A 532,444-nucleotide genomic window follows, 5' to 3' on the forward strand; every position below is an offset into this window, starting at 1 on the left:
TAGTGATGCTGAGCATCTTTTCATGTGCTTAATGGCCAAGAAGAGAATATATTTTATATACATTATAAATATATGAATATATATTTACATATTTTTAATATGTTTATGTTTTAAGTTTATACAATTTATATCATGCTATAGATCTTGCTCTGTTTACTTTTTTCACTTAACACTGATTTTGAAAGCTCTATTCATGTTGCTTTATGTACCTCCAGTTTATTGGTTCTGACTGCTGTATAGTATTCCAAAATGAGTTTCTACCATGTTTTATTTATCCTTTCCCCTAGTGATGGGCAGCTAGTTTGTCTCCCATCCTCTTACCACAAAATAAAATTCTGTGATGAGCTTTGCTTTTTTTACCCTTGGATCTATGGATACTTTTCTCTGGGTTTGCACCCAAGAGTGAGTATGCACATACTGAATTTCACTGAGTTCTGCCATTTTTTTTTTTTTTTTTTTCTCCAGAATGGTTGCTGTGGTCTTATGTCTCCACTAGGAGTGCATGAAAAAAAATGTTTTCCCACGTCCTTGCCAAGACTGACTATTATCCAACCTAGGTTTAGTATAAAGGGGTATTTTATCCTTTCATTTTGCAGTCCTCTCATTACTAATGAGGTTGAACATCTTATTCATATACAAGTTAACCATTCTGATCTTCCCTCCTAAACATTGTTCATTCATATGGTTTGCCCATTTTTTAATATTGGGATCCCAGTTTTTTTCTTATTAATTAACAAGAGCTCCTTGAAATGCTAACCTTTTATGATTTTTGACATTGCAAATATCTTTCCCCAATCTTATGCTCAGTTAAGGTTTTCTATTGTGCTGTTTGTTGAACAGAAATCCTTAATTTTGATGTAGTCTATTCCATTATTTTTGCCTTACGCTTAGTACTTTTGAAGTCTCTCCTGGGAATCTATCTGTACTCCAGTGCGACAGAGGTAGTATCTGACACTTTTCTATTTATATTTTTAAGCAATCTGGAATGTTATTTTGCATATGGGGTGAGTGAGGTAGCAATAAACTTTATTATTCTCATTATGTGAAAAAGGCCAGAATTTCCCAAAGTATTTCCCATAGGAGACTAATTATGTAAGATGTTAAGTGGGTAGCAGAAAAAAAGAGTTCCATGGTTAAATAAATTTGAGATAAATCTCGTTACGCCATAGCAAGCAGAGTTTTATCCTACATATCTTTTTAAAGACTTTAAGGCACTAGTACACATTTTGAATATTCAGGAAGGGTCCATAACAAGGGTAGGCAAACTACCAGTTCAGGGGCCAAAAGTGGCCCGTGGTCCATTTTTGCACAACCCTCAAGCAATATTTATTACATTTTTAAAGGGAGAAGAAGAAGGAGAAGGAGAAGAAGAAGAAGAAGGGGAGGGGGAGGCGAGGAGGGGGAGAGGAGGATGAAAGTATGTAACAGAGATCATATGTAGCCCATGAAGCTGAAAATATTTGCTATCTGGCCCTTTCTAGGAAGTTTGCCCATGCCTAGTCTATAGTATGCAAGGTGTTCAAAATACGTTGATACCAGAACCCTCCGGTAGAAGATGGTCTCATGGCATTAGATTTCTGCCACACAACACAAGGAAGCACTGACCTCAGCTAGATCGACACAGTATTAATAAAAGCAAAAAATCTGGTGATTTTCCAATTAATTTGAATGCTATAGAGTCATAAAATTATTACAGATTTAATTGACCTTATTGGTCATACAATCACAACCTTCTACCCAGTGTTGGTCCAATCAATAAAAACATCTGACTTTTTTATTCATTGGCACAACTGCACAGGGGAAACACCTCTGGAAACAGCTCCACACACCATTTCTTTCCCCTGCAGCCATTCTGCCACCTACACTGACACTGCAGTATATTTGTGCTTCTGCTTCAGCCCACTCACTCTGAACTCTAAATTCCATTTTTATTTTTCCATTGCTTTAGTGTTGCTGAAAATACTCCATTGATAAACCTTCTATTTCACAACCTGTCTCTCCTACTTTTTTTTTCCGAAACTGTTTCGTAAAGGATCTATCTAAAATCGTTTCCTTTTATTTTTTTCTAAGTATGTGAACCTAGTTTTAATATTTAAAAAAAATAATGAAAGGATAATAATAGTAACCCCCTACTAGATTTTTTAAATTTTTAATTTAATTTAATTTTTTTATACAGCAGGTCCTTTATAGTCATCAATTTTATACACATCAGTGTATACATGTCAATCCCAATCGCCCAATTCATCCCACTATCCCCCCACACCCCCACTGCTTCACCCCCTTGGTGTCCATATGTTTGTTCTCTACATCTGTGTCTCAATTTCTGCCCTGCAAACCGGTTCATCTGTAACATTTTTCTAGGTTCCACATACATGTGTTAATATACGATATTTGTTTTTCTCTTTCTGACTTACTTCACTCTGTATAATAGTCTCTAGATCCATCCACATCTCTACAAATGACCCAATTTCCTTCCTTTTTATGGCTGAATAATATTCCATTGTATATATGTACTACAACTTCTTTATCCATTCATCTGTCGATGGGCATTTAGGTTGCTTCCATGACCTGGCTATTGTAAATAGTGCTGCAATGAACATTGGGGTACATGTGTCTTCTTGAATTATGGTTTTCTCTAGGTATATGCCCAGTAGTGGGACTGCTGAGTCATATGGTAATTGTATTTTTAGTTTTTTAAGGAACCTCCATACTGTTCCATAGTGGCTGTATCAATTTACATTCCCACCAACAGTGCAAGAGGGTTCCCTTTTCTCCACACCCTCTCCAGCATTTGTTGTTTGTAGATTTTCTGATGATGCCCATTCTAACTGGTGTAAGGTGATCCCTCATTGTAGTTTTGATTTGCATTTCTCTAATAATTAGTGATGTTGAGCAGCTTTTCATGTGCTTCTTGGCCATCTGTATGGCTTCTTTGGAGAAATATCTATTTAAGTCTTCTGCCCATTTTTGGATTGGGTTGTTTATTTTTTTAATATTGAGCTACATGAGCTGTTTATATATTTTGGAGATTAATCCTTTGTCCGTTGATTCGTTTGCAAATATTTTCTCCCATTCTGAGGAATGTCTTTTTGTCTCATTTATGGTTTCCTTTGCTGTGCAAAAGCTTTGAAGTTTCATTAGGTCCCATTTGTTTATTTTTGTTTTTATTTCCATTACTCTAGGAGGTGGATCAAAAAAGATCCTGCTCTGATTTACGTCAGAGAGTGTTCTTCCTATGTTTTCCTCTAAGAGTTTTATAGTGTCCGGTCTTACATTTAGGTCTCGAATCCATTTTTAGTTTATTTTTGTGTATGGTGTTAGGGAGTGTTCTAATTTCATTCTTTTACAAGTAGCTGTCCAGTTTTCTCAGCAGCACTTATTGAAGAGACTATCTTTTCTCCATTGTATATCCTTGCCTCCTTTGTCATAGATTAGTTGACCATAGGTGCATGGGTTTATCTCTGGGCTTTCTATCTTGTTCCATTGATCTATGTTTCTGTTTTTGTGCCAGTACCATATTGTCTTGATTACTGTAGCTTTGTAGTATAGTCTGAAGTCAGGGAGTCTGATTCCTCCAGCTCCGTTTTTTCCCCTCAAGACTGCTTTGGCTATTCAGGGTCTTTTGTGTCTCCATACAAATTTTAAGATTTTTTGTTCTAGTTCCATAAAAACTGCCATTGGTAATTTGATAGGGATTGCATTGAATCTGTAGATTGCTTTGGGTAATATAATCATTTTCAAAATATTGATTCTTCGAATCCAAGAACATGGTATATCTCTACATCTGTTTGTATCATCTTTAATTTCTTTCATCAGTGTCTTATAGTTTTCTGCATACAGGTCTTTTGTCTCCATAGGTAGGTTTATTCCTAGATATTTCATTCTTTTTGCTGCAGTGGTAAATGGGAGTGTTTCCTTAATTTATCTTTCAGATTATTCATCATTAATGTATAGGAATGCAAGAGATTTCTGTGCATTAATTTTGTATCCTTCAACTTTACTAAATTCATTGATTAGCTCTAGTAGTTTTCTGGTGGCACCTTTAGGATTCTCTATGTGTAGTATCATGTCATCTGCAAACAGTGACAGTTTTACTTCTTCTTTTCCAATTTGTATTCCTTTTATTTCTTTTTCTTCTCTGATTGCCGTGGTTAGGACTTCCAAAATTATGTTGAATAACAGTGGTGAGAGTGGACATCCTTGTCTTGTTCCTGATCTTAGAGGAAGTGCTTTCAGTTTTTCACCATTAAGAATGATGTTTGCTGTGGGTTTGTCATATATGGCCTTTATTATGTTGAGGTAGGTTCCATCTATGCCCACTTTCTGGAGAGTTTTTATCATAAATGGGTGTTGAATTCTGTCAGAAGCTTTTTCTGCATCTATTGAGATGATCATATAGTTTTTTTTTCTTCAGTTTGTTAATATGGTGTATCACATTGATTGATTCGCATATATTGAAGAATCCTTGCATCCGTGGGATAAATCCCACTTGATCATGGTGTATGATCCTTTTAATGTGTTGTTGGATTCTGTTTGCTAGTATTTTCTTGAGGATTTTTGCATCTATATTCATCAGTGGTATTGGTCTATAATTTTCTTTTCTTGTAGTATCTTTGTATGGTTTTGGTATCAGGGTGATGGTGGCCTCATAGAATGAGTTTGGGAATGTTCCTTCCTCTGCAATTTTTTGGAAGAGTTTCAGAAGGATGGGTGTTAGCTCTTCTCTAAATGTTTCATATAATTCACCTGTGAAGTCATCTGGTCCTAGACTTTTGTTTCTTGGAAGATTTTTAATCACAGTTTCAATTTCATTACTTGTGATTGGTCTGTTCACATTTTCTGTTTCTCCCTGGTTCAGCCTTGGAGGGTTATACCTTTCTAAGAATTTGTCCATTTGTTCCAGGTTATCCATTTTATTGGCATAGAGTTGCTTGTAGTAGTCTCTTAGGATGCTTTGTATTTCTGCAGTCAGTTGTTACTTCTCCTTTTTCATTTCTAATTTTATTGATTTGAGTCCTCTCCCTCTTTTTCTTGATGAGTCTGGCTAATGGTTTATCAATTTTGTTTATCTTCTCACAGAACCAGCTATTAGTTTTATTGATCTTTGCTATTGTTTTCTTTGTTTTTATTTCATTTATTTCTGCTCTGATCTTTATGATTTCTTTCCTTCTGCTAACTTTGGGTTTTGTTTGCTCTTCTTTCTCTAGTTCCTTTAGATGTAAGGTTAGGTTGTTTATTTGAGATTTTTCTTGTTTCTTGAGGTAGGCTTGTATAGCTATAAAGGTCCCTCTTAGAACGGCTTTTGCTGCATCCCATAGGTTTTGGATTGTCGTGTTTTCATTGTCATTTGTCTCTAGGTGTTTTTTGATGTCCTCTTTGATTTCTTCAGTGATCTCTTGGTTATTTAGTAATGTATTGTTTAGCCTCCATGTGTTTGTGTTTTTTACATTTGTTTCCCTGTAATTCATTTCTAATCTCCTAGCATTGTGGTCAGAAAAGATGCTTGATATGATTTCAATTTTCTTAAATTTACTATGGCTTGATTTGTGACCCAAGATGTGATCTATCCTGGAGAATGTTCCATGCGCACTTGAGAAGAAGGTGTAATCTGCAGTTTCTGGTTGGAATGTCCTATAAATATCAATTAAATCTATCTGGTCTATTGTGTCATTTAAAGCTTCTGTTTCCCTATTTATTTTCATTTTGGATGGTCTGTCCATTGGTGTAAGTGAGGTGTTAAAGTTCCCCACTATTATTGTGTTACTGTCTATTTCCTACTTTATAGCTGTTAGCAGTTGCCTTATGTACTGAGGTGCTCCTATGTTGGGTGCATATATATTTATAATTGTTATATCTTCTTCTTGGATTGATCCCTTGATCATTATGTAGTGTCCTTCCTTGTCTCTTGTAACATTCTTTATTTTAAAGTCTATTTTATCTGATATGAGTATTGCTACTCCAGCTTTCTTTTGATTTCCATTTGCATGGAATATCTTTTTCCATCCCCTCACATTCAGTCTGTATATGTCCTTAGGTATGAAGTGAGTCTCTTGTAGACAGCATATATATGGGTCTTGTTTTTGTATCCATTCAGCAAGCCTGTGTCTTTCGGTTGGGGCATTTAATCCATTCACATTTAAGGTAATTATCGATGTGTATGTTCCTATGACCATTTTCTTAATTGTTTTGGGTTTGTTTTTGTAGGTCCTTTTCTCCTCTTGTGTTTCCCACTTAGAGAAGTTCCTTTAGCATTTATTGTAGAGCTGGTTTGGTGGTGCTGCCTTCCCTTAGCTTTCCCTTGTCTGTAAAGCTTTTGATTTCTCCATCAAATCTGAATGAGATCCTTGCCGGGTAGAGTAATCTTGGTTGTAGGTTCTTCCCTTTCATCACTTTAAGTATATCATGCCACTCCCTTCTGGCTTGTAGAGTTTCTGCTGAGAAATCAGCTGTTAACCTTATGGGAGTTCCCTTGTATGTTGTCATTTTTCCCTTGCTGCTTTCAGTAATTTTTCTTTGTCTTTAATTTTTGCCAGTTTGATTATTATGTGTCTCGGCGTGTTTCTTCTTGGGTTTATCCTGTATTGGACTCGCTGCGCTTCCTGGACTTGGGTGGCTATTTCCTTTCCCATGTTAGGGAAGTTTTCGACTATAATCTCTTCAAATATTTTCTCGGGTCCTTTCTCTCTCTCTTCTCCTTCTGGGACCCCTATAATGCTAATGTTGTTGCATTTAATGTTGTACCAGAGGTCTCTTAGGCTGTCTTCCTTTCTTTTCGTTCTTTTTCTTTATTCTGTTCCGCAGCAGTGAATTCCACCATTCTGTCTTCTGGGTCACTTTTCCGTTCTTCTGCCTCAGTTATTCTGCTATTGATTCCTTCTAGTGTAGTTTTCATTTCAGTTATTGTATTGTTCATCTCTGTTTGTTTGTTCTTTAATTCTAGCCTTTGTTAAACATTTCTTGCATCTTCTCGATCTTTGCCTCCATTCTTTTTCCGAGGTCCTGGATCATCTTCACTATCATTATTCTTAATTATTTTTCTGGAAGGTTGCCTATCTCCACTTCATTTAGTTGTTTTTCTGGGGTTTTATCTTGTTCCTTCATCTGGTACATAGCCCTCTGCCTTTTCATCTTGTCTATCTTTCTGTGAATGTGGTTTTTGTTCCACAGGCTGCAGGATTGTAGTTCTTCTTGCTTCTGCTTTCTGCCCTCTGGTGGATCTCGTTTCCCTTCTATATATATTTAAAAACACCTTGAAGGAGACAGCTTAAAAATTGTTTACTATGTGAATTTCTAATAGCTGCAAAAGAGATATGTGGTAGGGTAATGTGACAAGAATTAAAACAATTGACCAGTCTATAATGTGCAAAAGTTTTAAAGATGTTTATTCTATTGATTGAATCCATATTAAAGTATTATATTCCCTTTAGAGATGAACTTGGGGAAGAGGTATGGAGAATTTAGAAAGGTCCCCACAAAATGCAGCGGAAATAATTATGTGGTCAAGAAGGAGTGTGAGGGGGCTTCCCTGGTGGCGCAGTGGTTTAGAGTCTGCCTGCCAATGCAGGGGACAAGGGTTCGTGCCCCAGTCCGGGAAGATCCCACGTGCCGCGGAGCGGCTGGGCCCGTGAGCCATGGCCGCTGAGCCTGCGCATCCGGAGCCTGTGCTCTGCAACGGCTGTGAGAGAGGCCACAACAGTGAGAGGCCCGCGTACAGCAAAAAAAAAAAAAAGGAGTGTGAGGGTACTTTGAGTGTGAGTTAGACATGTATCAAAGAATAGAGTATAGAATGGGAAACATAAAATTTATAATGGAGAAAACTGGCAAATACTACCTCAACCAAATGACTAAGGTTAACATTACCAGTGATGTCCTGTAGCTGACATGTATCCCCAATACAATGTGATGAGAAGGGTACTTCACCTTTGTGGTATTCTCTCCAAAAACCACTAACCACGGTTTTATCATAAGAAAAGAAACAAATCAACCCAGATAGGGGGACATTCTACAAAATCCTTGACTAGTATGCCTCAAAACTGTCAAAGTCAAGGTGATGGAAAAACAAGGAAAAACTGAGAAATTCTCACTGGAAGATAAGAACATACTAAGGAAACATGACAACTAAATGCAAAGTGTTATTCCAGATTGTTTCCTGGAACAGGAAGATAACTTTAAGGAAAACCTGATGAAATTGGAATAAGATCTGGAGTTCCGTTAATAGCAATGTATCTGCGTTTGTTTCTTAATTTTGGCTAACAGACTCTCATAGTGTATGATGGTAACATTGTGAGGGGGAGGCCACTGGAACTGGGAGAGGGGAATACAGGAAATGTCGGTACTATTTTGTAAGTCTCCTGCAAATCTAAAATTGTTCTAAAGTACAGTAAGATACTTATTTAAAAAATAGGGTTCCCTGGTGGCGCAGTGGTTGAGAGTCCGCCTGCCGATGCAGGGGACACGGGTTCATGCCCCGGTCCGGGAAGATCCCACATGCTGCAGAGCGGCTAGGCCCGTGAGCCATGGCCGCTGAGCCTGCGCGTCCGGAGCCTGTGCTCCGCAACGGGAGAGGCCACAACAGTAAGAGGCCCGCGTACCGCAAGAAAAAAAAAAAAAGGAATGGGGGGGGCAGAATCACATGTGGAACAGTGGTGAATGGTGATGGTATTAGGAAGTGTTAAATTGTGGAGTGGAGTGCAGACTGAGTTCTTCAGGAGTTCAAAGCAGAGAGAGAGACTAGTAAGGGCTGAGATGGAAAGTTTCATGGAATGTCGGATGGGAAAATGAGCACATGACAGATCAGATGAGAGGGTCAACACGAGTGAAAGGAGGACTGAAGGTGTTCTGCTCAGGGACCAACACAAATGACCTCACCAGAGTTGCGGGTGGAGATGGTAGGAGATGGCTTTGGACAGGTAGGGTGAAGCCGAGCAGTGGTGGGTCTCGTGGGTCAGAGGGACAGCTCAAAACAGATTTGTCTATGTAAAACCAGTGAGGAATTATTGGAAAGGAAAGATCTTTATTGGCCAGAGGAAAGAAAGCATGGTTAATAATTCTCTGCAGACACCTTAATCATTTTAATAAGTTGGAGATACAAATCATAAATGAAAAATAAAGGTCTTCTAACAGATAAAGTGCATCTTTTTTAATGTTTGGCCGTACCTCGTGGCTTGTGGGATCTTGGTTCCCTGACCAGGGATCGAACCTGTGTCCTTGGCAGTGAAAGCATGGAGTCCTAACCATTGGACCACCAGGGAATTCCCTAAAATGCATTTCTGTGGAGGAGAACAAGCAGCCTTTTTGCATGTGCACGATGATCTTCAGCCAAGTAGGTTTTGACTGTGGTAAGGGAGACTTAAATTAGACATGATACAGTGCCTTTTGATTGAGAAGCCATTAAGCCTTAGAATATGCTATGAAGGTCAGCGTAGAATCTGTTACAGAGAAGGGAATACAGATCAGGCTTGAGGGTTGGTGTGCATTCTCTGCAGGATAACCCTTTCCTCCAGGTTTCTACCAGATCTATGGCTCTATGATTTGAAAAATAGTCATGGCCAAGGTCATGGCTCCTTGTGAAAAATCAATGACTGTACAGGGCTTTCCCACTTAGCTTTTCATTTTTACATGCTTAGGTCAAGCTGGTGACTGTAACACTCAGGAAAACGATAGACTGCCCTTCTCTGAACCACAGGAAGTCCTAGGAGAAATATAGTGCGCATTCCCTTGCATGGCTGCCTCTTTGGACACGGGCCTGGCCTACAATACTACTGCTAACCTGTAAGGGCCTCTACGGACCTCACCCTCTGTTGATGTGATATGAATCCAGTGCTTCTGATTCTGAATGTGTTCTTTGGTGTAGTCACTCTCTTGGCTACATGCAACCTGTTATCAAGAGCAGAAGCAGGCTTTTATAGAGGTAGGGAAGCCTCCATTTACATCAGCTGAGTCTCACAAGCTTCATTTCCCTGGAGAAGGGCCTCATTTCTCAATCACAGCCTCTGAGATTTTTTGACTTCATCAGATACAAGCAAGCAGTTTTCTAGTGGCTTGTTTCCCTGGTATATTTTCTGGAAAAGTGGATAAAACTCTCTTATTTCTGTTTTACACATGCTGCTGAGATATGACATAGCTTTGGTTCCTACAGATGGAGAAAGCCATAGACAAGACAGAGACGGTCTGGGTAGGAGCAGATGTGTTTTCATGTAATAGCTGCGTCAGACTGACAGGGACCTTGAGGCTGTCACACAAGTGACATAAGCTGATTTTTTTGTTATCACACTGAGCTCTCCCCTCCTGCCAAACAGCATCCCTTGGCCATTACAGAAGGCAGATAACACTGTTATTTTGCCTCTAGTCAGAGTGCTTTCTCACTGGCTCCCCGGGAAATTAGATCTACCGTTAATGGTATCCTGATGGGTGAGGGGGGTTTTCTAGGAGGTGCAGATAGTGGGATCAGCAAGCTAAGCTCCAACTTGGAAGAGGGGTTCAGGCTCACCATTCCCCATGGCTCCTAATAAAACAAAAAGTGGAAGCTAACATCACCACCTACTTCCCATAACCACATCTATGATTCATAGAACCGTTTTCGTGGAGTAGACTGAGAGCAGCATCTGTACATCAGTCACTTAAATGGAGGGAAGCATTTCAGTGTTTTGTTTCATCTCCGAGTTTTTCTCCATCCTCCTCCTCACCCCCACTTCCAGATGATGAGAAAAGAGGTGCTTTTTAAGATACAACTGTAGAATTCAAGCTCTTGAAGGAAACGGAGCCAAATATCAATACAAGATATTGACCACTGAATTCAGGGACCACTTAATTTGGCAAGATGGAGGCCACAGGTGGCCTTGCCAAAAGTAGTCTCAGTGGAGTGGTGAGGAGAGGACCCCAGTTGAACTGGTTCGAGGAGGGCAAGTGTAGAAAGGAAGTGGAGACACTGATGATAGGCAAGTCTTGTAAAAAGTTTTGCTATAAAAGGGAATGAAGTCAAGGGAGGGTTTAAGATAGCAGTTACTAAAGCATGTCTATATGCTGGTGTTGATGTTGTTTGCTGATCCAGGAAAAAGAGAGAATTGATGAGAACCCTTCATCTCTTTTTCTTACCGTTAAAAGCAGAGTCTTTTGAGAAGGATTCAATTTTGCTTCATAGCCACTTTCTTTTCTACTAGTTTATGACTGCTTCAGGGTGGAAATCATATCTGATCCATTCCTGCATTTCAAAAAATGCTTTGGGGCTTCCCTGGTGGCGCAGTGGTTGAGAGTCTGCCTGCCAATGCAGCGGACACGGGTTCGTGCCCCGGTCTGGGAAGATCCCACATGCTGTGGAGCGGCTGGGCCTGTGAGCCATGGCTGCTGGGCCTGCACGTCCAGAGCCTGTGCTCCACAACAGGAGAGGCCACAACAGTGAGAGGCCCAAGAACCGCAAAAAAAAAAAAAAAAAAAAAAAAAAATTTCTGGAGTTTCTGGTGGAAATTTTGAATCATGAGCTGTCTTCCTTCCTCTGCCCTTTCCAGTTCTAAAAACTTGCTCTTTAAAACACAGACTCACTCAGGAAACGTTAAATTTAATATACATCTAGAAAAACAGATTCGTTGAAAGGATCCTACCTACGTGTTTCAATTTCTCAATAGGAGTGATGTGGGGGGTTTTCCTCCATTTCAGAATATCTTTTGGTTATAGTTTTCTTTTCCTTTCTTTTTTGGCCCCATGGCTTGCAGGATCTTAGTTCCCCGACCAGGGATCGAACCCCCTTGGCCGTGAAAGTGCCAAGTCCTAACCACTGGACCGCCAGGGAATTCCCTAGTAATAGTTTTCTTTAAAGTTATAATGTGCTTTCACACCTACCATCTCATTCTTTTATCAGTCCTGAAGGGAAGTTAGGGTAGAATATCATTCCCATTTGGAAATAGAGACCCAGAGGAGTTCAATTTACTGAAGGTCACACAGCTCATTGGTGCAGAGCAAGACCTTGACCTCAAATATTGTTGCTGTCAATTTAATGAATTAGTATTTAAGTTCTCCGTTTAGTGAGCACTCTTCACCCACATCCTATGACTCAGAGGATCCACTCCTGGTTTTATTCCACTTGTTTCATTTCTGTATAAAGCACTAACCAATCTGTATTTCTCCAGGGCAGGCCGTGATTCATTAAGCTTCTGCAAAGTTTTAACCTTTTCTAAGGCTCGAGGCAGATGGAACAGGCCATAATGAGGTGGACTTTACTTCGTGGCAATTGCTGGGTTGGACTGGACACAGAGCATCCAGCCTGGAGGCTGAACCCTCCAGTGGCATTTAGGGTTTTGTGATATGTGGGCTTCTGAAGCAGGCGGGCAGGGCACGAAACATTACTGTTTACCAAATCAAAGCAGATGTTCTACTCTTTGAAAGATGAGATGGAGGCCCCTCCCTCCTGAAAAAAGATTGTTGAAACTGAATCTGCTTTAAAAATGTGTCGATCTGGGAAATGTTGACTCCAGACACACAGACCTCGTGACTATGTTATGAGACAAGCTTGACAAACAGAGGATGTGGGCCCAAATCAACAATGGACACAAGAGCCTATTGTATCTCCTGGTAAATGAAATTAATTTAAGGATAAACCAAAGACTTAATGCATATCACAGACACTAAGGTCAGATTCACTCATACACGTGTCTAGGATGTACTCTTGGTCAAATGCTGGGTGTGTGGCGGGGCTGCCATATGAGCATAGCAAATTCAATTTCACAAGCCACCCAGTGTTTACAGACCAGCAGATTAATTAAAAGACTCAAAATGTGAACAGCTGGGTTATATTGCTACACTACATCAACTCCTAAAGGGATATGTGGCTCTGTTTCTTTTTTTTCCTTTTTTTACATTTCAGTTTTATTGAGTTATGATTGACATAAAATTGTAAGATGTGCATAGTGTACGGAGTGGTGATTTGATATACATATACATTGCATTGTTTCTTAATCTTTAATCTATCATAAAATAGTTAGCTCAAATACTTGACATTGTCAGGAGTTGACCATTTCAGTGAAATAATGATGCACATAAAAATACGTTGATACATAATACAAATGATGTGCATACATTTCTGTCCACATTTTGTTTTCACATAATCATGAGGGAGTTTAACGGAAGAGCTGATGATTACTGAGTTTCAATCAACTTATTTCCTCCCTTCCACCTTCTATCCCCTCGCTGAGTATACACTCTGTGTTAGACCCTTTAAGTATTGGGGATACAGTAGTGAACACGACAGACACAGTCTTTGGCCTCATGGAACTTACAGCTGAGGTGGGGAGAGTATGGAAGATGGGGTGATTGGAGATGGCAAACCACGAATTATGCAGATAATTATAATGTTTATAAGTGCTGCTTAGAAATAGAAGGTGCTTGAGCAGGGAAGACAGAGAGAAATGGATACATTCAATATCTACTTAATGGATATCTAGTAAGCTGAATCAACAGGGCTGGATTTATTCGATACGGGAGGGTGAGTGAGGAGTTAAAGGCATGACTGCATGATGAGCCGGATGGATGGTGGAGGAATATGGCAGGGGAAGATAGAGGAGGAACAGATTAGTAAGAAAAAATCCAAGGGAAATTGGATTTTTTTCTGGGTGAAAATGTCATATGCTGATCTCTCTCTCTCTCTCTCTCTCTCTCTCCTGTCTCTTCTTCCCCGCCCCCTCCCCAAAGAAAAGAGAATTTCTGAAAGTCCTTTTTTTGATCCCCCAAAGAAAATTATCATCTTAATCAGCCAGGAAGACAGGTTCAGAAAAAGCCTGTTATGCAGGCTTTTCCACTCCTGATTGTAAAGGGCTTTCTAATCTCACCCTTGTAAGGAAAAATGATGGTGATCTACTTTGACATTTAATAGCCTGCCATTGGTATGCTTGTCTTTTCCTTGTTATATATTATATTATGAGCTTCCCGAGGGTGAAGGTAGCATTCATTTTTTGTCTCCCTCAGTCTAATTAGTGCGTGGCATTTAGTAGGTAACAATAATTATTTGTTGAATTGAATCATAACACAGTTGTATGAATGCTGGCTATAAGGAACTTGTGTTCTTTTATGCTTGCCTAGGCTTTATGTGGTCTTCTCAAGCAGTATGTAGTTCTGTGTGTGGCTCCTTTTAGGGAAAGGGTGTGTCTATCTTGCCAACCACTGCATCTCCAATCCTGATACATGGTTAGGTTCAAAAATACTTGTTCAGGGATGGTGGTTGCCAGAGGGGAGGAGGATTGGGGATGGGTAAAACATGTGAAGGGGGTCATGAGCTACAAACTTCCAGTTACAAAATAAATAAATCACAGGGATACAAAGTAAGGCATGATGACAATAGTCGATAATATTGGACTTGAAAGTTGAGCGACAATAGTCGTTAATATTGGACTTGAAAGTGGAGAGTCCTTGAAAGTTGCCAAGAGAGTAAATCCTAAAAGTTAACTTTGTTTGGTGACAGATGGTAACTACATGTAACTGTGCTGCTCATTTCACAGTATACACACAGACATCAAATCATTATGTGGTACACCTGAAACCAGTATAGTGCTATACTTCAATTATACCTCAATAAATTTGGCTTTTAAAAAATTCTTGTTCAGTTTTTGGAAAGAGGAGGGCAAAGTTATTCAAAACCTTTGAAAGCATTCTGCATATTACACAGCTAAGGGAGCAACACAACAAAAAATATACCACTGATGAACCTGAAGAGCCTCAGAAGTTTTGCTGAGGTTCATTATAGAGCAGAGCATTCTTACTCAAAGGCTGACCACTTTTAGATTAGCCAAGTTTGATTCAGATATTAGACCCTAAATTAATTTTCATAGTCAACAAAATTGGACAAATTTGGCATTTTGATACTCAAACTTGAAAGGATGGTGACTTTTCTTTATTGGTTTTCAATGATGTTCCAAGGAGCCTTTGAGGTTTCATGGAAATCTTGAGCAAGCCAGTTGGAGGGGGCTCTAACCTGTTACTTCTGCCTTTATCCATCACAGTTCATCTGTGGTTTTTTTGTTTACATGTCTGTAAAATTCCCTTTGAAGGACAAGTTCCATGACTTAAAAGAAAAAAAAAAAAACACCAAAAACTTCAAAAGCCAATGTCAGATAACAACCTAACACTGTTCTCAAATAATTGTAATATTCTTACATATAAAATTCCTACCTGAGAATTGGTGGTGGCATCTGGTTGTCTTTGGGAAACAGTTTGGTCTCCTAGAAAGTACAGAAATCTTTATCAGTTCAAATGTCAGAAAGCTACAGATGTGCTTGTAAAGTGCACAACACATCTAACCATTGCATTTAGTCCTCTTTTTTAAAAAAAAAAACTGCCTGTTTTCTTGTGTATACTTCCCAATGCCTTCCCAATGAAACTGTGAACTCTTTGAGAGCAATAACAATAATTTTTTTGTTTCTGTTGAGTTTAGCACAGTGTCTAGCACAATAAAGTTATACTGAATGAATAAATGGATGGATGGATGGATGACTTTGACTATTAAAAGAATGATTTTGACACAACACTAATACCTGGGACTTGGTAATTGTTTTCTAATCCTGCAATTTTGCTTTTGTAAGACCCTGAATAGATTAATTTTGTATCTCATTATGCTAAATATAAAATTTAAAAAGAATGTGTTTTGCAAATTAAGGATGATGAGTCATTGTTTCTTGGGAATAGAGGGTGCATGAGCAAATTGATTACAAAGGCTTTTGTTATTATCATTATAATGTTAATTATAAGATATAGCTGCTGTTGATGAAACTAGCCCAGGAAAGGAATGTAATATGAGCAGCTGGTTCAAATTTTGGGTGAACAAAATTACTGTTTATTACTCAGAGGACCTTAGACCAAAGTTTGATAGAATATAGCCTGTGTCGGGTTTCTGCACATTCAGTAAACAGCAATGATCTAGTAGCCAAAGGAGACATTGAAAACCAAGGCAAATTTGAAGAGGAAGAACAAACACAGTTGTGAAAGGTAAAGATTTCCACCTCTTGTCAACTGCTATGCTGGATGAATGTGTGTATGAATAAATTTAGTAGAACTTATTAAGTTGCTTTTCTGTGTAAGATCTGGTGCTGAAGGAAATTAGAGATGAATTACTAAATAAAGGGAGATGAGACATAAACATGTAACAAAGAAAGTATTAAGGGCCACAAGAGAAATAGTGTTCAATGGTACGAGAATTCATGAGGAGGAGAATAATCTTTCTCTGAATATGGCTCATTACTTGGATTATTTATGCCTTGGTTTTCAAATAAAATAAAACCTTTCATCTTCTCAATAGAGTCTTTAGCATAAATAAATATGTAGAGAGTATTTCTGGCAAAGGTATGCGTTCCCTAAAGAAGGAAGCCATAAACATACTTTGTTTCTTTGTTGGGACAATCGGCTCCATTTTGTTTCCATCATGTGGCATGAAGCCTCTTGAAGTTGTGAAGCTGTCCCTGATTCTGGGCCAAAGTTGAATCATCAGATTGACTGACCTCACCACACCATGTGTTTTGTATTAAAAATTTGTGTGTGTGTGTGTGTGTGTGTGTGTGTGTGTGTATTTAGCACAAGAAAATGAGGACTCCCCAGGCCCTATATACTTTGTTATTCCTACGTTTACCAATGTTTTCACAATTTTGTGAAAACAATGTATCTCTGATATAGTCAAAGTACCTCATTTTTACAAGGCAGGATATTAATATAATCCAGAAAGACTAAGAATAAATTGGTATGCATACCCCTCCAAAAAACAACAGTAACTTTTGACTTTCATGTAAATCTTTAAATTTGAAGGGGTTAGGTCAATTTTCCAAAAAAATAAAATAAAAGACAAGTAGATGACAGATCTAAAAGAAAGTTTGAAGAAAAAGACATATATAATCTCATGCTAACTTGATACACAACTTTTTATTTTCGTGTATTTCCTTCCAGTTATTTTTATATTCATGTCATTACCTTCCATTCATTTCTAAATCACCCTACTCTGGATTCTACCCCCACCAGGCCACCGAAATTGCTCTTGTTCAAGTCACCAGTAGCCTCAGTGGATTCCTTTCAGTCCTTGTTTGCCTGGGCTACCAAGAGCCTTCAACAAAGTCCAGACCCCAGCTCTCTCCTCCTTATTCTCTGCATTCCAGGCACTGTGGGTTGACTGACTTTGGGTCCACACCGTGTTCTTTCCTTCCTTGGGCCTTTTGCATATTCTCTAACTCCTCCTTGGAAGGCTCTTCCTCCCAGTTCCTCCTGCCCCTTTACCCAGTTAACCTCTTCTCTTCCTTCAGAGCTCAACATAAATGTCACAAAGTTAGATAAGATCATGGCAATCCTGCTTCAAAATAGTCATCGGACATATAATTACAGGTTTCCTCTCTCTCCTTTACCCTCTAAGTTCCTGGATGACAGAAGCCATAATTGTCTTCACCATTGAAACCTCAGTGCGTAGATCATTGCCTGGCATATAGGAGATGCTAAAAATTTTTGTTGTGGTTAAATGGGTTTATGAATAGTTGAATCAATTTTATATCCTGCTTTTTCATACCAACGCATATCTCCATGTTGTTCCTTTCTGATTTTTTTTTTACTTTTATCAAAATTGTACATGCATACTTGTACAAGAATGCTCAAACTGGAAATAATCCAAAGGTCCATCAACAGGAAAACAGATAAATGAATTCTGGTGTTTTCATTAAATGGACTATTACAGAGCAACATTTTCAGTCTTGCTACATATAACAACATGGATAAATCTTACAAACATACTAGCAAATGAAGCCAGAAACAAGAGTACTTACATATAATTCCATTTATACAGATTCCAAAATTAGGGGATACTGATTTATGATGTCACAAGTCAGGATACTGGTTATCCTTGGTGGGATGGTGGGGACTGGGAGGGAACACAAGGGGACTTTCTGGGTACTGGTAATGTTTAATTTCTTGATTTGGGTCCTATTATATAATGTGTTCACATGGGAAAAAGGCATTGAACTAATAAATTGTATACTTTTTCCTGCTTATGTAATACTTCAAAATGTTTACTTAAAAATAAAAATTTAGTGAATTTTAGGCGCAAATCTTTTAAACAATCAAATAGTTCTACAAGGGTTTTTTAAAATTAATTTATTTATTTATTATTTTTGCATTGTCTTTGTTGCTGCGTGCAGACTTTTTCTAGTTGCAGCGAGCGGGGGCTACTCTTCGTTGTGGTCCGTGGGCTTCTCATTGCAGTGGCTTCTCTTGTTGTGGAGCACAGGCTCTAGGCGCCCGGGGCTTCAGAGTTATGGCACACAGGCTCAATAGTTGTGGCTCGTGGGCTCTAGAGTGCAGGCTCAGTAGTTGTGGCGCACGGCCTTAGTTGCTCCGCGGCATGTGGGATCTTCCCCGACCAGGGCTCGAACCTGTGTCGCCTGCGTTGGCAGGCGGATTCTTAACAACTGCGCCACCAGTGAAGCCCCTCTACAAAGTTTAAAAACAGCATTTCTTTGCTTCCTCCTCCCTCACCCTCACTCTGCAGTGTCCATCTCCCCACATAGACTCTTTCAACTTTTTTGGTTGATTCTTTTGCCTTTGACATCCATACCTCTAAATAACATGCTTGACTGTACCTCTTAATGTTTCAGTTTGAAACATTATCTAAGCATTATTTAAGCATGGAATATAGGGATGTAGCCCTTTTTCCTTTACCTACTCCCCGTACTTATGCATATTCTTTCCATCTCTACATCCTCCTAATGTGGATTATTTATCATTTTAATCTCATTTTCAAGGTTTATATGACATTTTCTATACAAGTGCTTTTGCAGCTGAGTCATGTAATAAACTTTGATCACTCCTCTTTTATTGCACTTCTTGTTTTCCCTGTTATCTTCATTTTGTCTGTTTCGTTTTCAGAGAATTTCAATCCCAAATACTGCATCACTTGTTCAAATCTTCCTCCAAGACCATCAGACATATTTGTTAAATTATTAATTTCATCTGGAAGAAATCTCTTCTAGAGTCTTGCGATTTGCTCTGTTCTGGGCTGGTTGCCCTTTATATCTCGTTCACAGCTCTTATCCTGGGATTTCCCTTCAAAAGTATTCTGGGGATTCACTGTACCTTCTTCTCTGTTCATTTTCTGGTCCCTGTTTTTTTGTGTAGTCTTCCTTTTCTTGGTTTATTTCCTTAGTTTTAATGGAGAGCATTCTTCAGTAGCTTTCTGGTGAAAGGGTACATGTAAAAATGTACCCTTTTTCCCAGATGGGTACTGGGAAATGGGATGTAAAATGTTAAGACTTTGCATGCATGAAAGTGTTTTAATTCTATTTTCACACTAGATTGATGGTTTAGCTTGGTATAGAATTCTATGCTCAAGATAATATCCTTTCAGAATTTTGAAGACATTGCTCCATTGTCTTACAAATTTATATGCTGATATTCAGAAGTCTGTGGCCATTCTTACTTCTTTTTTGCATATGTGACCTGTTTTTTCTCTCTTGTAGGAGCTTCTCTTTGTACCTAGTGATCTAAAATTTCAAATTGTCGTGTCTTGCTGTGTGTGTATCTAATTTCACCTAATATTCTGGTCACAAAGTGGGTCCTTTTTAATCTGAAAATTCAAGACTTCCTGCTCTGGGAAATGTTCTTGAATTTTTTGTTAATGATTTCTGCCCTCTGTGTTCTCTGTTCTCTCTTACTTAGAACTCTTACTGTTAGATCTCCTCGATTAATTCTCTAATTATCTAATCTTTAATGTCCAGTTTCCTGTCCATTTTCATGGTTGTGATATTCTCTTATCTCTCTGAGGATATCAATGATTTTTTTTCCCTTCTCCATGCATAGTCTTTGTTTTCTCCAAGTTACTTTTTAACTGAGTATTTATTTTGGTCTCAGTATTTCAAGCTAATGACTGTCCAGATGTGTGTTAACCTAGATATTTTGGTAAGTTTGTTTATAGCTCAGAGATTGCAAGCTCTGAGAATGTGGGTGGTACTTAAGATGACCAACCACCATGGTTTGCCTGGGACTATGCCAGTTTTAACACTGAAAGTTCCATGGACCTGGAAACCACACCAGTCCTAGCTAAGGTCACCCTAGTTGTGATCATCTCTATAGGGTGAACAGTCTGGAAAAGTTCCCAGAGAGCCCAATGTCAGTGTCTTCTGTTCTTTTCCCATGAGCTGGCAGATTCCCCAAAGAATGCTATTCCAATTTCCTGCATGGGGGTCAAAGTCCTGCCTTCGAACATTCTTGGGCTTTAGTTGGAGGCATACAGCAGGGATTGTCAGCTTGCAATATGAAAATATCCTCTTAATCTCACTTCAGCTGTGTCTGGTTTTTCCTATTCAGTCTTTACTGAGTGCTTGCCATGTGTCAGGCACTGTTTTAAGCACTGGGGAGGTTGCAGGGAATAAAACATAAAAACATCTGCTTCTGTGACTCATGTAGGAAGGCAAGCAATCGATCAATTAATTTTTTAAAATTATGATTTGTCAGAAAATGATAAATGCTATGAACAAAAAAACAGGAGAGAAGGAAAGACAGAGCTAGGGTAAATGGGTTATTTTAAGACTATTTATTTTTATTTTATTTTTATTGGAGTATAGTTGATTTACAATGTTTTGTTAGTTTCTGCTGTACAGCAAAGTGAATCAGTTATACATGTACATATATCCACTCTTTTTTAGATTCTTTTCCCATACAGGTCATTAGAGTATTGAATAGTGTTCCCTGTGCTATACAATAGGTCCTAATTAGTTATCTATTTTATATATACTAGTGTGTACATGATTTTAAGACTATTTTAAATAGAGTGATCAGAGAAGATCTTACTGAAGGGATGACATTGGGCAAAGACCTAAAGGATATAAGGTGGATATTTGGAGGAAGAGTCTCCCAAGCAAAGGGAACCAGCAAGGTCCCTGAGGCACGAATGTGCATGATACCTTTGGAGAAGAGCAAGAGGGGTATGGCTGTAGCATAGTGAGCTAGTGAGTAAAGAGGTGCCTAGTCATTCTAATTGCTGAGTGGAAAACAGAACATATGGGCTCAAGGGAAGAAAAAGGAAGTCCAGGTAGGAAGCCATTGCATCAATCCAGTCAAGTCATGGTGGTGTTTTGGACCAGGGCTGCGACCAAACTGCGGCTGAGAAATGGTTAGATTCTGTATATGTTTTCTGGATTTACTAGTGGATTGGTTATGAGGTGACAGAGAAAGGAGGGAATCAGGGATGTCTCCAAGGGTCTTAGTCTGAGCATTCGAAAGTATGGAATTGCCATTTACTGAGATGGGAGAGATTTTGGAGAGACGTCATGAGTTAGATTTTACACGTCATATTTGAGACATCTACGGAATGTATGTGTAGAGTAATAGGTGGCTATATGAGTCTGGTGTTGTTTGGGTTCTGCACCCAATTCCAATGTGTGGAGGGGCAGCTTTCCCACAACATCACCAAGGAATGCTGGGGGCATCAACAGGGTGTCCTGTAATTCAACTCAATTCTGACCCAATTTACCCAGAGATGTCATCAGACTCCAAAGTCAAAGAGCTCATTCCTGCAAGACCACCCTCCACTTCAGATGCCAGTCACAAGCCCTGTGCTTCTGACCAACTGGCCATAAATGAGAGGTTCCCATGACCCCCTCCTTGGGTTCAATTAATTTGCTAGAGAGGCTTACAGAACTCAGGAAACCAGTTTACACACTAGTTTACGTGTTTATTATAAAGCATATTAAAGGATACAAATCAACAGCCAGATGAAGAGATACATAGGGTAAGTTTCCAAATACAGGAGCATCTGTCCTCATGGAGTTTGGGGCCCAGCACAGTGGCTTGTGGAAGCATTCTGTTTCCACAACGTGAAAGCTCTCAGAAACCCTTCCTTTTTGGTTTTTGTTACGGAGGCTTCATTACATAGGCATGATTAATTAAATCACTGGCCATTGGCGATTGATTCAATCTCCACCCTCTCTCCTATCCCTGCAAATCAGTCCTAATCATCTATTTCTGGTTGGTTACCTTGGCAACCAGCCTCCATTCTTAGGTGCTTTCCAGAAGTCGCCTCATTAGCATAAATCCAGTTGTGATGGAAAAGCCTTTTTATGTGAATAACAAGACACCCATTTCACCTTTATGGCTCTGAAGTGTTTTCAGGAACTGAGCACAAGAGACCAAATATAACAAAAGATGCTCTCATTGCTCTTATGGCTCGGGAAATTCCAAGGGTTTGGAGAGCTATGAGCCAGGAACTGTGGACAAAGACCAAATAAATATGAAAAATATATTTTTATCACCTGAATAACCACATGTAAATTTCTTATAAATCACAGTCCTCAAGGTGCTCAAGGAAGAGGCTGGAGACATAAATTCTGGAGATGGTATTTAAGGTCATGAGGTTGGGTGAAATTGCCTAGGGAATAATATAGATTGAAGAGTGGACCAAGCATAGAATCCTGCAGTACATCAACATTTAGAGGTTGAGGAGATGAGAAGGAACTAGAACAGGAGACTGAAAAGAGGGGTCAGTTAAGAAGACAGAGAATCAAGAGGGAGAATTATCTGGACGCCAACTGAAAAAATGTTTCAGGAGAGAGAGAGTGATGAATTGTTTCAGGTGCTGCTGGAAGAGCCCTCTAGTTCAGAGACACTTTGATCCATCTAATCCAGAAAGCTTGTGTAGCATCTTCTCCAGGATCAAACCTCCAACCATTTGCAGGGTTGGAGGAAGGATAGTCTCCTGGTTGTGCAGAATAGGAGAGGATAATGGGAAACGGGATATCAAAGTGCTTCTTAGACTGTCAACCCTTGCCCCTTATTTTAGTTGCCCCCTCCCTTCATTCCACTTTTAAGTGGATGCCACCAATTTCTGAGCCTTTAAAGAAGCCTCCAATATAAATTAGATTGATTCATACTTTGACCCCACTGCCCGTTTACGAGTCCACTTTCTCTGATGTGCTAAGTCATTTACTTCTTGATAATCCACTACTTTCAGGCTTTGCAAATAAAATTGCTATTGTCTCCTCTTCTTTTACTCTTGTCCTTGTGGACTTAAGGCTCTTAAAAAGATCCTTTCACTGTCACTTAGGGAAGGAGTAATAGCAGATGCATATATTCAATCCATCTTCTTTATGTGGAAGACAAGACCACCATTTTTAATGGTGTGAAGTTGTCAACTATCTGGACATACATCATTTACTTAACTGTTCCCCAATGTTTGGACATTTGGGTTGCTTCCAGTGACATAAAATACTATGCAATAAATCTTCTTGCATATAACATTGTTCATGATTAGGACTTTTTTTTTTTTTTTTTGCTCTGGATTGATTCCCAGAAATGTAATAACTGGGTAGAGAGATATTAGAATTTGATACAGTAGAAGGCAGTATAGTGAATAGTTCAGAGCACAGTCTCTGGAGTATAAGTCAGAGTGCTTTTGTTTAGATTCTTGATCTGCCATTTGCTAGCTGTGTGACTTTGGGCAAGTTTTTTAAGCTCTGTGTTCTACTTTCCTCATCTGTCAATAGGAATAATAACAGTGGTACTACTGAGGGGAGTGTGGTAGGTTAATACATGTAAATTACTTGCACAGTGATTAGTACACAATAAATTAACAGTCAATAAATATAATCAGTACCATCATCATGATCACCATCATGACACTTGATAAGCATTGCCAAGCTGCTCTTCAAAAGGGGATCAACTTCAATGCCATCAGCAACGTATAAGGGTGTCCATGTAAACACTTCTTTGCCAACCAAACTCAGTAATTATTTTAAAAGACTCTTAAACACGACTCTATTAAATTTCTCTATAGTTTTTGTAATAAAAACATGGACTGAAGGACTTCATCGTTAATGTTCCAGCCCATAAAAGGAAAATCTCAGCAAATTCTGTGCAAATTCTGATAAAAAGGCTTCAGATAGGGGAAGTCATATCATACTTGGATTCGACTTGAGCAAAATCAATTATACCCCTGGACAGGAGGAGGAAAGAGAAAGAGAGAAAAAAATTTTAACCTATACTGATTTTTTTCTGACCATTCCACTCAACGAATATATGTGAGTTTTAGATGAAAGTTGAACGTGCTTTTCCTCAGTTGATCTGAGTTTTCATGTGCCTCTTCTAGTGTGAGCATCTCATTCATGCAGATTGTGATTCTAGAGTTTTAGAGCGATTTTCATACCATGCGCCAAAAGCCAAGACAACACTGTTGGCCATTTTGAGAGTTGTTGTATCAGTGTATTCCTAAGTGATGTTAAACACTTTGATCATATGCGAGACAGCCTCCATATCCAAAAGTTTGTGCACAAAAAGGATCACATCATTTTTGGTCTGTGACTAAAATAAATGGTATCGTCCAACATTTTTTTCTGTCTGAGGCTTTTGATTTTGCCGCCAGCTAGGTGATTTTCACTAATGTTATGCATACTGCTCCTTTGGATTGGGACAAGCTTCCATTCTTTGTTTGCCTGCCAAATTTAGACCCATCCTTCAAGGCTTAGCTCAAGCTGGAAGACTTCCCAGGTTCCTGTTGGCGCCTCAGGCCACTGTGTCTAGACCACCATGAGTGGACCTCTAGTATGGCAGTTATCGTGTCGAGTCACATTTGTCTGTACGTCTCTCTCCCCACTGGTCTGTGAACTTCTCTAGAATAGAGACTGTGTATTAGTAATTTTTGTAATCCCAGTGCCTAGTAAAATGCCTGGTACATAGTAGACATTTAATAAATATTGTTGAATGAATGAATGAGAAATGGAAATTGAGATAGAAAGAGAACCATGGTATAGAGGTGCCACAATATCCAAGGGAAGAGTTTAAAATGAAAACTCGTCAACAAGGGCAGTAATAACTACTCATTATCAAAGACTATCTGTATTCCAGTAGCTCATATGTGCATAATAATCTTCCTTGTAAATCACCTTACTTATTTTACAGATGAAGAAAAGTTAGTCTCAGAAGTTAAGTAACTTGTCCAGAGTCCCAGGACTAGGAATGCAGGAGTAAGGATTTGAACCCAGTTTGTGTATTTCCATCACTCTCTCCCGCTTCCCTGATTCAATCCTGTCAGAGGTAGAAGAGGAATCAAGTGGGATGATTAGAAAGCACCTACTGAATTTGGTATTAGGAGGAAATGGGGACCTTTACTGATTTCAAGGGGTGCACGCCTACGTGTCCAACTTTATTTCTGAGCATGGTAATGAAGTTCCTGATCACAAAGCACGCTGTCAGAACACAGCTCTTCATTAACAGAAGTGCCACTGAGTATCCTCCAAAAGACCATCATGTTCTCAAAAGGAAGCACAAGTTTACTATGGAAATATGGGTCATGATGCTGCTCAGGGGAACCAGACCTGGGACTCAGAGACCATTAGGAGACATGTCCTTGCATCAGGCTGGATGTGAGCCAGGGCCTGAACAGAACTTTCTGGAGAGGAGTGAGGGTGGGAGAGGAGTGTGTGTGTGTGTGTGTGTGTGTGTGTGTGTATGTGTGTGTATTGGTGGAATGTGGGGCAGGGATGTGCGTCATCCTTGAGATGAGCTCCCAAGGATTGATGACAGCAGGAAAAGCTGATCTCTGAGCTAGTGAGAACACATCTATTTACGTAGCACTGGGACAATGACTAAAGTCCACTTGCTTACTGGGTTAAAATGCTGATGCACTGCTAAATGGAAGCTTGCTAAGTATGAATCATGATGACAAACCACTGTAACAAGATATATTGAAACTCTCACCCTCCCATACTCAAAGTCACTGTTGGCTATGATGCTTCCAGAATTTAAAATCTCCCCAGTTCCTTTATTTATAACTTTCCTAAATCGAATGTAGCAGGGTGGGCTTGGCCAAACCTGTGGGGAAGTTGGAACTGTGGAAACGAAGAGTGCCTCCCTCTGGACCCCTAGTCAGTCACAGGATATAGGGAGAAAGACTTCCTTTTGGCTGAAGGGAGAAAGGAGAGGTTGGGGGCATAGGCACAGAGTTTTGGATTCAGTAAGTATGGACGGGATCCAAGAATTTGCACTTCTAACTAATAACTTCCCAGGTTGTATTGATGCTGCTGATCCAGGGGCACTCTGAGAACCAGTGATCTAATTGCTCTTGAATTCTGAGAACCAATACAGAGAAGCAGACTATAAAGTTACTACTTAATTTGTAAACCCCCCCTCCAAACTCCAAGAATTATGAATAAAGGCTTTACTTTAACCACCACAGAAGAGTCACTCTCTCTCACTCAATTCCCAGGTTGAGTCAGTTTACAGACAAGGGCCATGCAATCATCTGACACGCACTTTATTGTATATCTTCCTTCAGCTTCTCCAGAGGGTCCTGTGGTCACTTACTAGGAGAAGAAGAAATACCTAGTCTATTCCGGACATTAGACACTATCCTTAAGCAACATTAATTTCCAGGGACCCAGAATGCCACTGTCATCTACAGAGTGGAGGTTTATCAGGGTCATGCAATAGACGGAGATTTAACCTGAGTTCACTTCACAGTAGGCTCAGTGAGACCCCATAGTTATTGCCCTAGTTTCTTAGGTATTGATGGCATAGATTTACTTAGCAATCTTCAGAATCCTCTCGCTGGGCCCTGGACCCATGGAATAAAACTATTCTAGTTGAAAAGATCAATTAGAAACCCCTGACTCGGTAAATCAAAAGCACTGCCTCATCCTTGGTAAAATTGACGACATAAATGCCATTATTATGGACCTGAAAAGATACAGGAGTGGGATTATTTTCACATCCTTACTTGATTGCCCTTTTGACAGTATTAAAAATGATAGATTTGGGATAATGACAGCAATTTGTTGTAAGCTTAATCAGGAAATAATGACAATTGTAACTACTCTTCTAGATGTGGTCTCTTTACTAAAGCAAATATATATATCCCACGGTGTAGGAATGCAACTGTTGATCTCTATCCCCCCAAACAGAAAATACGTGAAGTAGTTTGCTTTCACCTAGTGAGGAGAGCAGTATACCTTAAGTGTATTGCCCCAGGGACACATCAACTTCCTGTCCTTGTGTCACACAAGTCAACCTGCAGGGACCTCGATTATCTTATCATCTCACAGAAGATCATGCTGTTCCACTACATTGATGAGATAGATTCCTGGGAGCAAAAAGTTGCTGGAGCTCGATAAGCATTGCTATGACTGAGGATGCCAGATGTAGGGAGATAGACGCCCATGAAAATCCTAGGCTTGCTACATCAGGGAGGATTTTTGAGGCTCCAGCAGTCTGGAGCATGATGGGATAACATTAAAAGCTGAGAACTTGTTTCTACATCTTGTAACCCCTGCCACTAAAGAAAAAGAAAATGCTTAGTGGAAATGTTTCAATTTTATAGAAAACATATACTACATTTGGGTGTACTGTTTCTTTTGAAAGACAAGCAGCTTTGAGTAGAACCAGGAGCAAGAGAACTCTCTCCAGCTGGTCAAGGTTGCAGTGATAGAGCAACAAGCCTCCAAGGGTTTGTTGCAGATTATGAAGTTGAATGAAGCCTGTAGAAGGTCTCAGTGGGATCGTCACAGAGGAGATCCCTAAGGCTTGAGAGCAAGTAAAGGCACTATTCACCTTTGAAAAATACCTCCTGCTTGCTGGTCGACCCTGCTAAATACTGATGGTGGGACAACAGGCAACCAGACAGTCTCGACTCTTCAGAGTTATATTTTCTTCCCTATAGTGTCATGTTCATATTTTTAACTATTTTTCTTCTTTCTCTCTCTTTCCCCCATTATTTTGTATAGAATGAATTGGTAGTAGTTTCCTTAACTACTACCATACCTTTATTCCTTTAATATCGAGTCCGTAGGATATTATAGGTAATACAGAATATCAGTACAGTTATTCCTCTTCTAGAAGTAGAAGAGTCCCACTCAGACTTCCAGGACATGAGCTGGATGCAGTCCGTGATGAGATTCGGTGTTGCTGTCTTTTTGAGGAAGGAGTGAGAAATTGTATGATTGTATGAGGGACGGTTACATTTTGTCAGGCAGGAGCATTTCGGATGAAGAAGAGTGTCTGTTAATGTTGGACAGCCAAAGGGGTGGATGGTGGTGGGCAGTTGTTATTCCCACTAACAATATCTCAAACTCTTAGTGCTTCTCAGTGCAAAGTGCAATACCTAACGCTCAGCGGCTGAAGAGGAATGTCTTCTCCTTACCCGTTCTGAGACATGATCTGGAGCCTTGCTCTTGCCTATGTACCTGAACTTGAGTCTATAGCCGATCACAATTCCAAATGTCCAATATAATTTTAATAAATTCCTGTTGTACTTACATCCATTTACATAGTTATTTTCTACCACATCTGAGAACCCTGTCCAATCTTCTCATTAAAACAACCTTCTGGCCATGATAACAAAGGAGGGGGATTCCTTGGCTAGTAGCTACAAACATTCCTGTCACTGTAAAGGGATATCTCCCATTGTATATTAAATAAATTGACATTGTAATTCAAATATTGATCTCTTGTAAGTCTGGTCTGCATGAGTCCATCCCTCTGAGCCTAGTCTCTGGGTACACTGGGTATAAAATCCAGTAGCTTTGTGACAGTCGACTCTGAGGTTCTGTTTTAGTAGTTACCTCTGATGCCCTATGATCTCTCTCTCTTTCACCCTCAACTCAAAAATCCTGCCATCATCTGCTTCCTGGAGCTCACATCTCTAGGGTATGTTCAAGTGCATTTCCTCACTTATTCCCCTACAACAAGGCAGGCAGGCACTTTTATCTACAACCTAGAAGCGAACAATTAAAGTTAAGCTTTCAACCAGCTAGAGATAAAAGAACTAAAGTTAAGAGAAGGTACATTCAACAAATTAATAAGAAGCAGATCAGAACCCAAACGTGGGTCTTTGGACTCACAGACTAGCCTACTGCAGAGGGTGCTTTGCTCCATTTATCTAATCCAAAGGGGGCATAGCAACGGAGGGACGCCTGTGTGTGGAGCCAGTGCCATCCGCCTCCATCAGCAAACACCTGTGGAGATTGTGGGCGAGACCTAGGTGAGCATGATTTATTTCCAGGTGGCTTGAGGGTTTCTACACCTTGTGTCCTCTGCTTGTTTTGTTTTGTTTCTGTTTCTGTTGCTCTGAGCTCCTAAGTTGTCTTTGCTCTGGTGTCTGGTACCTTTAATTCTCATTTTCATGTAACCTGAAGGTTGTCCTTGCTGTAGCCAGATTCATACAAAGTGAATGCCATGTTCACCAGTGCCCTGGGATTGACACACTGAGCCCATGTAAGATGTGGGAGATTTCACTCTTTCCAGAATATAGATTAGTGAAGCACAGAGGCAAACTGGTGCAAAGAGGTTCTGTGTCAGCTAGTGAGAGACTTTTTCATCTCTTCACAAATGATTTATTGCCAAGTAGATAGTAGCAAAGTCACCACAGGAACAAACGTCTCATGAAAATAAACCTCTCATTGGAAGGCTCCTTTTCTGAAAGTCCGCAGAAAGGGAGCCTAAACTTTCTAGGCTGTTCAGTTGCATGCTGTGAACGTACATGGTTTTATCCCTTTGAAGTTTGCTTTTAACTCCCACTGTATGACTTTATTCTAGTACCCACCTCAGTCTTCTAAACTGAAATTGCCACTTAATTTACATTGCCACCTAATCTGAAATTTACCAACAGACCATACTGCTTACATTACCCTTTCAGAAACTTAGAAGCCCCAAATATTTCTTTTCTTATTTTGCTCTTTGCGTAGCAAATCATTGCCAGAGTTTTTTTATATTGTTAAGACTTTAAAACCAAAATCAGTAGGCTTCTATGGTGCATAAGCTATATTGTTCATCCTCTAAAGAGAACCAAGCAAGGTATTTTAGCAGCTCTTTACTCTTGCTGCTTCCTCTCAATGGCAGTGTTTTTCTTTCATTCATTCATTCATTCACTCTTTCAATCAACTGGCATATTTTAATCTGCTGTTAAGGATTCAACCCTATATAAACGCCATTAATTGTGTTTAAAAAGTAGGCAAAAATGATCCCTTCTAATCAGGAGCTTACCACCTACTTGGGTTACGAGACACAACTAGAGCTCACACAGTATATACTGTAATCATATAAACACGTCCCTATGTGTTCAGAGAATATAAATTGTCTGTGCATGCTGTTACATAATCTACAGGACACACCTTTTAATTTGGGGGAAGATGAAGAATTTCCTCACTTGGCAGAACGCTTGAAGATCTAGAACAGGCTCAGTTGTTCGAAGGGCTCACTAATCACTGACAACACTTGTTATCCTGTATTGGCTGTGAGTTCTCTGTCAACAACCTGGGGGGCCCAGGACTTCCTGACTCAGCTGGTGGTCTCCCTACATTCCTGAAAACTGCTCTGACTCTCTTCCTTTCAGCTAGCGCTAGGAAGGCAAACTTCCCAATCACGTGGCAGAAGATGGCAGAAGGTGAGCCAGCCACAGGAGCGCATCTCCATGAAACACAGTACGACCACATGCTGTCTCTTTTCCAATCAGAGGGAGTAACTTTCTTCTTTCCAAGGGGGAAGGAATCATCTTTGTGGGGGAATCTATTAAGGATCTTTTCGGGTTTTTTGGTATCTTCTGGATGAATTTTGTTTCTGGTTTTACTTTAAATACTAGCATTTCTCTTTGCAAAATTACAGCCTGCAATTTAAATAAACTTGCTTCTGGGCCACACTAATAATTTGAGTTCTCTGAAATTGATGTGGTGGAAGTGGAAAGATTATATATTCACATTTGAGGATTTTAACCACAAGCTGTAGACAGAAAACTTATTAGTTTAAATAAAGTTTTGGGGACTGTTCTGTGGTCCAGTGGTAAAGAATCCAACTTCCAAGGCAGGGGACGTGGGTTCGATCCCTGGTCAGGGAACTAAGATCCCACATACCGCGGGGCAATTAAGCCCATGTGCCACAACTACTGAGCTTACGCACCTCAACTAGAGAGCCCACGTGTAGCAAACTACAGAGCCCATGCGCTCTGGAACCCGGGCTCCACAACTAAAGAGAAGCCTGCATGCTACAATGAAGAGCCCAAGTGCCGCAACAAAATATCCTGCATGCCTCAACAAAGATCCCACGTGCTGCAACTAAGACCTGATGCAGCCAAAAATAACTAAGTAAATCTTTAAAAAATAAATGAATAAATAGAGTTTTGATGGGCCCTCGTACAGTCTCCTCCAATATTACAGGTCATGTGTTACTTTTATTTCTGACCTCATCAACCCATCTTCTTTCCTCTCCTCAAAGTTCAAGTCAAACCAAGGGGTGTGTAAATGGACTGTGGCTGACCACTTGAACCCGTGTTTCTTTCCTAGGGTTGACTCATCTAGCAAGACTAAATCATCTCAGATCTGGAATCTATTTTTTTTTCATACAAGAAAGTCTGTTCATTTCTATCGTCTCCCTGATAATGCCGATCAAATTCAGATAGGGCCCTCTGCTGTTAGGCTTCCCTTGCAAATGGCCTCAGCTGTTAGAGGCTGGCGTATTCCACCTCAGAGAATCCAGCACATGCCATAATTCCAATAAAGTTGCAGTCAGTCTGTCTGTCTATCTATCTAATGTATCTGTCCATCCTCTGCTCAAATATGTATCAATCACAAAGCCATGCCAAGCATAGTGCTGGGCATATAGATACACAGATGAATAACGTGAAAACAGAGGTACTAGTGTAGTAGGGGAGAGATATAGGAGAACAGACTGATTATAGTACAGTGTAGGCCTCTGTTTTTAACTATGATTTCTGGCTTATATTTTGGTTCTAAGACAGAGTAGGCACTCAAGTCCTTATTGACCAAATTGGATGATACATCACAGAAGCAAAGTGAGCGAGAGGGAGAGCTGTGGATGACAGCAGAGAGCATTCAGGGTGGGACTGGGTGGGTGGGGTGTGGACGGCGTGAGGCTCTGTAAGTACTATGTGGCTTTTACTCCGAGAAAGATGGGAAGCCATACACGTGTTTGGGCGGAGGAGTGTCACGCTCTGACTTAAATTTGAAAAGGGTCCCTCTGGCTACTGTAGGGAGAACAGACTGCAGGGGCCATAGGCAGAAGCAGCGAGAACAATTAGGATGCTACGGCAATAATCCAGAGGAGAGATGATGAGGCTTGAACCAGAGGTGCAGGCAGTGAGCAGCACTTAAATCTGGATGTATTTTGAAGGCATAGCCAATGGGATTTGCTGATGGATTTGATGTGGACTGTAGAGGAAGAGAAGAAAGGGTCAGGATGTCTCTAAGCTGTTTGGCCTGAGAACCCAGAAGGATGAAGTCCTCCGCCCCGAATATCTACCAGCTAGCTCTTACTTTCTTGAGTTTTCTGCCTAAGTGTCCCTTTATCATCAGAGAGGCCTTCCTCGACCACGTCTAGCAATCATTAGGGCTGTTCACACAAGCTCAGTTCTGTCTTCTTAGGAAGATGGTAGGATTGCCCTTCCACGTCCTGTTTAACTCAGGTGTGACCATGTGACTCATTTGGGCCAATGAAACGTGAGCAGATAGGACTTGCACCATTTTCAGGTGAAACCCTTAATGCTGGTGCATGCTTCCCCTCCTTTTCTCTAGCTTCTGTCAGAGCAATCAGAAATGTTTGCTTGGGAACTCTGCTCAATATTCTATAATAACCTAAATGGGAAAAGAATTTGAAAAAGAATAGATACATGTATATGTATAACTGAATCATTTTACTCTACACCTGAAACTGTCACAACATTGTTAATCAACTATGCTCCAATATAAGATAAAAATTTTTAACAAAAGGAAAAAGAAACGTTCGCTTGGGCTTATCTTCAGAGTGAGGAACGTGGAGCTAAGTCCCAGCTGACCTTCTGTGATCATGTAGCATCAGCTAGAAGCAAATCTTTGTTATAAAACTAAGATTTTAGGGGGTTATTTGTTATTGCAACATAATCCAGCCTATCCTGACTGATACATCACCCTAAATACAATAGAATTCTCAACCCCTTTCTCAGTGCCCCATCCCCCTCACTTTTACTACATGCTAACATAGTATACATTGATTTTCTTTCTTTCTTTTTTAATTTCCACCCCCCTCTTATTGAATGAATGCTCCACGAGGACGGACACCTGGTCTGATGTGTTCACTGCTATGTCCAGCACTTAGAACAATATCTGGTTCACAGCAGGTTGTTAGGCTGCACCCTGCAGGCCTGCAATCCCTGTACTTGCCCAACCACAAGACCAAAGAAAGAGCCCAGAGTCAGTGACAGAGACATCAGTGGTTTAATGGATGGGGGATCTTACATGTCTGAAGCAACATCCCACTGCGTGGAGTGACATCCCACTGCGTGTGGCAGATGGTGGGCAGGTCATGGCTGTGGTCTTTGCTACCAGGGGAAGAGGGAGATGACCAGTTAAAGGGGGAACTGATGTCAGCTTGGCTCATGGGTTGCCAGGGAAACCAGCAGAGGGGTGCACCTCACTGCCTCTTTGATAAACCATCATAATGGAGATAGTTCTGATCTAAAGATTAGGACAATCACTAGCTGGGTCGGGGGCAAGTACATAGGCACTTACTGATTAGGCTCTGTGATTTAGAGGGAAGGTTGGTCAGGTGAGTAGCGTGTAGGTGAAGAAGATACTGGTCGAGTAGGGGATGTACAGAGAGCAAGAGAACAGCCATCTTGTGTGGCCTGCTCATACACAGATGCTAAGGAAACACTAGTTCTGTGAATGAATAAATGCCTGGGATATCAGGGATCACTTTCCAAAACAGAGAGCATTGAAGCTGTATCTCCGCGGGTGCATAGGAGTTTGCCAATGGGAGGAAACAGCCTATGCAAAGATCTGGCACGTCCAGGGAACCCTAAGGAGTTCAGCATTGTTAGCATGTCGGCTGAGTCAAGACAGCTGTGGAAGGAATTAGGATTTGGCGAGATGCAGTGATAGAAGGAAGATGAGGCTAGAGGGATAGGTTGGATCCAGTTTCGGAAGGACCTTCTATGCCCTCCTAATACTCTTGGACTTTGTTTTTTGAGCAGTGAAGAGCCAGTGAAGTTTTTAAATCAGGAAGTGACAAGATCAGTTTTGATTCTGCCTGAACAAATTACTTTCAGGGAGCAATCTCTGCCCAGCTAATATTTTCATTTCTCTTTGCCTACTGTAGCTATGTCACCCTTCATCAAATCATTCATTCACTATTTTTTCCCAACAAATGTTTACTGCTTGTTATGAGCAATGTACTGTGTAAGGGGCATGGAGAAGTAGCAGGAGCAAAAGACACTCCTTGCCTTAACTGAGCTTCCCCAATCTGGGGTTCAAAACTAACAAACGTAAAGGGTGACTATACAAGCCCATGTGAGCAAAATCCTGCATTGGGTTCTCTGGCTTCTGTGAACCTTTCTTTCCATCAATACATCCACTCCTGTTCCATGTATGGAATACTCGAAAGCTCACTTCGCCATTTCACATCCTCTTCCAAAAGAAACCATCATCGTGACCGTCATTGCTATCACCAGCCTCACAGTCATCATATCATCCTCACAAAAGAGCAAACGTTGACATTTATCTAACACTTCACAGTTTACAAATCACTTTGATATACATGACCTCATTTAACCCTTACAAGAACCCTATGAAGTCTTATTATCTCCACCTTACAAATGAGAAACCAAACCAAAACAAAGCACCAGATCTGAGAAGCTGTAACTTGTCCAAAGTCACAGACTCAGAAAGGCCTGGAATCCAGGTCCTGTGAACAGAGAGGAGTACGAAATGGGCCACCCTCCACGTGCAGATTTCCTAGCCTCTAGGTTCCCACTTTGTTTGTTTCTCCCTCTGGACAACAAATATTTTCTGAGCATCTATGATGTTTCAGACACAGCCTTGGGACTGCAGACGGAATGTGCTTTCTTGGAACTTAGCAGAGCTTACAGTCTGGCTTTCAGGGGGGGCTTTCCCTTGTACTGTCACTCCTGATAAATTGGTGAGGGAGACCTTCATCTCAGTTGGTCCAAGGACAGAACGGGCACCCTGCCACGGTTTCTCCACCTCTGCAGCGGCCCCCTCTTTAGCTGGTGTGTTTGTCTCCTCCCGATTCAACACAAACGTGTTGGGTCCTGCTGTTCCTGCCCTTGTCCTGCCTCACTAGCTACTAGACAGTAGCCCTGTCTCGCTGGCAGGGGACGTTAAGCTGCCTGACCCTCAGATGTCCTAACTGTCCTAAGTAACAGGCAGAAGTTCCTCAGAAAGTCTGTGTCACTTGTCCCTTTCCTCACCACACCTTCCTCTCGGTCGCCTGAGCTGCTGGAGTCTTGATCACCTCCCAGGGCTATTGCGCACGCAGCCAAGGGGCAGAGCTCGGTCACCAAGGGGCGGAGCTCGGTCACCAAGGGGCGGAGCTTGGTCACCAAGGGGTGGAGCTCGGTCACCAAGGGGTGGAGTTCAGGCTGGAAGTACCACCGTCACTAGGCTTATCATTCTGCCCTGAAAGCATTTTGCAATTTTTTCCAGATGCCTCCTGGTCAGCAAGCCTAGTTCTCTGATCAGAAATGTCCCCATTTCTGACCCTGCTATCTCTTGGTCCTTAGTGCCTGTCCTCCTGCTTTTCCTTCAGGGCTGGGCTGCCCAGAGGGCACTACATTCTGTAGGTACCCAGTAATAATTCCTTATCACTGACATTCCTCATGCCCCTGGAGATGTCTGCAGGTGACAGCATAGCCTTCTGACTCCAGCCTGTAGGAGGCTTCCTCCCCTGCTATGAAGATACTATCTAAAACAGGAAAAAAGAATTTCTAGCCAGGGACTAGACCTTTGATCTGAAAGGTGAAATTAAGGATGGCCAATGAGGCCTGAATTACCAGACCGTGGTAGGTAATTAAATGACAATAGCAGAGGGGATCTGTGGGTGTTCTTCCTTGCAGGGTTCTCATAGTCATCACAGCTCATGCTATCTCACTTTCTGTTTGATCCATTTACTGACTTGGGTGGCTTCAGAAGCTGGGAACTGAGAACTCAACTGGATGGCACTGGACAGCTCCTGTCAGGGGAGGTGACACGGGCATCTGTGGGGTTCAGGTTGTGCCTTGGTGTAGTTCTGCACCAAACAGTCTCTCCCTTCACCTATCGGTGGCCTTTGCCAGTGGGATTAACCTTGAGCACCTGAAAATTCTCCATCCCTAAATCCTAAAAGCCTAATCTTCCCCTGGTGCAGGGGTGAGGAGTAGGAAGGGCGCTGCTCTCAACAGAAACAAAACGATTTCAGACATGGAAAGTGAGATGGAAGCAGGCAGAGCAGAGCATAACTTCTTGTCTGGAAAATGAACATGATGAAGAGATGAAACTCCATGCCACAGGCAGCAAGAGTGGTGGAAGATAGGACGGTTATATGTGTTTCTTTTTTAAAAATACAAATGACTGTATTTCTGAGTATCATTACAAACTCACTGTGGAAAATTTGGAAAATAAAAAAAGAACTACAAAGAAAATACCCATGGGACTTCCCTGGTGGCGCAGTGGTTAAGAATCCGCCTGCCAATGCAGGGGACACAGGTTCAATCCCTGCTCCGGTAAGATCCCACATGCCGTGGAGCAACTAAGCCTATGTGCGACAACCACTGAGCCCGTGTGCCACAACTACTGAGCCGCATGCTGCAACTACTGAAGCCCACATGCCTAGAGCCCATGCTCTGCAACAGGAGAAGCCACCGCGATGAGAAGCCCGTGCACTGCAACAAAGAGTAGACTCCGCTCGCCGCAACTAGAGAAAAGCCCAACCACGCAGCCAAAAATAATAATAAAAATAAATAAATAAATAACACTAAAAAACAAAAAGAAAATACCCATAATAATTGTATGTAACATTTCGAAATGCTGCTTTTCACTTTTTCCTCAGTCCGTAAATACATAAATAAAACTACTCTCCTGTTTTTGAATATATAAAATATTTTCAGTTTTATGATGATAAGTAACTTGGTGATGAACATCTTTGTTCCTAAATATTTCTCTAAATTACTTCATCATGGTGCGTTTCTTCATAACAGAGAATGAAAACATCCCAAGAGGAGGTGAGAGTGGGTCTTTCAGGAAGTTGGGTGGAGGGGGGACCCCCTGGGAGGAGGGCAGAAATGTCAGGGTTCATAGAGGTCAAAAGTTTGTGTGCACTTCTTTCTCTTGTGTGCTTATACTATTACAGTTTCAGACTATAGTTGACTTTGTGGAATAAGAAATCATACAAAAATCCACGTGATTCACACTTCCATTCTTTTCTCTTTAGCTTGATTTTATTTGGCAATTGGCCGAAGGCTTCGTTGCCTGGAATATTACTGTGTGTATTGATAAGCTCCACAATCTGCCCGGCCCTTTTCTATCACAGCAGGGGAAGATGGGAAGCTAAAATCGACATTTCCCAGGCCTCCAAGTACTTAGGCTTCAGGATGTGGTTTGGAGGCTGCCAATCAGACGCGCTCCTGGTAGAACGGGGTTTGGAATGAACCAGGAGACAGAGGGAGAGAAAAGGAGGAAGCAGGCGTCCATTTTGCATTACAAATAAGGCTTAAGTTCCATCTGCCCCCCCTCCCCAATCCTGGTTCCCATCGCACCCCAACCCTGGAGGGAACCAGTGTTATCGGTCTGCTGTGCATCCTTCCCTCCCCGTTTCCGTCCTTTTTCCAAATATACCTATATACATACATATACTCTATTTTTGTTTTGATTCTCCATTTTTTTAATGTGATAAAATATGCATATCATAACATTTACCATCGTTAACTATTTTTAAGTGTACTGTTCAGCGGCATTAAATACATGCATAGTGCGTATCCATCACCACCCTCCATCTCCAGAACTCTTTCCTTCTTCACAAACCGGAACTCCATATCTATTAAACATTAACTCCCCACTCCCCAAGTCCCTGGCAACCACCATTCTACTCTCCATCTCTGTGATTTGGACTATTCTAAGTACCTCACGTAAGAGGAACCATACGGTGTTTGTCTTCTTTTAGCTGACTTATTTCACTTAGCATAATGTGCTGAAGGTTCATCCACGTTGTAGCACATGTCAGAATTTCCTTCCTTTTTTTTTCCTGATAAATTTATTTATTTATTTATTTTTGGCTGCGTTGGGGTCTTCGTTGCTGTGCGAGCTTTCTCTAGTTGTGGCGAGCGGGGGCTACTCTTTGTTGTGGTGTGCAGGCTTCTCATTGCGGTGGCTTCTCTTATTGCAGAGCACGGGCTCTAGGTGCGTGGGCTTCAGTAGTTGTGGCACGTGAGCTCAGTAGTTGTGGCACACGGGCTTAGCTGCTCTGCGGCACGTGGGATCTTCCCAGACCAGGGCGCGAACCTGTGTCTCCTGCATTGGCAGGCGGATTCTTAACCATTCTGAGCCAACAGGGAAGCCCTCCTTCCTTTTTGAGGTTGAATAATATTCCTTTGTATTTATATACCACAGTTTGCTTCTCCATTGCTTGGGTTGCTTCCATGTTTTAGCTATTGTGAATAATGCCGCTAGGAACATGGGTGTACAAAACTCTTCAAGACCCTGCTTGCTGGTGTCAATGGGCTGAGGCCTGTAATGCTTATCACGGTCTCTGGCATATTGTCAGTAATGTATGGTGGCCCTTACTACTCCTACTCTACCACTCTAAGCTCATCTATAGATGGGGTCATTCCAGTACAGTCCTGTGGGATTGAGATCATTCTGTTACTACGGCACGTTGTGTCCGCGTTTCAGAGATGCCCACACACTCTGTGCTGCATTTCTAAATGGCCTTTTGAAAGAAGCCCATCGTACTGTGGGTTCCTATCTCATAAGACCACTTGAGGCTTTTAATTTAATATACTGAATATGTGCATGAGTCATGCTAAATGTTTCCTGAAAAAAACGCTTCTCCCTGTATCTGCAGATACCTACGCTTTTCAATGTTTTTGCATGTAAGAGAATAAAATTAAGTTAATATCGTCAAAATGGCCATTTTCAAATGAAGTGAATTGTGCTCGTCAGCATGTTCTGTTTAAGGAAAAGGAGTATCTGAAGGAATATCTGGTTCCGTTTTAAAAGAGGCTTTTTGAGGAACTCAGGCTATCATGGAATGGAGAGCAAATGTGACTGGGAGTCGGGAGCCCCACTCACCCTTGCCCATTATTAGCAGTGAAAGACCCTTAATATTTCTTATATTTATATTTACCTCAGAAGGTTGTGAAGAAGATTTAACAAGATGATGTATGGAAGTACTGCGCACACAGCCATCCTTAAATACTGTTCATTCTTGTCTTCCTTCTAGTGGTATTCTGAATTCACCATCCATTTCTTCAGTATCAGCTCTGCGATAGCGGGCACTTTTATAGGCTGCGGGGTAAAGGGACACATCAGAGAGCCAGTCCCATCTTCAGAGGGTTTTTATTTATTTATTTATTTATTGGCCTTGCCATGCGGCATACGGGATCTTAGTTCCCCAACCAGAGATCTAACCCATGCCTCCTGGACCACCAGGGAATTTTCCAGAGCGTTTTTAAACTAATGAGAAAGGCCATGGCTAAGTGAACTGAAGAGAATGATAAGTGCAATAATAATATTACAGCTAGGATCCACATGTCCCAGCAGAGGAAATAAGAGGGGCCTTCACAGAGGTGCTGCTTTAGCTGGGTCTCGAAGGATGAGAATGAGTTCACCAGGCAGGTAAGAAGGACAGGTGTTAAAAAAGCAAAGACAGAAAGAGCATGGAGTGTTCTAAAACTGCTGAGTACTTTTCTTTCTTCTAGAGAATGCCTGGCCCAGAATTCTCACAGTCTCCCCTTTGTCTGGCATCTGTTCAAATCCCTGGGCATTGCATTCAATAGAAAAGCCAAGAAATATTAATGCCCATCACAGGCTGGAGCTTGGAGCTCCATACATGAGCCCAGGCCTTCATGTCTACCTGGAAAAGGCTTAGCTCGTCCTTTTCTTTTACCTTTTCACGGAGAGAACTAAGTAAATCACCATGGTGGTGTCTGGCAGTCCTGCCTGTCACTAGTGATCATGAGAGATTTTTCTCTCTGGAATCAGATCATTTAATCTCATTTCTAAAAGTGGTGTTCAGGTGTTGGATGGGTGGATGCTGCTAATAATAACAAATGATCAATGATTCTTCCAGCAAATATAGGAGGAAATCACTCAGTGGACAGAAAAGTCTGTTCCTCCAGGTCCATTTAATAAAGAAAATTCCAGAGCATGAATCAGGTTGTCATTCAAAGTGGCCATTCCCAAATATAGTTATGTCCCTAACTTATGTCCCTATACTCTTGTATAAACCTCTGGCATCTGCCAGCTGCTGCTACTGAGACAGGAATGTTTATATCCAGGCAGAAGGACAAAAACATGATAGAAAATGAACAGGCTGAAACCAGTAAGAAATACTGGAAGAAAAAAAAAGCACAATCAAGGTCTGCTGTATATTTTAAAAGAAATCCCAGTCCAGTTGTAGCTGAGAGATGACTCATCCTGTCCACAGAAGCACCAAGAGGAATGAAGCAGGAGGCATGAACAAAAACAAGATTCTGTTTTACATAATTCTCATTTTCATGCAAAGAGCTCTTCAAACAGCTCATGAAATTAGCAAGCAATTTAACTACCTCATTATTTAGAGTGTCAGGCAAAGTGCACGAGATTTTTCTAGATAAGGATTATGACAGCTGGTCAGTAAGAAGACTGTCATAGACCATATCCTGCTATCCAGAACACCAGGGAAGTGTCAAAGCTCCTTAAAAATATTGGGACGAGCGACGCATACAAATCCTTCGGCTGCAACAGACACCGTTCAAATGACCTCGGAGAAGGGGGACTAGGGAGTTATCAGTGATTCTCAAACTTGGCTACACGTTCACCTCGCCTGAAGAGTTTTTAAAACTACTGAGATCTGGCTCTCACTCAAGTGATTTTCATTTATTCAGTGTGGGGTGTGACTTAGGCATCAGGATTTTTTAAACTCCCCAGGTAATTCTAATACACAGCAGTGTTTGAGAACCACTGATAGAAATATATAACAACCGGAACTGTAACAGAAATGCCAGGAAGCAAAACAATCAAGGCTACCGCATTGCACAGCTTCAGGGAGCATCAGTCACCAGGCGTTCTGTGTGAATGGTGCCCCCTAGAGCGCAACTCCAGATGTGTAAGCCTGCGGTGTATTGACAGTCCCTCCATCCCTTTCCTTGGGGGACAAACAGATTGTTACTCAAGTCTTGAACGCTGCCTCGTGCTCTTTCACTATAGCTATGTTCGTAATCACCCAAGTCTCTCCATTTCCCAATCTCAAATCCCTAAGAAAGGAATTTAATATATCCAGCTCAGTTTTTTTTTTACATCTTTATTGGAGTATAATTGCTTTACAATGGTGTGTTAGTTTCTGCTTTATAACAAAGTGAATCAGTTATACATATACATATGTTCCCATATCTCTTCCCTCTTGTGTCTCCCTCCCTCCCACCCTCCCTATCCCACCCCTCCAGGCGGTCACAAAGCACCAAGCTGATCTCCCTGTCCTACGCGGCTGCTTCCCACTAGCTATCTACCTTACGTTTGGTAGTGTATATATGTCCATGCCTCTCTCGCTTTGTCACAGCTACCTTTCCCCTCCCCATATCCTCAAGTCCATTCACTAGTAAGTCTGTGTCTTTATTCCTGTCTTACCCCTAGGTTCTTCATGACATTTTTTTTTCTTAAATTCCATATATATATATGTTAGCATACGGCATATGTCTTTCTCTTTCTGACTTACTTCACTCTGTATGACAGACTCTAGGTCTATCCACCTTATTACAAATAGCTCTATTTAGTTTCTTTTTATGGCTGAGTAATAATCTTTTGTATATATGTGCCACATCTTCTTTATCCATTCATCCGATGATGAACACTTAGGTTGTTTCCATCTCCTGGCTATTGTAAATAGAGCTGCAATGAACATTTTGGTACATGACTCTTTTTGAATTTCGGTTTTCTCAGGGTATATGCCCAGTAGTGGGATTGCTGGGTCATATGGCAGTTCTATTTGTAGTTTTTTAAGGAACCTCCATACTGTTCTCCATAGTGGCTGTACCAATTCACATTCCCACCAGCAGTGCAAGAGTGTTCCCTTTTCTCCACCCTCTCTCCAGCATTTATTGTTTCTAGATTTTTTGATGATGGCCATTCTGACTGGTGTGAGATGATACCTCATTGTAGTTTTGATTTGCATTTCTCTAATGATTAATGATGTTGAGCATTCTTTCATGTGTTTGTTGGCAGTCTGTATGTCTTCTTTGGAGAAATGTCTATTTAGGTCTTCTGCCCATTTTTGGATTGGGTTGTTTGTTTTTTTGTTATTGAGCTGCATGAGCTGCTTGTAAATTTTGGAGATTAATCCTTTGTCAGTTGCTTCATTTGCAAATATTTTCTCCCATTCTGAGGGTTGTCTTTTGGTCTTGTTCATGGTTTCCTTTGCTGTGCAAAAGCTTTGAAGTTTCATTAGGTCCCATTTGTTTATTTTTGTTTTTATTTCCATTTCTCTAGGAGGTGGGTCAAAAAGGATCTTGCTGTGATGTATGTCATAGAGTGTTCTGTCTACGTTTTCCTCTAAGAGTTTGATAGTTTCTGGCCTTACATTTAGGTCTTTAATCCACTTTGAGCTTATTTTTGTGTATGGTGTTAGGGAGTGATCTAATCTCATACTTTTACATGTACCTGTCCAGTTTTCCCAGCACCACTTATTGAAGAGGCTGCCCTTTCTCCACTGTACATTCCTGCCTTCTTTACAAAAGATAATGTGACCATATGTGCATGGGTTTATCTCTGGGCTTTCTATCCTGTTCCATTGATCTATATTTCTGTTTCTGTGCCAGTACCATACTGACTTCATTACTGTAGCTCTGTAGTATAGTCTGAAGTCAGGAAGCCTGATTCCTCCAGCTCCATTTTTCGTTCTCAAGATTGCTTTGGCTATTCGGGGTCTTTTGTGTTTCCATACAAATTGTGAAATTTTTTGTTCTAGTTCTGTGAAAAATGCCAGTGGTATTTTGATAGGGATTGCACTGAATCTGTAGATTGCTTTGGGTAATAGAGTCATTTTCACAATGTTGATTCTTCCAATCCAAGAACATGATATATCTTTCCATCTATTCGTATCACCTTTAATTTCTTTCATCAGTGTCTTATAATTTTCTGCATACAGGTCTTTTGTCTCCATAGGTAGGTTTATTCCTAGATATTTTATTCTTTTTGTTGCAATGGTAAATGGGAGTGTTTTCTTGATTTCACTTTCAGATTTTTCATCATTAGTGTACAGGAATGCCAGAGATTTCTGTGTATTAATTTTGTATCCTGCTACTTTACCAAATTCATTGATTAGCTCTAGTAGTTTTCTGCTAGCATCTTTAGGATTCTCTATGTATAGTACCATGTCATCTGCAAACAGTGACAGCTTTACTTCTTCTTTTCCAATCTGGATTCCTTTTATTTCCTTTTGGATTCCTTTTATTTCCTTTTCTTCTCTGATTGCTGTGGCTAAAACTTCCAAAACTATGTTGAATAAGAGTGGTGAGAGTGGGCAACCTGTCTTGTTCCTGATCTTAGTGGAAATGCTTTCAGTTTTTCACCATTGACGACGATGTTGGCTGTGGGTTTGCCATATATGGCCTTTCTTATGTTGAGGAAAGTTCCCTCTATGCCTACTTTCTGCAGGGTTTTTATCATAAATTGGTGTTGAATTTTGTCGAAAGCTTTCTTTGCATCTATTGAGATGATCATATGGTTTTCCTCCTTCAATTAGTTAATATGGCTTATCACATTGATTGATTTGCATATATTGAAGAATCCTTGCATTCCTGGGATAAACCCTACTTGATCATGGTGTATGATCCTTTTAATGTGCTGTTGTATTCTGTTTGCTAGTATTTTGTTGAGGATTTTTGCATCTATGTTCAGCAGTGATATTGGCCTGTAGTTTTCTTTCTTTGTGACATCCTTGTCTGGTTTTGGTATCAAGGTGATGGTGGCCTCGTAGAATGAGTTTGGGAGCGTTCCTCCCTCTGCTATATTTTGGAAGAGTTTGAGAAGGACAGGTGTTAGCTCTTCTCTAAATGTTTGATAGAATTCGCCTGTGAAGCCATCTGGTCCTGGGCTTTTGTTTGTTGGAAGATTTTTAATCACAGTTTCAATTTCAGTGCTTGTGATTGGTCTGTTCATATTTTCCATTTCTTCCTGATTCAGTCTTGGCAGGTTGTGCATTTCTAAGAATTTGTCCATTTCTTCCAGGTTGTCCATTTTATTGGCATAGTGTTGCTTGTAGTAATCTCTCATGACCTTTTGTATTTCTGCAGTGTCAGTTGTTACTTCTCCTTTTTCATTTCTAATTCTATTGATTTGAGTCTTCTCCCTTTTTTTCTTGATGAGTCTGGCTAATGGTTTATCAATTTTGTTTATCTTCTCAAAGAACCAGCTTTTAGTTTTATTGATCTTTGCTGTCATTTCCTTCATTTCTTTTTCATTTATTTCTGATCTGATTTTTATGATTTCTTTCCTTTTGCTAACTTTGGAGTTTTTTTGTTCTTCTTTCTCTAATTGCTTTAGGTGCAAGGTTAGGTTGTTTATTCGAGATGTTTCCTGTTTCTTGAGGTAGGATTGTATTGCTATAAACTTCCCTCTTAGAACTGCTTTTGCTGCATCCCATAGGTTTTGGGTCGTCGTGTCTCCATTGCCATTTGTTTCTAGGTATATTTTGATTTCCTCTTTGATTTCTTCAGTGATTACTTCGTTATTAAGTAGTGTATTGTTTAGCCTCCATGTGTTTGTATTTTTTACAGATCTTTTCCTGTAATTGATATCTAGTCTCATAGCATTGTGGTCAGAAAAGATACTTGATACAATTTCATTTTTCTTAAATTTACCAAGGCTTGATTTGTGACCCAAGATATGATCTATCCTGGAGAATGTTCCATGAGCACTTGAGAAAAATGTGTATTCTGTTGTTTTTGTCTGGAATGTCCTATAAATCTCAATTAAGTCCATCTTGTTTAATGTATCATTTAAAGCTTGTGTTTCCTTATTTATTTTCGTTTTGGATGATCTGTCCATTGGTGAAAATGGGGTGTTAAAGTCCCCTACTATGAATGTGTTACTGTTGACTTCCCCTTTTATGGCTGTTAGTATTTGCCTTAGGTATTGAGGTGCTCCTATATTGGGTGCATAAATATTTACAATTGTTATATCTTCTTCTTGGATCAATCCCTTGATCATTATGTAGTGCCCTTCTTTGTCTCTTCTAATAGTCTTTAAAGTCTATTTTGTCTGATATGAGAATTGCTACTCCAGCTTTCTTTTGGCTTCCATTTGCATGGAATATCTTTTTCCATCCTCTTACTTTCAATCTGTATGTGTCTCTAGGTCTGAAGTGGGTCTCTTGTAGACAGCATATATATGGGTCTTGTTTTTGCATCCATTCAGCCAATCTGTGTCTTTTGGTGGGAGCATTTAGTCCATTTACATTTAAGGTAATTATCGCTATGTATGTTCCTATTCCCATTTTCTTAATTGTTTTGGGTTCGTTATTGTAGGTCTTTTCCTTCTCTTGTGTTTCTTGCCTAGAGAAGTTCCTTTAGCATTTGCTGTAAAGCTGGTTTGGTGGTGCTGAACTCTCTCAGCTTTTGCTTGTCTGTAAAGGTTCTAATTTCTCCATCAAATCTGAATGAGATCCTTGCTGGGTAGAGTAATCTTGGTTGCAGGTTTTTCTCCTTTATCACTTTAAATATGTCCTGCCAGTCCCTTCTGGCTTGCAGAGTTTCTGCTGAAAGATGAGCTGTTAACCTTATGGGGATTCCCTTGTGTGTTATTTGTTGTTTTTCCCTTGCTGCTTTTAATATGTTTTCTTTGTTTTTAATTTTTGACAGTTTGATTAGTATGTGTCTTGGCGTATTTCTCCTTGGATTTATCCTGTACGGGACTCTCTGTGCTTCCTGGACTTGATTAACTATTTCCTTTCCCATATTAGGGAAGTTTTCAACTATAATCTCTTCAAATATTTTCTCAGTCCCTTTCTTTTTCTCTTCTTCTTCTGGAACCCCTATAATTCGAATGTTGGTGCGTTTAATGTTGTCCCAGAGGTCTCTGAGACTGTTCTGAGTTCTTTTCATTCTTTTTTCTTTATTCTGCTCTGCAGTAGTTATTTCCACCATTTTATCTTCCAGGTCACTTATCCATTCTTCTGCCTCAGTTAATCTGCTATTGATCCCATCTAGAGTATTTTTCATTTCATTTATTGTGTTGTTCATCATTGTTTGTTTCATCTTTAGTTCTTCTTGGTTCTTGTTAAATGTTTCTTGCATTTTGTCTATTCTGTTTCCAAGATTTTGGGTCATCTTTACTATCATTATTCTGAATTCTTTTTCAGGTAGACTGCCTATTTCCTCTTCATTTGTTAGGTCTGGTGGGTTTTTATCTTGCTCCTTCATCTGCTGTGTGTTTTTCTGTCTTCTCATTTTGCTTATCTTACTGTGTTTGGGGTCTCCTTTTTGCAGGCTGCAGGTTCGTAGTTCCCGTTGTCTTTGGTGTCTGTCCCCAGCGGCTAAGGTTGGTTCAGTGGGTTGTGTAGGCTTCCTGGTGGAGGGGACTAGTGCCTGTGTTCTGGTGGATGAGGCTGGATCTTGTCTTTCTGGTGGGCAGGTCCACGTCTGGTGGGGCTTTTTGGGGTGTCTGTGGACTTACTATGATTTTAGGCAGCCTTTCTGCTAATGGGTGGGGTTGTGTTCCTGTCTTGCTAGTTGTTTGGCATAGGGTGTCCAGCACTGTAGCTTGCTGGTCGTTGAGTGAAGCTGGGTGCTGGTGTTGAGATGGAGATCTCCAGGAGATTTTCGCCATTTGATATTATGTGGAGCTGGGAGGTCTCTTGTGGACCAGTGTCCTGAAGTTGTCTCTCCCACCACAGAGGCACAGCACTGACGCCTGGCTGCAGCACCAAGAGCCTTTCATCCACATGGCTCAGAATAAAAGGGAGAAAAAGTAGAAAGAAAGAATTAGTAGAAGTAGAACGAATAAAGAAAGAAAGAAAGAAGGAAGGAAACAAGGAAAAAAGAAAGAACATAAAGTAAAATAAGATAAAATATAATAAACTTATTAAAATAAAAATTAATTATTAAGAAAAAAAATTTTTTAAAAAAATCGGACAGATAGAACCCTAGGACAAATGGTGGAAGCAAAGCTATACAGACAAAATCTCACACAGAAGCATACACATACACACTCACAAAAAGAGGAAAAGGGAAAAAATCATAAATCTTGCTCTCAAAGTCCACCTCCTCAATTTGGGATGATTTGTTGTCTATTCAGGTATTCCACAGATGCAGGTACATCAAGTTGATTGTGGAGATTTAATCCGCTGCTTCTGAGGCTGATGGGAGAGATTTCCCTTTCTCTTCTTTGTTCTCACAGCTCCCAAGGGCTCAGTTTTGGATTTGGCCCTGCCTCTGTGTGTCGGTCGCCGGAGGGCGTCTGTTCTTCACTCAGACAGGACGGGGTTAAAGGAGCCGCTGATTCGGGGGCTCTAGCTCACTCAGGCCGGGCGGAGGGAGGGGCACGGAGTGCGGGGCGAGTCTGCGGCGGCAGAGGCCGGCATGACGTTGCACCAGCCTGAGGCGCGCGGTGCGTTCTCCCGCAGAAGTTGTCCCTGGATCCTGGGACCCTGGCAGTGGCGGGCTGCACAGGCTCCCCGGCAGGGGGGTGTGGATAGTGACCTGTGCTCGCACACAGGCTTCTTGGTGGCTGCAGCAGCAGCCTTAGCGTCTCATGCCCGTCTCTGGGGTCCGCGCTGTTAGCCGCGGCTCGCGCCTGTCTCTGGAGCTCCTTTAAGCAGCGCTTTTAATCCCCTCTCCTCGCGCACCAGGAAACAAAGAGGGAAGAAAAAGTCTCTTGCCTCGGGGTTTCCTTGGTGGCGCAGTGGTTGGGCCTCCCCCTGCTGATGCACAGAACGCGGGTTCGTGCCCCGGTCTGGAGGAGCCCACGTGCCGCGGAGCGGCTGGTCCAGTGAGCCATGGCTGCTGAGCCTGCGCGTCCGGAGCCTGTGCTCCGCGGCGGGAGAGGCCGCAACGGTTAGAGGGCCGCGTACCGCAAAATAAATAAATAAACATAAAAAATTAAAAAAAAAAAAAAAACAGTCTCTTGCCTCTTAGGCAGGTCCAGACTTTCCCCCCACTCCCTCCCTGCTAGCTGTGGCGCGCTAAAACCCTGCAGGCTATGTTCACGCCGCCAACCCCAGTCCTCTCCCGGCGCTCCAACCGAAGCCCGAGCCTCAGCTCCCAGCCCCGCCCACCCCGGCGGATGAGCAGACAAGCCTCTCGGGCTGGTGAGGGCCGGCCGATCCTCTGTGCGTGAATCTCCCCGCCTTGCCCTTCGCACCCCTGTTGCTGTGCTCTCCTCCGCGGCTCCGAAGCTTCCCCCCTCTGCCACCCGCAGTCTCCGCCCGCGAAGGGCGTTCCTAGTGTGTGTGAACCTTTCCTCCTTCACGGCTCCCTCCCACCGGTGCAGGTCCCGTCCCTATCCCTTTGTCTCTGTTTATTCTTTTTTCTTTTGCCCTACCCAGGTACGTGGGGAGTTTCTTGCCTTTTGGGAGGTCTGAGGTCTTCTGCCAGCGTTCAGTAGGTGCTCTGTAGGAGTTGTTCCATGTGTAGAAGTATTTCTGGTGTATCTGTGGGGAGGAAAGTGATCTCCGCATCTTACTCTTCCGCCATCTTCCCCTCGTCGTCTCCCGCTCAGCTTTTAAAGACACATGACAAAAATTAGGACACTGAGAGTGAAAGGGTGCTGTTAATAACACTGGACAGGAGGTATAAACTGGAACAGTTCCAGGCAGAGTGGCACATATGGCCACACTACTTTGATTTAAATTTTGATAGAAAAGGGGGGAAAAAGACCTAGATAAAATTTCAGGGTATGGATATGGAAAGTAATCTTGTGTTATAGATACAGTCGGAAGAACCATAGTGAAGACGAGGATGTGAATAAACATACTCAGGGAACTTCTCCTGTATAGGGTAGAAATTCCTGGAGATGAGGGTCCCCTCATTGTGGCAGTTCTGGATGTGCAAATTGCCCACCTAAAGTGTAGCAGTTTCCTAATTAACAAATTACCACAAACTTGATGGCTTAAAACAATAGGAATCGATCCTGTCACAGTTCTGGAGGCTTAGAAGCCCGAAATCAAAGTGCCCCTAGGCTCTAGTGATGAAGACTCCAGGGGAGAGTCCTTCCTTGCTTCTTGCAGCCTCTAGTGGTTCCAGGCAGTCATTGGCTTGTGGCTGCATCGCTCCAAAATTTGCTTCTGCCTTCACATGGCCTTCCCTTCTTTTCTGTCCATGTCGTGTCCTCTTCTGTCTCTTATAAAGACACTTGTCATTGGATTTAGGACCCACCCTGCTAATTCAGTATATCTCATTTTGACATCCTCAATTTAATTACATCGGCAAAGACCCTTTTTCCAAATAAGGTCACATTCACAGGCTCCAGATGGACATTTCTTTTGGGGAGCCACCATTCAATCCACCACAGCAAGTATGGACGTCAGAGTCAGCGTCACCTAAAACAATATGGCCTGAAGATGAGGGAGTGCTCAAGAATCCATTTTCAGGCACCATATGTCAGATTCTATGTTGCCAGTAGTAGGAAACCCATCTAAAATTGGCCTACACAATAAATCAAACTCACGGGCTCATGAAAAGTCAAGACAGAGGGCTAGCTTCAGGTGAGGCTTGAATCAGCAGCTCAATCATGTTTCATTCCAAGCCTCTAGTTTGCCCTCTGTAGAGTTGCTTCCTCACAAAGCTAGCTTTTTACTTGTGTTCCGACAGTGGCAGCCTGTAGCTCCTGGGGCGGCAAGTAGTCTTGTCCAGGATCTCCAGGAAAGGAGAGTCCACTTTTCAGTAATGCAAACTGAATCACTGGAATTAAACCTTTTTGGCTTTCATTGGTCTGACTTGGCTTAAGGTGATGGGATACTCTGACTGGCTTAAGTCAATTGGGACTCACCTCTAGAGTTGGGATGGGGTCAATCCAACTCAAACCTCAGGGCTGAGACTTAAGATACTAGTAACAAGAAGGAAAGTAATGAAGATTCTGGAGACAAAACCAGCCTCACAGAACCATTACAGGTATCAAAGAACGAAAATGAAAAACTAATATTTTCTGAGTGCTTATCACGCACCATGCACTACACGTGAATTAGATCATATGTTTGCAACAGCTATACGAGGTACTATAATGATCCCCATTTTACAGATCAGGAAACAAAGACATGAGGTGTTAAGTAGCTTACTCACAGTCACACAGCTAGTAAGTGTATCATTCTGAAGGCACCGAGGACTGTCACGATTAAAATTTATCTTAGAAATATCATTCTGGCAGTACCATGGAGAAAGAATCGGAAGGACAAGAGGGGCTGTTGGGAGCCCAGTAATCCACATAAGCAGCAATGAGGACCTGAACCAGCGCACGGCAGCAAGGAAAGGGAGAAGTAACCAGTGTGAGAAATACCAAGGAAGTAGCATCAGTGGACTTGGTAACTGCATGTGAAGGGACAGTATAGGACTCATTGATGAGCCCCAGGTCTCCAACTTGAGTGAGTCAGCTACTTCACTGACATTAACTGAAATTGAATAATATTATAGCTTATATTTATAGAGGGCTTACTTTGTACCAAGCACTTCAAAGTTCATTGTTCATTTCATCTTTGCAACATTCTTCTAATGCTAAATGACAACCACCCATAAAATCTCGGTAGCACTCATCAATAAGCATTTATTTAGCCAGTGTGTGTCTGTGAGTAGGAGACAGAGGTCAGCTAAGGCACAGCTGAGGAAGTTAGGCTCTGCCTCACCTGTCTCTCATCCTCCTCTTGGGACCAGCAGGTGAAACAGACCTCTTTTACCAGATAACAACACTTATTGCAAAGATGTAACCTAAACTAAGATAGTGTGATATTGGCTTAGGGACAGATAAGTAAAGCAAGGGAATTTTTCCCAAAAAAGGGTTGGTAAGGGCATGAAGAAATGGAAACTTTGTTATTGTGATTGGCACTGTAAATCAATACAGCCATTTTAGAGAATGATTTGGCAATATCTAGTAAAGTTAAAGGTGTCTATAACCTATGACCCACCAATTCCAATTATTCTTACAATTCAGTAGTTAGAGTGAAAGAGCTAGTCCTACACGTATCAATATTTTAAAATCTCAAAAATAATATTATTGAGCGAAGAAAGCAATTTACAGAATGATCAGTGTCGTAGTATATCATTTTTATACTGCCAAAATAGTTCAAAACAGCACTAAGCCTTGATTATGGGTTCATACATATGTAGTCAATGTTTAAGAATACTGAAGATGATAAACATAAAAATTCAAGATAGTGAAGAGAGAGAGGAATGAGATTGTGGAGCCCCTGCCCCCAAGGAATCTTCAACCGTATCTGTAATTTACTTCTTAAGAAAAATGATTTGGGAACAATATAGCAAAATGTTAACATGTGACAAAGCCGGGTGACAGAGGACAGACGTTTGTTATATTAGTCCCTCTACTTTCCCGTAAGCGTAAAATAGTCACAGTGTATTTTTGAGATCTTTGGCAAGACAGGACCGGGAAATATGCATTTTATTCTGCCCTCATAGCAGGCACGCCAGAAACTTGCTCTAAACTCAGGAGATGGAGCTTTCAGGAGAGGGTGATTTCAGAAGGTATTTCTCGCGAGATAGCAAGCTCGCTGCGGTGCTTTTGTCCCCAGGGAGAGCACTAAATTGACACTCTGAGCAGTGAGTTGACACTGCATCTCTATAGTTTAAAAATGCACACAACTAAATCTGCAAGGGATTTAGGACAGTGGGTGAGGGCTCCAGCCCTGTAGTGCCACACGCCTAAAGGAAGACAAATGGCCTGAAGTTAATTGTGAGAAAAACCAACTTGGTGACAGCTGGGTTCCTCCCTGGAGGAACCCCCAGCTCTCATTGAGAACCAGAGGGCGCATCAAGATGGGGGCCAGAGGGACTGCCCCCCACTCCTTGCTACAAATGAGGGTCTTCTGTCAAGTACCCACAGGCTCCTGAAGAAGCCCCGTGGGGGACATTGCAAATGTCCCTTTAACAGCTTCAGCGATCTCCAGGGCGTCCCAGACTTGCGTTCCGTCTTGGAACGTAGCTGAGACTGGGGGCCAAGAACTGGGATTGCATAGAGCCCGCTCCTGCCCTTAAATATGGGCCAGTTGTATGGTTTAAGGCAGGCGTCCCCACTCCCGGGGCTACAGACCCCTACCATCCGGGGCCTGTTAGGAGCTGGGCCACACAGCAGGAGGTGAGCAGAGGGCGAGCGAGTGAAGCTTCATCTGCCGCTCCCCATCGCTCGCATTACCGCCTGCACCATCCCCTCCCCACCTTACCTGAAAAATTGTCTTCCACGAAACTGGTCCCTGGTGCTGAAAAGGCTGGGGACCGCTGGAAACTTTAAGGTATTCCACTCTCCATCCTGAGAACAAACAGGATATTTAAGATTTCATTCATTCAGTAAAATTTGGAATGGTGAGCATCTCTTTTGTGCCAGGCACTGGGCTGGACTGCACAGCCAAGGATGAGCAAGTTGGGCCCTCAGGGAGCTCATCGTCCAGTGCGGGAGGCAAACAAATGGGTAAAATGCAGTAAGAGAAATGATCCGGTGGTAGCCGTGACAGAGTCCCCTGGGAGCAGAGCGTAAGAGCGCATGGAACACGGATGGTGGCCGTTGGGGTTCCGCAGAGGAAGCACCGTCTGAGATGATGACAAGTGGCTGGTAGGGCATGAGCAAAACATGGGCACGTGAGAGAGCAAGGTGAGCTGGGACCCTGCTGCCCTTGAAAGAAGAAAGATAGACAAGATGGATTCCCAAAGCTTTCGTGGCAAGCAGCACTGTACTCTAACAACCACGAGCTGAAGCCTGTTTGGGCTGGAGAGTTCTAACTGTGGAGGCTTCCATCTTGGAACAGTGAATGCCTTGGTTTGTACTCAGTCGTGGAGGGCCAGCGGCCAACACCTGTTCAATGGAATTGTTTATCCTTTAGTCCCTCCCCCTTCAGTGTAACCTCAGGAGACACCTTAGCTCCTGGAATGTCCAGCCAGGCAGTTTGTTCACAAAGCGGTCTGGATGTACCTGGGAGGAGAAGAGGCAGGAGAGAACCTTTCAGAGCATTCAGGAGTCCTGCCGGCCACCTCAGACTTCCTGTGCACTGTGGAGTTAGAATGCTGAGATCTGAACGCTGTCTCTGGCTTCTAGCTGTGTGCCTGGAGACAAATTATTTAACCTCTCTGAGCCTTAGTTCTCTTTTTGTCAAGTGGGACTATTAATAATTGGGTGGCTGTAAGGACTAAACGAAATAAAGCAGAGAAAAAGGCAGAGAGAGCACTGTGCATATTAAATACTTAATAAATGTTCATTATCATTATTGTTGTTAATATTGGGTCCATGCTTCTGATACCTTTTTTAAAAATTCCACGCCTTTTCAATGCTTTTTCACTCTGTCTTCTGCATACAGCCACTAGATAGAACCCATCCAGCTTTGCTTCCTGTGTTGGTATTATGAAAAAAGTAGGCATATTGGATATTCTTTCTCAAACCAGGGCTGCTCCCCTGGAGATCCTGATGCCAGTCTCCCACCTTCAACCCCACCACTGGTTGAGAAACCCCGATGGGGTCACTGTAGGCTTTTAAGCAGGGGAGACACACAACTAGATGAGGCTGCTTGCAGTATCACTTAATTATCTTGGGATCAGTATTGTAACATGTGTCTGAAATAGTTGATATGCTCTTGTGTCTTCATTGGTCAACTGCCTGAATTTTTTATTTCTGGGGAGATTACACTCAAGATTCCCGTGTCTGTTGTACTACTTTGGGTCCAGGGACGTTATATTTTACACGCTGTTGAAAGAAGCCCTTGTCGTTTTCTGGGCTAACACTCCCTGGATGAGTCAGATATTTGCTTCCAAGCACCGCGGCCTCTGCAAGCCCTCTAAGGGTCAGGCTGCTCTTCTCTCCGAGGGTCCCCGGCTCGGCTGCCACCTAATGGTGAGTTTTGGGAGTAAAAAATGGCTCTTGAGAAACACTTCAAGTGCGCCCTTGGAAATAGACCCTCTGTGGCTGTGAGTCATTCCGGATGACGGCTCAAAAGATATTTACTCATCTTTTAAAAGATGACTAACCGGCTTCTGGCCGACTGGAGGCTGTCTTTGAAAAACAATCCGATTTTGTTTTCTTCAAATATGAATTTCAGGATTTTCTAAACAATTAATGATTTTTCTCTTCAAAATCCACCCTGGCAGAGAAAGGACTAGGCCAGCATTGGGGGAGGGGAGGGTGTATTGCTAATGTTTGTCAAGTCTTTAGAAAGTGCTGAGTTCTGTTGTAAGCACTAAGAACATCTCACTTAATCCTTATTTCAATCCTGAGGTAAGTACTGTAATAAAAACAAAGCTAATAATTATTACTGTCATTGTTGTGGTTGTTATTTTATAAATGAGGGAGTTAAGGTTTAGGGAGTTCTAACATCACTTAGCTAGTAAGTGGCAGGACTGGGATACTAACACAGGCCCATCAGGCACCAGTAGCTGCGTTCTTGACCATTCTACTCCTTAATGATGTCTTCACTTCTCTGCACCTGCCGGCTTCCAACATCAGCTCATCCTGCAAATATTTGTCAAGGCCCTAAATGTGCATTCTATTGAATATTGGTTATCAGCTATGATCCAGACACAGACTGTTCCCTCATGGAGAAAAGAGAAAATGTGATATAGATTGATAAATGCTGTAGTGAGGTAAGTACAGGGTGCTGGGAGCCAATATATGAGTAGCTTGTGGTATAACCTGGGGGCAATCAGGATAGACTTCCTGGAGGAAGTGACCAAGTTAATTCCTATTGGATGAATGGGAATTAGGCAGGCACAAGGAAGGAGGGAATTAGAGAAGGACGTTTCAGACAAAATAAGCAGAAAACATGAGTGACCAGAGGTCCCATGTGCTGAGCACTGGGGAAACACTCTTATAATTAGAGAGTTTCAGGGAGGGGCCAAGGAGTTGGCTCATTTGGGGGCTGACTTTTGTTTTCTGTGTCTGGCAGGATGCTGGCAGCCTCATTCTGAAAGGAACACCGCTTTGCAGAGGAAAAGCTCTGAGAGAGAGGTAAGAAGAAAGCCTTTTCTTCCCCCTTGTGGACTGAAATGGATGTGTAAATGCTGTCCTGGCCCTCACCAGAAGCTCTGAGAAGCCTGATAAAGATGCTCTGTGATAAAGCTCCAGGGTCAGCCACCGTGAACCTGGTGGACTGGCCCACTTTGTGTGGTCAAGATCCCATGTTACACCCTGGTGCAACCTCAAAGCCAAAGTTTGGGAGGATGAATCTTGTTTTCCTATTAAACATAACTGCAGAGAAGAAGGAAACCACTGTGATGGAATGGACGGAAGAGAGGGCTCCCTGTTGTTGCTGCTAGTACCTGCCACGGATGGTGAGAAAGAACTACAGGCTCTTCTCTAAAAGGTGAGACCTTGGGAAGACCACCTTCCCCGCTGTTTCTCCATGGTACTGCTCCCCACCCCCCAAGTGGTCTTCAGCACAGCTCTGTTAGTTGGATGCTTATTGGGCAAAGCCACATTGCCAAATTATGAGTAAACCATAAAGAAGGTAATTTACAGGTATGCAGTGTATTTTAGTCAACCAGATTTGGCTTCACACAATGATTGGGCTGTTGCCTGGTCAATTTGTCTCTCTTCTGCTTACTCCCTGCCTAGTTGGGTCACTTCACCTTGGTGACACTTTGGACCTTCTTGTTAGACATTCCAGACTTAACCCTTTGATTCAGGTTTAAATGGTTGTTCAATGGCCTCCTGAATCCCAGCCTCCTGTTTTTTCCGTATTTTGCTGTGTCTCTTAACCAAATCTCCCCTCCCAGGCCCTTTCTCTTCTCATGAAGAATTTCTCTCTCAGTGATTGCATTTCCTTCAAGTCTCTGTAGCAGCAATGGGAACCTTCCGGTCTTAATGGCAGTGACGGGGCCATAGTTGTAAGTCCAAAACAGGGGAATTTGCCACGGCAACTTGCTCTGAAATGGGAGGACTTGGCACCAATTTTTCTATTTGTGAATCATATTTAGCATCCTGTTAAACCACTTTCATAGTGTAGTGGTTAGGAACATTGAATAATCTTGGACAGTTTACTTAACCTCTTCATGCCTTACTTTCTTCATCTGTAAACTGTGCTGTGAACAGTGCCTGGCCCAGAGTAAGCACTACTGAGCCTTTTTTTTTGGGGGGGGGGAGTGGGGCCCACGCCTCGCAGCATGTGGGATCTTAGTTCCCTGACCAGGGATCGAACCCATGCCCCCTGCAGTGGAAGCACGGAGACCACTGAGCCTTTGCCACTGGTCCCTTTTCTGATTACTTCCTGTGGTCCCTCCAACTCTGATCAAATCATCATTTAATTCCCCCGTGTCGTATTTAGACAACATTTGCCTACAGAAACAAGTAGCTGAGGAGTTCACAATGTTCATTCTGGAGTGACATTCCTCACAGTGACTCCCCCCAGCTCAAGAAAGCCCATATCACAGAAGGAAAGACTCTGTTCACACCAGCTCCCAGCTCACTCCTCCTACCCCTCAAAATCATGCTCTAGCTTTCTCTAGGGCCCCCTTCCAAATGCCCAGCTGTGGACTGTTCTACTCACTGTGCCCGTTTTCTCTTCTAGTATTAGTTCTGAACTCTCTCAAGTAATCTTGAGTAGCAGGTGTCACTAATTTCTATTAGATAGCTTTATATTAAAATTTGTAACATGCTCGTGGAGACCAATGTTCTATTGTGTGCTATTTTACACTTTTTGGTCTTGGAGTCTGCTCCATTCCTCTGTGGGTTTCTGTGTGGAGTTTGGATAGATGTCTACCTTGGTGTTTTCAATATATTCCATAAGCCTGAAGAAAAACCTGACAAGACACTGCACACCCATCATTTCCTTCTCTTCAGGAATTGCTCTGTGCAATAATAAAATGCTATTCCTTTTAGTGATTTGTTTGTGACAAAAGAGCCAAAAATTATATCCTGCTGGAGAAAGATCATACTTGCCTTTAAAAACAAAATTCTATTTCTTTCAGATATAATATAATTTGACTTGTCATTTTCTTCATGGATTTACATTTTCTTTGTTTTTCTGAATTCCATCATGTTTTATCGTGGAGGAGATGAGACTTCAAGGCAAAAACTCTCAATATTTGAAGTCAGTTTTACTTTTATCTTTGCAAAAGTGTAAGGGAAAAAATGACCTTTCCTGGTGTTAGCTCCTCTGCCCTGTGGTAGAGACCACAATAGACTTAACTGGAAGCTGTGTCTTAGTGGCTTTGCAGTTGGGAAATGTTAAGGGTGAGTTTACTGCCACCACTGTTGGCAATAAGGAGAAATACTGAGCTATTAAGAAGAGTACATTAGCACAGTGGATGTGACATCTGAGCAAGCTGCCATAGTGTACTTTCTAGGACTGAGTCCCCTGGTCATTGAGCAATTTCAAATTCATATATACTACCTTACCATAGTTGGATGGGAAACTGGGAATCTCATATAGGGCTTCCTCAGTAAAAAGGCTCATGTGTCTCCTGCTTGTGAGATCCCAGGCCTCCACGTCTCACTCTGAGCTGGTAGTGGCCCTGGGTACTCCTTGATAACACTGTGAAGTAGGGTAGACGCCATCTGGGGTACCTCTGCACATTCCTCTCAGGGACGCTTTGCCCCATTCTGGGCTTGCTTCTCCTGCGGTATCTCTAACTGCCTGGAGCCCTTTGCTGTTGGGTCTTGCCCTTGGCAGCTCTTACTTCTTTCCCTTCTTTCTTGCTGCTGTGGAGAGAAAAGATAAATACATAACATTTGCTTTTGACACCTAATTCCATTTCAAAACCCTGTGTCTCTGTACTTATCATCTGTACCAATGATTTTAAAATTACGTTATTGGATTTTTTCCAATAAAATTAAACATCTGTATGGCTTGTATGCTGAAAACTACAAAATACTGATGAAAGAAATGAAGGAAGATCTAAATAAATGGAGAGACATACCATGTTCATGGATTGGAAGACTTGGTATAATTAAAATGTCAGTTCTCCTCACGCTGATTTATAGGTTTAATGCAATTCCTATCAAAATCCCAGCAAGATTTTTCTTGTAGATAGAGGCAAGTTGATTTTAAAATTGATATGGAAAGACAAAAGAATTAGAATAGCTAAAACAGTTTTGAAAAAGAATAAAGTGACTATATACTCGACTTCAGCTATCCCTTCCACACAAATGCCACCCAAATCATGTTTGCAGCCTGGAATTCATTCTCAGTCACTTTCTCAAATCTCCAGTGTCTTGCTGGCCATTTCACCTCTCACTTGGGGTGTCTCACCAGACCTCAAATTTAACTTGTTTAAGCCAACAATACAAACAAGCTCCAGATTTTCCACCTTCACCGTATGATGTCATTGCTTCTCCTGCTGTTTCTTTAAGCACACTATCTGCTTGCTCTCCAACTTGTATTTATTTGTTGCTTATTCTTCTTTCCCTCTGGGGTCATCCTAGTTTGGGTTCTTATGATTTCATATCAGCTCTTTGTAATAGTCCCCAAACTACTCCCCCACCTTGTATCTCTTCTTTTCCTCCTTAATGACAACCCCCTCCAAACACCACCATCAATATAACTCTTAAAACACCACTTTCACTATGCCATTTGCCTGCTCAAAAATTTTCAGTGACTTCACTATCAAAAGGAATAAGCCCAAACTCCTCAACTTAGAACACAAAACTTGTATAGACGTGTAATAATAAGTTGAACGATGCTATCCATTTGATTATGCATCACAGAAATCCAGCAATAATTTGTCCTTTGCTTTACTTTTTTTTTTTTTTTTTTTTTTTTTTTTGCGGCACGCGGGCTTCTCACTGTTGTGGCCTCTCCCGTTGCGGAGCACAGGCTCCGGACGCGCAGGCGCAGCGGCCGTGGCTCACGGGCCCAGCCACTCCGCGGATGTGGGATCTTCCCGGACCGGGGCACGAACCCGTGTCCCCTGCATCGGCAGGTGGACTCTCAACCACTGCGCCACCACAGAAGCCCTGTCCTTTTCTTTTGAAGCACTTTCTAGCACCACCCTCAGGCCTGTCTAAGTGCTGCTATACATGTTGACTCACAAAAATAAAACATGGCCCTGCAAGCTGGGCCACCAGACACCCGGGTGGAGCCCTGAGGACATAGTCGGCTCTGAAGGCAGTGCGTCCCTGAGCAGGAGATCTGAAATGGCCAGGATGGGCGTGAAAGCATTCGCAGACCTGGGCTTCCTCTGAGGCAACCGGAAGCCAAATCTGAAAAAGCCCTTGGAAAGCTTCCCCAGACAAGGAAGGTCAGGAATAGGCTGCACAGAATGGGAAGTGCCTCTGAAGCTGTCTGCGGGTAGATGCTGGGGGCCACCGCTTCTGCTCTAGTCCCCCAGCTCCACCTTCCGGATCCTCACGGAGTCGAAAGGAAAAGCACTGTCTCTCTTCTACCCTCTCCCATCCACTAAAGCAACGCTCTTAGTGTTCATCTGTTTGCCACATATTCTTGAGCTGCGTTCTACTAGCGGATCCTCTTCCCTCCAGAGAATTTGCCAGTCTGGCTTGGCATCCCGAGCAGTTTTACGAGAAGTATGTATAGCCTTTTAGGATGCAAACAAGTGCAAGAGGGAAAAACACAGATTGCTTTATGGAGTGATTGGCCAAGTGGATATAGTTAGCAGCTATCAAGCCCTTGAAATATGAAAATTAATTAAATTCGGCTTTATGAATGAGAATAATCACTTCAACAGGCTAATGCGATAAATAACCCCTTACATAAGGAAAACAAACATTTCAGTGCTGCGGGTGCCATATTTTGAGAATTGCTGAAATGCAAAAAAATCCAAGTTTTGAAGTGAGTGGCACTGATGATAATGAAGTGAGCCCTGAAGTTCCCACCAGCAGTGGGAGTACTCTGATCCCCAGAGGTATGTACTTCTCCCAGTATTCATTTCCTCTTGCTGCTGAAACAAATTACCATGAACCTAGTGGCTTCAAGTGATACACATCTTTGTTGTCTTTCAGGTCTGTAGATCAGAAGTCCGATATGGGTCTCATTGGGCTAAAATCAAGGTGTTGACAGGGCGGTGTTCCTTTTGGAGATTCGAGGAGAGAATCCATTCCCTTGCCTTTTCCAGCTTCTAGAAGCCACCTACATTCCGTGGCGAATGGCCCCCTCCTCCATCTTCAGAGCCAGCATCGGAATAGCTTCAAATCTCTCTCTTCCTCTGACCCTTGCTTTCAGTTTAGCACACATGCATTTCTCTTACATACATTTGTCAAAACCCATAGAACGTGCAGCACCAAGAGTGAACCCTCAGGTAAACCATGGACTTGGGATGGTAATGATGTGTTGATGTAGATTCATCGATTGTAACAAGTGTACCATCTGGTGGGAGGTGTTGATGGTGGGAAGGCTGTGGATATCTGGGGAAAGGGAGTATATAGGATATTTCTGTACTTTCTGCTCAGTATTGCTCTGAACCCCACAACAGCCAAAACAAAAATAAAATCTTGGGCATTCCCTGGTCGTCCAGTGGTTAGGACTCCGAGCTTCCACTGCAGGGTGCATGGCCTCAATCCCTGCTCAGGGAACTAAGATCCCACAAGCCATGCGGCACGGCTAAAAATATGCATATATATATAATTATATATATATATATAATTTATATATATAAATATATATAATTTTTAAAAAAGTCTTTTAAGGGAAGAATGAGCTGTGTAATGTTTGTGAAAAGGTTAGGAACTACTGCATTAAACCTACCTTATTTCAACCTTACGTCCTGAGAGCTGCACACATTCCTGCCCCTGATGGGAGGAAACCAGGGTGTGGTGACATTTCATGCAGCTCAGTGTCACCTTCAGCATCAGCGTAGAGCAGAAGTGGGCAACCAGAAACCAGCACTGTTTAGCCCTGTGCCAATTACTTCTGCACTGTGCCACTTCAAGCTCACAGTAACCCTACAAGAGAAATATTAACATTTCCATTTTTAAAGTGAGAAAAGTGGGGCTCAGAAAGGTTAAGTAATTTGCCAAGCTACAGGTTGAAGGGCCTGGATTCAAAGCTAGGTTTGTGTGGGCTCAAAGCTCATGCCAGGCTTCCTCCTCAAGTCACAAGAGAGGAAAAGGTGGTTCTTTGTGTGTGTTCTGAGCTCTGGATGTGGAAAACAGGCAGAAAAATGGACCTGCAAACCAGGAGTGGTCCCAAGGGCTAGTTCACTGGTGAAGGTAACCTCTCATATTCATATAAAAGCCTGGTTGCCACTGGAGGAATTCCCAACCCTTGGAAGATGCCACTGGTCCCCGTGGGCTCTCACAGGAAAGAGGAACCTGGTCTAAGGCCACCAGACCTGACCAAGCCATGCTGGAGCGGAGAGGGGCCGGCAGAGGGCGCTGTGCAGACATGGTGGGCTCAAGTCTTACCATAGAACTCTGCCTGGCGAAGGCCGAGCAAGTGCTGAGGGCCAGGGATGGAGAGGTCATTTTTTTTTTTTTTTTAACATCTTTATTGGGGTATAATTACTTTACAATGGTGTGTTAGTTTCTGCTTTATAACAAAGTGAATCAGTTATACATATACATATGTTCCCATATCTCTTCCCTCTTGCGTCTCCCTCCCTCCCACCCTCCCTATCCCACCCCTCCAGGCTGTCACAAAGCACCGAGCCAATATCCCTGTGCCATGCGGCTGCTTCCCACTAGCTATCTACCTTACTACGTTTGTTAGTGTGTATATGTCCATGACTCTCTCTCGCCCTGTCACAGCTCACCCTTCCCCCTCCCCATAACCTCAAGTCCGTTCTCTAGGAGTCTGCGTCTTTATTCCTGCCTTACCCCTAGGTTCTTCATGACATTTTTTTTTTCTTAAATTCCATATATATGTGTTAGCATACGGTATTTGTCTTTTTCTTTCTGACTTACTTCACTGTGTATGACAGACTCTAGGTCTATCCACCTCATTACAAATAGCTCAATTTCCTTTCTTTTTATGGCTGAGTAATATTCCATTGTATATATGTGCCACATCTTCTTTATCCTTTCATCCGATGATGGGCACTTAGGTTGTTTCCATCTCCGGGCTATTGTAAATAGAGCTGTGATGAACATTTTGGTACATGACTCTTTTTGAATTTCGGTTTTCTCAGGGTATATGCCCAGTAGTGGGATTGCTGGGTCATATGGTAGTTCTATTTGTAGTTTTTTAAGGAACCTCCATACTGTTCTCCATAGTGGCTGAACCAATTCACATTCCCACCAGCAGTGCAAGAGGGTTCCCTTTTCTCCACACCCTCTCCAGCATTTATTGTTTCTAGATTTTTTGATGATGGCCATTCTGACTGGTGTGAGATGATACCTCAATGTAGTTTTGATTTGCATTTCTCTAATGATTAATGATGTTGAGCATTCTTTCATGTGTTTGTTGGCAGTCTGTATATCTTCTTTGGAGAAATGTCTATTTAGGTCTTCTGCCCATTTTTGGATTGGGTTGTTTGAAGAGGTCATTTTGAGCTAAATTTGTTTCTTTCCCTTGAGACAAAGTAACACAGCATACTTTTCAGAAAGCTTTGGAGAGTGAATTTTGCCTCTTGCAAAATCACTAATTGTTGTGGGTTTCTTTCACTTACATAAGACTTCCTTTTGCCGCAATGGATGTCGAGGAGACACTGTAGAAAAGCGGGTAGAATAAAGTGGGCATGCCCCATCCCAGATCTGCCTCTTGTTAGAGGTGTGGGTTTTCTCTGAAACTCGTTTGTGTTTTTGGATGCTGGAGATCGAAGGCTTTATCTTACAGGTTTGTTCTGAAGACTAAAGAAAAGACACAGTAAAGGTAAGTACACAGTCTCACTCAGCTTGCAATCATTTTGGTCTTATGATCTATTTACAGTCTTAAAAATTATTGAAGACTCAAAGAGCTTTTTTTTTTTTTTGGCCATGCAGCTTGCAGGGATCTTAGTTCCCTGACCAGGGGCTGAAACCAGGCCCACAGCAATGAAAGTGCCGAGTTCTAACGACTGGACCGCCAGGGAATTCCCTCAAAGAGCTTTTGTTTAAGTGGGTTCTATCATATTTACTACATTAAAAACTAAGATTTACTTTTCAATTAAATTTCTCATTAAAATATCTATTTCGTTAGGAAAAAAATATTAATTAGCAAGAAAAGTTGTAAAGCAACTATACTGCAATTTAAAAAAGAGTAACCAAAAATATGTATCAATTAGCCCATCACAGGCTAACTTAAAAACATGTTTTTATGAAAAATAACTGTATTGTCAAAATAAAAAGTATTTAGTTAGAAGAGTGACAGTGCATTTTTGCAAACCTCTTTAATGTCTGACATTCGCGCATATGTTCTACATGCAAACTGTTGTGATATCACACATCAGTAGCCTCTAGAAAACTCTATTGTACACCATGGAAGAATGGGAGTGAAAAATGCAAATAACATCCTTGCGTTCTATGGAAATAGTTTTGATCCAGGCATTCAATAAGTGAGAGTGATTACACTGTTCCCCAAGGGAGTTCATACCAATTTTGGGTGGCTACTCCAGCCTGTAACATAGGACGCTCTGTGTGCACAGGAGGTAAGCTGGTCCTTGGAGAAACCCGTGAGGGTTATGAGAGGTTTTACTCAGCATGCAAAGAGTCTGATGAGGAATCAAGTCATTGACGAGATGACTCAGACCTTGCACAGTTAGAACAAGTCTGAGCTCATGGTGTTTCCAGTGAGTGCCGAGTTGATATCTATTTTGAACATACAAAATCCAGAAGTCATAAAAAAGAATGAAATTCTGCCGTTTGCAGCAATGTGTTTGGACCTAGAGAATATTAAATTTAGTGAAATAAGTCAGAAAAAGACAAATACTAAAAACAGAACTACCATATGATTCAGCAATTCTACTCCTGGGTATATATCTGGGAAAAAATGAGAACACTAATTTCAAAAGATACACCTCAGGGCTTCCCTGGTGGCGCAGTGGTTGAGAGTCTGCCTGCCGATGCAGGGAACACAGGTTCGTGCCCCCGTCCGGGAAGATCCCACATGCCGCGGAGCGGCTGGGCCCGTGAGCCATGGCCGCTGAGCCTGTGCGTCCGGAGCCTGTGCTCCGCAACGGGAGAGGCCACAACAGTGAGAGGCCCGCGTACCACACACACACACACACAAAATACACCTCAATGTTCATAGCAGCACTATTTACAATAGCCAAGACATGGAAGCAACACAAGTGCCCATCAACAGATGATTGGATTAAGAAGATGTGTGTGTGTGTGTGTGTGTGTGTACATATATATACACACACAATGAAATATTACTCAGCCATTAAAAAAGAATGAAATACTACCATTTGCAGCAATGTGGATGGATCTACAGAATATTATACTTAGTGAAATAAGTCAGACAGTGTTTACTATATGATATCACTTACATGTGGAATCTAAAAAATATTACAAAAGAATATATATATGCAAAACAGAAACAGACTCAGATATAGAAAACTAACTAGTGGTTACCAAAGGAGAAAGGAAGAGTGGAAGGGAAAAATTAGGGGTATGGAATTAAGAGATACAAAACTACTACGTATAAAGTAGATAAGCAACAAGGATACATTGTACAGCACAAGGAATTATAGCCATTATTGTGTCATGGTTTTGAATGGAGCATAATTCGTAAAAATACTGAATCGCTAGGCTGTATACCTGAAATTAATATAGTATTGTGAACCAACTCCACTTCAACTAAAAACAAAAGTCATGGAAGCCACTCAGAGAGCAACTGGTTAACCAAACATTTTATTTCAAATGAACATAAAATCTGCCTTTCAATGACTTCTAAAATGTCTCATTTCCTTCCTGCTTGGGATGATGAGATGCATTTACTGCGCTTCAGTCTCCTCCCCAGCAGGCATCTGAGCCTGATGAGTCCTGCGTTAATGAGCCTCTGCCTCCTGCTGAGACTTGTGTGACTTCCTTGGGCCCTAACTGCCCTGCATCTGCCCAGGCGGGCATGAAGTCCCCCAGGCTGCCTTCAGCAGAGGGAGAACCAGAGCCAGTGCTTCAGCGGCTGTGCGGGTCGCGGTGTCCCTGGGTCTCTGTCAAAGTCTCGGTTACCTCAGTCACCAGATTCCTCTTCCTTCCCTCCTCCCCGTCCCCTGTTCCTCCTCACTCCTGTCCATCCCATTACAAAGCTCCCTCGCCTTGATCCTTTGGACTCTCTTAGTCCTCTCTGCAACCCTCATTTCTCCCCCTAGGTTCCTCTGTCAGCCTGAATCCTCTTCACTGACTCACGGCTCTCTCCCTGTCCTGTCCCACCTCTCCATTTGGGCCCTTCTTCCTCCCTCTTCTCTCTTCCGTGCCTTTGAGTAGAACTCCCTTCACGTGCCAGGGCCATGCTGGGCTCTTGTACATAATTAAGATGCAGTTGGGAATTCCCTGGCAGTCCAGTGGTTAGGACTTGTTGCTTTCACTGCTGTGGGCCTGGGCTCAACCCCTGGTCGGGGAATGAAGATCCCACAAGCCCTGCAGAGCAGCCAAAAAAAACCCAAAAACATGCAGTCTACAAAGTAAGTAGCATTTGTACCCATTTTCCGGACCAGAAAACTAAGGCACAAAGGAATTAAGTAACTTGCCCCTGAGACCAGCCTGTGACCCTTCCTCTCCAGACTCTCCATCTCATCACTGTTGCCTCTTTAAGTAGCTTCTTCATTTGGACACTGTCCATCTTCACTGTCTTTCCCATGTGCTACCTTTGATAGGTCTCACCACACACACCCCTACCACGTGCCCTCTAAGTGCATCTTGCAAAAGACTGCAAATTGATGGAGTCCCTGCGATGTGACAGGAACTGCTCTAGGGCCCGGGAGAGAGCAGTGAGCAGGGCTTCTCTCACGGAGCTTCCAGTCTCTTCCTTTTTTGCACTGACATTCAGACTCGTTCGGGCCCTTTTGCTTCATCGGCTGGCTTCTGCCTTTGTTCCAGAAACACTTTTATCTTGGGCAGATATGGACTGGACAATGCTTTGCTTTGTGTTGTGTCTTTAGCAAACCTCTTCCAGCCTCTCCTCTCTCAAGGTTACTCTGCTGGCCATTCCCGGGTTTGTCCCCAGCGTTTAAGGTGTCAGCTGGCTCTGAGCCCTCAGCTTTTCCATATCCGCACCCCACCCCCATCCGGCCCTACCCCGTACCGCTTCATGAGAAAGCCGCCATTTCAGGGAAGCTGGCCTTTCTAGAACCTCACACACACTCCCGGCAGCCCATCCCCCACTGCTTGCTGAAAGCAGGAAGCTGGTGCAGCTGTAGAAGCTGAAGGGCGATGGCAGGTCAGGGCCTGCCTGGGATGCTAGAGCTTAGTGAGGCCAAGGGCAAGCCAGAGGCCCCTGAGAGCTAGACCTAAGTGAGGAAGAGCCAGGTTAGAGAAGAGGAAACAGGTTAAGTGCTTCATTCATTCATTCATTCATTCATTCAGAATATGTATTCAGTACCTTTTTTGTTTCAGGCATTATTCTAGGCCTGGGCTACAGCTATGAACAGAACCAACGAATCTGCCCTTGTGAAGTTTGCAATATATTGGGAAAGACAAACCATAAACAAATAAATATATACAAGTGTCAGATGGTGATAAATATTATAAGGAGAAATAAAGCAGCGTCTGGGGACAGAGCTGATGGAAGTGGGGAAAGGGTGCTCTTTTAGATAGTGTCGTCAGAGAAGAGCTCTTCTAGGAGGGGTGGCATTTAAGTGAAGTAATAAAATGAAGTAAGAGAATGGTCCAAGTGAATGCCAGATAGAGAGTACTGCGGGCAGAGGAAATAGCTGTTGCAAAACCCCTGAGGTGGGAGTGTGCTTGTTGGCTTTGAGTGGAAGGAAGCAGGAGGACAGCATTGCTGGAGGGAATAAGAGAGAAGGGGGGTCAGGGGTGAGGGTGGGGAGGGGCAGGGGAGCCTGAGCCCCAGTCACTAGGGCGCTAGGTCCCAGATACAGTGCTGTTTATACTGCACCATGCTGCCTCTTTAAGGAGTTATCATGAGAGGGAGTCTGGTTTTGAAGATCAGCAAAAATGATGCTTTGGGCTCTCTTGACATTTTCTTTCCTTCAGTTCATTTGCAAACCAACCAACAATCAGAGTGAAGGTTATACACGAGATCAAGAATACAAAGAACAAAGCTTCCTAATACCTCCCTTATTCTTTGCAGAGGCGTACCCCAAGTTCTGAGTTCACGTAGCCCATGTGGAGAGTGGAATCTGCCATCAAGAGGAGCCCAGAACCCTTGGGCTGAGGAGGGTCATGTTGCCTTCGGGGGCTCTGCCTCTAATTTATTGGTACATTCTCCTATAGACTGAACTGTGTCAGCCCCCAAATTCATATGTTCAAGCCCTAACCACAATGTGACTATATTTGGAGATAGGACCTTAAGGAGGTAATTAAGATCATAAGGGTGGGGCCCTAAAGTGATATGACTGGTGTCCTTATAAGAAGAGGAAGAGATACAAGAGGCTCTCTCCCTCTCTGTGCAAACAGAGAAAAGGCCATGTGAGGACATAGTGAGAAGGTAGTGGTCTACAAGTCAGAAGGTGAGGCCTCACCAAAGTGAAAGGTGAAATAAGATGGGGTCGCTCATGTCAAGGGGTTTTCAATGGAGCTGGGGGGACATATAGGAGGTGGGCCTTATGCAGGCCCTCACTCCGGTGGAACTGTGAACTTTTGAACTGGGCCAAGTAGCAAATATTCGAAGAACTCTGCAAGAACACCTGCAACTTGCTCCAGCAATGGGCTTCTGCCTAGTGACAGCCTTAGCAACCAAAGCATGTGTAGCCAAGGCAAGCTTTCGGCTGTCGACACCAATCAAAATTCTTTGTAAACAGCTTACGCAAGCATTTCCTTTTGTCTTTAAAACTTCCCGACTTTCACTCCCTAAAGGGACACTATTTTGGTTGCTACTCAAATCTGTGTACCCTGAATTGCAGTTCTTCGATCCTGAATAAACACTTTGATTGATTGCCTACTGAGAACTTAAAGTTGACACCGGGAACCAACCCGGATGGCACCTTGATCTTGGGTTTCTAGCCTCCGAAACTGTAAGAAAATGTCTGTAGTTTAAGCCACCCAGTCTGTGGAATTTTGTTATAGCAGCCTGAGCTCACTAAAACACATTCCAATGAGTTACTTCTGTATTCTGTTTATTATGCATCACGGGACCTCTGGCAGGCCTGGCGATGGCCTACCTCACCATCAAATCAGAAAGGAAGGCTCCCTCTGACTTCTAGGAAGGGCAGTTTTGCTCGCAGGAGGGGTGAGCAAGAGGTAATTTGGAATCCGAGATGCACTTGTTTATGCCTCTATTTCTTCACCTATAAAATGGGGAAGATAATACCAGTGCTTTGGGGGAAGTTCTAAATATAAAATTCAGTTGAATAAACAGCTGTTGACATCATTTATGCATAAGGCGTTGTACTGGGAAGGATGTAAGGGTAAATATGTATGCTTCCCTTATGGGAAAATTTTTTCAATCATAAGGTTTATGTGTTTAATAACTGTGAAAATATTTTGCGACATTTTTAAATGAGGGTTTTTTTCATAATGTTAACAATCTTGTTACTTGTTTAATGTAAACCTACTGATTTTGTAATCATTATAATAGTCTAAGTACTGTCTCTTAAGGTGTTAAAACATTTACAAGACTAATAGATTTGTGAATTGAATTTAACATTTGGAAGTATTGGATTAGGTTTGCAATGTTTAAATATTTGGGACAATTCACTCTTAAATTTATATATTTTGATTTACTAGTTATGTAAGTAGTCTGAGAGTATTTAGAGGATTGTTGATTATTTAATGTTCAAAGAAATGCTAATCATTTAATAAAAGTGTGTGTAAGATTACTACATTATGCATCACCCCTAGGTAACAAAAAGTTGGGGAGAAGTGGAGGGTATTAAGAATGCAGCGTAAGGACTTGCCTGGTGGTCCATTGTTAAGACTCTGTGCTTCTACTGCAGGGGGCACGGGTTCGATCCCTGGTGGGGGAACTAAGGTCCCACATGCCGAGCTGCGCAGCCAGAAAAAAAAAAAAAAAAAGAACGCATGGGGGGGTGTAGAGGGACTCTAGAGCAGCTGCCTGATGTTTGAGAGATAATGACAGAGAGGAGAGTGGAGGAAAACTGCTATATGCTAAGAAAACAAATCCTCTTGGGCATTTTCTGGAAGGGTTATAATAAAGATTCTAAGTGCTTAATTACTCTTCGGTTGCCAGGCTGTGTTTCTTTAAATACGACCCCATGCTATGATTGGACCAAAAAAAATACCTGGCTTTACACAAGTCACAGGAGTAAATGTGCAAGGTTAATGCACAGAATGATTTAAATGAAGCAGCTTTCTCTGCAGTATCATCCAAATGGACCCAAAGACTTTCCTTCAGAAAACTACAAATGGACTAAACTTAAAATGCCTGCAAAATGACTGTGTCCAAGTTGGTGTATAGATAGAGGATGATGTTATTTAGATCAGAGTATCTCAGAAAACCCACAAGGCTGGAACTTACATCCAATGCTTGAAATGTTTCCCTTTTGACCTACAAATGACCTCACAGACAGATGCGCGTGCACACACACACACACACACACACACACACACTGAGCCGGGATTCTGTTTCGGTTCTCTCTTTCATGACTATTTCGCACGACTGTAATAGTTCAAATTTTCTGACCCTGTGGTGTGGTGGAATTCAGGACACACCATCTCAAAATATGGCACCTTGGCGTATTGAATATTTGGGGCTGAGGGAATTTGAAAGAACAGCAGAAGCAGGAAGGTCACTCTGACCCTTCCCACCACCCCTCTTCCCAGAAAACAGGTCATAAAACCTTCATGTGAGGCGTGCCCTCCCTATACCCAGAGGAAGAGAGTATCCTTGTCTCAGAAGACCAAGGGACTCCAAGCAGAATCTGAACAGGCCTTGCCAGGTTTTCCCCAGTTTACTCCACTCACCTTATATTCCTTAAGCTGTCATATTTCTACCTGACTGCCCACTCTTCATCAAGCCTAGCATAAAAACACTCAGGTCTAACTCTGTCTTCCAGGTCTTCATTTCCTTATTAAGGCTCCTGTGTCATGTAAAATTTATATTCAATAAATGTGTATGTTCCTTTCTTGTTCATCTGTTCCAGTGCGTGTTTTTCCAACGCCACCAAGCAGTTAACTCAGTTCTGACACTATCTACCTGGAGAGAGCATCAGATTTCACAGGTTAAGTGTCCAGTCCCGTCGACTGCCCACCCGCTCCTTCACGTTAGATGCCAATTGCAACTCCAGGTTGTTACCTGTGCTTCTGACCAACTGGCTATACATTGGAAGGTCCCCTGACCTCCTCCTTGGGTGTGGTTAATTTGCTAGAGTGGCTCACAGGACGGAGAAAAACATTTACTTACGTTTACCAGTTTATTATAAAGGATATTAGGGAATCCCCTGGCGCTCCAGTGGTTAGGATTCGGTGCTCTCACTTCTGGGGCCCGGGTTTGGTCACGAACTAAGATCCCACAAGCCATGAGGAGCAGACAAAAAAGAAAAAGTAATGAACAGATTTTTGATCATTAAAAAAAATATAGTAAAGGCTATGATGAACAGCCAGATGAAGAGGTACATAAGGGGTCCGGAAGGGTCCCAAGGGCAGAGCTTCTGTCCCCTTGGAACTGTGTGCACTACCATCCCAGCATGTGGCTGCTTCATCAACCCAGAATCTCATGAACTCCTGAAGCTCAAGGGTTTTACAGAGCTTCATCTGTAGCCCCCGCCTCCCCTTCCCAGAGTTCAGTGGATGGTGCTGAAAGTTCCAACCCTCTAATCACTTGGTCTTTCTAATGACCCACCCCACCCTGAGGCTATCGAGGGGTCCCACCCTAAGGCACCTCATTAGATAAACTCGGTGTTCTTGAAGGGGAAATCTTCTGAGAAACGAGAGAGACACTCTTATCACTCAGGAAACGCCAACGGTTTTAGGAGCTCTAAGATAGGATCCAGGGACAAAGCCCAAACAGATTTCTTATTTGACTACATCTATATTTGTCAGTTTCATTTTCAGACACTGCCAGGGACCCTAAAAAAAAAGAATCTCCTTCCTCTCCTACAGGTTCTCCCTACAAAATAAGCAAGATTTATTGAGTGCCTACTCTGTACCCAGTACTTTCCTGGCTGCCGTTACATACTTTATCCTGTATTATCTTCACAACACTGTGAGATAGATTTCACTACCTTCATCTTTACAGATTAGAAAATCAGAGCTTCTGGAGATTGCCTTCCTTGCCTGAGAATCCAGAGCCAGAGTTCAGATGCTGGTCTCCCAGACTGTGAGTCCACGACCTCCCCAATGCACTCAACTGCTTTCTAGAAACATAGCCTCGAGTCTTGTATGTGACCTGTAACCTAGTCCTCACTGTTCCGTGGCTTTCTCTTTTTTGCAGCCTTGTGGCAACATGGAAACAAACCAACACAAAATAAACCCCATAACCTCTGGTTTAAGGTCGTGCATTTCAAGATTCCCTAGAGAACAGATGGTCAGGACTGAATTCAACCATGTTTGGATTACTCTTGATTTCTAGCACACAGCTTTGAGAGTCTAACCTTTCTTGTTTGAGGTGATGGCTTTATTCCTGTATTTCTGGAAGTGACTATGTGACCGAGTCCGAGCTCGCTCTGCTTGCCGCATGACAGACCAATGAATCAGAGACGAGGTGTTCTGGCAAGGAACGTGAGTTTATTCAGAAAGCCGGCAGATCGAGAAGATGGCAGACTAGTGTCTCTGAAAAACCATCTTATTGGGGTTTGGATGCCAGTTTCTTTCAGAGGGGGAGGAGATGAGGAAGTTAAGTAAAAAGGCCATAAGTTTTGCAAATGTCCCCTGGAATGGCCAGCCTCGGGGAGGGGATGTGTTCATTTCCTCTTTCTTGCAGCCATCCGTAGGCGGACAGGATCAGAGTATCTCAGAAAACCCACAAGGCTGGACTTTGTACAAAGGGACTTTGGTTTAACATTCAGGCCGAGGGGCAGGGTTCCCTGAGACAGGCCATTATGTATGATTATAATAACAAAAGCAACGAAGGTTAAAGTCAAAGAAACAGATCTGATTTAGCTCTTCCCTGTTACAACTATATTTAGGAAAGAAGTTGTTTATAGATGTCAGCATTTGAGAGGCAGTTAAGGAGACCCAGAGTGCCTTTGAGTCATAATAAATTAGGCTTCTGTGACATCAGTTCTTATGTAAAGAAGACTGAAGTCATTTGTTCCGGGAGCCCTTGGGGGGCATGTGGAGGTATTCCAGGAGGCTTGCTTCTCCCTCATCACATGAGCGAATGCCAGCATCTGAACTCCCTCTGTCCAGTGCTGCATTCTGCTCAGCATAATCATTGCAATCTTTTAAGTAAGGACACAAGTACACCCTATTTTCAGAACAGTCAAAATAGCAAAATTCAAATACAAAGAATGGACAAATAAGGGACCAACTCATCCCCAAATACTTATTTGCTTTAAGTAAACATTCACTGCATGATTTCATTTGCAGGGCAGACCCCCCAAAGGCATTTAACTCGTAAGGTGATTAATATGAACTCTATTTATGCAAAAATCTTGTAGCATAGAATAGCTGGCATTTCTGTGGGGTTTCATCGATTTCAAAAGGATTTGACGTATGTTTTCATATTTTATTTTGTCCTCAGGACCGCTTTGCAAGATGGGGTGAGTATTGTCATTCCCGTGTTACAGATGAGAAAACTAAGGCAAAGACAAGCTAAGTCCTTGGCCAGAGGTCACATAGCTGGAAAGTATCTGAGCTGAGGCAAGATCCCAGCTCATGTGACTCTCTGTTAAAACACTCCCCTTTATAAGCATACTTCTTTTTTAGATTTATTTTTTCCTTTGAAGCAGGACTCAGATACTTCGGAGTTATTTTGGAGTATATTCAAATTTGAAATGGAGAACTGTTTGTAAAAAATGACTTTTCTTCCAAAGAGGGTAGCTGGATATCTGTATGATTCTGAAAAGAGGATCTAAAAATATACCTCATCAGGATCACCAGTGAAGCTTTAAAAAAAACACAGATGATCACGCTGGACTACAAATATACTCAGTAAGACTTTCCAGGTGTGGGTTTATTTGTTTTTCTTTAAAGCTAAAGAGTCGACTCAGCCAAAGCTAAAAAGCACAAGTTCAAATGTGGCCAGAGTGAGGCAATCTGAGGACTGCTAATGAGGATCATAGATTTTCAGAGTGAATGGCTCCTATGCGCAAAGATTTATCCCATCTCCTTGCAGGCAAACCTAATAAAATTAATTCGTACTTAACTCCTCTAGCAGAGAAGAGAGAATGAATCATTTGTAATCGAAGGTAATCAAGAATAAGTTCTGTTTAGCTTTAGAACATGTTTCTATATTTATGTTGAAGATCTAGCCTATAAGCTCTTTCTAGAGTAACGTTCTTCATACATGGATGATTCTAGTCATTATATTACTCTGCTCAGAAGTCTTCCATGGTCTCCCACTGCCGCCCCCCTGAATACCTGTAAGTCCACCAGTCCACATCAGAGTGCTTACAATTTTCAAAAAGCACTAGATTTTGTTTGGGTCTTTATCCATGTCCCTCAACTTGAAATTCCCTTTACTTTTCTCTTCCACAATGTCTGCCTGCTAAATTCTGCCCATGGTTTGACTGGGTTCAGCTAGGAAGTTCTCACTTGGGGAGTTTCCTGGGGTGGGAGCTAGAGGGAAGCTGGGGCTGGAGTCATCTGAAACCCTAGCTGTCCACCCAGGGGGGCTTACTCACATGGCTGGCTGTTGATGCTGGCTGTCGGCTAGGAACTTGGCTGTTAACCAAAACATCTTCACGTTCTCTCTCCAGGTAGCTTGGTCTTCTCATAGAACAGCAGTCACATTCTAAGAGGGAGCATCTCAAGAGCAAAGGTCCAAAACACTCAGGCAGAAGCCTCAAGGCCTGTTGTAACTGAAAGTCCCAGAATGTCCCTTCTGCTGTATCCTGTTGTCCAAACAGGTCATTAAGCCCAGCCCAGATTCAAGAGGAGGGGAATTACATTCTACTTTTTTTTTTTTGCGGTACGCAGGCCTCTCACTGTTGTGGCCTCTCCCTCCCGTCGCGGAGCACAGGCTCCGGACGCGCAGACTCAGCGGCCATGGCTCACGGGCCCAGCCGCCCCGCAGCCTGTGGGATCCTCCCGGACTGGGGCACGAACCCGTGTCCCCTGTATCAGCAGGCGGACTCCCAACCACTGCGCCACCAGGGAAGCCCTGTTTTTCTTTTTGCTGTCCTGATTGGGTGATTTATATTATTCTATCTTCCAGCTGACCTATACATTCCTTCTTCTGTATCACCTAGTCTGCTCTTAATTCCTTCTAGTGTGTTTTTCATTTCAATTATTGTATTCTTCAGTTCTGACTGGTTCTGTTTTATATTTCCTGTTTCCGTGTTAAAATTCTCACTGGTTTCATCTATTCTCTTCCCTAATTCAGTTAGCATTCTTATTACTAACGCTTTGAAGCCTTTATCTGGTAAATTGTTTATTTCTGTTTCATTAGTTGTTTTCTTCAGGGGTTTTCACTTGCTCTTTCAATTGAAACAAATTCCTCTCTCTTTTCATTTTGCTTAACTTTCTCTGTCTCTATGAAATTAGATGTAACAGTTACCTATTGTGGTCTTAAGGGGGTGTCCTTGTGTTGGAGCATCCCTGTACATACTGCATGTACCAGTGGCTTTGGTGGGAGAGCTGGATCTGAACACAAGTCCCATCTTTCCTCAGGTTATGCTGGCAGCTATCATCTTGGAAGGAGGTGGAGCTGGAGATGGAGGCGGGGAGAGCCGGAGCCAGGTGTGAGCAGGGGGTGGGGGTGGGTCCCAAGTTGCTGGAGCAGAAGACCTGAGGGTCGGATCCAAGCGGGCTCTCTTCCCTGTAAGGGTGTGCTCTCCCCCTTCCCAGCACCAGCACCCCGCCCCAGCGGGAAGCAGTGCTGGAGCAAGAGGGGTGGTGTGAGCATTCAGAATGGCTTGCAGCGTGGGCTGTGGCATCTGGCTGGGGTCAGAGACCCAGACTGCTTCTGATGGGCTGTCTGTGTAAGCCCCAGTAGTAGCTGCCTCCCCACACTGCTCAGATACCGCTTGGGGTCTCAGCCTCCTTTGTCCCTCACAGCTGAGCTCTCCCTTGGCCTTTGCCACACTTACCCTGGTGTGGAGCTGTACTGCAGGTCAGGTGGGATCAGTGTGGGTGCTTTGCATGGGTCAGGGCATGGATTGTGGAGGTCCAGACCCAGACAGAGATCAGGACTGCTTCTGACATGCTGCCTGTACATGCACCAGTAATGATTGCCCCAGCGTTGCTCAGACGCCATCTTCGGTTTGAGCTCCTTTTGTGTCTCATAGCCGAGCTTTCTCCTTGGCCGCAGCAGCCCTTGCCCCAAAGTGGAGTTGCGTCTTGAAGCAAGAGGGGCTGGAGCAGTTGCCTGGTTCAGGCTGGGACACGTGCTGGGGCGGTCGCGGAAAACCGGCCACTCTCTCCACCTTGTTTTGGAAGTAAGTAACTGTGTCCATGCTCCCCACGAGTGGAGTCCCGGCTTCCCATAGCCCTCCTTTTAGTCCCAATGGCCCTCCAACCAGCCAAGGGGACTCGTCTTCCTGGTGTCAAACCCCAGGTAAGGGTGCCCAATGTGTGGCTTTAACTGCTCACTCCCCAGGGAGGGTCTCTACCTATGTAATCTCCCTTCTCTGCTGAGTCCCTTCCCAGGGGCACAGGTTCTGACCCAATAGCTTCTCTTCCCTTCCTACCTGATTCCATGTGGAGCTTTCTTACAGCCTTGGTCGTGCAGGAGTCTTCCTGCCACTCCCCTTTGTTTTCAACAAGAATTGTTCCACATGTAGATGTATTTTTGATGTGTTTGTGGGGGGAAGTGAGTTTTGCGTCTTCCCACCCGCCATTTTGATCTTCTACCCACAGCTCCCACTTTAGGTGTAGACTCTGACCATCCTCATTCAGTCAGAGTAATCCCTTCTTCCTTGGTTTCTTAGGAGCTGGTATGCAATCTGAGTAGGTCTGATCAAAAGGAACCCTGTGACTTTTGTTAGATGACTTGGGCAGGAGATACCCTGTTTCTTCTCCTGGATTCAAGTAAGGAAACATATAGCCTCAGGCTGCTTGCAATCAGCTTGTTTCCATGAGGTGATTCAGCCAGGGGACCAAGACAACACTTGGAGAGAAAGGCTTGCAGAAATCCTGGTTGAATAGGGCCTGAAGTCCAACTTCCCTTTGTATGGTTCAGTTATGCAGTATAGTGGTTGTTTAAGCCCCTTGGAGTTGGGTATTCTGTTACTTACAGCTAAAAAATCCTGACATACCAAATCACCCCTCACCTCAGAAGGTGACTCCCCTCACCCCAGAAGGGAGCTCCCTTTCCATGGCAGGGCTGGGTGGGCTTCCCTCATGGGCCCAAATCCAAATGTAGTCCTTTTCTGCTTTCCTTTCTTCTCTCAGTGCACAATTTCCATTTCTGGTCTCCTTTCTTTTCTTCCTCGTCTTTTTTTTTTTTTTTTTTAAAGGCAGAATTAATTTGAATTTTCAACTTAATTTTTATTTTATTTCAGCAATACATATTCACAAGTTAGACAGTTAAATACTTATTAAGAGGAAAAAAGAAATCCCCACCTTATCCTCCCACACCCAACTTCTCTCCAAAGGCAATCCCTGTCAATGTTTTTCACTGTTTCTTCTGGGCTTTATCCTCTATTGTTAAATAACATTTTTATACAGATATTTGCCATTCTTTAGCTTTAGTTATTACAAATTTTCTGTGATAAAATATAGGAACATAGATTTATTATACCCCTCCCCCCTCATACACATCCTCTCCCCCTCATTTCCTGAAAAAAGTTATATCACCGTATTTTGCTATTTACACTCTCTATGTAAATATTGTTCACAGCTGAGCCATGTAGTGTACTATGGTTATATTTCCTTGCTTAAACAACAATTTCTTTTTCCTTAGCATTTAATAATTGCATTGTCTTTTCACTTGTTTATTTTCCTATGTATTTTTACTAGTTCATCCCACGCTATCCAAGAAAAATATAAACCCCTCCAACGTATGCAGATCAGTTAGTTTCTTGTTTTTCTGCTATGCACAAACGTGCTGGGAGTTTTCTTCATCTTACTCCTTGTTTGCTAGATGTCAGGTTTTCCTTTATCCTGGTTAATCTCTTATTTTAGAGAAGCAAATTCTCCAGTAGGTTTCTAATAAAAAGTGTGAGGGTGATAAAAACGTTCAGACTTTTCATACTGAAAACGTCTCTATCTACCCTCTCATTTATTGTTGGTTTCTCATGTTCAGGCCCTTTCCTCTGATGTGTGGTCGTCATTGACTGCTCATAATAAGAGTGAGGCTCTAACAGGTTGATTAGATGCTCTTGATGAGTAGAAGGGATTAGTTGCAGTGTGGGCTTCCTGTCCGGTAAGTAATAGGGCCGGCAGCAGCTTTTGTGTTGGGAGAATCCCCAAACGTCTGTGTCTGTTGGTCTTTTTCCTTGAGTCGGGCAGTTTCTCCATAGGAGGAGCCTCCAGGCTTCTGTCTTGACAAGGTATGAGTCTGTCGGCATTCTTGCAGCTGAGTGAGGGAATGGCTCCGGGGCTCTTGTTCTCTAAAAGACTTTCCTTCAGTCCTTTGCTAGCTTCAGACCACCACCCTCCCACCCTCCACTCTGTCTTGGGGTCAACAACTCCAAAGAGAAAACTTCAGCCTCCAGTCTTCTCATGAGAGTGAGAAGCGGTAGGTACCTGATGGGGGCGGAGAACTCTAACTCAGACTTTCAACTAATCCTTATGGAGGTTTGCAAGGGGAATGGGAGGGAAAGCACCCAGCCAACCTCTCTGCACAGAGGTTTTTAAAACTCTTACGAAGTTGTGTGAACTTGAACAAGTTCCTTGATTTCATCTGTAAAATGAAGATGAAGGGCTTTGGTATGAGGGTTAAATGGAATTAACGGATGGGAAGTGCCTTGTGCAGTCTGCCCAGTACAGAGAGGGTACTCAATTGTTGGCAGTACAATGGTCATGGTGGTAGCAGTAGGTAGTCTCCTTAGCCTTGTTTCACTGCACAGAAAGGATCTCCCTCTGACAATCCAGTGCTTTGCTACACTCTCTCAGAAGAAAGCCACCCTACTCATGTTCTGCCAAAATGTTAATAGAATTTCAGGGGTACCACAATCTTTGCAACTTGCCTTCTACCCCACCCTCTCTCTGAGTGCCCAGCCAAATCCTTAGCACCACCTCCTCTGCTCTGGCTCCCATCCAAGTGGATTAACCTGCAGGATGGGAACTGCAGTGAACAGCCCGGGCCCAAATCTCAGGAGTCAAATGGATCCCCTTCTCTCCTATTCCACACATAATCCCTCCACCTGCTAGGGCAATGCCCCGGGTCTTCCTCCTACTCTTCTTGTTTTCCTCACCCCCTGACAAGAGAGAGGCATGCCCTTTGCCTTCAGTGTGCTAGAGACCCTCTCCTAGTACAAAATGAAATTCTTTTTTCCCCTTTCTCTCTTCTCCCTGTTTCTGTCCCTCTGTGCTTGTTGGGGACCTTGACTCTGCTTTGTTAGAGGACAGCCTTCCTCTTCACAGTCTTAAGTCTTTCTCCTGAGTTCTAAGGATGCTTTTCTTATCTGCTCTGGGGCCTCCAGTAGCTTTGTTAACTGGCTATGTCTCAGGGGATTGAAGAGGGAAGAGGAGAAGCTAGGAATGTTGGGGTGGCCTTAAAATTAAGAATTTAGAATGCCTAGTGGGCCAGAGATCTGGTACAGGATCCGATGAGAAGCAGCAGTCACCGTGCTCAGCATTTTTTCCCAGTCTGACATTTCAAGTTGCAAGACTCTGATAGGGATTTTTCCTGCTATACTCTCTATTTAGACTCAAACACTGAAGATACACTGAATGAAAATTCTGAAGTAGGTCTTATGAACAAAAGTCATGGTCAGTTCAATCTTGGGAATCGACCTTTGTTGGAAATGGTATAAATACACAGTCATTTGCAGACTACGTGTGAATGAAGGTGGACACAAGGACATAGGGACAGCCTCACCTAATAACCCCTCACACTCGTTTCCTTTTTTAACCACACACACACACAGGAAAGCTGCACTTTCTTTGCTGTGAATGACATTTCCTGAGTGTAGACTTTAGTCTGTCCTTAAAATTCTCGCCAGCAAAGTAATAGAGCAAAGGGTTGAAGCAGCTGTTGGCCGCTGCCAAAGCCAGTGTGACGGCCACAGCTTTATGCAGACTCTCTTTGCATTTATCCACTTTCCACTCGACTAAGTGGAGGGTTCTCAGTATATGATAGGGCAGGAAGCACAGGAGGAAGATGATCAAGGCAATGATGATGGTGGTTAGCGCTTTCCTGTGAGAAGGACGCAGCCCTAATTCTGGGACCTCCACCTTTAACAAAGCTCGAATGATCAGCAGGTAACAGATGCTGAGCGTGCAGAATGGCAGCAGAAAGCCCACCACCAAGGCAATGTGGTTCATGGTCTTCAGCTTAGTGGCTTTATTGGGATTCAGCTCCAAGCACGAGGTGACATTGCCCTTCAGCTCAGAGCCATTTTTCAGCAGCAGTGTTGAGGAGGCCATGATAAAGATCCATATGGCCCCACATAAAATCCAGGCATTCCTGACGCTAGTGGCATGAAGGAGCCGCAGCGGGTGAACCGTTGCCAGGAAACGCACAACACTCAACACAGTCAGGAAATAAATGCTGCTGTACATGTTGACATACATAGAAAAAGACATAATTCTGCAGGTTAGGTCCCCGAATATCCAATTGGAGCCTCTGAGATAATAGTCAACCCTGAAGGGCAGTGTGGCTGTGAACAAGAGATCGGAAATGGCCAGATTTAGCATGAAAACGTTCACAGATGTGGACTTCTTATGAGGTTGCAGGAAAACATATATAGAAAAGCCATTCCCCAAGGCTCCCCAGATAAATATTGCCAGGTACACGATGGGGTAAAATTCTCTCTTGAAGGTTTCAATCGTACAGTTCCTGTTGCTATTGTGATTGCTGAAGTTGCCGTTGGGTTCCATTTCTGATATGGAGATGGACGGAGCTAAGGACACAGGTTTTCTCTCCATGCTGAATTAAAAAGAAACAGATATAGAAAGTTACTTCCTGCTGACATTTTCCCAGGTTTTAATGAAACAGAGAGAAATACTAGCTTCTCTTTGAAACGTGAGTCAAAAAATATTGGCTATATTTTACTATATGCTTACACTTTTACTGTATGCTTATACTTTTACTATATGTCTTTACTGTATGCTTCATTACATTTCATGATAAATTTCTGGAATGCAGAATAAACATTAATTTATTTGGTTGAAGCTGAATCCTCAAACTGGGGGGACTTTTGCCCAGTGCCCAAATGAGAATCCTCCAAAGCTTGTCTCTGACCCTGGAGAAGGTCATCAATTACACAGCTTCTGCTCTGGAAGCTGACAAAGATTCTCTTCTTGATCAAACTCTAGCCAAGCTCTTCTGAGTCCTCTTCTCAACCAGGTGTCAACCTTGGCCTACATAGACTTGAATAACAGCTAACATAAAAGTGCTAATATGGTTTTTAACAGCTCAAGGCTGCATCTCTAGGATGACCATACCCTCCCATTCTTACATAGCCTGAGAAAACTCAAGCCTGCTGAAAGAATTTTCTGTTTGTTCCAGCCCATACCTGGACACAGGGCCTTTGCCTCCAGCCTCTGTGGAAAGAGGTTAGAGCCTAACTTCTATAAGCTCCAGTTAGCAAACCCAGATGCTTTTCACTTGGATCAACCTTCCCTTCCTACTTTCTGTAATTTTTTTAAAAATTTATTTATTCTATTAATTTATTTTTGGCTGCGTTGGGTCTTGGTTGCTGTGCGCGGGCTTTCTCTAGTTGCGGCGAGCAGGGGCTACTCTTCATTGTGGTGCGTGGGCTTCTCATTGCGGTGGCTTCTCTTGTTGCGGAGCATGGGCTCTAGAGCGCAGGCTCAGTAGTTGTGGCACGTGGGCTTAGTTTCTCTGCAGCATGTGGGATTTTCCTGGACCCAGGCTCGAACCCGTGCCCCTGCACTGGCAGGCGGATTCTTAACCACTGCACCACCAAGCTCTACTTTCCGTAATTTTTTAATTCCCTGGCTCTACTGAGCCCCTGCTCACTCCCCTCTCCTTTCCTTCATTCTCTCCCTTTAAAACATCCAGTTAGCTCTGAGTTCAGTTCATGTTGGACTCTTTTCCCTATTGCAATAGTATATCACTGAATAAAACCTGTCTTACCACTTTAAGTAGTGTGCAGCTTTGTGTATCTTTGACCAAGCCTTGGTTTAAATGTAAATTCATTAGGCAGAATTGTCATGGATAATCACATGGCTCTTAATTTCTTCTTTGCTGGCCAAAGAGAAATTTATACTCAACATTTCTTGCCTCACCTAGATAAACACTACAGAACAGCCCATGACTGCAGAGGTAGGGGGAACCTTCTGGATGTCTAGGAAAAAACAGGTAGATTGTGTGGGGGGGCGTATTTTCTTTGTCTGGGTATGATAGTCTGGACCCCTGTTTTTCAGAGTCTAAGAACTAATAACCATTTTCATTGCTTCAAAATCCTGCCTTTTTGAATCTAAGCCCCAAATTACACAAGCACAGATCCTATAATAATTCCTTCCTAACACTCTCTTTCTGAGATGTCCTAATTTCCCATGGTGTGCATTCTGCATTGATACCACAAATCAATAAACCCAACTGTGTTCAACTACAGGTTTGTTCCTATAGGCCTTTGACTAGAAGACACTGACTCTGAGAATTCACATAATGATCTAAAAACTAAAAGAAGTATGGTAAAACATTAGTTAAATTAACCTACCCAAAATATATGGTTTGTAAATATACTTCTGATGCAGTAAGTATGTTTTTCAATTCTCCTTCAGAGACCCGTGTGGAGGTGCAACTCAGAAAACACGGCTGGCATGTAAATAATGTAAAAAAAAAAAGTTTTTTCTTTAACTCAGCACTTCCCAAATTATCTTCCATAAACTACAAATTCCACGAGATGCTTTGTGTAAGAAAAGGCTTCTGTGTTCAGATCAGCCTGAGAAACACAGCAAGCTTTAGTGTCCCTCTCTTGGAGATTCATAACTCATGTTAAAGGCTCTAAGAGGTCCTAGAAGAAAAAAAAAGTCTTCTTAATAACAGAGTATGCCTCCTTTTTCTGACTCTGAAAACTTTTTTGCACACTAACACAATCTAATATCCCACAAATGTTCTACAAAATCTTCCCTGTGAAATGCTGATGTTATTATGTAATTTATCTAGAAAATGGTTTTGACAGAAAAAGAAGAGGATCCCTACTTAATGGGCCAGATCAGTCAACAAGGGTTCAAGTATCTGAAGTCAAGGGGTTCTAAGCATTTCCTACTGGGGAAATGAGCATTTCTGGGCATCCATTATGTTGTTTGTAAAAAATGGAGATTGTATTAGTTTTCTAGGGCTGCCTTAACAAAGTACCACACACTGGGGGGCATAAAGCAACATAAATGTATTTTCTCAAGTTCTGGAGGCCATAAGTCTGAAATCAAGGTGTCAGCAGGGCCATGCTTCTTTTGAAGGCTCTAGGGAAGAATTCTTTGCCTCTTCCAGCCTCTGGCGGTTACCCCCAGTCCATGGTATTCCTTGGCTTGTAGACGCATACGCCACGTGACTCTGTCACATGGTATTTTCCTTCTGTATCTTTCCATCATCTTCCTACTGTGTGTCCGTGTCTGTATCTTCTCCTCTTCTTATAAGAACACCAGTCATGCTGGGCCTAGGACCTACCTTAATCCAATATGACCTCATCTTAACTAATCATACCTGCAAAGATCCTATTTCCAAATAAGACGACAGTGCTTATTTGGAACCTGGGGTGAGAACTTGCACGTATCTTTCAGGGGACATAATTCAACCCACAGTAGGGATATGTAACATATGTTTCATAGAGCTGCTGTCAGGATTACATGAGAGATAGAGAGAGTCTTACAGGGCACTTGGCACCGAGTAAGTGCTCCCTAGCTGCTCCACTCACATGAATCAGCGCAGGAATGATCTAGCTTCAACGTTTGTTATCCCACTGACCGCAGGGAAGAGTTGATGACCTCAATTCTCACATTCATATGGAAAGTAAAAAGTACACTCCTCTTGGTGTTTACTACAAAGGAATACTCTACAGAAACACTGATTACTCTCAGATTATTCTGACCTTTTTATTGTGAAACTATCTGAAGCCTTCTCCACTCCTTTGCTCTCAGTCTACCAGAGAACCTTCTGATGACCCCTCAGCTTAGTCAGGCCTCTCCGGAAGTGTGGACTGTGGCTCGTGAATGGAAGATTCCAGTAAAGTGAAATCGCCCATTGTAAATATACAAATCAGAATTCTGGGTAAAGGACTTCCCTGGTGGCGCAGTGGTTAAGAATCCACCTGCCAATGCAGGGGACACAGGTTCGAGCCCTGGTCCAGGAAGATCCCACATGCCGCGGAGCAACTAAGCCCATGTACCACAACTACTGAGCCTGTGCTCTACAGCCCACGAGCTACAACTACTGAGCCCGCGTGCCACAACTATTGAAGCCTACGTGCCTGGAGTCCATGCTCCACAACAAAAGAGAAGGCACCGCACTGAGAAGCCTGCACACCACGATGCAGAATAGCCCCCACTCACCGCAACTAGAGAAAGCCCAAGCGCAGCAACGAAGACCCAACTCAGCCAAAAATAAATAAATTTAAAAAAAAAAAAGAATTGTGGGTGAAAATTTAGACCCCTGTGAGTCTGGTTTGCGTAAATTGATTTTTTTGAGGCCTAGGAGTAGACTGACCGGATGCAATTTCTCCTATGCGAAGCTGATATGTCACATCCTATTTCTGAGATGACTCCAGGGCCTTAGCTCTGATTGCACGGATGATGGCTCTCCCTCCCCTTCTGATCTGTCTCACCAGCAAGTCTGAAGTTTCTAGCTTGGGTTGCAGGGAGAATGGTGAGGCCATTAGCTGGGCTTGGAGAAATGAGTTCAAGTTGGGGCATTTTGAATTTGAAGCATTTATGAAACGGTCAACTACAAATTAGCACTTGCCATCTACCTCTACAAGGATTAAATCAGGTGCCACTGCAGCTGCTGACCTTCAACACGCCCTGAAAGGAATTCAGGGTGGAGATCAGGAATGAGGCACTCGGTGCTCTGAGAAAAATTGGCCGAACAGGTCTTCAGATAGTTAGATATTTTCAGTAGCTGATTTTACGAGCCCAATTCTTGCATGTCCTCGTATCCAGAAAAGCACTAAATTCCTTCATGGTGACGTCTGCTCCTCGTGACTAGCAGAAACCCTGATGAGAACTTCTGCAAAAATATGTGCTTGATTGCATGTATTCCCCCTTCACCAAAATCACATATATATTGACCTCTTCCCCCCCCCACCTCTTTGGAGCAGTTTCTCAAGAGCTATCTGAAGTGCTGTCTCCCGGGCTGCAGTCCACATTTTGCCCCAACTAAAACTTAACTTGCAACTCTTGCATTGTACTTTTTTTTTTTTTAAGTCGACAAAACACACGCAAGAACTGTCCCATTACAGTCTACAGCCTGATGAATTTAGGGGCCATCAGCACTTGGTACCTGAAGCCAGAAGAGTGGAGGAGCTCCTGCAGGGGTTTAAGAGCAGAGAAGGAAAGAGGGTCAAGAACAGAATCTCGGGGAACGTCAACAATTAAGGGACAGGCAGAGAGAATGGGAGCCTGGAAAGACGATTCAGAAAGACTGGCCGAACAATAAGACACGAATCAAGAAGGCAACTTCTGGGAATTCCCTGGTGGTCCAGTGGTTAGGGCTCCACGCTTTCACTGCTGAGGGCCCAGGTTAAAAAAAAAAAAAAAAAGAATGCAACTTCAAGGAGGGGGGAGTGGTCAGTGGGGTTAAAAAGTGTCAAGTGTCAGGAGATTTAGCAATAAGCTTATCAGCATTCAGAGGGGGTGGGGCAGGACCCAAGGCCAGGAAGCTGATAAAGGAGCAGGGGTTGAGAAGGTGAACACTTTCTCAGAGGAGAGAGAGAACATCTCAGCTCAGCTTCTGTGAAGGGCTTGTTTTTGGAGGAAGTCAGGGAGGGAAGATGCATTCTCTTCTCTTGAGACACCTTCTTACTCTCAGCCCGTCTCCTACAAATGACTTCAATGCCTTCTTCTGTTCATTTCTTGTCCTATCTTTTCAACATCAGACACCTGAACAGGGCTAGAGTAGAATGTACACCGAACCTGAAGTCCAGTAGATGTGATTTGACTCCCAACCGTCCCACTTTCTAGCTCTAAGACTTTGCACCCCTTGTCCCAGCAATACCTGTATTTTCGTAAATGAGATTCAGCTAGTGGAGCCTGCCACAAAGTGACAGATGGTGGGAAAAGCACAGAAGTCTGGGTCCTGGTCTGCCAGTTTCTAGGGACACATGGCCTTGACTAACACATCACTTAGCTTCTTTGGGGAAGCATGTCTGTAAAATGAGGGTAATGCTGCCCCTGGACTCCATATCAGAAAAGAGCTCTGAGAGGAGCAAATGCAATAATGGATGTAAAAGCACTTTGAAAACCGTAAAGCTGACATTATTGCTATTATTTTGCTGCTTCTTAACGTCGGGCAGCAGAAACCTGGATCTGCACTTCTTCGGGCACGTACCTGTGCCATTCACTCTGCTCTCTTTTATCTCTGCCTTTCCCCTCTTCTCTATCCCCCTCGTCCCCGATCTGCAGGGTGCCCAACTCTAGTCAAGCCAAGTCCTCTTCTTCAACACCTGTATCACCTTCTGCATGTCACCTTACCCAACTGACACTTCTCACGGGTCTCTCTCTTTTTTATCACTCCTGCAGCACTTGTAAATCAACTACAGCAGCCTGAAATTAATTCTTCATGTGCTTTGATAGATACATCTCAGGCAGACATTACACTGGCCTCTCCAGATTATGAGACTTGCAAGAGGAAGAGACAGTCCTCTACTGATTTTGCATACCTTATTATGCCAAACACATATTTGAGGGAACTTGGTAAACTCCTAATCACTAGACAAATGAGTTGCCATAGCAGGCTCATAAAGTGCATGTGTTAGACACAGATTACAGAATCTGATGGTCCAGGTGAATTCACAGCCCCATTAGTCTTCTTCTCCTCCTCACTTACGTCTACGTCCAACCGCCGTGTCCTTGTGGGTTTGAAGTTCTCCATAGTGGGAAGCTTCTGTTTTAATAACCCAACCTGCAAATCACAACTCTCTCCACAATAATGCTCTGTATCTTCCCTAATAACTTTAGAGCATAACTTGGATTTTAGCTCCCAGAGCTACTGCATACTGTGCAATGGCAAATAGAACATTCTTTTTGAAGTTCAGAGTAATGTTGGTGTAAGGTCATAGAGCCAAATCTGCCACTTTCAAGCTTGGGAATCTTGCACAAATAACTTATCTTCTCAGAGTCTCAGTTTCCTTATCTGTAAACAGCATAAAGAACGTGAAGTATTTTGCACAGGGTGAGCACATAATGACGTTTACTACTATGATTAAATCTCAAAGTGTGGGCTTAGGCATATGATTAAAGAGGCGAAGAGGATCTCAGAGCATTTGTAAAAATATAAAAGCAAAGGCTGAGAGATGATTTAATGATTCAAATGGTGAAAGGAATGACAAGGTTTCCTCTCTGCTGCAGGGAAGAAGTAGTAGAGCAGAAGGTAAGAACACAAACTCTGGTTTGAATCCTGGTTCTTTCACTCACCAGCCCTCTGTGACCTTGGACAGCCACCTTTATCTCCCGGCCTCAGATCCTTATCAGTAAAATAGAGATAATGAAGACAATAGTCCTTACTTCTCTGAGTTGTTGTGAGGATTAAGCAAGAAAACATGTGAGTGGCACTGAGGTCAGAGCCTGAACCAGAGGAGAAAGCAGCACATGTTAGTGAAACCTGGCACAGAAGCCTTTCTGTCCCCCTTTTCTTATAGGGAACAGACTCCAACCTCCATGACCTTCCCTGAGATCCAAAGGGCAGATTCAAACAGTTGCTAATCCGGGAAAGTGAGGGATGCAGAGACAAGGGAGGGGCAGCCAAGAAACAAGAGTGCAGCCTTGGGACAGGGTCCTGGTTCTGCCTCAAGGGATACACATAACAATGTCTTTAAGCTCTTCATAGAATTAAAACCCAACAAATGGAAGATGTCAGCATTCTTCATACCAGAGAAGACCACCTGAGGCCAGGTTAAAGAAACCAGAGAAGCTCATTGAGAAGATTACCTGAGAGACCTGCCTGGAAGTCCAGTGGTTAAGACTCCGTGCTCCCAACGCAGGGGGCACGGTTTGATCCCTGGTCGGGGGAATCTAAGAGACCACATGCCACATTGGTATGGCCAAAAAGAAAGAAGAAGCAGATCACCTGAGACCAGATTAGGAGTGTAGGCGCTGCACACACGCTAATCTTGTTCAGCAGCCCCATCCTTGAATCGTTTGCTCTAAAACTCATCCAATCCTCCTGGGTTGGGACACACAGTTTCAATGGCAGAAGTCCACTGTGTCCCCCACTGCCTGGCAAAGCAATAAAGCTATTCTTTTCTACTTCACCCAAAACTCTGTCTCCAAGATGTGATGCGGCACCAGTGCACAGAGGCTGAGCTTTCAGCATCATTAGCTGTCATTATTGCAAAGGCTCACAGACTTAGCTCCCTGAAGTTGTGCAGAGAGGATTCGACCCTCTGGATTGGAAGATTCTACAACCTCAAAATCCCAGAGGCCCTGGAGTACAAAACTAATATGCCCCACAAAACAGAGAAGTATCAGTGAGTGCCTCGTTTTTGAAATCCAACACTGCTGGCTCAGCCCTCAGTTGTAACTGGCTCCAAATGTCCTGGTGGAAGCGTAAAGCTTCGGAGACTTCTTTAGCCTCCCAGGAACAGTCTTGCACTTTTAGAATTTTTTCAAGGGATAAAGTGAATTAAATGCTTGGAGACCAAAACAGAAACACAAATGAAAAGATCTGAGATTACAACATCTTTTGAATGAGGAACTGAGCTGGTCTCCAGGCCTCCAGAATAAATAGGGAGCAGGGGTGTGAACAACCTGGGGCCCCGTTTCCATGCAGTCAGCACCTCAGAGCATTCTGCTACTGATCCCCCACCCTGTCTCTCCCCAAATGCCTCAAAGTGCAAGTCACGTCTCACACCACCAGCCTAATGCTCCTTTGCCTTCTGAATGCCGTTTACTTCCCCACACCTCATAGCTGTGAAGTCAGCCCATCCTTGAAAGGGGTGCTTGCAGATCTGCTGTAAACCAGTAGGTGTTAAATAGCATTTATGACTTTGGAAGTCCCCCAGGAGCAAATTCCCTAATTTACTTTCTCTGTGCTGCAAAGATCTCTTTAACAGCTCTGGGCCCCAGAGGGACTCCTCAGCCAGGGTCCTGGGCCTGATAATTCTCCCTGCAGGATGACCATGAAGTTTCCCCTCCAGGGCCTATGGCCTAAGTAGAGTTTCATTGTCTCATATCTGTCCTCTGGCTAGGAGTCCACATTTGGAAGATGCAAAGCTCGTAGGGCCCAACCTCTCCTCCCAGATCCCAACCAAACTGTGCCAGACTTGCCCCAGAGCTCCGCAGACAGAAAAGTCAATGTGTTCTTCCCAAGATTTCTGGGGGTTCCTGGAGAGCTTGAAGCCCTGAGGAGCAGTCTTTGGACCTGATCTGTTTTCCATCAAGGGGAAGAGCTGAGTGAGTCCTTGCAGCAAGGGTGGGAATAGTCCCACCAGGCAGAGGATCATTTGGGGGACCGAGTGCTCTGAGCAGTTTCCCGCTTGTAACCGCCTCCTCTCACTGGCTTCTATCACAAGGAAACTGTCCAGCCCCCCTTCACCATTCCTCCCCAGATTCCTCAGGAACCCACCAGGATTGGGCCAGTAGGAAGGGGGATATTGGTGATTAATCAGTCTTTCAGCCCGGCTTCCTGACTAAATTCTAGAAAGTTCAGATGAAGTTCAGAACCCTCCCAAATAACTCCTGAATTTCATTATCTTGGTTTTCTATTTTATTTCTAAAGACCAGACACACTCTATGGTATTAAGTTTCCTAATTAGAATCTTGTCTTGAAATCACAGGTATTGGGTTGTCAGCTTCTTAGCGATTCCTAACTGCTGCCGATCTACATGGGCCCTTTAGCTGACACCTGCCTCTCTCTCCTTCTAGCACTTTCCCTGATGCCTGAGAACCCACCAAAGCCTTCCTTGCCTGGACTCTGCCTCAGGCTGCTGGGCCCTCTTGAAATACTGCCTGTCAGGCCCCGTTTGGGGGGAGGCTGGACATGCAGTGCACAGTAGCTGTGGCCTTCTCCCTCTAAAAGGAGAACTTTTGCTCAGACCACAGAGTGTGTGGTGAAATGACATCCATCACCCCAAATGCACATGGGCAGATAGAGGAAGAAGCACCTCAAGAAGAAGTGTATTGCCAGAGCTGCCATCAGGACAAAGACAGCATGGGTGAACACTGATAATCTGGAGAGTGCTGGTATGGTCAAGATATCAGATCTTTTAAGTAGCAGCGTCTTGCTGACGGTTTAGCAACAGCTGCCTTTTTTCTCTCTTTTGCTGACAAGCTTTTCCCCTCTATTTACCTGATCGGTCAGTTTGCGTGTTCTCTTCTGAAATTCCGTTCTTGAGAATTTCCCTGTGCAAAAAGGTGCCTGTGGGTTAGGGACACTTTTGGGGATAACTACACCTTAAAATTGGAGTCTTTTCACAATGTCATTGTTTGTTGTTCTCCCAGAGAACAACTTATCCCAGGGATATGGCAGGGCCTGAACCCTATAGCAGAAGGTTAGCATCCCAGCCCATGAGGGGCCTCTCGCCTCTGAGAGCAACACGCGTGGCAGTATCTCGACATCCTTCTTCCCACCTCCATCCTTGTTGAATCGCCTTATTTCATTCTCTAATATTCCCCCAAAGCTAGCATTTCTTTCATGTTCATCCGAACCACTAACACTCAGGCCCCACAATAACCAAACAACCACAAATTCAACACAGAGAAAACTTACCATGTAAGGAGAGCTCTGGGCTCCTTGGAGATATGGCTTCATTTTTTTTTTTTAAAGCATTATTTTGACTTAGTGCTGTCTTCTCTCTGGCTCTCATATCGTCTCGGTTCTTCTACGTTAATAGAATATATAAGCCTATAAAGCTGATTGTGGATTTAATTTTATAAAAATACCTGAGCTTTTTAAAAAATTATTTATTTAGGCTGCTGCGGGTCTTTGTTGCAGCACGCGGGATCACCACTGTGGCACGCGGACTCTTAGTTGCAGCACGCATGTGGGATCTAGTTCCCTGACCAGGGATCGAACCTGGGCTCCCTGCGTTGAGAGCACAGAGTCCTAACCACTGGACCACAAGGGAAGTCCCAAGCATTTTAAAAATCATTTTCGAATGCACTTCATCAGTGTATCAAGGAAGATGGGAGGTATCTGTTATTAACCCAATTTCTGATCCAAGAAAGGCCACAGAATCATTCTGCAGCTGAGTCTCTGATTTCCAAGTCTTCTGATTCCAAAGATAGAAAATCAGCAAGTATTATCTCAGAGGCCACTGCCCTACTCATTCCAATAATTTCCAAGGGATTGTGTCAGCATTAGGACTCTCCCCGTCCACAATCAAAGTGACTAAGTGACATGACTCAGGGGCTCCCCCAAAGCCCACTCACCCAAATGAAAACTCCCTCTCTGCCTTTCCCCTTGGCATTTCATATCCCATCATTAAATTCACTTCTTGGAGCAAAGGAATTATTTACCAAGGTAGTTAGTTAAACAGCACAGGATTCCTGGAAGGATTCAGAGGTGTTAAGAAGTCATAGGAAAATTTGGGGAGTAGATCCCAACAGGCTCCAAATCCTAGCTCTAGCCCTTACTGGTGGTGTGGGCATTAGCAAGTACTCAGCCTTTCAGTGTATTGAGGGGACCAGGCAGGCAGCACACTGAAATCCACGCCCCCCCAGCTGCACCGAGCCTGGCACATGGTACACTTTCAATACATTAGCAAGCCTACGCGAGCCTGACGGCTGCCAGGGGAAAAAAAGCCTAAGAACTTTTCAGTATGCCAGGTGCAGGATGCCTGTAAAGGACAGTAAGAAACTGATGAGAAGAAAATGTTTTCCTATGTCTCCAAAAATTGAAAACTAGGGGAATTGCCCAGGAAAGAGCCCTAGCCAGCTGCCAGTAGCCTGGGGACAGTGGGCTTGTGTGACCTAAAAAGGAGAGAGCAAGGGGCAAAGCTCACTGCCGGCTCCCCACTCCCCCAGACCACCCTGCCGCCCAGTGTCTCCTCTGAGGCAGACATGCCCTTATTACTGAAGGTTTCCACCAGCCCCTCCTTCCGTCACAGGGGCCAGCTCAGGGCCCTCCAATACGGACTGTCACCTCGCCACCACTCTCCTCAGTAAAATCCACTCCAGCTTCGTGGAACTTATTTCACTGCTCCGAACATAGCAGGTTCTGTTCGCCATTAATAAAATTTAATGGCAGTGGCCAGCTATTAAATGCCCACCTTGTCATTCATTGATCCTTGAAGAGTTTGCAAATGAAAGGAAGGCTGGCACCTTGGCGGAACACTAACAGACGCTGGACTTAATTCTGATACTTTTAGAACATTCTGGAGCCTCCACCTCTCTAACTTCTAACCACCAGTGCACTGGAAACAGACCCATCTCTTTAAAGCATTAGTAAATTGGAACTCTCAAGTAGATTCTCGTCTCAAGGGTTTATGGGATTGAGGTGGAGAACAGAAATTGCTAGAAGTTTGACGTTTCACCCAAATTACTTTTGCATTATTTATACAGTATTGAAAGGAAGATTTGGGCGGCTTGCCTGATAGTGTATCTCCCTTTCCCTTAAAGTGTATTACTCTCAGGTATGGATCAGAGACAGGAAAATATTTCAAATAACCTAGGTCGGCTGTTATCACGCTTGCCACCCATTAGAACCACCTGAGAAATTTCTGAAAGTTAAAAACAAACAAACAAAAACCAAACCAAACCAAACTAAAAAAACCTACAGATGACTGGCTCATCACCAGAGGTTAATTTTCAATTATTCTAAAGGTAATTTTCTAATCTCCCCAGGTGATTAGAATCAGGTGATTCTGACGGAATGTACAGCCAGAGTTGAGAACCACCGACTATGGTCCCAAAGGTTATAAGCAGATTATAAACACACACACAAACTCTTTCCCTCTCATTGTGCCTCTCAGTAAAACTGCTAAAATCTACATTCTCAAATCTAACTTCCTCTCCTCAAAAACCAAGACTCTGAATGGAAAAAATATATATCTTACGTAATCAAATGACCCACTCTATAAAAATAGGAAAAATGCTTTATGGCCCCAAATAGGGGAATGCTTGGGTAAAGTAGAGTAAATCTCCTCAATGCAATACTATGTAGCAGTTTTAAATTATGATTATGAAGTATTTACAGCAATGTGGGAAAATGTATGCTCTAATGGATAAAAGGAATATAAATGTATCCATTGTGTACAAACACAACTATGAAAATCAACTAAAATCATAAGCAGACACCCAAAAAAGAATGGAAAGAAATGCCCTGAATATATCAATAGAAGCTGTGGTTTTTGCTTCCTTCTACTTCTTTGTACTTTCCCAATATTTTTTAAAATATCATGTATCTGGTAGAAAAAAGTTTATAGTAGAACAAAATAAACTTACTTTTTAAAAATTATTCTTCTTACTATGAAGCGATAAGCAAAGCATAATTCTTAAAAATGAGTTAACAAAGCAAAGATTAAAATGCTCACGAGTTTTCTTTCTTTCAGCTGCGTTGGCTCTGTCTCCTCTACCTTGTCTTCCTCCTCCAAGTAATTCAGCTTGCTCATTTCAAACAAAAGTGAAACAGCAAACTGTATTTTATGAACAGTGTCAGCCAATAGCAAGAGAATAAGGAACTCTGGTCAGAAAGTCATCTGTGCTCTATAGAACTTTGGTGTGAGTGTGAAGAGGGTAAGATTTCCACTTAGGGACTACATCTAAAGGGAGAAACCTGCATTAGCCCTGCCCCTCTAATGACTGTTTTTATCAGCATCTTTCACAACAGATCAAGGGGATGTGATGGGCTAGACTCAGGGGTTTTAAGTGGCTTTTAGTTCTCCTAAATGTTTTTGTTTGCACACAGCAGTAACATCAGCACCACCTTATAAGTACAGCACTTCTGAGCTATTTAGAGCAATTTCCATCTCCCTCTTGCTTTTTCAACTTACTTGCACATGGGTGGAGGCCTTACCCATTCTGCTGAAAATGCTGTCAAAAGTTATCAATGGCATCCTCATTGCTCACATTAAAGGTCCTTTCTCAGTCCTCATCTTCCTTCCTCAATTTGTTCTGCGCAGTTAACCACTGCCAGTTCTCCTCGTCTCTCCGGCTCTCTCGGTTCTTATTCTATCCCTTGGATTGTTTCCTCTTTGCTTCCCTTTCTTTTTTTCTCTCTTTTTTTTCCCTTCCCTTTCTGATTCTCTTCTATCCTTTCTCTAAATGTGAGCTTGCCCCAAAAGTCTGTCTTCTGACCTCTTCTCATCATATTTTCTTGTTTTAACTATATTATCCACATCTATGGCCAAAATACAGCTTTTCTAGTCCCCATCCAAGTGCATGCTCTCCCATTTACCCCATCTAATCAAAAAGCACTACAATGATTCAGCCAGTTGATCTGACCATAAACCTAGAGATCATCCTTAACTTCTCTCTCTCTCCCACAGCCAACATCCAAGCCAACAATTTCATTGGTTCTACCTGCAAAATATGTTCTAAGCCTAACCATTTCTCACCTTCACAATTTCATTAAAATCCTCAGCATGTCTTGAATGTTGCAGTAACATTAGGCAAGAAATAAAAGGTATCCAAATTGGAAAGAAAGAAGTAAAATTACGTCTGTTCACAGATGATATAATCCTATATGTAGAAAACGCTAAAGATTACACACGTGCACACGCATGTGCGTGCACACACACAGAGACCTGCTAGAACTAATGTTCATGAATTGGAAGACAATATTGTTAATATACTACCCAAACTGATTCAGCACAATCTCTATCAAATTTTCCACGATGTTTTTACAGAAATAGAAAAAACTCCATCCTAAAATTCATGTTGTGAAAATAAAAAACAAACAGGGACTAGCCTTGAAAATTCCAAGAGCAAACAAAACCAGTTTAGTCACACAACTAAAGCTAAACTAAAATAAATTAAATTAAGCTTAATTTATTTTGCAAGACTAACTTGACCTGGGTCAAATTGTTTTGACATTTTTGACAAACTTCTCAAAATCAAATTCTAAATTGGAGTCTTTCTGACCTGGAAGCAAGTTGGGATTTTCTAGAAGGCCCCTGGAACATCTCAAAAGATTTGTTTTCTCACCTTTTAAAGGAGATAAGTTAAACTGATTAGGCTTATTTGGTATGTTAAATTATATAAGAATCATTGTCAGTTAAGTGATACTAAGCTTTCTTTATGTTGTATTTGTATAGATACAAAAGTGTTCTAGAAATGGTATGAAATTCCTAACATTCTGATATAATGTTATCAGTCATAATTTTCAAATGTATGTCACAGAAATAACTAAATTTATTTGTCAGTTGCGTTATTTGTGTGTGTCTGTATGCGAACTTTCACCAGATCTTTAACCATGGCTGTTTTTGTCTTTTGACATTTGTCGATGGTTATTGCTTTACCCTGATGCTTTTGCAAAAGTGTTCTTGCAAAAAAATGCTTTCTTCGAAGAAATTCATGGAGAAGACCCTGACAAGTACTTCAGAATGCAGGTTTCTGATAACTTTAAGATCATAACACTGAACTGAATAAGAATTTCTAAAACTCTGATGGAAAACTGATGAATTCAGAAAACTGCTAACAAAAGATCAAGATAAACAAGAATTGATTACAGGATACTAAATGAACTGATGAGGATGATTATAATTTTTATGACTTCATTTAAAACACTGCTGCTTCTTTAATGTTTTGCTTTTGAGATTCAAAGAACCCCTTTTCTCCTCTCTTTAAAGCTATCTATCTGTAACTAACAACAGTTTGGTAAAGTATATCTTGGCAGCAAAGGTTAACACATCTGTCTTTTTCTCTCTGCCTGATCCCTCCAGAATTTCTGAATTTCTTAGTAAATATTCTTATTTTTCATGACAATGTACGTATTTGTCTATGTTCAATAAAAATCTAATCTCTTTATAATAGGACACAGTTAGACAGGTCCTTGTCTTGGCTTCCTGGCCTTGAGAGGCTTTTGAAAGTTCAAGCTGAGATTCCTTATGAAAAGTTCCAGCAGAGATTTAAAATAGTCAATATAGTCAGTCACTAGACTTCCCTGGTGGTGCAGTGGTTAAGAATCTGCCTGCCAATGCAGGGGACACGGGTTTGAGCCCTGGTCCGGGAAGATCCCACATGCTGCAGAGCAACTAAGCACGTGTGCCACAACTACTGAGCCTGCGTTCTAAAGCCCGCAAGCCACAACTACGGAGCCCACATGCCACAACTACTGAAGCCTGCCTGCCTAGAGCCCGTGCTCCGCAACAAGAGAAGCCACTGCAGTGAGAAGCCCGTGCGCCTCAACGAAGAGTAGCCCCCTCTCGCAGCAACTAGAGAAAGCCCATGCACAGCAATGAAGACCCAACGGAGCCAAAAATAAATTAATTAATTTTAAAAAAAGACAGTTAAAAAAATATATATATGTATATATAGTCAGTCACTATTCTTGCTGCACTTATATAAATAATGAGGCCAAGTTCATTGAAACTAGACTTAATTTTCAAACAAATTAATCTTGTGATTAGCTTTGATTAAAAAAGGGGGATGATTATAGAGAGAAAAATTGTATTTTAGTAATACACCTTTGTGGATATCAGATTCTAGTGCTATTAATCGTCTTTCAGGTTTTGTTTTCTACCTGTTGACTGGAATGGAAACTGAATTTTTCTAGTTTCCTCCAATATTTGGCTTGAACTTTCCAAACAAATATTTCTGATTTTTTCCCACTATTTTGGCTTGGAAACTAAAACTGTCCTTTTCCAAAGTCATGCAAGCTAAAGCTGGACGAGTTAAAGTAAACTTCAGAGAAATCGTCACAACAGCTCACGTGGGGTCAATTTCATGCCTGTTGGCTATGTGACCACTCAGAAAAATCACCTGAGACTTTCACACTGCAGACCAGGAAAATCTATCTGATTGCCACTGCTTGCCCCCCTCTACCTGAAGATGCTCAAACTTGACATCTGGAAATTTTCCCAACTGGCTGCTCTCCAAACTCAGAGACTGAATTTTTTTTTTTAACATCTTTATTGGAGTATAATTGCTTTACAATGGTGTGTTAGTTTCTGCTTTACAACAAAGTGAATCAGCTATACATATACATACATCCCCATATCCCCTCCCTCTTGCATCTCCCTCCCACCCTCCCTGTCCCACCCCTCAGAGACTGAATTTTTAATTTGCTCAGAAACGGAATTTATAATTTGCTATTAACCTCTGTTTTTCTTTTGTTTCCATGGAAATGCCTCATTAAATTACCTGATTGCTCACACCATATAGAAGCGTAACTTAGGTGGAAGCTCACCTGCAATAACATCTCCTGACTTAAAACATCCTCGTGTTCATCTTGTAACCATGAGGATATAAGGATATGTTTGCTAATACATCATGTTTTGTCTATGTAAATAATTTTTAAAAACTGAAACCCAATTACACATTATCCAAAAAAGATTGTAGATTGATTTAGAGGTAAAACCTGAATCTGATTATAACCCATTTGAGTTATTTAATTGTTTAAATCTTGTCTCCTGGGGATCTCTGCGCCAGGGAATTTTCCAATCCTTGGGTTGGCCAAAAAGTTCATTTGGATTTTTCCGTAGCATCATACAGAAAACCCTCAACAAACTTCTTGGCCACCCCCAAATTTTCCTTATAGTCATCATATTAACCTCTCTAGGGCACTGTATACTCTCAAGGGTTTTTATTGCCTGTCAGCAGCCACTCTCACACCAAGTGGTATCCACTGTGATCAGATTACTGGGTGAAATCAACAATAACCGCATAAACAATGAAGATGGTGACTACATGGCCCTCTGGCCTGATGACTCAACTAATGGACACAGTGAATATGCCATTCTTTGGCATGACTATCCATCAGCGAGCGGTAAATGAGAATGACCCTGTACTGGCTGGTGAAAGAGCTTTGCTGGAAGAATGAGCAAAAAGAGGAACTGGTAAAATCGAAAACAAATGGAGATCAGCCTTGAAAATTCCCTGGGCAGACAAAACCAGTTTAGTTACACAAATAAAGCTTAATTTAGTTTACTTGCAAGGCTAACACTACCTGGGTCGTTTCTTGCTCAGGCCTCTGAAAATCATAAGCAAAACTTCAACTATTTCCGAAGGTTGACATGAGGTAATCACTGAAAATTCTAATATTATAACCAACTGCTGTGAAGAATAAACAGTCACTGCTTTCTCCCTATATAAGCTGCTTTATAGCAATATACTTCTGAGCCTCATTCCATGTTTTGGTTTGAATGCTCCCAGTTTGCAAAGTATCTTTTCAGTATGTGCACAATAAACTTTTACTTCAGGGATTCACTGGTTTTGCTTCAGATATTTCTGAACTTTTGACAATGTGGAATCTAAAGGGACCCCCAAATAGCCAAAACAATGTTGAAAAATAAGAACAAAACTGGAGAATGAACACTTCCTGATTTCAAAACTTACTACAAAATTACAGTAATAAAAAGAAGTTTAGGCTTAGCATAAAGACAGATATATAGCTTAATGATGTACAATAGAGAGCTCAGAAACAAATCCTCACATATATGGTCCAATAATTTTTGACAAGAGTGCCAAGATGATTTATTGGCAAGGACAATCTTTTCAACAAATGGTGCTGGGAAAACTGGATATCCACATATAAAAAATTAAGCTGGACCCTTCCCTAATATCATATACAAAAATTATCTCAAAATGGATCAAAGACCTAAATGTAAGAGCTACAACTATAAAACTTTTAGAAGAAGACAAGGGAAAATCTTCAGGGATTTGGCAATGATTTCTTGGATATGACCCCAAAGGCACAGGCTTTGGACTTCATTCAAATTTAAAACTTTTGTGCATCAAAGGACTCTCTCAACAGAGTAAAAGGGCAATCGACAGAATGGGAAAAAAATATTTGCAAGTCACACATCTGATAACGGATTAATATCCAGAATATATATAGAACTCCTTTAACTCAAAAGCAAAAAAAAAAAAAAAAAATTCAATTTAAAAATAGGCATAGGGGGCTTCCCTGGTGGCACAGTGGTTGAGAGTCTGCCTGCCGATGCAGGGGACACGGGTTTCTGCCCCGGTCCGGGAAGATCCCACATGCCGCGGAGCGGCTGGGCCCGTGAGCCATGGCTGCTGAGCCTGCGCGTCCGGAGCCTGTGCTCTGCAATGGGAGAGGTCACAACAGTGAGAGGCCCGCGAACCGCAAAAAAATAAATAAATAAAAATAGGCATATTTTTATGCCATATTAGGACTTGAATAGACATTTCTCCAAAAAAGATATACAAAGAGTCAATTAGCACTTGACATGATGCTATACATCACTAATCATTAGGGGAATGCAAATCAAAACAAAAATGAGACACCACTTTAAATCCATTAGGATGAACAAACAACCTAATCCAAAAATGGGCAGAAGACCTAAACAGACATTTCTCCAAAGAAGATGTACAGATTGCCAACAAACACATGAAAGGATGCTCAACACCACTAATCATTACAGAAATGCAAATCAAAACCACATTGAGGTATCACCTCATACCAGTCAGAATGGCCATCATCAAAAAATCTACAAACAATAAATGCTGGAGAGGGTGTGGAGAAAAGGGAACCTTCTTGCACTGTTGGTCGGAATGCAAATTGATACGGACACTATGGAGAACTGTATGGAGGTTCCTTAAAAAACTAAAAATAGGACTATCATATGACCCAGCAATCCCACTACTGAGCATATACCCTGAGAAAACCATAATTCAAAAAGAGTCATGTACCACAATGTTCATTGCAGCACTATTTACAATAGCCAGGACATGGAAGCAACCAAAGTGTCCATCGACAGATGAAAGGATAAAAAAGATGTGGCACATAGGTACAATGGAATATTACTCAGCCATAAAAAGAAACGAAATTGAGTTATTTGTAGTGAGGTGGATGGACCTAGAGTCTGTCATACAGAGTGAAATAAGTCAGAAAGAGAAAAACAAATACCATATGCTAACACATATATACGGAATCAAAGGAAAAAAATAGTTCTGATGAACCTAGGGACAGGGCAGGAATAAAGACGCAGACGTAGAGAAAGGACTTGAGGACACGGGGGTGGGGGAAGGGTAAGCTGGGACGAAGTGAGAGAGTAGCATGGACATATATACACTACCAAACGTAAAACAGATAGCTAGTGGGAAGCAGCTGCATAGCACAGGGAGATCAGCTAGGTGCTTTGTGACCACCGAGAGGGGTGGGATAGGGAGGGTGGGAGTGAGATACAAGAGGGAGGGGATATGGGGATATATGTATACATATAGCTGATTCACTTTGTTATACAGCAGAAACCAACACAACATTGTAAAGCAATTATACTCCAATAAAGATGTTAAAAAAAATCCATCAGGATGGCTATTATAAAAGCAAAAACAAAAACAAAAAACAAGTGTTGGCAAGGATGTGGAGAAATTGAACCCTTGTGCACTGCTGACCAGAATGTAAAATGGTGCAGCCACTATGAAAAACAATATGGCAGTTTCTCGGCAATTAAAAATAGAATTATCAGGGACTTCCCTGGTGGCGCAGTGGTTGAGAACCCACCTGCCAGTGCTGGGGACCCGGGTTCGATCCTTGGTCTGGGAAGAACCCACAAGCCGTGGAGCAACTGAGCCCATGCACCACGACTACTGAAGCCTTTGTGTCTAGAGCCCGTGCTCCACAATAAGAGAAGCCACTGCAGTGAGAAGGCCGTGCACCGCAACGAAGAGTAACCCCCTCTCGCCGCAACTAGAGAAAGCCTGCAAGCAGCAACAAAGACCCAAAGCAGCCAAAAATAAATAAATTTCTTTTTAAAAAGTAGAATTATCATATGATCCAGCAATTCTACTTCTAAGTATATACCCCAGAGAACTGAAAGCAGGGTCTTGAAGAGATATTTCCATACTAGTGTTCACAGTAGCCAAAAGGTGGAAGCAACCCAGTGTCCATTGATGGATGAATGGATAAACAAAATGTGATATATACATACAGTGTAATATTATTCAGCCTTTAGAAGGAAGGAAATTCTGACACATGCTACAACACAGATGAACTTTGAGGACGTTATGCTAAGTGAAATACGCCAGTCATACGAAGATAGGTACTGTATGATTCCACTTACATGTAATATCTAAAGAGACAGAAAGTAGAATGGTGGTTGCCTGGGGCTGAAGGGAGGTAGAAATGAGGAGTTGTTATTTAATGGGTACAGAGTTTCAGTCTGGTAAGATGGAAAAAGTTCTAGAGACAGTGGTGTTGGGTGCACAACAATATGAATATACTTAATGCCACTGAGCTGCACTCTCAAAAATGGTTAATATGGTAAAGTTTGTGTTATGTATATGTTACCACAATTTTTTAAAGTAAAAATATTTTTGTAAAAAATTGGAAGTATAAAAAAAAAAAGAATGCAGTAGTAGCAGCCTATCTAGCTGTCTACCTGTTTCCACTCTTGCTGTTCTACAATCGAGTTTTTAAAGAGTCAATCAGATCATGTTACTCCCCTGCTCAAAACTCCAGAATGATTCCCAACATTCTCAGAACAAAAATCCTGACCATGGTCTACAAAGGCCAGACCTGATCAGCCCCTCCTCTGTTCTATACGACCTCATCTTCTGCCACGAGGACTTGCCTGCTGCTCTGTGTGTGTACACGTGCTGCAATGCCCCAGCACCCCTCACTCCCTCACTTCGTTCTGGTCTCTGCTTAAATGCCACCACCTCAGAGATGACTTCCTGACCTCTCTTCCTAAGAGACCTCCCCACACACTCTCTACCCGCTTAATGCTGCTTTATTTTGCTTTATAGTGTTCATCACCATTACTACTTCTGATAATATTACATATTTATTTGTAAATTGTTAAACTCCTAGGCTATTTGTCTGTACAGACTTCTCAGACTCCTTGGGGTTCTGGCTGGAATGTGGCCAACCTCCAAAGAGCTGGCAAAGCCCTTGCTCTCTTCCCACACTTAGGCCTGTGGACACTCCAGCCTTCATGTCCATTTCCCCGCCCCTGCAAACAGCCACCCTTGGCCATTCCTAGGACATAGAGGCACACAAGATGTATGCTCCAACATACCTGGGGAAGAGGCCACACAGCCCCTGGGGACACTGGGCTGGGGAATTCTCAGGAAGTGGGCCTGGGAGATGGGCACAGCCTTTGGCCCCACAGTCTCCCAGCCCCCTTGGGACAGGAGGGGCTGGAAGGCTGTAAGAGGACTAGAGGGGGCTTCTCCAAAGCAAGGTAGCAACTCCCCATGCCTGAGTCTACAAATGGTTCTACATTCAAGGTCCCACCCCAGCCTCCCTTTCTGGTCATGTTTCCTGTTAGTGCCCTTCTTGCTCCTTACCCACACTCCAGTCCAACTGAATTATTTGTTCATCTCCAAAAACAAAAAGCACCATTTTAGGGCTTCCCTGGTGGCTCAGTGGTTGAGAGTCCGCCTGCCGATGCAGGGGACGCGGGTTCGTGCCCCGGTCTGGGAGGATCCCGCATGCCGGGGAGCGGCTGGGCCCGTGAGCCATGGCCGCTGAGCCTGCGCGTCCGCAGCCTGTGCTCCGCAACGGGAGAGGCCACAACAGTGAGAGGCCCTCGTACCGCAAAAAAAAAAAAAAAGTGAAAAAAATTCAACCCTCTAATGCCAGAGCTAACTCTGCACGTCAGGTTTTCAAGGAGCAGAACAAGACTCTTTTTCAAGAGTGTTAGAAAGATAAGGAGAGAAAAGCTTTTTTTTTTTTTTTTTTTCTCCCTACCTCTCAGCAGGTAAACCTCAGGGAAAGGAGGCATCTCTTTAAGATTTTATTTTTAGAACATCCTGGGATTTGTAAGCCCTATATAGACAGGAACTTCACTGAAAAGTACCCATTATAAACTCTTTCTTTGTACAACTTGATCTGATGATGTAAAGAGATGAAATCCCATTTTAATCAGATTTGCCAGGATGAAGAATGAAATCAGTTTTTTGGAGTATATAGGGAAAGAGTCCATGGCTTTAAAGAGAAGATAATCCTAAGAGAGCAGAGAAATGAATCAACACATTTTCCAACCTGTTGCTCCTGATGACCTTGAGGAAAAAAACAAAACAAAAAAATGGCAGCATGTTTAATGCATAAAGTGCAAGGAGAAATTCTCTGGAACTCTCAAGGGCCTGCGGAAGTCCTCAAAAGATGAGAATCAACTCTAATTTTGAAGGAGATCTCAAAGTTTGTTCCCGGATGACAAGGTGAGTTAAGGAGAATCAGGGCCAATTCCTTGCTGATTACACTAATGCACTAGTCACAGAGCTGTTTACTTAGACTTTTAGAGAGGTGAGCTTGAATCTAGCAGGTATGTTCTTGTAAACACAAATCTGGGATTTTTAAACAATCAGGACCACTGTTAAGTCATTAGGGCACCAGAGCGAGTAGCTTATTTTCAGAACACAAGGAAGAAGTCCATGGAAATCATGTTTCTATTTAGGTCATTAACCAAGGGAAAGAATGAAAGTAAAACTTGAAAATTCATGAACTTTAGAAAACAACAAATTTTATGGGCAGTTGGGCTCATTCTGGGATAAGACAAACGAGAAAAGAATTACCCAGTGTAGTGAGCTGAACGGTGGCACCAAAGGTATCCTAGCCTCGAAATCTGTACATTTTTTTGGAGATGTTATAAATTTATTCTGAATCAGATTAAATTGTGTTCAGTATGGCTCAATTCTTTACAAATCGAATTCTTGGATATATGTTAAAACACTTAAATGGTTTTAATGTTTATTCCTTAGTTATACCGGATACACATCAGTTTAACTATGCAAAAGGCAATGCTGACGTGGTTACTGGGACCCAAAGCATGGTTAGGGGACCCTGCCCCAGCGGACTGGCAAGTGAGGAATCCACCAAAACTCTTTAGGACCTCCTTCCTACCAGGCCACCTCTTGAGTGCTCACTCCTCAGGCATCCCTTGATGTTGAGTGGAACAAAATCTACCACTGGAGTTTCATACCGCAGTTACTGGGCTTCTCCTAGCATTCATGCTTAAGGAAAAAAAAAAAGTCAGCAAAAAGAAAGCATATTTGGGCTTCCCCGGTGGCGCAGTGGTTGAGAGTCCGCCTGCCGATGCAGGGGACGCGGGTTCGTGCCCCGGTCCGGGAGGATCCCACGTGCCGCGGAGCAGCTGGGCCCGTGAGCCATGGCTGCTGGGCCTGCGCGTCCGGGGCCTGTGCTCTGCAACGGGAGAGGCCACAACAGTGAGAGGCCCGTGTACCTCAAAAAAAAAAAAAAGAAAGCATATTTGACAGTTAAAATACTTTACCCTCTCCAGTGTGGCTTCTCTGACGTTTGGAAAGATGGCCTAATATTGCCTTTTATGACAAAAGCTGTCACTAATTTAAGGATCCACTCAGGTGGGCTCAACATGCAATCACAGGGATCACTATAAGAGAGGCTGAGGGACTTTTGACAGAGTCCCACAGAGAAGGCCGCCTTAAGTGGACAGAGTGGGGTAGCCATAAGCCAAGGAGTACCTGGCGCCACCAGAAGCTGGAAAAAGCAAGGAAGGGTTCCCCGAGAGCCTCCAGATGCTGCTCTCTCAGCACGCTGATTTCAGAAATCTGGCTTCCAGAACTGTGAGAGAAGGAATTTCTGTTGTTGTAAGCCATCAAGTTTATGGCAACTTGTACGGCAGTCCTAGGGAACCCACACACCTACCTTCACCAACCGTGAGGACCTAAAATTTAAGGAGAAAGTGATTCGGTTGCCATTAACCATCCAGTGGGTTTAAACCACAGAGGACTTATTTTATTTTTATTAAAATAAAAACTCTTTTGTTTTAATATTTTGATTTTCAATCTCCCATGTTTAATTCTTCCTCCAGAGGAACAACGTAGCTTCCCATTTATTTATTTGGGTGTGTTGGGTCTTTGTTGCTGCGGGCAGGCTTTCTCAAGTTGCCGCAAGCAGGGCTTACTCTTCGTTGCAGTGCGTGGGCTTCTCATTGCAGTGGCTTCTCCTGTTGCAGGGCACGGGCTCTAGGCATGTGGGCTTCAGTAGTTGTGGCACGTGGGCTCAGCAGTTGTGGCTCACAGGCTCTAGAGTGCAGGTTCAGTAGTTGTGGCGCATGGGCTTAGTTGCTCTGCAGCATGTGGGATCTTCCTGGACCAGGGCCCGAACCCGTGTCCCCTGCGTTGGCAGGCGGATTCTTAACCACTGTGCCACCAGGGAAGTCCCAGAAGTGCTCTTTTAATACGTTGAGCAAATTGGTGATGGGTTGCCAAGTTGAGAATTCTAACAGGCGGTGAATTTCTCTTGCAGGATATTGCATGAGAATCAGAGTCAGGAGACTCCAGGTCTAGACCTTAAGGGGACCAGCTGACAGCCTTGGGGAAGGAGCAGGTCCATTTCCCTTTGTATGATTTGTACAATGGAGTTACCCAGAGCTTGCTTTGTGGAGAGTGTAAACATGGAGAATCTCTCCCACTCTTCATTCCCTTATCAGAACTCTTGCCCTCCTTTTCAGGCTCCTCTGCTTCAGACCCCGAAAATCTCTTGCTGCCCATCCTAGGCCTTTTAGAGGAAACAAATAGTCAAGTCACTTAGGATAAATTAGTGCCTAAGAACAGCGGTCCCCAACGCCCCTGGCCACAGACCAGCACCGGGCCTCGTCCTCTTGGGAACTGGGTGGCACAGCAGGAGGTGAGCGGCAGGCAAGGGAGCGAAGCTTCATCTGCCGCTCCCCATTGCTCCCCATCACTCACATTACCGCCAGAACCATCCCCCCCCACCCCCAGTCCATGGAAAAATTGTCTGCCACAAAACCAGTCCCTTGTGCCAAAAAGGTTGGGGACCGCTGCCTTAGAACATAGTATTCTGGAAAAGGTCCACCGAATTAGAGCCTGAACAAAATGCAGGTATGTAAGAGAATCTGAACTTGCTTGTTTAGTTTTAAATCTGTAATTGCTCATCATTCCCTTCTGGTTTCTTCCAAATCCCAACGATGGTATCATGCTCCCAGCTTGCAGCTCTCAAGGCTCTCTCCCTGTCCTCTGCGGCTTCAGTCCCCGGCAGCTGAGTGCCTTCTTCATTCTTATCTTTGCCTGAGGTGGCAGGTGGCCAGGTAGGAACCTCGAACAGAGTCAAGAGATAGTCTGGTCTGATGCCTGCAGGCTGACTGTCTGGTCTTAGAAACACAGTGGGACCCCTCCATGGGGGAAGGGGGAGGAAGGAGAATACAAAGATAAGTGCAAGCAGTTACTGAACACAACGAATTTCTAAACTAAACTTAGTTTCTTTCCACAAAAGTCAATCATGCTACCAATTGCCAAAACACAGCATTTTAGTGCACTCCCTTCTAGATGTTTTTCTATGCTGTTTGCTCATTTGTTGCTTCCTTTGTTTGCCATAAATTTGCATCCTGATTTTTTCCACATATACTTTAACAGATTTTCCCATGTCAGCATAAACATTTTATTTTATTTTACTTTATATTTATTTATTTATTTTGGCTGCGCCAGGTCTTAGTTGCGGCATGTGGGATCTTTAGTTGTGGCATGCGAACTCTTATTTGCAGCATGCATGTGGGATCTAGTTCCCTGACAAGGGATTGAACCCCTGGTCCCCTGCATTGAGAGCTCGGAGTCTTAGCCACTGGACCTCCAGGGAAGTCCCAGCATAAACCTTTTAATGATTGAATTCTACTCCATCAACAGGATGCACTGTAGCTGGGAGAATAAACTGCATTCAGTGTGATTTTTTTCCCCCTGATGCATGAAGCTGTTCCCAAATTTGGGGTGACAGACCGCTGTGGATGGCTCTGGGTTAGTTTCAAAAATAGAATGTAAGGAGAGAGCTTGTAAACATGAAGTTCAACATGGCAGATAATGGGCGGGCTCTTGAGATAAATGACAAATGAGCCACCAGAAAATCCTAAAGAATGTTCTGTTCTCCACCTTCCCTGGCTTGAGTCTGAGTTTGAGGCCAGGGCTTTAAGAACTAATATAGGTGTCTCCCCTGATATCACACCCTGAGACCAGGCTCAGGGCCAGAGCACCTGGGGATCCGAAAGAGCCCACTTCCTCCCAGCTCTGGGCAGAGCGCGTGAGCAGCAGGGGCGCAGGGATGCCCGACCTCCCTCTGTGCTTGGCTGGCTCAGGGGCTGCACGTGCAGGCATTTAAACAGCAGGTGCTGGCCTGATGGTGCTGTGGCCTTGCTGTCTCTCCTCCTTTCCCATCTGTAGACAGAAGAATGACCCAGCTTGAGCAGAATACCTCAGGGACATTTGGGAAATAGAGGCATGAGAATGACTGGGGACAAGGACAAGAGAGGAGGAGATAGGTTGGAAACAAACTGTCACCCCAGGTGAAGACCTAGGAGCCAGACCATTTCACTTGGTCCCTCTATCGCTCTGTTCCTGCTTCTCCCCTGTTCTTGCTGTCAGTGGTGTGGGTGGGGAGGGCCCTCCGTTAAAAGCTGCACAGCTCAGACTCCCAGGCCCACCAAGCTTCTGGCTTGATTTGGCACTAGTGAAAGGGAGAATTTCTTCCCATCTGATCCTCCGGTGGCATTTCCGATGGCAGCTGTGTCTCCTCTGTGGCTCCAGCTCCTGCTCCCAACTTACCATGTGCCCAACTTCTGCTAAGTGAACCCCGAGTTTGGGGAAGGCCATGTTCTCCCTCTGTCCATGAAGCTTATGGTGGCCATAGCCTCTCGCTGTACTAATCTCTGTTACCTTAGTCCCTCTTTTGGTCTCTCAGCTCTTCCATCACCTGTGCAAACCTTCCCTGTTTCTTTTTTTCTCATGTAGTGATTGCAGTGACACTCTGATATGGTCCCATCTGATAATACCTAAATGATGAGGATGCTACATTTCAGAGATGTTGAGTAATTATGCATCCTCCTACCATTAGCAAAAGCCAGGGATACCAACCATAGTTCCTTTGGCTAGTATAAACCCCTCCTGCCCATATGAGGGAATTTCTACTTACTAACAGAACCAATAGCTCCCCTTAGCCTTGCCAAGCATTTACCTGACACATATTCATTTGGCACCAATGTTTCCTCAGTTTATCAGGCTTCTCTCCATCTTAACAGCTTGAGGATGGGGGCAGCAAGGGCCTCTTGGGTATGCCAAACTAAAAGGAAACTGGGCATGCTCAGCAGAATAGATGGCCCAAGAAAATAAAAACACAAAATGCATCAGGCATTTAAGTACTGAAAGGGTACTTTGCAGTTGCTCTAATAGCTGGAGACTTCAGAATTCTGCAGAGCCCAGGAAATTGTATTATTTCATCCAAGTCATTAGGGAGGTCCAAGTACCAAGTCCTTGGAACTGCCCAGACGAGCCAATTCACTTTGCTTCTTGTAGATGAGCCATAAGACTCCTGTTGATGACAGCCCAGGGTACAATTAGCACTACCCTCTGCACTGATGGGGAGGGGGCAATGCTGTGGAAGGAAAGGAGCCTGGGCTCCATCCTGGTGGCGTGGAGAGAGGCGGGTTTGGTAAAGGAGTGGGTCTGCAGATAAACAGATGAGAAATGTGCAGTGGAGAAGGCATTCTGAAATCTGATTTTCTCACACTCCAGGGATGTCAGTGTTTATAAATTCCTTCCTCTGGTGCTCATAGAAAGACTCTTCTGCTTTGACTCTTCTGTTAAGTAATTAGGAGCCTGGAAAGATGAGACCCCAGGAACCTAGTAGGGTGCATCAAGGAAATTGATGTAAGGCTGCTGTTTTTCCTGGTCCTCACAGGGGCAGACCCAAGAGCTCCAAGGAAGCCTCAGGACCAGACTCCTGTGGGTGGACCACACACAGACTCCTGTGGGTGGACCACACACAGACGTGGGGATAAAACCAAAGCTGAACCCCAGGGACGGAGTGACTAAGGAACAAGATCGAAAATCTTTCCATCATCTTTACAGGTTGCAGATTATATCCCCATGATCAGCTAGGTAGACCCTGTGTCTATGGAATATCTGAGCAGACAATGAGTGTTCCCACAAACGAAAATGGTCTAGCTCTGGCAGCTGTGGACTTTGGGGGCAGCACACACAGGAATTGGGCTAGATCAGAGTCTGAGTGGTCCCCCAGCCCACAGCAGGTCCAGAGACCAGCCCAGAGGCAGAGGAGAGCCTCTTGGGGAGGTGGAGGTGGGCAGTGGCTCACGGCGTGTGCAAGGACACTTACAGCAGAGACCCCAGGGAAACAAAATTATTACTACTAATTTTATTATGTTTTGATTCATTCTATTGTTTGTTCTAGCTTTTTTTTCTGGTTTCATTTTCTTTTTTTTGTTTGTTTTTATTGTTGTTGTTTTAGGTTTTTTTTTTAATTTAGTCTTTTGGGATCTCTGTGTTTTATAACATTTTCATTTTTTATTTTTTTATACTTTCTATTTTTACTGTTTTTCTGTTGGTCTGTGTTCTTTTCCCTTTTTTGTCCTCTTTTTCTTTTATATATACATTTATATATATTTATATTTTCATTTCTACTTTGTTTCTCTGTTGTCCTGTTTTTTCCCTTTTTATTTTGTTTTATTTTTTTTAAATCATTTTTATCAGTTTGGTCTGTTCCCTTGCTTTACTCTTCAGTTGGCACACTACTTTGGTTTTGCTTTTAGGTTACGTGTTTTTGTTAGTTTTAATCCTAATTGTTTGATTTCATTTTTGAGTTCTTCTATTTGTCTGGTTATTCTCTTGCTTTTTATTTGGTTCTGTTTTTGTTTCTTTTACGTGTGTGTGTGTTTCCTTGTTTTTGTTTGATTTTGTTTTTACCATTTTTCCTGAGTTTTGTCTTTTTTTAAAAATATATTTTCTATTTTATTTTTTTAATATTTCTGTTTCTATGTTGCTTTTCTGTTTTTCTGTCTTCTTTCCCCTTTCTCTTTCTCTTTCTTTTTTTAAAAATGACTTTTGTCCGTTTGTTTTGTTTCTTTGCTTCATTCTTCAGTTGGCACTCTGCTTTGGTTTTGTTTTTTGGTTTTGAGTTTTTGTCAGGTTTCTGCTTAATTGTTTGATTTCGTTCTTGGGTTCTTTTGTTTGTCTGGCTGTTCTCTTGCTATTTGATTTATTTTGTTCTGTTTCGGTTTCTTTTGTGTGTGTGCGTGTTTCCTTGTTTCTGTTTGTTTGATTTTACTTTTTATCATTTGTCTGGGGTTTTGTTAGCCTTTTTTTGTTTTTAATCCCCTTTATGGCCAGGATGAGAGACTTGTGGGGTCTTGGTGCCTTGACCAGAAGTCGGGCCTGAGGCTCTGGAGTGGGAGCACCGAGTCCAGGATGCTGGACCACTAGAGAATTCCTGGCCGCAGGGAAGATTAATCACTGAGAGCTCTCACCGAGGCCTCTATCTGAATCCAAGACCCAACTCTACCCAACTGCCAGCAGCTCCCAGCACTGAATGCCTCACGCCAAACAACAAACGAGACAGGAACACAAACCCACCCATCAGCACACAGACTACCTAAAGTCATACTAAGCTCGCAGACACCCCAAAACACACCACCTGACACGGCCCTGCTCATCAGAGGGAAAAGACTCAGCCCCACCCACCAGGACGCAGGCACCATTCCCTCCCATCAGGAAGCCTTCACAAGATGCTGGACCAACCCCACCACCGGGGGCAGAGAACAGAAGCAAGAGGAACTGCGACCCTGCAGCCTAGGGAAAGGAGACCTCAGATACTGTAAATAAGACAAAATGAGAAGACAGAGAAATAGCTTACAGGTAAAGGAGAAAGATAAAAATCCACAAGACCAACTAAATGAAGAGGAAATAGGCAAACTACCTGAAAAAGAATTCAGAGTAATGATACTAAAGATGATCCAATATCTTGGAAACAGAATAGAGAAAATACATTTAACAAGGACCTAGAAGAACTAAAGAGCAAACAAACAGTAATGAACAACACATAACTAAGAAACTAAGAAATTAAAAATACTCTAGAAGGAATCAATAGCAGAATAACTGAGGCAGAAGAACGGAGAAGTGAGCGGGAAGACAGAATGGTGGAAATAACTGCCACGGAGCAGAATAAAGAAAAAAGAATGAAAAGAAATGAGGACAGTCTCAGAGACCTCTGGGACAACATAAAATGCTCCAACATTCAAATCATAGGCATCCCAGAAGAAGAAAAAACAAAAGGGTCTGAGAAAATATTTGAAGAGTTCATAGTTGAAGACTTCCCCAACATGGGAAAGGAAATAGTCAGTCAACTCCAGGAAGCACAGAGCGTCCCATACAGGATAAACCCAAGGAGAAACATGGCGAGACACATAATAATCAAACTAACAAAAATTAAACACAAAGAAAAAATATTAAAAGTAGCAAGTGAAAAGGAGCAAATAACATAGAAGGGAATCCCCATAAGGTTAACAGCTGATCTTTCAGCAGAAACTCTACAGGTCAGAAGGGAGTGACAAGATACTAAAAGTGATGAAAGGGGAAAAACCTACAACCAAGATGACTCTACCCAGCAAGGATCTCATTCAGATTTGACGGAGAAATCAAAAGCTTTACAGACAAGCAAAAGTTAAGAGAATTCAGCACCACCAAACCAGCTTTACAACAAATGCTAAAGGAACTTCTCTAGGCAGGAAACACAAGAGAAGGAAAAGACTTATGAAAACAAACCCAAAACAATTAAGAAAATGGTAACAGGAACATACTTATTAATAATTACCTTAAATGTAAATGGATTAAATGCCCCAACCAAAAGACACAGACTGGCTGAATGAATACAAAAACAAGAGCCATATATATGCTGTCTACAAGAGACCCACTTCAGACCTAGGGACATATACAGACTGAAAGTGAGAGGATGGAAAAAGATATTCCATGCAAATTGAAATCAAAATAAAGCTAGAGTAGCAATACTCATATCAGACAAAATATACTTTAAAATAAAGACTGTTACAAGAGACAAGGAAGGACACTATATAATGATCAAAGGATCAATCCAAGAAGAAGATACAACAATGGTAAATATATATGCATCCAACATAGGAGCAACTCAATACATAAGGCAAACGCTAACAGCCATAAAAGGGGAAATCAACAGTAACACAATAATAGTAGGGGACTTTAACACCCCACTTACACCAATGGACAGATCATCCAAACAGAAAATAAATAAGGAAACACAAGCTTTAAATGATACATTAGACCAGATGGACTTAATTGATATTTATAGGACATTCCATCCAAAAACAACAGAATACACTTTCTTCTCAAGTGCTCATGGAACATTCTCCAGGATAGATCACATCTTGGGTCACAAATCAAGCCTCAGTAAATTTAAGAAAATTGAAATCATATCAAGCATCTTTTCCGACCACAACCCTATAAGAGTAGATATCAATTACAGGAAAAAAACTGTAAAAAATACAAACACATGGAGGCTAAACAATACGCTACAAAACAACCAAGCGATCACTGAAGAAATCAAAGAGGATCACAAAAAATGCCTGGAAACAAATGACAATGAAAACATGACGACCCAAAACATATGGGCTGCAGCAAAAGCAGTTCTAAGAGGAAGTTTATAGCAATACAATCCTACCTCAAGAAACAAGAAAAATCTCAAATAAACAACCTAACCTTACACCTAAAGCAATTAGAGAAAGAATAACAAAACCGCCCTCAAAGTTAGCAGAAGGAAAGAAATCATAAAGATCAGATCAGAAATAAATGAAAAAGAAATGAAGGAAACAATAGCAAAGATCAATAAAACTAAAAGCTGGTTGTTTGAGAAGGTAAACAAAATTGATACCATTAGCCAGACTTATCAGGAAAAAGAGGAAAAAGACTCAAATCAACAGAATTAGAAATGAAAAAGGAGAAGTAACAACTGACACCATAGAAATGCAAAGGATCATGAGAGACTACTACAAGCAACTATATGCCAATAAAGTGGACAACCTGGAGGAAATGGACAAATTCTGAGAGAGTACAACCTTTCAAGACTAAACCAGGAAGAAATAGAAAACATGAACAGACCAATCACATTGAGGTATCACCTCACACCGGTCAGAATGGCCATCATCAAAAAATCTACAAACAATAAATGCTGGAGAGGATGTGGAGAAAAGGGAACCCTCTTGCACTGTTGGTGGGAATGTAAATTGATAGAGCCACTATGGAGAACAGTATGGAGGTTCCTTAAAAAACTAAAAATAGAACTACCATATGACCCAGCAATCCCACTACTGGGCATATACCCTGAGAAAACCATAATTCAAAAAGATACATGCACCACAATGTTCATTGCAGCTCTATTTACAATAGCCAGGACATGGAAGCCCCTAAATGTCCATCGACAGATGAATGGATAAAGAGGATGTGGCACATATATACAATGGAATATTACTCAGCCATAAAAAGAAACAAGATTGAGTTATTTGTAGTGAGGTGGATGGACCTAGAGACTGTCATACAGAGTGAAGTAAGTCAGAAAGAGAAAAACAAATACCATATGTTAACATATATATATGGAATCCAAAAAAAAAAAAAGGTTCTGAAGAACCTAGGGGCAGGATAGGAATAAAGACGCAGACATAGAGGATGGACTTGAGGACACGGGGAGGGGGAAGGGTAAGCTGGGACGAAGTGAGAGAGTAGCATTGACATATATACACTACCAAATGTAAAACAGATAGCTAGTGGGAAGCAGCCGCATAGCACAGGGAGATCAGCTCCGTGCTTTGTGACCACCTAGAGGGGTGGGATAGGGAGGGTGGGAGTGAGACCCAAGAGGGAGGGGATATGGGGATATATGTATACGTATAGCTGATTCACCTTGTTGTACAGCAGCAACTAACACAACAATGTAAAGCAATTATACTCCAATAAGGATATTAAGAAAAAAAAACTGTTCTCTCTGAGGAATACAGATTCAGAGCATTTTTGAAGGGGGCGTTGTGGATAATTACCAAGCAAACGATCCAACTCTCTCAGTTTGCAAGTTTCTGATTTGTGGCCCCTTCCACCTCCATCCCACACTGCATTAAAGCAGGCCTTCCAGAGACTCTACAATTTCAAACAAACCTCTCAAGGAATTTACTTCACTGTCTACAGTAGGTAAGGCTATTTATTTACAGTTTTGCACTTACCAGAAGCTGCCTGACATTTTAATGCATGGTTTATACCCTCTCTCTAACTGGAGTATAAGCTTCCCTAGGCATTCTCAGTGTAGAGCCTGCCATTCTCAACACAGTAGGTGCCTAGTTAAGTTGGTCACATTGAATCGAGTTAAATATGTCTTCCCGCGGACCTCAGATTGCTCCATTAGAGGCTATTAAACTCCCACAAATGGCAGCATTCTAGACAGACCCAAGGAGACAGGAGATGATTTAGAAACTGCTCTTCCGTCTCTTACTTCCCTTCTCCACCCTCTCCACACTCATTACTAAACCCATCCTTGCTCCCACTTCCCCTCTGTACCTGGCCTCTGGCCCAACATTTAGTCAACAGTTCCCAAGGTCTGATGGGATGTAGAGCCATCTGCTTGATGCCTGGTGGGAGAGGAAAGGACCAGAACTACAGCCTCTTGGCTTCTTGGCTCCAGCGGTCACTTTCTCCAGCCCATCTCAGCCATCCCAGGGGCGCAGCCTCAGCTCCGTCTACACCATTAACCACACGTTCTCCAAATCCTGTATTTCAACCAACCTGCTCATGCTTGGCCACCACCTCCTCACCTCCTGGCTCACTCGAGTTCCCCCTTTCCAGCTACACTTCAAAATCACAAGGCGCTCTGACACCCAGTACACAGGTGCACACACACGCGCGCACACGTACGCACACATCATACAAAGAGCTACCCTCTCCGTTCCCTCCTTCCCCAGCTCAGAGTCCAGCATTCTAGCCCCTCTCCTACAAACACCCTTGGTCTCCTATCTCTCTCCTGCCGCTGAAGTCACCTGGCAAAACTCTAGCCCTAGTGCAGCTCAGCTGTCTGACTACTTCATGTCTGCACTCCAGCGGCCGAAACTAAATAAAGGAAATCAAACATCCTACTGCTTTTTTGAAAATTGATGACAGCTCTTAACCGGACCCTACATTTCCCTGGTAAATCCAGTCCGCTCTCTGGAGCATATTATTTGGCATCTTCTCCTCCCTCTTCAAACCTCCAAGAAACTTCTTCCCTCACTTTCAGCTTGTGACCTCATCTGATACTCTACTGAGTAAATCTGTACAATTAGATGAGAACTACCTCATCTTCCCACCACCAAACCCACACCTGTGTTGGGACCCACACATTTTGCTTTCTTGACTGATACAAAGGAGTGAAGATTACCACTCCTCTCCAAAGCCAACCTCTCTCCTGTGCTCTCCATGCAGCCATCTCTCCCTACTCAAGCTCTTGCTCCTACAGCATCACTTTCTTCATTGTTCCAATCACCATAGTGATAGGTCTTAATATGACCTTTAAACGAATTCTGTGACCCCACGCCTTTCTGGCTATTCCTTCATTTCTCTGTTCTCCTTTAGAGCAAAGCCATTGTCTATCTTTTTATTATTCTACTCCTCTATCCTCCATTCTCTTGCACAACCCCCCTTCCAGCCAGGCTGTTGTGCTCATCAATCCTCTGAATCACTCTTAACAAGATCAGCAGCGACAGCTGTCTTATCCAATCCAGTGGTCAGCTCTCTGTCTGCATCTTCCTTGCCCTCAGCGGCACTGCCCATTGACCACTGCCTCCTTCACGGACACATTCTCACTAGGTTTCAGGACACCACAATATTCTTTTTTTTTTTTCTTAAATTTTATTTATTTATTTTTGGCTGCGTTGGGTCTTCGTTCCTGCATGCGGGCTTTCTCTAGTTGCGGCGAGCGGGGGTTACTCTTTGTCGCGGTGCACAGGCTTCTCGTTGCGAAGACACCACGATATTCTTATCATGGTTGTCATCTTACTTGTGTGGTTGCTTCCCACCCACCCACCCACCCACCCCCTTTTTTTTTTTTTTTTACTTTTTTATTATAGAAAGTTTTAAATATGTACAAAAGTAGACAGAAGAGTGTAATGAACTCCCATGGTCTTACCGCTCAGCTTCGATTCATGACCGGTTTTGTCTCATCTATCTCCTACCCCCTTTCTCCTTCCAAATTATTTGCAAGTCCCAGACATATTATGTCATTTATAAATATTTCAGTATGTTTCTCTAAATAAGGACTTTTGGTAAGAAACATAACCACACCATCGTTATCACACCTAAAAAAAGAATGAACAACCCTTAATATCATCAAATATCAATGGCTACTCCCTCTTAGCTGCCTCTGCTGTCTCCCCTTGTCTACTAAACCTCTAAATGTTGGAGCATCCGGCTGTGTACTCTATTCACATCTCCTTTTATACTCATTCCCTAGGCAATCCCATCCAATCGTAGAGCTTTAAATGCCATCTATATGCTAAGACTCCCCTGAGTTCCAGTTTTTTGTGGTCAATGGCTTAACTTGAACTTTTAAAGAGAATATTAACTTTGACATGGCACAACAGGATCTTTGATTCTTTCTCCATCCATCCTTACCCCCACCTGCTGGACTCCCAGTCTTGCCCATCCCTATAAATGGCACCACCATCTATATTTTTTGCTCAGGCAATTAGCCTTGATTCCTTGATTTCACTTCTAACTCATGTAGTAGGGACTGCTGTTTGTCTCCAGCATTCAATTCCACTTTCTTCCATAGGAATGGAATTTTTTCTGGGCACCTGTGCAACCACGGTAAAAACTACATTTCTCAGTTTCCCTTGCAGCTAACTGTGGCCTTGTGACTTAGTTCTGGCCAATTAGATGTGAATAGAAGTGTCAAGGGACCACTTTTTGTCTCTTCTTTATTATTTCTTCTGTTTTGATGTCTTGAATGGAGATGCTGCCTTGGACCACAAGGATGAGGGTCACATCCTATGATGTCCTAACAGTGAGCTATTAGGATGTGGATCATTCAGTGTCCAGTCTGGAGACAGAATTTGAACAGGCAAAGTTTAATATAAAGAATTACTATTTAAGGGAGAAGGGGAGCTCAGAGCCTCTTATGTTACCATCTTGGACAACTCTGATTTCCCTTAAGGGCTTTCTGTGACTTTTCAGTAAAGTAGGAGGCTAGGTATCTTGTTTGCTGATGAAGATGGGTGAGCAAAATCTTCACTTTAATTTTTTTAATTGAATTACGTATTGAGGAACAAGACAAGAAAAAGTATTGGATGGGGCTAAGAATAAAGAAATAATCTCTGCCCACTTCCACCAGGCTCTGAAATTAATTGGAATACTACATCTTGTCAAAAGATCTTGAACCTGCCCCTTCCAATCTCCTTTTCCTTCCCAACCCTTGTTACTCCAATACTGCTGTCAAATACCCTGGATATTTTATCAACAGTGGGCAGTGCACATAGATTTCTCTTATAGGAGGCTGAACATCTTAAACCACGGATTTGGCTCAATTTGAGGACCAAAGCCTTGAGTATGTTTGTACAGAGGGGTTTATCTAAACACGAAGGCAACAAAAATTACCATGATTATAGAGAGTTGAGATCGAAGGAAAATTACAGGTTGAAAATTACAGGTTATCTCACCTTTCTCAGCAGCACTATTTCTTTTAATACACCCTCATGTTTGCTGATCAATCTAGTGGTAAATGCTTCACACGTGGCATTTCAGTCTTTCCCAGGAGTCCGAGAATAGCACCTGTAGCCCACAAATATTTTTCCAACATTCAATGTTATTTCCTTTTCTCAACCCTATGTCTCTAACCCAGAAGTTTTTAGGCCGTTTTATTTATCCCAACGTCTCCTAAGGCCTCTGGGGTCTTTGGCTATACCACCAAGCAAACAAATAGATCTTTTCAAAAGTTACTTGGCCAGGCTCACTGCCCATCACACATGGGTTTGGCGTTCCCCAGGAGTCACTGGTTGGCTGCAGCACAGGACATGGGGGACGATGCTTTACCCCACTGACATCCTTCATGATCTCTGACCTGAATGACCTTCTCCCCCAGGAGTCCATTAAGGTAAAAACAAGAGTCCTAGAGCCAAGCCTGTCCTACCAGGTTTCCAAATATACTCAACATTTTCTGACCCCTAGTGGTGAATGGAACTTAGGATCCTGCTAAATTCAAATCACCCTGTAAAGTTGGTCTCGTTACTCTCTAATGAAACAGGCTTTGGGGAGATTAAGAGATTCGTTCAAAGTTCTGGAGCAGTGTCTTGATTAATTTTAAAAATAAATCAGTTAATTAATTAATATTGTTTGGTAGTAGAAGTTCTGATTTCAAAACTGGTGACTAAGGGGCATTGGAGTAGGAGGTGGGATTTAACGAAAGAGATCTGGCTTTGGGGACTTCCCTGGTGGTCCAGTGGTTGGGACTTCGCCTTCCAGTGCAGGGAGTGCGGGTTCGATCCCTGGTTGGGGAGCTGGGATCCCAACTGCCTGGCAGCCGGGAAACCAAAGCATGAAACAGGGGCAATGTTGTAGCGAATTCAATAAAGACTTTAGAAATGGTCAACATGAAAAAAAAAATTCTTAAAATAAAAAGAGAGATCTGGCTGTTTGATGTCACTGGGTGATTTGCTCAACTCCAGTATTCCTACAATCGCACGAGATGCTTCTACAGCGACCTGGGGTGTAAGCCTCTGCTGTGCTCGAAGACACAGAGCTCTGTGTGAACTCCACGGGAAGAAACCTTGTTCGTTGTTCTCTTCATTTTCAGTACAAACACATTGCTCTAAGGAACAGTTGTGAGACATCTGATTTAAGGCTGAAGATTAGGATGCAGACTTGGCTCCCATCCATAGCTCCCCAGACCCTGGCTTGAATGAGGAGAGCGATTACTCTCAGGCAGCCTGTGAGGACCGAGGCGATCCACAGTCCCAGAGTCTGTTGAGATGGAAAACAGAGAAAACCTCATCACTCTGCTTCTGATGGGAGGGCCATAGAAGATGGGTAAGTAAAAGGAATTCCAGATGAAGAATGTTTAAGCCAGAAAGCGAGGCCAATTATTCAAAATCTTTATGACTATACCAGTCAAAATGCCTCGACTGCAAAAAAGAGAAACCAGCTTTAGCAGCTTAAGCAGAAGGGAAATCTATCAGAATTCCAGCTCCACTGAGGAGCTGGGAGAATTGTTAGGATGGCTGGAGAACCAGGCTTGGAAGAAGGACGAGGAACAAAGGGCGCCTCGCCACTGACCCTGTCTGGGTCATGGCTCAGGACAGCCTGGGTGGGGACCTGTTGCTGCCCCTGAATGTTCCACACCACCCTGGGTCCCCACCACTGCCAGACCCTGGCCTCGCCCACTACTGCCAGGGCAGCTGGGCCCCTGGACAAAGGGGGATACTACCTCCACCCGAGCAGATTCCAAGCTGCCGTTGCATGTTCGCACACCTTACTCCACAATGGGTCAAACCTGGGCCATGTACCACCCCCGCCCCGGTAGCTGCTGAAGACGCAGGAGAAGCGCCCACCTGTCTTTTCAGCTTGCTTACTGGGAGGTGGAACCCTGATTCTCAGCAGCTAATTCCTCTGACACGGGAGGGGAGTTCAGATCATTGGTACCCACGGTACTTGTTTCCTAGGGTTGCTATAACAGAATAACACAAATGATGGCTTAAATGGCAAACATTTATTTTCTCATAGTTTTGGAGGCTGGAAGTCCAAGATCAAGGTGTTGACTGGCTTGGTTTGTCCTGAGGCCTCTCTGCTTCTCACTGTGGACTCACGTGGTCCTTCCTCTATGTGAGTGCCACTGTGCTGTCTCTCTGTGCACCCAAATTTCCTCTTCTGATAGGGACAAAAGCCAGATTCCCTTCTTATCCCCACCCTCTCCACTGTGTGCTCTGGCTAGGGCACTTCCTATCGCTGACGTCTGCTCCATGGTACCTTGTCTGTAAAGGCAGCTGAGGACACACTGAGTAGGAGGGACTCTCCTGGGCACCGCGGCAACCCACAGATGAAGCCATCAGCACCTCGCAACCCAGTGTCACCCCTCCACTCTTGGGGAGACTCTGGTGCAGAGAGAGAGAGATTACTCTGAAGAGGATGCACTAGACCACATCTCACGCCCACACAGAAGATGTGAAGCCACTTGGGGTGTCTGCTTCTTTTATTGAGATTTCAGAAGAAAGAAAAGGAAACATTATGACTGGCTCTCATGGCCCAGAACTCTGTGTGAGTTCAGTAGAGCACCTCAGAGTCCCTGCCTCACCTAGGAAAGCCAAGTGCACAGAAGCCAGTGTTGGGAAAATCCCTTCTCAAGAGGAGCAGGGGATAGTCTCGGAAGACTGTAGCTGACTTCCAAGCACATGTGTATAAAGTCCATTTTTGACAGATCTAGACGAAGGGACCTGATCAGAAGGACAGCGTGTGCTCTAGAAATGAAAAAATCAGCCAATCAACTCTGACTGTGACTTCTCCCTTCCTAAAAATGAAAGGTGGGCACTAAAATCCCGTTTTGAACGTTATTCGGGAACCATCCCCGGAAGCCTGGAGTTTAGCAGGTGAACTACTCTTGGGTCATCTTCTGAACCCTGAGCAGGGCTGTGGGGCACCAGGAATAGTGAGTGGGAGATGGGAGGACCGTCCATATTTGCAGAAAGTTCTCCCCAAAATTAAACGAGTAGAAATAGATCTGGTTTTATTAGCTGAGTCTCGAGCATCTGCCCTCCATTCCGCGCTGATGACCAGCTTGCTGAGTTAGGGGGTGGGGAGGAGAGAAATGACCTTCAAGGCAGTCAGCACAGAGGCATGACTGGCAAATCCTAAGTGTGGTCAGAAGCAGAGGCAAGGCGCCGTGAGTCAGTAAAGCTCATGTTAGAAAGCAAATTCTCTGCCAGGAATCGGCCTCGTCCTTGGGTGTGTCCTGATGGGAAGTGCTGAGCAGTGGGAAGCTGAACCTCACCACCAAGGAACATCAGCCAGACTCAGATCGAGGGACTGTCTGCAAACTCCCTGCCCTGTTACCCTTAAGAAACGTTGATGTCGGGACTTCCCTGGCAGTCCAGTGGTTAAGACTTCCACTGCAGGGGACACAGGTGCGACCCCTGGTCAGGGAACTAAGATCCCACATGCTGTGGGGTGCAGCCAAAAAAGGAAAAAGAAAAAAAAGAAACGTCGATGTCATGAAATCCAAAGACAAACTAAAGAGATGTGGCAACAGAATGCAGCATGGGATCTAGGATTTTATTTTGCTGTAAAGTATACTATTGGGCCAACTGACAAAATATGTATAACGTTTGTAGATGAGAGAATAATATTTTATCAATGTCCATTTCTGGGTTTTGATGATTATACTGTGGTTATGTAAGAAAATCCCTTGTGTTTAGAAAATATACAATGAAATATAAGGAGTACAGGGCTACCATGTCTGTGTCTTATTCTTAAAAGATCCAGAAAAAGAATGGGGGAGAGAGAGAGAGAAAAAGAGGAGGACTTCTTCATGAATAAAATCCCAATTCTGCTGGCAGGGAGGAAGGGAAGAATGGATGCCAGCCTTCATAACAATCACACGGATCGTAATAAGTTTGTCCTTTATTGCTGAAAAATAACTTGGGTAAATTCCACACTAAACTATTTAAATGTGCAATTACATGTAATAGGACATCAAGTGAGATTTTTCCTGTGGTCCTGGAATTAGCCAGAAACATTAAGCACCCCACATTCAGAGAGCAGCCGTCAGTTGACATTAGTTCTTTACCAAGGGCAAGAGGCACCAGTTCAGAGCTAATCCTACTTTCCCTCCCTCACCCCATCCCACACCCACGGACTCTAAGAAGAAGCCTGGGAAGTAAAGGAACCCTTGGCTTTTTGACTAATATAGTGTTCATGAGAAAAAGATATTTCATCCCATTCTCCAAAGGAAGGTAGAAGACTCCAAAGATTCGGAGGGGGGGGAAACTACAAAAAGGGGAGAGTTGCATTTCATTCCCTGGTTGAACATCAGCTTATCTATTAGAGATGCTAATTTGCCCCTGTTACCTGAGCAAGCGGATGAGAAACTTGGAAAGATGGCAACGTGCAAAGAGGGCTGTGCAGTGGAACAGCCAGTACACCCACCATTTGACAAGGCAAACATGTATATGCTTCCAGTAGGTCAAAGAGACTCTAGTGAAAACAACCAGGTCTGCGTCACGTTGCTGATATCAAATCAAAGCCACTTAACGTGCAGGAAAGAAGAACCCCAGGAGCAAGAGGCTATGGGATGGCCCATCTTTCATGTGGACAGGGACAGTGAGAAGGGGGGAGAGGGAGCCAGTACCATTTACAGAGTCACGTGGTCTGGAATGTTGTCTCATAAATAAACTCTGATCTTGCTGGAGGACTTAAACCTGCTCTCAACCACAGTTGTACAAACCATATTTAACTTCACAAACCCCAGGAACCAAGCCAGGTTTACTTGTTACAAGAAGGATGAGGAAAAAAGAACTTGAAATGACTTTTGAGATGGAAGTTTTGAAATGAACAGAAGTGAGTTTCAAATGCCAAAATGAGACTGTTCCAAAACAAAAAGGCCTGAAGAATTGTAAAATTTGGCCAAGATATCAATAAAGAATGAGCTACCCACTGGTAAAGTTTCACAAGACCAGCTGGGCAAAATTACTAGAAAAAATAAGACCATTTTATGTTTTAGACACATGAATTTAGATCCTGAGTAAACTGGTTATATACAGAAACTAAAATGGATAATAACAATGGTACTGAATCATAATCCATCCAAATGTACCTCACATCCTGTCCCTTTTATCAGTCCTGTCCTCGTGGTTGACCAGCCAGCACAGAAATGCCAAGGACCCCTCTAGCCACTGGGATGACAGAAAGAGAACCAACTTTTCCTAGGAAATTCCAAAGGAATGAAGTTAGAAAAATCATCATCAAGTGACCTCTGAGGATGTGTTCACCTGGGTCTGTCACTGCTAAGTCACCCAGATCTAGAGTAGTTGGTCAGTGAGCAGATGCCAAAGCTGACCTTGTGTTCGCTGTGTGAGACAATCCCCATGACCCCACTTTTGTGAGGCTGTCATCTTGTTCCAAGGCTATTATCTGGAAGGGTGAGTGGAAGGAAGGAAGGAAGGAAGGAAGGAAGGAAGGAAGGAAGGAAGGGAGGGAGGGAGGGAGGAAGGAAGGGAGAGAGAAGGGAGGGAGGGAGGGAGGGAGGGAGGGAGGAAAGAGTAAACTATATCCAGCAACAGTCAGAATATGGTTTAATTTTCCTTGGGCCTCCTTATCTAAATTTTAGGGGGGCAGTAGACACAAGTAGTGACATTTTTCCTGAATGGAATTATAATTATACTTATCGTTACAAAGAAAACATGGGGGGGGTGGGGCGTATGTGGTGAAGTCCAGTCAGATTGGCAGCCTGCGTCCTGGAGGGCGAGGGCCTGGGTTCAAGCTCCTGCAATCCCATCCACAGCTGTATGACCTTGGGGACATTATATTATCTCTCTATGCTTCAAGTTCCCTATAAAAGGTGATATCTACCTCATTGAGTTTTGTGAGGCTTGGAGAAGTAATCATACGTAAAACCCCTTGCACATCATAAACACTGAAAAAATGTTGGCTATTGTCATCATAATTATAATTATTATCACCTTAAAAAGCCTAGGGGCACAGAGGAGGGGCAGGAGTGTGAGCGGAGGGAAAGGAAGAGCTGGCTGCTATCAGCAGTAAGTGATCGATCACCCAACACTGAGAGTCGAGTGAAGACAAACCAACAGCCCAAGTCAGACTGAGAAATTCAACTGTGCTCCCCCACGAGAGGTCCTGGCGTTGATGGAGGGCGAAGGCAGTGTCCAGCACGACCCGGGACTGGGGTGTCAGGAATGGGTAGACCAGGAGGTGCCTGGTGAACATGTGCAGCTGCATTGTATTTGCTCCAAAGAACATGGAGCCATAGCCTAAGCCAGAGGCTCTGACCTGCCCTGCAGCTCAGACGGCTGCCCTGGGGTTGTGGAAACACCTTGGGGACAGGCAGTGTGGCCAGGATGGAGGCTGTTCTTCTCCGGCCTTTTGGGTCCAAGCAGCCATAGTCATCTGCTCCAGCTGGAGGCAGACAGGCCCTGATGTCACAGCTTGGTTAGCGTTCCTTCCCGAACAGAAAATGGTTTAAACTCACCTATGGGAAATGCAGACACACTGTCAGAAAAGAGGGGTTGAGGGTAATCATTAGTTAAGAATAACCAGCAGAGTTGTGATGGCTGGGCCTGATGTCAAACTAGAAGAAATTGGAGGTAGTTTGAGAATTGTACTCCAAATGAGAGGTCCTTTCCTTGGACAGTGCTACAAAATGAATACAGACACTTGTGAGGTTAAATAACACAGTCCCCAGCTTCTCAAACCTCATCCTCAGACAAACGTGGCTTTGAATCTCCACCATGCCACTTGGAAGCTGGATGTCTCTGGGTGAGTTACCTAATCACACTAAAATTAGGTTTTCTCCTCTGTAATTTGGGGCCAAAAATAGTACCAATCTCAGAAGGTTATTTTAAGTGTTAAATGAAAGAACTGATGTAATAAATCTGGCAGAAAGTAGGAGCTCAATGAATTTTACCTACTGTCTTAAGTGACCACATTTCTTTGTCATATTCATTTCCTATGAAAGGGTAAGTGACTTTGAGCGTTATGCTAAGAAGCCTAACAAATGCTTTTTCAACATCAGAATGACTTCCAGATATCCAGCTATAGCGTCCATGTAAATATTTTTCTGATATAGTGTCTATAGAATGGCCAAGACGAGTTCACCATCGATATGCCCATGACTCCCAATTACATCTCTAGCTCAGACCTCTCCCTGAATTACCATAGATTTCTATATTCAATTTTCTGCTCAACATCTTCAGTTGGATGTCTGAAAGACAACTTAAACATGTTCAAAATCAAACATCTAGCCTTCATATCGCAATCTGCTATGCCCATAGCCTCCCCATTTCAATTAATGACTACACTAACCTTCCAGGTTTTCAGGTGAAACACCTTGAGACATCCTTGATGCCTCTCTTTTTGACTCCCAATATGTCAGGAAATACTTTTACTCAGATTTCAAAATGCGTCCAGAGTCGGGCCACTTCTCACTACTCTTCTATTACAACTCAGGTCTAAGCCACTAACATCTCTCGCCTTTTTTTTAACATTTTTATTGGAGTATAATTGCTTTACAATATTGTGTTAGTTGCTGCTGTATAACAAAGTGAATCAGCTATATGTATAGGTATATCCCCATACCCCTACCTCTTGGGTCTCACTCCCACCCTCCCTATCCCACCCCTCTCAGTGGTCACAAAGCACTGAGCTGATCTCCCTGTGCTATGCGGCTGCTTCCCACTAGCTATCTGTTTTACATTTGGTAGTGTATATATGTCAATGCTACTCTCTCACTTCGCCCCAGCTTACCCTTCTCCCTCTCTGTGTCCTCAAGTCCATTCTCTATGTCTGCGTCTTTATTCCTGTCCTGCCCTAGGTTCTTCAGAACCTTTTTTTTTTTTAGATTCCATATATATGTGTTAGCATATGGTATTTGTTTTTCTCTTTCTGACTTACTTCACTCTGTATGACAGTCTCTAGGTCCATCCACCTCACTACAAATAACTCAATTTTGTTTCTTTTTATGTCTGAGTAATATTTCATTGTATATACGGGCCACATCTTTTTTATCCATTCATCTGTCACTTAGGTTGCTTCCATGTCCTGGCTATTGTAAATAGTGCTGCAATGAACATTGTGTACATGTCTCTCTTTTTTTTTTTTTCCGATACGCGGGCCTCTCACTGTTGTGGCCTCTCCTGTTGCAGAGCACAGGCTCCGGACGCGCAGGCTCAGCGGCCATGGCTCACGGGCCCAGCCGTTCCGTGGCATGTGGTATCCTCCCGGACTGGGGCACGAACCTGCATCCCCTGCACCGGCAGGCGGACTCTCAACCACTGCGCCACCAGGGAAGCTCCACCTGTCTCTTTTTGAATTATGGTTTTCTCAGGGTATATGCCCATTAGTGGGATTGCTGTGTCATATGGTAATTCTATTTTTAGTTTTTTAAGGAACCTCCATACTGTTCTCCATAGTGGCTGTAACAATTTACATTCCCACCAACAGTGCAAGAGGGTTCCCTTTTCTCCACACCCTCTCCAGCATTTATTGTTTGTAGATTTTTTGATGATGGCCATTCTGATCGGTGTGACGTGATACCTCATTGTAGTTTTGGTTTGCATTTCTCTAATGATTAGTGATGTTGAGCATCCTTTCATGTGTTTGTTGGCAATCTGTATATCTTCTTTGGAGAAATGTCTGTTTAGGTCTTCTGCCCATTTTTGGATTGGGTTGTTTGTTTTTATGATATTGAGCTGCGTGTGCTGCTTGTGTATTTTGGAGATTAATCCTTTGTCAGTTGCTTCATTTGCAAATATTTTCTCCCATTCTGAGGGTTGTCTTTTCATCTTGTTTATGGCTTCCTTTGTTGTGCAAAAGCTTTTAAGTTTCACTAGGTCCCATTTGTTTATTTTATTTCCATTTCTGTAGGGAGTGGGTCAAAAAGGATCTTGCTGTGATGTATGTCATAGAGTGTTCTGCCTATGTTTTCCTCTAGGAGTTTTACAGAGACTGGCCTTACATTTAGGTCTTTAATCCCCTTTGAGTTTATTTTTGTGTATGGTGTTAGGAAGTGTTCTAATTTCATTCTTTTACATGTAGCTGTCCAGTTTTCCCAGCACCACTTATTGAAGAGGCTGTCTTTTCTCCATTGTATATTCTTGCCTCCTTTATCAAAGATAAGGTGACCATATGTGTGTGGATTTATCTCTGGGCTGCCACTGCTTCTTAGCTGGATTCCCTGCTGCCACCCTTGACCCTTGTTGAGGGGTGGAATCTTATCCCCAAAAAAGATTTGTTGAAGTCCTAACATCCAGTACTTGTGAGTGTGACCTTATTTGGAAATAGGGTTTTTGCAGATATAATCAAGTTAAGGTGAGGTCATATTGGATTCGGGTGGGTCTTCATCCAATGACTGCTGTCCTCAATAAGAAGAGGGAGATTTGGAGACACAAAAATATAGGGAAGAAGACCATGTGGAGACAGAGGCAGAGATTGGAATTTTGCTACCATGAGCCAAGGAACATCCAGGAAGGCTGGCAACCACCAGAAGCTGGAAGCGGTCGAGAAGGATTCTTCCAGGGAGCATGACCCTGCTGACACCTTGATTTCAGACTTCTAGCCTCCAGAACTGTGAAGGAATTGATTTTTATTTTAAGCCACCCAGTTTGTGGCACTTTGTTAAGGCAGCCCAAGGAAGTGAATACAGCCCTCTACAGTCTAGATCAACACAGACCCAAGAGTGATCCTTTTAAAAGGTGATTCCAATCATATCACTCCTCCAGTCAAAACCCTCTAATATCCTCCGTGTCGAAGTGCTTACAGTTGCTGACTTACAGTTGCAGATCCTCTACAATCTCCTCTTCCTGCCTTCACCTCCCCCTTAATCCTCACTAGCTGTATGGCTTCCTACTGTTTCTTGTACAAGCCAAGCATGCTCCCACCATAGGACCCCTGCCTCTGCCTAGGAGGCTCCTCCCCAGATACCCATATGGTTCCTCCCTCACCTGCCTCAAGTCTTTGCTAAGGTGTCATTTTCTCAGTGAGGTGTACCTTGACCTCCATTTAAAACTGTAAGCTACTTGGGAATTCCCTGGCAGTCCAGTGATTAGGACTTTGTGCTTTCACAGCCAAGGGCCCTGATTAGGGTTAGGGTTTGGGCCCTGGTCAGGGAACTAAAATCCCACGAGCCATGTGGCCAAAAAATAAATAAAATTGTAATCTACCAACCCCTACACTCCCCAAACTTGTTATTCTTCTCTATTTTTTCCATCTTGCACAGCATCCTTTCACATATCATATAATTTACCAATCTATTATGTCTTCTCCTCAAGCTAGAATATAAGTGCCTCAGAATGGGGACTTCTGCCTGTTTTGTTCATGAAAGCTGACATGAAGAAAGAAATTAGTAAATATTTGTTGCATGGGTGAGCCAAAATGAACGAATGATTCTGTTGGGACAAAACTGTGATTCCATAACAAGGCATCTTAAGGTAGATAATCCTCCTCCCAATGGCCTGTGAAGACTGAATTCTTGGGTCAATGTATTTTTAGGCCATATCCCCCAGATCCAATTTAAACTAGGATCTTTCCTAGTTAATCAAATGAGGATTAAATGAGAAAATGTACATAAATGCCGCTAACATTGTTCCTGGCACAGAATAGTTTCCAATAAATTAAGTTTCTAACCACCCCCCTTTTCTGATAAGCACAGGATTTGATTACCCTGAAGGAGAGTCTAGGGTTTCTTTAATATGAGTCCTTCTAATGACAAGGACAAATTTATGTGGGGCCATGGCATCACATGGCTCCTGGCACCTACACCAGAGACTGCTCTTCTAGACTTGAGGCTAAGCAATGACATGTTGGCATGCCAACATGAGGGACAGGCAGAGCCAGAGTGGTAAGTTATGGAAATTCTGTTCCTGCAGCAACAGGAATTCTTGCTCCACGGGGGGATAATTTTTGCTGTTAAGGACCTAGTCCTTGCCCCTCAGTGCCTTCTGGCATTTTGTGTCAAAGCACAGCATCAACACAGAGGACCCAGAGGAAAGAGACAGTGGTTCTGTTCACCACCATGCATGGGCACAGTGAGCGCCGCTAGACACAGCATCCCATTGTGGGCCCCCCAGCCCCTGGGACTGACCTTTCCAGGAGGCAATGAAGTCACTCAGCCATAGCTGTCTTAGTGGAAGGACATGTGTATCTCCTAAAGGAGAGCTTAGGTAGCTAACTTATTCTAATTCATACTTCTCTCTTCTTATCCTTTTGCACTGAAATCATGCAAGATTTCATAGAATCTCTCTCTGAAGTTCATCCTCCATTGCGTTCGTGGTCACCATGTTGATAAAATATAAAACCATACCCTGGAACCCCTGAAAACAGTACAGTATCTTGATGAAGCATTTACAATTTTCTAGGAAAAGAGAAATTTCAAATTAGAAAAAATTCTCACTCTTATGTATATGTTATCTCATTTAATCCCCTCAGGAGGTGGGTATTACCATTTTATAGATGAAAGCAATGGACTAGATAAATTCAGAAAATAGCACAAGTTTGCTGTCTTAGTTTCCTAGTGCTCCATAAAAAATTGCCACAAACTTAGTGGTTTAAGACAAGAGAAATGTATCCTCTCACAGTTTCTGAAGCCAGAGGTCCAAAATCAAGGTGTCAGCAGGGTTGGCTGCTTCTGCAGCATCTAGGAAAGGATCTTTGCTCGCTTCCCTCCTAGCTTCCGGTGGCAGCAGCCAACCTAGACATTGCTTGGCTTGTAGACACATCACTCCAGTCTCTACCTCCCTCGTCACAAGGTCTTCCCCTTTGTGTGTCTGTGTGTACGTTAAATCTCCCTAGCCTTTCGCTTAGAAGGACACCAGTCATTGGATTTGCATCTTACTCTAAGTCCAGGATGATCTCACCTCTGGATCCTTAACTTAATGATATCTACAAAGACCTTAGTTCCAAATAAGGTCACATTCGCAGGTATCAGGGGTTAGGACTTGAATGTATCTATGGGGGAGGGCACAAGTCAACCCACTACAGTCACTAAGAAGTGGCAAAGCCAAGAATCAAAACAAATTCTATCGATTTTAGCATTCTAAGTCCATACAGCCTTCCACAGTGATCCCAGAGGAACTAGCATAATCCACTTTATATTTGAAGCTGGCTTGAAGACAAGTGCCTCTTACGGGTGGTCTTCCTTTCCCAAGAGAAAATTTTTATTTCAGCTTTTCTCATTATTTTTCTGGATCCAAATGGAATGTACTTGGAGTCAAGTCCTTCTGAGAATTTCTTGGGAAATATGTGTGAGGGTTATTTTGATGTTAAGCACACTTTGCATCATCTCTCTTCCTTCCTAACAAGGAATTGAAGTTATTCTGAGAAAGAATCCAAGTGCACATGACAACAGAGATTCTAGCCGCAGTGCTCTGGTGCATGCTGAATTTGTAAAGATGCTCCTGACATGGGAAAGAGTGCTTTAGAACTACCTGTTATGTCTGAAGTTTTTGAACAATAAGAATTCATTGGGGGTACTGTACAGTAAAGGACCAGTAATTCTAGGTTGTCCAAACCCTGCCCATTTCAGAGAAAGCTTTCATTCTTGCTCAGCTCCTAGGAGATAACCTCTAAGTCATTGGAATATCCTGTCAGATAAAATTGTCTTTGATTACCTAAGGGTCTTTGGCCACACCAGACAGTTTATGCTAACAACGTGACTTATGATGGGACCCTCGGGCCATGTGGTATCAGGTTGATCTCTGGAGTTAAGTCAACCACACAAGCGGTCAGCCATGCCTATGTGATAGAACCCCAATAAAAACCCTGGACCCCAAGGCTCAGGTGAGCTTCCCTTATTGGTGATACTTCATGTGCATTGCCACACGTTGTTGCCTACAGAATTAATTGTCCACATGACCCCACTGGGAAAGGACAACTGGAAGCTTGTGCCTGGTCTCTCCTAAAATCCATCCTATGACCCTTTTTCTGTTGTTGATTTTAGTCTATATCCTTTCACTGTAACAAATCATAACCATGATTATAACAGCTTGGCTGATTTCTGTGAGTCTTCTAGTGAATCACTGAACCTGAGGGTGGACCCTGGAAGACCCTCTGGGAATCTGAAGTGGACCCCCAAACACAGGAAATATTGTCTAATAAAAGTCTATAATTTTTTAAACAATGCATGGTTCCACTAACATTCAGTTTGGTCAAAGTCCTGCTGAATTATAAATTCCATTACAGTGAAAACTCTGCCTTTCTATGCTGATCTTTACAACCCTTCCTCTCCACAATACACATACAGAGCTTTGCATGTAATAGGCGTTCAATGAGGAGCAAACGGAAATGACAATGAATTCTGTGACCAGACTGAAGAAAACTCTCCTATAAATGGAGCTGACTCGTTAGGCCATTGGTGAGCACCGTTGTCAATACATTTCTAAATAGGATTCAACTCACACAATAAAGATGTGTGCCTCCATTGGATGGATTTTGAATGATAAACTCTCCTAAGGAAAACTCTCCTTTTCCTTGAAGTCTGTGTTCCCTGACTCTGTGGCTATGCAGACAGCACTTAAACCACGGGCAAGGCTGGCATGTCTGAGGGACGGTGACTCCTCAGGACTGCTGAGGAAAGAGGAAAGCTTCTGGTGGTGGAAAAATACAGAAAGAGCAGAAGCCCGCATCCTTGCTCTTCTCTCCTTGTCTTCCAAGCGGCATACTGTTTTCCTTCTTGGTTACTCTCCAGACAGTCCCACCACATACCTTCCTGACACAGAAAGTCAGGGGCTCAGCTAGTCCAACTTCTCCATTGCAAGTGAGATCACGAAGGCCCAGGAAGCAGAGGTCTCTCTCCCAAGTTAGCCGCAGATCCAGGACTAGAATTCAACTCTGTCCATCAAGAGAGCTTTCTTCTACCTATCCTGTCATCAGCGGGACTTTGAGCTCCTGTGGAGAGAAACTGCCGTGTTCATCTGATGGGCACAGTGTCTGGTATATAATAGATCTCAAGAAATACCAGAGAATTAAATATATGAAAGCTCTTTTCTTCTATCTTTTCTTCTGTGTGCTCTGCAAGAGACATTGTGATTACGGATGACCTAACGGAACATCTCTGTTGAGGTTAGAGAGAGAAAGGGACACGAGAGAGAAAATACGGAGGGACATCCAGGCCTGGGGTAGCTAAGGAAAATCAACAGTACGGGGTCAGCCCTTTCCAGGCTTTTGTTATATGTCCTTTGTGTCTGGAAACCCAATCTTGAAATCACCTCAAGCTAACCAAACTCACAAGAGACCAGAATGCAGGTAATTAATATTTAGTGTACCAAAGGGACTAGGTATCTGAATTAGCTCATCAACCATTCTCTCCTTATGGGAAAATCTAATTGGAAAACCATATCCACTAACTGTGTGTCCCTAGGGGGCCAGTATGAGCCCTTATTACTCTCACTCCAACCCCTAGCACTGTGAATGAGCACTCAAAAAGTTATTCCTTCGTAGAAAGTAAGCTCCAGGAGGACGGGCACCTTGCCTTTCTTTTTCACCAGTGTATCCCAGGCACCTAAAAGAATGCCCCTCACATAGCATATGCTCAGTGAATACTTGTTGAATGAACGAAGAATTCTGTAATCAACATAAAATTAGGACAAGGAAAATTGCCCTGTTGGCGGTGACAGGCTTAGGTGGAGTGATACAGCCATCTCTGCTAAGAAAATAGAGCTGCCAAGCAGATGGGATGGGCACGTGTCCCCACTGGCACCTTCACTGGAGGGTGCTGAAGACACCGATAGCACTTAGCTCCATGACCTCCCATTGCTTGGCAGATCTGCCCTTGGGGTGTCACATTCTCTCTTTGGACAAGGTACAAGCCAGTTCTAGCACCCACCTTGCAATCACCGCACCTGGTGCCTACACCTGGGCACCTGGTCATCTTGCTTGAGAGTGGGTGAGGCTTGCTAGAGTCTCCCCAGCTGCTCCTCTGTATCTCTTGGGGAGAGTCAGTCCTTTGCAGCATATGTTGATTCATCCTCGTTTCCTCCCCAACGGGCAATTGAGTTTCCAAGTTCAAGGCTCCCAGTAGTCTAGCCATTGTCTGTAGCAAGTATTCAGAAGGAGTCATGGAGGCAGCCAGGAAATTAAACACCCCGCGCTCTGCCTCCAGACATGAGATCCTCCCGAGCATCTAGCTGTCAGCTCTACGTTCACTGTCAAGTCTAACTAACATGTTCGTAATTCTTACAGTTTAACAACACTCTTACACGTGACATCACTTTTTTGCTGTACACCTGAAACTAACACAACATTGTAAATCAACTGTACTTTAATAAAAAAAAAATTTTTAAGGAAAAAATAAAGTATAGTTGACTTACAATACTGTATTAGTTTCAGGTGTACAACACAGTAATTCTTTATTTTTATAGAATATACTCCATACAAAGTTATTATAAAATATTGACTATATTCCCTACACTGTACATTATGTCTTTGTAACTAATTTATTTTATACTTGTAGTTTGTACCTCTTAATATCCTTCACCTATTTTGCCTCTCCTCCTACCACTCTCCCCTCTGGTAACCACTCGCGTGTTCTCTGTATACACATGATATCTCTTGATCTGATGCTCATAATGACCACCTGGCATAGAGGTGAGAGAGCCACGTCACAGAGGAGGACATGGCAGCAGTGAGATTTAGTGCCTGGATTAAGCTGACCCTGCTAATGAAGAACAGAACGAGAGTTTGAGCTGATTTTGTAGGACCCCAATCTAGAAATCTTCCATTATATCCTCTCCCTCTATAAACTGAGGATGAAGGGGAGGTAGTGACCGAACCCAATGGTGTGTCTAGGTCCTATGGAATACAGAGATCAGCAGCAAGATAGAAACAAAACCAGCTGGTAGCCACAGTGTTGAAACCTCCACTCTGTCCCTATCCCCACCAACACTGCTCACCAGAATCCTTCTTCTGAAAACCCCTACCAAAGTGACAGTCAAGGAATTTTAAAAGTATAAATGCACAAGGATCAAGAGAACACAAGAGGAAACAATGATGGGCAAGAAGTGTCCACACAGTTTTAGAAGATGCTAAAGGATTGTAGAGATTCAGAGATTTTTATTTGTGTAGAACTTAGATCGCTTAATATGATGACGCAGAGAGTAGCACAATAAGAAAAAGAGATAATTGGGAAGGGGTAAGAAAGTTCGGTATCATGTGGTATAATACCTTATTAATAGGAGATGGGAGAAAGGGAGAATTGAGAAAACACAGGGAAGGAAATTTCAAGGAACGAGTACAAGAACATTTAACCAGGCTGAAGGAAATAAGTCTCTGGGTTGAAAGGAGTCCACTAAATACAGTGAATGAAAAGGACCCCTACAACACAGCATCATGAAATTTCAGGACCCCTGGTGTTAAGAGAACTACCTAAAAGCTTCCAATCAAATGTAAAGAACTAAGAATCAGAATGACTTTGGACTTCTCAACAACGCTGGAAGCTAGAATATGTCAGAGAGATGTTCCAAAATTCTAGGAACTCAATCTATCAATTGCTACGTAGAATTGAGACATTTTCAGGTGCACAATAAGTCAAGATTTATGTCTCATGTCTGCTTTCTCAAGAAGCTACCAATCAAGAGAGCAAATGTGAGAAGAAAGGGAAAGAATGAATACAGAAAGAAGAAAGGGCAAGGCAGCAGATCCAGAACATTAGGCTCCCACACAGGAGTGCAGCAAAGCGGGGCACCGGGAGGCCAGCAGGGGAGCCCCCTGAATGGCGTGAGATCACCCCATTTCCCAACAGGGCTCCAGAGGGAGGAAAGGAACAGGTAAATTGCCTGATGTCTTTGATCGTGTTCTACAGATTACTCGGCCTCTTTAGGAAGCATTAAAGCGTGGCACAAAAAGGTAACCAAACAAATATTCCAAGTGAGACAAATATTAACTCTGGACAATCTAAATATTGTATAAGAAGGAATGTAATGGTTGACCCAGCGTGGACATTGCCACAGCACTAATAATGAACATTCTAAATATAGACTTAAAAAAAAAAGAGCTTATGATATAACCTAATTGGCAGCTGGAGCGGAGAGGAGAAATAAGGTGGGGATGGGGGATGCCAGGCAGCTAAATCTTCATCTACCACAACAGGACGACAATAGCTCCCATCGGAAACTGACAAGTCAGGAAATAGATGTATGTGTATATTCCTTAGAAATATTCAGTTCAATACCAGAAAAATAGAAGGGGCTTAGAGGAGCTGAAGGTGATTGCCTTCAAGGAGCAGGAATGCAGAGCCAGAAAGACAGAAATGTGAAGCAGGGAGCCACTGTTATTTCTCTTTATCTCTTAGTACTATTGGACTTAACATGTGTGTGTATACATACCACTGATAAAAGTTACAAATGCCCAGAGATGGCTAGGGAATGTGGTGCATTATAAAGAGATTTCCTTCAAAAATGGCTGGCGTCAGCAAGCACCCACATAGGATTTAAGATGCAAGCTTCAGCTGTTTGAAAAATGCCCGCACGTGGCCCCCGTCATCCCCCATGCTGAGTCCCCAAGCTCTCACCACGAGATGTCCCCTCACACTCGACCTATTCAGTTACCTGGGCAAACTGTTTGCTCTGCATATCTGGACGCTGAGCGCTTTCTCCAGGAAAAGATTTGTGCTTTTCCATAACTGATGAACAATGTCTCGTACATACCCCCAAGGGATATTTTGTTGGCTTGGTCCCTCCCCGGCCTTTGCCAAAAAGCAGCTCAAGCTGCCAACTCTTGTGAGTTCTAGAACCTGCAGGACTGAATTATGACTTTTGAGGGCCCAAGGCCCCTCACCTTCATGGCTCCTTCCTTCATAAAAAAAAAAAAAATTATATTTGATGACCACACTGGTATAAAGATTAGTATAATACAGGCTGGATTCACTGTTATGTATTCATTAAAATGTGTTTTTTCTTCTGATTTGAGAGCAATTAAACCATTTTCACAGGCCCTGAGGAATGGCAGGAAGAAAGGCCAGCTGACCTCAGCTCTCTGCTGAGGTTCTGGGAGAAAAGTGTCAAAAGGAAATAAATGATAAACACCAAATGGAACAAAGTCATGGTCAAGTGTAAGCTGGTGTTTGTTAAGCAGTTACTATGTGCGTTGTGCTAAGCAATTTGCTGACACATACTGTTGAGGTCCCTCAGCGCCCCCCGAGGCAAACCCCACGTCCGCTGACGTCCAGTGGCCCCAGAGGTTAAGTTTAGCGCCCAAGTTCACCAAGCTGTGAATGGCAGCCCAGTGTGGTGTGACCGCCAAGCCTGGCTCTGCCTGCCTTCCCCTTAACTTCTCTGATGAGGTGGGGGGGAGGGTCTGCATCTGTTCCTGTCACTCTCTGAGTCCTTGCCCGGCCCCACACTTTACTGCAGTTTCCAGTAAGAGTGAGGTCAGAATCTGATACACGAGAAAACTCCAAAAATGCGTGTTCCTTTGTATCTACGGAGATCAGAAAGTCGGTGACATGTTTTCCTCTTCTGATCTAGAGTCCTCATTGGCACCCTGTGTTCCCATTTCCAACACTGTCATGAGCCGGCCTTGGTGGCAAAAGCTGAGCCTCCATTTCAGGTGGTCACCTTCTGCGATGTCTAGACTGTGACGAGGCAGTAGCACAAGCAGAGACGCCTACTCTGAGAGAACTCCATTTCAGGTGAAGTCATCACCAGCCAGTAACTGCAACTCCACATCGTTTCCCTCAGCTACTCCCCATTTCTGTCCCTGGGTGAGAGGAGGTGTGACCATCTGCATTTATAGAGAATCCCAGCTTTAAGTTAATCAATCAAAACACTTGGCTACCGTGACAAATCCTTCCCTGAAAGCCAGAAAGCTGAACCCTGGTGCGCCTTCTTTGAAAGGATGATTTGGGCTGCTGCAAAAATCTCAGCACAGACCTCCTAAGCCTCACACGCTGAGGAACTCGTTCTCTGTGGGAAGACTCATTCATTTATTCCAACAAGGTGATTTCCCTTTCCACCTTTCCTAGCCCCCTGTCCACCTCTGTACCCACTCCCCAAGCGAAAACACTATGATTACAAAGCAAAAATATCCCCAAGAACAGAGAGACTTTTCCTGACGTAAATGAGAAACCACGAGAGGGTAGCTCGAGTCCCTTCGAGGGCTGAGTCGGGCCCCAAGGCAGTGAACACACTGGTGTGACATCAGCTGTGACGACAAACTGCGGAAAGCTGTGAGGAAATGATCAAGTGAAGGAAGGGCAGCCCTGAGGCAGAAACTTGATAAGAGACAGAAAGCTTCAAGAAATGAATCACCGCGATGAATATTGGGGTTGAGCCCCACACTCTGACGGGTTACCTCAGAGAAATGGTTCAGAGAGGGAGGCTGTAGGAGAGGCAGGAATCTCCACTTTATATTCTCCTGGAGGTTTGAAACATTTGTTAAACAAAGAGCTTGCTTTACCACACACACGAAAGGATTACAGGAAATACATTATTACTTTCAACTACTGCATAAAAGAAATTAAATCATAGCCATGGGAGACCTCCAGGCAAAAAAAAAAAAAAAAAGATAAGACCAGAGAAGCCGGAACCAAGGACTTGAATTCCTCTCTCAGCTTTCTGCTTCTTAGATTCTTCGCGTGAAAAATGCAGAAGTTATGATACTTATCTGCCAGGGTCACCGCAGGAGGATTACAGCGGATGGTAGTGGAAGAAAGCGCAGGGTGTCTTTCCGTTTAACCTCTTATCTCTAAACCCCCTAAGTCTGTGGAGGATGGAAGTTTAAATGCTATGTCCCCAAACACAATATGCCCAGCGATTTTCCTTCAGGCTATGTCCAGGCAGTCTGGGGGCCAACAGCTCTGAGGATCTGCCCAGCAGACACAAGAACCAGCTTCTGGCCTGGTGACCTCTCAACCAGGAGCCAGGGCAAAGCTCACAGGCCCACACACACGTCACATAAACAGGTATGTACGTGCACCCTCGGGTCGAGGCAAACGTGGACATGTTACCTGACACCCTCATTAGGTCGCAGAACGAGGTGACAGAGAGGTCAAAACAGGTGTGTCAAAGATATACACAGAAGGGGCATGATGCTCAGGGTCGGGGAAGAAGTGTTTGCCCCAAAGCAATATTCAGCCACCAAAAGACCCTGCTGAGGGAGGGTCCTCTGAATTCCAGGGGTCAAGCAAAGCTGCCATGAAACCCTAGTTTGCTCCTTCTTGCTTTACTCACCCTCTACCTCCACCCACCCATCCACCGCACACTTGGCTACCTCCCCAAGTTGGGGGAGGGGGGATGAGGGGGCGTCAGTCTGCAGTGGGAGGGTGGGCGTGGGGGACTCCTCCCAGGGTCAGACCTAGAACTCTGCGGGGAAATGATTTACACCAGCTCTAGTTGCTCCAAGGACCAGCATCTCAGGCATCACTGGAGTTTTTATAATACTTTTTGCCGCTCTGGAAGAATGTGTTCACCAAGCCTTGATCTCTGGGTTCTTGGTGTTAAAGCAAGTTGATTATTTAATCCTTTCTCTTGTGGAAGGAGAACAGACTGAGCAGCCCATTCAGGCTGTCAGGACACATTCTTCTAGTCTGTAAGGGGGAAACTTCTCATAAATGAGGGCTCTGCCTTCCGAGATGGACAGGAACAAGCTGGGCTCTGTGTTCAATGTGTTCAGTCCAGGAGGAACAGTAGAAGCTGGGCAAAAATTCATAGGTTGTATTTTGAGGTAGGCTGGCATAGAGGTTAAAAAGTGCTTGACAAGTATTATTAGCATACTAGCGTCGAGGATGCTGGAAAACTTCAGGCCCTGTGGATCGTCACCCAATAAAACATTATGAAGCTGCTTCCCCCATTCCACATACTACCCCAGAAGCTCTGTGAAGGGAAACTTCCTCACTGTGGCCTGTCTTGGGACAAGGTGTGGAAAGAATAAATGCTGAGAAACAGCTGAAAAAGACTTCAAGACACCATCCAGGCTAACTCCCTAACTTCTGACAGGTAGGTGTTTTCGTCACCAATTTATAAGTGAATGGTAACTGGGGCTGGAGGGGTTCAGTGACTCACCCAAAGTTACATGTCCAGTGATGAAGAAGCTAAGGTGAAAACCCTCAACTCATTTCTGCCTTCTGTGCATGCTCTTTCCCCTGCTCTGCGGCTTCCCTAGCCCAGGGAGAACTTAGGGATGGTTTCCTGGTCAGTGTGGATTTCTACCACTCGGCCATTACCCACAAATTCATCCATCCACCCACTCACCCATCCATCCACCCACCCATCCACCCATCAACCATCCATCCACCCAGCCATCCATCTACCTAGTCCAACAACAAACATTTACTAAGGACCTACTCTGTTCCAGGTTCTGTACCAATCCAGGAGATGTAGGTAGAAAAACAGGTTAAGAGACAGCTCCTTCCCTTAGGTGTTTGAGGCTCAATGGGGACGGCCCATGCATACTCACCCACCTGCTAGATTCGGGTTCAAGCTAATAAGAACAGAGGCTTGGATGGGGCAGACAAGATGGGGTTGGTGAGGGGGGACTATGCAGAGAGAGCTGCAAAGGAGAGGGCTTTCCTATTACAGGCATGGGAGGAAAAAGCACCAGGAGTGTTCTGGGAATGCAAGGAGGCCATGCTGCCTGGCTAGGTGGGGTATACAGTAGGTGGTCTGGGTTAACAGAGCACCAGCAGAGACAGATTCAATGCCCTGTGACCTTCTGGCTGACCCCACCCGTTGGCAAGTAAGAGAGATCTGAGGGACAGGCTGGGACATGTGCGGACCTTGACTGTTGGTGTTGGTCGTTGGCACTTGATCCTGTGAGAGGAGTCCTCTCTCTTGTGTCTGAGTCATGAGTCAATCCAGGGAGATTTGTGTAATTGATGTCCTGTTCCTAAGTGTTTCTAAAATGTTCTTTCTGCCTAGTTTGCTTCTAGTACCCACCGGGGGATTCTGCTTCTCTGTCCCTCACGTCTCGTGCCCCAGTATCTACCCGTGTTCACTTCCTGGGTGTTGCTTTTTGGTGGTTGTTTTTGAACTTTGTGTGTGGCCAAGTTATAAACAACTTATTTCATTTCAGAAGTCAGAGTATGCTTACCCGCCTGATCCTACACATGCTTATCTCTGATGGTACAAACACTCCCCTGTGATTATACCTTCCTGTTGCATCTCCCCACGCAGTTTATCAGGAATAAGTCCACCCTTGACAATGACCCGTCCTGCTGGCTCTGTTTCTTCTGTGTCATCAAGCTCCCTGTCGCCTCCCAGAGTGTAGCACTAGCTCGTGTTAGGCCAGCTAACCCAGAGACTGTCAGCAGGTTCCAACACAGACTCAGCTGCAGTCAGAGGCTGGTCGGAGGCCAAACTCTGAAGAGGGACTGCAGCCTTCCTGTGGGTGGAAACGCCTGACTGTGGCAACAGTCAGGGCAGAAGCCAGCGGTGAAGACTTTGGTTGTTCCTGATTCCTAAACCGTCCCCCAGATTATCAGGTTAACTCAGAAAAAGGAAAATAAGGGGTCTTTTCCAAATATTTAAAATGTGAGGGCTCCCTTTACTTCATACAAGCGCTACTTAGCGACAGAAAGAGTAGGTACCGGGTAGCTCTTCTATTATTGGATTCAGAACTCAAGGGATTCCATAGCCCACACGAATAAAGGGTTTGAGAACCACTGTCCTTCAGTGGTTGAAAAAAAAGGATTTTTCTTTTTTTATTTAAGAAAGGGAGACAAGTGGTGACAGAGATGGAAATGAGGTGAAGACTGAAAGGCAATCATTTTAGGATTTATCAGAGAAGAGAATACACAAACCTCAGGACAGTCATTAATGAAAAGTGTATCTATTATGTGTTTTTGATAACTTTTGAGGGAGGGAGAGTGCATATTCTTTTTAGGTAAGTAAAGTAGTCCTGGGTTATGTAGCATCATTTCCTGAAATGAGAGAGCAACAGAAGAAACAAACATTCCAGTGGATATGAAAATTAGGACGTTTGAATCCCTGTATAGAGTTGCCAACAAGATACCTCATTAAATTCAACTTCAGAAAAATAATGAATAATTTTTAGTGTACATCCCAAATATTGTAGATTTAAAAATTCTTTGTTTTCTATCTGAAATTAAAATTTAACTGGATATCTTGTATTTTTATTTGTTAAATCTGACAACCTTACTATTGCAGTAAGAATGAAAACTCTCAATAAGCTTGGCATGAGAATGGCATTTAGAACATAAGAGAAAGGTCAGCAAGAGGTCGTCCAGGGAACACCACAAAGGGTTTTTATAGAGGATGTTGGATAAACACTCGGCAAACTGAGAGCATCTTGCTCCTGTGAAAGGCTGGCTTTGTTTCTTAGCGGGATGGAGGCTGCCTTCAGTAACCCCAATTTATAGCCAGACTGGAAAACTCTCCCGGAGTAGAACTGGTTTCCATGGGAACACCCTGGCTGTCAAATACTCGAGTGCCAGGCGTGCAGAGCTTGTAGTAGGTGCTCAGGGAAGAAGCGCAGGTTGGGTGAGAGAGCTGGTAGATGAATTCTCTTAACTTCAGCATCTAAAAAGCGGCTGACTCTTTAATAAGACTAATTAGCCACCCAAAGTGTTCCTATCTGCGCTCACAGGCCAATGTTCAGTTTTTTAAGTATAAAAATGGGCAGATGTTCAGGCAAAGTCAACTCAGCTGGTTAGCGGTAGAGCTTGGACAAGAAGCCCCCAGGCAAGAAACAGTCGTGCTGTGCCATGTGACTTGGCATATATTTCCGTTCAAAAATTTGCTTTCTTACTTGATGACTGAGATTTTCATTCTCTCAGGGTCAAGTAAAATCACACTTTTCCAGACGCATCACTCTTTATGCTTTGTGTATAAGACAATTTACACAGCTTCCATTTTCTCAACTTTTTGGTTTGACTGAGCTGATTTATTTTGGAAAACTATCACACTGCAGAGCCATTCCAGCTACTCTCCTTTCTATCTGCAGATTTATCAATATCTAAATGAGCTTGGCCCCTGCCAATTTAGATATGATTTAGGTGGAAACTTTTTATCACTTCTATTTTTCATGTATCCTGTCTCCATTAAGTGATGGTACATGACCATCATTTAAATCTAATCCACACATTTAGCTGGGGTTAGAATATGCTTAGGGCATTACCCTGAAGTTCGATTTCTGTTTATTTTATGTTTCTATGTCTTTGATAACGTTTGGAACCATTCCCAAAGAACTTTGTGTAACTGGCATGTTTTAAAAACTACCTAAATCAACAAATGAATCTGGGTCTTGAGCAGAATATCTCCTATAGGAGAGGGGGTAAAAAAAGCATGAATCAAATTGAGCTTCCTGGTTTTCCTTTGATGCACAGCCCTCCATCACTCAACTCAGGTCTACTGACCTAGAAGCACCAGGCAGTGCTTTACAAATGTCACCCAAAGTGTGTCATCATCCATGACAAAAATCCCTGATCACACTCATAACTCCCCTACTCTCACAGATGCCTTTGGCTGGAATTCCAGAAGAAACTACCAAGTTTCAGAACTTATCCTGTCATCCTTTAGATGTGTGATGAGAAAAAATGCTTGCTTTGATCTGAAGAAACAAAATCTGCATATACTTGGAAGGTGTATTTTATAAACTCACATAGCAGTGGTATGGGATGGACCTGGGGCTGGAAATACTTTCTGAGCCCCTGCTCCATAGCAGATATTGAGCTAGACAGCTGGGAAATATAAAGATTAATTTGCCTCTCTCTCCTCAAAGGGCCATGAGACATGTAGTCAAATAATTATAACACAAGGCTAAATACAATGCATGCCCTAAAAAAGTACAGAATGTTATAGGATTAAGAGGAAGGAGAGAGGATGGACTGGGGAATAATTAGGAAACAGTATTTTAGCCTTGAAAGTGGCTTTTGACGACCAAGACGAGGGTCCAGGCAAGCCAGACAGAGGGAACAGCATAGGGTGTGTAAGGAAGCACGTGCCAGTCCCATCACTAGGATGCAGGGGAGTGCAGGGGCTGAGCCTGGAAAGGTAGGCTGGGGTCAGGTGGTGCAGGACCTCGAACGGCTTACTCTGGCATTCAAGGTGCCCTGTGGCAGAGAGTAGGTCATCCTCCACACCCCCACTCTCACCCAGGCCCTCTGGCTTCGTTATCTGCATCCACATCGGGCTCTTTATCCAGATGGCACCCCTCTTGCCCCGTCTATATGTGCAGGGAGCTGCCGTACAGTGGCATTTACTTTTTGACAAGTAGCTCCTGGGGACCAAAAGTTATCTTCAAAACCTCAAGAGAGACAGAGAAGGAAAAGTTACTTTCCAGGAAGCCTAACCTTTAAACAATGACAGAGACACATCACAGTCCTGCCCTCCAGGTGACCCTGAAGCAAAGTCTGTAAAGGCCAAAGCAAGCGTGGAGGGATAAGAGGAGTCACTTGAACATAAGTGACCTATTGGACCCCGGCTGTGGCCAGAGTGTGACCCCCAGGTGACCGTGCTCCTTGGGTGAATTAGGACAGCACACTGGAGAACGTTACCCCTTAGGTCAGCCTTCAGAAATCATCTCCCACATCTTCCACAATCGTGTTCTCCCTCTGAAAACTGCCCCAGAAGCACCTGTGGTAGCTCAGTCGGTGGGCTGCCCTCACTCTTGTGTATGCCTCCCCTTTCCCCTTTCTCCCACTTAACAAAAGAAAGACATACACCTCCAACCATCCCACATCTTACCACACACACGGTCCCCAGATGTGAAAACGTGCACCAAACAACAGTGCAAAAGGAAACTTCAGATCTAAGAGAAAAGTCCCATGACAGCAAAGCAAAAGGAGCTTTCTCAAAGAAAATCCTAACGGGGCAGTGCCACAGTCACGAGTACTGCCCTAATATAAGACAAGAGTGCCATGGTTGCCACCAAAAAACAGTTTCTTGAATGGAAAGCAATCAAGTAAACTTTTTTCTCCTGTCAGAAAGCAATTCTAATTTGACCACTGGCTTGACAGTGAGGGCTGGCTTTGCGCACGATGAGATACGGAGAGGGAGAGCATTATTCAACCACTAGGGGGGGCTCAAGCTGCAATTACTTAGAAAACGTGGGAAAGTTCATCCTTTACAACTATGAAGTTGAGGATACAAATCTAGATGTCATCCTTGAAATGTACAGGGGGCACATAATTGCTCACAACTATTTTAGGGGGGTTATGAGCAAAGTCTGAAGATCCCTGGACCTTCAATGTCTCTGCAAACTGACCAGTGTTGGGGAGTTTGTATGAACTGCTGAGCTGAGATTCTAGTTTTGCCCTGCAGAGGGCAGCGTTGGTAAAACGTTACAGGGCTGGAAAAGTTTTTTTTTCTAGTGGTTCTTTCTAGGCTAAGTTTCCTTATTTGCCTTCAGATAATTTTAATTCAAATAAGAATGAGTTTTAGCATTTGTGGGCTTGAGAAGAGAGTAGCTGTTTGATCATAACAGAAAGGCCTCTGTGTCAAGCAAATCTTTTCAGAGCCGAAACAGTAGTTTTTTGTTTGTTTGTTTACCAGTTTCTTGATTTCCAGAATCTAACAGTAACCAATACTAAGTAGGTGCTCAAAAAAGTGTTGGATACTTGGACAGTCATGCTACTTCCAGCTCCAGGGAAGCTTTTAGTTAAACACACAGGACAATTGTGTGTCTACAAGGCTCACCCACATGCCTGAAAGCCCACTTCACTCAGATTGCTTGAGCCTAACAGCGCCCAGAAAGGGCAGACACCATCTATAATTACAGAGGACTTTGGCACTGGTTGACACGAAATGACCTAAATGTAACTATAGTTGTTTACAGTTCTCAGTGACTCCAGGGAATTATTTTCTGGTGCCATTTCACTAAGAAAATCATGTGATTTCCTGATAGCGAGTTAATTATTGCCAGGTCTTGAATAAATGGTCGAAAATTTACATTTCAAGCACAGGTAAAGCATGTAGGCAAATAATCCATGGCTCGCATTGGACACTGCTGTGTCAGGAATTGAAAGCTTCTTCAAAGATGAGACAGGGAAGGAAGATGAGGTTGAAAGAGCAAGCATGAAGTAATGAGTTTTGACTCTGAGACTTTCAATTCCTCTTTCCAAGAATGTGTCTATTCCCCATGGTGTCCCTCTCACACCCCCAGCTAAGTGGCTACACACTTCTCTTTCTAGATGTAAAAACTGCCTTCAGGGAAGTTTTAACTTGTGAGTGTTGGCTGCCTCCACTAGGGTATTTGATATTTGTTTAATTAGAACTGAAATAGAAATTTTTGCTCCCGGTGGAAGAAATTCCAGCATCAGGGACTGGTGTGGGAGGTGGCTTTTTCCAGAGGGTGGGCCTTGTTGCTGAGACATCTGGACAGGTGTAAAAGGAGCGCCAAAGACTCCACTCAGCCATTCTGTCTGCTTGCCTGCACCACGGCACCACCCAGACAGAACATCAATGTCAAGGGATTTGCTGCTCTCAAGGGACTGAAAGTTATGAATATAACCTACAACAAGAAAAACCACAAGATTGCTTTCTACTTCCAGTCCTCTTGTGTTTTCTAAAATTGTCAGCATCTCAAAGTGCTTACATGTGTGCCTGTGTCTGATATGTGTATATATATGTGTGTGTGTATATACACATTCATAAATATTGTACTATATATAGTGTATTAGGTATACATATATTTAAGCACACAGTTAACTGCAAAAATATAAGGCTCACTATATCAGGAACTGTATATCTTGCCAGGAAGGAATCTGTCATCACCACCACCAAAGGCAAAGAGTTATTGACTAAATGCCCATATTCACATGACATTTCTCTGCGCATACAAAACATCCAGCAGCTCTCCCTGAGTTTACCATGTGTATTAAATACCAGCCTGGGCCCTTCCATAGAGGGAAAGGCAGGCAGGGAAAGGTAGACTGAGAAATGAACGGCGAGGACCAAGCAGTTGACCAAATTAATACATACACACTCTGTGGTTTGTGGAGACGAGCGTCCACACTGCATGACATCATGGCCTTGGTTGTGCCCTATTTCTTCACTTAATGTAGGCTAGTTATGATCCTGACCCACTGGTAAGCTGGCTTATTCAGGCACTGGCTTATTCCAGACCGAACCACTGGCTTCCTATTTCCAGATGGTAACACCAGATACAACGGACTGAATATTTACGCCCTCCAAAAATTCCTGTGTTGAAATTCTAACCCTCAATGTCATGGTATTAGGAAGTGGGGCCTTTGGGAGATGGTGTTTTTCTTGCACGGTCATGAGAGGGAGTCCTCATGAAGGAGATTACTGCACGTATAAAAGAGAATCCAGAGAGTTCCCTCACCCCTTCTACTGTGTGAGGACACAGCAAAAAGATTGCTGTCTATGAACTAGGAAGCAGGCCCTCACCCGACGCCAAATCTGCCAGTGCCTTGATCTTGGACTTCCCAGCCTCCAAAACTGTGAAAAATACATCTCTGTTGTTTAAGCCATGCAGTCTAAGGTATTTTTGTCATAGCAGCTCAATCAGACTAAGACCCAAGGTAAAGGCAGTGTTTATTATACATAGGCTTCAGAGTCCCAGAAACCAGTGCTGTCATCCAGGTACTGACGAAAGTGACCAGGAAACTGGTGAACTGGAAGTTTACTGGAAAGTTCCTTCCAGTTTACTGTTAACTGGAAGACTCAGCCCTAGCCCACCTTCAAATGGAGCTGTAGCCAGGGTGTTCCCTAAGTCAAGAGGGTGAGAGGAAGGAGGGAAGGGAAGACGCTATCCTCCATGTTCCCTGAGAGTCTTTCTGGCCTCTCTTTACGCTCAGTAAGAGTATTGCAGAGGATTAGCCCCAGAGAAGCCAGAGAGACAGCATCGGAGGCTCTCAGAAGGGAACTTACGACGTTAAAAGCCACATCCTAAGCCTCAGCAGCAGCCAGGCCAGGCCGGGATAACACCTGCCCCTGGGGAAGAGCATCAGCTGCCCCCGGAGCCCAGAACTTCACTCTTCCAGGCACTTTCTCAGTGATTCAGATCCCAGGAGGTTTGGTGACCCTTGGGTAGGATAACGGTTTTGAAGCTTGTGAAAAATTAGTTGAAGAGGAAAAATGTCAGCCCCATACACCCCTTCCTCCGAAGAATTAAAGGTCTTGGCAAGGGCTCTAAAGGATACAAGTAGCAAAGAGATGACCAGCCACAGAGCTTTAGCTTAGTGTTTTGATTCTTACTTTTTTTCAGATAGTCATCGTTTCTTTTACAGTCTCAAAGGGAGTCTGAAATTCATCCGAATTCTTAAAGTAAATCCAATTTAACTGTATCAGATTTAGAAAAATTAACATGTTTTACAATATGTTCAGAAGAAGATTGTGAACGATCTATCTTGCTCAAAATAACAATAATAAAGTGACTGAATTAATTAAAGACCATGAACCACCTATTTATGCCTATCATGTATAGTATATACCTATAGCTATATCTCTATTGGTATCTATATCTATCTAGCCTGAAGAGAACGGATACTAACAAGCAGAACTCCCACTTACTCCTGCTAGGCATTGTGCAGCATCAGTTCCCTTAAACCTCCCAGACAATCACGTGAGGAAACCAAGGCTTAGAGAAGTTCTGGGTTTGCCAAGGTCCAGCAGCTGATAAAGTCATATGGGATAAAATCTAGATCTGGTGAGCCAGCCAGAAGCCAGTGTTCTTAACCAACTGTTCCATCAACTCCCTGGATGCACTCAACAAATGTTTGTTGAGTGAAAAAAAAGAAGATTCCATGAAAATCTTCAAAAAGAAGAGAAGGATATTGTATCCTACTGGTATCAGCCTTTGTAAATAAGTATCACTGGTAAATACAATATCCATGGTTATAGTTAATATATTGTTTCCATCTGTGTCTTAAAGGGAGAAAGGGAAGGGAGAAGAGGAGAGGAGAGGACAGGAGTTAAAGCAGCTTTGAGATCTTTGACACATGTCCACTTTCTGTCCCACTGGGCAAATGGAGAACATGCCTTCTGGGAAAAATGTCAAGTCATTCCCTATTTCTCCCAAGAACAACTGGTTACTTCCTTCAGAGGGAGATGTATGATCCCTGCCAGTGCGGTTAAGCACCTGGCTGCGGGAAGGATTAGACATTTGGAGATGTAATCTACCTCATCCTGAAGACCTGGGCAGGGCAACTGCATGAAGCAGTTCATTGCTCCATAAACCCCAAGGATTTGAATGCTGGCCAGAATGATGCTGAGAAGCTTTCCTCTTTCCCGATGGCGTGGCTGAGAGCCCTCACTCCAGGGACTGGCTTCCTGACCAGATGTTTCTCATCCACACCTGTGGACCTTAGGAAACCTAGGGTGATCTCAGTAGGCGCAGCCTTGATTTCCTTCCCATCACCGCCCTTGAGATGTGGAAACTGAATGAAAACCCACACTGGGGCCATCCACTCAAACAAGCAGGTCAGGGAGGGGAACTTCCTCACTTTATGGTCAGCAAGACAGGTGTTGGGTCACCTCCTGGCACATCCGATCAAAGGACAAGATTATCCCGGCAGTGGGTCAGGCTGTTTCTTGCAGGATGGTGTGGCTGGGCTTATATTTCATGGCTCGTCCAGAAGCAGATGGTTTTGATTCTCTAGGGATACCCCCCAGAGCCTGTGCTAGAGTGAGGAAGCCACCCCACTGGGGTCTTGGGACACTGGATTAAGCCAGACCGTCAGACATCTGCCTTTGTGCCCTGCATTTTCTTAGCCTCTCCTAAAAGTACCATTTCTGAACCGGCTTTTCATAGACTGCCACTTTTTGCATCAAGGAACATTATGTCAGCTATAGGAACATTTCTGTGAGAGCCACTGTACCGGTGCTATTGAGGATGTGGCCGAATCCAGCTGACAGCATTGATCCCCTTTTTCAGGCGTCTTAGGAGAAATGTCTCTCGGTTTGAATAACCAGGAAAATGTGTATTTCTCCTGAGTGTTAGTGTGTCTTCTCTTCCGGGCATTATGAATCTTGCATCTCAGAGAATTTGCCTCTTTATTTTGGATGCTGGGAAATTCAAAGCCAAAAATGTTGCCCACTTCCAACAACTTGTACAGTCCCACAGGACATGTATTTTCCGTGTGTGCTTTGCACTTGTTTTCATCCTATTTTCCTACCCTTGCTTTCTTTTTGCCCTAATTGCTTCCTCTCTAAGTTGTTGTTTATCACATTGGATGTATTCTAAAGGTTACCTGTATTAGTCAGAGTAGGCCTACTGCAGTCACAAATGAGTCCAAAATCTCAATGAAATAAGAGAGGTTGACCTCTCACTTGCCTTAAGTCTGATGCAGACATTGGTGATTCCCCTGTACATGGGGGATGGAGGAACCCAAGTCCTTTTCAACACGTGGCTCCAATGGGTAGAAAGATAAGGAAGGATATCAGATAACCGACTCCTTCAACCTGGAAATGACACACACCATTTCCTCTCACATTCCATTGGCCAGAACTAGTCACCCAGATGCGAAACTTCTGGGAAATATATTTCCCAGTTGGGTAGTCTCTTCCCCAAAACAACTCTATATGGGAAGAAACATGAATCCTTTGTGGTCAGCTACACTTTCTCTGCCACACTCCCTAAATTCCTTCTTGGAACAGGAAAATTAAACTAGCTCAGTAGACTTTAGATGAAAAGGAAATATCTTTTCTCCTTGCCAAAGAACAGAACTATCAATGGAGAAAGAATCAAGATTGGTGAAGATCTATGGCTGGATCCTATGCTGAGTACTGTAGGTGGCACAAAAGTATAAGTTATATAGTTCTTACCTTCAAGTTGACTCTAGTGTTTCATGTACACCTCCCACACTTCTGCTTCCATGGTTAGGTAGAGATGTAGCAGCCCTCAAAATCATTCTGTGGTAGAGGCGTCATTCTACCAGATCTCTTTCCTGCCCTTATCAAACGCTGTAAAGGGAAGGGTCAGATGCGGCAAGGAGCTAGCTCTTTCTGTGAAATAAAAGAAAGCCCTTCTGTAGCTACCTTTAGGGTGGCCAGTGGAAAGTAAGGAGGCAGGGACTCTTCATTTCTGATCTTGGGTAAAGGGTTTAATTTCCTCTTGCCTGGATTCCTAACCATTAAATCAGAGACAATGATGTTTGCCTACCTTGCCCGTAGAATTAATTAGTGGCTGTGCTGCACTTTTCGTCTACAGATGAAAGGCTTTAGGGTGAGCACAGTGGCTCATCCTCATACCGTCATCACCATCGTCACCATCATTACCTTGTATCCTGAAGATAAAGTGATGGAATTCCCACACAAAGCTTCCAAGAGACTTGACCTTTCTAACCTTTCCACCTCTTCCTCTACACTTTCTAAAAGAACTAATCCGCCTTCCATTTCTTTGTGACCTTGCTGTCAAGGACTGAGAAAGTGAGGGTTAGCCACAATTTCTTAGAGATCCGTGTTTCATACACCTGAACTTGATGATGACATTCTTCCAGCAATCAAGCCTAGACATTTCAACCATACCCTGAATCCAGGTGTAAGAGATATATCAGAAGAAGAGGGAAGGGAAAACGTTTAAAGAAACTTTTTAAAACATCTTGGAACTCTTCAAAAAATTATTTCATTTTTTTCTCCCAGAATGTCTCACTACATAAATTGACCTTTTCTGTTTACATGATGATATTAGAAGGAGCAGTGTTATTTCCTTTGAACTTAGTGCTCTGGGCTGGATCCCAAGTCCTTTGGGAGCTTTTCCGCCTCCAAACTCAATAAAAGATCAAATTCTGGTGTGAAAACTGGGGTCTTCCTGGGGAGATGGAGAGGGCTTTGGACAACATCCTGCTTTTGAAAGTGGGAGCTAAGACCAGAGGTAGTGTGGGTTACGATAGGAGCAGAGCCAAGCAAATAGGGTCAGGTTATCAGAAAAGAACCTGAAGTTTCCCTGGTACCTAGATATAGTGTTCCCCATCCAGTACTGAGTTGGGACAATCCAATGGTGACCTTATAAACAGTCCTAATTCCTGGGACTAGTTTAATTGGAGTCTTGATACTTCTGGGAAGCCATTAAAATGGAGTAGTTCGCTAAAGTTGTGTAAACCTTTTCACTTATCATTGATGCAGGTACTTCTTCACTCTAAATTAGCACTGAAACGTGAAAGCTTGTCAGGATTGGAAGAGCTGGAATGATTCAGCTGCCTCTGTGATTCCAGCCCCAGCTTGTCTTGTCTCAAAGTGAACAATGACCAGTTACACAAGGGGACTGAAGTGACTCTGAGCTCTTGGTGACTCACACGCTTAGTCAGGCAGTAACGATAACAGCAAACATGTTTACACCTCTTCCTGTGTGCTAGGCATCGTTCTACTCCTTCTGCATGAAACAAGTCATTTAATCTACAAACGACCCTGGGAAGCAATTTCTATTATTACCCCTACTTTAGAGATGAGGAAACTGAGTCAAGAAAGGTTTAAATGTCTTATCCAAGCTTTCATGGCCAGGCAGAGGCAGAGCCGGGATTTGAACCCAGGCTGTCTATACTTGGAACCGCTAAACTACGGTGACTCTCTGAGTGCCCTTTTCTGTGTGTCTCTGTGTCCTTTCAGTATTTCTGTGTGTCAGGAAGTCAGTCCCTATTCTTGGACTGAATTTAAACAATCTATTTTCTCCACAAGTTGGAATTTTCATACCTACGGAAGACCTGCCAATATGATCAACCGCAAAGTAGGAAATAGGGTGGAGCCCAGTAGGATGGACACCACACAGTGACCATGAGGTACAGACAGAAACACATGCTGATGCTGGGGGTTAAAGGAGGGTGCTGAAGGCATGGGTCCAGTCCTTCCATGGCCAAGACAGGGTTTGTTTTTTTTTAAACTACTCTAAGCCAAGATGGAGATATCTGTTGCTGATGAGAAAATCTCTCAGAAGTAGAATAAACAAAGAGATCTTTTCAACAGATCATGCTGGAACAACTGTATATCTACAGGCAAAAGAAAAAGAAATTAATCTAGGCATAGATTTTATACTTTTCACAAAAATTAACCCCAAATGAGTCACAGACCTCAATGTAAATGCAGAACTATAAAACTTCTAGAAGATAACATAGGAGAAAATCTAGGTGACCTTGGGTTTGGCATACATTTTTAAATAGAACACCATAGGAGAAATCCAAATTGACGTCAGACTTCATTAAAATCAAATCTTCTGCTACACAAAAAACACTGTTAAGAGAATGAGGAGACAAGTCACAGATTGGGAGAAAATATTTGCAAAACACATATCTGATAAAAAGGGCTTGTATTCAAAGAACTCAAACCCCGCAATAAGAAAACAAACCACTTAATTTTTTTTTTAATTTATTTTTTTGGCCACACCACATAGCACGTGGGGTCTTAGTTCCCTGACCAGGGATCAAACCCATGCCCCCCTGCAGTGGAAGCACGGAGTGTTAACCACTGGACCACCAGGGGAGTCCCAAACAACCTAATTTTGAATAGGCAAAAGATCTGAACAGACACCTCACCAAAGAAGATATACAGATGGCAAGTAAGCAAATGAAAAGATGCTCCATATCATCTGTCACCAGGGAACTGAAAATTAAAACAACTACGAGACACCACCACACACTTATTAGGAGTGGCTAAAAATCCAAAAAAACTAACACCACCAAATTCCGGAAAGGATGCAGAACAACAGAAACCCTCATTCGTTGCTTGTAGGAATGCAAAGTAGTACAGCCACTTTTGGAGACAGTTTGGCAGTATCTTAAAAAGTAAAACACAGTCGTATGTCAGCTATATCTCATTAAAGCTGGAAACACACACACACACACACACACACACACACACACAGTCTTGCCATACGATTCAGCGATCATGATACTAGGTGTTTACCCAGATGAGTCGGAAACTTGTGTCTACACAAAAACCTATATGCGAATATTTACAGCAGCTTTATTCATAATTGCCAAAACTTTGAAGCAACCAAGATGTCCTTGGACAGATGAATAAACTGTGATACATCCAGATAATGGAATATTATTCAGCATTAAAAAGAAATGAGCTATCAAGCCATAAACAGTTATATAAGGCAGAACCTTAAATGCATATTGTTAAGTGAAAGAAGCCAATCTAAAAAGGCTACATACTGTATGATTCCAACTATATGACATTCTAGAAAAAGGCAAAACTATATATATATATATATATATATATATAAAACAAAACAGTGGTCGCCAAGGGCTTGTTGGAGGGAGAGAGGGCTATAAATGCAGCACAGGTGATCTGGACAGTGAAACTATCCTGTACGATACTGTAATGGAGGGTACATGACATGTATTTGTCAAAGCTCACAGGCCTGTACTTCACAGAGTGAAGCCTAATGAAAACTGTGGACTCTTGTTAACAAAAATGTATCAATATTTGTTCATCAATTATAACAAATGTCTCACACTGCTGAGAAATATTAATAACAGAGGAAAGTGAAGCAGGAAAGGGACAGGAAAAAGGGGCATATGGGAACCCTTTATACAATCTGCTCAACTTTTCTATAATTAAAATTACTTTAAAAAGTACAGTCTTAATTAGAAAAATAAAGGATAAGAGGGGAAATATGAAAGATAAGAAAGTTAGAGGATTAATTCAGAGACTCCAATATCTGACCCACCATTGTAAGGATACAAGTTTCACATGGGGAGGGATTTTATCTCTTGTTCACTCTTATGTCCCAAGAGCCTAGAACTGTTCTTGGTATAAAGCAGAGCTCTACAAAATATAAAACAATACTAGGTGCTCCAGAAAGAAAAAGCAAAGAAAATGGCAAGGACACATTTATTAAGAAGCTAATACATTTCTCAGAACTGAAGTATGCTCAGAAACAGAAAACTGAAAGACAAAAGGCCCAACAAGGCATGCTACTGCGCAGCTTCAGAACACCCACAATAAGGAAAAGATCCTGAAAGTTTACAGAAAGGACTAAGAAAGAATGACATTGGATTTCTCGACAACACCAAAAGGTAGAAGGGAATGGAGAAACGTCTTCAAAGTTTTGAGGGAACTCTTCACCAACCTAGAATTCTCTGCCTTGCTACACTATCAATTAAATATGAAAGTAAAATAAAGCCTTTTTCAGGCCAGCAAGTGTTTCAAAATTTCCCTCTACCGACTCCTTCTCAGAAAGTTCCAGAAGGATGTGCTCTACCAAAGTAAGGAATTAGACCACGAAAGAGGAAGACACAGATTCTAGGAAACAGGGGCTCCAACACAGAGTGTGAGCAAAGGGAATTCCCAGGGTGCTGGTGAAGAGAAGTTGGAATCATAGCTGGGTAGCAGACCCCGTGAGCAACCAGTCCCAAACTAGATGTATCTCCAACTCAACCTCCCCCCAAATACCCATGGAAACCCACAATGCCACTGCCAGATGGGAAAGAATGATGGAAGGGAAATCAGAGAAGAAACAGGATCTTCACTGATTGTGGTTAAAGTATCTCCTGCAAATTTTATGTTTTAAAAAATCATATGATCATGAGAACCTGTTTCTAGGGCCTTAGAAGGGCCAGTGCAAAGGAAGTGCCCTGCAGTTTAAGCTTCACTCGCTCTGCCTGGTAATTAGGCAGGAAACTGGCCAGCACTCCAATCCTTCTGCCCCGATGTAAAGTGTTACAACTTCTGCCCTGAGGATGGGGGTGGGGGAGGAATGGGCTTGGGGAAGGTGAAGAGGTAGAGCTGGCACCTGGCTCACCTGAGCTGACCTTGGCTATGTGGCTTAAGGGATATGAGCAGAGGGCAAAGGAAGGAGCATTCCCATCAGCATCACCCTGGAAGCACTTTCCCTGCCAGCTGGCAGGGGAGGGGGCAGGGTGGGGGGAACTGAAGGGAGACAGGAAAGAAAGGAAAACCCGTCTAAGTCTCCTGGTCCCCAGCAATTACTAGTAGGCACCAAAGAAGGTCTCTTCTGGCATTGAATCTTTGTTTCACATCACCAGGATAAATCAATTAATTGATTTATTACCCATTTTTCTAAAAACAGCCATCTGTCCAGTATGTGCCTGAATTTATCTATTCTGTGGATTGCGACCACAACAGATGGCCACAAATTGTCCTTTGGATCTGTCTCTCCCATCATCAATTGTATGTGCAAAAGAAATAAAAAGGATATTATTGGTAGGCCAAGGAAAATAAAATGAGGAAAATGATTCAAGGCAGAAAGTAACATAATACATTCCATGGTCAAACAGAAATTATTCTTGAAAGTCTCTTTATTTCTGGCTCTTGGACGAGCAAATATTGTTAGGGGTTTACTTTGTGCCATTTGTATTATCTCCTTTAATCCTCACAATAATCCTGAGAGGAGGTGTGATTATTTGTATTTTGCAGATAAGGACACAAGCCCATAGTGAAGTAAACCAAAGAGGTTGGGGGCCCTGGACAAGATAACACACTAACAAGGGTTGTCTGACTCCCAAACTGTGTTTTCTCACCACCCCACACTGATAACTGAAAACTGCCCGTAACATCGAGTTCCCAGGCTGGCCAGAGTCCTCCCCACTAAAGGTCTTGGTGTCCAGACCTGTCATGCTCAGAGCATCCAGACACGAAGAAGGCAAAGAACCCAGCCGGATACCTCTCTTGTACTTCACAGGGCTGCTCTGTGCTTGCCGACTGATCCCGGCAACTAATGGATATATTTTATTCTTTTCCAGAAGAATTACCACTATCCTCAGAAGCAAACCCTAGAGCTAAGAAAGTCTGTAGAAACCTTATTTTAGAAACACTTAAAAAAAATAAACTTGTTTATTTATTAAAAAAATAAATTTGTTTATTATTTATTATTTTTGGCTGCGTTGGGTCTTTGTTGCTGTGCACGGGCTTTGTCTAGTTGCAGCGAGCGGGGGCTACTCTTCATTGCGGTGCGCGGGCTTCTCATTGCGGTGGCTTCTCTTGTTGCGGAGCACGGGTTCTAGGCGCGTGGGCTCCAGTAATTGTGGCTTGCGGGGTCTAGAGCGCAGGCTCAGTAATTGTGGCACACGGGCTTAGTTGCTCCGCGGCATATGGGATCCTTCCAGACCAGAGCTCAAACCCGTGTCCCCTGCATCGGCAGGCAGATTCTTAACCACTGCACCACCAGGGAAGTCCCTAGAAACACTTTAAAGGTCCATTTTCAAACTGTAGATTAGGGAGCTTTAAAGGTTAATAGTGCTGAGGTAGATGAGTGGGAAAAAAAATCCTTTCATTTTTGAGCCATTGTAAGTACACAGAGGCATATTTTCACTCTATACCCCTAGGAAACAGCAAAACGCTGGCTTCCTTCTCTGATTTCTTGTATCTGAAACAAAAGCTGCTATTTCTTGCTTGCGTGCCTGGCTGTCGTTTCAAAATGAAAGCAGAACGTTCCCAGCCTTCAGGAAGCTCCGGGAGCCACGGAGAGCTGGCAATTCCGCAATCGCAGTGAAGAAGAAGGGTAAGGGAAACTCCCAGCAGCTCCCCCACACACGTCACATACTTCTTTTAAAATGAAGCACAAAATGAAGACTCAGAGAAACACAACTGCAGTTACAGACTGAACTACCTACCTGTCGTCATTTGCAGTCCACTGTGTACGTGGTGTTGTGGCTGAGGAGAGGAAGAGGCCAGGGGCAAGAGCTCCTTGATTTCATCAAAGCTTTAGAGACATTTCTCAAAGGATAAACTGACTGTCTTATTTTTCTCGAAAGAAAATATTTTTACATAAAACATATGTCAGGGAATGGAGACCTTTGCTTTTTCCCACACAATCACATGTAGCTATTGTCTCTGCGGCAGGAAAATGTCCTCGACCTGCATGTGTTGTCCCATAAAAGAGTAAAGGCCATCGTGATGCCAGACCCATGCCAGCAAATTCTGAATGACTTTTCAAATGACAACGATAATCACCACGTTTGAGTGACATCTTTCTCAAAGGTACCCAGTGAGTGATAGCCTTGTCTTTAACTCTGACCTTTCCCTCTAAGACCCTAAATCTCCTTGGCCACAGAACTGTGAGGCATCTGTTCCTGTGTCTCCCTTCCTAGGGCCCCCTCATCCCACTAGATGCCCAAAGCAGTCTGATGGCTCTGGGTTGCTCAGAACCCCCAAAGCAGGGCACAGGACTGGTACAGCTTTGCTACTCTATGGCTAGCAGGATTGGCCTCACCTGGGGGCTGGTCAGAAATGCAGCATCCTGGATCCCAGCCCTGACCTGCTGAATCGAGCCTGCATCCTAGCAGGACTGCTGGGGACTTGCGGGCACATGTGTGTTTGTGAAGCACTGGTCTACCCTATCCCCATGGAGGAACAGTGAGTCTTGTCAGCAACTTGCGTGTGAGGCAGATTGTGACACATCTCCGGGCCCCAGTTCTCTCATTTGTGAAATGAAGAAGTAAAACCATCTTCAAGTGGCTCCAGAGTCAGGCCATACACTCACCTCTGTGTCAAATGAGTCAACCCCTCCAAGCCTTAGTCTACTCATTTGCAAAATAGCAATATTAAGTACCCATCTGATGGGGCAGTTGTAAAGGGAGAGTGAGAAAACCTGTATTTGTTTCCTATTGCTGCTGCAACTTTACCCCAAAGTTAGTGGCTTAAAAAACAACACAATTTTTATCTTACAGTTCGGAGGTCAGAAGTCTGAAACGGGATTCACTGGGCTGAAATCAAGGTGTCAGCAGGGCCAGGAAGCTCTGGAGGAGAAACTGTTTCCCTGTGTTTCCAGTTTCTAGGGGCTGCCCACATTCCTTGGACTATGGCCCACTCCACCTTCAAAATCAGCAATGGCCAGTAGAGCTCTCACATCATATCACTTCAACCTTTGCTTCTGCCGTTACCTCTCCTTCTCTGACACTGACGCCTGCTTCCTGCTTTCACTTATAAGGACTCCTGGGATTACACTGATCCACCAAATAATCCAGGATGATCAACCCATCTCACAGTCGGCTGATTAGTAACCTTCTTTCCATTTGCAGCCTTAATTCCTCCATTGCTGTCTAATGGAACATAGTCACAGACTCCAGGGATTGGGACATAGATGTTTTTTGGGGGGCCATTATTTGGTCACTACACAGCATTAAGGGGTTATTACTGTGCCTGGCAAGTAGTCGACACCCAATAAATGTTAGGTGTTTTTATCTGTGATTCTGCCCCACTGGTGTAGGAGCCGAGTAGTGGACTGGTTGTGTTTTCATGAGGAAATGACCAAGATATTTTCCATAGAAGTGTCCTCTGATTCTGGCTTGTCTTACCCTGTCCAATTTTGGCTCCTGTGGCTGGACACACACCCCTAACTAGGGGCCTCCCGCACCCCTGACAAACCAGCCATATTCCACGTCTAAAGCTTGAAAAACTTTCATATATCCACTATGCGTGGATGATAAGTTACAGCCTCATGATGTAGTTACAGAATCCCCTGAACCCACCTATCTGAATTCTCTCCTGTAGACCACCTATCCTCTATCACATTCATTCATTGGGGCAATACTGAGTACCTCTCAGGTGCTGGGTGCCAGAGATGAAACAAGGTTGAGTGGGCTTATCTCCACCTCTCGGTAGAACCCTATGTCCCTGCACAGATGCCTTGGAAGGTGCCAACAGGCTTCAGAGGGAAGCTGGGAGGCCCTGGGTTCTCCAAGCCTGGCTTCAACAAAGCAGAGACTTTTGCATGGCCTTCAGTGCAAAGAACTTAGATCAATTCTTTGTATTACACTTGGTTGCCTCTTGGCCATATAACTTCTGAGTGCAAATCACTGAACTCTTCAACAAAGTATTGTAGAGAATAAATCAGAATGGGTTTTAAAAAAAAGTAGCTTCAATTTTTTTCTGTTTCACATAGTCCAGTACCTGGCACACAGTAGACACTTGTAAATAAGTAAATCTCTAGGTGTCTGAAAACCACTAGTCTAGGATATGGAGCCCTTTTCCAGCTGATTCTCCAGGGTTTGCCCCTGGGGTTGCTGACGCCCTGGGAACCTCTGGTCCTGAGTCTCAAAATGCCTTCTCACCTCCTCTCAGTTGTGCAGCCGCCCCTGCGTGCCGTGAGCAGCTGTCCCGCCTCTGTCCTTATCAGTCTTGACTTCCTTTGTTTTCTTTCCACTTCTAGGCAACCCCCCCCCATCTTTTGCTCCACTTCCGGTATTTCTGGAGCACGTTCGGTCCCTCTTACCATCTTTCTGTCTCCTGTTAATTACATCCTGGTTCATCATCATAGTTGCAGTCTCAAAACCCCTGTGATAATTCTTGCCTTCTTCAGAAAGTGATTCAACTCTGCCCTCCTTCCTGGGGGAGAGGAGAAATCACCCCGTTCCCCTTGCCAGCCCTGCCCTCTCTCCCCTCTTACCATAGAGCAATAACAATATCTAACCCTCACACAGCTCTCCTCGATCCTGAGCCATTTGAAATGACTTAAATTAAGCTGTCTCATCATTTCCTTCCAACCACTTCTAATAACACCTTATATTTATAGTTCTTTAGAGTTCACAAAGCTCTTTGACATTATCGCATTTAATTTGAGCCTCGAGCGCCCTTATGAGGTAAGCAAGGTGGTGAATTTTATTCTCATTTTGCAGAGAAGGAAACAGGCTCAGAGCGAACGAGCGCTGCGCTCAAAGCCACTGCTGCCTTAAGTGGTAAAACCGGCCCCAAGTAGAGATTTTCCGAAGCGCAGCACTCTCTGCACCGTGTATTCGGCCTCACCTCCAAAGATTAAGAAGGTTCAGGGACTGTTTCTTTTCTTTTTTCTTTTTTTTTTTTTTTGGTACGCGGGCCTCTCACTGTTGTGGCCTCTCCCATTGCGGAGCACAGGCTCCGGACGCGCAGGCTCAGCGGCCATGGCTCACGGGCCCAGCCGCTCCGCGGCATGTGGGATCTTCCCGGACCGGGGCACGAACCCGTGTCCCCTGCATCGGCAGGCGGACTCTCAACCACTGCGCCACCAGGGAAGCCCGACTGTTTCATTTTTGTTTCAGGAATGGATTTGGCGAAACAACAAGACAGTGCAGTTAATCCTGGCTGCAGCTGCTGCGTGCCCTCCTTGCCTTAGCTGCATGTTGAATTTGGAACCTCAAACAAAACGCAGTAGGAGGACAAAGAAATCTTCCGTTTGCATGTTTGCATTCTATATTGTTTCCTCCTTTGATTTCATTGAAAGGAAAGAAGCAGGAAACCTGCACTTCTGTCATTGTTACCATCACTTTAATTATACCATGCCACTTGAAAATTAAGCCAGCTTTGTTACGAAAAACACATTTCTTTTGAGGAAATAGGGCAGCCTTTTGGAGCCAATGAAGATACAAAGTTCTGCAACATTCTCCACAGCACACCCTTGAGGTGCAACAGAAAAGAAGGATAGTTAAGACACTGCATCTTAATTATCTGGTAACAGAAGTAAACTCTCCTAGTCTTAGGACTCCAAATATTAAGAAATACAAATGTAGACTGTAAGAGATCACGAGACAGTCAGCCCGTGTCCTTTCTGTTCTCTCTCCTGAGCTCTCCTTGGAGAAAGCTATACAATTTGGGCTGTCCTCAGAACCTTAGAGACATGTGAAGTACTTAGGATCTTCAAAAGCTTTTTTTTTTTTTTTTTTGATATTGATACTAAAAGAAATAACAGATTGCACTTTCAGAGCCAGGCAAAAGGGATGGAAACTATTGTATTCTGCTTGGGAAAAGTGGTTCCCCTAAAAGCTAATCAGTTTTCACATCAGCTTTCCCTTTACTGAGTCAGGCTGGGAGCAGAATAAGAAATAAATGGTTCCAAACTTGAATGCCAAACAAGAAACACTCCTGACTAGGGGGAACTGATTTGAGTTAATGAATGTAGAATACCTTTCCATTAAAGGAAGAACCCTGTGGTTTGGATGAGGAACAGAGGATTCAGTGTGATTCAGCCATGGCTTAAAAAAATATATACTCTAACTCTCTCTACTGAAGGGCCCTAGAAACGATGATACCTCAGTAGCAATAAACACACTGTGTGCCCAGATACTGGTTTCTAAATGCCATTATACTGGACTCCTTGAGAAAAGGAAGAGTTTCAGGGCTAGGATGGTGGGGGGATGGAATACAAGATGAGCCTGTGCTATGCCAGAAAGCAGAAAAGCAAAGACTTACAGGCATGTGTAAAAAAGATCATGCAAAGACATATGAGTCTTAAATGCATATTGCTCAGTGAAAGTAGTTGGTCTGAAAAGGTTACATTCCATTTACATGACATTCTGGGAAAGGCAAAACTATAGAATGCTAAACAGAGGGAGAGGGAATTGAATAGGGAAACGATTCTGGAAAGTAAAGAATTCTGTGATAATACAAAAAAACCACTTTGAGGGTTATCTGTTTCCCAACTTCAGATTTTACTGTATAGGATTTTCTAAAAGGAAAGAACACACCCCATACTTATATATGCATGTGTTATAGAATATATATGAAGAACTGAAAACTGCAAGTGCTGGTATATGGCGTTTGTAAATGCACGCAGATAATCACCTTGATGGAAAGAGTATAATAAAGTTCCACTACATATTGCAATTTGTTTAATAGAATATTTGATTCAGACATCACCTTAGGTTTCATACTGCATTGTAAATAGACTGATTGAAGTTTAATAACAAGTGCAACTGAATTAAACACATAAAATTTCTGTCTCCATCATGTCCTACCCCATTGCAGCAAAAGACTTAAAGGCTCATAACACCTAAGGGACCTACGTGTCACGGACCCTGGGGCACGAAAGGCCAGAATATCATTGATGAGGCTGTCACTCTGCTAGCACCTATTCAGAAGTCTGGAACCCACCTGTAGTGTCTCTGAGAAGGGGGACATTTTGATTTAATGTGACAAACTCAGATGGGCCCCATCAAATCTTAAGAGCCCACCTTTCATGGTCCCAGTTGTAAGAATGTCTACAAAATATGAAGAGATGAAATATCACCTGAAGTCTACAGAAACTAAAGTCTGAGGCCTCACGCTTTCCCTAGGCTAAATCTCACGGTCCTCTGAAGAAGAGCTTCCCCACCCACGAGCGTGCCTCATCTGGGGCACACGCACACACACCCATACTCACACTCACACACGCTCACATACGTTTCCCCCTTTCTTCCCTTAATACTCAATTCCAAGGCAAACTCTGCATTGCACCATTTATTTTCATTTTCTTTTGCCTACATAAGTGGCATGGGGCCAAGCTTACTGATAACTGCAAACTTATGCAGAGTCAGTATTTGTAAAACCTCTCAAAGTGCCTCTTATCACTATCAAAATAGACTAGGTCAGCAGCCTGAAAAGGAAGTAAAACACCGACAAATAAAGATGATCTCCTTAAACCAGCGTAAACATCCTTCTTTATTTGCCATGGCCTCTTATTATCATCACTTTTCTTTGCTGAAATAGCATGATTTTTTTTTGTGTGTGTGTGTGAGTTGTTATCACCAATTACCCCAGAGAAAGGATAGCATTTATTTATCATTCTTTATTTCTACTTAAAAAACTTGAGGATCTTAAGAGTCCTTCTGCTTTTTTTATCACAACCTCAGTTTCAATCTCTTTCCAAGATGCTGATTGGCACCTTTGTATCATGTCTTCCCTTGGACAATTTTACCAGCAAACAGTCTAAAACACTAACAGAACCTATTATTTTTGTTTTCCTGGTGAGTCACACAGCTTATTAAAAGCATCTCAAGGCCAGTGCAAGCGTGGATGACTGGATGGTTGATGAAACAGGAAGCTGTTTCAATTAAGTGAAGGGTCACCTGGCCTTATGTTAAGATTCCTTTGGCCACTGTCCCTTATAGTTCAAACACATATTTAAATGTGATAATTCCCCTTAAACAATTCAAGCAATTTGGGTTTGGATACAAAGCAACCAGAAGAATGGAATTGATAATTGGAAACCTTGTATAACGCAGGGAGCTCAGCTCGGTGCTCTGTGGTGACTTAGATGGATGGGATGGGGCCGGGGAGGGGGGAGGGGAGAGGGGGAGGGAGGTCCAAGACGGAGGGGATATATGTGTACATATAGCTGATTCACTTCATTGTACGGCAGAAACTAACACAACATTGTAAAGCAACTATACCCCAATTTAAAAAAAGAAATGAGGGAAAGTTCACTCTCTCTCAGTGCTCTACAGAATCAGGGAGTGTCAGAGCAGGGAGGGACTTTGGGGGGGTTATCAAGGAGAAGCCTTTTATTTTATAGATGAGGAAGCTGGGAGCCAGGGAAGTCTGGTGACTCATGTAAGGCCAGCAGTTAGTTGCTGGACAAAACAGATTTGGCCCAGTGTTTTTCCATTAAATGATGGATTTGTATTATTTTTGGCTATTTTGACAATAAAGAGATATATCTGTTAATTAAATTGCAACCTTATTATAGTCGTAGTGCTGGGTATCATATACATCTCCTAGAAAGATATGGGCAAAGGGCATATGGCTCTAGGCCTTAAACACTGATTTCTGGGAACATTTAGGTGCATTTAAATTCAGAGAGGGATTCAGAAGAAGAAAACCAAGTTCAACATTTTCTGATCTCATTGAAGAATAGATTGCACTAGAAACCATCTTGTCCAACAGAGGAGGCAGTCAAGTATTTCTGGGAACCAAATGTTTTCTGCCGTTTACTCTTGGTTTTAGCAATCTTGAGATACCACTGAAAAGGGGGTCGATGGGAAGAATTCAAGGCAAGGAGATCATTATGGTTAAGCGGACAACCATTCTGGAGATCCTAATATCTAAGTCACTGGAGAGGGCAGGAATCGTGGTCAGGAGCCCTCGTTCTGCATCCTCCGCTTCCCAGTTTCAACCCACACCCACTGTGCCTATTAATCTTACCCACCTTCTCCCACATTATACTAACACCATCAGGCTTCTCCCGTTCACCAAGTAAGGAACCATTTAAACATCATTTTGGGGAACTCCCTGGCGGTCCAGTGGTTAGGACTCTGCATTTTCACTGCCGGGGGCCCGGGTTCATCCCTGGTCAGAGAAATAGGATCCCGCAGGCCACGTGGTGTGGCAAAAAAAATAATTTTAGTGTTCTCCCATACTTTGTCCAAGTTTGGGCATACAGAAAGCCCTTAATTTGTGTTTTAAGTTTGGTATCAACTATTTAGTTGATCTGGAGAAACTGAACCAAATTCGGGTCTGCAATTTGGAGCCATGAGGTTGACCACAGAGCAGAACAGAAACCCACACCTGGAATCTCCCAGGTTGTCTAAATGTGAAGCCACACTCTGTGTGTGTAACTATTTCTGTGGCTCAGACCCAGTTCTCACTGCCTCTTATTGAATCTCTCGTGTATGTTTTCTCTTTCTCTCAGGTTAGTGGTGCTTCCCACAGATAAGGCACTAAAATATCTCAAGTCAGTATATCACTTTTTCTTTACAGGTCACATTCAGCAAACAAGACACATTGGTCAACATAAACTCTACTTGCGTTAGATTTGGTTTCTGATTTATCAGCATCAGCATCAGGATAATTATGGATTTGCTTTCAACAGCAGAATTTGTATATCCAGTGGGTCTGTAAATTCATTTCAATGAACATTCACTAAGCACCTTCACTGAACGCACTGTTCTGACAGGCACTGTAGAAAATATGATCTCTTCAGGCGATAGAATCTAATTTATTTAACCTGTCGTGTTATTAGATGTAGTTCCTGTAATTTGCTCATTTTATCTTGTGTTTCTCAGTTTTTGAAAACATCAGAGCAGCAAGTGGTACAGTAGCTGCTTAGTTAATTTTTTATGCACGTTATTCTTCTGCTTACGAGTTTGTAAATTTACCAGTTCATATGCTAATCTGCTATGGATCTGTGTTATTTAATAAAAAATAAATCTGAAAATAGTAATATTAATATTTATCAATGTTTAATTGGCTAAAGTCAACCTTATTATGATCTTATATATTTTTTACATTAAATATCACTGTAAACAATGAAACCATAAAAAGTTCCTGAGCATTTTGAGTCAGATTTTTCAAATCTGAAAGGAATGAATAAGCCTGGGAAATCAGCACTAATCTTTTAAAAATCAGGGTGCTTGAAGAACAGCCAAAATTATAATGAGCTTGAAGCAAATTATCACATTAATCCTGGTTGATGCAATGACTGTCTTAACTCATGAAGCCACCTGTCTCCATTTGAAGATGTCAACATCAAAAGTGAAACAGCATTTACTGAGTGCCCGCAGTGCTTCAGGCAGTGAAGAGGAAAGCAAAATGAAAGGGCCTCACTTCAGTGAGCTTATCATTACAGGGGAAGTAATGGGGAGGGTATTTTAGGAGAGAAATAAATAGAGATAACAAGATAATATTGAACAAGAAGAAATTTTAGCATGAGCTCAGGAAAATAATTCCTATATCAAACTTCTCAGTATAATTGCTGGAGCCATTATGCTGCATAATATTGTTGGAGCCATTAGTATTAATCATAGTAATCATCATTTATTATAAATGCAGCATAGAGAACAATTCTGCAGTAGTAGGGAGATGGAACAGATAGACTTGAAGAGCTACGTCTCTTCAATTCCACGATGCTGTGCCTACTATGAATTCTAAGAACAGAAGGTCTTAAGCACTTCATTATCAAAGAAAAGTGCCGCCTGATCACATCCAAGTAAGTGTCTTCTTTGAAATTCTACTCCTTTAATTAAAGAAGATAATTCTTAATATAACTGACTCAGTTGAAAAAACCACTAGATCCAAGAATGTTCTGTTTATTGTTTGTTATTGGGAGCATGTGTATCCATCTCCCTATTTTTTTCCTCTTTAAGAAGTAATCTGCAAAATAAGTTTATCTTGTTATTGTGTATAATTATTTATCTTGTAACTGTGTGCAAAATAAATCAGGTAAAGGATAAAGAATGGAACTATAGTGGAAAAATTAAAGAAATTTAGATTATTTAGTAAATTGATTTAGTAGATTACTTTTAACTGAATTTTTTACTGAGGTAATTGTAGATTCACATACAGTTATAACAAATAATACAGAAAGTACCTTCTACTCAGTCTCCCTCAACACTTTGCAAAACTCTACTATAATATCACAACCAGGATACTGACATTGATACATTCCACTGACCTTATTCATATTTCCCCAGCTTAACATGTACACATTTGTATGTACTCAGCCCTATACAATTTTATCACATATGTAGGTTCATGCATCTATCACCACAGTCAACATATAGAACAGTCCATCACCACAAGGATCCCTCCTGTTGCTCTTTTATAACAACATCCAGCTCTCCTCTCCCCCCATTCTTAACTCCTGGCAACCACTAATCTGTGTTCCATTTCTAAAATTTTGTCATTTCAAACATATTGCATAGAAGAATCATACAGGGGCTTCCGGGAAGATGGCGGAAGAGTAAGACGCGGAGATCACCTTCCTCCCCCCAGATACACCAGAAATACATCTACACATGGAGCAACTCCTACAGAACACCTACTGAACGCTGGCAGAAGACCTCAGACCTCCCAAAAGGCAAGAAACACCCCCCACGTACCTGGGTAGGGCAAAAGAAAAAAAAAAAGAAAAAACAGAGACAAAAGAATAGGGACGGCACCGGCACCAGTGGGAGGGAGCTGTGAAGGAGGAAAAGTTTCCACACACAAGGAAGCCCCTTCGCGGGCGGAGACCGCGGGTGGCGGAGGGGGAAAGCTTCGGGGCTGCAGAGGAGAGCACAGCCACAGGGGTGCGGAAGGCAAAGCGGCGAGATTCCCACACAGAGGATCAGGGCCGACCGGCACTCATCAGCCCGAGAGGCTTGTCTGCTCACCCGCTGGGGCGGGCGGGGCTGGGAGCTGAGGCTCGGGCTTCAGTCGGAGCACCGGGAGAGGACTGGGGTTGGCGGCGTGAACACAGCCTGCAGGGGGTTAGTGTGCCACGGCTAGCCGGGAGGGAGTCCGGGGAAAAGTCTGGACCTGCCTAAGAGGCAAGAGACTTTTTCTTACCTCTTTCTTTCCTGGTGCGCGAGGAGAGGGGATTAAGAGCGCTGCTTAAAGGAACTCCGGAGACGGGCGCGAGCCGCGGCTAAAAGCGCGGACCCCAGAGACGGGCATGAGATGCTAAGGCTGCTGCTGCCGCCACCAAGAACCCTGTGTGCGAGCACAGGTCACTCTCCACACCCCCCTTTCGGGGAGCCTGTGCAGCCCGCCGCTGCCAGGGTCCCGGGATCCAGGGTCAACTCCTCCGGGAGAACGCTCGGCGCGCCTCAGGCTGGTGCAACGTCACGCCGGCCTCTGCCTACGCAGGCCCGCCCCGCACTACGTGCCCCTCCTTCCCGCGCGGCCTGAGTGAGCCAGAGCCCACGAATCAGCGGCTCCTTTAACCCCGTCCTGTCTGAGGGAAGAACAGACGCTCTCCGGCGACCAACACGCAGAGGCGGGGCCAAATGCAAAACTGAGCCCCTGGGAGCTGTGAGAACAAAGAAGAGAAAGGGAAATCTCTCCCAGCAGCCTCAGAAGCAGTGGATTAAAGCTCCACAATCAACTTGATGTACCTGCATCTGTGGAATACATGAATAGACAACCAATCATCCCAAATTGAGGTGGACTTTCAGAGCAAGATTTATTATTTTTTCCCCTTTTCCTCTTTTTGTGAGTGTGTATGTGTATGCTTCTGTGTGAGATATTGTCTGTATAGCTTTGCTTCCACCATTTGTCCTAGGGGTCTATCTGTCCATTTTTTTTAAAAATTGTTTTTCTTAATAATTATTTTTTATTTTAATGACTTTATTTTACTTTATCTTCTTTCTTTCTTTCTTTCTTTCTTTCTTTCTTTCTTTCTTTCTTTCTTTCTTTCCTTCCTTCCTTCCTTCCCTCCTTTAGACAACGAATCATCCCAAACTGAGGAGGTGGACTTTGAGAGCAAGATTTATGATTTTTTCCCCTTTTCCTCTTTTTGTGAGTATGTGTATGCTTCTGTGTGAGATTTTGTTTGTATAGCTTTGCTTCCACCATTTGTCCTAGGGTTCTATCCGTCCATTTTATTATTTTTAAAAATTTTTTTTAATAATCATTTTTTTATTTTAATAACTTTATTATATTTTATCTTACTTTATTTTATTTTACTTTATCTCCTTTCTTTTTTTTCCTTCCTTCCCTCCTTCCTCCCTCCCTCCTCTCTTTCTTTCTTTCTTTCTCTCTTTCTACTTCTACTAATTCTTTCTTTCTACTTTTTCTCCCTTTTATTCTGAGCTGTGTGGATGAAAGGCTCTTGGTGCTGCAACCAGGAGTCAGTGCTGTGCCTCTGAGGAGGGAGAGCCAACTTCAGCACACTGGTCCACAAGAGACCTCCCAGCTCCACATAATATCAAATGGCGAAAATCTCCCAGAGCTCTCCATCTCAACACAATTACCCAGCTTCACTCAACGACCAGCAAGCTACAGTGCTGGACATCCTATGCCAAACAACTAGTAAGACAGGAACACAACCCCACCCATTAGCAGAGAGGCTGCCTAAAATCATAGTAAGTCCACAGACACCCCAAAACACACCACCAGACATGGACCTGCCCACCAGAAAGACAAGATCCAGCCTCATCCACCAGAACACAGGAAGCCTACACAACCCACTGAACCAACCTTAGCCACTGGGGACAGACGCCAAAAACAACAGGAACTTCGAACCTGCAGCCTGCAAAAAGGAGACCCCAAACACAGTGAGATAAGCAAAATGGGAAGAAAAACACAACGCAGATGAAGGAGCAAGATAAAAACCCACCAGACCTAACAATTGAAGAGGAAATAGGCAGTCTACCTGAAAAAGAATTCAGAATAATGATAGTAAAGATGATCCAAAATCTTGGAAATAGAATAGACAAAATGCAAGAAACATTTAACAAGGACCTAGAAGAACTAAAGATGAAACAAACAATGATGAACAACACAATAAATGAAATGAAAAATACTCTAGATGGGATCAATAGCAGATTAACTGAGGCAGAAGAATGGATAAGTGACCTGGAAGATAAAATAGTGGAAATAACTACTGCAGAGCAGAATAAAGAAAAAAGAATGAAAAGAACTCAGGACAGTCTCAGAGACCTCTGGGACAACATCAAACACACCAACATTCGAATTATAGGGGTTCCAGAAGAAGAAGAGAAAACGAAAGGGACTGAGAAAATATCTGAAGAGATTATAGTTGAAAACTTCCCTAATATGGGAAAGGAAATAGTTAATCAAGTCCAGGAAGCACAGAGAGTCCCATACAGGATAAATCCAAGGAGAAATACGCCAAGACACATACTAATCAAACTGTCAAAAATTAAATACAAGAAAACATATTAAAAGCAGCAAGGGAAAAACAACAAATAACACACAAGGGAATCCCCATAAGGTTAACAGCTGATCTTTCAGCAGAAACTCTGCAAGCCAGAAGGGATGGGCAGGACATATTTAAAGTGATGAAGGAGAAAAACCTGCAACCAAGATTACTCTACCCAGCAAGGATCTCATTCAGATTTGATGGAGAAATTAAAACCTTTACAGACAAGCAAAAGCTGAGAGAGTTCAGCACCACCAAACCAGCTTTACAACAAATGCTAAAGGAACTTCTCTAGGCAAGAAACACAAGAGAAGGAAAAGACCTACAATAACGAACCCAAAACAATTAAGAAAATGGGAATAGGAACATACATATCGATAATTACCTTAAATGTAAATGGACTAAATGCTCCCACCAAAAGACACAGATTGACTGAATGGATACAAAAACAAGACCCATATATTTGCTGTCTACAAGAGACCCACTTCAGACCTAGAGACACATACAGACTGAAAGTGAGGGGATGGAAAAAGATATTTCATGCAAATGGAAACCAAAAGAAAGCTGGAGAAGCAATTCTCATATCAGACAAAATAGACTTTAAAATCAAGACTATTAGATGAGACAAAGAAGGACACTACATAATGATCAAGGGATCGATCCAAGAAGAAGATATAACAATTGTAAATATTTATGCACCCAACATAGGAGCACCTCAATACATAAGGCAAATACTAACAGCCATAAAAGGGGAAATCAACAGTAATGCATTCATAGTAGGGGATTTTAACACCCCACTTTCACCAATGGACAGATCATCCAAAATGAAAATAAATAAGGAGACACAAGCTTTAAATGATACATTAAACAAGATGGGCTTAATTGATATTTATAGGAAATTCCATCCAAAAACAACAGAATACACATTTTTCTCAAGTGCTCATGGAACATTCTCCAGGATAGATCATACCTTGGGTCACAAATCAAGCCTTGGTAAATTTAAGAAAATTGAAATTGTATCAAGTATCTTTTCTGACCACAACGCTATGAGACTAGATATCAATTACAGGAAGAGATCTGTAAAAAATACAAACACATGGAGGCTAAACAATATACTACTTAATAACGAAGTGATCACTGGAAGAAAGGCCCTTTTTCAATTTTACTCTAGAGGCCTAGACTATTCTTAAAGCCTAAAAGATTTTAACATCTTTTTGGCTTTAAGCATATGCAATTTCTTTCGAGAATTAAATGTGCCAAAGAAATTTAAATTTCTTAAATGTAGGCTAAGGGGAGACTACTTATTATTTTTACCACTAGGTGAAAATTGTGCCAGTTTTATTTTCTTGGTGACTGGAAAATGTCTCTCTAATAAAATCCATGTTTTTCTCAAAGTTTTTTTTTTTCCTGCAACAGGTTGATTCTGTCCCACTGGGCTAGAGAGTATTGTTAATTATAACAATAAGATACACAAAGAAAAAAAATCTCAAAAATTTTCAGATCAGGAAATGCTTAAATGTTTCCAACAAATGTTTATCAGGAAATGTTATTCCAGAATCAAAACATTTCCTGTCTGATGATTATGCCATGGAGAAAAATCATGTGATGCCAGTTATGCGGTCTTATAAAAAAGAATTTTTATGATGGGACATATTTGTTTGGAAAAAAAATCCATTATAAGTAACATGAGATAGATGAGAATTGCCCAGAATCATACTTTTTAAAAAAGTTGATTATTCACATTAAAATCTAAACCTTAAACCTTACAGAAAAATATAAGGAATAAAGTAGAAATTCACCAACATCTCACTACTCAGAGATGACCACTCTTAATATTTAAATGAACATAATTCCAGGCAGGTCTTGGTGCATATATACACAATTGTGTTCAATTTTATGTAAATAGTTTTAATGTTACATATCATATCAGCAACATATCATAGATATCTTTCCCTGTCAATAAGTCTAGAACTGCAGTGTAAGTTCATAATTGTGCATATGTATCATGTGTATCCATTGGGACATTCCAAGCTTCAGCAGCAGCTCTCCAAATATCAAGTCCTCATGAGACAATATGAAAAAAGCCTGAAGAGAAGAAAGGAGCAGCTGAGTGGGTGGAGAGGTCTTTCTTCAGCGGGACCTTCCTCATAAGTGTCTTCATCGGGGACTAGTCACCTGCCAACCCCAGACACTGCCAATGAGAATGGATTGATATGACGCGCTCACACAAGCCAGGATTTCTTCTCTGTGACTGACCGCATCACTACCTAAACAAAAACAGGGTTCTGTGAGCAAGAAAAAAGGGAAGGAACACATGAAGCAAATTTAAACCCATGAATTCACAATGACACCAACAGACAAACTCATTTGGTCACCGTTGGAGACTGTTAGTGAAACAACTCATTATTTTGTAAACTAGCAAGTTAAGAGAAAGAATTAAATGCTTATCTTGCTCTCACTGGGAAACCAAATCATCAAGGAAAGTAATTTCCGTTTATAAAAGTATTCCAGCTAATAAATGGAGGAGAAATGATGGAGTTAGGAGATCACCATTTATAACACTAGATGTTAATCTAATTCAGTTGACTGTGCCCAGTATAGTATGGATATAGGCATTGAGCATCAACAATTACTAACTTCACAGAAAGAAACAATCCAACATCACATGCCTCCTGATGGAAGGACACGCCACCATCTAAGAAGTCATCTTGCCAAGAAAAAAAGAAGAACCCAAATCTAACCAAGACTCTAGATTACCAATTTATGAAAAGCATGAAGAGTGCATTCAGCAAAAACCAGATTTTGGAAAATCCAGAGGACAAATAACCTGGTTTCTTTAACAAATAAATTTCAAGGAAACAAAAGGAACTGAAGAGGGAACCTATGGATTAAAAGAGACTTAAAAGACATATCAACCAATTGCAATGAGTAGACTTTATTTGAATCCTGAGTCACTGAAACTGTTAAAAAATATATGTGGTACTTGTGAAGGTAATTAAAAATTTGAACTCTGAAAAGATGTCCCATGATCAAGGAATTCATGTTAGTTTTTGAAAGTATGATAGTATTTTGGTTATGCTTTTTATGAAAGAGTTCTTATCTTTTAGAAACATCCATTGAAATAGTTACAGATGAAATGATAAGATGCTTCAAAATAATGTGGTGGTGGAGAGAAGTATTGATAAAACAATTTTGGCTGTGAATTGCTAATTGCTGAAGCTGAATGATGAGTACTTGGGGGCTTATTAATCTTTCTGCCTATTTTTGTATATGTTTGAAATTTTTCCTAATAAAAAGTAAAAGAAAGAAAGAAGAAAAGAAAGGAAGGAAGGAAGGGAGAGAGGGCAGCTTTTAGGTAGGCAACCAACAGTATTTGCCATACTTGAATTAATCTAATTAGTTTGTCATAGAACATATAGGCTGTTTTCCATTTTTTCCTAATTATAAAAATGCTGTGACATACATCCTTCTGCATACATCTTTTCATATTAATAGATTCCTAAAGGTGGGATTATTGAGTCAAAGGACAAATTTAACACATAAAGTCAAACTGCCTTCAAAAGGGCTCTACCAAACCACACTTTCAAATGGATTTTTAAATTATTTAAATAATATCATTGAGATTCTTATTAGGATAGCATTAGACTTACAAATTTATCTTAGGAAAATTGACATCCTTACATTATTGAATCTTCCCGTCTAAAAACAAATAGCCAAAGCAATCTTGAGAAAGAAAAACGGAGCTGGAGGAATCAGGCTCTCACACTTCAGACTATACTACAAAGCTACAGTAATCAAGGCAGTATGGTACTGGCACAAAAACAGAAATATAGATCAATGGAACAGGATAGAAAGCCCAGAGATAAACCCATGCACATATGGTCCCCTTATCTTTGATAAAGGAGGAAGGAATATACAATGGAGAAAAGACAGCCTCTTCAATAAGTGGTGCTGGGAAAACTGAACAGCCACATGTAAAAGAATGAAATTAGAACACTTCCTAACACTATACACAAAAATAAACTCAAAATGGATTAAAGACCTAAATGTAAGGCCAGTCACTATAAAACTCTTAGAGGAAAACATAGGCAGAACACTCTATGACATAAATCACAGCAAGATCCTTTTTGACCCACTTCTTAGAGAAATGGAAATAAAACCAAAAATAAACAAATGGGACCTAATGAAACTTCAGAGCTTTTGCACAGCAAAGAAACCATAAACAAGATGAAAAGACAACCCTCAGAATGGGAGAAAATATTTGCAAATGAAGCAACTGACAAAGGATTAATCTGTAAAATATACAAATAGCTCATGCAGCTTAATATCAAAAAAACAAACAACCCAATCCCAAAATGGGCAGAAGACCTAAACAGACATTTCTCTAAAGAAGATATACAGATTGCCAACAAACACATGAAAGGATGCTCAACATCACTAATCATTAGAAAAATGCAAATCAAAACTACAATGAGGTATCACCTCACACCAGTTAGAATGGGCATCATCAGAAAATCTATAAACAACAAATGCTGGAGAGGGTGTGGAGAAAAGGGAACCCTCCTGCACTGTTGGTGGGAATGTAAATTGATACAGCCACTATGGAGAACAGTATGGAAGTTCCTCAAAAAACTAAAAATAGAAGTACCATATGACCCAGCAATCCCACTACTGGGCATATACCCTGAGAAAACCATAATTCAAAAAGAGTCATGTACCACAATGTTCACTGCAGCACTATTTACAATAGCCAGACATGGAAGCAACCTAAGTGTCCATTGACAGATGAATGGATAGAGAAGATGTGGCACATATATACAATGGAATATTACTCAGCCATAAAAAGAAACGAAATTGAGTTATGTGTAGAGAGGTGGATGGACCTAGAGTCTGTCATACAGAGTGAAGTAAGTCAGAAAGAGAAAAACAAATACCGAATGCTAACACATATACATGGAATCTAAAAAAAAAAAAAAAAAGGTTCTTATGAACCTAGGGGCAGGCGACAGGAATAAAGACACAGATATAGAGAATGGACTTGAGGACACAGGGAGGGGGAAGGGTAAGCTGGGACGAAGTGAGAGAGTAGCATTGACATATATACACTACCAAATGTAAAATAGATAGCTAGTGGGAAGCAGCTGCATAGCACAGGAGATCAGCTCGGTGCTTTATGTCCACCTAGAGGGGTGGGATAGGGAGGGTGGGAGGGAGGTGCAAGAGGGAGGGGATATGGGGATATATGTTTATATATAGCTGATTCACTTTGTTATACAGCAGAAACTAACACACCATTGTAAAGTAACTGTACTCCAAAAAAGATGTTAAAAAATAACTTAAAAATAAAAAAACAGTATTCCTCTCAATTTTGCCTTCCTCTGTCTCAGTAGTTTTATAGTTTTCTAACTGATTTTTGTATATTGAGTTTGTAACTGGCCACATCACTAAACTCTATAATTTCTAAAAGTTTTTCAGTTTATATTCCTGGGTTTTCAAGGTATATTTTGGTCATGCCAAAAGTAAGAGCAATTAAGGTGGTGGTTGACAAAGAGATCCAGAAAAACTCAAATTCGGCTCTTGACCTGCTTTTCTTTAAGGTCCCCAAGAAAAGTACATGCACGTGCACACAAAAACAAAGCAAGGCAAGTGATCACTGTTATTATCTGATAACTTGCCCTGGGCGCTAGTGTTGAACTCAGGGAGATCAGGCTACACCATTACCCTGTATATGCCTACATGACAGAACCAAAGCAGGCCCTGAAACCTGTCCTGGATCTTGGCTCTTGCCCCTGCAATGCGGGCTAAGGACAAGCCAGAGCACTTGGCCAGGAGAAGCATGTACTAGAGTAAGAAAGCATTTGCTACAATACTTGGGGCAATTGGATTCTCACTGAGCTTGCCTTTCAGGCACAAGGAATGTAAAGTCACAAATGGAGTTAGTATGTTGGCTGTCTCACAAGAGGAAGCTCTGACTTTTTTTTCTCAAGCCTTAAAAAAATGGAGCCACAAGAGACACTCTCAGTGCCTCCCACTAGACAGGATGGCACAATAACAGCTCCTTTCTCTGGGGGCAGGCAACTGTAAAGTGCCTTTGAACTAGATCAATCCAAAAACTGGAATGGAACAATGAGTTAGGGAAAAGAGGCTGTGAGCACCCCTTAGCCAAAAAATCTAGTTGCATCATCTATAAATAATGGTAAATTTTCTGTATCCTTTTCAGTCTTCAATATTCCTTACTTTACTTTCTTATCTAATTGCATTAGCTGGTACTTCCAGAATAGCATTATAGCATTAATTAGAGATAAGTAGCACCACTGTTTTATTACTATATTTAATGGACATGCTGTTAGGATTTCACCATTAAACATGAAGCTAGTTTTCAGTGTGTGTATGTAGCCATTTAGCAAAGTTTCTTTTATCAAAAATGAATATTGACAATTGAATTTTATCAAAGATGTTCTCAGCATCAATCAAAACATTCCTATTGCTTTGACCTATTTTTTTAAATGTACTACATCTTCATTGTGCTTCGCAGATATTGTGTTTTTTTACAAACTTAAGGTTTGTGGCAACACTCTGTTGAGCAAGTCTATTGGCACCATTTTTTCCAACAGCGTTTTCTCACTTCGTGTCTCTGTGTCACATTTTGGTAATTCTCACAGTATTTCAAACCCTCCATCAACAGAAAGATTACGACTCACTGAAGGCTCAGATGATGTTTGTCATTTTTTTTATCATTTTTTATTTCAGGTATGTACATTTTTTAGACATAATGCTATTGCACGCTTAATAGACTACAGTACAGTGCAAACACAAGTCTTACATGCACTGGGAAACCAAAAAACTCATGCAACCCACTTAGGCATACCTTGGAGGTTGGGTTCCAGATCACCACAATAAAGCAAATATTGCAATAAGGTGAGTCACATGCATTCCTTGGTTTCCCAGTGCATAAAAAAGCCATGTCTACACTATACTGCAGTCTTTTGACCTATTATTATGGAAAACCATGTGAATATTTTCTCAAAATCTTCTCAAATCCATCTTCTCCTCTGTCTTTAAGCCCACCCCACTGTCACACTGAGTTCAAGGACTCCTTGTATCCTGCCTGGGCTGATGCAATAGAGCCTTAACATGGTCCCCCTGGCCCCAGGCTCACCATCCTCCCCACTGAACACTCCTGGCACCTTGATCTCGGACTTCCAGCCTCTAGAACTGTGAAAAACAAGTTTCCATTACTCATAAACCATCCATTCTATGGTACTTTGTTAAAGCAACCAGAACTGACTAAGACAACAGATAAACTTGACAGATGTGGTGATGGGAATTTTAATCTCTAAAATAGTGACCTATAATGTCTCAGAGTAAAAGTTTCTAGTTCAAAGAATTTAGCAATACTAAGTCAATAGATCAAAGTAATCAAAGATTTTGGAAAGGAACTTACATGTGATCTTTCCCTCCTGCTTTTAATTTTGAACTCCCTGGGGAAAATTATTGGTCCCAAATAAAATGGAAATATTTAATGAAACACACTCTTTTGTACACAGATTTTCTAAAAAGAAACAGTTTTTTAAAAAAATTTTTAGTTGATTTACAATGTGTTCGTTTCAGGTGTACTAAGTGAATCAGTTATACATATACATATATATCCATTCTTTTTAAAAAGAAACAGTTTTAACTTCTGAGAAAATACTCACACAATTTTTAAAAATGATAATAATACAGAAAATGTTTTTATTGTTAGATAATTGTCAGGATTCAGCTGGAATACAGTGTAAGGAATGTATGACCTTCAACTGTCCATAATGTGGAAAAAGTGAAACATGCAAGGCAGGAAGATCTGGCCTTGAGAGTTGATAGGAGTGACTTAATTTCTTGGAATCTGAGTTGCTTTACCTGTAAACTGAGGATAACCTCTTGCCTTACAGGACTGTTGTAAGCTCTAAATGAGGTAATATAGGTAAAGCTGCTGGCATAAAATAGGTGCTTAAAAAATTGTAGCTCTCATTATTAAACCTATCAGTTTGAGCTTTTTCTGAGAACAAACATATTAACTGATAAATTTCCTCCACTTACAAAATATAACTAGGGGGAAAAATGGGGCAGGCACATGTGACCTCTCCGTACTATCTTTGCAACTTCATGCGAATCTATAATTATTTTAAAGTAAAAAGTTAGAAAGAATTTCTTCTACTTAGAGTCCTATGAGAAGTATCTGTACCTTCGCATCTTGTTCAATGGCGTTGCTGTTATCGTTCATGTGGTATATAACGAAATCCTGCTATTTGTCCTACGAGGGGCAGGATGGATTGGAAGAAGCACTGCAACTACGATTCCAAGGACTTGAGACAACTTACTTCACAATCACGGCATCTATAAAATGAAGATTTATATTTAATCTCTCTCAGCTCTATGATTTTCTAAATCTGATGGTACAAAGCTACAGTTACTGCAAAGAAACATTATATAAATTACCAAGATTTGCTGAATAAATGTCTAATGTTAAAAGTGACTAAACAATAAACATTTACTTATTGCATAGTAAAAGTTAACATAATATAAAGGTAAAACGAAATATTATATATATTTCAAGATTGTAATATTTAAAATGTTATATAAATCCAAATTATTGTATTTAAGATATTACTTAAATTCAAAACGTGGTGAAATCAGATGCCTGCCTGCAGAGCTGATGGTACTCTAAGGAAGTTGGTTTCTACACATTTTTTTTTCTACACATTTTTGATCATGTACTCTGATCACAAAAAATATGCAGTATTGTCAGTCTCCATATTAAATACTAGTAAAGTTTGATTTCTTAATTTAGATAAAAATAGAGATATTCTAACAATTTCTTCCCACATTCCAGCTGCTCTAGGGGTCAGATTTGTTGCAGGAAGTTTCCTATTCTATATTCCAGGACTACACCTGTTGAATCCTCTGTTCTGATCATTCTTGCTGTAATCACATCTTAACATTAAGTTCCCCATTAGCAATTGGTTTCAGTGGTAGATATCAGCGAAAGTCTATGCTATAAACTGTCTTTTCGTTTTTCATCATTTAGGAGTAATCTCAGGACTAAAAACTTCAGGACTTTTAAGAAGTAGCTATCTTATTTTAAGAATACCCTAATTTTAAAAAATAAATACTAATTTGTAAAGCACATTATTTCTGCAGGGAAAGGATTATTATACAGGTTGATTTGTAAATTATGTGTGACATTTTGTATGAAAGTGGTTTTCTATAATTTTGCTCTCTAAATGGTGACTCAAATCCCTTAAAATGCCTTAAATATAATGTATTCTGGATACAGGGACAAAGTGGAAGGAAATATTGAATGTTTGAATTAGAAAGAATTCCTAAACTTGTTTAATGATGAATTTTAGCTTTGATGGTGAACAGAGGAAAAGTCTTTTCCTGAACAGAAAAATAAGTGATTTTTTAACGTGGACTCAGCGTTATGCTGCTTTGCCACAAGGAAAGGAGGAAGAAGAAAACTGGTTGATCAGGGTATAAGAAAAGGTGACTTAAAGCCTATCTGGATTAGTATCAACCACACTTAAGAGGTGCGTCTATCCAGGCTGTCAGGCCCAGAACTGGCACAAATCATCCAAAATGAAAGTAGACTATGGATTCATGCTCCTTTTTAGGTCTTTTAGTGCAGTAGGAAAGCATATTTGAGGAACTAAAGGCACATAATCAATGTCAATTTGATTCCACAAACAATTCTTAAGCATTTTGTGATACAGGTATTAATAAGGCATGATCTGTGCCCTCAAGAGTTTCACAATCTAGTGAGACAGACATATCACAAATAATTGTTGTATAAGGAAGGTATGTTTAAGTGATAACCCCACCTCATCTGACTACTCTCCTTAGTCTGGCCACCCTCCGCCTTAGATAAATACTGTTGAAGGAGTTCCTTCTGATTATCCTTTTCAAATGAAAACTCTAAGCTGTCCTTTCACTTATGGCTATATCACAGTTTACATTAAAAGGCCAAAGGATAACATTGTTTCGGGGGAAAAGTTCTTCGTATGCAATGCCGTGCATGTTAGATTTCTGCCCGGCTTATATCCTATAAAATCGAATAAATGCAAGCCTCCTTCTGGGGCTCAAAGGACTATGCGCTGACATAATTATCTGCCAACTATAGCAGCTGCCATAAAAGCAGCTAGACATTCTGGAATGATGCTTTTCCAATGAAATGACAAAAGCCAGACCAAACAAAAGACTGACATGGTCATTCTGGGTTGAAATCTGTTATTCCATCCAGCTGTTGTACTTTTGGCAAATCATTTGAACGTTGAACCTGCGTCATTAAAAAGCCAGTGTGAAAGCAGTCAGCTTTACTCCATAGGAACAGCTAATAACACCAGCTGTGGAGCATTTTACCAAAACCCACTGGGGCCGAAGTAAGTGTAGTAAAGTGGGAGAAATTATTGCACATTATCAGGCTGTGATGCATTTTACTAAAATCTACTAAGGCCAAGGGAAGTGCAGTGTAATACAAGAAGTCACTGCAAATTAATAAAGAGAGAGTGTGGTTGTTCCAGAAGACCTTGGTCCCCAGGTAGGCAGGTCATCCCTTCAGCACCCATCACTCATTATTTCGGCCTCTGTATTAGAAAGGTACAGCAGTGAGGGGAAAGCAGGGAAACAGTGGGGAGAAGTGATCTGAGCTCCTTGATGGAGGGACCACCAGTAGAAAAGCTGGCACAGACGGGGGGAGAGGGACTGTGTAAGAGCTTGCCGCATCATCCGCGCGCCTCACCCTTCCGGGTCAGGCATCTCCAAATTCCCAAGACTCTGGGGACCAGAACCCTGGAGAAGGTGGGGGTTTCCCACGGCGGAATCCCCGGGGAAACGGCGGAGATGGACCCAGCGGGAGAGCTAGTGTCCACTCCTAGGGGTCTGATCGGAGCCGAGACAGTCGGCGAGAAAGGGGCGGGGGCGGCAGGGGGCGGCAGGGGGCAGCGGAGAGGAGGGGCGAGGCGCCGTCGCCCGGCCCCCTCCCCTCCCCTCCCTACGGGCGTGCACCCCTCCTCTTTCCCTCCCCGGTCGGTCACCCGAGCGCGTCCCGCCGAGGCCGGGCTACTTCAAGGGGAGGCGCCAACTCATCGCGGCGGCGGGCAGTAACGGCGACCTGGGAGGCGGAGCGGATGTGGCTCGGGCCTGCGTTGTGGTAAGGACAGAGGGGATGGCGTAGGAAGTCGCGGGGGGGGGAAGCCAGGCTAGAAGCCGGCCGCTCTCAGACCTCCCCAGCGGCGAGCCACCTCTCCCCACACCGCCCCCGCCGCCCGAGCTCCGGGCGAGGTTTCGGTGAGGAGTAGCCCTGGGGCGATAGCCCCGCCCGCGCCGCGAGCCCAGGCGTCTCCGCGCGTGCGCAGGTCGTCTGGCGAGGGCTGGGAGTGGGGCTCTGGAGCGACACCCTCGCCCAGGCCTAGGGCAGAGGTGTCGCCGCGCGTGCGCAAAGTCGCTGGCTGGGGCTGGGCGCGCGGCTCCCGGATTGTACTTTGACCCAGGCTGCGGGCCGAGGCGGCGCTGCGCATGCGTGAGTTGCCTGGCGGAAGTGGCGCGCCGCCGCGAAGGTTGTCTCTGGCTTCGCACCAGGGCTGTTGCCTTCTTGGAGGCCTCTCCTCCTTCGGCCAGCGCAGGGGAGGCACCTGCCTCGGAGTTCCTTTCGCACTCTCCGACCTCGTTAGGCTGCTGTTTTCATTTATGTCGCCTAGACCCTCGGCTCCCGTTCTGTGTATCTATATTCACCCAGCTTCCGGCCCCGGCTCGCTAAACTCATTATTACGCGTTCGACGTTTGGTCTTGATGTCGAGGGATAGCGCAGAAAGTTTGACTAAGCTCGGCGAAGCTGTTTTCGAACTGCTGTGGAGGGATGGGGAGAAATCACCATAAATCTTTATTTTAAGCCGGAAGATACTACCCTGCTTAGCCCCGGAAATAGGGATTTTCAGACGCTGAAAACTTTCCAAGTGCTCTGCCCTGGCCGAGAAAGAATTTCCTGCCTGAGTTGGAAGGCTAGTTCAGAGTGAACTTTTTGCTTTTGTTCTTTGGGAAATTACATAATAAGTCGGAACAGTTAGAGCCCAGGACTGTAACAAAATGCATGTCGTAGAGCTGCCTGATGCCGCGCTTGGCGACTTAATTGAAACGACGCTCTTTCCCCCAGACTGGGAATTGACAGTCCCTGTTTAATGTTTATTGAGCCTCCTGGCTTTGCACCCTTCTAGTACTACGTTCCTGCTTGGCTTTACACCTTCCTGGGCAGTGGTACTTAAGTCAGTTTCGTGACTCCTGGGGATGTTCTTGGAATGATTTTTAACGTCATTACTGTGTGCTTTGTAATCTTATATGATGTGATGATACGGAGATTTGGAGGCTAGAATAGAAGAAGCCCTTAACTATCAGAGAATCTGAGTACTCAAAGGTGAAATGTAATCTCTCTTAACCAGGGCACTAGGCAATATACACGTTATTAAGTAGTAGGTAAAGGCAGGTGGAATGCTATATTCTTGCACACCCCACTCCTTCCACGCAGGCCTTAACTGCTGTTACTGGGTTTACCAAGCCGGCCTCCACCCTTAGGCCTGTGCATTTGCTATTTTCTCGATGCTCAAAGCTCACTTTCCCCCTCCACCCAAATCTGCATGGCACCCAACGTCATTCAGATCTCAGATTAATTGCCATCAGTTCAGAGATGACTGCCTCATCTAAAAGAGCCACTTCTCTCACTGTCCATCTCCTTATCCTGCTCTATTTGGCTTTTGTAGCATTTATCACTATCTGATACTCTGGATTTGTATGTGTATGTGCTGTCTCCCCCATAATGGCAGCTCAGTAGATATTCGTTAACTGTATAAATGAAATTGGTATTTGGCTCCAGAAGTACTTTATACTGAAGTCGCAGTGTGCATTCATTCATTCAAAAAACATTTACTGAGTGACCACTTTGTATCAGGTTGTCTAGCTGTTTAGAGTATGTCAGTGAACAAAATAGACAAAGATCTCTTCCCTCTGGAGCTTACATTCTAGCAAAGCATGATTAACAGTAAACATATTAATTATTTATTGGGTTAGAAAATTATAAGTGCCATAAAAAATGAAAAAAGGAGAGCAGAGAAAGGGGACTGAGTACAGGTGTGCCTTGCAATTTTCAACAGCATGGTTATGGTGGGTCTGAAGGATAAACTGAAGGTGATGTTCATGATGGAGAACTGGTTTTTAGAATTCAGTATCTTTCTGGGAGAACTTTGTTTGTTTTACCATTCTCTGCTATGTGTTTCATGGGGCCCCACAGCATGTCCATTGTGACAAATGTAACTGTCCTTTGTAGTATATAGGTGAAAAAATATTTTTTCCAAAAAGTTCACATTATTCAGGATTTTACTTTAATGCAGCAAATTAAATGAAGAGACTGGGCTCTTGAATGGAAAAGACTGGCCAAACGAATACTACAGATGGGTTGAAAAAAAACATGTATATTTTCTTTACGTTTTACTGCACTTTGCAGTTGCTTCTTAATGTCCCGCTGACTGTGGATGACTAGGTGAAGTTGTTTTCTAAGAGTGGTTGTTGATTTTCTTTATTTGGAACTGTGTTGAAGATTCACCTGGTATGATGTCATGCTTTAAGTTACTAAATTATTGCTCTTTGAGATTTCTGAAGGAACCAGACAAGCCTAGCCAAATTGCACTCCGTAATTAAAGGATGCTTAGTGAAAGAGGCTGATAGGAACAATTTTAGAAAGTGAAGTGTTTTTCCCTTTGGGTCCTTTACTTAAGTGGATTACAAACACTGTGTTTAAATATCAAAAGCTATTAATCTAAAACTATAAATGTAGAGTACCCATGGGATTTGCTTATGACTTTAGCAGTTTGTCATATTTAATTTTGGTTTTATCACGTGGTTAAAGTGAAATTAAAATGCCCCTAAGATGCTGTTACTTTTGAGGTTTACTGGAGTTGACTTACTATAAATCAAAATTGACCAGGAAAGAGATATGAGAATATCTTTGGAAGAGAATGGAATGATGGAATGGAATGATCAGCGTTGTAGGTTGGCATCAGGGACTCCTTTTCATGAAAATGGAGGGCTAAATGAGGATACTTACTTAAAAGGAGCAAATAGCTTCCCTCCCTGAAAGGGATATTCATAGTGTCCTTCAATGGAAGGCTGATATGATCCTTCTCGCTTTCATTATCCAGAAGGAACATGTGTCTAATTCACACAGTGACGTCATCTTAACGTGAAAGTCTCCAGGGAATTTAAGGTGTAGTAGTTTCTTTCAGCATGCCTGTGACACTGGGGTGTGTCTTCTATGTGTCTTCAGCCTTGCTAATCTAACCTGAGCTCATATCTATTGGGTTGGCCAAAAAGTTCGTTTGGGTGTTCCCGTAACATTCTATGGAAAAAACCCGAACGAACTTTTTGGCCAACCCAATAGTACCTCTGTCTCCCCGGGGAGCAAGACATTGACAAATACCAGAATGTGAGTAAATCATGAATTGTGACCCCATTATAATATGTTCTGTATTACGCTGAATGTATTTGACTGAACAGTTTGAATCATAAATGGAAATGAGCCAAGGCCAAGAGGGGCTACCATGTTGAATGAATATTTACATTGTGGGGCAGAGATGGTTAACAGTTAGTATTCTATTTAATAGGCATGTTAAGGGCTTTAAAAAAATTGTATTAGATATATAAGAATCTAAAATTCAAATGGATTTACAAATGTCTCAAGTATCAGTTCATTTTGGCTAGTATAACAATCTAAAAATATTTGTATAGTTTACGTTGATTATTTTTCGTATTTGAAAGTGACACTTTTTGCTGTGCTTGGCCGAAAAGACCAACTTTAATGAGCTCAGTAATATTTTCGAACTAAATGCAACTTTGGTTTGGATTAAAGCTCTACTTCATCACTCTTGGCGAAGTTTGGAAACCTTTGTACAGTGAAATCATTAAAATAGCAACTATGTTTCTGTGTTTCATAAGTCAGTTTGCTGTTTATCATACACATATGGCAATACCATTCCCACTGAGGTTGTGCTTTAGTTTTAGTTCGGCTTTTAGTTTTTTAGTTTTGTCCATCCTGTTTATAATTGTCCCACTTTAGTTAGCAGCTGTGTAGGGTATCTTACTGTTATTTGTCATTGACTTATGGCAGCTCATTCAAGTGGAGGTAAATTATGCCTATCATCCTTTTTTGCAAGCGATAATTGGGATCATGTTTAATTATTTTATATTACATTTATACGTATTTATATTATTTCTAGCTTTCTGATGACATACCATTTAATGACTCAGCTAAGCATATAGGTGGGAACCCTCATTATCCCACTGACAGGTACTTGGTCTGGAGCTCGTTAACACACTGATACTGTAAACTGTATGCTGGTGTCCTAAAAGACATTGGTTTTCCTTCATGCCTTGTTTCTTTGATTATAAAAGCATCATCAACTGTGTTGCCCAGATGGGAGAATTTGTTGAGAGCATTGAGTTATGTATTGCAAGAAAACTTTTCTATACATTATGTGTCTCAAGCATAGCTTTAGATTTGACCTCATACTGTTAAGTTGAATTTTAAAATATACATGACACTGGACTTTCTCTGCAAAAATTCTTCCTTTTTCCTTCTGGGATCACTTTTAGAAAACAGATACCAGCATTTAGAAGCTTCTAGTTAATTGCAAGAGAACAATTTCCATGGAAAATGCCTTCTCTCAGATACAGTGTATCTAGTTTATTAGCTCTTAAGGCCTTTGCATACTACTGGGTTGGGGTAATGTTGACACAGGCAGCTACCAGCTGGATATCCTTTTGCTCCAAGTTACTTCTTTTTTTTTTAATGTATTTGCTTTCAATTTAGTGCCCACTGCAGGCACTAAGTCAATGTTTGTTGAATGAATTAGGCAAATGAATGTCCTATAATCAGTTTAACTCATTTAGGTCAGAAGCATTATTAAGTAATACGACACATTGTCATATTAGCAGACACACTGATTAATACTGATTACCATTAATAACATGTAGAGACTGCTTATTATATGCTTTGTACAGGGAAATGAATTATTTGTTCTTTAAGAGGATTAGGGATGGGTATGTTTATCTTGTTCAGTTACTGAAAGACTGTCATCTTGTCCACTGATCTTCAACTGTGTAGTTATTAAGAGTATAGGGAAAACTCTCAAAATACAATATGTACGAAAAGGAATTATCTGTCCCAAACAGGGATAATATGGAAATAAATTACTGAACTCTACAAGTTTAGAAAAACAGTCAAAATAGGAAATGTCATGCAAAAGATTACCTTAGTTGATACATATTTGGTTTTGAAAATTACTCTTGTGGGAAGTCCCTGATGGTCCAGTGGTTGGGACTCTGTGCTTCCACTGCAGGGGGCATGGGTTCAATCTCTGGGCAGGGAGCTAAGATCCCGCATGCTGCATGGCATGGCCAGAAAAAAAAAGAAAAAAGAAAATTACTCATGCAAAAACTTGGAACATTGGCTCTTGAGTGTCCAGTTTGGAGCCTCTGAAGGCAGAGGTCAGTGCCAGGAGCTTCTGGCTGAAGAAGGTACCTATTCTCCCATTTCTTTTTATATTGTAAGGCAAATATCAGTACAGTAAGACTCTATAATAACATAGTTCTTTTTATTACATTGAAACAAAGTGAGGAAATGCATAAGAAACTACTTTTCAAAACACAAGGCACTTTTTAATGTGAGTAATTAAGTATATATATGAGCCAAGTCATGTATCCCAAAACACACGTAAGGAAAAAAAACAATAAAGCAACATACAGTACGTATCATATGGGATGATCTTATGCCATGACACTGTCACCATGAAGAAGAGCTTCCCAATACAAATGCCAGCCTCTGCCCTGGGTCTCCCTCCTGTGCAGAAAAGGGGGAAATTTGTAAGCAGATTAAGACAAGAAGTAAAAAACACATTCTGATACACTTTTTTCTATTTCATATTTTTCTTCCATGGCATTTAAGATACTGTACTTTTTCTATGTTATTGAGTTATTATCTTCCTATGGTGTTGGTAAAATTTTATTTTACTGACGGTGAAAGAAATTGTGGTTTATGAGTTGTCATTATCAAGGCTCTGTTGAATTCCTATGTTCGCAGTAAAGGCAGTGTTAGAATGGTGGTATTCTGATTCTACAATTTTGTTTTCCTTAATATTGGGTAACCTTATCCTCCCATACTCAGATGATTAACTTAAGCTTAAAATCTTGAAAACTGTCTTGTTAATTGGAAAAGCCATATCACACCAATTCATTGATAGAATTACATGGCAAATTTTGCCTTTGACATTATCTCCATCAAAACTTTCTTATGAAACATTTCCATCAAAGTCCAGCCATGTGTATGTCAGTATCCATTACACGTTAAAATAGTATGGTTTTCTGCATGTTTTAAAACTTTATCAAATAGTGTATCATATGCATCATTCTGTGACTTAGTGATTTTTGATCAGAATTGTTTTGGAGACTTATCTGTGTTGATTCTAGATAATTTATTTTAATTGCTGTGTGGTATACACTTTCCACAGTTTATAAATTCTGTTGATGGAGACTGTTGATCAATTCTATCCACTATTTCTAGTTTTTTGCTATTGCAAACAATTTTGTATATGCACTAGAGCTCATCTAGGCCATTGTTTTCTAGACTACAAGACATGACTTATTAATGATATTGAAATCATCTTAGTGGGCTGAAACCAACATTGAAAAAATGAAATAGAAAAGGACAAAATAGGGTAGGGTAGAATAGAATAATGTAAAATAGAAAAAAATAGGAAAGAGGATATCCCTTAACATCTCATATAGGAAGGGTAAGAATTATTTTGTGAAACTCTTGTTTCAGATACATATATGTATCAAAAAAGATTGAAAGACACTGCTCTGACCTAAATATTGTTGAGTTGCTCTAAAAGTGATTGTGCCACTTTACATTCCTTCTAGCTATATGAGTGTGCCTTCTGATCTTCATCCTCGCAAACACTATGTATTATCCCCTTTAATTTTGCCGATCTGATTGGTGAGATCTATCTGATTGTGATTACATTTCCATGATAAATTCCATGGATATGTTTGTTAATTTCTTCTTCTGTGAATTGCCTGTATCCTTTGTCCACTTCTAAATTGGATTGCCTTTTTTGTTCTAATTTTTAGGTGTTCTTTATACATTATGGATACTAATTAGGTATCAGTTATATATGTTGAAAATATCTTCTCCCATTCTGTGGCATGTTTTTCCCTTTGTTCATTTTGTCTTTTATTATGCCAAAGTTTTAATCTTTAATGTAAAATTTACCAGTCTTTCCTTTGTGGTTTATGCTTGTGTGTCTCATTTAAGAAATCTTTCCCTGCCCTGAGGTCATAAAGATGTTTTCTATACTTTCTTCCAAAAATTTGAAAATTTTGCGTTTTTCCCTTTCCAAATGGTTTCCCTTGCATTTTTTTATGTTGAAATACTATAGATTAAACGTTAAGTGTTGTTTTGTAAGTTTTAGCATCCAAGTTGTTGAAGCCCTTTCCCAAAACTTATAATATCTGAAAGTTATATTTTATAATATTAATTCTTTTTATAATTGAGCACCTCTGCTGCTGACTTTCTAACAGTAAATAGAGCTGATATAATTTTTTAACTGTATTTTTCTGAGATAAATACTGGCTTGTTAAAGTTTCAAGATGGTATATTCTTGTCCTTTTCTTTTGTTCTCTAATAGAATTTATTTATGTATTTCCATTTTCAGTCACATTTACCTTACCCTAGACGACAACTTCACAAGGATCTAGAAGGAACAGGGTTAAAGATGACTGAATACTGGGCTCCAGAAATTTAGAAACAATCAGGTACAAACATTTTTGGTGGGAATGTTCCTAACCAGTCAGTACAAAGTAAAACCATCTGGAATGTACGCAGGAAAACTTAAAATATCCCTGCATTACAGGGGAGGGTCCAAGAGCAAGGACTTTGGAATTAGTCCTGGCTCTGACCCTGACTGACTGGTGACTGTTAGTCAAAGTATTGAAATATGTCCATTAAACAGAGGCAATGATTACACCTGTTTCTTTTTGGCTATTGTAAAGATTAAATGAGATAATATAAGGCACTTAGTGCTTGGCACCGGGTAACTGTTTATTTTAACTGTTATTATTGTTGCTGTTATTTAGAATTCATGTTTATCACATCATGGATGTGGTATTCTATATGCGTATTATGGATTTTTAAGACGTATATGTTGATATATTACTATAGCGTTGCTATAACAATAGCCTGGTGATATCACATATAACAGGTTGAGATAACTATAATCCTCACATATATTCCGCAAACTATATTCCTCAAGTAGTGCAAATTGGGAAAGCTAGTTTTCTCTATTTTATTTGTATCACATTGGAATAATGTTAAAAAAAAGCCAACCAGGGAATTCCCTGGCAGTCCAGTGGTTAGAACGCCGTAATTTCACTGCCGAGGTTGCAGGTTCAATCCCTGGTCGGGGAACTAAGATCCCCGCAAGCCAGCCGCGCAGCACAGCCAAAAGGGAAATAAATAAATAAATAAAGCCAACCATTTTCCACAGTGCTACAGATTTTGACATCATTTTTTTCACAGGACTGTGTAATAGTAATTAATCATGAATCATTTTTAAATCTTCAAGGACATTCTGACTGACAAAAATGAAATGATGTTAATATTATCTTTAGTGTTAATTGAATTTTACTGAATGTTATTTCTTTGATATGGTAATTTTCATATGCCATACATGTAATTATGTCTTAACCTGATTAGTCAAATAAACGAAATGACCTGCTTTTCACCATTCTAATGACCTGCTTTTCACCATTCTAATTTCTAAAGAGTTACTCTACTTGAAACTGATCAAAGACACTGAAAAGAGCTATTTATTTTTCTCCTTAAAAACCCAAGGTATGCAGGTGTTAAAAAATTTCTATTAGCTGATATAAAGTGCTTTCCAGAATACATTGTTAGGTGAAAAAAAGAAAAGCTTGCAAAAGGGTATGTAAAGTATGCTATATTTTGTACAAGAAAGAACTGGGGAATAAAAACACATACATATGTCTGCTTATTTTTGCAAAAGGAAACAGAAGAAGAAACCAGAAACCAGTGAAGCTGGTTACCTACAATGGTAGAGGGATGGGGTGGGGAAACAAAACAAAACAAACCCCAGGATTACTGTTCAGTGATCTCAGCATATTAGCAAGATTTCCCTTCTGCTAGGGACACAAAGGGGTCCTAAAGTCCAGTGAGGGGCAGTCACCTCTCTAATTAGATCCCTTTTCCTTGTCTTGTTTGTTTCCTTTTTGCCTTTGAATTCCCTTCCTCTACTCTTCTAATTTCTCTTCTCTTCCTCTTTCTTCTCTTCCCTCTCTTATCTTTTTATTTTTTATTCCAGTAAACTTGGGGCAGGTATGGAAAAGGTATTTCCAGTTAAGATGAGGCCAAAAAGAGAAGAATCCCCAATATAGGCTGTCTGCAATCTACAAAAAGCTGTATTCAGAAGATGCTTTCAACGAATATCTTGTGTTCTGCTCTGAGCCATGTGTTGTGGTAGTTATAGCAATGAATGAGTCACGGTCCTCTCTCCTAAAGAGCTTGAAAATTCATAGAGAAGACAGATGATATAGGAATAGCTGCTGCATGAAATTATTTTTCCATGATGGCAACCAGATCAAGTTTTAGAAATTTATAAGTGAGAAAAGTCTAAGTGATCCTTTTCACAACAAGCATATCTTTCCCAAACATTAGAAATAATGATTTGTATTAATTGCCGTAGTTTGAGTAGTAATTATTCTGAATATATTATTTATTATTTCTTATATGCTGAGAGACCTTTTACAGCTGAAGAAAACAGAATTTTACCAGTATCCTCAAGTGAATATAAAACATTGATAAGGAACACTGTTAAGACTTAGCCTTATTTTGGTTATTGTTTTTATCTATTGCAAGGCTCCAACTGCTTGTAGGTAGTATTAGATAAAATGTTCTGATTTTAGGCATTTGAAATATGGGTTGTATGTGAGTAGATAGGAGCCAGCCTAATGAATCAGAATATCAACATTATTAAACATGATTTCATTAAATTGCTTCTGAGGGGAGAGAGAATATTTATTCATATTTATTTTTAGTGATAACTGTGTAATGATTTAACCACAGTCCAGACATACTGCCTGTTATGTGATAGGGCTGCTTCTGCTGTTACTTGTATGTGGTAGAAGGTAGTCACTGTGGAGCTGGTTCATTAAGGCAAGCACATTCAGTGCTATAGCTACATACTGGATGGCTGTTGTTTCAGATTTTTTGTTAAGATAACAAGTCACATTTGTTCATTCATTCTTTCATCCTTTTATTCTTTTCATTCATTCCCCCCTCCCTCCCCCTTAGTAAATCATACACTCTTCAGTGGAGCTGAGAATTGATAAGTCTACTCTTCACAGTGATTTGGAACTTTCCAATCCCAGGGGAAATTTGACCAAGGTCTACAGTTTATTTTTTCTTATCTATAGGAAGTCAACTCTGAAATGAAAATTTTCTACTCATTCCCTAATAGATTTAAGAATATAGGTTTATCTTGGGATAATTTTTCCACACCTCAGCAGGAGGATTCCCATAGGAGAACAACAGTTAAAACATCTACTGGGTTTTACAGCTGTTAACTCCCATGCCCCAAACTTAATTCCCTTATTTTCCTTCACCATATTTGAGCTTAGCTTATTTTCTCTGTTAATTAGAAGTCAAGTAATTTTAACCTGCCCAGTTTCACTCGACATATGGGATCTTGATTTTACCACATACTTTTTCCCCAAGGACTGCACAGGACCATGGAAGACCATATGGAAGAAGAACTTTTCCTTCTCTATGGAAAAAGTGTCAAGGTTAGAAAAATCATGCCCTTGGAGCATATATTTTCTGTCACATAAAACATACTTCATCAAACCTCTATTGGTCATCCAATAGGAAGATCAATGAGATAGTGTCTGTCTTTGAGGGGCTCTCAGTATAGTGACCGAGAGGCTGGCCCATCACTGTTATGGGTGTAGAGAATGCCAGAGGGACCAGCAGGGGACTCTGGGGATTGTGTGAGGAGTAGAGAAAGGGTCCCCAGAGGCGGTGACGTTTGAGCTAGATGAGGAGCCACACCACCCCTACTTTCACAGAAAATGCTGTCCTGCAAAAGGGTCTGAGTTGAACAATGTTTGCTCCACTGCCAGAGCTTTTAAAAAAAATGACAAAATACTTAATCTTAGATGACATGTTCTTAATTCATCGCAGATATTCTTTATTTCGTTTCCATCACATCTGAATATTACAGTCAGCCAGCTTAAGTCCGGTCAGTGTGCAAGTGATGTTAAAAGTTTCACATCTTTCAGCATGCGCATCGATCTCTATCTCATGTTGATTTTATGAAATTTATGAAATATCTGCTCTTCACTGCTGACAGCTTAATATTAACTGCCACCATTCACTTTCATTTTTCTGTTTTCCACTTTTTAAAAAATAAAATACGGTCAAAATTCAGTAAACGATGTAAATCATCATCACAGCCAGTGTAGTGTACAAAAACAGCACAGCTTCTGAACTGAACCATAGTATTGCCGCGTGCTGACTCGAAGTGCTCATTTGTGAGCTCCTGTAGGAAAGTAGCTTACAAAAGCAATGTATAGAACCTGAAAGTCTTATAGAATGTTCATAGAAAATTTCATTATTTTTCTTCTGGGCACAGATTTTGTAAAATAAAAAACTCATGGAATTAGCAAAGAAATTACTTTATTACATGGTGTTATGCTGCCAGGAAATTCTCAAAACGTGAGGTGTTGGCTGTTCTTTAAGAATTTTTTTTTTTTTGCTAGGCATGCCCAACATGTAATTTTAATTCTGTTTTTATATGCGGTATTTTAAATTGAACTGTGACAACTTAATAGTTGTCCATAGTTAAATGAAGTATCATAATCCACCTGGTTCTTCATATGGATGGAGAAGCAGAGTTAATACAGGGAGCACACACTCAAAGCAACGATAAAATGCATTTTGGTCTCTAACTTTATGGAGATGTATTTCCTTAATTATGTTTTCCTTGAGCTAATATTAAAAAATTTTACTGCTTTGCATTTCCCAAACAGATGCCAGTGAAAGATGAGAGAGGTGGCTTGGATGTGAGCAAAGCAGTGAAGGTAAGCTGGCCTGGGGTTAATTCTCACCTATGCTGGTGACAGGTGCAGGATGGAGGCTCCAAGCTAGGATGCAGATTCCTGGGACACGACCTTGATGACGTATATTGCCGAGCTCTTGCTCCCTGGTAGTGCTTTTTTTCCCCTACAGTTTTTTTATTGCCCACTCTTGGCTTCTGCTCAGCCAGTCCCTTACTTAATAGCTGGGCGCAGAGGTAGTTGGGTGCCTTCTGCGGAGATGCCTGCTATCGTGCAGGCTGGCTGTAGTGTGACTGAGGCTCCTAAAGTGTGTGCGTCCTTATATTACGTACACTCTTACTATATACAATGTATATATGTATACAGAGTATACATATATGCTATATATGTACCTATGTATACAGTATGTACAATGTGTATAACTATATATGCTCAAGATTATGCCAGACAGAAGAATGTATTTTTCTTCTGTGAGAGAAGATACTCAATTCCTGGAGACTGATATTAAATATTTACTTCAAAAAAGTATAAACATGTGCATTTTATAAATGAAGTCATTGGTTCCCTATGAAGAAGTTTCCCCACAGACTTAGAAACACGAATTTTTGATGACTAACCTCCAGTAGCCAGCCTTCTGGCAGAGATTTAAAAAGCAATGTATTCACACCTGTTGTATTTAGGTTATATTGGAATTATTTGTTTTCTATTAAATTGTGAGCTCCATGAAGGAAGACAACCCACAGTGGGCATTACTGCCCTGTTCATTAAGGACTTCATGAGCACAACAGCCAAAGCCCTACAAATGCAAGCAAACACTAGGCCTGCCAGGAGTTATCACTTTTTTTTTTTTTTTTTTTTGCGGTACGCGGGCCTCTCACTGTTGTGGCCTCTCCTGTTGCGGAGCACAGGCTCCGTGGCCATGGCTCACGGGCCCAGCCGCTCCACAGCATGTGGGATCCTCCTGGACCAGGGCACGAACCCAGGTCCCCTGCATCGGCAGGCGGACTCTCAACCACTGCGCCACCAGGGAAGCCCAGGAGTTATCACTTTTTATGTGAACTTTTTACTTAGCAACAGATGATTTGTGGAAAGAAATCTGGCTTACCCACTGAGAAGCTGGTGATCTTGGAATATTTCTCAGTCTCTCTGGCCCTCAGGTTCCTCATATGTAAAATGAGGATAGCAATGTGTATGTCCTGCACTTGTGAAGATTAGAAATACTACGTTAAGAACTCTTTTAACTAGCACGTTAGCACGTCTACATGAAATATTTGATGCCACATCCCAAACGTTGTTCTTTCTGAAAATTATAGACTTAAATCAGAAAAAAAATATTAAAATGAACACCTCACAGAAAGTAAGATTCCTTCATAATATTAGGAGGTGGGTAATTTAAAGTAGAAGCTTAGACTAAAAGGTAACAGAACAAGATTCTGTCATTAGCCCCACAGTGGCCTTAGGTGCTGCCCAAAAGATAATAGAAGACATCATTCTCCAGGCAGGGTCTTACAGTTTGGTGGTGTCATGGGGGGAAGTGGCCCGATTTGGCATTAGGGGAGCTTCCCCTGGTTCAGGCTATGCCACTCACGGAGGGTGATGCTGTTAGCAGTGACAAACTGCTTCCCCTCTGTGTTAGTTTCTTAGTATTAGTTTCTGCCCTGATGAAGTACCACAAACCAGGTGGTTTAAAACAACAGAAATCTATTCTCTGACAGTTCTGGAGGCCAGAAGTCTGAAATCAAGGTGTCCGCAGGGCCACGCTCTCTGAAGGCTTGAGGGAAGAAGCCTGCAGCTTCTGGGGGCTCCCGGCACCCTTGGTGTTCCGGCACATATAGCTGCATCACTCCAGTCTCTGCCTCCATCTTCACTGTGTGTCTTCACATAGTTAACTTTACATGTCAGCTTGAGTGGGCCCCCAGTGCCCAGGTTAAACATCGTCTCTGGGTGTGTCTGTGAGGGTGCTTCCAGATGAGAATAGCACTGGAACTGGTGGACTCAGTAAATGGGTGGGCTCTTCCTGGTGTGGGTGGGCATCATCCAATCTGTTGAGAACCTGGTTGGAACAAAAGGCAGAGGAAGGAAGAATTCATCCCTTTTTTCCTGCTTCGCTGATTTACCTGGGACGTCTCATTTCATCCTCTGCCCTCAGACTGGGATTTACATCATTGTCTCCTCTGGTTTTCGGGCCTTTGGATTCGGATTGAATTATTCCACCAGCTTTCCTAGGTCTCCAGTTTATAAATGCAAACATAGGACTTCTGAGCCTCCATAATCTTGTGAGCCAAGTCCTATAAATGAATGCATGAATGACTAGATAAATAAATAATTTTTTCCCCTGACTCCTAAGGTGAAAAGCACAAATATCCTTTCTAAAACAAGTAGCTAGTCTGATCTGCTCTCTACTAGACATATATCTGGTAAGACTGATTTAATATCTGGTGGGAAAGATAGGGCTTAGAAAATCCTTTGCTCCTTTAAATTAAGCTAGAGTTTGGTGATTATTGAGAGAAATGGCTAGACGTGGCATTTGATAGGCATGTTGGCTATTTATGCATCTTATTATAATCTTAAAAATTTTTGGAAGTTGAAAAGTATGTAAGTAAAAATGTTTCCAGTGTAGCAAATAAGTAAAAGCTCTCTTTAAAACAGCTTTATCTGTTTTAAACACCAGGGACTTGCCTGGTGATGCAGTGGTTAACAATCTGCCTGCCAATGCAGGAGGACACAGGTTCCATCCTTGGGCCGGGAAGATCCCACATGCTGCAGAGCAACTAAGCCCGTGCGCCACAACTAATGAGCCTGCACTCTAGAGCCCATGAGCTACAACTACGGAGCCTGTGTGCCACAACTACTGAAGCCCACACGCCTAGAGCCCATGCTCCGCAACAAGAAAAGCCAATGCAATAAGAAGCCCATGCACTGCAACGAATAGTAGCCCCCGCTCGCTGTGCACAGCAACGGAGACCCAATGCAGCCATAAATAAATAAATAAAAACAGCTTTATCATGTCCACATTGAATGCTCTTATGGGAGTGCAAATGCTCATGATCTTAATGCATCCTGTTGTGGGTTTGATTGTATCCCCCCCAAATTCATATGTTGAAATCCTAACCCCCAAATGTGATGGTATTGGTATTAGAAGGTGGGGCCTTCAAGAATTGTTTAAGTCCTGAGGGGAGAAACCTCATGAATGGGATTAGTGCTTTATAAAAGGGGCTCCAGAGAGATCCCTAGCCCTTTCCAGCACGAGAGGACACAGTGAGAGGACACAGTGAGAAGACTCTGGCTCTGAACCAGGAAGGGCACCTTCATCAGAACATGATCATGCTGGCGCCTTGAGCTCGGACTTCCCAGCCTCCAGAACTACAAAAAATAAATTTTTCTTGTTTATAATCCACCCAGTCTATGGTGTTTTGGTTTAGCAAATTGACCGAGATACCCCATTATTTTTGAAGGTGACCTTTTTTGGAAATGGGGTCACTGCAGATGCAGATTGTCTAGTTAAGATGAGGTCATGAGGGTGACCTAATCCAGCATGACTGGTATCGTTATAAAAAAGGGGAAATTGAGACACAGAGACAGACGCATGTGGGGGAAGATGATGTGAGAGACACAGGGAGAATTGGGCCGTCTGCAAGCCGAGGGGAGAGACCTGACAGATCTTCCCCTTACAACCCTTAGGAGGAACCAGACCAGCTGATACCTTGACTCTGAACTTCTAGCCTCCAGAACTGTGAGAAGATAAAGTTCTGTTGTTTAAGCCACTCAATTTGTGGTACTTTGTTTCAGCAGTTGTAGCAAACAAATACATGTCCTTTCTGGGTGTTTTCGTCCTACCAATCCCCAAACCTGAGTGGGGGGATGAGGGAACCCACCAGTTGCTCAAACTGAATGGTCAGAACTGACCCATGAACTGAAACCTTCTGGACTTTTTCCTTGGTGTCACCTTTGGCATTGTTCTTTCCCAAGGACTTGTTTTGCTAAGACTTGGGCAGCAGATGAAACAGCAGTCTTCTCCCTTTTTTCCTGCTTTCATAAGCAGCTTAGTTTCCAGAGCTACATTTAAGATATAACCGACACTGAAAGTGCTTGCCAGACATTCACCTCCCCAGAGTTCAGCCTTGTGTGATTCCTGTGTCCTTGAGGAAAATTAATAGGTGAGATCTGATTCCATCCAGGACCTCTGGCTCTTGGTTGCAGTGAGAGGGTCCTGAAGCAGTCAGGCTTGTAAAGGCAGTTCCCAATATAGATAGGGTTTGTTCCTCCTCAAACCAATGCTAACTCTTCTACAGAAATGAAGGGGGCAAAGAAAATGTATTTTTTATTATTAGTCAATATATATATAGATTTATTTTATTTACTTATTTTTTTAATTCTTTTTCAGCCAGTACAGGCTACTCTGTCATCTTTGAAGATGTTAGATGTGGGAAAGTGGCCAATTTTCTCCCTTTGTTCTGAGGAAGAACTGCAGTTAGTTCGTCAGGCCTGTGTCTTTGGCAGTGCTGGCAATGAAGTTTTATATACTACAGTAAATGATGAGGTAATGTTGAAGAAAAAATTACATTTTCAGTAATGGATTTGCTGAATTGAAGATCTTGGGGGAACTAAGGAGTTAAGGAAGGAATTAAGGTAAAAAAAAATGCACGGAGAGTAGATTCTTATTTATTAAATAATGAAGCAGTTTCCCTAGGGGAACTGTGCCTGTTTGAATGTACAGGTTTGTCAGAAATAGAACTGCTTGAACTAACTCTGGTTTTTCCCACAGATTTTTGTGCTTGGCACAAACTGCTGTGGCTGTTTGGGATTAGGTGATGTCCAGAGCACCATTGAACCTCGGAGACTGGATTCTTTAAGTGGCAAAAAAATTGCCTGCCTCAGCTATGGGAGTGGTCCACATGTTGTCCTTGCAACAGCAGGTAACCTAGGAACACAGGGTGGAATTTTAGCCATAGCTTTCTTTGTTGAGGAACAAGACTAGGACCACTCCTTACACTGAGAACATACTTTTTGATTGGCTTTCTGCCTCTGCCCTGGGAACTTGACTGTGCTTTGGACAATATGAAATATCAGTATTAATATCAAAGTAAGATAATGTAGCAGACGGAATCTAGCAGTTATTGGCACTTTGGGTGTAAGAATGACAATGCGATAAGCCCAGTGAACTCCTTTTGTTGATATGTGTAATTATTTTGCATTAGAATGCTGAACTCACTCAGGACTTTTTGAACTTGAGATTCTTGATCTATGAGAAGAGCGATGAAAGCTAGATTCGAAGATCCCCTCTAACTGTTAGCGTTCTGTGATCCTGACTTTAAACAGTGACTGATGGCTCTAGTTGGTATTAATAGTATAAAGAATTAAATATTCTCATGGCTATTTCATGCATTCAGTCTTATAAGACAACATAATTAAAACATACCTTAGAGTTTCCCTCAAGCTGGGTATTCATTTTATTAGTGTTCTTTAAATGGAAAATAAATTTTATAAATACTCTTGTATATTTATTTCACATTTTAAAAATAAGTTTTAGGGATTTTTGGTTGCCAGTAGTAGCAGGCTGGATTATTCAGACCATTTCTGCACTGAAAACAAATACAAATTCTATATAAAATATACTTTTTTAATTTTCTAAAAGCATCAAAATACTGATAAGGCAGAAAGGAATTATTAGACCAAATATATTTAAGAGAAAGTATGAACTAAGAAGTTAGAGGGGACCTTGAAGCTAATTTTGCCTTAAAGCCATCTGCCTATGCACTTAAAGAGTGTTGTGGTCTGATGTACTTATGAGGTGAAGGGGTCACAAGTCAAAGACCTCACATGTTAGGCTGGCACCACAAAGGGCTACACTCTCAGGGCAAGGATGAGTCAGTTCTTTCATCTCGAAGGGACTCAATAGAAGAATTCCTTGGCTCTGAGCAAAGCAAGGAGAAAAAAAGAAAGAAAACCTCTCCCTGAGGTGTTGTATCCATGGATTTGTATTCCAATTCACCTTAGATTGGATGGTCCAAGAAATCTCAGGCCTTGGATTTATCAGAGAGGTACCTTTAAAGTGCCTTAAGAACATGAGAGAAGTTAATGCAAATTCTTTCTAGACGAAAGTACCTTCATTCTAGGCCTGAAGGAATATAATGCCATCGAAAATCATTTTTCAATGGCAATTAGTAGCACATAGTCAAAGATAAGCAGGTACAAGGAAACAAGGCACCCTGAATAAGAACCTGCAAAAAAGACAGCAAAAAACAACTACTAAATATCAGATATTAGAATTACCAGATACCACTTATAAGATGGCTGTACTTATTATGTTTGAAAAAATAAAAAATGAGCTTGAAGATACCTGAAGAGGTCATAGAAGACTTGAAAGAGAACCAAATAAACAATATAATTATCAAAATGAAAAAATCAGTGGACAAGTTTTGCAGCAGTTTGAACACAGCAAGAGAAAATTAATAAACTGGAAGGTAGATCAGAAGAAATTATCTGGAATGTCGCACAAAGAGACAATAGGGTAGAAAAATACAGATGAAAGGCGTATATACTGTATTATTCCATTTATGTTAAGTTCAAAACCAAGAAAGACTAAATCCTGTTATCCAGGATGTATATGTGGGGGTGCTTTTGGGGTGATCATAAGATTGTATTTCTTGACTTGAGTGGTAGTACATGGATGTGTACTTTGCAATTATTTATAAAACTGTGTATATACAGTTTAAGAACTTTTCTGAATATGTATTATACTGCACAATAAGTAATATAACAAAGATTCAAAAAGTTAACTTGGAGATCATTTTATAGATAAGGAAATTAAGGTTCAGAGAAGTTAAATGACCTTACAGTCTGTCTAATTTCAATCTGTTTTTTTTTTCTCTTACTTTTAGCAGCCTTTTCTCTGTTGTTTATTAAAAACCTATCTTCTAGCTATTATAACTGAATCCATTTAAATTTTATCTTGTTGCTTTGAGGTAGAATGTAGTTAAACTTCCCAAATGTATTCTTTTATAAAATGAGTTGTGTGGAATAGGGAAGTTGATTAGCTTTTGCATGTGAAGTTTTAGTTTCCATTTGTGGAAGTGTGTAATATATATATTTTCATATAAGAATAGATGTTTTGAAAGTTGGTTATGTTTCTTTTTATTTTCAGAAGGAGAAGTCTTTACCTGGGGTCACAATGGTTACAGTCAGCTGGGCAATGGGACAACTAATCATGGTCTAGTGCCCTGTCATATCTCTACTAATTTGTCAAACAAACAAGTCATTGAAGTGGCCTGTGGGTCTTACCATTCTTTGGTGCTAACATCTGATGGAGAGGTGAGAATAGTCAGCATAAATCCCACTGATCATAAGATTTCAATAAGATTTTAATTTCAGTACATTATATAGATTCCTGTAGCAGTCCTGGAAATATGATCATTTGATTTAAATAACCACCTACCTCAAATTCAGTCTTACTCTTGTTAGCAGTTCATAGTCATGGTGTTTATATTATGAAGTGTGCCTGTATGTAGTAAGGATTTCTATAACTGCAAAATTTAAAAGGATGTATTGTTACTTCTATGTTGCTATACTCAAGGGGATTATTTGCAAAAAGAAAAATCCCCAAATGCTGGAAAATATGGCTGAAGCAAAGTAGATATTTTTATAAGGATTATATGATATTTGATTATAATCATTGCTGTTTGTGTAGGTAATGCCAGTAACCAAATTTTATAAAGTAATATGCTTTGGGACTTCCTAGGCGGTCCAGTGGTTAAGACTTTGCCTTCCAATGCAGCGGGTGCGGGTTTGATCCCTGGTCAGGGAGCTAAGATCCCACGTGCCTCGTGGCCAAAAAACCAAAACATAAAACAGAAGCAGTATTGTAACAAATTCAATGAAGACTTTAAAAATGGTCCACATCAAAAAAATCTTAAAAAAAAAAATAAAGTAATACATTTTGTAAGAATGCATTCTATGGAAACTTCCCTGCCTGTGTTGTGAGCATTTATGGTTATCAAGCACTTTGAGGGCAAAGATGAGGCACCGTAAGTGCCAATTGAGACACTTTATATATTAGTGTGTTTCATTTATTGATCTCTTCTTTCAAATAGGTATTTGCCTGGGGTTATAATAACTCCGGGCAGGTAGGGTCTGGATCAACAGCTAATCAGCCGATCCCTCGAAGAGTCACTGGCTGCTTACAGAATAAAGTAGTTGTGAACATAGCCTGTGGACAGATGTGCTCGATGGCAGTGGTGAACACTGGGGAGGTAAGAAAGTTATTTTCTGTGTCGCTTAAAAAAGCCTGTCTACCTTCTCAGTGTCATACTGACATGGAATGCTTCTGTTCATCTTTCGTGGGCATTGAGTCTTTCATCTTCTCTCAGGTCTATGTCTGGGGTTACAATGGAAACGGGCAGCTGGGACTCGGCAGCAGCGGCAACCAGCCAACCCCCTGTAGGGTAGCAGCTTTGCAAGGCATTCGTGTCCAGCGGGTATGTCCACTGTTGCTTCACATGCTGCCTGTTTTTAAGGCTACAGGGGCAAGGATACCAATGTACTTAAAAACTCAGTTGTCTTAGCAGGATGAAAAGGTAAGCTGCTTGGCTATCTTGACTGAAGTAAAGGTTAAAGCTCTTTTCCTGAATTTAGTTGTAGATGTTTATCAGAAAATTTGTATTTCCAGTGCACTCTCATACATAGCTGTTGGGATGTAAATTTTTATCATCTTTTCCAAGGAAACTTTGGCAGTATGTATCAAGAGCCTTAAAAATATTCACACCCTTTGGTCTGTAATTCTACTTAAATTTAGGGCATTATCCTAAGGAACCAAAGAGAAAGTGACTTGCAGAAGGTGTAGTAAAGATATAGCAAAAAAAAAAAAAGAAAAAAATTGATAACAAATAATAGCAGCACAATTTACCTAACCAAACAGTAAGTTAATGGTTAAATAAATTAATATCAAGACTAAATTTATATTAACAGAGATGATGCTTACAAGGGATTTTTAATGGTAGGGAAATAATGCTATATGCAATGTTAAGTAAAAAGAAAGATATAGGACTACTTATACAGATATGATCACTTTTTTAAAAAGCTATCAGTGCATATCTCTATATATATAAATAGAAAAAAAATCCTGATCTTGAGATGACTTTCATAATTATACTTTCCTATATTTTTTTCACATTGAACATCTTTTACTTTTATAATAAAAGGAGAAAATAATTCTTAAAAAATAGAAGTGTCTATTTCTTATTCACTTCACACCCCTTGATCTCTGTGAGCATAATGAATGCCGTATTAAAGGTGAATAAACTGGACTCTTTGTCACTGAAGGACTCATGTTGATCTCACTGCAGTTTTCACCACACACGGGGCCTAAGCTAGATCTGGAGGGATGTTGGTTAACCTAATGCCTGCCTCTCTGGCAGACTGCCTCTTCCCTTTTTTTTTTTTTCATTTTTTGAATCTTAACCTATCTTGTGAAACATGTTTCTTTCTGTTTTCAGGCCTGAGTGGATTTGGTTTTTCTCTTTCCAGGTTGCCTGTGGCTATGCACACACGTTAGTATTAACAGATGAAGGTCAAGTGTATGCTTGGGGCGCAAATTCTTATGGCCAGTTGGGCACTGGCAATAAAAGTAACCAGTCCTACCCTACTCCTGTTGTTGTGGAAAAGGACAGGTAATATGTGCATTTTCAAAATAAGTTCAGTGTTCTTTCGTGATTAAACTAAACTTAGGCATTGTATAGAATTATGGGCAATTGACTGCTAGTATTAGAATATTCTTGAACAAGACCATTCATTCCTTTTTAAAATTGGCTTTAGAATTTTGGGGCAAGTTGATTGATGTTAAATATTTTGTTTCCACATACCCGTATTTCATCTGTACCTCCAACAGCTACTTTACACAAACGACAATGACTAAACCTCCAACAGCTTTTCCGCATTATTCTTCTCGCTCAAAAAAGACCTTTTCCCCCGCATTCTCATTGTTTTCTATTTCACGTTCTTAAGAAGAAGTTGATAACGTTGGAGGTCTATCTTCTATGGTTTAGGAAGATGAAAGTATGTCAGATGGGGGCCGCTACTTATAAAATTTGCCAGTTGAAAAGAATAGGGCTGTTTCATTACTTCAACTCCCAGGCTATCACTGTGAAGCAGAGCAAAATGGTTAAAAAATTAAAACTGAGTTGTGTGCACTTGTTTGCAAGGTTGTATTAAGTGAGTAGCATATCCAGAGTTTTCCCCCAGATTATCCTACTATTTTTGAAGGTCTCTTGAAATTTCTCAAACATGGCTATATCACTGCCTTTTCACTCTTCATTGCTTGACACAGGAGCACAGAACAAGAACATTTTATTATCTGTTCTATTAGGCCAGGGTTGAAATCATTGTGGAAATTAATATTGCTGTTTTCATTTTTATTTTACATATTAATTTTTGCTATATCTGATTTTAAAAAGTAAATATATGGATAAATTATTTTGCATTTGTAGCAGTTCTTTTATATGTTTCTACTGGAATATTAGCAATGAAAATGAAGAACCAAATGGTCATTTTCAGCTCCCTTGATTTTCATTTGAGTATTGTGAACCTGGCTGCTTTTATTTAACCTATGTTAAATTGGTTAAAGAACCTTTTTTCCCCCCATATCTTACAGTAAGACCCTAGACTCCTTAAGAATTGGGGAAGAGGAAAGGTAATGAAGGTCACGAGCTGGCAGGCACACAGGAGATGCAAGCAGCCATGTTACTTTCATTTCTCTTAAAGGTGGTTCAGAGCCGCTCAGTAAAAAGAGAAGAGACAGTCTTGAGGCTTTGAATAATCACAAAAATGCCTCCAGCTAGCAAATCCACTCAGTGGGGACTTTTGGTATTTAGACAAAATAGCGAAGAAGTGTTAAAGGATCAGAGGTAACATGGGTATAAAAACGGACTGACTGTATGGCGCTTTACCATTTTTCTCGTGCTGCCACATTTAAAATAAACTGAACTCCTCTATCTGGACTCACAGAGTCCGCTGCCGTCTGCCCACCAGCGACGCGCCCCACCTTGCGCCGCTGGTCCTGACAGCCCCAGAGTGAGTGCCAGGTCTTCTGACTGTGGTCACACTGGGACAGACAGACTGTAGGGCGGCTCAGTGGGAAAGAGCAAAAGAGGCAGAGAAGCAGGGCCCGGAAGTTATGTGAGTGTCAGGGCACGTGGCACTGGAGAGTTACCTATTGCTTTCTGTCTTTTTCAAAAACTTCATAACTCAAAACATTTCTTTGAATTATATATGTAAAAAAAAGTAGAAATAGCTAAATACTTGCACACTTGGTCTTGTCCACGTAAACACGATTTTGGCTACGGATGTCAGGGGTGCGTGTTTTGAATGAGATGCTCCCGCTTTTCTCAGTTTTCCGTGCTTGAATTTCAGGTGGTGGTTGCTGAGCTTGCAGGCTCCCCATCGCACAAATATTGCAAGGGAGGAACCTATGGGTTTGCTGGGACTTGTTCGGCACCTACCCGCCCTTTTCAGTGACTGAAACTTTGCAGATATGTTATGACTTATCTCTCGGGAACTCCTGACTCTTGGGGCCCATCACGGGGAGGCTTGGCTAATCAGAACGAACAGCATTGAACTTGGGGCGGGGTGGGTCGTCAGGTCTTGGTTACGTGTTCACAGAAGCAGAAAGGGGAAATTTGTCTACGTGGAATTATTTGCTCAAACAGCAACCCAAGAAAAACCTGATTAAGTCTATTTATGGTGAGGAATGCTAACACTGTTTATGTTCACATAGAAGTGATTTTAATAATTAAAATGATTCTCTTCTCTAACCCAGTCATTCCCAGTCTTTCTGAATTTTCAGTACTTTGATTTACCAGCATGTCTTTAAAGTTCCCTAAAAACACAGCTTAAGTTAGATTGATCTAAAACTAACTTTGCCTTGAATTTTTGTGTATTTTGTGACTTCTTGAGGTCATTATTATGTGTTGGCCTCGTACAGAACCAGGATTGGGAAACAGTGCTCTGGTCTTCTTATAATCATGATTTCTTCTCCATTATTCTCCTCCCTCACAAATTACCTTTTTTCTTTCCTCGTTTTCTGTTTTGCATTCTGTCTCACTCTCTGCTGTTTCATGTCTAGTGCTTCTCAGACGTTAAGCTGTGCCATTGTTGCAGATCATTCCGTTGAGGTGACACCAAACCTATTTATTATGAACATATAGTAATTTTTTCCATTAAGAATGGCTACAAAATAAAGTGTGAAATATGCCAGACATCCTGACAGTAAAGGTTAGCTCAGTTTATAGTCATTGTCTGTTGCATGTATGACTGGAAAATCTGAACTTCCACATTTGCTTCTTGGTGTGAATCAGATGTAAGGACAGATGACCTCAGGCAAAGGCAGGGCGCCTTGGCTGATGGTCGAGTCCCAAGCTGAGACCTGAAGCTTCCCTCTAAACCTTCTCCATTCTCGGTTGCTCTAGCAGCTGCTGCAGTCAGCCAAGCCTCAGCCCCACCCCTGACTTCCCGCATGGCACTGGCTGCTCCAGGTAAATGCCCCAAGGCCAATCTCAGGGAGGGCCAGCTTTCCCAGCTTTTCTGCGTCCTTAACCCCTGTGCTGTGGAAGCAGTGTCCCACCTCCTCTAATGAATGGCAAAGGCTGTTCCCCTCTCCCGGAGGCTAATGGTAAACATTTCAGAAGTGAATGTGGGAATGAAGTTATTTTGATTTCCTGATGTTGAGTAGTTTAGCATAGAAGGACACAATTGTGTTCCAATCAGTTACATTTTTCATGGAACGTTATCAGGGAAAAGAGAGGCTGTCATTGTAAGTGGTCTCCCAAAGTGTGAAAGAACATTCCTGACCAAGGACTTTGTGCATAATGACATTGAGGGGCAGTGAGTACATCTGTTGATTGGAACAGAGAGTGTGTGGGCAAAGGTGATTTGAGAGAACGCTGGACATAGATGGAAGGCAAATTAGCGAATGCCTTAAGGTCATGTGTCTGGATTTTTGTCTTATGGGAAGTCAACGAAGGTTTGAATGTAGTGATGAGAATGGTGTTTCAAGAGGATCATTAACCTGCCAGCATTGTGCGATTTAGGTCGGAGGCAGGGAGACCGAAGAGTTGTGTTGGTCCGGGTATGGGTGCTTGATGAGGGTGTGGCAAATGGGAGGCGCTACAAAGAAAGAATTGCTGTTATTCGTCAAGCGGATGTTCTGAAGAAAGAGATACATGAGGAGGGAGAAGTAAAAGATGACCCTGAAGTTCTGAGCCTAAGTCAGTGAGGATGCTGGTACCATTGCCCGAGACAGAATCAAGATGGTACTTCACTTGGGGAAATAGTTTATTTTCTTTAATTCTGTATGGTGGCTTAGTCTGAGAGAAAATAATTATTTTCAACTCAACAAAACAGTGGTTTCCACTAGGAAGTGTTCTGAGAACTACCTGCCTATCAATCGTGAACTTACTGAAATAGGGTCTAACATGTGGTTGATCCCAGAAAACTGCTCTCTTGGGTTCCGGATGATATAGTCCGGTGAGTCAGAACCACTGCACTTACTGTTTGCAGTGTGAGTTGGGGTGACCCACAGCAGGCTTCATTTAACCCTAAAATTGGTAAAGTTTTGATGAAAATATTTATTGACCCTGGGTTGAGATGGCCCAAATCTTTCTGATCTGCTTTAGTAAGTAATGTTTTAAGAAAACAATTAAATCACTTTTTTTTTTCGTCTTTGTTTTTGGTCTCTGCTCTCTTGGATTGTATTAATACTTGAATTTCAGAACAGGATGGTACATATTTTTCTGGGCCTACTGGCTAGACGTGGTAACAAGCAGACCTTCCATAAGTGCCACTGAGGCATAGCTTACATATAAATAACTGTTGGGTGCCTGACAGTTGAGACGCTTAGGTGTCTTAAGTCTTGTTTTTGTTTTTACTCAGACCTAAGGGAAGAAAAAGTCACCCTGTTTCTTCTCCTGTTTACCATGTTTACTTGGTGTGTGTTTGTGGACCTAGAATTACAGAGATTGCGGCCTGCCACTCTACCCACACGTCTGCAGCCAAGACGCAGGGAGGGCACGTGTACATGTGGGGCCAGTGCCGGGGCCAGTCGGTGACCCTGCCTCACCTCACCCACTTCTCCTCCACCGACGACGTGTTCGCCTGCTTCGCCACGCCCGCCGTCACCTGGCGCCTCCTGTCCGTGGGTGAGCTGATTGCTGTCCATCGGGGTGGTGGCCTGAAAGCTAGAACGAGAACTTCTGGTGTTTTCATTTTTTGATAGTGAGGACTTTGTTCAGGGCAGTATCGGGCAATTTATTTCCCTCTAATGAGCTCCTGTGAAAGGGAACTCATTGGATCGATTCATTTTTCTCAAAAGTATTAGAAATCAGTATCTCATACTAAATTAAAAGTCCTTTGGATTGCTTTCTGATGGGATTGGGAAACTATAGCTTTTATTTTTAGCTGGTATATTTACTCAGACTTTCAAAAATTTTATTTAGTGTGGTGGTTTGGGACTGTAGTTGTTTTGCCAGATTTATAAGCAGATGTGTCTGAGGTTCTTATCCTTAATGATTGCAGCAGCGGCAATCTGTATTTAGGAAAACAGCGCATAGCTCAGTGGGGCAGTTATTTGGGGAACTGGTGTTTTCGTGTCAGCAGAGCCGTGCTGGGCCTGCATCCTCCTTAGAAAGCGCTGGTGTCGCCCCCCGCCCCCCAGAACCTGACGGCCACCTCACCGTGGCTGAGTCCCTGAAGAGAGAATTTGACAATCCCAGCACCGCAGACCTGAGATTTCTGGTGGATGGAAAGTACATTTATGCGCATAAAGTCCTTCTCAAAATTAGGTAAGGAATCATTTATTCCAAGAATTGAAATAAATATGTTTGTTGTTTTCTAGTTCCAAGGAACTATGTTAGGCACGTCTGTGATTCTGAAAAAAGGTAAGGCTCTTTTTGCTCTATGAGCGTGCTGTGCAGTGGGGTAAACACATTATACGTGGCATTTCTTCTGTATTCTCTGTTTTCTTTTTTTTAATATACATCTTTATTGGAGTGTAATTGCTTTACAATGGTGTGTTAGTTTCTGCTGTACAACGAAGTGAATCAGCTATATGTATACGTGGTTCTGGAGGCTAGAAATTCAAGATCAGGGTTGTTCATAGAATGAGTTCTTTCTGAGAGCTCTGAAGAAGAATCTGTTGCATGCCTCTGTCCCAGCTTCTGGTGGTTTGCTGGTAGTCTTTGGCAGCCCTTGGCTTGTGGCAACGTAACTCCAGTCTTCACACGGCATTCTCCCTGTGTCCAAATCCCCCCTTTTGTAAGGATACCAGTCAGATTGGATTAGGGTCCACCCTAATGACCTCCTTTTAACTCAATTACCTCTGTAAAGGTCCTTTCTCCAAATACTGTTACAGTGCGGTTAGGACTCCAGCCTATGAATTTTGGGGATACAATTCAACTCATAACACGAGGAGAAGAAACAAAATTACTCAGAGTTTATGAAAATAAACCTACCTGATTTCTATAAGTGCTGCTCCGCGGACGTGGTGTGGGAGGGCCCCTGGGAGTTCGTGGCCGCAGAGGCAGCCGCCCCGCAGCAGGTTAGCATTTGTAGCCTCGTCGAATAAACGACTGCGGACTTCCGGCCGGCAGGGGAAGCGAGGGGCCCAGGCAAGGACACGAAGTTGCGTGGTGCTGTGTTTTTCCTTTCTCCGTGTTAGTTGTTTCCTCTTTAACCGCCACGAGCACACACTCCTCAGGAAGGTCATGGGCTCTTGCGCAGAAGCCAGGACGTGATATGCTTCTTTCTTCCTTCAGGTGTGAGCACTTTCGCTCTTCGTTGGAAGACAGTGAGGATGATATTGTAGAAATGAGTGAATTTTCATATCCTGTTTACCGAGCCTTCCTGGAGTACCTGTACACAGACAGCATCAGCCTGTCCCCCGAGGAGGCTGTAGGTAATTGCCACCAGACTTGACCAAGAGATTGGCAGAAAGGTGCTTCGTGTAGAGCCTAAAAGGAAGTGGCTGTGAGGGTAATCACAGAAGCAGTTCTCCTTTTGTGCGTTGAACCCAAATGCTTTTCCCTTGTTCCCACTTCACACAAAGGTTGACTGGATGGATAAAATGAGATATGGATGAATTATGAAACCATCAGCACTGTGGGACAGGTGCCATTCTTCCTGAATTACTAGATACTGTACACGACTTTTTAGCTCCCACACAGCTGCTGCCTTCAAGATATTTACATTATAAAAATGATAAAATGCATGTAACAGACAGCCCTGCTGGTCTCCGTAACTGTGACTGTCCCTTCGGGACGGCCCACTGTGATCTGGTGCATCACTGCACCTCAGGGTTACTGACGGCAGGAAAGCAGCACAGGGCGTCCAGCGGGCACAAGGTGAAAACATACTAAATTTCAGTTTACAGCTGTCAGCTATGTTGTTGGCCCATGGGACAGAAGAATTAAGGAGTTACTTCTGTAAGGAACTGAAGAAAGAGTTCAGCTCTCAAATCTTTCAATTAAATATTCATTTTACACGTATAAATCCAGTAACACTTTTTACCAGATCAGCATTTAATTTTCCTCAGGTAAACAAAAGTCTGATTTCTTAAGTTTTATAGTTTTCCTTCCTTTCTCCCACACTACCTGAGCGCCCGAGGCCCACTATGTGCTGTGCTCCCCTCTGCATCTATGAATGAGACAGACCGACGCCCTGCTCCTGTGGAGCTGCTGCTGGGAGGAGGGAGGCCAGCCCTAAACAAAGAAATAAAAGCAGTCAGTTGGGAGGTCAGGGAAGGCCTCTGTGAGGACATGTGCTGAGCAGAGAGCTGGGGGAAGCATGCAAACGCCCAGGTGAAGAGTGTTCTAAACAAGGGAGACAGCAGGTGCAAGGGTCTGAGACAAGAACACAGGTAGCACATGGAGGAGGGGGGAGGGGGAGGGGAGGAGGAAGAGTGGGGAGGGGGAAGGCCCGAGTGGTTTGGAGGGAGAGAATGAGACCGGCAGTCGGAGGAATTGAGGCCAGGCAGCTGGATCTGGGCAAGACCAGGTACAACCTTGGAGGCCACCGTGAAGGGCTCGAGTTTTATTCTTGGCGTGATGGACAGCCTTGGAAGGTTTTGAGCACGAGGGTTGCGTTATTTAGGATTTGCTTTAGCAGTAAAATGAAAAAAGGAAGTGGCTTAAACAAGACAGTTTCTCTCTCTCTGTCACACAGGGATACAGTGCAAGGCATCCTTACATGTGGCCCCTGCACTCATGTCCAAGACCACATGTGCATTACAGGCAGCAGGATGGAGGAAGGGACAGTGACAAGGGACAAAGGGCAAATCCCAGTGTTGGTTAAGGAAGTCCCACTTCTTTTAAACCATGGACCAGAGATAACCAAGGCCTTAACTCAGCTGCACAGGAAGTTGGGGGAGGTGGTTATTTCTAGATGGTCATGGCTCAGCCACGTAGTCTACGATTTTGGAAGAAAGGGAGAATGGGTTTCTGCACATATGAAGGGAGAGGCACCAGCAGCTTATACTCCAGGGGTGAGAGGATTTGTTTTTAAAAGATCAGTAACTGTAATGGTTGAGGTTTAAGATGGTGGTGCCCTGGGTTAGGGTGGTCTAGCAGTGGAGGTGTTGAAAGAGATCCGATTCTGAATATATCTTAAATAGGGAGCTGACAGGATTTGTTGGTGGATGGGATGTGGGTTTTGAGGGCAAAAGAGAGAAGGATGATTGCTCTGAGGTATTTGGCTTGAGTGTGGAGAGCACCAGGTTTTGCTCTTGAGTTTGAAAAATCAAAGGAGTTTGAGCTGCTTTTCAGATGTCTGCGTGGCAGGTTTTTTTTTATGGGCCCGCCCCTAACATTTGCAGGGCCCTGGGTAAGAGTCTAAATGGAGGCCTGTGCACCATTTGTCTAAAAATTTAAAGTTATATGTCAAGCTAAAAAATTTCAGATAAAATTTGTTCAATCCTCATACCTTGAAAAATATACCTTATCAAGAACTGAAAGGCCAGGTAGGAGTTTCAGCTGGAATTTAGAGTTGTAGGACTCGTGGAGTTCTGTGCTGGGACACAGTGGCACAGGAAGGACAGGCCTCTGGCCTCCAGCTCAGGACCTGCCCTCTTTCTTTACCCACCACCGGTTACATCCTGCATCCCAGGGGTGTGTGGGCACCCAGCCTGCATGTCCGTGCTCCAGTCCACCCCCCCGGCCACCCCTGGGCGCTGGGGGCCTGCACGTGGTCTGCAGGGGAGGAAATACCGACATATGTGGCTTCAGGGCTGATTATTCAGGGAACCCCAGGGTCCCAGGAGCACAAAGTGTGGTCTAGGAGTGGGCACTTGGCTCCTTGGCCAGCCTGTGGAGAGGGGGGTGCCTAGAACGGGTGCAGAGCTGGGCCCCCTGGAGTGGAGGCTCAGGGCAGTACCTGTGAGTACACGCATATGGGAGTCTGATGGCTCGGAGTGTGTGGGGCTGTTGATGTGAATTTGGGAGTTGTTGAGAACTGACCAGAAACAATCGGGCCATTCACGACTCTCAAGATTTCAAAAGATTTCAGAGGGCCGTAGGCCTTTCTTCTATAATTTTGATAATATTTGTCATGTTATAGTGAAAGCAAGTTTCTACCAAACTTAGTAGAAATTTCTACCAAATTCTACCACATGTACAAAACTTATTAGCAGATATAAAAACAGTTAATGTTGTAAGGTTGATGAAATCCTGGCTCTCTGTCCTTTGGGCCCTCTATGAAGTACCTTCCGTGAAAGGTTATTGTAAAGTAACCTTTACGTGAAGTAAACGTGACAATATTCTAGAATCAGGATTCAGCTAGCCTTTGGATCAGGTGGCAACCAGGACTGAATTAGACCCAGCGAATGTACCACTCCAAGGGTGCAGTAGGACTGCTGAGCCCATGGTGCTTGAACCCCAATCACACAGGGGCCAAAAGCACCCTCACAGTATCTCTATCCAAGCCACATAACCTGAGTGCCACTCATTTCACCAGTGACGAAGTGTTTGTAGCATTCTTTATGCTAATTAACACGTCCTCTAATGAAGATTTAGGTAGCCATAACTGAAGCCCCTGACAAGGGCCTTTCAAATGCAAACTGACCAACCATTCTTTTTTTTTTTTTTTTTTTTTTTTTTGCGGTACGCGGGCCTCTCACTGTTGTGGCCTCTCCCGTTGGGGAGCACAGGCTCCGGACGTGTAGGCTCAGCAGCCATGGCTCACGGGCCCAGCCGCTCCGTGGCATGTGGGATCTTCCCAGACCGGGGCACGAACCCGTGTCCCCTGCATCGGCAGGTGGACTCTCAACCACTGCGCCACCAGGGAAGCCCTTGGCCAACCATTCTTGATTGGAGTGCTTCATAGTATCCCTTGGGGTAGATTAAAATTAACTTAACCATCTAAATCACTCTATGTTGAGTTATTGGAAAGCAGATGACAGATAATATAACAGGAATCATCAGTTTTTACAGATGGTATTTAAAACTGAGGGGCTGGAGTTCATTTAGGGAAATAAGTGAAATAAGAGTCTGAATATTGAACTCTGGGGCATTCAGATATGTGGAAGTCAGGAAAAATGGTCCAGCCAGGAGACTGAAGAGTAACTAATGAAGGAAGGCATTTCAAGAAGGGGAGCATCCTTAACCCCATCAAATTCTGTGTAAATGTTGAGTAAGATGAAATCAGAGGAGAGCCCCTTGGATTTGGCACCATGGGAGCCATTAGTGACAATCACAGGTGTGGTGTCAGGGAGCAGAGGGGTTGGGCTTCTGCTTAAGGTGAGGATAGGAGGTGAGAGAACAGAGGCAGAAAACAGAGACCTCTCTCCCCAGGAGGCTCGCTCAGGAGAGGAACAGAGAAATGGGGCAGGGTCGCAGGAGGCCTGAAAGGCATTTCTTTTCTTTTTGAAGAAGATGGGCACTATTACAGCACGTGTGAATGCTGCTGGAGAAGATGTTGATAATTCAGGGGGAGGGCTAACTAGAGCATTTCTAAGGAAAAGACTAGGGCCATTTTCACTTGCTCCTGTTTTTCCATAGCTGCTTGTTTGTGTATTGCACTCGCTCAGTGCAGCTGCGTTCTCAGGTAGAGCCACATGCTCAGAGTAAGCCCAAGTCTCTGTTTCCACAGCCCTTCACTGAGGATTATATTCAAAATCATCTCTGACAGGCTGAGTGAGTTTAAATCAGGGTGCTTGAGATCACTCCCCTAAGAAACATCTCTTTCCACCAGGATTGCTAGATTTGGCTACATTTTATAGAGAAAATCGTTTGAAAAAACTCTGCCAACAAACTATCAAGCAAGGAATCTGTGAGGAGAATGCCATCGCGCTGCTCTCGGCCGCCGTGAAGTATGACGCTCAGGTAAGAAGAGCATCCTTTTTCAAGGAGCTCACCTTCTGGAAGAAATGGTTAGCTGTCTACTTCATGCCTTAAACTAAAAGAAAGTCTAAGTAAATTAAAGATCTGAGGTATACAAATAAAGTACCAGAAAAAATATAAGGGAATGTTTATATAAAGTTAGGGTGGACCTCAAGGGCAGAAACCATAAAAGAAAGGATTGATCTGATCTCGAAAAAACAAAAATGTTTATACACAAAAAAATAAACAGAAAAAACCAAAGTGAGTGATACTCTGGGGAAAATATTTGTAATATCACGAAGCAAGTTCACCATAGTTAAATACATAATTCTTAAAAAAAAACAAAAAGAAAACATGAGCAGTTTGATGGAAGAAAATGGACCAAATGGATTTATGAACAAATGAAAAATATAAATGAAAATAAGGTATAATTTTTCAAGTGTCAAACCAGGGAGTCTATTTTTAGAAATCGTATAGGCTCAGGATAATGGGTGTTCTAAACTGCTGAGGAGAATGCAAATTCGTATAATCAGTCTGGGGGTCTGTTTGGTAAAATCTGTGTTAAAAGCTTTAAAAATGTAATTCTTTAAGGAATTCAGTTATAGAAACTTATCTTAAGGAAGTAACCATGGATTCAGACAAAGTTTTATCTTCAAAGATGTTTCCTGCAGTGTTGTTTATAATTTTTAAAAATTGGAAAAAGTCAGTGTGAACAGGAAAGGATTGTTTAAACTAAAAAATGTTAATACTATTCAACATATATCATTGACTGAAGAACTGTGCTCCTATTTTTTAATAAGTATATTTATTTTTATTTTTTAAATAAAAATAGTAAAAAAAAATTTTTTAAGTATAAATAGCTGAATTTAAAAAGACCAAAATTTATTATCTACATAGGAAAAAAGACTGAAAAATACAGTCAGTGGTTATCTTTGAATGGTGGGATTGTGGATGATTTTTATTTCCTTATCTTTGCTTGTTTTTCCTGAAGTTTCTGCAGTGACCATGTATTGTTTTGATAATAAAGAAAGGAAAGAAAACTTGTCTTAGAGTTAAATCTTTAGGAAACAGGCCATACTTTTTGGAGTCGATTTCCTTAAGGATATCCTTTCCTTTGGTCAGAAAACAGGGACATTTTAGTCGTGGGCAGAAAAAAGGTTATAACTTCTTTTCTGCTTATATAAGTAATAGTGTGCTTATTAAAGAAAATTTGTAAAATACAAAAAGTAGGAGGAAGGAAATGACTCCTCAACCAGAGGACACTAACATTTTCATACAGCTCCTTCTGATTTTTTCCTAGGTTATGTATTGCGTTGGCCCAAAAGTTTGTTTGGGTTTTTCTGTAACATCCTATGGAAAAACCAGAACGAACCTTTTGGCCAACCTAATATATATTTCTAAATACTAGATTTTTTCACTTAACATTTAAAAAAATCTTACCCACCTTGAAGCATTGACATTGACAAGCATAGTGAATGTTTGTCTTTCATCAAGGTAATAATACTTTGTGCACTTACAATAGGCAGAAGGCTTCATGGCCAGACAATAACTGTGCTTTTTCACGAGTTTGTTAAAGTCATGCTGATAATACTGGACTCTGGTGGGCTGCCTCAGATGATGAGATTGTGGGCATATAGTGTTTCCATCTGAACTAGAATTAATGTCCAAGACTTTTTCATATTCCCTGTTTATGTGAATTATTTGTATGGTTACCATTCAGCCCTGTTTTCTAGAAAGCACGCTCCCTGAGCAAATGGCAAGGACTTTGTTTTGCTCACAACCATATCCCTAGTGCCTAGGATAGTGCCTGACACATAGTATGTGCTCATTAAATATTTGTTTAATGAATGTCCAACTTTGCCTGTAGAGGCACTGTATTTTACTACAGGCTGTCTGTGTGTGGTACCCTGAATTAGTGTAATAGACCACAAGTAAAATAGACTCAATGTATACTTAATATAAAAGTTTTTATAAATAAAGAACAGTATATTTGAGTTGATTAGTATTGTTACTTGCTGACTCTAATAAGCAAGAAATGGACCTTTTCAGCAAATTATCCCTCATGCTTGACTACACTTAATACGTAATTAATACACACCAGGGATTATTTGAAGCACAGTTCATATCTCGTTTAGTTCTCAAAAGAACCTTGTTAAGAATATATGTATTATTATTATTTGTTCCAGTTTACAAATGAGGAAGCTGAATCTCAGAGAGATTAAGTAAATTCTTAGTAAGCTAATAATTGTAAAGCTGGAATGCAATCCAGTATTGGACAGATTTCAAAACCACACATTTTACTACAATTCTCTATTGCCCCCATATTTTAAAATCAGCAATGTTTATTCATTGATTCAACAAATATTCCCTGAGTGCCCATTAAGTGCCTGGCGTGGTTCTAGACACTAAGGGTACATGAAGTGAACAAAACAGACCAAAATCTCTGCCCTCCTGGAACTTTCTGGTGAGGGCAATAGATGACGAATACAATACATGGTCTGTTAGGTGGTGATAAGTGATATAAAAAAGTAAGTTAGAGAAGGGCAGTGGGGCAGTGGGGGGCAGGCTGAGATTAAAGCTGAAGTTTTCAGTCGTGGTCTGGGACGGAAGGAAGGTCTCACTTAGAAGGAGACTCGAGCAAAGACGTTAAGGAGCATGGCAGGAGCTGCGTCAGGAGGGCAGCAGAGCCCCGGGTCTGAGGCATATCAGAGTCTCCGCAGGCTGGCCTGACTTCAGCTCTCATTTCTCTCAGACCAAAAAAGTGTCCAGCCACCTTATTTCTGATCTCAGGTTTGAAGATCTAATCAAGAGAATCCCTACAGTACTGTTTTTTGGCCTGGTGTACATTACAGTAAGCCAGAAATCACCACTCTGTGGAGTTTCTCTTAGCAGAAAGTCGTGATTTCTTCAAAGCATTTTCCCACTTCAGATTATTGAAGCTATGTGTGATCTGATGAAATCTAATCATCCCAGCCTTTATCTTCTTGTAAAGGAGAAAGAGCAGTGGCCCGTTAATGACTGCAGAGAAGCATTTCCCAAGATGACTGTTTTATGGCTTAAGCTTTTCTCACAAACTCCTTACAGGTAAAACTACTTAAGCCCCTAGAAGAATATAAAAGAGGAGTGTTGGGCTCAACATAAAGAAAATCTTTTAAACAATTTACTCAGTGCATTCATGCAATAAATAAATATTTATTAAACAGACAAACGAGGAATGTCGTACTCTGCATAAATATTGAAAGTGGAATGAACAAAACATCTAGGCGCCTATCTGGGAAGAAAAAGTCTCATTTTCTGCATTGGTTAGTGTGGAGGCACTTGAATGCTCTACTCTGTTATTTAAATTTTTGCAAGCATAGATTCATATTAGCTATATAGCTTTACAGCTGTCCTTTAGGCATTGCTGTCCCATTGCCTTCTGCTGGCCGTCAAACCCTTTTTCCTTGCCTGTGTGTTTTAGGAGTTTTTGTGCTACGTTGCATTGCATTGGGATATGTGAATTTGTTAGAACAAATTTGTTCGTTTTATTTGTTAAATTTCTGTTGTCATTCCTAGGATTTAGAAGAATTCTGCTTCAGGTTTTGCATAAACCATTTGACTGTAGTAACACAGACGTCAGGCTTTGCAGAAATGGACCATGATCTCTTGAAGAACTTTATCAGCAAAGCAAGCAGAGTTGGAGCCTTTAAAAATTAATCCTCACCTGCAGGAAAGAATTTTTAGCATTTCCATTTTCCCTGCAAAAGCCAGAGAATAATTTCTCTTTAATAGTATTTATGATGAGCTACATTTGGCTGAATACTTAATGTTCTGTCAAAAGAAGGATGGTGGTCAGTCTTCCCCACCTTTTGAAATCCACAATCTAGAGAGAAGGCATTAAATGCTCTCTGATCAGATGGGACTAAGCTCAAGGGAATAAAGTTGAAATGTCTTACTATACTTACCGTTTCCTCTTTCGAGTCACTTAAGTTGGAGACTTTTGGTAGGTACATGGGTCTAAGTATATGCTATTCTGGCCAGATTTCCATATTCAACAGGCTGATACCACATAGATAGCTTGACAAGGAATGCTGTCACTACCACACCTGCAGCATTCAGCACAGTGTCTTGCATAGAGTAAGGCACTCAGCTTATACAAATATTAATTATGCCCCGAGAACAGCTTTATTTGTGGGATACTGGATGAAGGAATAACTTTCACAAAACAAATTTAAAACGTCTGAGGCTCATATTCTTCTGTACATCGTTCTAAGAAATAGTGGCTAATTTAGAGCGTTAATTGGAATTCACAAAAGGCCTTAGCAATTAAATTGTCAAAGACCCAAGGGCTAATTTTAATTCTGTCTTTACTCTGAGTCATTAATTCCTCACACGGGGTTATCGAATAAGAAGTGTACTATCTTTGAATGAATGTTGTTTCTGGGCTCATTTGCCTTACATAATTGCACAATGTCCTTTACTTCTGTGTTAAGAGAGATTTGCCTCTGTAAGTAGAAATGATTTTGTTTTTCTTGTAGTTGACTTTTATGTCACTATAAAACAGGTCTTTTAACTTGGCACAGTGTAATTATAAAGTACTAGCCGAAAAGGAACTACGCTTACATTTCATGGACAGCACTAGTAAGAAAGAGATGAATTTATACTGTTTAGATCAAGTTACCCAACTACAAATGAGAAAATGGAACAGGATGTAGGATGTAGAGTCTCCTAACATGTACTTTCACAATATGATACTATGTAGGGAAACAAACCTCTTTTGGAAACCTTGTTCTGATGCTGAACCGTTTGATAATAAAGTGCTTATTTGCAGATAATAGAACAAATGTGTGTGTGTTTTCATTCTTCAGAAGCAGCAAGATTCTGTCAACCTTATGTCTCTTAGATGTACACAAATCCATTTGATATAAGCTTATTTTTTAAAGCAGTTACTCAGATAAGGCATCATAGCGAAGCCTACCCTAAAACGCAAATGGCTTCTAAACAACTAATTCTAATCAACTGTTCGTATGATTGCCCACGTTCTTTATTGGTGAGGTCACTTTTGAATCCTTAGTTTCTTTTTGTTTATCTGTTTTTGCAGACCTTGTCTGATAGAGGCAGAGGAGTCTCGATGCCTCCAGTTCTAAATCAGAATCCCATTTTTGGAACTGTGTAGTATTTGTTATTTTATTGGGTTGGCCAAAAAGTTCGTTCTGGTTTTTTTCCGTAAGATGTTACAGCCTTACACCATTTGTCTGTAGTTTTAGTAGGTTAGCTGTTCTCTCCAGCAAAGAAACATTGAGGCCTGGGTATTACCAGTTGCCATCAGTTCTCACAGTCAGACGTCCACAGGCTTCATTTCCGACTCGTTCTCCTCAGCCCACTATGCTCACTGTCACTGACCAAAAAGCCTTTATATTTTACAGAGTCTTCCCAAACCTCCTCTTCCTCTTTCTTGCCCTTTTCTGACAGGGTCTTCTGAATTCAATGCCTTTTTCTTTTATGAACTCATTTCATGGAAATACTGGACCACCCAAAGGGAACAGGTAAGTTTATTTAGGGATGAAAAATGGATTACCCTCCACGAGACTCCCCAGCGGGTCACTGCTCTGCCAGAGTGCACGTTAGTAAGAAGGGGTGGGTGGAGTTTTATCTAGATTTCCTCTAAGCTTGTTATGTGTAGGCTGCACTGCTCTGTATCTCCGTGCTGCTTATCTCTGGGCACAACAGAATAATCTATGAAACTTTTACAAAATATAGATTCCAGGATTCTAACTCAGTATGTTTACGAAGCTCCCCAAGTAATTTTGATGTTTAGCCAAGGATGAGAATCATTGGTTTAGCTCTTAAGACCTGGGATGCCAAACAATAAGGAAGGGCTGATTTTAGACCAGTTGGAGATGACAGATGAGTCCCGTGGTTACATCTCTCTGAAAAAACATGCTTTCTCTCTGGTCTTTGAGGATAGGCTGGCCATCAGTGCTCCTATATGAAGGATAATATCACTTTATTTCCTTCATTTCTTTCTAACAGATGAGTGTTTGTAGAGCTCAGAAACCCTAAGTTTAGTCAGGGATATGTGGGAGGGAAGGTCCATTTTCATAATGACACTACATCAGAAGTCAGTGGATCCGTTAAGTTCATCTTACATTTTCCATCCTTAAGTTTTGTTTCCTCTCTGCTCACACAAGAAATTCAATGTTTTAGTGCTTCCAATATAATTTCACCCAAACTTACACAGAGAGAGGTTTAGGTTTTACAGGAATAAAGCAGCATCCTCATCTGCTGAGAGTGGTTTGTGAAGATACCATTCAGTGCTTTTTAAAAAGGGTTAAATGTTTTCATCTGAGACCTGAAGAAACTGCCAGTCATTCTAGACCATAACCTGGTGAGTGTTAGACACAGAATTCTTGACCAGTGATGATGAAAAAGAGGCAATTACAAACTACATAGTCTTATCTATCTTATGAGTCCTCCCTGTGCTATTACCACAACAAACAGGTTGGGAGAACTGTAAAGAGAAAGGAAAAACCATACCGTACTGTCATTTTTAATTCAGTCTTTGCCAAAGCATAAAAACATAAACCATAATGACTTTCTCTCACTAAATTCAGTTAAAATCATAACATTTTCTGTTTAGAAAGTAACTGATACTGGTCTGTGGAATAAATTTAACTTTCACAGTAAATTGTCATCATACGTCAATACTAGACTGTAAGTATAGTTCCAAGATAATGGACACAAAAAAGTATTTCTAAGAATAGATGACTATTCCAGCTTCTTATTAAAAGAGTTGTTTTAATTCCTTTCAGACATTATACAGTGTTACTATATTTCTATTTAAGACCCCATACTTGTGGAAATTTGCTATGTCTAGAGGCAAGGTTTCAGGTTGTCCTGTAAAACATTTATTTAGTCCAAAGGAAAATTCTACCGAATAAATCCTTGCCAATGCCATGTACGCTGTCTGGCCCAAAAATGAGGAACAAAAATATGCTTCTACGGGCAAGTTTCTAGGAAATCATCCGGACGGTCATAGAACTGATACTCCCCGCCGCCCACCATTTGTACCAGAAAACTGTAATGAATAAAGTAAATACTGAATTTGAACTTGTCCCTTTCATTATAAAGACCTTTAATTACTGGAACACTAAATTAATCTCCAGAAGTGATCAGTTTTCTATCATCCAGACTAAAAATTATTAATGTTACAAAGGCTGCTTGATTTTTCCCTGACCTAAGAGACTGCATTTCATGGAAGATCCGCATCCAACGTAAATACAGTCCCAGTACTGAGGTATACCTGCTGCTTTTCCTGCTGGAACTTCCTTATTTGCCTTTCTTCCTTCAGGGACAAACATGCTGCTGTTCCAGAAGGAGGGACTTTTACTGTCCACCTGTTTTTGAGAAATCATATTACTTCAGCTCAAGATTATCCCTTGGTACCAGACGGGCTTCTTCATTTTTTTTGGAGTTTAGTATGATTGTATGGTACATATACTACGTAATATATGTATGTGATAATAATATATATATAATATATAATATATATAATATTATAATAATATATGTACATATATATATATACATCTACTAAGCAAGGCCTAGGTTAGATCCCCCAAATCAATGCATTAATGGTGAAACAAGACTCTTCCCACTAAGTGGGATAAAGCCTCTCAAAAGCTCCATGCCAGGTTAGATGTTTTTGATGCCATGTGACTTTTGGCACCAAACACACAGAACCACTTGGTTTTGAAAGCTTTTTGGATTTCAGAACTGCAGATGAAGGACTGCAGACATATATATATGTGAAGGATGCTTGGAAGGAAAGGCCTTTATAAACTCTGTGTTAGATGAAAAGAGATACTTGCCCCCCTGCCCCAACTCCTTTTGTTAAAACTCTCCATCTTACTACGACATCTTATGTTTCCTCAGACACACCCGATGCACACCCACCTCTGAGCACTGGCTTCTTCCTCTCTGTGTTCTGTTCTACCCCCTCTGGTGCCTGGCTCACTCCCTCACCCTCTGCAACACTTGGCTCAAATAGCACCTCGGCAAGTCTTGCCCTGACCACTGTCCTTTAAGTGTTAAAACTCCTCTCCCTACCGGTACTCCCTGCTCTCCCCCCGGCACGTCTTTCTCCACAGAACTTATTACAATCACATATACTATATTCCTCGTTTATTTATTCATTTGCTCTCTTTTCCCGAAACTAGAATTAGAATGTAAGTTCCACAGAGAGGGGGAATCTTAATTTTATTTACTTGTTGTATCACATTTTAGAATGTGCCTGAAATACAGTAGGTACTCAATACATGGCATTTTCAAAGAGAAAGAGAATATCGTTTCTACATACTTGGAAAACATACAGAAAACATACCTTTTTTCCCCCCTACATACGGGCTTCTTCTAGATGCTACAACTATAGTAGTAGGTAAGGCCAGCCAGGTTGATGCCGGGGTGGGTAAACAGGCAATAGGCAACCCAAGTAAGGCAGTTTCTGACGGTGATGAATGCTGTTACACTTTTGAAGGAGAGTGGCACAGTACAGAGGAAGGATTTTAGCTTGGGTGTCAAGGAAGGCCTCTGAGCTGAGCCCTGAAAGACAAGAGGAAACCAGCTAAGCAAAATCCTGGGGGAGGAGCACGCTGGACAGAAGGAACAGCAAATGTAAAAGCCTGAGGTAGGGATGGGCTTGGTGTCATAAGAGAAGAAGGCCAGTGGGGGTAAAGCACAGTGAGCAGGGAGAAAGTAGCCCGAGAACAGGACGGAGAAGAAGGTAGGGGCCGCTTCCCAGGCCGCGATCAGGAGTCTGAATACTTCAAGGAGAGGAGCAAAGTGAATCAATTTATATTTTAAAGGGGTCTTTAAGGAGTAGAAAGGTAAAGAGGAAAGAGAGGGAAGTGGAGACCAGTTAGAAGTCTTTAACAGTGGTCCAGACAACAGCTAATAGAAGACTCAGGATTTTATCTTGAGCAAGTAAGTGTTTAATAACATGGGAAAAGACTAGGGTAGAAAAGGGTGTTTTTGTTTGATTTTGGTTTATATTTTGAGAAGCTGGGTGGGGAGGAGGGGTAGGAATCAGCGGTTCTGTTGGCTGTGAGAGCTCTGACCTCCATGAAGAGGTCAGGCTGGAGAAATAAATCTGGGATTCATCAGCATATAAAGCCCATTCTTAAAGGCTAAGAACGGATGAGATACTAGGAGAGAATTTAGATACCGAAGAGAACGTTAGTGCACTTAATACAAAGACCACATCAGACCATTAAGACTCTTAACAACTAATTTATTTAAAAATAGACAAACTATTGTTAATCGTAGAAAATAGTAACAGCGATTTTAAATGTACAGTTTTAACCAATACAAAAAGCAATAAAGCAATATCTGAAGCCTTATTTAAGAAATCTCAATACATGATCTCTGAAGTTCCTTAAGTTCTGACACTAATTCTAACATGAACTTATTAGCAAAAGACTCAGAAATGTGGTAAGCCCTTGACCTAAAAACTAACTGATTTGTTTGATATTCATGCAAAAATGAATGAGGAAATGAGATAAAGCTTTCTAGTGCCTTTGCTATCAAGATAACTGTCAAAAAAATAAGTTTGCAACTGAACTGAGCACAAAATAAAGTTTTGTTTTCTAACAAATAAGACCAGGTTTCTTTTTAAAAAGAACTCTGAGTTTAGACAAAGTAATTTTCCTAAAAGCTAGTAGATGCTACCTTAAATACCACCTATTTTAAATTATACCATCTCTAAATAAGTTAATCACACAAGATATTTAAATACACCTTTAGGTGTTGGAGGGGGGAGCGCCTCTTTTCTAATGCAGCTGTTTCAAATTGAAGCTTTTGCACAAAATCAGAGAGCAACATTAATGCCTAACCCAAAGACCTTTCGTTACCTGCATTTTGGATGAGAAATGATGCGGCTTTGAAAATGCCAGTGTTAGACCATGCTGAATTAAGAAAAAAAAAAGGACAACTGCTAGTTCAAAAGATACATGGAAGATATGTACCATTCCAGAACAAACACACCCTCTTCCCGCATTCAGGAGGGCAGAGTAATTGCTGAGATGTAATTATATAACTCTCTAAGAAAAAAATTAAGGCTCCTATAGTTAACAGTCTGTTTGTGGAGTAAAATTATTTTGTATCTTGATGCTTCGGGACCCAGAAACGTTAGAAAGTGCACTTGGGATATACTGTATTAGGGTCCTCTGCAGCAAAGCTCTAGCTGAACACTTTATTTTCCAAGCACTAGATGGGTACTTCATGAATTCAGTGATCTGAACGGTATAAAAACCAAGAGTACTATTAATAACTCTTTACTTTAAAATATGAGTTGGAGGAAGAAAAGAATAAATTTTTACAAGTCCTGAGGTATGAAATCTGTATCAGTAGTATGACAGTATCTCATATGTTTATACTTTGCTTTCTGTTTGTATTTAAAAACTAATATTTATAAAACAAACACACAGTACATCCATTTAGTTTCCATGAGTAAACTAAAATCTAATGTGTAAAAATTAGTAATTTTTCCCTAGTTTCTAATATATGTTTTAGCACAAGAGCTCAGGATCATTTGGGCGAATGGGGGCAGTCAGCCAAATTGCATTTGGAAGACAAGACACATTTTCTAAGGGTGTTCATGTTAAGTTAAAAAAAATAAATATAAATTAATAAAAATAAGAGCAAACATCACATACATGCCACAAGAGAAGACAAAGTACTCAGATAGGCACAGGTTGTGAGGACTCTCACTCCCAGGGGATCCTGCCACCATTTGTAAAGCAGAGCAATTATAAGTAAAACCCCTACATACGAACGAGTTCCATTCAGAGCGTGCTTCATAAGACCAATTTGTAAGTCCAGCGAAGTTAGCCTAGGTACCCAACTAACACAATCGGCTATATAGTACTGTACTGTAATAGCTTTATAATACTTTTCACACAAATAATACATAAAAAACCAACAAACACAAAAAATAAAGAAAACATTTTTAATCTTACAGTACAGTACCTTGAAAAGTACAGTAGTACAGTACAACAGCTGGCACACAGGGGCTGGCATCGCCTGAAGAGGCAAGAAGAGTTACTGACTGGAAGAGAGAAAGGAGGTGGGAGATGGTAGAGCTGAAGGATCGTCAGCAATAGGAGACGGAAGGCAAGCTGCAATTTCACTCACGCCTGACATTAATGGCACAGGTTCTGGTTCCTTGCTGGATTCAATTGTTCACATCTTTGAAAGTTCGTATCTTGAAGGTTCGTATGTAGGGGACTTACTGTATTTTGGAAATGGAAACATCTGCTACAGCTTTTTAAATGGCAGGACTGGCACAGGATTTTCAATCTTGAACAATAACAATGCATGTTCTAGTGACTACAATGTTGCAAGTGGCTTAGGAATCCCCTGCACAAATACTCAACTGTGCTATCCACAAAAAGAGCTGAAGGTATGTATTAAATGTGGCCGTAAACAGAACCTGGGAGAGTTCTACAGTCAGATCTGTGGGAGACAATGAAGCCGGAGATGTACAGGGTGCCCACCAAGGTCGTGAGGTCCTCACTTTTCTTCCCTGTTTGAGGTATCCGTGCTATCATTCATTTTCTGCTTTTGCATTCGTGTTCGAGTAGATGCTAAAACAAGGATGAAGAAATGTTAACAGCACTGACGGTGCTGGGTAAGCTGGTAAAGGGCTGCCACATATGTTATGCTTACGCCAAACTGATGGAGCCCAGGGCCTCGCAAAAGCAGTGGTTTCGTTTTTTAAATCATACATCCCCATCAGCAAATTTTTTTCCAAACAGTACCACTAAATGTATGTATGTATGTATGCATATGTGTCTAAATTATAAGACACACACACCCCAAACATTAAAATAGATGAGATAAAGACAAATATTCTAATAGTCTCTCTATGTACCCCCAAAAGGTGGTCTTACACACACCCAAGTGTGCCCAACTTTGTAGGCCACTGTTCTAGAGATGATATGGTTAAGTTTGGAACCTGAGCAAAACAGAATTCTGGGCTGGTCTGCTGAAGTGAGTGTTACTCTTCATGAAGCCAGGAATTCCCTTGTGTTTGGAGACACGCTGCAAGTACTGCAAACACATCAGCTCACAGCTCATTTAATTTGGACATGGACATTTAAAAATACATTATTAATTACAACACAAAAACAGAATGCTTCTCTTAAATAATTTAAAAAATCTTAACTTGATTTTAGAGGTGGGCAAAGGCTCTTCATAAAGAAGCACAAAACACTCACGCTTGGTAAAGAAAGGAGTGACTCAGTCTCCCCTTCTGGCCCTTCCACTCTGAGCAATCTAGCACTGTGTAATGATCTTCTTCTGAATACAGTTTTTTTGAGGAAAGCTGAAGAGCAACCTGGAGAATTCCTTATCCTCATGGGTTAAAACTCCTGCTACCTCTCCTCAATTTTCAGCTGCACAAAGGCCCTGAACTTCAGCCCGGCAGAGGGAATTCCTGGTCATAGCTAAGTGTGTCACTGCGAAATGTACTGACTACAGCAACTGAGCTCTTCTATAAGAAAATATACACGTTTTTACAGCTTTCTGCTCCTTTTAAAATCCATATTTGTGGGTTCCAAAATGCTTCCACATGTTTTTAAGGTCTGATTTTGGTTATAAGCTTCATGTCTATTTTCATGCACTGGGGGGAAAAGCTACAACTATTTAAAAGTTAAAACAGGAGTATATTAGTTGATGTAAAATCCGAAAAGAGATCCATTTATAACCACAAAATTTAATTTAGTTTCAACAGTACTCTTCAAAATAATACACATAGAAATATGGTTTAAAAAATCAAAAGTATTTTTAAAAACACTTTATATTTCAAAGTTAGTATCTACAGAGACATTGAGAGAAAGCCCCTTTTTAAAAAGTCACATTTTAATTGGTACTGTTCTTACTGATATGTCCTACGACCTAGGAATGACAGTTTTAATTCTTATTATCTCCTAAATATTTGTCTTCTTTCCAAGACCCAGCTCTGCTTCCTGTTAATGGGTCTGGCACCAGATTATCAGGAAATGTCACACTCACCCTCACGGCTACCTCTCTAAGACATCGCAGTAGCAGTCAGTGCACACAGATCTTTTTCTTAATGTGCTTCCCATCTACTATACTTGGGTTAATCTTTCATAGTGTCAGAGTAGCTTAGGAGAGAAGTCCATTTGCCTTAACATTCCAAACTTAAGTCACTCTGTATAACTTGGAAAATGCTCTTGTGTTCTTTATCAAAATTCTGATTTCCAGTAATGAAAAACTTTTGTTTAAAATAAGTTCTAAAACTTGCAAATTAGGGAAGTTCAGTAATAGCAGAATAAAAGATTATTCTTTAAATAAGGGTGATGATGTTTATATATGCTAAGTTTATAACATTCTTGCCTACATCCAATACTCTTAAATAAAGGTACCTCATTACAGTTCTGCTATCCTAAAATATTTTCTAACCACAGCCATTCGTGTTGAAGATTTGGTTTCACTTCTTGGTCTTCCCGCACAGATTTTAGGAAGGATGAAGACGACCTTCACTTTGCATCACACATCTAACCCATACAGGCTAGTAAACAACACATGCTTGAGCGAATTATATCTTGAACGCAGAAGCAAGTCACTAATTGAAGAGACTCTATAAATTTATTCTTTTATAATGTGAAAAGGCTTTCTGCAATGTAAATGACTGTTCATTTACATAAGGTTTAATGATAAGTACTTACTCATTTCTGCCAGTTTCTGTTGAAATTTGGACTCCCCTGGGAGATGTTTACTGCAGATTTAAAAAATGCAAAATATTTCATATGTATATGTATAAATGAAAACCTCAGATTTCCAATAACTATGTTTTCAATGACTTTTTATGCTCTTATTTTAGTGAGTAGCTTTTAATTTCAAAGGTTTATAAATCGAACATCTAAAATATAAATGTCACAAATTTATGATCCTAGATATTTTTTCAGTGGTTCTTATGAAACACAGTAGCATTTTTCAAGAGTAAGCATTTAAAAATCTAATGTTAATCAAAACTAACAAAATTTTATCAATAGCTTTGTAAAAAAATGACCAGATTTTTAACATCTGATATTTTCAATTAATTTCAGTAGATTTACATGGTGCTTTTAACTTTGGGATGCAGTCACACCTACTATTTTGAGCAATCCTCATAATTTCCAAATAAAGGAGAAGGACTGGTGTAAGGACTGGTGTAAGTCGGGAGTAGGGCTGGCACTCTGGGTTCTCCCGATGACCAGCTCAGCTCCTGAAAAACGGCTCCTACCTTCCATCTGCTTCATCCGATCCTTCAATGTCAAAGCGCAGTTTTTTCAGTGGTTTAGGAGGGTTGCTTCCTTCAGCACTTCTTTTGAGCACACGGTCGCTGTTACACACCATTTGATTTATTTTCTGGAACTTCTCAGAAGTCTGCAAATTATGGAATTCTTTATTTTAAATCATTAAATGCCACCACTTTGCTTAGCAACCCCTAATTGCAGGTTTGAGGTGGGTCAAAAATCAGGCAGAGGTAATATCTGCATTTTAATTTTCTGCCTTTATGGACCAAATAAGAGATGTGAAAAATGTTAAAATCAGACTAACTGCACCTAACTCTGCCCCAATTAAATACCTGCTATTTTCAAACCCTCATATGTCTTCCCAACAACTCTGATGACTACTCCAAAAGTCCTAGTTCCTCGTTTTCAGAACCTACTCACACACAAAACTAGGGCTACTTCTCAGAAGCATGCAAAGTTGGAACAGCTTCCTGGAACCTTATTTTTGACAGATTTTTTTTTTTCTTTTTAGAGCACAGCATAACCGGAAAGAATGTCACAGGAATTTAATAAGCGATGTTTAGTGAATAATAATTTTGGGCTCACTTTATGGGTATCATGTTGACAAGTCATACTATATTTGAAGCCATTATTGACGTATTGTTAGGATATCAGTATTTGTTGATATCCTAACTCTAAAAGTTTTAAAATAAAATATTAAATATCCAAAAAACTTAAGCATTTGAGTCCATCCAAATATTACTAGAGGTGATCTGAGATATTTATCTCCTGAGGGAGAATCCTTTCACAGCAAAGAAAGCTTTGGTAAGAAATACCAAAGGGGGCACAATACCTTATTTGATCCAAAGGACAAACACATGGAAAAACTCTATGTCTTGTCTATCTATTTCAGAACCAGAGTGAGGTGATAATCTCAGTGATGTGTATTAACACATTTATTTGAACTCAAGAATGAAGTCAGACTTTCTGATAGAAATTATATGTGATTTGACTTATTTGACAGTAAGGATTAGCTTTGCTAATTATGCTTTATTTTCCAAAAATTAAATGAACTAAGTTTCAAAAAAATTAAATGCAAAACCAGATTTTGATGGAAAATATATTTAGAGCACATGTACAATATGACACAAACAAAATTCTGGGCACCTATTAAATTTGTAAGATTTTCAGTTATCAGCTTTAAAATATGGAAGTACATATAACATTTTCTCAATTCTTTTAGAGGCTATGGCAAGCAAAAAAGTTTGAAGACCACTACTCTATACTTATCCAGATCCAATCTATTTATGTGGTCCATATCCCCTTTGTGAAGCCTGACAGCTGCAGCCTATATTGAGCTAAACGTCACAGCATTTACTATTTGTAACAAACATTTTAACATTTGGTCTTTTAGTACACAAACATTTATGGTTCTCTAGTTATTTCATTTGGGGCAGTGCAGCAGGCAGATGCTAGAATGGCTCTCACTAATCCTCATCTCCTTGAGTGTGGGTTGGACCTGGTGGTGTCTTGCTCCTGACAAAATAATGTGGCAAAAGTGATGGAAAGTCACTTCCAAGATTACAACAAGAGTGACTTCCATTTCACTTGTTTGTCTCCCTCGTTCCCTGCCTCCCTCTCTTGGAGTCCTTGCTCTGGGAGAAGCAAGCTGCTATGTTGTGAGTAGCCTGTCACCCTACGGACAAGCCCACGTGTCAAGGAACTGATGGCTTGGACCAGTAGCCATCGAGGATCAGCCAACAGCCATATGAATGAGTCTCTGAGAGGTCGTCCTCCAGGTGAGCCTGGAGATAAGTGCAGCTCCAGGTGACACACTGACTGCAGCCTTGTCTGGAGAGACCCTGGATCCTAAGCCATGCCTGCGTACTGACCCACAGAAACTGAGATGAAAAAAGGTTTAAGTTACTAAGTTTGGGGGTGATTTGTTACGCAGCAATAAATAACAAATATAGGCAGAGGGGTGGGTAGTATGAAACATTAATAGTAATGCATACTGAATACAGGACTGCTGAATTAGTGATCGTAATGCAAGGCCAGCTAGAGTAATGGGTTCCCAGACTAGAATAACCATTTCAAAGCTAAGCTTTGCCCTGCATTCCTCTGGAACAAAGACCACCACAGACTCTGTCACTTACACTGGGGCATGTAACCAATTCCTTATCAATTTAACAGGGAAAGAATATCCTAGAATTTGGAGAGGAAGAAAAGCAAAAGTGTGTATATGTATAGAAGGAGACCAGTGGGTAAGGACTGGCTGGTGACATCTGGACACAGTGATTACATTTTGGAGTATCTTATTTCAAATTAGTGAATTTCAAAGCTGTTTTTTAAAACATTCCTTTCAGACTATATAATGCATATATTTGTATGTATAGACATGAATGTATACACATACATATATAATGTCAAAGAAATGTTTAGAAAACAACTTTGAAATGCACCAATTATGAATATGATTTAAAATTAAATCTGATTTGAAAATAAATCTGATGTCTTCTAAATTCTACGCAATATGCCTGAATGAGGTGCTTGAATAATAGCATTTGTAAATTCAATTATAGAAATTCTCGATTTCTTTTATAGTTATGGTGCAAACTATTCTATTTCACAGGAAAAGTACTCACCCCAAATGATTCACCAATTGATACTAAGATCCTGTCAAGTTAATATAAAATACAAATTAGTAAAATGCAAATCATATTCAACTGTGCAGAGGTGAACATACACACGTCATTCTGAACTATCAGGAATGCCAAATCAAAGGTTTCCTCTACCCCTGGAACCACTGACAAATTATACTCATTAGAGACTTATTCTGGTACTGCTAGTCTAGTCAAACACTGAACTGGTTCCTTAGATTTTTTAAAGCAAGACCTGCATGTCTGCAAGAACATATTCTGCCATTGTTCACATTTAAAAAGGGTAAAAGAAAATTTTAAGTTTATCCATACTTAATTCTTCATAAATCAATGACTAACAATTAAAATTTCTTTCACCTTTTCTCATTAAAAATTCAAGTTACATTTGGCAAAAACTTATATGTGATAATCAGAATTCTAATTAGGATCTATATATAGTATAGTAAATATATTTACTATATATAGTAAAGGCTATTTAACACATATCCTAGAATCAGAAATCTCTTATTAGTTTGTCCTTGCTTGAACCATATAATTTACACTCCTGATAATAAAGGTGAAGAACAGCATTAGCCTGACACAACAAAGATTTGATCATATGTACATGGAATCAATAAATATATGGATTTTATTGTCCTCCAATTCTTTGATAAGTGGCCATCATTCTATATATTGATATATTTGATTTAACTAAATATGCTGAATATGTAGAGTGTTAAGATGCTCTCTTAATACTTGATCAATGATTTATCAGGATTTTCAGAATGTGACTTTTTTGCTAAAGGACTCCAACCTGGAAGTGATTTAACTAAGATCAGCAAAAAAGCCATCATTATCAGCATAACATGGGTTAATTATCACCATTAAAAATTTAGCTAAGTATACGTTTTCATGTGTACAAATTAGACATGGTGTGGCATCTCAGCAGCTTATAATGTAATTTGTAGATATCAGTACACAGATACTCAACTATAAGAACACCAAATAAACAGAAGACGATACAGGGGCACATGGGAGCATTTATATCATTTGCCAATTATTTTCTACTTTTTCTTTTACTGTAGAGTTTGAAATTTTTATGAGTGTGCATTATTTATATAATTAAACACACCACACGAATTTTTTCTACAGGGTTAATATATCCCCTTCTTGTTTTTCTTGCCCATTAAGTACAACTATATGGGCTAACGTTTTCTGAGACTTTACAAGCAAATCTGCCTCCACTTTATCCAAATAAAGTCAGTTTTAAATAGCCCTTGATAACACATAATGAGTCAACTGAAGTACTTCAAAAGCCAGAGAGCACTTGCTGTTGGATGTGGAAGATAATATACTGATTTGTAGCTGCACAGAACCTTTCATCTGAGAATTTAAAACAGTTTCACACTCATCATTTACCTGAGCCACAGCACCCTGAGACCTGCCCAAGTTAATACAAAGAGGCCACAGGCAGAATTAGGAATGGACTTCTAAAGACTTAATTTACAGTCACCTACATTTAATCAGTCATCTACATTTTTATAAGCAAGATGAACACATCCACAGAAAGAGTTCACAGGACATTCAGTAAACTCCAGAATAAAAATTCTTAACCAAAAGTAATCTACTTTGTTTAGCAGACTGGCTACTTACAAAAACATGGGAGTGACTTTGAAACTTATCATCAAACTGGTGCTCAGACTGTTTACAAAAGAACAGACCCCAGCAGCCAGGAAAGCTGATGACTAAATGTGCAAACCCATCTAAGTAAACAGATTACCTACCCCCGGACCCCCAATTCTTATCACATCACTTAATATAAATGAGGAAATTAGGGTCTCAAATCTAGCTTATTTTAAATGAAGAAAGCTTTGTGTTCTTAAGCTTGGATCAAAATAAGTCCCTCTTATTCTTTACCACTTCCCTAAAAAGAAAACACAAACCTTGATCTTGGAGTCATTTTTGTTGGCATAGGCAGACATTCTGAAATTTTATACGGATTCTTCAGGGGTGATATGTAGATGTTCCCCCCAGGAACCCGTAAAGGTGAGCTAGAAAACTTGTAAGGGCTTCGAGGAATGTGAGGAATTGGTGACAAGGTAGGGGGCTAGAGGAAAAACAAAAAAAGTAGATTACTTAACGTTTTAGTGAGATCCACTGCTTTATAATTAGATTTTCCCAAACAAAGGATGCTTTTTAACATACCCTGGTGGAAGCATACTGCAAAATATTTGTTTTCAGTCTCTGCATGAAGACTGAATTATAGAATACGATAATAGAATCATACTCCTCTTCTCTGATCAAAACACGTTTGAATGTCTGAGGAAGAAGAGCAAAAACACTTGTTAAATGAATTTGGGTATTTAACTCCTTAGACTTTCTTTTTTTATTATTAATTAATTAATTTTTGGCTGCATTGGGTCTTTGTTGCTGCCTACGGGCTTTCTTTAGCTGTGGTGAGTGGTGGCTTCCCTTGCTGCGGAGCACGGGCTCTAGGTGCGTGGGCTTCAGTAGTTGTAACATACGGGCTCAGTAGTTGTGGCACACAGGCTCAGTAGTTGTGGCTCACGGGCTCAGTAGTTGTGGCTCACGGGCTCTAGAGCGCAGGCTCAGTAGTTGTGCACGGGCTTAGTTGCTCCGTGGCAAGTAGGAACTTCACGGAACAGGGCTCAAACCTGTGTCCCCTGCATTGGCAGGCGGATTCTTAACCACTGTGCCACCAGGGAAGCCTAGATTTTCTATTTTAATAGTTCATAATACTATTTACAGTAAAAACGCATATTTTACAGGCAAAAACAATCCGAAAAAGCCATCTTAGGCTTGGATTATAGCTGCTCTACTAGCAGTGAAATGTCATAGATATATACGTTTTTTATATATTTGTGTAAAAGTTTATTACAAATATCCTGCTTATTGTCAGGGATATAGTATTCTTTATTTACTTTATAGTATGAATTTGAATACTAAAGTGTGTTAACTTCCCAATTACATTTTAGTTACAAATAATTAACCAATAATATGAAAGTAAAAAGTTGATATGTAAATTTATATAATACAGTGAGAACATATGATATAATTAATGACTGAAGCTATCCATATTACAGATATGTATATATCTGGAAAATTCTTACCATGGAAAATTACCTACCTCCTGAACAGCATGAGGAAGATCTTTGTATGCTGTTACAATGATTTTGAATTTAAGGTCTATATTCTTCACTTTGCATATGCCATACATGGAACACATCATAATCTAGTAAATAAATGTGATATAAAAATAGTCAGGATTTTGTTGCATGGTTGTACTCTAAAAAACACTGTTATCTTTCTTTTAGTTTCAAAAAATGGAAATTTAATTTCCTACAGAATTATCTTTTCCCATCCTGAGCTCAGTTTGAATGTACATGTAAAGTATTTAAAGGACAGAATGCAAATAGCCAACTCTCAATTATTCAGGACTGATCATCTGGTTTGTAAATAACCCTAACTTTGGCTCCTGTTCCTTAAATGTTTCTCAGAAGAGAAAAGTTGAAACTGGAGTCAATTAACTGTTTAACACTTAAAAAAAAAAAGCCAGGTGTGAAAAGGGTTCAAACTATTAGATAAAATAATATTGACTATACTCAGTGGTGGTGTTAAGGGGGATGCAGTAACTGGAAAGGGACAGGAGACAGTCTTCTGTTGACAATGTTCTGTTTCTTGATTTGCTTTCATAGATGAGTTCAGTTGATGAATTTACATTAAGATGTATCCTTATGATATATGGATTACTCTATACACATATTACATTTAAAGAGAAGGGTATTTTAAACATAAAAATAAAATTTGAAGTGATTTTCTGTGACTTTGAAACATCGAACTTTCTTAATTTGTCTGAATTTTACTACCTAATTTAAGAACTGATATCTTCTGCAACATTCTTGCTCCCATCTACCGCCGAGAATACCTACTCAACATCCCTTGTTTAGCATCTTAAACAGCCCCAATACTACTATTTCTCCCGTTTAGAATGCCATCCAAGTATCCTCTTTGCTAATTCACACTGTTCTCCTATTTCAATACTTTACCTAAGATACCTCTCACAAAATCTTCTTGATTCCAGATACCTAATCTCTTTAGAAATCCTTAGCACTACTGTCTATCTTTCTATATTATAGAAAAGCAGTAGACCCATAAGGCAATAAGTGCCTACCTAAAAAAAAAATCCAACATACTAGAATTTAGAGTTCAAATATGCTCTTGTAAAATATACATATTTGTAGGTTATACCTTTATACAATAATTCATCTTTTGCTCAAAATATCATTCTTACTGGGAACAATACTACCAACCTTACCAAAATAAAAAGATTAAAAGGGAACATTATGAACAGCTGCATATCAACCAAATAGATATCTAAGATGAAATGGAAAAATTTAAGGAAAGACACGAACTACCAAAACTGACTCAAGAAGAAAAAGAAAATCTGAGCTTTTGAAGCACTAAAGCACCAAAAGCTTCAAAGGACACAATCAAGAAAGTGAAATGAAAAAAAAAAAGAAAAAAAAAAAAAAAGAAAGTGAAATGACAACTCAGAATGAGAGAAAATATTTGCAAATCATATAAGGATTTGCATGATAAAGAACTTGCATGTAGAATATATAAAAAACCCTTTCGGCTCAACAATAAAAAGACAACCCAATGAACAAATAGGTAAAGTATCTGAATAACTATTTCTCCAAAGAAGATATACAAAATGGTCAATAAGAACACAAAAAGATTCTCAATATCATTAGCCATCAGAGAAGTGCAAATCAAAACCACAAAGAGATATCACTTCATATCCACTAAGATAGCTATAATCCAAAAGGCAAATAAGAAGTTGGTATAGATGTGAAGAAACTGGAACCCCATACACTGCTGACAGGAATGTAAAATGGGTAGCCATGCTAGTAAACAATCTGGCCATTCCTCAAAAGGCAATACAAAGAGTTACCATATGACCCAGCAATTCCACTCCTAGGTAAATACCCCAGAGAAATGAAAACATACGTCCACCCAAAAACTTGCACATGAATTTTCATTAACATTATTCATAATAGCCAAAAAGTGGAAACCAAATGTACATCAACTGATGAATAAATAAACATGATGTGGTATAGCCATACAATGGAATATTATTTGGCAATAAAAAGGAATGAAGTACTGATACAAGCTATAACACAGATGAACAATCAAAACATAGTAAGTGAAGGAATCCAGACACAAAAGATAACATTATATGATTCCATTTATATGAAATGTCCAGAAGAGGCAAGTCTATAAAGACAGAAAGTAGATTAGCGTGTTGCCTGTGGTTAGAGGGAGTAGGAGAATAGAGGTGTGTATGCTACAGGTACAGGGTTTCTTTTTGACATGATGAAAATATTTTAAAACTGATTTTGGTGATTGTTGCACAACTCTGTTAATATACTAAAAACTACTGAACTGTACATTTTAAATGGGTAATTAGCATGGTATATGAATTACATCTCAATAAAACTGTTACAAAAATATTATTCCATAAACAGAGAAGAAAGAGGAAGATATGAGAGATGGTCTTCGTAAATTAACTCATTCATTTATTCATTTGACACTGTTTTAGATCAACTATTCTTTTTTAGATCTTTTTTAGATCAACTAAGATCCCCGGGGGTTCTTAGTTCCCCAACAAGGGATCAAACCCATGCCCCTGCAGCCTGCAGTGGAAGCACAGAGTCTTAAGCACTGGACCAGGGAAGTCCTAGATCAACTATCCTTAAGTCTCATGCTTTTTCCACACTAAATGAATTCTAGCTTACCACAACATAGAAAAAGCCTATGATAAAGTTTCTTCAGTGAGCTTTGCAGTGAGATCTTTCATGCCATTAAATAAATAAAGTTATTGACATATTCTCAAGCTCTAAAGCTCTCATTTGTAAGAAGTATAGCAAAAATATAAAGGGTAGCCAACAAGCAAATATATATTAAGTCTACTAAATCGATGCAGCTTCTCATTTGAATCTAACCTTTTCTTAAGAAATCAGTACACAGCTAACAAGTGAGTCGAGTAGGAAAAGTGCATAATTTTCTTACCTGGTCCAAATGCCTGTCTCTCATGAGTTCATACTCATTTTGCAGTGTGTGTTGGAAAAGGGTCCAGATGATATGTTCTAGTTCTGGGTGGTCAGACAGAAGGCGTGCACACAGGGTATTTAGTCGAAGATATGCTAGTCGATACACTGGAAAAATAAGGGGAATTAATCACATTTACTCTTTTTTTTTTTTTTTTTTTTGCGGTACACGGGCCTCTCACTGTTGTGGCCTCTCCCGCTGCGGAGCACAGGCTCCGGACGCGCAGGCTCAGCGGCCATGGCTCACGGGCCTAGCCGCTCCGCGGCATGCAGGATCTTCCTGGACCGGGGCACGAACCCGTGTCCCCTGCATCGGCAGGCGGACTCTCAACCACTGCGCCACCAGGGAAGCCCCACATTTACTCTTAATTTTGTATCACAAGTGGATTTTTTCAAAACATTAAATTGCTATAACCAAATGCTGTTAAATAGCATTTTAACATTAACTTCATCTCTACCACTGTTTTCCTTATGAATAAATGATTTGTAGCCTTAGCACTGTCCTAGATACTAGAAGGCAAAATAATACTTTGCTGAAAGTATATTCAGCAAAAAAAATTCTTTTGCTAAATTATTACAGCATAAAATTGAGGTAGAGGGACTTCCCTGGTGGTCCAGTGGTAAAGAATCCGCCTTCCAATGCAGGGGACGCGGGTTCGATCCCTGGTTAGGGAACTAAGACCCCACATGCAGCAGGGCAACTAAGCCCGTGCGCTACTGAGCTCCTGCGCCTCAACTACAGAGCCTGCGTGCCGCGAACTACAGAGCTCACGCACTCTGGAACCCACACGCCACAACTACAGAGCCCACGCGCCCTGGAGCCTGCACACCACAACTAGAGAGAGAAAACCTGCATGCCACAACTAGAGAGACGCCCGTGCGCCACAATGAAAGATCCCGTATGCCTCAACGAAGATCCCGCGTGCCGCAAGCAACACCCAACACAGCCAAAAATAAATTAAATAAATAAAATAAAATAAAGTTGAGGCGGAGGAAGAAAGATCCTAAGATCTTGTGAAATTAGACAATCCAAATAGAGTTTGTTTCAGTTCCACTGGTAATCTCTCATCACAGATGTTGAAAATTCTCACTATCAATATTCAAGAGGGTAATTATTTTTTAAAATAATGGAATTTCCAAAGTCCCTCAATTTTTCCAATCCTAAAAACAAATAGTGTATTTCTCTATAAAAATGCTAGACTTGTAGATTACCTAAGTGGTAATATGACTGTGATATTAAATTTAGAGAGTTTATTAAAAAATGCTAGTGGAACATAGGTTGGAGAAAAGTAATCCACAAAACTGAATTTTCCTCCATCTACTTTAAACATAATGACCCTTGGTTTAAATTTACTTTTCAAAGACTTGCATAATGTAATCAGAATTTTTTAGTTAATAATTTAACCCAGTGGTCCTCAACTTTGGCTTATATCAGACTTGCATTGAGGGCTTGTAAAAACAATGATTTTTTTTTTTTTTTTTTTTTGCCTCATCCTAGAGCTTCTGACTGAGTAGTTCTAGGGGCAGGGCTCAAACAAAAATTCTCATTTCTACAACTTAGCAGGTGAGGTGGATTCTGCTGGTTGGGGACCACACTCTGGAACCAACGCTCTTAACGTAAGGGCTTATAACATGCCTATAAAGTTCAGTATATCTCTAACTTGAATAAAAATCAGAAAAATGATTTATCACAGTGGGTGTGCACTTGCATGTATATACACACGCACAGACACCCAAATGACCTCCCCATCCCACCACATACACACACAATCAGAGAATGCTATACAACCTGGTTACCAGGAAATGCACCTGCACTAGGCCACAACACATTGTATAATCTCAACTCACACACCTGAACAGCAAAAGTAATGTTAGGAGCAAATATTTCCAGGCATAAATTTGAAAGCATAACAGTAGCAGCGACAATAACAACATCTAACACTTTCTGAGTGCTTACTATGTGCTAGGCATTGTTGGAAGCGTTTTATGTATTAATTCATTTAATATCTCAAAACCCATACAAGGTAGATTATTATTATTTCCATTTTACAGATGAGAAAACAGGCATAGAGATATTAAAGGTTTTTTCCCTTTTTTTAAAAAATTGGAGTATAATTGCTTTACAATGTTATGTTAGTTTCTGCTGTACAATGAAGTGAATCAGCTATATTTATACCTACATCCCCTCCCTCTTGGACCTCCCTCCCACCCCACCCCCATCTCATCCATCTAGGTCATCATAGAGCACCGAGCTGAGCTTCCTGTGCTTTATAGCATGTTCCCGCTAGCTATCTATTTTACGCATTGTAGTGTATATATGTCAATCCTAATCTCCCAATTCATCCCACCCTTCCCTTCCCCACCATGTCCACATGTCTGTTCTCTACATCTACACCTCTATTCCTACCCTGCAAATAGGTTCATCTGTACCATTTTTATAGATTCTACATTTATGCGTTAATATACGATATCTGTTTTTCTCTTTCTGGCTTACTTCACTCTGTATGACAGACTCTAGGTCCATCCACATCTCTACAAATGACCCAATTTCATTTCTTTTCATGGCTAAGTAATATTCCATTGTATATATGTACCACATCTTCTTTATCCATTCATCTGTCATTGGACATTTAGGTTGCTTCCATGACCTGGCTAATGTAAATAGCGCTGCAATGAACATTGGGGTACATATGTTCTTTTGAATTATGGTTTTCTCAGGATATATGCCCAGTAGTGGGATTGCTGGGTCATATGATATTAAAGCGACTTGCCCAAATTCACGCCTAGTTAAGCAGAAGAGCCATGATTTGAATCCAGTCAGCCTCGTTTCAGAGTCCATGCTCTTGAGAGTGATCATCTACTAACCTTTTTTGTAAAAGAGTGAAAGGGAGGTAGATTTCAATGGCTTCTGAGTCTGGAAGGCTGAGGTTGCTTGTGCCTCTGAATTTGCAGTAGAATTTACACGTGTAGTTGACCCTTTTTTCTTTGGGGATCTTACAGGAGAAAGATACCTAGGTATATTCAAAGGAAAAGACTTCATTTGAAGTTTGCTAAGAATCTCTCTCTCTCTCTCTCTCTCGCTCACACACACACACACACACACTCATGGCTGTACACATGCATCCAAACACATCTTGTCTATTTAATCTACTGTTCTACACCAAATCCCTCTTTAAATACAAGTTGGAAAAGAGAGATTAATAGGAAAACTAAGCTTGTCCTTATCATTTCTAACTCTATTTCAATAAATGGCTTTTCTTGGGATTACTGCGTTATTTAAAAAATAGCTGCATATGTTTATATGTTCAATTCTAATAATTAAAGTGGGACTGAGTTCATAAAATTCTGGTTCAGAATTTCTGGTTCCAGAATTCTGGTTCAGTCCTTCCTCCAGCTTAAAAGAACAAGCCACTGATATCAAAATATCAATTTCTCTGATTCTCTCCTAAAAACATTTCATTGATAACTATGGTTCATATACATTGCACTTAAGTTACACATACATACTCCCTCCTAAATTATATAGTACACAATTATATGAATTAATATTTCAGGTAACATTATCAAGGCAGATTTATACCTGTATACTAAAAATATGTCAGGCATAAATCAAGGCAGAGATATTAGTAAAATTATTTCTCAATTTCTGACCTTCTACTGCTCTGTGTTACCCTTTATTTTAGAGGATAATCCAGGTCTACTTTCTTTTTTTTTTTCAAGAACACTTTTTATTAAGGTCACTATTAGTAAAAGGTTTACAGTCTTTTAAAAATATCCCAGAATCTACTATGAAGAGCAAGTACTAGGGAGTAAACACCGAAGCATAACTTTCTAATTTTGTTTTAGTAGCTGAGAAATCATTCTGAGCAGGAAGTAGGATTTGTACCTTACTATGGATGTTTCTAGTACATGCAATATATTTACTAGTACACTAGGAAAAGGGAATCACCATCATAACTTTAAAAGTACCAGGGTCTAGTCTATTATCACCCTTGAATTTCCCTTCAATTCACTAACTAACAATATTGTAGACTGACTTAACTTGGGTAGAAGTTAGTCCCCCTTGAATTCTACGTGACCACATTACCTCCTGGACTTCGCTACTTGAATCTCAGACTTAAGAAGGCCAAAGTGGAGCTCTTGCTTTCTTTCCCATTCTTCCCATGTCAAGAAATGGCTCCACATTACATCCAGTTTAAGTTAAAAGCTTAGGAGGTATTTTTAATTTTTCCCTTTTCCCAATCTTCAAACCCAATGCAAAAGAAAGTTCTATTAAATCTTCCTCTAAAATACACCCCAGATCTTTCCATTTCTTTGTATCTCTACTGACATATCTTAGACCAAGTCATTTACATCTCTCACTTGAACTACTGAAATTTTCTCCAAACTGGTCTTTCTACTTTCTTCCTTGCCCTGTTCCTTTCCCTCCTCCAAACCCACCTGTACTTCAAGTAGCAGCCAGAAACTGACCCTTTAACAATACCCATTATAGCAAGCTGCACCCCTGCTTAAAACCTTAATGCTTTCCCACTGCCCTTCTAAAACCCAAACTCCTCCCTTCGGCCTATGAGAACCTACAAGGTCTAGCTCCAGTTTGCCTCTCCAGCCCCATCTTGTACCATTTTCCTCTTGTTTGCTTCGGGGTTTCTTTCTGTTCCTCAGACCAGCTAAGTTTGACCACCCAAGGCCACTGCACTTAATACTGTTTGCTGTGCCTGTAATGCACATCATACAGATTTTGCCTGGCCAGCACCCACTTGTTCTTGAAGTCTCAGATCAAATAGCACTTCATCAGAGAAAGCTTCCCTAAACATTCTATCACTCTCTTAGCTTCTCTCTTTCACATCATTCTCTTTCTTTCTATTACAGAACTTATTATATTCTAAAATAACCTTATGTATTAGTTTACTTGTTCACTGTTTATTTCCTTCCTCCAGAGCATAAGCTCTATGAGGGGAAGGACCTAGTCCATCTTATTCGCCTTTGTATTCCCAGTGCCTAGAACACTTCCTGGCACCTAACGGACAACTGCTTATTGAATTAAAGAAAAAGATAAGGCTTGACTTATTTATATTTATGTATTACCTAGCAAACAAATTTATACATGAAGGCAGAAGCTCCATATGCCAGAAATACTTTGGTACAAATTAGCATGGAAATGACATCTCTGGAAAACAGTCCCTGCACTAATCACAGAACCCTGTAATGTCAATTCCTAAACAGGAACATAACATTAGGCACATTTCTATGAAAGGCAATGTAGCTAGACTGCTTAAGAGCATGGGCTTTGGGGTCAGATTGCTTGAGTTTGATTTCTAATTCCTTCTTCATAGATAACGGAGGCTGACAGCCGTGTCTATTATCTTACAGGGCTGTTAGGTCACTGTCCAGCACACAGTGAACCCTCAATAAATGTTAGTTATCTCCTTCTTCTTCCATCACACCATCATGCACTAATCAACTGTTTTAGTCTCGGATCCCACACTACTCCCTTTGTCCCATCCTATGCTTCACTCCAGATGCACTGAGCTGTACTCCCTGAAAAATGTTTCCTGCTTTCCTGGCTGCTATACTTTGGGGTTCATGCTATTTCGGTCTCTTCCCTCCTCTCCAGTTTCCATGTTGAAATCCTGCTCTACCTTTGAGGACTATCTAAATTGCCATCTCTGCATGAAAGGTGTCCTAACTACACCAAACCTGAGTGATTTCAGTAGCACTCTGTACCACTGTATATGAACTTTATTTGGGTCATGTATCTTATACTCCTGATCCCTGAAAGCAGGAAAAATGTCTTATTCAAAGTTCTATTCCCTACAGCTTTTGTATAACACCTTGCATCACACTATGCTCAGAATCTATTTGCAAGTTGAATGGATTGACACAACAGATATTCTACTTACATATCTGCTGCAGTGTGATTATTCTGGAGAGGAAGGTTGAGAGTACAAGCAGGTTCAAGGTGATCAGCTGGTCCTTCTCGGTCCTTTGCTTGTTTAATAAGATCAAATAAAGGTGACTCCTATATGAAACAAGATGACATTAAAACAACATTGGTAAGTATGATTCTCCAATGTATATATCAAAATCATATGGTTTGACATGGTGAGCATTATGAATTTAGTCATAATCGACAATAGCAGTTTTGAAGTCAGAATAAGATTCTTTTCTCCACCTTGAAAATAATGACTGCCAATTTTTGTATTACACATAAAATAAAGAACTAGGAATATGTATAACTTCAAATGCTTGTATTAGAAAAGAAATTAAAAGTTAGGGAAAGAAACACAGAAGAGACCCAAAGAAAGTAGAAGGAAGAAAATAATAAAGACATGAACAGGATTTAATGAAACTGAAAACAAAGATAAAACACATGGTTTGATCAACTAAGCTAATAATTGGTACTTTGAAATAACTAATAAAATTAAACAAAACTCCAGTCAGATCGACTGAGAAAAAGAGAAGAGACAGATAAATAGTATTAGGAACAAAACTGGAGCCACCATTACGAAGATTAGAAAGATAACAGGGTTGTGAAAAAATTTATGTCAATTCATAGGAAAACTCAGACCAAGTGGAAAATTCCTCAAAAATATAAATTGACCAAACTCAATAAGAAATAAATAAACCTCAACAGTCCTATAAACTATTAAATAACTTGGATCAGTAATTAAAAGTCTCCCCACAAAGAAAACATCAAGCACCGCTGGTTGTACCAGTGAATTCCACCAAACATTCAAGGAATAGATAATTCCACTTTTGCTCCAACTCTTCAGAGAATGGAAGAAGTAAAAACATTCTCTATCTCATTTTATGAGGCTAGTACAACACTGATACTAAAAACTGTCAAGGACATTACAAAAAGGTAAATTATAGCCCATTCTTGCTCATGAACAGAGATACAAAAATTCTGAACCAGAAATATTAGCAATCCACAACAGCAGTGTTAAAAAGAATATATCATTTACCAAGTTGAGTTTATCCAGGTTGCAAAATTAGTTCGTTAGAAAATCTATAATGCAATTCACCTCACTAATAAATCTAAGGTGAAAAATCTTGTCAAAATCAGTGCAGAAAAAGTTCTCATTTAAAAACCCATTTGTCATTAAAAAAAAAGAAAACTCTTTGTAAACCAGGAACAGAAGGATACTCCAAATTTGATAAATGACATCTACAAATAAACAGAAAAACCACAGCAAACATTATATATAGTGGTGAAACGTTAAGAGCATTCTCCTTAAAAAATTGGAGATAAGAGAAGGTTGTCCAGTTATCATGCTTTCTATTCAGCATTATACTTGGAGTTCCAGTCTGCTCAATAAGTCAAAGAAAAAAGACTGGAAAGGAAGAAAGAACAAAAATACCATTATTCACAAATGATTTATCTGTTGATAAAGAAAATTCAAAAGGATCTACAGTGAAATTATTAGAATAAGAGACATTAGCAAGGTTTCTGTACTGTTATGAAATCAATATGAAAAAAAATTATAATTCTATATACCAAGCAAACAGTTTAAAAGCATAATTTTTAAAATACCATTTACAAAAAAGTAAGACCAGCAGTAAAAACCTTGATTCAAAAATTGTAACTTTCTGGAGGTGAAAGCTTGCAAGTCCATAAAAATGGGGGCCATATATATTCTACTCTTTTAGTACTTGAACTAAAGGGCAAGAAAACAGACAGATGGCCAAGATGCTAGGTTTGTTTCAAAAGGAAAAGCAGTGTATCCGTAAATAAAAATACAAAACACTGTAGAATATAAGTAGATTTTGAAAATATGAAGATAGTCTATTCAATAAAAGGTGAAAAATTAGCTAGCAATATGAAAAAAAATTATTAAACTTTCATAATATATAGAAAGTCAATTACTTATGTTACAAAACAAAAATGAAAAGTATGAGAAGTATATGAGAATATCTTTATAACTTTTAAAAAATCTTTTTTCACCTTTATTGAAGTATAATTGACAAAAATCATATATATTTAAGGTGCACAACGTGATGGCTTCATACATTGTGAAATGATCACCACAATCAAGCTAATTAGCATTTATTACCTCACATAGTTACTTTTTTTCAACCCTTCACCTCCTTCTTTATAACTTTATTTATTTTAAAATTTTTTAATGTTATTTTTTTATACAGCAGGTTCTTATTAGTCATCAATTTTATACACATCAGTGTATACATCTGAATCCCAATTGCCCATTTCAGCACACCACCATCCCCACCGCCTGGCGGCTTTCCCCCCTTGGTGTCCATACGTTTGTTCTCTACATCTGTATCTCAACTTCTGCCCTGCAAACCGGTTCATCTGTACCATTTTTCTAGGTTCCACATATATGTGTTAATATATGATATTTGTTTTTCTCTTTCTGATTTACTTCACTCGGTATGACAGTCTCTAGATCCATCCACATCTCAACAAATGACTCAATTTCGTTCCTTTTTATAGCTGAGTAATATTCCACTGTATATATGTACCACATCTTCTTTATCCATTGGTCTGTCAGTAGGCATTTAGGTTGCTTCCATGACCTGGCTATTGTAAATAGTGCTGCAGTGAACACTGGGGTGCATGTGTCTTTTTGAATTATGGTTTTCTCTGGGTATATGCCCAGTAGTGGGATTGCTAGATCATATGGTAATTCTATTTTTAGTTTTTTAAGGAACCTCCATACTGTTCTCCATAGTGGCTGTATCCATTTACATTCCCACCAACAGTGCAAGAGGATTCCCTTTTCTCCATATCCTCTCCAGAATTTGTTGTTTGTAGATTTTCTGATGATGCCCATTCTAACTGGTGTGAGGTGATATGTAGTTTTGATTTGCATTTCTCTAATAATTAGTGATGTTGAGCAGATTTTCATGTGCTTCTTGGCCATGTGTATGTCTCCTTTGGAGAAATGTCTATTTAGGTCTTCTGCCCATATTAGGATTGGGTTGTTTGTTTCTTTAATATTGAGCTACATGAGCTGTTTATATATTTTGCAGAATAATCCTTTGTCCACTGATCTGTTTGCAAATATTTTCTCCCATTCTGGGGTTGTCTTTCCGTCGTGTTTATGGTTTCCTTTGCTGTGCAAAAGCTTTGAAGTTTCATTAGGTCCCACTTGTTTATTTTTGTTTTTATTTCCATTACTCAAGGAGGTGGATCAAAAAAGATCTTGCTGTGATTTATGTCAAAGAGTGTTCTTCCTATGTTTTCCTCTAAGAGCTTTATAGTGTCCAGTCTTACATTTCGGTCTCGAATCCATTATGAGTTTATTTTTGTGTATGGTGTTAGGGAGTGTTCTAATTTCATTCCTTTACATGTAGCTGTCCAGTTTTCCCAGCACCACTTATTGAAGAGACTGTCTTCTCCATTGTATATCCTTGCCTCCTTTGTCATAGATTAGTTGACCATAGGTGCATGGGTTTATCTCTGGGCTTTCTATCTTGTTCCATTGATCTATGTTTCTGTTTTTGTGCCAGTACCATATTGTCTTGATTACTGTAGCTTTGTAGTATAGTCTGAAGTCAGGGAGTCTGATTCCTCCAGCTCCGTTTTTTTCCCTCAAGGCTGCTTTGGCTATCCAGGGTCTTTTGTGTCTCCATACAAATTTTAAGATTATTTGTTCTAGTTCCGTAAAAAATGCCATTGGTAATTTGATAGGGATTGCATTGAATCTGTAGATTGCTTTGGGTAATACAGTCATTTTCACAATACTGATTCTTCCAATCCAAGAACATGGTATATCTCTCCATCTGTTGGTATCATCTTTAATTTCTTTCATCAGTGTCTTATAATCTTCTGCATACAGGTCTTTTGTCTTCCTAGATGGTTTATTCCTAGGTATTTTATTCTTTTTGTTGCAGTGGTAAATGGGAGTGTTTCCTTAATTTCTCTTTCAGATTTTTCATCAGTAGTGTATAGGAATGCAAGAGATTTCTGTGCATTAATTTTGTATCCTGCAACTTTACCAAATTCATTGATTAGCTCTAGTAGTTTTCTGGTGGCATCTTTAGGATTCTCTATGTATAGTATCCTGTCATCTGCAAACAGTGACAGTTTTACTTCTTCTTTTCCAATTTGTATTCCTTTTATTTCTTTTTCTTCTCTGATTGCCGTGGCTAGGACTTGCAAAACTATGTTGAATAACAGTGGTAAGAGTGGACATCCTTGTCTTGTTCCTGATCTTAGAGGAAATGCTTTCAGTTTTTCACCATTGAGAATGATGTTGGCTGTGGGTTTGTTGTATATGACCTTTATTATGATGAGGTAGGTTCCCTCTATGCCCACTTTCTGGAGAGTTTTTATCATAAATGGGTGTTGAATTTTGTCAAAAGCTTTTTCTGCATCTATTGAGATGATCATATGGTTTTTATTCTTCAATTTGTCAATATGGTGTATCACATTGATTGATTTGAGTATATTGAAGAATCCTTGCATCCCTGGGATAAATCCCACTTGATCATGGTGTATGATCCTTTTAATGTGTTGTTGGATTCTATTTGCTAGTATTTTGTTGAGGATTTTTGCATCTATATTCATCAGTGATATTCGTCTGTAATTTTCCTTTTTTTGTAGTATCTTTGGCTGGTTTTGGTATCAGGGTGATGGTGGCCTCATAGAATAAGTCTGGGAGTGTTCCTTCCTCTGAAATTTTTTGGAAGAGTTTGAGAAGGATGGGTGTTAGCTCGTCTCTAAATGTTTGATAGAATTCACCTGTGAAGCCATCTGGTCCTGGACTTCGGTTTGTCGGAAGATTTTTAATCACAGTTTCAATTTCATTACTTGTGATTGGTCTGTTCATATTTTCTATTTCTTCCCGGTTCAGTTACAAAGGTTATACCTTTGTAATAATGTGTCCATTTCTTCCAGGTTGTCCATTTTATTGGCATAGAGTTACCTGCAGTAGTCACTAAGGATGCTTTGTATTTCTGCAGTGTCTGTTGTAACTTCTCCTTTTTCATTTCTAATTTTATTGATTTGAGTCCTCTCCCTCTTTTTCTTGAGGAGTCTGGCTTATGGTTTATCAATTTTGTTTATCTTCTCAAAGAACCAGCTTTTAGTTTTATTGATCTTTGCTGTTGTTTTCTTTGTTTCTATTTCATTTATTTCTGCTCTGATCTTTATGAATTCTTTCCTTCTGCTAACTTTGGGTTTTGTTTGTTCTTCTTTCTCTAGTTCCTTTAGGTGTAAGGTTAGATTGTTTATTTGAGATTTTTCTTCTTTCTTGAGGTAGGCTTGTATAGCTATAAACTTCCCTCTTAGAACTGCTTTTGCTGCACCCCATAGGTTTTGGATTCATCGTGTTTTCATTGTCATTTGTCTCTAGGTATTTTTTTTATTTCCTCTTTGATATCTTCAGTGATCTCTTGGTTATTTAGTAACGTATTGTTTAGCCTCCATGTGTTTGTGTTTCTTACATTTTTTTCCCTGTAATTCATTTCTAATCTCATAGAGTTGTGGTCAGAAAAGATGCTTGATATGATTTCAATTTTCTTAAATTTACTGAGGCTTGATTTGTGACCCAAGATGTGATCTTGGAGAATGTTCCATGCGCACTTGAGAAGAAAGTGTAATCTGCTGTTTTTGGACGGAATGTCCTATAAATATCAATTAAATCTATCTGATCTATTGTGTTATTTAAAGCTTGTGTTTCCTTATTTATTTTCATTTTGGATGTTCTGTCCATTGGTGTAAGTGAGGTGTTAAAGTCCCCCACTATTATTGTGTTACTGTCGATTTCCTCTTTTATAGCTGTTAGCAGTTGCCTTATGTACTGAGGTGCTCCTATGTTGGGTGCATATATATTTATAATTGTTATATCTTCTTCTTGGATTGATCCCTTGATCATTATGTAGTGTCCTTCCTTGTCTCTTGTAACATTCTTTATTTTAAAGTCTACTTTATCTGATATGAGTATTGCTACTCCAGCTTTCTTTTGATTTCCATTTGCATGGAATATCTTTTTCCATCCCCTCACTTTCAGTCTGTATGTGTCCCTAGGTCTGAAGTGGGTCTCTTGTAACAGCATATAGATGGGTTTTGTTTTTGTATCCATTCAGCAAGCCTGTGTCTTTTGGTTGGAGCATTTAATCCATTCACGTTTAAGGTAATTATCAATATGTATGTTCCTATGACCATTTTCTTAGTTGTTTTGGGTTTGTTTTTGTAGGTCCTTTTCTTCTCTTGTGTTTCCCATTTAGAGAAGTTCCTTTAGCATTTGTTGTAGAGCTGGTTTGGTGGTGCTGAATTCTCTTAGCTTTTGCTTGTCTGTAAAGCTTTTCATTTCTCCATCAAATCTGAATGAGATCCTTGCCAGGTAGAGTAATCTCGTTGTAGCTTCTTCCCTTTCATCACTTTAAGTATATCATGCCACTCCCTTCTGGCTTGTAGAGTTTCTGCTGAGAAATCAGCTGTTAACCTTATGGGAGTTCCCTTGTATGTTATTTGTCGTTTTTCTCTTGCTGCTTTCAGTAATTTTTCTTTGTCTTTAATTTTTGCCAATTTGATTACTATGTGTCTTGGCGTGTTTCCCCTTGGGTTTATCCTGTATGGGACTCTCTGCACTTCCTGGACTTGGGTGGCTATTTCCTTTCCCATGTTAGGGAAGTTTTTGACTATAATCTCTTCAAATATTTTCTCTGGTCCTTTCTCTCTCTCTTCTCCTTCTGGGACCCCTGTAATGCAAATGTTGTTGCATTTTAGTGTTGTCCCAGAGGTCTCTTAGGCTGTCTTTATTTCTTTTCATTCTTTTTTCTTTATTCTGTTCTGCAGCAGTGAATTCCACCATTCTGTGTTCCAGGTCACGTACCTGTTCTTCTGCCTCAGTTATTCTGCTATTGATTCCTTCTAGTGTAGTTTTCATTTCAGTTATTGTATTTTTCATCTCTGTTTGTCTGTTCTTTAATTCTTCTAGGTCTTTGTTAAACATTTCTTGCATCTTCTCGATCTTTGCCTCCATTCTTTTTCCGAGGTCCTGGATCATCTTCACTATCATTATTCTGAATTCTTTTTCTGGAAGGTTGTCTATCTTCACTTCATTTAGTTGTTTTTCTGGGGTTTTATCTTGTTCCTTCATCTGGTACATAGCCCTCTGCCTTTTCATCTTGTCTGTCTTTCTGTGAATCAGGTTTTTGTTCCACAGGCTGCAGGATTGTAGTTCTTCTTGCTTCTGCTGTCTGCCCTCTGGTGGATGAGGCTACCTAAGAGGCTTGTGTAAGTTTCTATAACTTCTTGATAAGAAAGGACTTTTTAGGTTTGACCATAACCCAGAACTCATAAAGGAAAAGATGAACCAATCTGACTATACAGAACCTGAAATCTTCTGTATAACTAAAACCACAATAAACTAAGTTAAACAAAGTCTTTAAAAAATAAACAATACTGATTTATTCTACAACCACCATAATGTACTAATTCCTATTGTCAAGGCATTATTTCCTGTATTCATTAGGGGCACTCTGAAGTGCGAGCTAAGTAATGGCTTTCATCTGAGTAAAATAATGCTAACAATTAACACCAGCTAATGCATGTATGTCATACTCATTGTTTTACATTTTCTAGTCATTGACAAACTGAATATCTTTACATATCGGATAAATGGAACAAATTCACATATATTCAGCAGGAGTGGCCTAATCCCACTCTTTTCTCAAACAAAGACATTTCAGGAGACCTTGAGACTCACAAAGATATGCAAGTAAACCTGAGCATTTAATAGGATTTAGGTATGCTACTAATCAGGTATTTTACTTTCTCTTCAGATATGGTTTAACCCATAGACTGTTTACCTGGTTGTGTTTTAAATTAGCACAATAGGATTATACCAAAGTGAATGCCTCTTCCAAGGATGAAGGTGGCATTTTGTTCACCAACAGTCTTCATGTTTCACTCAGGTATAACTTTTATTACTCCATCTCCCCCAACCCAACTGGTCACAGAGATATATAGATATAGGCTTATGATAATGACTATGCCATGATAATAATAATGAGAAGAAGTATGGTGCAGTGGATAGAAACACAGCCTCTGCAGCCACACCACAAGGGTTCAAGTCCTGACCACTTACTGGCCGCATGACCCTGGAGAAAGTTGCTTAACCTTGTTATGATTCACTTTTCTCAACTGTAAAGTAGAGACGCTAATGACAATAATGCCTAGTTATCCATGCATCCATCCACCCATTATTCGTCATATGTCTATTCTGTAACAGGAGCTTTACTAGGAAATAGGAACATAAAGGTAAACAACCCTCCCGTTGCCAGCTACTGATAGGGTCACTTCAGAAGCATCTGTCCTCTTCCACCTTATTCAACATGTTCATTTGAAATGAACTGTAATCGTCCTCTATCACCAAAAAATTCCCACTCCTCCTCAGTTTTTCCCATATCATTAACACTTCTTATATACAGTTGCCCAAAGCAAAAAAGAATCATGTTTATTATTCTTTCTCTCACTCTCTACTGTCCAATCCATGCAAGTCATATTGGCTCCAACTTCAAAATATATCCCAAGTCTAACTTCTTCTCCAGATGGGACTTTAGAGAGTTCTTAAAATAAAAACCCAGTGCCAGCAACTTCCCTAGTGACACAGTGGTTAAGAATCAGCCTGCCAATGCAGGGGACACGGGTTCCATCCCTGGTCTGGGAAGATCCCACATGCCGTGGAGCAACTAAGCCTGCGAGCCACACCTACTGAAGCCCACACACCTAGAGCCCGTGCTCCACAACAAGAGAAGCCACCGCAATGAGAAGCATGCGCACCGCAACGAAGAGTAGCCCCCGCTCACCACAACTAGAGAAAGCCCATGTGCAGCAACAAAGACCCAACGCAGCAGAAAAAACAAAAACAAAACCCAGTGCCAAGCATATAGTGGACACTCAATAAATATTTCTAGACTGTTATATGACATAACCATACCATAGGTTTAATTAAACACAGCAAAGCACAAAGAAGAAAGTGGATGATAAGATTTGCTTTCTAACTGACACTAAATATCAACTGTGGCATCTGGCCTCCAAGAAAACCCCTATAATTCCTGCCACTGGGTATTTACACCCTTATACACTGTCCTATGGTTAGTCTGTGTGGTCAATGGCATATAGCAGAAGTGACAGCATGTCAGTTCTGAGATTAGTTTATAAAAAACCTGCAGTTTTCGTCTTAGGCGCACGCTCCCACGCTCACGCTCGCGCTCTCTCTCTCTCTCTCTCTCTCTCTCTCTCTCATCTCTTCTTGCTCTAGGCGAAAGCAGCTGCCTTGGAGTAAGTAACCCTATGGAGAGGTCTATGTGGCAAACAAATGAAGCCTCTGACCAATGACCAGTGAAGGAATGAGGGCTGCCAACAACCGTGTGAGTGAACTTAGTAGCAGATTCTCGAATTCCAGGAAATATTTAAGCTGACTGCAGCCTTTGTTGACAACTTGAGGAACTTTCCTGAGAGAACTGGAGCCAAAACCACACAGCTAAACCACTCCCAGATTCCCAACCTTCAGAAATTATGTGCGAAGTAAAACATTAGTTGTTTCACTAAACTGTTAAGGTTTGGGGTAATTTCTTACATAGCAATAGATAACTAATACAGAATCTGATTTTTTTTTAATCTAAAGAAAGTATTTAATGGATTATTTGACTTCTGAAAATTTATGCATTTATATCTATAGCACGGTTCGCATTCAGGACTCAGACAGAAGTTTACTCTTGGTCTCAGGCAAGCTGTCTTATGTCATTACTTATCTACTTAAATTAACTCTCAGCATAATCACTCTCTGGACATTCCACTCTATTTTGCCACTTAATCATGTGAAGGAAATCAGACTCACTCTGTCAGCAAGTAATATAGATAGAAAAAGCTATAAGTCAGCTCTACATGATCTTTCATATTAACATACATCTAAAGCAAATGTGAACTTCTCCAGAGAGTAAAGCACTTAAAGGCTATCAGGTCAAGGTGTCCCTAAAAGAGATTCTGATTATCCAAGTACGTACAAGTTCTCCAGTGCTAGTAGAAAAATTAACAATAGGGGAGGTGGAAGACAGGAATTGCTATTGTTTTCTGGGTATTTTAAGAAATATTATTGGCCTTACATTACAGGAAATGTTTTTGTACTATCCTAAGCCAAATCACGATAAGACCATTCTACCTTGCAAAAGGAAACTAGAATACAAAACATAAAGTTTTGGGCAGGCCTTGACTTTTCTGACAGTTCTTTCCCATTCAACTTCACTACTTCTTTAATATTGATATTTCTCAGGATCCTTTTGCCAATATATATGCTGGCTGAGCCACTATCATGGCTTTAGTTATATTTCTAGTTATTCCTAAATCTACATTTCTGACTAAAACTATTCTTTCAAATTCCAGATCCAGTATTTCCAACTAGATACCTTGGATCTCTACATGTATATGTGGCAAACATCTCAAATATTAACATGTTCAAACATTAACATGAACTTATTACCCTCATCATCAATCAGCTATGACTCCTTCAACATCCTCTTTGGTTAACTGTTAGCAATCACCTAATCACCCACAGTACAAATCTTAGAATTACCCTCAGAATTCCATCCAGGCACCTAAACTTTTGATTCATGCTTTTACTTTTAACATATTTATGCCTTTATATTTAAAACTGGTTTCTTGTAGATAGTATAGAGTTGGGTCTTGCTTTTTTATCCACTCAGACAATCTCTGTCTTTTAATTGGGGTTTAGGCTATTTACCTTTAATGTAGTTATTGACATGGTTACTTTAAATCCTACATCTATTTGTTCCATCTGTTCTTTATTCCCTTTTGATGAAGGTACAAAAGCAAATCAATGGAAAAAGAATTAACCTTGACCTAAATCTCAAACCTTGTACAAAAATAAATTGGAAATGGATCATGGACTTAAATATTAAAAGTGAAGCTATAAAACTTTTAAGGGGAAAATCTTGGGGATCTAGAGTCCTTAGACTTGACACCAAAAGCATGATCCATAAAATAAAAAACTGATAAACAGGAGTTCATCAAAATTTAAAACTTTTGCCATGAGAAAGACATGTGGAAAGGATGAAAAAAGAAGCTAGAGACTAGGAGAAATTATTTACAAGCCACATACCCAACAAAAGACTAGAATATATAAAGAACTCTCAAAACTCAATGGTAAAAACCCCACAAACAATCCAATTAGAAAATGGGCAAAGACATGAAAGAGACTTTTCACCAGAGAGGAAATACAGATCACAAGTAAACAGAAGAAGATATTCAATACGATTAGCCATCATCCTGATGGGCAATGTAAATTATAACCTCAATGAACTATCCTCACATGATCAGAATGGCTAAAAGAAAAAATAGTGGCAATCCCAAACAATGGCAAGGATGCAGAGAACCTGGATCACCCATATATTGCTGATAGGAATTCAAAATGGTACAACCACTCTGGAAAATACCTGGCAGTCTCACAAAATAAAACACAATAACCACACGACTCTGCAACTGCACTCTTTGGGCATTTATCCCAGAATAATGAAAACTCATGCTTATATAAAACATGTACACAAATGTTTATGGCAGCTTTACTTGTGATAGTCAAAAATATTCTTCAATATGTGTATGGTTAAAGAAACTGTAGTACGTTCGTACTATGAAATATTAGTCAGCAATAAAAAGGTATGAACTATTGATACATGTAGTACCTTAAATGAATCTCCAGAGAATTTGGCTGAGAAGAAAGATAATCCTATTTGATTTCATTTATATAATATTTTGAAATAACAAAATTTTAGAAATAAAGGGCAGAATAATAGTGGCCAGGGGTTAGGACATGCATAGTGGGGCTGGAGAGATGTGAGTGTATTTCCTTCTATGAGGCAACTGTTCAGTATATTTGTCTATGATGGTGGTTATGTGAATCTGCACACTGTCCCCAGGTCAGGCTGCCAGGTGTCTCTTAGTTGAGGGCCCTATGCTAAGTAAAATAAGTCAGACAAAGATAAATAGAGTTGGCCTTCCCTATTGTGGGAGGTGGAACCTATGGATATAAACGGCTGATTGGGTTATGCCATTTTATATAAGGGACTTGAGCATCCACAGATTTTGGTATCTGCAGGGATCCTGGAGCCAATCCCCTGCAGACACCAAGGGACGACCGTACAGTACAACCTCACTTATATGTGGGTTAAAAAGAAAAAAGAAAAAGAGCTTGTAGACACAGAGAATAGACTGAGGGTTGCCAGAGGCAGGGGGTGGAGGGTGGGCAAAAAGGGTGAAGGGGGTCAAAAAGTACAAACTTCTAGTTATAAAATAAATAAGTCATGGATGTAAGATACAGCACGGTGACTACAGTTAATAACACTGTAGTGCATATTTGAAAGTTGCTAAAAGATTAAAAATGTTCTCATCACAAGAAAAAAAATTATAACTACGTATGGTGATGAATGTTAATCAGACTTATTGTGGTGACCATTTCACAATATATACAAATATTGAATTATTATGTTGTACACCCAAAACTAATATAATGTTATATGTCAATTGTATCTCAATTTTAAAAGTTTTTTAGTCTGGAAAATTATAAACAGTTGATATATTAGAGTAGTAGAGTTATATTATCTTTTTACTGCTAGTTTTATTCTATTTCTCTTATTATTACTCTTTAAGAGCCTTAATAATATCTCTCCTACAATATAAATAAAAAATATATTCCTAAAAAAAAATTTAAAAAACAAAGCTCATGGAATGATGTCACATGTGCTTAGAAAGTAATGGAGTTGAGTCAGAGAAAACTGGTCATGGTTCCAGGCATGAGTAGGGCTGGATAATGGTCATATGTCAGAAAATGAGAGTAAGGCCAAGAGTTGGCTCTATGAAGGACAGACATGGTGACAAGAATCTGAAGGTAGATCCAAACTTAGGATACCATGTTATCAAGGAAAAAAGACAAGTGGGATAGAACTACCTTTAAGGTCCTAGATGTCCATTCAACCAGATGTAGGATAGATAATTAACAAAAGTAAAGAAAGCTGACCTAGTTGTGTCTACTTCAAAATAAAACCAAAAAAACCCACAACAAACAAAAAAACAAACGTACAACGTAAAAGCTGTGAGTCAAGTTTACTCAGTGTCTTACTGACAACTATAGCCCAGGAGATAACCCCTCAGCTCTGAGAAACTGTTCTGAAGAGGTAAGGGGAGAGGTCAGTATATATGTGATTTTGGCAAAGGTGGTACTTGCAACCAAGCACACATTTTGGTAGAAGGTTGCTGCTAGTCATGAGGAGCACATATCTTAGTTAATGGTTTCCGTGCTTTTCTAAGTATGGAAAGATGCAAGAATCCAGGTTCATAAAAAATTTCCCCTGAAAATATCTAACTATCTGAAGGATTGTTCTGCCAGTTTTCCCAGAGCACAGAGTGCCTCATTCTGCCCCGAACTCCTTTCAGGGGGTGCTAAAGGTCAACAACTACAGTGGCTAAGGACTTAATTCTTGTAGAACCTGGTGGCGGGTGACATTTTTTAACTGGCAGTTGTATCAACAAGTTAATATAGGCTGTCAGATGTCACTGCTATTGGGAAACTGAACTCAGCAGAAGAAAATTCAGTCCCTTGAGGTAACAGGGTACTAGCCGAAACATCAAGAGAAAAAGACAAACCTAATAATTGCCCAGGGACACAGAAGTCAGGGTGGATCTGACTTGAAATGCAGCTATTGACCTGGGGATCCTTTTAATTTAAGATAGTAAGTTTCCTAGAAGTATTCAGCTTGAAGAACACTGTCAAGTAGCCAAAACCGAAACAAAACAAAACTCCCAGTTCATGATGTGTCATGCAAAACAAAAATCAGAAACAGACATGCGGAATTTTATCAAATTGAAATACTATTTAGAGATTTCCAATTGCCATGAAAATCTTGGGGACATGAACCTGGTGAGTGAAGTGATGGAAGATGAGGCTGGAAATACAGATTGAGAAGAGCCTTTTATAAGACTGTTTAACAGTTAAAGGTTAATTCTCTGAGATACCCACATGATTTATTCCTTCACTTCTTTCAAGTCTTTCTTCATGTGTCCCCTTATCAACAGGCCCTTCCTAGAACTCCCTACATAGAATACCTCCTTTTTCCTCCTGAATGTATTTTTCTTCAGAGAACTTATCACCATATGGCCAACTGTATAACTGCTTGTTTATTGATTGCCTGTCTCTCCAAAATAAAATATAAGCTCAGGAATTCTGTTACATTTGCTGCTATACATCTATCACCTAGAAGAGCACTTGGCACACAGTTGGCACTCAGTAAATATTTGCTCTTGAATAAACAAATAAATATAAGCATACCAAAGATAAAGATAACATAAGCAGGAAAAATAACTTAAATGTGCTTATCCTATTTACCTATCCATTTAACCAGGACAACAAGCCAGCAACTTTTCTTTCTTTTTTTTTTTTTTTTTTGGTCAGCCTGAAACAGTCCACTTCTGTTTAGCTAAAAACTAGAACAACAAAAGGCTTGGCTTTAAAGGGGGTCCTTTTGTAGAGTCAGTCATTCCGGGCTTTGTTTGTAACCTTTCTGAGGCAACACTGGTAACATCTGGCACTGACAGGAAATCCTCAAAATTTCCAAGAGTGTGAAATCAGTTGATTAAAATGAACATACTGGCAAAACCAGTAAAAAGAAGTGATCATGGAAATTTTGTTCTGGGAATGGATTACTAGTGGCTTAGAATCTTACTGATTAATTCTTCCATATGCCTTTGGGTATTAATATCTGTCAAAGAGTCAATCTTCTTCTTTGAATTCTGGCTGGGTTAAAAGCAAAACATCTACATAAATGCTTAAAGTCAGATGTGTTTCTGCTTTTAAATGTATTTGCAATAGTGTTCACGGAACTAGATCTTAAAAATCTGTCACTTGTAAAAATAAAAAAAAAAGGAAAAAAAGAAATTTAATCAAATTTATATATTCATTCCTCTTCTAGGAATTTAGAGTGAAACTAGTTATGAGGCATTCTTGAGAGAATTGAGGAGATAGTCACTCAAATCATTTTCTGTGTTTTTGGCTGAGAAAGACATGACTATACGTATGTGGGACTATACCGACATTATTACCAGGCACAGCTCTAGTCTTTAAGACTTGGAATTGGAAACTTTTATTCAACTTTAAAGGCTAGCCTTCTCTAGACATCGTCTGCTCTGAAGACCTTTTAATTGACTTGGTTGACTCTCATCTCCATGCTGTACAAACATATGTTGTTAGCCGTACTGCAATTATTTCTTTGTTTTTTAACCCTAAGTGATTGCATGAATATGTCTTAAAAGTGAGACATTTTAACTAAGTACTGTGGAAGTACAGAAAAGGAACTGATGAGATTGAAAGGTCTCCACAGAAAAATGGGATAAGATTTTAAGAGGGGAAAACGAAGGAATGGGGAACAGGAAGACAGGAAAAAAGGAGGAAGGGACAACTCAAGTGCTGACAGTGATAAACATGCTTGCTCAAGTTTTAAGTCTTATACTGCATTCCTGCTTCTCTTAATTTCCTTTATCTCTTTGCTTGAACCTGCTACAAGCATCATTCCCGTGCACTTTTACTTTGCTATAAACCATTATCCATTACCTTTTAAATCTTTCTTCTACTCCTACCCAACCCTACAAGCTGATTCAACGCTTTGAACTTGGGCAGATGACTCATGCTCCAGTAAAGAGTAACATAAAGTGTTAAGTGTTTGCAGTAATGACAGAAAGGTAAATCATTTTCAAATGGTATCAATATAATAATACTAAGTTTGTCTAGAATTTAATAAATTTTCCTGTTAGGCTAAAAGATCTTTTTATATAAAATAAACATATTCTATCAAGATAAATTATAAATATTTTCTCAAGCTGAGAAAGTTTTGTTTCTAAATCTAAATAGAAAATTTATCATTAACAGGCTTCAGAAAAATTCAAAACGAGAAAACTGTTTTCACAGGTACAAATTTGAGATGGAAAAAGGCCCTGAAGAAACACTTCTCATCAAGGCAAACATTTGCTGCATTCAAAATGAATAAAATAAATTTAGAATATTTTTCTTACATTTAAAATTTTCACTGTTCCACACTTTCTTTTAAACTTGAACATATTTACTTCACATACTTTCTCATCCAATTTTTTTATGTATCTCATATTCTCAACGTTATTTTAGGTACAACTCCAATTACGGCCATCAAAACTTTTAATGAGAGAATACTTTAAAGTTTTGAACAATTCCTCTTTGATCAATTTTATAGTAAAAGAACATAGTACCTTGTTTGTGTTTTGGAAAAGAAAGGTCTTTTAGAGAAGAATGTTATAGAAATATAAAGGAAGGGCTTTCTTTTAAATGTTTAATCTTGACAGCATGATAAGATATTAACAAAACTCTTCTCATACAATGAGACTCCTGGCTTAAGCAAAGAATAATTCTTGTACATATACAAACTGGTTTCAAAATTAGAAATCCTTAAACATAAAGAATGAAAAGTGACTTCTTGATTTGTTATACCTAAGAGTGAAAAAACCCAACCTAAAAGCTTAAGCATTCAAAGAACTGGAATCAGATATACAAACAGGAAAGCACCTTTGAACAGTCCAACTCCCTCACTATACAGCCAAGAAGCTAGAATCCTAGAAAGATCAAGTGAATGCATATTAAGCTTCTCTGATTCTCTGCTTCTGCTCTTAACACAACACTTTCTTACTTTCTTATTTATAATAAAAAGAGGACTTCCCTGGTGGCGCAGTGGTTAAGAATCTGTCTGCCAATGCAGGGGACACGGGTTCAAGCCCTGGTCTGGGAAGATCCCACATGCTACGGAGCAACTAAGCCCGTGCGCCACAACTACTGAGCCTGCGCTCTAGAGCCTGCGAGCCACAACTACTGAGCCTGCGTGTCACAACTATTGAAGCCTGTGCGCTCCACAACAAGAGAAGCCACTGCAATGAGAAGCCCGCGCACTGCAACGAAGAGTAGCCCCCGCTCGCCTCAACTAGAGAAAGACCACGCATAGCAACGAAGACCCAATGCAGCCAAATATAAATAAATAAATTAAAAAGAAAAAGTAAAAAGGACAGAATAACCAAAAATAAATAAATAAATAAATACACAGATTAACATTTAATTGTCTACATACACACATCTTAACTTCATTTATAAAGAATCTGCATTAGCAACTAATAGTTTAAGATTCCTTTTAGGCTATCCATAGAAAAAGACTTTCAAAAGATTTCAATTTCCAGATACTTCAGTGGAATAGCCTACAGGATTTGCTAATCCTTCATTTCTTTAGACTGTGGTTTCTTACCTGTTCTTAGTCATAATCTTGTTTGAGAATCTAATCAAAGCCACAAGACCTGTCCCCAGGAGAGTGTATACAACAGGGGTTTCAGCGATTTTAAGGTCATCAGGTGAGATCCTTTGCACTATATTGTCAAATTTGCTTCAGCATAAACCACACTACCACATATATTTGGACTATCTTAATCTTCCAACAAATAATACATTCTCCCAGAACCACAATTTGACATTGGGTGCTTTTCCTAAATTGAGGGCCAACAAGAAATGGCACACGTTCTACCATTAGAACACAATCTGCTGTGGTTCATGTGTAAAGATTCACAATATATTTCTGAGATAAAGCAAAGTTTTTTCCTTGACACCCTGGAACATTTTCTTTCATTAAATGAAAACTACATAATCTACTATATTTTCCTTTTCTGCCTTGTGTCAAATGCAGCAGTTCCCCTTAGCCTAGATTTTTCTGCCCTTCTCACACTGCTCCTCCCACCCTTCTCTTTCCCATGTTGTACTGGCTTTTATTCTTTTACTAATGTGTTAATGAATTTGTGTTTTAAGATTTTTATTTATTGCTTTTTGCAAACATTTATTACATTCAAAATGAATAATTTTTAGGATAATGGATATGACTAATATTTAGAATAATTTTCCTCACATTTCTCACATTTAAAAACTTTAACTGTTCCACACTGACTTTCTTTTTAAACTTCTTAAATGTAGGTATAATTTCTATAAAATAAAAATCTTAAATATTTAGTTTCATCAGTTTGGACAGTTTTAAAATTATAATCTGCTTTAAATCCTTTTTGGAAGCAAGAAGGGTATAAATCAATAAATAGTTGATTCATTCATGACTTGATCTGTGTCTGTCTGGCAGGGGAAACTGGTGGGACTAGAAGTAAGACAAGATAAGACACCATAACAACTATATAGATAAGAGTGACAGGGTTAGTCTAAAATGATAGCAGAGAAAATAAAAAAGGGACAACATAAAACTGGTATTACTATCAAGGCTAGAAATAACCAATATGAAAAAGAACAGAAAGGAAGAATGGCTGAGGAGCCCACTTTACACATTCTTTGTTTATAACGGGTGTTCAACAAAGCCTATTTTGTTTTGTTTTGTTTGATGAAAAATTGCCCATGTTTTATTTTATTTTTTTTAACATCTTTATTGGAGTATAATTGCTTTACAATGGTGTGTTAGTTTCTGCTTTATAACAAAGTGAATCAGCTACACATATACATATATCCCCATATCTCCTCCCTCTTGCGTCTCCCTCCCACCCTCCCTATCCCATCCCTCTAGGTGGTCACAAAGCACTGAGCTGATCTCCCTGTGCTATGCGGCTGCTTCCCACTAGCTATCTATTTTATGTTTGGTAGTGTATATATGTCCATGCCACTCTCTCACTTTGTCCCAGCTTACCCTTCCCCCTCCCCATACCCTCAAGTCCATTCTCTACGTTTGCATCTTTATTCCTGTCCTGCCCCTAGGTTCTTCAGGACCACTTTTTTTTTTTTTAGATTCCATATATATGTGTTAGCATACAGTATATGTTTTTCTCTTTCTGATTTACTTCACTCTGTATGACAGACCAAAGCCTATTTTCAATCAGGTATGAAAAAGTCAGATTTCTTGCCTTCTCAAAGCCACAGTTGTAGCAGAAATTTAGATAAGAACTCAGAAGTTACTCATATCCTTAAACTCATAATAGTTAACAGAGTACTCCCTCTCAAACCGATAACAAAAAAATAAGTTACACAACTAAAACACAACTATACCATTACTATAGTGATGAATAAAACATGTACTTTATAGGCTAGCTGGTTATTGACCTGGCTTCTTGATGTAATAAAAATCTGTAAAGTGATGAGTTATATAATGAGATTCATTAAATTTCAAATCAGCTGTAGTCATTTCACCCCCTAAAAAAACTCATTCAAGAAACCAGCTGATTCCTAGATTTAACTTTTAGAAGTATACAAATCTCACACTAAACTGGTTTGGTCTCTATCACATACAAAAGCAACTATTAAATATCCTCGAGTCCTTGGATTCATTTAACTCCCTTTTGTAAGCAGTTACTCTATGGTTCTCAAATCTTAACCTAAGGAATTTTAAAGGTATCTAATTTCACTTTGGCTCCTTAATTAGAAGTCAAATTAAATGTCTTGAAAAATCTAGCATTCAATAATCTTCTTCCTGTTAAAACAGATAGTCCTTCTGCTATTGCTCTTCCTCAGTAGAAACAACTCTCAATAAAATTCCAGTTTATCAGTATAATTCATTCCTCAGTAAACATGTGAGTATCCACCAAGGGTCAAGCATTGTGTAAAACTGGAAATACAAACATATACTAATATACTGATAATAACAAAAAGTTTAATTCAACGAACAGTCATCTATTTTTAAGCACCAGTAACTCAAACATGAAAAAACTACAAATGAACAGTTAAGTGAGTATTAAGTCAAGTGAATGACATCATCAACATGTGGAAGAATATTCCAATGTAGAATTAGTACGTTTTATGGACAATGCCATGTTCAAAATGAAGGTAAAAGTAAACAAATTCAGGGCACATAACTGCTTAAATTTCATTATTTAATGATGACTAGAGAAGAGATTATCAATCTGAAAGTCGATTACTGAGAAACTATAACAGAAATTTTTCTCCAGTAAGAACACAAGCTCATTAACTACTCTCTTCATTACTGTTCACTCTAGGTATCCACCTGTCTTCTTATATGAACACACACTACCTCTTTTCCATACCAACATGATACAAAGAAATTCAGCCCTTAAGGTTTTAAGTTTATTGGTTGTAAGTAATACTCATATTTTTTTGTGTCACTTGATTATAGGTAAATTTCCTAGTCAAAACAACAAAAATAGATTATAATTCAGGGGGGATTCATCAACAAACAACAAAAGTTGCTAAGCATGAGAGTGAAGCCCAAATTAAAAAGGTACAAAATCAGCACAAAACACGTTACTGAAAAATATTAGTTTTAAATTAGCTAAGTAATTTATGAAAGAAAAATAAACTGCTCTTAAATTTCTCAAATTTCCTTAATTGATACTCGAAAGGAAGGCTTTCAGCCCAAATGAAACCAAACTAAAAAATAATAACAGTAAATCACAACTGGATATAGCCTTTTCTGAAAAATGGTAATTTAAAATAAAAGAAACATGTATGTGTCCACAGGTTGTGATATACTCAATCCCTGAGGAAATAACATCTACATTCAACTACCCCTTTCCCACACATACTTTCTTCTGATTTCTTTGGGCTTTAAAAAATGAGTATACTTTAAATACATAGAGAGAAACCACTCACATGAGCTTTTAAATGAAAACAAAATCTGACCCATATTCCAATACATAGTTAATGTCATATTAAGAGGGGTAAAGGGAGGGCTGGAGGGAATTAAAATTCCAAACCTAAAACTTAGCCAAGTAGTATAACTTTTATTTTCCAAAATTTATTTCAATGAATTTAGGGAAAAAATTTTTTGTTAAAAGACACAATTTTGTTCTGTAAGATTAATACCACACCAAACATAAACATTTTAAAATTTATTCTCTGATCCGCCTGCCAATGCAGGAGACATGGGTTCAAGCCGTGGTCCGGGAAGATCCCACATGCCGCAGAGCAACTAAGCCCATGCGCCACAACCACTGAGTCTGTGCTCTAGAGCCCGTGAGCCACAACTACTGAGCCCGTGCACCACAACTACTGAGCCCGCATGCTGCAACTACTGAAGCCCGCGTGCCTAGAGCCCGTGCTCCGCAACAAGAGAAGCCACTGCAATGAGAAGCACGCACACCATGATGAAGAGTAGCCCCCCGCTCGCTGCAACTAGAGAAAGCCTGCGCACAGCAATGAAGACCCAACACAGCCAAAAATAAATAAATTTATAAAAAATAAAGTTTATTCTTTGGTGGAAGTGATTTAAAAAATTGGAAGTGCTATAAAATATTAATTTAATTTTATAGGAAAGAGGTAAGAATGTGAGAAAATTGTTTATCAAAAAGTAAAGAGATCCAGGATTGGAGCCACTCACAATCATGGGAATTAAATTAAATCTTGAGGAGCAATTATGGAAAACAGAAGCCAAGAGTGGCAAAACTTGGTCTCTCAACTCAAATCCTTTTTATAACTAACGATTCAATTTTTCTTATACAGTCAGTAAACAGATTTTTAAAATGTCATATTAAGATATCACTAACAATTTCAGTTTATAAATACACATACACATTTTAGTTCCAAAAAAAAGTCATATCCAAAACACAAAAGCAATCACATACTGATTTTGTCCTCTCTCAATTACTACTACCAAAAAGAAAGAAAGAATAAAAAGAAAAAAAAAAAAAGAAAAGAAAACTCCCTGAGAGGTGGTCAACATTCCAGAGGCATTTCTGCATAAAAAGAGGTAATGGGCAGACTGCTCAGCTAAACAGTCAGTGGCCCTTTGCAAGCCTCCTAGGTGTATTCCCAGCAGACACGTTATCAGATTAAAGGAACTGCAAACAAACTGGGCTGAAACCTTTCTTTGTCCAAGTCCAGCCTCTTCTTCCTGTGATGTCATACTACAAATCTAGCACGCCTTTCGTTTTCTCTTCAGAGAAAGCCCATCTCACAATACAGCTGGTAACCGAGGAAAAGGCCTCGATTCAGCAAGAGCTAACACGCTTAGGAATTTATTTCAGAACCTTTGAAAGACTCCTCTGCTTACCACCATCTGGGATCCACTGCAGGAATACGGAAGAGGAAAACCTCATTTAGAAGGAAGGAGCAAGAAGTAAATGAGACCGAACTGGGAATGTTTAAGTCTCTGAAACTTTGCATTGAAAAGCAAAGTAAGATTGCTAACTTTAGCTTCAACATTCTGGAGCATAAAGAAACTTTCATTTTGGAACATTCATCTTAACTGAAACTGAAGTTTACCAGACGAATAGTTTTCTTCCATCTCAGAACACAGCTTTTATTTAAAATTTATAATCCAATGGATTGGCTTCACTGACTGCGTTTTTTAAACGTAGCCCTGGAATCACGGATTTTCTGGAGATTTGAAAATGAAAATATTTTCTTATTGAAGAACCAAGTGGAAACTTTACAGCAACAAATTTCATGTCTCTTTTGGAGGAAAAAGAAATATTTATAAAATCACGCAAAGATCCAAAGGATTTGCAAATACATTGGAGGTTATAAAGGGGTCACAATCTGAATACCAAAGGAGACCGCAGCTGACCAAAGGACTTCAACACTGTAAACTGGACGTGCCTTTATAATGGTAAGCAATAACAGCTCCCACTGCGTCTATGATGATTCCTTTAAGTACACTTTGTACGGGTGCATGTTTAGCATGGTGTTTGTGCTTGGGTTAATATCCAACTGTGTTGCCATACACATTTTCGTCTGCGCTCTCAAAGTGCGAAATGAAACAACAACATATATGATTAACTTGGCAATGTCAGACTTGCTTTTCGTTTTTACTTTACCCTTCAGGATATTTTACTTTGCAACACGGAATTGGCCATTTGGAGATTTACTTTGTAAAATTTCAGTGATGCTGTTTTATACCAACATGTACGGAAGCATTCTTTTCTTAACCTGTATTAGTGCCGACCGATTTCTGGCAATCGTCTACCCATTTAAGTCAAAGACTCTAAGAACCAAACGAAATGCAAAAATCGTTTGCATTGCTGTATGGTTAACTGTGATGGGAGGAAGTGCACCAGCAGTTTTTTTTCAGTCTACCCACTCTCAGGGTAACAATACCTCAGAAGCCTGCTTTGAAAATTTCCCAGAAGCCACATGGAAAACATATCTCTCAAGGATTGTAATTTTCATCGAAATAGTGGGATTTTTTATTCCTCTAATTTTAAACGTAACTTGTTCTAGTATGGTGCTAAGAACTTTAAATAAACCTCTTACATTAAGTAGAAGCAAAATAAACAAAACTAAGGTTTTAAGAATGGTTTTTGTACATTTGGTCATATTCTGTTTCTGTTTCGTGCCTTACAACATCAACCTTATTTTATATTCTCTTATGAGAACACAGACGTTTGTTAATTGCTCAGCAGCAACAGCGGTAAGGACCATGTACCCAATCACTCTCTGCATTGCTGTTTTAAACTGTTGCTTTGACCCTATAGTTTACTACTTCACGTCAGACACGATTCAGAATTCAATAAAAATGAAAAACTGGTCTACCAGGAGAAGCGACTCCAGATTCTCTGAAGTTCAAGGCACAGAGAACTTTATTCAACATAACCTACAGACCTTAAAAAATAAGATATTTGACAACGAATCTACAATATAAGCTGCCTTAAATAAAACCACCGGGACTTCACTGGGACAGAACCTCCAAGTTCCTTCAACTGTGAAAAGTGTTTTCTTAGACAACTATTTCTCCACCTCTGAAAGAAAATAAACATGTGGACATTTTAAAGTTTTTCATTTTAAAAAAATGTATTCGATGTGTTAAGCATTAAAACGTATTCTACTCTTGTATATACTCCATTTTATTTTTCTGAGCCATTTTGATTTGTACCTTCCTCTTCATTAAAAAAACAAAAAATCCCTAAAGTTGTTCAAACTCTAAAAGAAACTATGATGTAAGTCATGTGGTGACCATCTGTATGGTCTTTGAATGTCTTAGTAATTTTATACTGGATAATTAACAAATATTAAAAGTTTCATTTAAGTGTTTAATACTTTTATTCAGTATATATCTAATTTTGATTTCAATCTGAATTGAAACTACTAATCATGTTTCTTAAACTATAACAACATAAATGAGAAAGAGTAATTTGAAATATTCAGTAAGCGTTTTTACAGCATTTTTCAAAAAACAGTAAAGAATGTAGTGTTCTGTAGAATGACATACTGACACTATTTGAGTCTCTCAAGCAGTCACACTCAGAGATAATATTTAGGATTTTGTCTTTGTATGCAATTCGTAAAAAGCAGATGCTATCCACACAGTATAGTATGTTTTAAAATTACTCTTTTGATCCATTTTCTGCATTTAACAGCAGCCAATTTAAAAATGATATATGCCACAAAAACTGAGAAAGGAGGAAACTAACAAAATGTTATTTTGCTAAGTAAATTAAAAGAAAATACTATTACAGGTACACTTTAAAGGTATATTTATGTCACAATAAATAACCTGTATTTTAAGTATTTTAGATCAGAGAAGCAACCTAGATAGTGAGTTATAATACTTGGCACTTAGAAAGTGATCAATATATATCTTTTGACCACTGAAGCCACTGAATAGCTGAATATATTATTTCAAGTAGGCAAAATGTTACTGTATGTCAAAATAATTTATGAAGTAAGGACATAGTTCCTTCTATAAAAAGCAGCAAAACTGCAGGGCCAAATAACTAAGTACAATTACATTTTCATTTCACTAAACATAAAAAAGGTATTGCTTTGAGCTATAATTTAGATATAAAGCGCCAATTACACTGAAACTTTTTCATTTTCCAACACATCTTTTTGTACAAATTCAAGCAGTTTTCCAAAGTTAGCTAAAAAAATATTCTTTTTACTTGAGAAGAAAGACATATAATTAAATTTAGCATTCAATGTATCTGATTTTTACATTTTCAATCTTCCAAGTCCTGAATACAACTTTGGACAAACACTCTTTGTTTTAAAGATTTAAATTTGATTTTTGCTGTTCTCTGGATTTGAGCTGCAATGACTTCAAATAAATTATAGTAAGTAAGTAAGCTAAATAAGCAAACCTGTTTTCAAAAAAATAACAGTGGGGGATTTTCTTTAAAGAGCTATAACTTCCTTTAGATAAACCTGAAGCAAAATAAATCCTTAAAAAAAAAAAAAAAAACTAGTGAAGAAATTAAGCATAGTTCTTTATATCCCAAGAGAAGTATATATGTTGTAAACATGTTTTCTTCAACTGATGCTGAAGTGATTTTATTTGATATTCTTCGGAAAAAACAAATACATTAAGCACTCTAAACACATATTTTTGAGTTGGAAAGCAACTAACAACTTAACGATGTGGAAGAAACGGGCAGTGAGTTTGTAACAGATTTCTCAGAACTTTCCTCGGCTTAAATATCTGTAAGCAAGATCTCAAAGCATGGATGCTATTTTAAAATACAAGCAAAATAGTCATCAGATAGTTGTTGTTACTGTGCTCACTGGAGAAATTTTTGTTGCCCGCTTGTCAACAGGAAGATGAGTCAAAAGTTTTATAAGATTCTTCACAAAGTAATACATAACAGATAAATATTAGTTTTCTTATCCAGAACTTCAAATCCTGGGTAAATCTTAACTACAGGGACAGAAAGGGTACTAAAGTTATTTTCCTCTGTTAGCACTGCACTTTAAAGTAAATTATACATTTAGAAGGTTTTCTCTTTCCCCTTTACCCAGAAAACCTGTATTTAAGGAACTCTGAGAATTCACTTTTTGTTTCCTTAGAGTGACAATACAATCCCCCCGCCCCGCCCCGCAGACACTGTGCCCACTGTTTTTAACATCTTTATAAAAGAGTAGATAATTTATCTAATCTTCCTTTCCATATTAACTTCCCTCAAAGGAAAAGAAGTAAGACGAAAAAAGTTTCGAGGTGTGGAAAACAGCTTTCCAGCATCCTAATGATGGGCTCTGAACTTAGAAATGATCTTTTCTAAGAAAATATCAACCAAGTAGCTAGTTTACCAAAACAATGTATGAAAATATATGTATTATATCCATATATTAAAAGGAACTTAAGACACTACTTTATCAAAGAGTTTTGTCTTCATATTCTACATTCGAAATACCGAAAGTAAATTTGGGGTATAAATCTTAATTATAGAATTGGTATTTAAAGAATCAGTCACTCATTTGAGGAACATAAAATAGAAAACTGAACATCAGCAAATTTCATATACCCAATTGAGAAACATTTAATTTATGACTGGTATGCAGCTAGCAAGAATCTGAAGCAATTGCAATTTTGGACCTCTGATGAACGAGGTACTTGGTCTTTTGTCAATGTATTAATGCCTTGCAATGCCTTGCAAAATCTTAACTATCTCCCAACACCCAAACTTTTTAATGTCTGCATGCCAAATCCAACCGCAGATGTCACAAATGAGGGAAGATGTGACCTGTGTGCTCTTAGTTGTGAATGAACTTTTATATATAAGATTTTATAAATAGTGCTTCCTAGTGGATGAATCTTAAGGTAATCCTAAGGGAAATTGTTTTTAAAAAGCTCTTTTGAGCTATCCTGAAAACCAAATCATCCATTTATAACATGACTTCTAAGAAATAAATTCCAAATTAAAAAGAACAAATGGACAAATTTAAGGACACAGAATATATTTAAATCAACAAGATTATTTAATGATCAACAATATTTCTTAAATAGCAGCATTTTCCAGAGATCAACATACACACTGTCCTAAAAATCACTAATTCTCAAATTTCTATTTTATCTCTTTCTTCATCTTTTTTTCTTGATGTCTGCTACCCATTTTTTGACAGTCAATTTTATAAAAGTACAAAGAATATCAATTAAATAGGGCAACAGACAGGGATAATTAAAGAGTATGAAATTAACTCCAGGCAAACTTTTTTAGCAAGTCTTTCCCCTTCCTCCATCTCTCAAAAAGATTTATTCCAGGGACTTACCTGGTGGCGCAGTGGTTAAGAATCCACCTGCCAATGCAGGGGACACAGGTTCGAGCCCTGGTCCAGGAAGATCCCACATGCCGCGGAGCAACTAACCCGTGCGCCACAACTACTGAGCCTGCGCTCTAAAGCCTGTGAGCCACAACTACTGAGACCGTGAGCCACAACTACTGAAGCTCATGCGCCTAGAGCCCGTGCTCTGCAACAAGAGAAGCCACTGCAATAAGAAGCCCACACAGCGCAACGAAGAGTAGCCCCCACTCGCCGCAACTAGAGAAAGCCAGCAACAAAGACCCAAGACAGACAAAAATAAATAAATAAATAAATTTATTAAAAAAAAAAAAAGGATTTATTCCAGTAACTCCTTAAAAGCGTACAAAATTATCAGTGCTAGAAGCAGTGGCCAAAACAGAATTCAAGATGCAGGACTGCAGAAGTAGAGATAATTCATGAATTTAATAATCAGTTTTCAAACTCAAAACTTGCTTTACTCATATAGATTCAACCAATCAGATACCTTTTGAAAATAATTAAAGTTAAATAAATATTTATGGCCAACAGGAACATGAAAAGATGTTCAACATCACTAATTATTAGGGAAATGCAAATCAAAACCACAATATCACTTCACACCTGTCAGAATGACTATTCTCAAACCGTGTTGACGAGGATGTGAAGAAAAGGGAACCCTCCTGCAGTGCTGGTGGAAATGTAAACTGGTGTAGCAACTATGGAAAACAGTATGGAGATTCCTCAAAAAATTAAGAATAGAACTATTATATGATCTAGCTGTTCCCCTTGTGAGTATTTATCTGAAGAATACAAAAACACTCATTTGAAAAGATACATACACCTCTATCGTCACTGTACCATTATTTACAATAGCCAAGATATGGAAACCACCTAAAAGCCCATCAATGGATTAATGGATAAAGAATTTGTTATATATTTGTTTGAATAAATGGTACTCAGCCATAAAAAAAAAAAAAAGTCTTGCCATTTGCGACAACATGGATGGATCTAGGAGGTATTCTGCTAAGTGAAATAAGTCAGATGGAGAAAGATAAATACCAAATGATTTTACTCATGTGGAATCTAAGAAAACAAAACAAATGAACAAACAAAACAAAAACAGACTTAAAAGATACAGAGAACAGACTGGTGATTACTAGAGAGAAAGGGCTAAGGGGTGGGTGAATTGGGTGAAGGGGATTTACTGTATGGTGATCAATGGTCACTAGATTTTTGGTGATGATCTTTTTGTAATGTATCCAGCTGTCAAATTACAATGCTGTACATGTGAAATTTATATAATATTATATACCAATTTTACCTAAATAAAAATAGGAATATCTACAAAAAAAAAAGAATGAGAAACAAATATGTGTTTTTACAGCAAAGTTACAGTTATTAGCCATAGGGTGAATGTGCTGAGTTCCATTATCTTCCTATCAAAATGAATTCTGGTAAATTCATAATTTAAAACTGAAAGAGTCTGGAGGTCATCTGATACAACTACTTCACCTTAGGTAGAAGAAACTGAAGAACTAAAAGGCTAAGTAACTTCATAAGGTCACATACAAGTTAAGGTAGAGCCAGGTAAGAATCTGGTTTTTCTGACTTGTCTATTCCTTTAATGGTGGTAAGGGGAGTAGCACATGCAAAGGCCCTGCTGGAGAGAACATGGTATATTGAAAGGATTAAACCAAATCCAAAGTGACTGAAGATCTAGGGCTGAGATCTTACACAGGCCATGATACAGCCACGTTAAGATCTGAGGAGATGTGGGAAGCCCTGAAGGATTTCAAGTAGAAGGACAGACATGATGACATTTGCATTTCAAAAAATCCCATCCCTCTGATTATAAGGTAGAGATGCATCTGTCTTCAGCAAAAAGAAAAAAACAATCACAATAAGAGCTATATTTATTCAACTGAAATTTAAAGAGATTCTCTTATCCTTTATTTTGATTATATCCTTTCCCCCTTATTAAAATGGACTTTCTTTTTGAAACGATGGAGATGATGATGGGAAGAATATTTTAATGTTGTTACTTGGCAAAATTAAGTGAGAAGCCCTTGTGGAGAAATTGATACATTCATATACTGCTGGTGGGAAACAAAATGGTACAACTCTAATGGATGGGAATCTGGCAATACCTAACACACACACACACACACACACACACACACACACACACACACACACACACACACACATCCCACTTCTAGGTATTTACCCTGAAGACACACTTTCAATAATATAAAAATACATATGTACAAGGTGCAGCACTATTTGAAACTGCAAAACACTGGAAACTCCCTAGATGTCCAAGCACAGAAAATTGGTTGAATAAATTATTGCACATGTACACAGTGTAGTGCTATGCAGCTTTAATAAGGAATTAAAAAGAGCTCTATGAACTGATATGGAGGAGTAATTTCCAGAAAGTGTTGTTAAATGAAAAAAGTAAAGTGTAAAAGAGTACATATAGTATACTACCTTTTTTGTAAGAAAAAGGCCAAATAAGAAAGCATACATATATCTGCTTGTTTTACAAAAAGAAACACAAGAAACCAAAACAAAAAATAATAATAAGGAACGGGATGGGAAACAGTATAGAAGAGATATGGAAGGTTATGACACTTACCTATGTGTAAGATTTGGGGAAGCATGTTAATACTGTAAATCAGGAATCAGAAAACCTTTTCTTCAAGGGTTATACGTAAATATTTTAGGCCTGCAGGCTACACAGTCCTGCTGCAACTTCTCATCTCCGCATCACAGTGCAAGAGCAGCCACAGACAACAGAAATGAGCGAGCATGGCTGCGCTCCAGTAAGACTGTATGTGCAAAGTCGAGTGGCTGGCCTGTGGGCTGTGTGTGCCACCTCTTGTGCTACAGTCAGAAAACTAAGGATAACACGGATGGGAGAGAAAGAGAAAATACCTAGAACTCCTCCTCTATTAGTGCCTGGCACATAACAGGTCTCTGCAATTCACTGCTGAATGAATAAACCTTAAAGTTCTATTAAAAGATGGACCGGAGTTCTAGTCAGGGCTTTGCTACAAACTAGTATAACTATGTTGACCCCTTCATCTCATCTAAGAGGTTTGGACTAGATAACATGTAAGGTCCATGCCATGTCTCACATACTGTTTCTCATTCTAGTCAGTTAAGACGTCCATCCATTCCTTCCTTTTAATAACCACTATCACCACTGTTCCCATGTAACACTGGGACTACTGTGGTTGCTCCCTCGCTCAGCCTGCTTTCTAGTTTCTTCCCTCAACCCATCCACGATAGATCAACCAGATTCACCTATTAAATCACCACTTTATGCTGGTCACTTACTGTTCAATTTTAAAAGGTGTCAGACTCTCCATTGACTGAGAGGAAAAATCCAGCTTTAAAGTACCAGATTGTCCAAAATATGGCCCTGACCTACTCAATTTTCTGGTTTCTGTCTTCCAAACATGATTCTTCCACTGCAGGTTGGTCCCCTACTTGTCCTGTATTTATAACTCTCACTTTTTTGACTCTAGATATTTAGACACATGACACACTACTTGTTCCTCCCCCACCCCAGTCTGCCCCCTTCTCTGATGAAACCCTTTCCATCCTACAAGGCCCAGTTCAACTCCTAAACAAAACCTTTGATAATGAAGGTTTTTTTATTGTCTTTATCACTTATTTGGTATCCTTTTTTCTTACTGCCTTTGTTAGCTATCTTTTTACATGGGCTATGTCTTATTTTCCTAACTAGACACCTCAACCTCCTTGAGGAAAGGGATTATGTTTTGTACTTTGTATTTTCCATAGCACATAACATAGGATTAAAATAGAGGGATCAGAGATTGAAATGAAGGGGCTTAGAGTTAAGAACAAATTAGATGTTACTTGCCTGCCAGACTGAAGATTCATTTTTAATAACCAATATTTACCTACACAGTACCTACTCTGTATTTATCAATGTCGTTCTAATACATGTCGCATACGTACCCACACACAAAAATGCAAAGAAACTTTTATTTCACCATACCTATAGTTCATTCAATTCTTCAAAAACCCAAGGAAAAAAAGGCAAATTTTCCTTTGTCAATAGTACTCTGATACAAGAATTCAACTCCTGTAGTTATCACCATAACTCTTATTACTCGATTTATGAATCTTAAACTGTATCTGTTGAATCCCCACCATTTAAATGAGGTTATACAGTTGTTAAAAGAAACTATGTCTTGAAGACATTCTTCATGGAATTATTTGACTTCTCTTTTGGAATCACTGTTTTGTAGGCCTGCTGCATCCTAGGATTTTCCAGTTTTTTCCTCTCTGCACTCTTGTGACAGATTCACTCTTTCTTAGGTCTCATGATTTCTCCCTTCTAGGATTTCTTTTTTTTTTTTTTTTAATTTGCTCAAGCATATTCTCTAGTAATTTTATTTTAAAATGGATGTTAAGAGATGAACTTTCTAAGAGATGAACTTTCTAAGTCCTTGCATGTCTGAAAACTGTTTCACTTTACCCTCCCGTTTGACGTGTAGGTCAGCTACAGAATTCTAGTTTATCAAACATCCAGTATTCCTGGTAAGAACTGCAATGCTGATCTGGATCTTATTCTACTGTAAATAATTTACTTCTTCTCTCTAGAACCTTTTTATAATTTTCTCATTGCCTATGGAATTCTGAATTTTCACGAGATGTATCCGTATTTATTCATCCTGCTTGGTACTCTGAGCCCTTTCCATCTGATGCCTCCCATTTCTGACTGGCTTAGAAACTTTTCTTCCATTAATTTTTTTTTTTTTTTTTTTGGCTGCATTGGGTCTTCGTTGCTGCACGCGGGCTTTCTCTAGTTCAGGCGAGCGGAGGCTACTCTTTGTTGCGGTGCGCGGGCTTCTCACTGCAGTGGCTTCTCTTGCTGTGGAGCATGGGCTCTAGGCAGGCGGGCTTCAGTAGTTGCAGCATGCAGGCTCGGTAGTTGTGGCTCATGGGCTCTAGAGCACAGGCTCAGTTGTGGTGCACGGGCCTAGTTGCACCGTGGCATGTGGGATCCTCCCGGTCCGGGGCTCGAACCCATGTCCCCTGTGCTGGCAGGCGGGTTCTTAACCACTGCGCCACCAGGGAAGTCCCTCTTCCGTTAATTTTTTAAAAAATTATTATTTTGTGTCCTCCATTTTTTCTGGTCTTTCTTTTAGAGATGAATACACAGATACTGAATTGAGGTACCCCAAAATACCAAAATAAGGGGACTATATCCTAGCAGCACAGTAGTTTTATATATTTTCCTTTTAGGCAGAATCACCTTTCTATTTCTGTTTTTTTCTTCAGGTCTATTGTAGAAGTCTGGATTCACCACAATTTCTGCTCTGCTTCTCCTGCAGGCACCAGCAGGACAGCACAGCCCTGTATGTGTACACGGAAGCTGGGATAGGACCAGGCATACATCTATATAATTTGTGCACTACACGAAAGCACGGGGCTTCACTGTAAACTCTGCATAGCAAGCCAGGGGTGGTTGCATCCAGAGGGGCATCTTTTTCTAATTCACTAGCACAGAGGGAGGCAGTTCATCTTCCTGATTCCTATAAGCCGGCATGGCCTGAGGTGAGGCATTGGTCCAGATGTTTCATGGACCAGTGGTTCTCAAAATGTGGTGGCTAGACCAGCATTAGCATCACCTGGAAACATGTCAGAAATACAAATTCTTGGATCCTACCCTAGAACCTTTGAGGTTAGGCCCAGGAACCTGCAATCTGTCTTTTTTTTTTTTTTTTTTGCGGTACACAGGCCTCTCACTGTTGTGGCCTCTCCCGGACTGGGGCACGAACCCACGTCCCCTGCATCAGCAGGCGGACTCGCAACCACTGCGCCACCAGGGAAGCCCTTTAATCTGTCTTTTAACAAGCCCTCCAGCCTTTTGATACATGCAAAAGTTTGAGAGCCGGTGGCAGACAGCACCTTAGAAAAACTCTCCTGATTACTGCCACACTCTCTGTACCTTCTATTATTACTTTGAACTTAGAGGCTAAGAATCCCACTTCCACTGTGGGAGTCTTCGCCTACTGTATTCAGTAGTTTTCTCTACTTCGTTGTATCCATCAAACAGACACCTCTTTTACTTTTTATCCTCAAAATTGAATTAACCCCTAAACTTCCCACTTCATAGTCTTGGTACTGCTGAAATTCACTGCCATGTGGTTTCTTCCCTTTTCTGTCACTTGTGTAGGGTTTTGGGGGAGAAAGGAGGTAAAAATGTGTGGTCATTTTGCTATTTTAAACCAGAGATAGTCTTGTTTTTAAAAGCAATTACACAGTCTTAGTTACACAAGAAAAAGTTATACTACTTAAACCCTTTCATTGTTGCTAACAAATAACATGCAAAGGGCTTTTTCATCAAAACAAAACAAATTCTTATATTATGAACGATATAATCTTCAATTTAATTTTCTTTAAAAAATGATAATTTTCCAACTGTTTAATCAATTACTAATTGTTAGCTCATATTTTAATAGGGCATAAAAATCTATGAATCATTTTATTATAATTCTTTATTTTAAAGTAAAGAAATGTATTTAATTACATGAGTTTAAAATATTTACACTGGACTAAAATTTAGGCTTTTCAGGAAAAAGGATTTTATGTATAGTATTTGATGAAAACAGAGGCAGCCATTTATTTAAATAAAAATGAATAGTACTTAAAACATAGAGCTAAAAAAATTACACCTTTTGGTTTATATGTCACATATGTAATTTTTGCTATGGCCAAAATAACTGGTTTCAAAATTGTTGTGGAAAAATTGCTATACTTTGTGTTGTGGTCTCATGAGACTTCTTTAGACTGAAACACACATAATATAATCTTAGCTACTTAAGAGAAGGAAAAAGTATGGACATGTGCTAAAAAATAAAAAAGGCCATGTATAAATAGTTTGTCTACAAGAGATTACAGAGTTGTTCCTAGAGAAATAATTACAAAGGTCAGGGATATCATTTTTGCATTATTATGGTAATTTTTACCCATCTCCATCTACTCAGGCTATTCATTCTTCATTTGAAACTGAAATGTGAAAAGGTTTATGTTCAGACAACCCTGTTCGAATACGTGAGTTAGGTTCTGGTCTAAAAGTACACAGTATTAAAAGTGTCCAGTATGCCTATTACAAAGATAATGCAAAAGCTTATATTTTCAAGAATAAGTTTATATTTTCACGAGTTCAGTACTGGATTAGGGAATCCTATGTTCATTTTTGTTTATTACTCATGTATTAGTAAAAGATAAGTCATTTTACTTTACCTCTCTCATTTTAATGTTTAAGAGAAAAAAAAATCAAAATGGTAAAACTTAAGTTATAAAAACTAGCATTACTTAATCTGTAAATAAAACTTTTAGACTATTAAATTATCTTAAAACATGGAAAGGGTAAGTATAATGACCAGATAGTAATAAAAATAATACTTTTTATTACTTTATTAATGAGGATAAAAATGACCAGATATTAAATTCTAAAAAGGAAATGAAACAAAAGATAGCAAGATACTTACGTTAGTCTCTGAGAATTCTTAGAGTATAATCAAAATCTAAAAGACAAATGTTAGCCTTTGAGAATTCTTAAAGAGTATAATCAAAATCTATGAGAAATTATCTGTTATAATTTAATGGAGGCAAGAAACAATGAAACTGAGCAAGAATAATAAAAAGTTTTTTTGAAAGAGTGAGACACAAATACAGCTGTTTCCTATTGTAAGTTTTTTTTAATCATGTTCTAAATCTAGCAAGTACAGGAAGACACCAAATACTTTTGATATTTGGGTATTTCTGACAATAACAGAAAATACTAAGAACCAACATGTAAATTAATAAAATCACAAATGCAAAGGTCACTCACATGCATTTTAAAACAGACTAGGTTATGACAGTTTAATTTTAAAAACATGACCTAAATATCTGGAAAAGATAAATGCCAAAAAGTTGGATCTATTTTATAATTAAAGGTAACTGAACTTAGATGGTTTAAGAACAACTGCCCTACAGTGGTTCTAAAATTTTACTAAACTCACCATTAATAACAGCCTCTGATTTGGCTGGAGGAATTCAGAAAATACATTAAATAGAATTGAGATCTCGTAAGATTCTTCTACTTTTTGTTTCTTGCACATCTAGATTCCAGAGTCCTTCCTCACTATTACAGTCAGGATATGATATGATACAAGTTTAGAGACTGAAAATTCTCAGACTATATTCAGGTAATTTTCTAACATCATGACCTTGTAGAAGATACTCTCTGACCAAGAGTACAAGTGCTTCCATTTCCACAGGTTAAGTACAGAGGATATTTCCAAGCTATTCTTCTACAACTGCTACAATCTCCCTTCTTGTCTGTACTTGAATAATGAACACTGCCCTCAGGGTAATTACTGACATGATTCATAACTAAAAGCACCATAACAAATTCCAACTGCAGTATAACAGAGAACACTGCCCACATTTAACAATGCTGGAATTCAGTTACACCTCTTTCTCCCTGAACTTATTCCATTTTGAGAAGGCAGTGAGGGAGGGGGAGGTGCCTTGGGAGAAGAGAAGAGTTCTACATACTGGTAGTAAGCTGGGATAAACAGATCCAATACTGTTTAACCGTGTTCTCAGTTCTCTGTTCTTAGGACATCACTGTAAAGACAATGAACTGAAGGAAACTAACAATTAATTGTGATGTTTCTAAAATGTTCCATTCTCATAAATGTCCATTTATTCCTCACAACAACTCTGATAAGTATTATCATGCCCATTTTACAGATGAGAAAATCTGAGATACAGAGGTATAACTTGCTCAGAATCACACCAAAGCAAGTTACCTGGCATCTTTGAATGAACCTCAGCTTTTCCTATCTATAAAACAGGAACAGCAATGTTTACCTTCTGTGAAGATTAAATGAGATGTGGTGACGCCAAAGCCCAGGCTCCTTCTGCTACCGCACAGTGACAAACACAGATAAAACATGAATAAAGAAACTAATCACGATAGTGCATATACCCAGCAGTAAACTAATACACACCGTGAGACAGCATAGAGGTTACGAGCACAGTCTCTGGAACCAGATAGTCTGAGTTAAAATTCTAGCTCTGCTATCAACTGAGTTTTGTGGGTAAGGGAAACAGTCTCAATCTCTCTGTACCTCAGTTTTTTCATCTATGAAGTGGTGATCTCCTTCACAGAGTTGTGCAAAATAAATGAGTTAACACATTTCAGCACTTTTAATAGTGCCTGTATCAGCATACATGCAAAAATGTTACCTATTATGACTTCTACACTGAAATGTAATATGCATAAGTGAGGGTCATTTTGATGCAGCTCTGTATGATGATCAGGAAAGATTCCAAATATGTAAGCTAGTGATGAGCTTTTTACAAGCACTGCTTTCTAAAGCAAGTTTCTATGAGCTACCTAAGGGACATTTCTGAGTTTGAGATTTTTTTTTTATATCCCTGAATTTCTTTAGTCCCTTGTGCCAATTTATGAACAAGGAGAATGTATAGTATGGACAATGGGGGAGGGGGAAGGGAGACATGAACAGACAAGTCTTGAATACTTCACTGTGTCCTCCACAGTGAACTCTAGCAATTTCTCATGTGTGTCAGAGTGTTCTAAAGAAAGAAGGAGACAAGTACATAGAGAAAAGAATAGACTGAGGGGTCAAGCACAGGGTTCAAGACAAGATGGCACCTGAGCAAAGGTTTAGATATGAAGAAAATTTTATGCTTAAAACCATAAACAGATCTGGATCAAGAACTCAGGCTCACGTAAACATTCAATACAGGAGAAGACATGCAATAATTTATAACAGTTATCTATCTCAGTTTCTTTGGGTTTTCTGTTTGTTGTTTTTTAACAGATGAAGAACAACATAAAAAACCATTTAATGCCTCATTGATTCTTCAATGGCTTAATTATGAAGAAGAAAGAGAGTTATTTTATTAAATTGAGCTTAGAGTCTTAGCGCTTTATAAAGCAACCATCTATTCACATTTTAGTGGATAATTATTCGTATGAACTAAGTAAGTTACTATCCTTATTTTTGTACTTTTTCTGCATATCTATATTTTTTAATTTCTCTCTAGACCACTGGAGAACACAAGGTCACTATTTAAAATTTTATTTCTAAGATATTGCCTTCCTTTATTTTCCCTTCTTGGGCTTTACATTTTTTCATTCTTATAGAAGACTTTAGGCATACCTGGAATCTTTCATTAAAAACTCAGAAAAAACTCAGTTTTCACATTTCAGTCTATGAAAAGAGACCTGGTTTTCCATTTTACCTCATTCCCACCCTTCCCTTCCATCTCCTTGAGGGGATCCAAATACCTAATTTTATCAACCCTAAACTATCATGGATTCTAAAAATACTTATATTATTAAATTAAAATCTCATTCTAAGAGTTACCTAAATGAAACATATAGACACAGCAGTAACTCCTTTTAAAATATAGTTTGCTCTTTTTGTAAGGTCTTCTAATCTTTTCTTCCTGAAGAATCCAGTAGATCACCAGTGAGTGTGCACTACACAAAGGAGCTGGTCAACAAAGGGTAGTACCTTCCCCCCCTTCCTATTACTGACTAGCTCTAGGGCAAAACACTCACCTTGTTACTCAAGATAAAAAATGTATTATATATATTTTCACTTAGAATAAAATTTTATACTGTCTCATATGCTTGACTACATGTTACAGTGGTAATAAAAAGTGTGAATGAATAAACAGAAAAGATGTGGTACAATGAGAGGGGCACTTTACTAGACCAATGTGGAATTTGGAATCAAACCAATCTGGGTTCAAATGCCAAGTCTGTGACCTTAGACAAACTGCTTAACCTTCCTGAGCCCTTTTCCACTTTTGTAAAATGAAAATAGTATTAGTGACATCACAGATTATTATGAGAATTAAATTAGACAAATACTTTTGGTGCACAGCACATTGCAACCGGTCAAGGAGTATTAGCTGTCTTCCATCCATTGCTAATTAGCTGTCAGGTGGGACACAAATATTCTGTGTTTCTCTTTCCTCATACGGGAAATTAGATTCATGGCTACACCTACCTTGCGGATTTAGTGTAAAGAACCAACAGAGTATTTCATTTTAAAGCCCAGTAACGTAGGGGCATCTAGAATCTGGCTCTTCTAAAGAGTGGCCCATGGGCTAGCAACGTCAGAACCATCTGGGGGCCTGTGAGAAATGCTGAATTGCAAGCCCTGCCCTAGAACCACTTGATAAGAAAGTATATTTTAATAAGATCTCCATGGATATTGAAGTTTGAAAACTACTACTAAGAAAATAACCCTCAGCCTGGAAGTAAGAAAAGGACTTTATCAATATCATTGTGCCAAAAATCCAAAAGGACAAAGGGCATTGACAATAGTGCATATTGATTTAATTAGCTTAGGAGAGCAAGTTAGAGGCAGCAGGCCTCATGGTCTGGTAGAATTGAAATAGTGAGAAATACAGAATAATTCACAAGGAAAGGGAGGGGAAAGGCAGAAAAAACTAAAACACTAGGTGAAGAGCACAATATTTTCCACAGGCAAATGAGCAGTCTAGCCCATGAATAATATATTAATGCTTATAATGATGTCCCTGGCTCAAAAAGAAAAAGTAAAATTACTTTAAACACGCTCTTTCAAAGACAAAAGCATGTATTCTATTTCAAGATTATTTCCCTCAAAAAAGTTGTGTGTGTCTCCACACACACACACACATACACATACATTTTACTGTCAACTAGCACATAAAATTATCTGGTACATTCATTTTTGTATAATATCTCATTTATCAAGAGAGTTAGCGCTCCACTTTTCACAAGGCTAAAAACTCTAACTTTTAAGACTAAACTACTAGTCTTAAATCAGTACTCATCTACCATTGCCAATGCTGGGCCATAATTTTCCCCCAATGTACCTCATGCTAGGCTTTCCTACTTGTGTCCACATTTCCACACCTGTTGTTAAGTCTTTTCCCATCCACATATGATTGATCACTTCCTCCTTTGACCCTCATGGTTTATCTTACTTCACAGTATATTACAGTGGGTTACTTTTCTACTAAGTTCCAAGCCTCTTAAAGGATAGGGGCTATTTTCCATGTCCTTAGATACCTCACAGGAGAAAGTATAATTCCTTTAAAATATCTGGTGTACAAATATCAGGTATGGCCCAAAGAGAATTGAGAAAAACTGAGCTAAAGGAGAATACGGAAATGAGACCTCTGCGTTACCTTTTTTTGAAAAATGTTTCTTCAAAATGTTATAAATTGTGAAGCAATCTAAAAGAATATGGATCCACCTTCAGTAGTGGCAAATAATTCTCAACACTTAAACAGTTTTGTAGACTTATAAAATATTTGAGCTAGAAATATTCAAATCTTTTGGTCTGTCTCAATTTACAAAGCAAGAAACTAAGACAAAGACATTAACTTGTACATGAAAGAGCTAGGCCCTAATGCCAGGTCTTCTGATTCCACGTCCCACACTAGGCCATAGTCACTCTCACTAGATAAATGTGGTTTGCTCAAGAGATGAAAGAACTCTGCACAGAGTAAGTGTCTGAGGAATAGTGGAAGGCTAGCAAGGTAAGGCAGGGCCAGATTATCACAACCAGAGTAAAGAGGCTACATTTTTCTACATGGGAATGCAGAGCTACTGTAGGTTCCTGAACAGGAGTATGGCATGAATAAGCATTTAGGAATATTAACTTAGCACCAAAGTATAAAATAGAGGGTGGTGCCTAAGCTGGGAGACCAAGCAGGAGTCTATAATAATATGTTAACTGCAAGGACGTGATGATCTGATTTAGGGAAATGTAAATGAAAACAGATCTTTAACATAATAATGAAACAAATATAAAGGACATGGTAAAGTTTTTTGGGTTTTGGTTTCTGTTTTTTTAATTACAAGACTATATCTAACTATAGTGAAAAAGAAGGAAAAAATGCTCAGTATTCAAGCCTGGATGACTTGAAAAGTAATATAAAAATATAGATATTGGGAAGCAAAGTTGTATTTAGAACAAAATAAAATAATTTCAGTTTTGAAAGGTAAAGTCAAATCTCCTAAATCACTTGAGAAGCTACTAGTCAGTTACGGGAATTAAGGGCAAGAAATTAGGAACATGTTGGGTCAGAGTGAAAGGTTAAAGCCTTAGTGATATTTTCAGAAAGAATCAGACTTTTTAAAAATAAATGTTTTCTCTTGCTGGCAAAGAGATAAAATATATGGTTTTTTAAAAAAAATAACTCATGAGGAGCTTTTAAAAACCCAACATAAAACATTTTTCATTATAGTAGCATGGTTGCTATATAAATATAGTATATGGTATCATATTACTTCACCATCCTTACCCATATTTTTAAAAAGTGTTAAATATGGCTTAATCATTATCCTACATTTCATTCACCTTCCTGAGACATAGTTCTCAGTAAAATATAACTTTTGAAAAAAATAATGTCTAATGGTAAATACTAAAACCATTGTGCAAAGTGCACCAGAGGTTAATGATCTACCATCCAAATATACAACAGATATCCTTTCTGGCTTTTTCAGAGCCACAGGCTTTTCTCCCTTTTGTGTTCATTTCCTGTCAAGTCTGACATTTCAAAGAATACCAAAGAAGCTTAAAAATTTGTTTACAAGTTTGTCATCAAATCAGGACTCTAAAAATACAAGCTATTCATTACAACTGTACTGACATGTAAAACTGGTCTTCATTTAAATTTCGGAAAAATAATAAAATGGAAACAGTATTAATCTTTTCTTTTGTAAAAGTGCTCTGGCCAAACATTTGTGCAACTGAATGAAGAAACCTGCTAATGTTTAGTGACTACAAAAAAAACAGTACGACAAAACCCAATTTAATGAGTCAGCTATATTTGACAACATTTAAAGGAGGCTCAGTTTTCTTGTGACTTATTAAAATTAAATACAACAGTTAATTACTAGTACTTCTATGCTCTCCATATAGTAAGTACCACTCCGAAACAATATTATTCAGAAGATATGATGCATTTAATACAGGAAAATAGAAATGATACCCTTTAAGTATACATATTTAAAAATACTTTATCAATCACTAAATACTATACATAACTCTTTCGGCTGTGATGAAGGGACAGAGACCAGATTTGTCTCAACTACAAAATCGAACAACATAAATGAAATAATAGTTTTCAGACAATGAACAACAAACAGTATAGGACAGTAATCTGTGAGAGAAAGAAAGCAAATAGTAAGCCCCACCTTTGCCTGGAGACAGTTCCCAGGCTACAACACAGGGAGGAAAAACTGAAATAGATCCCAGTGGTCTGCCCGGTTGGAGAAAACAGAGTTGAGAATTCAAGAAAGCTAAGGCAGCTAAAATTAGCAGGACAGAATAGCAGAGCAGAGAGTTACACAGAAAGGAGAGAGCTGCAAAGACAGAGCTCCAGGAGGCTGCAGAGGGTTACTCTCAAGTTTTCACCCTAGTACTGATCAGTGCAGGAAAACTACCCAAAACCAGAAAAAGAACCATTCCAGGAGCTGACATAGGGCCAAGAAGAGTTTTGATTTCCACCAGTCAGGGCGGAAAAACCTTGTAATATATGGGACATCAGGTAGAGTACTCAGAAGGGGACTGCCTCAACAGTGGGGAGAAATTAGCCATAGATTAAAGACTGCCCTGGCTTTGTCTATAAACAACGACAAAAGTCTTTAAAAGATCAAACTGTTTCCAAGTAACTAAACTGAGTCCCAAAACACAGCTCGAGAATAGTGAAAGGAATATAAAAATATCCAGGACCCAGTAAGGTAAAAATTCACAATGTCTGGCATCCAATAAGAAGTCATCAAGCAGGCAAAAACAAACAAACAAACAAAAAAACCCCAGAAAAACATGACCCTTGAAAGGAGAAGTATCAGTTAACAGAAACAGTCCTAAAAAGACATAGATGTTAGAATTAGTAAACGGGAACTTTAAAACAATTATTATAACTATATTCCATATGTTTAAGAAAGTAAAGGAAAGCACAAATATGTTAAAGAGAGATATGGAAGATTTAGAAAAGGATTCAAGTCAAACTTCTAGAGATGAAAAACAGAATACCTAAGATTAAAAATATAGTAGATGGAATAGCAAATTAGACATTTTAGCAGAAAAAATTAATGAACTTGAAGACATAGCTATAGAAACTATTTCAAACGAAACAGAAACAAAAACATCTGGAACCAAAAAAAAAGAAGAACAGAGCATCATGATGTGAGCTGTGGGACAACTTCAAGTGACCTAATACATGTATGACTGGAATCCCTGAGGGAAGGGGTGGTGGGAGTCAACAAAAACAGTTTAAGAAAATAATGGCCCCAAATGTCCAGATTTGATGAAACCTATAAGCTCACCTTTCGAAGCAGAACTCCAAACAAGAGAAACATGAAGAAAATTAAACCAAGGCACACCATAATCAAATTGCCTAAAACCAGTGATAAAGAGCTGCTGTGTAAGAAGCACAAGTACTCTAAAACCAAAATGCTATAAGATGCATAGTTTCTCACATGAGAAGCCCAGAAGGATGAGATGAGGAGGGAAAAAGAAAGAAAGGAAGGGAGAGGTGAGCACATACCAAGAAGCAGCAAGGTTCCAGACTTGAGAGTTAAGAAGCATCTTGGAAGTGGATCCCGCCTCAGACACCAGCTGATACTACATGGTCAGGGATGAAGTACCCAGTCAAGCTCTTCCCAAATCCCTGACCCGCAGAATCATGAGCAAAATAAAATGATTGTTTTAAGCCACTAATGTGTCATCCAGCAATAGATAACATTTCTAATGGCTCTTTTCTGTCAACATTTAATCCTTCCTTTCCCATCTTAAAAACTAATCTTCCCTCCACCTCACATACCTCCAGCTATAAGTTTACTTCCCTTCTCAGACATGACTGATGAAAGCTATCTATAATGACTGTCTCCACTTTATCTCTCACTCACATCTCATCCAAATTCCACTGCAATCTACTCCTGCCCCCACCACTTCTTGTAACAGTCCTCGCTACCTTCACCAGTGGCTTCCTTATTGCTGAAACTAATGAACACTCTTCAGTTCTTACTGACTGCTCCTACAGTGTCTGAAACAGCAAGTACTCACTCAGACCTTTCAGTACCCTCTCTTTCAGAGAGCGAGTATGACACCACTTCTGATACTCCTCCAGTCTCTGAGGAGGAATATCAGATGCCTCAATCTCTTTTATAGGCTTCTCTTTTCTGTCTATCGCTTAAATGTTGAAGCTCCCCAGGATTCTATCTTTAATATTACCAGATGCATAGGTCCCCTACAAAAGGTTTTTATTTGAGAAATTAGCATAATGAGATTTGTTCTGCATTTATGAAAAAATTTCTCAGGTGGCTGTGAGAGAAATAGTATTAAGGCAGCAAGAGATGTGGGGAGATCAACAGGGAAAGTCCACAGTCGCCCACAAAAAAGACCATTTAGAGAATAAAGTACCTGGTCTACTTCAGTTTACAAAGATTTTACCAAAAACATCGGATACAGTTTGAATATACTGAAAGTAAAATATCCAAATCTCACCTCATCATCTGCTGGCATTATAAACTGCTTAGCAGATTTAAGAGGTCTAAACATCCGGAAGTCATTCAATCTAACGCTTAGGTATGGTTCATTTTTTGTTTATTGTTTGTTTTTGTTTTTTTTGGCGGTACGAGGGCCTCTCACTGCTGCGGCCTCTCCTGTTGTGGAGCACAGGCTCCGGACGTGCAGGCTCAGCGGCCATGGCTCACGGGCCCAGCGGCTCCGCGGCATGCGGGATCTTCCCGGACCAGGGCACGAACCCGCGTCCCCTGCATCGGCGGACCCCCAACCACTGCACCACCAGGGAAGCCCTAGGTATGGTTCATTTTAAACCACCTCTAATCTTCCAAATTTCCAGAGAACAAGATTTCACTAGGTTTTTCAATAGATTGTTTAGCATTTTACATTCATATATTGCCTGTTAATCTCTCTGGGATCAAAAGAAACAGAAGTGTGCTTATTCCTTCTTATAGTTATTCTGTTCTTTATTATTTCTCAAGATTGTGAAGTAAAGATACTTAACTCTTTCCCTATGCAACCATTAAAAATACAATGATGTTCTTTCTTTCATTAAATTATCAACAGGTAAAAGTAAGTAATAATATCACTTGATGTTTCCCTAGGTAAACAACACTGAATATGTTCTTATAAATCACTACAGTTTAATGAGAGACTCATTATAATACAGAATCAAAAAACCATGAAAGTTTGCTCTGATTCTTGATCTGGATTTTGATTATCATGGGTGTGTTCCATTGCTCTGATTCTTGATCTATTGTATATGTTGGTAATGTGGGTATATTTAATTTGTAAAAAATCCTTTGAACTACAACTTGTGATATATACTTTTCTGTATATATGTTATACTTCAATAAAGAAAAAAATCCTAAAGCCTGTGAAAGCTCAAATAGATCTATAGTATGTCTCTTCTCTAAAATGTCAATTATTCTCACAGGAAAAATTCACATATTGTGTTTGTGTAGGATGACTTATCTTAACAGTTACCCACTACCACTCCATTCTTCACAATTAAAACAGTAGTATGTGTTGATTTTTTAAAAATCCAAACATTAAAAATCATCTATAATTTCATCCCCTAGAAATACCACACTTAGAATTTAAATTCAGAGGCTTATTATGACTTCCACATCATCCTATTATTAAAAAATTATACCCTTTTCCAGACTTTGTGCATGTCACTTTTTCTCCAAAAATTCTCAAAAATAAAGGAATATTGTTTTGAATCCTAGAACACCAGTAACTGAACTAAACAGGCTTGAGCACAAGCAGTTGTTAAACCATACATTTCTACTATTTCCTCCACAACTTTCAGAGCTCATGTCTTTTCTATATCCTCACAATGTCTATCTCAATGCAAGGCATACAGCAGATGTGTACTGATGGAAATAAAAGTAGTTCTCTAAAAGAATGAGAATAGTCACTTTCAGATAATACAGTGATGTCTTGATTTCAATTTCTAGGAAGAGAGGGCACAACAGCCTCTGAAAAGTACTCTATCTGCTTGTTTCATTTATTGATCTATTTATTTATTTTTGCTACTTTCATTTAACCCCCGGATTCTGAGAGTTTTCTCCTAACCACTCCTTTTCTTCTACAGTGGAAGCTCCTGTATAAAGGAGTTACCCAATTCAATCTTAGCAATAGTGTCTTTCTATCAACTTCCCATACTTCTCTCCTTTTCTATCCACTCTGTCTATACAGCAATATAAGAAAAGCACTAAGAAACAAGTTACTCTTAGACATTACATTTTTAAAATATCAAAAAAGTAAAACTTGGTTTACATGTACAGATTAGGATTCTAATATAACTAAAGTCTTAATTTTTCTATTGCCATTTCTATATACTGATAAAAATGAAAAGATATATGCTTAGCATATGCAACAATTTCAGAAGAAACCAACTCTATATTAATCTAAAAACCTGATGCTTAACAAAGTATTACCCAACTATGAAGATTTAAAGAGCATAACAGAAGAACTCCATATAAATATTTTACTATTACTACATAGGAAATGTCACCTTTACTAAAATAAAGCCTTATCAATAGGTTATATGCTATAAATAGACTACCTAGAGAATATGCTTTGTGCCCTTATAATGCTATAAACAATAACTATAATTGTGTAGATTTTTGGATTACCTTTAACAATGGGACAAAAAAAATCAGATAAAATTGAACTAAAAATCTGTATTTTTAAATCATATCAATAGCATAATCTCAATTTTTTCATCATTTTGTTGAAATTTTAAGAGTAGACATTTAAATTTTCATACATGACACCTCTATTTTAAATAAAGTTCCCAAACACGTTAAAGAATTCTGCTTTGTTTTGAAGTGCCAAGCTTTAAGAAAAGCTATTCATAAATAAATCCCTGTATCAGACAGTCTGGGGAGCTCAAAGAAAACTCCATTCTAATATTCCACTTGCTTCTTGGGCTATACACTGAAACAACATTATTCATTAAATTTCATATTTGTAAAAAAAAAAAAATTTCATATTTGTTCTTGAGGTAAATGTTAACAAATACCTCTCACTAACAGATAACTGTTATCCATATGCATATGAGTATCTTTAACTATTTTAGCTAGTTACTTACTGAGAGCCATGCAAGGGATTCCATGATTCGATGTTCACATCGTTCTAAATGTTTAATCATTTCTCTGGTCAAGTTGGCTTCTGCTTTGATAAAACTTTCAATCACTTTGTAAAAATCAAAAGCTTTTAAATTAAGTACATTCAGAATCCAAGGGAAGGACAAATCTGTTCCAGTATCCAGATTCTGAGATGTACTTCCTAAAAATGAAAGAAAAACGTAACTTAGGTATGAAATGTTAAGCCTTGAATGACATATTTTTTGGTCTGAAGGTTTTATCAAACAAAAAATTAAAACACAGTAGAAAGGCTAAACAAAAATTTTTATTTAGAACATAATTTCTTATTCTGGGGTCCACAGACTCCTAGGAAATAGGCTTCCAAAGTTTGAGTGTATGTGCATATATATGTCTTTCCTGGATAGAAGGCTCACAGCTTATATCAAATTTTCAAAGGTTTAAACACCCTAAACTTGTATCCGGGACACGTTTAACATCTAACCAGCAATGCATTAGCATATCCATTTTAACTGTCTCATTAATCCTCGATTAAGAGAGGAAGTGATTCTTTAAGATTTTGACAATTTGATTGGTTAGTAAATATGTTTTAATTATGCATTTCTTGGTTATAAATGAGGATTCACAGTTGTCCATATTTGTTTACTAATTTAAGTTCCTCTTTTATTATATATTTGTATCCTTAGATAAATTTTCTTCTGTTGTTTTTTGCAAACAAAACTTTTTTTGGACATTTGCAACATTATTTGCAAAATAATACGTGTTTAAAATTATATTTAAAAAAAAACACTATTGATGACCTCTGTTCTGTTTATCTGGTGGATTCTAGCTCCAACCTTTCGTCTCATAACCACAGAATATATATGTAGCAGTGCTTCCATTATCAGTGGAATCTGCTCAGTAGTACTCCTCAGGCATTTTACAGTCTCATAAGTCTTTGAAGGGGTTTCAATAGGTACATTTCCTGGATTCAGGATAGTCCAGAATAGGAGTCTAGTGAAACTATTCCCAAGATGACATGAAATAATTCAGGTTAATAAACCACTTTATGGTGACCACATTACGGTGACCAATTACATTCTTCAGTATATACTGATCTAAAATATGCATTTCTTCTCCTAAACTCCTTAACTTCTCCATTCCGCCCACCACAAAAACCCATACCACACATTAGGTAAGTAGTTTTTTTTAACTTTAAATTGAACTAAAATGTTTATTTACTAAAATTTAACTTACTGCTATAGGTAGCCATTACAACCTCAAGAGCGCATGCCAACAAAGACATATGAAAGATGTTGTCATTCAGGAGTTTGCTAAAGGAAAAAAAAGAATGATTTTGTAACATTTACTTTTAAAAAAAGAAGAAATTGTTTTACTAAAGCAAAAATTTACCTAAAATTTTGAATGGATAATCGTTCTTCTTCCTAAAACAGATTAAAAAAAAATTAACTGAAGCCTTCTTTGTGTCAGCATTAAATTTTTTTTCTATTATATTCTTTTAAACTTACTGATTTAAGCATGGATTCCATTACTCGGTAATACAATCGGACTCCAAGTTTGTATCGCTACAAAGAAAGAAAAAAAATTAGATCCCACTATTTTAGAAAACCATAACAATTACTGATTTTTTAAAAGTTTTCTCTTGAGACACATTCCTGACCCTTCTTAGGAATATGGCTACCAAGAGATCACAAAAGCTTGCTTGTCTAAAACTCAAGATTTAAGTATAAAATGATGGTTTTAACATTCCTGATAAATTTTCAAGAGGAGGGGTCCAGTAGTTGGTTTTCTATCATTCCACTTCAGTCTACATCATTCAACAGATATATGTGTACTAAGAATATATTACGTACCTGGTACTATTTTAACCATTTTACATACTAATGTAATACTTCTTGTGACCTAGAACACATATTTTCAAGATAGCTCTCCAGGATTAAGATAATAGTCTCTTTCCATAAAATTGGTCAAAGGCAAAAATCAGACCTACCTGATCTTATAAGCAAAAAGTTATCAAACAACTAGTTTTCATTAGTCCAAAGAACAGTCAAATTTTAGATAAACACACACACACACAGACAAACACACACCAAAATCCTTCATTCCAAATTATGAGTACAAATTTCATATATAACCAAAAAGAACTTTTAAATATAATGGTTTAAAACACAGACGGAATCAAAATATAACCTTACTACACCGAAATAAATGTGTATAGTAGATTACAGTTTTCAAATATATTTTATATATTACCTCATTAATGCCACAGAGAAAAGCAGAGCAAATATAGAAACCTGAATCTCAGAGAAGTTAGATGACAGCTCATATATGATAGAACCAGATATAAACCCAGGGCTCTGATCCAGAGCCCACTGGCTTACCATATATTAGTTTTAGATTTTCTGAAATAATAATAGTAATAGTAAAAACAACATCATTTAATAACATCACTGATAAATGGCATGTATAATATGATTCCATTTGTATAAGTATATGCACACATGAATATTCATATATGTAAAAGTTAAAGAATATACACCAAAAACTTAATGTTAGCAAGATTTTGATTTTTTTCTTACTCTATTTTTTAAATTTTCTACAATTCTTCTAAAATTTTCTGCATGTTTACTTTTGGTTTCTGTAATGGAGTGAGAGGAGCTGTCCCATAAAGCTTTCCATAAACAGCAGCATACACAAGCAGCTGGGATATGGTATCTTCCAATATTTTATACTATTGGACAGATACTATTACAGCATTTATACAACTGGGACAGATGTTGCATTTGAAATTATTTACTATATAGTGGCACTAATCAAAATGAACTCAAGTTACCTGTGATCCAATTTCCATACATCCCTGTCCCACAGCTTTAGCAAATTTCTCTTTAAAGATGTACCCAATATCCTTCACTCTTTTCAGGATACTTTCCTTTGGATTCACTGTGCAATTCTTTAAGAAGGAAAAACACGAATTAACATTGAGGATACTGTTTAATCAGAGAATTAACATTTTCTGTTCTATACTACATGACTTATCACTCTCAATTGTTTATACTGTGGAAACACTTCCACAATAAACTAGGTAAATACAACTACTGAAAATATGAGGAACATAAAGGATTCCATTCTGGGATAATAGTGACCAAAAATACTAGAGTACAACTAAAAAACTATTATCTAAATTTCCTGCTGGCAAGTTAGGGAAGAACAGATTTGTTAGCCCTTTCCATTATCCATCAAAAACAGCCTCACAGATATTACAATTGATACCACAGGAATACAAATGATCATAAGAGACTACTATGAACAACTGAATGCCAACAAACTAGACAACCTTGAACAAATGGATAAATTCCTAGAAACATACAACCTTCTAAGGTTGAATCATAAGGAATAGAAAATCTGAAAAGACTAATTACTAGTAAGAAGAAAGAATAGGTAACCAAAAACCTCCCAATAAATAGAAGTCCAGAACCAGATGGTTTCACTGGTGAATTCTATCAAACATTCAAAGAAGAATTACTGCAAATCCTTCTCAAACTATTCCAAAAAAACAGAAGATGAGGAAACACTCCCAAACTCATTTTATGAGGCCAGCACTGTCCTGATACCAAAACAAGGACACCGCAAGGAAAGTAAATTATAGGCCAATATCCCTCCTGAATACAAATGCAAAAATCCTTAACAAAATATCAGCAAACCCAATTCAAGAATACATTAATATTCTTGAAAGGATCTTATACCATGATCAAGTGGGATTTATCCCAGTGATGGTTCCATATCTGCAAATCAATCAATGATATGCCATATTAACAAAATAAAAGACTAAAATTATGTGATCATCTCAACAGATGCAGAAAAAGCATTGGACAAAATTCAACATCAATTTATGATAAAAACTCTTAACAAAGTGAGTATGGAGGGAATGTACCTCAACATAATAAAGGCCATACATGACAAGCCCACAGCTAACATTATACTCAACAGTGAAAAGCTGAAAGCTTTTCCTCTAAGGTCAAGAACAACACATGGATGCCCACTCTTGCCACTTTTATTCCATAGTATTGGAAGTCTTAGAGCAGTTAGGCAAGAAAAAGAAATAAAAGGCATCCAAATTGGAAAGGAGGTAAAACTGTCATTATTTTCAGATGACATGATATTATATATAGAAAACCTTAAAGACTCCACAAAAAACCTGTTAGAACTAATAAAAAAAATCAGTAAAGTTGTAGGATACAAAATCAACATAGAGAAATCAGTTGTATTTCTATACACTAATAACACACTTTCAGAAAGAGAAATTAAGAAAACAATCACATGTACAGTTGTATCCAGAATAAATTTAACCAAGAAGGTGAAAGATCTGTACAATGAAAACTTAAGACCCTAATGAAAGAAACGTTAAAAGACACACGTAAATGCAAAGCTACTGCATGCTCATGGAGTGGAAGAATTAATATTGTTAAAATGCCCATACTACCCAAAGCAATATACAAATTCAATAAACTTCTTGTCAAAATTCCAAGGTATTTACACAGAAATAGAACAAACAATTCAAAATTGTGCAGAACCACAAAAGACCCCAAATAGCCAAAGCAATCCTGAGAAAGAAGAACAAAGCTGGAGGCATCAAACTATATTATAAAGCTACAGTAATCAAAACAGTTTGTTATTGATATAAAAACAGAGATCAGGGCTTCCCTGGTGGCACAGTGGTTGAGAGTCCGCCTGCTGATGCAGGGGACGCGGGTTCGTGCCCCAGTCCGGGAGGATCCCACGTGCCACGGAGCGGCTGGGCCCGTGAGCCATGGCAGCTGAGCCTGCGCATCCAGAGCCTGTGCTCCACAACGGGAGAGGCCACAACAGTGAGAGGCCCGTGTACCGCAAACAAAAACAAAAACAAAAACAAAAAAACAGAGATCAATGGAACAGAATAGAGAGTCCAAAAATAAACCCATGCATATGATCAATTAATTTACCACAAAAGAGCCAAGAATATACAGTAAGAAAAGGACAGTCTCTTCAATAAATGTGTTGGTAAAACTGGAAAGCCAGTTTCAAAAAAATGAAATTATACCACTGTCTTTCACCACACACGAAAATTAACTCAAAATGGATTAAAGACTTGAACATAAGACCTGAAACCATGAAACTCTTAGAAGAAAACATGGGTGGTAAGCTCCTTGTCATTAGTCTTGGAGATGGTATTTTGGAATTGACTCTGGAAGAAAAGGCAGCAAAAGCAAAATAAACAAGTGGGACTATTTCAAACCAAAATGTTTCTGCACAGTGAAGGAAACTATCAACAAAAAGAAAAGGCCACCTGCTGGATGGGAGAAGATATTTGCAAACGATATATCTGATAAAGGGTTAATATCCAAACATACAAAGAACGCATACAACTCAACACCAAAAAGCAAACTAGCTGATTAAAAAAATGGGCACAAGAAATGAATATACATCTTTCCAAAGAAGACATACAGATGGCTAGCAGTCACATGAGATGCTCAACATCACTAATCATCAGAGAAATGCAAATCAAAACCATTATGAGATATCACCTCACGTCTGTCTAACGGCTATTATCAAAAAGAGAACAAATAACAAGTGTTGGCGAGGTTATGGAGAAAAGGGAACCCTCATGCGCTGTTGGTGGGAATGTAAATTGGTGCAGCCACTGTGGAAAACAGTTTGGAGGCTCATCAAAAAGTTAAAACCAGAACTACCATACAATCCAGCAATTCCACTTTTGGGTATTTATCTGAAGAAAATGAAAACACTTAATCTGAAAAGATATGCACCCCTATGTTCATTGTAGCATTATTTACAATAGCCAAGAATAGAAACAACCTAGGTGCCCATTGATAGATGAATAATAAAGATGTGGTATATATATACAATGGAATATTATTTGGCCATAAAGAAAAAACAAATTTTGCCATTTGTGACAACAAGAATGGACCTAGAGAGTATTATGCTAAGTGAAGTAGATCAGACAAAGAAAGCAAATACTGTATGATTTCACTTATATGTGAAATCTAAAAAAAAAACCAAATGAACAAACACAACAAAATAGAAACAGAGTCATAGAGATAGAGAACAAACAGATGGTTGCCAGAAGCGAGGGATGTGGGGAAAGAGAGAAACAGATGAGGGAGATTAAGGGGTACCAACTTCTAGTTACAAAATAAATGAGTCACAGGTATGAAATGTACAGTGTAGGGAATACAGTCAATAATTATATAATATCTCTGTACAGAGACAAACGGTAACTAGACTTACCGTGGTGATCATTTTGAGATGTACAGAAATATCGAATCACTATACTGTGCACCAGAAACTAACCCAGTGTTGTAGGTCAATTATACTTCAAAAAGAAACAAACTCATAGAAAAAAGATCAAATTTGTAGTTACTAGAGGCGGGGGGTGGGTAGGGGAAGGGGGAACTGAATGAAGGCAGTCAAAAGGTACAAACTTCCATTTATAAGGTAAATAAGTACTAGGGATGTAATGTACAACATGATTAATATAATTAACACTGCTGTATGTTATACATGAAAGTTGTTGGGAGTAAATCCTGAGGGTTCTCTTCACAAGGAAAAAAATTTTTTTTCTATTTCTTTTACTTTGTATCCAAATGAGATAATGGATGTTCACTCAACTTATTGTGATGCTAATTTCATGATGTATGTAGGTCAACCCATTATGCTGTATACCTTAAACTTATACAGAGCTGTACATCAAGCATATCTCAATAAAAGTGGAAGAAAAAAATGTCTATAGCTTCTAAGATTTTACTTACACACAGAAGAAAAGATGGCATTAATTTTTAAAATGAAGACACCTGAACTAATAAAGAAGCAAATTCAAAGAAAAACTTAATGGTCTTCAAGATATGCCCACTCTGAGATAGGCCATTTGTAGTGTACATAAAACTCTGCAGTTAAACTGTTGCGCTTCATTTAATGTTAAGCTTTAAACTGAGCTCTGGAAAATGTCTTTGAGGCAGAATTTTCTACCCAACTGAAGTAGTTTAAAATAAAAAAGACTTCCTACATACTCCAAATGTTGGAGGAAATATTGAAAACAATATTTAAGAAGAGAGAGATTATCATTCTTTTTACTTCTACCATTATCCCTTCTAAAAGTTCTAAGTAACTGGGTAGCTATGTTTGGGAAATATTCTTGTGCTACAGATAACCCACAAATAAAAGCAACTTTATGCAAACTGGACAAACAAAATCAGTTTTGAGCCAACACAATTATGAATATGACGACAGAGAATACTCTGTTAATTCTTGGGGGGGTGGAAATATAAACAAGACAACAAAGAATATGACAAAACCACAGGCAGCTTATGATATTAAATGGAATGTTAACCACACAAAGCACTTACCGGATAAGCCAAATTTTAGTAAGTCTCCTAGCCTCATCCAACTGCCACAGATGAGCATTTCAGTGGCTCCCAAGCCTCACTTGATTTTAAAGGAGTAAAAGAGCAAACAAGGAATATAGACACTAGTTTTCATTCTCTCTCTTCCTCTCTCCCTTTTTTGAGGGGAGGGAGGCTAGCAGGGGTCCTTCAGATATCAAACTCAGGGTCCATCAGGAGTTGCCAACTGCAATGCACACAGGGCCACTCAAGAAATGTAAATAAAAGTGGGCTAAATAAAAAAGACCGTAGAGATATGGCAAATGTTAAATCCTGTCTAATGTCACATTCAAAGAAAATATCTTAAAAGAGCCAGAGAGAAAAGATAAACTATAAAGGAACAACAGATGGACTGACAGAAAACATCTTAGTAGCAATGAGAGCCAGGAAATAGTGAAGTAATATCTTCAAACTACTAAGAGAAAGTAAAGGTCAGCCTAGAATTGAAGATCCAGGTAAACTACCTTACAAAAAATAAGAGTGAAGATATTTTAAAAAAATATTTATGTATGTATATATGTATGTAATTTATTTATTTATTTATTTGGCTGTGCCAGGTCTTAGTTGTGGCATGTGAGATCTTAGTTCCCTGATCAGGGATCGAACCCGGGCCCCCACATTGGGAGAGTAGAGTCTTTATCACTGGACCACCAAGGAAGTCCAAGAGTAAAGATATTTTAAGACAAAAAACAAAACAAAAAGCTTGTAAGTTCATCCCAAACTAACCCCCACTAAAGGAATGATTAGAAGATGTATCTGAAGAAAGAAGAAAATAATTATGAAAGTGAGGTCTAAGTTATAAAAAAGAATGGTGAGCAACACAAAAAGTAAATATGAGAAAATCTAAAAACAACACTGTCTAAATAAAATGATGCTACTAATAATATCTAATTTGGAGAGTTAAAAAAAGCAAGAGGGCTTCCCTGGTGGTGCAGTGGTTAAGAATCCGCCTGCCAAGGCAGGGGACACGGGTTCGAGCCCTGGTCTGGGAAGATCCCACACGCCACGGAGCAACGAAGCCCGTGTGCCACAACTACTGAGCCTGCGCTCTAGAGCCCACGAGCCACGACTACTGAGCCCGCGTGCCACAACTACTGAAGCCCTCACGCCTAGAGCCCGTGCTCTGCAACAAGAGAAGCCACTGCAATGAGAAGCCCACGCACCGCAACAAAGAGTAGCCCCCGCTCGCCACAACTAGAGGAAAGCCCGCGTGCAGCAACAAGGACCCAACACAGCCAAAAAAAAAAATTAAAAAAAACAAAGCAAGAAATGAGATAATAGACAACTACATGTTGGTTGGGAAATGGGTGTTTAAAAAAACACTCAGTATTTTAACTTCTAATTTCAAATTTATTTGCCAAAATATCATAATAAATAATGTTTCATATATGGCTTACATTAAAATAGGAAATCAGATTTTCTGACGGTTGATCACTTGCTGAATTTAAGATCATCATTAATTGCTGGATAGTATTCATGACAGTCCTAGAAAAAAATAGGAAGAAGTGTTAAGCAATGAAGGAATAAAAAGAAAAAATGATAAGTATCTATTTCATAAGTTACACATATCTTCAATCTCATTGTCTCCTGTTTATCTTTAAGAAGTTCTCTGAAATAAGACTTTATAAAAGCCTTAGTGTACTGCTGTTTTTGAGGAATTACATTTGACTTAAATCTTTAAGAAAGCATATGTCGATCATCAGTAAGTTTATAATTAAAGAACTGATATGCTTATTTACTAATAGAACTAAATATCAACAAAACAATTGATGAAAAAGTAATGACATTATTTTAAGGATAAAACATAAACTGGCATCAAAATGGTAATATTTTAAGAAAACATTATTACAAATAAATATTAAAAATTTTCAAATAAAGACAGTAAGATATTTAGTAACTCAAGTAGAGAACCAAGTGACTGTCCTTTACAGAGACCTTCAAGATGAAAAGATACATAATTTTAGAAGTCATCATCACTGAAACATAAAAGTAGGTCAATCTCTTTGAGATCTCTTTAATTATATAATTGTGTGTGTGTGTGTGTGTGCGCACACACGTGTCTGTGTATGGTATATGGTAAATATTAATGTTCCAATTTTGGAGTAGCAGTTCATTGCTACTCTGTAGGCACTGTTTAATGATGCAAAAAACTGTAGAATGTTTATAGCCAAAAGGGTCTTTAAATATTATTTAATAAAACATGTTCAGTGTTCTCAGTCAAGCCTCTCTAAACTGATATCTACACTTCCTCAACTTTTAAATATATTGCTTCTGTGACGTGTACATGTACTAATCTACTTAAGCCACAATGACTAAAGCCATAAGTGACCAACTGCTAAAACCAAAATATCTTTTTTATTTGTTCTGATACTTGATTTTCTTGAGGTATTTGACACTCTTAAACACTTGCTCTCTTCTGAAACTCCCTTCCTCCCTTGGCTTCTTTGGCTTCATTCTCTGGCCTCCCCAATCACACCTCTCATTCTCTTTAATCTAACTTCTATCTCATCCTTAAATGCTAGCATTCTTTAGGGTTCGGCCTTTAGCCAACCGTTATTGCTATTATGCACCCTCATTTCAGGCAACCTCATTCTGTTTGGTTTTTTTTGAATTTTATTTATTTTTTTATACTGCAGGTTCTTATTAGTCACCCATTTTATACACATCAGTGTATGTGTATACATGTCAATCCCAATCTCCCAATTCATCACACCACCCCCCCGACCCTGTTTTTCTGATTTAACTCTCCCTGATGATTCCCAAATCTATAAGATCGTTATATCCTACTACTTACTACATTATCTTCTTCATATCCCATAAATGCCTTAAGAATAATATTCTAAATATGAATTCATCAACTATTTATCAAACCTGTTCTTGCTCTTTCACTCCAACTGCCTACCTCTTGGTTCATATCTTCAGCATCTCTCAACTGGATTACTGCAATAGAGCATTTTGAGATTCTGACTATGTCTATGGCAGCAGGGTCTAGGCATATGTACTTTGAAAAACAAAAAAAAACTCCTCAGGTTATCCTAATTTGCCTAACCACTGTGACAGACTGACAGGTCTCTCTATTTCTCACCACGCCCTCCTCAGTCCATCTTTTCACAAACTACTACCATGTAAACTTTCACAAATCAAGTCTGATTTTATCCTAGCCCTGCTTAACACCCAGGTATAGCAACAGGCCATATCCTGCACAAGTTAAAGCCCAAACTTCTGAGTATGGAATATAAGGCCTTTCATGATCTAATACCCACCCTCCTCTCCTGCCATTTCATCTTCCCATTTAGTCCATCAATACAGAGCTGCTTATAGTTCCCCAGATGCATCATGTTGTTTCATACTTCCATGCCTTTGCACATGCTGTCAGTCTCCTGTGACACAAACTTACATGTTTCAAAATTCAGTTCAAATATCACTTCATAAAGTCCCTTCTGTGCCATCTCATTAACTTGTCCTATGTCTCTTACCATATTTAAACAAAAATGTATTTTTATGTATCTATGTAGTCATTTGAAAAGATTACTGATTGTTTTACTATGTACCAAGTATTCTCCTAGCTCCTAATGATTAAATGGTGAACAAGAAAGTCATGGTCCATGTGGTATGGACTTAAAGACTATTGTGGGTATTGACAAAAACAAGCAAACACACAGATGAATTTATAATTACAAATTGTGATACATACTTTGAAGGAATAGAACAGGATGCTGTGAGAAAGAATAATAAAGGAAAATACTTCAGAGAGAAATAAGTCCTCAAAAAAGTAGTATTTGTGCTGAACCTAAAAGAAGGGTAGTAGTTGGCAATTCATAGAAAAGAAGGAAGAGTTTCCAGAAGAAACAAAAGTGGGGCTTCCCTGGTGGCGCAGTGGTTGAGAGTCCGCCTGCCGATGCAGGGGACACGGGTTCATGCCCCGGTCCGGGAAGATCCCACATGCCACGGAGCAGCTGGGCCCGTGAGCCATGGCCGCTGAGCCTGCGCGTCCAGAGCCTGTGCTCCGCGACGGAAGAGGCCACAACAGTGAGAGGCCCGTGTACCGCAAAAAAAAACCAAACAAAAACAAAACAGAAGAAACAAAAGCAAATATGAAGGTCACTGAGTACAAAAGAAGATTTTGGAGAGTTCAGAAAACTGGCTAGTACATAATGAGCAGGAAAACAAGATGAGGTTGGAGAGGTAACAGAAGCTAGATCATATAAGGTCTTGTAGGCACTGTTAAGGGATTTGCACTGTATTTCAATTGCAGTAGGAAGCAATCACAAACTTAACAGCAATCTAGCTCTCTGATTTCATGTCTTTTGGTCTTGGTGACTGATACTAGGTGTGTCTGAAATGCTGCTTCCTCACTGAGTACTTGTTCTTCATCATTTATTTAAGCATTCTTTTCTCCACACATTACCACACAAAGTTCTCAGTTGTTCTGTTCTCACTGAAGAGCAAGACATATGAGGAAAAATGTGAAAAGCAACAGATGGATGGATGGCACACCACTAAGGTAAAACATTTCTACCATATAATCACAGTCATTTCAACCAAAGCTACATCCAATTAAGCAGCTTTTTCAAAATACTCCAAAGAGTGAATTCCATGGCAGTGCAGTGGTTAGGACCTGGCTTTCACTGCCGGGGCCTGGGCTCCATCCTGGTGGAGGAACTAAGATCCTGCAAGCCACGCGCTGTGGCCAAAAAAAAAGCATGATCTGATTTACATTTCTAGAATATTATTCTGGGGGCTCTCTGGAGAATATATTTGGTGATAGGGAGAGAGGAATAGTCATGAGAGTAGAAACAGCAAGATCAGTTAGTAGGCTACTGCAAAAATTCCAAGAGAAGGAGAGAGATATCTTGGACAAGGGTGGGAAGAGTAGGAATGGGGAACAGTAGATGAACTCAAATACTTAGGAGGCAGACTCAGCAAGACTTGAAAACAGATTAGATGTGGGAAGCAAGTGAGGAAAAGGACACTAAAAAATGGCTCCAATCTTTCTAGGTTATATACAGAGCAAATGGTGATACTTTTTTTTCTCTTTTTTATATACTGAAATGGAACACATTCTCATTCTGGGTTATATACCTTAAGGACAGACAGAACTACGTCTAATAATCATATCCTCAGCAACTAGTAACATGTCTGGCATACAAGGAGCACTCAATATATATTTGCTGCATGTATATACAAATATATAATGAAACAAATGAATAAACCCGAAGCACTATAAAGTACTGAATAAATAATTATAATGAAAATCAAAAGTAAGAAAATTCATACCGAACTGGAGTCTGTGGAAGAATCACATTTACCTCTTCATCAGGGTTACTTTTTCGTGGTGTTCTCTGCATTTCAAAACTAAATAATGATAAACAAAGTCATTCAGACTGAAAACTTACAATTTGTGATTTATGAGTCAAAAAAGCAGTAAAGTACCTTCTGTTGACTCATAACATCATACAAAATGGTTAAGTAAATAATAGAAGTGATAGGAAATAGATGATCCAGAAGCTGCTTAAATAAATAAAATTTTTTTTTATCATAATTTTTAAGTTGGGTTTCTTTCCACTAGGTTTACAACAAACGGTGTACCAATCACTAAGAATATTTTTGAAAGTGAAAGTTAGATGTTTGTTTTCTCTAGAATGTTAGATGTTGATGATATTACTAGCAAGGTTGTTCAGTATCAAAAAATAAAACTCAAGTTTTTCAAACATTACGCCTTCCAAAAACTTACTTTGACTTAAAATCTGAAACATTTTATTTGTGTTTAACTTCCAAATTTTATATATATACATATTTTTTTAGTTAATATTAAAAGATTTCATGCTGAAGACTTAAAATTAACCACACTTACAATCATTCAAAAATTTTTTACGGGCGTATCTCATTTTATTGTACTTTGCTTTACTGTGCTTCACAGATACTGTGTTTTATTACATATTGAAGGTTTGTAAACTCTGCATTGTCATATGATGGTTATCATTTTTTAGAAATAAGGTATTTCTAAATTAAGGTACGCACACTGTTTTTTGGATATAATGCTATTGCACACTTAACAGACTATAGTACATTGTAAACATAACTTTTACATACACTCGGAAACCAAAAAGTTTGCGTGATTTGCTTTATTGCAATGGCCTGGAACGGAAAACACAATATCTCACAGGTGCCTGTAGTTACCGTCAACCATTCCTACTTTAGGATTCTATATGACAATTCAAGAGAATACAATTTTATACTAACTTTTTAAAAAATGAACCAGCATATCAACAAATAATAATATATCATGTATAATACCTGTCTGTAGGATCAGCCTGAAGAGTTTTATCATGATCCAGAAATAATCTTGCATCTATATCTTTGTTTTTAAGGTAAATTTCTTCATATTGTTTAGAGAGACTTTCCACCTCAAAGGCAAAAAATATTGATGATTATCCTTTTCATGTCATTACTTCTCAGTACACAGAAATACAGATTTAATTAAAGAATCTTCATAAAAATATACACTTAATTTTATACTATACAGACTTCACATGGAATATAAATAAGGCATATCTAAAAGTGAAGTAAAGAAAATTGCAGATTTTTTTCAACTCAATTTTAAACCTATTTTATGCACATATCTCACATTTTATCTAGACAAGGATCACCAATGCTACAGAACAGTACTGAAATGGAACTGTAAGATGAAAAGACATTATTATAACCACTTAATTGCCGAGATCCTCCATCCTATACATCACTCACTTTTAATCTTCTACTACACTTATCAATATAAAATAATTTTTCAAACACTGTAACAGACCTTTATTATGTATTCTTCCTATCTTTTCTAAATCCTTTGGTTCACTCTGACTCCCTTCAGTTACGTATCTTGGGCAAGAGTATAAGCTCAATTAATTAGCCCAATTAACATACTTCCACAATTTATTTCCAATCTTAGCACTTTTCCAAATGCTACAAACTATAATTCTTTTATCAGTTCTGATTCATAATTTTCTAATCATAATATAAAAACCAGTGCCCAGTAGAAAACCATTTAGCAGCCTTCTCCTGTGACTTTTGTGTGTGTGTGTGTGTGTGGTACGCGGGCCTCTCACTGTTGGGGCCTCTCCCGTTGCAGAGCACAGGCTCCGGACGCGCAGGCTCAGCGGCCATGGCTCACGGACCCAGCTGCTCCGCAGCATCTGGGATCTTCCCGGACCGGGGCACGAACCCGTGTCCCCTGCATCGGCAGGCGGACTCTCAACCACTGCGCCACCAGGGAAGCCCTCCTGTGACTTTTAAAGCCAGAGTGTTTCCAACCTGAGAGAGTTAAAATTGCATTCTAAAAGGAGTGGTAGGAAAAAATCCAGTTAAATGTAAACTTTTTGTTTGTTTGCATAAGTTTTTTAGGCCGATCAGCCATTCATGTTTGATTAAGGCTTAATCGTCATTCCTGCCCTATGTCAGTTAGGTATTAATTATCAAGCATTTATTGACTGGCAGCTATTAGTGCTATATAATGTAAAGTTTATCTTGAATTTTCTAATAATAACCCTGTAATCCTTTCAGAGGGAAAAAAAATTATGAATGTCCAAGATTCTCTAGAGTTGTAAACAGCATATTTTTTGGTATATAAGTTGGTAATAGAACACAGAAATACAACTTTTGGCCCCTTCTTGTTTCTTTAGTACCATGTCTTACCACTCACTCTACAGAACAGACCATACTATCACATATCACTGTGCCTTTAAATCTATAATTTCCAACCCCTGGAAATGCCACTTCTCAAAAATCTTACTCAGCTCAGAAACCACATCACCTCCAAAGAATTTTCCGCAAAACCTATCTGGCCCACTTTGGATTAGGGAGTCCTCCTCTGAGATATCACAACACCCTGTGTACACATCTATTAGACTTTTGTAGACTCCTGTTAATGTTCTACTTCTATGCCCGTCTCTTCCACTAGCACCTTAATGACAATGACTGTGAGTTAAATCTCTGCATTGATGATATCCAGCACAATGCCTGGCATATATTAAGCACTCACTAAATAACTGCTGAATGAGTAAGTTAGTTAGTAAGTTAGTTAATTCAAGGAGGACTAGCTAAAATCAGCAATCTATCTCTCTGATTTCATGTCTTTTGGTCTTGGTGACTGATAATAGGTGTGTTTGAAACGCTGCTTCCTCACTGAGTACTTGTTCTTCATCATTTATTTAAGCATTCTTTTCTCCACACATTACCACACAAAGTTCTCAGTTGTTCTGTTCTCACTGAAGAGCAAGACATATGAGGAAAAATGTGAAAAGCAACAGATGGATGGATGGCACACCACTAAGGTAAAACATTTCTACCGTATAATCACAGTCATTTCAACCAAAGCTACATCCAATTAAGCAGCTTTTTCAAAATACTCCAAAGAGTGAATTCCATGGCAGTGCAGTGGTTAGGACCTGGCTTTCACTGCCGGGGCCTGGGCTCCATCCTGGTGGAGGAACTAAGATCCTGCAAGCCACGTGCTGTGGCCAAAAAAAAAAAGCCTCAAAAGAGTTGCTCCAAGTACAGTAATGCTAATAATGTTGATGGCACAAATCATGGCTCCTATGCTTAAAGAAGCGCAGCAAAGTAAATTAGAATCAAATTTGATTACAGATATTTACTTCTATTTAAATATTTAATGGCATTTAGAAGTTCAAAAGCCTACATTCTGATTTTTGAAAAATTTTAGTACAAACCAACTTCTAGTGCAAACTTTTAAATGCTGCTTATTTATACATTTGAGCATAAATGGGTTCAAAAGGGGTTTTTTCTTACTATATAAAGTTGATTCACCACAATTCTACTTAGATTCTTTCCTTGAGTAAAAAACATTTAATATACAGTAAAGTGATCTTAAGAAATTTAGGCAACTATTCCTCCCTTGCTAAAGTCCCGAAACACATTAATTTTTTATTACGTTTTCTTTCAGATTACCTCTGGAAGTCCGTTAGAAGCTACAATTCCAAGAGAATTCATAAAAGGTATAAAATTTTTGAAATAAACATTTTTCACCTGAAAAAGATAAAGTTACATGATAATTAAAATTTTTTTAAAAAAATCTGTCACTATTAACAATAGAATGAAAGTGTTAACTGACATTTTGATCAATGAGTTACATTCAACCCAGTGTGATGCTTATTTATAATTAATTCAATTATTCACTTTTTAATTCATGTGAGGCCGATTTCAGGTCCTAAAATGGAGGTGCAGGGGGGAATTGTTAATGAAATGGGATTTATAAGAAGAAAATCCATCGAAACCAACTTCAATATCCCACATTTAACAAATGGTGAAAACATGCGAGGCTCAAAAATACTAAGCGACTTCACCAAAGTTACACAGCTAGGAAGTGGCAGAGCTGGAATTGAAACCCAATCTGTCTAGCATCAAAGCCAAGACTCTTCTAATTTCTCTACACTGCCTCTGATTTCTCCCCAAAGCATATTTTTGGGCCACTTCACACACATACCTAGCTTAGGGAATATCGAGTCAATTATTTCAGCATAAATTTAGGAAAATGACCTGCTTTTATAAGAAGATAATTTCACATACAAATACCCAACAATTCTATTCAAAACCGAGTGAAAATGTTTTGGTCATTATGCAGTTTCACACAAAAAACCCTACATTTAACATGGATAATAAAGACCGTCCTTGGAAAACGTGGAGTTATACCCCTAACTATTTTACACGGGCAAAGTGTTATGAAATTTTAAACAACTTACTTTTCTTCATTTAACTTCCTTTTCCAATTTGCAGTCTACATTTATTAAGGTAGAATAATTTAATATCTTCCTATTAATAAGTTCCTATCTTCTGCTTCACAAAAATGCTTTAAGAATTAAGCTTCTGTAATACATATTAGTATTGTTTTCTAATTAATTCCCACTGAACTGGAATAATTATAAGGTGGGTAGTTCTATTTAACCAATTAGTGTGACTAACCAATAATTATATAACCATAAATATAACTAACCAATAATTATATAACTATAAATGCTACATGTAAATAATCAAATGTCAAATTAATATGAATTACCCCAAAAGCTATTAATCACCTACACTTTACAAATCGTTATTACATTCTAAATTATAGAAGCATTATTTAAAATAAAAAGGAAAAACATGATTTATTCCTGATTTTTGAAATGCAATTTTATAAGTAGTTCTAAAATACAGAGAACTAACAACCAGGAACTAGAAAACTGCATTTATTCCTATTCATTACCTTGAGGGAGTAAGCAACAGACTGGAGTAAAAAAAAATATTTCAACTACATTTGTCAGCTTATTAGCAAAGATAATTTGTTATTCTAGAAAAGTAAATATATTACATGTGTAAAGTTGATACAGCTATATGTCTATATCTATATATTTGTTAAAATTAATAAAAGCCACAGTGCTAAAACCCAGATATCTTGATAAATCATTCCAACACTTCTTAAACTAGATTTTGAGATCATACCCTCAATTCCTTCCCAGAGTTGACAGAGCAATTTCAAAGATGCAACATTTCACATAGCTATCTAGTGGTAGTGAATTTTAGACAATATAACAGTCTATGAGAGAAAGAGCATGGCACAGTGAAAGAAGCACTGGTAGCAGATGGTCCAAAGCATAGACTCTGTTAGTAATCAGCTATCAGTCTCTAGAAGCTTGTTTATTCATTAGTAAAAGGAGGCCAAGTACATTACTTGTAAGATTCCTTCCAATTCTAACATTCCAGATTTTATTGACAAGATAAGCAATTCCTGGGTGTTCATGTATCCTCTACCAGTCATTAACATCTGGTGTGATATTTAGAAAAAGAGTAACTACAGAAGGCTAAACAGAAACTTAATGTTGGTATCACTTAGCACTAAATCAAAACACTAGGGTTTTCTGAGCAGGATACTTGAAAACATTAGGCGTATCAGTAACCACAGAGGAATCAAAGAACAAATACATTTGAAAACTATTGCTTTAATCATGTACATTTCAATGATTCCAGAGTGAGGGAGCTATTCTCTTTAAAATCAAAGTAACTGAATATGAAAATTAAACTTTTTCTAAATATTTTGCTACTGCAAAAGAGTTGGCACTAATTACAAAAAGCAAGCTCATCATAAAAGAATTAAATACTGTTAGGAAGAACTTACATCTAAATCTACTTTAACTATTTTAAAGAAATCATGAAGTTAAATTACCTCATCTATATTACATTCATGTTCTTTACAGAGAACTTCAATAATTCTTGTATCATTTTCTAGTTGTTTTGCTATCCGTGCACTCCTGTTCTGACCTCGCCTTGGTGTTCGAGGTGAACCATTAATAGGTATTACAGCTGTTTCTGTAAAAATGGTAAATTAGATAAGAACAATTGCACATTCCACTGTATAAAATAATGAAGTATTCTAATTATAACTCGGAAGGTCAGAAATAATCTTGGTAACATTCTGCTACTTTTATTATTAGGCTTCATTAAAAAGCTAACAGCTTTATTTATTGAATATCTACTGTAAGTTATATACTGGTCATAGTTGCTACCATCCCTATTCTCTTCTGCCCCCAACTAGCCCAAAAAGAAATTTAAAACCCCACAGACAAATATGAAAAATGCAAGGGAAATAGCCAACTTATAAACTAATATTAAGTGTATCCTACTAGTCTGCAAGGGGAAAAAATGTTTTCTATCTTAAAAGAGTCTAAAAAATAATAAGCATATATTTATGGATTCAATTTGTAGATACAGGATAAAAAATAAATTTTTTAAAGTTTTAGCAAATAAATTACGATGCTCTTAAAAAATTAAGCATACAAATATACTCATGTGACACTAAATTGTAATTTTTAAAAAATACCCTGGATTATTTTGAGCATTTTCAATTCAAACTGAATGTGAATATAGCTATTAAAGAGATTACAGATGACTAAGTATAAAAAGTATTAACTGCCTCTAGGCCCAACAAACAACTTACAAGAAACTGACAGGATAGAGGAACATGTTAAGACTACACCATAGGATGCAATCACTACAAATTAAACCATGGAAAACTCAACAGAACAAGACCACCTGATTATTTAATAAATAAATTACAAGAAAAAAAGAGAAAGATAGATGGAGGAGGAACTTTTTAAGTCTTAAAAGCATACCAACCAATCACAAAGTAGAGATCTTATTTAAATTCTGATTTAGTCAACATGTAAAAATTTTTAAAATTACTTTTATAAAACAATTGAAAATATGGATACTTACTAGATATTTGGTGGAATTAAAGAATCACTATTAATTGATTTTTAGGTGTGAGAATGGTACTGTCATTATGCTTTTTTAAAAGACTTTATCTTTCACAGATACATACTGAAATTTATAGGGATGAAATGGTATGCAAAAGTGTGCTTCAAAATAATATCGCTGGTAGAACTGAGCAGTAGATAGGACTATGGGTTGACCATAAGTTATGCACTGAGGGCAGGTGATAAGTACATGGAAGCTTATTATACGACTTTCTTTTATGCTCACTGAAATTCTTCATAATAAAAAGCTAACTGCAAGTTTATCATAGCCAGTTAATTCAACACCTTATCCTGCTTTCTATTTAAGATGGCACTTACAGAATTAAATGTACATTTGAATTATCCAAAAGAACAAAGGCTGTCAACCTAAAGTTATATATCAACTTATTAAAGTTATAACATTTTTAAAAAGTGAGGAAAAGGCATACAAAGGAAATTTTTAAAGATTCAGAAATTTTAAAAATATATTGTTTTATATTTTTTCCCCTCTGTGTTGCATGTGGTTTCTGCTAAATGACCTGCCTTTTCTGTCAAGCCATGTTCAACATCTTTTCAAAATTCTGCTTCATTTTTCCAGGAAGTTATTGTTCACGAAGATTAATTAGGCTTCAGCTTTTCAGCCACTTCAACACTTTGAGACTTCCATGTTTTGATCTTTCCCCTATTATTTTTAGTATTACTAATACTGTCAACATTTTAGGAGCAAGGAGTCAGCTAAACCTTAGTTAAGTTTACATTTCTCTATAGTGTATTAAGTGATTTTAAACCCTACTCTACACGCCACCAAAGGGAGCAATTCCATTCTAAGAGGAATATACTTGTCTTTGCTTAATGCTATCTAATTATTTCAGCAATAGCTATTATTTAAATACACCTCCCATCTCATCACCCACTGAAGTGGATCAATTACAGTTCATATGCAAAAAAAAAGTCAGTCACATAATCATTATAGCTTCCAATAATAAAAATTTAGTTAATCCATTTCTATAGAATGCGTTACTCTTCCCTGTGCAGTCTCATTCATATCTATGCCTTGCCTCTTGATTTTCTCTTTACTGGGAGTGCAGTCTCCCAACTTACCACAACACTCAAACCCTAACTACTCCTTCAACACTCAGTTCAAATGCCACCACTTTTTTATGGTCTTCCTTGGTCTTTCCCAGCTGGGAAAACTTTCTCATCTCCTCAACTCCCATAGTATTTGCTATATTTTGGCCCAGACTATTTTCAACCACATACTCTAATTACTTGCTTACTTATCTCTCCTTCTATATGTTATACTACTTAAGGGCAGAACCCATGTCTGATTTCTTTTTTATCATTCCCTTGGCTCTAGAACCATGTTTTGGATCTAGTGTAAGTCCATAAAAAAATGTTGAATGATGAAGCAGGAGGGGCATAAATTACTTAAAATACTTACTGTATGGTTCTTTGAGTAATGCGGGAGGTGAGAGTTTGATAAAATAGTCAAGGACACACAGCATTAACTGAAATGAGATCACCAGATCATCTTCCATTTGTAAAACTTGCCCTGAAAACAAAGAAAGTCCACATCTTAAGGTAGAGATTGAGGTCTTTAAGTCAGGGAAAATTGTGGGTATGGCTGTATCCATATACTCATTTATGCAACAATCACTAGAAGCATGTTAAAGATCTTTTTTTTTTGTTTTTTTGCAAAAATTCAGTCAGATTTGCAACATGTAAAAATATATAAAGTTATAAAATTATAAATGGGGACTTCCTGGTGGCACAATGGTTAAGAATCCGCCTGCCAATGCAGGGGACACAGGTTCAAGCCCTGGCCTGGGAAGATCGCATATGCCGTGGAGCAACTAAGCCCGTGCGCCACAACTACAGAGCCTGTGCTCTAGAGCCCGTGAGCCACAACTACTGAGCCCACCTGCCACAACTACTGAAGCCCATGTGCCTAGAGCCTGTGCTCCACAACAAGAGAAGCCACTGCAATGAGAAGCCAGCACACCACAACGAAGAGTAGCCCTTGCTCGCTGCAACTAGAGAAAGCCCACACAACAAAGACTCAATGCAGCCAAAAATAAATAAATAAAATAAATAAATTTACTAAAAAAAATTATGAATGAAGTATAAGTCTATCATGAGAATTTTACATTTAGGTATTATTATAATAATTCAGTCCCTATGTCTAAATTTATTTTGATTTTTCCTTCTTTAAACTCACTTCCAGTTTTGGTAAGAGTTATAAAATTTACTACCTCTGAAAATCATTTTGAAGAATGATACACGTTAGTCTTCAGTTCTATTTATTTATGAAACCTCATATATTTTCAATTTCAACTCACTCCAAAATATTAAGAAATAACCAAAGCCATTAGGAAATAATAAAATTAGTACATAATTGTAAAGTCATCTATAAAGCAATTATTTAGCACAAAATCCTAAAAGTTTATATAACATACAACTAAAGAGCTGTATATTTATTATAAAGAGCTGTATATAAGGAAATTAATGCATATAATAAACACCTAAGAAAAAAATAGTGTAGCTACACAAAATATACAAATGATATAGCTATGACATATTTGCTTATGGCTCTATGTTGTGCAGTATTTTTAAAAGAGAAGTTTAATTTGATTCATTTTCTATCTTATTGGTATCTGACTGCTAAACCACTAATAATCCCAATACTGAAGGTATAGAAACTTTCTGGTTAATGTATTAAATCTCAAATTTTAAAAAAGGAATTCTTCAAATATTCAAGGAACAAAATGGGGGGGTGGTAAATTAAGCTAGTCTCAGATTTCTCAACAGCAATGTTCAATTCCAGAAAATAGTGTCCTGAGGAAAAAAAACATGATACAAGAACAGAATACTCGGGCTTCCCTGGTGGCGCAGTGGTTGAGAGTCCACCTGCCGATGCTGGGGACACGGGTTCGTGCCCCGGTCCGCGAAGATCCCACATGCCGCGGAGCGGCTGGGCCCGTGAGCCATGGCCGCTGAGCCTGCGCGTCCGGAGCCTGTGCTCCGCAACGGGAGAGGCCACAGCAGTGAGAGGCCCGCGTACCACACACACACACAAAAAACCCCTGAATACTCAACCAAGTTGTCCTTCAAGTCTAAAGACTACAGACATGGTTCATAAACATGTCAAACATAGAAAACATGGCGCCAAAAAGGCTTTTTTGAAAAACTCCTTCACGGTAAAATCCAGTCAGCTAAGGATAGACCAAAATAAAGAACTCAGAAATGGAGAAGCTATGATACAGGAGTGACAATAAGCTTAGAAACCATTTTAAATACATAAATGAGACAAAACAACTGTGATAATTATAATTACAGAACAGGATGTAAATATTATAATCTTTGGTAATGTAATGATAACAAAAAAAAGCAAATCTGAAAGTAGGGAATAGGAAGGTGACAGGAAGAGTGAGAATTCTTTTTCTTCAGAGCAGATTAATATATATTGCCTTAACTCAAAACACAAAGTTAAATAAAGATTCTAACTTCTTAATGTTTTCATAATCTTAGAGAAATATTTTAAGAAATAACACTGCTTAAGTGACAAAACATAAATTTAAGCAATTCCTTCCATTTCTCTTATTTTCTTCTATAAAATTTGAGTAAAATTAATTTTTATATTTTAAACATAGGACAATATATTATTTTTAGAAACTTATATATATGTTTGTGAGTGCACTCATCCACCCACCTTTTTTAATCAGAATGTTACTCCAGATACATTTTTGTGCATACAACCACATAATTTTAATGATGATTATTTCTAGGCGGGTTTTGGGTAATTTTTCTACATTTTTCTTTGCGCTTTGCTGTATTATTTGCATTCTTTATCATGAATATATATCACTTTTATAAAAACAGTAACATTATTCTTAAAAATAGGAAAGAATGAAAAATATTAGAAAAAGAAATGAAATGAGACATTTTCAAGGTTGCCTCCAGTATCAGAATTACAAGAACTTGCTAACAGTTAAAAAGTCACACAAAGAACTAGGGGGAAGGAGGAACAATATTAAATAGAATTAAATTTTTTTTTTTTTTTTTTTTGCGGTACGCGGGCCTCTCACTGCTGTGGCCTCTCCCGCCGCGGAGCACAGGCTCCGGACGCGCAGGCCCAGCGGCCACGGCTCACGGGCCCAGCCGCTCCGCGGCATGCGGGATCCTCCCGGACCGGGGCACGAACCCGCACCCCCTGCACCGGCAGGCGGACTCCCAACCACTGCGCCACCAGGGAAGCCCAGAATTAAAATTTTGAGCTTACTCGAAAGAATTATCAATTACTACATTTGAAACATTAGTATGTAACAAACATAATGACTTTACCTTTAGCTAGTAAAAACGTGAGCCAAGAAACTTTTAGCGCCAACATAGAATTTATTTCCGTAGATATCCTAATAAACAAATAGAAAGAAGAAAAAAAAAAAACTCACACTGTTTTCCAACTACACCGTTTTTTTTCATTTTTTACAATTATAGACCAGAGTTGATCGCATAATAGAATACAGTCCGTCTTAAATGCACAATTTACACATGAATTCAATTTGTCTCAATTCAGTTAGTGTTTTCACCATGTTATTTATATTTTCCCAAAGTAGTATACATTTCTTAAAGAAAATATTGAATATCTTCTACTGTAATCTAAAACTAGGCACAGAAATTAGTATAATATGACATACATGGTTTCCAATTAATGCTTTTCTGCTCTCTTTTCTAATTAAAATCAATTTTCTGTGAGCAGAAAAATAGAGGTTTGGGTGACTCTACCAAATTAACACTATGTCTTCATAAACGTTAAGTTATTCACTTGTTGGAATTAATGAGTGAAATTAATAGAGTTAATTAATTAATACACAATTTCCCTTTGTATCAATCATCTTCGGTATCATTACTTCAATGAGGCAGAAAATCTCACATAATACTCGTTCTGTTTCCGAAGAAAAACTCTAGAGCTCTTACAATGGTATACTGTTGGAACATGTATCATGCATTTAAAAAGACTACTTAGAAATTTTAATATAGACGTTCATGTTTATTCTTACTCAAAAGTTATGCTCTGAGTCTTAGTTAATAAAATGTCTATAATATACTCTGAAAAAAGAGTTTGTCAATGAATTGGCATTTTTCCCAGAGCTGGTAAAATGTTGCTCTGAATTAACTTCGACCTTATTAGTTCTCCCTTGTAGTAAAAGGCATGTATTTCATACCACTTTCTTTGTGAAAAGATAAATAATCCGTATAGGGCTTAAATCTATGACCTTAACTTATGAAGTATCATAGAACAGTCAATCAAACTAACACTGAAACTATCAACGTGTTTGGGATTTTTCCACAAAAATCTCTAAAAAAAAAAAAAAACCCCAAAAGTGAAAAATAACATACTCTGAGGTACTTACGAACTGCTGGGTTGTGACAAATATATAAGTTCACATGTTCTGAAAGGAAGAAATAATTATGTTAACATTATGGCTTTTTTAAAAGTTACTTTTAAATTTTTTTCATAATTTAGAAATCAGTTTTATCATGCTTTATTCATCTTATTTTAAGAAGGATACATTTTTTCTCAAGTACAGCATTATAAAACAAAGTTAAAGTAGATGTTTCCAATTTATGACATTTCACATATCACTGTAATATCTAATTACAAAAAGACTGAATTCGATATGTGCATTTCTAACTTGGAATACATTCTGTAATTGAACCTTGATCTGGTTAGAATCTCAGATCAGGTCATAAAAGCTTATTTAACTAATAGTGTCACTGAAATAACACAACTGAAAGTACCACAGTAAGTCCCCTATACACGAACCTTCAAGTTGCAAACTTTCAAAGATGTGAATGTGAGTTTACACGTCCAATCATGTAAGTTAGTTCACGTGTCTGGCGTACACTGTCACCTGTGTGCATCCTCTACAAGTGGTTGTGCTTTGTGTACTTTACTGTACAGTACTGTATAGAGTACAGTAGTACAGTGTCTTTATTTCAAGGCCAGGATGTCTGGAAGCAAGCGTAAAAGTAGCAGTGATGTAGCTGGTACTACTGTACTTTTCAAGGTACTGTACTGTAAGATTAAAAATGTTTTCTTTATTTTTTTGTGTTTGTTTATTTTTTATGTATTATCTGTGTGAAAAGTATTATAAACCTTTTACAGTACAGTACTATGTAGCCAATTGTGTTAGTTGGGTACCTAGGCTAACTTTGCTGGACTTTACGAACAAATTGGACTTACGAACATGCTCTCGGAATGGAACTCATTCATATGTAGGGGACTTACTGTATAAAACCTACCTATTTAGGACAATGACTTCTGGAATAGTGGAGAAGGTTCTCTGCAGACCTGTTTCCTAATGTAATAACTACAATTGGTAAAACTATTTTTAAAAAACCATTTAAAGTCTCTGGAAATTTTCCTAAGGGCATACAACAAAAAAAGGAAATATTTCTTCAAGAAAATCTACTAAATCTTGGTAAGAACAATGACAGTCTATAGAATTCAAAGCAAAACTCATTTCCTCCTCCTCTCCAGCTCAGCATAACAAAGCTCTACTCCCGGCAGGTGTAGCCAAGACACAGGGCTCTTCTCTCTCCAGCTCCCAGCCTAGAACTATCTCTCAGGGAAGAGTCGGCTCCCAGCATTTCTCATCGCCCCCAGATCTGTGTTGCAGAAAGTCTATCCCAAGCAAGAGGAGCTGAGAGGTCTGGGGCTCCTGTCTTCCGCTTAGCCCCCACTCATAGGGTAAAGTTTTACTCCAGGCACAGAGCACATCAAAAATACTGACTTCTCTTGCCGAGCAGCTCATAGGACAGAGGTTCCAGCCAAGAAAGGCAATCTGGGAAGACCAGGGGCTATCGCCTCTTCTCAGTGCCCTACTCTTAAAACAGAGGTATCACTCCAAGAGAAGAGACCACTGCCCCCATCCTGACCTCCCAAGCAGTGGCACAGAAGTGGTGCCTAGGGGAGAGGCAGGCCCTAAGAACACAGAGCCTTGAGCTCTCCCCAAGGGAACTCATTTGGAATGGAGTGTGGGGATGCTCAAGAATAAGAGAACTGTTGAAAGCAATACAGACTTTGGTGGAAGCAAGTAAGAGAAAGCCAACAGATCTTATGAGAGCAAAAAGCTAAATCTTAGATCATCTAGGAGAGAACCAGAGAAAGAAACAGCTAAGAATAGCTCTCCTAGTATCAAAATAAGCCTCAAGGCTAGCCTCAAATACTACTCCTGCAGAGGGAGCCAAATTTAATTGGATTAGACTGTAAAGCAACTTGTGACCCAGAGCATTGTCAAAAACAATTAAGCAGGACTTCCCTGGTGGTGCAGTGGTTACGAATCCCCTTGCCAATGCAGGGGACATGGGTTCGAGCCCTGGTCCGGGAAGATCCCACATGCCGCGGAGCAACTAAGCCCGTGCGCCACCACTACAGAGCCTGTGCTCTAGAGCCCGCAAGCCACAACTATGAAAGCCCGCGCACCTAGAGCCTGTGCTCCACAACAAGAGAAACCACCGCAATGAGAAGCCTAGGCACTGCAGCAAAGAGTAGACCCCACTCGCTGCAACTAGAGAAAAGCCCGCATGCAGCCACGAAGACCCAAGGCAGCCAATAAATAAATAAATACATTTATTTAAAAAAAAAAACAATAAAGCAATCAGTCGGCAAATAGTGAGAGGTAGCAACTAGGTGTGATATCAACAGAGGCAGTTAGCTTAAGAACAGGGAAAGGATAGCCAAGGAGAACCCAGCTAAAACCACTGTCAGCTCTTGAGTGACTATGCACCTGTCCAAGGCTACACTAAGGAGCAAGATTAGAGGCTACACACTGTGGGAGAAAAAGACTTCATTGAGATAGTACAGCTAAGCCACTAAACAAATAACAAAGACAAAACAACAGCAGCAAGCCCCATGAGAGAAAAGAATCAGCTCCCAGCGTTACTACAATGTTATAAAAAATGTCTGGTTTTCAAAAATAAATATGAAATATGCAAAGCAGGGAAATGTGACCTCTACATAGGGAAAAAAGCAGATAACAGTAATTTTATTTAAGAGAATCAAAGTGTCAGACTTAACAAAGACTTCAAAACAGCAATTATAAATATGTTCAAAGGACTAACGGAAATCATGCTTAAAGAAGAAAAAAAGGTACGCTGACAATGTCTCAACCAACAGAGGATTATCAATAAAAAGACAGAAATTACTTTAAAAGAACCAAAGGGCAATTTGAGTTGAAAAGTATAATAACCAAAATAAAAAATTCACTAGAGGGACTCAAAAGTAGATCTGAGCTGGCAGAACAAAAGAAGCACTAAGCTTGAAGACAGATCAAAAGAGATTATGTGGTTTAAAGAACAAAGAGATAAAAGAAGAAGAAAAATGAAGAGGCTCACCAAAAAATATATTGGTGTATTTTTTGGACACCAAAAGATACACGAATATATGTGTAATGGGAGTACCAGAAAAGAATGGAGAGAGAGAGAAAAAAAAAATTTTGTAAATGGCTGAAAACTCCCAAGTCTACACATCCAAGAAACAGAACCACCTCCAAGTTGAATAAATGTAAAGAGATTCACACCTAGATATATCATAGGATAAATGTTGAAAGACAAAGAGAAAATCCTGAAAGCAGCAAGAGAAAAATGATCCATCATATCCAAGGGAACACAATAACATTAACAGGTGACTTCTCAACAGAAGCAATGAAGATCAGAAGGCAGTGGGATTACATACTCAAAGAAAGAAAAAAATGTAAACTAAGACTCATATATACAGCAAAACTACCTTTCACAAGTGATGGTGAAACAGATAGTCTCAAACAAAAACAGAGAATGTGCAAACTCATCTTATAAAAAAATAGTAAAAGAAGTTCAGGCTGAAAACAAATGACCCAAGACAGTAATTCACATCCACATGAATAAACAAAGAGCACTGGTAAAGGTAATTATGTTATTATGAAAGATGGTATAATTACATATTTCTTCTCCTAACTGATATAAAATATAATTGCATAACACAATATGTATATATTGCATCCTTGGGCCTCTAACACATGAAATGTAATGTGTTTGACAACAGCAGCACAAAGAGGTGGGTAGGAGCAAAGCTGCATTGGAGTAAACACATGACACAAGATGATAAATCAAATCCATGGAAACAAATGAAGAGAAGACGAAATGATATATAATAAAGTTAATATAACAAACTCTATATACACTTGCTCTCCTTTATACTGTCAACTACTTTAAAAGACATACAACCCAAATGACTATAAGTAGATGAATGGATAAATAAAATGTGATGTAGGCATACAATGGAATATTATTCCATAATAAATAGTAATGAAGTATTGAAACATGCTACAACATGGATGAACCATGAAAACATGCTAAGTGAAAGAAGCCAGTCACAAAAAATATGTAGATCAAAAATTTACACAGAGAAAACTATCTTATATAAAAAAAGCAGATGGTAATCAAGAGGGAATTTTTATAATTATAGAAAATATGTTTAATGTCAGATGCGTTGTTTTATATCATTTTGTAATTTAGTGTAACTCAGAATAGAATGTTATCATACAGTAAAGATAATAACATACAATATAAATCTATGCTGTCTAATATGTTAACCACAAGCTCCTATGGCTACTGAACACCTGAAGTGTTTTTGGTTGGTACAAATGAAGTTGTGCTGTAAATGTAAATTACATACCAAAGTATTAAAAAAAATACTTAGTATGAGAAAAAGAATGTAAAACTTCTCTATTGGTTTCATGTTTTCCTGTTGAAATATAATTTACCTAACATAAAATTCATCATTTTAAAGTGTATAAATTCAGTAGTTTTTAGTATATTCACTTTGTTATGTAATCATCACCGTTATCTAAAATTTCCATCACCCCAAAAAGAAACCCCACATCTTTTAACAGATACCCCTCATTCCCTTCACTTCCCATTCCCTAGTAATCACTAACCTATCTTCCATCTCATGGATATGCCTGTTCTGGACATATCATAAAATGAAATATGTGGCCTTTTGTGTCTGGTATCTTTCACTTAGCTTAATGTTTTCAAGGTTCATCCATATTGTAGCATGTAGCAGAACTTTATTCCCTTTTATGGCTGAACAATATTCTACCATATGGATAGATCACATTTTGTTTATCCATTCATCAGCTGATGGACATTCAGGGTGTTTCCACTTTTTGGCTATTATAAATAATGCTGCCATGAACATCTGTATACAAATTTATGTGTTGAAATTTGATATTCTGGGATATATGAGTTAAATAAAATGTTAAAATTAATTTCACTTGTTTCTTTTTACTTGTCATGCAGCTACTAGAATATTTAAAATATATGGCTTGGGTTTCCCTGGTGGCGCAGTGGTTAAGAATCTGCTTGCCAATGCAGGGGAGACAGGTTCGAGCCCTGGTCTGGGAAGATCCCACATGCCACGGAGCAACTAAGCCCGTGCACCACAACTACTGAGCCTGCACTCTAGAGCCCGCGAGCCACAACTACTGAAGCCCACGTGCCTAGAGCCCGTGCTCCGCAACAAGAGAAGCCACCGCAATGAGAAGCACGTGCAGCACAACTAAGAGTAGCCGCTGCTCGCTGCAACTAGAGAAAGCCCACGTGCAGCAATGAAGACCCAACAGAGCCAAAAATAATAAATATATATATATATATGGCTTGCATTTTTATATTTCTATGTGACAGCATTAATGTAGTTAATAATAGCTTTAAAAGCTACTGTTTATTTAGCATTTAGTATGTGCTAGGAGGTGAGCTAACCAGTAACATTATCTCACAATTACTCTGCAAGGAGAGCATTATTAGCTACATTTTACAGATTAAAATTGAGGTTTAAAGACGTTAAGTACGTTTCCCTAGCTCACACAGTCAATGAATGACAAAATTATTAATACCTAGATCTGTTTAGCTTTTTAAAAGTTATCATAATCACTACAGCACATTGCCATATATACACATATAGTCTACCCTGAAATAAATAGGCTTTAGTATCACAGTTAATCTTCCCAACTGCTCTTCAAAAGAAGGTACATATAAGATAGAAGAAATCTTACTGATCTACTTCAAGGCCAATATACACTAAATTATCTCATATAACTAGTCAATAAAAATTCCAAATCTCTTTTGCAAAGGCCTGAGTGACCTTTTAAAGGCCAAATCTGACTATGTCACTCTCTAGCTTAAAATCAATAACTTTCCATCTCCTGCTGGGTAAAGTCCAAGCTCACTATCAGTCTAATTCCCTCCTACCTTTTAGCAATTAGCAATATCAAAATACTTTACAGTACTGCTCTGGCTTTGCGCACATGCTAATCACTCTGCCTAGGATACTCAGTCCCAGTCTCCACATATTTTGCTTGCTGAGTTTCTATCTATCCTTTAAACCCTACTCAGACATTGCCTTCTTCTATAGTTTTTTCACCCCATAATTATTCTTCTTACCTTTAAATATACACAGTATTTTGCCCACTACATAATTTCTACTTCTTACAAATAATCCTCTACAGTAGCGCATCAAATGATTATTGCACTTATTTTTATTAAAAGATAGAATTTATTTATTTACTATAAGCTAATTGATGATCATAGTAGCATAAGATTTTACATCCCTAGCGTCTAACACATAGCGGGTACTAACAGTCACTTCATTAATGCTTGTTGTAGTTTCTTAATTTATGTGGAATAAAACAGCTGATAGGCTGAAGTTTCTTAAAGGATATTCCACAAAAAAACTACTTCTTCTAAACCACCATGGAGAATACAGGTCATAGCTCAGTAGTATAGGTCACATACACCTTCCAGTGCCAACATGCTTTCTTTTTCTAAACACAGTATCACCATTAGGAAGAATTCTAAATTTAGGTCACCCTTCCATTCAGAGCTACAAGTCTTCTGGCAGAGAAGGCTAAAGTGGAAACTAGCTTTAAGTTTGTTAAAAAAAAAAATGAGAACCATGAGTAAAACAAGTAATTTTGGAAGAAACATTCAGAATGAATATGATTGGACAAATAAGAAAGTTAAGAATATTAAGGGGACAGGGCTTCCCTGGTGGCGCAGTGGTTGAGAGTCCGCCTGCCGATGAAGGGGACACGGGTTGGTGCCCCGGTCCGGGAGGGTCCCACATGCCGCGGAGCGGCTGGGCCCGTGAGCCATGGCCGCTGAGCCTGCGCGTCCCGAGCCTGTGCTCCGCAACGGGAGAGGCCACAGCAGTGAGAGGCCCGCGTACCGCAAAAAAAAAAAAAAAAAAAAAAAAAAAAGAATATTAAGGGGACAAATCTAAGGTGTAATACTTAATAACTTTACTAAGGATGTAACAGTTCCCAGATGGAAACTAATCATGAACAATGATACGAAAAAGCAGGGTGTAACCCTAATAAAATTTGTACTTTACCTTTCTAATTTGCTGTAGAGTGCACACAACACATTATACTTCTTCAACAGTCTTGACATAACATTATCAACTTTGATACTGGTATCGATTTCTTTTAGTAAGTCAAAAAATTTATAGACACTACAAAGGAAAGAATAGAAAAAAGTGAATCCATAACTTTAAAAATTCATTTTGTTTCATTTTCAAAGCATAGACATTTCAATTCAAAACACGTTAGCTCTACACCAAATCACTATTATATATCCTTTAGAAGGAACTTAGATTTTGCATTTTACTAGAATTTAAAGAGGAAAAAAATCAACTAGTCTTCAACCTATACCACTATATCTATACATCTATGCCTACATCTACTTATCATCAAGAACACAGAAAAAAAACATAAGGGTTATAACAGACATATACATATATTTATTTCTGTATCTATCTATATGTTTTAAAATCACAAGTTCCCATCCATTTACCCAATTCCAACACAAAAACTACAGGGTTCCTTCCAGTGTTTCCCTTTCCACATTCATAACTCTTCTTTGACAGTGAGAAACCTGTGACCCACTTATCTTTAATTTACTCATTTAATCAATCCCCCTATATAAGTACCAAGCTACCCACTCCTCCACATGGGCACCCTCTTCTCCTGCTCAGACTGACTCCCCCCATCCTGGACTGCCCTCCCGCCTCCACATGGACACCATCCTCACCCTAGTAGGGCTCTGACTCCTCACCCCAGACTGCCCTTACCCCACATGTGCCATGACTCCCTATACCAGCTGCCCGCACACCCTGCTTGGTCTCTGACATTGCACAGCAAGCAGCCCATGTCAAGAAGCCCCAGGCCCCTGGTGGATGACCTTCTCATCCCACTGTGGCTCTGGCATCCTCCTCTGGGCACCACAGTGCTCCCCACCACAGATGCACACACCTACTTTCTTCAGCCCACCAGCGGTTTTAGGACTGAATTGTTGGGGAAGGGAAAAGGGAAACTGATTAAAAATTTTAAGTTGTTTAAATAATAACTTTAAATCATTGTTTATTGTTTTCTATAAAAATTAACCTATTTGAAATATCAATACATACATTTTTGACTTCTGAAAAATGGGGCGCTACAGATAGCAATCATCAACTGCACCTCACATACTCACTTCTAATCAAGTTTGTCTAAGGAGTTATACCAAAGCAGCTAACTGAACTACAGGGTAGTCACTAGACCCATCCATAGGCTGTCTAGCAACCAGTGAGTTACAGGCTTCATTCTAAAAAGAGGGCTGTACCACTCAGACATTTATCTTGGGAACTGGAAAAATAAAAGCCTCAGCTAATCAGCAGAGGGCACAGAACACAAAAGAAGGTTATGAAAAGTTCCACTGATATAGAGGGGATTGGGGCAGCCATGACAAGCTTTGTGGGAAAGCAAATAAAGGAGGAATAGAAATGATACAGAGTAGATAATCATGATGCTGCTTAGAAAAGAAAAAGAATGGGGACTTCCCTGGTGGCGCAGTGGTTTAAGAATCCACCTGCCAACGCAGGGGACACGGGTTCAAGCCTCGGTCCAGGAAGATCCCACACGCCACGGAGCAACCAAGCCCGCACGCCACAACTACTGAAGCCCGCACATCTAGAGACCGTGCTCCACAACAAGAGAAGCCACAGCAATGAGACGCCCGCACACTGCAATGAAGAGGAGCCCCTGCTAGATGCAACTAGAGAAAGCCCACACGTAGAAATGAAGACTCAGCGCAACCAAAAATAAATAGATAAATAAAAATCGATCCTTTAAAAAAAGAAAAAGAATGGAGCTAACCTGCTGAGAAAAAGAAATCAAACTTAGAATGGCATTTATTCAGGAACCACTCTCAATTGCAGCTTTGAGATATATGGCAATACCTATCCATGGAGCACCATGAAAACTGTGAATTGTTACTAAAAAGCCTTCTTTTTCTAGGGGTAACTTAAGTGGGTCTCTATTCCTTCTGTAGTCCTCCTCTGAAGGAAAGAAGTGAAGGCAGGAAGGTGAGAGGAAGGCAGGCAGACAGGCATAAAAAGCCATAATTAAAACACACAGATCTGTAGATAACTACATATTCTAGGAGCAGTGCTCCATGGATTGATAATGGTCCATAAACTGTTTACCAGTCCACAATTAAGTACAGAAATTGGGGGTAAACACTTAAAAGCTTTTATGGCAATTTGACACTAATTTTAATGCCTGCTGAATCCAATAATAAAAAATTTAGTCCTGTGTTTAGTATGATTTTTGTTTCATTTTTCTAGTAATTAATTTATATTACTTATTTTTAAAACATCAGTCTATGACATACTGGGTAGAAAAGAAACTAGCCCTTCACCAGAGTACTTTTAAGAAGCAGTGGTTTAGATAACATTCCTGGATAGTTATCAGAACACTGAGAGATGCCCTAAGAAAAAGTTGTACCAAATACATTACTATAATTATTGTAGTGATATTATTTATGATTTGCCCATTTTATAAATCAGAGTTACTCTATGAATACTCAGAGAAAAAGCTTAGGAAAATCTTTTCCGGGAAAATTCTTTCACCTTATAAAGGATGTAATAGACTTTCTCTGTCATATTTATTTGGCAGTCTATGGATAGCTATATAACACTGTATTGCAGTCATCTGTTTAATTTAAACTGGATGAGTTTCTTGAGGTCAGAGACTATATCTCACCTCTATATCATTAGAACCTAGTAGAGTAACACAGCGCCTAGCAGTTGGTAAGTTTTGTTTCCTTCCCCCTTTTTGTTTGGGGGGGTGGTGCGGGTAATAGGAGGAATCTACAGAAAAAAAGAGATCAAGACCTCATCAGCACCTATGGTGTTCCAGGCATTGACTCGAGAACTATTTACTTCTCTGCTCGTTATAAGTTATTTAATTCTCAAAATTCTATCAAGTAGTTAATAATTTTTATTTCGCAGGAAAGGAAAGGAACCCGAGACTTAATAAGGATAAGCAATCTGCTCCAAGTCATATACCTTGTAAAATAAACCCAGTCTATCTTAACCCAAACATTCATTCTCTTTCTGATCCTCAGAGGTCACGAAAACATATGCTGAATAAATCAACGTAAAATTTTACCTCTATATTTAGATTATTTTTCAGCTATATAAAAACTATTTTGATTTAGTGATTTTAGTTAATAAAGTTAAACTGTGAAATCTGTGAGAGGTAAACCAATTCATATTCAATAAGTTAAATATGAACATACAAGGCCTTTGTTTCCACATTTTATTTAGAGGTAATAAGAAAAAGTTACTAAAATATGCAACAATTTATCTCATTTACACAAAATACCAATTATGTCTAACTCTAGACGGTTTTATCCAAGAAAAAACATATACTACTATCTTTTTGGTAAAATTATTTACTGTTACATTTCATAAACATACTGCAAAAGAAATGACTGGAATTCCCAGAAGGCTTCTCTTGACTTACTGGAAACAGTAAACTCCTCTTATTAGGCTTAGAAACTCAATACAGACTTTAATTAAGTAATTACAGGGACAAGTATTATAATAGATACTCAACTGAACATACAGTCTCAAAACATATATAATTATAATATCTATTATATTAAATAATCTTAAACTTTAATAAATCAACTAAATTCCTTTAAGATAGACTCATACTACTTTTACAAAGGTTTTAATATATAAGTCTACTTCATAAATCTTTGCTTTTTTTGTCCATTTTATCAACAGCTACAATTAAGAAAGTTTACAGATAGTGAGAGACACAATGGAAATTTTCCCAGGACAGAAACTGCTACATTTTTAAGAAAGTGCGGCAAAAATACACCTTCATTAAGGGCTCTAATGGAGAACAGGAGTTCACTGGTTGACCTAAGTTTTCTACGTTTTATTTAATTTTAGCATTTTCCACTAATTCCCTAAAGTCTATTAAAATGATAGTTCAGAAATAGTTTTCTTTAATGGCAGAGGCCTATATTAATATAAGAAATTTTACCTGGTTTCAATGTTTTTCTGCAGCTCAGTGAAAGTGAACGGCATCTCATCTAGGTCAACTGCTGCAATAAAGATACAGATTCCCCATAGTTCCTTTTTCTTTTGAACATAACCTTCCTGGAAACAAAACAAGACAAAACAAAACAAAACAAAAAGGTTCAAATATTTCATTAAATCATTCACACACTGGATACTGTGCTAAAACTGTATTATATGCAACTTTTTTCTTATTCAGCATAACAAAATTAATTTGTTACTAAATCTTTATGAGGTCATATACTTGAGAGCATTTAATTCTACACTAGTAACAAACAAACTAGTTACAAAATTAGTAACTAAATTTTATACTATAAGGCAAAAAAATTACTAGAAAGGTCAAAAAGTTAAATTACAACTTTCTATAAAAAATCTAGGGGCCAGTCAGTTCTCTGAAGTAAATATTTTCATTTTTTAGTATTCCAATGTCATCAAAGCCAAGTTGAAAGATTTTAGGCTCCATAAAATGGACTCCAAAATTTTTTTTCTTCTAATTCACTTGTTCTTTTATCAATCTATTGATTCAAGTCTTTTTTTTTAATTTTTAAATTATTTTTATTTTTGGCTGCCTTGGGTCTTCGTTGCTGCGCGTGAGCTTTCTCTAGCTGCGGAGAGCAGGGGCTACTCTTTGTTGGGGTGCTCGGTCTTCTCATTGCAGTGGCTTCTCTTGTTGCGGAGCACGGGCTCTAGGGCACGCAGGCTTCAGCTGTGGCACATGGGCTTAGTTGCTCTGCAGCATGCGGGATGTTCCCGGACCAGGGCTTGAACCCGTGTCCCCTGCATTGGCAGGTGGATTCTTAACCACTGTGCCACCACGGAAGTCCTGATTCAAGTATTTTTTAACCTTATGAAATTCATATCTCTCAGTGCCCTAATTGCCTTCCTTGTAAAATGGAAATACATATTTCACTTTGTAAGAATTAAATGAGATTATATATATAAAGTCCTTAGATCTGGCATATAACTAATATTCAATGAATGATGGCTACCACTATCATTAGAATATTTTTTCATTATCACTAGAATACTTTTTATCCCGAAAAACACATATCCCTATTTAAATATGTAAGTTTTATAGGTAAAATTTGGATTATATTAAATTGAAAACAAAAGAAATACCAAATAATCTGATGTTCTATCAAACAGCTGGAACTGCTTATTACTCTTAACTGGAGATTACAATGGAGCTGAAAAGTATGTGATGCAATTTTATATCGTTCTGAAATCTTAATTATATAAAAGCTTTAGAAAAAAGAATTATTCTAGATTATCAAATTTTATGGATAATATGAAGCTTATCATTATCCAACTCTAAACTTTTCCTTAATTTTAGCTACTTGGGAAATAAATATTTTAAAACTTATATTACAACTATACACCCACTAGAATTGTTAAAATTAAAAAGACTAACAATATCAAAGGTTGATAAGGATGTAAAGCAATGGAACACTCAAACATTACTGATGAAAACGTAAAATGGTACAACCATTTTTGAAAAGAAGTTTGGCAAGTTCTTATAAAGTTATATACCTGCCATAACACTTAGCAATTCCACCCCTAGATATTTATACCCAAGAGAAGTGGAAACTTGGTACCTGAATGTTAACAGCAGCTTCATTCATAAAAACCAAAAACTCAAACAACCCAATATCCAAAAACAGGTGAAGAGATAAACTGTGGTATATCCATTCAATGGAATGTTATTCAACAATAAAAAGGAAAAGTATAAATACACACAACATAGATAAATCTCAGTTATTACACAGAGGAAAGAAAGCCAAATACAGAAGTGTACATGCTGTGTACACTTTGATTTCTACAAAATTCTAGAAAAGGCAAAACTAATCTTTAATGTCAGAAAGTAGATCAGTGGCTGCCTGGGGACAGGACTGGATGTGTGTTGGGGAATGATGACAAAAGAGAATGAGACAACTTTCTGGAGTAATAAAAAATTTTTAGATCTCAATGGTTAAATAACATTTGCCAAAACCTATTGAACTCTTCACTTAAAACTGGTTGATTTAGTGTATATAAATTATACTTCAATAAATTTGACATTGAAACTAGACTACATACTTACTTTTTCTGAAACTGAACAACAAAGTATATATTGCTTGACTGTTATAATGACTATTAAGTATGCTTTAATAAAATGAACATAAACTCATATATATATATATACACTTATAAATATTTACATTATTATGGTCAATTTCTCAGGAACTACTAAGATGTAAAAGGTTGGTTGTCTCTATAATAAACAATTTCCAAACTACCATGATTTTTAAATTTTTATGCTTAATTCTTATCATGATTTTGGTTTGCTTCTTTGCTCAGGCTATCACCTGTTGAACCCAACTTCTCTCAATGTGTCTTCTTTCAGCAACTCCAATCTTTTTTTTACTCTTTTAAAGTTGGGAAATGAAGTATTAAGCTTGTTAAAACTGAGTATGTACTTTATTCATTTTTTTTAAATAGCAAATTTTATTAGGACATAGCAAATACGATTCAACACAAGCTCATTTGAAATGATAAAATGCCTAAATAAAATGTTGTATACATAGGTTCTGACTTTTAAGGACCTGAGGAACTTTCCTATAAGCAAAATGTGTGACCTTTGTTTCAGATGATTTATAAATCTTGTTGTTTTTGTTGTTGATATTGTTGATGTTCTAGCTGCATCCCAATTAACTATATGTATAGATAAAGTGTTCTTTCTTCTTCATACACAGTTATCTATGGAAGAAAAATAAATGTTCCTTCTAAACTTGAGAATATTAAATATTTTAATCACCTACATTTGATTTAGTTCTTTAGAGGGAAACATATTACAGATGAGATCAATGTTATAAAACCAAATGATTCATGCACAAATATTTTTGTTAATCTATGTGAAGAAAATAATCAGTTTCCAATTAAGAGAGTCCTAGAAGTAGAATTTCTACATTAAAGTATTTAAGATTCTAGATATAGAATTATATATAGAGATAGAGATAGATATGGAAAGGGCTTGCATTTTAGTTGTAACCTATAACATCCACTTGGTCTGATCTTATATCTGGATGCCACCAAAATTTGCCAGAGGGAAAAAATTTACAAAGCCATGAAGATGAGAATCAACTACAAGATCCTACTCTATAATCATTCTGTTCACTTTTTAAAATAGTAGATTATACTGGAACACAAATAACATAATTTAACACAAAGTCATCTGATATGATAAATGCCTAAATGGAAAACATCAGCCTAACCACCATATTTGCAATCATTTAAAAATCATAGGGCTTCCCTGGTGGCGCAGTGGTTGAGAGTCTGCCTGCCGATGCAGGGGACACGGATTCGTGCCCCGGTCCAGGAAGATCCCGCATGCCGCAGAGCGGCTGGGTCCGTGAGCCATGGTCGCTGAGCCTGCGTGACCGGAGCCTGTGCTCCGCAACGGGAGAGGCCACAACAGCGAGAGGCCCGCGTACCGCAAAAAAAAAAAAAAAAAAATCGTATATCTTCATATAGTTTTCTTTGCCTCTTCCAGTTTGTTTTTTTATATCTTCCAAAAGTTGATATCTCTAATAATTTTTAAAGAAATATTCATTAAAAAAAAAGAAGAAAAAAAGAAATACTCATTATGCAACTGCCATGGTTTTATGACTTTGGGGATACAGTGATGAAAACAGAAACAAACAAAATTCCCTGTCTCCCTGGCACTTATACTTTTATTTATGTTAAGAACATGCTTTTTGGTGTCAAACATTCAAGAGTTTGAATACTCTAGTGGTATAACTGAGCAACGTGCTTAAATCCAATTAGACCTCAGTTTCTACTAAAATAGGGATGATAATATCTAATCAGAGTCACTATGAAAATTAACAGTAAGGACACTTTTTATTTTTATTTATTTATTTTTTGGGCCTCACGTGGTGGCATGCAGGATCTTAGTTCCCCAACCAGGGTCAAACCTGTGCCCTGTGCAGTGGAAGTGTAAATTCTTAACCACTGGAATGCCAGGGAAGTCTCTGAGGATGCACTTAAGTAATCAGCATGGTGACCGGCATTATACTCATTGAATTACAACCATCAGCAGCAGCACTATTATCAGTGAATCTAGCACTCAGTCCTCTGTATCATATCTGTCTCAATACTATCCGTAATCCAACCTTCTCCACAGCAAAAACATCCATTCCTGGGAATGCTAAGGAATGCTGGAGGTGTGTGTGTGTGTGTGTGTGTGTGTGTGTGTGTGTGTGTGTGTGTGTGTGTGTGTGTGTGTGTGTGTGTGTGTGTGTGTAAGAAATCATGTTTATTGACCTCCAGCCCCTGGAAATCACTCATCTGATTTCAATTCCTTTTCCAGAATATCATACAAATGGAATTATACAGTCTGTAGCCTTTTTCGTCTGGCTTCTTTCACTTAGCATAATGCTTCTGAGGACTCATCCATATTGTTGTATCTATAATATTAGTATTTATTCCTTTTAATTGCTGAGTAGCACTCCATTGTATGAATACCACAATTTATTTATCCACTCCAACAGCTGAATACACTGCTATGAATGAGGCTACTAACCCTAGCCTTAAATATTCAACTACAGATCTTTAGGTGGATGTATGTTCTCATTTTTCTTGGGTGAATATCTAAGTTGAGGAATGCTAAGTTCTATATTAAATACAAGTTTAAGTTTATAAGAAACTAGTAAACTGTTTTCTAATGTGGCTGTACCATTTTGCATTCCCACCAGCAACAAATGAGAGTTCCAGCTGCTTCACATCCTTACTAGCACTTAGTTTTTGTTTGTCTGTTCTTGCCTGTTTTTTAGCCATCCTAGTAGGTATGTAATGGTACCTTTTCCCAAGGACTAATGACATTGAGTATTTTTTCAACTCTTACTTAACATCCATATCTCTTCTTTGGTAAAGGGTGTTTTCAAATCTTTTGCCAATTTTCTATTCAGTTGTTTGTCTTATTAAGTTGTAAGAATTAGTTATACATTCTGGATTCAAATCGCTTAACAGATGTGTGTTTTGCAAAAATCTTCACCCAATCTGTGGCTTTTCATTTTCTTAAATATTGTATGCCAAAGAGCATAAGTTTTTAATTTTGATGGAGCTCAATTTATTACTTTGCTTTATAGATCACGCTTTTGGTGGTGCTATCTATGAAATCTTTGCTTAACTCAAGGTCACGAGGATTTTCTCCTATGTCATCTTCTACAAGTTTAGATCTACGATTCATTTGAATTAACTTTTATAAATGGTGCAAGATAGGGATTAAAGTTCTTTTTTTGCATATGGACGTCCAATTGCTCCAGCATCGTTTGTTAAGAGGAATATCCTTCCTCCACTGAATTACCTTAGCACCTCTGTGTGCAAAGACTGACTATATATGTGTGAATTCTATTTCTGGATTCTCTGTTCTGTTCCACTGACCTGCTTGTCTTTCTTTTTACTAGTACTACAATGTCTTGATTACTGTAGCTATGTTTTGTTCTTTTTTAGTTCAGTTTGATTTACTTCCGTAAAGGACATCTGATTTACTTCTAATTGTGCAGATTAAGAAATTAAAGACTAGAGTGTTGAGATTTGCTCAACACAGCCAGTCGATGCCACAGACCTAAAACCCAAGTTTCTTAACACTCAATTTAGTATTGTTCCATTTATTTAAGAATATTTCCTTAATTACATTTCTACATTGATGTTCCTAACATTTTCACTACTGAAATCCTTAATCTCATCACCCCACTAAGAGTCCTATACTCTTAACTACTTTACTATTCTGTACTTTTCATTTCTATTTTACTGAGAAGGTTAGAGAATCACAATACCAAAAGCCTCAACATTTTTCTCCACATCAAATAATTTCTAAACACCATAAACTTCAGTCTTCCTCCAATGTCTCTGCATCTTCAACTTCCTCTTCTGACTTTAACAAATGGACATTCTCCTCCACTCTCAAATTAATATATCTAATCCCTCCGTATCTCCCACTTTGGATCACACTGCCTCTCATCTCCTTCAAGACCTAGTTTATTAATGCTTCCCTCTGTCTTCTGTAATTTCTCTAACACTTCTTTCTAAACACTTATTTCCCTTTAGATAAGCTTGCACCACCTTAAAAAAAGAAAAAAACCTATCCCTGGACTTTATCAAGCTACTGGCCTAACCACACATCTAAACCTCTCACTATTCTCACTATTCACATACATACTCATCATGTACACTCTCACAGTCACACCTACTGCATCCACTGAACACATCTACTATATAAGCCCTATTCTACTGACGCTATTCTCGAAGTCTCCAAAGACTGCTCTCTTTCTAAACTGAATGGCCTTTTCTTTGGTTTCATCCACAAAGTCCTGTATACAACATCTAACACCACTGTAATGAAACTTTTTCCCTTAGCTTTTTAGACACTCTAACATCCGCATTCTCTTTATTTCTCCCAACTTTTTCAGTGTTTCCTAATTCCAAGGACTTTTTCCCAGAACCTTCTCTTTTCCTCCACAATCTCATCCACTTCTATAGCACCCTCATCACCTCCATACAGGTGTTTCTCATATCTCATCCTGCTTTCCAGCCCTCACTGCTCTCTCAAGATCCAGGCCCTATTTTCCAATGGCAATTTACAACCTAAAATCTGTAACTGATTTGTTTTCTTGAAAATTTAGTTGAGAATTACGAAATGGGCTCAGAACAGCACCTTAAAAATTGTTAAAACAGAGGAAAAGTAATTTTTACTCAGCCAAAAGAATGACCAATAAATAAATAGAAGAAAAAAATGGGGAAAGGGTAAGAAAAAGCATTTTGCAAAAGAAAAAACAGTAATTTCCAATAAACATATTTTGAAAATACTGAACCTCAGAATAGTGTCAGTTGAAGGACAATTTGCAAATATGCATCAAGATCCTTAAGAGTTCAGTTTTATCTCTAAGAATTTATCCTATGAAAATAATTGGAGTGTTGAGTCAAGATTTAGTGTAATATATGTTCAAAGAATTATTTATAAGAGTAAAAATAGTGGGAAAAGCTTAAATATCTTTAAATAAAACGGTTAAAAAATTATGATAGATCTATATCATGGAATAACATAAAACTCTCAAAACATTTCAAAGATTATAAGGACATGGGAAAATACCAAAGACATGCTAAGAGAAAAAAACACCAGAATACAAAATTCTGTGTATATTTTGACTCCAATTTTGTGAAAAAATTTTAAAAGGAAGGAAAGGCAAATATATATCAAAATGTTAACTATTATCTCTAGGTGGTAGGATTACAAATGATTTTCATTTTCTTCATTAACACTAGATACATTTTCTAAGTTACCTAACAACTATAAAATGGGGGGAAAGTAAGTCAATTTAAAAGTACTAAATTTATATAAAGCAGGAGAGAGAAAAATTAGGAATATTCTTGAGAAAAATCTTTAAAATATTAAAACTGTAATTACATATACTATAGTTTAAATAGAAATCTACAATCAACACTTAAGAGGCTACCTACTTAAGCTGTTGTTTAATTTAGTTCACCTGAACCACCCAATTGACAACCCCGAATTAGTGATGACTTGTACCTGCTTTATCACAAGCACTAACTTATAAAAGAGCTCCACCAAGTGGTAACATAAATCATCTTGGAAACATCTGAAAAGTAGGTTATCTTACTAGTCATGCTATCATAACCAACATGAATTCAAACTGAAATTTTAAAAGTTAAAAACACTACTCTCTCTTATCTTCCCTTTTTAAAATATCAGCCATGACCAAGATGGAAATAAGCCATAAGTAATATGCTCTTTATCTCAGGGTCAAAAGGATACATCCTTACACTAGATTCATGAGACTGTAATGCATGATTAGCCATAAAGTTACAAGTTAAATGTATTAGAGAAGTAGAGGTGATAAGAGCTGCCTTTATCTTCCACTCCTGGATTTCCTCCTTACCAAGGTTATATGTAGGAGCAAAAGGGATAACATGCTAATATGCCAGAAAATCCTTCCTCTCACTTGCATAATATTAGCCCTCAGCAGTTAGTGTTAAGGAAATTCTTTGATGTGGTCAGAAGAAGCAAAAGGCAAGAGTAGCACAGTCAAGAAGAATGTGAAAGCTCAATCATATTTGTACTCAATCATATTTTTGATACCATATTCAAGGGTGAACACCAACTGAATTAGCCATCCAGTTACACAATGCCTTTGTGGGGAGACAGTTGACTCTACTCCCAGAAAAATATGTACCTGGCAAGTTGAGATTCATCTAGCCTTCTGCCCAAGAATTTAGTACCTGGGGCTCCCTCCTTTAAGAGCTCTTACAGAACTGAATGGATAGGCCAATTTAAGCACTTAAGTAAACTTAAGTTCAGCTTACTTACTTGCTCAATTGTCCATATCTCAACTAGTCTGTAAGCATTTTGAAGGCATAATTATATCTAATACACCGTTATACCCCCAAAAACCTAGTACAACGTCCAGCACTAACTTGATGTTAAATGCACATTTTTTAAAAGAGCAGTAGCAACAGTCATCCCCCCGTATAGGATAGAATGACTTTTTTTACTCTTTTTCCTCCTAGTATGCTCAGAGAAACAAGCAGCAACTGAATCATGAGTAAAAAATATAAGGTAAGAATATTGGTTCTACTAGTTTCTTTAGCTCCTGATCACACATTGATAACCTAGTGAGTATCAACAGGACTAACTCACACAAACAAATGATACTACAGACCTCATTTCCTAAACATGTGATACATAACTGACCTGGAATTTAGTTTCTAGTCAAGCTCTCTGCTTGCTTTATTGAGTCAAAGGCCCAAAAGATGAGCCACCCAAGAAGATATAGCCACAGAGGAGAGAAAACTGCCGCCATATTAAAACAACGACTAATTAATTGGTTTTTCTGTAAAAGATCAACGAAATCGATGTCTACCACTCTTAGAAACAAAGATGAAAAAAACTGAGGAAGTCAACTCCTACAACTCAGATTTAATTATATGTATAAAAGGTATCTTCCAAAGTTTGCATGTCAACTCCTTCTACCAGTATCACATATAATACTTGAAAAAAATGAAAACATAACTAATGAATAAATGAGTTGGCGTTAAAATGAAAGAATCTCAACTGGAAGGGAAATGAAAGGGATCATTGATCATCAAGTCCTGTGGTCTGGGAGTTTCTAGGGTTCCAAATCATAAAATGATAATCTTTGGCAAATGTGCTGAAATTTTTAAAAACTTAAGAGAACCCATATGTTTACTTTCAATAATGCCTCAGTAACTAAAGTACCAAATACTTCACTTTTGCTAGAATTCAATGCAGCAAGGTAACACAATTTACCTTTACAATGATAAAAAACACTGGCTGGCAGCTTTGTATGCCTTGAATAAAACTAGGAAAAATTATTATTTAATAAACTAAGTTTGGTAAACTTCTTAAAACAGATCCAAGGTGGGGAAAATTTGGTGGTTTCTGACTGCAATATATTGATAATTCTGATTCAACTTACCTTAAAAAAAAGTTTGTAGAATGAGAAAATCAGAGCACATATTGAAAAGAGGTAAATTAAAACAGGAAGAGGAATAGGAAATTTTGATAAAATAATTCACTTCAAAGCTCTCCTAAATATCTAGGTCTCATATAAACTTGACTATCTGTTTATAGCTGAACATGTAACAGGCAGAAATAACTACCAATCTGAACATCAATAATTATGAATATCAGGCCTCTAAAACTATAATGCACATAATAAGGAAAACATTAATTAATTCACTGATAGATCATTTACAATCATTTATTTCAAAACAACATATGTTTTATCTAAATTATAGGGCATAAAGATGTTTAAAGTACAGAAAAACAAATAGTCCTATTAAATTGAGATTGAAGATATCCTAGCAAACCTGGAAGCCTATAACAATCTCCACAGTCATTCCAATCCTTTGGAAAAGAAGATGCTATATAGTGTGTGATGTATCCTTCTGGTATCTACTTCTAATATGGAGAATAAAACTTAGAGTTCATCCCTATGTTTGTGGGGAATTGAGGGAGGGGTAGTTTTTTAAAAGAAATACATTATAGCTGTTTTCAGTCATTTATATCCTAATATGTACTAAAAAGAATTTTTTTTTAATCTTAGAAAACTATATAAAATAAGACTCCAAAATCCAAAATATGTGGGTAAAGAAATTGGGCTTTTTAGGAAGGATAATTTTGTACCTTATTCTCTAATTCATTTAATTTATTCAGCAAATATTTACTAAATGCCTACCAAGCAGTAAGCACTATTATAACTGCTGGGAATACATCAGTAAACAAAATAAACATTCCTGTTTCCTGGAGCTGACATTTTAGGGGGAAGAGAACGATAATAAACAAAAATCAGTATCTATAAGTAAACTATATACTATGTTTGAAAAAGAGGCTTTCCCTGGTGGCGCAGTGGTTAAGAATCCACCAGCCAATGCAGGAGATACGGGTTCAAGCCCTGGTCCAGGAAGATCCCACATGCTGCGCAGCAACTAAGCCCGTGCGCCACAACTACTGAGCCTGCACTCTAGAGCCCGTGCTCTGCAACAAGAGAAGCAACTGCAATGAGAAGCCCGCACACCGCAACAAAGAGTAGCCCCCACTCGCTGCAACTAGAGAAAGCCCATGCACAGCAACAAAGACCCAGTGCAGCCAAAAATAAATAAAATTAAAAAAATTTAAAAAAGAAAGAGAGAAAAAAGAGCAGGGTATCGTACACTGTTGGTGGGAATGTAAACTGGTGCAGACACTATGGAGAACAGTATGGAGGTTCCTTAAAAAGCTAAAAATAGAGCTACCATATGATCCTGCAATTCCACTCCTGGGCATAAATCTGGATAAAACTCTAATTTGAAAAGATACATGCACCCCAATGTTCATACCAATAGCCAACACATGGAAGCAGCCAAGTGTCCATCGACAGATGAATGGATAAAGAAGATGTGGTATATATACACAACTGAATATTACTTAGCCATCAAAAAGAATGAAATAATCCCATCTGCAGCAACATGGATGGACCCAGAGACTATCATACTAAGTGAAGTAAGTCAGACAGACAAAGGCAAGTATCATAAGATATCACTTACATGTGGAATCTAAAAAATGATACAAATGATCTTATGGACAAAACAGAAACAGATTCACAGACACAGAAAACAAACTTATGGTTACCAAAGGGGAAAGAGCTTGGGATTAACAGATACACACTACTATATATAAATTATAAAATAGGTGGACTTCCCTGGTGGCACAGTGGTTATGAATCCACCTGCCAATGCAGGGGACACAGGTTCGATCCCTAGTCTGGGAAGACCCCACATGCCACGGAGCAACTAAGCCCATGCACCACAACTACTGAGCCTGTGCTCTAGAACTCGCGAGCCACAATTACTGAGCCCACGGGCCACAACTACAGAAGCCCACGCGCCTAGAGCCCGTGCTCTGCAACAAGAGAAGTCACCTCAATGAGAAGCACCGCAACAAAGAGTAGCCTGCGCTGGCCACAGCTAGAGAAAGCCCACACGCAGCAACAAAGACCCAATGCAGCCAAAAAAAAAAAAAATTATAAAATAGGTAAACAACAATGTCCTACTGTACAGCACAGGGAACTATATTCAGTATCTTGTAACAATACACACACGCACACACACGTGCGTAACTGAATCACTTTGCTGTACACTAGAAACCAACACAACATTGTAAACAACTATACTTCAATTTAAAAAAAAGCAGGGTGAAGTGAATAGAGAATTTGAGGGAGAAGTAGGGGCAGATTACAGTATTAAACAGTCTTAGGCCTCACTGGAAAAGTGAGATATCAGCAAAGATTTTATTCTATGAGCAAAGACATAATCTATTAAATTTTTAAAATGTGAATGTCTTCTGACCCAGTGGTTTCACTTCTAGGAATCTACACTACAGCAGTACTCTCATTTGTGCATTAAATGTATATAAAAAGCTATTCACTGCAGCAGTTTGTAGTATCAAATGTTCAAAAATAAACTAAATGTTTGCTAACAGGGGAATATATAAATAAATTACACATCCATACAATGGGAAATACATCCACTAAAAAGATTAAGCTAAACACAGAGGGAGAGGTGCTCTTCAAGATACATCACTACATGAAAAAAGCAAGGTGCAGAAAAATGCAAAAACTAGAAACTTTTATTAGCTGCCTACAGAGGAAAAGCAGGCAGCTTAGGGGAAAGAATGAGAGAGACTTCTCACTGTTTACATTTTTATTTCTTTCGAATCTTGAACCATCTGAATCTACTGCCTATTTCAAACACACTGATAATAAATTGGCTAAAAAGTGTAAGTAAATAATAAGACCTCAGTGAGGTAAAATAAAAATCCTTTGTGTGTGTGGGTGTGAAAGGGGAAGTGAGGAAGGGTTGAAGGGATAGAATGAGCAAAAAATTTATCAGTGGTTATTTCTACAGAAGTGGGAATACAAAGAGAGCAATGGATATTCACTTTTCACTCTATTACTATAAAATTTTTTAAAACAAGTACATTTGAGTTTTGAATATATATGGGTGTGTGTTTATATATGAATATATATATTTTTGAAATGCTGAAAGGGAAATATAGAAATGGTGGGAGAAAATGACAAGATGTTAGTATCTGAAAAACTACATACTACGCCTTGAAAGGTGGAATTCAAAACAGTAGACAATAAGTTATAAGATTCATAATGACCACAAAATAAAATAAAATAAAATAGCTTCTCAGAAGAAGCCTAGCTAGTCTTCATTCAGAGATGAGAGTAAAATTCCTTCCATGGATCCTCAGAAAGAAGAAAATATACTGCAGTAAACAATACTGGCCAACAGTAAAAACTTTCATGAAGAAAAAGCAATTTTAAAAGTAGGAAGTCAAATTATATATTATTATAACAATTATATATAATTATATGTTAGATATATCTGAGTAGTTCATGATGAACTTTAATAATGTTATCCAACATTTATATTACGTTTAAAACATTAAATGGTAAAAAGGATAGGAAGGAAACGGTTTGATTAAATTTTTTAGAGAATAGAAGAGAAAAAACAATAAAACCAAAGACTGGTTTTTTGAAAAAACCAACAAAATAGAGAAGCTTTTAGTTAGATTGATCAAGAAAAAAGAAAGACTCAAATTAGCTAAAATTAGGAATGAAATAAGGACATTAAGACCAACATTACAGAAATAAAAAAAGAATTATAACAGGAATGCTATGAACAACTGCATGCTGACAAATTAGATAACACAGATGAAATGGACAAATTTCTAAAAAGATCCAACTCCAAAAGAGCTGGACCAAAACCAACTCAAAAAGAAACTGACATCTGAAAAGACCTCCAACAAGGTAAGAGGTTGGATTAGTAATTTTAAAACTTCTACACAGAGAAAAGTCCAGGCTCAGATGGTTTCACTGGTGAATTCTACCAAATATTTAAAGTAGAATTAATATCAAGTCACCAAATTGCTCCATAAAAACTGAAGAGGAGGAAACATTTCCCAACTCCTTCTGTGAGAGGTCAGTACTACCCTGACACTAAAATCATACAAAGACATTACAAGGAAAGAAAATAGAGACCAAAATTTCTTATGAACATATGCATAAAAATTGTCAACAAAGGGCTTCCCTGGTGGCGCAGTGATTAAGAATCTGCCTGCCAATTCCAGAGACACAGGTTCATGCCCTGGCCCAGGAAGATCTCACATGCCATGGAGTAACTAAGCCCGTGGACCACAACTACTGAGCCTGAGCTCTAGAACTCGCAAGCCACAACTACTGAGCCCACGTGCCACAACTACTGAAGCCTGTGCACCTAGAGCATGTGCTCCGCAACAAGAGAAGCCACAACAATGAGAAGCCCGCATACTGCAATGAAGAGTAGTCCCCGCTCACCACAACTAGAGAAAGCCCGCGCATAGCAACAAAGACCCAACACAGCCAAAAAAAAAAAAAATCCTCAACAAAATACGAGGAAACCAAATTTACAAATATATAAAAAGAATTACAGACTATGACCAAGTGGGATTTTTAGGATAAGACCCACTTTATCCTAAAAATGCAATGTTGTTTAAAATCTTAAAATAATATAATACATTATATAAATAAGGAGAAAAAAACATATGATTATCTCAATAGATGCAGAAAAATCATTTGACAAAATCCAAAATCATTTGACAAAACACTCAATACGACAGGAATAAAAGGGAACGTCCTCAACCTGACAAAGGCATCGACAAAAAGCCCACATCATAAATAATGGTAAAAGACTGAATGTTCTTCCCCCTAAGATAAGGAAAAAGACAACAATGTATTGAAGGTTCTAGCCAGGGCAATTAGGGAAGAAAAAGAAATAAAAGGCATCCAGATTATAAAGGAAGAAGTAAAACTATCTCTATTTGCAGACAATATGATCTTGTATTCAGAAAATTCTAAGGAATACACTAAAAAACTATTTGAATTAAAATATGAATTCAGCAAGTTTGCAGCATACAAAATCAACATGCAAAAGTCAACTGTATTTCTATACACCAGCAATGAATAAACCAAAAACCAAAAACAAATTCCATTTATAACAGAATCAGTAAGAATAAAATACTTAGGAATAATATTTTAATTGCAAGACTTGTACTCTAAAAACTAAAAATACTGTTGAAAAATTAAAGAATATCTCAATAAATGGAAAGACATTTCATGCTCATGCATCTGAAGATAATATTGTTAAGATGGCAATACTCCCCAAATTAATCTAGAGATTCAGTATAACCTCTACTGAAATCTCAACTGTCTTTCTGAAAGAAACTGACAAATTGATCCTAAAACTCATATGAAGAGAGAATTCTGGGAAGACGGCAGAGTAGGAAGCACTAGAAATCTGTCTCCCCACCCAGACAACAGTTGCACTGGCAGAATCTGTCGGATATAACTATTCTGGAACTCTGGAGTCTATTAAAGGCTTACAACTTCCAGGGGAAGGCAAAGAAGGTGAATGATAGTTAATTTCTGTCAATTTCAGCTCTGAACACAGTAACAGGTACCCATAGCCAACTGTCACCCACATGGCAGGCAACTATGCACATGTTCCTGGAACAGCCTGCACAGAATCTGCAGGAGCCAGGGTGTGCAGAAAGGACCCAGTCCTCCAAATTTCACAGATCTGTGCTCTGATCACTTATCACTGCTCATCACGGAAGAGCAGGCAAAGAGGTGGGGGCTACTGTTGTTGCACCTCTCCCATTGTTGTAAGCACCTCTCCCTCTAGTTGAAGTGACTCCCAGGAGATTTAAAAAGTTGGCACCTTCCCCCTACTCTTCATTTTTTTCTCTTTTTCCTCTTTTGGGAGTCAGACATTGGACTAAGACATTCAAAAGTAACCAAATAAATGGAGGAAATTAGAAAGTCACACTGCACACCCAAGAAAGGCACAGAATCAGAAAAGGCCTGAGAAGACCTTAAGTTTATACTTCAGGCTGATCCCTGGCACAGACATAGCCTACAACAATCAAAACCAAACCAAACAAAAATGAAAACAAACAAACAAACAGCAAACTCTAGGGAAGTGGGGAGAATGTGATATCAGACTTACCACATTATTAGATTCAAATGTCCAGTTTTCAACAAAAAAATGACAATGCATACAAAGAACAAGAAAGTATGGCTCATTTAAAGGAAAAAAAAGTTGGCCAAAAGAAAGTATCCTTGAAAAAGATTTCATGGCAGATTTACTAGATGAAAATTTTAAAACAAGTGTCTTAAAGATGCTCAAAGAACTAAAGGAAGATATGTCAAGAAAATGATGTACAAACAAAATGGAAATATCAATAGATAGAACCTAAAAAAGAAGTCTCTAGAAATTCTGGAGCTGAAAAGTATAATAACCAAAATGAAAAATTCACTACAGAGATTCACAGATAGATTTGAGAAAGCAGAAGCAAGAAACAACAAACTTGAAGACAGGACAATGTACTGAGTCTAAGAAACAGAAAGAAAAAATCTGAAGAAAAGCGAACAGAGACTAAGGGACCTGTAAGACACCATTAAGTGGAACAACATATGCATTATGGGAGTTCCAGAAGAAGAGAGAGAAAAAAGAAACGGAAAATATTTTTTAAAATAATGGCCAAAATTTCCAAAATGTGATGAAAGACATGAATATAAGCATCCAAGAAGCTTAAACTCCAAGTAGGATGAACTCAAAGGGACCCATTCCAAGACATATTATAAGCAAGCTGTCAGTCCCAAAGACAAAGGGAGAATTTTTTTTTTTTTTTTTTTTTTTGGTATGCGGGCCTCTCACTGTTGTGGCCTCTCTCGTTGCAGAGCACAGGCTCCGGATGCGCAGGCTCAGTGGCCATGGCTCATGGGCCCAGCCACTCCGCGGCATGTGGGATCTTCCCGGACCAGGGCACAAACCCGTGTCCCCTGCATCAGCAGGCGGACTGTCAACCACTGCACCACCAGGGAAGCCCACAAAGGGAGAATTTTTAAAGCAGCAAGAAAGAAGAAAGCCATCATGTATAAAGGATCTTCAATAAGATTATCTGCAGATTTCTCATCAGAAACTCTGAAGGCCATAAGGCAGTATTCAGAAGGAGCTGATGTATTCAATGTGCTAAAAGAAAAAAACTGTCAGCCAGGATTGCAATAGGCAGCAAAACTGTCCTTCAAAAGTGAGGAAAAAATTAAGACATTCTTAGATAAACAAAAGTTGAGGAAGATAATTATCATTACCACTATACATATCCTATGAGCAATGCTAAAAGGAGTCCTGCAGGTTGAAATTAAAGGACTAAAGTCAGTAACTCAAAGCCATATGAAGAAATAAAAATCTCAGTAAAAGTATATACATGGGCAGGACTTCCTGGGTGGTGCAGTGGTTAAGGATCTGCTTGCCAATGCAGGGGACACAGGTTCAATCCCTGGTCCAGAAAGATCCCACATGCCTCAGAGCAACTATACCCATGAGCCACAAATACTCTGCGCTCTACAAATACCTGCGCTCTAGAGCCTGCAAGCCACAACTACTGAAGCGTGCGTGCCTAGAGCCCATGCTCAGCAACAAGAGAAGCCACTGCAATGAGAAGCCTGCGCACTGCAATGAAAAGTAGCCCCCACTCGCCACAACTAGAGAAAGCCTGTGCACAGCAACAAAGACCCACCGCAGCCAAAGATAAATAAAATAAATAAATTTTTAAAATAGGCAATTGCAGGGCTTCCCTGGTGGCGCAGTGGTTGAGAGTCCGCCTGCCAATGCAGGGGACACGGGTTTGTGCCCCGGTCCAGGAAGATCCCACATGCCGCGGAGCGGCTGGGCCCGTGAGCCATGGCCGCTGAGCCTGCGCGTCCGGAGCCTGTGCTCCGCAATGGGAGAGGCCACAACAGTGAGAGGCCCGTGTACCGCAAAAAAAAAAAAAAAAGGACAATTGCAAAAGATATTATTATTGTAATAATAATGTGTAACTTCACTTTTTGTTTTCTATATAATTTAAGAGACTGATGCATTAAAAATTATTAGTTTATGTTTTTGGACTCTCAATATAAAAAGACATAATTTTGTGACATCAACAACTGAAAGGAGTATGGACAGGACGGTTGAAGAAGCATAATTTTCTATGTTATTGAAGTTAAGCTTGAATAAATTCAAATTAGAGTGTTAAAACTTTAGGATGTTAAATGTAATCTCCATGGTAACTACAAAGAAAACAATGAAAGAATATACACAAAAGGAAATAAGAAAGGAATTTAAACATTTCAATAAAAAAGCCAGCTAAACACAAAAGAATTAGTGAAAACAGAAAATCAACAGAAAATCCAAGGAAACCAAAATCTGTTACTTTGAAAAGATCAATAAAATCAATAAGCCTATAGTCAGATTAACTACAAAAAGAGTGAAAGAGAAGACACAAATTACTCATAACAGAAATGTATGTGACTGTTTTTCTCTAGCTGCCTTTTCTCTCTTTAACTTTTGCCATTTTAATTATGATACGTCTTGGGTTCATATTGTTTGGGACTCTGGGTGTTTCCTGCACCTGGATATCTGTTTCATTGTCTAAGTTTGGGAAGTTTTCAGCCATAATTCCAACAATTACATTTTCTATCCTTTCTCTCTCTCTTCTCCTTCTGGGACCCCTATATTGTGAATTTTAGTGCACCTGATATTGTCCCAAAGGTTCCTTATTCTTCTCATTTTTTAAAATCTGTTTTTCTTTTTGCTGTTCTGACTGGGTGATTTCCGTTATTCTTTCAGATCCCTTACACATTCTCCTGTATCACCTAACCTGCTGTTAATTCTCTCTAGTGTGTTTTTCATTTCAGTTGTTGTGTTCTTCAGTTTTTTTTTTTTTTTTTTTTTTTTTTTTTTTGCGGTACACGGGCCTCTCACTGTTCTGGCCTCTCCCCTTGCGGAGCACAGGCTCCGGACGCGCAGGCTCAGTGGCCATGGCTCACGGGCCCAGCCACTCCGCGGCATGTGGGATCTTCCTGGACCGGGGCACGAACCTGTGTCCCCTGCATCGGCAGGTGGACTCTGTGCCACCAGGAAAGCCCCCTGACTGGTTTTTTTGTGTGTGTAGTTCCTTGTTAAAATTCTCACTGTGTTCATCTATTCTTTTCCCCAGTTCTGTTAGCATACTTATTACTATCGCTTTGAATTCTTTATCAGGTATTTACCTCTGTTTCATTAGAGTCTGTTTTTTTCCCCCCAGGGTTTTTTTCTTGCTCTTTCATTTGAAACATACTCCTCTGTCTTCTCATTTTGTTTAACTTTCTCTGTCGCCATGAAATTAGGTGAAGCAGTTACCTCTCCCAGTCTTGAAGGCAGGTCCTCATGTGGGAATGTCTCTATGCAGTCTGCATGTGTCCAGTTGCTTTGGTAGGAGTGCTGCTGGATCTGAAGTGAGCACAGTCTGGATCTTCCCTCAGGGTGTGCTGGCAGCCAACACTTTGGTAGGAGGTAGGGCTGAAGTTGGAGTGGCTAGTCAGAGCTGGGGCTTCTCTGCTCAATGGCTGTCACCGCCCTGTGAGAGGTGGGGTGGGGCTCAAGGGGCTGGAACAGGAGTCCTGAGGGAACTGGGTTTCGGCTAGGTGGGTGGCAGTCCCTGCCTTGGTTTGGGGCTCATCCAGGGCTCGAGGGCATGGGGCTGTACTTCTGTGCTGATTTCACTCTCCCCACCCTCTGGTGCACATGCCTTGGTTAGAGGCTGGGTCAAGGCTTGAGGGGCTGGTGCCATGCCACTGACCTGGTTTTGCTCCCTTCTAGGTGTGAGCAGGGGCACACAACCCTGCGATGGCGGGCTCCACCCTAGAGCTACTTTCGCTCCCTCTTGAGTGTGTGTAAGGAAGCCTCACTTGAGTGACAACATTCTCCGCCCGGGATCTGGTTTCACTCCCAGCCGAGTGTACACACTGACACACATGCTGGTAATGGCTGCCTCCACAGTCAGAGACAGGGGCTGGGTCCAAGCAGGCTTGGATCCCTCCACGTGTGCGCACTCTCATCAACAGCCTGCGCCTTAGTCGGGTGCAGCACCAGAGCAAGAGGCGCTGGAGCAGGAGCCCTGTGCAGGCTGGGGAGTACACTGGGGCGGTCCTGAACAGCCGGCCAGAGCCCCAGGAAGTTTTCCATCTGCTGCCTCTGTGCTGTGACTGGGAGGAAGCAAGTCTGTGCATGCTCTTCAAAAGCGGTGTCTCGGTTTCTTATATCTCTCCAGTAAGCCCCACTGATTTTCAAACCAGTTAAGGGGGTCATCTTCCCAGCACTGGACCCTTGGGCTAGGATGCCTAATATGTGGCTCAAATCCCTCACTCCCTCAGGGATAATTCCCAAGCCTGTGACATCCCCTTCCTCTTGTGTCCCCCACAGCAGGTACAGGTCCCGACCAGATTGCTTCTCCTCCCTTCCTACCAGCCTTCGTGTGGTTCTTCCTTTACAGCCTTGGTTGTAGAAGAGTCATCTTGCTAGTCCCCGGGTCGATTTCACCAAACATCGCTCTGTATGTAGTTCTGGTTTTGATGTGTTCAAGTGAGTGAAGGTGAGCCCGTGTCCTTTAACTCCATCTTGATCTCTCTCTCCTCCCTCCGTACAGTTTTTCACAGCGGCTGCACCAATATACATTCTTACCAACAGTGTACTAGGGTTCCCTTTTCTCTACATTCTCACCAACACTTGTTATTTCTTGTCTTTTTGATAATAGCCATTCTAACAGATGTGAGTGATATTTTATTATGGCTTGATTTGCATTTTCCCAATGATTAGAGATGTTAAGCACCTTTTCATGTACCTGTAAGTCATCCATATGTCTTCTATGGAAATATGTCTATTCTGTTCCTCTGCCCAGTTTTTAATTGGACTGTTTGTTCTTTATGTATTTTGGATATTAACCCCTTATCAGATATATGATTTGCAAATATTTTCTCCCAATTGGTAGGTTGCCTTTTCATTTTGTTGACGCTTTCCTTTCCTGTACAGAAGCTTTTTATTTTGACGTAGTCCTACTTGTTTATTTTTGCTTTTGTTGCCTTTGCTTTTGGTGTCAAATTCAAAAAATCATCGCCAAGACTGATGTCAAGGAGCTTACCACCTGTTTTCTTCTAGGAGTTTACGGTTTCTTATGTTCAAGTCTTTAATCCACTTCAAGCTCGTTTTTGTCTATGGTGTGAGACAGTGAGTTTCATTTTGTGCATGTGACTGTCCAGTTTTCCCGGCACCCTTTATTGAAGACACTGTCTTACCCCTGTTGTATATTCTTGGCTCCTTTTGTCACAAATTAATTGACCACATATGTGTGTGGGTTTATTTCTGGGCTCTCTATTCTTTTCCATTGATCTATGTGTCTGTTTGAATGCTAATCCCATTCCATTCTGATTAATGTAGCTTTGTAATATAGTTTGAAGTCAGGAAGTATGATAGCAATGATACTTAGATACAATACCAACCAAAGGCATGATTCAGAAAAGAATTTATAAACCAGACTTTATTAAAATTAAATATTTCTGCTCTGTGAAAGACACTGTCAAGATAATGAGAAGTCAAGCCACAGAATGGGAGAAAATATTGGCAAAAGATATATCTGAAAAGGACTGTTACCCAAAATACATAACTCCTCCTAAAACTCCTCCTAAAACAATAAGAAAATAAACAGCAGATTTAAAAATTGGCACAAGGTGTAGTCACTGCTCCAAAGAAGATGTACAGATGGCAAGTAAGCATATGAAAAGATGTTCAGCATCACATATCATTAGAGAATTGCAAATTAAAACAATGAGAGAGCACACCTATTAGAATGGTCAAAATTCAAAACACTGACAACACCAAATGCTGGGAAGAATGTGAAACAATAAGAACTTTCATTAATGATACAGCCACTCTGGATATAATCTGGACGTTTCTTACAAAAATAAACGTACTCTTACCATAGGATCTTACCACAGGATCCAGCAATCACACTCCTTGGTGTTTACTTAAAGAGTGGAAAACTGATGTCCACACAAAAACCTATACACGAATGTTCACAGCAGCTTTATTCATAATAGCTAAAACCTATGAACAGCACATCCATCTTTCAGTAAATGAATGATTAAACAAACTGTGGTCCAGCCATACCATGGAATACTACCAAAAAAAAAAAAACAACGAACAAACTATTTGCAATGGGCTAAATTGTGCTCCCCCCACAAAATTCCTATGTTGCAGCCCTAACCCCAAGTACCTGAGAATGTAACTGTATTTGGAGACAGGGTCTCAAAGAGGTACGGTAAGTTGAAATGAGGACAGAAGTGTGGGCCTTACTGAATCTGACTAGCATCCTTACATGAACAGGAAATCTGACACACAAAAAGGCGCCAGGGATACGCGCACAGGAAAACCATTCCAGAACATAAGGAGAAGGCAGCCATCTGCAAGCCAAGGAGAGAGACCTCAGAAGAAACCAAAGCTGCCCAGCTCTTATCTTGGATTTCCAGCCTCCAAAACTGTGAGAAAATACATTTCTGCTGTCTAAGCCACCCAGTCTGTAGTATTTTGTTACAGCAGCCTTAGCAAACTAATATACTGACATATAACATCACTGTATCTCCAGGGAATTAAGCTGAATGAAAAAAGACAATCCAAAAGGTTAAATACTATATGACCTCACATCCAATTCATTCTTGATGTTACAAAATACAGTTAACCCTTGAAGAACATGGCTATGAACTCTGTGCATCCACTTACAGGCAGACTTTTTTCAGTAGTAAATACTATACTACTACGTGACCTAAGGTTGGCTGAACCTTTAGATGTGAAACTGCGGAAACAGAGGAACCTTGTATAGGAAGGAACTGCATATGCGGATTGTTGACTGTGTGGAGGGTTGGTGCCCCTAACCCGCACACTGTTCAAGGGTCAACAGTATGTCATAATATCATTGAGTAAAGATCTTATTAAATGTCTATGTACAGTCAAACTGGGCTATTGGTACTGTCAAGATAATACTTGAAAAGATGATTATAATCATTGGTCACCTTTACAGAATGTTACAAAACAAACTCATCAGCTTGAAAACTAGTCAATAAAAGCAAAGAATAAAGCACTTATCCTACCTTTCCTGAATAATCTGTACTTCAGAATAAGAATAATTGATGGAGGAAAGTTTCCATTTACAGAAGAATTACAGCTAATAATTGAAAACGGAATGATAAAGTTATCAGTTCACCATTTAGCAACCCCTGATGGATCTAGTCAATGGTCATCAATAATAGCTTACATCAAAAAAAGAAAAAAAAAGAGAGAGAGATAGCAAGACATTATGTGTCTACTAACAGTCATACACAACAACATCTCTGAAGTATTTCTTCTGGAAAATATCAAACCAGGATCTGATCAGGCCTCTAGATCCATTTCTAGGCAACACAGAGAATTAGCAAATATGTTAAACAATGAAGGAGGTACAATCTGTAAAATACACACAGTAAGAAATTCCACAGGATAAACAATCCAGTTTCTTCAACAAATAAATTGAAAAAAAAAAAAAGAAAGAAAAGAAAAGAAAGGAAAAGGGGGAGGGAAGGAAGACGTGAAACCAACAGATTAAAAGATTTAAGACACAAGTCAACCAATCATACTGTATGGACCTTATTTAAATCCTCATTAGAGCATACTGAAAAAAAAAAAGAACTTATGAAACAATCAAGAAAATTTGAACGCTGGATACTTGATATTAAGGAATTTTCATTAATTTTGTCAGGTGTGATGAACTGTGGTCATTTTTTTAAGAGTTCTTATTTTTTTCCCCATACATACTGAAATATGTACAGATGAAACATCATATCTGGGATACTTTAAAATAATCTGGGGTCAGGGAGAAATAGAGTTTGGCTATGACTGATAACTGCTGAAGCTGGCTAAGAGGTATATGAGAAGTCATACTATTTTCTCTACCTACTTTTATAAATATCTGCAATTCTCCATAACAAAATGTTTTAAAAAATTAATCTGAGGACTGGAAACAGAAATAAAAGAAGCTGCAAATATCCTACAACTGTAATACAAATATAACATTCATGTACATGTTCTGAAGTGCACTTGGCTCAGCAACATCCACATACAATCAGGATACCAGCACCATCGCCAAACAGAAAGGGTACATATATTACTAAGGACTAGAAAACTACAGGTAAAGGGACCTTTCACTACACATAATTTTAAAATAGATATTCTGCTTTCTAAGGTTAGTAACAAACCCCTTCATATTTCTGCAGTATAGCTTAACTGGAATGCCTAGTATTACTCCAATTCCAAACTATTTTTTTCAATTATCTTTCTAAATATAATGACCTATAAAAATGCCTCTATCAAGGGCAATATATTTCAAAGCCCTTGAATACATACACACAAAAAACATATACAAACACACATACACACACACACATACACATGCAAAGCCCAAAGAAACTGACATTCAGACATCATTTCTGCTTTGCAGATGAGCAAACAGAGACTGGAGAATTAAACAATTTGTCTAAAATCATATAGCTACATTACAACTACAAAGTTTTTTGCTCTGAGGTCCAAGGTCTTTTCTATTCTACCACACTGTCATTCAAGACACAGAAAGAAAACCAAAATTCCAACAACTGATTCACCGTAAGTCACAGTATGAAAAGCATTCCTGGCCAATTTCTTGATGGAAAGTTCCTTATTTTATTCATATGCTATAAGCAGCACGAACACAATCTAATCTTACAACAGCAATCACCTATTACATACTTACTAAACATTTATACAAGGAGAAATTTCTAGACAAAATACCACAAACCTTTCCTTTAAAAGAATTAATGTATGCTTTCATGTATGCATAAACAACTTCTTTTACTCTGAAGAACTCAAAAATGTGGATTTTAGCAAAAATACTGCATCAGAATCACTATACATCCATTTAAAACTTCAACCATTTTAACTGATTCTTAAATTTTCCTAAAAAAATATTAATGTAAAATTTTCTGCAGTAATTCTTAAGTCAAATAATTCCTCTTGCATGACCTAATATAGGCACTCATTTACACTAATAAGTGCTTTATATGCATGAATTTATTTAATCCACAAAATAACTCCAAGTTCCAAAAATCATTGTTAGTTCCCTTTACAAATAAAAAACTGAGGCTTGGAGATTTTAGGTAACTTTTCGAGATCACAGAGCCAGTATATGGTAGATCTGAGACTTGAGTCAGTCCAGTCTGATGACAAATCCTTGCTCTTAACCCATCCTCTATTTCAATAAACATTATCTATTTTCAGTTGCCAAAAAGTGCCCTAAGTTACCACATTCCTCTTCTTGTTTCAAAGAAGACAGCCAATCGCAACTAGAATGGCTGCATAGGAAACAGGTTCATTTTGTCATTCATTCGCTTCTCAGCACACACTGGCTCATATTCTCCCTTAGAAATTACTGTATAAATGAAGGTTAAATTATCAGGTCAACCCTCAAAAACTTAACTATCACTTAAAATAAGATTTCTATGCAAAAGTCTGGTGAATTATAACAGGACAACACAACATCATCCAGTCGTACCCAACAAAAAGGTACCCCAAATCCCAAAGGCAACATGAAATTCCTTTCTTGTCTTCCTCAGCACACAACCAGGAATGACTGCACATGTCCTAGTCCCCATCATGAGCTCCATCAGGAGATGAGTTTTAAAGTGTGCCAGTTCCCGTAGAAAGCAGGGACAAAGCCAGGAGGAGAAAAGGGTAGGATACAAAAGCAGTAACATTTATTCATATATATATACACACATATATATACACATATATATGTATATATATACACATATATATATTCATATATAAGAAATGTTACTTTTATATATATAAAATATACATATATTTTATATATATATATATAGTATATATATATATATTCAAGTCTGAAGCCCAAAACTATTAACTGCTACAGTTCAGTTAAAAAAAAAAAAAAAAGTTTTCTGTGAACCAGCCTGGAAATCTAACTACCATATTGTACTTGCAAAGAGATTTGGAACACAACCAGCTTAAAAGTTGGAAACTATCTATACTCACCAAACTCTCTACAATCAAATACCCCTTCTCAACTTTCTGAAAACTAAAAGCCTAGTATTTATGGAAGAGAGAGAAGTGAAGGACTCTTTAACGGCATGCACAGAAACAGCTCTGTACATGAAGTACCCAAATCAGTGGAAATATACATTAGGTCCTTTGGGATGATACCAATAGTATCATTCATCCAAGATACTTCAAGTATTCCTTTTTAGTATGGAGTTCTTGAATATGTCCAGATCTTTGGAACTGTGAGATTTGTTTTCTCCTTTTTTTTGTTACCAGGTGCTATGGACTGAATGCTTGTGTCCCCCCAAAATTCATATGCTGAAAACCTCATACCCAATGTGATGTTATTAGGGGATGAGGCCTTCAGGAGTGATTAGGTCAGGAGGGCAGAGCCCTCATGAATGGAATTGGTGCCCTTATAAAAGAAGCCAGTAAAAGCTCCCACCCACTCTGCCAAGTGAGGCCAGTGACAACGCACTATCTGTGAACAAGTAAGTGGGCCCTCACCAGACACAGAATCTGCCAGCACCATGATCTTGGTCTTCCCAGCCTCCAGAACTGTGAGAAATAAATTTCTATTGTTTATAAGCTACTCAGTTTATGGTATTTGTTATAATAGTCCAAATAGACTAAGACATCAGAGATTTTTTTAATGGTTTTAAATAGTTATTTTTATGGGATGTACATAAGCACATTTTGTTGCATTGATCTGATCAGTAAAAAAAGACATACATGTACTCTACTACAATACTGATGAGAAAGTAAACTCATGAAAAGTGTCTGGAGTGCAATTTAGCAATAATTACCAAGAGTTTTATACATGTTCATAGCTTTTGACTCAGTAATTCAACTTGTAAGAATGTATTCTAATAATCAGAGATTGGTTCATGAATTTATTTAACAAGTTATCACAGACTTACTTTCTGCCAGGCATCACTCTTACGAATAAGGATGTTTAATCACATTATTTTACAGCTCCAAAGTTGGAGGAAAAAATGTCATATAACAGTAAGAGTTAACAAATTAAAATACATATAATGAATAAAATATTACACTACCACTGGAAACTACATTATCAAATATCAAAAAATATTTAATAACATAAGAAAATGCTCATATGTTAAGAAAAAAATTTTTTAAACAAGATACAAACCTATATGTAACTACATGTACCTACATATAACTACATGTATGGGATCATACATGTAGTTATATACAGTATGCTTTAGATCTTATTAGTCAGGGTCCTTGGTTAAGTTACTTAACCTTGCTCTACTTCAGTGTCTTCATCTATAAAATGAAGGTTTTACATTTTACATGTAAAATAAAGATTTTATATTTCACATCTTAACGGATTGTCAAATGGGTTCTTTGAAAAGTGTTTATAATATTCCCCAGCACATATAAAGCATCAATAATTATTTGCTGGTGGTATACACATACAGATGCAAAGAAAAAATGGAAGAAATATTTCAAAATATTACCAAATATCCTGAATTCTAAGGCAATCAGGAAATTTGAACACTATTATGAGATACTAAAAATTATTTTATAAGATATAAAAAATTATTTTATGAGGTATAAAATTATTTTATGAGGCATTTTTTGTTTTTTAAAAAGTCTTTATAGCAGACAGAAGTATTTATGAGTAAAATATGATACCTAAAATTTGCTTTAAAATACTTTGGTGGGGGGCCTACATGGAGAGTTTTGGGTTCTTTTTAATTTTTAATGTTATCAGAAGTAAATTGCCCCTGGGTAATAGAATTGTTACTAGCTTTGCTTTATATTTTCCATTTTCTAAATTTTCTACAGTGATTAAAATTATTTTTAAAATTAGAAAAATGTTTTCAAAAAATTTTAAGACAATCCTTACCAAGACTCCATCCACAGATGAAACTTTCTCCCAAGTTAACCAAGCTCTTTCTCTGACATGATCTGGTATCCTTAATTTCTGACATAATGCAGTAAAATCAGGTTCTTCAGTTTCTTCAAACTCAAGCCTACCGAATGAAAATATACATGTAATAGGCACATACTTACAATCAAATTAATTAAATATTTGTTTCAATATTTTGCATATAATAGCACTATCCTGAAAGAAAGCATCACTAAATACTTTAGGATCTTGTTTATCTTTGAAAAAAATTACACTTAGAATTTAAATATATGTTTATCTTCTTCGATCTTTCCAAAACAAGAATACCACACAGCGAAAAATGTCTGCTGGTCTGGTGAATCACATACTTTAGAGCAGCAAAATAGCCTTGTGAAGGAAAGTAAGTACAATAGCTAAAACTGTTTGGGAAAGCTGGGATGATACTAGCCAAGAGGAAAGCCTTAGATAATATTACAAAATCAATTCAATATCAGTAACTTTGCTAAAATACAATCAATGTTTCATTTAATCTACCTACTAGTATTTCTTACATGATGACCAAATTCAGCCTTTTCTTCTTGATCTTTCTTAACCAAGACAAGCAGTCAAAAAATTCTTCTTGCCTAATTCTTTTTCATTCACTTAACGTCTATTTGACATCTAATAATAATAATAGTAGTACGAGGCATAGCTTACAGTTTTTTAGTATTTGCTATGGCCCCATACAAAGTACCCTGGATGAAGGTAGACGGAACCCCACATCAGCCCTATTAGGTAAGTACTCTTATTATCCTTGTTTTACAGATAAGTACCAAATCAGAAAAGTTAAAAGTACTCACCTGAGATCACAGCCAGTAAATGGGAAACCCTGATATAAACCCAATAACCTAACTCTATAATCCATGCCCCTGACCACTATTCCAGACTGCCAACCCTACTTCAAAACATAATTACCTTTTGGTTATCTCAAAAATGAAGATGGTATGTTGTTCCTAGTGATGGTTTCCCTTACAACTGTATCACTTAAGCCAGAGATAATACAGTAGCAGGAAGACCTCAACTCTCAAAGTAGACATGGGCTCTGTCACTGGAAATGCAGTTGGACTGGGCCCTGAATCCATCCCAAGTAAGTTTCTCGGCTTCAGATTGCCAGGCAGTGGTTCTATCGTTGTTAAGTAGTTAACCTGTAGAGTTTGATAGCCCATGCTAAGGAAACATTTTATGGGTAAGGATAATCAAGAACAGACTGCATGGTTTTGACTTACAGGAGAATTTTTGATAGTTCCATCATTTAAAGGTATATAAAATACAGTTTTGCAAAATAAAAGAAAGAAAGTCTCTTTTCCCAGGTGATGGCCAGAACTTCAATATTTCTGGTTACCCTACAATAATCAAGAATGCTTCCAAGCTCTGTGGATAACATGGGGTTCTTTACAGTAGACTTCACTGCACTTTACAAAGGGAAACTGGAAAGTACTGTATATATCAGTCTAATCAGAAACGAATGTCTTCTCCCAGAACATCCCTGGGCTTTTTTTTTTTTTTAAACTAGCGAGAATGATTTTTAATTAATACATAAGACAGTCTAAATATATGCATTTCGAATAGCTTTTCACAAGCCATTTCCAAAGCCCATTCCAATCTTTAACAATTTGTCCCGAATTCTGTTAGTGTCTGGGGAGATAAGAGAAATAGGACTTGCTGATAGACTAGAACTGCAGGAGGGAGTACTGAGGGACAGAAAGGTGTCCCATTCCCTTGAAACTAATGTGTAGTCTCAAAGTAGGGCTAGTGCTGACAATAATAATGACAACTGTATTCGTTCAATCTTGGGTTCTAACCATAAAGCATCACAATCAAGAAAAATAAGCTGCTGCAATATATATCTCCTTGTCATATTCTGCTGCATTATCATGGACTTGCTTAAATTTAGAATCCACTTAGGAGAAAAAAAAATAATTCCATATGAGCACAAAAACACTAATTTTGTACTCAAACAAACAAAACAAAAAAGGAGGACACCAGGATCCTCGCTGGCTCAAAGCCAAAACGCAAAATGGAAGAAATAATGAGGCACGCCGAAGCAGACTAACATGAAAGAAGAGTTTTATGCAACGAGAAAAAAGAAAAAGTTTAGAAACTTTCAAGCTCTTGGGCTAAATGTCTCACAATATTTTTGCCCATGCACCAGTTCCTCTAAAGAGTTATGTTCCACCGGTCACTACCGATGGCTGTGAATCCTCACGTACTGAAAGCACTCTTCTAAGGGAACGCCATAAAGCACCTCAGCCGAGTTTCCTGGGGGCAACTGACACCCAGGACCCTGCGCTTCACGTCCGATGGCATCTCTGCAGCAGCGTCCAAGGCTTTTCTGGCTGGCCTCTCCCAGGACTGGGCTTCAGATGCAGCTGCACGCCCAGAGGAAAATACTTTCCAACTGCTGCATCGCAGGAGACCAAAACAGAAAATCAAATGACCACCGGAGGACTACAAACCTCAACATGAGAAAAACCTCTCCAACAGGCACCAGTGTTTTTTTTTTTTTTTTCCGTTTTGCATTTGATGGGGTCTCGAAATCACCCGCCGCCTGCGAGACTCCAGTCTCGCGGAGGAAAGGCGGCACCTGTCACTTCGCTCAGCGACCCGAGCCCCACCCGCCCGACACCTGTCAAGCTGGAGCCGAGACCCCTCCCGGCCGCCCTCTCCTCGCTCCCGAACCCAGACTCCTGTCAGCCTCCTCCGGGCGCTCCGCGGCGGTGGGGCACCGGGAGAGTCCCTACTCCTGCCGGGACCCGGTCCCCGGCGGAGACGCGCCCCCGCCTAGACGCCGCGGCGCCCGCCGACGCACCCTCCGGGCGCCCTTCCTGCGCGCCGCCGGCGGCGGCGGCTCGGCTCGCTCACCTGGCCAGAGGCAGGTCCTCGGGGCCGCTATCCTGCTCGGGGTCCTCCTCAGGAGGAGGCGGCGGGGGAGGCGGCGGGGGCTCCGCGGCGGCAGCGGCGGCTGCTGCTCTACGGGGGGTTTTGGGCGGCATGACGCCCTCGCAGGGCAGGCGCCGGCGGACGCTGGAGGACGGCCGGGGAGGGAGGACGCGCGCACGTCGGGCACGCCCCGTCCTCTGCCGACTCCCGTTACAAAAATAATTTGAACGTCCCCTGAGAAAAACCGGACGAGCCCTCCCCCGCCCGGCAACCGAGCGCCGCGTCCAACCGCGGGAAAACGTCACTTCCGCCAGCGGCGTCACGTCCGCGAGGCTCCCGGGCCCGCCGGCGTCGGGAGGGCACCGGGGTGCCGGGCGATGCGCGGGGCGGGGGCGCGGTCGGGAGGGGAGCCGTGGCCTGGGCCCAGGCGCCCGCCCAGAGGCAGCCGCAGCCGCCTGAACCTGTCTCTTCCCGAAACTCGCCCTTCCAGGCGTGGGTTCCGGTAACGGGACGCTACCCAGCCTGGTGGGCGAGCGCAGGCCCCATCACTATCTGCGGGTGGATCCGGAGCTACGGCGGAGGCCCCGCCGGGAGTATCTGGCGAGCGCACCCGGGGCGGGCACGCCCCTCTGCTCCGTGGGCGGTGCCCTCCTTCTCGCCCGCAGTCCTACCGCCCAATCCGTTAAGCGAAGTCGTCCGAAACAAAAACAAAAACTTCTGGAACACCTCTCAGGAGCTGAATTTTGCCAACCCTTAGGAGAGACCAAGTATGGGACAGTGACTGGCCTTTTAGAGTTCTTTTGGGGAAGGGGTTGGGCAAAGAACTGATGACAGGGTGCTAAATGATTTAACAGGGGTGTAAAATCAGGAAGCACCCTCGAAATGTATAAGGGACAGCTTCAGAGGAGCAGTGGCATTTGAGTAGAAGTTTGCCCGACGGACCTAACATTTAAGGAGGACTTTGTGTACAAGGGACTGTTCTGGCCACTTTACATAATTGTCCTACTTAATACTCAGAAACAACCCTTTAAAATGAGTCGTAGTCCTATTACACTTTCCAGCTGGGAAAACAGGCTCGGAGGAGTTAATTTAACCAATATTACAGAGCTGATGGGTGATGTTAGGTGAGCCGACGCGTGTTGTGAAAGAATTGACCGAAATATTAACAGGGGAAGAAAAGTTAGTTTTTATCCTCTTTCCTAGGGAGGAAAGGGGCCAAAAGCATAGAGTGGCGTTGGCCCTGAAGGGTGGGCGTTTGAGTCTTTTACTGAGTCTTAAAGGGCAAGATGCAAGAAAGAGGGGATGGGTTGATACCTATTCTGGTCCGCAGTTGTCACCAGGCTGGCTGTGCTTCTATAGGATGTGTTTTTTCTGAGAATAGACTTGTTGTCTTCAGTAATTTTCCAGTCCTTGAGTGTCTGAAAGAGACTTGATAGTGGCCCTTGACAGACGTTACTTTATTTTGAACAATGTTAAATGGGTTTACAGGTGGTAGAGGATTTGAACCCAGGTATATTTGACTCCACTTATCCATTACATCGTGTTAAAGAAAACACCAAGAGAGGGAAACGGCATGTGCAAAGGCACAAAGACATCAGAGAAGAGCTTGCTGGAACTACCACCATCAAGCATTGGCTTAGAAACTGTCTCTTGTCTCTTGGTACTTGCTTATAATAATAGATTGCCTAGTTTGAGCACATGTTTTTCTCTCATTGGCAGATGCTGTGGGTTGCCGGTTCAGAGCCTCTCAACTGAGGTGCTGTGAATAAAATACAGCTGTGCTCCGGTGTGAACCCCCCCCCCCCATCCTTGGAACAGCTGAGCAAGGCTGAGGCAGCAGCCCCAGGCAAGTCGTAGCTCTTGGGTTTATCCCTGTGTGTCGTACAATGGATTATCACTTTCTGTGTATGCCATGGTATATGCCAGAATGTGAAAAAGGGGTGGCAATCATTGGCCTGCTCAACAGCTGGTTCTGCCTAAGTTCAGAAACCCTCTCTCGGGGACTAAAATTTATCTGGTGGTAGGGTCCATGCCCAGGCCCGGCTACAGAGAGCACATACCATCACAGTGGTAATTCCACTCACCTTGCCCAGGATTAGGGTAGTCAGGAGCACAGGATCCAGTTTTGGTCTTTGCAGGATCAAAGAGAGGCTGCTGGGAGCCTGCTGAAAAGAGATACAAGGATGACATAGTTCTTCTACCCCTTAACTATTTGGAGGATGTGACACTTGCAGTTGCTGCAGCCATTGTGACTTAAGACAAGCTGACCTGAGGATGAGGCAGAAATACTAAGGATGGCACAGTAGGAAAATCAGAAAATCTGGGTCCTTGGTGACATAACTGAGCCTCTGATTTGACCAACCCTGCAGCTGACCTTAACAGAGCTGGGGTTTTCAGTTGTTTCCACCAAAAAGCATCATAACTGATAATATTGCTCCAGTGAACCCCTTCAGGATAGACAGCCATCATTGAGGTTGCCCTTAGTACCTAGCATGGTGTTGGGCACACAGTAACTGCTTGTTTGCTAAAACTGGGGAGGGAAGGAAAGCAGAGGAAAGTTCTAGGAACTGAAGTAAACTCTCTTCATATAGAGATATGACTTGCTTTGTTAAACCCAACTTATCGACACCTGGGTTTACTATAATTATGATAGCTCAAGAGAGATTTCTCAATTTATAAAAGGATGTGTATTTTTACCATGGATTACTTTAACTATGTTCCCTACTATAAAGTCCTCATACCAAACTCAGAGGGAACTGAGTCAATCAACATCCTTATATTCCCCCACAGCTTTCTGTTGCACCACCAAAGAAGTGTTAGAAATTCTGCAGATTCTTCAAAGAAGTTTCCCCTGATCTTCCTCTACCTGCATAGTACTTGTAAGATTACTGTAAGACAGAAAAAAAAAGTCTTCTTAGATTTTATACCTGGAGATAGAACTCTCTTCAGTATGAGGCCCCTTCAATGATATCAGAATTTTTTTTTAGTCTCCCCTAGTCTAAGAAGTCTTCCTTCGACTTTTTTTGTAAGCTACCACACTGTTTCCGTTTCTTTCCCATCTAGCTTCTTGAAAGGGTAGTCCCCATTTGTGCTCTCACTCTCCCAACTCCTCAGCCTGCCTCTCTTTGACTGTCACCACCAGCACTCCACTGAAACCACTCTTTCAAAGGTCACCAGTGTCCTAATTGTCAACTCATGGCTTCTTTTAGGTCCTCGACCTACTTGACCTTTCTTGTAGTTAACACAGTTAACCACTTCCTCTTTCTTAAAACTTCCCTAGTCTTCCACAAATCCAAGGGTGATCTCCTTGTTCACCCCCTCTCTTCTGTTACTTCATAAGCTCCTCCACTAGTTCTCCCAGCAGTGCTATTCAAAGTGTGGTCCTTGGACCAGTGCCAGTCTGTAAACTGCTCGTGTTTAGTCCACAAGGAGATAAGTACAGAGGTTAAGAGTAAATGCTTAGCAGCATTTATAGGAGTTTCACATTTAAGCAATATCCAAGCATGTGATCATTGGACACCCCTCATTAAACGGAGTATAGAGTGGTTCAGATGTTCTCCAACCCGCGTGGTGAGTTGCAGGTCAGTGGCATGATTGTGTCCTTGTCATGTGCCGTAGGACCACATTAGTGAAGGAGTGAAATTTTTAAGGTTAGTTTGTCAACTGTAACCCAAAAGTGAATACAAATCTTGAAAATGTAAATATTTATTTACTTTTATAACTTGTTATTTTTACAGTCATTTTAATTTTTAATCAAGCCCGTTTTTTGAAATTCATAGCCAAACTTGGGAAGTAAAATTTGTGTCATTTGTTTTTAACCCTAAATTGTAGGTGGTGAAATAAGCCTCACTGTCCTGTTTCATCAAGAAAAGACACATCAGTAGTGGGTTAGTAATAGTAGTAGTAAACCAAATAATAACCAGAGAAGTGATTCCAAGAGTTAAAGATCTGAGTGTTTGTACGAATTTTACTCAGAAATAATCCTCCATCTACTGAGCTCACAGCCATAACTCATAGTAAAGTACTAAAATCATGAACTGACTAATGAAGCAATAAAGCCATCAAATTTCAATGGCATTTACATATAAAATATAAAGAAACTAACTATGAATGTGATAAAACATTTTGAATTTTTATTTTCCATGAAAATAAACACACATAGGGAATTCATGGATCCAGAATCTATTTCTTTCATTGAAAGATAATTTAAATGTAACTATAACTTAATAGGATAAGTCTTTGGAATGGGCTACTGATGAAGAATTGAAGATGAATTTTGAAAATAAAGCATCGTTTGCTTCATTTGAGATAAAAATTAAAAGTGAATATCTGAGCTTGCTGAAATTGTTTCAAAATCTCTTCTTGCAGGGAATTCCCTGGCGGTCCAGTGGTTAGGACTCGGCACTCTCACTGCTGGGGCCCGGGTTCAATCCCTGGTCGGGGAACTAAGATCCCGCAAGCCGCATGGCCAAAATAAATAAAGAAATAAATAAATGAAATAAAATCTCTTCTTCCATTCCCTTAAACATACCTTTGAGAGACTGATTTCTCTGCTATTAGTGTTCTCAAATACAACATAGAAACAGTTTAGATATACATTACCTCCTGCTAGTGGCATTGTCAGCAATCCAACCTAGATTAGAGGATTTAACAAGCAAGAAGCACATTCATTTGTCATGTTAAAAACTTTAAATATTGACAAACTTAAAATATTAAATACTCTCATAGTATTTAATATGAGAAATTGCCAATTCAGTACCAACCTTTTGTTTAGTTGTTATGACCATGGAATGATAGGAAATTAAGGGTGTATTAGCAATTCTCTATATTAATCACCTACATGTACACTTTCAGTGAACAAAGTGCAGTTTCTGTACCTTTTTCTTTTATTCTATGTTATTTTTTGTTTTAATTCTGTTTTTTGAAATGTAATTTTTGTCTGTTTAAAATACTTAAAGCGTGAGCTTGTGTTTGGTATGCCTTTTTTGTTTTCATTTGATTTTTCTAGTACTTTTCAAAATGTTATTTTCCGAAAGTTTATTTTTCATGAAAAATTGGAAATTAAAAGAAAGGAAAGTTCATTCCTTCACAGATAGTGTAAGATAGCACTGGCCTAGGAGATCTTCAACTCTCTTCTCTTCTTGCTCTATTTCATTTCCATGATTTAAATCACCTCCCATATGTGTGTTCTTAGATTCTTTCTGGTTTCAGGAAACAGAGACCTACTCAATTTACCTGAATTATTCAGGGTTTATGATTAGTTTAGGGGAAAAAAGTGAAAAAGACAAAAAAAAAAAAAAAGAGTCCCTGCTGCTGCATTCATCTATCTTGTCATCCATCCAACAGCAGGCAATGTGAATGTTGTTATTCTTCATCTCTTTGTACTGTTCTCCTGCCACAATGACCTACTCTCCATGCCATCAGTTCACACTCATGAGGAGAGAGCATATGATTGATTTCCCTACTAAACTGTAATTTATACTAGCAGGATCAGACAGCATAATTTGCGGGGCCCAGTGGAAATGAAAATGCAGAGCCTCTTGTTCAAAAATTATTGAGACTTTCAAGATGGTGACAGCAGAACACTAAACCAAGCACAAGGCCCGTCTAACATGGAGTGTTATAGAACTACATGGCTCACGTGCCTATAAAGCCAGGTCTGTCTGTGAGGGTAGATCTATGTCTGTTCTGCTAACTAGGGTGCCCCCATGCCCGGCATGTACCCACCACACTGAATAGTCAGTTGGGCTTGATACCAAAGGGTAGCTACTTTAGTACTATACTATTATATTAGTTTCCCCACCTTCCCTGCCCACTCCCCTTTGTTTTCACTCCCGTTTCTCTCAAATTGCCTTCACGCTCTATTTTCTAGAGAACCCAAGCTAAAAGATGCGGCATCAGGAGTGTCCTGCAGACAATCGGGATGGGATATTGGAGTTGAGTTCCTCACTGATTTTGTGGTGATAAAGACCCAGGGCATGGTAAGTGGGACCATACAGTGATATCATAATTACTAAGCTTCCCACCTGTGGCCCATTGGGGTGCAGTGCACACAGACAGTGGGGCGCTGGAACGTGTGATAGCTGTGGTGCTTGAACAGTATGGGGATAATAGGATAGAATGGATTCTGTTGATGGAATTGTAAACCTTGCAAAGGAAAATGATACCTCAGGGCAGCCAACTGTCACCTTAAAGCACCCTGAGCAAGTGAGAGGGCCTCTCCTGGCAGTGTTTTAAAAGACTGATTTCCTATAGCCTAAAGCAAACTATACTAAGAATCAGGCCTGGGACCTGATTATAAGGGCAGCAGAGCTGAAAAAGCAACTAAATGCATAGACTTGAAGGGTCTCCTATGTCCACATTTAGTCCCTGAAAGGAAAAAGAGAGCTAAGACCTAGGAATGGGACATTTGAGTGGGTGACCCTGAGAATACTGAATCCCCCAATTCTCCCCTGTGGGACACTGGAAAAAATTTAGCAACTGGCTCTCAGGAGGGGGATGCAGGGAAGGGCCATATTTGTAGCATTCGCTAATTTCTTTTGAATAAACACTCACAACTTAATCAATTTCAAACTACCAACATAATGTCTCTAAGCAGAGTTGAGAAGAGATGCACACAATTGGCTCCTGAGAGTTGATAGGAGCCAGCTCGAACCCACCAGTGCCCTGAACCCTCTGGCTGGTAGAAACATCATCTCTTCTCTTGCCTGTAAATCATGCAGTGACTCCTGAAGCAAGTGGCTCTCCAAAGGGACTTGCAGCCATTTGCCAGTGTAACTATGCCCTGGAAAAAAAGAAATGCCCAGAGTCTTCAAGAACTGTTAGATACAGCATCTGAGCTAACACGATACCGTCCTGATTCTCCAGTTAGAATCGGGACCAATGGAATTTTGGCTCAACTCCAACTTATAGTAGGTCCAGTAGGTCTATGAACACATTCTGTGGTTAAGTCACTGAATGTATAATTAGGACAGATAACTCTTAACAAGTGGCAAAATCCTCACATTGGTTCCCTGACCTGTGGAGTACTAGCCATTATTTAGGATGGGCCACGTAGAGGTCCCTGAAACTGGCACTTATACCCCCAAGCCAGGAGAGTAATTTAGAAGGAGGACAGTATCTTAGAAAGAATTGTGAAGACTTACATCACTATCAAAGATTTAAAGGATGGAGAGTTGATGATTTCCATTATATCCTCATTCAACCAATTCTTCTGTCTGACCCCTGCAAAAGTGGGATCATGGCAGATGACAGTAGGCTACCATAAACTTGACCAGTTGATAGCCCCATTAGAAGTTGCCATGCTTCATGTGGTGTCTTCACTAGAGCAGATCAACATGGACTTTGGCATTTGGTATAGAGGTATTACTTGGTAAATGTGATTTTCCTGAGTTCCATCAGTAGGAAGAATCAAAACCACTTTGCCTTTGCATAGAAAGGATAGGAGTACACATTTACCTTCTAGCCTCAGAGCTCTTTTAACTCTGTCCTCTGTCCTGGTGAGCATGAAAGGGCAAGTAATCTAGATCAATGCCTCTTAAGCTATCTGTGGTGAAGGACCGTTTGTTTGTTTGTTTTCAATATGCTTGAAGTAGTACTTTTGGAAATTGCTGAACTTACCCGGTACATAACTTACTGCACATGCTAATCACCACATGAGTTTGACAGTAACGAAGATGATCTGTACCCTGTTCAATAAGATGAGTCTTCTGATCATGTTCTTGGAGGTCACAGCCATGGCAAATTGCTATAAAAGACTCTAAACCTAGATTTTCAAATTTCTCAATTTATCTCACCATGAGCCAGTAACCAAGAGTTTACCATCCAGCACCAGTCTGTAGACTGCACTTTGAATAGCACAGTCTAAATGGCCTAGTAAAACACATGCATGTTGCAGAACACAAGATAGACTCTAAGGTAATCCAAGAGCTTGCCACATCAATGAAGTTTTTAGGATTCCAATGTTCTGGGAATGCTAGGAATATCACCTTTAATGTAAAGAACAAGTTGTTGCACCTCTCACCTCTTACCATTAAGAGAAAGACTCATCACTTTACGGACCTCTTTGGAGTTCGAGGGCGGCATATACTGTCTCTGGGAATATAACTACAACCCATTTATCAGATGACTTATAATTGCTAGTGGGTGCCCAGAGACATCTCTAGATCAGGTCCAGGCTGCAGTGCAAGATGCCCTGCTACTTGAGCTGTATAATCTAGCAGATCCAGTGGGATGAGAGGTATTTGTGGTATGTGAATAAGTGATGTATAGTGTCTCTGGAAAGCCCTAGTATCAGTTATAGCCCTAAGTTTCTGGAGCAAGGCAATGTCTTCTACAACAGAGAATTACTATTTGAAAAATCAGCTGTTTTTGCTCCTGGGCCCAAATGCAGACTGAGTGCAGACTGAATGGGAGACCAAATGCCTAAGCAGTAGGAATAGCTCATGAGCTTATTATGATCCACTGAATTATAAGGTCTGGCAGGCACAGCATCAATCTGTGGTACAATGGATATGCTACATTCAGGATCAGGCCCAAGCAGAGACCAACAAGGCATGAGTAAGTTATGTGAACAGATAATCCTAACTCTTATATCTCAAACCTCTCCCTCAGTTCAGTCCTTTGGCCTAAGGGGGCTCTCTAAGACCAACTGATGGAGGAGGAAAGATCTTGGACCTAGTTTACATGCACTGCTTAATGCCCCAAAGTACAGTGATGATGAGAAATCCTCCCTTGGGCAGACTTGTGAGCAGTACACCTGATTACTTCTTAAGAGGAAGAAGTGGCCTGAAATGCGGATCTACATGAACTTCTGGGCAGAGATGAATGGCTTGGCTACTTGGTCAGAACCTGGAAAAAAATGATTAGAATGTTAGGGACAGTTTGGTCTGGAAAGCAGAATATGGATGGATCCAAGGGAGTGAGGATAAGGTGTTTATATCTTTGTGTCTCATGTTAATTTTCACCCGAGAGCATCTATCACAGAAGAGGTTCTCAGGCACCAGGTGAACAAGATGACTGGTCTTGTGGCATCAGCTAGCAAAAAGATCCCATGATAGAGAGGTCATGGTGGCAAGGATGAAAGTCTTGCATGGGTCCAAAAATATGGACTCCTCACCAATTCTGATCTAGCTAGAATTCCCAACTTGCTATTTGCAGAGACCAAAACCGAGCCATTGATACGGCATTACTCTTTGAGAAGACCAGTCAGCCACTTGTTGGCAGATTGATTACATTGGACCCGTTCTACCTTAAGAGGAGGCAGTGATTTCCTTATCAGACTAGTACCTAATCTGGTTATGAATTTGCCTTCCTTGCCCTCAGTGCCTCTGCCAGCACCACGACTCAAGAATTTATGGAATCCTGATATATTGACATGATTTCTCTCACAAAAATGGCTCAGATCAAAGGATCCATTTTATGACAAAAGAAGAGAAACAATGAACACACGACCACAGGACCCTATGGTCTTGCTGTGTGACTCATCTGTATTAGTTAGATCTTGTTGCATAACAAAACACTCCAGACTTAGTGCATGGTTGGGCACTGCCCTACAAAATACAATATAAGCAACAAACCAACAGCTAATATATGGTGCTGTGGCCCCCAACAACTAAAATATAAAGGTGCAAGAAATCAAGAGTGGAGATAGAATTAGCCCCTTGTAGTGGATGGATGCTGTTAGTGCTTTGCTTAAATCTACTGGCACACTCATCCCCCAGCTAACGTGAGTGTTGACTGAGAATTGTCCTCAACCAAACAGGAGTTGCCTCATCTATGAAATCTATACTCCCCGACCCCCAACAAACCTTAGCCAGTGATTGACTGACATGAGGGTACAAAAGGGTAGAGGAGAGACAGATGAAGATTATCATCCTTGGTGTTATCTTTATCAGCAGGGGGTTTAGCTTGACTCAACCTTCTTGCTGTAAGTCTTTTCAGAGATTGTGGCTGGACACCATCTTGAATAGGACTCTGTGACAAAATGGACTTGTTCCTTCCCCCTTAGGAAAGAAGCGAGGGCATGAGCTTCTCACAAAAACTGATGCCCTTCTTATAGTATGGGGGTGCATATAATGGGAAGGCATGAATGAAAATGAGTGGTGCAAGCGATGTATTTTATCAAACACTGCTTATGTACTCGGATGCTCTTGTGCTTGCTTCAGCAACACTTATACTAAAGTCAGATGCTCTTGGCCTCACTGGCTGCAGGGCCATTAGCCACTTGTTTTGTCCCAGGCAACACTGGCAACCAACTCCTGTGGCGTATACTGCTATGGCAACAGACTTCACATGAGCACAACCTAACGGTGGCTCACCTTATACCCAAACGATATATCTCCCATCTCCTATCCTGGAGTTTTTCTTTTGGCAGTGAGGCATGAGATGCTGCAGGACCAGGCAGTACCTACACATGCACAACCCAGAAATGTGGGAGATTTAATGTCTGAGAAGAAAAAGTTTGACAAGGGGATATAGCAGGTAAATTCTTTATCTTCTTCTTCCCAGAACTTTGTTCTGAGATTAGAGTCATTTACATTGTCTTTCGAAAGATGCTCTCATAAGACTGAGCAATTAGTTGTATATAATACCTACTGACGTCAAGTTCATAGAAGGAGCAATGAAGTGCATATACATGTAGGAAAAGGTCTCAAAGGATGAACAACAATGTACAGACAGAGGTTATTTCTCTTCATTCACTTTATTATTATTATTATTTTTATTGGGGTATACTTGTTTTACAATGTTGTGTTAGTTTCTACTGTACAGGAGTTCCCTGTGCTATACAGCAGGTTCTCATTAGTTATGTATTTTATTTTATTTTTTAATTTAATTTTATTTATTTTTTTATACAGCAGGTTCTTATTAGCTATCCATTTTATACGTATTAGTGTATATATGTCAATCCCAATCTCCCAATTCATCCTACCCACCCCCTTTTCCCCCCTTGCTATCCATACGTTTGTTCTCTACATCTGTGTCTCTATTTCTGCCTTGTAAACCAGTTTATCTGTACCATTTTTCTAGATTCCACATATACGTGTTGATATACGATACTTGTTTTTCTCTTTCTGACTTACTTCACTCTGTATGAGAGTCTCTAAGTCCATCCATGTCTCTACAAATGACCCAGTTTTGTTCCTTTTTATGGCTGAGCAATATTCCATTGTATACATGTAACACATCTTCTTTATCCATTCGTCTGTTGATGGACATTTATGTTGCTTCCATGACCTGGCTATTGTAAATAGTGTTGCAATGAACATTGGGGTGCATGTGTCTTTTTGAATTATGGTTTTCTCTAGGTATATGCCCAGTGGTGGGATTGCTGGGTCATGTGGTAATTCTATTTTTAGTTTCTTAAAGAACTTCCGTACTGTTCTCCATAGTGACTATATCAATTTACATTCCCACCAACAGTGCAAGAGGGTTCCCTTTTCTCTACACCCTCTCCAGCATTTATTGTTTGCAGATTTTCTGATGATGCCCATTCTAACATGTGAGGTGATACCTCATTGTAGTTTTGATTTGCATTTCTCTAATAATTAGTGATGTTGAGCAGCTTTTCACATGCCTCTTGACCATCTGTATGTCTTCTTTGGAGAAATGTCTATTTAGATCTTCCACCCATTTTTTGATTGTGTTGGGTTTTTTTTGATATTGAGCTGCATGAGCTATTTGTATATTTTGGAGATTAATCCTTTGTCCGCTGATTTGTTTGCAAATATCTTCTCCCATTCTTATGGTTGTCTTTTTGTCTTGTTTGTGGTTTCCTTTGCTGTGCAAAAGCTTTTAAGTTTCATTAGGTTCCATTTGGTTTTTTTGTTTTTATTTCCATGACTCTAGGAGGTGGGTCAAAAAGGATCTTGCTGTGATTTATGTCAAAGAGTGTTCTTCTTATGTTTTCCTCTAAGGGTTTTATAGTGTCTAGTCTTACATTTAGGTCTTTAATCCATTTTGAGTTTATTTTTGTGTATGATGTTAGGGAGTGTTCTAATTTCATTCTTTGACATGTTGCCGTCCAGTTTTCCCAGCACCACTTACTGAAGAGACTGTCTTTTCTCCATTGTATATCCTTGCCTCCATTGTCATAGATTAGTTGACCGTAGGTGTGTGGGTTTATCTCTGGGCTTTCTATCCTCATTCACTTTATTTTTATACAGTAAGTTTAGATTTGTACAATTCCATGTATTGTGTTTTATAATAAGAAAAAACTATAGTTTTTAATTTTAAAATATATACGATCACCATTGTGAGATTCTTACATTATATGTAAAGTTTTATAATATGAGTTCATCAGAGTTGCATATTATAATCACTAGAGCAACCAATCTCCAAAAAATGAAAAAAAGGCATAACTAAAAAACAAATATACTCTAATTAAAAAGTAGCAAATGTAAGGCTGGATAAAAAAGGAAGATATGGTGATATGCTTTTTACAAGAGATTTACTTTAAATATGAAGACACAACTAGGTTGAAGTGATGGACATAAACATGCCATGAAAACTTTAATCATAAGAAAGTTAGAGTGCCTATTTTAATATAAAAGAAAGTGGACTTCAGAACAAGGAGTTTTACCAGAGATGAGAAGGACATTTCATATTGATAAAAGGATCACTCAAGAAGATACAACAGTTTTAAATATGCATATGTCAAATATAGCTTCAAATTCATGATGCAAGAATTGACAAAACTAAAGGGAGTAGTAGACAAATCCTTAATTATAGTTAGCGATAATAGTACTTCTTTCACAGGAATTGATAAAACAAGTACACAAAAATAATTGAGAATTTTCCAGAGTTTTTGTATTGATCTCTAATTTCAATCTGCTAAGCTCAAAAAACATACTCTGTCTGATTTCAGTCATTTGAGATTTATTCACTCTTGTTTTATGGCCCAACCTGTGGTCTATCTTGGTGAATGTTCTATGTGCCTTTGAAAAGATGTATATTCTGCAGTTGTTGACTGTAATAGTCTGTAAATATCAGTTAGGTTAATTTTTATATACAGTGTGATGTAGGAGTTACGGTCCATTTTTTTCCATATAAATACTCAGTCATTTCAGTACTCTTTGTGAAAATCTTTATGAACAGAATATATAAAGAACTCCTCTAACTCAATAATAAAAAGACAAACAACCCAATTTTTTAAATGGGCAAAATACATGAAAAGACATTTCCCAAAGAAAGATATATGAGTGGCCAGTAGCACATGGAGAAATGTTTAGTATCATTAGACATTAGGGAAATGCAAATTAAAACCACAATGACATACTCTACAACAAATAAAGTGCCTAAAATTAAAAAGATGGCAACACCAAATGATGGTATGGATGTTTAGCAACCAAAACTCTCATTCAATTTATGGTGGGAGAATGTGGTACACACGCTCTTAAGATGGCCCTCTTTGATCCCTGACCCTTAGTATTCATGCCCTATGTGCTCCCCTCCCCTTGAATATGGTGGAACTTGTAATAGAATATGGCAATAGAATGTGGCAAAGGAGATGGGATGTACGTGATTAAATGTATTTGATTACATGATTACATTTTATAAGATTGTACCACTCATCTTGCTGGGGTCTCTTGCTCCTTTGCTGGCTTTGAGGAAGCAGCTGGCCATTTAAGGAACCCCACATGGTAAGGAACTACAAGTAGCCTCTAGAAGCTGAGGGCAACCTCCAGCCAACAGCCAGCAAGAAATTAGAGCCCTCGGTGATACATCCAAAAGGACGTGAATTCTGCTGACAACCACAGGAATCTGGAAGCAGATCCTTTCCCAGGTGAGCCTCCATATGAGAAAGCAGTCTTGTTCAACACCGTGATTTCAGCCTTGCAAAGGATAAGCTAAGTTGTTCCTGACTCACGGAAACAGGGAGATAATAAATGTGTGTTGCTTTAGGCTGTTAAGTTTGTAGCAATATTATTAAGCAACAATAGATAACTAATACAGACTATAAAATGGTACAACCACTTTGGGAGATGGTTTGACAATTTCTTAAAACATTAAACATACACCAACCATGTGACCCAGATATTCCATACTCAAGAGAAACATTAGTCGGGAGTTCCCTGGTGGTCCAGTGGTTAGGACTTGGTGCTTTCACTGCCGGGGCCTGGGTTCAATCCCTGGTCAGGGAACTAAGATCCTGAAAGCCGCACGGTGTGGCCAACAAAAAAAAATCCTGAGAAACATAAGTCCACAAAAAAGACCCATACATAAATATTCATAACAACTTCATTCATAACAGCCAAAAACCAGGAAAAAAATTTCCATCCATACAAGAGTAGATAAAGAAATTGTGGTATATTTATACAATATAATGAATTCTACTCAGCAATAAAATGGAATAAACTTTTGATAGACACAGAACATGAATGAATCTCAAAAACATTATGCTAAGCTAAAGAAACCAGACACAAAAGAGGTACAAACTGTATGATTCCATTTATGTGAAGTCCTAGAACAGGCAAACCTAATCTATGGTGAAAGAAATTGAACCAGTAGCTGCCTCTGGGGATTCAAGGGCAGGCATTGACTTGAAAAGGACACGAGATAACCTTCTGCAGTGATGAACGTGCTCCCTAGCTTGATGGATTACGCAGGTGTATGCATTTGTCAAAACATTTTAAACTGTACACATAAGAGCTGTGCTTATCACTATATGTAAATTGTACTTTAATTTGAAAAAAATAAAAAACAAAGGACAATGGAAATACCTGTTTGGTAAATGTTAGTGCATATGTCTCAAGCCAAATTATCCCAAGATGCTTGTAAAGATAAAGAGAAAAGCATAGACCATTTGCCATGTGGAGTCTGTAAGAACATAGGGTTCCAGAGGAAAAGGCACCTCTGATTGGTTCTGCTCTCTCAGTTGATCTTTGTGCCTGGAGCTTCATGGACTCAATCCACCCAGAGAAGATTGTTCCACCCAATGAATGCTGTGAACTCTATAGCCCATATTTAATCAATAAGTAGTCACAATATGACCTATACACAAACAAGGCTACTGAAATAACTTTATCATCCTTATCATGTGGTTACTTCAAACAAGATCTGACTTTCACCCATTAGCAGAGATAATACTTAATTCAAAATAATATTTGTTGTGGCACTGTGCCCAGCAATGTATGGAGATTAAATTATCAAAAGACCTAGGAGTGAAAAACTGTCAAGGACATCAAAAACAAGAAAAGTCTGAAAATCTGGCATCGTCTAAGGAGCCTAAGGAGAAATAACAACTAAATGTAATTTCATATCCTGGATGGGATCTTGGAACAGGAGGACATTCGGTTAAAAACCAAGGAAGTCTAGAGACTTCCCTAGCAGTCCAGTGGTTAAGACCTTGTCCTTCCAATGAAGGGGGTGCAGGTTCGATCCCGGGTCAGGGAGTAAGATCCCACATGCTGTGCAGCGTGGTGAAAAGATTAAAACAACAACAACAACCAAGGAAGCCTAAATAAAATATGGACTTTATTAATAATCAGAAAATATTGGTTCATTAATTGTAGGAAATGTCCTATACTAATGTAAGATGTTAATAATAAGAGAAATTGTGTGTAAGGGTGAGAAGATATATGGGATATCTCTGTACTATTTTCTCAATTTTTCTGTAAGTATAAAACTGCACTAAAAAATAAAATCTATTTTTTACAAAAAAGACCATGAGAACAAGCTTTTATATCACGGTAGGTAGGATCTGGGAAACAAGCACTGTAAGAGACTTATCCCATACAAAAGACTAGAGGACAGGTTTAAATCATAGGGTCAGAAGGAAAGGGGCAGCACGCCAGGAACAGAACAGTGGTTTAAATCTGTTACTGTCTCTACAAAGTTCCTTTCCTCCAAATTGTTACTTCGCTTGTAGCCAGCTTCAACCAACCTCTCCTCTGGCAGGTGCTACTGTTTCTGTTTTCACCCCCTGGCAATCTGGACATGAGACATCTACAAGTTCCCCCAAACAAATTACTGGCATAAAAATATTAACAAGAAATGTAGTTATTTTTGATGATTTTGTAGGGAAAATGGAGAAGACATTTATGTTGAACACATTTTTTCAACAATTTTTAAATCCCCTTTAAACTGGAGATTTATAAGGATGTTACTGGAACAATGGGGGAAATTTTAATATATACAGAATATTAGATATTGTATTGCATCAAGTTTAAGTTCCTGAGTAGGATAATTATATTGTGGTCACACAGGAGAATGGCCTTGTTCTTAGGAGACACATACTGAAGTATTTAGTGGTGAAGTTTCATGATGTCTACCTACAATTTTCAAATGGTCAGAAAAGTATACATGTATATATATATATATATATATATATATATATATATATATATACTTAAATTTTTCTATGTACTTTTTATCTGCTTATCTATATACAAAATGTGAATACACACACATCTATAAAAATGTACTCCTTCTCTGTCTCTATACACGTAATGGGTATACCAGTGTTCATTGTACTATTTTTGCAACTTTTCTAAAAGTTTGGTATTTTTCAAAATAAAACATTTGTGGGAATCTCCTTCAATATAGCTGTTCTCCAAAATGCACAATTGGCTCCCCACTACCAGGGATCTCTCTTGAATACTCTTTCCCCAGTCCTGCCCCATCTTTGATGGCTCTGGAGCTTTATACAAGATTTCTTTTTCCCTCCCACTGTCAGTAGATCTCTAAGGTAAATGACCAAGAGACTCTGATAGGTACGCATAAGTAAACAGAGTTTGACGTAATTACTAAACTTCAAGTCAGGATACCTGGGTTTACCTCTGCTGCCCATTTAAGTCCTTCTCTCCTTTTTCTCCTCTTCTGGAACACTTTTTTCCAGTAAGCCTGACTTCTTCATGTTGAACTATCTGTTCAGAAATTCCAAAATAGCACCCTTCACCCCCATGTCCCTTCTACACCTGTACACTTTGTTCCCCTTGTTATTTCCACCACAAAATGGTACCCCACATGGTGCAGTTTTTACCGTTTACAAAGCTCTTTCATGTATATTGACTCAATTCTCTCAATAATTCAGTGGTATGTATTTTATTAAACCCTTTTTACGATTGATTTGAACCTGAAGTTTGAAGAGGTTGTCCAAGGTCACACATCTACTAAATGGCAAAGCCAGAAATTCAACCTGGATTGTGATTTCAAATCTAACATTCTCTTTTTCTCACCTCAGATAAAATTCCAATTTCAGTGGTCTAGGGTAAAGTCTCCTTCCTGAATATGCTAGAAAAACAGGAAATCCCATGAAGTCAGTATGAATATCTTAATGAAAACAAAAGAGATGTTGGGTATTCATCTATTTTCTCTTCTTTCTTCTTCCTCTTGATTCTTTCTTCCTTCTCTTCCAGTTAGAAAGAGGATCCTTTCACAATGCCTCTCCTACTTCCTTTTTTCTTCCCCCAAACACCTTTTATTCTTTTGCTAGTTCAGTGGAGGCCCACATCCCACTCAGATCTGCTTCTCAACAGCAAAACGAGGTTAGGGGATGCTATTAATAAAAGTAATGGATTCATTTTTAGCTCACAAAACCAGCTGTGTTAGAAATAGTAACCTTATTTTCCTCTAAATTATTTTCTATTTAGAGCCCCTACCCTCTAAGTGGCAAAAATTTAAACTTAGTCAATATACACCCAAGAGATATATCTAATTTCTGGGGTGCACGTGGAGTGTCAGAGCATTGGGAGTTGTGACATCTGGTCCTTGACTGTTTGTTGTCACCTTGGCTTCTATTTAGCCATCCATCATCTCGTTTCATATTTGTTTACTGGACACACAGGCAACATTGCCACAATCCCATTTAAAAGGCCCGTGCAGGTTTGACAACTATCCTTTCAACTTCTCTACAGACTCTGGGGTGCAAAAAACTCATTCCATTGCCAAGCTGAGTCACAGAAACTGTGGGGTGCTACCTAAAGCCTCATACACTCCTGTGGCACTCTCAGGCCACAGAACCATCCAACTGCTTCCAGGCTACACTGTGACACATGGGACTCTGTAAGCTGTCTCAGACTCATACCCACCACACAGTCCTTCGGTCTCTGAGATCTTGGGTTTCCTTGGGCCTCTTTCTAAGAACACGTCTAGATTACCTCTCCTCTTGGTTCCCACAAACTTACCTGGTGTTTCTATCATTTCACTCCTCCCCACTGGGGCAAGATCAGTCCCCTCTTCAGTGACCCACAGGGCAAGTTCTCCCTTGTTCCACTGCCATCTGGATTTTCCCTTTCCTCTCAACCCAGAAGATCTTTGATCTGAAGTCAGGAAGCTTTTCTCTGATTCATTATATTCTTTTACATAATTGCTTATGCTCTGAGTCCTCCTCACAGGGTTTATGAAGATTCAATGAGATATCTAAAAAAGTGTTAATCAAAAATGAGTTAAGGGGGCTTCCCTGGTGGCGCAGTGGTTGAGAGTCCGCCTGCCGATGCAGGGGACACGGGTTCGTGCCCCGGTCCAGGAAGATCCCACATGCCGTCTGGAGCCTGTGCTCCGCGACGGAAGAGGCCACAACAGTGAGAGGCCGCGTACCGCAAAAAAAAAATTTTTTTTAAATGAGTTAAGGGACATACCTGGTGGTCCAGTGGTTTAAAAAAAATGAGTTAAATTTGGCCATAATAGAATGTTTAAGTCACAAGGACTTTTTAATCCAGAGAAGTTTGTGAAAATAATTTTCCATTAAAAATATAATTTCTGAATCTGTCATCTTTCACTTATGAATGGAAACTTTTATCTTCACAGTTAACATAGCTTTTATTTCAACTAGCTAGAGTACAGGTTTACCTTCTTGTTACAGCCTTCCTTTTCCTTTGTCATAGGACATGAAATATAATTATAGAATGTACAATTTTGTAATAACTTGTTCTAAGGGTTAGTTCATTTTCTTTCCCTTTTCAATTTAATTTCTCTTTCTGAAAACAACTAATTTTGTTAAGCCCTTTTTATGCACAAATATGGGGAGAGTATAATGTAGAAGACCCATAAACTCTCTCCTCAAGCAGCTTATAATGTTTTTAGAAAACAAAATCTAGACATAAATGAAAAGTTAAAGGGCAAGATAAGGATGTGAGTGCAAAATGTGCTGTTAGAAAATTATTCCAAGTTGTCTGAGTTTTTATTAGGATCTCTAGGAAACTAGAATTTTGAGAAATTTGTGGTTCTTAAAGGAGGATTATATTATTTTTTGATTGACATTATTTTCTAACAGAATGAGGCCAATTAACAGATCTCACTAAATAAAGAAATAAGGAGGAAAAATATTTTTGTAGAATTCAAGAAACCAGAGTTCTAAACCTACCTTTGCCCTTTGTATACTGTGTAAAAGCTGTGTGTGTGTGTGTGTGTGTGTGTGTGTGTGTGTGTGTGTCCACATTTGCCTTGGTATTTTGGGTGGACCAGAGGGAAAAAGAGAGAGACTCAGAAGAATGAACTAGAGGAGAAGCCAGTCACCCACTCCTGCAGCTGTCTAATATCTGAATGTCACATGGAAGGAAAAAATTCATAGCTGTCACAAATGTGACGGAACTATTGAAAGTGCATGAACTTACAGCACTACACCTGTACTCACCAGCTGGTGAAGCCTACAACAGTAACTTCCATATTTATTTTTGTTAATTTATTCATCCAGTAAATATTTACCAAGCCCCTACCACGTGGGTACTCAGGATCCAGCGGGGAGCCTTTATAGACTGAGATTCTGCCCTCATGAATCTTACAAGCTGATTGGGAGGAAGACATTAAAAATTACTCAGCTTTATAATTACAGAGTATGAAGGAATGGGATGTAGAGCTATAAAGGAGTTCATCTGCTCTGGGGACTCAAGGACAGCTTCCCTAAGGAAGTGACATTTGAACTGAGCTCTGAAAGATGAGTGGGAATCAATAAATCAAAGAATCAAAGAGAATGGCATGTGGAGAGGCCTCAAAGCAGGAGGGAGCATGGCATTTGAGGAACTAAAAGAAAATTAGAGCACATCACAGGTAGAAGGTGGCATGGGATAGGATCAGAGAGGTCGAAAAGGGCGTACACGGCCTTGCAGACCACACTGTGGGAGACAGGAAAGGATTTTAAATAAAGGAAGGACACAGTCGATTTCCTGACTGCTGTGTGGAGAGTTGAAAAGAGGAAAAGAATGGACACGAGGAGACCATTTAGGAAGCCATTTCATTACTGCCTGTTGTGATAAGACCATCCTCCTGTTCTTTCATCTGGATCTCCAAGCCCAAGTTCTAAATAATAGAGGAGAAGCCCTTCAGGAGATCCGTCTGTCACCAGGTCAGTCCTTGTGCTCATTGGCAGCCAGTCTTTCAGGACAATGAAGTCCCCTGGTGCACCCAAACCTCTGATGAACTGTGTGGGGCAAGAGTTCTGCATACCGATTGCAGGAAACACAGTGCCTAAGACAGAATGGCTAGAAGTAAGAGAGACAGGGATCTCTGCCTGTGGAGAGACCATTTAATAGAGACAGAGCTAAGCCTCCTCTGGGCTAATGGCGCCAGGCTGCATTCACTCACTCCTGGATGTTAGGTTTGGGGGATAGAATCCTTAGAGATGGAGGGGTAGGGATGTCAGTCTTGAGTACTTGAGAGCTGGATAAAGGAAACTTGAACTGATGTCAAACTTTCGCTCCAGCTGGTTTTATTGCCTGGTTCAATTGGGGGAGCTGCTGTCACTGTTGTGGCTGGGATCCCTGAATTACTCTTTTTATTTTTTCATTAATAATTTTTAGATTTATTACATGATGAAACGATAATATTTTGGATACAGTGACTAAATAAATACATTATTCAAACTAGTTCTACCCATCCCTTTCACTCTTTTAAATGTAGCATGAATTACTCTTGAAATTAGTCACATAGTAAAGTTTGTGCCAATCTCTTTTGGGGTCCAGGAAATGAACGTTATAGAATTGCAGTGAATGGAACCATGGACTGTTTACCAGCTCTGGTGGATCACTGAACTCCTAAAAACCCTATGTAAAGGGCTCTATCAGGGACTCTAGTTATGTTCATAGGAAGCCAACCGTCTTCATTTCACTCCAACAAAAGGCTGATTGTCTGTGAGACTTTGGTCACAGCTGTAGGATCCAGGGCCACCTGTTAGCTAAATAAAGGAATCTGGGAGTATCAAACTGCTCAGGACTCTACATAAGGTTTGGCCGTTGGCAGATGTGCCAGGAAACCTTGCATCAGAACTGTGGGGCCTGTGGACAAGTCCTTTCTTTGGGCCAACATGGAATTTTTCCAGCATGTACACTAGTTAGGTATATGATTAGCTTCTGCATAATTTTACCCAGGAGAAACCTAGGAGTTGGCAGATAGCATAAGTCCTAGGAAGAAATAGGAGCTGGCAGCATGGAAGGCAGGTATCGTAGACAGAGGCAAGTAGCAAGTTCAGTCTGTTGTCCAAGAAGCAGAAAAGATAGGTACTACAGAATGCTCCGCTCAGAGGTCGAGGTCAGTACTTGACGCAAAGCTACTCCACTTCTCCACAGCCCACCTTCTAGGTTCAACTGAATTAAGCACCTTAACACCAGGCATTTTGAAAAATAAAGTAGATCTATTAGTGGGTATTTGGATAAAACCCAAAATCTAGACAAGAGATCAACACCTTTCTAACATCCCACTTGTTACTTTGTTACTAGGGGCTCCATCAGATTTAAAACTAAGAAGGAGGAGTGGAATAGACAGGCAATGAATGCTTATTTCCAATATCCTTCTCTGGGCTCCTTCAGGGGTTCTTTAAGTATCCCTTAATATGTACCATATTTGACTCAGCTTCTATACCTATGTATTTATATGGCCCTTCATTCAGCTATCCCATAAGGCAGTGCTAAATTTTAAGATTCTCTCTAATTGCTTTTTGTGACAAATGTCTAGCCTGCACATTTTTTTAAATTAATTAATTAATTTATTTTTGGCTGCGTTGGGTCTTCACTGCTGTGCGTGGGCTTTCTCTAGCTGCAGCGAGCAGGGGCTACTCTTTGTTGTGTTGCAGCGGCTTCTCTTGTTGTGCAGCCGGGCTCTAGGCGCGTAGGCTTCAGTAGTTGTGGCTTGTGGGCTCAGTAGTTGTGGCTCGCGGGCTCTAGAGCGTGAGTTCAGTAGTTGTGGTGCACGAGCTCAGTTGCTCCGCGGCAGGTGGGATCCTTCCAGACCAGGGTCGAACCCATGTCCCCTGCATTGGCAGGCGGATTCCTAACCACTGTGCCGCCAGGGAAGTCCTAGCCTGCAAATTTTTAATTAGAGGCTAGAGGAAGATAAAGGACCTTTAAATTTTCCCTTCCACAAAGACCATAGATTGACTTGCAGCTATATGCCTTCTGATTTCAATGACTGTCTGGACAAATAGCATAAATAAGTACATGTACTATAGTAGGAGACACTTACCAAGTCTATATTTATGAGTTTAATTTTTAGATTACACATCTGTTATTTAAAATAAATCTTAGTAGAATTAAAATAATACCATACATTCTTTTGTTTTTGAATTTGATAAAATTTAGCCAAATTTTCCTAATCTTCAAAGCTATATGACAAACTGTTTATAAAATTTATATGGAAATGAAAAGGGCCAAGATTTGTTCAGACACTTTCGAAGAAGGCAAAGGTGGAAAGACTTGATCTACTAGGTGTTAAAGTTTACAAAGCTAAAATAATTTAAGCAGTGTGGTATTGGCACAGGAATAAATAAAAAGACTAATGGGGGCTTCCCTGGTGGCAGAGTGGTTGGGAGTCCGCCTGCCGATGCAGGGGACACGGGTTCATGCCCCGGTCCGGGAAGATCCCACATGCCGCGGAGCGGCTGGGCCCGTGAGCCATGGCCGCTGGGCCTGCGCGTCTGGAGCCTGTGCTCCGCGACGGAAGAGGCCACAACAGTGAGAGGCCCGCGTACCGCAAAAAAAAAAAGACTAATGGAACAGAATAGAGAGCCTAGAAACAGATCCAAACATGTATGGATATTTGATATGTGACAGAGGTGAGACTGCTGAGCAATGAGGGAGGGAGGTGTGTGTGTGTGTGTGTGAGAGAGAGAGAGAGAGAGAGAAAGAGAGAGAGACTAACTGACTTTTAAAAGCAATGTTTATAGAATAAATTATATGATATTAAAGATTTGCTTCAAAAATAATCTAAAGGAGGAAGGAAAAGAAGGTAAGACATGACCACATGTTTCATGATAGCTTAAAATGAATATTTAGCTTATGAAGGTCTATTATATTGGTTTCTCTCTTTTTCATATGTTTGAAATTTTTTACAATCAAAACTTAAATAAGGAGATGATCTGAATGGCAGGGTGAGGAGTTCTACAGACCTGCTCTCCAGTGAAACAACCATAAATGGTGAAAATTATTTTTAAAAAACATTTAAAATCTGTAAATTGTCCTAAAGTCATACAGCAAATGAAATGTTTACTCAAGAAAATCTACTACATCTCAGTAAGAACTGTCAGTCTATGGCACTTGAGCCACAACCCATTCCCCTCTTCTCCCCTCTCTAGTTCAGTAAAAAGAAAACTCCACTCTGAGCAGCTGTGGCCAACGAATTGGAGCTCCCATTCTCCCAATTCCCAACTGAAGCAGGATTCAACTATATACTATCTACAAGACATTTTTGATTCAAGATACAAATAGGTTGAAAGGAAAAATATGGAAAAAGATATATAAACAACCATAAGAAAGCCGGTGTGGCTATATTAGTATTAGGCAAAAGAGGCTTTAAAATTATTTACTATTCATAAAAAGAAGAATTTTGTAATGACTAAAGTATCAATATTAGGAAGATATAATGATTATAAACACGTATGCTTCTAACAACAGAGCCCCAAAATGCATGAAGCAAAACCCAAGAGAATTGAAGGAAGAAATAGTCAATTCAACAATAATAGTTGGAGACTTTAATACGCCCCTTTCAATAAGGATAGAATAGCTAGATAGAAGATCAGCATGAAAATAGAAGACTTGAAGAACTCTATAAACCAACTAGTCTTAACCAGACATCTGTAGAACAACTCTACCCAACAAAAACAGAATGCACTTCATTCATTCTTCTCAAGTACACATGGAACATTCTCCAGGACAGACCATATGCTAGGCCTTAAATCAAACTCAATAAATTTAAAATGACTGACATCACACAAAGTATGTTCTCCAAGAACAACTGAATGAAAATAGAAATCAATATAGAAAGAAATTTGGGATACTAAAAATTATGTGAAAATTAAACAGCATACTCCTATATCACCAGTAAAAGAAGAAATCACAAGAAAAATTAGAAAATACTTTGAAATTAATGCAAATGAAGACACAACATACCAAAATTTCTGGGATGCAGCAAAAGCTGTGATTAAAGGGACATTTGTAGCTGTAAATGCCTATATTAAAAAAGAAGAAAGATCTGAAATTTAAACTTCCACTTTAACACACTGGAAAAAGAGAGGAAATTAAGCGTAAAGCAAGCATTAGACATGAGGGAAATACAAGTCAAAACCATAATGAGCTATACTAGGATGGCTGTAATCAAAAAGTCAAATAATAACAAGTGTTGAAGAGGATGTGGAGAAATTTGGAACACTCATACAATGCAGGTGGGAACGTAAAATGGTGCAGCCACTTTGGAAAACAGTCTAGTGGTTCCTTAAAAGTTAAACATAGAGTTACTCTATGGCTCATCAATTCCACTTCTAGGTATATACCCAAGGGAAATAAAAACATATGTTCATGCAAAAACTGTACACAAATGTTCATAGAAGCATTATTCCTAATAGGCAAAAGTGGAAACCATCCAAATGTCCATCAACTGATGAATGGCAAATGAAATCCAGTATAACCATTCAATGAAATATTATTTTGTAATAAAAAGGAATGAAGTACTAATATATACTACAACATGGATGAACTTTGAAAATATTATGCTAAGTGAAAGAAGCCAGACACAAAACATCACATATGATTCCTTTTATGTAAAATATCCAGATTAGACAAATTCCCAAAGATGGAAAGTAGGTTAGTGTTTGCCTAGGGCTGGGAGGGCAGTTGGGGGAAAATGAGGACTGACTGCTAATGTGTACAGGGTTTCTTTCTGGCATAATGAAAATGTTCTAAAATGGATTGTGGCAATGGTTGCACAACTCTGTGAATATGCCAAAAACCACTGAATTTTACACTTGAAATGTGTGAATTGTATGATGTATGAATTATCCATATATCTCAACAAAGGTGTTATTTAAAAGTTAGATATGTATAGCAATCTACTTGTACATTCCTAGTGAGATATACTTTAAGGACAAGGGAACGAAGAAAATATTTTATAAACTGTTTTAAATAACCTTATTATTCTTTTAATAATTTTTAAAATATTTTTATTTATTTTATTTTTATTTACTTGGCTGCACCAGGTCTTAGTTGCAGCATGTGGGATCTTTAGTTGCAGCATGTGGGATCTAGTTCCATGACCAGGGATTGAACCCAGTCCCCCTGCTCTGGGAGTGCAGAATCTTAACCGCTGGACCACCAGGGAAGTCCTAAATAATCTTATTACTGATGGTAATGTTTCTATTGTGATGTTGAGGCTTGTGTGTGTGTGTTATGAGAATAAAGTGAAGTTTGAGAGAAAGGACTACAGATGTAAGATCAGTTAAAGCTTTTCCTGTATTGGCAGTATCAGGCTGAATTAATAATGTTTTGTTATCTTTTATACTATATATATGTAATATATTGTATTTTATATTATGTATACATAAACATACATATATATACACACACACTATAAGTCTATTGAAAAGGTCTAGAAGTAATGGCCAATTCAGTAGCAATGAGCACGTTTTATACCGCAAGTTTTCATCTCTAAATTTCTCAGTAAAAGGAATCAGGGATCCTCAGAAATTGGCCGATTCTTGATCTGGAGAAGAAAATATTTTTAAAAAGCCTGGAACAGCTTATCATTACAGAAAGGACGAAAGCTATCAAAGATTAATATAACTATTTGAAAAAAGAGTCAAGAGTCAAACTGAGGGGGCTTCCACTGAAAAAGATGGGGCAACTTGAGCACAAATAAGATTAATAACTAAAATGAATTGAGATACGTCAAACATTTTTCATGAGTTCATGATGTGCTTAAAATAAAACAAAAAAGAAAATACATTTCTCACTTTTGGAGGCTACTAGGGAAGCAACTCATTATTTTGAAAATTGTTAAAGGAAAGAATCAAATGTTTATCTTATTTCTTATATGACCTCTAAACTAAGGTAATTAATTAGTTGATGAGAAGTTTCTCTGAATAGAAGTTTCCCAATAAATAAGTGAAAAGGGAATGAGAGAATTAAAATATCACTTTTTTTGTAAACTTTATGAACGAATAGATTCTAGTAATTATTTTTCAGTGGTGGTTAACATCACAATAGCAAAGACAAGCAGATACTTTGTGCCTCCTGACGTGCTTATATCACCTATGAAGTATTCTTGCGAAAACAAAAACAAAAGCAAAAAAACTAGAATCAAATCACACCTTTAGAGCTAGCTACCAGCTTATAGGGAAATGCAGTGAAGTGAAACAGGGGAACCTGTTAAAGGAAACCACAAGAATGCGGTCAACAAAACCCAGTCTGCAGGTCAAACAACCGAGTTTTTTCAACAAATAAATTGCAGGGAGGAAAATGAGAGCAGTAGGCAGAAGAGAGAGAAAGAAGAAAGTGAGAGATCTATAGATTAAAAGAGATTTAAGACTCTTACTTTACACCAAATACAAAAATTAACTAAAAATGGATCAAAGACCTAAATGTAAATCTTAAACTATAAAAACTCTTTGAGGAAAACATAGGGGAAAAGCTTCATGACACTGGATTTGTCAATGGTTTGTTGGATATGACACCAAAAATAAAGGCAACACAAGTGAAAATTATGATAAATTGGAATACATCAAAATTTAAAATTTCTACACACCAAAAGACACAATTAGATTGAAAATTTAGCCTATGGAATGGGAAAAAATATTTGCAAATCATGTATCTGATAAGGGGTTAATATTCAGAATATATAAAGAACTCCTACAACTTAACAACAAAAACCAAACTGTTTGAAAAATGGGCAAAGGACTTGAATAGACATTTCTCCAAAGATGTACAAAAGGCCAACAAGCAAATGAAAAGATGCTCATCATTAATCATTATGGAAATACAAATCAAAACCACAATGGTATACCACTTCACAACCATTAGGATGGATACTGTTTAAAAAAAACAAAAACAAGAAAGGCCCCCCAAATCAGAAAATAACAAGACTTGGCAAGGATGTAGAGAACTTGGAACACTTGTGCACTATTTCTGGAATGTAAAAGGGTGCACCCACTAAGGAAAATGATGGTCCCTGAAAAGAAAAAAAAATAGAATTCCAATAAGATCCAGTAATTCTGCCTCTGGGTGTATATCCAAAATAATTTAAAGCAGGGTCTCGAAGGTATTTGTACACCCATGCTCATAGAAGCATTACTCAATAGCCAAGAGGTGGAAGCAACCCAAGTGTTCATCAACAGATGAATAAACAAAATGTGGTATATACATACAATAGAATGGTATTCAGCCTTGAAAAGGAATGAAATTCTGAATACTACAACATGGATGAACCCTGGGACCATTATGCTAAGTGCAGTAAGCCAGTCACAAAAAAACAAATACTGTATGATTGCACTTATCTGAGGCCTCTAGAGTAGTCAAATTCATAGAGACAGAAAGTAGAATGGTGGTTGCCAAGGGGCTAGGGAATGGGGGAGTGGGGAGTGGTTGTTTAATGGACATAGAGTTTCAGTTTTGCAAGATGAAAAGAGTCCTGGAGATGGATGGTGGCGAAGGTGGCATGACGATGTGAATGTACTACACTACAGAACTGAACACTTAAAATTGGCTAAGATGGTAAATTTTACGTTAGGTGTATTTTACCACAATTAAAATTTTTTTAATTTTAATTTAAAAAATATTTAGGAAATGGCCAATTGCAATTTATGGATCTTACTTGGAAACTGATTCATACATACAAAGTTAAAAGAAAACAAAGGAAGGGGAATTCCCTGGTGGTCCAGTGGTTAGGACTCTGTGCTTTTACTGCTGGGGCCCTGGGTTCGATCCCTGGTCGGAGAACTAAGATTCCACAAGCTACACAGTCAAGAAATTTCAATAGTAACTGTATGTTTAATGAATTAAATTTTTATTGTCCAATTTTTAGGTGAGATATAGTTTTGTGTTTGCCTTTTTAAAAAAAGAGTCCCTGTCATGTAGAGATAAGTACTAAAATATTTATGGATAAAATAATTTGATGTCTAGAATTTGCTTTAATATAGTCAGGGCAGGGGAATAGGTGGGGGCAAAATAGATTAGCTATGAGCTGATAATTGTTGAAGTTAGTTGTTAGGTACATCAGTGTTCCTTCTCCCCCATTATGTATTTTTAAAAATATTTCTTTGGGTTGAAAGTTGGCGGTATTTGATATTATTCTTTACTACCAGGTACACATATAGGAAGGATACTACATTTATGCCAATTTATTCTCAGCCTACTATGACATGCTTGTTTTCAACCTCATCTAGCAAATCTGTTCCCTTCTGTCAAATGCGGTGGAACTAAATAGTTCCTCGCATTCCAGTTGCTTAGAAGCCAGAATAAATAGCCATATACTACATGGCACCATCAGTCCCTGTTCACAGTCCAGAAATATCATTAGAAAATGGGTAAGTAATGCACGTCTGCTGAAGGATATCCTGTGAGCCACAAAGTGTCAAAAACCTGTGGACTGATTATTGCCCTACAAACAGGACAGCACTGGAGACACTGAGACTGATTTTTAGGTTAAATTTATCCATGAAGGAAACAGAGAGGCAATGTTTATACAAAATGGTAGGAAACTGGATATGAAACACATCATCTAGCTGCTTCAAACCATTGTCCCAAGAGCTTGTTACTGAGTGAACAATTAGCTGTTTCCTGTCATTTATTTTTAACTTTCATGTTTGCATTTTAAAGTCTAGCATACTAAAAGATTTTGCTTCAATTTTCCCTAGTGAGTTTTACATTTTTGTACTTTTCTATATTCAAGTATTTCTATTTTTAAAAGTATGGTATATAATATTACAAACCAGCTTATATTCGTCTACTTTTATTTTGGAATTAAAGTGGTTCTAAAAGGCACATTTATTTAAACTTTTCCTGCAGAGGATTAAAGAAATTAGAAAAAATATAATTGTAGCCTTATTTAAATGTTTTCTCTCCCTGTCTGAAGTCCCTCTTTGTATCCTTTGGCCCTCAGCTTTCACAATAGTAGGAAAACATTCTTGGCACGTGTTTTACAACTGTAGGACATGCTTCTGAATCCGGTAACCCCAGTGCCCTCCCTAAGTGTAATGAAAAGATTGTTTAAGCATTTCCTTCTGTTCATAGAGGGAAAAATTCTCAAAATGCGTTAAACTCACACAGTGGCGACATACAACTGAAGGTCAAAGATGTTGAGTTCAAGTCATGTCTTGACATCAAAGCAGTTGAGTGACCTGAGGAAAATCACTGAACCCATTGGGGTTTTAGTCTCTTTGTTATATATTAAGAATGTTCCAGAACATGAGCTTTAAAATACCTTCCAGTTCTAAAATTCTGTGCTGCTTTGAATTAACTCATGTAAGAATTGGTATGACTCAGGATTTATAGATAGCACCAAACCCAATCTCCTCCATCATAGATTTTTATCCACTTTTCCGTTCTTTTACCTACTTTAAGTTAAAGACTCTTAACTATCACTACCACAAGAAAAGATATAAACAGTAAAGATGAAGTAGAAAATTGAAAACATGCAAAACTTTTTTTTTGATCTCTGAAAAATAGAGAACTTTCTGCACTTTGTTTTCATGCCTAAATGAGTTTGCCTTGCTAAATTAAAGATCAAATAAAACTCTCTCAAGCATTTTAAGCAACGATTACGTTTTTCCATGCCCATCAAGTACATTTTTAACTGACTAGATAGAATGGTCCTGTTTGTTATCAGTATCACAAAATTCAGGAAGGAAATGAATGTTAGGACTTTGGATTTGAATCAGAAGTCTTCAGGACTCTGGACTCAGAGTTAAAGACTCCAGGAGGTCTGAGTGTCAATTTCCTCTTTTATAAAATGGGACTATAATTCCTCTCTGAGAAGGTCATGTGAAGATAAGTAAAACATAATGTAAAAGCATTGCTACATACAGGTGCTCAAACTGCACTCTTCCTCCCATCCTTTCTTCTTTCTAGTATCATTAATAATAATAATAATAATAGGCACCCCCAAATATTCGTTAACTGAAGGATTTATTGGATGATATTTAAAAGGGCAGCATTAGTCTAATAAGGGAGAGAAAGGAGAAAGTTTCAAGATTAATCAATCAAAACAGAAAAAACCTGGAAAGACATATACCAAATGTAAATGGTAGTCTTTTTTGAATTGTGGGAATATGCTTGCTTTTTATTTCCTTATTTATTGCTATCTGCATTTTCTAGTTTTTCCACAGTGAATGTAGTATATTATAATTAAGAGTTTTAAATAAAATTATAGAAACGTACTTTAACCCATCGATCAAGCTATCACTTCCTACTAACATGATGCAATAGGAAGATTACAGCACAGTTAATGAAGTGTTCTTGCCAAAATAAGTAAGTAACCTGAATTTAATTCTTTCTCCAGATCTAACTCAGTTTACAAAAAATATAGGGGATATGGGAAAGTTTTAAATGACACCATGGAAACACAATCAGAAAAATCCAGAATTTAGGAGATACTACAGGACACTTGACCCAAATTTTCAATCAATGAACGTCAGGAGGGTAGAGAAGGGGAGATGAACTCATTAAAATAGATTTATAACACACCATTGTAAAGCAATTATACTCCAATAAAGATGTTAAAATAAATTAAAAAAATAGATTTAAAGGATATAGCAATCAAATGCAAAGTGTGGACCTTCCTTGAATCCCAATTCAAACAAACCAACTATCAAAAGCCATTTTTAAGCCAACTGAGGAAATCTGAACATAGATCTATATTAGATGATAAAAATATTTAATGTTAATTTTGTTGAGGATGGGGATAACAGTATTGTGACTTTTGCTAAAATAAGAAAAGAGATATAGTATTTATGGGTGAAATGATATAATGTTTGAGAGTTGCTAAAATACTCCTACAGAAATAAAAATAAAATAAGGGAGAGATGGATGAAATAGAAAAGAAAATATTGCTAACAGGTAAAGCTGAGTGATGAGCTCATGAGAATTTATTATACTATTGTTTTTACTTTTGTGTCTGTATTAGAAATTTTCCATAATTAAAAGTCAAAGACGTATGTGATCTTTAAAGACAAAAAGTAGTGGTCAACAGCAAAAGTGTCTCTTCTGTTCCTGCTCTCTCCTCCTGGTCCTCTGTTCCAGTCACACAGCATGTGACCGTACAATCTGTACATCTAGGAATGGCTGGGTGGGTCAATAGTATTGAAAATTGTGTTTCAAAGTCATTTCCAGGAGATCTTGGATTTTTAATAGGCATTCCAAGAAGCCTGTGACTTCTGGGTAAGGCATGACTTACAGAAGAAAGGACCTTCCATCTTCTAAGGATTGATTCTTTGTGAAATAACTAGTCAAGGGGTCGTACCTGGTCTGAAGTTCATCGTTCTAAGTGAACTGCATTGACAGTCATCAAAGTTGAAATAAGTAAGTTTCTGCCCATTAACTTGTGCTTTTTTTTGTTTGTATGTTTTGTTGTGTTGTTTAGGGTTTTTCTGGTTTGAACTCTTATCTGTGACTTTTCTGTGCTGGTTTAAATTCTCCTTACTGGGCCCAGTGGGTAAGACTCCACGCTCCCAGTGCAGGGGACCTGGGTTTGATTCCCTGGTCAGGGAACTAGATCCCGCATGCATGCTGCAACTAAGTCTGCATGCCGCAACAAAGATCCTGCATGCCTCAACTAAGACCCGGCACAGCCAAAATAAATAAATAAATAAATAAATAAATATTTTTAAAAAAATTCTCCATACCTGCCTTGTTTGTGTGGCTCTGTGATCAACCAGAGATGGGCCTCCTCATCCTTGGCCAAACCCCTCTGCCTAGAGTTAATCTATTCCAGACTTGTTTAATTTAGCAAAGCCCTTCACAGGAGCCACATGAATATCTGACTTTGAACATTCAGTTTTTATGTGTCATGGCTTCTTTTTTTTTATTATTTATTTATTTATTTGGCTGCATGGGGTCTTAGCTGTGGCACGTGGGATCTTTCGTTGTGGCCTACAGGCCTCTCTCTAGTTGTGGCGCAGGGCTCTAAAGCACACGGGCTCAGTAGTTGTGGTCCACAGGCTTAGTTGCTCCACGGCATGTGGGATCCTAGTTCCCCAACCAGGGATCAAACCCATGTCCCGCGCATTGGAAGGCGGATTCTTAACCACTGGACCACCAGGGAAGTCCCTATACATGGCTTCTTAAAAAGCTCATTATTCCGTTTTCCATGTTTATTATTTCTGACCAGAATTTGGTGTGGAATGCCCTTTTCTTACGAGAGCCATAGTAACCATCTTCCTGACCATGGTCTTTGAGTATTTGGGGAAGATGAGTCAGATATACAAGATTCACTACCCTCCCAGGCATGAGATCCACCCTTGGCTCCAAAATGAGCTGATGTAATATCAAACTGGTATTAGGTCAATATCAAATACTCTATCAAAATCTGCAAAAGAAATTTTAGCTGTTTCTGTATTACAAAAAGAGATGATCTATTAAACAGTTGTATTAGTCAACATCTTTTCTTGCACTGGAAGCAATGAGACTTACAGGGAAAGAGAGGTAAGCTTATTATTTTCCTTTCAACCAATACCCACAGGCAGATAGAAATTGCAGACTCCCTTAGGTCAGAGTTTAGTGCTGTAATCTACACACATGGGTGCTCAATGAATGCTACCTACTGACCACCAGGGAGCTGGATTTTCTGGGTCATCTAGTAGAAAATATTTTACTATAGAGACGATGTTGACTTAAAAAAAAAATAGATCACAGTCAGGATTACATATTTGAAGGGAGTATCTGATATACTAGAATTATTTGTTGGACTGAATCAATGAGAAGCTAGAGTTTCTAGCTTGAGTCTCCGTACCATTCACACTCATTCGGACCCCAAAACATTAAGATTTTTGAGCAAGCGGGACCTTTCCCAGAATGTTGCTTCCAAGAGGCCTTTTACTTGTGAATCAGTCTGAATCTCAGTACATTCTTTGCCATCTTTTATTCTCCAGTGTGAATCAGCATGATCTTATTCAAGAAGTCCCTAGATTAGAGGTAATTTGAACTTTTAGATATTAAATAAGAAAATAAATTTTCTTATACTCTGGCTACTGAAGACCCAGTGCCCAGCTCTCTTTCCTAACATGGCAGCAAAACCAGTGCCCAGTGTGAGGTGTATGCAACTTACATTCCCATGGCCATTCCAACCCCTAAGTAACATTCTGAAACTCAAAGGAAAGAAAAAAGCCAAGAGAGGTTTTGTTTGATATCAACAGCCACTGAAGTGTATACAGTGATGCCAATTATTTAGGAGACTACATAGAACCACGTTAAATACACTGAACAAAATTCATTCAGTAAATATTTATTATTATGTGTCAGGTGCTATTCTAGGTACTGGGGAGGGCATACAGCGTGAACAAAAAGAGTCAAATCTCTGTTCTCATGAACTTACGTTTACTTGGGGAGACAAGCAACAAATAGGCACAGAATAAATATATAATAGGTTGGGTGATAATAAGAATCATGGAGAAAGTGAGGCATTGTGGTAATTCATGGCTCCTAACAGGGCAGGCTAGAAAACTCTTAGATCCTACTGGAGTGCAGGCATAGATAAGGCAAGACTGTCAAAGCCACAAGGACACCCAGGCACAAAGCCTTGATGATCTGTCTCACTTCGCAGCAGAATAAGATAGTATAGGTTGCTTCTGGTTGTTGAATGGCTGGGGGGTGAAAGGTGGGTGAGGCAAAGCCCACAGTTCTGTGCTTCTCTCCCTGGTGGACCTCTCACTCCAAGTGGGCTGTGGAGACCACCAAATCCCAGAGGAGCCTCCATGAGAAAATGAGAGAGGCTGTGGGAAATTGTCCCCAGTCACTTTCTTAGTTATTCTTTGCATTGCTTATTAGCTGTTTCAGGAATCTTCAGTCAAGCTCTTGTCATCATTTTTGCCCATCCTCAAACTTGAAGCAGTCTTTGTGGTCTGGCCTGCGTCGGGCTAAGAATACAATACAAATAGACATTGCTGGCATTGAGGGTGGAGGTGGGATTCTCTTTAGAAAAGGTGATCAGGCAAGACCTATCTAATGAAGTGACAGCTGAGTAGAGACATGGATAAAGGCAGGCAGTGAGCCTTGGGCTATAGGTAGGGGCTGGAGGTGGGAGGAGTGGAATTCCTGGCCCAGAAACAGCCAGTGTAAAAGCTCGGAGGCAGGATTGCTCTTGGGAGTTCAAAGGAAAGTGAGGCAGCCATGAGACTGGAGAGGAATGAGAAAGGGGAGAGGTAGGTGATGTAAGGAAAGGTCCTGGGAGGCCAGATTACTTATGGCCTTGTAGACCATCATAAGAACTTTGGCTTTTATTCTGAATGAAAATGTTGGGATTGGAGCAGAGGAGTGACTGACGTAACTGAGATGGAGAAAGGACCACTCTAGCTGCTCTGTTTAGAACAGGCTCTAGGAACAAATAATAGAAGCAGGAAGACTGGTTAGGAGGCTTGAAATTTCACTAATCCAAGCAAGAGATGACCGTGGCTTTGACTAGTATGTTAGCAGTAGAGAGAGTGACAAGTGGATGAATTCCTGATTATCTGTATTTTGAAGGTAGAGCACACCAGGTTTGCTAATCGACTTAGGTGTGAGGTTTATGAAAAAGAGAGGAATCAAAGATGACGCCACATTTTTAGCCTGAGCAACTGGGAAGAGAACTGAGGTGAGACTATGGAAGGGCTAGATTTTTTTTTTTTTTTTTTTGGGGCAGGGGTGGGGGATTAAGTTTGGCTTTGAATATGTTAAATCTGGTATGCCTACTGGACAAGTAAAATGAAGATGTGAAAAGATAGCAACCTATAGCTTAAGGTGAATTTAAAAGAGAAGTTATTCAAACTGCAGAAGTTTATCTGAAGGGATAAGTTACATATTTGGCTTGGCCTTCAATTTTAAAACAATGGGAAACTAAAACTTATAAGTTGTTTTTAGTGTTTAAGTTATGACTGTAAATCTAATCATACTGGCACTGCTATATTTTCACTCCCGCCCTGCCATCCAGATGTGAGGTTTACAATAAAGATACTTTCATAATGAAATCATTAAACAAAGATTTTAAAACATGAGCTATTCACAAAGAACTGTATATGAATATTCATACCAACTTTATCCGTAATAGCGAGTACTGGAAACAACAAAAATATCCATATACAGGAGAAATAAACAAATTACAGTATATTTTTAAAAGTAAAATACTACTCAGCAATTAAAAAGAAGTACTGATTCATGCAACAATGTGGATATCATAAACATTATGTTGAGTGAAAAAAGCCAGACTAAAAGATTACAAATTCTGATTCCATTCAAGTAAAGTTCAAGAACAGCCAAAAACTAATCTATGGTCATAGAAATCAGAAAGTAGTTGCAGCAGATGGAGGAAAAATTGACTGGAAAGGGGTACAAGGGAACTCTCTGGGGTAATGAAGTTGCTCTGATGATTGTTAAGCCAGACATACAAAATTGTCAAAATTCACTGTATTAAACACATGTACATTTTATTGCATGGAAATTTGATCTAAAATACACAACAGGTAAAGCAACTAAACTCCAATAAAGATGTTAAAAAATAGAAAATAAAAAAATAAAATACACAATAGAGCATGAGCCAACTACTGAAAGGGTTATATACTACAGGAGAACCTAGGCTAAAAGCAATTAATCTAATTGAGCACAATGGGAGCTCTGAGTTTCCCAGCAATCAAGGCAAAAGGGAAATAATTAATTTAGCCCTATTATCTAATATCAGCAAGTATGAGAAAAATTTTTTCCTAACATTAAAGAATATTTAGATTAAAAATATTACAATTTTTTTCAATAAAACCTTTATAAAAGTTGAAGAGACATTTTTGGCTCATTTTTATTTCTATCGATCCTCAACAAAAGTCAAGAGAATATCGTTATGGTTCTATGAAGGCATTTCTATGGGGAGTTAAGGAGGCATTCAAGGTAGCTTTCTAGAGTGGCAACTAGCTGCAAGGATAGAATCTAGAGACTCATTCCTGAGAAATAACTGCGTCTCAGATTTCATAAGCTCACCTTCCTGGATGCCTCAGCTGGGTTTGTGACAGGAGTTGGGTATCAGATAATTAAGGGTTAACTAAAGTGTCATGTTCTCTGGAGTTGGTTAGAACTAGATATGTGGGGTTCAGCTACTAAACTTGTATTTGGTTAATTATATGTTTGTTATAAGAAATGTTCTAAGAAGCTGCCGTATTCATGCCCAAATGGAAAACCATGCGTGGGTCTATCTAGCAGGTGTTAATGGATAACTTTATCTCTGGCATTCAGGAACCTCTTCTGCGGCTCCTTCCATGCTTCCCAGCGGTGGTATAATTGACAAATTAGGCAGGGCAATACTTTGTTGTGCAGGACTCCCAGCTTTTAAGACATTTAGCATCCTTGGCTTCACCTAGGAAATATAAATAGCATCCCCAATCCTTGTGACAACCAAATAGTCCTTCTACGTCTCTAAAGTTAGTATCACCCCCTTTTGGTAATCACTGGGACTCTAAAGAATGTCGGTATCCTTTTGAATGTGGAAGAGCATCTGATCCCAAATTCAGTGGAATGACATAGTATGGACAAAGATGTAAGTTTGGTTTGAAACATTAGGGGATATATATCAGTCATCCACTTCTGTCATGCAAAAACTTTAATATGACTCTCACAGAACATTTTACTTAGAATGAGGCTATGTCTTTGCACAATGAGCCTGCCAGGATGAAACAGCCTCCAAGTAAAACCCTCACCAGCTGAATTAGTTGATCCACAAAATGTAGCTCATTCATTCAATAAATGTTAATTGAATTGTCCATTCAAATGATGAAGATTGTCTGCCAAAAATAATTTGGTTTTAATAAAGTTGATGTTAAACTTTTTTTTTTTCTAGCTAGTTGACCAAGAATTTAGTTTATTCCTTCATTTAATGTTAAGACCTATTACACACCAACTAGAGAGGACACAGTGGTAAGCTTTGCTAATAGTCTAATGGAAGGTTTCGGGGAGACATAGTAAAATAACATGGAAGTTATTGGAATTAAAGAGGTATAGTGGCTTTTTCTGAGAAAATTTTTAATCCGAGGTATAAAGGATGAGTAGGAATTAACTAAATGTTTTGTTTGTGGGGAGGAAGGGGTGCAGGGAGAGAGAAAATTATTTTAGGCAGGGCCACCAGCTTATATAAAGGCCAGAACAAAAAGAAGAGGTTAGGATGAAAACATAAAAGTGGTGAAGAGAAATTTCCTGAGGGCAGAATTTTAGGGCTTGGAAAGAGTTTGGATTTTTTCCTAAATGCAGCTTTATGAAAGAAAGACATGATCAAATTTATATTTAATCCAACTCACAAAGATCCAGAGTGGACAGATTTGAGAAAGCCAACGTAGATTTTGGAAGAGACATCTAGACAACTCGGAAGTGTTATATTATCCATAATAAAGGTGATGGTGGTCAAGACTAGGGAATGAAGGTGGAATGGGGAGGAATGATTAATTCACTGAACAAATAATTAAGAGCTCCAACTACGTGCCAGGCACCCTATCAAGATATTGAGGAGTCTAGTGGGGGAATTAATCAAATAAGCAACAATGACAAAATATAAAATTTTAATCACTTTCACTGCCATGAAGGAGAAATACGTGATGCTGTGAAATCATGAAACAGAATTTTCCTAATGCTTCAGGAAAGGTTTCCTTTGAGAAAGGGAACTAAATTCTGAAGGTTGCCTAGAAGCTAATGAAAGGGCATGGTGAAGAATGAATGGGAATAATTTTCAAGAGAGGGAAAATAGCATTTACCAAGAAACTGTAAGGGAGCCAGTGTGACAGGCTGCAAAGAGCAAAGGGGAGTATGGTTAGGATGAGGCTGCAGAGGTGGGTTAGGGCTGTATTATGCAGCATTAAGTAATTTGCTCTTTATCCTAAGAGCCAGGGAAAGCTGTGAGAGTGTTTTAAAGCCGTGGGTGTCATAAAGAAAACATCAAATTTGTGTTCTGAACAGATTGTTGTGGCTGCAGTATGAAGAGTGGATTGCAGGGGTGAAGTGGATGTTAAGCCATGTTTGCAGAAGAGCAGGAAGATGCTGGAAGGTGGAGGACTTGGTGACTGGGGAGAGGATAGGGTTTCTGGCTTGGGCTTCTTGAACACACTCCCAGTTGAACACACGTAAGACCTCATCATCATCTGACCAGATGGAAGGTGTTTTCATCTTCTTACTGACTAGGGCAAGAATAAGGTCATCTAAAAGTTACCCTACATGTTGAACTGTTAACAATGGTGGGAATGGGACTGGAGAAGAGGATGGTAGAAAAAAGGGGGCACTTTTTACCATCAACATTTCTATATTATATGACTTCTACAATAAAAATGTGAATACAAATATAAGCTTAAAACTGAATATAGAAATCCCATCAAATTATTTACAAATATATGCGAGAGAGTTAGGACGCTCTTGTTTTATGCCACTTAGAAATGGATTTTGAGCTCCCAAGAGCCCACTCCCATCCATCTGCTTCTCAGGACTAATCTGCAATAGAAGGCTGGAAGGATTAAGAGTCCACACTGAATAAAGGCTACAGTATATATATATTTATAAATCTTAAATTGTGATTAATATTTTCTCAATAAGATAAAAGCCTAACAGTGATAAATAGTGAGAGAGCTGAGACTAAACCATGCTTCTTCCTCATGTAATACATGAATGAGAAAGACCCAGAGAGAGGAAAGCAAACATTGGCTTTGGACGAGACATTCAACAACATGTCCTTATAAAAAAAGGACATGTCCCGTGTCCTTTTTATAAATATACATATGAAGCCCTTACTGAGTCTCAAAGAGTTAAATGTGCAAAGACTGCTGTCCATCAGAGTAGGATTTACATAATTCTGGGCAACACTCTTCACTAGGTGGAGAGGGGGTGTCTAGTAAACTATTAAATGTGCCCTTCGAGGAATGTTATAGATTCAGCCAGTATGACATAACCGCATTCAAACGTGGAATCCGGACCTGTTCCTCCCCATAATCCATTTCCTTTTCGTTAACAGCATTATTCAACTGCCTTTAAGTTTCTTTATATTCTACACCCCACTTGCACTACTTGAGATAAATACCATTTAGAACACTGTGTTTTGTTTTGTTTTTGCATCCCACTTATTAACGTGTGTTGAGAATCTAAATGGATACAGGAAAAGCAGAAATTTAAAAAATATGCACTAAAAAATAAGATCAGGGTTCACAAAAAGCATAACTGCCAACAACTGTACAGACCTGTACAAAGCACTCTCACATTTATTGTTTCATTTTCTTCCACCTTTTAAGCCAGAGTCTTACTGCTGTGTCACCGATGAATGATCACGATCACAGTCCTAACAACTTGCAAAGATTTTAATCTTCTGACTTGTGTGCTCCTCTTTCAACCATGCAATAGGGATACAATGTTCCTGGAAAGGAGCTGGATTAGAGCAATCTTAGGTAAATACGCACATACACAAGATGGAGTGCCGCACAGAACTCAAGGGCAGGGACGCATGTACAGCTGAGTCTCGCCTAGGCCACCGGGAAACCAGGCAGTCCTCTGTGCCTGCCTGATGATGTCATCTTCTCACTCACTTCCTTTGCCTTCTGATCTTCCCAAGCCCATGCCCACACCAAGACTGCAGTCTCAGGCATGGCACATGAGTTCAAAGGGTATAACCCAGAATCTCAGTTGGAGTTCCAAAACTCCTGGGCACCATCTGACTGACCAAGCTTGGGTGAGAGGGGCACCCCTATTCAACTGACTCTATATAAGGGATACATCTCAGCATTTTTAATGGCAAAAATGTCATACATTACTGAAACGTCCAACAAGAGAGAACTTATTAGAAAATTACAGCATATCCACGATAAATATAATGCAGCCTTTAAAATGTAGAATTTTCAACGATCTGTAAAGTGCTTATATTAAGTGGAGGAAAAGACTGTAAAACAGTAAAGACACAGAAGTCAAGTGCATAGACCAAAATAACAACAAAAACGAAAAATCCAGTGAGCTCTCGGTAGGTGGAATAATTTCTATTTTCCCTGTGTTTCTATATATATTTTCCAAATCTGTCAAGAGTGTGCTGCTATTGTAGTAAGATAATACAGTTTTAAAAACACACTCAATTTCTTATTATGATTATTTCTGGGTGATGGAATTATGGATGATCTTTATTTTCTCGTGAGTTTTTTTCATTCATTCATTTCATTCAAACTGTCCATTTGTGGTAAAGACAATGTTTTGTGTTCAGCAGATTATTTTGGTTCTCCTCCTGGACACACCCAATGACTACATTTCCCCATCTCCCATATGGCCTGGGGTCATATGGCTGAGAAGCTTCTGGCCAATGGAAATGGGGAAAAGCGATGTGTGCCTTTCAGGCCTGCCTATAAACCCCTGCAGGATTTAGCACTCTAGCTCCTCCCCTTCCAGGGCAAGTTTGAGGATTCAAAGCTGGCATTGTTACAAGATGAGCAAGTGTGAGTCCCTGGGAGACTTCTTGCCACATTGAAGTAATGATGAAAACAGACAAAATCCTACTGTTTGAAGTCACTAAGATGTTAGGATTGTTACAGCAGTTCATCTGTCCTAACGAATAGAGCATTACTATTATCCGTAGGAAAACAGAAACTAAAATACAACCTTCCAAAATATAAACCTTCAACAGCAGCCCATGATCTATTGAAGGAAGTCCTCAACATGGCATAAAAGGTCCTCTATTACCTGGTCCCATGTACTTCACATTCCAAAAATCTCACTGTCCCTCATAAAGGCTCCCAAAGCTCCTGGACCCGTTCTTCCCCATTACAGTACCAATCACAACTGTATTGTAATTAGTTGGTTATTCATCAGTCCCTTTCACTAGACTGTGAGTTTCCACTAAGGCAGCAGTTGTCTTTCTTCTTCACAGGTATACCTTCAGTGCTTCATGCCATATCCCAGGCATATAAAGGATGCTCAGTTAAGTATCTGCTGAATGAATTAATAATGTGCTCCTAAATGTTCATAGCCCATAAAAACTATGAAATTTCAGAGCCCTGAAGGTAAGGAAAAGCAATTCTCATTTTATTAGAATAAATTCTCTTCTAAAACAAATCCTCAATCTCTCAATACCTGACTAGCCAGCCTGAAGCTTTTACAGTATTACTGTAAAGAAACCAAGAGCCAGGAATCAAATAATATTCTTGTTAGACCAGAACTGGTTCCTAGACTAAATCCTTTATGGGTTTGTGATGCTTTAAAAATTCTGACTTCTTAAATTCAGAATTGGAATTTGTCTCAGGAATTTACAGTGAAATTACTCTTAGATATTTTAAATAGGGGTGGATTCTAAATTATTTCAGATAGGAAACTACCTTAGAAATATAAGAATCACCACTATAACTCAAAATGCTCCATTTGTGAGAAGACATTCTCAAGAAAGCACTTTATGTTCCTTGGAAAGTTCAGGTTTAATGACAGCCCTTCCAGTAAATACAAAAGCATTATTCTACAATGTTTAAACAGCATCTTTCAAGGTTGAGTCTTAGATGTTACTTTAATAGCATCCATGAAGAATGTAGTTACTTTAAAAGTTTTTTATTTTTTAAAAAAACTTTGACTTTACCCACTGTATACAGAGAACTGGATTTTTAAGAAATAGTTTCTTCTTTAACATGGATTATCTCAAGATATGAAGAACCAAATTACTCTTTGGTTTTATTAGATGGGAAAAACAACACACAGTCCTTTAGTCAAACAACTTTGTGATATTTATATTCCATTGCACAGGTATAGATTATACAAATTAGTAATACAAGTTATTTCTTAAATTCCAAACATTTTCTAAAATATTATTATACCAGATACCTAGGATATTAAAACATCAAGGCGGAAATCATACTCTAAATAGTTAAATATGACACTGAAAATACTACACATTTTAATTAGAGGAAAATTAAAATGTGTGCTCAAATGCTCTAACAAACTAAGTTGCAGGGCAACAACTACAAATAAGTCACTGTGGTCCATTTTTACGTATGCATATATATGATTATTAGATAACCCCTCCTCTTGAAAATGCATAATTAAAACATAAAAATCTGGATAAATGAATTAATGAAATTTAAACTCTTCCTAAGATCTACGGTGAAGTGTACTATTACCTATGACTTCATACAACTACTAATTCAAGATAAAAGACACCACACCTGGAAAGAAAAAAAGATTTTTTTTTTTAAAGATAATGGTTTTAATTGAGTTAATGAGATGAAAAACAGTGAAGCCCTGTGTTCTACTTACATGAAAGAAGATTTTAAAAAATAATCACTGCACAAAATACAAAGGGTGGGGTTATGCTGTGGTGTTAAATTTTTCTCCATAATGTTTTTCTTGACTGTTCAAGAACAAATTAAAGTTTCCACAGCAAATTTGTTTTCAAAATGCCGAATCATAGCACAATTGCTGACTTCGCGTTTCTGAATACCTGTTTGGAAGGGAAAATTTTTTAAATTTCTGATTCTTCAGTAATAAATATTCATGTTAATTTTCACAGTTATTATTTAAACATAAAAAATATTTTACTCTATATTCCATTAACTTCTATAGTTTGATTTTTTTTAACACTGCAGAAGTAGATTTAACACTGCAGAAAATAATTTCCCTCTCTTTTCTAAACCAAGTATCTTAACAGACGCTAGTAACAATAATAATGCCATACATATAAATTTATGACCCTGAAGGTAGTGGAAATGTTCTATGTCTTGACTGTGGCGGTGATTTGCTGAAACTCAGAACTACACACTAAAAAGGGTGAATTGTATTATATGTAAAATTATGACTTTAAAAAAAACTATGAACCATAAGATCATTTTAAAATGAAAGAAATCAAGCAGCAGGCTTCAGGTGACTCACCAGCCCAATGTGGGAGAACAGTATTATCAAAAGTGCTAACAGAAAGCCAGGAATGCACTTTAACTAGGTGCCACAATTTCAAAGAAATCACACCATAGTGTATCTGCATGGCACTCCTTACTTTCTAAAGCTCTGTCACGTGTACTTTCATTTTATTTTTACAATGATCTTGAAAAAAAATGGGGAGATAATGTCATCACGTGAGAAAACAAAGGTGAAGTGATTTGGCAAAGCTACATTAGTTGTGTCAATGCTCTTAATTCTTCAGCCAAATTCCTTTCGAACTAACCTGACTGTGGTTATCTTCAATGTGATCCAAAAGGCAAACTCTGCTTAGAACCTAGATCCCTGAGCATACAAATGAAGAGCTACTTCAGAGACCCTCCGGATAAGCAGAACCCTTGCACAGTACAGCTCAACCGAAGGGGTAGGATGGAAAGGTGGACTGGGTGGCCATATGCAAAGTGAGGTAAGAGCACCTCAAGGGAATGACATTTCACATTCACCTATTCTATCTGAAAAGAGTAGATTTAGAATTAAGATGACTCTTCAGAAATCTAGAAATACTATACAAGGTACAATATAGTTTTATTTTCTCACTCACGGCAAGTGTATTGGTAACAATGACTAGCTTACATCTAAATCTAATTTAACACAATGAAGTAAAACAAACTTTTTTGCCAACATTTTAACATTAGAAAGTATTACCTTTAATGGTTTCTCTGCGTTGCAGTTTGTAAGTTTCCTTGTCATGGCACAGTCGATAAATATAGAAACCCAGGTGATCAATGTTTTCAATGCGATCAGTGATGACCATGTGTTCATGAATCAGATATGACTGAGGCAAATATGTCCCAGCCTACATTTGGAAAAGAATATATTACACAGATATCTCAAAACATACATTGAACAGACAAGGAAAGCAGACAAAATTCTTAGAGATTATAGTACAGAACAGAGATTGGCAAACTACTACCCACCATCTGTTTCTATAAATAAAGTTTTATTGGCATATAGTTGTGCCCATTTGTTTACATATTGTCTATGGCATCAAAATTGATTAGTTGCAACACAGATCTTATTTTTTAAAAGCCTACGATTTATTCTCTGGCCCTTTAGGAAAACTTAAATATAATTTTAGAAATGACATTTTAATTTCAAAATATAAAGTATTAAAAGAAAAGAGACAAGGAAAAAACCTGAAACCACAAGTCTTAGTTCCTCGTTGTAAAATGCTTATTAGCCATACTGTCAGTAAGATGGGCTCCTATAGGGCTAATTTCTCAACAAGGAATTCCAAGATGCTGTAACAGCATCAATAATAAGAAGTATTTGAAAGTTTTATACCTTTATGTTAATAAGTAACTCCAATAGGTTCCTGGGTGGCATAACAATGGAAGTGTTCAGAGGAATCACATAGCATTTATCCAGTTTAAGATCTAAATAGGCTGTGAATTTCTGGGAAGAAAAAGATATATTTTCATTAGATTAATGTACAAATATTACCAATATACAGACAGGCAGCAACTGGATTTTTAAGAATAACTTGTACTATTAGAATGTGTAAATCACTTGCATTTCCACAAATCAAGTATTTGGTGGGGTAGGAATGGAAATAGTAATGGGAGAGGAAATTCTGCTACTAGTAAATACAGTTCTTATCAGATAACAACAAACTATTAAAATTAACTCAAATAAACTATCACCTGATTAAGAGACTTAGTCCCCAGTCCCCTCACTTATAAACCCTAATGCCCTCCAAGGCATCCATCTATTGTATATAAAAATTAACTTCTCTCCTATGCATCTAGAATAGTACTAACTAGTTACTACCATCCATAGAGAACTAAGTCAATTAAATGATTTTGTGTTCTTACGGTTCAGATGAGAAACCTGATCGAGAAAGACCATCTCATAGGATGGTTTTGAGGATTAAAATGAGTTAAACTAAACCATGTAAACATTTAGATTTCTAAAAGCAATTTAGCAGCAAAGGAAGAACAGCATATGGTGTGTATTAAGACAGACAAGGCAAGGAGAAGAAAGGTAGGTTCACTGAGGGTCTGCTTCAGACAGAAAGCCCATCAAATGTTGGAGTTTATCTTGCAGGGCAGAAGAAACCCAAGGCCATTTTTTAAAAAAGTAAACCATAAATAGAATAAATTAGCAAATACTGAAAATGAAACTACAAAAGCATCAATTAAGGAACTTGCATTCTTTTACAGTTCAGGGCACCTGGCTCACCTTGTTAAAATCATGAACAATGTTGGCAGGATCACTGTCTGCAAACTCTGGGATAGGCACGCTGATGAATTCAACCTCATCTTCCTCAAAGATCTTAATATTTTCCTCAATGGTCTGGTAGCGAGCAGCTGGGGCATCTGCAGAAGGCTCATTTAAGATGACATCATCTTTGATGTACTTGATTCCACAGTAGTAGACGTCATCTGGCTACAGAGAGTTTAAACACTATTTCAGCAATTCAGTGGAAGACAGGTTTTTAAATGTAAGTATTACTTAAGCTGCCACCTTTACCTACATAGCATTTTGCTTGCAAACTCTTACTTTTAGATGACAAGTCAGACAGTTTAATTACAGCGTTAACACATTCTTTAAGATCAGGTTTTAAAGTACTGTAAAAAACCGGTTTCAGAAGGAGAAAAGCAGCTGATTTCTCCTTTACTTTTTGTGTTCGACAAAAACAGAATATAAAAGCAATTATCCATCTGGTGACAAGTAAATCTGAAGAAACACACAGGCCTATTTCTACCTGTAAGCCTTATTTTTATAAAAGAATATATTCAGAAACCAGTAATGTTTTTCTGAAAGAACATACTTCTAAAACTTTTTGATGTGATTCACTGATTACATGATTTTTCTCTCATTAGCCAAAAGGGATAGTTTTTCTGAAATTTCCACAGGCATACAAGTAGTTCTGATTTTGCCTTAAAATATATCACAATTAAGTGGAAAATATCAGATTATAGCAAATCATTATAAAGATTTTTTTTAAAAGTATGCGTATACAATAAAGATTAGGAGCATATAACAAAATGTTAGGTCAACAAATATCTCTGGACAGTGGAATCGCAAATGATTTCTTTTATATAAAAATACATTTCTTGTAAAAAACTGCATTAGAAAGATGACTAGTATTTCACTAATATCTATCAACATGCCATTATCTCAAAAAATATAGAAAATGAGCACAAAATTTACACATCCTATGTAGAATATTTCACTTTCTAAATAAAATCTATTTGTCAACAGTTTCTCCAAACTCTGGTATGTTAAAAGAAGTACACATACTGAATTACTGTCAGAGAAATATATCACAAAACAGAGATCATAAATCATAATCATTGTAATCAGAAGAAAACAATGTCTTAATCCACTGGGATTACTATTCTGTAATAAATTATAAACAACTTTTATCCTAAATTACTTCATCATTATTGCTGAAATCACATTCTTAAGAGAAACCAATGACTGGGGAAGAGGCAGAGAGAAGTGGAACCACTATACTCTGGGCCCAGGAGAAAAAGGCTATTGTGGGGAAGCCCAAAATGTCTATCAAATTATAGTTTATCAATATGACATTTGAGGCTGGTGTATCTATTCAACTGGCAATTGAAAATACTATAACTTAGCTATTAATTATGGTAGGAAAATTGAGGGTTAGTCAATTTTTAAAAATCATCCAGCAATCTATACCCTTTAGTCAGCAAAACAATGTTATTCTGCTTTTAGTGACTGTCTAATAGGTTCAGCAAACTTATGCTCAGGAGATTCTTTAACATAACTGTAAAATAGGACCACCACTCTGACTAAAGGCCACAAACAAAAAAGCACAGGCTTAGAACAGGTTTGGGTCAATTTTCTAATACACGTGAAGGAAAGGCCAAAATGTCCCTAGCATTTTCCCACTTACTTGAAGTGCAAAGTATTTGTACAGGTATGCTCCTCCTAGAATGACACCTGCAAGCATAAATGCTAGTCCAAAGCACATGCACCAACACCAGGCTCTTCTTTGGCCAACTGGTACCACTTCATCTGGGTCCTAAAATATGAAAAAGACTGATGATCAATATCTTATCTGCAGTCAGAATCACAGAAATGTCAAGCTTGAAAGAAACCTTAATAATTATCATTTTATAAACAAAGATATAAAGACCAAAGGAGTCAGGTCTCTAATCAAAATCTACCCAGGAATGATTAAGTGGTGGTACCAGGACCCAGCCTAATGCCTCCTGAGCTGGGACACCAGTCTTTTGGGAGAGTTCTTTCTTCTAACTTTCAATACCCCACCTGCCACCCATATCTCTACAGCAATAAATTACATACTCCACAATTTCTATTTTCTGTGCCTAACTTTTAGTGATTAAAATATCTTCTAATATTTAAAAATTCAGAAGAGGCTACAATACAACTTTGTCGTGCAAAATTCTGGTGCTGAGTCTTGTGTATTACAATGTTGGGGTATATGAGATTATTTATAAAATTATGTGTTAGCCTGCTGCAGGTAATTAGTATTTCATACTAGGTACAAAGCCATTCCTAACCAAACATAATAAAAATTTACACGAAAACTGGGGACAAACCAAATAATATTAAACAGATTCTTTAAACAATTAGAATCTCAAAAAAGTAGGACAAATGTATTTAAAATAATCCTGTAATTCCACTGCTCTACCCTAAAGAATCCCAGTTTAACGAAGTTCTTCTTTTTTTTTTTTTTTTTTGCGGTACACGGGCCTCTCACTGTTGTGGCCTCTCCCGTTGCAGAGCACAGGCTCCGGATGCGCAGGCTCAGCGGCCATGGCTCACGGGCTCAGCCGCTCCGCGGCATGTGGGATCTTCCCAGACCGGGGCACGAACCCGTGTCCCCTGCATCGGCAGGCGGACTCTCAACCACTGCGCCACCAGGGAAGCCCAAAGTTCTTCATTTTTAAGATATCAGTAGAAAACTGAGGAAAGATTTAGTAAGAAAAACTTATTAAGTCAAGAGACAATACAACTAGCACACAATTTTAGACTTCTGATTTTGACCCCCCTCAAGGAAATAATTTAGCACTGGAACATCATCTAGGGTCAGGATATTCAGTCAGATACACTCCTTGCCCTTCTAACTCAGGCCCTCTACTGTCGCTTCAGAGTTATAGCTAATTTCTTATTTGTGCCCATGTTCATGTGCAAAGAGCTGACAAACAAATGAGATTAGCTGCTGGTATTATATAACCAGTGGCTCAAGAAATAGTACAGGCAGCAAAAGAAAGGCTCCAGTTGACTTGAAACCAACATAATAAAAGATGATCTAGTAAGTAGTATGTGTGTAGAGCCCTTCAAGTATATAACTTTATCCTTTGCTTGGAAAACTCAATATGGGATGGATTAAGGGAGAAAGTAGACTTGACCTACACCTCCATAGATAAATAGGATATAACTTAAAAGTTAGGAAGAAAACCTGTATGAACAATGCTGGATACGGTTGAAGCAAGAATTCAGTGAGGAAAGAATGAAAGCTAAGGTTATGTTTTCAATTCTAAGATAAGGAATTTTAACTTGATACTACAGGGGTAAAGCCCAAGCCCAGATGTCTCAGCCAACCAAAAACAATTTAAGGCGCTTGGGTTGGTTGACGTTTCAACACAGAATTTAACACTGTAGAAAAAATGCCATTCAATCTAAGGATTGGCTCAAACACTGTGAGAGCATCACACTTTGCTAGGCATACCTGTCAGTGTATGGCATGTATACTCAAGACAACAAGTACAGCAAGGAAGTAGTGTGTACTGAGAATAAACCTAGAGGAATTTATCAAGCCATACAAGATACCCATCTGTGAACAGAAAGTTACAAGAATTCCACAGGAGTCATAAGGTATTATGAAACCTGAATGATAAAGTACATGTAGTGTTTTGCTTGAGCCCTTGTCTGAGATGAGAAACAGTTCCTAGCATAATTAATTTCAGGGAGGAGGAAGGGTGGGGAGACGAGAATGACAAATGGAAATAGTCATTTCTAAACATTTGGCATCAGCTGCTGAGACAGTCAAATGTGTGTACAACACGCCCCTGTTTGGCAGGCTCTCTTCACTAGCCACACTTAAAGGGATAGCCAAAGAGCATATGGGCAGACACTCGTAAAAGAATATGCAGCCCGAAGGTTAAACTGATTAACAGTGTCCAGGCCTTTTGCTCTACCATTTTTAGCAGGTCAACAAACAATATTTTCAAGAATAAATTATAAACGTCTACTATGTGCCAAGAGCTGTGCTAGGACTGGGCATGTAGCCTCTGCCAAGAAAGAGATCGTTCAGATCAGCCTGGAAAACAAATATACAAAAAACATGAATATGCCATAGGCTCTAACAGGAGAATGTAGACAGCACAGAAGAAGGGCTGATTGGGAGAAGACTTCCCAGGGGAGAAAATACTGGAGAAGAATGAAGGACGAATACTTATTACCCATGCAGAAGACAGAGTGAAAGGGCATTATGTGTAGGGCAAAGAATGAATAAAATCATGGGGCCAGAATGTATGACATTCCACGGGTCACACGTGGTACGGCTGGAGTGCCCAGTATGGTGGTGAAGGGTACAGGGGTGAGAATGGAGAGGTTACTGGGGCAGGTCACAGAGGGACTTTGTGTAACAGGCTATGGAGTCTGAATTCTCATGTTCATTCAAAAATCACATCTCAGGACTATGACAATAAAACAAAAATTTTAAATTTCTCAAGAGAATCTAACTTATAAAATACCTCATGTACTCACAGGTCATTTGTTCAGCACCTCAACCACGTGAAACCATGGCTTAAGAATCAGGAAATAAGAGTCTGAATCTCCAAATTACAGACCCAAAGTCCATGCACCACAATCATCTATTTCATAAAAGAGGTATAACAGGTCTTCAAAGTCTGTCTAATCTCTTTTTTCCTCTAAATTTCTATAAGGTTAGTATGGTAGCACCAAGCCAACCGTGGCACTTAGCTGGCACTCAACTAATATTTGATGAGGGAGTAGAATGTAGAAAAAGTTTTTAAAAGCTTGGTTATTTATTTTTTTAATGACCCCAAAGTTACACATCAGCAGCCAGCGTGACAATGAAAGGTGGGGGCAACATAAGAATTTATGACGCACAGGAGACTGTGGCTTTTTAGCAAAGAATAGTAGCCCTAAGCACGCAGCCCAGTTCAACATTAAGGGCCTGTTATTTGCAATGTACTGTGCTAGATCCTGTGGGAAATTCAAACGTGACTAAGACATGGTTGAAATCTTAAGCAATTTACAGTCAAAATTAATAGTATGCATGACAAATAAGTGACGTTCCTTGTTACAGTCTGAGTCACAGAGAAGGGATTAAAGTATATTCAAGATAGAAATGTTGTTAACCTAAGTGATTTAAAAATGCATTTTAAATGATTAAATTTTAAAACTTGAAAGAGTATACTTAGAGAAAAAGGCCACATGTTAAGATTTAAGAAAAACCCCACATGACCATCTCAAAATATGTAGAAAATGCATCTGATAAATTGTAACTCCCATTCATAATAAAATCTCTTTGCAAACCAGAAGAGGTGAAATTCTTTAACATGAAAAAGGCTAATAATCAAAAATCTACAGCAAACCTCATATGTAATGGTGAAACTTCAGAATTAAACCATACCCTTTCAAGTCAGGAATATGAGAATGCCCACTAAAACTGATTCTTTGTTTTCATTCAACATTGTACTAGAGATCCTAGGTAGTACACAAATGATAGAACATGAACTGATTAAAAGATTAGAAAAAAGAATACAAAGCTGTGATTATGTCAAATGATATAACTGTCTATGTAGAAAATCTGAGTAAGTCACATTATTCAAACTAATTAAGAGTTCAGCAAAATTGCTGAAGATCAGTAATTAAAAATCAACTGAGTCAAAGATTTACACATAAATAGTCCTAGCATCATTATTCATAATAGCCCCAAACCAGAAACAACACAACTATCCACTAACTGATGAATGGATAAAGTGTGGTATATTCATACTGAATCTCAAAAACACTATAGTGAAAAAAAAAACTCCAACGCAGAAGACTACCTACGAAAAGGAAAAACTATAATGACAAAAAACAGCTTAGTGGCTGTCACGGTGAAAGGAAGATGGAAGAAGTATGAGGAAATATTTCAGGGTGGCGGAAATGTTCCGTATCTTGATTATGGTGGTGGATACATGACTTTATACAATGACCATAAATTCAATCAAACTGTACACATAAAATAGGTGCATTTTACTGCATGTAAATTTTATTTTAATATGGGGAATGAGAGAAAAAAATACCAACTGAGTTCCTATATACCAGGCAATAAAAGAAAGTCTAACAACACCAAGTGCTGGAGAAAGTGTGGAACAATGGGAATTGAGGACTTTTGCACAGTAGACAGGAGCTGGTACAAATGTTTTGAATAACAATTTGGCAGTACCTAATACAATTAAAGATACATATATCTTATGACCCAGTAATTCCATTCCTAATAACATAACCCTAGATAAACACTTTTGTACACAAAAAGAGGCTCAATAATGATTACTGCAGAATGGTCATTAAGGAAAAAAATTGGAAATAACCTAATGTCCACAAGTAAAGAATAAAGTATTATGGGTTCATATAATTAAAGTCTAAATGAAACCAACTAGCACTATTGATTTTGAGATTAATCTCAGAAACATAATGCTAATGCAAAAAAATTTTTAAAAAAACACCATATATTGAAGACTTAAAAAACATATAAATGGTACTATAAATTCTTTGTTTTTATATGCTTGGATTATTTCATAATTAACAACAAAAATCATAAAAATCATAAGAAAAAGGAAAACCACTCCTGAACAAGAGCAACTTCACTGGGACATAAAACTTTACTTGGCCTAATTTAAAACAAGTCATAGACATTTCCTCCCCTTGTACTGCAATAAAACTGGTGCACCTTAAATGATGCTGATAAGGTAAAAGAACTCCCACAGGTGCTGTACAATTATCACCTCATTAATCTTCCTAAAACCTCAAGTTTTTACCCCAGTTTATAAATGAACACGCTGAAGCACACACTGGCCTATAATCACCCCTCAACAGTAGGGACAGAAAGAAGCGGCTTCAAAAGCATTCTCACTCTTGCACTGTACTAATTTCTGGTTTGAATAATCTTACCATATGATAATAAAATTACTTAACCAATTATATCTTAAGCAAAATGAAGAGTAAATTCTGTTCTGGTACTTCAATTAGTTAAGAATTAGGTCACCTCAATCAGTTCCCTAAGAGGCTTCAGTAAATGTGCTTCAATTATAAACTTAACTCAGACAAAATGCAAGGGTTTTCATATAATTTTTATTCTGTGCCCATACTAACAACTCACACTTCACGTCCTCTGGCATCTCTATGTAAGCCTTCTTTGTAGAATGAATGAAGAGACACTTTTTCAGAGCTCCCAGACATACTATTTTGCATTATTAGAGCAAATGCAACAACACCACTTTAGGAACCAGAATACTAAAGAGGAAAGTATCTCTTAGGGTTAAAAATCGTATTACAAAAAAGAAAAAAAGAGATGGCATAAAACACTTTATATTTAAAAACAGAAATACAGAAAAGAACCAATACAATTTATTCAACTCAGAGTAGCATAAGCTACTGAACCTTCAGAAATACATTTATTTAGAAATATGTACTTTTAAAAACACATTCAGTAATATCAATAAATAGGGGTTGCACAGGCCAGCTGCCCATGGATGTGTTGTTTGGCCTGTACACTGTTTTACAAAATACAGAATTAGCTGCCAACGTTAAATATATATATAATAATTCAAATTTTCACAGATTTCTCATCAATGTTCTAGTTTTCTCAACTCCTCCCCCATCATTTTTCTTCCTAGTGAAGACCAAACATACCAAGTACTTTTCTACAGTGTTGCTTGGTTTTGAACCTTGATTTTCATTTCCAGCTATGACTGGGTATGCTTCCTTCTGAGAACCTAATTTTAAACTACTTCTCCATATAAAAGGGTTTTGAGTTCTGGGTTCTAGAAACTGGATTAATATGGTGAATAAAGCAGCTGAATCCTTTAAGTGACAGAACAGGTATTCTTTTGCAAAGAACAAATCCAAGCATGAATGGCATAAGCAAACCAAAAATGGTGACAGAGAGAAGCTGGGATTGGACAAGCTCAGAAAAACCACAGTCCAAGAGCTACGGGAATAAAAGATGGTCCAGACAACACCCAGTTCTCCGGACAGACAGAAACAATGAGAATGACGGAAACTACTCATGGTATAATACCATCTGTATGAGGTTCTGGCTAAAGGTTAAACTACAGGAACAGAAAACTGGGACAGGTGTGACACTCAGGATTGACTACCAAGTGATATTAAAGAACATTTTGGGGTGAGGAAAATATTCTGCATCTTGACTACAGTGATTACACAAGTGCACGTATTTGTCAAAATTAACAGAACAGTATAAAGCTAGAAAGGCTGAGAATTTCAGTATGTAACTAATACTCCAGTATATTCGAATTCCTCTCCTTTCCCAACTTATGAGGAGCAAGGAGAGTGTTTTTTCCTAAAAGCCCATTAAATGATACTGAAGAAGATGAAAAAGATATAAACTTTTAAGAAAGATAAGGATGAAAAGATTGATAGCAGACAAGAAATCTCAAAATTTTGGAGGATGGGAAACAGACAGACAAGTGGTATTTTAACTTCTCTGTCTCAATCACCTCATCATTAATGGATTAATAATAGCACTAATCTCATAGGGTTAGTGTGGGGACTAAATGAGGAAATACAACTGAAGTATATAGATCACTGCTTGGCACAGAGTAAATAGTAAGTGCTAAGTGATAGCTATTAGTATTATCCCCACCACCATCTGACTTAGCTGGGAAAGGTAAGCTGAAACAGGTATCTTCTTGGAGTAAAGCCAATAAAAAGTAATCTACACCTTTCATTTTTTAATATTCCTTCTTTTTTCCTTTCATAATACTTTATTGATGCACAGAAATAAATTTAACTTGTTTTGTTAAAATATACTCATGATTAAAAATATGTATATACTCATTAAATTAAATTAATTAAAATTGCTTACAAATAAACTCTTAAAATATGTTCACCCTTTAAAAAACAAACAAACAAAAAAGCAATCTACAGCAAAATACTGAAAAGGCCAATTAAAAAAGGCATTACTGGAGAGGAAAAGAAAATGACTTCCTATTGCAATAAGAATTCAAAAATAAAAACCTTGGTCATCATTTAAGATCTACTTAAAAAAATTTCCAAAATGTTTTCCTAACTATACTCTTTGAACCACAGAACTTACACAGGCAATCGTTCCAACTGATTACCATCATGTAGGATACCAGTGCCATCCATTTGCCACTGGTACATGTTCTATTCAGCTGGCTTCTACATTAGTTTTCTTTTCCCAGCATGGAAAAAAGCAACAAAAAGACATGATATGATCCAGCAACCTGTTCACCATTAATAGCAGTAATTCATTACCAAATATATTCTGCTATATGTAAAACACAAAAATCTATGGCTAAGAAGCTAAAAATCTATAAAGACACCAAACATTTGTTTGCATTTTCTCTTGCTCATTTAAATCAGTAATCTGAATTTTATTTTCTCATTTGACTTTTCAGGTAAGATTGATACTATCTCAACTAGGGTGAGAAAGTTCACATGAGAAATCTTATGTCTGAAATGCAAAAAGGGAGCAGCTTTCCAAGTGATTGGCATTATATGGATATTAATGTTACTGCATTATTTTACACTTGGAATAGGGAGAGATTTTTTAAAAGAGAAACTAATCTAAAATTACAATGTCAGGACTTCCCTGGTGGTCTAATGGTTAAGAATCTGTTTTGCAATGCAGGGGACGCCAGTTCGACGATCCCTGGTCAGGGAACTAAGATCCCACATGCCAGGGGGCAACTAAGCCCACGCCACAACTATAGAGCCTGCGCGCTCTGCAGCCTGCGCACCACAACGAAAGATCCCGCATGCCACAACCAAGACCCAACGCAGCCAAAACATAAGTAAATAAAATAAATAAATATTTTTAAAAATTAAAATAAATAAAATTACAATGTCTACAAAACCAATTTCTCATTAATGTCCTTTTTTGTTAACAAATCCTACGACACATAAGCAGCAAAACAGGAATAAAAAAATTAAAATTTTAAAGCCATTGCATAACAGTTCAACTACTGTGAGAAATATGAAATCTGAACCAAATTATTGGCATTATATAAAATTAGCACATGCCTAGGTTTAAAAAAAAAATAGGCCAGAACTATAAAAAAAAATTAGGCTGTAAATGCTTTTAGTGCTGGATTGTAATTTAATCACTTTTTACATCATTAGGGACAAGCAGAGTATCTGGTACATAGCAGAATATTAATATAGGAATACCTTAAGAGTCTTCTATTCTTTTTCCTACTTATTAATATTTTAAAAGATGACCATCATTTAAATATAGTGTTTATTCAATCTACACTGAAGAGAAGTGTACTAATGATACTACTTTTGAAATTTCATCAGGTTTTCCAATTCATATTGGTGAGATTAAACAACAGCATTATATACAAATGATATTTACTGTTAATAACAACCTTTACTAGGGATTGATAAATTGGTCAAGATAGATTTCTTCTGCCACTGGCTGAATCATGAGTTCATATTGTTCCTAATAAGAATATCAACTGTCTTCCTAAAAATTTTAAGTATGATAGGAAGGCTCTACTCTATAATTCATCATAAAATTATGTGTCAAGATTAGAGGGGGAAAAAAGCAAACCTGTTCTGGACTCATTTTTGTATAAATCTTGGATTTTAATGTCATTCAACGAGATAACTATACATTTGTATTCAAATGAGTCATTCCATGTAAAATGCAAAACTTTTGCAGAGAAAATATCAAGTATATTCTTCTAAAAACATAAAGTAATTCAAATGTGGAAAGTTACATCTCCCATCCAAGTTTAAAAATTTGAAAGTTATATAAAATGACTATTAGAAAACATAATTCCAGTTCTTGAGATCAGAGATATTTGTCTCTCTAGAGTGAACATGTAAAAAGTGCTTTGAACCTATGCCTAGCACCAAATGCATGTACAATAAACACTGAATAGTCATTTCATCTTGCTCCCTTATTCTACCACTCTCCTCACCCTTGGATCCAGGGGGTTGTTTTCTTGTGAAAACAGACACAGATGTTTAAGTAGGCTGTGATTAATTTGGTTTACATGGTTGGTCTCTCTGAGTTACACCAGTGGCCTCCTGAAGGTTGAGGTGTTTAGTGAATTTTAAATCCCTAGTATATAGTCTGGCCATGCAGTAGTAGGTGCCTCTGAATATGTGATCAGTGTACTTCTCAGTAAGAAAAGCTCCTGTATGAAAGAGCCATGAAAGCTTATTTAGTCCAATACATCATTTTACAGATAAATATAATGAGGCCCAGAGAAGTTAAATAAAATTATTTGTGCGGTATCACCAAATAAGGCCTGAATATCATCTGACTCCATGTGCACACCTTAGGGAAGGAAAATCATGGAGCTATTAGGTCAATGACCTACCTAAATAATAGGTTAGGCAAATTAACTCTGGTAATAAGTGACGTGATACCATGTTACAACTGGATAACACTCATATCCAACCAGAAACATAGCCTAGCCTGAGTTTCTACAGATTTTTCCTATCGTAATAGGTTTACTTAAATTGAGCCACACTCCTAGTAAGCACTATGTGTATGTGTTAACCATTACAACAGTAGTGTTCGTATTATTAACATGTTGACAAAATTAATAGAATTTTTCTCTATTATTCATCAAATTACAAAGGACAGTAACAGAAAGTATTAAAATCATATGCACATGAAGGAAAAACAATAAAGAAAAATAACTCAGGCACACTAGCATATAAGTATTTCAAAATCAATGAAAAAGGCAAGATATTGTTACAAAAATGAACCTAACTTAGAGGAATAAAGCCACAAGGCAAAAACCATGAAGTTGGTAGTGAGTGAGTTGCCTCTAATATTAGTCATGAAGAAGACAATTTTGGAACATTAAAAAGGGAGACAAGAAGATGCCTCTTTTTAGGTCATCCTGTCTGACCTTAAACTGGTGTTAATAAAAATGCACATAGTTTCCATTATTATCTATTATTATCATTAAGCCCATTTTTAATGTTAAAGAAAATATTCTAATAAATCTTAAAGCTATAAAGACAGCTGAGTTGAAAGTTCTATTATTGATTTCCAGTTAAATGGTTATCTTTACTTCCTCCTGAAAGCTCAACAGAGTGATAGTAAAGGGATAAATAAATAAACCTTAAGCCAGAAAATGGATATGACAGAAAACAAAGTATGTCAATAACAATTATGAAAGCTGAAGGCATAAGGAAAAAAATCTCAAGCTTCTAGAGGAAAAACAAAACAAAACTGGTCATATTCAAAGAACCAGGAATCAGAATGGCATCAGACTAGACGATAACGGAGCAATGCCATCAAAATGCTGAAAGAAAATTATTGCTAACCTAAAATTTTATGCCCAGATAAATTATCAATTAAATGTGAAGACAGAGTAAAGACTCTCAGACAAGTAAAGTCTAAAAAAATAATTGCACTCAGATGCTTTTTCTTGGATTTATAAAACGTAAGATCCAACTTAGGATGGAGGCAAAGGCAGAACAATTCCAGGATAATAATTACTCTCAGGACATCGGTGTAGAAACATACCTAGAATACAACTAGTCTGGGTGGAAAGACTGAAAAATGACAAATGAAATATCGCCAAGAAAAATATGGAACTCGGTAAGTTATCTGATAAGTTTGTAGATACAAAAGGCAATTATACTGCTGTCAGAGAGTATGAGGATGAATTAGCAATACATAGAAAATTAAGCAATCCTCCCCCTTGACCCAAGAAGTCAGTTATCGAATTCAGGGGAAATAAAAATGGTTTTGTACAAGAAAGGAAGTAGAATAAGTTATACTACTTACTCCAATGTAATGCAGTATAACTACATTAACTAGTAGTTATACTGCATTACTACTTACTCTGTGTAAGTTTCATGTCAATTATAATAAAACCATGGACTATCAATTTAACCAGACATTACTATAACTATACTAGGAGAACAGATTATGTATATACCACGTAAATATATAGAAAAGGCTAAATATTCACTTTCCATATTAGGAAGCCAGTAGGTAATATCTAAAATTGCAAAAAACACAAATGAAAACAAAAACCATGAAACAGCAAGTACTTAGAGTAGAAGTTCTCCAAATGTGCTCCAGAACACCCTTTCAGGGGATCCACAATGTCAAAACTATTTTCATAATAAAAATAAGACAGGGGCTTCCCTGGTGGCGCAGTGGTTGAGAGTCCGCCTGCCAATGCAGGGGGCACGAACCGGGAGGATCCCACATGCCGCGGAGTGGCTGGGCCCGTGAGCCATAGCCGCTGAGCCTGCACGTCTGGAGCCTGTGCTCCGCAACGGGAGAGGCCACAGCAGTGAGAGGCCCGTGTACCGCAAAACAAAAACAAAAACAAAAACAAGCTCTTGGGGTCCTCAACAATTTTTTAAGAGTACAAAGAGGTCCGGAGGCCAAAAGGTTTGATAACCACTAATTTAAGAAGTGGGTTCCAAAAAAAAAAAGTGGGTTCCTCAGAGATAGGGCAGGACTAGTATTTGCATTTTAAAGCTAAATTAATACTTTGATTAAATCCAAAATTAGATTTATAAAATTCTATCAACATCTATTACATAATGAGAAATATACTTTTATACAAAAATGGACATAGCTACTGAATGCTAAGGATTTTTAAGTTGCAGGAACAGCTCCTCACCAGAATACCTTGGGGAAACAGGGTGTTATTTATCAACAATCTTGTTATGTAACTGACATGTGAGGTAGGGATAAGTGGTAATAGTAACACAAGAAGTAATATTCCAAAACAAGCATGATGGGGAGGGAAAAGCGGGACTTTTAAAAGATGGGGATGGGGAAAAGCACTAACATTTAATTGAGTTTCTATGAACTAGGGACAGTTAATTCCATCACAAGAACACTATAAGGTTGGTACCACTATACTATTTTACAAATGAGGAAACTGAGGCTTGGGAGGTTTCCAGACTTGCCCAAGTTATCAGATCCAGGTAACAATATTAACTTTTGCCGGTAGGATCTAACACTATGTGAAAATAGTGTTAAGTTTGAGGTATTAGTTTATAAAAAACAATACAAAATGAATAAATGCTATGCTTCATTAATTTTCTACTTCTATCTTGAAGTCTACTTCTAGAAATCTTTAAGATGTAGTAGTGCCAAATAAAAGTTTGAATTGTTAAAAAAAAAGATGTAGTAGTAATAATAGCAGCAGATATCTATTCAGTCTTACTCTGTTCCAGGCATTGTGATCAATTTTTTACATATTATCATATTTCCCAGTTAGCTGATGGAGAATCAGAGAGTTGGAATAATTTATCCAAACTAACACAGTAAGTCGTAGAGATAGGATCTAAATACTAAAGCACAAACTGCATAGTCTGACTTCTCAATAAGTAGACAGTGTGGTTTCCTGAACTATACCCCTTTTTGGAGTGAGGGAACTAGGCCAAACAAGAGAAATTGATTATTTCCCCCCAACCATTTAAAAATATAAAAAATCATTCTTAGATCATGGGTTATACAAAAACAGGCAGCAGGCCACAATTTGGACACCTGGGCCATAATTTGCCAGCCCTGCTCTCCACTGTAAAGGAGACTGTAAAATGGTGGCCTATGTCAGTCTTCAGTGTTTCCGCCTGAAATTCTGGTATGAATTAGTTGTTAATACTGAAAAGTCAAGTTTTAAATAAAAACCCTGATTGTAGCTTGCCTTTAAAAACTGGAGGATCAAGCAACACTGGATCCTTTTTTCTTTTTTCGATGAAAATGAAGAATATTCTAAGTTGTTTAATATGGGAGGAAAAAAAAAGCCTAGCTTCACTATATCATTTGCTTGGGCCCAGGAGTAGAGTTTGCCGTCTCTGCTTAACATGCCTAGCACTGCCCTAGATGGGATTGGGAAATTTTTTCCTAGCACTAATATGAAAGCAAGGTAAAATAGATTGAGGAGAAAACTATAAAATAAAAAAATTTAAAAACTGACATGGTATATATAGTAGAAAAGAAATACTAGAGAGACTGGCTGACAAAATGAATTTTAAGAACTGCAGACCTAGGGAATTCGCTGGTGGCCTTGTGGTTAGGATTCTGGGCTTTCACTGCCGTGGTGGCCCAGGTTCAGTCCCTGCTTGGGGAACTGAGATACTGCAGGCCATGCGGCTTGGCCAAAAATAAATAAATAAATAAACAAAATTTTAAATAAACAAATAAAAATTTAAAAAATAAATAAAAATTGCAGACCTCGGTGGACCAACTCTTAAAGTCATTTTTCCCAGCATAAAGAGGATTCTTCTTCTGGACATTGCAGTAAGTGATTTACTTAACAATGCAACTTACCTTTTTGGTTTTTATATTAAATAATTTTAAACATCATAATCATATTTAAAGCAGAGAAAACAATCTAAGATTTACGCTTTATTCTTAACTCGTTATGCAAAACATTTAAGTCTTGAAAAGTAATTTTGGCATTAAAAGTTAAAACATTCAAATATACAGAACTCCATTAAAACTTCTCATTTTTTAAAGTATGAAATTCAACTATGCCAAAAAAGGCTTATGCAAATATTTCAAAATCTTAAAGTATTAAATACCTAACGTCATACTTAGTGTCAATTTCCCAAATAAACTCCCTACATGTTTAACTTGAAAATGTTTAGGATTTAGAAACTGTGCAAATTTAATTTCAACATTAATTTCTCTTCTGACAAATATATTTTAGCTTTAAGTCATATAATTACTGCTAGAAACTTATCAAGGTTAAAAGATAAATATTAAATGAAAAATTAGAACATCCCTCTATCATAAAAATAGTAATATTTTCATTTCTGAAACTCAAGATTGAAAGTCTTCTGCATAAGAATAAAAAGTCTATGTTATTCTTACTTGCTTTTCCCCCAAATGGCAGAATTATAAAAATACTTCATACTTTCTTTTCCTCTAATCAATTAAAGAGCTCAAAAAAAACTTCAATTGTTTAAAAACAATTTTGTTCAACTGTTGGTAACACATAAAATAGAGGATTATACTGTAGATTTCTTTAAAGCTATTAAGTACACGTATCATAAATACTGATTAAAAGGGATAATCACAATTAAATGATTTTTTAATGATGTTCTTAGTGTCATATCTACAATAAAATTTCTAATTTTCAACTTTCAGTTGCCTACCCTATAAAACTTTCATTGTTAAGCTCTGTGCAAGAAAATGAGAGCCAAGGAAATAACTCTACACATAAGCTTCTTGAAAACATAGCTCCAGTGTTGCTACTTTCTACAGCATTTTGACAAAAACCACCACGTGCTGTCAAATCCTTTATTTTAACAGGCAGCAGTTATGGCCTGAAAAGTCCTTTGATGGTAAAGTCCTTAACTCCTTTAGTCTAAGCTCTAATAAAAAATGACAAGTTTACCGAAAAGTTTAAGAGGATGCATTCACTGATGTCATTTTGAAAAGACACAAATTTTTCTGGCTCTTCCTCTACTGACACTATGACATACAAAGGAGTCCAAGAAGTTTTAGTTATACCATGAATTCAGAAAGTATTTTCCTTTTGGAAAAAAGAAAATGACTTTCAAGTAGACTCTCCAGATATTTAAGTTATGGTATGAGAACAAATAAATAAAATGTCCCACCTTACATCAAGCCTTAGCAATACAGAATGAAAACTTCTAAAGTTAAATTCTAAATCAATTTAAATAGGCCTGTACCATGTGTTTCAAGAGGTATTTCTGATTAAAATAATACTTCCATTCACTTAAACCTCTTATATGGCAGAGCTGATATTCCATAACGTCTTACAGGTTTATGATTTTGCCAAGGATAATATACTTGCTTCTATCTAGTCTGGAGAAAATAAGTTTAAGATGACACTGGGAAGACCCCAAGCAGGTAACCTCCAACTGCACGACATGCAATTTTGTCCACCCTCTGCAGCTGCAGCAGCCCGTGAGGCGTGTGTACATAGGAGGTCCTGTCAAGTCACTTGGTAGGCACAGGGGCAATTAATTTGTCTCCCAGAACTAATCCTTCACTTCAGACATCAATATCCTCATGAAGAACTAAAATGCAGTGACTGTAAAGTGTTTGCTGGCCAATGTTGTTTACAGACACCTAAGTTACACAACTAGGTAATCATATGCACTTTTGTTAAAGGGAACCAAGCTCCCCATCCCTTCTGTAAACATCAAAACATTTCAGTAAATGTCATCATATTTATGTTCCTTCTCCCCTCTACCTCCCCAAAACCAGAAAATACAATGAACACCAACACCACCAAAAGGCAAAATTACCAGTCCCGTTTATGCAAACAGAAATGCCAGAAAGTATAAAGAATTAGGATCCAAGTAGCCATTTTGTGACGGGTAACTCAGAACTTACTGGGTTAGCAGTCCTTCACTTATGCTTCCATCCTGCCCCATCTTTTCCGCTCCACGAGCATTTTACTTTTCCTTTTAAGGAGGTCTGCAACTACAACTACGATGCACAGCAGAGAAGAGGCAACACTATTTATCAGCAAAACAACTTGCACGGATACCTATGAAGGAAACTTGAGCTTCTTCGACGCCTGAGATCAGGAAAGGCATTTCCTAATTAGGCATGACAACAGAAGTTGTTATTGACAACTACTGTTCTACAGTGAGGTAACCCAAAATGAAAATTGAGCGTATTACATAATACCTCTATCTCCTTTCTCTGTGACCCATGGCTATTTAATATAAGGAAGGAATGTAACATGCTGAACATGGGGAGGAACAAAGGGAACAGTCTGATTAGGGTGAGGAGGTAGTTATTTTTTTTCACAGTTAAAACAATTTGATTCCTGCCAAATATAATTATGTAATTCTAGCATTTTCATAGAATTTTAAAACTGGAAGAGTCCTTTACAGACCATCTGCTCCTACCCTGTCATCTTACACATAAAGAAATCTAAAAACTTAAGCCCAAGATCAAGTAGTTGTGTAATGACAAAACTGGGACTTCCAACTCAGGACATTAAGTATTTTCTTTGATATTTACATATATATAACAATTTTCCAAAGTTCAAAGTAGAAACACAAACATTCATGAATGAATTGCTGCCTCTAACATAAAACATGCATATAATTTCAAATTCACCTCTATTACACAAAACTTAGGGGAAAATGTAGGGCAAGAATAATAAATAGCAAGCTAGTTGAGGTAATATAATCAATAGACATGGCTGTTGGGATTAATAGCTACTGAAAAGACAAGACTGAAAAATGGGACAATGGAGCTGTTTCCAGAGGGTCCTCACCCAGCAGTGAGAAAAGAGATAAAGAAATAGCAAAGGACAGGAGCAGTGTAAAAGTACTGGAATGCGTGTTACATAAGCCAGCTGACTGGAGTGGTAAGAATTCTTCCGGCATAAGGTCTGAAGAATCTGCATTTTTAAACCAGAATCCCAGATGATATCAGGTGACCCTTAAGCGTACATTTTGAGAAACAATGGTTTTCGGGATATCGTGGTCTAGGAGAGTTAAAGATACTCAAAATTCTTGTTCGGGGTTCTGGCCCATTAACTAGCTAAACTGGATCCTCTCCACCAACCAGGCAAGGGAATGCCCCAGGCAAACACAGGAAGGCTGATTCTGTGCAGAATCCAGGGAGTCAAACTCAGTAGTTCCCCAGCACAGTCACCCCAAGGAGCCAGAGAACATTAAGGAATCACTGACCCAGCTCTAAGAGATCTTCCACAAATGTCTGTTATTAAGTAAGGTTTTCATTTACTGTTAAGTGACTGATTATAAGGATTCTAGTTTTAATGTAGAGCAGTATTTTGTCACTCACTTAAGAAGTCTTTGAGCTTATAGCTAGAAAAAGAATGTCATTTTGTATCTGCCAATTCATCCATGACTGCTATGTGGTTACAAAGGAAGATTGGCCCTCACAGCTTTGTTCCAGTATTTTTCTTTGGCTATGGGGATCTGAGAAAACAGAAACAGAAAACATAGCACAGAGCTATGAATGGTTACTTTTTTTCCTGCTGCTATGACCATAATATTTGAATACGGTGAAATTGTGAGAAATTCTGAGAATCTGAAAACAGGGTCACCATTTCAGAAATGACAGTAAATGCCAAAAGTCAGATTTAAAGCTGCCCAGCAAATTATTTCTGATTTTTGTCCAGAGTTTCACATCTCTTTCACTAGAGGAACAGGGAAAAGCCATCTGAAGTGACATCATCCAATCCTTTCTCTCTCTCTCTTTTTTAATAGGAGGAGTTATATTTGTTCATAGGATTTTTAAAAAGACAAATAATAGGATTAAAATCTATCTAATCTCTATCTACGTATTTCAGTCTGTTATGACTGAGTACTTGACTATCAACTTATTTTAGGTACAATGAATGTTAGATAAACATAGAGCTAAGATAATAATTTGCTGCTGGAATTATCCTCTGTGGATTCCAAACATTTTCTCTTAAGATCAAGACGGTTTACAACGGATTCAGGAAAACAATACCAATACCAAAACTCTAATTCCTTTTAGGGAATCAGTCCACTTCCTATTTCAAGGCAAGACAGTAATTTAAAAGTCAACCCCTGACGTTTGTTTTTAACTAGAACATTTCCAAAAAATAAGTACAGGCACATCCAGATTAACGTTGTATTTTCAAACATTTTTTACAGTGAGTTTTCCAGTAGTAGTAATTTCCATTAGATCATATAAAAAACAACGATTATTACTCATACTTGCACAAATTATTAGTTTTTTTAAAGTTAGAACTAAGTTTACCCTACTTATAATAGGTCTTGAAAAATGCTAACGAAAAAATTAAAAATTACGCAACATAAATAACTTCTACAATTGATTTCTACAGGATTAAAATTTTGCAGCCTAAAGAAGATCTCCTAGAAAGAGGCTGTGAGTCTTTCCTTTTTATTCAACTTCTGAGACAATTATAATCATACCTTAAATGAGAATTATTGTAAACCACTAAAACTTAGCACAATCATGGTCCCTCCTCTCCTGATTTTTTGCTTAGGGCTAAAAGGGGGATTTTGTAAAATAAAGGACAATTTTACAAGGGACGTAAGACAAGTTTGTTACGTTTAGTTTCACTTAGTGTAAGGGACTCTCGTAAAGATACTGATATCATTTAAAAGTCAATTGTCGGTTTTACACAGACATCCACATAGTAATTAGCGATCTTTACCGGGAATAAACGTTTTAATAATAAAATTAACAGCCAGAACCTACTCTGAGCAGACCGTCACCTTGCTTTCTCCTCTCGCCCGCTCCCTCGCCCCCCTCTCCCTCCCCAGACCCCACGGTGAAGTTCACCTGCCAATACCGAAGGGCCGTGGAAAAAGAGGAGGTAAAGAAGAAAATGCTTTTAAAATTAACAGGCTTTTACAGTAGCCGGACTTAGTGCAAGGACTGTTCAGCCTAGAAACGAAAGTAGGAAGCTACAGAGGTGTAGGCTTGTAATGATGTCAGCCATTTTAGGCACATTATACTGGGAGGAAGTGCCAAACTCCGCTGTTGTTTTTGTTGTTTTGCGTGCCACCGCCGGTCTCCAGATCGACCGAACCCAGTCCTGGCCCCGGGCACATTCCCGGACTGCACCAACGACCGTGCACTCGGCACCGTTCTCCAATCCTCCTCCCCGCAGGCCTCCCAAGCTCCCTATCCCGCGTCAGGCGCCGCTTTCCGCACACGCACTTTCTTACAAAGAAGCTGAGCCGGACAAGCAAGGGGAGCGGCCCGAGAAAAAGGAGAGCTCGGCCCTCTCGGGGACTCTGTCCCGCGCCCCGCGCCGCTTCGGGCGCAGAACAGCACCGGCCCCTCGCAGCTCTCCCGCGGGCCCAGCGCCCACTCCTCCGACCCCCTGGCCCTCGGACCTTGCAGTCCACGGCGACCGCGTTGTGGGGGATGATGAGCGCCTCCTCGCTGCTCTTGGGCTCGCCCTTCTTGGCCTCCTTCTGGGCCAGAGCCGAGTTGAACGTCACCTTCACCATGGCGCGGTCTGGGGCGCCCTCGGAGGGCGGCGGTGGGCTCGAGACGCGGGCTGCGGGCTCCTGGCTGCGACTGCAGCTTCCTCGGCCGGGCTCGGAGCACGGCTAAGTGGCGGTGGCGCAGGATACTGCAGCACCAGCCGTGCAGCCTCGCAGCTCCCGGACGAAGCCCAAGACCGTTCGCTTTCCCCCGGGGGCGGGGCCCGAGGAGGGCGGACGGGGGTGGTGGGCAGGGGGCGGGGCCGGAGGAGGGCGGGGTGGGGTCCTGCGGGCGGACCCGATGTGCAGATCCGAGCCGAGTCAGACCCTGCTTTCTCCCCGGGTCGGAGGAGAGATGTAACCGGGAAGGGCGCTCCTGCGTGCGGGCCTGGATTTTGCAGTTTTGAATTAGCTTCCAACCAGTTTACCTCCGTGCACAATGTTGCAGCTGTGTAGCAAAATCGGGTGAACTTTACCGGTCTGTCGCGGATAATGGGTTAACCCTCTGCAGCGCCAGGCGGACCCTTCCCTGCCAGCTGCCCGCACCGAGAACCTAAAGGCCGTGGAATTTGGGGGCATTTCCATTTTCTAACTTTATTATGGAACCGACTCGGTGGAGCAGAGAAATGTTTAATGCTCTCTATCCTTGTGACTTGTGATCGGACCTCACCCAAGGGCGTTACCTGACTCAGACTGGCCTTGTCTTTCTTCCCCCGGCCCCCGCCATCGCAAGGTCAACGGCTGCCCTGCCTAGTCCCAGAGCAGTTGGGAGGAAGTTTCTAGGCAGATTTGCATTTCATACATCTCACATTTCTAAAACAGAATGTTCCCCTCCCGTGTAGACTTGGACAAAATCCACAAGCACACGGGACTGATTTGCGATTCATATTCGATGATGAATCTTTAGTAGCTTTGTCCAAAATTAAAAAAAAATTATGGGTAAAGCAATATTATGTTTTGAAGAGATTTCGCTTTCACCTAATTCAAGAGAGGCTAATGGCCTGCAGTGTTACTGGGTTAATGACTGTGTCAACAGATGGCCCTTTGGACAAATGGTTGATCTTGAACCCTTATTCCACTCGGCTGTGTCCTGATTCAACCAGAGATGTGGGTGCGCTCTAGAATGTTTCAGCTGCGGCAGCTCTGCCCTGAGTCAAGCATGAAGAAAGTAGGTTGAATCTGAGTTTCTGCAGAATATGGCCATGCTCAAGGAGGGGGTTAGGTCTCTCAGACCCTCCATAGAATCAGACCACAATTCCCTGCAAAACATCCCAAGATCTCAGAATCTTTCAGATTATATATTTCCAAGAGTCATACTGGACTGAGGTAGAAACCCAGCCTAAACCAGGTGTCGGCTTAGGCATTCTGAAATTCGAGTGAAAATGAATTAAATGTTCAATTGAAAATAATAGTAAGAATTAGGTTCCAGTCCTGGTGCGTACTGATCCTAGCTAGCCATGTGACTTGCAGCAGCTTATTTAAACTCCCTGGGCCTCCCTGGTTCAGGGATCAACTCTGTGGGGTTGACTCTGTGAACTGGCATAGTGTCAGAGATTTCTTGAGACACTACAATTGAAGACTAAGAAATTCTGGAAGCAAGATCTAGATGATTATAAATGATTATACTATATCCTTCCTGCTCCTCGTTTTGTTATGATGGAATGGTGGGGAAATACCCAAGGCATTTTGCATTAGAATTAGTAAAGAAAACAAAATTATGAACAGCACTATTAAACAAATTAGGAAACTGAGACAAAGAAAGAACAAAGGAGTTTGACAAAACCAGAAATTAACCACCCCCCTCCCATTTCTAGTCTAAAAGACTCAGGAATAAAAGTCTACTCCTTGTTTTGTGTACCAGCAGTGAGCAACAGTTTAAAATCAGTTCGCAAACAGTCTGGGAATAATCTCCTGGTTTTGTTTCTCTACTTTATCTGGTGTGTCTACAAAACTGTGTAGTACACAACAGAAGAGATAATGGAGAAGCTGGATCAAGACAAAGCAAAGCAAATCCAGTCTCGTGATTTGTAAAGGGTCACCCAGTGACCCTGGAAACTGAATGGGGGAGGAGGAGAGTCAATGACCCAACCAAAGAAAGTTAAAAACATAGTCATAAGTTACCACTAACCACTAAATGTAAAGGAAGTCTTAGAAGACCTCTGTGTGCCTTTTTCACATTGATTTTGAGAGAGTAAGAAGATGGGAGGAAAACGAGTCAGAGAAATAAATTCAAGAATCTTAGATCATTTAGATTTGTGTGATGTGCTTGGAAAGGGATTTCTTTTTCCTAGGTTCTTTTTTTTTTTTTTAATATTTACTTATTTGGCTGAGTAGGCTCTTCGTTGCCACGTGTGGGATCTTTGTTGCGGCATGTGGGATCTAGTTCCTTGACCAGGGATAGAACCTGGGCCCTCTGCATTGGGAGTACGGAGTCTTCACCACTGGACCACCAGGAAAGTCCCTCTCCTGGGTTCTTTTACATCTCCATACTTTCTGTGCATTCTCCTTCAGATTTAGCAGGTTAATTGGGAAAACATTTTTGCAAATATGGGACCCTTAGTGAAACAACATCCCTGAATACACCCTTTAAAATGTGCTCTTGATACCTTCCCTCCTAACCCAGTGTGTGGCTATAGGTGGGCACCTTGTGGCTTTGTCTCAGCTTTTATAAAAAAAAAGTGTTTCTGCTAGGCAAAAGGTGAATGCTTCTACTGAACTTGCCTCCCTTCAGACTTAAGCAAGCACTGTTTTTCTCTCTCCTTCCTAACTTCAGATAGCCTTTATTGTTTCTAAATTTCTCACCTCCCAAATTTATATTTCTTATCACCTTCCTATCTCAATACTGTATATTTTTTCCAATTATTTTATTTTATACCATGTCATTATTTTCCTTGATAAACTGACTAAAATAGTTTTTCGGGGGATTGTAACATGCCAACCCTTTGGGAATTGTCCTGTTCATAAATGCAGTTCTCTCTTTTTTTTTTTTTTGTACGCGGGCCTCTCACTGTTGTGGCCTCTCCCGTGGCGGAGCACAGGCTCCGGACGCGCAGGCTCAGCGGCCATGGCTCACAGGCCCAAGCCGCTCCCCGGCATGTGGGATCTTCCCGGACCGGAGCACGAACCCGTGTCCCCTGCATCGGCAGGCGGACTGTCAACCACTGCGCCACCAGGGAAGCCAATGCAGTTCTCTTTTGATTGTGACATTGGGGTTTTTACTTTGTTTTGATTGTGAAAAGAGTGGATATGTTCCATTCTGGGTGCTTTAGTTTTCTAGTTGCCATCTATTGGTTGCCCTCCTCCAAAGCCCGGCTTTCTAGTGCATCCATGCTTAGGATATGAGTCTTCACGTTTTAAAGAGAGGGAGAAAGAAAGAAAAGATAAGCAAGTTAAAAAAAAAAGAGAGAGAGAGACTGAGAGATATGACAGAAAGGCACAAAGATAGTACAACAGACAGAATCGCTCAGATCTGAACACTAGTCTTGCTAAAATGTCACCATGCCTCAGATTTTATCAGTAATTCTCAACAAATAAACCAACTGTTCAGAGTATGACATTGGAGACTAGAATGACCTGGAGTGGCCTGGTAAGTTTTCAAAGAGGAGATGGGGTTTTAGTTGGAAGAATGGAAAGGATTTGGATGAAGAGAAAGGAAGGGGAAGAACACGTGAGTGGAGGAAACAGCGTGAAGTACACCAAGACCATGAGAGAGGACTGAGCCAGGGAAAGAGCAGCCTCTGGGAGAGGATATATGCTGAGTAACGTGGGGAATAACAGCTGCATAGGGCGGATGGAGCCATAAATCTGCATGTCCTGTTAGAACTAGTAGCGTGGAATTTTTCACGGAAGGGATTGCTGAACATTTCTGCAGATAACCTGTTTAAACAAAATTTCTCTATAAATGGCATTCTGAGCAAATGAGAAAGAAGGAAACACCAAAGACAGAGAAGTTTCCAGACCATTGAAACAGCTTCCCCTCTTTCTTTTTAAATGAGGACACATAAGTTTCTAATGTGTCATAAGTTTCTTTTTTTTATGTTAGAAGAAAGGATACCATATAAACCAGCAACACTAATAATAAAGTACGATAGAGAGAATGTGTGTTTATAGGTCAAATAAGTTAAAAGGCATGTGCACAAATGCTGGCCAAATATCATAGAAAGCCTGCCCTACTCCAGTTAAATCTTACCAAGCGTTGTAGGGCCTTCAGCCAGGAAGGCTAAGGACTTCCAGGCAAATGGTGAAGAGGCGCCGCTGTTGTCATAACCATTATTTTGGCAACATGGATTGTGGGAGAAGGCACTAATATTTCTCAATCGTGACTGCATATGTGCGTACCTCCACAAACACACGCAGAGTGTGTATGTGAGAGTGTATGTGCACGTGTATAATCTAAGCTTTTCAAGGCCTTCTATTCACAAGCCAACCTAATGTCCCCAGTGAACTTTCTCTTCAGTCTATGCTGGGCAGCCCTCAGTGTAGGAATTTGTCCAACTTTTTTTTTTTTTTGCGGTACGCGGGCCTCTCACTGCTGTGGCCTCTCCCGTTGCAGAGCACAGGCTCTGGACGCGCAGGCTCAGCGGCCATGGCTCACGGGCCCAGCCGCTCCGCGGCACGTGGGATCTTCCCGGACCGGGGCACGAACCCGTGGTCCCCTGCATCGGCAGGTGGACTCTCAACCACTGCGCCACCAGGGAAGCCCAGGACTTTGTTCAACTTATATCTTTATCAAAATTATTCTAATTAATATACAGAAGGCAGGTCGTCTGCCGTTTTGAATCCAATTTTGGTACAGCAAAAGAGGAATATAAAATCAGTACGAAGAAATTTCTTTCCATGAATTTCTTAGATGCTTGACTAAATTTCCAGAGAGTTAGTTCCATCTTTTCTGTGTACTTTTAAAAAATTAGACATTTACGTAGTGTTACTCACCCTTTTGAGCCCCAACAAAAGTTCTCATGCCCAGGGTCGCTAGAGCCAACAGAACAAAACCGAGTTTGGTTCAGGAGCAAAGGAAAGATTTTTTTTCTTTCATCAAAGCACGGAGAGCAAGGAGCGAGCTCGGCCTCTGGAGCACTTAGCGCCACAGGCTGTGGGCGGGGCTGCGCCACAGGCTGTGGGCGGGGCTGCTTTCCAGGGATCCCTTCAGCGGGGAGGGGGCAGGGTTCTGGCGGGTGGTCGCGGCTGCTCAGTTCGCGCTCCAGGTCGCAGAGCCGGCGCAGCGTCTCTGCACACTGCCCGCCGCTGCCATCTTGAACTGGGGTGTGGAGCGTGGCTTCTGCACACGGCCCGCCCAGCTGAGGTGCCGGCACAGCCATTTTGCACCAGGAACTCTGGTCTAAAGTGTGGAGTTGCGAGTCCTCTGCGCGCGGCCCTCTATGAGCAGGTGAAACTAGACTAAGCACAGAGGAAACAAAGGTTAGACTTTATTTTCTATATTTATTTCCTAGGAATTGTTAATGGGCTTGGCCGGTGACAGTAGGACATGTATGAGCACCTGAAGGCAGACTCCATCTAACACTGACTGATTGATCTTTAATTTCTTTATTTTACTTATTTACTTTTGGCTGCGTTGGGTCTTCGTTGCTGCGCCCGGGCTTTCTCTATTTAGTGGTGAGTGGGGGCTACTCTTTGTTGTGGTGCAAGGACTTCTCATCACGGTGGTTTCTCTTGTTGGGGAGCAGGGGCTCTAGGCGTGCCGGCTCAGTAGTTGTGGCACGGGGGCTTCAGTAGTCGTGGCACACGGGCTCAGTAGTTGTGGCTCGCGGGCGCTAGAGTGCAGGCTCAGTAGTTGTGGTGCACGGGCTTAGTTGCTCTGTGGCATGTGGGATCTTCCCGGACCAGGGCTCGAACCTGTGTCCCCTGCATTGGCAGGTGGATTCTTAACCACTGCGCCACCAGGGAAGTCCCTAACACCGGGGTTTTTTTAATGTATTAGTTACCCTAGGATCTAATTAAAAGTCCCCATGTGATCCCTAAATGTTTTTTTCTTCTTTAATTTTTAACCTTTTCCCCACAACTGAGACAAAAACGATGCTAACCTCCTGTGAATTCTGCTGAGTTATTTAACATTCTGACACTTCAGTGAAATAAAGAAAGAGATATCACTTAAGCCTAACTCTGAAAATATTATTTAAAGTGTAGGTGCATTCATTAGCAGAACATATGGCAACATATGTTATCTCCTGGGAATATTTTCATAAACTTAACTTCTAAATAACTTTTAAAATTAATTTGTCTGGAAGCTTTATGAGAATGGCTAAGATAGTCTAACCATGGTTTGAGATACCACATCTCTAAATATTTTTGTATATTATACCTTATATTTCATATATACTCATAAATTACATTTAAGGCATATGTGCAGTTTAAATCTAGGTCAAAATAGAAAAAAAAAGGGCTGGGCGGGAGATTTAAAAACTAACTTGGCTGGCTTGGGACAGACAAATTTCTGAAAACCAAAATGTGAAATCTCATGTTCTCAAACTAAGTAGCCAGTGGACTTTGCCTTGTGTTCAGTGTTTTACCTAACAGAATCAAAGTCCTGGTAAAAGATTTCAAGAAGTCTTCTGATAGTTCATTTTCTGCCTAGTCCAAGAACAGACTGCAATCCAATCTCATGGGAAGGTCATTCTTCTTTAGACACAACAAAATTACTTTCCTTATGATCATTGAAAAAAAAAGTATTCAAAAATCAGAGAAAAACTTGAATTCTTTTTGTCTCCTACACAACTGCAGTCAACTGAGCTGTGGTCAAAAATCACTAAAGTGAACTTTCCAACTTGGGACCCCAAGATACACTGCATCTGACAATAGTTATTAAGCAAGAAAAACATTCATAAAGCAGCATAATTAATGGGCTAGAATCAGTAAGGGCTTTATTCCACACTTAGTCTTCATGGCTTCTAGGTGGTAGCACAACCCCTAGCCATAGATACTAATGAGGAGGCTATTTCCTATTAACACAGGGATCATTTTCTAGATCACCGTGACAGTCTATGACTAGCTAAAACTGTCCCTGTATTCCTAGCCCTTAGTAGACACAAAGACCTGGGAAAGAACTTACAATGAGTTATTGACAAATAAACCCTTAGAACCTACTGGCACAGTTAACCTGTGTTGCCCAGCTCAGACTCCTTGCTACTGTGCTCCTAGAGCAAGCAGAGGTAGGGCACATATTCTAGAGCTGTGGTTCTTAAACTTGGTGACAATTGCAAGATCTTTGGGCTGTTTTCTTCTCTTCGGTTCTGCCCCAGTACTCTCTATTTAAAAATATTTTAAGATTGTTGGATGCCAAAGAGGAGACTGTTAAAAATATATATCTTTAGCGAGGTAATAGCTGTAAAACAAATTAGGTTACAGCCAAAGGAGCTCCAGATGAGATAAAGTATAAGAAATGAACTGTGCTGTGTGACCCATGCCAGGGACAAAAAAAGGTCTTAAAGAAGTATGTTTAAGAGCTCCCTGTTACAGATTGTGCCCTACAAAGCACTCAGATATACAAAAGGAATTATTCTCTTCCCCAGTTGGGGAATATGGGTCCCAAACCACTTTAACTGCAAAAGAATATGGGAAATGCAAATAAGCCCACCAAAGCAGCAGAAATCTACTTGGATTTTTACTTTGAATCTGGTATAATCAACTTCCTTCTGCTTTGAATCATTGCATAACAGGGAGGCCTTATACCCAAGAGAAAAATTGTTTGTGCTTTGAGTCAGAGAGCGTCTAAAGAGACTGTTTCTGAGTAATCTTTCATCTAGTTTTCCTCTGGCTAAATTTAAGAAAGGGGGGAAAGTTTTGATTTATGAAAACTCTAGAGAATCAAGATCCAAATATTTATTTAAAACCTCTTTTTTATATTTCCCTTAAAGGATGTTTCAGGCAGATAAAATAGGAATAGAGCCAGAATATACCTTTTGAAGGCCAAGAGAAATTTAGGCATGTTAATATACCAAACACGCAGGTTTCTCCTTAGGATGTGTTTGTGGCTGGTTGATCACACTACACAAAAGGCCTGTAATCCCTCTTGAGAAAGTACCTGACCTAAGCCAGAAAGTATTGCTTATTTAACTGCTACTTGCTCTCAGAGACCACACAGAGGGAAAAAATATTATAAAAGAAAATCAGATAAGATGCTAAAAGATAGACTGAGGAAGTAGTCTGCCTTTGGTTTCATCAGCGACAACAGCAAAGGAATAAAAAATAGTATCTTCTTCCTCTTTCTAAGTGCTCACTCAGGGCCATTTTTTTTAGGCATAGAAAAATTGGAGGAACAAACACAATAAAACACTCCCCGAAAGAACAAAATCTTGGAGAACTGCAAATAAACCTCTAGTCAATAGAAAAGAAAAAAAATTACTAGTAGTTCAAGAAACGCCCATATACTTAGGAATGTTCCTGAAGTAGCCTAATCTCAGTGATCACCCTTTAAGTTACTAAAAGGAGAAGCGGGGGTGGGGAGGTGATACCTCAGTGTGACTCTGCACTATTCAGAAGAGGATCATTTGTTCTTAACTCTTTCAACGCCTCTCAGCGCTGTGGGTCCAACCACCACCTATGGTGTATGCTGCTCCGTATACACCATCCCTAGTTTTTCCTTTCTTTGGGTTATTCAGTTTCCAAACTTTGAAATTCATTTTTAGAGTGAACTAGTTACATTTTTGCAAAGAGAAAGATGATACTTTGGAGGCATAAGCAATTATTGTGTTATAGACCTTCCCAAGAAATAGTATGGCCGGCATTCTAAGACACCAGCTTTAAGTTAATGAAAATTAGAGTGCATGTAACAGACACAAATATATGTATACTGCAGACAAGGAGTGTTAATGGCATTTAAAATTTTTTATTTTATAGCTTTCTCTTCAATCTATTTTACCTTGCTTTCATATTAGTGCTAGGAAAAAATTCCCCAATCCCATCTAGGGCAGTGCTAGGCATGTTAAGCAGAGACGGCAAACTCAATACTCCTGGGCCCAAGCAAATGATATAGTGAAGCTAGGCTTTTTTTTCCCTCCCATATTAAACAACTTAGAATATTCTTCATTTTCATCGGAAAAAAAAAAAAAAGGATCCAGTGTTGCTTGATCCTCCAGTTTTTAAGGGCAAGCTACAATCAGGGTTTCTATTTAAAACTTGACTTTTCAGTATTCAATTCAATTCAGCTTTTTAAAAAGCCGTTTGCCACAGTACATATACACTTTATAAAAGTCACATCTAAAATAATGATGAGAAAAGTCCCTTGTTAATAGCAAGTAGGTCCCTTGTTAATAGCTAGTTGATAGCAAGTTGGTTGCAGAAAACTGCAAAGATACAGAAATAAAGGAAGAGAGAATTGAGCAAAGAGGGTGAGGCGTATGAGAAGAAAGGACACGTGTCATTAAGAACAAGTGGTTCTATGAAGCGAGAATTTGAACTAATAAATCCTGTTGTCTAATGGAATGCATCCAAAAGGAAAATAAACAGCTGAGTTGAAGGAAGACAGATTTCCAAGGAGTCTTTCTAATGGAGTTCCCAAGGAAAGCCAATCTTTCAGAAGCTCTGGTATCCACTATCCAAATGGTATTTTTGAACAACTGAGGAGAGAGGCAAGACTAACACGCTTGAAGTCACGACTTAACGAAGAAGACAAGAGAGTGGAGAATTATTGCTCAACTGAAGTTAACCCTGAGCCCAAATGCACGGAACAGACAAGGTAATGTTCCCAAGGTGATGCTGCTCTCATTTGGGGCACTTCTCCTGCCCAGCCAAACTGAAAAATGTTACTTAAAGCAGGCTCCCTTTGGGAGAAACCTGAGGAAAATCTCACACACACACACACACACACACACACACACACACACAGAAGAGGAAGCCAAAAGAGTGTTTTTCGTCTCACACATCCTGTGCTCTTTTCAGCTGCTATTTTGAAGGATAAACATTACATTTGTGGTTGAGTTTTTACCTAGGTTAAAGAAAAACAAAACAAAGCAGTATGGTCGTGAAAAGAAGAGACTTACAGAAGGAGCTGGTGACCTTGGAAATGCAAGCTGCTTTCCTGGTTTTAAAAACAAAATAAAACAAAGAAACCTTAAAAAAAAGAGTGCAGACCTTGCATCTCTCTCCAGTGCCCACGGGGCCCCCAGCTGGTAACCTAAACACAAAGTCTCCATCAAGTGGGAATCTCTGAGCAGAGAAATGACATGATTTACCTGTATAGCTGCATTCCATTTTTAGGCTTCATTCAATTGGCATTTTATAAGGCAGGCCGTTTTGCTCAACTCTGGTTTTACTGAAGCTAGAATGTTTCCATATTCTTCTTAACTAGATAATTAAAGCCAATTTTATTTAGGAAGCTAGCAGAATTTTTTTCTGGGTTTGAAGGCCTCCTGCTTTACCAGTGGGTCGCTTCCATATAATCCTTTGTTTTCAGATTAGATACCAAAGGTGGCTCTTACTACTATATCCAGAAACCCTGCTGTCATCACACAGGACACCACTAAAGGCTATAGTTTCCTGATAGATTGGAGAATTTGACAGGTGGACAGATCCTTAGAGATCAACTTATATAGAACTGGTGGGGGCAGTGGCTGGGGGCAATGCTGGTCTACATATTACTGAGCCGCCTTGAAAAATGACTCAATGTGGCTGATAACATATGCACTGAAGGGTGCTGCAGAGTGGCTTCCTTAACACAGTCTGCAATGTGATTGACTTGCAATGGTGCCATTAGCTCAGTATTGGAAGATAAAAAGGGTTTCAGGGGACTTCCCTGGTGGTCCAGTGGTTATGAGTCCGTGCAGGGGGCCTGGGTTCAATCCCTGGTCAGGGAACTAGATCGCGCATGCTGCAACTAAAAGCCCTAATGCCGCAACTAAAGATCCCACATACCGCAATGAAGATCCCGCATAGGGCAACAAAGATCCTGCGTTCTGCAGCTAAGACCCAGCACAGCCAAGTAAATAAATAAATAACTAAATAAAATGTTAAAAAACAAAGAAAAGGGTTCAGGAACCCCCAGATGTATAATTCTTAAATCTCCCAATAACTGAAAAAGCATTATTGGATTGGAATCATATTCATTTCTTATGGCTGCTCTAACAAATTGTCACAAATGTGATGGCTTACAACAACAGAAATTTATTCTGTCACAGATCTGGAGGACAGAAGTCCTGAACTAGTATCACCAGACTGAAATCAAGATATTGGCAGAGCCACACTCTGGGAGAATCCATTCATTGACTCTTCCTGCTTCTGGTGGTTCTTGACATTCCTTGGCTTGTGGCCCCATCACTCAAATCTTCAAGTACAGCATCTTTAATCTTTCTCTGGTTCTTCCTCTCCTTCTCCCCCTCCTTCCCTTCTTCCTCCTTCTTCTCCTTCTTCTTCTACTTCTTTTCTCTCTTTCTCCCCACAACCCTCTCTCTCCCCCCCTCCTCCCCCCCCACAAAAAAAATATCCCTCTGCCTCTCTCTTACAAGGGCACATGTGATGGCATTTAGGGCCAACCAGATGATCCAGGATAATCTTTGTACCAAGATCCTTAACTTAATCACATTTGCAAAGACTGTTTTTCCAAATAAGGTAATATTTATAGGTTCTAGGGATTAGGACCTGTTATCTTTGGGATCATTATTCAGCCTACTATAGGCATACACTTCACGCTGTCACACACATGGTAATACACAATACCCACACTATTCTAGGAATCACCTCTGGGCTACTTGGATAACTCTAATTAATTAATAAATACTTACTGGACTTCCCTGGTGGCACAGTGGTTAAGAATCCACCTGCCAATGCAGGGAACATGGGTTCGAGCCCTGGTCCGGGAAGATCCCACATGCCGCGGAACAACTAAGCCCATGTACCACAACTACTGAGCCTGCACTCTAGAGCCTGCAAGCCACAACTACTGAAGCCTGCACGCCTAGAGCCCGTGCTCCGCAACAAGAGAAGCCACTGCAATGAGAAGCCTGCACACAGCAATGAAGAGTAGCCCCCGCTCGCCACAACTAGAGAAAAGCCCGTGCACAGCAACAAAGACCCAACACAGCCAAAAATAAATAAATAAATAAATTAATTAATTTTTAAAAATGAGTACTTACTGAGCACCTACTCTATGCAAAGTTGCAGCAGCAAAACAAAAAGAGTGGGAGGGACTTCCCTGGTGGTCCAGTGGTTAAGACTCTGTGGTCCCAATGCAGGGGTTGTGGGTTTGATCCCTTGTCGGGGAACTAAGATCCCACATGCTGTATGGTGCAGCTAAAAAAGAAAAAAAAAAAAAAGTGTGAAACAAGATCCCTGCCTTGGAATAACAGACAAATATGGTTGGGAAGACGAGAGTAATACACAAGTGAAAAAAATAGAAACTCTGTAAGACAGAGGATATTCAAATGATATAGATTATATATGCTATAAATGTTCAAAGAAAGATGTTTATTTTATTTTTTAAATTTTAAGCAATTTAAAAGCCTGCGGTTGTTCAGAGGTAATCCATATGTTTTTCACTATTTGGGGAACTCCATATAAAATCACTTGTAATACATATAAAATACTGTTGAATAGAAAACTGGATAATAAAATAACCTTAGTGGCATTACTGACTTTTGCAAAAGCTTGAAGTGGCATCCTTATATAGAATTGGTCACCTTCATTTTTAGAAAATCTGATATTGACCACAATGATGTTGATGATACCCCATAGTGAGTACAAATTGGCTTGTAAAAGATGAATTTCTTCAAAAATACAAATTTCAGGGGTTTATAGGCCCTCAAAGTTCCAGGAAATTAGAGTAAGAATAAAAAAATAAAATCAATAGCTATTTTTTGCTTTTCTGGCTAAAAATTGTTATTGCCATCATTATCATCAAAACAAGAATTAGAAGGCTATCAAGAGATGGTCTTAGTTTCAGCATGTTTGTCCAAAAACAAAACTGAAATAAATGAGAGAGAGTGGAGAGAGAAGGAGAAGCAGAAGCAGAGTTACTATATGATATTAGGTAAAAAAGATTTGGAATTAAAACAGTACGAGAAACAAGATTGCTATGTGATGGTAAAGCTATGTTAACACATAAAATATTAACAACATTAAATCTAAATGCCCTAAGAAATAAGGCAAACATCTAAAACAAAAGCTAATACAGAAATACAGGAGGAAATAAATAGAACTATATTTGTAAGTGAAGACATTAAAAACCCACTGTCAATAGCAGGTTAATTAACCAATTAATTAATTATATAGCTGAACAAAGAAACAAGGAATAATTAACAGACATGGAGAGAAATGAATAGATTTTCTCCTTGAGAAATAAAATGCGATTCAAAGATGCATAATAAACACAAAAGACCGTAATTCTACATGTCATTTTGTCTACAATACAAAAATAAAGGTAGAATTTAAAAGTAATCAACCACCTGGAAAGCATAGAACAGTGGGGTCAGAGAATAAATCAGAACTATTGATGAAACGGTATATTACCAGAAACAAGTTGCATACTCTTGAAAGTGTTCAATGAACATTGTAGTTGACAGTCCAACACCTGTCCCACTCAAATCATATTGAAGAGATTTGGTTATAAATTGGATACATACCCAGTTTTTGCCAATGGACATAAGTCTGTGAAGAAAAACTCTTCCTTTTATGAGAGAACCAAAAGACGAGATGACCTGTCTTCTTCCTCTAGACTTTGCCATATCTGGATATGACTTGGGATTATTTACCTACTTTGTTACTAATAGCAAATCTAAAAGCTAAAGGAACCTGGGTCTTTGATGGCATTATTGAAATAACATACTGACCCATTGCTGATCTTGCCTTACCTCTGATTAAGTTAGTTAAGCTATTTCCTTCTTAAGTCAGTTTTTATTGAGTTTTCTGTTACTGTACTGAAAAGAATCCTGGCTGATACTAGGTATAAAAATAAAGAAAATGTGTATCAGTGCAATTAAAAAAAAAAAAAGGAAGAAAGAAAGAAAACACAATAGAGTGGCTAGCACTTAAACAGGGTTTGCTGTTGGCTGGGCGCTGAGCTAAATACTTTATATACATTAACTCATTTTATCCTCAAAATACTCCTAATGAGGCGATTACCATCATAATGCCATTTAACAGATGACAAGCTATCTGTTGACAATTTGTAAGTGATTGGCAGAGCCAGAATTTGATGCCAGGCAGTCTAATTCCAGAATGCTCTTATATGCTATACTGCCTCTCACTTCTCTGTTTCTCTCTCCGATTTTCTTTTAAGTGGCTCTTCCAAATAAAGAGCTAAACAACTACATATCAACATTCCTAACTGCACTTGATAAGTGGTTAAAGGAGATATGCATACTGTATCAGTTATCAATTGTTGGGTAACAAAGCAGCCCCAAATTTTGTGGTTTAGAACAAAAACAATTATGGGGACTTCCCTAGTGGTCCAGTGGTTAAGAGTCTGCCTTCCAGTGCAGGGGACGTGGGTTCGATCCCTGGTTGGGGAACTAAGATCCCTCATGCCGCGGGGCAACTAAGCCTGTGTGCTGCAACTACTGAGCCCGCGTGCTCTGGAGCTGAGCACCACAACTAGAGAGAAGCCCACCCACTGCAACAAAAGATCCCGCATGCCGCAACTAAGACCCGACGCAGCCAAATAAATAAATTAATTTAAAAAAAATGAGAAAACACTCCATTCCATTCCACTCCATTCCAATAGAATAGAAAACATTCTATTCCACCAGAATAGCTATGAAAAAGACCAGAAGAGGATGTGTGAGGGTGTGGAGCAAAGAGACCTTTAAAGCAAAAACATTTAATTTGCTGATAAATCTTTAATCTGGGCAGCACTCAGCAGGATTGCCCTATCTCTGCTCCCCCTCACAGCGTTAGCAGGGGTGGCTAGTTTGAGAACTAGTGAGTCAAGATGACTCACTCACACGGCTGGCAAGTTGATGCTGGCTTTGTACAGAGCTCAGCCATAACTGTGGGTTGGGGCCCTCAGTACTGCTCCACCTGGGCCTCCTGGCAGCGGCTTAAGCTTTCTCACAGCAGGATGGCTCACTCCTAAGAGCAAGTATATAATCTGATATACTTACTTTGAACCCAAGCAGACACTGTATTGCATTTTTTTTGGTGGGGGGAGGTATGCAGGCCTCTCAATGTTGTGGCCTCTCCCGTTGCGGAGCACAGGCTCCGGGTGCACAGGCTCAGCGGCCATGGCTCACGGGCCCAGCCGCTCTGCGGCATGTGGGATCTTCCCGGACCGCGGCACGAACCCATGTCCCCTGCATCGGCAGGCGGACTCAACCACTGCGCCACCAGGGAAGCCCCTTGCATTTTTTTAACTTAGCCTTGGAGGTCACATCATGTCACTTCTGCCAGAGTCATAAGGCCACCCAAAATCAAGGGGAAGAGCATAGAGCTCACCTCTCAATGGGAGAAGTGTGAAAGAAGAATGTGTGGGATGGTTTGGTTGTTAAAGACAGATTAGGAAAACACAGTCTGCCACAAACACTTTTATGCCTGCAACAATACAGACAGGAAGTCATTGAGTGGGAAAATGCAGTCACAAATGTTAAAAAAAAAAAAAAAGCCAATTTAAAGACTTCCAAAAGAATAAAAAATTTTGAACCCAGTGTTTGGCAAGGCTGAAGGTGCACTGTAAATTGGCACGCGTATTTGGAAAGCTGCTTGACAGTGTTCATACTCTTTGACAAAATATAAAAATATTCTTAGTTCTTTTTTTTCACAATTTTATATATATATTGGAATCTATGTTTGCCAGGATTTTAAAACAGTAATCAGAGAGCATTTTTCTTCACTGCAAATGATTAAACAAAGAAAGATTAAATGAAGATGAAATCAAAACTTCAGAGTGCATAATTCTGGAGACCACATAATCACACATATGGAAAAAAATATTCTTAATTCTTAATACTAACAAGATGTCAGTAAATATGATGGTTTCCATCCTGTATGATAATTATATGGGTAGTAAAAATGGCAACTTTGTAGACTTGGAAATATAAGTAAACACACACACAAGACACACACTAATAAAACAGAACAAAAATAGTATGCATAAAATTTTAGAACAATACAATATGTATAGATATATACACTGGCAGATTAAAAGTGAATATGGAGCAGTAGAAATAGAATTTAATGGCCTTTGTGGTGTCTTTTTAATAAATTTGCTTAAATGTATAGTATTGATATATAATTTTAATATAGTATGTAAATTAAATATATCACAAGTGCCAACAATCATAAATACAGTGCATTAAAGAAAGAACTCACAAAAATAGAGCCATGCTACTTTATCATACATAGGCTAATACATACTACTTATTGCAAATGTTGAGTGTCTAGTTAAGAATAATTTGCTTGCCCTTTAGAATTTAGAAGAATTCTTGGGTTATAAATTGGAGGATTGCTGGCACAACGTAAAATAACGGTCTCTGGAAGTTAATTACCACCCCAAAATTTCTTTTAAAATCCTGGTAGAACTCTCTCTCTAGAAGATTGACGTGAGATGAAGGACTATAAGGAAAGACCTCCCTACCCACCTGCCTCAGTCCCTCAAAATTACAAAAATTATAAAGACAAAGAAAAAATGCATACTGTTGCTTAAAAATAACAAAATATGCTACCAGTAGGTCTAAATTTTTGAAGAATTCCAGAACTACTGAAAGCTTATAGCATCTGATCAATAGAGCGAACATCAGTTTAAAACCTAGTGCAGATTGTAACCAGTGTTGCAATGGGGATGCGGTGTTGATGGTGGGGAGGCTGTGTGTGGGCTGGGGAGGGAGTGTGTGGGAACAGTCTGTACTTCCAGCTTAATTTTGCTGTGAACTTAAAACTGCTCTGAAGAATGAAGTCTATTCATAAAAAAGACAACAACTAGACACCCTAGTGCATCAGAGATTCTAGACGTAGGAATAACTCAAGTTATGTTGGAATGTTCTAAGCTTATCAAGTAAGACCCCTCTCCTTTCCTTTCCATTGTCGTGCTATTGCCTTACCATGACTAAGATTGTTTTTTCCATTGCACATCAATAAGCAGGTTTGAAATGATGCAACAGCTTTCTCTAATTTTATTGCGCAATGGTAGTGAGTAGAGCACTGAGTCAGTTGGAGAAAAAACAGCATATCTTAAGTCAGGTGAATAAGACCACTTTAACAATAGTACCCCTCAAACTGCGTCTTTACTGTACTTTACAATGAGTAGTTAATTGTAATAAGCTAATTGTCCACATATTATAGCATAGCAAAGTAGAAAGCCAGAAGTTGCATGACCTCCCCAAACCTGTCAAACAATAGAACAATTGGAATATCTCATAATTCCTAACTTTCTGATATTCCCTTGGACTTCTAAGAGGGACTTGAGGCTCAGATAGACTTAATTAGACTCTGATAATGAAAATCGCTTAACACGTATTGAGCACTGTTATATTCCAGGTACTATGCCAAGTGCTTGATGTGTATTGCCTCAGAAGATCCATCCACAGGACAGCTCTGTGAGGTAAGTATTACTATTATTATTCCCGTTTTACAAGTGAGAAAACTGAGGTCCAGAGATGTTTAAGCAATGTGCTAAGGTCTTACAGCTGGTTAAGTGGCAGAGTCCAGTGTGACTTGGGCAGTTTGGCTCCAGAGCCCATGCTCTTGATTTTATGTGTAGGGGAGACACTTTGGGGCTATGGACTGGAGGGGTGGAGAGCTTTGAAGAGTTTTTATGGGGTGGGAGTTGAGAAATGAATCATACTGTTGGGCAGTCCAGACGCTCCAAGAGGAGTTGTTGCTGCCTGGAAGTAAATGCTGATTCTCCTTCCAACAGGTTATTATCTTACTCGATTACTCTTTCTCTAGACATCTTTTCTTCCTTTTTTTCCTGTGGATTGATATCAAGCTTAAGGAGGGGTGGCCACCAATAACAAGCCAGCAGTCCTCATGTGCAGAACAGTGTGTACACATGGAAAAGCAGTTTAGGCATAGCAGAGGGAGGCTCACGTATGGTGATCTTTCAAATTTCAAAGCAAAATATGGGGAGCATAGTTTCATTCGTTTGCCACGTTGATGTGTTTAAAATTACGTCTGTTATTGGTTTTGTTTTTGTCAAGATTTTCATAGAAAGCCATATATCTGTACTGTACTAACTGGTGACCATATTCTTAAAACTGTAATACTTATATAGGCTCATTGTAACAAAAAAAATCAAAGAGTGCAGATTTGTATAGAACAAAAACTTTTCACTTGGATCAGAGACTTAAATGTAAAGATGAACCTATAAAATAACTGGAGGAAAACATTGGTGAATTTAAATAATAATCTTGGAGGGAAGGAAGAACTCTAAGTATAAAACAATATCCTGACATGATGAGGGAAGACGTCAACACATTAGATTGCATAAGACTTTTTCATGAAAAATGTACCATAAACTACAGTGATTAGCAAAAGCAGGAACACAAAATTTAACACCTATAATAAACAGCTATTTGAAAAATATATACAAAGAGCTACTTCAAATCAGTAAGAAAAATAAAATTAAGTAGAAAAGTAGGCAAAGAATATAGTTTACAAAAAAAAACCCATAAAAATGCTTTGACCTAACTCATGAATAAAATATTAATGCACTAATGAGATGTAATTTTCATCTGATTACCAAAGGTTTAAGCTTTTTATAATACCCAGTATTGGCAGGGGTGTGAAGAAAAAAGTATGCTCACATATACGTATAAGAGTGTAAATTATTGAAACCTTTTAGAAGACAATATAGCAGTATTTATGACCATTTAAAATTCTCAGTCTTATAGACCAAGCAATTCTATTAGGAATTTATCGTACGTACATATTAATTCAGACACTCCAAAATATGTGTCATTGTGCCATTGTTTGTTTTTAATAGGGAAAAGCTGTAATAACCTAAATGTTCTTCTGTACAGGAAAGGGTAAACTCTGACATTTCCCTTTGACAAAATACCATCCAGTATTTAAAATAATGAAGCAGGACTAAATGTGCTTACTTGAAAAGATGTTTAGAATACATGATTTAGTGAAAAAAGCTATTTGCAGTACAATATCTATGAAATGATCCCATTTGGGAATGTGTGTTTTGTAGTGTATGCATGTATTGGTTAGGATGCTTTTGTTGTAAGTAAACAGATAATCATGAAATTGATCAGGTCCCATAATTTGAAGTGTAGAGGCTGGTTGGGTTTACAGTTTAGCTTTAGTGGCTTAATCTGCTGTCTCAGCTCCGTTTCCCTGATTCTCCTGGCTCAGCCTTCTCTGCTGACTTCTCAGACTGGTTCTAGCAGTTCTGACCCTCATCTCCAATCATGGTTCTCTTGAGAGGAAGCCCTCCCCCCAGCAAATTTCCCCTTGCATCTCATTGGTCTGAACTGAATCATAGCAGTGACTTGTGAGCCCATTCTCAGCTGGATCACCCGGACAGGGAAATACCCTGCATGGATAGCTTAGGTCTGGCTTTCTGAATCAGGTACCAGCAAGGGAGGATTTAACATGATTGTCTGAGACCCATTAGAGTTCACCCAAGAGGTGAAGTCAAGGTCATCCTACCCCCACCCCTCCCCCAAAAAGTCCCAAACAAATAAATGGCAACTGGACGTGAAATGGAATGGAAGGGAATTAGGGCTATGGGGTAGAAAGCGATTTCTTTTTTCATTTCTTAGCCTTCTACACCATTAATTTTTTTTTTTAACATAGCTGCATGTGTCTGACTCAGGATCACAGCAGGAATCCTATGAACAGATGGCATACTCAAAAGAGTTTAATGAAGAGACTAATAAAGAGATGACTTACCAATGCATGGGTGAGGTTAAAGGAACAAAAAATGGGATGGGTAAGTTTGCAGGGACTAGCAACAGCAGGAAGTTGTTCCTAGCCCTAGGCCTGCAGGGGCCAGGGGTGTGCAGTCAGTGGGGAACGGTGTTAAGGGAGCCTAGAGTGAGCTGGTGCTGAGGAAGAGGAATGAAGAGCAGCCGCTGCCTGAACAGTTGTGAGGCCGGAAGGTAGTGCTTGTGTGGGTGATAAATGAATACCTCATGCCCTTCAGTCTCCTGATGGTGCTTCCCATTTGCCAACCCAGCTGCAACCAGAAACCAGAGGGCAAGGGGAAGGCAATCTGTAGAAGTCCGCCTCCTGGGACTCAGAGCAGGGAGTGGTTAGGGAATGGCTGACTAGGGACAAGTGGAGCAAACAGCCAGCACAGCATATATTACCTAATTGAAAACATCGATACTTTTTTAAAATTAAAAAAATGTGGGAAATCCTACACATGCTACGACATGGATGAACCTTGAGGACATTATGCTAAGTGAAATAAATCAGTCCCAAAAGGACAAATACGATTATGATTCTCCTGTATGAGGTAACTAAAATAGTCAAATGCAGAGAAACAGAAAGTAGGATGGTGGTTGCCAGAGGCGGGGGTGGGGTGGGGGGGTGGGGGTGGGGGAGGGGAAATGCAGAGTCATTGTTCGGTGGGTATATGGTTTCAGTTTTGCAAGATCAAAAGAGTTCTGGAAACTGGTTGCACAACAGCGTCAATATACTTAACACTACTGAACTGTACACTTAAAAATGATTATGATGGATTACGGCCATTTTAATAAGCATGAAGGGTATCTCATTGTTTTAATTTGTAACTCCTTCATAACATACTAAGTTGAGCATCTTTTCATATACATATCTTCCATCTCTACATCTTCTTTGGTAAAGTGTCTATTCAGGTTTCTTCCCTATTTTTTGATTGGGTTGTTTGTTTTATTATTGTTGAGTTTTAAGAGTTGTTTGTATATTTTGGATAACAGTCCTTTATCAGATATATCTTTTACAAATATGTTCTCAGTCTGTGGTTTGTCTTCTCATTCTCTTGCAAATGCCTTTTGTAGATCAGAAGTTTTAAATTTTAATAAGGTCCAGTTTATCCATTCTTTCTTTCACTAACAATACCCCAAACTAGGAGCAACAGGAATTCTCATTCATCGCTAGTGGGATACAAAATGATGCAGCCTTTGGAAGACAGTTTGACAGTGTCTTGCAAAACTAAACATTCTTTTACCATATGATTTAGCAGTCATGCTCCTTGATTTTACCCAAATGAGTTGAAAACTCATGTTCACACAAAAACCTGCACACAGATGAGCAGCTTTGTTCATAACTGCCAAAACGTGGAAGCCACCAAGATGTCCGTCAGTAGGTGAATGGCTAAATAAACTGTGGTACTTCCAGACAATGTAATATTCGTGCTAAAAAGAAATGAGCTATCAAGACATGAAAAGATATGGAGGAACCTTAAAAGCATATGACTAAGTGAAAGAAGCCAATCTGAAAAGGCTACCTACTGTATGATTCCAACAATACGACATTTTGGAAAAAGCAAAAGTCTGAAGACAGTGAAAAGATCCGTGGTTGTCAGGGGTTAGGAGGAAGAGAGGGATGAAGAGGTGGAATACAGAGGATTTTTAGGGCAGTGAAACTAGTTGGTATGATACTATAATGGTGGCTACATGTCATTGTACGTTTGTCTAAACTCAAGGAATGTACAACACCAAGAGTGAATCCTGATGTAAACTATGGACTCTGGGTGATGATGATGAGTCAGTGGAGGTTCATCAATTGTAACAGATGCAACAGTCTGGTGGGAGATTTTGATATGGGAGAGGCTGTATGTACATGGCGGGGGGAGGTATATGGGAAATCTCTGTACCTTTGACTCAGTTTTGCTGTGAACCTAATACTGCTCTCAAAAATAAAGTCTCTTTTTTTAAAATGGTTATGATAGTACATTTATGTTATGTGTTTTTAACCACAATTTTTTTTAGAATGTGAAAGTCTTTTCTTTCTTCCTCACTCCCTAATCTCACCAGCAAAAAAGACCATCAAAGTGTTCATATTTTTAATCAAGTTTTAAACTTCACACTCTTTTATTTTCTGGAGATGATGATTTTAAAGCAATACTGTGCTCAGAGAGGGGTCCTGACTACAGAAATACAGATTTGTGAGTTACCAGCATGGGTGTGATACTTCTATCATGGACATGGATGAAATCTCCAGGTACTATGTGCAAAGAAGGCAGGAGAGGCTGAGGAGGAACCCAGGGAAACCCAGAGAGAGAAGGAGGAGTCGGCCAAGAAGAATGAAAAATTAACAAAGAACCAATATGAAGGCAGGAACCAAGGACAGAGAGCTTTTTAAGTATAAACGCATACATCCAAGTCACAGTGAGATGCCACTTCACACTCTTTAGGATGGCTATTATTTTTGAAAAGAGAAAAACAAGTGCTGACAAGGATGTGGAAAAAATGCACTGCTGGTGGGAATGTAAAACGTTTTAGCCATGTGGAAAACAGTTTGGCAAGTCTTCAACAAGTTAAACATAGAATTATCATATTGTAATAGGGAAGAACTTTTGTATTCTATTGTAAGTTAATCACTAAAGGGATGTTGCCTATAAGCCTAAAGTATACATAATGGCCCATCTCTGGGAACCCTGTCTCACAGGTAATAAACATTACGCTAAAATACCTTTGTTTAGCTGACAGAAAACATCCTGACCAGGCCCACCTATTGAATGACTACAGGAAAGAAGAAATTAATACATCTCCTCCTGAGTCTGGCTGGGACCAGGACTTTACCCCCTTCCCTTTTAGTATAAAAGAAGCCTGAATTCTAACTCAGGGAAGGTGGTTCTTTGGGACACGAGTCCACCATCTTCTTTGTCTGCTGGCTTTCCAAATAAAGTCGCTATTCCTTGCCCAACAACTCATCTCTTGATTTATTGGCCTGTTGTGCAGTGAGCACTATGAGCTTGGACTAGGTAACAATACGATCCAGAAATTCCACTACTCAAAAGATTGAAAGCAGGGACTCAAACAGATATTTGTATATGAGTGTTCATACAGCATTATTCACAATAGCCAAAAAGTGGAAACATCCTAAATGTCCACTTTTGGATAAACAAAATCAATAAACAAAATGTGGTATATACATACAATGGAATATTATCATCTTAAAAGGGAATGAAGTTCTGCTACAACATGGATGAATCTTGAAAACATTATGCTGAGTGAAATAAGTCAGACACAAAAAGGCAAATAGTGTATGATTCCACTTATATAAGGTACCTACAATAGGCAAATTCATAGAGACAGAAAGTAGAATAGAGGTTACCAGGGGCTGGAGGGTAGGGGAGACTGGGGAGTTATTACTTAGTGGGTATAGAGGTTCATTTTGGAAAGGTGAAAAAGTTCTGTGGATGGATGGTGGTGATGATTGCATGACAATGTGAATGTATTTATGCCGCTGAACTGTATACTCAAAATGGTTAGAATGGTACATTTTATGTTATGTATATCTTACCACACAGAAAATAATAAAGGCATGAAAGGAGCCAGACACTAAAGAGTACACACTGTATGAGTCCATTTATATGAAGTTCAAGAACAGGCAAACCTAATTGGAGGTGGGTAGGGTCTGAGCAGCAGCTACCTTAATATATGTGTGTGTGGGGGGGAAGGAAGTTGGAGCAAAAGAAAAACACAGTGTACATTTCAAGGAGTTTTGAAAAGGGGGCAAATCGGGTAATGTTAGCTAGGAAAGCCTAGAATGAAGTTTTTTTTTTTAGGAAAAAGAAAGTCGAATATATTTTTAGTTTAAGGAACAGATGGACAGGGAAGGATGACACAGAGGGGAAGAGACGGATGACATTCTGAGATATGAGGGGAGAGGATGTGGAGGGGAACGTCTGGGGCCATCCTCGGAAAAGCATAGGGCACCTCTCCCACTGTGACTATGGGACAAAGGGCAAGGATGGGCAAGGATTAGCCAGGTGAGGATGTAGAAGAGAAGCATAATAAAGTTGCACGGTCTTTTTCACTATACTCAACGGGCTTCTCCTAGCCTGTTTAATATCTCCAACATCCCTCCAAATTCTAACCATTCTAGTCTGTTGCTCTCTCTAAAACTGAGCTTGATCAGTATCCACCACCTTAAAAATCATTTCTGTTGAAGTTTTCCTTGTTTGAACGTATAGGTATTTGATGAGAAGACCTCTACAGTTTATTCAAGGCTCATGATTTTGTTTTAACATGGATGTGAATTTTAGAATAAAACAGTTGGAAAATATATGTATTTTTTTACATCTTTATTGGACTATAATTGCTTTACAATGTTGTGTTAGTTTCTACTGTATAACAAAGTGAATCAGCTATACATATATCCCCGTATCCCCTCCCTCTTGCAACTTCCTCCCACCCTCCTTATCCCACCTCTCTAGGTGGTCGGAGAGCACCGACCTGATCTCCCTGTGCTATGCACCTGCTTCCCACTGGCTATCTGTTTTACATTTGGTAGTATACATGTCAATGTTACTCTCTCATTTCGTCCCAGCTTACCCTTCCCCCTCCCTGTGTCCTCAGTCCATTTTCTATGTCTGCATCTTTATTACTGTCCTGCCTCTAGGTTCATCAGACCATTTTTTTTAGATTCCATATATACGTGTTAGCATATGGTATTTGTTTTTCTGTTTCTGACTTACTTCACTCTGTATGACAGACTCTAGGTCCATCCACCTCACTACAAATAACTCAATTTAGTTTCCTTTTTTTTTCCTTTAATAAATTTACTTATTATTTTTGGCTGCGTGGGTCTTCATTGCTGCGTGTGGGCTTTCTCTAGTTGCGGTCAGTGGGGGCTACTCTTCATTGTGGTGCGTGGGCTTCTCATTGCAGTAGCTTCTCTTGTGGACCACGGGCTCTAGGTGCACAGGCTCCATAGTTGTGGCTCGCAGGCTCTAGGGTGCATGCTCAGTAGTTGCATCACACGGGCTTCATTGCTCCACAGCATGTGGGATCTTCCCAGACCAGGGATTGAACCCGTATCCCCTGCACTGGCAGGTGGATTCTTAACCACTGCACCACCAGGGAAATACTCAATTTCATTTCTTTTTATGGCTGAGTAATATTCCATTGTATATATGTGCCACATCTTCTTTATCCATTCACCTGATGATGGACACTTAGGTTGTTTCCATCTCTGGGCTATTGTAAATAGTACTGAAGTGAACATTGTGGTACATGACTCTTTTTGAATTATGGTTTTCTCAGGGTATATGCCCACTAGTGGGATTGCTGGATCATATGGTAGTTCTATTTTTAGTTTTTTAAGGAACCTCCATATTGTTCTCCCTAGTAGCTGTATCAATTTACATTCCCACCAACAGCGCAAGAGGGTTCCCTTTTCTCCACACCTTCTCCAGAATTTATTGTTTGTAGATTTTTTGATGATGGCCATTCTGAGTGGTGTGAGGTGTTACCTCATTGTAGCTTCGATTTGCATTTCTCTAATGATTAGTGATGTTGAGCATCTTTTCATGTGTTTGTTGGCAATCTGTATATCTTTGGAGAAATGTCTATTTAGGTCTTCTGCCCATTTTTGAATTGGGTTGTTTGTTTTATTGATATTGAGCTGTGTGAGCTGCTTGTATCTTTTGGAGATTAATCCTTTGTCAGCTGCTTCATTTATAGATACTTTCTCCCATTCTGAGGGTTGTCTTTTACTGCTTTTTTATGGTTTCCTTTGCTGTGCAAAAGCTTTTAAGTTTCATTAGATCCATTTGTTTATTTTTGTTTTTATTTCCATTTCTCTAGGAGGTGGGTCAGAAAGGATCTTGCTGTGATTTATGTCATAGAGTGTTCTGCCTGTGTTTTCCTCTAAGAGTTTGATAGTGTCTGGCCTTATATTTAGGTCTTTAATCCATTTTGAGTTTATCTGTGTGTATGGTGTTAGGGAGTGTTCTAATTTCATTCTTTTACATGTAGCTGTCCAGTTTTCCCAGCACCACTTATTGGAGAGGCTGTCTTTTCTCCATTGTATACTCTTGCCTCCTTTATCAAAGATAAGTTGAACATATGTGTGTGGGTTTATCTCTGGGCTTTCTGTCATGTTACATTGGTCTATATTTCTGGTTTTGTGCCAATACGATACTGTCTTGATAATTGTAGCTTTGTAGTTTGGTCTGAAGTCCAGGAGCCTGATTCCTCCAGCTCCGTTTTTCTTTCTCAAGATTGCTTTGGCTCTTCGGGGTCTTTTGTGTTTCCATACAAATTGTGAAATTTTTTGTTCTAGTTCTGTGAAAAGTGCCATTGGTGGTTTGATAGGGATTGCATTGAATACGTAGATTGCTTTGGGTAGTATAGTCATTTTCACAATGTTGATTCTTCCAATCCAAGAACATGGTATATATCTCTCCATCTGTTTGTATCATCTTTAATTTCTTTCATCAGTGTCTTATAGTTTTCTGCATACAGGTCTTTTGTCTCCTTAGGTAGGTTTATTCCTAGGTATTTTATTCTTTTTGTTGCAATGGTAAATGGGAGTGTTTCCAAGAATTTCTCTTTCAGATTTTTCATCATTAGTGTATAGGAATGCAAGAGATTTCTGTGCATTAACTTTGTATCCTGTTACTCTACCAAATTCATTGATTAGCTCTAGTAGTTTTCTGGTAGCATCTTTAGGATTCTCTATGTATAGTATTATATCATCTGCAAACAGTGACAACTTTACTTCTTCTTTTCCGATTTGGATTCCTTTTATTTCTTTTTCTTCTCTGATTGCTGTGGCTAAAACTTCCAAAACTATGTTGAATAAAAGTGAAGAGAGTAGGCAACCTTGTCTTGTTTCTGATCTTAGAGGAAATGGTTTCAGTTTTTCACTATTGAGAGCGATGTTGGCTGTTGGTTTGTCATATATGGCCTTTATTATGTTGAGGTAGCTTCCCTGGAGAGTTTTTATCATAAATCGGTGTTGAATTTTGTCAAAAGCTTTTTCTGCACCTATTGAGATGATTATATGGTTTTTGTCCTTCAGTTTGTTAATGTGGTGTATCACATTGATTGATTTGCATATACTGAAGAAACCTTGCATTCCTGGGATAAACCCCACTTGATCATCGTGTATGATCCTTTTAATGTGCTGTTGGATTCTGTTTGCTAGTATTTTGTTGAGGATTTTTGCATCTATGTTCATCAGACGTATTGGCCTGTAGTTTTCTTTCTTTGTAATATCTTTGTCTGGTTTTGGTATCAAGGTGATGGTGGCCTCGTAGAATGAGCGGGAGTGTGCCTCCCTCTGCTATATTTTGGAAGGGTTTGAGAAGGATAGGTGTTAGCTCTTCTCTAAATGTTTGATAGAATTCACCTGTGAAGCCATCTGGTCCTGGACTTTTTTGGAAGATTTTTTTTTTTCTTTTTTTTTTTTGGCGGTATGCAGGCCTCTCACTGTTGTGACCTCTCCCGTTGCGGAGCACAGGCTCCGGACGCGCAGGCTCAGTGGCCATGGCTCACGGGCCCAGCTGCTCCACGGCATGTGGGATCCTCCCGGACCAGGGCACGAACCCGGGTCCCCTGCATCAGCAGGCGGACTCTCAACCACTGCGCCACCAGGGAAGCCCAGTCCACGCTCCCTTTTGATCCCCTGCCCTCCCAGTGGTTCCCCAATTTCCCCCTTCAGGAGTGGGATCCCTTCCTCTCCCACAGCCACCCCTCAGGGGTGCCGGTCCCGTCCCGCCTCCACTTCTCCCCCTTCACTTCCCCCATGACCCACGTCCTACCCGGTCGCTGGGGGTTCTTCCCGTCCCCTTAGGTGCCTGGTAGGTGCCCTAATTGTGCAGAGACATGAATTCCATGTCCTCCTAGTACACCATTTTGACTCTGCCCCCCAGTATATGTATTTTTAATTTCCTCTGTGTCCTGAATTTAATAAATACAGCTAAGAAGTAGGCACATTTATGCCAAAATTATGTTGGAGGTAGAGAGCTATCTTCCTTCCTCACAAAAGTTTGGTTGTTTTATTACTATTTTTTTGAAGTGAGAACTTTCTTTTCATTCCACAAAGAAAACTGATTTCAGACTTAGATAACTAAATTAAGTATATCCACATGTATTTGATGTATCAAAATTTGTTAGTAGGTGATGATAATTGGACAAGTTTGTCTATTCAGAACTGTGAAGACTTCATTACAGCTTGGCAGCCTGTGATAAGATTCTGGGACTGCTCTAAGACGTGTGGTCTCATTAGCTCAGAATAGAGGCCTCTGTTGAAAGGCAGGCAATACTGCAGTAGGAGCCTGGCTAGAAGACTACCTCCTAAAAATCATTCAGAAAAGCCCCTTTCAAAAGGCACACAGACAATTCAAAAGGCAAAATTATAAATAGCTAATGCATAGAGGAAAATGGAAAGCTCCATTTATTTTCAAAGGATGAAAATTTAAATGCCACTCAAGATGCCATTTTATCTTGTCATATTAATAACATTTGTAAAATCATACTTAAGGGTAAAGTGATGGCAAATCTCATGGATTTCTTGTGAGAGTATAAATTGGCTTATCTTTTCAAAAAACAATAGAAGAATATGGATCAAAAGCCTTAACAATTGATTCAAATGGCCATACCTTTTGAATCAATTATTGCAGTGCTAGGATGTCATCCTTTAAAGACTTCAGAAAAGTGGATAAAAGCGTTTTTGCACAAAGAAATTCACTGCAGTGCTAATTATGATAGAAAAAATTAGAAACACCTGAATGTCTAACAATGGGGGCTTCAATTATGAAAGATATACCTGATATTACACATTTTATAGTCATTTAAAATGTTTATGAAGAAGTTTTAACTCTGGGGAAAATGTGACATAGGGTAAGTGATACAATATTATTTTACTGTATTGAAATATGTATGTGTGTGTGTCAAAACTTAAAGTGGTTATCTCTAAGTGGCAGGGTTTTAAGTGATTGTTTTCTCCTTTTTTTATACTGCTCCCTATTTTTCACAATGGATGGGCAACATTTTTTAAATCAGAATATAAAGTTATTTTTTAATAAAGGGAGAAAGTTACTTCTGATCATTTTTGGTAATAGTTACATACCTGTACTCCAGTAAAATGGGCCAAGATATCCAGCTGCAGTCAGCTATTCATTCAACAATATTTATTAAGCACCTGCTGTGCAGCAAGCTCATGATATGTGCTGGGGATACAAGGGTAGAGAAGACACCTGGACATAGGATGGCCCTTACCGAGCTTACAATCTGGTGGAAGGTATAGTGCAGTAGTTTGCCAGGGTTGCCATAACAAAGGACCGCAGACTGGGTGGCTTAAAAGAACATAAATTTATTTTCTTACAATTCTGGAGGCTAACAAGTCCAAGATCAAGATGTTGGAGGGTTGGCTTCTTCCAAGGTCTCTCCCCTAGGCTGGTAGATAACCATCTTCTCCCTCTGTCTTCACATCTTCAAACTGAGTGTGTCTGTGTCCACATTTCCTCTTCTTACAAGTCATATTGGATTAAGGTCCACTCTCATGACCTCATTTCAATTTAATTACCTCTTTCAAGACGCTATCTCCATTGCCTCTCGGCCTTTTGACTAAGAAAAGACAAGACCCTATCTCCAAATAGAGTCGTCTTCTGAGGGGTCACCTGTACTGGGTTTAGGACTTCAGCATATGAATTTGGGAGAGACACAGCTCAGCCCATAACATAGGCAATGGCAGTAAAACAAGCAGTTGCATCAGGAAGAAGAACTGGAAAAGCTGAGACCAAAGACTAGACGCTATCATCACGCTCCAAGCACTACTGGTCATTTCTAGGGAGAGCGTTGTGCTTACTCTATTACAACACTTGCTGCTTTCAGTCTTCTTTTTCAGTGTGTCTGTATGTTTTGGAGCTTCTTTATTTAACAGGTTGACAGGAATGAAACAAATTTTCATCTAGTTAGGATGAAATGCAGCTGACATTTAGAATTTATCTTCTCTTCAGAGTGTCAGAAAATGAATATTTATTCTTTGATCCTGATATTACAAAGTCATTCATTATCTTTCAGGGACCAGATTGGGTTGTGAATTGATACCTGCTGAGTTCCCAGATGAGCGTATGTCATGATTCCCAAGATGGGCTTGGCTGGTTCTAAGTCTCTAGAGCTGTAAACAAACAGAAGTCTGGGGAATAAACTCTTTACTTCTCTGTGACTCATTTTCAAAATTCAGAAGAACATTTTTTTTTATCGTATCATATATAGAGTCTGCCTAATTCACAGTCCACTTCCTATAAACCTGTATTTCTTTTGGTCTCAAATCCTTCATGGCATGTGGCAGGCTAAAAGTAAATTTATTAAATTCATTTTAAGTTCTTTAAAAATAGAGCAGATTCTCGTGGCTGGATAGATCACGGCTGCGAAATGTTTGTTAGATTGCATTCATATATACAACTCATGGCCGTTCCATTCCAAGAACAGACAGAATTTCACATAATCATTTGAAAAGCAGTAGAAGGTTGGTGTAGCCTAGTGGTTAAGGGCCTGGGCTCTAGGGGCAGCAGCACCCCTTTCCACCCCCAGGAGGATTGTGAAGATGAAATGAACGAGCCCTTGGAGAGCCCTTGGAATCGTGTCCAGTGCACAGTGACCTGTGCAATCTGCAGGAGCTGCTATTATTAGACTTTGCAGAGCAGACTTTCTATCTGATGGGATCTCTTTCCTACACTGAGTCCAGACTTAGCTCTAGTCTGATACTCAAGATCGAACTCTGACTCAAGAGTGAGTGCCCTATGACAACTTTGAGCCCCTTCTGATGGTTACTTTTTTAAAAAAATTTTATTTATTTATTTTTGGCTGCGTTGGGTCTTTGTTGCTGCGCACAGGCTTTCTCTAGGTGTGGTGAGCGGGGGCTACTCTTTGTTGCGGTGTGCGGGCTTCTCATTGCGGTGGCTTCTCTTGTTGCAGATAACGGACTCTAGGCGCATGGGCTTTAGTAGTTGTGGCTCGCGGGCTCTAGAGTGCAGGCTCAGTAGTTGTGGCGCACGAGCTTAGTTGCTCCGGCATGTGGGATCTTCCCGGACCAGGGCTCGAACCTGTGTCCCCTGCATTGGCAGGCGGATTCTTAACCACTGTGCCACGAGGGAAGCCCTGATGGTTACATTTTAATAAGGTAAATTTTTGACCTATTTGAAGGTCAGCCTTTGGCTAGCTGGATCCACACAATTACAGTGATTCCCCTTTCTATGACTAGCAACACTAAAATTCGTACAAATTTGGAAGTGTATTGTTAGGTGCCTTTCCATGAACTTGTAAGTACTTCTTAGTCCCCTGAATTCCTCTAAGTCATCTGTGAATAGTCACCTTATAGGACAGACACTTTCATGCCTGCTTCCCCTTAAAGTTCTTGTGCAGGCTTCTGGGACTTTTTTTTTTTTTTTTTTTTGCTTCTGGGACTTTGTTCCAATCTCTGGGGCTCTTTTGTTTTCAGTTTGCAATGCCCTTGTTCTTCTTCACCAACATTATCCTTCCTTTATTTCCAAATTGGACCCCAGACCTCTGGGATCTTATTTTTTTATTCCTCTGCTTGATCCCTAATTAATACTTATATATTTTTACACTATATTATTTTATGAATTATTGCTTGAAAAATGTGTTTGTTTCTTATTTGTGCCTTTTGTCCCTCTGTTAGACCGTACAGTAGAATCCTTAACAATAAAGCACATGTCCTTGAATTCTTTTGTAGTTTATCCTACTGTATACACTAAATAACACTTACTGCTTACTGTGGTCATTTTATTATGTTTTCCTCCTAATCCCAATTGCTCTTCTCTACTTTGTAACCCAGCCTTTCTAGCTGGTCTTCTTATAGTTAATGTATACCATCTAGAGGGTTTTCTGTCCTCTTGGATTTTATATTGTCAAGTATCTTCTGATAACTTGTTTTACTTTTCTCTATTGCCCAATCTATTTACACATCATACCGGTGAAATTGAACAGTTGATACGTTTCTCAGAATATACAAAGGAAAAAAATAAGCAAAGTGCTTATTTTTTTGCTTATTTTTTGCCTTTTTTTGCTCTGGGTAGAAGTGAGCCCTTCCTCTTTGTGGTCCCTACAGTATTGTTTATCACACATTTTTGTGTAATAAAGAATTTTTATCTTTTCCATTTACCTCGACTAAACTCTCCAAAAGCCACGCATAATTCACCTGTCAGCTTTGGACCTAGTTTTGGGGATTGGGACCGTGAGTTTTTATCCAGATAGATTTAATTTATTCATAACTAATTTTTTTATTTTAAAAAATTTTGGGAAAAATGTACATAACATAAAATTTACCATTTTAACCTTTTTTTTTTTTTTTTTTTTGCGGTACGTGGACCTCTCACTGCTGTGGCCTCTCCCATTGCGGAGCGCAGGCTCCGGACGCGCAGGCTCAGCAGCCATGGCTCACGGGCCCAGCCGCTCCGCGGCAGGTGGGATCTTCCCAGACTGGGGCGCGAACCCGTGTCCCCTACATTGGCAGGCGGACTCTCAACCACTGCGCCACCAGGGAAGCCCCATTTTAACCATTTTTAAGTGTACAGATCAGTGGCATTAAATACATTCACATTGTTGTGCAACAATCATCACTATCCATCTCCAGAATTCTTCTCATCTTCCCAAACTGAAACTCTGCGCCTATTGGACAATTACTAACTCCTCATCCTCTTCTCACCTCAGCCCCTGGGAAGCACCATCCTGCTTCCTATCTCTATGAAGTTGACTACACTAGGTCCCTCATTATATTAAGAGGATTCATATAGTATTTGGCCTTTTGTGTCTGGCTTATTTCACTTGGCATAGTGTCTTCAAGGTTAATCCATGCTGTAGCATGTGTCAGAATTTCATTTGTTCTTAAGGCTGAACACAATTTTTATTTTAATGGTTGCAAAATGTTCCCTTTCTGTTGTGTGTGTTTAGGTATTTCCTCTTTCTTAGCAACTCTTGCTAGTGAAAGTCGAGCTCTGTCTTTAAATGTACCTATGTTTTTTGAGGCCTGAAATAACTGGAAAATTAAAAAGAAAAATAGACAAGTCTACTATCCAGGAAATCTCATTAAAAACATGTCTTCTTGCTTTTATCAGAAATACACATATTTTAAGATGCATTTAAGATTTTTCTTTAGAAGCAGAGGAAGCCAGGCGTTCAAATGTGTGACTTTCTTGTTGTGCTTCAGTAATGATTACCGCGTCATCTTGGTCAATGTATTTACCGACCATAAAAGGAGAAAAATGTGCATTTCCTTGATAATACTGAGAATGAGTTGGCAAGTGGTCTCTGAGCTCTGGGATGGGCTGAAGGGTGAAAGGGAAGATGTTTTAACCTTCCAAGATTTGAGTTAAAGCCTTTAAAACTGTTTTTTTCCCAATAATTGCTAAGATTATTAAATGCAAAACTGGGTAAGGAAGCTTCTGGCATGTATTTATTTCAGACAGCAAGCTATTAAAACAGTGAGAAACACAGTGAGACGTCAGGGACATAAAAGGCAAATTACATATAACAATCTTGGTAGTTTAAAATATATTTTTCAATATGAATGAAGTCTCTGATAACAAGCCTGGAACTTCACAGGGTATGGATGTTCTCTTTTTTCTTACAGGAAGGGAAACTTTAAATTGGATTTTATTTTATTACCCCAGGTGGAAGAAACATTTTTGCAGTCATTATTTATACCCTGCCTACTACAAAAATTATTTGAGAAAATATTAAAGGATGTATTTAAGAAATCTGAATATAAATTCTCCAAATATCTTTTCTTGTTCAGGCACTGACCTTTTCTCTGAAAAGATTAACGGAAATCTTAATGAAGAACATTAACTCTGATGACTGGGGAAATAGTCTAGCAGCCTCTCAGATGGTGTGGCTGTGTCTTGTGTATCTGGGGTCGGTTACTTCAGCCCTCTCTTGTATTAGGATTTTCTTGGCCCGTAAATAGAGTCACCATATGTTCTAGATTTTCTGGTACGGCCCCAATTAAAAATATTCTTTCCTGTTGTTAGACCATGTGTCCAGCCATACGTCCGGATATTTTTATGGAAAATGTGGTCAGCTTACTCATAATTTTCAGTATTTCTCTAACGGGCCTTTCCTTTCATGGTACCCAGAGGCCTCTGCGCCTGGGATGGGCTGTGCATCCGTCCTACTCAGTCTGTGAGAGTCAGCTGATGTCTCTGCGTCTCTGTAGAGCCCAACCTGCCTTTTCCAACCATCTCCAGAAACCTTCTTTCTCTCATCTCTTAAACTGTTGTTACACTCTACCTAGCATTTGATTGTATGTGGTCTTATAGTTTTCTTATTGTTATATTTGTGTTAGTCTCATCTCTTCAGCTAAATTGTACAGTCTGGAGGAAAGGCACATCACCTGAATTTCTTCCATAACCTTCACAGTGCCTCAGTCAGTGCTTGGCATGCAACAGCTCCTGTGAAAGAAAGAAAGGGAGGGAGGGAGGAAGGAAAGGAAGGGAGGAAGGAAAGAGAAGATTCATTGAATTTTTTTGTCATTCGAGGCAGAGACCCCTTTGAAAAAATCTCTACCTGAACCCTGCTGTGAAGCTCTCTATATAGTAGGCTGTTGGTTAAACCCTTACTACCTTCTTGTTAGAATTCACATGTAGATTTTTAGCATCAGATTTCTATTCTAAGGCATTTCATAATAAATATAGATACATATGTAGGGGTGGAGGGGATACAGACCCAGATCTTGGTTTCTCATATGTGCTAAGTACAAAAAGTAAATTTCATGACTCTATTAGGCTTCTCTTCTTTCTGTCCCCTTGATATGGGTGTCCTCCCAAGCCCTGGTGCTCTAGTCTCTAAACATTCGCTCCACGGGAGCTGCTTACAAAGGAGATACTATCCAGGTGATTGTATCAAATCAACATTTCCTGAAGGAGCTTTTCCCTGAACTCCCACCAGTGACTCACAAGCAGGCTGAGGGTGTAAAATGTGGGATTATGGGACTGGAGTGGCAGTGGGAAGTTTGGGGATCCTTGGGCAGCATCAGGATTCAGGGAGCCTTTTTGAAATATTCGTGGTATATGAGATTGAGCAGGTCTGTGCTGGGGTTTGGGCATGTGTATGTTGAAGGACTCCTGTGATTCTAATTTCAGAGAACCTCAGTTCCAAACCTCTTAGTAACAGTTTCTTTCTTCCTTTCTTTTTGGCCGTGCTGCGCTGCTGGCAGGATCTTAGTTCCCTGACCAGGGGTTGAACCCTGGACCTTGGCAGTGAAAGAGCAGACTCCGAACCACTGGATGGCCAGGGAAATCCCACGTAGTACCAATTTCTTATGGCGCATCTTTAAGGCCTTGTGTCAGCATGCCTTTATCATACCACTTTCTCTTTCCAGTTTCCCCATTTCTTTCAGTGTTAACACTCTCCTTCTCTCCAAGTAAGTAAAATGCCTAAGAGAATTTAATTTGCCATATTTATGCATTTAATGCATTTGATTAATAAGGGTTAAGTACTCCGGGAAGCACTCATAAGGTTATGAATTTGGTCTGCAGGCTTTTGAAACATTTAAAATAAAAGACTCTATTAAATTTATAAATGCAGTTTAAAATGTTTAAGGAGATTTAATTATCCAACTTTGTACTGATTGTTTAATTTAATTTAGTTTCTTGACATGAGCAAACCAAATATTAATCAAAGAAAAGTGAGAGAAGAATTTGCATAACAAGATGACTAATTTAAACTCAAGGAAAAGTAGATTTTTAATTTTGTAACTTTAAATAATGGAATATCAATTTGATATCCCAGTAAGTAAATAGTTTTTTTCTACTCGTGAAGATTCCCTTTCTGTCCAAGACATAAAAACAAACAAGTAAACCTCTGTCAATATTAAAAGACAGACCCTAAATATGTTTAAATGTAAATGACAGCTTATTCTGCACAGTCTCTTTACTCTTTATGGTCCTGAAATTTCTGGAATATAAATGATCCAACAGCCTTCTTTAATCCAAGGAAGGGAATTATTAGCACTTTAAAAAATTTCTTTGCTAACTACAGTGTTCCTTCAACCATCAGGCATGTAATATGGAATATGTTTGTATTACAAAATGAAATTTTGCTCACTTGGTTTGTAAATGATCTGTGTTAATCCAAGCCTATTACTAAATAAATTACAAAAACTCTTCTATAGCTGGAAAAAAATCTCAGACCTGGCACCTTCTCCTCTCCTCCCCCTGCCTGCCTTAGTTTCTCTTCTTGGGGGTAATTCAAGTAAAATAAAGAATTATGACGCCAGCAGATTCAAACATAAACGCAATGACTGTCTTTGATATTGGGAGAGCTGAAACTGTTCACTGCTCTTTTTTCACTGTGGACTGCGCACATCTGCTCCGGTGAAACTGCAACCTTAGCCACTACTATGGCGCAGGCGCGCAGCGCTTGGTTAAATGCCTGGCCAGGCTCCAGAGCGTCTTTTCTGCGCTTGCTCTTCTCACACAGCGGTTTACTACGCTTTAGCAATCAGCCTACACCATGGCCCATCATGATAATCTCACACTGCAGGTGGCTATGTACCTACTTGCTTTGGAGGCTTCTGGCTATTCATATTTTTGTTAAGAAAAAAAAAAAACAATCCTGCTACACTACGTTCTGGATTAGTGTTAATTGAAGAGCGCCCTGTGATTGCAGGCCAATTGTAAAATACAAAAAACCAAAAACAAAAATACCATATTATCAAGTACTTATCAAGTACTTGTCTCCGTAAATCATTATGTATCAGGATTTTCTTGCTATTGTAACACCAGAATAAAATTCAGATATAAATTGTCTGGTTGAATGCTAAAGCTAATACAAGAAACAACTCTCTTCCATCATCCCAGAATGAAAACTTTTGTGTTTATTTAATCCACTTCCTTTATCTTCGTTTTGACATTATTATAAGCATGTTATCTATTTAAAACCATAAAATAAATTCTCCTAATAAAAAGAGCACTTTTTTTTTTTTTTTTTTTTTTGCTTAGTATGTTAGGATTTCACATAAGATCTCATTTTTAGAAAGGATTTCCCTGCTAAGGAAAGTTTGAAAAGCCACTGATTTGCATCAAGCTGATAGCTTCCTAGTTTTCCTCTAGGAGTCCAGTCCTTTCAGTCTTATGTCACACACCATCAACAATATGCACTTCCTGAAGATTTCCTGGTATTTCTTCCCTCTTCAATCATCTATAAATGCTTCTTGTGAACTACTAAACTAAGTTCAAGATTTTCCACCTGGCTTTGCAGGCAGAAACAATCTGACCTTACTTTAGCTACCCAAATATGTTTTTTCCAAGTCACACACAGATCCTCGAGTCTGGGAAAGGTAACGGTGGAGACCTGCCCCCACTTCCTAACCTCCTGCTCTTGACAGATCTTGCTAATCCCTCTGCACTGAGCCACGACCAATCTATTAGAGTTGACGTGTGAAACGAAGCCCATTTGCCATCAGTTCTTTTCTACGCCCTGGTGTGCTCCGCATCTTGGTTCATCATATCCTCAAATCTGAGAGTTTTTCCCCTTCCCTTTCCCGTATCCTAATTCCTCCTTAACCTTCACAGTCCACACACCCATAGACTCTTTATTAGCTCTCTGAGTTCATGATGATCTCTTCTTCCCACAGGTTTAGAATTTAATTTTGCCTAATAGCTTTCTTTGTTCTGTGGTCTTCCCACCAGGGTCACGAACCTCTGTGTTTCTTCACAAGCTCGTGATGTCGGCAGGGATCTATTCTTGAAGGGTGGGAAGAGTTTTCAACTGCAATGACATGACCTGAATTTAGACTCAATCCTGTCTGTCACTCACTGACTGCAATTTTAACCAAATCACTTAAACTCTCATAGTCTCACTTTTTCCTTTGTAAAATGGGGATAATAGTATCTGTTGTGTTTTAGAAGAGGATGGAGTGGTCTGCTGCTTGTTTTGGCTAGCTACTTTACCACAGTCACCATGGATGTAGAAATGATCATCAACTCGTTGGCTTCAGAAACCTGATTTATTAACCTACCCGGAGTTGATAGGTTCTAAGAATCTGACTCATGAGATTCTCTTTGCTTCTCGTCTACATTTTCTCCCTAGGTGGCCTCTCTAATCCCAAGGCTTCAGATGCTTTTTATACACCAGAGTGCCCAGGAAAGTCCAGATCTCTCTACTAAGCCTCATTACTATATATCGAAATGGTCACTTGACACTTCCCCTGGGAGATTTCATGTCCTTCTCAAACTTAACATATTCAAACCAAACTCTTCTTCACTCCTTGACATCTACATTCCCACCCAGAGCCACATCTAATCTAGTCCTCCTTTGTCTCTGCTCATTTTAGTGAATGGATGGCAACTCTTCAACCCAGTTACTCAAGCCAGAATCCTGGAACTGCTCCTTCTATCTGCTTGCCTACGTCCAATCTATCACCAAGCCCTCGTAATCCTATCTCCTAAACGTATCATAAATCTGTCCCCTTCTGTCTACTGCCAACACTGTCGTCCAGGTGACTATTATCCCATGAGTAAACTATTGCAGAATTCTCCTACCTAGTCTCTCCATTTCCACTTTAATGCCCCCTCCAATCCATTCTTTACATGGCAACCAAGAGGATCTTTTGAAAGGACAAATGTCATCATGTCTAATGATGGCACCTTTCCAGGCTTATTTCACATGGCCCTTCTCTCCCTTGATCCTTCCAATCTGTATTGGCCTTTCAGATCCTCAAACACACCAAGCTCTTTATTACCTTCTGCCTAACAGCTGACTCTCATTCCATTGTCTGGTTAACTCCTAGGTCCACTTAAAGTGTCAGTCAAGCCTGTGTTAATTATCTAGTCTAATATAGCACTTAGCACAAGATGCAGTTATGTTTTTGTTTGTGTGGTTACTTACTTGTCTGTCTCCCCTCTGGACTGTAACAGGAAGGCAGGAACTACTTGCCATTAACTTACCACTGCATGGTGCCTGCCATATACTAGGGGCTCAGTAAATATGTAACGACGGAAACAATGAATACATTTATTCTTTATAGTAATTAGTATACAGTTTATTTCTTTTCCTGATACCTGCAAAACTGATCAAAGGAAAAATACTTGCTTGATGAACATGGACAATTAGAACCAAGATATTTGCAAAGTGTCAGGAGAAACTTTGTTCTGTGAATTTTTTTTAATTAATTAATTTAGTTAGTTTTGGCTGCATTGGGTCTTCATTGTTGCACGCGGGCTTTCTCTAGTTGCGGCGAGCGGGGGCTTCTCTTCGTTGCTGTGTGAGGGCTTCTCATTGTGGTGGCTTCTCTTGTGGAACACGGGTTCCAGGTGCACGGGCTTCAGTAGTTGTGGCTCGCGGGCTCAGTAGTTGTGGCATGCGGGCTTCAGTAGTTGTGGCTCACGGGCTCTAGAGCACAGGCTCAGTAGTTGTGGCGGACGGGCTTAGTTACTCCGTGACATGTGGGATCTTCCCGGACTAGGAAGCCATGTCCCCTGCATTGGCAGGCAGATTCTTAACCACTGCGCCACCAGGGAGGTCCCTGTTCCGTGAATTTTACCTCTCCTGTCTCACATGAGCATACCTCTTGATTGGGTTGTGCTGGTTAAACATTACCTATTTCTTCCTTCCCACTACAGTTCCTCTGCCCTACTAACAGGTCCTTGTGATTATGTACTACTGATTGGGTAATAGAATTACTCTACTACTAATAACAGTAATTACAGCCACAAACATTTATGTCATACTTTATGATTGTCTAAGTGCTCCTAATATGCATTATTTCATTTAATCTTGGAGTCTGGGCCTGAAGATGCATCCTGCTCCCTTGATTCATTGGGATGGCTCCCAAAGCTTTATCTGCGGTAGCCTCTACCCAATCCATCACTGAAGGAAGGACTACTCCAGCTGAGGGCTAAACTTACGCTTTTTTATGTTGACTTTTTTTAGTTCCACCTCAAGATGATGACGTTTTCCTCAGCACATCCTCAAATTCTGGAGACTCTTACTGTGTATATGCCTTAATTTACTGACTATAATTCCTTCTGGGATTGTTGGGACAGATAAATAAGATAATAATAATACCTAATATTTGTTGAGTGCTCACTCTGTGTCAGACAATGTCCTAAGTGCTTTATACATACTAACTTATTCAGTCCTCATAATTGCCCCAAGTTATAAGAAGCAGATAGCATTGCTGTATCCACTTATAAAGATGCAAAAAGTTTCTATAATTTGTCTCCTTGCTAGTAAGTGGGGAAGTTGAAGTATGAACCCAGCAGACTGATCCAAGAGTCCATATTCTTAAGCAACATATATGTGAATATTTATTCTTTAAGACATTTCTCCTTTTTTTTTAAACATCTTTATTGGAGTATAATTGCTTTACAATGGTGTGTTAGTTTCTGCTGTATAACAAAGTGAATCAGCTATACATATACATACATCCCCATATCTCCTCCCTCTTGCGTCTCCCTCTCACCCTCCCTATCCCACCCCTCTAGGTGGACACAAAGCACCAAGCTGATCTCCCTGTGCTAAAGACGTTTCTTCTTTAATGACATTATTCTTTAATGCATTTATCAAAATTTTAAGGTGAGCTTACTGTGTGCCAGGCATTAAACTTAGTGCAGGAACATAGCTTGCCCTCTAGTAGGGAACATGGATTTGAACAAATCATTATGAGTGTGATGTGTGTAATGAAAATGAACGAACATTGTACTGTGAGAGCACAGGACAAGAGGACCTGGTCTAATTGGGGTCAGGGAAGGCCTCCTTGAGGAAGGGACATTTTAGCTGAGGCCTGAAGGATATGTATACATAGGCTAAACAAAGGGGAAGTGAGGGAGATCAACAGCGGGACACACCCTTCCCTGAATGCTTGAGGAACTAAAGGAAGTCAAAACAGCTGGAGTTTCTAGAGCAAAGAGGCAAATGAAGTGAGGGGATGGTGGAGAACAAACCAGTTCCTATAGCAAAAGGCCTCGGGTGCCATAATAAGGATTTGGTATTTTATTCTAAGGGCCTTGGGCAACTGTTGAAAAGATTTGAAGTGCAGAGTTTTTTTTTAAAAGACTGCTTCAGCTGCAGTGAGGAGAAGGGGAGATCAGTGGGAGGTTGTTGTAGTTTTCCCGGAGAGAGAGGCTGGCTGTGTGAGCAAGGAGGGGGGTGATAGGGATATAAAGAAGTGGATGGGGTCAAAACATGTATAGGAGGTGTAATGAACAGAACTTGCTGACTGACTAGATGTGGAGGATGAGAGGGAAGGAGGAGTCAAGGTTTCTGACTTGAGCAAGGTTTTGCTAATGGAAATAGAAATGGGAACAGATTTGCGTGAGGGGATTGATGGGATGAAGGATGGAATTTCAGGGGTGTTTGAACAGAGGCAGTTGTGTCCAGCAGGCAGTTGGACTTTAAGGGTCTAAAGATGAGAAAGAAGTAATGAGCTTAGAATTTAATTCTAAGACAGACATTTTTCACGTTTACCACTTCGAAAATTAGAATGGGTCTTAAAAAGTTTGTATATTAAAAATAGTGTTTTAAGGGTGAACTATAATGGATGGTGTCTTAAAGCAGAGGATATTCTGTAGAATAAGAATAGTCTGTAAAACCATAACTAATTGGTATGTAATGGTGTTTTGAGAAGGAAGGTCTTTAAAACACTCTTTTATCTTGAAGAAAGATTGTATTTAGTGAAAGTCAAACTCGGCACGAGCACTGAATTTTGGCACAAATGCCAAACTGGTAAACTTCAACTTAATGATGCTTTACCATAATTGTTAGTAAGCTTGAAGGGTTTGTTCTTTTTAAGTAAGTCCGATTCATTCCTTCCTCCATTTCTGCCTCCAACACAACTTTTCCTACACCATTAACTTGATTAGCAATCTCTGTCTCCACATTACAAAGGTATGCTTTGTCAACCTATGGTGGAATAATGTGTCTTTGAATTATAGGAACTGAAATTAATAGGGTTTTAATGTGGTGTGTTTACCTTTTCCCTGAATGTAAAATGCTGAGTCTTTTCCTGTAATTGTGGCAGTGTTTCACATACCCATAGCCCCCATCCTTGGCCATCTAGGTAGGAGAAGAATTAAGGAAAGAGTACACTTCGTTCAGAAGAAGAAGAGGACTCACACACATCACTTTCCTCAAATTCTACATCATCTTACTGTCTGTAAGGTGTTTTTCTGGCCAATATAGTATCTTCCATTGTGAATTTAATTTTCATTACTGTGTATATAACCTTCAGCAACCATAGTTACGCCCTACAATGCTTGGTTCTAGGGTCTTTCCCTGGTTTTCTGCTCCTTTTCTACTAGATCTTTCTGGATCCTTCAACTAAGGCCCTCCAGATCTCACATAGACCACTACTTAGTATAACCAAAACTCAAGAGAACTTTAAAAAACAGACTTGTTTCTTTTATTCTGGTAAAATATACATAACATAAAATTTGCCATCTTAACTATTCTTAAGTGTAAAGTTCCGTGGTGTTAAATATATTTATAGTGTTGTGTAATCATCACCACCATCCATCTCTCAAGGGAAGTTTTAAAAATAAACCTTTGCTTTCTAACTTGTTCTATGAGGCCAGCGTTACCTTAATACTGAAACCAGATAAAGACATTAAAAAAAGAAAACTACAGAATAAAAGAAAGATAAAAGAATAAAAAAACGAAAAAGAAAACTACAGACCAATGTCTCTCCTGGACATAAAAGCAAAAATTCTCAACAAAATATAAGCAAATAGAATCCAACAATGTGTAAAAAGAATTATATACCACAACCAAGTTGGATTTATTCCAGATATGCAAGACTGGTTCAGTATTTGAAAAATCAATCAATGTAATCCACCAAATCAACAGACTAAAGAAGAAAAATCAGATGATCACATCAATGATGCAGAAAAACATTTAACAAAATCCAACACCTATTTATGATGAAAACTCTCAGCAAATTAGGAATAGAGAGAAACTTCCTCAATTTGATAAAAGCATCCCCCAAAATCATATATCTAACAATCCACTTGGGAATTCCCTGACACTCCAGTGGTTAGGACCAGGTACTTTCACTGCCGGGGCCTGGGTTCAGTCCCTGGTTGAAGAACTAAGATCTTGCAAGCTGCGTGGTACAGCCACAAACAAAAACAAAAACAAAAACAAAAACAAATCCCACTTAATTGTGAGGAACTATATACTTCCTTTAAGATCGGAAAAAACGCAAGGAAGTCCTCTGTCATCACTGCTATTCAACAACATACTGAAAGTCCTTGCTAGTGCAATTAGACAAGAAAAGGAAATAAAAGGTAAACATTGAAAAAGAACTTGTACTTCCCTGGTGGCAGAGTGGTTAAGAATCTGCCTGCCAATACAGGGGACATGGGTTCAAGCCCTGGTCCGGGAAGATCCCACATGCCACAGATCAACTAAGCCCGTGAGCCACAACTACTGAGCCTGCACTCTAGAGTCCATGAGCCACAACTACTGAGCCCTCGTGCCACAACTACTGAAGCCCATGCACCTAGAGTCAGTGCTCTGCAACAAGAGAAGCCATCGCAATGAGAAGCCTGCGCACAAAAAAGAGTAGTCCCTGCTCACCACAACCAGAGAAAGCCCACACACAGCAACGAAGACCCAATGTGGCCGAAAATAAATTAATTAATTAATTTAAAAAAAGAAAAGAAAAAGAAGAATTAAAACAAACCTTAACTGAGAAACAAAGATAAGCACCTCAAGTCCCTTTTAGAATGGGTAGACTTTTTTTATTCCATATTTATTTTCTATTTCAAAGATTTCTACTCTTATCTTTATTATAGCCTTCCTTCTATTTCCTTTGGGTTTAATTTGCTGTTCTTTTTCTAGTTTCTTAAGATGGAAGCTTAGATCATGTGGATTTTCGATCTTGCTTCTTCTCAAATATATATTTATATGAATTTCCCTGTAAGCCCTGCATCACAAAAGTTTTGATATGTCATATTTTCATTATTATTTACTTTAAAATAATTTCTAATTTCACTGCAATTTTTTCTTAGACCTACAAGCTATTTAAAAATGTATTGCTTAATTTCCAAGCATTTGGAGATTTTCTAGTTTTCTTCCTGTTATTGATTTCTAGTTTGATTGCTTTGTATTGGAGAACATACTTTGTATGATTTCAGTCCTTTGAAAATTTTTGAGACTTGCTTTATGGCCTAGCATACGGTCCATTTTGATGTGTCCATATGTTTTTGAAAACAACATCTATAAGGCAGTTAGTTGGTAACTGTAATGTTCCATATATCTCAATTAGGTTAATTTGATTACTTGTGTTGTTCAAATCCTTTCCCTGTTTTTGCACTTTTTTTTTTACATCTTTATTGGAGTGTAATTGCTTTACAATGGTGTGTTAGTTTCTGCTTTATAACAAAGTGAATCAGCTATACATATACATATATCCCCATATCTCCTCCCTCTTGCATCTCCCTCCCACCCTCCCTATCCCATCCCTCTAGGTGGTCACAAAGCACCGAGCTGATCTCCCTGTGCTATGTGGCTCCTTCCCACTAGCTATCTATTTTACATTTGGTAGTCTACATATATCCATGCCACTCCCTCACTTCATCCCAGCTTACCCTTCCTCCTCCCCGTGTCCTCAAGTCCATTCTCTATGTCTGTATTTTTATTCCTGTCCTGCCCCTAGGTTCTTCAGAACCACTTTTTTTTTTTTTTTTTAGATTCTGTATATATGTGTTAGCATACGGTATTTGTTTTTCTCTTTCTCCCTTAACTTCACTCTATATGACAGACTCTAGGTCCATCCAACTCACTACAAATAACTCAATTTCGTTTCTTTTTATGGCTGAGTAATATTCTATTGTATATATGTGCCACATCTTCTTTATCCATTCATCTGTCCATGGACACTTAGGTTGCTTCCATGTCCTGGCTATTGTAAATAGAGCTGCAATGAACATTGTGGTACATGACTCTTTTTGAATTATGGTTTTCTCAGGGTATATGCCCGCTAGTGGGATTGCTGGGTCGTATGGTAGTTCTATTTTTAGTTTTTTAAGGAACCTCCGTACTGTTCTCCGTAGTGGCTGTATCAATTTACATTCCCACCAACAGTGCAAGAGGGTTCCGTTTTCTCCACACCCTGCCCAGCATTTATTGTTTGTAGATTTTTTGATGATGGCCATTCTGATTGGTGTGAGGTGATACCTCATTGTAGTTTCGATTTGCATTTCTCTAATGATTAGTGAGGTTGAGCATCCTTTCATGTGTTTGTTGGCAATCTGTATATCTTCTTTGGATAAATGTCTATTTAGGCCTTCTGTCCATTTTTGGATTGGGTTGTTTGTTTTTTTGATATTGAGCTGCATGAGCTACTTGTAAATTTTGGAGATTAATCCTTTGTCAGTTGCTTCATTTGCAAATATTTTCTCCCATTCTGAGTGTTGTCTTTTTGTCTTGTTTATGTTTTCCTTTGCTGGGCAAAAAATTTTAAGTTTCATTGTAAATTTTAAGTCTCATTGTTTATTTTTGTTTTTATTTCCATTTTTCTAGGACGTGGGTCAAAAAGGATCTTGCTATGATTTATGTCATAGGAGTGTTCTGCCTGTGTTTTCCTCTAAGAGTTTTATAGTGTCTGGCCTTATATTTAGGTCTTTAATCCATTTTGAGTTTATTTGTGTGTATGGTGTTAGGGAGTGTTCTAATTTCATTCTTTTACATGTAGCTGTCCAGTTTTCCCAGCACCACTTATTGAAGCAGCTGTTTTTTCTCCATTGTGTATTTTTGCCTCCTTTATCAAAAATAAGGTGACCATATGTGTGTGACTTTTTCTCTGGGCTTTCTTTCCTGTTCCATTGATCTATACTTCTGTTTCTGTGCCAGTACCATGCTGTCTTGATTAATGTAGCTTTGTAGCATAGTCTGAAGTCCAGGAGCCTGATTCCTCCAGCTCCAATTTTCTTTCTCAGGATTGCTTTGGCTATTCAGGGTCTTTTGTGGTTCCATACAAATTGTGAAGTTTTTTGTTCTAGTTCTGCGAAAAATGTCATTGGTAGTTTGATAGGGATTGCATTGAATCTGTAGATTGCTTTGGGTAGTATAGTCATTTTCACGATGTTGATTCTTCCAGTCCAAGAACATGGTTTATCTCTCCATCTGTTTGTAATATCTTTAATTGCTTTCATCAGTATCTTATAGTTTTCTGCATACAGGTCTTTTGTCTCCTTAGGTAGGTTTATTCCTAGGTATTTTATTCTTTTTGTTGCAATGGTAAATGGGAGTGTTTCCTTAATTTCTCTTTCAGGTTTTTCATCATTAGTGTATAGGAATGCAAGAGATTTATGTGCATTAATTTGTTATCCTGTTACTTTACCAAATTTGTTGATTAGCTCTAGTAGTTTTCTGGTAGCATCTTTAGGATTCTCTACTATAGTATCATGTCATCTGCAAACAGGGATAGCCTTACTTCTTCTTTTCCAATGTGGATTCCTTTTATTTCTTTTCCTTCTCTGATTGCTGTGGCTAAAACTTCCAAAACTATGTTAAATAATAATGGTGAGAGTGGACAGCCTTGTCTTGTTCCTGATCTTAGAGGAAATGGTTTCAGTTTTTCACCATTGAGAACAATGTTGGCTGTGCGTTTGTCATATATGGCCTTTATTATGTTAAGGTAAGTTCCCTCTATGCCTACTTTCTGGAGGATTTTTATCATAAATGGGTATTGCACCTTTTTTGACTGCTTGTTCTATCAGCTAATGAAAGAGGTGTTAAAATCTCCAATAATGATTGTGGATTTATCTATTTCTTCTTTTAGTTCTGTCAACTTTGCTTAATATATATTGAAACTTTGCTACTTTTTTTTTTTGTGTGTGTGGTATGTGGGCCTCTCATCATTGTGGTCTCTCCCGCTGCGGAGCACAGGCTCCGGATGCACAGACTCAGTGGCCATGGCCCACGGGCCCAGCTGCTCCGCGGCATGCGGGTTCCTCCCGGCCCAGGGCACGAACCCGTGTCCCCTGCATCGGCAGGTGGACTCTCAACCACTGCGCCAACAGGGAAGCCCTTTGCTACATTTTTTACAAATTACTTATGCATTATAAATTCTTAAGTGTATTACAAATTTAGGACGTTTTATCTTATGGTTAATTGACACTTTTTTCATTATGAAATGTCTCTTTTAATCTCTAGAAATATTTCTTTCTCTAACATCTCTGTTGCCTGATATTAACATTGCTACACTAATTTTCTTTTGGTTAGTGTTTGCATGACATATTTTTTTCCTATTCTTTCTTTCTTTAAAACTTTATGTCCTTACATTTAAGTTGAGTCTCTTGTAAATAGCATAGGGATTTTGCTTTTTTATCCAAAAGGAATTTTTGTCTTTTAATTGGAGTAATATGGAGAAATAATCTACTAACATTTAATGCAATTATTGAAATGTTTATATCTACTGTCTTGTTGTTTCTATATCTGTTCTTTATTCCTTTGTTTCTCCTTTCTTCTCTGTTTTTGGGGGAGGAATCAAGTATTTTCTGTTATTCTGTTTTTTCCTCCTATTTTAGCTTACGGGTTATTTGCTTTTAGATACTCTGTATTATTTTATGTTCCTTCTAAAAGGGAGGCAGCTAGTGCAGGCAGATCACCTTAATCCTGTCAAGGGTTAGTTTATTAGCTTTGGTCTCTTTCGGGTTTTGCCTTCACTACCAGGCTCAGGTCTTTCTGAGGGCTCAGTCAGGAGTTTGAGTGTTGCTATTTCCCTTTGGTGTGCCTTGTACTCCCACGTCTATCTCATTAATACCACACTGCTGCAAAAACGTTGCACAGTGCATCAGCCTCCCAGCTGCTGCTTTCTGTGGGTTCTCTTGCCGTCTCTGCTGTGCTTGCTCAGCTTAAGAGCTGGCAAACATCTCAAGGAGAGATTGCATATAGCCTTCTGGGTTCGCTTCTCTGACATTTCCTTCTCTCTGGGATTATATCACTTGAGTCTCAGCCACTTTGGCAGCTTTGAACTGCAATCTGGCTCCTTAGCCCAATAGAGTAATAGAGTAGCTGCCCTGTACTCTGTTTCCTGCCCTGTGAATTTGGCCAGGGTGAATATGGAGCTCACCTTGCTGTGCTTACCTTCTCTTAGGGATAAACTGTGTTGGTCACTCTCCAAATTCCTTCAAGTGATGTGTTATGTACTTTGTCCAGCTATTAGCAATTTTCACTTGGTTCGATATAAGCTACTATGTTATGGCTGGAATCAAAAGTTTTCCTTTTTTTTTTTTTTTTTTGCTGCACCCCGTGGCATGAGGGACCTTAGTTCCCTGACCAGGGATCAAACCCCTGCCCCCTGCAGTGGAAGCACAGAGTCCTAACCACTGGACTGCAAGGGAAGTCCCAGAAGTTTTCCTTTTTTAAATACAAATATCGAATTATAATGCTGTACAGCTGAAACTAACAAATGTTATATGTCAATTATATATCAATTAAAAATAAATAAATAAAATAAAGATATCTAAAATTTTTTCCTCTTTTACATTTTGCACACTCTATATTATAAATAAAAAATCTAAAAGAGCTCAAGAGACTGAAATAAGGAAATTACAAAAGCATAAAAATTGAGTTATTGGACTTCCCTAGTGGCGCAGTGGTTAAGAATCTGCTAGCCAATTCAGGGGACACGGGTTCGAGCCCTGGTCCAGGAAGATCCCACATGATGCGGAGCAACTAAGCCCGTGTGCCACAACTACTGAACTTACGCTCTGGAGCCCATGAGCCACAACTACTGAGCCCACATGTAACAACTACTGAGCTCACGTGCCACAACTACTGAAGCCACGCACCTAGAGCCCATGCTCCACAACAAGAGAAGCTACCGCAATAAGTCCATGCACCGCAATGAAGAAGTAGCCTCTGCTCGCCGCAAGTAGAGAAAGCCGGTGCACAGCAACAAAGGCCCAACGCAGCCCAAAATAAATAAATTTATTAAAAAAAAATTGAGTTATAGATCACAGAACTCTAGTCCTAAACTAAGACCATCCTCAAGTCTTCTGCACTCAACATTCTGTCTGGATCAAATGTTCTTCCCGTCTCATCTTCAGTTTGGTTCTTTGGTGAAAGCTTTGTACTCAGACTGAGAAAGCCAATGTTTGGTCTCTGAACTTCTATATAAAAATTATCTGATCCTGGAGAAACCTCTTCCTTTTACCACTTTGGGTTTGTCATTAGTCAAGGAGGATCACCATTAATGTCTGCCTGCCTTAAGTCTTTTCAGGAACAAGCAGGACAAGTGCTTGCCCTGTCTTCCTAACAGAGCTGGTATGAGATCAGCTTAGCTGAGAAGGCAGGGGTCGCAAAGGTGCCATCCCCGTAGAGATGTGGGTGCTTTAACAATTTCCTAGCTCTTGGACAATTTCTTCTCATGCTCTGTTTTTCTTTTCTCCCCTTAATTGGAGCTGTAGATTAGACACAAATATGATTGCTGTTTCCTCCCCTATCTGGGAAAAGCCAGATGTCAGTCGTGTAGTGGAGCTGAATTGTGCTGGCTCACAAGAGCAAACTGTTTGTGTCTTGTCCCAATTCTTTATTCAGTGTTGGGAATACTTATACCACAGAAATTGGCAAACACTACAAATCAGTGTTTGTTTGTTTGGTTTTTTCCTGGGGAGTCATTTGTTAAAACCTTTACCAGCACATGGGGTAGTACCGTGGCCCAAGACAAAGGCATGCCAGAAGAAGAACAAGCTGGGTTTTTATGTCTCTGTTGGGATTCTGCTCATATTTTTAAAAAATTGAGATGAAATTCACAAAGCATAAAATTCACCGTCCTACTCATCCTTTTTGAAGTTCATTCAAGCTCATGGGTTATCGCCTCTTTATTTATTCTTCATTATAATATTTTATTTTTGCGACAGTAATACATTTACATGGTTCAAAATTCACAAAGTACAAAAGAATATCCAGTGAAAAGTCTCCCTCCCACTTCTGTCCCCCAGCCATCCCATTTCCCTCCCTAGAGAACACCAACGTTACTGAATTTTTTGGTGTACTTTTTGAAAATTATTAAATTAAAAGGTTCTTAGACTGTTTAAACTCTCTCTCTCTGTCTCTATGCTCTGACCTCGTTTTTCTTCATTTAACCAGGTATCTTGAAGATGGTTCCATCCCAGTACATACAGAACTTCCTTATTCTCTTTTATAGTTGCATGTAATCCATTTACACATAAACAGTTGTTGTGCATTACTTTGAACGTATCTACTTCTGCATTTGTGTGGATATATCTGTAGGACTAATTTCTACAAGTAGAATTGCTTGTCAAAAGTTATATATATTTGGAATTTGGACGACATTGTTAAATTGACTTTTGTTTAGACAGTACTAATTTACACTCTCATAAGCAATGGGTAAGATGCTTGTGTCCTCACAGCCCTGCCCACAAACTGTGTCAACAAACTTTTTGTTCTTTGTAAGTCTGATAGGGAAAAAAAATGATCTATCAGGGTAATTTAAATTTCCTTTCTTTTTATTATGATTGAGGTTGAGCATCTTTTTATGTTTATGTGTTATATCTGTATCCTTTTTTGTGAACCCTCTGCTTGTATCCTTTTCCTATTTTTTTCTGTTGGGTTTTGTTACTCTTATTAAATTTTAGATGTTCTTTTTGAAACAGACTCACAGTTATAGAGAACAAACTAGTGGTTATTCCCAGTAAGTGGGGAGGGGGAGGGTCAAGATAGGGGTGGAAGTTAAGAGGTGCAAACTACTATGTATGAAATAAATAAATTACAGAGATATATTGTACAGCACAGGGAATATAGCCAATATTTTATAATAACTATAAATGGAGTACAACCTTTAAAAATTGTGAATCACTATGTTGGACACCTGAAACTTACATAATATTGTAAATCAACTCTACCTTAATAAAAAAAAACTAGGAGTTCTTTTTATCTGAAGGAAATTACCCTTTTGTGATAAGAGTTGCAAACACTTTTTCCCAGTTAGTCATATGTCTTTTGTCTTTGTTTCTGGTGGTTTTTCTCATGTATTTTTAAAAGTTTATTTCATATACTTGAATCTACCAGTTTTATATAGTTGAATCTTTTATGGCTTCTTGGTTTTATATAATACTTCCTCACTCCCAAAACTATTAAAAAACCATTTAAAAAGTTAACCCATTTTTTTCTAGTACTTTTATGTTTTCATATATATATTTAAATCTTTGCTTCATAAGGGTTTTATTCTGTTTTTTTCCATGTGGCTACACAGTTGCCTCAATATTATGAATTGGATAATACATCTTTCCCTCCACTGTTTTGAAATTCCATCTTTAGACATTAACTTGTAGAGGAGAAAGCTAGAAGGATTGGTACCTGCCATTTAGACAAAAGAGAGCTCTTCCTGTCTTTGGGAAGTGACAGTAGAGGCATACACCTACCTGCTTATAACAGTAGGTTTCTATGTTTGCTCTAATTTCCTATTATGAATTCTGTGTGTGGCAAGGATGGGACAGGGGACACCAGAGTTCTTAGGACAGGTGGGAAACTGAGTTCACAATTTGTTGATTTTGCTGTTCCTATCGTTCTTCTTTTAGGGAGGGGGGAAGTCATAGAAATGAGAGGAGTAATTGAATGCAGAACTAAGCTTCTTTCTGGGCCTCTGCTTTCAACCACTTGGTTAACTTCCTTTATCAAGAAGTTCCTTGTCTATTTCTTGGGTAGCATCGATTTTGCTATGAACTATAACCACACAGAACAAAAACAGAAATGGTGACTCATAGATTTTGTAATGCATATTACAGAGAAAGTAAAGTTCCTGTTCATAAAATAAAACATTTTGACCACTGTTTTGGAGAACGTAGAATTTTTCTCTTAACCAAAGCTAACCTTGACTTAGAATCTGTAGATAGTGGAACGCTTCAACGGTCATTGTTTATCAGGTCAGGAGAAGAAAAGAAAAAGAGGAACTGGGCTTCCCTGGTGGCGCAGTGGTTAAGAATCCGCCTGCCAATGCAGGGGACACGGGTTTGAGCCCTGGTCCGGGAAGATCCCACATGCCGCGGAGCAACTGAGCCCGTGCGCCACAACTACTGAGCCCGCGGGCCACAACTACTGAAGCCTGTGCGCCTAGAACCCGTGCTCCGCAACAAGAGAAGCCACCACAGTGAGAAGCCCGCGCAACACAACAAAGAGTAGCCCCCGCTTGCCGCAACTAGAAGAAAGCCCATGCACAGCAATGAAGACCCAACTCAGCCAAAAATAAATAAATAAAAGAAAGAAATTAAAAAAATTCTTAAAAATAAAAAAGAGGAACTGCAGATAGCTGACAGAGTGACTGGAGGTTGTGGTTCTGTCACATGCTGGTTCCTGGAAATGGTGTAGGACCAGCAGAACCAGCAAAGAGCCTTGTTGTCTGGGAAGGTGAGCAGCCTAGGCAGTTTGCTCACTCTGCATTGCACTTTATCCTCAGAATGGAGTGCTGAGCTGCTGACTGGAGCTGGGAGGTGTGACAGGCAGTCTATTGGATTTGGCATCCCTATAGGGGAGAAGAGGGTTAGGAAAATAAAAGTAAGGTAATCCTCCAAAGTACTCCTAAACACTCCTTAAAGAACCTGGAATGACCTGCCCCTTCTTCTACCACGTACTCTGCCTACATGGCCCTGTAGTAGCTTCTTTACCCTTTGTGGGGTCCTTGGTGTTAATTTCAATTTGATTTCACCTGCATGCACTGAGGTGGAGAAAAGGAGGCCAACAGGGAGGAGAGGCACATTGTGTTGTCCCAACCCTATAGAATGACTCTGGGCTCCAAGTAGGTCTCCACCCAAGGGAAATCTTAGGTAGGGTATAAGTAGTGAGCAAATTGTGGGACCCCTGGCTGCTGCTTCCTCCCAGTAGATTGCTGACCAGAACTGACTTTAGCATAATAGAAGCTTGTTCTTTGAAAAACTGGGAGGTAGGGGAATCTTGTCCTTAGTCTTATTTTTTTCAACCCCCAACTTACCCCTTACTGCCCTTGCACGCTCTCTAGGTTGTCCTGCAATCGTCAGCTACTGATACATGATCCCTTTACTCTGAAGGTCATGAGACAGAGGTAAGGACCTTTTTCCTTGTCATAGCCACTGGCCCATCAAGTAAGAAAGGCCAAGACAGTGAAATAACTACATCCCCAAGTGAAATATTAAACCTATGTGATGTAAAGAAAGTACAAAACAAGTAAGTACGTATAACACAAACACAAATTACATTCCTAATACATTTGCCCATCGAGGAGGAGAAGACAAGAATTGTACCAGTAGAGAAAGTAGGGAGAAAAGAAAGAGACAGGATATGAGAAGGGCCATGGATTCAGTGAGGAAAGTGACAGTGTTGACTCTCGTATGTACTCCCCTCTGAAGTGTCAGCATTTTAAAACCAAGTATTTCCAGTTTTCATTGCTTTCATCCTTAATTATAAAGGGTCAGTTTCTTTTTTTCTTTTTTTTAAAAATATTTCTTTATTTAGGCTGTGCCAGGTCTTAATTGTGGCATGCATGGGGGATCTAGTTCCCTGACCAGGGATCGAACCTCAGCCCCCTGCTTTGGGAGCCTGGAGTCTTACCCACAGGGCCACCAGGGAAGTCCTGAGGGACATTTCTGATTGAGGCAACCAAATCATCATCCACAGTGGAAATCATTTTCTAACCTGCAAAAGTAGGTCAGCTACTTACTTTGAACTAAAGTTAACTACCCCAAGGTTCTATCAGAAGCCAGCTGTTACCGGCTAAATGTGTGTGTCCTCCCAACCCCACCCTGACAAATCCGTATGTTGTAGGTCAGGCTACAACAGTGTGATGTTATTTGGAGGTAGGGACTTCGGGAGATCATTAGGTTTAGATGAGATCATGAGTGAGGACCCTCACGATGGGATAAGTGTCTTTATAAGAAGAGGAAGACAGAGAGATCTTGCTCTCTCCATGTGCACAGACAAAGCCATATGAGGACACAGAAAGAAGGTGACATCTACCAGCCAAGAAACATTCTCACCAGAAAATGTTGGCACCTGGGTCTTGGACTTCGACCTTCCAGAACTGTGAGCAATAAATGTCTGTTGTTTAAGTCACTCGGTCTCTGGTATTTTGTTATAGCCTGAGATGACTAAGACACCAGAGGACTGAAGACAGGCTAAAGGTCATGGTCATAGTAGTAGGGTGTGGGGGGATGGAGTATGTGTGTGTGTGTGCGCGTGTGTACGTGTATGTGTGTGCCAGGAGTCTGCATTTAAAAGTCATCTCAAAAAAAAAAATTGCAGAGGAAGGAAAACTCCCAAACTTATTCTATGAGGCCACCGTCACCCTGATACCAAAACCAGACAAAGGTACTACAAAGAAAGAAAATTACAGACCAGTATCACTGATGAATATAGATGCACAAATCCTCAACAAAATACTAGCAAACAGAATCCAACAACACATTAAAAGGATCATACACCATGATCATGTGGGATTTATCCCAGGGATGCAAGGATTCTTCAATATACGCAAATCAATCACTGTGATACACCATATTAATAAACTGAAGATTAAAAACCATATCATCTCAATAGATGGAGAAAAAAAAATAAAGTCATCTCAAAGAGTCTGATTCCAACAAGAATCACTGGCTGGCCTCATATTAAGTATCTGCATTTTGATATAGGTCTCTTAAATGCCAGGTTGCCTACAGAACACAAAGGAATTAGTCACTAATGGTGGAATTTCAGGTGCTGCTACAAGTAAAGATTTGTTTCGTTGGGGAGAGGAAAGAATTTTCCAGTCTTTGTCAAAGAAAAAAAAAATTTTTTTTAAATTTTCAACTCTGCCATAGGTCAGAGATGTTCTTCCTATAAGAGACCTTTTCTGGACCTTTTTATGTCAAAATATTTTTCCCTTATTTCTCATCTCCTTTCTGACCTTGTACACATGCTAAGTGGTGCTTATTAAGTAGCTCTTGCTGGGAAAGGGAGAGGTTGTGTGTGTGTATGGGGGCAACCTCTCTTCAGCTATCATCAGCTACTCTGGCTCTGCTTCTGCAGGATGACAGAGAGAGTCCCACCCACTGTCACTAACACCCTGTTAATGCACTTAATTGCTGTCCCCCTGAAGCATCTCCTAGCATAAGCACAAATGTGGTACATCCCCCCTTCCTCCCATTCCAACTGATAACTAATGAAGCTGGTGGTGATGGTGTTGGGTTTGGGGGGGGGTGTCGATACTGAGGGTGAAGGTGGAGAGTGAGTCACTTTCTACTCATTTTCTAGAACCTTCCACAGCAGAGTACCATTATTGAGCTGGCTAATGTAGGCTCTTAAAAGTCAGTAAAGCCAGTGCCAATTTCATCCCTAAGAACATTGTTGGTTTGGGGGCAATGATTTGCATTTAATGAAAACAATAATTTTCCACAGCCTCTAGAAAACACAGCTTAGCTCTATTGTGGTGGAAGGGGCTTACTTTCTTCCAAACCAGCGCAGGGAAGTTTTCAAAGCTCAGAAACTTTCGTAACTATCTGTGGATTAGTAACTACAGATGGAAATTTCTTCAGCAGCTGGTTGAGGAGCGATGCGAGGGTAGCCAGCACTGGGAAGATTCTTGCCTCGTAAAGCAGGAGGAACTGATGTTCTGTAACCGCTTTTGTAATACCAGTGGGGAAACCGATTACCCTCCAGGTAGGAGCACTGCGGCTGGTTTGTTCTGGATTGTCATGCCTGCTTCCTTCTCAGCCCTTGCTTTGTGTCAGCTGCAGTCCCATCTCTCTCTCCGTTTCAATTCCAGAAACGCGATTTCCCTGAAATGACTCTTCTCTGACAACCTGGGCACCCCTGGCTGCCTCTGGCCACACCCTGCTTAGACGGCAAATAAACAAATTTCATTTGGGCTCCCAAGTGGAAATAACAGAGAGTCATCAAGAACAGAAGGCTGTTGCCTGGGCCTGTTCAGAAAATCCCCTTTGCCGAGCAGGGTGCAGCTGTCTCTCCAGCTCCCTGGTTATGCATCCCTTGTCAAATTATCAGGAAGTTTAATTCTGTCAGATATTAACCCTTGTCCTGAAGGCCTCAGTTAGGAATAGAGATGAGGATGGAAGGTAAAAGAAAAGAAAAGAGAAAGAGAAAGCACTTGTAGAAAGCAGACAAAGCGGGAGACACCAAGTAAAGGAGGATCTGACGGGGGGAGGGGAGAGAATGTTAGCCGACCAGGCCATTTGGCAGGACTCAGGGGGCTTCAATGGCACTACCTGCTCCGAGCATGCGCACCAGCTGTCTCATCACTGTGGCTCTTATTTCTTGTCATAGAAAAAATACATTTACCAAGTGAAAAAAAGTCAGGTTAAAAACAACGTGTACAGTATCATCCCCCTTTTAAATATATGTTGGCATAAATATCTGGAAGGCTATAAATAAAAAGTTCAAGTGTTATCTTGGCATGGTAGGGTTCTAGATGAGTTTTAATTTTCTTCTTTTTGCTTATCTGTATTTTCTAAAATGAATGCCTATTGTCTAATAATAGAAAAGTTAAACGTATACTAAAACGTGAAGGGAGAGGACAGATACAGAGGAAGAAAAATACGGAGCTGAGGGAAAGAGGCAAAGTTTTTTGTCTGTGAGGTCTGTGATAATCCAGATATTTAATCAAGCTGTTCATTTCCCAGTATTAATTGTCTGCTCTTTGCAACTCAGGGTAGCCATTTGACCACTAGTTAGAGTTTTTTAAGGCCTCTAATTTTTAAATCTGTGGAGCTGTATTTCTTAACCAGAAGTGCACATGGGAATCATCAGGTAAACTTTTTCAAAATGTCTTCACCAGGGTCCCATCCTCAGAAGTTCCAATTCAGAATGTCCAGGTAGGTGCCTGGATAAGAGTCTTTGAAAAACCTTCCCAGGTGTTCTGATCCTCAACTCATCCTGGTTAAGAATTACACTGTGTGCAAGATCTGGGATACTGAAGAAAAGTATTAGAACTTCTAATTTTATTTATTTTCTATTGCACCATTTAAAAATCTCTAGTTGTTTATGTATTAATACTGTATATGATATTGTTACAGTAAGATGTGTATAATTTGCAAATAAATTTGCATATTTGAGGGCATGTTAAAAATGTTTTTCTTATAAGAGTGTCAATCAAAAGATTTGGAGACAGCTGCTTCAGAGAATTCATTATGAGTGGCTAACTCAAGTATCCAATCAAACTGGAAATTCTCCTCCTGGCTGAGATAGAGAAATGTCACATGACTACCTATGACTCATTTTAACCTAACTTGTTTCCTTCTTAGAGGTGTATTGCTATTTACTGGTCTTGTGTCATTGTTTGTGGGTATATGATCTTCCACAGGTAGGCTGCAGCTATCTCGTTGGTAAATACACATGCACATACGTGCACCTACTACAGAGGTCAGCATTTGGGGATCTCTCAAAGCCCTAAAAAGGCTGATCATTATTTCATGCTTGCTATGTACTATACTCTTAAGAGCTGCTTTGAAAAAGATTAGATTGTCTTAACTTGAAAAGCAAAACACTGAATAATAATTAGTAAGCAAATATTGGTTAAAAAATAAAACTATAGAAAAGTGTAAAGAGTGAGAAATAAATCTTCCAGGTGAAGATGGAAAACTGAACAAGCACACATCTTCATTTTCTCTTTTCTGAAATCTCATGAAAATGATGGTAAATGAATTTTTTTAACATCTTTATTGGAGTATAATTGCTTTGCAATGGTGTGTTAGCTTCTGCTTTATAACAAAGTGAATCAGCTATACATATATATATCCCCATATCTCCTCCCTCTTGCATTGCCCTCCCACCCTCCCTATCACATTCCTCTACGTCATCACAAAGCACCAAGCTGATCTCCCTGCGCTATGTGGCTCCTTCCCACTAGCTATCTATTTTACATTTGGTAGTCTACATATGTCCATGCCACTCCCTTACTTCGTCCCAGCTTACCCTTCCTCCTCCCCGTGTCCTCAAGTCCATTCTCTATGTCTGTGTCTTTATTCCTGTCCTGCCCCTAGGTTCTTCAGAACCACTTTTTTTTTTTTTTTTTTTTTAGATTCCATAAATATGTGTTAGCATACGGTATTTGTTTTTCTCTTTCTGACTTACTTCACTCTGTTTGACAGACTCTAGGTCCATCCAACTCACTACAAATAACTCAATTTCGTTTCTTTTTATGGATGAGTAATATTTCATTGTATATATGTGCCACATCTTCTTTATCCATTCATCTGTCAGTGGTCACTTAGGTGGCTTCCATGTCCTGGCTATTTTAAATAGAGCTGCAGTGAACATTGTGGTACATGACTCTTTTTGAATTATGGTTTTCTCAGGGTATATGCCCACTAGTGGGATTGCTGGGTCGTATGGTAGTTCTACTTTTAGTTTTTTAAGGAACCTCCATACTGTTCTCCATAGTGGCTGTATCAATTTACATTCCCACCAATAGTGCAAGAGGGTTCCCTTTTCTCCACACCCTGGGCAGCATTTATTGTTTGTAGATTTTTTGTTGATGGCCACTCTGACTGGTATGAGGTGATACCTCATTGTAGTTTTGATTTGCATTTCTCTAATGATTAGTGAGGTTGAGCATCCTTTCATGTGTTTATTGTCAATCTGTATATTTTCTTTGAAGAAATGTCTATTTAGGTCTTCTGCCCATTTTTGGATTGGGTTGTTTGTTTTTTTTTTGTTTTTTTTTTTTTGCGGTACGCGGGCCTCTCACTGCTGTGGCCTCTCCCGTCGCGGAGCACAGGCTCCGGACGTGCAGGCCCAGCGGCCATGGCTCACGGGCCCAGCCGCTCCGCGGCATGTGGGATCCTCCCGGACCAGGGCACGAACCCGCATCCCCTGCATCAGCAGGCGGACTCTCAACCACTGCGCCACCAGGGAAGCCCGGGTTGTTTGTTTTTTTGATATTGAGCTGTGTGAGCTGCTTGTAAATTTTGGAGATTAATCCTTTGTCAGTTGCTTCATTTGCAAATATTTTCTCCCATTCTGAGTGTTGTCTTTTTGTCTTGTTTATGTTTTCCTTTGCTGGGCAAAAGCTTTTAAGTTTCATTAGGTCCCATTTGTTTATTTTTGGTTTTATTTCCATTTCTCTAGGAGGTAGGTCAAAAGGGATCTTGCTGTGACTTGCATCATAGAGTGTTCTGCCTGTGTTTTCCTCTAAGAGTTTGATAGTGTCTGGCCTTATATTTAGGTCTTTAATCCATTTTGAATTCATTTTAGTGTATGGTGTTAGGGAGTGTTCTAATTTCATTCTTTTACATGTAGCTGTCCAGTTTTCCCAGCACCACGTATTGAAGAGGCTGTCTTCTCTCCATTGTATATTCTTGCCTCCTTTATCAAAAATAAGGTGACCATATGTGTGTGGCTTTTTCTCTGGGCTTTCTTTCCTGTTCCATTGATCTATACTTCTGTTTCTGTGCCAGTACCATACTGTCTTGATTAATGTAGCTTTGTAGTATAGTCTGAAGTCCGGGAGCCTGATTCCTCCAGCTTCATTTTTCTTTCTCAAGATTGTTTTGGCTATTCAGGGTCTTTTGTGGTTCCATACAAATTGTGAAATTTCTTGTTCTAGTTCAGTGAAAAATGTCATTGGTAGTTTGATAGGGATTGCATTGAATCTGTAGATTGCTTTGGGTTGTATAGTCATTTTCACAATGTTGATTCTTCCAGTCCAAGAACATGGTTTATCTCTCCATCTGTTTGTAATATCTTTAACTGCTTTCATCAGTATCTTATAGTTTTCTGCATACAGGTCTTTTGTCTCCTTAGGTAGGTTTATTCCTAGGTATTTTATTCTTTTTGTTGCAATGGTAAATGGGAGTGTTTCCTTAATTTCTCTTTCAGATTTTTCATCATTAGTGTATAGGAATGCAGGAGAGTTCTGTGCATTAATTTTGTATCCTGCTACTTTACCAAATTCATTGATTAGCTCTAGTAGTTTTCTGGTAGCATCTTTAGGATTCTCTACATATAGTATCCTGTCATCTGCAAACAGTGACAGCTTTACTTCTTCTTTTCCGATTTGGATTCCTTTTATTTCTTTTCCTTCTCTGATTGCTGTGGCTAAAACTTCCAAAACTCTGTTGAGTAATAGTGATGAGAGTGGACAACCTTGTCTTGTTCCTGATCTTAGAGGAAATGGTTTCGGTTTTTCATCATTGAGAGCAATGTTGGCTGTGGGTTTGTCATGTATGGCCTTTATTATGTTGAGGTAGGTTCCCTCTATGCCTACTTTCTGGAGAGTTTTTATCATAAATCAGTGTTGAATTTTGTCAAAGGTTTTTTCTACATCTATTGAGATTATCATATGGTTTATATTCTTCAGTTTGTTAATATGGTGTATTACATCGATTGATTTGCATATATTGAAGAATCCTTGCGTTCCTGGGGTAAGCCCCACTTGATCATGGTGTATGATCCTTTTTATGTGCTGTTGGATTCTGTTTGCTAGTATTTTGTTGAGGATATTTGCATCTATGTTCATCAATGATATTGGGCTGTAATTTTCTTTCTTTGTGAATCTTTGTCTGGTTTTGTTATCAGGGTGATGATGGCCTTGTAGAATGAGTTTGGGAGTGTTCCTCCGTCTGCTATATTTTGGAAGAATTTGAGAAGGATTGGTATTAGCTCTTCTCTAAATGTTTGATAGAATTCACCTGTGAAGCCATCTGGTCCTGGGCTTTTGTTTGTTGGAAGATTTTAATCACAGTTTCAATTTCAGTGCTTGTGATTGCTCTATTTATAATTTCTATTTCTTCCTGGTTCTGTCTCAGGAAGTTGTGCTTTTCTAAGAGTGTGTCCATTTCTTCTAGGTTGTCCATTTTATTGGCATATAGTTGCTTGTAGTATTCTCTCATGAACCTTTGTATTTCTGCAGTGTTAGTTGTTACTTCTTTTTCATTTCTAATTCTATTGATTTGAGTCTTCTCCCTTTTTTTCTTGATGAGTCTGGCTAATGGTTCATCAATTTTGTTTATCTTCTCAAAGAAGAAGCTTTTAGTTTTGTTGATCTTTGCTATTGTTTCCTTCATTTATTTTTCATTTATTTCTTATCTGATCTTTATGATTTCTTTCCTTCTGCTAACTTTGGGGTTTTTTTGTTCTTCTTTTTCTAATTACTTTAGGTGTAAGATTAGGTTGTTTATTTGAGATATTTCTTGTTTCTTGAGGTAGGACTGTATTGCTATAAACTTCCTTCTTAAAACTCCTTTTGCTGCATCCCATAGATTTTGGGTCATCGTGTTTTCATTGTCATTTGTTTCTATGTATTTTTGGATTTCCTATTTGATTTCTTCAGTGATCTCTTGGTTATTTAGTAGTGTAGTGTTTAGCCTCCATGTATTTGTATTTTTTACAGATTTTTCCCTGTAATTGATATCTAGGCTCATAATGTTGTGGTCGGAAAAGATACTTGATATGATTTCAATTTTTTAAAATTTGCCAAGGCTTGATTTATGACCCAAGATATGGTCTCTCCTGGAGAATGTTCCATGAGCACTTGAGAAGAAAGTGTATTCTGCTGTTTTTGGATGGAATGTCCTATGAATATCAATTAAGTCCACCTAGTTCAATGTATCATTTAAAGCCTGTGTTTCCTTATTTTCATTTTGGATGTTCTGTACATTGGTGAAAATGGGGTGTTAAAATCCCCTACTCTGTTACTGTCGATTTCCCCTTTTATGGCTGTTAGCATTTGCCTTATGTATTGAGGTGTTCCTATGTTGGGTGTATAAATACTTACAATTGTTATATCTTCTTCTTGGATTGATCCCTTGATCATTCCATAGTGTCCTTTTTTGTCTCTTGTAATTTTCTTTGTCTTAAAGTCTATTTTGTCTGATATGAGAATTGCTACTCCAGCTTTCTTTTGCTTTCCATTTGCATGGAATATCTTTTTCCATCCCCTCACTTTAAGTCTGTATGTGTCCCTAGGTCTGAAGTGGGTCTCTTGTAGACAGCATATGTATGAGTCTTGTTTCTGTATCCATTCAGCCATTCTGTGTCTTTTGCTTGGAGTATTTTACCCGTTTACATTTAAGGTAGTTATCGATATATGTGTCCCTATTACCATTTTCTTAATTGCTTTGGGTTTGTTATTGTAGGTCTTTTCCTTGTCATGTGTTTCCTGCCTACAGAATTTCCTTCAACATTTGTTGTAAACCTGGTTTGGTGGTGCTGAATTCTCTTAGCTTTTGCTTGTCTGTAAAGATTTTAATTTCTCCATTGAATCTGAATGAGATTCTTGCTGGGTAGAGTAATCTTGGTTGTAGGTTTTTCCTTTTCATCACTTTAACTGTGTCCTGCCACTCCCTCTGGTTTGCAGAGTTTCTGCTGAAAGATCAGCTGTTAACCTTATGGGGATACCCTTGCATGTTATTTGTTGTTTTTCCCTTGCTGCTTTTAATATTTTTTCTCTTTAATTTTTGATAGTTTGATTAATATGTGTCTTGGCATGTTTCTCCTTGCATTTATCCTGTATGGGACTCTCTGTGCTTCCTGGAGTTGATTGACTACTTCCTTTCCCATATTAGGGAAGTTTTCAACTATAATCCCTTCACATATTTTCTCAGTCCCTTTCTTTTTCTCTTCTTCTTCTTGGACCGCTATAATTTGAATGTTGGTGTGTTTAATGTTGTCCCAGAGGTCTCTGAGACTGTCCTCAATTCTTTTTTCTTTATTCTGCTTTGCAGTAGTTATTTCCACTATTTTATCTTCCAGGTCACTTATCCATTCTTCTGCCTCAGTTATTCTGCTATTGATTCCTTCTAGAGAATGTTTGATTTCATTTATTGTGTTGTTCATCATTGTTTGCTCTTTAGTTCTTCTAGGCCCTTGTTAAACATGTCTTGTAGTTTCTCCATTCTATTTCCAAGATTTGGATCATCTTTACTGTCATTACTCTGAATTCTTTTTCAGGTAGACTGCCTGTTTCCTCTTCATTTGTTAGGTCTGGTGGGTTTTTATCTTGCTCCTTCATCTGCTGTGTGTTTCTCTGTCTTCTTATTTTGCTTAACTTACTGTGTTTGGGGTCTCCTTTTTGCAGGCTGCAGGTTCATAGTTCCCGTTGTTTTTGGTGTCTGCCCCCAGTGGCTAAAGATGGTTCAGTGGGTTGTGTAGGCTTCCTGGTGGAGGGGACTGGTGCCTGTGTTCTGGTGGATGAGGCTGGATCTTGTCTTTCTGGTGGACAGGACTGCGTCCAGTGGTGTGTTTTGGGGTGGCTGTGGACTTAATATGATTTTAGGCAGCCTCTCTGCTAATGGGTGGGGCTGTGTTCCTGTGTTGCTAGTTGTTTGGCATAGGGCGTCCAGCACTGTAGCTTGCTGGTTGTTGAGTGGAGCTGGGTCTTAGTGTTGAGATGGAGATCTCTGAGAGAGCTTCTGCCGTTTATTACGTGGAGCTGGGAGGTCTCTCGTGGACCAATGTCCTGAACTCAGCTCTCCCATCTCAGAGGCACAGTCCTGACACCCGGCCAGAGCACGAAGACCCTGGCAGCCACACGGCTGTGGCACAGGGGTCTCCCCAGCTCCTACTCCCCGAATCGTCCTCCTCCCCTCCTCTTTGTCTCCTTCAGTCTCTGCCGGGTGCTCGTGGTGCCGGCCGGCCCAAGCTGACCAGAGAGAGAACAGGGCGGGAGGGGGTGGTGGCATCGGTGACCATGCCCACGCTGTAACAGTGGCTGCCTCCTGCCTTGCGCCCTCCCCGCACTCCACCTCTAATAAACCCGCGGCTCCTGCGCCCAGGATGCTGGTGTGCAGGTGCCCTCTGGGGCTGAATTTTTTTAAAGGGAAGAAATAATAGCATCAAAAAAAATTTTAACTCCCCATAGCAACAAAATTTCAAAAGCTGGAAAGTAAGTACTGTGGCCAATGACAGAGCAGACAGAGGAAAACTGAATCCAAAGCCAGCAGTGGAAAAATTTGAGAAACCACCCAGAATTCCCCAAAGGCTCAGGAATAGGCTGCACCAGATACCTCTGGAAAAGAGGCTGGGGCATGCTAAAACCAGAAGCAGTGGTTGAAAGTTCATTTAGGAAGCAGTTAGACACCTAGATCTCCTCCCCTCTCTGCACAGCCTGGCCAGTGCCCCTTTCCCCACTGCAGGGAGACTAGAACAGAGGTCTATAGATTGGAGGACACCAGGCAGAGTTGAGGACTGGGTGCTGTAGCAAAAACAGACGGGTTAAATGAAAAGATAGAGACCCATGGCTCTTTCCCCACTGTGCTTCCACAATGCCTGCAGCCAGAATTGTATCCTTTGGGCATGAGCCTGGAAGAGTCCTCTCTGGGGAATTTGGTCTCCCCAAGAGGAAACACTTAAAGGTACTGATGTGGGCATTCTCCAACCAAACAGTCCAGCCAGAGCATGCAGTGGAGCTGCTGGTCAAAAAGCCCCTACAGGTTCAGGCTTTCCACTCAGCTTTTCAGCTCCCCATTCTTAAATAGGAGCAGACAATCCACATTTACCAGAGATTGAGGAAGCCTCTTCCATGAAATACAAAGACCAAAATGAATAGAAAAAGGCAACCTGGAGAAAAGAGAGACCGTGCAGGTTGAAGAAAACGTCAAATATCCTCTAATTAATATCCTCAGAGCTAAGGTATGTAACCATCAAATAAGAATATGACCTTAGAAAAAGGAGCACTCAGGGACCAAATAAGACTTCTTGGAAATTAGAAATAGGGTAATATAAATAAAAATTCAATAGATAAAGAAAATAAAGAAGAGTGAATTTCCCTACAATTAGAGCAAAAGAAAAAGAAATGGACAAATGAAAGATAAGAAAAATGAGAATTCAGAACATGAGATGTAATATATGAAAACAGATATCCAAAAAGTGAGAACAGAGAAACCAGAAGAGAGGAAGTCAGTAAAGACATAATTCAAAAATATGTCCTGAAACAGAGGAGCATGCATTTCTAGAATGAAAGGGCCACCAAATGCCCACACAGGGATTGAAAATAGACTCACACCAAAGTACACCAGTGTGAAATCTCAAAACAATGAGGACAAAGAAAAGATGCCACAAGCTTCCAAAGAAGAGGAAAAAATATGTCCTATGTAAAGGATGATGCATCAGAACCGGTTCCTACTCCTCAGCAGCAGCCCTGAAGGACAGATGGCAATAGTCTTCAAAGTTTTCAAAGAAAATGATTTCCAATTTAGAATTCTATATGTACCCAACCCAAACTATCTATCAAGTGTCAAGATAGATTAAAAACATTTCAGACATACCAATTCTCAAAAATTCATATCCTGTGCTCCTGCCTCAGGAATTCTCCAGAACAAATGTCAAAACATGAAGCGAATAAAGGAAGAGGGCACAGAATTTACCCAGGAGGGAAGCCTCCCTGGGGTGCCAGAGAAGGGAGGGCCCAAGATGACAGCTATCTCTCAGGTCCAGGCTGCAGCATTTTAGGAGGCTTTGGGAAAGACTTTTTGGGAGATTGGTGAAATTATTAGAATACCTGAAGATTCAAGAATGCCTTGAGACCAGACATAGACAAATGGCAAATATAAATACATCGAAAGGGAATTCCCTGGCAGTCCAGTGGTTAGGACTCAGCGCTTTCACTGCCGTGGGCCTGGGTTCCATCCCTGGTCAGGGAACTAAGATCCCGCCAGCTTTGTGGCACAGCCAAAAAAATAAAAATAAAAATACATACATACATACATACATACACAATGAAGCAAAGAAAAAACAAAACAATTACTAGTTCCAGGAACAAAAAAAGGTGTGCAGGAAAGGAAGAGATATCATAATTTACTATACTTCAGCCGTGAATAGTGCCTATAGCCACAGTAACACACACACTGAATATTCACCTAACTGGGATCACAGCGTAAGTGCGTCGGCAGGGGGATGGATGGGGAAGCAGGAGCATGTATGGTGGGGGAAACCGGGGGGAAGACACCAAATCCTTATCTTCTATGGTGGGGACAACTCAGATAATGGCCAACATTGAAAGAGCAAGGAAGAGTATTTCAAATATGTTAATTTAGAGACCTTGTGGTGGACCTCTCCCATGGCGCTGTGGTTAAGAATCCACCTGCCAGTGCAGGGGACACAGGTTCGAGCCCTGGTCCGGGAAGATCTCACATGCCGCAGAGCATCTAAGCCCGTGAGCCACAACTACTGAAGCCCGCGCGCCGCAACAAAAGAAGCCCGGACTCCCTGCAACTAGAGAAAGCCCACACGCAGCCAAATAAATAAATAGATAAATAAATTTGTAGGGACGTGGGGGTGGATGCCAGAAGGATCATCTAAAATAAGTGAAAGGGTGGAAAATCGTGAGGAGGAGCTAAGGGATTTCTGTTTTTCACAGCAAGTCTTGTAGAACTATATGACATTTTAGATTATACACATGTATAACTCTGGGGGGAAGAAAGAGAAAATCAAAAAAGTACCTATTAATACTTTCTTCAGGAAAAATTAAAAGTAAATCTCATTTCCTCACAGAGACCCTCACTGCTCCTTGTGGATCCTTCTAAAAATACTCTGTGGCTGCACACCTATGATTGCAGTAGGAATATGTGATCCACCGTGATTTCTAGTCAGGACTCTTCAAGCTGAGACATCTAGGCCACTTTCATGTTTTGAGGCTCCCAATACATTAAGAAAGGAAAAGTTGCAAAAAATTGGGATTAGAGAACTGTGGTGAGCTTTACATTAAGAAATGAACACCTTCATCACATACCAAAATGATGTAGGAATTCTAAATTTCAGGATCCCTGTGAATGTGAGGCCCAAGCCAGGTGGCCTTCCTGCACACCCTCCCAGCACCCCCATCTCTGTGATCAGCCTTACTGCAGGATCCTTCTCTGATTTTACAGTCTGCTCCCACCCCGCCTGTTATTGTGCTACTTCCTTCCCTTCTACAGAATGTGTATTATTCTGTTTGCCTTCATTGAACTTCATTCCGTTCCTAGCAACTCCTCCAGCATTTCCTCACCCTGCTGTCACCTGTCCTTTGAATCAATATGCTCTCCATCCTAACAACCCTCATTAATTAATTAATGCCCTCCTCTGCCTGCTTTCCATTTTGGTACCACATTCACATTTAATGAGCTCACCATTTCATTATTCAGGTCATTGATGAAACGTTACATCACCAGGCTTAGTCTCTGTGGACACCACACTGTTATGCTCTCCAAGGTTAATAATAATCCACTGTACGCATTCTCTAGGCATGTGGCAACTCCTAATTATGGGGTTTAGAATTTAAATTTTAGACCAGTGGTTTGCAAACCTGGCTGCCTACTTAGCGACACGGAGGGAGATTTTTAAAATATGGATCCTGGATCTTCCAGCAATCCTGTCATACTATATTAAAAACTTGGCCCAATAAATGAGCCTGGTTGTCTTAGATATAGAATCTTCTTTGTCTCTTCAAAGAAAAGAAAAGGAAAATACCAGAGATGGTTGCAGGGCCTTGCAATCCAAAGAAGTGACAGGCTGTCAGATTTTAAGTTCTAGTTTTCCTTTTCTTGCATTCTAAAGAAAAAAAAATTAAGAACTTGGTCATGGGTATTGTATTAGTTTCATATTCTTGCTGTAAAAAAATTTTGTGTTGTTTACAACCCAGATTTAGTGGCTCAAAACAACACAAATTTATTATCTTACAATTGTGGAGGTCAAAGTCTGACACAGGTCTCCCTGGGCTAACATCAAGGTGTCAGCCATGCTGTGATCCTTTATGGCTCTGTTTCTTACCTTTTCCAGCTTCTAGAGGCCACCCACATTCTGTAGCTTGTGGCCCCATTTCTCCAGCAATGTGGAGTCCTTCTCACGCAGTTATCTCTCTGGCTCTCTCCTTCCTCCCTCTTCCATTTTTAAGAACTCTTGTGATTACATCGGGCCCCACCCCCAGATAATCAGGATAATCTCCCCACCTCAAGGTCAGCTGATTAACAGCCATCTATTTGTGCCATGTAAACTGACACATCCACAGTTTCAGGGAGTAGGACTTGGACATCATTAGGGGTGGAGGCATTGTTCTGCTTACCACAGGGCACATTCAGTTTTCCCCTAATAATTTTTAGGCAACATAGGCATCTCGTATTAGAGGCCTTCTCCAGGGGCTGAGGGACCTGCTGTGACCAGGGCCTGCCTCCACGTTGGGCTGCACACAGCTGCCCGCCCTCGGTTCTGGAGGCCGTTTTATTAGGCCAGTAGCCAACCTCTCCCCGACCACATTGATCACTGCATTCAGTGTAAGCTGGAAATCTGTCCCCTGGGCACTGGCTGATCGTCTCTGTGTTAACCTCCGTGTGCTCAATCTCCATGGCTGCACAAAAGGTTCTAAGCCACAAGCTCCCATCTGGAGACCCCGAGCCTTCCTATGTTTCCTGTTGACTCAGAAGCTCAAGAGGTGGGACCCAGGGATCTGTGTTTTGAACACTCCCAGTTTAATTCTGTGTATAGTTAGGTTTGGGAAATTCTGGTTTAGACTATATTTTTTAGTTTAATGAATATATGGTAATGATTAAACTTTAAACCTGGGACTGCTCTCGTGGCGCAGTGGTTGAGAATCCACCTGCCAATGCAAGGGACACGGGTTCGATCCCTGGTCCAGGGGGATCCCACATGCCGTGGAGCGACTGAGCCCACGTGCTGCAACTAGTGAGCCTGCGCTCTAGAGCCTGCAAGCCACAACTACTGAGCCCGCGTGCCACAGTTGCTGGAGCCTGCATGCCTGGAGCCCGTGCTCCACAGCGGGAGAGGCCACCACAGTGAGAGGCCCGCATACCGCAGCGAGGGGTAGCCCCCGCTCTCCGCGACTAGAGAAAGCCCGCGTGCACAGCAACGAAGACCCAAAGCAGCCAAAAATAAATAAATAAACATAAAAAAATTTAAACCTTGCTAAATTAAGATGTATTAGTAGCATCTGTTTCTTTTTTGGAAATGTCAGATCTATATCTATATATCTATATCTATATCTATATCTATCTGATAGAAGGAGACCAGATTAAAAGGATGTTCTATTTAAGAAAATCAATGGATTAAAACCAGACTTTCAAAAATAGCAACAACAATAATAAGTAGGAGGTAATAATTCACATTACAAAAAGCATTCATTATATCATTTCCTTTAAACAACAAATCCCCCTAGGTCTCTGTAAGTATCAGTCAGCTGACAAACTTTCTGTGTATATATTGCTTTTCAGGACCTGCGTCCTGAAGGAGTTGGGCTTGCAGTTTGTAGGATGTGACTGGTCTGTAGGGTCTGTCGCCCAAGTCTTCCTCCTGCAGTGTCCCCGCTGCCAGTCTCCCACAGGTGTGCTCTGTCGGCCTGTTTCGATAGTTAGGCTCACCTGGCTCCACCTCTAGGCTCAGCCCTGTGCTCATCCCTGGGATGAAACCTGAGGTCACAGGCATTTTAGGATCCCCAGCTCAGCACTGAAAACAAGCATCAACTTGCCCTGAGGTCCTCTCTTCTGATAATTGGACCCTCCATTTTCTTCCCCAAGTCTACGGTTTGAGCTTCACTTGGGATCTCTGCCTTCCTGGGAGCTTTCTTACCTCTCCGCTCAGTGGCAGGCTCTGAGGACATTTAACTTGAAACCTTAAACATGTGCAGACCCTGAGCTTGTCCCTGACCGGACAGGCCCAGACTCACCCACCAGGGGCGTGGGAGCGGCAGCTACGATGGCCAGGCCATTCTCGTACCCTCACTACTCACTGTAGACTCTCGGTAATGCCCTCATGTTGCTCTGAGTGCATAGCCTGAGCTGGACTTTCTTCATCTGGGCTCTGTTTGCAGCCTTGTGCTCTCCCTGGTCTGCTGGTCTGGAGCCTTAATTCTCTGTTCATTTTTGCGTTTCTTCTCCTTTGAGGATTAGACCCTATTCTCCACATCCTCTGCTGCTCATTGAGATCCTGCTTCAAACCAAACAGACACTCTGGATCCATCTTACTGTGAGCAGTTCCCCTCTTCCCTCTGAGATGGGATGAGCCTCAAACTTCAGCACCCTCGGGTGCAGTTGTCTGCTCTGCTGTCCATCCCTCATGGGACCTGCCCTGAGACAGGTTAGCTTCCATCTGGCCTTGTGGTGTCCTGTTGTTGAATACCAGTTTTGCCTTGTAATAAATGTGAGACCCTGGACAGTTTGTTGAACCTGTTTGATCCTTGATAGATTGATGGGTTACTTCCCATCTAAATGATCTGATCAACTTCATAAAGTAGTTGTGGAATAAGGTACGTGAAGTGCCTTGTGGGTGGCATATGGCAGGACAATATGACTATTTCTTTTTTCTTACTTGTTCACTGGTGACTACTGGTCTGAGTGTCTCAGAGCCCCTCACATCTCATGGCCAAACAGGTCCAGAAATTCTTATCTGGATAACCTACCTCATCTGTACTTCCTCAGAAGTCAAGAAAGGCCTGAGCCACTTGCAATTTTTGAGGCTCTTAGTATATCAAATAAATGTTAAAAGAATGAAAAAACAAGACACACTGAGAAAAAATATTCGCAAAACACATATCTGATAAAGGACTTGTGTCAAAATTATACAAAAAAAAAAAAAACCCAACCCTCTTAAAACGCAAAATAAGAAAACAAACAACCCAATTAAAAAGTGCACAAAAGATCTGAACAGAAACCTCACCAGAGAAGATATACAGATGTCAAACACTGATAGGAAAAGATGTTTAACATCATATGTCATTAGGAAATTGCAAAGTAAGACAAGATATACCACCACTTACCTATTAGAGTGGCTAAAATCCAAAACACAACACCATATGCTGGTGAGGACATGGAGCAAAGAAACTCGCACTCACTGCTGGTGGGAATGCAAAATGGTGCAGCCGCTTTGTTTTGTTTTGTTTGTTTTTGCGGTACGAGGGCCTCTCACTGCTGTGGCCTCTCCCGCTGCGGAGCACAGGCTCCGGACACGCAGCCTCAGCAGCCATGGCCCACGGGCCCAGCTGCTCTGCGGCATGTGGGATCTTCCCGGACCGGGGCACGAACCCGTGTCCTCTGCATCGGCAGGCGGTATCTCAACCACTGGGCCACCAGGGAAGCCCTGGTCTACCTGCTTTGGAAGACAGCTTGGTGGCTTATTACAAAACTAAACATACTCTTACCACGTGATCCAGCATTTGCACTCCTTGATTTTACCCAACTGAATTGAAAAGTTATGTTCATGCATAAACCTGTACATGTAACATCTTTGTTCATAATTGCCCAAACTTAGAAGCAACCCAGGTATCCTTGATTAGATGAATGGATAAATAAATTGTGGTATATCTAACAATGGCATATTATCCAGTGATAAAAAGAAATGAGCCGTCAAGTCATGAAAAGACATGGAGGAACCTTAAATGCTTATTGCTAAGTGAAAGAATCCAATCTGAAAAGGCTACAAACTATATGATTCCAACTCTATGACATTCTGGAAAAGGCAAAACTATGGAGACAGTAAAACAATCACTGGTTGCCAAGAGTCCAGGAGATGGGCAAGTCCAGGGGGATGGGTGAGGGGTGAATAGGATGAATAGAGGATCTTTAGAGCAACAAAACTAGTCTGTATGATACTGTCATGGTGGATATATGACTTTATGCACTTGTCAAAACCCATAGACCAATTACAACACAAAGAGTGAACCTCAGTGTAAATTATGGACTTTAGTTAATCATGTATCAACATTGGTTCATCACTTGTAACACATACACCACACTAACACAAAATGTGAATAAAAGGAGGAACTGTGTGTGAGAGTCAGGGAGGGGAGGTTATGGGAACTCTGAACCATCTACTTAATTTTTCTGTAAATCTAAAACTGTTCTAAAAAGTAAAGGCTATTAATTAGATGAAAATAAATACTAGAACAAGGTTCATTTTAAATGTGGTATTTTAAAAATATCTCCATTTAAAAACTCAGTGATTTTGAAACAAACAAAAATATATTATGCAATATCATTGTGCTGCTCCTCAGGTAATTGTGGGATTATAAATACCTTAATTCATGATGCATGGCAGATGAATGGTCTGGTCATGGGAGGCATGTTCCAAACTGTATGATGAGAGTTGCCTTCTTTCAGTCCTCTTAGTGCCTCTCTGTAATGTATATGAAGCTTGTCAATAACCAGCTCAGAGACCTTCGTACATGTGAGGCCTGTTACATGGAACACCGTGATGGGCCCTATTTGGCCTTAGCTTTGTTCTTCCAAGCCCCCTCTGACTCTACCAGGTCTGCTCTTGAGCTCCAGTTGGGTGGCTGCCTGCAGGTAGACACTTCTAGTGCTGACTTCCAAGCCTCACCTGCTTGTGACGCCCCATTCCTATCCTCTGCCCACCTATCAAGGCCCCAGGAGTCTGCCTGGGCACTGACAATTCTGATCAACCACCATGACTCTAGCCACTGTGTTTTGCCTGCTAAACTGGACTTCCTCCTTTATCTGGAGCACATTGGGTTAGTAGCTCCCAACAGAGAGGGGACGACAGATTAAAAAAGAAGAAATGGGGCTTCCCTGGTGGCGCAGTGGTTGAGAGTCCGCCTGCCGATGCAGGGGACACGGGTTCGTGCCCCGGTCCGGGAAGATCCCACATGCCGCGGAGCGGCTGGGCCCGTGAGCCATGGCCGCTGAGCCTGCGCGTCCGGAGCCTGTGCTCCGCAACGGGAGAGGCCACAACAGTGAGAGGCCCGCGTACCGGAAAAAAAAAAAAAGAAGAAGAAATGGTTTTGTCCTAAACAAGTCCTTCATGCAGGGTCACTTCTGTGCCTAGCTTGTACTTCCTGTCTTCCCACAGGTGGGCCTAGTTCCAAGATAGACAGAAATGAACACACTTGCTGACTTCCCCTTTCTCTCACTTTTTTCAAGTTTTTTCTAATTATGATAGTGGTAGGTACTCCTCGAAAATTTACAAGTCACAGAAATGCAGAAAGAAGCACAGGGAAAAAAATCATCCCCAATTCTGTGTTACCCAGGGGCAGCCATTACTGTCATTGTACTTGGGTCATTTTCAGCTCACTCCGTATTCACTCCTGAACCCCTCGCACAATTGGGTTTTGCTTCCTCCGCTTTCCTAGACTCCTCTCCCAAAGGTCCGTGTGTGTCACAGGCAACCTTCCTAGTGTGCTCTGTGTTCTATCTCATCTTCCTTCTGCCATTGATTACCTTTTCCTGCATTATCAGTTTCTCTCCTTTATTGGATCACCCCCATCGATCTGCAAACCTGCCTTAATATTGCTCATCTTAAATTCTTTCTTAACCCCATTACCTCTTCTCTGCGCCCCTTTATAGTAAAACATCTCAAAAGAGATATCTATATTTGCCTTCTCCACTTTCTCACCTCCAGTTCTCTTCAGTTTGCTCCAGTAGGGCTTGTCTGCATCACTCTACCGAAATGACTCTTACCAAGGTCATTAATGACTTACGTTTTGCGAAATCTAATGGTCAATTCTCTGTCTTCATCTTCACTTCCGAGTGGTATTTGATATAGTTCACTCCTGCTTCATTCCAGAAATAGTTCCTACTCTTAGCGTCTGTTGACAGCACACTCGCCTGGTTTACCACTTACTTCACTTTTCCTTTTCAGTCTTCTTTGCTGGTCCCACCTTCTATGTCTGACTTCTAAGCCTTGATTCCAGGGCTTGATTCTCAAGACTGCTCCTCTCTCCAATCTCTACTTGGTAATCTCACCAATCCCATTGTTTTAAATACCATCTCTATGATACTGACTCTCAAATCTATATTTCCAGTTATAACCCTTAGGATAGTTTAGCTTGCATGCATCAGAAAAAATCCCAAATAATAGTGACTTAAAATATGTGTGTTTTTATTCAATATATGAAAAATTTTAAAGAAAGCAAACTAGGACTTGTATGGGGGTACAGTAGCTTGATAGTCATCAGAAACCCTGGAACTTCTCTTTATGTGTTTTATCATCCTAGCCCTTGGCTTCCATCCTCAGGGGTACTCCATTATTTCAGGATGTCTGCTGGAGCTCCAGCTAAATCATCCACATTCCAGACTGCAGAGAGGAGAAAAGAGGGAGGACACATTGACCCAGCTGAGTCAATTTCCTTGAAGTAGCCTTTGAGTTTCTTCACAAAGCTTCTGCTTACATCTCATTGTCCAGAGCTGCAAGGAAGCCTGGGAAATGTAGTCTTTATTTCAGATCGCACTTTACCTACCTAAATATCCGGGTTCTGTTACTAAGGAAGAAGAGGGGATATCAGGTAGGAAACTAGTAGTCTCTGCCACACTAGCCCTGACATTTCCCCTGAGCTGTAGACTTACCTATCTTTTAATTTTTTTTTTCCTTTGGTACGCGGGCGTCTCACTGTTGTGGCCTCTCCCGTTGCGGAGCACAGGCCCCTGACGCGCAGGCTCGGCGGCCATGGCTCACGGGCCCAGCCACTCCGCGGCATGTGGGAGCTTCCCGGACCGGGGCACGAACCCGTGTCCCCTGCATCGGCAGGCGGACTCCCAACCACTGCGCCACCAGGGAAGCCCTAGACTTAACCTATCTTGATGGCCATAATATATCCATTTGGATGTATAATGGGCATATCAAACTAAACTTGGGCAAACCTCTTGATCCTTCCCACCCTCAAATCTACTCTCCAACCTTTTCCATTCAGTAAAAATGACTTCATTGCATTGCTTAGATTAAAAACCTAACATCATTAGAAAAAAACAAAACTTTTGTCTTGAAAACTCAAACATACTGAAACGTAGAGCAAATGGTCTAATGAACACCCATAGATCCATCATCAGCCGTGCTTACTTCACTTACTACTTTTGCTGTGAGGTAGTATTTGAAAGTGAGGTGCAGTCATCATGACATTTAACTCAAATTTTTCATTTTGCCTCTCTAAAACATAAAGACATTTTTGTATGTATTCGCAATACTATTATCACTCTTATTAAAATAAACAATTCCTGAGTCCTCTCTTTTTCTCATCCTCCATAGCGAATCAGCCTGCAAGTGATGTCAGTGCTCCAACCACTCCCCACTCTCTCCAAGGCTGCCTCATCCCAGCCACTGTCATCCCTTACCTAGACTTCTCCACTTGATTCTTCCCTCTGTTTCTCACATGGTACCAAACTGGTCTTCTAAAAACTTAAACCATGCTATCGCTTCCTTGATTAAAACTCTCCAGTTATTTCCCTGTATGATTAGACTGGAAGCCAGGCTTCTTTAAGACCTACTGGATCTGCCTCCTGCCTGTCTTTCTAAGCTCTCCCTCTCTCCCCTCACTCGGGCCTAATTTTGTTTCTTGAGCACAAGGGTCATTCCTGCCTGGAGTGTTTCCCCCAGGTCTTTGTATGGCTGGTTCCTTCTCATCATCACTCAAGTCTTCTCTGAGATGTCACCTCCTCAAGGGGAGCTTCCTCTGCCCATCTTATCTAGAACAGTGCCCTGCTCCCATCTTCAATCAGTTCATCTTGTTTTATTTCATGTGGCCTTTTATTGTTATTTTAAATTATATTATTTGTTTGTTTACCTATTTAGGGACTGGCTTCCTCTCTGAATGGAAGCTCCAAGAGAGTGCCTAGGACAATGTATGGTGCAAAATATACACTCAATATATTATGTTGGCAGATAAATCAATAAATTGATCTCTGGATATTGACAGACTTTGCTTTAAATTTCAGCTTCGCTACTTACCAGACGTGGTGGGCAAGTTACTTAATTTATCTGGACCTCACTTTCTTCAAAACGGCACTAGGATACCTATGTCACAGGGCTATTGTAAAAATTAAGGGGGATAATTATATAGAGCACTTAGTATATAGCATTTGATACACAGTAAGCATTCAGAGTGATAGATGCTATTATTATTACTATTAATTATTACATTTCTCTGCTACATTTGATACTTGTAAGCATTGTCTGATTAAGACTCTCTCCTCTTCTGGCCTTCTTGATGCCGTATACTTCTAGTTTTGCTACTCCTGGGAAGCCTCAGAGTACCTGCCATGGTACAGCCCCCATCTGGTGACTCACTAATTATTGTTTCCACGCCTGGTACCATGTATCTCTTGGCCACAGCTGACTGGGCAAGGGACGGGCACCCGATCCAGAGGCAGCAGCTATGAGTTGACCTGGGAGCTACCCAGGCTCAAGAGCGTTAACCAGATGTTCTCTGTAATGTGTCATAACCAGCCACATGAATTAGATCATTTCTCCTGAGGAATGTGGACAGAGTGCAAGGGCAGGAGAGGGAGCAGGACAGAGAGGTACTATATCAGGAACAGTAGAAGCAGAGACAGAGAGTAGCTCAGTGACAATAAGGATGCCTGGGCTGGGCACATGAACAAGTAGCCTGATCAAGAAATACAGTGTATCCTCATGAACTTTCAGGCTCCCCGAGTCCTGCTGTTATTTAATAATGTGTTCTAGCTTCCTGTGCAGCTTTGCTCTAACCTCAGTATCCGAGGTCACTCATCTGTTCCTTGCATGGCAAAAGAACCTAACCAACTCACTTCCTGAGCAGTTTCACTAGGTTGTTTCAACGGCCATTTATTAGCCTTTGCTATTGGTCATCCACTCCTTCACTCCATAATTCGAGCACCGCTTTATCTGCTGGTAATTCACCAACTGCATCTCCATCCTGACCTGTTTCCTGAGGTACCATCTCTAACTTCTGGGGCCCCATTTGCACCCCAAAAGAACTACCATCCAAACAAACTAATGATTTCTCCCCTTTGTCTCCTCTAATTTCCTCCCTGGCACAAATATATTCCTCGTCTTGTGTTTCCTGTCTCACTAATGACACCACCTAGCCCCAATCACTCTTAAGGGTGATCTTTGCCACGTCTCCCTTTATCAGCTTCCACAGCTAGTCAGCATTTGCTGGTGCATTTGTCCCCTTTGTTCTCTTTACAACGGGCTTTAAGACTCTATGTGTTAGCATACAGTATTTGTTCTTCTTTTTCTGACTTACTTCACTCTGTATGACAGACTCTAGGGCCATCCACCTTGCTGCAAATAAAAAAAATCGTTCTGAAGAACCTAGGGGCAGGACAGGAATAAAGACACAGAAATAGAGAATGGACTTGAGGACACTGGGTGGGGAGAAGGGTAAGCTGGGACGAAGTGAGAGAGTGGCATGGACATATATACACTACCAAATGTAAAATAGCTAGCTAGTGGGAAGCAGCCACATAGCACAGAGAGATCAGCTCGGTGCTTTGTGACCACCTAGGGGGTGGGATAGGGAGGGCGGGAAGGAGACGCAAGAGGGAGGAGATATGGGGATGTATGTATACGTATAGCTGATTCACTTTGTTATACAGCAGAAACTAACACAACATTTTAAAGCAATTATACTCTAATAAAGATGTTAAAAAAGAAAAGAAGACTCTATGTGACCTGACCCACCCTCACTACCCTCCCTTTGGTCACTCTGCTCCAAGCCACCCTGACCTCCTTGCTGTTCCTTGACCAGGCCACATACAATCCTGCCCAGGGCTTTTGTGTTTGCTGCTCCCTTTGCCCAGAATGATTTCCTTGAGGTGTATTCTCATCTTCTTCACATCTTTGCTTAGATGTCCCTGTGCTACCTTTCCTGATTCACCTTATTGAAACTCTTAAGAATCTGACAGCTGACTCTCCTTAACTCCTCCCACTGATTTATTTTCTCCACAGCTGTCCAACATCCTGTATAATTTACTTGTTCTTATTTATTGTGTCCCCCTTCTCCCCACCTTGTAATCCTCCACCATAGAATATGTGCACTACGGGCACAGGACATTTTTTCCCTAAGGCTCACAATAGTGCCTAGCACATGGTAAACACGCAATGAGTATGTGTTTAATGAATTAATTAACCACCAGATCTCTCCCTGACATTTTTTTTTTTTTGTCTTTTTAAACTATTTCAAGACACTTTATTTTAAAAACAGGTCACAACCCTCAGCTTTTGGCCCGTTTGGCCATTGTACAAACTACAAATGCTTACTCAGCAGCTGAGGGGTACTCTTTACTAGCATGTTTGAAGAGTCAATAAAATTCATATGAAACAAATGTTCAAATAGTTTCCATAGCTTGCCATTCTTGTAGTCTCGCTACTCTGCTGCATCATGGGCATATGTTTCTGACCCACATGGAAAAATGACAAGTCTGGCCATTTGGAACCGCCATCTGGCCCAAGCTTTCTCTAATAAGCTCTGTGTCTTGGCCCTTCTCGGCCCTGAAGGGCTTAGACTTGTCAGAGAGTCTTGTAGTATCTTAGCTACCCCAACCTTTCTTTGTCCTTGCCACAAAAGGCAGTATCCTGAACCTTCTAGGAAAGCCAAGTCCCATCTGGTTTCTCGAGGAATATGTTGGAGACCAAATCCTTTCAATCTTCAAGATCTTTTTCTCTGAGTTTTCTACTCACACTGAAAGCTTTGTCCCTCCCTCTTTCCTAATAAGTAAAGATCACTTTAGGATGATTAATTTTTTTCTAAAGCTATGTTGTATTCTGCTTTTTTTTTAAAGCATTTTTTCCATCATAAAAACAACACATGCACATTTCGTTAGAAAGTTTTAAATGCAGGGGGGAAAAATCACCCAAAGGTAATCATTATTCCTTTTTTAAAAAATTTTTTTATCGGAGTATAGTTGATTTACAATGTTGTGTTAGTTTCAGGTGTACAGCAAAGTGAATCAGTTATACGTATACATGTATCCACTCTTCTTTTTTAGATTCTTTTCCCATATAGACCATTACAGAGTACTGAGTAGAGTTCCCTGTGCTACACAGCAGGTTCTTACTAGTTACCTGTTTTATATATAGTAGTATATATGTGTATATGTCAATCCAGATCTCCCAATTTATCCCTCCTTCCCTTATCCCTTCGTAACTTTGTTTTCTACACTGTGACTATACTTCTGTTTTGTAAATCAGTTCATTTGTACCCCTTTTTTTAGATTCCACATATTAGCGATATCATATGATATTTGTTTTTCTGTGTCTTTCACTCAGTATGACTAGGAATCACTATTCCTATTGTACCATTTCTTTCTATGAATATTTTTCACGTGAATATATATTTCTTGCTTTTTTCCAATTAAGATTATAATATAACAATATGTCAATGTTAACATAATTATATGTAATTCTGAGTAAAGTATTAATTAGATTAATTAAAGTTTTTACTCTAACTTAAAATTAAAAATAAATAAAATTAGGATACTTCTCTTTTTTTTTTTCCTTTTTCTTTTCCACATTCTCTTAAATTGGACACACATTTCCAATTTCTTGCATTAAACTAAAATTGAGATTAACTTTTTTGTGCACATGGCTTTTCCTGACTTTGGGATTATTGCCTTAGTTTGCGGTTCCAGACAAAAACTGCTGAATCAAAGAGTAGGACTGATTATAAAGCTCTAGATATCTACAATCTAACTTCTTTTCAGAGGTGTTTTCCTGAGGCATATTTGGATGCGAGGAATCACTCAAGTTACCTCAGTCATTGGGAAGTTTGTAGGAATGACAACTGTAGAAATATTCAGGGCAGGAATCCAAGCCATAAAGCCAGACCTCATGTAACATCACAGAATGAACAAGAACTAGCTGAACCACATAGGCTGCAGCTGAGGTCATTCAGGATGTAGGGGAGCTCTGGGGACCAGCTTGTCACCTTGTCACCCATCAGCAGTTGCAGCCCAGGAAGCTCTGCCCTAGAGATCTGCTGTTAACAGCTCATCTGTTTCCTCATCTGCTCACATTGCCAGTTTATCGACTTCCCTTCATATTTTCAATTCACTTTCCCCATACTGAAGCAATATGATTGGCTCAACTAACAGTCATCATGCCCCTTTAGGTTGAATTTTTACTGCAGGCTTTGTAGGTTTAAGAAGCAAGAACATGCCCCCTGTGTTCACTTTATGGTAATCTGCTCGTAATTATTCAAAATATTTAACCACTAATGGCAGAGGCACTGACTGGTCAGTCCCAGCCAATGTGCCATGGTGGAGTGTCCCTGCCAGATTCCATCTCTGGATGTGGGCCCAGCAGGCTCGGTGGTCAGTCTGCTCAATACCAGTTTACATGCCCATCAAAAAGGTGGGAGATCATAGCAGAACTATTCACAATAGCCAAAAGATGAAAACAACCCAAGTGGCCATGAACATTTGAATGGTTTAATCAAGGTATGGCATATGCATATAGTTGAATAGTATTCATCTATTAAAACAAATGATGTATTGATACAAGCTACAATGTGGATCGACCTTGAAAACATTATGCTGAGTAAAAGGAACCAGACACCAAAGATCATATACTGTATTGTTCCATTTATAGGAAATATCTAGAATAGGTAAATCCATAGAGACAGAAAGCAGATTGTTGGTTGCTAGGGGCTGAGAGAATGGGGAGCAACTGCTCAACGAACATGACCTTTCTTTTTGAAGCGATAAAAATGTTGTGGAACTAGATAGAGGTGGTGGTGGCACAGTGTCGTGGACATTCTAAATGCCACTGAATTGTTTACTTTGAAATAGTTAAATGAAATGGTTCACTTTGATGGTATGTGAATTTCACCTTAAAAAAAAAGAAAAAAGATATTCAACAATGCTACTTCTGGGAATATATCCAAAAGAATTGAAATCAGGGTCTCAAAGAAGTATTTGCACACCCATGTTTATAGCAGCGTTATTACAATAACCAAGAGGTAGAAGTAACACAAATGTTCATTGATGAAGGAATGGATAAACAAAATGTGGTACATACATACAATGAAATATTATTCAGCCCTCACAAGAAGGAAATCCTGTCACATGCTACAACATGGATGAATCTTGACAACATTATACTAAAGGTGGAATAAGTCAGTCACAAAAAGACAAATATTGTACGATTCCACCTACACGAGCTATCTAAAGTAAATTCATAGCAACGGAAAGTAGAATGGTGGCTGTGAGGGGCAGAGGAAGGGAGAAATGAGGGTTTGTTGCTTAATGGGTATAGAGTTTGTATTGCAAGATGAAAATTTTCAAGATATGTTGCACAATAATGTGAATATACTTAACAGTACTGAACTATATACTTAAAAATGGTTAATTAAGGCGATAAGTTTTATGTTACATGTTTTTTATTCTTATTTTTAGAAACCGGGGAAGGGTTCTGCACACCTGCTAATGACAAATGGACATTGGCTTTCCTTTTTACTTTTACCAATTTTATAGGCTAAATTTGTATCTAGTTGTTGTAAGGTCCATATTTTTTATTGTCAGCGATGCTCATTCGTTTATTCAACAAATGTCAGATGCTGTGCTAGGTCCTGGGGATATGGTGGTTCACAGGACAGCCCTGCCCTGGTGAAGCCACTGGGAGAGACAGTCCCTACCCCCTCCAATTTTTCATACAGTGAATTAGAATTACACCTGTGCTAAGTGCCAGGAGGAGCTGCATGGGTATTTTACGAATTTGTATGGGGGTCATGGCCTAGTCTGGGAGATCTTCCTGAGAAAGTAGCTTTCAGGTGAGAGCTGAAGAGTGAGAATGGGGTTTGGGTGGTGGGGGAAACATCATCGTTTAAAGGCCTGGGATTGGGAAGGAGCCTTAAAGGATTTTTTATCTTTAAAATGGGAGGTTAGTGAAGAGTGTATTTGAGATATTTTTAGTTTTTAAAAAATGATCTCTCTATGCAGCGAATGAAATGACAGGGAGCTAAAGAATGTGCAGGGAAGCCATTTAGTGGGTACTGCACTGGCCTTAATGAGAGAAAATTGTGACTTGGCCTAGGGTAATGAGAGTGACAACGGCAATGATACTTACGAGGTAAAATTGACACTACCTTGCAATATATTGGGTTTGGGGGTGTAGCAGAGGAGAAGCTAACGATGACTTCCAAGTTTAATAGTTTTATGTGTTTTCTTCATTTTTGGCTAGCCTATTCATATTCATTGCTCATTATTTATTGAGTAGTTTTAAGAGTTTCCTTTTGTGTGAATTGGATATTAAAGATAATAAATCCCAAGTTTGTTTGCCTTTATTTCTTTCGAAGTGCAGAAATTTAAAATTTTCATATAATTAAATATTTTCATTGGTGTTATGTTTTCTTGTATCCTTACGTAAAATTCACTCAGGTTGTTTTCAAAATTCTTTTGATTGAAGACTATTATAAACAGTGCTGAAATGAGTAGATATGATGAATTTAAGGCTGATAGCTGATGAGCGACTAAATTGGCATTATTTAAAATATTAATATTTATTTATTTAGGCTGTGCCGGGTCTTAGTTGCGGCATGCGTGCAGGATCTAGTTCCCCTACCAGGGACTGAACCTGGGCCCCTGCATTGGGAGCACGTAGTCTTACCCACTGGACCACCAGGGAAGTCCCTAAACTGACATATTAAAAAGTTGTCAGGGAATTCCCTGGCAGTCCAGTGGTTAGGCCTTGGCCCTTTCACTGCTGTGGGCCCGGGTTCAATCCCTGGCCAGGGAATTAAGATCCCACAAGCCACGTGGTGTGACCAAAATAAACAAAAAACAATCTAATTCCCACCTCTGTGTCTGTTCCACTCGGTGCTCCCTCCCTGTGATCACTTTTATTCAACTTCAGAACCTATTTATGCCCAAATAAACAAATGTTAATGTATTTTCCCATTCTTCCTGCTTATTTTTAAAATAAAAAGTGATATATTGTACACATTGTTTTGCATCAAGATTTACTCACTGAAAAATATATCTTGTGGCCCTTTCCATATCAGAATATGGAGTATGCCCCCTTTTTAGAGCTGTATAATATTCCATTATATGGTTGTACCCATAATCTGTTCAGCCTACCGACTTCAACCTTTTTCTATTACAATTTGGGGCTGAATAACCTTGCGCAGACATGTGCAAGAACAACTCTAAGATAAATTCCCACATTTGAGGTTTTCTGGGGCATTGGATAATTACAAAGACTGCTTCAAGTTATGTGGAGCCTGAAGATTATAATTTTGTGGGTCTTCATTAAGAAAAAGAATACAAAATTATCCAACTCAAAGTAGGTATGAAAATGAATATTTATATAGAAAGGAAATCACAATAGACTCCTAATTTTGAAAAGCTAAAAAATACCATGAATATTTTGAAAAATAACATAATAGTTTTACTAATTGACTACTGGAGATATCTCTATAATGCTGTCTTTCTCCCTCTCTCTCTCTCTCTCTTTTTTGGTTGCTTACACTTTACCTCTTCATGTGGCCACAATTTTGTAATAGCATTTTTTTTTTTTTTTTTGTGGTACGCGGGCCTCTCACTGTTGAGGCCTCTCCCGTTGCGGAGCACAGGCTCCGGACACGCAGGCTCAGCGGCCATGGCTCATGGGCCCAGCTGCTCCACGGCATGTGGGATCCTCCCAGACCGGGGCACGATCCCGTGTCCCCTGCATCGGCAGACGGACTCTCAACCACTGCGCCACCAGGGAAGCCCCTGTAATATCATTTTAAAGAGAGAAAGCAGAAAGATAATTCAGGCTCTCCTTTAGCATGGTTGGTTGAAATTTTTAAAATTATTCTTTGACAGTTGGAATGCAAAAGCATTCAAATCTCACAAGCACGCTTGCCGTTTGTAGTGCTGCTGTAGATTTGTGCCCTACAGACATTCTGGTAAATTCTATTTCACATGATTCTCATTTTTAAAAAGATTGTGAATACATGGTGCATTTATAATTGCTACCTTGCCAAGTATATACCCTAACAGGCAAGAGGATCCATTTTGACCAGATATCTGTTAAAAACTAAATATTCTGCTTATAATTTTACATACCTAATGATTAAAAGAATTTTCCACAGATTGGCTTCTGGCTCCATGTATTTCAAGCCTTGTTTCTTTTCCACTGCCTACATAATTCTGGTATCAGGCACCATAAGACATGTTCATATGTCCATATGACTCCTGACCCTGTAACTTCTAGTCGGAATGGCAGGTAGTTGGCAAAGTGGGTGGTAGGAATATTGGCGGAAACCATTCTTACACCAGGATATCAGGCGATAACCTGGCTATAATGGAAGTGACTGCATACCACATAAATATATCTTACTAAATCCAAACTAAATGTATCTCCAAGTCAACTTCCCTGAAGCCTGACCCCAAAAGTTCCTGATGCCATTTCAATGCCACACTTCACAAGAAAAAGTGTGATAGAGAGGGCCTATGAGTGGAAAGGGAACAGTGGTCTTAACCAATCGTGATTAAAAATCTTATTTTTGCAAAGTTTTCAAAAACAACGTAATATGTTGAAAACTTATTGAGACTCTTCTCAGGGCCTGGAAAGGGGCCTGTGCAAGTGAGGAGTCCTAAAACTGGCCTTGGCTTGTGTGCATTTGTAATTTTGACAGATATTTCCAAATTGCCCTCCAATTTACTTTTCTACCCATAATGCTTTCCTTCTCAATATCTTGACTATAGAGTGTGTTATCAAATTTGTAGATTTTTGCCAATCTGATGGGTAGGGCAAAACAACTTAAAGTAGTTGTATCTTGCACTTCTTGCATTAGGAGTTAAACTGAGCATCTTTTCTTAGGTTTAAGAGCCATATGTGTTTCTTTATCTGTGAACTCTCAGTTCATTTTCTTTGCCTTTTTTTTCTCTACTGGGTTGTTGATCCTTTCCTTATTGATTGCTAGGAACTCATACACTGCTACATTGACTTTTTATCTTGATATGAATTGCAAACTTGTTTTTATCTGTTTGTTGTTAATCTTTCATTTTTAAAAAAAATGTGTGTGTGTTTTTGTTGTGGTTTGTTTTTGCCAGACTGAAGTTTTCAATTGTTACATTGTTAACTTTATCATAACATTAGCACTTTTCATTTATGATTTCTGGACTTTTAGTTGTAGTAGAAAGGTCTTCCCCACTTCAGGCTTATAAAGAAATTCTTCCATGTCTTCTTCAAGTATAAAAATTATTTCATTTTTTATTCCTGAATCTTTGATCCATGGAAGGTTTTTTAAAATTGATGGTTTAAATAAAGATTCTAGGTTCTGTAGAAAATGGAATTCCAGGTATTATTTATGGAAAGGGTACTGTTCCTAAGCCTTACCTTAGAAAAAAACTGTACTTCTAATTAAAGCTAAATGTTAATATGCTTCCTTCATTGAGCTAATATTATGTGCTGAATCATTACATTTCCCTGTGTTGAAAAATACAATACTGGGCATGAAAGAGTTCCAAATAAAGACTACGCTACGCTCAGAAGTAGAAAAAATAAATAAATAAATGTAATGCTCAGTGGCCAGAAATAAAAATTCTTCATGCTTCCCAGGCATCTTAATATTTATAGCATTACAGATGGTTCTGTCCTTTCTTCATGGTTGGTGCCACATGTTTCCTGTTTGAGGAACTTGCCCTTCTGTGGGGAAGAGCAACCTTCCTTCGTGTTGCAGGTACTTATTTTCCAAGAAAAGATCAAATGCTCCTTGCAGCTGCAGACACCCACACCCTTCATGTTCTTTCAAAGGGTTTCTTACTCCTGTATTCTAGACATGTCCAAACTAAACCCCGGTCAGAAAAAGACCTGGTCCTGCTTTCCAATGCAACTTGTCTTTTACTCTAGAATTAGATCAGAAAAAATATATTATTCTTCATTCACAATTATAGTTTTATAATTACTTAATAATTTTACATTAATTAATACTTATAAAATATTTATCATTAACATAAATAGTCTTTATTCTTCTCTGGTGTTCAAAGATGACTCACAAACTGAATTCACGTAACACTCAGTTCCATGGTTCTTCCTTTGGTACTTAACAGAGCTCTTTGAGCAGATTTCAGGAAACTGGAATCTACTTATTGTTGAAGAAAAGTGCCATCTTTGAAGCATAAGCAGAAACGAAAGGACTAAAGTAATGTTAGAACTGAAAGGTGCTCTGCGCCCTCTTGGTTCAACCCGTCATTTTAAAGATAAGGAAGCAGAGATCCAGAGAACTCTGAGCTTGATGACACATTACCTATATTTATCCTAAGTCATCACGCCCATAAATAAAGGGCGACGTAGCCCTCTTCATTTTTATTTGATTAACTCATGTCGTTAATATGTTAGTTTTGTTTCTTTTAAAAAATGTGTACGTGTAAAAAGTTTGGGGGAAAAAATCATCCCAAATTTCTCTATCTAGGCACAATCACTGTTAAAAGGCAGCATGACCGTCCTTAAAGGTTGGAGCCAGACAGTGCCGGACAGAACCCCATCACTTAAACTTCCTGAGTCTCAGCGTCTTCATCTCTAAGAGGGGGATGATAGTTTTCACCTCATAGTGAAGTTGAAAGTATATGACATAGGTAAAGCATTCAGCTTACTGACTGGCATGGTTGAATTCAATTCGTGTTAGCAATTATTCATATTATAGTTGAGATAATACTCTCTACTTTTTTTGTTGGTTTTTTAAAAATTAATTTATATTTTTTACAGTAGGTCCTTGTTATCTATTTTAAATATAGCAGTGTGTACATGTCATTCACTCTCTACGTTTTTGTACCATGCTTCTTTCACATACTGTATCATATGCATTTTTCCAGGTCATCAAAGAATCTTTATTAATATACATCTTTGATGTTGTGGCCCTGTTTGTAGAGAAAAAAAAATGGAGTTATTTTCCATTCCAAAGCCAGGGTTACCTATACCTTCTCCCCAACAGAAGAAAAGCTGAATTGGCAGCTGCCAACAAAAGAGAAAGGAAACAGGGTTAATTAAGAGGAACTGTTTTGGAATAAACAGCTGGATTTACAAGGGTGTGCATGAGAATGCTTTGATGCATGCATTTAGAGAGAAAAGGATATAGAATAATTGATGGCTATATTGGCAGATCAAAGTGTCTCAAGGGCATTGCAGGCTATGGAGGTAAATCATTTGCACTTTTCCTGCATTTAGTGTACGCATTTTGTGAGCATAATGATAATTTGTACTCACACGGGACCTTTCATCTGGGGAGGAGCTCAAAGCACTTTGAAGATGTTAATCAGAAAAAGACCTGCTAATTAAGATTGCTTAAAGAGAAAACCTCTCCTTTCAGCACGTTTACACGATTGCTGGGAAGGTTCTGACTTAAAGAGGTTTGTTATCACAGGTGAGTTATTTCATGTCTCCTTTTAATAACATACTGTTGGATTTAGTGTACTGATAAAATGTCTTTCTCTGGACAGTCACACCAGATGTAACAGATAATTCAACTGTGATGTGCTTGATTTGGAGATCACACATTTGCCCAGAAAATTTGAGGATAGAGCAAAAAGCAGTACCAAGTTGAATATTTGTAATGAATTTTCAGGTTATCAGACAAAGTTGTAGACTAAACCCAGCAAAACGAACTTAGAAGAAGGACAGAGTGTTCCCAGTCCTATCTGAGATTATATTTGTTAAAGGAAATTCAAAAGCAAAAATCATGGAGTCCTTTGTCCCAGTCAACAGCATGATTTTAAGAGTTCTACAAGCTTCCAACTCAACTTGCCTATATCAAACACCCTAAAGCAAATCCCTACATAGATGAAGTCAACTCATGAGACCTTCTCTAATCCCAGTTGTGAGAACTGGATAGCTCCTTTCTCTCTGCTCCCTAGTCAGGGAATATGTTATATGTTTGAATATCTTACTTGTTCAACTTCTTAGTATTTAAGTCATTTTTTTCTTATGTCAGTTAGATGTTTATAGTTCTTCCCCACTAGAGAGCAAACTCCAAGAAGGCAAAAGAAAAAAAAATTTTTTTTTTATTCACCTTAACATCCTGTAGAGGGCTTAGCACAGGCAAGGTCTGAGCCTTAACACAACATACCCATTAATAATTATTTCTTGGGCTTCCCTGGTGGTGCAGTGGTTAAGAATCCGCCTGCCAATGCAGGGGACATGGGTTTCAGCCCTGATCCGGGAAGATCCCACAGGCCGCGGAGCAACTAAGCCCGTGCGCCACAACTACTGAGCCCGTGCACTGAGAGCCTGTGCTCCACAGCAAGAGAAGCCACCGCAATGAGAAGCCTGCGCACCGCAACGAAGAGTAGCCCCCACTCGCCACAACTAGAGAAAGCCCGCGCACAGCAACGAAGACCCAACACAGCCAAAAATAAATAAATAAATATTTCTTTTAATTAAGAATTGTATTATAGCATTTTTGTAATAGGAAAAGAAATTGGAAGCAACATAAATGTCCATCAACAAGGTACTGGCTAAATAACGCTATGGCGCATCTGCACAATGTGACAACCCAGTGTCACTGCTAAATAGACTGGGGTAGACCTGGAAAAACGCAATGATTTATGGAATGAACATCTCAAGTAGAATAATATCTATTTTAGGATCTCTGTTTTTTACAAAACAAAAAACAGTAACAATTAAAAAAAAAAACCCAAATGGATGATTGAGAGCGCATGGGATGAATAGATGGAAAGCTAGCGTAGACGGATCAATATTTTGTAACTCATAGAAATAGGAAGCCCTGAAAACTATGAGCCAATTACCCACAGTGAGCATTTCTGGTGAGCGGGGCTGAAGGGAGTAGGCCGGCTGTGAGCGAAAAGTGCTTCACTTTTTACTTTACCTCTGTGTTGTTTGAATTTTTAGCAATGAGCAAGTGTTATTTAAGATCATTTAAAAAAAAGGAAACTATTTATTGACTTGAAGTTTGGGTTTGTTGAACCTGCCTTCAGTTGGGCAGATGACCTAATATCCCATGTTTCTCAATTTCACAGCCCTTTTCCCCAACGGAGCTGCTGGCAGTGAACAAGCCAGAAGGGACAAAGTCTTCCTTTCTCCGGAGTAAGCATTTGGCCGGATTCAAACTGACTCCCTTGGGCATCTCCCTGGGGCATCTTTCCAGGGCCTTGCTTTCTAAACTTGGTGTACTAATGGGCTGGGACAGATTCCCTGGCTGACTTTGGACCTTGTCAGATCTCTCTGGTAACTTTCCTAGGCTTTCTGGTCGCCAATGAGACAGCGACTTTTTCAATTGCAAATTAGCCTAGATCAAAATTCAAGCAGGAGGCACCGCTGCCCCTGAAATCCCTCTGCTCTTTCTTTCTAGCCAGTGCATTCTCCCTTTCTTGAAAGCCCTGCTCCACCCGAGGGGGATGATCAGAAATAGCCACCTGGGCTAATTTCCTAAATGACTATTCTCTTGTTTTGACCAGCAGGAGGGGTGTAATCTGTCTTCTACAGTTTGTGTAGGTTGGCTTGCTGCCATCGTGATTCTCTCAGCTGAAGAAAGTAAACACTCTCTAAAACAGGAGGGCAGGAGGGAATTTTGCGTGAATATTATAAATTAATTCACTTTCCTGTGATCTGGCCTGGCCCATTTTTATGGGGCTGGTGTAGGGTTAGTTTGTGGTTACATAAACTTGCCCACAATCCTGAGGAGGAAAGAATACCCTCTGGTGGTAAGATTCCATCCCTGCACTGTGTACCCTAAATTTCAGCTCCCCGCCAAGTTGCCTAGCCTGCGCTGGTACTGGGACACATGTGTGCATTTTCAGTCAAAGGAATCTACACTTAAAGAAGTCAGCTCCACCTTAATCTTGAGTGATACACAGAGATACAGGCAGTAAAATTTCCATTTCCCAATTATGCTTTTTTTTTGATTCTGAGTTACTGGGCTATACATTTCATGCAGATTAGAAAGTTTAATTTTGATATTTTATAATGGAAAAATATCCTTATCATTATACAAACTATAGAGCTTGAATTGATTTTTCTGTGCACCATTATTAATGGTGTCTATATTGTGACACTTATTTCAGGCCCCTTTGGGTTTTCAGAATGTGTCTATTCTGTAGTGTGGGAGATTTCGGTTGCTCAGAATGTATCAATACTTACTGCTGACTGTTGCAACATTCAGACGTATTGGTAGTCGTAGATTCCAGTCTTGTTCATCCAGCCCCTCGAATTGTGACAGTTGGATTGATTACCCGGCAACATTATCAAGACAGATGCTTTGGAGATGCAGTGAGCAGGCCTGGTATGGAATGTTCAGTGTAAGCTGGAGTTCCCGTGGACTCTGGACTTTTGCCTTCCTGAGTCTCTGCCTTTGACTTTCCCTCTGGGAATCATGCCATAAAGGTCTCTGTTTCCTGTTCCAAATATTCCTTTTAGTTTCTGTTTTGTGAGAACTCCGTACAAAGCTTTTTCCCTTGACCATTTGTCCTCCCAGGCCCGAGATTGCTTCTGAAGTGAAGAGAGTTGATTAAACCCAAGGCTCCTTTTTGGGAACTGGGCATTATTACCTGCTCCTCCACTTGTCACCGAGAGTGGAGTGCCCTTGGAGAGGCTGTGGCACCAGTCTCTGTGATGAGAGAAGAGAAAGAGGGCTCCGTCCATTATTTAAAACTTGCATTTGCTTCTTGTCAAAATGTGCATTGGCCACCTGGTAAGTGACCAACTGTCCAGGTCTGCCTGGGATTGAGGAGTTGCCCAGGACACAGGACTTTCAGTGTTAAAACTGGCAAAGTCCCAGGGAAACGGGATGAGTCGGTCACACCAGTGTGAGTTGAGGGCCATGTGAATCAGCTCTTTGCTCCCCTCTCTCTCCCTAGTAAGTGTCCTTCCTTTTACCCCAGGATTGATGAGTGCTCTTCCTCATGCCTCCTTAATAAACAAATCCATAATGTTTGAAAACAAATACACATTAAGGATTTACTGCATTTCAAAAGTGCTAACCATGGGAAATTTTCCATTGGGGTTTAAAAATTACACAAACATGAACTCGCATCAGGCATGCCTAAACCACTCTACTGTAAAGATGTATCATCGTTCATGAGCACGTTGTGAAGGCTGACTGTTTTGGACAAAGTCCAGCAATGGGGCTGGGGAGCTGAATGGATAAACAGATAAACCACAGAAATGACCAAGTGCTAGGCGAGTGGTGTAGGAGGCCAAAGAACAAAGTGATGACTGTGCGCTGAGACAGCTGGGAGAGGCTCAATACAGGAAGTGGGACGTGGAGAGGGCTGGAGAGGAATCTAGCAAGAAAAGGTAGCTTTAAGTGAGAAGAGCCTCTTCCAAGCAGAGGAAACAGCTGTCCCTAGAGGCAGGAGTGCCTGTGTGAGAGCTGCATAGACTAGTTGCCCTGAAGCTGAGTTGTCAAATGGGTGACCAGGTTGAAGAGGGTGTGTAGGACCATTCCTGTGTTTCTGTATCGCTGCTTTTGCAATTATTATAGGCACAAGGAACACGCCTTCTCCAAACAGAGGGAGCACTTCTTTCTTCTGTCCCTCTGCCAGCTTTTGCAGGTTAGGCCCATCCTCTCTAAAGAATGACTTGACTATCTCAGTAAATGTTTGGGGTGCAAAGAACTGGAGCATTGTCAAAACTCTGTGTGCCTGTCCAACCCTTCCTGCTATTGAGTCCAGCGCAGGGTGGAGCAGCGCACGGAGCGTGGGCAAGGAAGCTATCCTTCACCTCCCTGTAAACAAGCTTTGACACGGAGACTCGGAGCGTCAGCCCCCGCGACCGCGTTCTCAGTCAATGCGATGAACGTTTCTACGTGGAATGGGACGGTTAACGACTACTGGTCTCCTTTCCACGTAAAGCAGTAAATGCTCAATAAGGGGCCTTCAGTGACCTTATCATTGATTGAACATAACAAAGTATCACAGAGTTGCAGGAAAATGGGGGCATGAGAGGATGCTTACGTCCCAGGTCTCGGGCGAGTCTCTGGGACAGGCCACCAAGGGAGGGTCCTTGGCTTTGCTCAGGAAGGGATTCAAGAGCGAGAAGAAGTGAGTGAAAGCAGATTTATTCAGGGAGATACACGCTCCATAGACAGAGTGTGGGCCATCTCAGGAGGTGAGAGGTCCCTGAACATGGGATGGTTAGTTTTTATGGGCTGGGTAGTGTCATAGGCTAAGAAGTGGGAGATTTATTCCAGCTATTTTAGGGACGGGACAGAGATTTCCAGGAATTGGGCCACCGCTTACTTTCTGGCCTTTTATGGTCAGCCTCAGACTGGCCATGGAGCCTGTGGTTGTGTCATTTAGACGCTAATGTATTACAAGGAACATAAAATGAGGCTCAAGTTCTACTGGAAGTTGACTCTTCCACCGTCTTGGGCCTGTTAGGTTCTAACCGGTTTCTGTGGTATCCTCAATGGCTATGTCATTCTTTTAAGGTTGTGCCCTGCTCCCTTCCCTCCTGTCTCAATAGCTTGAGTTTACCTAAATGGCCTCTTCCTTACACAAATCCCATTGTTCCCATCCCGTTGTTTAGTGAAAGGAACCTCTTACAGTCCAACAAAGACAGTGTGAAGATGTGTTTGTCAACCAGATAAATGGGATCAAGGGAGACAGAGGCAAAGCAGAAGCTGCCTTCAGTGAGATTTGGGAGAAGGGACACCAGGAGGGTCCTTGTACCTCCTCCACCAGTCTTTGACCTGAAAATTCCTTCTCATGTAAAGATGATGCTTTAGTCTGCAAATACTCCTGGGAAGAGTATACCTTGCCTTACTTTCGCACCAAAAAGTCTACATCACTGTTTTGCTTTGGTGAGGAGTAGATAGGGCCTTGAATGTTTAAAGAGAAGAATCTGCAGGTACACTGCCGAAAGGGAAGAGAAAATACTGCCAAAAAGGAAGCCTTAGCATCTTAAAACCAAATCTGTATCTAAATTGTTCTGAAATTTGTCATAGCTTTTATTTGAAATGGTTTGAATTACAACAGCACTCTGAAACACTGTCTCTTATTTTTCTTGTTTTGGATTTATTGCTCCTTAAGACTGTACGGTCTTGACCATCTTTGCTTCCTCTGTCATTCGATTTCTTTTCCTTGCTCTCAAACTCCTTCTGTAAACTATTTGAATCTGCCCTATTTCTCCTCCTGAATTTCCACCTTGGTTCCCACTGGTCATGTTTATTTGTTAGCTCACAATGCTTACTTCCTTTCTCAGGTCAGGAGAGGCATGACCGCCCCAAGATATGACTCTATCCTTAGAAGACATGAATTCAAGGTTAAATCATTGAGTTGCTAACTGCGTCTGTTAAAAATATTATGGTCACCCTCCTGCTTTCATTTGTTTGATTTGAAGACATAGGTTGGTACCTAATATTTCTATGCTTTAAAAAATGGAAGGGAAATTCCACTAGATAGTGTGGATTAATCAGACATGTTTTTCTTTAAAAAACCGTGGCTTTATACTTCTTTTGTGTTCGCTATTTCTTAATTGTAGCTGCAACTGAGACTCCTTCTTTCCCCATTCTCTTTGTCTTGGGCAACTTCTTAGCCACATCCCTTTGTAAAACATCTTTTAAAAAAAAAAAAAAACTTTGCAGTGGTTCTGCCCTTGGTGGTGTCAATTAGATCACTGTCATTTGAATTGAATGCTAAGATATGGTGTTTGCTATTAGGTTAAAGGTTTCCTTGGAGTAGATCCAGTTCTTTTTAACCTTTTTTGATAAGTAATGGCTTTCAAAGTCCTGGCTTGAAGATTGTTATTTTGAATTAGGAATTCTTATCTCTACATAATTTGCACAATCCCAGACTATATGGACATCTCCCAAGTCTACCAGACAGTCGTCCTTCATTACAGCAGTGCCATTTAAAATGTCTAGAGAAGAATTCAGGCGGCCATAGTGGACCAGGCAGCTGAACCAAGAACATCTAAAGAAGCTACTAGGAGAATATTCTACCACTTCTGTCAATCTAAATACCACTGCCAAGTTTTCTAAAAGTTCAGTTAGTCCTGGTTTATGGCTCAAAGCACTTCGCATGTGTCAGCCCATTAGCCCTCTGCATTCCTCTGAGTCAGGAAGCTGACAAGTGGAAAATACCCAGTTTACAGATGTACGCTCAGAGGCACAGAAAGCTTAAATAACTGCAACAGGATCACTAATTCAGGCAGCAAAGCAGTACACACATGGGAACCAAGGAGCTATCAAAATGTTCCATAGGACTGAATGTAATAACCTCCCTAGCACTGGTGTTCCTTTAAGTAGCAGATACACAACTCTGTGGCAAGATAAAACACCTCTGCATGGGACTCCTTCTCATTCCAACACTCAGAAGTAGACAGGCTGACTTCAGGCAACACCGTCCACTCCTGTGCCATCTTCTCTCTGAGCCAATTTCCTTTCAGCTATGGCCAAGAGTATGGGCTCTAGGGCTAGAAATGCCAGAGTTCAAACGTTGGTCCCACCACTATGACCCTGCGCAAGTCACCTAATCTCTTTGTGACTCAGTTTCCTCATCTGTAAAATACGGATTAGTAATAATACCTTCCTAAGACAAAGTGCTGTGGGGAGGGAATGAGTTAATCCATGAAAGCACTTAGAACAGAACCTGGCACGTAAGTACTCAATAAATGTTAGTTATTTCTCTTGTTACCATTTAATATGCTTTCCTTCCTTTCATTCTCTTACTTCCTCTTCCTATCAAAATAGCAAAGGATCCAGTAACAGCCATTAACATTTTAGTGAGAACGAGTTTCATCTTACTTCTGCCAGCTGGTTTGCTTATCAAGCTTTGTCTTTAATTGTGGAGACAATTATTGTTTATGGAATTTTGGATACCATAAATGTTTTGAGGGAGTGGTGAAAGGTGGGTGATGAGAACAGGAAAAATCTCAATTACCCTTGACCAAAACCCCCTCCTTTACAAATAAATCCCTTCTCCATCTCCATCTTGTTCCTTCCTGCCTTATCATGAACAACTTTCCCTTCACTCACCCTAGTATTGTATCCAATTCCTCCAATTGCCAGGAATGCAGGGTCTCTTTTCATGGGTCCTCTGCTTTGTCAGCTACTTCTGGCCTAGTTCTCTTCCCCCCAACGCAGCTTCTCTGTGATGATACTGTTGTGTGGACCCAAAGTGAGAAGATCTAAGCTGTAAAGGTACAATTTGCGTATATCAAAGTAACACAGGCTACCTATATGATTACTTACCAATTATGCCTAATTGTCTACCAGCATAATAATATAGGTCTATAGTATTAAATATTAATAATATTAACTTTATTAGCCTTTATTTGGAAATAGCAAAACTCTGTTCACGTATACTGGGCTTTCCTAATTAGTTGCTGTCATAGCATTATCATTTGATCATAGGCTTGTCCATTGTGGTTTTGCTTCCAGGCAAAACACAAAATTAATGCAATTATTTCATGTAATTAAACACATGAAACTCAACTTCCAACCCTTTGCTACATGGAAGAGACACAGGGTAAGGAATGGAGAGGAGAAGGGACCAGAGGGGAGGGTAGATATGAGACAAAGAATTTCCAAGGCCTGAGATTACTTTTTCCCCAGTCCTTTCCCTTAACTTCACCACCTAGAGGTAATATTTATAAAACACAAGGCTTAAAAGTCAGTGAGTCTCAGACTTACGCTCCAGTCATCTTTAAGTGACAATCTATTTTCAAACCTTCTTTTTTTTTTTTTTTTTACAGAAATAGCGATTACAATTCATGTCACAGTTTTAAATGACATAAATAACTTGACTCAACAGAAGCAGTGGCCAGTTTTTCTTAGAGTTCTGGGCAAATTGGATGTAGTTGTTTATCTGTTAGTCTGTTTTCATACCTGCTCATCACTCTGTCTTTTTATGCCCTTTGTTAAAACCCCATTATTTGTATTTTTATATGAAGTTCACAGGCGCCTACATTTTTTACTCAGTAGCTCACCAACAGTCCACTATATATGTTTTAAAAGTTTCTGCAACTATTCATATTAACCCCAAATAACAGATTTTTATTTCCGCTAACCTAATGTCTCCTGCTAACTGTTTTCCTGGCAGTGTCAGTCATATACACTTCAGATAGGATCAGGGTCATACCTGCTTGCATAGGCACCAAATGTTAGAAGGAATGTCCTCGATGGAGCCAACTTTAGAAGTTGTCTATGGTTATCCTAGCATGAGTGGGCCAGATATAAAGTACTTGAACTCACTATAATTAGTTTAGGACATATTGCTTTTATTTTTGGCCCAAGAAAGCAATTATTTCCAAACTATGTTCTGTAAAAACTTCAGAGGTTCAACAAGGGATTTTTGAATATCTTAGAAAAAAAAAAAAGAGTGTATTGTAATTTATGTTTTTTATTTGTGTCCCCAGTTCACCCTCTTCAATCACCACCCCATAACAGACTTATACACTACGGGTAATTATGTAGGAATGACGGGTATGTCTGGCCAAATGCGACATGATTCCAGTTTTATCGTTCGAGTCATATGTTACATGAATGTTAATTTACTGAGTACTTATTATGTGCCTGCACTTACCTGGATTATTTACATTAGTCTTCTTAACAACTCTGACATAGGTGCTCTTATTATCCCCTTCCACAGAAGAAGCAGAGACTTAGGAGGTGAAAAACTTGCTCAAGGTCTCAGAGTCAAAAGCAGCTAAGCCAGGACTGAAACCTTAGCATTTGGCTCACATGCTCTTAAAAAGGATGATCTGCTACCTCCTCCATGGTTAGAAGGAGAATAGTCTGTAAAATCAAGCTTTCCTTCTGTACAGTAGGTTTGACCCCGCCCTCCAATATCCCGCACCCTGTTGAATGAATAGATTATAAACTTGGAATTTCAGACATTCATGTGAATCATGTAAGGGACGGGGGAGTGGAAGGGGTACCCTTTTACTAGTGTATTTGTAAGGGCTGCTTTCCATGCAGTTAGTTGAGAGCTGCTCTAGTTTTTCAAGTTCCACTGGCCAATAAAAGGCAAAGACTACCTTCTCTAATGACCATTCTTGGGTCACAACATCCTGCAGGGGACCTGCAGCCCCTCCCTCCCTGCAGCTCTTTAAGTTCCTGGCCGCTCTGCAGACCAGTGAGTTGTCCCGGTAGGCTGCCCTCTCCTGGCTGTTTACGGGTCTGCAAGGGTTTTCACTAGGGGGCCATTTCTCCTTTCCTTGAGGTCTGATGGATTACAGTTCTGTTATGACTCCATTTCAGTCAGTCCCAGTCTGAGATGCCCTGGAGGTGAAAGGTTTATGCTTTGGGTGCCCCACGGCTGCTGACCTGACCAAATCCCGTCATGTGAAATATGGTCTCCTGGCACTCACACGGCCACTCTGAAGTCTACGGGCAAGTCCTCACAGACTCCGCTCCCAAAGCTGCTCTACCCCTCACCTCCCCACAGGCCATCCATTATGAGAAGCGACGATTTTGAGGCTGTCATCGTGATGACTGTTCAGTGGCCCAAGAAACCTGTAACCTTTCTACCTCAGGCAGATGGAGCCCTTGCCTCTCAGGATTACAGCTCCATGGACCCGGATGAAATAGACAGGCCTCTGTCCTTCTCAGAAAGACCTGGAGCTCTTACTAGTTCTTGGTCCCCACAAGGTAGCCTTGTTTATCCCATAGCAGCTTCCCCTACTGAAGCACAGACCAGAGTCCCAACAGGATGGATTAGGAGAAACTGTGACAAAACTGATCCAAGTTTTCTTCTCCTTAATGACTCTAAAATTGGATCCCTCCTCAGTGACTCTTGGGCCCAAATCAATCGGTCTATCTTGTCTTCCCTTCACTCAAGCACCATTTCCTGTATTATGGCAATTTTTCCTTAAGGTCAGGAACCCAAGGTTCACCTGTCCACCTATCCATCCATTCCTCTATCCATCCGCCCATCCCTCTATTCACTGATCCCCTTGCTCACCATAAAGCATTTACTGAGCCTCTCTTATAAGGGGCTTTTCAAGCAGTTGGGATTACCGCGATTAATAATACACAGCCCTTGTCCTTGAGGAGCTAATAGTCTGTTGGAAAGATTGAAAAATAAATAGGCAGTTACAGCTATCACCCAGTGTAATAAGTAATGTTATTGTCTTTCAGAGCAATAAAGGGGCCCATGCAAGCGGCTTTGATCTTCCTCCCTTCTCTCTTTGGGCATCAGGTATATCCTATTTGATTCTGACTTCTGACCAACCTCATTAAGCTCTTCAGGGTCTGGGCTAAAGTTCAGTTTATAAAAGGAAGGTGGAAAACACCTCACCCCTTGATAACGAATCCACTCACTTCTGAAGTGAAAGCAGTACTGAGAGAAAACATGTTTTCCAGCTTGAGTCAGATTTTCTTCCTTTACTTTTTAACATGGATTACTTGGAGCACTGGAAAGTGCTAATAATATATGAATTATCAGGGCCCTGACCAGTTAATTTGAAATACGTATTCTGAATTCCAAGTTCACTGCCCAGGCTTCAGTGAGTGCATGGCAGTGTTTACAGTTAAAGACGTCTCAGAAGAAGAATCATTTTGTCACGCACCTTAACTCTGAACGTGTTGACGAAGCAAACTACTTTGTAGTTCTTTCTTAATGTTCTAGACCTACTAGGACAGTCACATTTCCAATGGGTCTTAACTTGGAACATCTGTGCTGCTTCATTGCACCCTCTGAAGACTTCCCAGAATAACTGTGACATAGGGTTCACTTCCACAAGGACAACATTTTGCCCTTCATCCTACTGCTTCAAAAATGTATCATTGAATTAAAAGTCTTTTCATTCTTGGAACCCTGATGCAGTCAGTCCTTTCTCTCTGCAAGATACCCTGATATTAACAGCAAGCACTCTGAGTGTCTTGGCCCATTTTTGGCCTGACCCAATGTTGGCTCAAATGCCCGCTCTTGTTCTAGTAAAAAACTTCTCTTGGATTAAAAAAAAAATACAATTGGCGCCTGATAGATTCTGGACACGATGCTATGCACTTTCACTTACGCTGTTTCATTTAATTCTCGAGATAACTCTATAAGGTGGGTAGAATCATGCTTGGCATACAGTAGAGGCTCATAAAATATTTGTTGAATGAACGGAGAAATTACAATCAGTTCGCATTTTACAGACTAGAAAACTGAAGATAAAAAAGGTGACGCTCTTTGCTTGAGATCACTCAGTGGCCAAAGCAGGCCTGTGTCTTCGTTCTCCAGGCCCTCTGTACTACGTGCCTCAGAGCCGAATGTGTTCTAGAAGTCTTATGCTGCATCACCACTCGATGCCCTAAGGATTTTCTAGGTCATTGTAATCAACACTTACTAAGCATCCTCAAGTAATCAAAAGTCCTTTAATCCTCAACTGTGAACACATAAAGCAAGGCTTTATCTTTGTGTCTGTGTTGGATAAAGGTCTCTGCTGAATCTCCTCGGTTTTGGATATCAATTATCCAAACAAGTGTAGAGAAACTCTCAGGAAAATTCACAGGGCAAAATTAATTTTAATGACTTTAATTTACGTAAGAGCCCGTGAAGTAACTGTAGCTTACTGACCCCATCTGCCACATCGCCCTTTGTCTGCCCTGCTGAGTCCTGACCCCTGTCCGGGCTGCAGGTCCATCCCCTCTCCTCCCCAGTGCCCCTTTCTGGGTCCTGATCCTTCCACCCAAAGCTTATTCCATCTGTGGGCCACTGTCTGTGATCTGTCCCAGCACCTAAAAGACTTCTGTGTCTCCCCATGACATGTGAAAAGCAAGGCCACTCTCTTGGTTTCGCCCAGAGTCCTGCGTCCTTTTCTGGATTTACTATTGCATTAGTGGACATTTGTGTCACTTGTTGTATAGTCCTTAGTCTTGTCTTCCAACTGGTGTGGACATTTACCACCCCATCTTTTTTTTAATTTTAATTTTTGCGGTACGCGGGCCTCTCACTGTTGTGGCCTCTCCCGTTGCGGAGCACAGGCTCCGGACGCGCAGGCCCAGCGGCCATGGCTCACGGGCCCAGCTGCTCCACGGCATGTGGGATCTTCCCGGACCGGGGCACGAACCCGTGTCCCCTGCATCGGCAGGCGGACTCTTAACCACTGCGCCACCAGGGAAGCCCTATCACCCCATCTTAAGCATTCTCCTAAACATGTCAGGCAAACTCTGGGCGTAAGAGGCAGGTGGTGTGAAGTCCTATTAAGTACTTCTGATAAGCAGTCCATCCCCTACCAGGCACCAAATAAAAGAGGAGTGCTGACACTCTCTCCCCTTTCATGACCTGAGTTCTGAATTTCCTCTACAAAAAAGGAGAATCTTGCTGGTAACGGCGATGTACACAGTTTTCTTTCTCTTCATAAACTGCAGTACAGGCCGTGTTCCTCAAACCCAACCAGCCCAAAGAGAACTCCCCGTTTCCCCAAGACCTCTCCCTTCTCCGGTATATTCCTCACCTGAGTTAATGACACTGCCTCTACCAGGTCATCACCCAACCTCATCATTTAACTTTTTTCCATCCCCCTGCACGTCTCTCTCCTCTCTCTCTCTGTCTCCCCCCTAAATTCAATCAGTCAGGCAGTCCTTATTTTATCTGCTAAATATTTCTTCAGCTGTCTACTCCTTTTCATTCCACACAACTGTCTTGGTTCAGACTCACACTACTGCTTTCTTAGGCTGTTGCAATGTTTCTTTAACTGGTTTCCCTCCTCCCATGTCTCCCAACTCCTGCCCCAACCCATTCCTCACGTGGTTGTGTCACTGATTTATTGCTGATTTCTTTTTTTTTTTTTGGGCCATGCTGCACAGCTTGTGGGATCTTAGTTCCCTGACCAGGGATGGAACCCAGCCCCACGGCAGTGAGAGCACAGAGTCCTAACCACTGGACTGCCAGGAAATTCCCCTTATTGCTGATTTCTAGCTTAGAGGCTAATCAGAGAATATGGTCTATAACATCTCTGTTTAGGATATTCTATTAATATTTTCTTTGTACCTAAATGCACGATCAATATTAGAAGATGCTCCAACAAAATAGGAAAGAATGTATATTTTCTGTTTCTGATTTACAAAAAGAAAGGTCTATATTCACTATTTACAGTGTCCATATCCTGTTTCTACTAAATTGATTTCAATGATTATATTCTGCAATATCTAGTTTGTCGTTTTTTGTTGATTTCATATTTGGAATTTAAAAAGCTACATATTGACAGCTATAGTTTAATGGTGTTTTGTCAAAATTTCCGTATATTTCTAGCTTTTTTTTTAAGTTGGAAGATACGGTGTTTGTTGCATAATTTTTGTATCCTCTGTGAATAAAATGTTTAGCAATATTTATTTATAAAAAAGAACAAGTCTAAGATATTTTCTCAGAAATAAAAATGCCTTTCATGGAATGGCTTCTCTTTACACTCCCCAGCCTTCTCTTCTGCTATTACTTATCTCTCACTTTCATTTTAATAATACAGCCTGCTTTGGGTGCTTCAGATCCTTCCAGATACACCTGAAATTTTGCTCTTCCTAAAGTTCCGTGCATAACTATGACTCAGCTTTATATCTGAGCTCAGCTATGGTGTCTTGAACCTCCCAGATTAATCTAAATGCACTTTTGTAAACTCATAGCGCCTGTGTTAACCTGCTTCTCACCACATTTTGTAATCTGTGTATATGTCTGGGTTTCTCACCAGACTGTAAATTCTTAAGAACGTGGACCAGACTTTCATCTCTTTTTGACCCTCCCAAGGCCTGAAAAACCTGGTAGGCTGCTCAGTTCTCTTGCACTGTCCCTGACCAAACAACTTCCAGCCAACACCCCAATCTGAGCCTTGTCTCATCTTACCCATCCTCCCCGTGTCCAATATGCTTGATCATCTTGGGTTTCCATAAACCCTTCACTCCCCCTTGCTATGTGATCTGACTTCTCCAGAATATTCTGGAGTGCTTCTTAACAAGAGTTGGCTTCTCTCCCTGTTCTTTTTCCCTGCTTCCTTGGGTAACTGCCTCCGGGTTTGTGTTCTCTTGCCTCAGAAGTGGTTTCTTGTGATTCAGCCCCATCCCCTGGAGAAGGAGTTGGAGAGAGATCAGACATTATGACCATTCAGTACTTTTTGTTCTGAAACTGTGCTCTCCAAGCCACTTTTTTGATCGCCGTTGGGCTTACCGAATTGAAAAATAGTGGATCCGTGGACAGGGACATGTATGAACACTCAGAAGTTATAGTTCTCATTATAACTGCATCAATTTGCATTGTTTTAATTAATTAGCTTCTTGAAGAATTAGTTTGTATAACATCATTACTGATTCAGATTCTGTAAGTTGCAAGAAACAAAACTTAGTCAAGCTAGTCTGCGTGTGGAGGGGGAGAAGCTCCCTTATGTGGAGCAATAAGAGAGACAGGGGTCATGAGAATTCATGAATAGGACACATGATAGAGCTGAAGCTTATGGGAACTGAACTTAGAAAGTTGCCAGGAAGTGGGCCGGCCCCCGGGACTATCACTCGCCCCACTCCATCTCTCATGGGCCATATCATCTCTTTCTCCCCATTACCTTTTTCTTTCCTATACTCTGCATATCTTTCACCTTCCTCATAGCATCTACATATTCTTGGGCTTTGCTCCTTTATAAATTTGGCGTACACAGCCCATCATGGTCTCTTCAGCTTCTCTCTGCATCAGTTTCATTCTCTCCATATTTTTTTTGGCTTCATTTCCGTAGAGAGAGTTGGCTCCAGGTCATCTCTTTAAGCTGTGGATGGATGTATCTGTAATCTGTCAACTTTGCTCCATCTCCATGGCTACTGTTTTGGTCAAATCACTATCATCTCCCCTCCTGAATTAGTACAATGACTTTTCCTACCACCATCTTCCCCCATTCCCAATGCATTTTCCATACCCTTCAGAGAATTCCCATTGCCTTCATGATAAAGTACAGATACTTTAGCACCCTGACATGACCCTTCATGATTTAGCCTCATGGCCTGGTCCTTAAATACATTTCCAGCCTCAATTCTTCCCACTTCTCAATCTTGTACTCTGCTTCCCATCTTACTGAAAATATTTAAGTTTCTTAAAATATACCATGTTCTCTCTTACCTCTGGTTATATGCTGTTCCTTCCAACTGGAAAACTTTTCCTCTGCAACTGGCCTTCTTCTACTTAATCTTCAGCTCTCAGCTTAAACATCACTTCCTCCAGGAAGTCTTCCTTGACCAGGTTACTTGACTACACTGCTATATGCTCCCCTAGCACTGCACTTTCCGACTTGACCCTTTCTCCTGGCAGCCCAGGGAAGTATCAGACCTCAGCACACTTTCTTTTTCCCTACTGTCTGGGGCCACCCCGAGCCTACCCAGGCCCCTGGGGTGCATGCCAGACAGAAACTGCATGTATATCAAGTGTGACTTGGAATAAGAGGACTAATCAGAGCTTTGTATCCCTGGACTTCTCCCACCTCACTGTCCTTGGTGCATAGATGTGGGCCAGGCCCTTCACTCATGCTGGGGACGTGAAGTTTATTGACCAATACACTAGGATGTAAACAAACCCAAAAGGCCTAGTTTGCAGAGATTTAATATGCATCTGTCAGCATGGTCACTTGCCAAGTGATGTCTGTGATCCATAATTCCACCATTTCACATCTCAATCCACCGTTAAACACACTGTGGGCTGGGTGTCTGAAGACTCAGAGAAGAACCACTGACACTGCTAAAATCAAGGGATCTAAACTCCCGTTGAAATTGTAAAGCCTTTGTTGAGGAACGTCACAGTTGTTCTGCCAGAACCTGAGAAATACCTTTGGGGCACTTTGTACAGCCCATTGGTCCGGCAGGAGCATTGGGTACATACAGGGTTGAAAATGGATTGCCTGGTCATCCAGCAAATGAAGCTTTATTATGTGTTTGTCTGGTTGAGAAGAGATAAAAAGCATGACTCAGACAGAGTAAAATGTGACCAACGTTTGGCCAGGCCTTGCCAGTGAAAATAAAAATTGTTAGCAAAGAGGGGCTTGCAATTTCAGATCTCCTAGGAGGGAGAATTTGGTGTCTGTAATTAGAAATTTTATATCAGGTGTTAGGTTCACAAAATGGGCAGGCGACTTTCTGGAAGCCCAGCCTTGGAGGACAGGGAGTCCGTGTGGTCACCACCGGCGGGGCTGCCCCAGGGGAATGACTTGCGGGGAGGTTTGAGGACCAGACCTGGCCGAAGCCCAGCATGTCCAAGAGCAACGAGTTATCCAAGAAAAGGCAAGGGCCAAGCCCCAGAGAGTCTGGAAACACAAAGGGGCCACTGTTCTCCCTGATGAGGGCCAAGAAACCTCCTTCAACCTCATGCTTTTAGCAGTAAACTCATCCGTCTGTCTTTAACGATAAAAATCTGGCCAGCATCAGAATCAGATAACATGAGTTCAGAAGTATTTGAAAGTCAGTAGAAAAATGGGAAATGATGATGATGTCATTATATCCAGAAGGCTGAATTGTCTGGGAATTTGGTGGTTTTGAGGGGGGTTCAATTCCTCATTTCCTGACCCTTCAATGTTTATCTCTTTGCCTTTGGGGAGAGGTGTTACAGTGACTCATCTGCACACAGGGTCATGCAGTACGTTCTGGACTGTGATAAGCATTCAGAGAGAAGGTGAAGGCGATCTGAAGCCAATTTTGCCAATTGAACTATAGCGTTTAGCTCATGAGGTGTTTTTCTAAATTAAATCCGTAAACATTTATCAGGCATCTGCCTATCCTGTGAGAGGCTGATACACAAAAATGAACAGGATTTGAAATGCAAGGAAGTGAAAAACAAACCAGCAGCCTGGAGATTATAGTTAATCTTTTCTGAATTGTCCCCACAGAGTTAGAGACAGGAAGTGAACTAACTTACTAACAGCCCAAAAGGAGAGTTTTTCTGGGAAATCTCCCTCAGTATAGCCAAAACAAATATTTTGATCTAGGGGAAAACAAAAGTTAAAATGAATGTAAAATGACCTTCACATTAAGATGCTAGATAAGTCAACTAACTTCAATAAAAATACTGAACATTTGCTATGTGGTAGGTACTCGTTTTATGAAATTAAAAAAACGTGGCTGGCATTCATGAGGACAAATTTAAACTCATATTATTCTGTGAAAAGTGGGTATTATATGAAAATATGTTCCTTTTTCTCAAACCTCTTTTTTGTTGCTGTTATTGTTGTTTAGGGATGTTAGCTGGAGAAAAATTAAAAATCATTGTAACTGAAGTTCATGAATTTGGTAGAGTCTGTCACGAATTCCTTGTGCATCAGACAAAGAAATGTGGACAGGATGATGGTATAGTAGGTGGATTTGTATGGTTCATTGTTTATAGCCCAGCAGCCTTGATTTATTAACTGATGGCTGCTGCATCCCAGAAGGTTCTTGAAGGCATCAGGCTATTGGGCTAACTGAAAATCATACCTCTTTGCTTTGGATTGGAATTATATCAACTTTACCCAGCAAATACTAGCTAAGAAATGCAGGAAAGGACATTTAGAGTGTGTGCGATTCATTCACTCCTCCAGCTTCATTAAATTCTATCCTTAAATCAGGTTAGACTACCAGCAGTCCAGACATGTGGTCTTCTGATGGCTCCAGGGCCTCATTAAATTAACCTCTCACAAGGTAGCCTTCACTGGCCCCAGAGGACTCTGGGAGGCAAGTCTTCCAGAAAAAGGGGGTTTGAAAAACTACTGGATATGATGGAGCTTATGGAAAAATAAATGGAGAATTATTACAAAAGGTTACCAGAAGAAAAAGAAATAGAAACACCAGAAAAACTAAACACTGTATAGGAAGAGAATTAAAATAATAATATCCTACTTGGTTCTGCCTTGAGCAACAATTACCTAGGTTACAATATTGTAAACACTGGTGAACACTTATGCATGGTTTAAGGGGAGTTCATCTGAAAAACATCAAGAATTTTTAAAATAAACTTTTATTCAGAATAGTTTTAGATTTATAAAAAAAAATATTGTGTAGTAGAGAGAATTCCCATATATTCCACATTAGATTCCTCTGTTATTACTATCTTCTATTAGTATAGTACATTTGTCACTATTAATGAACCAATTTTGATACATCATTATTGACTGAAGTCCATACTTTTTTCAGATTTCCTTAGTTTTTGCCTAATGTTCTCCTTCTGTTCCAGGATCCGTCCAGGATACCACCTTACATCTTGTTGTCCTGGCTCCTTAGGCTCCTCTTGATTGGGATAATTTCTCAGACTTTCCTTGGCTTTGATGATCTTGATATTTTTGAGGAGTCAGTTCTGTAGACTGTCCTTCAATTGGGATTTGTCTCATGAGGTTGTGGGTTTGGAGGAAGATCAGAGGTAAAAAGCCATTTTTATCACATTATATCAAGGATACTTACTATCACCTTGACTTATGACTGTGGATGTTGACCGTGACCACCTGCTGAAGTAGTGTTTGTCAGGTTTCTCCACTGTGAGTTTACCCCTACCCCCTTTCCATACTGTACTCTCTGGAAGCAAGTTATAGCTAGCAGTGTACACCTAAGGAGCGGGGAGTCACACACCGTCTCCTTGAGGGTGCAGGACCTACACAAATAACTTGGAATTCTGCACAAGGGATTTGTCTATTCTCCCCGATTTATTTATTTATCTAATCATTTATTTACATCAGTGTAGACTCATGGATATCCATTTTATATTCGAGGTTCTAATCCAATACTATGTTACTTATTTTGTTACTCAGATTGTTCCACTTCTAGCTTTCACTAGAAGGAACTCTTTCACTTGGCTCCTATGACACTTTGACATACTCCCATCATTGTAGGTTTTTTTCTTTTCTTTTTAGCATCTCCTTACTTTCCGGCACTGCAAGATGCTCCAGGTTCATCTTGTATATTTCCTGTCCCAGTGTTAGAATCAGCCACTTTTCCAAGGAGCCCTGGTTCCTTTTTTTTTTTTTTTAATTTATTTACTTAATTTATTTATTTTTGGCTGCGTTGCGTCTTCCTTGCTGCACACGGGCTTTATCTAGTTGTGGCAAGCGGGGCCTACTCTTCGCTGCGGTGCACGGGCTTCTCATTGCGGTGGCTTCTCTTGTTCCAGAGCATGGACTCTAGGCACGCGGGCTCAGTAGTTGTGGAGCACAGGCTTAACTGCTCCGCGGCATGTGGGATCTTCCTGGACCAGGGCTCGAACCCGTGTCCCCTGCATTGGCAGGCTGATTCTTAACCACTGAGCCACCAGGGAAGCCCCCTGTTTCCTTTTAACAAGGAATGGTTATTAGAAATCCAGAGCCAGGAGCTAGACCCTAGGTGGGCTTGTTGCTACCAGGCAGCAGGGGTCACTGCTTCTAGGCCCTCTCAGCTGACAGATCAAGGAGATATATATGAGTCTACTAATCAGTGTATACACACACACATATCAGTATTTCTACTTGTAGTCATCTGTATCTCTATTTAGTAAACATGAGTTCATACGGATGTGCCCAACTCTAATCTATTACCACATGGGTCATTCTAGCCTTCTAGCCTTGCTTGTCTGTAACCTTCTCCAACAGTGAGAAACCTGGTTCCCACATCTGCCATCTGTTTAACTGAATTGTTCAATCCCAATATACATGTATAGTGACTTCAGAATTGTTAACCTGTATAACCTTGAGAAACAGCTTTATCACCTAGACTATGGTGTTTATATACCATTTATTTTGCCTTGAGTCTTAAGGATGAAAGTTACTTAGGTCAGTACCTTTTACACTCACTGCCTTCAGTGAGGTTGTTCCATGCATATATACTATAGATAGAATATTTTGTCACATTCTTCATCCCATCCTGGGATCTCCCAACCTCCCAAATGATTTTTTTAAATTTGCACATGTTAAGGTTCACTCTTTGCGCTGCACAGTTCTATGAGTTTTTACAAATGCATAGTGTCGTGTATCCATCATTGCAGTATCATACAGAATAGTTTAACCATCCTAAAAAACCCTCTGTGCTTCACTTTTTCAACCCTCCCACCTCCTGAGCCCCTGGCAACCACTGATCTGTTTACCATCTATATAGTTTCGCCTTTTTCAGAATGTAATGTAAATGGAATCATATGTAGCCTTCTCAGACTGGCTTCCTTCACTTAGCAAAATGCATTTAAGACTCCTCCTTGTCACTGCAAGGTTTGATAGCTCATTCCTTTTTATTGATGAATAGTATTCCATTATATGGGTATACTAATGTTTATCTATTCTATGGCTTATCCAACCTATTGAAACACGGATTGGTTGCTTTCCATTAAGAATTTAAAAAAATAAATTGCAAACTTAAAATGAATCAGCAAAACTACATGACTTCCAAAAAAGTTACTCTTCCACTATGATGCATTGGGAGAAGTAGAGCAGCTGCAGTGTTAGTTGCTGTAAGACACAATGTAGTGGTGAAGAACACAGCCTCTGAATCCAGACTGCTACCTCCCAAGATATGTGAGCTGAGCTGGACTACCTACCATTCCTGGGCCTCATGTCCTTGTTTGTGAAAAGGAATAGTAACTGTACCCATAGTGGCTTAAACAGTGGTTCAATAGACGTTGGTTATTGTTATAACTTATAATAATATGTTCACGTATCATGTAGCAAGCACTTTATATATATTCTTTTATGCCTTCCAACAAAATTTCAAAGGAGCATAATTATCCCCATTTTATAGATGGAGAACCTGAAATACAGAGACTATACCTCAACTTGAACTGAAATCTATCATATTACAAAGGCTCTAATCTTCTAGCTTTACTGCAGTGAGTCTCAAGAGCATAAGGAATGTCTCCTTTTACTCAGCTCTGGACATATCATCTTCACTATGAGTTGCCACACATTATGAAGGACCAACTAGAATGTGAGAAAGAGATGATGATCAGGGTGATGAAAGACCTGGAATTCCTTTCAAATGAGGCACAGCTGAAGGAACTAGAGATGGTTGGTGTGGAAAATGAAAAGTTGGGAAGGAAATACAGCAAAATGTTAACAATGTGTGTCTCTTAATGGTAGGATAACAGATGATTTTATTTTCTTTATATTCTCTAAATTTTTTAAGTTGGAATGTTTATTTTGTATTTTTAATTTATTTTTTTATAATTACTCTTATAATAAGAAAAAACACTTTAACAAATCACAGTTAAAAGAAAAATTTGAGTGATAGATGTTAATGAAATATTATGGTAATCATTTTGTAATTTATATATATACCATATCACTATGTTCTACACTTTAAACTTATACAATAATATGTCAATTATATTTCAACAAAGCTGGAAAAAATAACACCTATATATACACGTCTAGCACAATATTTAACCCCTTTTTAAAAAGGGACTTATTCACATTTTATTTTGAAATCTAAGACAGATTTTGAAATGTGTATTTGAAAATATAACCTTTTTTTCCCTTGTGAATTCTATGAATATAGGTTACATTGAGCAGAAAGAAAGAAAGAAAAACTTGATAGTTTTTTTCTGTGAAAGACAGGTTAAATGTTCTGCTTATGACCTCAGAAGACAGAGTTTGGTACCAATTTGTGACAATTATCTTGAAGCACATTTGGACTCAATATGAATGGAATTGGTTGACATGTGAGGTGGCCAGCTTCCCTTTTCCAGAAAGGGATTAATCACAGGCTGGGGTTGGGCTAGACCAGATGACCTCTGAGATCTCTTTTGACTCTTACTCTATAACTTGGGCTACTACTTGTGACCACAACATGTTTCTAATGGTTTTAGCTCATGATGTACAAACTGATGCTGTTAATAGAAATGCATTTAGTTTATTAATATTCAGGCACCCAAGAAACACTTAGCAATTTGTTTTACATATAAGAAGAAATGTGATTGTATTTCCTTAGAATCTAATTTAGAATGTCTATTCATTCAAACTAGACTTCTTCCTTCGTGTATTAGTTTCCTAGGGCTGCTATAATAAATTGACATAAACCAGGAAGCTAAAAACAACAGCAGTGTATTCTCTCACAGTTTTGGAGGCCAGAAGTCCAAAATCATAAGCAGAGCTCTGACCCCTTGAAGGCCCTAGGGAAGTATCTTTCCTTGACCACAGGCATTCCTTGGCTTGTGGCTGCGTAACTTTCATCTCTGCCTCTGTCCTCACATGGCCTTCTTCTCTTCCCTGTGTCTCTCCTCTATGTGTCTCATATAAAGACTGTTATCATTGGGTTTAGGGCCCACTTGGATAAGCCAGGGTCATCTTTTTTTTTTTTAATTAATTTTATTTTTGGCTATGTTGGGTCTTAGTTGCAGGCATGCGTGATCTTTGTTGTGGCATGAGGGATCCTTCACTGCGGCGGGTGGGCGGGCTCTTTGCTGTGGCACACTGGCTTCTCTATAGTTGTGGTGTATGGGTTTTCTCTCTAGTGTGGCATGCTGGCTCCAGAGTGCGCAGGCCCTGTAGTTGTGGTGTGCAGGTTCCAGAGCGCATGGGCCCTGTAGTTTGTGGCATGCGGGCTCTCTAGTTGAGGCGTGTGGGCTCCATAGTTGTGGCAGGTGGGCTTAGTTGCCCCGCGGCATGTGGGATCTTAGTTCCCTGACCAGGGATCAAACCCGCATCCCCTGCATTGGAAGGCAGATTCTTCACCACTGGACCACCAGGGAAGTCCCAGCCAGAGTCATCTTATCTTGAGACCCTTAACTTACTTAATTTTCCAAGTACCCTTTCTCCAAATAAAGTCACATTCACAGGTTCTGGGATGTGGACATATTTATTTATTTATTTATTTATAACATCTTTATTGGAGTATAATTGCTTTACAATGGTGTGTTAGTTTCTGCTTTATACCAAAGTGAATCAGCTGTACATATACATACATCCCCATATCTCCTCCGTCTTGTGTCTCCCTCCCACCCTCCCTATCCCACCCCTCTAGGTGGTCACAAAGCACAGAGCTGATCTCCCTGTGCTATGCGGCTGTTTCCTACTAGCTATCTATTTTACATTTGGTAGTGTATATATGTCCATGCCACTCTCTCACTTCATTGGGTTGTGGACATATCTTTATGGAGGTCCACCGTTGAATTCACTATGCATTTGAATCAAGAAGTTGTTGAGATATTTTAACCATTCTCTTTCTGACATTGATTCCTTACTCTAGTTCTCCTTTTCTCCATCCCTGCCTATCTTCCTGCCCATCTCCAACACTTAGCCCAGCCAACTTTTACCTTCTTAGGAGTTTCTGATTTCACCTCTTCCAGGAAGCCTTCCCTGACCAGTGTTGTTTTGTTTGCCTTCTACAGGCCCAGCATTTAGTGTGATCCCTGGCACATAAACAGAGCTTAATAAATATCTGTTGAAAGAATAAATGAATCTATCAAAGGAGGCCAATGATGATTCCTACCTTTCTTTGGTATTACTGAGAAGTGGTAAGTTTTCAATGATACCTGGAGAACTTCAGGCAGGAGATAAGACTTAATCTTTTTAAATTTTTTAATTTATTGATTTATTATTTTTGACTACGTTGGGTCTTCATTGTTGCGCGTGGGCTTTCTCTAGTTGTGGTGAGTGGGGCTTACTCTTCGTTGCTGTGTGCAGGCTTCTTGTTGCGGTGGCTTCTCTTGTTGCGGAGCACGGGCTCTAGGTGCAGGGGCTTCAGTAGTTGCACCACACAGGCTCAGTAGTTGTGGTGCACGGGCTCTAGAGCGCAGGCTCAGTAGTTGTAGTGCACGGGCTTAGTTGCTCCGCAGCATGTGGGATCTTCCCGGACCAGGGATCGACCCCGAGTCCCCTGCATTGGCAGGTGGATTCTTAACCACTGCACCACCAGGGAAGTCCGGAGACTTTATTTTTAGAAGGTTTGTTAATTCCAGAAAACCTTTGCATTGAAACCACACCATGAATATTTAAAAAGAATGAGATGTTTAACTTAAACTGTTTTTTGTTCTCAAGGCACAAGAATGTAGGGAGTTAAAGACAAATTGCCACACTTTCCACAGGGCTAATGACTTTAATTAATGTTGAAGAATTTTGGACAGTGGGAGTTTTTTGTTGTGTTGTGTTTTGGAATGAGGAGGATAAGGTTCTTCTGATGAAAGCTTCCCAGTGTAACTAGGACAGGAGGATGAAGAAGATAAGGGGCTTTGTTCAGCTTGTAAAACTTCTCTTGATGTAGGACAGCCCCAGCTGGATTGACCAGAGATAACTCGGCTTATTAAAAGTAGTTAAAATGGCACATTTTGAGGCTTTGTAATTGATTTAAAATTTGAAGTTGCTAACACAACATTGTAAATCAACTATACTCTGACATAAAATAAAAACTAAATAAAAAAGTTTTTAAAGAAACATATACATATAAATTGAAGTTGCTGCCCTAAAACCCAGCAACTTAATGGGAACCCACCCCTTCCCCTCAGTAGCTTTTTGAGAGGTGATTTATGGTTCAGAAACCATAAATGTGATTCTTGACATCAGAGCTTGCTCCTGAATTGAGTGTTATTTTTACCTGGGATTAGGGACTCTGAGGCCTGTGCTTTGAGATACAGTCTCAAGGCTTTCTGCTTTTTGAAGAAGGAGTTAATCAATGCCGTGGGCCTGTTTTCCTTTCCTCACTGCCTGACCACTGGGAGAGAAATGCCTGAGTCTGACTCTCCACCTCCACCCCTGTGGGTTTGACCTGGAATGTGAGTCTTCAAGCTTACTTTGGGGACTGGCTGCGGGAAGGAGCTTCAGAACAGAGGAAGCTGGAATGAACCATTATTTCTCGAGTTACAAGGTACCAGGGACAGTACCCACCACTGCGCTGCCGAATATTCCATTTTTGGTTGAGGATGTTATAAATATTTGGAGTTGCTTTTGAGACTCTTCAAGGAGAATATGGACAGAAGTCATTGACAGTAAGGCTTTACCAGTTAGAAGCAAAATTGTAGACAACTACAGTTTGTTTTCAGTGTCTGATGATTTCAGCATCTCTGTCAACAACAACAAATCCAATAATTGTTATTGGTGTCCACTCCATTTCAGACAGTATTCTAACACTGGGGCTATGTCTGTGAGCAAAAGGGCCAAGAGACCCTGTCCTCATGGAGCTTACATGCTAGTGGAAGAGACAACTGGCAAAGCACACATCAAGTGAATTATATAGAGTGTTAGAAGATGACAAGTGCTGTGGGAACAAAGTAGAGCGGGGTAAAGGTGATGGAAGGTGGGGTGAGACTGCAGTAGTAAACAGGGTGGCCAGGCTGGGGGTCCTGGAGAAAGTGACGTTTGTGCAGGAAGTGAGAGGCTAGCCATGGGCCTAGCTGGGGGACAACGGGTGAAGACAGGGAGAATGGCCA

The 532,444-nt window shown here is 39.8% G+C and overlaps 5 protein-coding genes, 2 long non-coding RNA genes and 1 other non-coding gene across 19 annotated transcripts; 3 read left to right on the forward strand and 5 right to left on the reverse strand.

Annotated features, from left to right (window-relative positions):
- Positions 1–79,142: 79,142 nt before the first annotated feature.
- CYSLTR2 (cysteinyl leukotriene receptor 2) lies at positions 79,143–92,954 on the reverse strand. Of its 2 annotated transcripts, none has more exons than XM_070044096.1 (2): positions 92,888–92,954; positions 79,143–80,163 (listed from the first exon to the last, which is right to left on the reverse strand). In XM_070044096.1, the coding sequence occupies exon 2, from the start codon at positions 80,160–80,162 to the stop codon at positions 79,143–79,145; it is 1,020 nt and encodes a 339-aa protein (XP_069900197.1). In that variant the 5' UTR covers position 80,163; positions 92,888–92,954. The 2 variants fall into 2 exon arrangements, with proteins under 2 accessions (XP_069900197.1, XP_069900198.1); XM_070044097.1 differs by having other exon boundaries at positions 92,799–92,950.
- TRNAE-CUC (transfer RNA glutamic acid (anticodon CUC)) lies at positions 90,409–90,481 on the reverse strand. The gene has a single exon. It is a non-coding gene; the product is annotated as a tRNA-Glu (tRNA).
- Positions 92,955–169,106: 76,152 nt separating the features above from the next.
- On the reverse strand, positions 169,107–179,313 carry LOC115866634 (uncharacterized). Its single transcript, XR_004044719.3, has 3 exons — positions 179,204–179,313; positions 176,356–176,507; positions 169,107–170,401 (listed from the first exon to the last, which is right to left on the reverse strand). It is a non-coding gene; the product is annotated as an uncharacterized lncRNA (long non-coding RNA).
- Positions 179,138–216,506, forward strand: RCBTB2 (RCC1 and BTB domain containing protein 2). Of its 5 annotated transcripts, none has more exons than XM_030882285.3 (15): positions 179,138–179,319; positions 186,923–187,022; positions 190,000–190,067; positions 191,313–191,363; positions 195,724–195,879; positions 196,105–196,255; positions 198,484–198,650; positions 199,430–199,588; positions 199,706–199,813; positions 200,862–201,004; positions 205,335–205,525; positions 206,041–206,167; positions 207,140–207,279; positions 211,566–211,696; positions 215,249–216,506. In XM_030882285.3, exons 3-15 carry the CDS (start codon positions 190,014–190,016, stop codon positions 215,387–215,389), a joined length of 1,719 nt encoding a protein of 572 aa, XP_030738145.1. In that variant the 5' UTR covers positions 179,138–179,319; positions 186,923–187,022; positions 190,000–190,013; the 3' UTR covers positions 215,390–216,506. The 5 variants fall into 5 exon arrangements, with proteins under 5 accessions (XP_030738145.1, XP_030738149.1, XP_060144100.1 ...); XM_030882288.3 differs by lacking the exon at positions 179,138–179,319 and adding an exon at positions 179,442–179,456; XM_030882289.3 differs by lacking the exon at positions 190,000–190,067.
- Positions 216,507–218,781: 2,275 nt separating this feature from the next.
- Positions 218,782–353,771, reverse strand: RB1 (RB transcriptional corepressor 1). Of its 4 annotated transcripts, XM_070044083.1 has the most exons (28): positions 353,453–353,771; positions 350,549–350,675; positions 323,054–323,169; positions 319,069–319,188; positions 312,050–312,088; positions 310,980–311,047; positions 308,080–308,190; positions 305,570–305,712; positions 303,319–303,396; positions 300,658–300,767; positions 299,638–299,715; positions 295,758–295,845; positions 289,761–289,877; positions 288,436–288,492; positions 288,320–288,351; positions 288,164–288,240; positions 286,915–287,111; positions 240,640–240,758; positions 237,605–237,750; positions 234,702–234,847; positions 231,757–231,861; positions 230,814–230,927; positions 230,552–230,715; positions 228,615–228,645; positions 225,978–226,120; positions 225,421–225,470; positions 220,056–220,273; positions 218,782–219,069 (listed from the first exon to the last, which is right to left on the reverse strand). In XM_070044083.1, exons 1-27 carry the CDS (start codon positions 353,581–353,583, stop codon positions 220,098–220,100), a joined length of 2,883 nt encoding a protein of 960 aa, XP_069900184.1. In that variant the 5' UTR covers positions 353,584–353,771; the 3' UTR covers positions 218,782–219,069; positions 220,056–220,097. The 4 variants fall into 4 exon arrangements, with proteins under 4 accessions (XP_069900184.1, XP_030738140.1, XP_060144099.1 ...); XM_030882280.2 differs by lacking the exon at positions 218,782–219,069 and having other exon boundaries at positions 219,946–220,273; XM_060288116.2 differs by lacking the exons at positions 218,782–219,069; positions 220,056–220,273 and adding an exon at positions 220,941–223,345 and having other exon boundaries at positions 353,453–353,770.
- LPAR6 (lysophosphatidic acid receptor 6) lies at positions 262,666–264,703 on the forward strand. Its single transcript, XM_030882295.2, has one exon. The coding sequence runs from the start codon at positions 263,321–263,323 to the stop codon at positions 264,353–264,355; it is 1,035 nt and encodes a 344-aa protein (XP_030738155.1). The 5' UTR covers positions 262,666–263,320; the 3' UTR covers positions 264,356–264,703.
- A 49-nt stretch (positions 353,772–353,820) lies between the features above and the next one.
- On the forward strand, positions 353,821–439,770 carry LOC115866635 (uncharacterized). Of its 4 annotated transcripts, XR_009559795.2 has the most exons (8): positions 353,821–354,237; positions 355,190–355,316; positions 359,343–359,451; positions 363,846–363,952; positions 367,079–367,253; positions 385,012–385,179; positions 437,278–437,341; positions 439,546–439,770. It is a non-coding gene; the product is annotated as an uncharacterized lncRNA (long non-coding RNA). The 4 variants fall into 4 exon arrangements; XR_009559794.2 differs by lacking the exons at positions 385,012–385,179; positions 437,278–437,341; positions 439,546–439,770 and having other exon boundaries at positions 367,079–369,186; XR_011376899.1 differs by lacking the exons at positions 385,012–385,179; positions 437,278–437,341; positions 439,546–439,770 and having other exon boundaries at positions 367,083–369,186.
- Positions 395,355–420,070, reverse strand: ITM2B (integral membrane protein 2B). Its single transcript, XM_030882296.2, has 6 exons — positions 419,770–420,070; positions 400,616–400,744; positions 398,929–399,135; positions 398,032–398,142; positions 397,393–397,543; positions 395,355–396,256 (listed from the first exon to the last, which is right to left on the reverse strand). The coding sequence occupies exons 1-6, from the start codon at positions 419,884–419,886 to the stop codon at positions 396,171–396,173; spliced, it is 801 nt and encodes a 266-aa protein (XP_030738156.1). The 5' UTR covers positions 419,887–420,070; the 3' UTR covers positions 395,355–396,170.
- Positions 439,771–532,444: the final 92,674 nt, after the last annotated feature.

Source organism: Globicephala melas, chromosome 18 (assembly GCF_963455315.2).
Source record: "Globicephala melas chromosome 18, mGloMel1.2, whole genome shotgun sequence".
NCBI classification, from domain to species: domain Eukaryota; kingdom Metazoa; phylum Chordata; class Mammalia; order Artiodactyla; family Delphinidae; genus Globicephala; species Globicephala melas.

Bases quoted from the DNA above. Each gene is read 5' to 3' on its own strand.
- CYSLTR2 (XM_070044096.1), bottom strand. From the start codon at position 80,162: ATGGAGAGAAAACCTGTGTCCTTAGCTCCGTCCATCTCCATATCAGAA.
- RCBTB2 (XM_030882285.3), top strand. From the start codon at position 190,014: ATGGAAGACCATATGGAAGAAGAACTTTTCCTTCTCTATGGAAAAAGT. The intron at 199,589-199,705 runs GTAAGAAAGTTA...ATCTTCTCTCAG, and splicing joins CAGTGGTGAACACTGGGGAG to GTCTATGTCTGGGGTTACAA. The intron at 199,814-200,861 runs GTATGTCCACTG...TTCTCTTTCCAG, and splicing joins AAGGCATTCGTGTCCAGCGG to GTTGCCTGTGGCTATGCACA.
- LPAR6 (XM_030882295.2), top strand. From the start codon at position 263,321: ATGGTAAGCAATAACAGCTCCCACTGCGTCTATGATGATTCCTTTAAG.
- RB1 (XM_070044083.1), bottom strand. From the start codon at position 353,583: ATGCCGCCCAAAACCCCCCGTAGAGCAGCAGCCGCCGCTGCCGCCGCG. The intron at 295,846-299,637 runs GTATGAATTTTC...ATTTTTTTCTAG, and splicing joins CTTCCACAGACTCCAGTTCG to GACTGTCATGAATACTATCC. The intron at 230,716-230,813 runs GTATGTTAAAAA...TTTTTCCTCTAG, and splicing joins TGCAGTATGCTTCCACCAGG to CCCCCTACCTTGTCACCAAT.
- ITM2B (XM_030882296.2), bottom strand. From the start codon at position 419,886: ATGGTGAAGGTGACGTTCAACTCGGCTCTGGCCCAGAAGGAGGCCAAG. The intron at 397,544-398,031 runs GTATAAAACTTT...TTCCAAATGTAG, and splicing joins AGTTACTTATTAACATAAAG to GCTGGGACATATTTGCCTCA. The intron at 396,257-397,392 runs GTAATACTTTCT...CCTTCCAAACAG, and splicing joins ACGCAGAGAAACCATTAAAG to GTATTCAGAAACGCGAAGTC.